Genomic DNA, 488,239 nt, shown 5'->3' on the forward strand with positions numbered 1-488,239 from the left:
TTAAAATCACGTAATCCTTCTCTAAGCATTTTCTTCCATTCATTCTAATTCGGCTATAGCTTTTAAATACATTCATATTTCATTGCTAGCTCTGCTATCGACTTAAGCACATAAATGTTGGTGGAGAATATAATGTCTTCGTAGCGAAATGGTGCATCTAAATACCTGTATATATCGTCAAACATTCGTTTCCTTTCTACCACATAACGTGGACATATCATTATTACATGTTTGAAATCCTCCTCCTCATTGCAATCTACGCAAAGAGGAAACTATGTTTATTGAAGGCATCAATCAGAAAAAGTAACTGAAAATAAAAATTAACCTATATTTATAACGTTCAATGAACAAAAATTTAATTCCAAGTACAAAATTAAATAAAATAATTTACAACTGTACATATATTTACATAGACATATCATTTATTTATTCTTATTGTTATTAATATTTCATTTTTTAAATAAAGTTCACTTTCAAGACTGAATTTTACGATTATGAGATAAATTCAGAAAAGAAAGCAAATATATATTTATTTCATTTAATGATATTTTATTCGCAGTCTTCGTTTCTTAATACAATTTATGTACAATGGTATCAATCGAAATTGCCTTTAAGACAATTCAAGAAATGTTTATATTATATCTTATAAAAATTAATTATGTACATAATAGTTTCTCTACAGTGATGTTAATTGCTTTAAGACAACAGTTTTTTTTAATTTTTAAATACAATAATTACAATACTAATCTATAAATTTCTTCTGAATATTTACAAACGTCTTTCTTTAATTATAATCACAAATAAAAACATATTAAACTAAGTTTATATTATAAATATCACACACTCCCAATGATTTATTAATTTTATTGGAAGTAAAATACAAAAATAATGGCCGTATCAATAACCTTTACCGACAAAATACAGCTTTAACGATAACTTTTCAGATGTGGTATATTCTGTCATACAGCTTATTCTACGTTTTCCCTGATTAGTTGCTCTTTAAATATTAAGACAAGGGAGAAATATGGAAAATCAACTTTCCATAACTGAATATTTCTTGAGCACATTTTTATGATACTGAAAAGCGAATGCAATTATTTCGTTGTGGACGGATAGTTTCCTGATTTTTTTTTATAGATGGTTAATGCTTTAATCTTAATTTCGTTCAGAAATGATGGGTAAAGCATGTAAAGGAACATGAAACACATTTTGGTCTAATTTTTATCTATTCATTTATATGGAATTACTGTTTGATTTGTTGATATTTATCAAGATATAGCATGCTGCTATATTAGCTGCTTAGGCTTGCTTCAGGCCCCCTTTTTTTGGTAAAGTGGCTGTGCTACAAATCACAAACTCGTAAGATTACAGGTTACGCTATTACAGTGTCCCGGTTGTCGCTCTTCAATTTTAAACAAACCATCAAGGAAGTATTTTTTGTGTTTCAGCCGATCTTCTTCATAGTAGTATTTCTTTCTACATAACGAATAATATTCATTACATACTAACATTTAACTTCCCATTTTGTAACAAGTAATTATGTTAATACATACTGTAGTGAAATACACTACAGTAGCAGCGAGTGGTGGGGGCCTCTGTGGAGGGGGAAGGCCCCAACAAGCAGTGGAGCTAGCTAGAGAGTAGGAGTGAGTGAGTCAGCGCTGTGTGAGAGACAGGTGCGAGTGTAGACCGTCTCGCTTAGCTAAATTGATTTCTAAAGGGCCCTTTACTGGACTATCGCCATCCCTATTCAGGTGAAAGGAAGTACCGCAGGTGAGCTAGCTTTGTGTGGCGGTATTGGTGTTCCCTTCCCCTCCCCTACACGGGGCATCGACGGCCTACTTGGTGGAAGACGGGGCGGCTCAGCTACAACTAACAATACAAGAGTGTGACCGGCTAAAACTCATATTTATGTTAATAGTAATTAGTATAAAGAAGATTGTATATAATTGTATTGAGTGTAAGTGTGTGTATATGTACCGTGTGTATGTGGGAGTACGCATGTGAGTGAGTGTGCTCGTGCGTATGTGTGTATATAGTATACTTAGCGTAGAGGAAGTTGTTTGATGTTTATTTTAAACAGTTACTTATTTTGGTGATATTTTCCTTTGAGAATCATAAGACAAAGATAGTTACTTTCTGTTATTATTTGTATTATTTCTATTACTTGTATTATTTCTGTTATTTGTAACGATAGGAAATATATCTTTTATTTTGTGAACCTAACTCTGTGATTAACCACCCCCTTTCCCATAACCTAACATAACATTGGTGTCAGGTGTGGGGTCTGGCCGTGTAGTAGTAGTAGTGGCCAGCGTAACTAGGCGGAGAGGGGAGAGCTCCCAGTAGCGCGCGCCTCGCGCGTACTTAGTTTTGTAACGAAGCGTCCTAGGGCGATTTTAGCATCAAATTTGAATTTAGGGGGCCCCTAGATAAATAAATAAATTAAAAAAAAAAAAAAAAAAAAAAAAAAAAAAAAAAATTAACTTTGCAACGGTTTAGTGTAGACCTATCATGTGAGGTATCATTGGAATTGTCTGATCGAGCTCTAGGTGAATATGAGCAAATTACTAGCGTCTATCTAGAAATAAAAATATAAAAAAAAAAAAAAAAAAAAAAAAATATATATAAAAAATAATAAATAAATAAAAAAAAAAAAAAAGATTTTTTTTTACTAATATGCCAACCGATGGGAAACCAGTAGTTCCAACTGGTGCGATGGGCACTAGCACGGTGACTGAGGACGTAAGAAAAAAGGATTTATCTTTACAGGCTATGCTCAGACCATGGGACGGAAGTGTGTTAGGGGATCCTGTGGAGCGTTTCCTTAATAATGTTGAAATGGTGACCGCCATCTAGGACTGTTTACCGAGCCCGGCAGAGAAGGGTGTCGTCTACCCGTGTTCCACAAAATTGAGACTGATGGCGGCCCGATAGTGAAACGCCCTTACCGCGTGCCATTCCATCAGAGGGAAGTGGTGAAGGGTCACCTAGAAAGTATGCTGGGAAAGGGTATCATTACCCCATCCAACAGCCCCTGGTCGGCACCCGTAGTCTTGGTGCCCAAGAAGAGTGCCGATGGGACGAAGCAGTACAGATTCTGTACGGATTTCAGGGGCCTAAACAAAATCACGAAGCCCGACGCCTACCCTCTGCCATTAATAGTAGAAACTTTAGAGTCGCTGGGGAAGTGCAAATACTTCACTACCCTTGATCTCGCGTGTGGCTACCACCAGATCCCGATAAGGCCCGAGGATTGTGAAAAAACGGCTTTCTCTACAGTAGGGGGCCACTTTGAGTACAAGAAGATGGCCTTTGGATTGATGAACGCACCAGCCACATTCCAACGGCTAATGGATCAGCTGCTAGCGCAAATGAAGGGTGAGGAATGTCTAATTTATCTAGACGATATTATTATATTCTCGGCCACGTTGGAGGAGCACTGCCAGCGACTAAGTCGGGTACTGGAGCGTTTAAGGGACGCTAATTTAAAACTGCGTCTGGAGAAGTGCCACTTCGTGCAATCGAGAGTAAAATATTTGGGCCACCTAGTTACCTCCGAGGGAATCAAACCCGACCCAGAGAAAATCGTAGCAATCCGCAAGTATGCATTACCAAAGAACGCGAAGGAGGTCAAAGGGTTCTTAGGATTGGCTGGATATTATCGTAGGTTCATTCCTAACTTTTCAGATCTAGCCAAACCTTTAACTGCGCTTCTTCGTAAGAATGTTCCCTTTCATTGGGGGGAGGAGCAGAAGGATAGCTTTGAAACCCTCCGGGAAGCTCTTTGTTCCACAGCAGTCTTAGCGTATCCGGACTTCAAGGAGCCCTTTGTTCTGGCAACGGATGCGTCCGGAGTTGCCCTAGGGGCCGTTTTGTCCCAGGTTCAGGAGGAAATGGAAAGGCCGATAGCGTACGCAAGTCGCCAGTTAAATGAGGCCGAAAGAAAATACTCCGCTACTGAGAGGGAGGTGTTGGCCGTGATATGGGCGGTGGGTCAATTCAGATGCTATTTACTGGGGCGACAGTTCAAGTTAATTACTGATCATTCTGCGATTCAGTGGATGCTAAATCTGAGGGATCCGTCGGCACGTCTCACGAAGTGGGCACTGAAATTAATGGAGTATAATTATCAGGTAATCCACCGGCCTGGGGCACAACATAAAAACGCCGATGCTCTCAGTCGCTCCGTAGGAGGGGTGGACTCAAGTCCGGGAGAGTTTCCCACGGAAAGTGTATTGGCCCAGGAACAAGAGAAAGACGAATGGTGTCGCAATTTTGCCCTCTCCAGACCTAACCAAGTGCAGAAGGGGCCGAATGGGTTGTTGTATTTCACAGATGGGGAAAGCGACAGCGAGAAATGGCGAGTGGCAGTTCCCAAAGCATTAAGAGCCCACATCCTGTTTATGCTCCACGATACACCATGGTCCGGGCACCCGGGGATGGAAAGAACCTTTTCTAGAGTCCGTAGATGGTTCTATTGGCCAAACTTGCGTAGGGATGTAGAGAATTACTGCAGAAATTGTGTGCTATGTACGGAGCGAAAGACCCCCAGCGGATTAACGGCACCTTTAGGAGAGCCCTTCGAAGCAACATGTCCATTTGAGCAAGTGTCCTTAGACATTGTGGGCCCTCTCCCTCTAACCAAACAGGGCAATCGCTTTCTCTTAACATTCATCGATAACTTTAGCAGATACGCGGAGGCAGTGCCCTTAAGAGAGCAGAGCGCTGAGGCGACGGCACGAGCCTTTGTGCGGGAAATTGTACTCAGACATGGAACACCCAGAAGGCTTCTAACCGATCAAGGAACGAATTTTACGTCGGGGGTATTCAAAGCCATGTGCCGCATGCTCCAAATAAAGAAGCTGCAAACTACCGCTTATCACCCCCAATGTAACGGATTAGTAGAACGGTTTCATAGAACACTAATCGACGAAATCTCCTTCTTTGTGCGAAGGGATGGAAAGGATTGGGATCAGTGGTTGCCTTTTGCTCTGATGGCCTATAGGTCGACGCCGCATACATCTACCGGGTATAGCCCACATTTTCTGTTATATGGGAAGGAACTAGAAATTCCGTTTGAATGCCCCTTGGATTTGACCGTATACTCAGGCGGGGTAGAAGAATACGTTCGGGACTGGCAAAAGAGAATGGACATGGCATTGCAGAGTGCCTGGGCAACTATGAAAGACGCAAGGGAAAAGCGTGCCGAGTATTTTAATGCGGGAAAATCGTTAAGGGAATTCAACGTGGGACAACGTGTTTATTTGTTCGAGCCGGCCACCCCAGTCGGACATGCTAGGAAGTTTAGGAGACCATGGACGGGCCCACACACGGTAGTACATAGAAAATCTCCGTGGGACTACCAAATTTCCTTAAGGAAGGGGGGATTCGTCGTTGTCCACGCTAATCGCCTCAAAGCGGCAGCACCCGACGAGGATAACCCGGAAGGGAATGGGTGTAATTTGGAGGAACCTCATAATATTGGTGATCCGGTGGGCGAAAATGATATCGAAATAAACAGGGAGAATATGGCGGTCGGCGGGGGATCAGGGGACGAGGATGAGTTCCGCCAAATAACCATCGCGAGGGAACAACCCAGCGGGGCGGACACTGATGACATTGAAGCTAGGGCTGCACTGGACGAGGATACCGTGTGTCCGGACGTCTCAGATTGGGAGGTCCGCGATTTTCGGGATCAAACGTGGGCACCAGACCTGAATGAATCTGATACTCTTTTAATTCCGCGGTCACCATATGGGTTACGAAATGCCGCAACGATACCGCCGGAGGTACGGATCAATGCAAGGCCGCGACGTCGCGGAGAGCGATCATCGGGGGCGGAAAGCTTGCACGGAGGGGAACTGGCCAGCCTTGCCGATGAGGGTGATACCAACTATTCCTCTTAGTAGAGAGCAACCCTTCCTTTTTATTCCGTCTGGCTGAAATGTAAATTTGAAATAGGTAGGCAAGAAAGAAATTTAGAGGAAGACTTGTACCAACAGTGGGAGGAATCAACACGCCCCGTAGGAGACCTGAAACAGAAGAGTATCCCCGGCGTCATCCGGAGAAGCACCGCTAAGAAGATTCGAGGGGAACATGTTTCACTTTTCTAAAAGGGGAAGTGATGTAGTGAAATACACTACAGTAGCAGCGAGTGGTGGGGGCCTCTGTGGAGGGGGAAGGCCCCAACAAGCAGTGGAGCTAGCTAGAGAGTAGGAGTGAGTGAGTCAGCGCTGTGTGAGAGACAGGTGCGAGTGTAGACCGTCTCGCTTAGCTAAATTGATTTCTAAAGGGCCCTTTACTGGACTATCGCCATCCCTATTCAGGTGAAAGGAAGTACCGCAGGTGAGCTAGCTTTGTGTGGCGGTATTGGTGTTCCCTTCCCCTCCCCTACACGGGGCATCGACGGCCTACTTGGTGGAAGACGGGGCGGCTCAGCTACAACTAACAATACAAGAGTGTGACCGGCTAAAACTCATATTTATGTTAATAGTAATTAGTATAAAGAAGATTGTATATAATTGTATTGAGTGTAAGTGTGTGTATATGTACCGTGTGTATGTGGGAGTACGCATGTGAGTGAGTGTGCTCGTGCGTATGTGTGTATATAGTATACTTAGCGTAGAGGAAGTTGTTTGATGTTTATTTTAAACAGTTACTTATTTTGGTGATATTTTCCTTTGAGAATCATAAGACAAAGATAGTTACTTTCTGTTATTATTTGTATTATTTCTATTACTTGTATTATTTCTGTTATTTGTAACGATAGGAAATATATCTTTTATTTTGTGAACCTAACTCTGTGATTAACCACCCCCTTTCCCATAACCTAACATAACATTGGTGTCAGGTGTGGGGTCTGGCCGTGTAGTAGTAGTAGTGGCCAGCGTAACTAGGCGGAGAGGGGAGAGCTCCCAGTAGCGCGCGCCTCGCGCGTACTTAGTTTTGTAACGAAGCGTCCTAGGGCGATTTTAGCATCAAATTTGAATTTAGGGGGCCCCTAGATAAATAAATAAATTAAAAAAAAAAAAAAAAAAAAAAAAAAAAAAAAAAATTAACTTTGCAACGGTTTAGTGTAGACCTATCATGTGAGGTATCATTGGAATTGTCTGATCGAGCTCTAGGTGAATATGAGCAAATTACTAGCGTCTATCTAGAAATAAAAATATAAAAAAAAAAAAAAAAAAAAAAAAATATATATAAAAAATAATAAATAAATAAAAAAAAAAAAAAAGATTTTTTTTTACTAATATGCCAACCGATGGGAAACCAGTAGTTCCAACTGGTGCGATGGGCACTAGCACGGTGACTGAGGACGTAAGAAAAAAGGATTTATCTTTACAGGCTATGCTCAGACCATGGGACGGAAGTGTGTTAGGGGATCCTGTGGAGCGTTTCCTTAATAATGTTGAAATGGTGACCGCCATCTAGGACTGTTTACCGAGCCCGGCAGAGAAGGGTGTCGTCTACCCGTGTTCCACAAAATTGAGACTGATGGCGGCCCGATAGTGAAACGCCCTTACCGCGTGCCATTCCATCAGAGGGAAGTGGTGAAGGGTCACCTAGAAAGTATGCTGGGAAAGGGTATCATTACCCCATCCAACAGCCCCTGGTCGGCACCCGTAGTCTTGGTGCCCAAGAAGAGTGCCGATGGGACGAAGCAGTACAGATTCTGTACGGATTTCAGGGGCCTAAACAAAATCACGAAGCCCGACGCCTACCCTCTGCCATTAATAGTAGAAACTTTAGAGTCGCTGGGGAAGTGCAAATACTTCACTACCCTTGATCTCGCGTGTGGCTACCACCAGATCCCGATAAGGCCCGAGGATTGTGAAAAAACGGCTTTCTCTACAGTAGGGGGCCACTTTGAGTACAAGAAGATGGCCTTTGGATTGATGAACGCACCAGCCACATTCCAACGGCTAATGGATCAGCTGCTAGCGCAAATGAAGGGTGAGGAATGTCTAATTTATCTAGACGATATTATTATATTCTCGGCCACGTTGGAGGAGCACTGCCAGCGACTAAGTCGGGTACTGGAGCGTTTAAGGGACGCTAATTTAAAACTGCGTCTGGAGAAGTGCCACTTCGTGCAATCGAGAGTAAAATATTTGGGCCACCTAGTTACCTCCGAGGGAATCAAACCCGACCCAGAGAAAATCGTAGCAATCCGCAAGTATGCATTACCAAAGAACGCGAAGGAGGTCAAAGGGTTCTTAGGATTGGCTGGATATTATCGTAGGTTCATTCCTAACTTTTCAGATCTAGCCAAACCTTTAACTGCGCTTCTTCGTAAGAATGTTCCCTTTCATTGGGGGGAGGAGCAGAAGGATAGCTTTGAAACCCTCCGGGAAGCTCTTTGTTCCACAGCAGTCTTAGCGTATCCGGACTTCAAGGAGCCCTTTGTTCTGGCAACGGATGCGTCCGGAGTTGCCCTAGGGGCCGTTTTGTCCCAGGTTCAGGAGGAAATGGAAAGGCCGATAGCGTACGCAAGTCGCCAGTTAAATGAGGCCGAAAGAAAATACTCCGCTACTGAGAGGGAGGTGTTGGCCGTGATATGGGCGGTGGGTCAATTCAGATGCTATTTACTGGGGCGACAGTTCAAGTTAATTACTGATCATTCTGCGATTCAGTGGATGCTAAATCTGAGGGATCCGTCGGCACGTCTCACGAAGTGGGCACTGAAATTAATGGAGTATAATTATCAGGTAATCCACCGGCCTGGGGCACAACATAAAAACGCCGATGCTCTCAGTCGCTCCGTAGGAGGGGTGGACTCAAGTCCGGGAGAGTTTCCCACGGAAAGTGTATTGGCCCAGGAACAAGAGAAAGACGAATGGTGTCGCAATTTTGCCCTCTCCAGACCTAACCAAGTGCAGAAGGGGCCGAATGGGTTGTTGTATTTCACAGATGGGGAAAGCGACAGCGAGAAATGGCGAGTGGCAGTTCCCAAAGCATTAAGAGCCCACATCCTGTTTATGCTCCACGATACACCATGGTCCGGGCACCCGGGGATGGAAAGAACCTTTTCTAGAGTCCGTAGATGGTTCTATTGGCCAAACTTGCGTAGGGATGTAGAGAATTACTGCAGAAATTGTGTGCTATGTACGGAGCGAAAGACCCCCAGCGGATTAACGGCACCTTTAGGAGAGCCCTTCGAAGCAACATGTCCATTTGAGCAAGTGTCCTTAGACATTGTGGGCCCTCTCCCTCTAACCAAACAGGGCAATCGCTTTCTCTTAACATTCATCGATAACTTTAGCAGATACGCGGAGGCAGTGCCCTTAAGAGAGCAGAGCGCTGAGGCGACGGCACGAGCCTTTGTGCGGGAAATTGTACTCAGACATGGAACACCCAGAAGGCTTCTAACCGATCAAGGAACGAATTTTACGTCGGGGGTATTCAAAGCCATGTGCCGCATGCTCCAAATAAAGAAGCTGCAAACTACCGCTTATCACCCCCAATGTAACGGATTAGTAGAACGGTTTCATAGAACACTAATCGACGAAATCTCCTTCTTTGTGCGAAGGGATGGAAAGGATTGGGATCAGTGGTTGCCTTTTGCTCTGATGGCCTATAGGTCGACGCCGCATACATCTACCGGGTATAGCCCACATTTTCTGTTATATGGGAAGGAACTAGAAATTCCGTTTGAATGCCCCTTGGATTTGACCGTATACTCAGGCGGGGTAGAAGAATACGTTCGGGACTGGCAAAAGAGAATGGACATGGCATTGCAGAGTGCCTGGGCAACTATGAAAGACGCAAGGGAAAAGCGTGCCGAGTATTTTAATGCGGGAAAATCGTTAAGGGAATTCAACGTGGGACAACGTGTTTATTTGTTCGAGCCGGCCACCCCAGTCGGACATGCTAGGAAGTTTAGGAGACCATGGACGGGCCCACACACGGTAGTACATAGAAAATCTCCGTGGGACTACCAAATTTCCTTAAGGAAGGGGGGATTCGTCGTTGTCCACGCTAATCGCCTCAAAGCGGCAGCACCCGACGAGGATAACCCGGAAGGGAATGGGTGTAATTTGGAGGAACCTCATAATATTGGTGATCCGGTGGGCGAAAATGATATCGAAATAAACAGGGAGAATATGGCGGTCGGCGGGGGATCAGGGGACGAGGATGAGTTCCGCCAAATAACCATCGCGAGGGAACAACCCAGCGGGGCGGACACTGATGACATTGAAGCTAGGGCTGCACTGGACGAGGATACCGTGTGTCCGGACGTCTCAGATTGGGAGGTCCGCGATTTTCGGGATCAAACGTGGGCACCAGACCTGAATGAATCTGATACTCTTTTAATTCCGCGGTCACCATATGGGTTACGAAATGCCGCAACGATACCGCCGGAGGTACGGATCAATGCAAGGCCGCGACGTCGCGGAGAGCGATCATCGGGGGCGGAAAGCTTGCACGGAGGGGAACTGGCCAGCCTTGCCGATGAGGGTGATACCAACTATTCCTCTTAGTAGAGAGCAACCCTTCCTTTTTATTCCGTCTGGCTGAAATGTAAATTTGAAATAGGTAGGCAAGAAAGAAATTTAGAGGAAGACTTGTACCAACAGTGGGAGGAATCAACACGCCCCGTAGGAGACCTGAAACAGAAGAGTATCCCCGGCGTCATCCGGAGAAGCACCGCTAAGAAGATTCGAGGGGAACATGTTTCACTTTTCTAAAAGGGGAAGTGATGTAGTGAAATACACTACAGTAGCAGCGAGTGGTGGGGGCCTCTGTGGAGGGGGAAGGCCCCAACAAGCAGTGGAGCTAGCTAGAGAGTAGGAGTGAGTGAGTCAGCGCTGTGTGAGAGACAGGTGCGAGTGTAGACCGTCTCGCTTAGCTAAATTGATTTCTAAAGGGCCCTTTACTGGACTATCGCCATCCCTATTCAGGTGAAAGGAAGTACCGCAGGTGAGCTAGCTTTGTGTGGCGGTATTGGTGTTCCCTTCCCCTCCCCTACACGGGGCATCGACGGCCTACTTGGTGGAAGACGGGGCGGCTCAGCTACAACTAACAATACAAGAGTGTGACCGGCTAAAACTCATATTTATGTTAATAGTAATTAGTATAAAGAAGATTGTATATAATTGTATTGAGTGTAAGTGTGTGTATATGTACCGTGTGTATGTGGGAGTACGCATGTGAGTGAGTGTGCTCGTGCGTATGTGTGTATATAGTATACTTAGCGTAGAGGAAGTTGTTTGATGTTTATTTTAAACAGTTACTTATTTTGGTGATATTTTCCTTTGAGAATCATAAGACAAAGATAGTTACTTTCTGTTATTATTTGTATTATTTCTATTACTTGTATTATTTCTGTTATTTGTAACGATAGGAAATATATCTTTTATTTTGTGAACCTAACTCTGTGATTAACCACCCCCTTTCCCATAACCTAACATAACAATACCAAAATCAAATTTACTCATATTAACCATATATTATTTTTTTAAATTTGAATTCACTTTACAAATTTTTCCAGTGCAGAGTGTTTTATTTATTTAATCAAAACATTTAGACGAGAAGCGTATTGTTGCTGTTCTTGCAACATTAGACCCCAGGTTTGCGGAGGTTCTTTCTGGGACTTTCTGGCCAACTCTCGTAGAGTCTACATTCTATGATGTCCTCGAGTGATTTTGTATCCAACATTTTCCTTAAATTAAATTTTTCAAAGAGATGGTGACAGAAAATTACAAGTTCACTTCAGAGAAGTGCGCTTTGGTCCGTTGTATGCACTCCGGATCTGCCACTGAATTAGTTCAAAGTTCTGCGTTTTAGAAATGAAATTCAACGCCCAAAAGAAGTAACTACCCTGAAACTTCTAATTTGTTAAAACCTTTCAGAGTTACACTATGAATTTATCTACAAATAAAGTCAGATGAAAGCCCATTTGAGGAACTTCCATTTTTATATATTATTTGTACATTTTAAACGATTAACATCGTATAATCTTTGAAAATACAAACCATAAAATGCAATAACGTTTCAAACACTACTTTGCTCTAAGATATCACTTTTCTTGGTAAAATGTTTTATTTAGTTATTTTTTTTAATTCTTCAAGGACACTTCCGCAGCTTTCACTCGTAACTGCTCTTAAACTACCTAATTTAACATTCCTTATCGATGGTTAAAACTGGTGATAATCGTTTCTAGACATGGACAGTGTTGCCAGCTTTTATTTCAACTCAACCTTAGCCCATAGGAGTTTTGGAAACAACTTAAGTTCTGTTACTAACAGAATCAACTTTCTTTGTAAAATCAACCTATATTCAATGCCAAAGATCTAGAAACTATTAATATACTACCGAGAAAACCTTTGAAATTTAACAAAGCATTCATAGGTAATTATTTCTAAACTAAATGTTTACATTGCAGTCTCTAATGGTTGACTTTTACTTAAAGGTTGACTTTTACTTAATGGTTGAAAAGATGACATATCTTCTGTAAAGTTTCCATTGTCAAAGCACGAATCCAAAAGTGTTTCAGATTGAGCTCTGGCAGATGCTGGTGGAAAAGAATCATCAAGATTTGTCTCTAAGATCGTTGAACTCTTTGGACGTTCATAATACTCCTGCAACAATTTTTTCATTAATAATTTGATTGCATTTAAATAATTCATCATTATTTTATCTATTTATTTTAATATAAAAAATACTATCTATCTAAACAAAGTCAATGGTTGAAAATTATTGCACTATAACTACTTACTTGCGGGTAATCAGATTTACTCATCATATCTGCAGTAGAATCAGTCATACCCAGACTTGTATTAAGGGGCAGAGTGGAAGAATTATTCAAATAATCGTCTGTTGATTGCCAGGTGCTATTATCTTGAGAAGCAAAAGTTGAGTTATCCCGAAAACCTAAAAAGAGAAAGGAATAAAATAAAATAATAATAACAGTAAGTTTATATAAGAAAACATACCATTGTTCGTATTTATCAACGTGTGTTACCGAGTAGTTGTAATAAAACTCACGAATTTACTTTTTTTATTGCTAAGTTTCTTTTTGTAATTTTTGTTTTTCACGAATATAATTTAGTGCGGGTTTTCTCTTGTGAATTATTTTTATTTTGTTTAATTAGCAGAAGAAAAAGAAGAAAATTCTAGGTTTTTTAACCAGTTTCAAAACTATCAACGCTTAAATTAGTGATATAAAAAGATCAACAGTGGTAGATCTACAACTGATGCATTGGTCCATTTAACAAAACTAATTTTAACATCTGAATTAAAAGATGGAATTATAACAGCTCAAGTATTCAAACAAAAAATAATAGTACCAAGTTCTTATAAGCCTCAATTAATTAATTTTTATTTAAAATTTCACTTTATATGATTAAGATTTTGAAATTCGCTTGTTACTCACAAATACCTTGATTTTTATAAGAGAGTTCGTAGTTAGGATTAATAGCTTCAGTGGTGGCAGGATTATGAGCTTCATAAATATCATAGCTCTGTGCATCTTCCTCATTTGAAGAATTAAACTGAGATTTCTCTATGCTATCCATACTTCCGGACATCTTTTTGTAATCACTATTCTTATTAAAATTTGGTGACGATTGATTGCTCTGAAATATTTTTTTTTTCCATAAATGACTTTACTACAGATATAAAAGAAATTTAATCATATTAACAATAACGGTAACAAAGGCATTTGCTAACCGCAGCTGGTACACCTCTTCTATATCCAGCGCCTTCACTAAATGCGTGAGTAGATCCAACAGATCTCAAAGAATGCAAGGATTGCCGTATACTATTTCTTCTTTCCAGTCTTTCAGCACGACGTTTCCTCGATTTTCCCATCCAAAATATAAGCAACAAACCAATCAAAACCACAGCCAACAAAACACTTCCAATCATAGCTATTGCAACAATATCCGTTTGCCAGCTCAGGGCGTCTATAATTACTTTAGGATCTATAAGAGATATCAAAACATTATAATTTTAGTTTTATTTACAAATAGAGTATGGGCTAACTCACTAAAAGCAATCATTATAATTAATATTTTAATAACAAAAATGAATCATTATAAACTCACTTACCCATCTCACATATAAAAGGATTTAATCGTTTACAATTGTCAATCTCTATTCTTTGAAATGTGAAAACTGTGCACTGATTAATTTTGTCTATATGCTGTACCCACACCCGGTGGTAAAATTGATAAGTTTCTTGCTGTCTGCGCAAAAACTTATAAAGTTCCAAATAATTTCCCATAACGTAAGGCATTGAAGAGTTTGTACTCTGAAACAAGAAAACAAAACTCAAAAAACAAAAATACTTCTTAAAGAATTTTGTTAACAACAATTTTTCCACAAAATTTCTGCAAGCTAAGTATTTATTTTAATTAAATTAGATATTGAGCTTGCAGATATCTCATGTCATTTACAAAGGACTCAGAGTGTCGGAGTCAGATAGAATGAAAAAAGTTATCAACTAGCAATAATAGTTTTCAACAGGCGTCAAGGTTATAGGCTAGACCCGCAATGTTAAGAAGTATTGTTGGTTCGATTCCCCAGTCTAGGCCATGGATTTTATTTAATGTTTAATATGAGACAAGTTTGCTAATCGCCTCCGCCCCACGACTCTTAATTAGGTAGTTGGACGTAAAGTCCGCCTGAAAAAATTAGGCAATACTTTGTTTTTACTTAGAATAACAATTTTTTTTTACGACCGAAACGAACTATCTGTTTTATTTATTTATTTTTTTATTGTAGACACATTTATTAAAAAATTAGCATATTATCAGAGAAAATAAAAACAAAGAAAACTTTCTTTTAACATATTTTGACTAAAACTTTTAAATATCAACGAATTGAGGATCTAGGACAAAGGTTCTCAACGTTTTTTGTATCACGGGGGCATTTGAGATTGAAGAAAATAGTGGCGGGCTTAATGGGATTTGAAAGAAAAATAAATTGAAAATATAATCATGATAGTGATCAGAATTTAGCGAGTTTCCTAAGCAATAATTTGAAAATTAAAGTAACTTTCAATTTTCTTTAATTTTTTTTTTTTTTTTTTTTTTTTTTTTTTTTTTTTTTCATAATTTTAAGACTGGTGTGGCAGAGGACAGAAGGCTGGGAACCCCCGATCTAGGGTATATAATTATTTTGCATAATAATAAAAATATTTGTTTTTTCTATGCAAAAGTCCAAGTGCCTAAAACTTCAAATATAAATACGATGTATATATTTTCTTAAGGAAAAAATAAACAAAAATTAAATATTTTTATCCAGTAGGCTTGAAAAATTGGAAAAAAGAAAATATTAAACTTACTCTGCAAAAACTTCTAGCTTGCAAAAATGACATTGGTGCTCCAATAAATATGTAACAAGTATCTCCAACTAAATTCCACCCAGGTGGACATTTTACATCTAATATTGATTTATTAGTAGTGAGAAAATGTGAAAAATCAACTCCCAGGAGATTGGCTTGATCACTTCGATCTCTTATTCGGCCCATTACGGCTAAAGTCTCATTGTAACCCCAGAAGTTGTGTTTAGCATCTATAGGCGTTTGCAAAACATCTAATCTGTAAAAATTTAGGTAAGAAAATATTAGCTTTTAGTTATTATAAGTGAAATCTTCCAATTCATGAGTGTCGATGCTTTAAAGTAATAAAGTAATACTGCAATAAACTTCACTTACATTGATCTATTAACAGTCATTATTTCATAGTCATTTTCAGGATTGAAGAAAACATTATCAACATAATGTTGACCTGCGGTTCCCGCAACTATTGTGCTGCGATGTTCTCTATCCACAGCTCGATTCCTTAAAATATTGTCATTTTTTAAAGCTGCACTTAATAATTAATTTACTTATGAAAGAATTAAATAAAAAGTTACCAATAAAATCCATTGTGTGCTGTACTCTGATAAATAGGTAATCTTACTCTTTCAAATCCTGAAATTTCTAAATTATTTGAACCTTCATTCTCATAGACGTAGTTGTATGTAAAATTTGAAACGACCTAAAAAAATAATTAATTAGTCCAATTCTTTAATTAATTAACTTTTGCAAATCTATGAAGAATGGCACTTGCCTGTCTCAAGTTAATAGTGTTATGATATCTAGCTGAGTTGTGCGTCCAAAAGTTAGAATATATCGTTACTTGTTGGTAAGGACTGCTCTGTCTTCCCTCAACAAATAAAGCTGGCCTATTTTCATTTTCGGCAAACAAATTATTGTGTATCCAACCTTTCAAAGCTGTAGCGGATCCTCTTGAATCCGCTCGAACATATAGACCTCCTTGGTTTTTTCTTACCAGATTATTCTGAAAAAAATAAATATTCTCTTTATTTAAAACTACTGCTACTCTGGAGCATGAACAAAATATTGCAAATAAACTAACTCTGAAATGTAGATTTTGAGTATTTTGTACGTCCATAAATATTGCGGCTTGGCATGAAGTAAAATTGCCATACATTGCTCGACAATTACTTGTAAACTGATTATATTCCATGGTAAAACGTGGATTAACTTCTCCAGCACTTACATATTGTACTCCACCTCCCATATTTTCCGATATAACAGAATATGATATATTATGTTCTACATCACGATCTGGAATTAATTTAACCAAATCTGTTAGATAGCACAAAAAATGAGAAAGAAGTGATTGTTTTGAATTAGTATCTACGAAAACAATTTTGATCACATAACTTATTCGTATAGAGAAAAATTTTAATAAAATAAAAACTTTATTACTCATAAAATAAAAGTATATTTAATGAATTTAAAGGTATAAAAATAAAGTATATAAGTACGATCAGCACAAACAAAAATGTAGTCGATTAGAGATAAAGCCCTTTGAAACAGCTCGTATTTAGTGAATTCATCCTGTTTTCTTCATTAGAAAACGTGCTTAGTAACCGTCTCAGTCTTAAATGTTACATTTTCTTCAGAAATGAAATTTCGATTAATGTTTAATACCTCTAATCTTTGCTAAATACTCAAAACGTGTATTTTTAGAGATATTCAACTTCAATAATTTTTTTTTTTTGCGATGATGAAATTGCAGTTTCAAACTTAAATTAACAACATAAAAGATAAACAGTCTTACTAAAGCCAATAGCCGAAATTGGTAGGGTGATAATTTCTGCAATAAAACCATAACTTCTTGAAGCTGCGCTAGCTATCAATCTCACACTAAGTCGAGGACTCAGAGTTTTTATAAATTTTTTCTCCACACCAGCAGGCGAATCTCGACCCAATGTAGTTATGAGACGTACAGAATGATTATACAATCCTCCATCGTATAAATCCAGTCGATCAGTCGAATTGAACAAGTTGTACTGAAGAAGCCTGCAAATATTAAGAGCTTCGCAATTAATTGCTCTGTTTTAGATTAACAACAAACTAATTAATCTACCTCTGCTAATGGATGAAAAACCAAAACCGGTCAGAGATACAATAAATATGCGTACTGCGAGAGATACGAGATATACTTTTAATATTTGAAATAGCTAACTTTACTATTACTCACCTAAACCCAAATGGTTTTATCATATAGGCGCTGTAAAATAGTTTAACACAATTAACTGGCGCATTGTCATACACATAATACAAAATTAATCTTTCCTGCACAGCTATCTCTTTGGCAGGATCGCACATGTCTACCAGACTGAACGATCTGTAAGGCAATAGCACTTCTTTAAGAGGACTGAATGAACTTTCTTCACTTTCTCTACCTTCGCCAGTAAGAGAAGCAATATTCACACCAACACCGTAATTATTTTGTATCCTGAAAAAAAAAAATGAAATCAAGATAATGTGAATGAAATCATCTAAATGGAACAGTTATAAATATGTAGGTAAGAGGAAAACGAGAAAATTGAGGTATATTAACTTAAAAACAGTATTTAAAGAGCTATCTAAATCAAAATTAAAATATCAATTCTAAAAGGAATTATATTCTTTTTAAGTTTACGCAGCTGTAAATGATAAAACTGACGGATTTTGTAATTTCTATTTTTATAGAATTAGTTGCGTACACTTCAATTGGAGAAAAAAGAAATGAAGATAATGTGAAGCACTTCTTGATGAACTGATTTACTCCTGTAATACAGAACTGGTTCTTCAGCGAAAACATTAATACTACTATGTTTTCTATTACTTCTTTAACTTTATTGCTGTTTAAAAAAGAAATCAAATTTGTTCATCTTTAAGGAAAACTTGGACAAGAATTCGTACCCTCTGAACCTATTTGTAACGTTCCTCACTAAAAATACTTTTTTTATACATATGAAATAGAATAAACTTACCAACTGAAAAGAAGTTTAACGTTATCAGTTGGTGCAATTAAAGACACTCCATGATCAACAGATCCGGTAAGATTTACATTATTTATTTCTGGTGATCTTGAAATAGCCAGTATAGCTGGAGATTTTTGACTATGTAACAAACCAGCTCCAGTTATATTCACATATTCTAATACACTTTCTCTCCTTATGATCGTACTATGAGTGACAACATCATGGATACGATTTTCATATTCACTTTGTTCGAAATCAGAGTTTGCAAATCTGAAATCAAAATAAACGTCAGGGTGTACTTCTATATTTAGTAAAGAACAACTACAGTTAAGTAATCTAATAAGTTCAGATATAATTGCACACCTAATGCCGCCCCAGTTATTGTACTCTCTCATTGGTTGCCCGCATCTTATGAATACAAATTCGCTATCCCAACTGCAATGATGAATGTGACCATAAACTTGACCATTCAGTCTTACTTCACAGTCTTCCAATCTTGACTCCTCTCCTGCAGATATTGAAAGAGTTGGAGTTAATTATTTACTAAAACAATCTTTACACCATTCGCGTTTGTACCAAATATTTACTGACAAGAAACGAAACTCAGAACAATGAAATACATTTTTAAGAGTTTAGGCATGAAAATAATTTCTTAAATTTTAAATTAATTATACTTTGATGATTCATTATTTCGAAATAGTACGTAAAATGAAGTAAGCTGACATTGCTTCAGCTCAACTTCTATAAAGATTCAGGAATTCAGAAAATGATGGAAAACGCAATGCTAATTAATAGGCTCTAAAATTCTAATGCTGTAAGAATATCAAATATTTCAGAGTAGAATGATATGGAAGCTGAAATAAAAACAAGGTTAGCAGCAGATATTAGGTGTCTATTTGTGATGAAGTCCTGAGATTCAAGTCAATTTCTTGGGGAGCAAAACTTGTGGTTTATAGGATTATTATTAGACCATTGCAACGAATAGAAGTGGATTCTGATTAAGAAGAATGTGATGATCCTGGAAGTTAGGAAAATCCTTAAAAATTTTCGGAATGGGTAAAATGAAAAGAGGTAGTCCTGCAATAACATAAGAGATATCCTAATTATTTTGTAAACTCAACACGTGGCCCATGTAAAAAAAATAAAAACTCGGCCCCATATACAGATCACCAGAAGATTTAGAAAGATACCACGACGAGGATATTTGGATTATTTGTAGGACAAACTCAAGTAATCATTAATGAGAGGACGAAAAAGATAAGAATGGTAAATAATTCTGGAGAAGGGCCGGGCAAAACAGGACTACAATATCGTACAGTATTAGAATTAGGCTAACATCTCTTTAAAATATCTACCTGTACATTGTAATGGTTCATGCCATGACCAAATTCTTGAGATATCGCTGTGATGTAATTCAAATCGCCTAGCATGAGACACATATATATCTAAACTATCTCTCAATAATTGCTTGCAGACAACTTGAGCATTTCTTTCAGAAAACCTTTCATCACACACTGGTACCCATTGGTGCGTGGTTGAATTCCACCTTTCTAGAAAACCCTCTTCTCCAGTGCAGTTCTGTGGTGTGCATAACCGAACAGTTCTGGACAAAAAAAAAATGAACAAATTTAACTTTAATCAGTAAAAAACTTTTAAAAAACTCAGCATTTAGACTTTTTAAAGATCTTATAAACTGATTTTTCCTAATGGTCCCATTAAACAGCTAATCAATAAAAGTATTTAAAATTAAAATCAGATAGAAAGTTTAAGATTTTTTTTTTTTCTGTCACTACTACAATTAATGTGAGGTAGTTTATCCGAAATAATGTAGTTTAAATAAATGCAGAAGGCTGTGGGCATTTCCATTAACGAAAGTTAACTTTATCAACTTCGCACAGGGTCAAAAATATATTATAATGTTCAGGGTGACTGTGATTGGTATCAAATCATGTGTGGGTTCTGCTGATTTGGGTTTTTACATTAGCCAGACAGTTTGAAAAAGCAGAATTTTGTCGCTTCTTTTGCTATTGTTCTCTACATTCAGGAAACGCGACTTTCATGTTCCCCTTAGTCCATAGTGGTTTTGGTTAAATAAAGTTTGCCTTTAAATCTTCAAACTGTGAGTTTATGGAAGTAAAAGTAATAATATTTTAAGATCGCTTGATTTTTTTTTTTTTTTTTTGAGGTAATATCTTAATGGAATTGTTTTTCATTAAAACTGTTATGAGTTCATTTAATACATACATTTAGTACAGTAAAAAAGAAAAGCTATCTTTGGATTTTTAGAAAACTGAGAGTTTTACAATTTTTATAGATAAACTAAAATTTAAAAAATATTTTCTTTATAAACATTTTCTTTTAGAAACAAATTTATTAAAAAATTTTAATAATGGATCAACATACCTTTCTATTAGAGGCAAATTGCTTACTACATTTTGAGAATGAGCTGCTGGCCTCATAATAATTTCTGCTCCTCTAACTCCTCTAGCTATCAACGTTCCCAAAATAAGAAGACCAACTCTTGGAGCAAATTCTAATACAACTCCTGGAGTTAGAGTCAGAGTGACACCAGGCATTACTGTAAGATCTGATGATATGAAGTAAGGATCTCCTAATGGATAAAGTGTAACTGATTCCAAGCATCTTCCAGAAATTTCATTTTCAGAATGAGATGAAAATGGTTGTTCTTTTGGAATCTATGACATAAATATTTTAGACTTTAGCAATTATTTTGTACATATATTTTCCAAAAAGTAAATCTACATTATTTTTATTTTATTTTATTTCATTTTTTGACAGAAAATAAGTTATATTATTTGAAGAAAAAATTTGCTATACTAACAGAAAATGTACTTATTGAAAGTGAGCCTTCAAAGCTATCCTCTACCAAATAAGGGAGATATTCGGCGATAGCATGATCATTCCAATCATCAAAATCAAAGATATCTCTTTTAATTACAGATATATTAGTTACTCCCCACCAGTTTTCTGATACATCTAAAGTTGAGTCCAGTCTAGCGGTTCTAACACCAGCAACCAAACTGTAACGCTGACTATTATCTGATAACAGATTACGTCGTACTCGAACGCGCTGTACTCCATTGAACAAAATTACGCTGGAGATGGTCTAGTCAGAAAATAAACAAACATTTAAAGATCAATAGATGCTAGCACATTTTACCTAAAAGCTATACTAGAAAATTAATTCATACTCTATTATCTAGAGGTCTATTCCTTCTGAGAGAGTTGTATTTAAAATCTGCCTTAGTCTCCCCAACGATTTCAGACTGGCTGTCTGCTCTGAATTCTATTATAAATTGGCCAACATTTTTTTCCATAGTATTCCTGACAATTCGTAACTGCTTTTCCATCCCTTGGATCGAGATCAATCCTCTTAAACATTCATTTTCTTCAAGAAGGCTATCAGTAAAATTTAAGTTGGCAAAATGTCCACCAATAGTCACAGCAAATTTCCGATTATTTCGCCAAGTATTATTACGCATCCAAACTGAATGAGTGAAATTTTCATTATACTCCCACACATACGGTAGAGAGATTTCAAAGCCTCCGTATGAGTTGCGTTCTATAGAATTGTCATTTAGCTGCCAATGGAACAGATTACTAGAGTTGCGAAGATCTCTAAAAAAACAAACATGGCTTCAATATACAAATACAATTTTTAAACTGTAAAATTTCCAAATTCAAAATCTAAGATGTGGCCAAACATGTTAGTAAAACTTTTTTTCTCAAAATCAAGAATGCAATTTTGAAATTGAAATTCAAACTGTTTTTTCAAATTCACCACATAAATATGCAAATTTCATTCATAAAGGAATACCTGCTGAATTGAAAAAAACCTCTTCCATTGTCCGTAATCAATGTTGTATTGAAAACGAATGTTATTTCCGATAAATTGGAACGTGTTACACTCCAAAAAGGAGCGTCAACAAAAACTGCTTCTTCTCTGTTGTGAGAAATATCAGAACTAATCACTTTTATAGATTCATTGTTTCGACGAAGGTAGTGATCACCACTTTCCGTTAAATACCTGTTCCAAATGAGAATGAACTTAGTCTGAAGTTATAAAATGTATAATATTAAAGGCTTTATAAGTTTATGATGCTGAAAAAAAATAAAAAATAAAATAAAATAAAGTACCTATTGTAATAAGACGCCCAAATGCCCTTTCGATTCCCTTTTATTCTAGAATTGTGCACAACCAAAGATGGTACTGGACCTTTAACGATTTTGTTTATTATATTCTGTTGTGGAGCTGAAATTCAAAAGTTTTTAAGATGACTTTATGGACTGGTATTTAATCTATAACATAGATTTTAACTGTAATAATTCCCAAAAGACTAACCTACAGGACTGTAAAGCAACCATATTAAATGATAACCATCTGTAAATCTATGCTACCCTTACTTAGTTGAGGGAAAATGTTTTTCTTAGTAAAAACGAATAAATCAAATTAATCTAAAAGGTTAACATGACCCCATAATTGATATTCCGATTTAAAAGATCATGGATTGTGAACAACAATCTAAAAAGATCTTCCACTTACTTTATACAAGTTTTGCAATCACTCTTATTTTCTTATAGAAATCCCAATATTAATCAATATAAAAAGTTTTATGTACTAAATGATTTCTTGTGATTTAACTTTTCTTCTTCTTTAAGTTTGTCAAAAAAAAACAAACAAAATTTCTGAGCTTGATCCTAAAAAAAAGACCAACTACTTCTTTTCATGACTTGGTACTTGCATTTTTTATTACTATAAATAATATCTTTTATTTATTTTACTCATTATACTTGTTTGTAGGAATTTTTGAAGTTTTTTTTTGTATATGTTAAAAATTTCTTAATTTCATAATTAATCTTCTTTTATTTAATGTAACATCAAATTGCTAAACTCTTAACGTTAATCTCTGACGAGTTCTAATAAAATAGACGAGATCTAATAAAATCCGTTGCTGAGTTACACAACTTATAACAGAAACTGACCTCTTATGGCTGAAACTGAAAGCACTGTCATGCCGTAGGCATCCTGACCACTGTTATACAAAAGAACTACTCCATATGAAGTTGAAGTGGCAGGAAAGAGAGCAAGATCTCTTCTTAAATTCCACCTGTCCGCTTTAACAGTTAAGTCTGGAGCGTCATGGATAAAAATTTGTTCAGTACTTCTGTTGTGGATAGGATTCAACAACTGTATTCCAAGAACAAAGCCTGGAGTACACTGTAACGTAAATCAATAAAATTTAGAACATTTTTAAAGATTCAATCTATATTTGCTCATCATTTACACGATGAGAACGTATTTATATAATACAAATTATTAATAACCTTTATGTAGTAAGTTCCCTCAATTGGGTCGACAGTAACCCTCTGTGTTATTAAATATTTAGTGTTACCTTCTGTTATTTCAATATTAGTGTACCCTTGTGGAATAAATATGGGAACATAAGGAGCATATTGCGAAGTGGTATCGGTGACTGGTTTAAACCATCCTGCTAATTCTATTTGTTCCAAACCAGACATAACTGGATTGTGACGAATACCACTTATCTTATTGTTTTCCATTTTACTACCTGTTGAAAAACGGTAAGCATTATAGAACATTTTAACTGAGCCGAAAGTGGATTAATGGAGAAATGTAAATAGCACAGGAGACTTGAAACAATTAATTTTTTAAAAATAAATTACTACTTTTTCCAAGTATCTGGCCAATAAACATACTTTACGAATCTAGTTTTTAATACAATAGAAAGTTTATACCCACCGATGATTTTAATCCCAACTTGTTTGAAACCAACACCACTTCCTTGATTGTTACTGAATTCACAATTTCTTACAGTATTCGCCGTACCAGTAGCAAATATGTCTGAGTAGACAATTCCAAGACCATCATGAGCATTTTCTACTAAACGAACGTTCTCTAAAGCATGTCTTGAAAGATCTATTTGAAGTGCTGTAAAATGAAACACATATATGTAGGCTTCCCTTTATGTCCAGTTTTGACCGGGCCTGTTCCGATTTGACGTTACGGAACCGACGATCCGGCTAAAAAATCAAACTTACTTAAAAATAAAACATGAATTTCATGAAATTTCATCTACTTCACAAACTTACATTTTAAGCTTCAGCAAGACTGAGAAAAAAACCAAAGCAATGAAATTACGTACCTGGTTTGAATGCATTAGTAGCGTAGTCAAGGATCCCTGCTTTTCTAATGGTTAAATACTGAAGATGGCTTTGTTCAGCTAATACTCCAAGTCTCATTCCTGCCCAATGTGGTGGGTAACATCTCATTAAAACATCTTGAGAATGCATACAAGAATTTTCAAAGTCTGTTACTCCTTGAGCTTTACATTCAGTTATGTCTAAATCTTCCTCAGTACATTCAACATTTCTATTTAGAAATAAATATATAATAAAAAAAGAGAATGTTTTATTATTTGTGTTTCAGCTAGAAATAAATTATCATACGTTAGCATTATAGGATCATTGGTTCCAGGATGAGGTATATCAGATCTGAAAAGCTGCCAATCTCCAGGATTCAGAACAAGCCCTAGTTGGTTACAAACTAAGGAAGCTGCACGTTGGGTCCAACCATTGCTGCAAACGGTGCCCCATTGGGAATTTATTTGCACCTACAAGCGTTACCAAATTATTTAAAGTTTTAAGGAACTTCTAACAGCACTTAATTAATTGTCGAACATGATTTTTATGATGATTATTTATTTTTTCCTATACTTTTAAAAATCGCTTGTATAGACCTGTAATGTTCCTTCAAAAGAAGTTGTCCCTCCAATTAGTCGAACTTTTGGTTTGGGACCAACAGCAGGTTCTTCGGGTGCCATATCATCCAATAATGTTGTACTTTCCTCAACTTGTACTTCTTCCCTTAACGTCAACACAATATCGTTCGGACCTCGACCTTGAGCTTCCAGCTTTCCTGCAACCATCATGCCCACACCGGGTGGAAACCTAAAGAATTGAGGTTTGAATTAGAATAATTACCGTTTAACTGTTTTATTGTGTTAACATGGCGATTTTTATTCATAAAATGAACTGAAATAACTAGATCAGGATATCTATTAACTCTTTGTCCTTGATTTACTTACTTTAATGTAACTCCAGAATGTAAAGTAAGTCTGCCGCCTGCCATAATGTTAATATCTCTTTCAACTATATATTCCCCAGTAGAAAGGCTTTCCAGACCATCAACTTCTCCGCCAATAACCACACCTGTAGTTCCTGATCCTCTAGACTGAAACTGTGGTACAAATGTCGGAAATGACATGACCGTTGAAGCACCTGGATTCGAACTATGCAGTAAATATGGGAGGTATATCACCTTAGCCAGATTGTAACGATCTTTCCTTTAAGAAAAAATATAAATATTAAAAATAGAAATTAATACATAAAGTGGTTTGATATTCAAATAATTAGTGAAGTCCTTTGATAACAACTGCCCAAAGAATATTTTATTAAAATGTACTAATCAAAGAAAACTACATAATTATTTTCACGTTTAACTACTTTACAAAGTGAAGTACCATTCAAATAAATTAAAAATACAAAAAAAAAAATCAATATCTATCTATCGTGCTTGACAAAACTTAGGGTCGAAACGTGCTGATTCACCAAATTCTTTTTTTTTCTATCTTAGTGACTTTGAAGCTTACAATGAAGCTAATTGGTTTTCGTGCTTTGATTTATTTAATTTTAAACTAAGCAGTTGAACATCTGAGGTCGTTTGCAAAGAGTATTGCTTTCTTCGGCTGTCTATTCAGTGATTGTCAGTGTCGTCTCACACTAAGTTTTTCTAAGAGGACAAATTCCTAGAACAGACAGTTGCTTCCAGAAAACAATGCAAATCCCTTGGCTGTTAGCAAACACAAGATTTTTTTTGTCTACAAAAGCAATCTATTTCACTATTTTAATATCAGAGAATAAGTGAAAATATTTAATGGACAGACCATACGGTTCAGTGTGTACTCATGGTGAAAGAAAGGCAGTGCAAAAGTTTGTTACAATTTTGTAGTGCATTTAGAAATCTCTGACCTATGAATGATAAAGTAAGCAAAAACACAATTCAAACTAACTGTCTAATCTAACCCACTCTGTAAGGTTTATATACAGCAATGCTGCACTAAAAATTTCTGTCTGAACCTAAGTATTAAATACAAATCAGAAATATTATTGCACTAACCTGTCAAAAATTCTATTGTAAATTTTATCTTCAGTGGAATAACCAAGCCAATTGAAAGTACAATTCAATGTTCTGCTCTGATCTTGAAAATGAGCACCAATCTCATAATTAGAATCATAATTTTGTATTATATTTCTAAATATCACAGTATTATCTGAGGAAACGACGACAGCTGCTGCTACTCTACTTCTTGGAATCAATCTTTTTGTTTCCCCATCATCTATGAGAATACAAAAATACATTCACAAAAATTAAAAGAGAAAGTAATAAAATTGTACGATATCAAATATTAATAAATAAAACGAAACTCACTATCGAATGGTTCGATAATTTTGTTATTTTTCACGAAGTTCCAAGTAAATAGAAGGGCTTGATTGTCACTATAGGGTGAAAGACCAAGATTAACTACATATACACCTTTGTTGTGGTAGAATTCATTGTTTCTGACTAGAACTTCGGCTGGTAATTCATATAAATTTTCCACTGGATCATTCTTCAACAATAGGCATCCATAATGATTTTCTCTAAATTTATTGAATTCTATAAGGGCGTTCATATTAACAACTGGACGAATTTTAATTCCTAATTTTTTACTCTGCACAAAAGTGTTATGTCCTATGTACAACTTTTGTAATTTTGATTCTGGTTTCCAACATGAAAGCACTTCAACAGCACTATCCATGCTTAAGTTAAACCAATTTCCAGTGATATTTACATAAGCCTCGCGGCAAAAATTACCAACTAATATGCCTCTTTCAATATTTTTAAACACTTCACTATATTCCAAAACAACTGTTTGATTAAAATTAACATATTCCATTTTAGTATCATTAAACCAAACTGCGATTCCATCTCCAAAATTTGAAGACACAGACGTCCTACTAATATTAACTGAACCTCCAGCATATGTAACATTAACACCATATCCACTGTTAAACGCAATTCTGGAATCAGTTATGTTCACATGACCCGCACCATTGTTTACATGTACACCTGCTACGTGTCCACTATATGATACAGAAGTCCTTAAAATATTCAATCTACTGCGCAAATTATCAACCGCAATACCTCGACCTGAATTGCCGGCAATTGTTGAATCAGTTACATTAAGGTCCACCCATTTATCTGCAAAAGTAGAATTCAATTCAATTAAAACCTAAAAGTAATATTATTAATAATAAATGAATTAGTAAAAATTCAAACTTCGAAAGCTAGAACCTTGATAACAAAAATGAAGAAAGTCTAAGTGTTTAGACTAGATTCAATCTGAATTAAAATTCTTCCTCTCTTACAACTGCGTCTGCGTTAAAAGTGGTATGTATATAAAATTTTATGATTAACATAATACTAACCTAATCCGGACGTAATTCTGATTAAAGCGTATGTTTCTGTTAATGGAGCAGCATAAAAGGCAACATAAACATTATTTTTGGTAGTAGTAACACTTTGCGGTTTGGTAGAATTATACAGTGAAAACTCTGCTAAAAGTGGATCATTTTGTGATATTCCATCGTAGATCCTAATTCGACTGGTTCCATTGTTTGCAGTAAAAATTGGTAAAAAATTGATGGTCAGCACAAATCCAATTTTGGTGAAAAAGTACTACGGAATAATACAAACAAAACAATACATTAAACAAAAATTGTAATCTGACCTGAAAACTAAAAATCTGTCATTGCTTGATATGGGGGAAGAAACGTACGCTGAGCTGCTGGATTTTACGATTAAATTCATACTTTAAAACAGGCAGGTATACGTCAATATACCTGCCTTTTGTATTGATTAATGACCATCAGAAATACGTTAACATTTACCTTGTGACATTCCTTACTATTAGCGCTGAACTCACTTTGTTGAAGAGCAATCATAAGTGGGAAAGTTTGCGCTGAAGTAGTAGGTAAAGTACATAATTCTAATATGTTATGACGATTACTAGTTCTGTGTTCATGAGATACATATCTTACACCGTCACCTCCATTTTCAAGTATTTGACTAGATTCTAAACTTACACCACCATCCGAACTGTTCACGAAAAGACCATAACCTGCAAGAGAATTTACATCATATTTATCTACCATTATTTTTCAAGTATTAAAAGTAAATTGCTATGGGATTCACTATAAAATACAGAAACTATTATTAGGAGATATATATATTTTTTAAGCACAGATTAGCCATAATTAAAAATGGAATAAATAAAAAGAAAAGTAAATTTTCAACTAGCAAAGATCGCTGTTCAGGCTACTCCCGTCACTTAAGATATTGCCTCCAAATTGAAATTGGCGCAGTCTGAATGAGGGTCAACTTTGTGGGTGTAGAGACATCTTCATTAAGTTTTAAATTCAGTTTATCAAGAATTGAATGAGAAGTTTAATGTTTATGACGGTGTGATGAAAAAATTTGAATCCTGGGAGAATTATGTTCTCTAAACAGGGAAGCAAACGAGGCTTATTATAATGATCCTTTGTTGACTGGAGCGGAAATCTTCTCCTTATTCACATGGCCAACGGTTTACTCACCGTTCTTGATTGCACATTCTTCTGTAGAAGTCGTGTGGTACCGGTTTGAACCCGTGGTATTTTCTACCTGTTGTAAGTTTCATAATGGGACTCTCCTTTTTACTTCCGTGGGTTGAGGCACCACCCTCAGTGACATTCAGTCTTTTTCCTGTCATTTCCACTTTTTCTTTTCTAGTGAAGAAGTTTTTTTAAGAACAGAAGTGGTAGACAACCTTAAAACTTAGCTAATTGAATTTTTAGATGAGCTCTGTCAAAGTGGTCACAGTCTTTCTGAAGAAAACGTAAAATTGGCGAAAATTTAGGGTAGTAGAAGTGTAACATTACTGAATGATAAGTAACACATTAGAAAATGAACATAGCACAAGGAGAAACAAAGCGACTTCCCTAATGGTATATAAATATATTCTTTGTTGATCCTTGATCTGTCAAAGAAGTACGGTAGCGTTTCTAGAAATCAACGTTTGGAAGGATTAAAAGAAATGGGTTCCAGATTATACCAGATAAAAATGATTAAAATCTTTATGAAGATAGAAAAAAATAAAATAAAATTAAAAAATGGAAAACGCATTTTTGAACCTTTTAGTAGAACAAAAGGCGTGAAGAAAAGGTGTTCTAGGTTCCTATTTTTGTAGATATCGAAACTAAGGCAGAATCATGATAGAAAAACAAAGAAACGAATCATGATGTAGACAAAGGGATCTCGATACCGTTGCACGTGAATAAAACTTTCTAATAAAAGAAGACAAGCCTTCTGATGATGACACGTCAAATAACAGAAAGATTTACAGCGTTAACACTTATAAATTAATCACATGTAAATTGAGTTTTTGTGTGGCAGTGTATTAAAAGAATAATAATTTAAAAAAGCAATTTAAGAGGAACAACTACGAATATGTAAAATTCAGGTTAACAAGATTTAGAGAGCAATATACAGTTAAAACAAAACAGTTCTTTTTGGGTAATATAATCATGGTAAATTAAGGACAAGTATTCTACGTAACTTAATTTACCGAACCGATTAACATATATTTAATGATTTCAGCTAACATGAAAATACAAGTTGTAACTAAATACAGAGGCGCTATCTCTTGAAGAAGAACAGTTAACTTAAGTTCTACATTTGACCACTAGAGTCGAGGAGGAAATTTATGGGAGGAATCCCTATTCCATAATTCGCAAACAATTTACCTACTACCAATACTAGACCAAGTGCGGCAGCTAAATTTGCTGAAAAAACTAGTATGTACTGAAAATTAAGCTTACGGAATTCCTTCAGTAATTAATTTGTTATTTTCATTTAATAAATGTTACTATTATTGTTGTTTTTTAAATTTATAAAATATATACAGAAATTCATTTGTCTTAAGCCTTCATAAAGAGGATAACATATCCTGAAACGTTGACCATCTTACTGTAATAAACATAAATATTTCTTAATTATTGCATTAATTTTAGATATCGCAGTTTTTGTTTGATCGCCCCTCAATCTTGCATAAAAAAAATACTGTCAATTCATACATTAATCGCAAGACCTTACAAATTAACATGTGGCAGCTTAAGGCATCTACAGATTCTAGATTAATTGGTACCATCCGCAGTTTTAAAACTAATTGGAAAAGTTGGATACAGTTGTTAATGGGCAGAGAGATCGGTATATTTGGAAGTTGCTAAGTTGAACTTCAAAAACTGCCTGGAATCTTATGTTTGACCGGTTTGAACGGAAATTTGAAACTAAGCTTCAATAATTAAAAACGTTTATAGATAGGGCTTCATAACGAACCTTCATTATTAGAAAGCGTTGAATTATAAATTGTAAAAGGTCCAATTGGCTGCGTTATATTCATCCCATTATAAGCAGAATGTTGTACAGTCACTGAAGACATTTGAGGAGGTACGCCTACAGCTTCAATTGCAGAACTGACATTATACCCTCTTCCTGAACCAGCATATCTTTAAAATGCAATTCACAAAAATAAGCAATATAGATTTAATTTTAAAAAGTAGGAAAAAATATATAAAAAAAATTGCATACCTAATGTCTACATATTGAAGAACTGATTCGGAAAACGGAACATAAAATGTATTTTGCATAGTCAAGTAACGATTAAATTTGGCATTTTCAAAACGAATACCTCTCCAATGATGTCTTACTTTAGAAATAGTGTGTTGAGGAAAACATTCTATCGCAATATCAGGATGGTAATCTGAAACATGGAATAGAATTTTAATTTTTTTAAGACGCATCAACATCTGAGGATATTGACGCCCGGAGCTTTTTTTAGTGCACTACTGGCCTAAGGACTAAGTTCTCTCGTTAAAACATCGGAAGAAGCTCCTAAGAAAAGTAAATCTAAGGACCAGCAACTGGATACGAACCCGGGATCTCCTGGTGGGTATACAGTACACGCTAACCACTGAATTAATCCCTTCCCTTCTAGCGTTATTTTTTTTTATGATGTTATTACTTAGTCAGCTCTAAGTTTCAACACTATAATCTAAACAAATATAAACATTTAAAGTGGAGTAAATGTTTTTAAACAAACTTGAGTATGCTTACTTACCACAGGTTGGTCCCCCCATTTGCCTTGGAAGGTGTTCACATTGTCTGAGTTCTGTTTCGACTCCTGTACAGTTGACTGATAAAAATACTCGAGATTGTGGCGGTAACTGTTTATCTAGCCAGCCAAGCCAAGCCCCACCTTGCCAGCCCATCTCTCTGCAGGCTACTTCAACATCGGCTTTTGACCATCTACAAAAGAACTTGAGGATATCAAGCAACAATATTTCATTTTTTTTTATTTTTTGAGATTTCAGATAAATGGTTAAGCAAAAATTGTTGGAGTTCTTAGACCGACCAAGTTAGAATATCTTAACCATGGTTTTTACGGACGAAACATTGAACACCAGAAATTTAAGTTTTTGCTTCGATAAAGGTTCATAAAATATCCTTTTATATACACAAATACATATATATATATTATTTTAATAAGCAAAGAGCTTATTAAAACTGTCCGGCAGGTCAGTTCTACGAGGTGTGTTCAAAAAGTAACGGGAATTTTTAAATTTCGCGGGTTTGGAGAGTCTGATTGTAAAATTTTTTTTTTATTATGTTGGTACACATGCCCCTGAAGTACGATAAAATTTTCAGTAATATTCATTGTTTACTTCTTAAGTGGCAGCCGTTAAGGTTAGACGTGTTTTTCGAGCTTGGCGATTTTTGTTTGTTAAAAAAAATGGATCAAAGAATTTGTATTAAATTTTGCGTAAAAAATGAAATAAAGTGTAATAAAGTGTGTGAAATGTTAATAAAGGCATATGGTGAGTCTGCTATGAGTAAAACAAGGATTTACGAGTGGTATAAGCGTTTCCAAGATGGCCGCGAAAACGTTGAAGATGACGAACGACCTGGACGTCCAAGCACATCAACAACCGATGAAAACGTGAAAAAAGTGAAAGAAATGGTTATGAACGATCGCCGAATCACAATCAGAGAAGTCGCTGATGATGTTGCCATATCAATTGGCTCATGCCATGAAATTTTTTCGGATGTTTTGGGTATGAAACGTGTGGCAGCAAAATTTGTTCCAAAATTGTTGAATTTCGAACAAAAACAGCGGAGAATGGAAGTTGCTCAAGAGTCACTCAATGAAGTCGACAACGATGCGGATCTACTGAAACGTGTTATAACAGGTGACGAAACATGGGTTTACGGATATGATGTCGAAACTAAGGCTCAATCGTCCCAGTGGAGGCATTCTGGATCGCCAAGACCGAAAAAGGCTCGACAAGTGCGGTCGAATGTGAAGGTTATGCTCACTGTGTTCTTCGATTTTAATGGCATAGTGCATCATGAATTCTTGCCACAAGGTCAAACAATCAATAAGGAGTACTACCTACAAGTTCAACGCCGTTTGCGTGAAGCAATCCGAAAAAAACGCCCGGATTTGTGGCAAAACAATTCATGGATTTTGCACCACGATAATGCACCTGCTCACACTTCATTGCTTGTTCGTGAATTTTTGGCCAAAAACAAAACTTTAACGATGCCCCAGCCTCCATATTCGCCAGACATGGCTCCATGTGACTTTTTCTATTTCCAAACATAAAGAGAACATTAAAAGGCCGTCGTTTTACAAGCATAGATGACATTAAAAGCGAATCGCTGAAAGAGCTGAAAGCTATCACAAAGATCGAGTTTCAGAAGTGTTTCGAGGATTGGAAAAAGCGCTGGCACAAGTGTATTGTATGCGAAGGGGACTACTTTGAAGGCGACAATATTAATGTAGATGAATAAATAAATATTTTTTTCAAAAAACGAAAATTCCCGTTACTTTTTGAACACACCTCGTATGAGGGTTGACAATCAAAAACTGAACGAAAAAGCGTAATGAACAAAAATTCGAACGTTGACCATTTTTGTTTGTTTGTTTTTTTCTTTTTTATAATAGTCAAAATTCTCAAATTTCCTTTAAAAATAAAGAAAAAATCCTACCTTATCGCAAAGACTCACATCAAAAAGATTAATTAAAAAACGTTGCTAACATCATAATGGTACATATTTCTAGACAATTACTTCAATGATTGTCTTTGACATCGTACAAACCATTCACATTCTTGAATGATTCGGGAAACTTCTCCAAATTGCCATTTCATTTTATTGCACGATTGATAACAAAACAAGTATAAATATAACTCACTAATCAATTTTTATTCTCTACAAAAAGGCGTAATTTTGGAAACAAGATTTTTTGTATGAAATTAATTGTGTTTTTGATCTAAATGCTTGCAATACTGTATTGGCGTTATGGAGATGGAAGAGTATTATTAAAAGCAGAATTATAAACAGGAATTCGAAGTTAATATCATTGGATTTAATCGTTAAAATTCTCTAGAATGAGCATTTCCACTTCTTTTATTCTTTGAATTGTTGAATTGTTGACAACTTTGAGTCAATGAAGCTATATTATATTGAAAGTAACGTCAATAGTAAACAATAAAATATTAATAAACTACTTAATTACCTTCTAGAATTAGAGCAAACAGATCTCCATTTTCCTTTGAACAAAACTTGCAGTCGCCCTGATAACAAACTTGATCCGTCCACCAATCTTAAATTCCTTTGCCTTTTTTCAGCAACAGGCACGGAGATACTCTGCAGCGTGACACGTTCTTCTGATGTGCCCTAAATATATAAATAAATTATTATTATGTATTTAATTTTCTAATATATGTTCGGGATAGAGGGGTATTTTCCATTAATCATGTGAATAGAATGTCAACAGATCTTGTAACACAATGTTTGGTTAATAAAATGAATATTAATTGCCAATTAACAGGTTTTAAATAGCATCTACAACGGAAAAAGAAGGTACTGACAAGAGAATCCAACAGAAAAACTAAGAGATACAGTAACTCGCTTCACCACTTCTCAATGTTTGAGAGAGGCTAATATTCCTACCAATTAAAAGAATGCAGAACACAGTCCAAGATAAGTCTATGCTAAAGCATGTGTCGCTTGCATAATTTTCGAGTACTAAAATTTTAAAAGCATAGAAATCTAAACTTGTTAAGTGTCTGTTTCTTTTAACATTTCGACGAGATTTGGAATTGTAGTAATTTTTTAATACACTTCTTAAAGAATAAAATTGTAACTGAAACGGTATTCTGTAAAAAACACTTCTTCTGTTGAACTGTTTAAAGAAAACTTATAGGTTCTTAGTGTTATTTTATCTATTATTATATTAGTGGGGAGATACAGATAAAATGAAATTAGTAACGTAAACTTAGAAAGGAACTAGAGGTCAACAGGAGTACCATACAAGACATCGAAAGGAAGCTACTCAAATGGTTTGGAAATTCAATTACGATGGCTAAAGAGAGGAAACCAAAAACCTCATATAAATAGGAAAATAAAAGAAAATTAAGAAACACTTATGAAGGAACAGGCAGAAGCAATTTCATGAGATACGGCTTGGCAGATGACGGAATGTAAAGCCCAAATGTAAGAAAGCTGAAGGAACTTGTCAAGAGGAACTCTACTTTTGAGAAAGTGGATTCTAAAACCAATGCCAAATTTTGTCAATATCTAAGGTACTTACTACAATCCAAGTTTTAAAAGCGTTAGATAGCACAGTTAGGATGGAAATATTTTTTGAAAAAACATTGAAAATACTTCTCAGGAAATTAATTTTTGATTGAACCTCTGATTTGGCATAACTTAAATAGTCTTAGCAGTATTCCTTCGGCTAACAGTGGTTGCTCCACACAAAATAGGGTCCCATTATTTACAATAATGTAACTGTTATAAGTCCTTATAAAATTTTATAAAGTTAATCTAGAGTCAAGTAAAAAATTAAAAGCCAAGTATTTGTCTCTTGATTAGTTATCGTAAGTCAAGTACAATTTAAGACTCTATTTTTTTATTAATTGCATTTTTGTTTTAATAAAACTTGTAATAAATAAGATCCAGGGTAGATCATTTAATTTATTACAAAATTAAGGATTTGAAAATAACAAAAAGAAATTATAAAAATGTCAGTAACTTTTAGACAGTCATGCTTAGTAAGTAGTGATATCTATCGACAAAAAGATGTACCTCAGTTTGTTTCTACAGATAAGCGTTTTTAAATCAGTTGGTATTTTGTTTGATTATTTATTTTAATTGCTTCTAAGTAACATATTGGCGATTATTTCTATATTATTAGCGATTGTTTCTTCAGTTGAAGCTTTTTTATTTTTTTTAAACAATTGTTTTTTGTTTGGTTATTTATTTTAATTGCTTCTAAGTAACATATTGGCGATTATTTCTATATTATTAGCGATTGTTTCTTCAGTTGAAGCTTTTTTATTTTTTTTAAACAATTGTTTTTTGTTTGATTATTTATTTTAATTGCTTCTAAGTAACATATTGGCGATTATTTCTATATTATTAGCGATTGTTTCTTCAGTTGAAGCTTTTTTATTTTTTTTAAACAATTGTTTTTTGTTTGATTATTTATTTTTACTGCTTTTTCTAAAAAACAACACATCGGTTTGTGAGTGTGAACTTGACACAATGAGTGCAGATTATTGCAATAAAGGAATTACATCAATTTTTTTAAGAAAAAGTCTCCAAGATTGGAAAAGTTAGAATGCTGTTGCAGTCATCCCACTTTGTCAATAAAGAAGCACCAACTTCTATTCTGTCTTTTGATTCTTTTGAAGGGAACTGAAGGTCTCAAAAGAATAAGGTTCTGTGTGAAGCTCTTAATAAGAGAAAATCCAAAAGCAGAAAGGTGGACTCAAATCTGGATATACTCTTCCTGAACTATCTTTAAAAGAAAAAAAATTATCAATTCTACTATTAGCCAGAAAGATTACTTCTTGATAGCTTAAATTATTTACAAATAAAGGAGTTTCTATGTCGGAAAAATAAAATGAACGTTACGCCGCTATCTATATTTTACTTAATATTAGGATCAATTAAACATTTGTAAGTATAATAAGAAAGGTAATAATTTCAAACGCAGGAATTTATTTTATATATGATTTTAAAAATATTTTTGAGATCTGAATCATTCATGCGTTCATTCATCCAGACGATAACAGAATGCAATATTATACATTTTAATGCTGCGGAATTCCTTAAGGTTAATAGTTAGTTAAGTTTAGGTCACTGATTGTAGTAAGGCAAGAGTGCAACTGGATGACTCATAGAAAGAAGAGGAGCATCACCTTGGCCAATTAAGCATTTGTACTATAATTGGCCGCAATTACAGAATTGGCTTGCCTTTCTTTCTATCTTGCAATTAGACAATGAAATATGAAATATAGGAAATTTAAAATGACCACCAATCATAAAGGATAATACAACCACACTTTTTTGTTATTGTAATTTCGAGCTATACCCTTTTTCCTTAAACTTAAAGATTCTAATTTGAGTCTTTTGAATCCCTCCCTATCGAATTTCGAATTATAATATTTTAATTATCTAAGCCAAATAGCTAAAACTTGTAGGACTAAGTTTCCACATCTAAAACGCCCAACCAGCCATAGATAGCGGAGTAACAGATTTTATAGATCCATGTTACTCCCAATAAGGATTAGATAGATGTGGATTAGAGACGCTAAATTATGTCCCTTGTCAGGAATTTATACTTTCATAATGATGTAAGGCCATTTAGACCATTCGCTTTTAGGAAACTAGTGGCTAGGAAAAACCAAATGGTAGTAGCGCGTACATCTTTAGCACTATACCTAAGTTAAACCATGGTTGGTACGATTGAGTAAAGCATAAGGAAGATAGCATAATCCTGCCCAGATTCTGGGATGATAGTATATCTGTACAGATATACTAATTTTGTCTAGTTTTATATTCTGCTTCACCTCTTCTATTTTTAAGATTACTCCAAATAGGAATCTTTCGAATGATGCTATCTGTTGAATGTATTGTTCTAAGACTACTGCAGAAGTCGGTAGAGGATCTACCGATACTCCACAGTTCCGGGAGAAAGGTAGGCTATAATATCTTTGTACATGAGATTCAAAAAAAGAACTCCGTAATGGAAGAATAGATATTTAATTCATTATTTTATTGCAATTAAAACAATTATTGTCGTAATTGTAACTGGTAGTAATTATTTAATCCATCATTAAAGTACGAACTCTTGTCGAAAAATATTTTTTTTCATTGATTAAATTGATTTGTAGAAGCCATATTATTAAAATTATCTTATCATAAATATAAATAGACTAGTGTAGTGCGCTTATCTAATCAAAAAATTACACCTGTCAATATAATCCACACCTAAACAGGTGTAATATACACATAAAATTCATTCAAATATTACTTTTTGTTTATATAATTTGTTTGCAACACTTTTTATAATTAGTAAAAATAATTTTAATTATTCAGAAATATCAAATAAGCAAGTTCAATAAGCTAAAATTGTAAGATTAAAAATTCAGAGGTTTTGAGTTCAGTTTTAATATTTCTCTCACTACTTTCGAAGAATAGGGCGTGAGAACAAATGTTATAGACCACAACCAGAAATAGAAAATAGCAAAAATTTTAAGTATGACATTTTGATTCTTCGATTCGATTAGGTTCTGACATACGTTTTTAGTTTACACTATCGCCATCTCGAAAAAACAACATTATACAAAATTTAGACCTAGTTAAGGAATCCATCAGAGTAAATATATATATATATTGAACTAAATACTGTAATTATGCCTATTTCCTTTTACGAAAACGGAAACGGAAATGCCAGGTATTCAACTAACTACGCCCAAAAAGTTAGCATCACTACCGACAGTTACAGTAGTTTGTATCTTTTTTTATGAGTAAATAAACGCTTTTATAACTTTATTTGCTAAAATTTAAAGTTACGTTTATACGAAACAAGCGTACTTTGTTAAACCCCCCTACATGCCCCAATTTTTTTTCCCCAAAATTCGAACATTAGAGAAAATTTATTGGAACTTAGGCTAATAAGGACTTTTTCGCCTTTGGCTGAGGTTTTTACCTGCTTTGTTGGAGAGCAGGTGCTAGGCTGAACAGAAAAATGCTCTTTTAGTATAATCAGCATGTTCAAAAGAGCTTACGCTGCAAGTATATTCTAAGGACATCTTAAGGAATACTAATAATACTAAACGAACACGAATTACAATACTTGCTCTAGTCCAAGACTCTAGTTCCTTTGATGAAACCGTAGCCACAGCTTTTAGTTTCAAAATATAATATCATTGATGTGAACAAACCTATCTATTAAATCATAGAATGGTCTAATAATGAAATGCCTTTCTAATTAGTCACTTAACTCAACATTGACGAAGGAAAAAGAACTCATTTATTAATAAAATGAAGTGGGAAATAACATACATCCTCTACACAGGTAGTTGAAGGAGGGAGTAACTTTTTTATGAAGAAAAGTACCAGTTAACAAGTATTCCCCATTAAATACTAGTATTAGTCACCAGAAGCTGTAGCTACAAAACGCATTCCTGGGCAATTTTGCTTCAAGTACCACTTTAATTTGTTGTATGCTTTTTTTCCCTCTCGGGTTTTATATAATGAGGTTTATTTTATGTATTTAGTAACCTGCTCTCAGACAAATCTCCTCCCAGGGGTAGCTTAAGGAATTTCAGCTTCTATTGCAGTAGTATCAACCAATAAGACATTACCCCTTTAGAAACCTTTTCAATTTTTAGACATCAACATATAGGACGAATTATCAGTATTTATTTATTGAACACAAAGCTACCATTATCCCCTTAGTAATTTCAATAAAACAAAGCTTAGATTGAATTTATCATTGCAGCTAAAAAAGGTAGCAAAAACTTGCACTATAACTTCCAGCTCTTAAGAGGGATTCCAACTCGAAAGATCATAACTGTTTTTGAACATTGTATATCTCATTTTTTTTTTATTCGTTCTCAGAGTTAACAAATATTTCTGCTTGTACTCAAATCGCATTAGCAAAGTATTGAGATATTCTTTTCACTTGCCAGCAGTGCAGTTTCTGCTTTTAAAAAATTGTAAATAAAACTTTAAGCATCATATCCGGTGATCCCAGTGAGATATAGAGAATGACTGAGTAGTTATTTCTTATCCATAGAGAACAATAAACTAAAAGTTCAAGGTCCAAATTGTGTTTACACTTCTAATATAAACAGTTCTACACAGGAGAGCAATTTTTTATTCTCATTTCTCTCTATAATTTTCATAACAGTGAAATAATAAATTAAAAATTTGGCCCAAATTTTTGTACTATACCATCTTTTTAGTATTTTTGTAAGAAAAAGATTGTTGACATCATTATTATTGTTGTTCACCTTAATGGAATCTTTTCGAAAAAAGGGATAATCTCTACAGAATAAAAAATATTATGCGAATAAAATATTGTAAATATAAAAAAATTGTAAAATTGCACTTCAGGTCAGCCAATTTTCTTAATTTGGAATTTCGATTACATATTTAATCTTTATTCATTTTAATCTGGGAAAATCCATTCACTACGCTGCAATGGAGCTTTAGAGTGAAGTCTAATCACCTCTCTCGAACAAAAGAGAAGATTATAATATATAATATAATATAATATATTATATGTCAACATCCTAAATATAGATTTATGAATTATTTGAGGGAATTAAATTTGAATAAAAGTATCAAAAATGAAGAGAAACTATTGCTAAAGTTCAGTCTGACTTTTTTATTTTCTTTTCTGAGTTTTTAGCCTAGGGACTGGGTTCAGGACTTATAAAGTTAAAAAAATGTGCTATTGTTCATCAGAAGCCCTGAAGATGACGTAGTCCCTAGGTCGAATGCTCGACAAAGAAAATATACATATATGACTGAATTTAGGCAGCAATTTCTCTTCATTTTTGGATGGATTAATTAGTCACCAGAGAAAGATTAACAGTACTCAATAAAAGTACGAAGTTTGGTTAAAATTTCTTAATTGATTCAAATATTTTAATTCCAATTAAAAGGATTTGATTCGAATGCATTAATTTGTTTAGTTAATTTACGAGGTGTGTTCAAAAAGTAACGGGAATTTTCGTTTTTTGAAAAAAATATTTATTTATTCATCTACATTAATATTGTCGCCTTCAAAGTAGTCCCCTTCGCATACAATACACTTGTGCCAGCGCTTTTTCCAATCCTCGAAACACTTCTGAAACTCGATCTTTGTGATAGCTTTCAGCTCTTTCAGCGATTCGCTTTTAATGTCATCTATGCTTGTAAAACGACGGCCTTTTAATGTTCTCTTTATGTTTGGAAATAGAAAAAAGTCACATGGAGCCATGTCTGGCGAATATGGAGGCTGTGGCATCGTTAAAGTTTTGTTTTTGGCCAAAAATTCACGAACAAGCAATGAAGTGTGAGCAGGTGCATTATCGTGGTGCAAAATCCATGAATTGTTTTGCCACAAATCCGGGCGTTTTTTTCGGATTGCTTCACGCAAACGGCGTTGAACTTGTAGGTAGTACTCCTTATTGATTGTTTGACCTTGTGGCAAGAATTCATGATGCACTATGCCATTAAAATCGAAGAACACAGTGAGCATAACCTTCACATTCGACCGCACTTGTCGAGCCTTTTTCGGTCTTGGCGATCCAGAATGCCTCCACTGGGACGATTGAGCCTTAGTTTCGACATCATATCCGTAAACCCATGTTTCGTCACCTGTTATAACACGTTTCAGTAGATCCGCATCGTTGTCGACTTCATTGAGTGACTCTTGAGCAACTTCCATTCTCCGCTGTTTTTGTTCGAAATTCAACAATTTTGGAACAAATTTTGCTGCCACACGTTTCATACCCAAAACATCCGAAAAAATTTCATGGCATGAGCCAATTGATATGGCAACATCATCAGCGACTTCTCTGATTGTGATTCGGCGATCGTTCATAACCATTTCTTTCACTTTTTTCACGTTTTCATCGGTTGTTGATGTGCTTGGACGTCCAGGTCGTTCGTCATCTTCAACGTTTTCGCGGCCATCTTGGAAACGCTTATACCACTCGTAAATCCTTGTTTTACTCATAGCAGACTCACCATATGCCTTTATTAACATTTCACACACTTTATTACACTTTATTTCATTTTTTACGCAAAATTTAATACAAATTCTTTGATCCATTTTTTTTAACAAACAAAAATCGCCAAGCTCGAAAAACACGTCTAACCTTAACGGCTGCCACTTAAGAAGTAAACAATGAATATTACTGAAAATTTTATCGTACTTCAGGGGCATGTGTACCAATATAATAAAAAAAAAAAAATTTTACAATCAGACTCTCCAAACCCGCGAAATTTAAAAATTCCCGTTACTTTTTGAACACACCTCGTATATAATTAAACACTAATTTAGTGAAATTATTGGCAGATAGTGAATTAAATTATTGTAAAACAAGGTTTTTTTTTACAAAAATTTGTTGTACTTAATTTGTGCCAACTTGTGAAAAAAATCCTTCAATTACTCATTTACAGCAAATAAAATACTTTACAGCAATTATGAGATAATCATTTTGATAAAGATGACTGTTACTCATACCTGTGACGTAGAAGAGGATAGCTTTCTGTTATTTCCTTTATCAATTTTAAGGTGTAAAAATTATTCATCCGGAAGCTATGTTAATTGTTATCGTTAATTTCTTCCTGGGGATTTCCTTTCTTTTTCTACAAAATGTATCATCGTCCTTAGTAATACTTGATAAATATTTCTTATATTTAACTGCACGCGACCGTGTCAACTTATTCGGTGCATTAAATTTCAATCACATTTTTATATCTTGCTCAACTAATTCTAAAGTTTTTAAAAAGAGTAAAAATGGACAATATTTGCTATTATAATAATTTCAAATTCTCTTAGCCGAATTACGTGGTTTCTAAAAGTTCTAAAAGTTGTAAAAGAAGTAGGAAAGGTCGCAAAAATTTAATTTTTATTTCTAACACAAACCTAAATGGCTTCTGACAACCATTTCTAGCACATTTTAACCATAAAACTGATAAAAGTTCAACCATTCGGCCGACTTAAATACCTATAAAAAATAAATTTTATTATCTAAAAAGAAAATTAATGAATTATTTACAATCTAAACTGTTCAGTTTGCAGTAAATCGATAAAGAGTTCAGTTTATTCAAGGAAGTGAAGTTATATCCGTATAAGAAGTACCATGTAAACAGTCACTTTTTTTTTTAGACGCTAAAACGTTTTCCTTTTACTGCAAATCTCAGAGATTCTTTAAAAAACCGGAATGCTTACAAAAAGTTTAATTCTTTAAATGTTCTTAGTTAACATTCAATAGTTACTGGAATTATTGTTCTTGTAGCCGCATATTAAACGATAAATGAAAAGTAAAATGCAAAAAAAATGTTGCTAATATACACAATGATATGTCCACGTTATGTAGTAGAAAGAAAACAAATGTTTGGCGACTTATTCAGGTATTTAGATGCACTATTTCGCTACGAAAACATAATATTCTTCTGCAACATCTGCTATGTGCTTAAATCTGTAGCAGAGCTAGCAAAGAAATATGAATGTATTTAATAGTTATAGACGATTAGAATGAATGGAAGAAAATGATTAGAGAAGGATTACGTGATTTTAATTTCGGTTAAGCTATAAGGAAGGCAGGAATATAGAGTACTGATCCATCCATTAGTTGTAAGGTTTATGTAAATAGTTATATAATAGTAGAGGGTTGAATGTGTGAAGCGAATGTATTTATAAGTAAGAATGGAGAGTGAGTGATATTCTAGTGATAAGCACCTAGACGATGCTGGCTGTATGGCGGAAGCCAATGCCAAAAAAAAGAACAATGTCTTAACAGGAAATGTGACGATTCTAAGCACTTAATTGTATTATATACATCATTTGTAAGCCTTACATGTTTCAATAAGCGGGACAATGGGCGGAAAAGATCGCTACCTTGAGTAAGAAAGATGTTGTTCGTGAGCGAGGGATTGATACTTAATTTTTATGTTTTAATTAACATTAATAACGACCCAGTCTTGGACTGAAAAGCGGTCTGATGTTCTTACTTATTCTATTGTACATAACGCGAAAGAAAATTCGAGAAAAATAAATTTCAATCAAAATCCATCAATAAAAGCTTGGAAATAACTCCGTAAGGACCTAAGATAACACTTCGTGTGTGACCGTTTTCTCCTAAATGTTTTAATTTTAAAGGTACACCTACATTTACCTGTTCCCTAATATTTTTAAATGAATTATCAAGCTGCCAACAAATAAAATATACAATTTATAAATAATAACTGAATAATGATGAAAGTTCAATAAAAAAAGCCGGCGATAAGTTAATAAATAAAAACGGATAACATGATATTAATGGAAGACAACATATTGAAGTCTGGTTTCAATTTAATTTTATTAAAGAGGAGATTCAGATTTCTTCCTAGATAAGGAGTGATAGTAGAAACTATGACTAATCTTAAATCGCCGTAGTTTGTCACCAATTAGTTGGGAGAACTCGTAACTTAATTTTTTTTTAAAAAAAGACTAAATTTAATTAATGATTTGAAAAAAGAGTTAGCTAGTTACCAAGGGAGAATTTGTTACTTAAAAAGAAACGAAATCAACAATAGTCTATTAATTTTTAAATTCTCGTTGAGATCTCTAATCTGGTACCAATGAGAGGCATACTGCACCTCACAGGAGACCTGTACGGTGCTATTCCAAAGGAGTATCAACAAAGGCACGATTATTAAGTGGCCAAGATTATCCACTTGGTGATTAGAGGGCCGCAGGAGATGGTACTCCTTATAAAAAGCATAAGACACAGATTTTTAACTGTACCTTTTGTACAGATATAAATATTTACAAAATTAAAATATATAAATATGTAAATCGTTCGGATCATCGACGATGTAATTTCCTTGGATGAGAATTAGTAGGCTTAGTGAGAGCAAAAAGACTAGAAATACTAACAATCGAGCTTCGAATAAAAACAAATGTAAAGGCTAGTTGTTAAATAAAGTTAATCCAGTATCATCTGAGCATGATGTACAGAAACCACCATCTTTGGCAGCTCTAAGACATCTGGGAAAGCTCTTAAATTGTTCAATAAAAATGCGTGAAGTGTTGCAGCGAAGCGTTCCATCCAACTCTGAAGCTAACAAGAATTTGAATTCCGTCAAATGAATAATTAAGAACCAAAACTATAGTAATGTTAAAATTTAACAGCACTTAAAGAAAGCTATGCGAGTTTTTATGGTAACAAAAAAAAAACAGTATTTAGGTTCTATCTAAAGATATTTTGGTACATTCCAATAAGTATCTTGCCCCTCAGAGAACGTCAAAATATAAAAGAAACTTTGACATACACAATATTAAAGCGTAACTTGTTGATGGTAGTTTGAGGAAAGCTGTGTAATAAATAAGGCTATTGTTATATGATGAACAACAACAACAACAACAACAACAACAGAAGCGATATACAGTTCCAAGCTTTTGTAACCATCAATGATGGCGCAGCATCGTGATGGTTTAGGGTGTGCTGCGTTGTTGTACGCTTGTTTCACGCCTGTAGAATCTTGTTATTTATCACATTGTGTTGTGGAAGCGAGGATGGCTCTCAATGACATGAAACTATTTTTTATATCATTTGCCATTCTGTTTCGGTATGTCTGTCTGAATGTAATTGCTTAATTATTCAGCGGTTATTACCAATCATGTGTTGGCAAATGACAAGGAAGGGTTTTTTACAAAATAAAATATGAGTTTTTACGGCCAAAGTAACTTAAAAAAATGGGTGGGATGGTAGGAGCCAATAAGGGACCAGAAACTATCAGCTTTTAAACAAATCAATAAGGCCGAAGGGTATTTTAATGAATTGATTTTTCAGTATTAGGGGTTTTATTCGAAAATAGCTTCTACGATATTCTACATATTATGCTTTATGCTAGATATTGGTTTACTAATTGCTCACGCGCGACAGTCCTATAGAAAGGGCCTGGACCTCATTCAAGAGAGAATGCCCTTCTTCCTTATCTACGGCTTTTTGCCGCCATCTTCTGTCCACTGCCTTCTACAGATCGATTTCTATGTCATCCAACTATCTTATTCTAGGACAACCTCTCCTAGGATCCATATAAAACGTGGAACTCGGAGATGGGACATCCGCTCTACATGGCCGAGCCATCTCTATCAGCCTTTCTTGATACAAGAAACTATATCGGGTTCTCTGTACTGTCTCTTCAGTTCTTCGTAAATCTATAACTTTTTTTTCCCCCTAAATATTTTCATACAAACAAATTGTATTTAAAAGCTCCTTTATTTTTTGGTTTATAGATTTAAAACAGTACAGATTTCAACAAGTGGAAGAGATCGCAAAGATATAAATAACACACTCTTGTAATACTTGACGAAGTACATTCCTATTGGAGTGCATTCTACGCCTTTAAGAAGAAATTATGGTGGTAGACTCTACTTCAATGTGACGAAATGTATGGCCTCACCACTTACTTCCGACCACGGAATAATTCGTTCATAAATCCTGCTTGATACTCGTTTCAAGAACTGCATTTCCTACGAACTTAACCTCTGTCCTGTACATTACAGTAAAATGATGGGCTGCACTGTTCACGAAGGAAATTTCGCTTTAATTTTTTTTACTACTTCAATATTCAATATGCAATTCAATATTCTCCTTTTTAGAAAGCGGAAAGATAAACAATTTTGATAAGCTTGATCAACCTCCCTGAGTCCAAATTCCATTAAAAAATAATATTATATCAAGAAAATTGGAGGTTGTATACTGAGAAATTTGAATGATATCAGATCTTGGCCTGAGGCGTTATTATTCTTGGCAATTTGTTGCATTGATTGATTTGATTTTCATTTTCAGATCATTATTATTTATAAATTGAACTGCTTGTAACATTTTAGGACATGAAACTGAAGCAAATTCTTAAGGTCAATATGATATCAATTTGTATTAATACTTTACATCGTAATCATTAATCGATAACCAATTTTAACAAATTAATCGATGTACAAACGGATAAATTTGTGTAAGATTTCTTAAATTAAACACAAAGGAAACAATTTCTACAATTATCAATAATATTACTTGTAAAAATAAATTTTTCTGCAACCATGTAGGGAAGTTCTCATTACTCAATTAAAATCAGCTGTGTAATGCCCAACTTCCCACACTAGTGGGAGGAAATTCTCATTAGTGTCACTTTCCGCACAAGTGAGTGGAAAAACTTTATTGTGTTCCTTGATATAAGAAGTTTTGTTATTAACATAAATATTTTCTGTAAAACTCTAATAAGCTTATTTAAATTTATTTTATTTAAATAATTAAAAAACGAATATTAAAAAATAAAATAAAAATTGAAAGGAATATAGAAATAAAAATAATACTTTAATAAATAATTAGATATTTTTAATTATAACAGTTAAAAAGGTTATAGTGTTACCTTATAGAAATTTAAAATGGATTCTAGTGATGCCTGTTTAGAAAACACTCCTCCATCAATAAAAGAAACAGCAGAAAATGTAATAAGTAATGTAAACACGTAAGTAATGTAAATAATTGTAATATAACAATAAATGTTTATAATAAATAAATTACTTTTTGTAGACTGTAGTTGCAGAAAAAATATAATATTTAACTCTAGTGTAAAGTATTTTCCTCACACTCGGCAATTTGCACTTGCACTCGCATCGCTTCGCTCGCTCGTGCGTGCAAACCCTGCCTCGCGTGAGGAAAAGTACTACTTTCCACACTTGTTAAATAAATAACTATTTGTATGCGTGCTTGTATGAAACAAAATGTTTTTTTTTAATTTTAATTTTAATTTAATTTTATTAATTTATTTGCTATTCACAATCTACAAAAAGCATAAAATGTAATAAGTGAATATGATAAAAGAAACACTTCATGACAGGATCAGCTTGAGGAGAGAAGCTGCCCACCGGCAACACTCTCGCTGGAGTTTCTTACACTTCTGAAGCTGGTCGCGAGGCCAACAGCGTTTCAATCGTCGTGGAGGACGATCTGGAATAGTTTTGGAGGCAATATTTCGAACAAGAGGATCTGAGCAGAATGGAAGAGAGTCAAAGAATTTTCTATACTTAGATTTAGATTCGTCAGTTACGTATGAGATTTTGAGATCGTTATGGAGGGTGGAGTTAGAGACATAAAATGGAGAATTTGTAATCTGTCGGAGAATTTTTGATTGGAAGGACTGTATTCTTTGTGAATTGGAATGTTTGGCTGAACCCCACAGTTCGAGTCCGAAAGTCCAGATCGGTTTGAGTACGCAGTTGTATTTTATTTGTCTTTTACGAGTATGTTCCAGTGGCAGCTTAGATTGTCTGCCAATTAGTCGTAATAGTAGTTAATTTGTTTCGTCGGTTGAGTTCAAGTCTCAAAATGTTTTTAAATTCTAAAAATAGGGGAAACTGAAAAATAACATATTCCTATTGGGAAGCAATTGCGGTTCCTACAAGAATCATTCAGTCAATTTCCGTCAAATTTGATCTGAATCTTTTTATAGATTTTCATGATATTCAAGAGGATGCCAATTTTGTTTGATATTTATTTCTACTAAACTTACTTAAATTGTTGCGTACTTAAAGTCTGTTAAATTTCAAGTCAAATAACCTTTTAGATTAACTCGTAACACCCCCCATAGACTATAGTTTAAACTACCTGTAAGTTGGTTTTTAAGTTATGCTGTTTTCATACCCATATAAATGTATGAGTTAGCGACCATTTTATAAAAATAACTTTTTCATGCCTTACGGGCCTAGAACTGTACATCTATTGAAAACTAAATCTTTAAAATCTATAAAGAGTGTAATACGAGTAGTTATCTCTGTTACTGCAGCGAATAATCATGGTGGGTATTTTGGTTTAAGAAATTACTTTATCTAGCCTAGAGAAATCTGAGTTCGGGTTTGAAGCTTTCCACAGCTAATCCAGCATCAGGAGTAAAAACGCAGAGTTGAAAAACTCATGCAATTATACAAATTATCTCGCTCAGATTTTTTACCATACTACTTGATTCGATTAATTTTGTTTTTATCATACAGCTGATAAACTATGATAAAATGAGATAACATTTTATTTATTTATTTGGCAGAAAGTTTGCCAATAATCATGTTGTACTGCCAGAAGTGTAGGTGAAACTGTCATGAAGAACATGTATCTGAGTTCGCTAGGAGGTTTTCTATGTCAAAGATGTCTCTAATTGTGATCTTTTCACTGATTTTCTAAAATTCCTTTAGAAATACAATGGCTCACCCTGTCTGCACAAAATCAATATTACGAGAAAACTGCTATAACCGACTATTTCTCGAAATCTGAAATTAATTTTGAATAGATATTTATTATTGATATCTTCTTTTTTTATACTTTAAAAGAAACCTAGAACTTTATGGAAACAGTTTCAGTTTTTTCGCCAGTTTTAGCAGGTAAAATGTATTGCACTGCGCTCATGAAGAGAAAGAGAGACGGTCCAGTGCACGCTCTAAAGAGCATTACACTCACTGACTTCAGGTAACGGAAACCCAATTACGAGAGATCATTGCCACCATCATTATCGTTTTATCAATCTCTGTTGTAATTATCTTGGCTAGAAATAAAACCTGAGGATAACTTTTGGTTTTATAGTTTTTGTTAGCAATAGATTTCATTGTAATTCTTGATTATTTATTTTTATTTATTACAGTTTTTTTTGTCACTTCTATCAAGATTGTTTTCTACTTCAAATTTCAACAATCCACTGAGTAAAGTGGTACTTCTGATTGAAGGATATTCTCTTGAAACGATTACTTCTGGTGCTAACTAAAAATAGAAAAATTGCACGATTACAATACTGTCTTTCTTATGAGGAAATAATAATAATAATATTATTATTTTCAGTATTGGAGAATAATTTAAGACACAACTTCTAAACCATCTGGAGCCTAAGAGACAAACAGAAAAGGATTGAAGTCAATGAAGGCCTCAGGCCTCTATTTCATGAGTGTTGGAGCAATATCTTTCTTAAACTTTAAGAACTTTAAGTAGCCTTCGAAAGCATGGGATGTACTTTCTTTTTTATTTATTTTAAATAGAAAGTACTGATTATTTCTGTTTGTTCTTCTAACTTCTAATCATAACAATCCATATCCATCAAAAATTTCTGACGTTGAACCTTTAACTGCAAGCCTAATACGAGGTCTGTAAATTAAGTAATGAGACTGATTTTTTAATTTTTTTTTATTCAAAAAGAATTACAATTCTATATTGTCACCTTCGAAATAACTTCCTTCTGAAGCCACTCAGCGCTGGAGACGTTTCTTCCACTCCTCGTAGCAGTGCTCGAACTCCGATACTGGAATAGCCTTCAGCTGGTCGGTTACAGCCGTTTGAATGTTTTCGACTGTCTCAAAATGAGTTCCCTTAAGGTGATTTTTCAACTTCGGAAAGAGAAAAAAAGTCACAAGGACTCAAGTCAGGCGAATAAGGAGGCTGAGGAGGCTGAGGAGCCACAGGAATGTTTTTACTGACCAAAAACTCGTTTATTGAAATTGCTGTGTGACAAGGAGCATTATCGTGATGCAACACCCACTTGTTCTTGATGATTGGTCTCACACGAATGACCCTTTTTCGAAGTTTTTCAAGAACCTCTCGGTAAAAGTGTTGATTGACCGTTTGACCTTGAGGTAGAAACACTTTGTGGACGATTCCGTGGATATCGAAAAAACAAATCAGCATGCATTTGATCTTCGACTTCGCCATCCATGCTTTTTTGGGCTTTGGAGAGGTTGAAGTGTGTCACTCCGTGCTCTGGCGCTTGGTTTCTGGGTCGTACTCAAACACCCAAGACTCGTCACCAGTAATGACACGTTCCAGAAAATGGGGTCATTTTCAATTGAATCCAAAAAATCATTTTGGGACAGTCGAAAACATTCAAACGGCTGTAACCGACCAGCTGAAGGCTATTCCAGTATCGGAGTTCGAGCACTGCTATGAGGAGTGGAAGAAACGTCTCCAGCGATGTGTGGCTTCAGAAGGAAGTTATTTTGAAGGTGACAATATAGAATTGTAATTCTTTTTGAATTTTTTTTTTTTTTAAATTACTCATTACTCATTACTCATTACTCATTACTTAATTTACAGACCTCGCAAATGCAGAAACTAATAAAATACAAAGAAATTCTTTTCAAGAAATTAATTTGAGTTTTACTGATAACAAGGTGAGTACTTGCAATCGTGCTTTCATAATGAGTCTGCTACGAATTACGCTTATAGATATCTTACATATATGCCATATTTTCTTGTGCAAATATATTTTCGCAGATTATTGGTATTAACAATTTATCTTATAAAATGATACGAGAAACGAAAGCTTTCTAAAATTAACTCTCATGTTTCTACTGTCAAGTAATTAACGGAGTGGAACTGATAACAGTCAAACAGGATCTCCGGCTTTGAACAGCATTTCCTCATCTTTCACCAGCTAGCAATCAGCTGGTCAGTAGAAAGAAAGCAAACCACTATCTATTGTAAGCAGGCTTAATTTCAGAAAATCATTATAAGTAGATCTTTTTCCTAGAAAAGTAAAGAAATCTGTGTTACATCGTTTGGTTCAGTAATTTAATCTTAAAATAGATTTGAAAAAATTTCAAGTAGGTAAAAGAAAAATTTCTTAAATGGCGAATGTAGACTTCTAAATTATTGCAGCTTACCATCAATTGAGAAAGAAGTATTTACTTTAATTAAAAAATTGGAACCATCATTAGAATACTTGGGTAAAAACGTACATGCCTATTATCCCAGGTAGTACGAGGGACACTATTTATATTTTGAGCCTAATAATAAAAAAAACAGTAATTTGTCATTGAAAATGACTTCATTGTTTTTCAAAATATTCTCCTTTAAGATCTTTACACTTCTGCATGCGTTCGAACCACTTGTCAAAGCATTTTTTCCATTCCGCTTGAAACACCTCCAAAACATGGTTTTTGAATGCATCAACGGCTTCTTCTGCCGACGAAAATCGTTGTCCACCGTAATTTATTCTTGACCTTCGGAAACCAAAAGAAATCATTTGGTGCCAAATCAGGACTGTACGGCGTATGTATGCATATGTATGTATGTATTAATTCGATTTTTTGAGTGCTCAAATAGTCAGTTGTTAGACGAGATGTGTGACAGCTGGCATTGTCTTGATGAAGAATGATCCGACGGCGCTTGTTTGTTTTCCTTATTTCATCGAAGACTTCCGGCAGACAAATGGTTGTGTACCATTCAGAATTGACCGTTCTACGTTCTTCTAAAGGCACTGTTGCCATATGACCAGTTTTTCCGAAAAAACAGGCGACCATTTTTTTCTAAGTGCTTCGAGCGCAAACAACTTTTCTTGGATTTGGTTCATCTTGAAACACCCATACAGTCGACTGCTGTTTAGTTTCCATTTGTGTTTTTTTATAACTGTTTCATTAATCTAAAAGAAATTAATTGACGAAATTATGTAAGGTAGAAATGCTATCGGACTAATAAGATAACTGTTTTTCTTAAAACTGTACGTGTGCACTAATTATTATTAGGCTGTGACTAATTATTATTAGTCATGAGCTGGTAGTTCTAGAGACAATACTGGAAAGGAGAAATACTGTAGGTGATCAGAAATAATAGTACTAGCATTTACCTAACACGGAAAAGATTAAGTTCAGCGATTAGCGAAGAGATTCCCACGAGGAGACCCGGTTTCAAATACAGGGTTGCAGACCCTCAGGTTTTCTCTTCTTAAGGTAATCTACAGAGTTTGTTGAGTATGTTGTTGTACTTGGAGGACAACAATGCTCTGGTTGCTAAACAATTAAGGGCAAGACAAACTAGCCAGTTTTTTTTTTTCCAGAGATATCCAAGACAACAACAGAAACAACACTTACTGAACCTTAAGTACGTTAGGGACTGCGGAAGTAGATGATGCGTACACTGCCATAGGCTAACTCTAGCTTATCGTAACATCACTCATTTAACATTTAACTGACTCCTACATTCTGTGACAATCCCTAACTTTTAAGAGAATAGCGTTAGATTTTTCAGGTAATGGTGGACATGTTAAACCACTCACATTTCAATCTATTTATGGGCAGCAGGAAAAAAATAATCAAAGAAAGAGAATAAACAGTAACAATCTTCAAACAAATGTAAAACACAATTTTGTCTAACCAGTGGCTCTGACACACATCCCAAGCATTTAATGTACCAGAGAAAATTAGTCAACTTCGTTAAGAAATCTCGTTAGTTTTTGTTTTTTTAAGAAAGAGAATAATCAGAATAGTTCAGCAAGATTAATTCAAGCTAAGAATGTAAAATAATCTTTTCTAGCCACTTGAATTAGTTCCACTACAATTTCTCAACAACAAAGACCATTATGTAGTTTTCTAGTGCATTAAGTATACTATGAAAGAAGTTTTAGGTTTCAGGCACCTTCCTAAAAAAAAACCTGAAGTAAACGTTACTTTTTTTAAAAATATAACTCAACAGATCAAACAACTCTTGCTGAACAACATGAGCAAACACTATTTCTTATATATATGACGCAATTTTGAAATTTCATTGATATCAATGTAAAAAGCAAATTGTTTATGTCCTAGATTAAAGTTAAACGAGTCAGTAATATCAGCTGCAAAAAATTTTTACGAGTACATACTTATATAAAGAAAGATGTAGCATTTATGACATCATTAAAACAATAATCTTTTTTTATTTCAGAACCATTAAAAGCGTATTCATTAATATTCATGATTCAAGTGCAGATAAGGTAAAGAAATATTTCTATTTCTGGTTTTAAAGTTATGTAACGATTTTTATTTTTTTATCCCACTGCATTGATTTTTACTACTTTAAGTTTGAACACTTCAAAATTTGAGTTTAACTCCGACAATGTTCTTTTATTACAGAACTATTTGGTTATCAGTTATTAGAAGTTGTTAGTAGCAAATAAATAGTGAAAACAAACAAACAATGAGTATAATCAATAAGAATTGAGGTTTTATTAATGTAATAAAACCTAATTACATTCTTGCTCAGTAGCTCTTAAATTTTTCTTCACAATCCCTTAAATTTATCTAGTTTTGTTTTAGAATGAACATTCCACAATTAGGAATGTTGTTGCTTTGAAGACCTAATTGTATTCTCTTTAGAAAGTAAGAGTACTTTTCCTCGACGGAAAGCAAGCACATGATCTGGTATGCATCTTAGAAACTTAAGAACGCTTATCTCTACTTAACGACTGAAGATTGACGAATGTTTTCTAGGATTGGCTAAGAATTATGCAGAACCATTAATTTTTGGCGATATATTGTTTACGAAATCATTGACTAATTTGAATGTTAACCACTACCAACGAACAATGGTAACCTGCTCCAGAACAGTTTCCTTGTACATTCTCCTTTGAATAGAGATGCTGAAGTCCATTATGTTTTGAAGTATTTTCCTTATTTTCAGAAAAATTGTTTCCAATATGAATTATTAAATAATTTAGATTAATTTTTAACTGAACAATAAAAAAAGTTATATTTTTTTGTTTCTTTATTGTTCCAAAAGCAAACAATAAGAAAGTGGCCTATTGTTAACAATCCTTAGTATAGAACTGACCTAATTATGACTTATTTATTTTTCATTATTTATTCACAATGGCTTCTACTCTTGGAGGAAATAGGCACTTTTTAAAAATTATTTTCTTATTCTCATTAAAGAGTATTTACGAACGATTCTAATTATTGCTTTCACTGAAAATTCATATTTTGAAAAAAGTAAAATTTTTCGAGGCGTTTTACACGAATAATAATAACTCGCGTAACTACACAAAACATAGGACAATGTCAATAGCACCAAAGACACACTTTACAAAAAAAAAAAAAAGTTTCTAGGGCTCAAGCGACGCAGGTTTAGCTAGTAGTTTGGTGGAAGGCCAAACTCTAGAAGATTAGAAATAGAAAGTTAGGATAACAACAAGAATGTAACTTCCACATATTCATTTAAATCTAGAAAAAGAGAAGAAGTCGAAGAATGCTGAAAGTCTCTTAAGGAAAGAGAAACCATACCGAGGATATCAACACAAATGAAGCAAGATATTTAACGTGATGTCCAAATTGATGAGGGATTTCAAAGAAGAGGTACTGCAATACTGCTTACGTAGACGATTCTGCTTATTTTTAGCAGGAAATGGATTCCACCAGTGCCTAAGAAATGAGTGGCACGTTACCATTGCGTACCATGTATCATCCTTACCTACTTACCAACCAACTACGCTACGTACATTGTGGTTATCCTAATGAAACTACGCGCAAATTTAAAGAGGATAGTTGCGGTAATTAGTTACATTTTCTGTCTTCTAGAAGATGATAGTCTCCCTTCTCAAGATTGTTGTCTTCGGTAAGTCAAACCAATCCTCTGAGTTCATAAAAAATACTTGAAAGACTGGACCACCATGTACCCTATCCTGAAGTCACTCGTATTACTAGTAGTATCAGGTAATCTACGACAATTCAGCAACATTCAGCTGGACAATTTTTTTTTTGAAGCTCCGCTACCTTCTTTGGAGATGTGAATGGAACGGTGAACAATGCTTTTTGCCTGCATTCCTTTCTTAGTCGGAGACTTCATTTGGAAAAACTATCTACCTTCGAAAACCACAAATAAAACGACAAAGAATCCTTGATGCAGTACATGTTGCAGAGAAAACGGAAGATGGGATCCAGAATGTTACGACCATGTTTGGGAAGCGTTTTACATTATTATTTAAGAGAACCGTGATCAAAAATCAGCGATGAAGATAAAGAATAAGCATTTATCAGTAATCACTTTTTTTTATAAGTAAATAATTCTTTTAATACAAATCTCCATAGCATTATTACTAATTCTGCAAAGAATTGTTGCATATTTTGAACTATATTTAAAGGAAAATGTGAGAAACGATTTTGGGTTATTGACTGGGAAAAAATATTTGTTACGTTCAATTTTATTTTTGAAATAATTTATTAAGAGGCTAGAAATATTATTTAAATTATAGTAGCGACAGAGATCTCTGTTTCTTACTTTTTTTTTTTAGTTCAATGAAACGTTGCTTTAAGTCAAGGTCTCTTTGGAACTCTCAAACAGGATTCCTGAGTTCATTTTTTTTTCCGTTTATAAGCTGCGCAATTACGTTTATTGCTTTTGAATATGCTTTTTTAAAATAATAAAAAGTAAAGTAATTTCTATTACCTTTTTCCTGTATTCATATACTAGATTCATGTTTTTCATATTGAAAAGATAGTTTGAATCAAAATAAGTTTCACTTCAAGCTTTCTCCGTTAAAAATTAATTTAAAAACCTGCTCACTTTATGGAGTTTTTTTTTTAACTCACTATTCCCCATTGTGGTCAATAATTTAGATAAATGTAAAAAAAATAAAATAAATTATAATCATTCAAAGCAGACAGTGTTCCTCCACACTTTCTCCAAGTTGGTCTTCTTTCTGATAGTAGATGCAAAAGAAAAGTTCTCTTTCTTATAAGAAAACTCATTACATTCCAGGTGATAAATTTCCTTAAATTCGGTCTTTTTTTGACATATAAATGGTAGAACCGTTATTTGTATTGCCTAACGATACGCTCCGCTAAAAATACTATGAAATTGTTTTTCTTTAAAAAGAAAATCAGTTGAGAAAACTACGCCATCCCATTCGGCAACTATTACTAAATATATATTTACATATAAGAGATTTTCTTCTTTGTATATTTGGATATTCTTTGTGTTGGAAAATCTAGAAACGTCGAAGTGGTAAGATTTTGGAAAAGAGGATTTGTACATAATGGAAAAGAATCAAAGAATTTGGTAATATTTAAATTTTTGATTCTTCAGTTTCTTAACACATTGCCGACCACTCGGGGAAATCTCTCCGTTTTGTAAAATGTAAGTGCACGACCGATCGGGGAAATCTCCCCGTTTGACAATGCAATGCAATGGAGTACTGAATACATGGTTTTAAGTATATTAAGTAATTACATATTTTGATGCCCGCTTCTCTTCGTTGATCGCTATATATTATCACTATATTTTTTAAATAATAGAGAGTAAAAGAATTAGGAGATGAGAAAGAAAGAGATATTGCTAAAAATAATGCTGATAAACGGTTCATGAAATTTTCAAAAAAATATACGCCATATTGGATTACAGTTGATAGCATAGTCATCTACAATTCCAGTCTTACAATTTTTGTATTGAGCATAACAACTCCATATCTAATTTATCTTTGTAATATAATAAAAGACCTTAATAAAATGTCCCAGTAAATTGAAGATGCTTTTAATGAATTTCATCTTGATACTGCATCAGAATGTTCAGAAGACAATTTTGATATCCATGATGGGGACATTATCAAACCAGGAAATAGATCTACTCGTTGAATAATTTCAAGGGATTCAGAGAGTAATTTGAAAGATTCAGACAGTGATTCAACTACGAGTATATTCAGTTGCAACTCGTGCGGTCGACAATTAAGAGAGATCTTGAGATCATTATGGATGGTAGACATAAATTAGTGAGTCTGTAATCTGTTCAAGAATTTTTGACTGAAAGGAATGGATTTTTTGTTAATTTGAAAGTTTAGTTGGACCCTACAGTTCAAGACCAGCGTAAGTTTCTGTAGGCTAATGTTTGTTGTAGCACAGCGATTGAGACAGAAGAATGATGCTAAAGGACTCCGTATCCAAAATAGGTAAAAGAAAAAATACATAAACGAACTGGATTTTTTTGTTTCTACTTTTTGCAGTTAAGAATCGGCACGCTAGAGTGTACCTCAATTTTGTTTTTAAACAAAACCAAAAATTCTTGCAAAAATTCACTGCTATACTATAATTAGATGGCGTTTCAGTAAATAATACTGGCCACTTCGTCTTTTCTTTCCAAATCAAAACAATCGTTTGCAGGAACTTCCAAAATTTGTATCCTTATGACATTCTCATTCTAAGATAGTAAAAATAAATCAATTAACTGAGGCATACAAATTATATAACAAGTACAAGAGAAACTAGAAGGAACAGAATAAGTAAATATAAATATACACTTTGTTTACTACAAAAAAAAAGAAAAAAAAAAGAAGTAGATTCGGAAATGAATGCCAATAATGTATGCCATGGCCTCATTCGAAAGTGATGACGCATGCACTTTTAACGTTCGGTTATTTAATCACAAAGTGCATTCATCGTTTTCTCTAAGAATAGACCAAATAATGTAATGAAAGCATAGATTTCTAGCCCGAGTTTCAATCTTTACCTTAAAGGTACCAAATTTAGTAAATTAATCTTCAACGCTAACGCAAAGTTAAGAGTGGTAAGGCATTTTAACAATTTTGAGGTTCTACGAACACGAAAAGATGGAAAGGTTTTTATCTTGTCTGTTTTCATTTCATTTTTACATTAAAATATATTATATATTTTATATTTGTCTTCTTTAATGATAAGAACTAAATTTAACATAATTAATGTATATTACTAATTACTTTGGCGTAATATTTTATACAAACACAAGTGTTTGTAAAAAATCACCCTACAACAAAAGGTGCTTAGATGGCTAATCCTCGCCAAGAGAGATAACCGTATAACGCACAACCACTTCTTGTACAGGTACCAAAGAAGATGGTCAACAGTCTAAAATTAATGGAAATCAGAGGTACAACACGAATTTTATAAAATGTTGAAAGCGAAGTAAGTACGTTCTTTTATCTTTCCAGGTCCTGCAAGACTCTGATGAGGGCAACCATTTTTTTTGCCTGTGCTGGACCCTGGGCGAGAACTGTTTTGTCCAGGTTCCTGGCAGCGATCCGCTCCATTTCTCCTATCATTCTTCAAAAAGCCATGTGACCATGTTTTTATTGTAGTTAAAGGATAGTGATCATGCTTGCAGCTTTTTTGAGTATTTACTGAGTATTTGAGTATTTGCTGCCTTTGCAACAGTTCTGCTAGATCATTACCTAACAAAACTACGTCTTCGCCCACGACAATTAAACCACAGGGTGTGTGTGTGTACACAAAATATTGTATTCCAAAATCTCAGAAAATTAAAACTTATGCTTCGATACTAAAGTTTCGGCTGAAATTTCGAAAATCACAAGTGCGTTTTTTTAAAAATAATTTTTGAGTTCCTTTAATGAACTTTTGAGGTATAAAGGATGGAATCATCTTTCAATGTAAACCCTCTCGGCCTAAAATTTGTATTGTCTGTAATTTATGGGCAAAAATTAAGTATGGTTGGTTAAATTTTAGGAAAGCCAGATTGGTACTAATGTTTCCATCAGATTTGTTTATTGCAATAAAAAGAGATTTAGATCACCTAATTAAGTTCATAGAAAATAAAACTTTTAAATTAATTGTAATTATAGTCAATGAGGAACCAAAAACAAGACTTTTTTTTTTATATATAAGAACAATAGCTAGAAAGGTCACATCAAGTACTTTCAATGAATCATTGATGTGAAGGTAAACGGGAAGAAACCACCCTACTATGTCCTTATTAGCCGGATGCGGTAGAACTGACAAGTCTCCTGGCACTAACCTAGTCTTCAGGCTGATCATTATTTCCCACCTGACGTTGCAGGTAGAACTAGTTAAGAAGGTGACTTCCATCTTTATCGTCATAATTTTGATCTTGTATAGAGAAAGTTACGCGTCATGCGGGTACATAATGTTTAGAAGGAAGTTAGTTCTGCGGTAATATTAGAAATTAACTACCAGCGTAACATCTATAACAGCCCACAAGTGGCTCTGAGAATTTCACCTGAATGCGCGTTTAAATCTTTAGCATTTGCACTAATTATTTATGCTCGCCTCGAAAGTGACCAGTTTTCGAAAATGTTTTCTTCAAAAAACTGTATTTTATTTTATATTCTTAGTTTCTATAAAATATGTGTTAATTAAATTAAAATTTCCCGTGCGGACAGTAATGCCATCCAATCGCAAAAGATACGAGAAAGTTTAATCGTATTAAGCAGAGAAAGCAGTAATAATTTTTAATAAAAGTGATAAAGCTAGCAGTGAGCAAGCTAAGAGTGAAATAAAAACACCTATATTCGTAATTCGTAACAGTTACGTTAAAAAGTTAGGTGCAAGCTGTTACAAAATTCAATTCACTTGTCATTTGTCATACCGGTTGGTAATGGTGCTAGCCTAGAACATAATTGGCCACACGTAAGTTTACACATTACAATAGGATGAAAAAAATAAATGCCAGTTTTCAGTCGTGATACATTTATTCTGCCGAGCTTTCGACCTAGGGACTAGGTCATCTTCAGGGCTAGTTTACGAAGTAATATTACATTACAGGGTTGGTGTGTCTTCTGTTGGTGAGTTTATGAACAGACAAGACAGAAGACACACCAACCCTGTAATGTAAAATATTACTTCGTAAACTAGCCCTGAAGTAAACCTAGTCCCTAGGTCGAAAGCTCGGCAGAATAAACAGACAGAAGACACACCAACCCTGTAATGTAAAAATATTACTTTGTAAACTAGCCCTGAAGATGACCTAGTCCCTAGGTCGAAAGCTCGTCAGAATAAATGTATCACGACTGAAAACTGGCATTTATTTTTTTTTCATCCTATTGAAACTATGAATCAGTCACCAAAAATAATGAACAGCTTTTTACCCATTATATTTTTCAATAGGTGCCTGCTTGACAATCTTGGCCACCCTTTGGTTTCATTAGCTACAACAGCTTTTGCCAGGTGTTTCACTAGTTTCATTTCGTTCACCCTGTCTTTTATAATTCAAGAGTTCTAACTGAAGCTGTAGCGCTGCGTGCAAATTTATATTGCCTAGACTACGTTCAGATGTTTGCCTTCTAAGTCCCTGAGTTCCTTTTGGTTTCTCTTCCTTTCGCTTAACTCTTTGTGTCCAAATGAAGATTCATGGAATTTCTTTCATTCTTGGGTCATCCAATTCTTACAGCACTTTGGCAAGCCTTCAGTTCTATTATTGTTTGTCACCTGAACGAAATCTGATTAAATTAAATGTTATTATTTATATTTTTTGTGTATTAAAATATTCTGCCGTTAAGTTAAATTAATGACATCCCATTCACTTTTCTGTACACATTGAGGGAGATGTTTTGAGTAAGTTGTAAAATGTCCCACGAACTAAAACCATTAACCAAAACTAGTGAACCATTTTATTAGTTGTTTTTTTTTTAAAATGACTAATCATAAAAAGATTATTCATATTTATTATTCGTTAAAATTTACAATACCAAAATTTATGTTTACAAAAAATAAAAAAAATGCATTTTGGGGGCCTGGGAATTGACCGAAACCCGAACTAAAGCATCTTGTATCTTCTCTGAAGAAGGGGCTGTAGGCTGTACCAACCCCTGAATATTTAAATTAAGAAACTTTAAAAGCCTGTAACAACTCTAAGCCTAAAGAAAAAGATTAACTGATACACATTTTTTCCAGCTTTTATTACTGAGTTTTCAATAATTTTCTTAAAAAATCTTTCTCACGAATTTCACTAGATCTGTAATGGCGATTATATAATGTACAACCTATTTTTTTTAATAATTGTAACGGATTGTGGGAGACACAGGTATCACTCTACAATTATAATTCGCATGCTTGTGGTAGACGCTCAATGTAATTTTACACGAGAATGTGTATTTATGTGACGAATGTAATTTTTCTTATTTGCATTTTTATTACGTAAGTTGGCAAATATGATGAAACAATTTACTGTACCAATTAGATTATGTCTGTACTAGGCATTAGAACTGTAATTAAAGAGATTTGTTTGTATAAATATTAGCTAAAACTGGAAATTTTTTTGGATGAATTTGATGCTCTTGGAGGATTATCACAGTCCTAAGTGTGTTCTTAGAGATGGACTAAAAGGTTAGGATGATTCTATTGGTTTGGTACAGGGATCGGCTACCTGCGGCTCGCGAGCCGCGTGCGGCCCTTTTATCCAAATTGTGTGGCTCTTCAGCCTGCCCAAAATATATTGCATATTTTAATTTTATTGAAACGAATGAAAATTCCATTTATTAAAGGTATTTTTTCAAAAATAATTTTAAATGTGTTAGGTTCGAAATTGAATGGAATTATACAATATCAAAATAAAGTACTTGATTTATATTGTAAGACTGCCGCCTTTTCAATCATTTAGTTATTATTTATTTGTTAATTTACTTTGCAATATGTAAAAATAAATATATAAAACAATTAAATGTTATTGAATATCATAAAATAATAATTTGTGAATACAAATGATCTACAGAGTTTTTTACATTATCATCCTTGCGGCTCTTGGTAAGAATTATTTAAATTATTTAAGGAACAATGGCTCTCTACTTAAAATAGGTTGCCGACCCCTGGTTTAGTAGATTCTTTTTTCGTCACCAAGTGATTGTGGCAGATTGTGGTTACGGTTTGAGGTTGGGCAGAGATATCTTGTAGATGGAAATCGTACTGTATATAACCCAGTTGTACAACCGATTGCAAGAAAATCTGATAACTCGACTCTGAAACAGTGGTCGGTCAGATAAAAATGCAGAAGGAAGTAAAAAGAAGTGGAGGAATTTTTTTTATTTGCTCAGTAGCGCGGATCCAGTAGCCAGAACTCTTTGGAAAACCAGAACCACGTCCAGGAAGTTATTCAAGTAAAACGTTTTGTTTTCATGACCGGTAGAAGTGGTGTCGACCAATCTAAGGAATACTTGGGTGGTAGAGTGGTGAATTTGGTAACTAACTTCCGGATAAATAATGAAAAGAAAAAGATTTTAGAGTTTCTATGATAGTAAGTACACATTTTAGGTGTAGTTTATCAAAGATTCGTTTATCATGACTTAAAAGAGGCTATTCACTAAAAAAATGTAAGATGGCTGATAGGTCTAAAAAAAATGCCACAGCCAGATTTATGGTGTTTAGGAGTAAGAATAATTAAGGAATATTTTCTTGGAATGGTAAAGTGGGAGTATAGAGCATACCATTAAAAATGGTTAAGAGAAAATAATAATAGTCTTCCTGAGAAAATGGTGGAGAACGCCAGTTGTAATAAGGTCATGTCCAGAAGGTTTTTTTCCGAAGTAGGTGGTCGATAATTTTTTACGTTTTGACGGAATTAGAGGTTTAGTCAATTGGTTAACTACGAATTCAAATTAGTGTAGTTTAGATTCAATTTTTAAATATTCTTTGTCGAGTGGAATCGAATGTTAGTAGTTGAGAATTATAGTTTTAATCATTCACTCCACTAGATTTACCCAGCAATAGATTCACTAGAAGTTCATTATTTTCTAAATTAATTGAATCTGAATTGTACATTAAATGATAATTTAAGCAGTTAGAATGTTAGGTTAGACAAATAAACAATTTAACGTGTCAGATAGACTCTGGCATGAAAGAATTCAAGCAAGCCATACAAATAAAAACGATGAAAATTCCATTTTTCAACGTAAAGATTCCTTATTTTATTCACTCTAATTGGTTTTAGAATATAAAAATTCTTCTTGCTATAATTTTAATCTCCATAATTCGTTGTGTTTTGAAATCGGACTCAGCGACCTGATTCATTCAATAATAATAAAAAACGGATACATTAATATTTCATAATTCAAGCATCTATTAAAAATAAATAAGAATAGCAATGTTATTTCATAATTTTTATGACCATTTTACAGTGAAAACCTTTTCTAAATTGAATGTTCATCTTATATAAAGCTTATTTCAGCTTCTCGAGTTTTTATGGACACTTTATCCTCTTTGCGTGTGCTTATAGCCAAAGATCAGAGTAAAGAGAACACAAAGTCCGGCTGAACTTCATACTTAAATTACTGAGGGGCAAGCAGGACGTCCTTGTGCTGTAGAGGGCCCAAAATTTATCGACTATTTGTCTATTTGCTGACATTATTTAAAAATATCAAACACGAACTCCACAACATATTATTTCTTGCACCTGCCACAAGATTCGACAAGATTTAGAAGTGCACTTAACTCTCTGGCCCTCCACTATACTCTGCATCGCTATGTCAAAGACAAAGTTATCTAGATGACGAGATTATACTGGGCTAAAGATGGGGAATGGTTTCAACATCAACCTAATTTACAAAATAGTATAAATATTTCATACATATTTACATCTGTAGATATAATGATTAGTTATTTCAGTGCTAAATAACTTTTTTTTCTGTTGCATTTTAACTCTTGATCATTTGAGACGACTTTTATTTTTTTTAAAAAATTGGCAACAAATATTTTCCAATTCTATTTCGATCTTATCTATTCCGAACTACAGCTCACTCTCAATATTCTTCCACTTGCCACCAGAAAAGTTTATTATGACCTTAATTATTTCTTTTAATATCTCATCCCCATACTACACGACATTCTTCTCCGTTCAATGTACCGTACTGCAAACATAATTACGTTTTTTACTCCTTTATCTTTCGTATGATGCGGACAGCCAATCATTTAACAGATTTCTTTGGCACAGATATACAAAATTTTCTATATAAAGCCAGATGTCAACCATTTCTATGAACTATTTGTATTGTATAAATCTTTATAATAACCTCTAAAAGGTAAAATAAAATGCTAAAGCCTAAATATAAACCTAAATTATAGACTGAGAACTATTTGTATTATTTATGTTATTATTATTATTGTTTCTGTAAATTGGATTATTGATCCGTTTTTTATTTAAAAAATAGTAAAAAAATTCTGGACCATACAAACCAAAATTTAGGGCGCTAAAAACAATTTAAATTATAACAGTAAAAACAATGAATCAATTATAGTATGAGAATTTCTAGATGTTAAAATAGCGGCAGTAAAACAGTCTAGATTCGCTTCAATTCTACAAATTATTCTTTAATTTTAAATTAATTATTATTTAATGTAAAAAAAAGTAAAATAAAAACTAGTAAAACGAGGTTAAAACTCATTGCTAAGAATTTTAACTGATATAAACTGTAGAGAGAATAGCAGATTAGTTTAAAATAAGAACTGAAAAATACAGTTACAAGAACTTGAAACTTAAAAGTAGGGGTATGAGATTACTAGTGAAAGTCAGTTCAGTTAAGGAGAGTGAAGGATCTGTAAAAGGCGTGCTTTATAGTAACTTGAATTTTAACTGCGAACGAACTATACAAAGAATATAATGATATTTCTACTAAAATAGAAGTGATAAATTCCTTTACTATGACTAATATATTTAAAGATATAACAATTAAATGCAATCACTCACTGTCAATACTTCCTTCTTGAACGTATTAATTGAAAAAAATAAAAATAATAGCTGAAAGTTTGTTTAATTCAAATATAATTATAAAATTATAACTGATCCACAGGTAATTTGGGGCATCCCCTTAATGGTTGTGACTCAACTTGAATTTAAGGTAATTCTACGACATAGAAAATGAGAAATTCTACAATAAACTTCGAAGATTGAAAGTAATAATAAAGAAAGAATTATTAAATAACAATTTAAGGTGCATTCGGAGTTCAAAGTTTCTTTTTTTTCAAGCGATTAGTTAAAAAGATTTGCATTCTTGTCATAATTAAACTTACATATCACTTGGCGTGTATGTTGAGACGAATATTGAGCTAACATAATTGAGTTTAAGCTTTAGTACTCCTTTTTGAAACTTTTTTCTCCCGTTTAGGGGGATTTTACTTCGAGAGTTGATATCCTCTGTCTCATTTCAGGATACTGAACTGTTCATAATAAAACGTTAATAAGAATCAAAATTCTTAGTTAAAACACCGAATTACGACGAAAATTGTTTGATTGATGATGTTTAACTTTTTTGCTCTTCTAATTTATTGTTTCAATTTTTGGAGATTCTCTGGTAAACTAAATCAATGACGCTCAAAGAAACTACTGTATTGGAAAGCCGTGTCGAAGTATCCACACCAGTATTTAATTTTAATTGCATTCGCATTTTTCAAGTTGGAAATTGCTTATAGAAGTGTATAAAATTCGGTGATCCTATTTCTTTATTTTTGTTATTTATTATTGTTATTTGTTTTATTTATATCTAAATTCAAACAAATCTCCTACTTGCGATTAAGTTAGTACTATTTACATCTACTCATCCTTAACCCCCTTTATAACATGGAGCCTAGATTTAAGAAAACACTCAATTATTAGTGAAGTCTAGCTTCGGCTGAATTACATAACTGTTGAAAAGATATTTTCTTCGTTACGAAGAGGTGCCTTCTAAATACTTAAATAAAGTATCGAGCATTTCCTTTCTTTCTTTTGTACAGCATGTTAATTTTTATTACAAGGTTGCACTTAACTGAATTCATTAGTAAATCGTTACAAGTAAATAAACTGTCAACCCTTTAGAAGATGTAATTTTTAAGAAGTCCAACACTGTTAAACTCAACCAGTACTAAAAATGTATGCTGATATAGTTCACAGTACGCTACGCTGTATTGCTTTACATCATGACTTTACCCTTGGAAACCTCTCACCCATTACATCTCACAGACCCCGTTATCTGCGCCTTTCTTTATTTTACAGCAGCATTATGGTATCATTATCAAAAAATAACTAAAAAAAAAATCATGCAGAACTTATTGTGTAAACAAGTGTTTTGTTTGCTTATTGAAAATAGAAAACTGGATAAACACAATATATATTATTAGCTGGAAACAGGATGTAAACATGGAAACGGAAAGAGATAAATAAAAGAGAGAGAGTAAAAAAGTGGATATTAAGGTTAATTAGAATAGTGACAAAACAGAGGGAAACTAAGTATCTACAGTTATATCTGTAATTCAAGTGTAACGACCGTATTTCATAAACAAATCTCATGGAGAATTTGTAATAACTAAAAGTTCAACACTTTTTTTTTCTGGTAAACATTTTGAGTAGATAAATTTTTGTCGTATAACTAATAAATGATTTTAAAAAATGCGTCTTATTTTTTTTTTTTTTTAAAAAAAAAGGCGCTTTAACAGCTGCCGTCAATAGCGCCTGGAGCTTTTTTTAGTCTATTTCCGCCCTCCAGTGTTTTCGCGACAGAGTTACGAATAACCATCACCAGTCTGTGATTTGTAAGAAGCTTCTAGGGAGAGAAAAATCTAAGAGCCAGTAAGCTGGATTCGAACCCGTGATCTCCGCGTTGGAATCCAGTGTTTTGCTAACCATTCAGTTAATCCCTTCTCTCGTGCGTCTTATAAAATATGTTTTTAAACTATTCTAGATAGAGGAAGCATTGCCATCTTGTCAAATTTTTGATGCTCAGTGCGGATTGTAAATAAACGTTTTGGGCATACGTTTTGAATAAAATCAGCCAGTCGGATGTGCCACTTTACTGACTTTACTTTTCAGGGTTTACTTCTGGTCAGAAATTTGTTTTTAAAAGTTTTATCCACAATTTGTTAGGTTGTTAGGTGGCATCTAAACCAGAAATCAGTTTGTAGAGTCACGTTTAATTCTAGGTACTTAGGAGACGTTAAAACGGAAATTACCTCAGAAAATTTTAAAATGACGTATAGAGTGGTAAGAGAAAGTAGAAAATGAAAAAGCAACTAATCCTTCATACAACGCTTCCACGTACAAATAGTTCAGTTTGCGTTGTAAATTAGGAATATTTTATTTTGGAAATATAACAGATGGAAGTCAGTGCCTTCATTAATGAAAACACATTGCATGATTAAGAAACATTACACTAGATCATTAATATTTATTCTGTTATATTCAACAGGTAATTCAATTAAAAAATCTGAAGTAGTAAAAACTCATCGCTTACCATAGCTCTAAAAATTCCTCGTACAGTAATTCCAACCATTGGCGCAAAACTAATTTCCACTCCAGGATCTAAGATAACTTCTGCAGAAGTGTCGATAATTAAATCTTCTCTCAGTACGTACATTCCTTTATCTAGTCGTAATGTTTTGGCCATAATGAAGCCACCTTGCAGTTCAATGGGTGTTTGTACGGTTGTCTGAGAATACGATTGTGCAGTAGAACGAGTAAGTGCTTGCGAATCAAATGTCAATAATTGTCCGCAACTATATCGATAATAAGTGAATAAAATAATAAACGTCCTCCAGCAACGGACAAAGCCGTGCTTCCATTGATATTTCCAATAATTACACATTACAATTCTACACGGTGCATTAAAATTAAAAAAATATATTTTTAAAAATTAAGGAATTGGCGTTAATTTTTGAAAAATGATGCCACTGATAGGCTAGAGCGCGACGTTAGTGGCACGCCCATATACGTTGAAATATGTATGCTTAAAGAGCGAGCGTCACACAACAGGTAAAAGTGAATTACAGGTAAACTTTCAAAATGATAAGCCCGTTACACACACTTATTACAAAATTGGAAAAATTAAAACTTATTTTCATAAATGAAGGCACTTTTTATTCTAACACTAATTTGCGCAAAAGAAAAAACAAAATTATAAACAATAATAACTCATAAAAAATAAAGTTACATGGAACATCCCGATGCCACTAGGCGATCGAGAGAGTTCCGTTCTTAGGGAACAACTGGTCAGCCCCTCCATATCGTGATCAGTACTCCCACTTCACTCTTAACCTGTAACGTAACGTCATCAGGCCAAAAAACACCTTCCCTCTACCTATAGTTCTACAATATCTTTTGTGCTTTTGTTATGTTACAAAGCATCTTTAGTATCTTTTAAACACATGATTGAAAGCCATGCATTTAGGGAAAATTCACCTTACATTCCATTCAAACAATTGCTTTCTTATTACATTCCAGTAAAACTAAATTTGTTTACGATTCGTTACCTAGCAACTAACCACTGGTTATTCTACAATTCTTGTTTTTTTTTTACTGACAAGAGCTTGAAATCTTAATGTAATAGATGATACAAATTAATAATAGGGCAAATTCCCACTAAAAAGAAAGCGATTATTTAATTTAAATTTATTAAATTTAATTTTTTAATCAATGCTTAATATACTTAATTTTTAATACAAAAATTTATATGTACAAAACATAAACAAGTAAAAAAAAATATAAATTCAAACAGCCCTTGGCACAAAATATAAATTCAAGACCGTGTCCGTAGCTACCGTTTTATTGGGCTCAATAACTATTAGAAAATTGAATACTCAACGAAATGTTAAAATTTAGAATTGCATATTATATGTAGTCACATTTTCAGTTTTTCCCGAAATATCTCCAACAATATTTAAATTTCAGATATTGCAAATAGACATAAAAGCAATAACAGTTCAGCTAAAATGAACACAGTAGTTTTCTGACAGTAGTCAGGTATATTTAATACTAAAATAGTTATAAGTACCCGAGGATTTTAAAATTTGTGGAAACTTGTGAAGTAGAAAAGGCAAATTTTACATAATAATTTACATTTGCTCGAAAATGGCTCAAAGATACATTATTTAATTTGGAATCCTAACTGCTTGTAAAAGAATATTAGTAAACTTTTATTTAAAATATGTCTGCTGTTGATTTTCAGAGTTTCTGGGAAAGCTTTGGAGATTTCTATTTAATTTTCATTTCAAAGTCCTTCACTGCAGGCAATGCTTTCGAGGTAAACCTATGCGCTACACGACTTGGACGTAGGTGGATCGCTAGCGTACATTCCTAAATTTTCACACTTAAATTAAAATCTAAGACCAGAATAAATACAACAAAATATCTTTAGTTTTCGGAAAAACGAAATAAATAATTTTTAGTTAAAATGCTAATAATTTATCTGTGAGAGGTTCTGTTCACACCTACACATCTATGACAAAGACAATATAAATACACATACACACAAAGACAGCGCCCTAAAATATATTTTTCCGGGTAAAGAGGATCTAAAAACATGCACTTTCTGTGAAATGAAATTTGATTCGATTTTACAATCATATTGCTACTTCTTTTTATTAAGATTGAGTGAAAAAATGTAATAATTATTTTAACATTTCGGTTTAAAAAAAAAAAATTAACAATATGTAAACAATAAATAATACCAAATTAATACACAGTAAAGTCAGGGAAAATCTAAACAACTAGTACTACAGCAAAATGTTTGAAAATCAATAGTGATAGTTAAATTATTTGCTTTAAGCGATCTAGACAATTAAGCATGTAACAACTTACACACTAAGTTGGACTTAATTATCAACTTTCAAAAATATTAAATAAAATAGGTTAAAAATCGAATACATTTAAATAATTCAAAAATACTAGATTGTGCAATGGAGAAAACGCTTTTTTCTTCAAGAAAGAAATCTTAAAAAATTAGAAAATAGCATATCTTATAAAAAATAAATATTGCAAGAACTACCAAATACGTCCAACCAAGATACTAGCTTCCTACAAACAATTTTTATTGGCTAATATAAACTATTCTAATACTTGCGCGGCGAATAATACGCTAAAAAAAGTTTATTTTTGTCGGTAGTTTGATTTTTGAATAATTCAAGCAGAATAGAATAGCTTTTCGCTCTGCACATGTGTATTATTATATAAATATTACAAATATAATTATTGTGTGGAGAGGAAGATAAATTTCTTTAAATAAATCTGGAAATATTATTTCTGAAGATGGGACGAATTCTGAAATCACGTCGAAAGGATCAATCATGCTATGACGAAAGAAATCATTGATATTACCCATCACTGTTGCAAATGCACCTTTTGAGCAAGATTCGAGAAAAGATATTTCATTTTTTTTTTTTACATTAAAAATTTGTAAAAGACATTTTTCCACAAACGAAAACATAAAATTGTCACGACAATAAGGAAGAGTGGTATTTTTAAAACCCATTTTTTTTATGAGTACTATATTTTGTACCTAACTTTTGAATAAAAATGTCAAATACATCAATCAAATCAGCATCACCGTTAAATTTTAAAATTTTTAGCCACTTCTCAATGAACAAAACCTTGAAAAACAGCTCACTCATTAACGACTATTACTTCAAATCAAACCTTCAAATTTGTTGCAAGCATGAATTCTTCTTCTTTTAAACAGTTTTTGGAGACTTCTTAACCTAAAAAAATTGATTATAACCAAAAACTTTGTATACGAGCAATGTATTTGTTTTTGTTGTCAGAAATGTTCGCATATATTTGCATGTGAACAATGTATGCTGGTGTGGACAATCAATGGCCATCATCAATTACTGTCTATTTTTAGATATTGAATTTATCAAACCCTAGTTAAAAGAAGACGAAGATTTTAAACAAAAAGAACTTCTCCTACTTCCGAAAAAGGCAGAACATTAAAACCCAAAAAAAGTAGTAGAAAATGTAATAAAGGCACTCTCAGTGTAATCAGAGAATGCATCTGAAGTACAGCGGCCTCTACAGTAATGCCCTGTACTATTGGAGGACACACTGCGCTAAGATTTCAATCGAACTTGAGGGGCCTTCGTTTATATCAAGTTTTTTTACATTTTTCTTATAAATAACGAAATAACTATTTAAAAAAGTTGATTTCCAGATTGTCTGCTTATTTAACTTGTTTTACGACTTTTGTCGACACAGTAACAGTGATTAAGCTGAAGCTAAGAGCATAAACAAGTTCATAGTACAGAAGATAAATTCAACATCATCACTGGCAATTCAAACTGAATCAAACAAGTAAATAAAAAGGCTCTAAATTGCGAATAATTTCTATTTCTTTAAATTAGCGTAATTAAAAATAATACAATATTATTAACAATTTGTACAATACTTATAAATCATGTCTTAATTAACTTCGTAAATCTATTACCACAATATCAGTTAATGATTTCATTTAAATTAATACCTAGATAAACCAATTTAGCTACTACTTTTTTTTTGTAAAGTACAATGCAAAATTTGAAAATTTAAAAAGATTAATTCGAATGAATTGTTATTTTGATTTTAATTGGTTGAAATTTTTTTTTTCACAGTTACTTTTTATTTCTATTATCCTTTTGAAATTTTATGCTTTGACAAGGTGCAGTATAAACTATATTTTTCAGTTGCAGAAATTTTTGCTATCCACCTCAGTAAGTAACTCGGTATTATAATTTTTGATTATTAATATGACATTTTTTTTTTTAAACAAAAAATCACAATGCCCAAAGAAATCCCACTCAGAATTTAATATCACATTTTTTATAAAATAAAGATTTTTTTCAATGTAACTCCGACTATAAAAGTAAGATAAGAAAATAGGACTCTTAGACAGAAATATTAATTAAATAAACTAAAGCTTATATACACCATAAAAAGCAAATAAAACTACTTAATAATTGATAAAATAATATTACGCTAATTTGTTAAATAAAATATACATTTCTTTAGTCTATTTCTTTTTCTTCTTTTTTTTTTTTTTAATAATATAAAAGTTAAAAATGAATGAAAAGAATGGAGGAATCATGACGTATAACTTCTGATCCTTTCATCAAATCATGTTCAATGATCTTTAAAACTAATTCCATAAATGGCTTGAAAGAAATTATTTTATGAACTCCAAATTTTATAAACCTTTTGAAATGAAAATCTTGGCACAATTTTACGTGAAATTTTTCCTAGATTTCTTCAGACATTTGTGATGATTTATTTTATTTCTACTGGTGAAAAGATTATATTATATTATTTTTGTCTGAAGTATTATTTTTGAATACCTGTTTTTCCAAATGCTATTAAATCCGACGAATAGAAATTATTAATTAAAAAAATATTTATAGTAGTAATTATTGGTAACTTTCATTAGCCAACTGATAGAAGTAAGAAGATGAATTTGTGAGCAAATTTTGGGGCGTATCAAATTCAAGTACTCTTCCTTCTCCCATCACTAACACCCTAAAAAAATTGAAAAAAAGTATTGGAATTATTTACAGCATTATTTATTTTATTACTTACAATATTTCTAAATGTTAATTTTTTTTAAAATCCAAATCACCCATTGCACATTTCTAGGACAACATCTACATCATTAACAGAATAAAGTCCTAACACTCGCAAAAAGTGTTAGCGAAGTAAGATAAACCTATAGAGTTTTGAGATTACAAATCTTAATTAGTAGGATTTTAAGTAAGCTACTCATTGAATTAAATATTTTGTTTAGAATTATACGAAACTAATGACAATAAATTATGAATGGAAAAGGATTAGGTTAGTGGTTAGTGAATTGGACTTCTACGCAGAAATTCCGGGTTCGAGTAATGTTCTTTTTTTTTCGTACGAGAAAACTCACAAAATTGGTAACGGAAGATACTAATAATTTAGAAACACCTATCTCTATCAACAACGATGACAAAGTCATAGTTCAACCAAAAGTTTTAGGTAAAAAAAAAAAACCTTTAAATCAAATCTAGGAAGGAAACTGATCTACTTAGCAAAATTTTTTCTGAAAAGTTATCTTAAGTAACAAGTACACTGTTTCATGAAAATTGCATGTCAATATGAAGGCAATGTGATGTGTGCATGTGAACGGTATTATTATTTGGATAGTATATAATGTACTTATATTCATAAGCGACTTCTAACGGATTGCCTCAAGATTATGCAGCATTTTATAGCTATATTTATTTAATTTAACAAACTAACTTAAAAATATTCAACTATTCCTTAGTAATTACTGTACCTGTCATAATCGATGATGGTTTTTACTCTATGAGCAATAGTAATTACAGTGGTTTGTCTAAAGCTAGCTCTAATAGTCTGCTGTATCAGTCTATCAGTTTCATCATCAACATTTGCAGTGGCTTCATCGATACAAACCACCTGAAATAAAATGTCAATCAAAGTAATCTATCCACTACTGAATATATACTGAATAAAACTACTATCCACTACTGAATAGTTTTTTACTGAATAAAAATCTTACTTTATTATTTTGTAATATAGCTCTAGTGAGTGCTAATAGTTGACTTTGCCCAACGGAAAGTAAACCTTTTTTTAGTAGTGTTTCCAAACCACCTAAAGTCCTGACTACATGAGCCAATTGGGTTTTACCTAAAGCTGACCACAAGTCACCATCGTTGAATTTACCATGTGGATCTAAATTACTTCTAACTGTACCCTCAAAAACAAAAGGATCTTGCGGAATAATGGAAAGACGAGATCTAAAACAAAAAGTACACATAAAGAAAATTGTTTATTCCATGTCTTAAAAACTTAGTTGTGTTTATGTTTTGGAAAAGAGTTTTATAAATAAAGTGACCACGTCTAACAACAAGTGACCTCACTCGTTGACTGAGTGGGGAACGTTACGACGGATAAAATAATCGATATTATCTAGAAATGCTGACATAACCATTTTTTTTTTTTCAATTAAAACTTACCTTAGATCAGGCAGAGCGATGAGCTTGGTGTTTACTGAATCGATAGTGACAGTGCCTTCACCAATCTCTGCTAACCTAAACAGAGCTGAAATAATAGATGATTTACCAGCTCCAGTTCTTCCAACAATGGCAACTCGTTCAGAAGGACGCGTTGAAAAGGAGACGTCACGTAAGGAATATGGTAGATGATCTCTATTGAAATGAAAAGTATTAAATTACATAACTATAAAAGTATAAGAGAGTAGAGTATTGTTTTGTATTTTACTTTTGGTAACTGAATCATTAATCCTTAAGGTAGAAGAATTATTGCTAATTTCGGAGAAATAATAATAATAATAATAATAATTATTATTATTATTATTTTTACCAAGTTTCGACTTAGGGACAAAGTCATTTACAGGGCTTATGACTATTAACAATTATAATATTTTTTAGATAGTTATCATCCAAGGTTAGTCTGTCTTCTATCCTGACAGTTCAAATTCTTGATCTTAATACGTAATGCAAAAAAATATAATAACTGATAATAAGCATAAGCGCTAAAGATAACCTAGGCTATAGATCGAAAGCTTGGCAAAATAATAATAATAATAATGGTAATATTATTGTTATTATTATCATTATTATTTTTTAAATCTCATTGACAATTTTTTTTTTTTGTATTCAGAATGTTTAGGTGACTATTCACTAAAACATAACACACGGACACTTTCGGACCCACGCGGAGGTCCCGGGTTCGAATCCAGCAGCTAACCCTTAGATTTTATCTTTCTAGGAGCTTCTTACAGCTCACTGTCCGGTGATGGACAGTGTTGTCTGTAACGAGAGAACACTGTCCGGAGGCCGGCAGTGCACTGGAAAAAGCTCCGGGCGCTAATAACCTCAGCTGTTGATGCGCCAAAAAAAAAAAAAAAATAATAATATTAATGGTAATAGTAATAATAATAATATTTTATTGATATAGAGTGTACACTTATAGCAAGGAGTTGACCCATGCAATTTACAATATAAAACAGATACAATACAATTAATAATGATAATAATAATGATAATGATAATAATAATGATAATGATAATAATAATGATAATGATAATAATAATGATAATGATAATAATAATGATAATAATAATGATAATAATAATGATAATGATAATAATAATGATAATGATAATAATAATGATAATAATAATGATAATGATAATAATAATGATAATGAGGGGAAGGGATTAGCTATGAGGTTAGCATACTGGACTCCCACGCGGAGGTCCCGGGTTCGAATCCAGCAGCTGACCCTTAGATTTTCTCTTCCTAGGAGCTTCTTACAGCTCACTGTCCGGTGATGGACAGTGTTGTCTGTAACGAGAGAACACTGTCCGGAGGCCGGCAGTGCACTGGAAAAAGCTCCGGGCGCTAATAACCTCAGCTGTTGATGCGCAAAAAAAAAAAAAAAAAAAAAAAAAAAAAAAAAAAAAATAATGATAATGATAATAATAATGATAATGATAATAATAATGATAATGATAATAATAATGATAATAATAATGATTAATAATAATAATAACAAGACAAAAAATAAATAAACAAATAAGAAATTATGACTGAAATTGGCAATAATATTTCTTCTTTTGTAAAGTATTCAGTACAGCCAAACTTGATTACTTAATCTATGAATAAAATGCAAAAGAATAAATAGCCAGTAATAATTTTTGAATGTGTGAAATAATTAATTTTTCCTTATTTTGACATTTGAAAATAATTATTAGAGACATAACTTCCCATGTGTATAAGCTTTCATTAAACTAGTGTGATTAGTAATAGGCTTATCGGAAAAGAATATTATTATAGTTCATTTTATGCACAGAAAACAGACCTGTATCTAAAGAACACATTGCTGAATGAGACCACACCACGAGAAGGCCAGGAAAATGGAGGGCTGACAAAAGAGACGCACTGTTCTCCTTCTAGACCATCATGTTCTTCTTTTAAGTACTGTCTTACACGTTCTACGCTAACCATTTCTCTTTCTGTTTCCACAAAAGCGTTTACCACTCCACCCAATGATCCGGTCAAAGTCAGTGCATAAGAAATTGCCAATCCAATAAAACCTAAAGACATGTAATTTATTAGTTTAAGAAATATCAACTTTGTATTATGCATATTATGAACACCATAGATAGTAAATTGTATTTTGAGAGCTGAATTAGTTATTTTATTTTGTAACACTTGAAGTTTCAATGGTTAAGTTAGATCTCAAGACTAGGAGGTTTCCACTGATCTTCAAGAAAGCGGGAGTGCAATAATCATAAAAAATAAAATAAAGATTTTCTGTTTTATGGAAATAAGATACAAACAGGATGATAGAGGATTTTTGCAGGTAGCTTTGAAAAGTAAGTGTTTTTAGCGTTCTGAACTAAACGCGGGATTACTCCATCAATTCAAAAATTTAAAAATTATACATTTTACTTTAATTAATAGCCAAACTCAATCTTAGATTACCTCAGGATTGCATCTATTAACCATTTGTTTTGACTACAGGCTGTTAAATTTTCGCTCGGGCTTGAGATTCAGTCTCATTCTCCAAAATCTGATTTATTTTGATAGGCTAGTTTTTTCTTTAGCCATTTTCAGAGAGAAAGAGAAACTTTACAATTGAAGAAAGTTAAAATTTGGCATGATAACAGTAAACTGAATGCCTTGTTCCAACACTTGGAACTATACAGGCCAAGCTCCAATATCAAATAAATTAAATCAATTAACAATATTTATTGAATATACTCACCAGGCTGAGCAAAATCTAAATTGTGTTGTATCATAGCAAGCATTCCTACTCCAGTTATCATAGCTACACCAATTAGCTGCAGCCGCAAAGATAACCACTGTGCAGCTGCACTACTGCTCAGCTGAGCTTTTTGATTAGCTTCCAGCCAACAAGCATTGTCACGTCGAAATCTAAACAAAGTAAATGTAACAACACACACACACACAAAAAGACCATTTTTACGTGATTCAAATCTAAAATTTTTAAATACTTTAGAGGAGGCCAGGTTTGGTCGGTACAATAATAAGCTAGCTGTTGGCACTGCCTATAAATGACTAAAAGATAACCACTGTGCAAAATTACTAAAATTTTACAGACCACTGTTCATACATTCAGGCAAGGAAGATTTGAAGATGGCAAGAAGACATCTGACAACTAGCCGGAGATGATTTGGCATTTTACAGCTATTCCGTCCTCAATTCTAGTTTGGCTGTCGCAGTGTGCGATCACGCCAGTTAATCAGTTGTTTGCGACCGGGCTTTTTGCTTTAAATACTACAAAAACTAGAAAATCTGAAGCCAGAATAAAAGATTATTTCAAATATGGAAGTTTTGAAAAACACTTTGATTCTTTTTCAAACCTACAACATATTGAAATGACACTTCAGTGGAATGTGGAATACTCGTATTTAACTACATCTTAATTCTCGAACTAGAATGAATTCTCTAAGACAAATGTTTAAAATAATCTTTACCTAATGAACCTTTACGCTTATAATGAATTTAATGAACAAATACATATTTATTTATAAATATTTAAACATTAGAGTAAACTAACTTTCGTCTTTTACAAAAATATTCTATTGAGGAATAGATGTGCAGGATATTATATTTAAATAATAGGATTGCAGAAAATTTACCTTGAAGTCGCTCCAAATGCACGAATGGTAGCTAACCCTTGGAGGGTTTCAGTAAAATGTCCATACAAAGGTGACAGTGTAATGCTCATTAAACGTTTTAATTCTCTAGATGTTAATCTATAATGCTGCTGTAAATTATGATAGAGTGGCACTAAAGGTGTAAGAACCAGACATATCCAAGGTAGCCCGTATATCGTCATAGCAATAGTACCTTGAAATATACATATTATTAAGACACTGATAAAAATCGTGCAAACATAGTTGGCAAGAATATAGTGTTACTTTTATCTCATTCGTAAGTCTTATCTATCCGACCATTTTTTCTAAGTCAAACAAGGTTCTTCTCTTATCGTTCCAATACTCGCTGGAGTTCCTCTTGTGCATTTGCACAATTTCCTTATCTCTCATTTCTTTTGCTTGTTTTACTCTTTTATATAGTTGCAAAATAAATAAATCTAAGTATTTTATGTAAATTCAAAACTTACCAACTAAACCAAAGAATTGAGCCAATAATATATTCAGAATAAAAGGCAATGAATCATCAACAGTATACATATCAGAAGAAAATCTATTTAATATTCTACCAACAGTACATGTATCAAAAAATATCATCTTTGCCTAAAAAAAATCAAACAAAACCCATAGTGAACACATAAATCAAATCATATACTTAAAATTTATTTTATAGAATAAATAAATATAAATACCGTCATAATTTTATTTAACAATTTTCTATGCAACTTTTTAGCAGCAGACAAACCTCCATAAGCAAAAATGAATGCTCTAAGTAGAGTAAAAATTGTGTTAAATCCTGCTATTGTTGCATAAATTATAATAAAATACTTCGTTTCATTGTTACTATCAACTGAAAAGAAAAATTAAAAAAAATATATCTGATTTTAGTAAGAACAAAGAATAGTAACATAGCAAAAATGAAATTAAAACTGCCCGGTTAGAACTTGAAAGGAGTTAGCCCAGTGTATTAAGGCCCACCAAAATAACTATTGCTAGTATCTATGCAAATCTAGTCCGAAATTGATAAAATTTGGCAGCATGAAGGAATTTGGATTCCCCAACGAAACATTAAAGCGACGTTCTGATCTTTAAAGTACTAAAGGGAAGTATGGCAATCGTTTCAACTTATCGAAGAGTTACCGATTTTCATCAATGAAGTGTCATACAAATCGAAATTTTGTATAGAATTTGCGTTTTAGAAGTTTCTTTTCGTATTGTTTAGAATTTATTGAATTCTTTACCTGATTGTAGAGAAATGTTAGCTGTATAACTGGTATAATTGCAAATATTTTGGCGATAATAGTTAATGATATATACATAGGTTAAATTTTGAAGGTTTTGCAAATCGTAAAAATTTCAAACCTCTATATCTCTCTTCAAAATGATCCGATTTTAATGAATTCTTTACCGAATTGTAGAGAAAAGTTTGCTCTATAACTGATATAAATAGCATTGTTTTAGTGATACTAGTTATAGAGATAGTGGGAGGTTAAATTTTGGAAGTTTAGCAAGTCGTTCAAATTTAAAACCTCTATATCTTTCTTTGTATTATTCCGAATCCAATGATTTCTTTACCGAATTGTAGAGAAATGTTTGCTCTATAACTGGAATGTATAGCAATGTTTTAGTCATAATAGTTATTGAGATAGAGAAGGTTAAATTTTGGGAATTTTGCAAACCACTATATCTCTTTTCGTATTGTTGAGAATTGAATGAATTCTTTACTGAATTGTAGAGAGAAGATGTCAGCTTTATAACTGGTATAAATAGCTATGTTTAAGTGATTATAGTTAATATTCTATAGAAAGATAAATTTTGGTAGTTTTGCAAATCGTTAAAATTTCAAACCTTTGTATCTCTCTTCATAATGTTCGGATTTTATTGGATTCCTTACCGAATCGAATCGATGAAGTACTAATTTGGTTGGTCTAAAAATGTAATGTTAATACTAACCTTCAATAAAAAATATCTCGTGTGAATGATTACTGCTAGAATTACTAAAATTAGTGACCCAATATGATAACCACCAATCTACTGCGTTTTTACTGCCTTGCATGAGAACCATAGATGCAAGAATGAGTGGCCATAGACAAATGCCAATAGCCAAGAAATAACTTCCATAAACTTGGAACTCTAAGGAACCTAAAAAAAAAAAAATCAATGAAAATATTTTAAAATAAAATAAAATACAGATTGACATAAATTGTGTACATCAAGGTCCATCCATCCAAGGTTAAATGTTTCTCTTATTAGGATTCTAGAACTTTTATAAACTCTTCTCACCTACAGACCTGTATCAAGCCTTAAATTCATCTAAAAAAAAAGAAGACAAAACCTCTGGTCCGAACTCCCTATGGAATTCTTTACATACATGAGACTAAAATGAATCGAACTCCTTCAACTCTTGAATGTTATTTGGCGGACAAAAACACTTGTTTCTTTGAAGATAACAGAAATAACAGAACCAAAAATGAGGTTAACCCTATTAGCAACTTCAAGCCTATCTCTTGACCAAAGCTGTCAAGCAAGATTATGTAGAGAATGATTGTTGTTGTATTAAATTCCATAAAAGGTCTATTGCCTTAAATAACCGACAGGATTCAGAAAAAGGCGGAAAATACCAGACGGCACTCGTCTGAATGTTCTTTGTTTTTTTTTTCTTGTTTTCACTATATCCAAAATGTAGCTGTTAAATATCAGAACTTTATCATCAGTAGCAGATTTGACTTCTACCTAAACCTACAATCGAAAATCGATACGGTTAAAATATCTTCTCTCCATAGAGCAAGAGCAAGTAAAAGAGGTTAAAATAGCGAAAACAAAACGCTCTAATTTTTAAGAACGAGAGAAATCATAAAATAATAATAATAACAATTATTATTATTATCTTACCAGTGGCCCTTTCCTCCTCATTTAGTAGACTATCTTTAGAAACAGATCTTGCCAATTTGGATCCCTTAATTGTATCGAAAGGTCCATCTGATTCTAGTTCCATATTGCTTACGTGTTCAACATAATCTGGGAGTACTTCAGAAGGTGGTCCTGAATAAACAAAGTAAAGAAAGAATTTAGGATACTTAATTAGGGCAAAAGTCATTTATTTGATTAAAAAAAATGAGTTTTTTTCCCCCTCAATCTACATCGTTGTTCATCATCAAAAGTTATAAAGCATAAATGTTATATTAACATCATATCTATATACAGGGTGAACCAATAAGTATTGTCCATAGGCCTACTGTGTGTAGTACATCTAAAGTGGAGTTCAATGACGTATTGGCCAACTTCATATTTTCCTCTGTTCTTGAGTGACGTCACTTTATTTTTTCTAAAATCATTACCTTTTTTCCAATAAAAATGTTATTACTCTGAAAGTTTTAGTCAGAATTCGATTCTGATGACTCAGATAGAAAGACAGATAAATTTTCTAAAAATTGATACCATTTCGAAGCATAAGTTATTCTCCAAACAGCCTCAATCTTCCTCCGGATGCTGGAAAAATAAAAGTAATCGAAATTTTTAAGAAAACTCATTAGGCTCTTACGTGATCATTATCAGACCTAGGTGCTGACACTTTTTATAAAAGTTTCATTTTTTAATGGGCTTTTTAACGGACATCATTTTCCAGGATTCCTTTTATCTTCGTTTGAGAAATTACGTTTGTTTTTACAAGAAAACGTATTCACGAGCACACAACAGTGTTAGTTTATCAAGTTGTTTAATTCATTGAAAATTCTTTTAGATGGACCAATAGTCAATTTTAAAGTAGGCTGTCTTAAAATAAGGAAGTCAAAGGTTACAAATTGCACTAAAAAAACAAAACAAACAAAAAAAAAATTCTAAACTCTGAAATATTTGAGAAAATATTTTAAACAAGTAAATTTTTAGAAAATTTATCTGTCTTTCTAACCGTGTCATCAGAATTGAATTCGGACTAAAACTTTCTGAGTTTCTGTAATAGTGTTTTGTTTTTGTGATAGTGTTTTGTTTTTCAGATAGTGTTTTGTTTCTGTGATAGTGTTTTGTTTCTGTGTTTTGTTTTTGTGATAGTGTTTTGTTTTTCAGATAGTGTTTTGTTTTTGTGATAGTGTTTTGTTTTTCAGATAGTGTTTTGTTTTTGTGATAGTGTTTTGTTTTTCAGATAGTGTTTTGTTTCTGAGATAGTGTTTTGTTTTTATGATAGTGTTTTGTTTTTCAGATAGTGTTTTGTTTTTCAGATAGTGTTTTGTTTCTGTGATAGTGTTTTGTTTTTGTGACAGTATTTTGTTTTACAGATAGTGTTTTGTTTCTGTGATAGTGTTTTGTTTTTGTGACAGTATTTTATTTTACAGATAGTGTTTTGTTTCTGTGATAGTTTTTTGTTTTTGTGATAGTGTTTTGTTTTTCAGATAGTGTTTTGTTTCTGTGATAGTTTTTTGTTTTTGTGATAGTGTTTTGTTTTTATGATAGTGTTTTGTTTTTCAGATAGTGTTTTGTTTCTGTGATAGTGTTTTGTTTTTGTGACAGTATTTTGTTTTACAGATAGTGTTTTGTTTTTGTGATAGTGTTTTGTTTCTGTGATAGTGTTTTGTTTTTCAGATAGTGTTTTGTTTTTTAGATAGTGTTTTGTTTTTCAGATAGTGTTTTGTTTCTGTGATAGTGTTTTGTTTTTGTGACAGTATTTTGTTTTACAGATAGTGTTTTGTTTCTGTGATAGTTTTTTGTTATTCAGATAATGTTTTGTTTTTCAGATAGTGTTTTGTTTCTGTGATAGTGTTTTGTTTTTGTGACAGTATTTTGTTTTACAGATAGTGTTTTGTTTCTGTGATAGTGTTTTGTTTTTGTGACAGTATTTTATTTTACAGATAGTGTTTTGTTTCTGTGATAGTTTTTTGTTTTTGTGATAGTGTTTTGTTTTTCAGATAGTGTTTTGTTTCTGTGATAGTTTTTTGTTTTTGTGATAGTGTTTTGTTTTTATGATAGTGTTTTGTTTTTCAGATAGTGTTTTGTTTCTGTGATAGTGTTTTGTTTTTGTGACAGTATTTTGTTTTACAGATAGTGTTTTGTTTTTGAGATAGTGTTTTGTTTCTGTGATAGTGTTTTGTTTTTCAGATAGTGTTTTGTTTTTCAGATAGTGTTTTGTTTCTGTGATAGTGTTTTGTTTTTGTGACAGTATTTTGTTTTACAGATAGTGTTTTGTTTCTGTGATAGTTTTTTGTTATTCAGATAATGTTTTGTTTTTCAGATAGTGTTTTTCAGGTAGTGTTTTGTTTTTCAGATAGTGTTTTGTTTTTCAGATAGTGTTTTGGTTTTCAGATAGTGTTTTGTTTTTCAGATAGTGTTTTGTTTCTGTGATAGTGTTTTGTTTTTGTGACAGTATTTTGTTTTACAGATAGTGTTTTGTTTTTGTGATAGTGTTTTGTTTTTATGATAGTGTTTTGTTTCTGTGATAGTGTTTTGTTTTTCAGATAGTGTTTTGTTTTTCAGATAGTGTTTTGTTTTTCAGATAGTGTTTTGTTTTTGTGATAGTGTTTTGTTTTTCAGATAGTGTTTTGTTTTTCAGATAGTGTTTTGTTTTTCAGATAGTGTTTTGTTTTTCAGATAGTGTTTTGTTTCTGTGATAGTGTTTTGTTTTTGTGACAGTATTTTGTTTTACAGATAGTGTTTTGTTTCTGTGATAGTGTTTTGTTTTTCAGATAGTGTTTTGTTTTTCAGATAGTGTTTTGTTATTCAGATAATGTTTTGTTTTTCAGATAGTGTTTTGTTTTTCAGGTAGTGTTTTGTTTTTCAGATAGTGTTTTGTTTTTCAGATAGTGTTTTGTTTTTCAGATAGTGTTTTGTTTTTGTGATAGTGTTTTGTTTTTCAGATAGTGTTTTGTTTTTCAGATAGTGTTTTGTTATTCAGATAATGTTTTGTTTTTCAGATAGTGTTTTGTTTTTCAGGTAGTGTTTTGTTTTTCAGATAGTGTTTTGTTTCTGTGATAGTGTTTTGTTTTTTGATAGTGTTTTGTTTTTGTGATAGTGTTTTATTTTTCAGATAGTGTTTTGTTTCTGGCCTGGTGTTTACGGCATGGTTGCAATACTTGTCTTTAGTGGGTGTAAGAGCAGAACGTCGCTTTAATGTTACGTAGGGGAGCCCTAATCCTTTCACCCTGCCAAATTTTATCAGAATCGGGCTAAGATTTACAGAGTTATAAAAAATAATAATTTTGGATGGGGCCTCACCTACATGGGACTAACTCTTCTCCCATTCGATGTACAGCATCGATATCCCCAAAAGCCACATCTACATATAATTTCGAATCAAATGACACCCCATTCATGAAAATGGGTTCGCGCCTTTAGGTGCTCCGTTGTTTACAAAAAAGGTAAAAAGAAGAAGAACAAAAACAAGAACATTTTCTGAAAATGCCGTTTTTGCTCATTTTCAGCAACTTTTTTTTCGAAATCTATTAGATCTGGGTTGTTGCAAAAAAATTAGTTGTAAAGGAGGATTTGCTCTATATTATAAAGAAAATTTGGGAATTTTATCTTTTATAGAAAAATAGAAAAAAATTGTCAAAGTTGAGTGTTCTTCAATGTTCCGCTTTTTCGTGCAGTTTTTGATGATCAACCCTTATACAACTGTCCTACCGGACAGTTTTAATTCCGCTTTTTCTGCAGTTTTTGATGATCAACCCTTAAACAACTGTCCTACCGGACAGTTTTAATATGCTGTGGTAAATGTAATAGTTTTGTTATTGGAAGAGTAATAAAAAAAAGACTACATTTTACTAAAAAAAGTATTGTGGTATATTAAGTAATATGAATGACTGCATACGCGGGATTCAAACTGGGGATCAAAGTAAAAAAAGAAATGCCATTTAAAATACCAACCTTGCCTGACAATACCTCCAGAATCCAAAACAATCACGTGATCAGCATTCACTAAGTATTTTGTTTGATGTGTGCACAATACTCTAGTCTTAGATTTAAGAAGGCCACAGATGCAATGAGAAAGAATGTGTCTAGCCACTTGAGGGTCTACTGCTGACAGTACGTCATCCAGAAGATAAACTGTCTTGTCCTGAAAGTGCGATTAAAAGTATAATAGTTAACTAGGTAAAGGATTAGTTGAGTGGTTAGTATAATGGATTCCACATAGAAATTTCGGGTTCGAGTTTGGTTTGCTTTTAGATTTTCTCTTTTCTTTAGATTTAGGATTTTGTTTTAGCTCACAGCCAGGTGAAAAATTATTCGGGTGCCAGATATTGAGGTTGAATAAAAAAAAAAAATAATGAATCATAAGATTAGGAATTAAATTAATTTTGAAATCGGAAATTAATGTAAGTGATGTTGGGTTTCATATTTTATTTATATTAGTAAAGTAAAGTAATCGCCTATTTTTTCAGGCAGGGCTTAACGTCCAGCTACCAATTAGGTGTCGTGGACGGAGGCGACTAGCAAACATACTTTACTGTAAATTTCTTTTATTAACTATTAAATAAAATCCAAGGCCTAAGACCAGGAATCGAACCTAGTACCACAATACATATTTTTATTTTCATTATTAATGATTAATTTTCTTGCTTCACAAGATTCAAATTTAAAAAGCCGGACAATTGGACAATAATCCAATGTATATTTTTAAGTGGACATTTATGAATATGTACAGAGCTGGATTTCTAGCGCTGAAGCAAGTTAGGCCCTGTGCTGGCATCAAATCTGGCATTAATTAATAAGAGGGGATATTTGCAAGATGAAACTAGGATAACAGTGGAACTGCTTTTGACAAACGATTCGCTCCATATAGAAAACTTTCAATTAGAACTACTTTTCACTTAAACTATTCGCTTCATATAAACAACATTCAATTATAATTCTGATCAGTAAGAGTTAGAAACAAACGAAGTCTAAATAAATCATGTAGTGTTCAAACGAAAGAGTATGATATACCTAATTGTTTTTTATGTAATTATAATTAGCGAATTAGAAATGAACAATTTTATAGGTGCTAAGCTTGAAGCCTCAATTTCTGTACTCTTTCAATTTTGTGTACATATGAAAAGTTTTGTAAATAAATATTATTATTATTAAAGAACAATCTTATTTATACATTTTCAATTGCAGGACAGCTCGTAATTTTGTTTAGAATTTAACATAAAAATAAACAACAACCTTACCTGATAAACTGCCCTGGCAAGGGCAATTCTAGCTTTCTGACCTCCACTCAATGTCGAACCAGAATCACCTATTCCAGTATTGTCTCTTCCAGGTAATATATCCAAATCAGGAAGCAACGCGCAAGCATCCATAACTGCCCTATTTTTAAAAAAATTCATAAAAAAAAAATTCAACTGAAAAGAAAATATGAGGCACCACGAAGAAGCTTGTATTGAACATAAACTTCTAATTTCTAGAGTGTCTATTTTACATCACTGTTCCGCACTTACTTACTCGTTCTCTTTCATTTAACCTCTCGCACCAACAAAACTTTGCCCAGAGAACTTAATAAATATATGAGTTCAAGAGATGCCTTATATTCGCAAAACTTCTTTGGTCCTCAATCTATCATCGTTCACACGCCGATCTCTCTCATATTTTCATGTGTCATGAAGAATATTGTATATTTTGGCAGATTTAGTAATCAGATGAAAAAATGTAAATAACTTTTTGAAAATGTGGTTAATAAAATAAAAATAAATAAATTAAAATTTCTTTTTCTTTAGGCTGAAACAGTGTAGAGAATAAGATGCCAGATAAAAGTTCAAAAGAATATGTTTTATTTACTTAACACCTTTTTCATGTAGTAGTGCACGTTGATTGTGAAATATGTTAAGAGATTTGTTATAACTTGGGCTACTTTTCAAAACATACAATACCTTTCTTTGTTCTACTTAATATACATTAAGAAAAAACAGGTCACTTTTCTTTCAAATAGAACCTTCATTTAACCAAATTAGTTAACTAAAAAGAAGTATCCGGGGTTCCAAGATTTTTCAATGTGAAAGAAATGGTCTTAGTTAGTCTCAAGAAAGTACCATGAAGTATCTCCAAAAAGAGCAACCAGTTCGTAAAATGAATATACCTTATCAAAAAAAAAAATTTAATTTTTAATTTGATTGGAAAAAGTTTAATTCAATTGAAAAATGCTGTACAAAATCTTTGAAACTTCTTCATATTTCGTAAAAAAAAATGTAACATTCAACTCAAAATACAGCACTTCATCTAAACCAGCCTGTCTAGTGTTGCAATAGAATTCAGAAGGTGAACATTTAGAAAATGACAATAAAGATAAAAGAAAGCTGGAGAAAAATTAGAAATATTATTTACCAATATTTCTGAGAGACAAATGGCTCGCCAAAAAGGATGTTCTCTTGTAAAGTACCACGCTGAAGCCAAGGAAGCTGCGCAACATATGCAAATCCTAAATAAGCGAAAAAACAAATATTTCAAAAGTCCCATAAAATATAGATTATGCATACAACAAAAATTGATTAAAAAAACCTTGTTCATAATCTGCAAAAGATACTGATCCGGACATTTTATCCAGTTCAGCTAAAAATGCAGCTAACAGAGAGGATTTTCCACTGCCAACAGGACCTACAACACCAATAAATTGTCCCTAAAAACAAAAAATAAAAAGTAAATAAAAAAAAGATAAATAACTTTTTATTTCATACAATAAAATATGTATTACCTTGTTTATATTAATATTTATAGAATTCAAAGCAAAATTAGTTCCTCCCCAATGGAAATATCCATCTCTGATGCTTAATATCCCTTCATTTCTATTTGGGTCTAAATGATCGTAATATTCATGAAGAACCAAGTCAGGTAACTAATAATAGTTAATAAACAAACCAATAAAATAACGGCAAAAATATAAAAGTAAGAGAGGGGGTAAAATAACAGTCACAGCACACATATTTACCTCTAATAATTTCTCAATTCGTTTTACTGAGACCCAAGCTTCGGTAAGTCCATTTAGTACCCATGGAAATGCGTTCAAAGGTGCAATCAACATGTTTAATAGTGCTATACTGGTGAACACCTGTGAAGAATATTTAATAATAAACTTATTTAATTTATAGAAGTTTAATTTAAAGGACGGTACAAGGTTGGTTCTAATCTCAAAGCACATTTCCCTTAATTCAGACTAATTGCGATCTTTCATAGATCTTGATTGAAAGATTTATTAGTAGTTCTATAGTTCCACTTTCATTATTTTCTGAATTTTTAACTTTTAAAATTTTCTCAAAAACTGCTCACACGATTTGTTCCAGGCTAATTGGATCACTTTATTAAATTTGATTTTAGATCTCTATGAGGCAAAAAAAGAAGTAAATCAAATTCAGACAAAGTTTAAGAAAGGGAAATAAAAAAGTTATTTCATGCAAGTGGCCAAGTTCTGTAACTTCGTTAAATAACTTAAGTGGAACCTTATCAATTAGCCGAGTGAGTAGATTAAAAATAACCGTGACAGTGAATCTCTCTTATCTACGATTTCTACTATCGGTTCTTGCATATAATAAATTATATGTATATATTATTTTGTAAAACAAGCTACTTTTATCGTTGCCTTCAATGGAAACAATATAAGAAATAATCTTAAATAGAAAATAAAAATGAATGAACTTTAGAAAATATTCTAAAACGTTTTTACTTAGAAACCATTCTATTTCTAAAAATGTACCCATTTCCCCCCAAAAAAACGCTAGAGCAAGTTTGAGGTATCCCAGAAAGTCTGAATAAGTATTCCATACTTACCTATCAGACAAATACAATAACATTTCAATAGTATGAATAAACTTACAACAGGAGCAGTCAATTTATTCCCTGTGTAAACATAAGTTATAAAAGTAAAAATAGAGATCAATACAGGAGTTGTAGCCCAAAAATAAACGCATACTGCATCCAAATATTTCCTTCCACCTAAATATTTAAGTTCTTTCTTTCGAATGCCTAAACAGAGTTCATACTTACAGTTATTATGATGAATACAGTTTTATTCTAAAAATTTATGGAACAGATAAAAGCAGGAATAATTCACCTATTATTTTACTGATAAATAAATCTTCCCAAACGTAAAATTTGATAGCTCGGATACCTCTTAAAATTTCAGACATCAACATGATTCTTTCATCTTTATGAAGCATCATATTTGTACTCAATTTTCCTAAAAAAAATAAAATAAAATAAATTGTAAAGTGAAGAGTGAAGACACTTTACCAAAAAAAAACTCTGCTGAGCAAAGAGAAAAAATACAAAAGCTGCTTGAAATTTGTCATTATTATTATAAATAAGATAATTTTTGTATAAAAGTTATTCTTCCACAAAATGTATAATTACCCATCTGGGAAAATAGAAACTGAATTTAAACATTAAGAAAATAAAACTGAACCAAAAATTTACTATTACTTTTGAGTCGATTTATTTTTAAATGCAGAATAAAAAGTAAACATTTTAATAGATGTTTAAATGGTTAGCAAGAAGATAAAATACCCTACCTATTTTTTTGGCAACATATCTGTTTATTGGTATTAGCAGAACTGTGAAAGCAACTCCTGCTAGAAACGAAAGTTGTACTTGCTGGTAGAGTAAATACAGAGTAACTATTAGCTGCAAACGAATGTCATGTAAGATAAAGTAAAAGCAAATAATACAATTATGTGTCATCATAAAAAGTAAAAAAGTACCTGAAATGGAATGCTCCAAAATGCATGAAAACTAGCACAAGAGTTGACAATTCGATCCATATCTGTGCTCATATAGTTAACTACTTCGCCGGTGCTAAAAAGTCAAATTTAAATGTCATATACTTCACTACAATTGCAAAAAAACTTATTGTAAGATCCTATTTACATATTAAATTAGTGAACGAAGAATATAATGAAGGTCTAGTGGTTATGAGTGTGTGCTTTGTAAGCGGGTCGTAACCTGCGTCTAACTTTTTATTTGTTATAGTATATAAAATCTAATAATGTGCTTCCAACCCCGTCCACGATACCTTCTAGGTATTACGCGAAGCACCGCCTAAAAAAAAAATGGCGACTAATTACTTTACTTCATTTTGGGTGATTAACCTCTGGTTTTTTGAGGTGGAATTTAAGACTGTTTCAATAGTTCATAAATGAAGAACATTCTGCCTCCTATTTTTTAAACAGATCAAATACTTTGTCAGAACTTTTGTTGAGAGTTTGAGCTTGACCTTTCTTGAGGTGTTCAAGGTTATTAGCCAATTCTCTAAAGATGGGTTTTGATAACATTCATTGCTATTCTCTGCAATTTTAAATACTCGTAGAGATGGTTTATATTTTTTTCCCTAAACAATTCTGTTATATTTACGGCGATTATCAGAGTCCAAGTTTAGAAAATTTGGAAGATGTCCCATAAAATTAGGTTTTCCTACTTTACCATCTGCTTCTCCAAAGCCAGATTTTTTGTTAAACTTTAGATTTTAATCTGATCGATTATTTTTAAAAAAGAATATTGGGCATTTTATATAAATAAAAATAATCAAACGAGAATATACTTACCTAAGCTGAGAGAGTGTTAATGTACTTAGCGACAAAGTTTTCCGGTAAACCACTGATACTAAAGCACCTCTAATTTTTAATCCAACTACGGACATTTTGTAATTGAAGTGAGATAAGCAGAAAGCTCCTGAAAAATGTTTTATTTTGATTTTTTGTTTTTTTTTAAACTTTACCTCTAAGTGAAAACATGGAAAGGCTTTAACAAGGTTAATAAACTCATCTTGTGAAAACCTTTTCATTTCTGCATTTAGAGGTAAAGTTTGAAGGAATTTATAAGAATTATAATATATAAATATTATAACTTATGTATGTTATACCTGCAAGTGAAAAAGTCATGAAAATATTTCAAAAAAGAGTTGTTTTTTTATTCAATTAAACACATATCACCGCTCTAAGACTTAAGTAACTGCTCAAACTTCTAATTACAAAAGTACACATATTTATGAAATAATTACCAACAAGCGAAGCAACGCACAGCCCAAGTGCGTATAAATATCCATGATGGACTGGTTCATCTTTATTTTCAATAAAAGAGACTAGACTGTGTAATAGTAAGGGACCACAGAATCCAGATATGTCACCAAGCAACTTCAAAAAACCAATTCCATAAAATTCCTTCCAAAAACAAGTATGCAATGCCCTTATAAGTGAAACCTATTGCACAATTACAATAGATAAATAGAAAATTAATAAAACAATATTTTTTAAAATAGGAAATACATAGATAATTAGTTACAGAATAAAAGGAAATATACCTGCGGAGTTGAAGTCCCAGTAGATGGGTAAGGATTCAAAGCAGCAACCATTTTCATTGAAAGATAGGAAGTAGTAAGAGAGAGTGGTAAATCAAAAAGTTCATCGGCCGACTGAAGTTTAGAGGCTGACCCTTTCTTCATCAATGGATTCACCCAGCAAAAAAATAATTTTCCCAAACGTCCCCAGCCATCTTGTGCCACTCCGAGATAATTAGGATCAAGATCTTCACGGAAACGTGAAAATATTCCGAATAGGGGTGAATGTTCACCAGCAACCTGAGATCCAAAATTATAAAATTCTTTTTATTAACATAATTTAACCATAAAATCTGTGGTCACTGGCATCTGGAGCTTTTTTCAGTGCACAGCAGGCCCCTAGGCAGTGCTCTCTCTCGATACAGTCAACACTGTTTGTAACCGAACATGAGCTGTCAGAAGCTCCTAGGAAGAGAAAATCTAAGGCAGTAGCTGGATTCGAACCCGGGATTTCCGCGTAGGGATCCATCACTCTAACCAACTCAAGTAATCTCTTCCCAGTCGATTTAAATAAATCATCTAAACTGACTGTTACAGCAGCCTTGTCACAAAAAGGCTACATAATTTGACAAAGTGAAAATAACCATTAAAAATTAAAGAATACGTAAGATTATGTAAAAGCAATATAAGTAAACCTAATACTCACCTGTGCTGAAGCACCTATTGGGCGAAACCTTACGGCAGGGCTATGCTGTCCGGCAGGAATAAGTGTGATAAGGTAGAGTGTCTGCACTGCAACTTGAATTGAGGAAAAGATGTATGGAATTTTTGATGAATACAGAAGAGTATTAGGTTCTTGATGAATAATCAGATAATTGGAATGCAGATTCATCCAACACAGAATATAATTGAGTGACCACAACACACCCATTACAACTGGCCCCCTTAAACTAGGGCTCAAATGGGTACTAAGGGACATCAAATACGAAAAATGAATTAACCAAGCGAAACATTGTACCGCTGACAATAAATAGTCTACGGAATGGAGTGATTTTGGATACAGCGTCACTTCGATGTAAGTTCTTATAACTGGAATAGCAGCCAATATTAAAGTTATAATATACCGTATTCTGAGAATCCATTTATCCCTCTTACAGCGCCTTACATGATAATTAAGAAGGCCACTATAGTAAGCTGATATGATAGCTATAACAGCAAGTGCAGGAATTTGAAGGCAAAGGTACTGAAAACAAATATCTATATCTTTATACTGATAATTCCAAATCTGAAAACTCTTCTTTCCACAAAAATCGTTCCAATTCCAATTTGTAAAATCCGATATATCCATTTTTAGGATTACTGATGATTTTCATTATAATAAACACTTAAAACATAAAAGAAGTGGATCAGAGTCTAAGAGGGTGATTCATTTCAACCATTACACCAATTAAAATATAAATGAAGTAGGTTTCATTCGTTACCTGTCATAGTCAAATTAAATAAACAATCAGTGTTGCAACTTAAAATTCCATATTATAGAAGAAACAATAAACAACTCTGATTACTACTCTAAAAGTATTGTAATCCACATAAATTATGTACGCAATAACAATATTATTTTTATCATCCTTTTGAAGAAATCAGAAAATAGCATTATACAATTCTTAGTTAATAGTTTAAAATTAGTGATGTTTCTTCCCTTTATAAAATAATGTTATATTCAAAAATAAATAATATTTTTTGATTTTTTAAATTAAATTAAATTAGTTTTTTAATAGTAGAACATTTGGTCGTTCTGATTTATTATTTAAAGCCATATGTGCAGTGTATAACCTTCTTATGTCTGGTCTCTATGTCTTTTATTGTAGGTTCTAACAGTGCCCATCGGTGAACCGTGATTGAATAAAATTTTTGAAATTTCAATAATTTATTTTAAAATTAATTGAAAATGACCAGCAATAGTAAGTCTTTACTTATGTGTTCTGCTTTGAATTTTATTCTTATATGATGCATAATTATACATTTTATTTTGTAAGGAATTATTTGGTCTGTATTCTTAAAAATATGTATACATATTTTTTGTAAGTTGCAGAATGATAGATTTCCTTAAATAATTCTCTTAATTTTGTATCATATTATTCTTCTATTTTTTTAGTCTAATCTTAAAATATTTAATTTATGAAAGCGTGAGATATTTTTTAAAAAGGGTAAGTTAGTTTGCTGCCTTAAGATTTTGAATAATTTTAATTTTTAATAGAAATTACTGCAATTAGAAAATTTAAAAAAATTTTTTTTTGCGGAGCCTATGTATATTTAGGGTTTTTATACAATTTTTTGACATACTTGCAGGTGAGGCAGTCACTCCGTCTGACATTCAAGCAACCGTGGGAATCGTTGGATCAAATGGTGTGACCGATGCAGCAATGGTAGGCAGACTTACTTTAATATTTTTGTTAGAATGAGCCGATTGTTAGAAAAATAAATAATATTGATCATAGAAAACTTTCAGTAAGCACATTGCAGTTAAATGCATTCACTTTTTACAATTGTAGGCGCAATAAATTCTAATCAATTTTAATGTTTTACATTAATAATGAAGTGATAGTGACTTTAAGGGGACAAATTTCTATTTTTTTTTTTTAGCGAACTTTTAAAAAAATTAAAATATAAAATGTGACTTTTTTGACATATTGTGAGCAATTTTTGAAGCTACCCCGATTAAATTAAGAGAAATAATAATAACCACATTATTAAGACGTTCTTTTGTTTTATTCTGCCCCAAATTAAAGCAATCTACAAGTTGAATTGCATTACATTTTAAAACACTTTTTCAGTTTAGCTCGCATTTGTTTTCTGAATTAGAAATTATTTCTGTTATTCTTGCACAAAAAAAAAGCAGGGAAAAATTGATGTTATGATGAGTGATAGACCTATTTATTTAATTATCAAAATTGCTCCCGTAGATGATGTAAGAAATACTGTGTGCACCCTTGTTATGAAGCGAAAAGAGATAGAGGCTATCAATTCTCGCGTACTTATTAAATTTCTTATCAGGAATTCTTCATTAATTTTAATTAAGCAAAAAAATAGAAGAATATATCAAGCATAAGTATTTACCCTCATTTTGTTTCGAAGCAAATAATAACAAATACAATAATGAATGCTATCAAGATTTTTGTTTTACTTCAAGCATTTAAAGGAATTGTATTTTTCTGTTTTTCCTTTTTTTTTCTCTTTGATCTATTCATATTCAAAGATATATGACTGTTAATTCTCTTCAAGGACTGTAACGTTTAAAAAAAAGATACATAACATCCACGTATTGGTTTAGACTGCCTCTTCGTATCTGTTATTAGGAATGACTAAAAACTACCACATCATTTCGTGGGTTTACTTTTTTGCCTTCACTATGCTGAGTCACATATTTAATTCATCAATAAAGTCAGTTTTCTTTCAGAATTGACTTTTGAAACGTCCTGTAACCTACAGTCACGAAAGTATAATTCTTGTATTGAGAAGAAATAATTTTAACACCATGGCTAGGGAAAGTTTTATATACGATATATGTATATACGTATATCATACGGTTACAACGTACTCATCTCCTTAAGCCTAAAGTAGCTCTGATGAAAGGGTAAAATTACATTTATTTTCATGTTAGGTGAAACTGTTCATCAATCCCCAGAGCGCTAATAAATGAAACATGAATACTGTTTTCCTTTTCGTTAAAACTCATTTAAATTTACCATTCATATCTATGTCACTTTTTCAGGACATTAACCTTTTTTTTGTGGCATCACAAAATGTGTTGTCAGTGTGGAAATAAAGATTGGGTACATAATAAGTCGCCGGCTGGTGGGGTAAACTCCTGGGCTGGAGGCAGACGAAAGAGTTTATAAGAAACTACTTGCCCAAACATACTGCGCACTTTTACTTTGTCCAAGTGTTTTTCACCAGATTCTTATGAATCTGATTCAACGATCTAATTAAACCTTGAGAATTGGAAGGGTTGTATCAATAAAATCTGGTTCATAGATTTTTTAGCCAGCAGTCTATATGATCTAATATCTAACTTGCACAAATCATATTTAAGATCGGATGAAAAAATAACTGCCAGTTTTAGTCGAGCTTTCGACCTAGGGACTAGGTCATCTTTAGGGCTATGGAACAAATTTACAGTGTGTTAACAATATACAGTGTGATCCATTTAAAACGCTCCAATCGCTAATAACTTTTTAAGAAAGCGGAATTTCGAAAAAACCCACGAAGTAAACTATGTTTTTTTTTTGGTCTAGTTTGCAAATTTTTCACCACTGATGCTGTATCTTTATTTTTGGCAAAGTTACGGCCAAAAACCCAATTGGGGTTTCATAAGGACCACTGGTTTTGTCAATGATTGTGAAAAGTACATAAAAAAAATTGTGAAAATGACGTTGACCCCGTTTCGATACCCCTAATATTTGTCGAGATATTTAGAATCAAAGTTACTATTTTATCAACTCGTGAACGGTTTTCAATATTAATTTTCCACCAGAAATGGTATTTGCGACGCAAAGAACAAAAAATTATAATAATTGAAGATTTTTAAAAAAAATGAAGTGTAATGTAATGAACTGATGATCTCCCACTTACAAAACCAAGCTCTTGACCACCAAACCAACACCCTGGCAAGATATTCTTACCGCAATCATAGGCCATGAAGTCTTGCATACAGGGTACATTAAAGTGATGTGTTGGTTGCTTTTATTTGATGATAAAACAAAATTCTGATTCACCCGTAACCATAGTGATTGCAATACATTTTTAAAATCATTAATTATTATTATTTTTGTTCTTTGGGTCGCAAATACCATTTTTTGCAGTCAGAGGACCTCCCAAAACGTGTATTTCTGGTGGAAAATTAATATTGAAAACCGTTCACGAGTTGATAAAATAGTAACTTTGATTCTAAATATATCGACAAATATTAGGGGTATCGAAACGGGGACAACGTCATTTTTCACAATTTTTTATGTACTTTTCACAATCATTGTCAAAACCAGTAGTCCTTATGAAACCCTAATTGGGTTTTTGGCCGTAACTCCGCCAAAAATAAAGATACAGCATCGGTGGTAAAAAATTTGAAAACTAGACAAAAAAAACGTATAGTTTACTTCGTGAGTTTTTTTCGAAATTTCGCTTTCCTAAAAAGTTATTAGCGATTGGTGCGTTTTAAATGGATCACCCTGTATATATTACAATGAATATGTATAATGTAACGAAATTTACAAAAATATTTACCTAATTTACAATGTACTATTTTATATCATTAGAGGGTTGGTGTGTCTTCTGTCTTGTCTGTTCATGGCTTCAATATATCATGACTGAAACTGGCAATTATTTTTTCATCCTATTGAATCTATGAATCAGTCACCAAAAATAAAGAACATATTTAAGATATTATTTTTCAATTCTCCTTTTTTAATTCATCAAAATGACAAAAATAATCTAATTTTTACGTGACACACAATTTCAAATTAATTTTTACTCTCGCATTCTTCTGAACAAAATTAATGTTTATACGTCTCTCCCACCATCCTATTTATTCTCATGACTTAAATTTCCATTTCGCTTCTGGAAAGCGTTTTCAGAAAAATAAATGTCAATCTTTTCAAACCTCTCATTTACAGCTTACAAGGACAGTTCCCTCAAATCCTTATCGCAGACTGACGTAGCAGTTGCCACACGACCTTCTTATACGTAACACTGATATCTAGTTAGCTGCAACGTTATCTTTCCATTATGTAAAGTATCGAGTTCCGACTCTAGATTTCATCACTCACCCCTTCCTCTGCATGTAAACAGTATATATTTTTTATTTTTTTTAATTTATTATTTTTATGTTTTTTACATTAATCTCTTTAGCTTATTATTGTTATTGCATACATTGTGAAGTAAATAAAGGATTACAAAAATATAAATACCCTTATTCATTCTCAATGGATCTCTGATGCTCACTCATATCTTTCCACAAAATAAAACAAAATTTTCAATTTGGAATTTTTTGCAGAAAGTCATTGCTAATGAGAAAGAAGCAGCGGAGAATCCTCCAAAAAAGACAAAAGTCGATTTGCAATCACTCCCTACCAGGCAATATCTTGATCAAACCGTTGTGCCAATATTGCTGCAAGGATTATCACTTTTGGCTAAGGAAAGGTGAAAGATTTTACGTTACACTCATGTATTTATTTATTTATTTTATTTTAGATCAACCATTACTACATAATCAAAATTATCATACATGAAAATTTTAGCTCTTCTTTTTTTTTAAACATTTGATTGGTTTTAAGTAAAAAATAATGAATCGTACTTCGTGTTGATTCTTTGAAAGAATCAGAGCTTTCTCGTTTTGTACTAAGTGTAATCAAGATCTCGAACATATTAATATAGACATGCTCACGTTTTACAAATGTAAGAAAAGAAATTCCCGATAATAGAAATACGGTATCTTTTTCAGCACTTCAATTCAGATAGACTTTACGAATAAACATTAGAGTACTTCTTAAAACGATTTTTAAGCAGAGACGAACGCGATATCGAGATATCGAAGGCAATAAGTTTGAATACTGCCGCCGCTGTCGATATACTATAATTTTGGGAGGTACTTTGACCGGTATGTTGTAAATATTTAAGTTTAAAATGAGTAGGTACTTAGCTGCTAGTAGGCGGTGTATTAGATTGTATTATGCTTAGTAGTTAGAGTTCATAGATATAAGTAAGTGACGTTGACTGGAATGATGAAAGCAGATGTCACAAATTTCAAAAAACAAAACAAAAAGTTAGGGACATTCATTTTACACAATCTTAAATCTACAAATTTAGTTTAGAACATTGTAAAACAGAAATTTAATGGACACTTCTGTGAGAAAAGGGTTTTGAGGCTTAATTGTGTCACTTCAATAGGATGATCATTGATATTACATAAGTGATATTAAAGTAATTAAAATTTCGATTTTAAAGAATATGGATTGACAGAAATTGTAAATTTTATAAATGTTTGTTTTTCTTCTTCTTCTGTCAGTTTTCGGCAATTATCTCAAAATTTAAGCGAGCTTGAAGTGTTAATTTGGTACAGTAAATGCACGTGTGTTGGTCGAAACGTTTTTGTGAAAATTGATGTTAGAGTTGGCCGGGTAAGGATATTAAGGCACCGCTCTCAAGAGCCATTTTTGAATATTCTATGGGTTTACTGTATGTAAGTTATAACGACTTAAGTAGATGCTCAAATTACAAGTTAGCTAAAATTTCTAAGCTGTCACTAACTCCTATAACACTGACAATTGTAAATTTAAATCAGAGAAAGTATTGTCAATGTTTTGACCAAGATTTTTTATTTTATGTTTAGAATTCGCAGGCTATTTTGTGAAACTTTCATACCATCATGAAGTACTGTTTGGGATAGATTGGGGTTTAAGGCTAATTTTTGGTTTTAATAATTAAGAATTTAATTTAAGAATTATATAATTGAATTTGCCTTTAGATTTTTTATTCCTGGGAGCCTCTACAGCCACTGAATACTGCTATCTAGGAAGTGAACACTATCCAGAGGCTGACAGTGCACTGAGAATGCTCCGGGCGCGATTAAATTCAGATGTTGACGCGCCTTTAATTAAAAAAAAAAAAAAAGACAGTTTAATAAAAAATAATTGTACTGGATCTTTTTTCACTTGAAAAAGCCGCATTCATAGAAAAACCCATCATAGAAAGAAATAATAATTATTTTATGAGTGAATAATTATTTTCAGGCCGCCAGATCCAATTAGTTATTTGGCAGCATATTTATTGAAGAATAAAGGACAATATGAGACAATGACTGGTTCATCTCCTACCGCTGCGGCTACAACCACTGGTAATGCGCCAGCTTCTTCAGCCAATTAATTTAATAATGAATTTAAAAGTTTTGGGGGCATTTTTTTTTTTTTTTTTTCTGTTTATAACGACGGTATAATCAATATTTGTATAATTAAATTTGAAAATTATGTATTAAACCAAATTTGTGCCTACTGTATAAATATGAACATAATTTTATAAATATTTATGCGTTGTTTATTATTAATAAAATATAAAAAAATGAAAATAAAAATAAAAAAATTACAAAAAATATAAATGAGTTAAAAAGTAAAAGTGAACCAAGAAGAAATATTAGTGTTTATTAAACTCATTAGATTTTGCAGTGAAGGTTTGTCGTATTCAAATATTAACGTCTATGATCCAATTATTTTATTTGTAGCAAAATTTTTGCTGGATTTTTTTTGTTCTGTTTTAATGGGCATACTTTTTGCTATGTTAGCTTAAATTTCAGGATGTAGGACTGTTTGATGTAGTTAGAACAAAAAATATATCACTACTGATTTTTAAAAATGTTTTATTATCTAAAATGTTTTTTAATAATAAAAATTTATTTTATTGAAAATATTTTAAAAAACTTAATTAATAATAACGGTAAAGTTTGCTTGTTTCCCTTATATGCAAAAAAGTACCAGTTTTTTTTCTAGTTTTTAGAGAAAACTTCAACCTAACAGTTATTTCGCAAATTATATGACAAACCAATTATTAAAATTATAAATTGATAGGTTGTATACATTGTAAAAATAAAAAAATATTTTTTTGTGTTCCCTAATTTTTGACCATGCTTCGCTTTAAGAATTTATATTGCATGGTAACGATTGTAAATGAAAGAAAAATAAAAGAATATTGAAAAATGATTAATAATAAATACATTATATATAATCAAGCAAGAGAACTTATTTCTAAAGTGCAGAATGGAATAAGAAATATTTTTCTACTAAATTATTATATTATTTTTATTTATTTAAATTATAAAAAAACCTAATCAGTGAATTTGAACTGGTCATTAGGATTCTTAGATGAATTATTTTTATTATATAAGAAGAATTTGGAATAACTTCTCTTATTCATAGTATACCTTGAGTCTAAAGATTAATTTCTTTGTTGAAGTAGGTTAGATCATTGCCAAAATTTTATCTGAAACTTCAATGTTTATGTCAGGCAATAAGGGTAGTGTATATATTAACGTATCGATAATGCATCATAAATCGTTGCCAACTTTTATTAAATTATGTTCTCAATAATATCACCTTCACATTTTCAGCTCTTTTTTTAAAAAAAATTGTAATGAAATCATGCACTTTGATAATATGAAAATCATGACTACATACAGAAATTTTTTAAAAAAAATAAGAAAAATAAAATATTTTATTAATTTTATCCAGAACAAAGATCAAAGCTCATTGAAGTGATATTTTTATTATTTTATGTTGTATATGTCAATCATCACTCTTTTTTCAAGTCTATAACTCAAACATACTATGTAGGTATAAATTTTTATAGAAGTCCATATTTTTTTAAAATAATTGTAAATACCAATAGTAATGATTCAATAATGCACAGATTTTTTTTTTTTTAATTTCTGATTTTATAAAACTAATTCTATAAGTCTAAGAAAAACATCAAAAATTAGACGTAAAAATTGTTGTAAAACCACTAGATTTATTTAAAAAATGAAATATTAATTGGATTTTGAATGTACTGTTATTGAACTCCAAATTGAAATCAGTTTCTTAAAGGATTGTTGGTAATAGAATGTGCAATTGATTAATCAGCTGATGTGGTTTATTTTACAGTGAGTTCTGTAAACATTTGAAAATGGTTCACTTGTAGAGTCAACATAATAGTTTCCGCTTTTTCGTCACGATGAGTCAGAATCTCCTGTCTGATATAATGGGTTTTAATTATCCCACTTAATGTTACGAACAAATAGCTTTTCTACCAAGAATTGGCTGGAAAATATTTTATCAGGCGTATAAGTTTTCAATTAGGCAGATTTGATCCTCATTGTAATAGTAAGTTATATTGTTATATGTGTAGTCATTTGGGTTATGTATTCATGGCAATTTTTGTCTTTAAGTAAATTATGGTTCATATTTTCTTTCAAATTCCGATTGCATTGTATTTTAAAATTATCTTTGGAGGTTTGTTACCTTTTGCTAATTAGCGAAATTCAATTAATTCTTATTTTTCTATATGCTCAATTTTTTTTTTTATATATATTCTTTAAAAATGTCGGTTAGAATCGGAATCTGGATAATTGCAATTTATTCCTTCCTATTTTAGATTTATAAGGTTCGTAGATTAAGTTCCTCCTTTGTTTTAGCGAAATTTTTCGTCTTGAAATCGGTTAACTGTTAACCAAAGTATTAGGTAAACTGAAATCAAAGCTATCCCACCTCACGCTAATTTTTTGAATTTTATTTCTAAACATGTATTGGTGTAAATTTCTATTGAAGATTTTTTAAGATTAAATTAAAGGTATCACATGCGCTTACCTGCTTTCTTCTGTAATTCTTGCCACCATCAAAATGAAAATAAAGGAGGGAATTATAAGTTCTATTCTATTTCGCCCAAATTATTCATCGTAGCGAATAATAGTATGTAATGATAAGCATGGTATGTACATTGTACATCCCAAGAATTAATTTCGAGATAACAGGTATAAGTTTAATTTCGAATTTTTGGTTAATTAAAATCTCTTTTTTCTCAATAAAGGCGATTCATAGAAATACATATTTTAATTATATAACATATAACTACTCTAATCTAAATTACTTGAGGTTCAGGGATTCTGATTCTATCTGCTGCTGGTTATAAAACATTTTAAAAAGTTATTTTCTGTCAACTGATTTGGACTAGAATGTTTTGCTATTTCTGAATTTTAAATGAAAGAATGGTATTTAGAAAATAGGAACGATTTGTTATAATCTGTTCCAACTTCTCCAAGACTTGAAAAGAAAATGAAACCATTAATATTTCTTAGTAACAGTTATAGGATTCTTTGATAATAACTCAGACCATTTTTGTTATATGTAGATGGTCAATAAAATCTCCTTTTTGTAAATATCAACTGTAATTTGAAAAAATAAATTTGTGAATATTAGTTTGTCAAATTGCGTTTCTTTTATTATCAGAAGGGATATTCCTGATTTAATTTGAAATTAAACCACATTGAGAGTAAGTGCGCTTTTTATCCTATTTGTGCGCTATTTTTTTTAAAAAAAAGAGAGAGAACAAATTCATTACTTGCATCTTCCTTGTTCAAAGGTCCTAGATTCAGTAAATAATGTTCTAACAACCACTCTGGATTTTATTTTTATTTATTCATTTATTTATAGTAGTTAATTGGTTTTTCTAGACATTAAAGTAATCTTTTAATTTTTGTGTCTCCTTATTCTTTTCAAATTGTACCATTCGGCCGTCACAAAATGCTTTGATAAAAGAATCAAGAAATTCATTTTTTCTGTGAAGGCAGATATGCATTTCAAGTCGCTTTAGACGCGTAGAGTTGGTTCCCTCACAAACGAAGAGTGATAATAATCCTTTATCTTATACTCTATCCGAACACAGTTTTTCTATATTTGGTAGCGCCACGATAGCAGAGCGTTCAACATCATTGTCTAAGGTGGACAGGAATATTCTGTTTTCGATTCCTCGTTTAGACCTTAGATTTTATTTATTGTGTGAATTTTCCAGAAATTTATAATAATAAATGCAAATATACAAAAAGAAAGTACTCTCGAATTAATAATGAAACTCTCATGTTACATTATTTATTCACTGTTTAACAGTATCAACAAACAACTGCCACCCTTCATCTTTTTGCGTAAGTCATCTTTTCTAAACTAGGAGTAGTGGACCAATACGTTGACCGAAACTATTTGCTTTCTTACTTTTCGAAACATAGTCTCACGGCTGCCACCGCATTTTAATTAGTTTTCTTTATTCAGTTACACATATAAGGAGGCTATGCGATTTGAGCTTACTGTTTAATCGTCCACTTCAACAAAAGCCCTGGAGTAATATCCAGCAAGTCATTTCAGTGTATACTCTTGTTTTTTTCAGCGTCCTTAAAAATGTGATTTCCGTTTTGAAAAATATAATTTTTTAAAATTTGAACTAAATCCAACTTATTTCAATTTCTCAAATACCAAGCGCAAATTTTTAAAGTATCAATCCTTGATGAAACCACCACAAATCGCCTATTAGAATCACTTGATACATTTTTCAATTTTTTTTGAAAATCACAGTGGATTTATACTATTTTTATACTGGAAGTTTTATAATTTCAATCCCCTTTTGTTTGTGATTATTTGTTTTTTTATTTTTTCTCACACTTTTTGATACTTTTATCTGTAATTCGCAAATAAAGAAACTTCTGCCTTGCCTTAGGGATGGAGCAAAGAGAGATGGAATCAAACAATGCGCTTATTTCTAATTTCTCATGAACAGTTGTTTTCCAATTTTTTAAAACCCAAAAAATTCAACATCCTTTTTTTTATGAATACTTCTTTTTAGCTATGAAAATAAATACAAATTAAAAATTAATACTCAATCTTCTTCAAGCAAGAATTAAAATTTAAAACAGGGTTTGTAATGGCCAAAAATAAATTAATAGAAAAAAAAGTAATATGCAGGTAGAATAATACACATAATTTGCACGTTTTGTTTTAAATATAATTAACCCCGTAACGTGCACGCTAAACTGGCCAAACTGTGCACACTCGAGATCATTCGAGTGGCGTTGTACTTTATGCTGCTATAATTTTTCACACTTAAATATAATCGAGAATTGAAAATATTGTGAATGCAAAGAAAAACAATCGTTTTATTGATATTTATCATTTACATGGGATTGTAAGCTATAACACTTACTTATTCAAGTATAAAATATAGCGGTCTTTTTTAAAAAAAACTGCATTAAGGGGTTAATGTTCTTTATTAAGGAAGATTATGTTTTTAAGCTTTTCCAAATTAAAGTATGAACATAGTAAATGTGCTAAAGATTTTTGTTAGATCATTGTAAATTATTAGAACTTTGTAAACAAGACTAAAGCCTGTTAAATAAATATTTATTCTACTATGTAATAAAGTAAGGTCCGATAAATGTTTCAAAATTTTTAATGCATTTTTTTTATACTATTGGTAAAAACACAGGATTACAATTCTATATTTTTTTTTTTTATTAAAACTGAAATACGTAGAAAATAGCAGAATATTGATAAATGTAGTTCATAAAATGCACTTTTGAAATATTCGAATATAAACTTTTATTAGTATAAACTATAGTTTTCTTTTTATATATTAAGAAAGGACCTAATAACCTTGTCATTAATGAATTAGTCAATTTATTTGGAACTTTTGTTGAGTTTTTAATGGTTGTGTTAGTTAAACATGTAAATCTTTTTAATGAAATGTAAACTTTGGAAAAAAAAAGAGTAAAAGAAGATTGTTCCCAACTGTTATTTGTTTTTTTGTGTTCACGTTTTGTTTTTTTTATTCCTACAGACTGTAAGAAAGGCTTGAATAATAAATAACGAGCAATTTATGTACTGGAGTTGTCGCAAGAAATGACCTAGGGTTCTGCTGATTTCGATAGGATTTGCTACTGTTATGGCTTACAACCAGCCCAAAATATACTTATAAATTAAAAAAAAAACCAAACAAGTTCAACAGTAAATTCTAGAGGTAATTTCCTCGAAAAGTATGCCGAAATTCCAAATTGTTAAGAACTTTGTTGTGTTGTGTAGAAGTTGTACCAGGTAAGTGAAGTTAGGATTTTATCAGATATTTAGACTGATTTAAAAAAACCCTAATGCCAGTAAAGGAGTGCAGAAGAAGACATAATTAATTTGGTCTTAAGTAAACTGTGAGTCTTTTCTTAATTTCAGGGCAGCAAGAAATCCAGGATAATGTAGATTAGCTAATGAGAAGGTGAAGGAGGATTCTCAACCCTTCGAAGGGCTAGAGCCCGTGTTGCCAATCTCTGGTAGGCTGCAGAATCACAAGGAATCGACATAGACGGCGCCAACTAAATTCCGCAAACTGAAGAGATTTTTTAAGAATATTAGGTCTAAAAATTCTCTTTAAATTAGTAAATGGCGTAAAAAAGATCTTGGGCAATGTATGCCCGGTCGTGCTCTGTGCTATGCAGATTAAAGGTCTCCCGATGTGGAGGTAAATCAAAGATCGTTTATAAACTTAATTCTGACGGATCTGAGAAGGTTCCTTAATGGGTGGAGGGCTAGTAGGTATAGTATAAGAGTAACCAGAATTAAGATTGAATGAATGGTAGAGTTTTGATAAGGTTCCACTCGTGGTCGTAAGTTATACCTCAGAATGAAGTTAAATTTAGTTAGAAAGAAGAAAAATTTACTTTAATTTATGTGGAACAATGTTTATTTCGATATAAGTATGAAATAGTACTTTTCAAATAAAGAATAACTAATTTTTTTTTAACTATCTTCTGCTTTATTTTCACATGATTTTCTTACACTTCTAAATTAAGAATTAAAATTTTTAGCGAGTGTTTATTTAATGAATGACTTCTCCGAGTAAAAGAGAGAGATTGCAATATGTAAGTTTTTTTAAAAAAATTAAATGTGAAGAGTTGTTTCCAAATGCATTGCGATCAGTAAGGAAATATATCTCGACGAGTGATAGTTATTAAAGACAGATGCCGTCCAGTGCAAACATTATTCTGATTAATTCTTACGATTAATTTTTTATGAATCTATTTATCTGAAACACTGAATGACATAGACTACATGTCACTGAATAGAACTAGTTTCTGAAGTGAGAAAACTAAGCGTATACACTATCAAGATAATCGTATTGATGATAGTGAAGGGCCAATCGCTGCTTTTGGCATAGACTGTGTTAAAAATGTTATCGGAAATTTGAGTTATACGTGGGATTCGTCTTAGCCAAGTTATGCATATGTGCATTTTCGGTGAGAATTTCTAATTTACAAGACCATGATTTCATATGAGGACGAAGTACTGGAACTGAAGGGATAACAATATAAAAGGGTTAAATTCCAAACTGACGATATCACCAACATTCAGAACTACAAAGAGTCCAGTTTGAGCATATTAAATTTGGTCAACTTATGTCAGTTATTAAACAATAGATAATTCTTTTTTTCAGAATTTTATTGAGCTTACTAGAAAATTAATAACAGAACTTTACAAAAGGTTGAATAAATTTCAAGAAAACAAAATAATTGTAATACATTTTTATTCCTTAAAAAAAATTCTAATAATATAAAACGTGGTATTATAAAGTAATCATAAAATTTTGTTACATATTATTAAATACCCTGAAATATTTGGATTTTGAATTACACGTAAAGTTAACAAAAATTGAACGAATGAATTCTTAAAAATACTGAAGTTTCATCTCATTAAATTATTTTTAGCGGATGTGAAACACCTGACAATGTTTTATGAAGCTCTTTACCTTCAGTATCTACTGGAAATAGCAAGAGTACTTTTGTTTTTACTTTCAGATGTAGCTGATTAAATTAAGAAATATATTCAGTGCCATCTGGCGCGATATTAAGCTTCCTTAAAACATGTTGTATTTTGGGAAGCAATTATATGGTTCCTGCCAAGAAAGCACATAAAGCTTCTTAAGATTTACTTCATACTAAAGGCTGCTACGTAGATATTGCCACTTTCTCTAAAAAGGTTACTGGTAAAGGACAACTGGTTTTAGTTCTACGAGGCTGCGCAACAATTGCAAGATTCCTTAAGAATAAACTAGTAACGACTCTTATCCCAACGGTCCCCAATTCAACTTACGTTTGTTTTGAATTAGGATGCTAGAGAAACAGAAGTTGGTGCAGTATTAGCCAGTGCCAAGGCAGAGTAGAACGTATAATAGCTAATTACAGAAGAAATAGCGAATAACACATAGTTTTTTCGAAGCCCATAAAGAATTCAGGGTAATCAGAAAAGGGCTCATAGCGGTTGTGTTTAGAATGAAACATTTTCGGCAGCATTTATATGTGAAGCAGTTCCAATTAACGAGCGAACCATTGTGCCTCTCAAGTTGTTAGAAACTTTCTAAGAACCTAAGAGCAGAGTTTCAAGGTGGCTAGAAAAACCGGCGGAATTCAACATGAAACAAGTCATATACTAGGGAAACATCAGACGACCGTAGGCTAACAAATTTGTTGTAGCAAATTTATGGGAGCAGATTAACAGATCTTGCGGAAGTGTATTAACCCGATAATTGAATAATTGATAATTGGATTTGGCAGGAAAGCAAACAGACGAAACACCGACCTTGTACTAAGGGACTGAAAAAGGAAAGAAATCCCTAAGCTTATGAAATAAGTAGTGGAAGATACTTTGCTTAAAAAATAATATCCTATTTTGGGTCTTGATAGAGAAATCAGTACAAGGGCTCGCAACCTACTAATTACCTAAGCGTTTATACCACCACCTAAACGGAACATTCAATTCGATTTGATTCAAGCTACATTTGCCATAAAAAGAAGATCCTTAATTTTTATTTTATCCGCCGTAACATTCATGTTAATTGTATCCCTGATCCGTTGCTGACTATTATTCCATCATAAGCGGTAGATTAATTAGTTTGGTAAAAAGGTTTTGATTTTGATTTGACTTCAACTACATTTTCAGACGACCTTGTAAAGTTATGTAAAGTTATTCTCACTGTCAAAGTCAGTGACTTTAGAAAAAATGTCAAATTTATATAGGTATTAGGATTTTATTCCGTACACTGTGGACTCAAATCACGAAGATTGTTTACAACAAATTAATCTTCCTATATCTCACGCACTTGTGCGAAAGCATTTATAAATACAGTGAATTCAATAATTCTTTTTACTAATATATATTTAATAATTTGACAAGTTTAGGATTGTCTACAGCAATTATCTTGTCAATCCACCGGAACCATAGTTTTTTTCTATGTGAAGTACTCGTATTTTGAAATGATCAGATTCGCTCTTTGCAGATTTTTTTTTTTTTTTAAGATGTTCCCAGTTTCTATTAATTTTGAATACAATATATTTATTTTTTTAATAAAATTAATAGTCAATGATGAATTAATTAATTTTACACTTTTAATAAAGAAAATTTAAAAAAAAAATGCTTACTTCAAAATGTAAATTTATTGTGAAAATAAATGATCATTCAAGGCGCCCTTAATTTATGTTAGATACATTATAATATTAAGTTAATTATGAATAATAAAACTTCGCTAAAAATATCTTAAAAATACGTACTTTGACATTCAAACATACAATCTACAATAATTATTATAAATCCATTAAATATATCACAATTTTCCTATGTTACATTTTTATTTATACATATATTTTATAAGGTTAGGCCAACAATAATATTTTTCTTTTCATACATTTCTTATGATTTAGCGAACTAATTATTCAACTAATACTACTTTCTGTTTAAAGCATTACCAACCGATGTCATTATGAGCTGTGTTTTCTTTGGAGCTTTATATATGGTTGCAAAAGAAGAATTAATTTTTTTGCAACATTATTACACAAATTTAGATGAAAACAACTATTTTTATTTGTTTAATTTTCTGTAATTTACTTCAAAATCGTTTTTGGGCGTGCTGTTGAATCTTCAACAAACTTCTTAGTACTTCTGTGAGTGACAAAAATTCAGTATTCAGTAATAAGGAGTATATTACTCCTATTCAGAAACAGGGACATCAAATTGGAAGTTCAACAGTAATACTATTTTGAAGTTATCTAGCCCTTAAACAAGTTTTTTTTTATCTTATTCTTTGGTTCTAAAAAATTATTTAAGCGAAATATCGCAGGAAACTTAGTATATGTTTAGTTAATAGCTGATTGATAACTATTACATAAAAAATATTTGTACCAGATTCCTCTTGATTTCTACTTTTAATTTTTCTTACTTCTCGCAGAAGGAAATTCAGCTACCGTTCCTCTTTCGAATTTTATTTGTCATACGAAATTTATGTTTCTGATTCCTGAATACGAGAAGTGCTATTTACAATTTGGTCTGTCGAGTATTCTTGCTGTATCTAATATCTACTTCGGTCAGCATTATTTAATAGCGAAAAAAAACTAATTTGAAATTGTTTTAGGCATAAAATAGGATACCCGGCCATAAGCTATTTAATGAGTTATTGGCAAAGTAGTTTTGGTAAACCAGGATTTGATAGTTTCTGTGCAACATATTGGTGCAGTTTATGTCTTATAATCTTGAAGTTAGATCAACATCATTATTGTCTTCTTGTTATAGAAACTACGACCAAAAGGCCTAATTTAGCCTGAGCATCACATTATTGGGTCATGATTACAAAATGTAACAAGTTATCAGAGATAAATAAATGCTTTATTCTTTCATCAGAATTAAAAAAAAAAGTTTTAAGACGAAAGAACAATGAAAAAAAAAAACGGTTCCAAATAAACAGATTATAATCCTTCAAAATTCTCCTCTGAAGTATTTCTTAAATATATTATATTAAATTTACTAAACCATACTTTTTCGTCCAATCGAAATCACAGCTCGTCATTAAATTACTAATGTTCTAAATACTTAACAATATACTGACACCGAAAAACATTTTGATAAATACATTCATATTTTATACGTATGTAAGTAAATTCATTATATCTCTTTATAAAACAAATTTATTATATGAATATCTAACTAAAAATTAAAAATAATTTTTACAGATATATTAACACGTTTATTTACAATTGACATCTTATTAACGTCGGTCGACTCTCTTCGTTTTTAAGAAATGAATTTCTTATTTTTTTTATTGTTCATTACTGCGTTATAAAATATTTTCGTCAATTCTATTTCAGTTGTAGAAAAAGTTATTAATGGTAAATATACATATTTATATTCTTCATTATTCTTTAGCAGCTGTATTGTATTGATTATTTTTTTTAGTTCATGAGTTTTCTACGTTTTATTACCTCAGTCTTAAAAATCTGTTAATATGATTAATTGGAATAATTAATTCAATATTAGTTGATTAATCTCTTTAATTAATGGGGCATATGTTTTCGAAAGTTTTTCTTTCTAGTTCAATTCTTAGTACAGGCAGTAGAATATGCCGGATTACTTTTTTTAAACGATCCACGAAGAGGCTAAGGTCTTTAAAAAATGTAAATGTATTTAGTTACACACAAAATCAGCGCTTTGGTGACATTTTTGAGAAATTTTACGAAGTGAATGGAAGGCAAGAATACAAATCAACTACTGGATTTTGTTGTTCTTTAATCTCAATTACCTAAAACATTTGAGAGTTATTTTAGAAAGTCATAAAACTCGCAAATAGAGTACATGTTATGTGCAGATATAAATGGGAGGTTTTTGCTTAGATTTTTGATGTCCTGAGAGACAAATTTAGTTCTTTCTCTTACTTTATCACCCGCGCCACACACGAACACCAGTAATTCATTTACTTCTGCTGGTACTCATACTTCAAACTATTTTATGATGGTATTTATATAAGTCACTATTTTAGGCAAATTCCTAAGATATGATTTTCTAGATGCTGCATAAAGAAAATCTTGTTTGAAACGTAGATCGTTCCAGATGAAATTATTAAACCGCCTTTGTTTTAACCATTTTTGAATGTCGAGCAAATGAATTTATTTAAAAACTAATTTCGTTCAAAAATTTTGCAGCTTTATTTTAAATTTCATTTTGCCACACAACAGTTTTTGATTGTTTTGGAATTTAATAGACAAAATATTGTTTTAAAACGAAATACATTTTTATTTTATCTCTAAACACATTTCAGAATAAGTTCAGTTCAGCTTAAAAGATAATTTCCATTTTCATCGTAACTGTTTGCAAGTTTCATTTTAATATGATTTGTGTAAAATGTAAGAAGAGCTAATATTTTCAAATGTAAAAAATAAAATTCAACAGTCAGTTAGAATAATATGGCGAAAAAGCAGGTATCAGAGAGCTCATTAGCTCATACTATATCTTGTCTATAAAAATCTTTTCTTCATTCACTCCTTCGATGAAAAGAAGTTCATGCCTTAACAACAATATATAAACATATATTTTTTTTTTCAAGCCAACGCTATTTTTAGAACGAAAAAAAAATGTTTCTCGCACTTTCTTTATTATTTAGATCAATAATACTTTAAAGGTAATTTATTATTAAAGCATTAAACATGAAAGTAAATCTGGATTTCCACAAATATTGTGAATAATTCCATCTTAGGCTGAAATTTTTAAATTAATTATTTCTTTTTAATATTGCTAATAAATAATTTATAAAGCAACGTCAAAATTACATAATTAAATTTGTTTTTTTTTTTTTTTTTTTTTAATTATGTATGTTTCAAAGTTGGACAGAACACGAACAGCTTACAATTGAACAAAAATACAATATATTGTTATTTTTTAATATAAAAAATTATAAAAAACTTTTTCAGTTTCGCTAACACCTAGAAATAAAATTTAAGAATGTTTACTTTTCACAATCGAATGCGGTATTAATGAGTAAATACCGATTGTATTGTCTTACAAATTTGTTGAAAAAAAAGAAAAACAGAAATTTTAGTTTTATAATTTTACTTCCCTAAGTTGATCTCAATCCAGGCTGAGAAAGGAAGAAAGATTGTTCTATAAACTGAATGAGCAAATCAAGTTTGGTCTGTTAGTTAGGAACCTCTTTATGTCTTGTAGAAGCGCAACTCAAATAATGGTTGTATAGACTTACTTTTCTCAGCCCGAGAAGAATCAGATTAAAAGAAAAAAAGTTCAATAAGATTCTCTGTAACGTTAGTGAGGAAGATTGTTGGCCAATGAACGACAGTCTACGCTAAATATATGGAAAATTAAAATATCTGTATAAGGAATTCCAAAACTGCAAATTAGATGCAGATTAGATTTCGTCCTGATATTGACCAAGTTAAAATATCAAGTTGCGGTTTTGGTGGATATTAATGAAGTTAGCTCGTCATCTTATGTAAAGTGAAAATGGGATTATAAAATGCGCAGATGGAGATAACGTAATATTTAAGGACTTTGTAAATGTATATTCATTCCTGATAAGAATAATAACACTGAATTAAAAAAGAAAAAAAAATGGAAAAGATGATAAACTGGAAGAAAGCCGGGCACTTTTCCTTTAGAAAATCTAAATTACGATCAAGAAAAACCTTGGTAAGCGGAGGAACGGAACAGACATTTTGAGAAGAGAAAGAAGGAGAAGAAAAACTTATTTAGAAAAGTAACGAATTCTAAGGTGAAATAATATTAAGAAAAATATGAATAGAAAGAAATGGAGTCAGTTCTTACTGCTAAAAAGCAACTTCTGAAAGAATTTGATGATGAGATAAGAAAGACGTCAAACACCCTAAACTTTATTTATCCTTTTGAGGTGGATGATGGTTTTCTCCGAGAGGAGTTAAAAGAGGAGTAGGAGGAATGCTACACTGGACTAGCCTTCCTAGTCCAGCCAGGCAAGGATCTGGGTAATTAAAATAAGAACAGATAAGAGGCGTACTTAGGCTGCAGTTAGAATAAATTTTAAATGTGACTGATTTCCTTGCAAGGTATTACCAACTCGGTGACACTAGTAGAAGCTGGATGCTAAACGTAATGACATTTAACGCAGTAGGAAAACTCCAATATACTTTCTTACTCACTGCCACAATCCATGGATGATTCATAACCTTAAAAGTTACCAGGTGCAAGATTAGAAGTACCCTCTCTGAAAATCCACTCGGATATCATGGACTAGAGAGGGTGATAAAGGGAATCGCCTGGCACCAGTAGGTGACACAATAAATCTTATAACGCGCAGTGCCTGTTATATCATTCTTCAAATAAATCACATGTCTAGAGGTGATGGAAAATTTGAAGGAGCATGAAATAAAGAAACAGAGGCGAACTATGGAGAATTTCCAAGATCTAAGGTGTATGTTTAAAAGAGAGAAAGGATAGGAAGATGGTAAAATATAGAAAACAGAAGCAAAAGCTGTTAGAGGCCCCCAACACTGACAACGATAAAATAAGTATCGACCAATTAAGTAAATAACTTAATTTATTAATGATATTGTGGTAAAAAAATAAATAGGTCTGTCCTAAGAAAACTTTTTAGTATTTCAATGCATATCAATTTAATTTTCAAATAAACTTCACTATTTTCTCTCTTCTCTTTGGACTTTTAGCGATTAGCCAGCTCTTTAGAATTAGATCTGTATTCACGCATGCAAATGCACATTCCCCGATATGATAAAAATTCATTAGATTATGAACCATTAAAATTAATCATTCAATGTTTGCGAGAAAAATGCAATACATTCTAATTCCATGAAAGACATTGATTCCTTTAGTTATTTTCGAATAATTTTTGGCCAATTTTTAACGTGCCAGTTCAATAATGAATTATAAATATTTAAGAATGAGATTTCAAGTCGTATTTGACAATTAATTTTAAAAAAAATGTAATTCTTCTATTTTCAAATTTACTTTAATAAACATTTTATAGTTGAACATATGCAAATAAGAGAAATTTAAAATTTAAATCTAAACCTTTGTAGTACAATATTTGAGAATAAACAGAATAAAGTATGAAAGTCTGTTTTCCGTTAATAATCATTGTAATAAAACTTTCTAAAAATGAAGCTCTAAAAAAAAAAATCTCTAAAATACTCATCTAATGTGAACTAATATTATTCTATGCTTTGTTTCCTTTTATTTTATAACAAATTTCAGCGTAGATAATTAACAACTATTAGGAATTTCAATTTAAATGAATTGTTCCGTATTCCTCATAAAAGCGGTCTATTTTTTTAAAATAATTATTCATATATTTCTGCTTCAAAAAATCTTATGTTTTCAATATCACCAATTTTTTTTGTTTTTCCTATTTTATTTAGAGGCCCTGGCGAGACTCCATCTTCTTTTAGAAGTGGAAGCTCGCCTACCTGACTGCTATTGTTTATTTTTTGCAGCATCTTCAGCTGCTGCTTCAGCCATTGAACCTTTCATGATGTAAGAAATATGACAGAATAATAATTTCCAAGCATCTGCTACTTCTGGAGACCATTCATTTTGTAGTGAAGGCTGAATTGCTTGGATAAATTGTGGTCCAACTAGCTGTAACAAAGAAAATAAAGAACATTATATGAAATTCGTTATTTATTAATTTGCGCAAAAAAAAAAATCTTCTTTAGGACTAAAAGATGGTTTACATCGGTCATATCCATCCAACCATTCGTTACTATGTTACTCATTCATTATCAAACTGGCATTCCATCAAGAATGAGTACATTCCGATTCATAATAGTTAATTCGCACGCATCGAACCATCTGAATAGGAATAGAACTTATCTAAGAAGTTAACGTAGAGTATAACTAAGAAGTAACGTAGAGTATAGAGGTATAACTAAGAAGTTATTAATAAGTAAAGTTTGAATTTCATAACTCTCCTGTTGATATTTCCCACAATCCCTTCATTTACCCTCCCATTTACCAACATCAGAAACGATATGGTTAATAATTCGAGATTAGGCAGAAAATGAACGCATGAGAATGAAACATCATAATTCAAACAGCCCAAAAATAAGAATGATGCAGAATAAGAAAAGCAAGAATGATGTCAGATGAAAATTAAAACACGTTTCTGCCAACAGAAAAGTGAAATAACAGCTCAGTGAATTGAAGGAGTTAATTTAACCAGGAACACAGAGATTTTAGAATTGTGTAGACGTTAGAGGATTAGATTTAAAAAAATGGAGGAACCTCTAACAAACTCAGTGAGAGGAAAATTTCTGATTAACAGTTTTTAATCATATTTTGTTTATTTTTTTTATTTTTTAATAAAAGGTTTTCTAAAAAGCATAATAAAGCAGTAGATATGGTTCTCCATCCATCTGTCTTCAATCTCATCGGTTTTTTTCCCCATTTAATAAGGATGGAAAAAAAAATTCTCGGGTATGCAAACAGGATATAGGACTTTTGACAGAATGACATATTCTATTATTTGCTCTTTACATATCACGGTTTTCCAGTAGTTTACAAGTAAATATGAAAAATATAAAGAATGTGTTTATATTTTCTGTAATTCTATTCAAGGAACATGTGGCACTTCTTTTATTAACTGGCATGTACAGTAATACCACGTTCGCCATAAAATTGAAAGTTAGTATTTGTACGAAAAAATAGCTGCAAAAAATGAATTCTTCATTCCGAATTGCTGATGAATACTGAATTGCTTGATGATTTAAGTTATACTTATCAAATTCTTAATTATTTTATGAACACACACTATACTGAAATGATGCTATGGGAAGAAGCTAATTACATAGCTCCCCCAATGCAATATGCATTTGAAAATAATAATAAATAAAAAAAAACAAAATCTTTGGAACGAAAATAAAAACAACTGCAAATTCTTTTCAGTAAAGTTACGCTTTCGGTTAAGCAATTTTGAGCAAACGCTTAACTTTTAAACATTACTTTTTTGGTCTCAGGAATCTCAAAATGGATTCAACCGGTGAAAATCTGGATAATCGTAATCATTTCTCTAAAGTCTTGATACTTTTATGAACTTCTTATTAAATAAGTGATACTTTACAACTGCCTTATTCTCAAATGATTAATTGCTTCCTTAAGAAACAAATTTATTGTAATTTAGTCTACTTATGTAACATACACTGCTACTAGCAACCATGATTTTTTTTTAAACTGTTTTGTTATTTTTATTTGTATTTTTTCTTTTTGAAGTTTTTTTTCTTAGGTTAGGTTAATAAAATAAAAAGTTTCTTTTAGAGCAAAATTTCTTGGCGTTCCTTTACTGTTTCAAGGCTACAAAATGTAAATTTTCACAACTATTTAGCAGAATTAAAAATATTGACTCCTCATTTATCTTTCTTTAAAAGAGAAACTGCAATTTTAGCTGAGTTATGTAAAAAACATGACATTATGCTGAGTCAGTCAGTGCAGAAACAAAATTACGGTAATCACCACCGACCGAAAAGGGGCGAATATAAATTAATTGTAAAGAAGTGTTTATAATTTGAATTGCCCCAAAAGTTCAAACATAAAAATATGTTAATTTTAAGCACAATTCTCCATTCCAATTAATATTGATGTTCAATAATTATTCACACAAATAAAAAATTCCATTAGAGAGCTAGGTTTCTAGGAGAATTTTTTTAATCAGTTTTACAAAGACACACTCTATAAATTAATGTATGTCGAGCAGAGATACGCGTTTTAAAATGTACATGTATAATTAAAAAAAAAAAAATTATTTATACTTTGAGCAAATTATAGAATTTATATTTATTACGGGATTAAACAATATTAGCAAATGAATAAAATTAGGAAAAGATGAAATATTGTAAATTGCTTGTTGAACGTTCCTGGTTTTTTTCCCTTCGCTATCTTAAATAAAAAATCATAACAAATATATCAAATAATTTAAATATTTTTTTTTTGGACGTTTATTTTTGCTACAATCGGCGCGTTGGCGCTATAAATAACAGTGATAACAGAACTATGAATTACAGAAGTATACGAGTGGAGAAGTTACCCAGTGGTAATACACCAAATCATTAGGCTATTAGTCGCTCTCTTTACTTGAGAGGCCACTGTCTCTTAAGGCGTCTTGTTGCGTTGTCAGGAAGAGTTCTTAAAGAAAGATTTTTAGCTAGAGGATTTATATGAGTTTGCAGGTTAAAGTAGAGTTTTCTGTATCTTGTTTTAGTAACTTGTGTGACAAAAGGAATGTTAAGGTCAGTGTGTATAGTCAGGTGGAGCGTGTATAATAGTTTGAAGTATTTTAGATTGAAGGGACTGAATCCTTTGGAGATTGGAGCGATTGGTTGAACCCCACAGCTCTATTCCATACGCCCAAATGGGTTTCAAAATAGAAGTATAAATTAGTCTTTTGTTGTCCAGAGAGATTTTTGATCTTTCGTCTTAAAGTCTTTTAAGTAGTCAATAGCGTCTGTTTAGTTCTGTTCTTTTTAGTCTAATGTGAAGGAATTTAAATATAAAATTTATTTTCTTACATCCACATATTTTGCTTTCGCCTTGTAGCCATAGTGTTTCTTGCCTAGTTCCTTCAATAGTTGATCCAATTTTTCTGGTTCATGCAATCTGGCCACTGCTTTCTGTACAAACGCCATGACCCTACAAATAAAACATACTTTTTTAAGATTACTTTATTAGTTCTCAATTTTTGTTTACCATTTCGAAGTAAATTTTGATTCGTCACTGTATTTTTCCTCCCCAAAAAAGCTAAGTAAATTAAATGAACACGAGGACGCATGGGCTTTACCATTTATACTTCTAATTTAAGCCTGAATAAAAGTTAGGAATGAATGTTTATACTTCAATAAATAACTGTTGGTATTTGAAGATTACAAATTGTGATATCTGTAGCCTTTAACATTACTGACAATATTATTTATTAATTATTAGTTTATTATTTCCATTTATTTTTAAATAATTTCGTAGAAAGGAATATTATTTATGATCAACGGCAGTACATCCCTTTCCGTCCATTCTATCATTTCTGACCAAATTAAAATCTGTAATTTTTGTAATTGAATTGGTTTTCCTCAATAAGGTAAGCACAAAAAACTAAATAACTAATCATTACTAGCATTAGCAGAGAATCTGCTTCGCTTCATGAAGAATGAATCTTTCACACGCCACTTAACACTCACTCGCACCAGCACATTCTACTGTTTTGATTGTTTTATGCCTGCTTTAGTTGCTGGCGAAATTATTTTTAATAGTATTCGAGAGGGAAGGGATTAGCTATGAGGTTAGCATACTGGACTCCCACGCGGAGGTCCCGGGTTCGAATCCAGCAGCTGACCCTTAGATTTTCTCTTCTTAGGAGCTTCTTACAGCTCACTGTCCGGTGATGGACAGTGTTGTCTGTAACGAGAGAACACTGTCCGGAGGCCGGCAGTGCACTGGAAAAAGCTCCGGGCGCTAATAACCTCAGCTGTTGATGCGCCAAAAAAAAAAAAAAAAAAAAAAAAAAAAAAAAAAAAAAAATATTCGAATCTTGGTTAATATGTAAGTGAATAATTATTAAATAATTTATGGTAATCTAATTGTATTGTATGTTCACTGTATCATTAAATAAATAGTTTGTTACTGTAGTAATAATAATGCATTTAATTCTCAAATATGCACTGGTGCGCCATTGAATATATGTAATAACAAAAATATACAGTAGATCTACAAATACAATAGAAAATTAATTTTGTATCTCATCGTATAAAATTAATTTCGTATCTTAACTTATGGTCGATATGGGGGCCAGAAGTGAAATGTATAGTCGTCTTTTGTTATGCAATTGGCTTCAGGTTTTTCAAGTTGAGCAGGGTGAAGAAATGTTATTACTTTACTCTAAATCTACCTTCTATCAGTTATTTCTCTCACTACCGCATTACTTTCTCTTTTAAACCACTGAAATCTAGTTCAAAAATCATAAATTTGAAATATGGAGAAGTTTGCTTAATCTAGCTGAACTAAAGAGTAATAGTGTTTCTTCTCAAGTATTTGCAAAGTGTGATCATATTATCTGAACTAAAGACAAATTGCTGCATTAATTATTTGCCAAATATATATGTATAATTATCTTTAAATTTTATTTCCAACTATCACAAGTTATTGAATTATCTTAATATTCAACTACTTACAAGTTATTAATTCTTATGCATTTCATTTTATGTGCATACTATGGCGTAGTGTTTTTATTTTATCTGAAGCCAGTAGAATCTTTAATTTTATATCAATAAAACGTTTCCAAATGAACTCCTATGAATATCTGTACCGTTCATCATAGTCATGAGAATATCACGTTGAGAGATATCCTCTCAGCAAGTGAACTCCCTGAAAATTTTAATTCAGTAAAGATATTTCAATTTCCTGACAGAAATACATTCTGTTTTTGGAAATGACGTGTAATTTCCTATCAAACTTTACTTCGAGAGAGATAGAGATTACGTGTGTTTTTATTTTTAATCAGTTAAGATAGATGAAGGTTCTACTGAGGTACACGTTAATTATAGTTTTCATTTAAAGCCAATATCTGTGTCATCCACAAAATATACTCGTATAATATGTAATTCAGTTAGTAATATTTTATTTTTTTTTGTTCACTTGCACGTAATTCACGCATAAATGTTAATCTCAAATGTAAGAAATAAAAATTACACAGAAAGCAGTAATTTCAAAATGACAGTGTGATTAAAAACTCCTCATCTCTAACTGCTGATGGAGCTAAAATAGTAGCGTTTGGATTCTTAAGCAGTAAAAACATCCAAGGTGGACAACAGCATAAAAGCAGGTGGCTACGAAAAGCCCAGCCTTTAGTGTAAGTATATTTATTGAACAATCATGCTTTATTTGTACAGCTTGTGACTCAAATGTAAAAAAAAAGTGTTTTTTTTGTCAAAGTTGCATTTGTAAGCTTAAATTTAAGTAGTTATAAAAGACTACCAAAAGTTCAGCCTCAGAATAAGGGTGGAATAAACAATGAAAGGAATTAGACTTTAGTTATCGACTACGCTGTAAAACATTTTATTTTAAATTTATACATATTTAGTTACTATCACCTTCAATATACACCCCTCACCTATCGCTACAACGCTCCATGCGAATTTACCATTGTTCGAAACAGTGCTGGAAGTCTTTTTCTGTCAGCTCCTGCATGACGCGTGCCGCTTTTTCTTTCACAGCTTCAACGGACTGAAATCATGTTCTTTTTAATGCAGATTTGACTGGGGAACAGATAAAAATCACATGGGGCCAGGTAAGGCGAATTAGGCGGTTGGCCTAAAACTGGGATGTTGTACTTGGCTAGAAACGTCTTTGACAGACAATGCAGTGTAAGCCGGCGCGTTGTCTTGATGGAGAACCCATGACTGGTTTTTCTTCAAGTCGGGTCGTTTTTTCCTTACTCTTTCACGGAGTTGAGCAAGCACCTCACGGTAGTAATGTTGATTAATTATAATCGATATTTTCATCCGTTTTGGACTTGGAAGGGCGACCCGGGCGGTCATCATCTCCGAACGTTTTCTCGGCCATCTTGAAAACGCTTGAACCACTCAAAAACTTGCGCAAGTGAAACGCTTGAACACTCATCGCCATAAACTTCTTTTAATAACAGATAAGTTTCATTAGCGGTATTATCAAGTTTTGATATGAAATTTCACGACAATTCGTTGCTCTACTACATGTGTAGTACAATGTTTTCGGCAAAACGAAACTAACACCTCTTACACAAACGAGGGTTCCGGTCAGACAGATTTCTCTACCAACACGTGAGACGCTGCACAACTGTCGGTCGTTAAGATTTGGCGCATGCATAGTTCTTCTGTAGCAGCATCAGTCTCGTTATTTAATAGCCACACCTCGTATGTACTATACAAAGGTTAGAAGCATTAAATTTTTTACTACAATGTCTTGTTTCTAAATTTAAACTAGTATTTTTTCTAAATATAAGTATTGACAATATTTATTTTAAATACCAAAAAAAATTAAAAGTTTATTTTCTTTTTTAGAATGAGTTTAAAATTTATCTTTTTAATTTTGAGAAGAAAGTTTTTTATTCCTTTAATTTAATTCAAGCTAAAAATTGGATAATAAGATGAATAGTAAACGATTCCTCCTTAATGCGCAAGTTAAGCGAAATATAGCAACTCTAATTAATTGATTTAACTAAAGAGAACTTGATTATGTACTTGAGATCTGTACATTTAAAGTGAGGAAAGTTGTGCATAGAAATGGAATTCGAAGTGACTTTGCGGCTTCGCCTGTTCTTTAATTTAAAGAGGTACCTCTCAGACGTTAAAAGCTTGGTAATTTGATCAAATGGAATTCCAGCTCCATCCCCTCCTACATCTTTCCAATTAATGTTCACGAAAGAAGTTGGAGGTCTTTCAGTCAAATTTAGTAACAAGTATCTGCGCTAATTCTAAAAGATTTAAAGATAATGAAAGTTGGATGAAGATTAAAAATTTTATCGGACACCAAAAGCTATTTTGGAGAATAAGTTTCCAGATATTCGGCTAGGAATTTAAACTTAAATAATTATTTAGGGTAAAATAATCTACTTTATTTTAAACTTGGAATTTCAACTGAACGCTATTTACTAAGTTAGTACACAACAATAGACATTTAGGGAGTACCATGACTTAAGATCTTTCTCTTGTCATTAAAATTAGTTTTTTAGAAAATTATTCATTCAAAGATTGCCTCTCAAAATAGTTTTATTTATTTGGACGCAAAAGAAGAATTAAAATGCATTTATATTAAAGGTTATATAATTGAAAGATTTCTTATTAGAGGAAATGAAGTATGAAGTAAGTAGCAATAGATAAAATTGTCAATTAGACAATGTACGAGTAATAGAAGGTTTTGAACACAGATTTATGACTACAAAAAATAAAACAAGTCTTCAAATGTTCAAACATACATATTCAGAATAAGAAGATTGGGAGAAAGGAAAAACAGAAAGTAAGAAAGATTTGTTTAAGTCGCTCTGAAATAATGTAGGAGAACATTAGTGGAAAGAACAAAATACCCAAGGGACTGTTGTTCACCAAACTCTTCTATAGAATCTCCCTTTCCGTTCTGGAACGTTCATCATGAAAATGAGACCATCATCGTTGTTAGAATACTCCAGGAGTCATACATATGAATTACCTTCATCTCCATTTTATCTCTACTTGTGTTAATTTTAAAGTACCTAAATATGTAAAGACAGAGGAAACACTTTTCCTATTGACTTCAGTGTTGTAAAATTACTTCAACCCGTGATAGCTTTTTTTAATTTAACTAATGTGTAAAAAAAAAAAACTTCTCTTGCTCACTTTACCAGGGAACTTGCATTTTTCCTTTTTTCGAAAATCAATTTTCTACAAATGGAACACTATCTTCTGTAATCCATGTTGATTTACGACAAAATTGATTTGAAATCCACAGAATACATTATCATATTGCAATTCATATTTAAATGCTCGACGACGATCCTAGTGCTGAAAACTCCCATTAACTGGAATAACAGACCTATTGTTCATCGTTTTCGCAACTTAAAGGGTACCTAAGCATTCAAGACACAAGATATACCAACCTTAGCTTTAAAAAACTTGATAATTGTTAATAAGCATTAGCACTGAAGATAACCTTAGACCTTAGGTCATCGATAGCTTGGCATATACTAAAAAGATTATAAATGAATTGGCAATATTCTCTTTTTCTTTTGTAAATATAAGTCGTTCACTGCACAAACTACATTTCTTGAAATATCTTAAATTTAAGGGTCAAAGCAATTGATTCAGTTCTAGCTTTATATATTTATAATAAATTTCCCAAATAATAAAGATTAACACCAATAAACGACAAAATGTTTTGTGGCCATTGAATAATAAATAATTCATATCAGAAGTCATTTTGATTAACTCTGCGTTCTAAGGTAAATCGTTGCCCAACATTTCAACTCAAATTCAGTAGCAGGCGCTGTATGATAACGGTAAATTTATTTGAATTTTAAAGAAAACAATGTACATTATTTCATCGCATTTCTCCATTTCTTGTTTTACGGAGTTAATCGAGTTGTGCAGCTCATATGTATGTATAAATATAATATATAAAATCTCCTTTTCTTTTCTGGAACGTTGATGCCAACAGGGCACTTATTTTTTTAGTTGTATTCTATCTTAGTTTCTGTAAAAGAAAAAAATGTATCTATACACCTTAGAATACCATGTATAAGGCATGAATATACTAAATGTAAAATTCTATATATGTAGCTGAGTGTGTAAACTTCTCACCAAGGTGTAGAGTTTATTCTTACAGGAAAGGAAATTGCTTTCCACTCTTGATAATAACTTGTTTGAAAGTTATTCTCCGTTGTGGGTGTTAATCGATTACAATTTATGAAAACGAAGTTTGGATACAAAAGCACTTTTTGATTATTCCATTACAAAGTAACATCAAAATTGAAAGTCTTGTTCTTTTACTTTAATAACATCCACTCACTCACAAAAAAAAAAAAAATCTCATAGTTCATATTTAAATTTTATTAAAAGCCTTTTGGGCAAGAAAATATATATTCTTTTATCCTATTTCACAAAAATAACAAAGCAAATGGAAACAATTTTATTAACAATGATTTCATCCTTCACAGTTTCATGTTTGTCACCTCTCATTTTGACAGTTTCATTCATCTATCTGCAGATTGGTTCGTCAGGTTATGCAGATAAATTTGACACCCACTTATAAAGGCTTTTGTCACTTTGACATCATCACCATACTAAAGGAAATATTTTGCTCTGAGCTTTAACTAAATTTAAGCGAACAGTTATAATATTTAAAGTGAGCAGAAGTATGTAGTGATATGAGAAACAGTGATTTGATAATAAATATGAAAGATTAATAATTAACCTTTCTAATACGAGCTACTAATGACTAATAGTAATGAATGTAAAATTAATATGAATTAGCATAAAGCATGGGTAGGGTTAAATCGCACGAATGATGATGGTTTTTCGCGAATAGATGGTTTGCGATCGCTTGCAGGACTGCAGCTTGTAATTGCTGTGACACGCTAAACTCATGATTCGTAAGGCTTCTATGAAGTCGTAGTCTCTGAAATCTCTTCCTTAAAGTTAAGGAACTGTGGTAAATGGAACTACTTCTCCTACTAAGACTATAATTAGATCCTGATAAAATGCTAGAAGCTTTAGCGCTTGCAAAACAAATTTCTTTACATAGAAGGTAGTAGAAAATACGAAACAACTCAGGACAAAAGTAAACTAACGAGTTGCATTCAGAATCAAATAATTTGATTATATTTATTAGAAATATCTACGCCGCGGATTGAATATAAAAATGTTGCCATAGAAGTCAATTTCGTCGTACCAGAAGGATGCCCCCAAATTCTTGTTTTGTATAAAGTAATTTGGGGGCACATTTGAACAGAATTTACATTTTCTGTTACAGAGTGCCTAGAATCGTATTATTGAACCTTTTTATTTTGTTTTCTACAACTTTCAAGTCTTCTTAACAGATCTATATTGATAAACAGTTGGTACTTTACATTCTTATCTATATTTTTTTAATTTAAAAATGTGTCAAATGTTAATATCTGCCCCACTGGTGGGGCACCTTTCAACACAATACAAAATAGAAAGAAATGATATTACTTGACTCTAAATCTACCTTCTATCAGTTATTTCTCTCACTACTACATTACTTTCTCTTTTAAACCACTGAAATCTAGTTCAAAAATCAAGAATGACTCAGTTCGGGATGTTGTACCGGAAGTGATGATTTAGGAAGTTTGAACAAAATATTTCGGTTTGTTGCGCTCCTTAATGTAGGTTCGGACCACTTTCCCCTTCTCTGCGATTAAACCAAAAAAAAAGTCACAAACTTGCAGGCCGGTAGGGCACATTTTAACTGAGATGTTGAAATGTGCCCCCTCTCCTTCCAAAAAAGAAAATATAATATCCAACACTTTTTGCAAGCACTTTTGTAAATACTAGATTAAGAATACGAATTTCAAATGTTAATATGGACTAACAATACTTACACCTTGTCCACTACAACCTTCACAATACACTTCCAAAGAGGCAACAAAAATTTTACTTCCACCTTACAAAATATAACATTCCTCAATTCTGACTTTACAAACAATGAAAACGAAGGGAAACTCTCAATTATACAACAGTTCTACCACAAAATATGGAGAAATTACCAATCATAATGTTTTAAATACTTGGCGAGAAATTAAAACTGTTTAAAGATGCCCCCTGTTAAAATGTGCCCCCCTCTCCGCTATGTAGTATCACTCTGCACATAGCGGTAAAAAACTCTTATTGATTTTGTTCAGAGAAGAGACACAAACTATGAGATAGATCTCAACTTACATCGCCATAAGAATTCATCAATTCAAATCCCATCCCATCCACTGAACCATAATATTTAGGCAACATCCGGGCATCACGGTCTTATGAAATATACTCTTATTACTGTTAAGAAAAATATTGTTGTTATGTTGGCTGTTGTTGGCGGTCTTATTGTTCTTGTATGCGTTTGCTATGTGTGTTCTTCTGCTCATCTCTAATACACGTGTTCTGTGTTAAAAACTGTTCTTATTAAACCCCATTAAATTCATAACAGGTTATGGGCCCAGTTATTCTAAATTAAAATATATATTAGTGTTACGGTTTACGTGATTAATTTAATAATTTCAAATAGTGCAGGTTATAAAAATGTCAGTGCTTACTTTGCCTGTGCCTTTACTCTCAGCGAATAATTTCACGAACTGGAAATTTAGAATGAATGCAATTCTTGAAAAAGAACAGTTAGTTGACGTTTTAGAAAGTGACCCTCCAACTGATGCAGTAGCAAAGAAAATTTTTCTCATTAACGATGCAAAAGCAAAAGCCATCATAATTCAAGGTATTTCCGATAAACATCTTGACATTATTCAAGATTCTAAAACATCAAAAGAAATGCTTCAAGCTTTAAAAGATGTATTTGCGAGGTCTAGTTCTTTTTCTAAACTAACCTTATGGAGGAAGCTAGTAAACTTAAAAAGTGAGAGGTTTGAAAATTTGGAAGACCATTTTCTTAATTTTGATAAAATTATCAGAGAACTGAGTGATTTAGGTTCCACGCTGAATGAAAGTGATAAAATATGTCATTTGCTTCTTTCACTTCCAGAAGATTATGATACTGTGGTCACTGCTTTGGAAACTGTTGAAAAAATAAAAATGGATTTTGTGAAGGCACGTCTGTTGGATCATGAACTAAAAATTAAGTCTCAAGATATTTCTGAGACAGGCCTTAAAGCTCAAAATAATGGCTGTTTTAGATGTGGGGATAGTTCACACTTCCAGGCGAACTGTCCAAAAATTGTCCAGGGAAGCAACCAAACAAGAGGACGTGGATCAAACAGTAGAGGGTACCAATCATACCACAGAGCCAGAAGGACCCGAGGTAACAATTTCCCTTCACGGCAGAGTCAAGGAAGAAAATTTACAGAAAGGGATAGCCATGCAAATCATGCTCAAAGTGAGAGTGAAATTGATTTATTTACAACTGAAAGTTGTAATTCAGGCATGATCTTCGAAGAAAAATCTTTTATCTATGACAGCGGCGCTTCAAATCATTTTGTCAGAGGAGAGTTAAAACGTTTCATGAAAAACATTACAGAATTAGAAAATACAGTAAAAATAGTTCAAGCGGATGGCCAGCTATTGACAGCAAATGAAAAAGGGAAGTTGAGCCTTTATTGCCAGGGACAAAAATTCGTTATCGAAGCATTAATCGTTCCTGGTATGAAGCACAATCTTTTGTCTTCTTCAAAAATTGCTAGCCGTGGGGCGAAAATAGTCACTGATAAATCAGGTACAACTGTTTTCATTAAAAATAAACCTGTACTTTTCTTCAAGCCCAAAAATGGTCTTTTCCTTTTTGAAGCGGATAAATTTAATGAAGAGTGCTTTGTTGCTGCCAATGAAGGAGATCTTTGGCATAAAAGAATGGGGCACATCTCAATTGATGGGCTAACACAATTGAATTTACCTACTCCGCACAAATTATGCGAATCTTGTATAGAAGGCAAGGCAAAGAGGCAACCATTTTATGAGAACAAAAAGCGTGCAACAGAAATAGGAAGTCTTATTTCAAGCGATTTAGTTGGTCCCATCACACCGAGTACACTCAATGGCGAAAAATATTTCCAGGTAATATTAGATGATTATTCCCACTTTGTAGTTGTTAAATTGCTGAAAAATAAGAGCGAAGCAGCTAGAAACTTGATATCATACATTAAAGAAATAAAAACTCAGTTCGGTTTAAGCGTCCGGCGCATAAGATTAGACAATGGTGGGGAAGCGAAATCGAAGTATTTTTTAAACTTTGTGGAAAGAAATGGCATTCGAATGGAATATACTATAAGTCATTCTCCTCAAATGAATGGCAGATGTGAGAGAATGAATGGGGTTCTACTCTCAAAATTAAGAACTAAATTAATTGATTCTGGGGTTCCCAAATATTTGTGGGGAGAGGCACTAAAATGTACTGTTTATGAAACAAATAGGTCACCAACTTCAGTTTTGCCTAGAGGTAAAACTCCCTCGGATCTGTGGAATGGGCGAAATGATCTGTCCAAATTGAAAATATTCGGATGTAGAGCATGGCATACTGTGACACCTAAGCCTGGGAAATTGGAACCCCGAGCAGTTCGTGCGGTAATGGTCGGTTACTGTGGAGGTGGCTACAGATTGTGGTTACCAAAGGAAAGGAAAATAATAAAGTCAAGAGATGTCAAATTTGATGAGTCAATCATGGTATACAAAGATAATAATATGGTCAAGGAAAATGGACAAGACACTATCGTTCCAATTCAAGGGGTAGAAAATAATCCAGTAATAAAGATTAATGAAGAGGGTGAACAAGTAGTGCAGAATGACTTACAAATGGGTTCTATGGATAAAAATGCAGAAGATGAAATAGTTACTACAAACAGAAAAAAGAAAAAACCTGGATATCTGGATGACTATGAGCTGTACACAGCTTACTGTTTTCTATTGTCAACTAATGAAGAACCAAAAACGTTTGAAGAGGCCATGGAATCAGAAGAATGGAAAAGTGCAATACATTCAGAATTAGAGTCTCACGAGAAACTTGGAACTTGGACCCCCGGAAAATTACCTGAAGGAATGAAAGCTATTGAAACACGTTGGGTGTTTAAAATCAAAGAAGATGGAACCAAGAAGGCGAGACTTGTGGCTCGTGGATTTCAAGTTCCTCAAGAAGAATGGGAATTCTCCTACGCACCAGTATGTAGGATCCCAACTGTTCGACTCTTGTTATCAGTAGCAGTCCAGTATAGCTGGATTTTAACTCAAATTGATGTCCCCACCGCCTTCCTGAATGGAGATTTAGATACAGAGGTCTATATTAAAACACCTAAAGGTTTAAAATGTCAAGAAAATACTCTCATTCTTAATAGATCTCTATATGGTCTCCGCTCCGCTCCAAAATGTTGGAACAATAAATTTTCATCCGTAATGAAAAATCTTGGATTTACACGATCTGATTATGATTATTGTCTTTACTATAAAGATAATATATACTTAGTTCTTTTCGTTGATGATGCGATACTGGCTGGGACGGAGGAGAATGTGAATTCATTATTGAAAGATCTACAGAAGAATTTTAATACAAAAAACTTAGGTTGTCCTAAATCGTTTTTAGGAATGGAAATTAATCATGTTAGAAATGGTTTACACTTGTCTCAAACTAAAATGATAGATCGTTTGACAAAAGAGTTTGGCATGGAGGTGTGTAGGACAATCTCAACACCTATGGAGGCTAAGTTCAAGGCAGATGAAAGCTTGGATATTATATATGATGTGCCATATAGGAGACTGATATGTAGTCTAATGTACATCTCTATAACAACAAGACCAGATATTACTTTCTCTGTATCATATTTGAGCAGATATCTCGACAAGCCAACCAGTCAAACATGGAAAGCTGGCCTAAGAATTCTACGTTACTTAAGTTGTACAAAAGATCTAAGGCTCCCTATTTCTAAAAATACAGGAGGCTTAGAAGGTATGAGTGATGCTGATTGGGGAGCTGATCAAAATGACTCTAGAAGAAGTGTCAGTGGATTCATATGCTTTCATGCTGGAAACCCTATCGCATGGTACTCAAAGAAGCAGAGATGTGTTGCTCAATCAACAATGGAGGCTGAATACATCGCGGCAGGGTTCGCTGCTCAAGAGTTAGTGAATCTTCGTGGTGTGTTAAGTGATTTGAGTCAAGTGAAAAGAGCAAGCAGTGAGGTGATATGTGAAAAAGTGTTAAAATCTGTTAAAGATGTGTTTAATGAGAAAGGACAAGAGCCTGATGAAATGAAAGCAGTTCTTAAAATAGATAACGCTAGTGCGATATCTTTAGCAAATACATTTTCAAATACCAAACGTGGCAAACACATAGAAATAAAATTTCATTTCATCAAACATCTGTGCCTAAATAATGTTATTAAAATTGACTATGTTTGTTCAAAAGAAAATATAGCTGATCTATTTACCAAAGCTCTAGGAGCCGAAAAATTTGAAACTCTTAGAAACTCTCTGCTCACTAATTGTTTTTTTAACATTTAATATCTTGTTAATTATTTTAGTTTATGTGGATGTTGTGTTATTAGTATTCAATTCGATGTTTCTTATTGTAGACATTAAGTAACTACATCTCATTGAGAGAGGGTGTTAAGAAAAATATTGTTGTTATGTTGGCTGTTGTTGGCGGTCTTATTGTTCTTGTATGCGTTTGCTATGTGTGTTCTTCTGCTCATCTCTAATACACGTGTTCTGTGTTAAAAACTGTTCTTATTAAACCCCATTAAATTCATAACAATTACTAGTATTGTAAACTATCTACCATTTCAAGCAAAGTTCGCTTTGTAAACATAGATCTTATGTCAGTAACAGGTAATTTATTTCGCCATTGTTTGGTAGCTTCCTTTGTAAGCACGCCTTCCATTTCGTTGGCACTATGGCCACAAGACCGCTCCTTACCCAAACAAAACTAATTTAGATCCTCTCCACTTTGAGAGTGTGGCTATAACTTCTAAGATCTCTTCGAGGATGTTATTAATATTTGAAAGGTATTGCTCTCTTATTTATTTATTGACCTAAATGTACGAATATGTTTCAGAGCTAGCCTCGCCAGATGCAATTTATTTTGTTAATGCCCGACCGTACTAATCACAGTCCACAAAAAGACCTTTTCTTTAATTAAGTTTGTCGAATAATGCAACAGTAGGTTTTAAATATAACTCTCGACTAAAATGGCTGAACAAAATATAAAATATTTATTATGAATACTAAAAGACTGTAAATATCAGAGGTATTCAACCTTTTTACACCTATATCCTCACTTTTGTAATCTTTATTGATACTAAAAATTTTCTTACCATTCACTAGTTACGCTCTAACTTAGCTCAACAGCAAAGTGATCGTAATTTTAGCGTAAAGATTTTTAACAAAAATATATAGTTAAATTTATCTGTTTGTTTATACTTTACGTAACTTTTGTATAAATTTTGATTATGCATTTCTGCATTACCATTGCCTATTAAAGCGGAAGATGATTGTATTAAGGAAAAAGAAAAATTAATTTAAATGTTATAAAGTGTCATTAATTATTAATGTAATTTTTGGGTCTTAAGAAGCGAAACTAATATACTCATATCTGGTTCAATTTTCGTAACCAATGAAGGTCCTTAACTTACGAAAATATTCAGACGGTTTCACTGTTTTGGTGAAAATATGATTAACACTACTAAATCTGAATCTACAAGATATGAAATATGGAATGTTTTCAATAACTTGAATAGCGTTTTCCACATATTTGTGTATAATACAGGCGTTTTTTATGCAGCTATTCGTTTTCAAGTCCATAGTCAAAATCAGACAAACATTTTACCGCCCATTATAAAAGCGTGAATCTCACAGTAGCGGGGCCCATACCAGTTATAATACAGAACAATTTATTCAATGAAATTAATTGTAACTAATACAGTAACTAAAAGTAAATTCACCAATAATCGAATTAAAAAACTAATAAAATCATTCACACGAAGCAAATGATCTTAATTTTAAGCACTTAATGATATATAGTAAGAGAGCTGTGTTTTGTGAGTCTCATCGTTCATCGATAAAAAGTATGGCGGTTAGTGCTGGTTAAGGGAATGGATGGAAGGTATGTAGTAGAAGCGGAAAGAAGAGAGGCTGCTCCAATAATAAGAAAAAAGTGGCTGCGAACCTACACACGATTACCCTACTAAAAGGTTCTAACTTGTACTACCTCGGAATTTTAGAAATGCTTTTTACGAGAACCTAAATAACATTTAGGAGGTATCGTGCATTAAATTTAAATAGAACTTTGTAGAAAAGGATATCCTTCCCTCACTCAACCCAGAAGTGCCCTCAATTGAATTTTCCGGGGGGTAATGTTTCAAATAAAATATGTAGATCAAAAATATGAAAACTTAAGAGCTGTTTTCAAGAAAAACTCAAAATAATGGGAAATTTCCTGACGAAATCCAATCGAAATTTAAAATTTCAGCTTCCTTTTGGTGTTTGCGATATTTTGGTTGACGTACGCCAATTTTAAAAGCTACTCTTCTTTTTTTCTTGGACTTAATGACCTCCAAAAACAGCTATTTGCGGTAGAAAATTAATTTTGAAAATTTAAAGCGATTACCAGCATTAGTAAGTAGTAGGAAGTAATTAATAAAAATCTAAAACTGGAATAAGAAATAAATAGAGAAAAAGATTAGTTTCGTAGCAATTACATTATATCTGTCTGTATAAAGACAAATCGCTATACTGGAACGTCCTAAGATGGATAGCTGGAGTAAATTACTTCTCCTTTAACTAATGAATTGTTTTTTTTCCCCCTGTTGAATTACACTGAGATTTCCTTTGCTAACAATACTCCTAGACCTTTTAACCCGTTTCTTCTTTACACTTCTGGGTCTGCACATTAAATCCTAATAAGGGAGATTTGGGAAAAACACACATCTTAATGGCTGTTCTTACCATTTTTTTGTTTGTTTGTTTATAATTTAAATTGTATAAAAAACGTTAATGTCTTTGAAAGATTTTAGAAACGTTATAATAATAATAAGCCATATATTGCCATTAATGTGACAAATACTTGGTTAGATATACGAATTTACATACAGTGACTCCCATTAATATTGGGACAGTACATACAGAAGTTAAAAATTGACGAAAATTAAAAGTGGCACCCATTTATTCAAATTTTTATAAATTCATTTCATTTTATAATTACTATTAATTAAATAAAAACTATTTAAATAAGTACATAAAAATGTTTTGGTAGATTAAAAAAAATATATATAATAATAAGTGCAAATTCTACCTCTCATAAATATTGGGACACTATTATAATTTATAGTTTGTCCAAGGTTTTGCCCGAATATCTATACAATTTGTAAATATATTCCTTAAGCATATATTCAATATGAAATTAATAATTAAATTAGTTTATATAAATCAAGCCAGGTATAACATGTCGCGCAAAAATACAAATACAACGATTGAACAAAGAAAAATTGTAATTTCTTTGCACAAAGACAAAAAAAAGTGTTAGAGAGACGGAAAAACTGATCGGACCTAAAACATCTACTGCGTGGAACATCATTCAGCGTTACCAAAAAGAAAAAAGAATTGTTTCAATCCCACAAAAAGGCCGTCCTCAACTGCTCTCTGAGAGAGAGCAGCGTTATATATTAAAAGAATTAGAAAAGATCACCGATTTAGTGCTCCAAAACTTCTATGTGAAATTTTTGACATGTTCAGAGAGCAAAAAAGGAGCAGAAACAGTTCGGAGAGTGCTAAGAAAACTCGACTATCATGGTAGAGTAGCCTGGAAGAATCCTTTTGTCAGTAAGATAAATCGTGTTAAGAGAGTGAAATTTGCCGAAAAATATTTCAATGTAAATAGTGACTTTTGGAATGATATACTCTAGCGATGAATCAAAATTTAATGTTTTCCAGTCAGATGGAAGGGTTATGGTCTGGAGGAAAGCGAATGCTGAACTCGAAAAGAAGAATTTACAGCCAACTTTAAAGGGTTTTAAAGCTGCACCTCCGGGTGGAGGTGGGTCAGTTCTGGTTTGGGGCTGGATGTCCGCATCAGGATTTGGAGAATTAGTGTTTATTGATGGAATGATGCACAAAATGGTTTATAGTAATATATTAAAATATAATTTGAAAAAAGTGCCCAAACATTTGGTATTTTAGGGTCTTCTAAATTCTACCAAGACAACGACCACAAACCTAAGGCTTGGGTGATACGTCAGTGACTGTTGTATAATTGCCCAAAGTTTTCCAAACCTCTCCGCAGTCACCGGATCTTAATTCCATTGAACATTTATGGCAATATTTAGCCAGTGCTTTAAGTAAACGAGTAATATCTAACAAAAATGAATTAAAACGATGTTTCCTGGAAGAATGGGAAAAAAACACCACCTGAATTAACCAAAAACTTGTTTCACCTATGCCTGATCGTTTGAGGGCTATTGTAAGTCAAAAAGCAATTATTAAATTATTACCAACCAAATATTAAATAGTAGGAGATTTTAAATATTGAACATTTAAACTCTAGCACTTCTGGTGTCCCAATATTTTTGAGAGCCTTATTTTACACTTTTTCAAAAAGTGCTACCTAACAGTTTGGAATTTCATCGATTTATACTTATATATAATTTCCACAGATGTTGCTAATGTAATTTTTTTTTAAAAAAATTCCAAACTTTTGTATGTTGTTTTCATTTTCCTTTTAAATCATTTTGTAATAGGTGTCCCAATATTAATGGGAGTCACTGTAAATAGCAATTCTGCAAAATTGCTTTGGCAACTTTTAAAGGTATATATTTTCAGTTCATATCAAATACAACTTTAATATTACTTTTTTATAGATTAATACAAATATAGATACATAATTGAAAACATTCAATAAAATCAAATGGCAACAAAAACTGCTGGTTGAAAACTAAGAAATCCTTTTCCTTTAATTAAATTAAAAAGATAATGAAAAATGAAAACACTGATTCTCTCATTTTTATTATTTTTTTTATTAATTTATTTATTTTAATTTTATTTTCTTTAAACATGTATATAAACGTTATTAATAATTATAAAATTGTTATCCTTGTTTTTACTTTAAGTTTAATGATTTTCAGTTAATCAGTTCAGTGCTAATTTCTGTCCACTCTTTCATCTTCCCTTATTCGAAGACAGAACAGAAAACGTTTACTGCACCGAATGTGCTGAAGACACAAAAAGCTAAAGTGTATTCGTTTCTGAAAAAAACGATGCTAAATATCTAGCAGCTGAAAGGCAAAGTTCCATGTCTGCTATCTGTAGATAATGGCATAAATATGGCGTACTAACTTATTTCTGCATGTTTAATGTTGGTAAGAATTTAGAAGAAAATTTGTAAGCTGAACCTTGCAGTAACCAGTTTTTTGGGGGGCTTCAAGGGTCTATGTTTTACGACTGTTTTATATATTATGATTTGTTTATGGAACTAAATATTAGCTTTTTGATAGTTGATGGTCCACAGATTGGTCTTATTTTTACCTTACTTCTATTATGATTGTTTTGCTTCTTTTCTTGGCCACCCACATCTTCCAAGGAGAAAACTTAGGTATTCGAAAGGCTTTGAAGTTTTAAATACAGTCGAACCTCTCAATAACGGCCACTGGCGGAGGAAAGCAAAGTGGCCGGCTGTCTGGAGGTGGTCGTTAGGAGGAGGTAGGCAAGTTTCTTAATGAAAAAATATGGTTTTTTTTTTCCAAACATCTATTTAAAAATTGTTTATTATTAATAGATTTAAAAACGTACATAATTGCATAATTATTTAGCTATATGATGTGCATCAAGTTTTTCTTAATTATCCAAAAAATTTATCAAAAATCTACATATTATTGACTTATTTAATAATAATCATCACATTTATTCGTAACAATAATAAATTTATGGTATTTATGTTCGTCCAAAGTAATATTGAAAAATGATTAAAATTGTACAAGATGTATGAGCTTATATAGAAAAACTTTAGGATAAACTTGAGAGGGGATAATTCTTTTTATCATCGCGTCAAAGGAACTTTTAATAAGGTGAACGTTGGTGGGAGGTGAAACATATAATCCGTTCCCCAAAATCAATGTCCGCGGTCGCTATGTAGAGTGTCAGTCAGAAGGAGATTCTTTTATGTAGAAAGTGTATAGGGGTAAAATGGGGAAATCCAAAAACTGTCCGTAAATGGAGGTGGTCGCTAGTGAGAGTGTCTTTTATGGGAGACTCGACTGTATATCGTTTTTCGATAGCTCTCTCCTTTCAACCATGAACTCAGCATTTTTAACATGAATAGTACTATTTTTTATACACTAGGGATAGTCTTATTTCATTAAATTAGGATGAGTTCTTCAGTTTACACAACCTGATCACAGGCAAAGAACTGTATTTGAATCCATCATATATTTTTAGAACTGGTTACTGATTTGATAAAATCATAATAATTGAAATATTTTGCAAGTGAACTACCAGTAATGTGACCGCTAAACATTAAAAAAAAGGCTCTCCAGCACATGTAAAGACTAAAATCTATAAATATGTTTGATCAAATTAAATTAGAAAACCAGCCATAAGCCCACTAATTTCCACGTAGCAGCGATAACGAGATAAAATTAATTTTAACTCTGTAAACAACTAGCAAATTACCGGAATAGTTATTTTTTTAATATGATCACTATGTTTATTTTTTGTTCGCCCTCTGTAAATATCAATATTTGTTACCCTAGAGTTTATTTGGTTGATTTAGAACAACTGTTTATCTAGTGGAGTCCAGAAGTGTTTTAAAAAAAACTTTTGGGTTGTTTATACAAAAACAGGTTTGTTTAACGAGCGGAATATTAATGTTTTGTTTATAATAAAATCGTAAGCAACTAGTGCGATTGGCCGCCTAGGATGTTACAGAAAACAAAAACAATTATGTTTCTCTAGATAGGCTGCGAGGATGAACCCTTTGTTAATAAAGAGAACTAATGTCAAAATGAAACGTACAAAGCAAAAAAGTTTAATCAATCAGATTAGAATGAGAGAAATCAATTCTGATTTTTTACTTCTTCAAAATATTTTCTTAATTAATTGAAATTTTCAACTCCAAATGTAAATAGACCATATGAAATAATATGTAATCATTCTGTGGTATAATAATAAATCTATCAATTTTGAATAATGCAAAACTATTAATTTTGAAGAATATAAAATTATTAATTCATAATTTAAATAAATGTAAGAATAAAAATTTCATAGGTAGTAGTACAATTAGTCCTTTGGAGTGGAAAAATTATTTTAGGGATTTATATAACCCTATTGTAAGTTCTGATCCAGTCCTCTGGGCTGAACCCTATATTGCCGATGTTGTGTTGGATCGTTCTTTTACACTGCAGGAATTGCTGCTTGTAGTAGGTAGTGTAAAGGATAACAAGGCTCCGGGACTTGATAGGGTACCCTACGAATTTTACAAAAATGCATCACTAAATTTTCAAGAATGTCTGGTGGATTTTTATAATTATTTATTTAGCGAGGGAGTTGTACCGGAAAGTTTTTTTTTTTTAAATTCAATAGTGTTCCCTTTGCATAAAAAGGGCAATCCCAGCACTCCAAATAATTATAGAGGGATCACTTTTATGGATTGTATATCCAAACTGTACGCTTCTTTACTATTGAACAGGTTGACTGAATGGGCTGATAAACGAAACGTCTGGAGTGGGTATCATCAGGCAGGCTTTAGGAAATTTCATTCGACCATTGACCATCTATTCTCTCTGACCAGCATTATTCATCTAAAATGGATGAAGCCCAAGACTAAAGTTTATGCTTTTTTTGTTGATTTTCAATCAGCATTTGATTGCATTGACCGTAATGCATTGTTTTATAAACTAAGTAATTTGGGTCTTAGTACAAAGTGTCTAAAAGCTGTCAAAAGCTTGTACAGTGGTACTAAAGCAAGAGTTTGGTGTAATGAAGGTTTAACAGATGAATTTAGGACAGAGTCGGGTGTAAAACAAGGTTGTGCGTTAAGCCCTCTTCTTTTTTCATTATTTCTGCATGATTTACCAGCAAGAGTAGAGGGGGGACTGATGATAGGTGGTACAAGAGTAAATATGCTCCTATATGCAGATGACATTGTTTTGTTGAGTGATCAGCCAAGCCTTCTACAAGAAATGATTGATAAATTGTATAATTATTCTGAAATTTGGAATTTAAAAGTCAATTTATCCAAATCCAAAATTATGATTTTTAAAAAAGGGGGTGGTAGAAACAAGGCTAATGAGAGATGGATGTATGGTTGCGAACAAATTGAAGTAATTAAGCAGTATAAGTACCTGGGTGTGAGCCTGACCCCTAACTTGAATTTCAAACCGCATGCGCATATTAAGGAGAAATTGGTTATAGGAAAACGTAGTTTAGGAAGTATATGGAATAACTTCATTTCAAATAATTTTATTGATCTTACAGGTGAAATATAAAATCTTTGATGCAGTTTTGCGATCTATTGCTTGTTACGGTAGTCAAATGTGGGGTTCTGTCGCCTTCGAGGATTTGGAAAAACTTCAGAAATACTTCATCAAAAAAATGTTTTGTCTTCCGATTAATACCCCGAATTATGCCATTTATTTGGAAACCGGTAAATGTTCACTGTTCACCTACACATTGAGTACACACTTCTCATATATTCTTAAGATTTTTGCTGAGCATCCAGATAGTAGATTAACTCACATGTTGGCGAAGGAGGTTGTTAGAAAGCAATGTTTCTGGTTTCAAGATTGGGTTCATTTGTCTGAGTTACATGGTGTTGAACTAGAACGAGCGTATAGTCCTAAGTGGAAGCAGCAAATGATAACCATTATTGATAAGATAAAATCAGCTGAGAGGTCTGAATTTGAATTTCTTGCTGGAAATGCCAGTTTTCATGAACTATATAAATGCCTAAATTATGACCTAAATTACATGGAACTGAATATTGATCACTTTTCTAAACAAATAATATTTAAAGTGCGAACCGAAGGCCTAAATTTAAATTATAAACCCTGGATCACTCGCAATTATTTGTGCTCAATGTGCAACCTCAGGTCTATTGAATCTACTTTTCATTTCTTGGCTGAATGCCCCATTATGAGAGAGTTCAGGATCCGATATTTTAATAAGCGTGTGCTTAATAAAGAAGAAGTTCTATGCTTACTAAATGGTAGTAATTGGAGAGCTCTGATTAATTTTGTAAAATGTGCGATGCGTTATAGGAGGTATTTAGTTAATGAATTTAACTATTAATTTATATATTGTATATAGTTCTCCTACTCTAATTATTATTACCAAATACTACAGTAACACTTAAAACTAGTATTCTTATGTAAATATAGTTTTCTTTTTCCTCACTTTTCTTTTCATTAAATATGTATTTATCATTAAGTTAATAATTTTTGTTTCAAATGGGACTCTGACAGACGGTAATGTACCATGTCATTGATGTTTATAGAAAGAATATGTATATTTTGTTTTCCCTATTCAAATAAAACATTATTATTATTATTATTATTTTTTTTTTTGTGATTTAAGGCGCGTCAACATCTAAGGTTATTGGCGCCCGGAGCTTTTTTTCAGTGCACTGCTGGCCTCCGGACAGTGTTCTTTCGTTACAAACAACACTGTCCATCACCGGACAGTGAGCTGTAAGAAGCTCCTAGGAAGAAAAAATCTAAGGGGTCAGCAGCTGGATTCGAACCCGGGACCTCCGCGTGGGAGTCCAGTATGCTAACCTCATAGCTAATCCCTTCCCTTAATTCATTATTATATGATAATAATAATTTAGAATAATAGAAAACAATTATTTATAAAATCAATTTTACAAAAAGAAGTTAGAAGGAAAGTTACGAATTTGAGTGGAGTTTAAGAAAAGTAAATTTTAATTGTTCAAAATATTCTCACTGAAGGTCTAGCAATTTTCTTCAATTTTCAAATTATACAACATTTCAATCCACAGTCGGATTATAAATATAGGTAGTAAAAGCAGTAACATTCATTAAAATTACACTATAAAGACTGTAAATGAAAAATTTCCAAACAAATTATAGCTTTCAATAAAGAATGATTTATTCTTACCACATTAAAAGAGTTCAGCTGGAATGGTTTTTGCAACTTCGTCGCAAACTATAAATACCATTCTGGTAATTATTAAAACAGTTTTAGCTATACCTTTTTTAGTATTGTGCAGTTTGGGAGAACTGTCACTATAAAGGAGAAGCTGTCACGCCCGGGTCTGCCCAAAAATGATTTTTTTCTCTATAAATGTTTTCATAGAAGTTTTAGATTTATATGCGAACATTAAAATTAAGTTTTAGTAAATCCGTTGAAGCAATTTATAAAAAATCGCAAAGAACTGTATAATTTATTTAGTTTTGTTCAAGACATTATTGTTGCATCTCGTGTTGGCAAAAATGTGTTCTTCTGATATCAAAATTTAAGTATAAATTGAAATCTCAATTGCAATACTTAATCTTAAGATTATTTAAAGAAATAAGAATACGAAAATTTTGTATTTTTTGGTTTACCTGTATCTGACGAAATTTGACTGTTAGCCAAATATTCTCAAACAATACCATCGTACTGTCGAAACTAATAGAAACAAAGATCCTACAAACTGATACCAGAAGGCAGGCAAACAGATTCCCAGAAATACAAAGCAAAGATCTTGGAGTCCAATACACGCAAACATCTCACGCTATCAAAACAAGCAGAGAACCATTCAGATCTACAGTGCATTAACCCATTTATCAATAAACAAGCTGGTCAAAGAAATAAAGATAACTTGAAGTGGTAAATTTTGACTATTATTTGAAATCAATAATTACTCTGATGAATAACTAAAATGAAATATGATTGGATTGAGTGGATCTGTTCATGTCAAGAAACAACAGTGGCTTAATCACAGTTCCGGCCAACGAAGGGAGTAGATGATGTACAACATAATAAGTGTCCAAATTAGAGCAACGGCCAGGTAATCTCAACCAAACTTAAGAAGAAGCATTTAACAGAACTATTTGGTATATAATCGCCCTCTGCTTGCCAAATAATAGTATGCCAAAGCATCTGGGTCCCAGGACATTCAGGGAGAAACATTGCTAGGCCAATTTTAGAAGAAAGCGATATTTGTTATCCGCTTTTTAAAAGTCAAGCCGAAGTCTGCTATCTTCCCAATCCAGCAAGTACCACATCACATTGTCACATCATCATTAAAACTTACTCTGATTTCATGTACAAACAATTAGATAGAATCAACAACATCATTCAAAATTGTCTACGGGTCAAACCCCATACAATTTTTTTTTACAATGTGTGTAGTTCTGTTGTAATTAGAAGAATAAAAATAAATTAATGATCAACATAAAATAAAATAAAAAGTAAAAGGTAAATCTTATTTTTAATGAAAAATAATAATAAAAATAATAGTTTACCCTTTGGTATTATAAATAATATTAATTTTTAGTATAATTAAATTACATAATAAATTTGTTGAAACACTTCTAGATGAACATAAATAAATTTAAAGCTTAGAAGAGAAAAATTTAAAGATACATTACTATTTTTGAGCTAATTATTTAAGTTAATTACTATTTTCCAAGTTTGATTTTATTATTTTATACATAAATATTTATTATTATTATTTTCATTCTCATATTTCATTTAAGTTGCAAAGTTTACATTGAATCTGAGGATTTCCAGAGAGTTACTGTCTGCTTTGTGATTCACAACAGTTCGATACATTGTCTCATTTCTTTTTAGATTGCTCAGAACTTAATCACCTTAGAACTAAATACATTTCCTGTTTCATAAATGATTCTATGACTGCAACTGAAAAAATTGAAAATTTATTAACACTTTGACCTTAAGTAAAATGAATAACCTATTCTTGTTTACAGTGAATGGTCTCAAACTTAAGTGTTAATATGTTTTTTGTGCGTGTATATAATGTCATTTAACATATACCTGTGTATATGTATAAATTTACTTTTTCCTTTTCTAGGCGGCTTATGTATTTTTTTTGTGGCTTTGAGTTTTCATCTTTTCCTCCCCGTTTCATATCTATTTTCTAAGTTCATGAATATTATTATGTGCAATTTCTTTTATTATTATTATTTTGTTTATTTTTTTCCAAATTAATCAAATCTACTTAATTTCGATTTTATTAGATATCAAGTGTTCTACTTTTGTTTGTATTTTCTGTATTTTTTAAGCAGTTACTTTAATTTTGTATGTTTTATTATTATATTGTACATGCGCTGTTTGCATTCCATTATCTATTTTCAATACTTTGAGTTCAGCATTATTGTAATCACAAATACATACAACTCCTTGCTTGTAAAGTGTAAACTTAAAAAGCAATAAATATTATTATTATTATTGAATCTGAGGATTAATATTATGAATAGTATCCTGGTCAGTAATTTTAATAAAATACTTGCTAGAAGTGCGTAGTTGTGCTATTAATCTGGTGTAGGAGGCAGGTCGGTTGAGAGCTAGGTAAGGTTGAATTGTCAAACAATAATGTAACAAAACAAATCAGAGATTCTAGTGCATATTTATTATTTAAATATGTTATAAAGAATTAAATAATTAATGGTAGTACGGGCTAAAAGTGGAATTGAATAAATAATTTTGGTCTATTGCAGTTAAGTAGTTCTGGTATCTGTCTAAAATTTGGGTTATGATAGTATTTAAATGAACCCAATCCTCAACAAAAATTATCTCGGCAAAATCTATTTTATTTAACAATTCTTTTAATTGAAGAACCCAATTGTATTTTGAGTTTGAACAACTAACTATTGAAGACCTTAATTTTTGTAAACAGATTTTGGGGTACCTATAATTTTCCATTTGTAAGATATTTAAGAGCCATCTCAAACTTAATTTTAAAATATGAAGTTGACCAGTTTCTAACCTAATCGCGAAATTTGGAGTATCCCTAGCAAGGTGGAGGTGTCGTTTATAAAAATTTAAATTGGCTTTTTCTAGAGTTTCAGCATACCTAAGACCCCAGACTTGAATACAATACATGAATGTGCTCGACACTATGGCCTCATTCAATCTAAGTACCTTTTGGTCAGCCTCTTACTTCCATACAGAGCCTCCACTTTCTGATTAATCTCGTCATTAGAGATTGCACAAGGCAGTTGAAAAATGTTTTGAAGAAATATGACAGAAATTGGCAGCAAATATAAATGTCATTTTTAAACAATTATTGAGATTGGATGTAATAAAGAAGCTTAACAAGGTTAATAATTAATTCAAAAGTAGTAAAAGAATGAAATGAATATTATCAAAGGTTTTATTTATAAATACCATTAATAAAAGTCACAAATATTAAATCAAGAGCCGAAATTTAAAAATTATTCAATAAGGTCACCTAGACATGCAACTTTGTTTAAAAGATATTTATTCATCCCAAATCTTTTGGCCTAATAAAAACATATAGACATAAACACTGTAAATAAATGTTTAATGTTAATAATGTTTGGCAGAAATGTCTACTTAATTATCCCAATGTTTCATAAAATATTTATTATTTAATAAAATAATAAACTTAATAAAAAAAAAGAGGTAGGACAAGTTTGCAAATGGGAGGACGTGCAGAAGGAAACGTCTGAGAGGAGGCTGCGAAACAAAGACAAAAAAAGGAAACCCCGTTTGTTCGGTTTACCTCTTGGGGGAGAAAGATGTTAATAAGCAAGAAAGTAAGATATTCTCAATTTCTTCTACAGAATTATCTTGAGTTCTGTGCTCTTCTTTCGCCAAAAAAAAAAAAAATAAATATCTTTAGATAGGTTGCCTGAGAAACCTCGTAAATGTCACAACTAATGATGCTCTGATGAACTTGTGAAGTTTTTGCTTCAACTTTATGCTTCATTCATTGGAAGAAACTTAGTCCTGGAAATATAATTCTCACATCTTTTTTTTTTTGCCAAGTCTGGCCCTTCCTTTCCTTTTTTTTTAAACAGTAAAATGTTTATTTACTTACAACATTGTATAAAAATAGGACATGGCAGTAGGTTAGTTGACAAATCAATAGTTAATTGCTAGATGTGCTTGATAAATTATTCTTAAATAATATTAATTAGAGTAGAACAAATAACATTTTTAACTAACAGTAGATCATATTCAAGAAGAAAATAACAGTAGTATTAACAGAAGCAAAATAGTAAATGCCAAAGTTAAACATTACTAAATTATTAACAATTACAAAAAGAAGGTATATGATTCATAATAGAAAACTGAAATATAGCTTTCAGTAAGTACTAAGTCCCGGGGCGTTCAAGGTTCTTAACGTTGTAGCAATTTAATAATGTAATTAATTAACAATGAAATTGTTAATTAAAATCAGGTGGATAGCTTGTTGGAAATATTTTTTGTTTTAACGAAAATTACCATAAAATGGGCATTCCATGAAATTAACTTTCAGATCTTTGGCTAAACAAAGTCTAAGTTCTATTGATAAAGTTATTGTCAAAAAAATACTAATTTGTTAAGAAGGCGAAACTCTAAGCTGGTTCACTATTTTTATTTTGTCAAAGTATTTTAAACATAAGATACATCTGAATGTATTTTTTTTTTTACATTTGTTTACAAGAAAATGTATACACAAACTGTTTTACGTTTACATTCCAACACTCTTAACATCAGATGATACAACAAATTGCTTTAAATCAATTTTCCTTTGTTATGATGATAAAATACATATATCTTACCCTCGTTTTTCATCTTTCCTTTAAAAGACCAAAGTCCTTTGAAATAATTCAGGTATTCCAAGTTGCCATTGCTATCGAATTTTCTTTTTTATATAAAAAATGATTGGGTATCTTTAAAAAACAAAATATTGTCAAAAACCTTTCTTTTCAAACTGTGTTCTAATAATAAACATTTTCTTCAATCTTCGGACTTTTTTTTCTAGTGTGTACCAAAGTTATCAGAATAATGTATAGAGTAAATGGAATTACTTTTGAATGCAAGAATTAGTTCGAGATTTCGAAAAAAAGGATGAATTTTTTCAATTTTTCCAAGAGCTTATTCGACGTTTCAGATCATGGACTGAAACATCACGGGATTAAGGGTACTGTACACATCATTTTTTAGATATCTCCACAAAAAATAGTCCATTGGGTTTAAGTCCAGAGATCGAGGTGGCCATTAAAAGGGTCAGTAAGCACTTTTCATGGAAATTTCTGTCCAGGTAACCTCGAACAACACTCTCATTATGTGCCTGGCAACCATCTTGATGAAAATACATATCTAGCCGACGTTGTAGAGGAACTTCTTCAAGCAGAACTGGCAAAATGTCTCTTAAAAAAAAGTACCTTGCACCAGTTAAGTTCTCTCTGTAGAAATATGGGCCGATTAGTTGATTTCCTATAACTCCATACCAAACGTTTGTTTTATAAACAACCTGAACGTCGAATAACTCTAGCCTGCCTAGATCTTGTCTTCGCCACCATAAGTGCTGCTACAAGCAAAGCGTTGGAGTCCAGAGTTTTGGCTTGCCTATCCGTTGATTGTGCCCAGTTTGAACAGATTCTTTAAAAAAAATAACGTAATTTTGACAATACACTGAAATTTGTTTTTCATATTTTAAATTACCATAACTTTTGAAAAACCTAACCGATTTTAAAATTTTTTTTTCTGTTTTTTTTAAGGAGCTCAAATACTATAAAAATATACAAAAAAAAATATAACGTTCTATTTGAAAAAACAAAGTTGGATGCTGTATCTCGAGATACAGGGGTTTAAAAAAATGGGTCAATCACTGAAAATAAACTAGACTAAAAATGATTAAATACGTGTTTTTTATTTTTTCGAAATTTTCCGCCGTTAAAAAAAAAGTGGGTGGAGCATATAACTCTGGTCACCCTGTATATATATTTATTAATAGTTATTTATAATCTCCTTAACAAAAACTTACAGTTTAAAAAGTTAAGTATAAGGGTTGATTAAACGCCAAAAGGTACACAAATCAGCAAGTACCCAACATTTCATTCAAGCTTAGTTGATATAATTTAAGTAATTTTGCTGCATTAACTTTTCCTTCACATTTTTTAGAATTTATTAGATGTCACAGACCCTTATGCTGGCCAGTTCGTTCATAATATTATTTGGTTATACTTATGATAAAATGTATATTATATCTTCGTTTTTAAATAGGTACTTTATTTTAACTCTATTCCAAATAATTATTATTCTTCTGATTTATCTTTAATATGCCCTTTATTCTGAAGTTGTCACATCTTATACATGCATGTTAAAGTAGAAAAAGACAAAGTTAGAGTCGGCTACTGTTTAAATTTGAATCACGGAGGATTTAAAACAATATTTCAGACTTGAATTCGTCTAACCGAAATATTCGTGAGCACAAATAACACACAGTTAATAACAAGTAGATTATTCAACAATTATTCATTTCTCAATTGTAATTTAATTTTACTTACAGTAAAATACTGGAATAATTATCTGTCCTAAAAGTATGCAATACTTATTTATTTTATATTACATAACATATATATAACATTGTGAGAAGAACAGCTACATTGAGAGTGTGATTGAAGAAAACTATATTATTTTCTATAAAGCCAGATAATTATTACCTATTATTATAAACGTTTGACTACTACATAGAGTAACAATTACTTTAATCGAAGAATGAACTTAAACAGACGATTTTTATTAAAAATAAAATAATCGAAATCATTGATGTATGTTGGTGTAAGCATTTTTTTAAAAAAGTTTTTAAATTTTGTAGCCTCGTAATTTTTTTTATTTTTTATAACGTTTTCTTTTTAACCTGTAATTAATAGTTTGATTATTATAGATTAATAGATATTACAGTCAATCTACAGTGCTACTTGAACAAATTTTTTGTAGATGAAAATGGCCAGCATAAGGTTCTGTGACATCTAATAAATTCTAAAAAATGTGAAGGAAAAGTTAATGCAGCAAAATTACTTAAATTATATCAACTAAGCTTGAATGAAATGTTGGGTACTTGCTGATTTGTGTACCTTTTGGCGTTTAATCAACCCTTATACTTAACTTTTTAAACTGTAAGTTTTTGTTAAGGAGATTTTTGTACCTTTTGGATAGATTTTCATTTTTGTCTATTTTGCTAAGTTACATATCTGCTTTACTGTTTTTTTTAAATTTGGAATAAGCAATTCTAACATTATAACCTGATAAGGTGTTAAGCAGGAACCGTAACTACCACTGGAGAGATCTTTTTACAGAATGATATAGTTGCGGTCCCCAAACCATCCTCAATAACAATTTTTTTGAGAAAGCCTTTTTATATAAAATAGGAAGGTATTTGTACGTAAAAAGCTAATTTAAACTGCGATTTCAGACCTTCCTTTTAAGAGGAGTAAGAAAAATAAACGGGCGATTACAGTACTTCTCCCTAAAAGGCAAAGAGGCAAAGATTTTGAATCGAACGACAATTCATTAATGTAAATAGGTTCACCCATTGATAATTTTAACGATTTCAGTACTTCCTCTTAGTAGGTGTAAGAGCATGATGGCACTTCACAGCCATGTAGAGGAGCTTTAATCACTTCTTCGTGCTAAATTTTATCAAAATCGGACTAAGCTTTGTAGAAATATTGGTAATAATAGTTTTAGAAACGGCCTTACTTGGGTGGGGCAAACTCCCCTCCATATGAGGCGTAGCGACGAGACTTTTAAAGTGCAAATCTGTACAAAATTTCGATTCGAATGACACTTCATTCATGAAAATCAGTTCACTTGTCGATAATTTGAAACGATTGCTATACTTCCCCTTAACTAGTGTAAGAGCAGATCGCCGCTTTAATGTTACGTAGGGGAGCCCTAACTCTATCATCCTACCAAATTTTATCAAAATCGGGCTAAGATTTACAGAGTAATTAGTAATAATAATTTTGAAGGGGGCCTTACATAAAGGGGACTAACTCCTCTCTAATTCGGTGTACAGCGTCGAGACCCCCAAAAGGCACATCTACATAAAATTCCGAATCGAATGTCACCTCATTCATGAAAATCGGTTCTCGCGTTTAGGCGCTACGTAGTTTACAAAAAAGGTAACAACAACAACAACAACAACAACAACAACAACAACAACAACAACAAGAACAACAACAACAATTTCTGAAATTGCCGTTTTTGCTCAATTTCGGCAACTTTTTTCTCAAAATCTATTAGGTCTGGGGGGTTGCAAAAAAATTACAGTTATAAAGGAGGGTTTGCCCTATATTTTAAAGAAAATTTGGGAATTTTATCTTTTATAGAAAAAGAGAAAAAAATTGTCAAAGTTGGGTGTTTTTTAACGTTACACTTTTTCGTGCAGTTTTTGACGATCAATCCTTATACAACTGTCCTACCGGACAGTTTTAATATAATAGTTATTTAAAAGAGCTAAAAAATTAAAAAAACAAGTAAAATTTGTTTCAACTATTTTGGACAAGTTTGACCTAAAATATGAATTAGCAATGGTATCTAAATATACATATTTTGGAATTAATTTTTACAAAATTATGAATCAAGTAACAATTTGAATGATTGTATTTTGCCAGCATTTAAATTTACATTTACGGTAGAAAAAATGTCTAGACTAGGGGATTTATATATTTATGGTATTTATTTGTTCAAAGATATTCATCTCTGCTCACTCAGTTGTAGTAGAATGTAGTTCAGTACTGTTTTATTTCGCTCGTGATCTATACATACTGTCCAGAGACACGATAGGCCCTTAGGAACACTGCGATTTCCTTGCTAGCCCAGTTATCTTAAAAATATCTCACATCTTGCTCTCTAAACTGCTGGCCTGGAAAAATTTCCACTTGAATCTTTAAAAGGAATCTTTTCCAGTAAATATCAGAGTATTTCTCTATATTATAAATAATAAATTATCAGTTAAATGCGTACATTTTATTTAAGAATTTTATATTTTTGCTTCTATATACAAAATAAAAAGAAAGCTCAATGGCTTATTAAGAGGAAGTAGCGAGTTATTTCATCATTTTATTTTCAGTAATCTGCAGTACTACCGGAAGTCTCTAAACGAACAGCTATTATGATTTATACAAATCATTTGTAATAATTAAAATTTGTAATAGGTATAACACTATTGGTAGAAATTTTAAAGTGGCATCATATTATGGGATATGATAATAAACCCATAAACTTCAGATAATCAATCATGCAGATTTTTGTGTTGTTGTTCGACTTTGCTGCAACAAATTTGTGGCTGGGTTGTTCGGCGTAGGCCTGACAATATTTATGTTGTATCAGACTGCAATAAATGCCAGTCAATGTGGAAGACAGCAGGTTTATGCACACTTTTAATAAGCAAGTTGAAGCAGAGAAGTTGGTACTTTATTATTGAAGTTTAAGATTGTGTTCGTAAAGTAGTGAAGAAGTATACGAGTATTGTATGCTCTGAATTTGAAGAGATACTTTAGTGGTACAAACTGGGGTTGTGAAGTAACAAAGAGAGAGTTTAAATTAAATTCTAGTATTGTATTATGAAAGTAGTTACAGGTTGTTTTACAAGAATTTTTGGTTTGGCGGTTTGCTACCACAAAATGTGGATGCATTAGTGTGAGATAACCATATTTTTGTGACCAAGTATTCACCTGTACTTTGTAAACAATTTGAAAATGGTTTGAATAATAATTTTTTTCCTGGGGCACTTGTTTTATAATTGTACCATGTGCCACTGCTAATTTAACGGAAAGACACAGGGCGCGGCCCCGGCGGAGTAGAATTATTTTAAATCATTTTTACTACAAGCTGATTACAACAAACTAATTTGAACTAAAACCTTGTAATCACTAGATATCTAAAAATCGATTCAATATTTGCAGATTTTCAGAAAGTATTCGTTCTGAAGATTGAAAACTAAAACATAAAAAGTTGCTTGATTGAACAGATTACATTAAAGTTGATCACTTGCTTTCTCTATCCTCTTCTACTAAATCTGGTGTTCTCGCAAAGTGATAAGTTAGGTCCCTCACTTTTTCTGATTCTCTTGAATTTTCTTTCTTGAACATTGTATATGCCGTTAAAAAAAACCGTGTACGTTTCTCTTTTTTGCTAATGATGTCTGGATCTTTCTTTCTCTATCAATGATTTTTGTTTTGTTTTGTCTAACAATCATCACTTGATGTTGGCTCTTTTCTCGGAGTAAATTTTCATAATGAACTTAATTTCTAGAAAAAAAAAGTCTTAAAACAAATAAATAAATTGCTCCAACATTATTTTTGAAATTAAGGATGGTATCTCCCAGGTTACAGGACTCACACTCGTAAAGAGTTATTCGAGAGAATGTGCGGTACCCAAAGCTCTATACCTTGAGGCTACATCTTGCAGATAGCATGATGGATGCCATAATGGTATGAGACTAAATGCCATTTCAGTTTGAGTAAAAAATCGTAGGAAAAAAATACGAGGGTCGTTTGAAAAGTCCGTGCAAAAATAAAAACTACTTAATTTTTTGGGGTAAACCTTTTTTATTTTTCAACATAGTCTCCTTTTAGGCTTATACACTTCGTCCAACGCTGCTCTAGTTTGTTGATCCCTTCCGAATAATAGGATTTGTCCAAGTCTGAAAAATAGCCATTCGTTTCTGCAATCACCTCCTCGTTTGAATAAAATCTTTTTCCCGCCAGCCATTTCTTCATATTGGGGAACAAATAGTAGTCCGAGGGAGTCAAGTCTGGAGAATAGGGGGGATGTGAAACGAGTTGGTGGAACCCTATTTCCATTAATTTTGCGACCACAACTGTTGAGGTGTGAGCTAGTGCGTTGTCGTGATGGAAAAGGACTTTTTTGTGGGCCAATCGTGGGCGTTTTTCTTGCAGCTCGGTTTTCAAACGGTCCAATAACGATGAATAATATGCACCTGTAATAGTTTTACCCTTTTCCAGATAGTCGATGAGGATTATTCCTTGCGAATCCCAAAAGACAGTCGCCATAATCTTTCCGGCCGAAGGAACGGTCTTCGCCCATATGGCCACTCCGAAAATTTTGAAACCACTTATAAACTGTTCTAATCGAAGGTGCACAGTCACCATAATGTTTATCAAGTATCTCTTTAGTCTCCTGAGGCGTTTTGCCTTTCATAAAGTAGTGTTTAATCAACACACGAAATTCTTTTTCGTCCATTTTTTGAAAATCACTCGACTTCCTCGATTCAAACGAATGCCAAACACAAAGAAATAGACCGATCTGGCTGAAACTTGGTGTGTGTTCTTCCAAGAGATGCTACTAACTAAACCTAACCTCGATACGCGCCAGTGGTGCTATCTCTCTGACTTTGCACGGACTTTTCAAACGACCCTCGTATATTCTGAGGCGCTAATGACCTGAGCTGCAGAAATTCAAAATAAAAAATTAAAACAAAACTTACGAGTTGAACAAAAACCATTTACGATTAACAAAAAAGAAAAAAGGAAAAGAGTGATTTAATTAAAAGAAGAAGAAGAAAAAACGGTAAAAAGCTTTGCTGGCTTATTTTTAACAGTATCGAAGAGTATCAACTCTTGGGAGTAAGTCAATTAACTCCATGCAAAGCGAAAAAAAAAGTAATCCCCTTTATAATTTAAAAAGAGTTTTCTTATGTGACGTGTTATAGCGTTTTTTTAGGAAAAAGAAGTCTTTTTTTGTCATCAAGATTAGTCAATATATTATAAAAAAGTTCAGGTAAGTACACCCAAGATTTCTTATTCCTATAAAGATTACAATTCAAGTAAATTCGTTTTACCTTCGAATTTTTCAATAAAAGATTGAAAGTAAATTAAAAAAAACTTATTTAAAAGAAAGATTTCGGTGCATTTTGGTGAAGATACTGTTTTTCTAGTTTCGAGCTATTCTCCAATTGGCTCTAACGACATGACCTAGACTTCAGTTTTTAACTTAACACTCACAAAAGTCTAATATTATCTACAAATACAGTCGAAGGATACATGTTAGCCTCTCACGTTACGCACATTCGATACAAATCAAATAAAAAATAAAAATATCTATTCAGACCTCACCTAGCTCAATAATAAAAGCAGACCTCATAGAGCACATGTTCAAAGTCAGGAATGTCACAAATATCCCAAAATAACGAAGAACCGCGGATAGTTTACTAAATAAATATTTTTTCTATTATGATAAAAAAAGGAGAGAGAGATGTTGTATACATACCTGTATAATAATCGCAGCATATTATTTGCTGCTTCTGTTATGATAACTTGACAGATTTAAAAAGTGGATTTAAATAGGGCTATTCCTCAGTCGATAGTAATATTAATGTAATGAAGATAATGAAAATTAAGACAAAGCAAAAAAGGAAAACTTAATTTTTTTATTTTATTTTTTTTTTTATAGATTTTAAGGCTACATTTAATTTTTAATGCATTTAAATAAAGGGAATAAATTAGGTTGTAATAAAGATGGAGGTTTAAGGGGGGACAATTTAGACATTTTGAATCGTAATAAATATGTAACTTTGGGTGAGATTGTATTTTCAGTTTTTCGTCCTTAATCATTTTGAGAGAGAGAAATAGAAATAGAAATACTTACATTTATTAATGTCCTGGGACGTTAGTCCCTTAAGGACAACAAAAAGTACATACATAAATATTTAAAAAATCAAATATCTCAGTTGCCTCCTGAGTTGCTGCTAAAATATATACAAAGAAAAGGTAAGAAAACAAAAATTTCATTTCTTTAAAAATCTGTACACAAATAAATAAATAAATAAATAAAAATTTTAACTGACAAGAAAAGAATTGGACAACTATTTACAGTTTAAATAACAATATAATTATATAATGATAATAATAACATTAATAACAATAATATCAATAATAATAATAATCATAATAATAGAGATAATATGTAGAGGAAAAAATGAAAAAGAAAAATAATAATTAGAACAAAGAAGTAATAATAATTATTATTATAATTGCAAATTACAGATTTAGATAGCTTTTGTGTTAATGTTCATATAAATAATGTTTAAATGTAGTAACAGACTTGGCACGCAAACCAATCGGAAGAGAGTTCCATAACTTACATGCTTTTAAATAAAAAGAATTTTGATAGGTGCAGTCCTAGGTGTGGGAGTGTACAATTTTGTACCAACTTGTCGAGTGGTTCTCAAGTGCAACTGTCCTTTGCTACTAAATAGTGAATACAGATAATCTGGCGCTCTATTTCTAAACAGAAAATAAATAAAGGCACCTAAAAAATATTGCCTTCTTAGCACCTAAAAGGCACCTTATTAGCCAGTTCAGCCGGTGGTAATAAGGAGGTAACATGATCATCTCTCCTGACATCAAAAATGAAACGAACACCCGAGTTTAGAGCTCTTTGTATCCTTGTATTCAGTTCCGAAGACAGGTCCAACTAAACAAGACAGCAATAATCTACATGCGGGAGGATGAGTGTTTGAACCAACTGTTTTCTCAATGATACAGGTAAGATTTCTTTATGGTACTTTAGTTGATACAAAGCATTGTTCATTCTATTGACAACATGATTATGCCAAGTTAAGGTGCTGCTGAAGGTAACCCCCAAAAACTTAACAGAATCCACATAAGGTAGATCAATGTTACCAATTTTGATCCTAGAAATATTGTTAAAATCGATGCTATTAACAAACCTAGAGCTACCAACCACCATCGCCTTCATTTTAGAGAGTTAGTAAGAGATAGAGTGCGGCGAAAGCTAGTACTATACGGTTTTAATACCTTATTTGGAAAATATGATAACTTGTGAAATATGTAACTTGAGTGCCAAATTAGAAGTTTTTAATTTAGTTTTTAGAACAACATCTACACAGCACAGATTCGGAGATTCATGAGGAGTGATGCAGTAGAAAAGCTAAAGAAAGACTGCTCAGTTAGCCAATTAAATAATTTAACTCAGAAGCCCGGGAAATATAACAGCGAGTCTCAGAGTCTATGGTTTGAAGTTTATGCACAGCTGGTGTAGAGTCTAAAGGCTCACCCAGCTACTTACAAATGCTGCTTTGTTCATGAAGAGTTGCACCGTAATAGAAGAAGTAATGATTCCATTTTTTTTAAAAAAAAAAAATAACAAGCAGTTGAAATCTTCAAAAGTATGAAACTTTTTTAATTGGTCTCAATCCTAGGATGTTAAATCCCATCCTTTTTTAAAATTTCTCACTGGCCAAAAGCACAGTTTTCTTCAAATAGACTTATTGATAAAGAAGAGATTGTTGAAGAAGTGAATACTATTTATTTCATAAAATAAGTATATATTTTCTTACCTTGTTTGTTCTTTATACTTTTAAAAATCAAAACAAAAAACTTAGTCATTTTTTATTTTATAACTAACTTTGTACACAATATTTAATGAGTTTTAAAGAGCTTCAAGCAAGGTTTTTTTTGTTCTCTTTCAAACTAGTTCTTTCAAAGAATCTTTAAAAAAAAGTATGTAAACATATCCCTAATACCATTTTTATTAGAAAAGTTTTTAAACTATTCATAACACAAAAAACTTGTTAATAAAAGTTTTTTGTGTGTTCTGTTTCGCATCCATTCAAACAATTAGTGCCTGATAATACTCCTTAACAAAAACTTACAGTTTAAAATGTTAAGTATAAGGGTTGATTAAACGCCAAAAGGTACACAAATCAGCGAGTACCCAACATTTCATTAATATTTAAGTAATTCTACTGCATTAATTTTCATTAATAAGTAATTTTTTAGTATTTATTAGATGTCACAGACCCTTATGTTGGCCATTTTCGTCTACAAAATATTTGTACAAGTAGCACTGTAGATTGACTGTAATATCTAGTTATAGTTATTTATAATAATCAAACTACTAATTACAGGTTAAAAAGAAAAACGTTATAAAAAATAAAAAAAAAATTATGGGGCTAAAAAATTCAAAACCTTTTTTAAAAAAAACTTACACCAACACACATCAATGATTTTGTTTATTTTACTTATTTATTTTTATTTTTAAATAAAAATCGTCGGTTTAAGTTCATTCTTCGATTAAAGTAATTGTTATTTTATGAAGTAGTCAAACGTTTATAATAATAGGTAATAATTATCTGGCTTTATCGCAAATAATATAGTTTTCTTCAATTACATTCTCAATCTAGGTATTCATCCCACAATGTTGTATATATGTAATATAAAGTAAATAAGATATGCATATTTTTAGGACAGCTAATTATTCCAGTATTTTACTATAAGTAAAATTAGGGGGACTAAATTAAATTACAATTGAGGAATCAATAATTGTTGTTGAATAATCTACTTGTTATTAACTGTGTGTTATTTGTGCTCACGAATATTACGGTAAGACGAATTCAAGACAGTAGCCTACTCTAACTTTGTCTTTTTCTACTTTAACATGCATGTACGTATATGTGATTTATCATAATTATAACAAAAAAATATTATGAATGAAGTGGCCAGCATAAGGGTCTGTGACATCTAATAAATTCTAAAAAATAACTTGTTAATGAAAATTAATGCAGTAGAATTACTTAAATATTAATGAAATGTTGGGTACTCGCTGATTTGTGTACCTTTTGGCGTTTAATCAACCCTTATACTTAACATTTTAAACTGTAAGTTTTTGTTAAGGAGATTTTTGTACCTTTTGGATAGATTTTCCTTTTTGTCTATTTTGCAAAGTTACATATCTGCTTTACAGATTTTTTTAAAATTTGGAATAAGCAATTCTATCATTATAACCTGATAAGGTGTTAAGTCGAAACCGTAACTACCTCTGGAGAGATCTTTTTAAAGAATGATTATAGTTGCGGTCCCCCAAACCATCCTCAATAACAACAATTGTTTTGAAAAAGCGTTTTGAATAACATAGGAAGTTATTTGTACGTAAATAGCAAAATTAAACTGCGATTTCAGTACTTGCTTTTAAGAGGAGTAAGAAAAATAATCAGTACTTCTCCCTAAAAGGAAAAGAGGCAAAGATTTTTTAATCTAACGACAATTCATTGATTTAAATCGGTTCACTCATTGATAATTTAAACGATTGCAGTACTTCCTCTTAGTAGGTGCAAGAGCATGACAGCACTTCACAGCAACGTTGAGGAACTTTAACCACTTATTCGAGCTGAATTTTATCAAAATCGGACTAAGCGTTTTAGAAATATTGGTAATAATAGTTTTAGAAAGGGCCTTACTTGGGTGGGGCGAACTCCCCTCCTGATGAGACATAGCGTCGAGACTTCAAATCTGTACAAAATTTCGATTCGAATGACACTTCATTCATGTAAATCGGTGCACGTGTCGATAATTTGAAACGATTGCTATACTTCCCCTTATTAAGTGTAAGAGCTGATCGCCGCTTTAATGTTACATAGGGGAGCCCTAACTCTATCATCCTACCAAATTTTATCAAAATCGGGCCAAGATTTACAGAGTAATTAGTAATAATAATTTTGGAGGGGGCCTTACATTAAGGGGGCTAACTCCTCTCCCATTCGATGTACAGGGTCGAGACCCCCAAAAGGCACATCTACATAAAATTCCGAATCGAATGACACCTCATTCATGAAAATCGGTTCACGCGTTTAGGCGCTACGTTGTTTACAAAAAAAGTAACAAGAAGAACAACAAGAAGAACAAGAACAAGAACATTTTTTGAAAAAGCGGTTTTTGCTCATTTTCGGCAACTTTTTTCTCGAAATCTATTAGATCTGGGTTGTTGCAACAAAATTACAGCTATAAAGGAGGGTTTGGAGTAAGATTTAAAGAAAATTTGGGAATTTTATCTTTTGTAGAAAAAGAGAAAAAAATTGTCAAAGTTGGGTGTTTTTCAACGTTACGCTTTTTCGTGCACTTTTTGACGATCAACCCTTATACAACCGGACAGTTTTAATATACTTATCTGTATAATATATTTCTACATAAATTATGTTTAACATTGTCAATCTAAGGTATCTAAGGTCAAATCAAATTTGAAAAGTGCCAAATACTTACATTAGACGCTGCAAGCAAACTTTAATAAATTATTAATTATAGAATACATGTTCAGCCTTAGAAGAATATTCTTAATTCTGAATAACATATGGTGTGTAAAATGAGAGATTGGCTAAATCAAAAGTAAAAGTTTCATCGTACTGCCATCATCAACAGATTTTGTTTATTAACTTTATGAACAAGAGGTAATTCATTGTTTATAATAAAGCGATTGAACATAAATCGTTGAAGGTATAAGGGTATTACTGTTTTATAAACAAATATGATTTTAATTACTCCAAATACCATTCTTTCTACCTTTGCTGACGATACTACAATCTTATCTCCTCATTCCAATCCTCTTATCGCTACACGAACTCTACAAACACACATCAACCACTTACAGGACTGGCTTTTCAAATGGAGAATCAAAACCAACGTTACGAAGTCAAAGTTTATAGTATTTATTCTCAGACGGAAAATCCTACCTCCCATCATCTTGAACCAAACTCCTGTACCAAATGTGGACAAAGTACGCTACCTTGGACTGCACCTAGACAAACAGTTGACATGGAATCCCCATACTAGACTGAAAAGACAAGAAACTAACCAACAACTCGCTAGTGCTGCACGAGACCGAGAATACAATAGTATTCACTTCTTCAACAATCTCTTCTTTATCAATAAGTCTATTTGAAGAAAACTGTGCTTTTGGCTAGTGAGAAATTTTAAAATAAGGATGGGATTTAACATCCTAGGATTGAGACCAATTAAAAAAGTTTCATACTTTTGAAGATTATCAAATAATCTTTTCAAAAAATGTTATTATTTTCTAATAATTATTTTAATTTATATATTAGTAATGAAAATGTGTGTAAAAGAAGACAACTACTTACACTTCAATGCATCATATATTACTATTACTGTTATATATCTTTATATAATTTCAAAAAGATGTTGAAAACGCGCCATATGAAAGACCCAAATAACATATCTGCCTGCTATAACAAGTCGATTCGTGAAATAAAAAATACACCTCCTAACAAACTTCCCGCTCCATTAGTTATGGCTGTTGGTGAAGATAAAGAATCTGATGATTCACCTTTTGACGACGACGACGACTGCATCAATATTTTTGCACCATTTGCTCAAAAATCAGCAAATATCACCGAAGCATGGAAGACAGAAATCATTAATTACACCAAATTAGACCAAGCACCAGTAGACGTTGACATTTTAGAATGGTGGAAAACACTTGAGAATTCCTTCAAAAATTTGTCTAGAATGGCAAAAGATATTTTTAGTATCTGTGCAACTTCAGTGCCATCGGAAAGATTATTTTCGCAAGCTGCGATGATAATGACCAATAGAAGATCTTCTCTAACTTCTGACTCAGTAAAAGCTCTTTTATGTATCAATGCTTGGGCAAAGTGTATCTTAAAAACGAAAATTTGTGGCAATATTTTTTAGGTGCATAGATAGTCTTTTTTTTCAAATTCACTAATTCCAAAATTCTAAAATATAATTCAAATAATATCAAAGTTCAAAGTATTAGATTATTAATAGTGAAATTTATGTAATTGAATGAATGAATGATATGAATAGTGAAATTTAGTGAATTTAGTAAAAATTATATAATTCGAAGGGGGCCGCCACGGTAGCCGAGCGGTGCGAGACCTGCGAAGCTAATGTGTATTGTGGTACTGGGTTCGATTCCCGGTCTTAGGCCTTGGATTTTATTTAATGGTTAATATGAGAAATTTACAGTAAAGTGTGTTTGGTAGTCGCCTCCGTCCGCGACACCTAATTGGTAGTTGGACGTAAAGCCCCTCCTGAAAAAATAGGCGATTACTTTACCTTGCTTACTTATGTAATTCGAAGTCAAATAGATGTAGTGATATTGAACATATATAATAAAATCGTATCTTTTAATAATTAATTCAATACCCGTAATGATTGTTTATTAATAAAGAACACGATTTTATAATTTTGTAGCTAAAAATTAATATTTGAAAAACCGAGACGAGACCGAGATTTCTCGACGAGATATATATCATGTCTCGATCTCGGTCTCGGTCTCGGTTGCTCAAGTCTCGTCTCGGTCTCGGTCTCGGTTGCTCAAGTCTCGTCTCGGTCTCGGTCTCGGTACCGAGACCGAGACCGAGATTTGTCTCGTTTCTCGTGCAGCACTGCTTCTCGCCAGACTACTTGACAAACATTCGAAACTTAACCAACATAACAAAAGACTCTTATATCTACTGCTACTGCCACCTAATTGGTCATACGGCATCGAAGTATGGGGATCGACTAAGCGTTCCAACTCACTACGCCTCCAGGCATTACCGTCAAAAATACTTCGAAAACTTCTTAACGCCCCGTTCTATGTATCTAACCTCACTATCTATAATGACCTCAAAATCCCTTTCATTACAGATCTTGCTAACACTCGTTTTCTCAAATTTCATTCCTCTACAGTAGCTTTCTTTTTCTTTTTTTACCATATTTGCTTGTTGCAACAACCGTTGCAGTGGTAAATTCCAATAAAAGATTTGAAAAAATCTTACTCTAAAGGCTCAAAAAGGTTCTGGTGAAAATTGAAATTCAAAAATCTGCTCGGACGCCATGAGAGAGAAATAAAAGTAGATAAAAGAAAATTGAGTAAGTGAAAATATTTTGGACAAATTCCGTTCTTTATTAATATGTAGTATTCAAAGAAATTCTTATTTAGTATACTGAACGTCAGAATCTTATAATCTTCACTTTGCAAGGAAAATAGGACGAGTGGTTACAGTGATTAATAATTAAGAAAAGCTATATAATAAGGATAGACATATATTGGAAACTTCTTCCAGCCCATCTATCCTCTAGAGAATATCCTTTCTATAACCGTTTCCTGTATAAACCACTTGAGAAAGTATGGTCTCTTTTAATCAACTTGTCTTCGTCTTAATTTGACGGCAGTACTTCACTGTCAGACAAATTGGAAGTTCAGTCTAGAAGAAAATTATGGTTGTTTTCATTGTGAAGGAATTATTAAGAAAAATATTAGAAATTAAAAGAAAAAACTGTATAATTTACTCACCCCAGCAGATTCTAAAGAGAAACATAAATATGTGCATGTTTTTGCTTAGAAAGAGATAGCAGTATTTTTGTTCCAGAATTTTCTTTGAATAAAATATATCTAAGAGAAAATAATAATAATAAAAAAACGCATTCAGTTGCTGATTAAAACGGACGGAAAATTTTATTTATTTTATTTTTGAAGGATCAAAGACGAATAAAAATGGAAACTCTTTGTAAGTTCCTTACAGATTCTCACAGTATATAAATAAATAAAAAAAATTACCCATTTTCATTTCAAAAGATCATTTGGGAATTTATGTCAAAAGGGACTTGCTATTCCATCGGGCAACTCATCAATGTATATGTCATATCTTCTACTATCAAGAGTTTTGACATTTTTCCAATTCTGTATACAGAATTTCTGGGTTCTCCTTATTCTTCAATAAATTTAAGATTACTAATTAAGCTTATTTTTTATTTTTTTTCAATATTCATACTCATTTATTGATTTGCTAATTTTGTCTATTACTATACAAGAGGCTGTAAACTTGGTACTCCATATCTATACTCTTAACCACATATTGCAAAGATATGTAAATAGGTCTCACATTACTCTGGATAACTCAGTGCTGTCGTAAGTGATTTCATTTATCTGTATATATATATTGTGAATATAGATCTCCTCTAAGTAAAGCGCCATTGCTTCTTTCTGTCAAAATTGTGGAGGCTTTCATCCATTAATAGTCCGCATGTTGCAGATGTTTACTCAGTTTGTAGACTAGATGCTCAATTTAAATGTATCCAAGTGATTCTTTATTTCATTCAGTAATTCATTTAATTCAATAAAAATTTTGTACAAACTAGATGGGCGTCTCTAAATATAGCTGTTCATTACCTAGGAAAAATATTTGTCACCAAAATAACTATCAATGGCCATATAAGTTTCATTTTAGTACAAATCAGTAAGAAGAATACTAGGCTTCATTGAGCATCGTTCTAAACTATTCCTGGACAAAGCTCTCTGTATTGTGCTCTAGGCAGAAAAAGTTTTATTTATAAATGCCATTATTTATAGCCTAATAGACAGTTCGGAATTGTTATCGTCCATAAATTTGCATATTTCCATTTAAAAAAAACTTTAGAATCATCATTTTTTATAAAATTCTACAGAAATAAATATTCATGCAATTCCTCGACTACTAAAACGGCTGAATATATATGGTTGCGAATAGATTTGTATATTTCGCTACATAAATTAATTTAAAAATATGATCATTAATTATTTTCTGTTATCCGATAACTACATTCCATAATATATTCTAGCTAACCATTATTTTCTCAAATTCATCATATTACTAACATTAGCTATTAATTTACTATTATTAATTGTTTATGTATTTTGTACTCCTTATTATTTTAATTCTCTTTCCAGCACCACATATTTTTCTTTTTCATTTTTATTCTTCACACCTGTACAGTTATAGTAATTATATGTTAATTTTTACACTAGTAGGGTATTGTAACTATTGTTATTGCTATAGATTTCTTGCCTATTAATAGCAGTGTATGCCTAAATTTATGACGCAGCAAACATCTTTTTTTAGTTAAATTAAGTTTAACTAATTGTAAAAAGCGATTTATGATTCGTTAAAATAAAATATGTACACTAGGGTGTTTCAAAAAATGATGACTTTTAAATTTTAAAGAGCGCCGGGCGGAAAATCAAAGTTCATTTAAAGACAAAAATTTTAGTCCGTATTAGAGCAAAATCGATTAATATTTAGAGGTCGCTGCTACCATCGATCAAAAAATTTTTGTTTGCTTTTTTTTTTCTTTTTTTTTTTATAAAAAATCCTTATTAAATGTTTTGTATCTTTTCATTATTAGCAAAACATGTAATTGAACTAAGTTTATTTAAATATAATTTGCTATAAAGACAATGCAGTTGGAATCATTTTGATGGCCTTTTTATTTTCAAAGTTATGAATAATTAAAGAAGCTGTATTTTTGAAAAATTTCGATTAATTAACGTTAAAATCACTTCATTTTTTATGTGTTTCGAACAGAATTTAAAAAACAAATAATTTTTTCTGCAACCATGTAGGGAAGTTCTCATTACTCAATTAAAATCAGCTGTGTAATGCCCTACTTCCCACACAAGTGGGGAAAAATTCCCATTAGTGTCACTTTCCTCACTAGTGAGTGGAAAAACTTTATTGTGCTTCCTTGATATAAGAAGTTTTGTTATTAACATAAATATTTTCTGTAAAACTTTAATAAGCTTATTTAACGTAACTAAATAATTAAAAAACGAATATTAAAAAATAAAATAAAAATTGAAAGGAATATAGAAATAAAAATAATACTTTAATAAATAATTAGATATTTTTAATTATAACAGTTAAAAAGGTTATAGTGTTACCTTACAGAAATTTAAAATGGATTCTAGTGATTCCTGTTTAGAAAACACTCCTCCGTCAATAAAAGAAACAGCAGAAAATGTAATAAGTAATGTAAATACGTAAGTAATGTAAATAATTGTAATATAACAATAAATGTTTATAATAAATAAATTACTTTTTGTAGACTGTAAAAATGGAATTTTTAATTTTTTTAGTTAATAAATGGTTGCAGAAAAAATATAATATTTAACTCGAGTATGAAGTATTTTCCTCACACTCGGCAATTTGCACTTGTTAAATAAATAACTATTGGTTACTGAAACGTCTAAATTAGGGAACATTTTGCATTTATTGTTATAATTTGAAATTAATTTACTATCAATCAATATTAGACAGGCTAATATCATAGAAGAATAATCTCCTCTTCGAACTCTTAAATACATAAAATCAATTATTTTTTTAGGAAAACACAAACCGAAGAATAAATAAATGTCTATTTATTGTTATAGCTCTATTGATCAGAGAAATAGACCTATGACCTCATTCTAGAAATAATGTTACTGGTATTATTTTAAAGCTCTCCAGAGCACTTAAGTAGCGGACTTAAGAAATGTGTACGATTTAGTAAATTTGTTGGTAAATGAAAAAATTGATGATTACTAAAAAAAGTAAGCATTCATGCCAAAGATTAGCTAATATTAAATTTTATTTTGTAAAACTAAACGCTAGTTCAACACGCTATAAGAAGTGGTTCTTAAGAAAAGATAAGTATTTGTCCAATGATGTTTGTTGAGCCAAAACACGCAAGAAACAATGCTGCTTAATGGGGTTGCGCTACTTCTTGAGTGAAGTAGAGAGGTATTTATTAATATATTGTATATTTTTATTCAGTTCACAACTTTATCTCGTTCCCCAAAAAAATCAGGTACAGCTTTAACATAAATCTAAATTAAATGTGATAAATCACTTACAAGCATTGCGCTCTCTTTTCCAAATCAAATATTATTAAGTAAGAAACTTGTTAGATTTCAAACTCTTTAGTAATCCATAATTGCATTAAGGAAGAAATTAATACTTTTGAAATGTTACTTTAAGTCGTAATGAAAGTATTATTTCAGGAAAACCAATTTAATTTTCATCTCATTTATCCGTTTAGAAAGACATTTGAAATAGAGCATATTAGCTGACTTTCCTACCAAACCTTAAAGTTTTCAGAGTTGGTGCTAATTATGGTATAAAAGATTCGTGTAAGTGAAGATGTTTTGACAGAAATTAGATATTACTTTCAACAAGATTTGTGATTAATGTGAATGCCACGTGTGAATCAAAAGTAAATTTCTATGAATCCTCTCTGATTGTACAATTTACATCTTTATGAACAGATGATTGGCTTAAAGCAGGTTCATTACTAGTCTAATTAAAGCGGAACTCGGTCTATTTCTTCTTTAAACTGGCAACTACTTTTAGACATTTATATTTTCTTCCATTAGCAGGCCTCGCAGTTTTATGAGCTATGATTTTTTTTAAAAAATTTAGCTCTCTTTTTAAGAGAGCGAATACTTAGCCCAAGGTCGAGGGAGCGTTGAGAGATTTACAGTTAATATGATGCCCTTTAAGCCTACACTGTCAGGGGGAAGTATTTCAGCCGTATTAATTAATAAAGCATTAATTTCCTCAAAACGATGTTGCCTCACTATTAAAGCTCCTTCTTCTCCTTTGAAAACACACCCTTTAATTGCAAATACTGGTGTTGCTACAAGGCCTCGTCGTCCTCATAGACCAAATAATACGCGATTCAGTTGTTAATGCTGCCTGCTGGATCTATTATTTTCGCTTGTTCCAATTCTATTTCTAGGACTCAATTAAAAAGTACAGAGATCATTCTGCCTTCAAATCTCTTATGATTTGATGGATTTCAGAATTATCTTCATAGAAATTTTTTTAGTAAGACTCTCATTATAAATATATGATTATTTGTAGCCTTCCAGTTTCAGAAACTGCATTGGGTATCGCCGAGTAGTCTTTTCAGCGGTTTAAGTAATTTCTACTGCAATGAAGATTTTTAGAATTCTGTACACAGCAATTAATAATTAAATGTGGCGGTAATTTGAACATTTCAGAAGCTTCACTTCACTAACCGGGCATATTTAGGCTAAAGCTAAATCTTTTTTTGTATTTCATCTTATAACCATATTATTAAATGAAGGTAGGAAAAAAAATAAACCAAAATTCTGTATTTATATCAGTTACTGGTGAAATAGAGAGTACAGCGGTTGTAATACCAAGTACACTGATATGTCAGGGTTGTTTGTCTATTATATCTACTAAGAGTGATGTGTGTCCTCCTAACACAAGAGTGAATTCACATCTGAATGGAGTATTGCTGTTGACATGTACTGGTGCTGCACGTGGCAGGACCGAAAATGATAAATTTTTAAACGGATAATATTTTATGTTAATAATTTTGAGTAATCTATAAATTTGTTTTCCACACTGTCAAAATGGCATCCCTAACCTGTGACATAAATCTTCTCCCATAATTTTATTTTTTTGTGCTATTTTTATAAGAACGTCATTAAAATCTACTATAAGTTCATCGTAATCTGAATTACAGAATTAGGTCGTACGTCTCCTACAATTTTTATTAAAATTAAACATTTTTATTATTTCATTATTGAGCATGAGTTTCAGTTAATTTTCATGCAGCCTAGAACAGATTTCAAAGCGAATTCAAGAGTCATATTAGATCTGGTAATTTTATTCGATTGTAGTATTTGTTTTACTTGACATATTTGGTTGCCTCTAATAAGCCAATCTGATCATAGGGATCCACAAGTTGGTGAATTTGTTCGTCACTGATTATTAATTTATATGTTACAACTTGCTGATTTCAAAACAAAAAAATTAATTTTTCTTTGCATTCTACACTTCTTAAATTTCTTTATTTAATTTACTCAAAACTTACAGATATACCAATATACCTACAATCAATTTCAACTACTTCATCAGATTTCAGTTTGTCACCACATATCAACACGTCGAATGCAATCACAAGATTCTTTCCATTAATTATCAGCAATAAAGCCCTTTTCATTGAAAAAAATATATAAATGTTAATAAAAATTAAGATGGTTTAACCATGCGTGGCAGCTATTACAACTATAAAAGCGCATTGTTGTAAATACTGAACGAAAACAGCTAGGAAATAATAGCGCCATAAAGTATTTTATGAGAGACTGTGGTTAAAACGTAGAATTTATGTAACTTTACTGTATAAAGACATTTTGTATTTATTTTTATTTTCTCTTGAGACCTACGGAGAGAGAGAACACTGCTTGTTACTAGAATAAATACTAGTGCAACAATATTAATGGTTCTTCTAGTAATCAAAATTATCAATCTTTCAATTAAATAATTTTTTAAGATTTAGACAGACCGAGAGAAACCTCGTTACTGCATTCACACCCAATTGAATCCTGATCCAAAAGTTCATCAGCGGTGTAACCAGTTCATGTATTTACAGATAAAACTCAATAAAGTTTGTAAAAATCATAATAAATCTCACTTTGCTTGCGGGTTGTGGACTGTTAGAGCTAGCTTAACCATTCTATAGGGTTTGACATTTTAAAAGAGTATAACAAAGAGGCTTTTAATGGATTATATGAATGAACTATATTTGAACTAATTTATTAATTGCTTCTCTGTATCGCTGAAAGCATATTGATTTATGTTGCATGGATGTTATTATGCAAGGATAATCTCATCAACATAATGAAATGAAACTATAAGGCAGAAGAAATTAGGGCTTCCAACTTCAGTTTCTTCATTAGAAAATTCCATATCGATATTGATTGCCGAGCTTCACTTCTCCACTGAAATTAGCAGTTTTTGTGAAGCAGTTTGCAACGTTTGTACTCTATAAATTAAAAAAAAAAAAAAAATTAATAAAAACATTATTTTGGAATTCATAGGAGCTTCCAAATTTCTTCACACTCAGTATTAGAACTGATCTACATATTAAAGGGTAACGGAAAAATAGAATTGAGATTTAGGATTAAACTAACGAGAATTTAGTCAAATAAAATACAACAACTTGATCTACGCCTAAAGCGTAAAGCGTGCCGTTTAGGCGTACAGACTGATTTGCTGTTTTTATTTTGACCGCATCCTCGCTAGTTTAATCCTAGATATTAATAGTACACGCTCACTCAAAAATAACACAAATTCATAGAATTAAGCTTGACTTCATAGGCTCCTCAGTCTTACCAGATTTTTTTTTTTTTTTTTGGATTTGAGGCGCGTCAACATTGACGGTTATTGGCGCCTGAAACTTTTTTCAGAAATGATTTTATACCTAAAGAAGATTTCATTTCTTCAAGTTGAAGAACATTATATTTGCTGGATGGAAAAATTCAAATAAAATCGTGAAAGGAAAAAAAGGAATTTAAGAAAATTCAGTCCTCTGAATATCCAATTTACTCTATATTCGGCTAAGTCTCGCTAGAAGCCCTTTCATAATCATCGCCGCAATTAGTAAATACTTTTTAATATTATAGATATCTAACTGCGTTTATAGCAGGGGTCTCAAACTCGCGGCCCTCGGGACAATAATTTGCGGCCCCCACCTCAATATCAAAGTTTAATGTTAGTGGGGCCCGAGTTTGATACGAATTGCACTCTTCAGTGTTGTGTGCGGAGCTGAATGAATCCACCAATCACGATGGGGTATATTGCTCTCGGAAGCGGAGCATCAGCCGGGCTTATTGCGAACTTGCGCCATTACCCCGTGCCCGAAGACGGCCGCGGAAATTGCTGCTCAACGGGACAGAAATAAAAAGCCGAAAAGACGCATCGGCTAAACAGTGAAACAGTGAAACCAAGTGGAATTATATATTACACAGCCCCAAACATGTCTTTTTCAAAGCCCCTGCAGTGAAGAGAAATGTTGGTGATGAGCATAGACAATTTCAGGAAAAGTGGGACGTGCAATATTTCTTTATTGAGCAAAGGGGCATCCCGACGTGTCTTATTTGCGCAGAGAAAGTTGCGGTACACAAAGAATACAATTTGAAACGTCATTACACAACTAGACATGCTGAGGAGTATGCAAAATACCAGGGAGATGAGAAAGCAAACCGGGTTGCTAATCTTAAAACTTATCTACTGAGGCACCAAGATTTCTTTAAGAAAGCAACCAAAGAGAATGGATGCAGCAGTCGAAGCTCTAGCTACGTGGTTAGTGAGATGATTGCTAAAGCAGGAAAGCCATTCAAAGAAGGGGAATTTGTAAAAAAGTGCATATTACAGGCTGCAAGTATTGTCTGTCCAAAAAAGAAAGGTCAGTTCAGCAACATCAGCCTTTCTGCCGACACCCTAGCAGAGCGCATTTCTGACAAAGTGACATTTATGATCAACTGTGTGAGAAAGTAAAATGTTTCAGTGTATACTCAGTCGCTCTTGATGAGACCACAGACATCACCGACACTGTGCCCATCTCGCAATCTATGTTCGTGGTGTTGATGACAATTTTGAAGTCATAGAGGAGTTGCTCACAGTGATTGCAATGCATGGCAATTATTTATTGCTGATTGATTTATATTTTCTTTTGAATTTGTTATTTTTATTTTTTTAACACAAAATAAGATGAAAAAATAAAGACATTTGATAAGATTGGAATGTTTTTGTAAGAGCTTTTCTTTGTGGAAAACCTGATGCGGCCCAGCCTCACCCAGACTCTACCTCCAGCGGCCCCCGGGTAAATTGAGTTTGAGACCCCTGGTTTATAGCAAACTTTACACACCGAATTATTATCTCATATTTCTTATTAAAAGATTATGTTGAAGAAATACTTTTTTTGATAGCTATGTAGTTTTGGACTGATTTCTACAGAAATTTTAACAAATATTTATATCAAACTTATAAATATTTCGTATTTTATTGCTTAAAGTGGTGTATGTCGCGTATTGGAAGCGATATGTCGTGGCTGGTATGTGCAATATGGAACTTTATTGGCATTCCACCTCAAATTCTCGAAATTCTTCAAAACTTATATATTTTTTCACTAAAAATTGTCTCTGGAATGTTAATTGGTTAAAATTGAAAACCCAAAATATTCATTTTAATCAGTTCTTAAATTTCTGCCATCTTGTAGCGTTTATTTGCGAAAACTGGCTCCGGAATGATTTTTGACTTTTGGAAGGATAGGAACTGTTACGTTTATTGTCAGAGAGCATTATAACACTAAGACATTATTATTAGTTTGACTCGCCTTCAAGGCTGCGAAAAGCCAATCGAATGAATCTTTTTATTTCTACATTTTTAAAAAATACAGTAGCTTTTTTATAAGAATTTAGTTATTATTCTATTATTTGTAAAAAAAGAACATTAATATAATAAAAAATTGCCAATATTTACCTTAAAGCATGCGCACGCAGCTGTTTACTATGTTTTAAATCTTCTAACTCAATACCATTAAACGGCATGAATACTTGTTGAACATCCGGGTGAGTTTCAAATAAACTGAAACAGAAAATTTAAATTAGATAATTAATTATATCTTTTGTATAACTATTTATCATATTTCAGCAAGTAAATATTTCCTTTTGAACGTTATTTTTCTTTAGTTACAACGGGATTTTAACAATTTAAATTGCATCAATTACTGAGGTAATTGGCGCTCAGATCTTTTGCAATGCACTTATAGCTCCAGACTCATTATAGAAAACACTGTCGCTTCACAGAAAAGTTTGTTGTAAGTAGCTCTTAGAAATAGAAAATCTAAAGGCCACCAGCTAGATTCGAACCCGAGGTCTACGCGTGCGAATCTAGCGCGCCACCTGAGCTATTTACCTGTCCTATCGAGTTTCTATTATCGCCTATTTCAATTGTAGGCACTGGCACCCTACAAGCCAGTAATTTTACATTGTAAGTACTTTAAACAGAAATTACAAGGCGAAGAATTGGCATGTTTGAGTTATCAAAAGCGTTCTTTACGTACTTATTTTAATTTTAAGTGATCCATTTGATTCCCGATTCGTATTTTCATTCCTTTTCAGCAGAATTGGTTTTACAGAATCGATTACATCAGCACCAAATTACAAAAACTTAAGAAATGAAAGCCCGATTCCCTAAACAAATCTGATGCCTCAACCACAAGTGGATGCAAATCCGAAGACGGTCATAATGAATTTTGGTTTCAAATCTTTTTATTTAAACATTATAATTTTTAAAATACAAGACAGGAAAAGCGTGAATAATAATAGAGACATATCGTCTCACCTTACCAAGTTTATGAGAACACATAAATGATGAAGGTAGCTTCGATATAAATTGAAAAAACAATCAAGTTACATTAGAATTTTTAAGAGATGATTATCATTTTCGTACTTTGATCTTGCAATATTCTCCAAGAACGGTTTTGAACAATTTTACTTCTAAATGTCCAAATAATATAAAAGAAGTCCAGTTCTAATTCTTGTATGAGAAGAGAAAAAAACAATCTTTTTTTCCTTCAAATTAATGATAAGTTAGCCTTATTTAAATGAATAATTATTTTCGAGTCCCCAAACTTCTATGCTTATTTACAACTTCAAAGATAAACATCTGTTTGAAAGCAGTTAATATAGACTGTTGGTTTAGCTCTCAAAGCTTGTCTTTTAGAGGGCTTTTAATATAGCTCTACCAAATATTAATACACGAAATCTATTCACAAGATGATTCTAGTCCAAAGTAAGAAGTAAAATTATTATAAAGATGTCAATGTTCAAATCTATAACAATTAGTTAATCTGCGAATTCGGATGTATTCTATAGATAGTCTTATTCTTTTAAATGGCTCTAAATGATAATTTTTACCACGTTGTTTAGTAAATGACGAACATTTTTATTAATTTTTGTTTTTAAATTAGAATTATATAATGAAATCTATGAAACAGAATTATAAAAAGCTTATTTTAAAATTTTTGTTAAAGAAAAAATAAATTTATTGGAAATATGAGAGGTACATTTCCGAGTTCCAGTAATTAATAATAAAATAAATGGGTCTCTTTTAAATATTAAGGCAAATTTAACAAATAAAAGTCGTAAGCGGAAAAAAAGAATCGTAAGGCTTGTTTAGAAGAACTTTATTTAAAAAAAAGTCTTCTAGCATCCTTTGGACCGTGAGGACGTTTTAATTAGAGAAAGAAAAAGAGAACTAAACTCCTTCTATCTCCAGAGCAATCAGAACCATCTATGGGGCAAGTGGAGCCCCGGAGAGCAATCAATACAACCAATGGAGCAAGATGTTGAAAGAGGTAAGGGATTCTTGTGCTCTGAAGATGTACGGTTCAATATCGCTATTGATGAAGAGGGATAGATAATTCTTCTCATCATGAAAGGATATGCCGCCTCTCAAGAGCATGTCCGGATAAAGTGTTGATAGTATTTAAGGTCAGAGATTGTTTTCGAAAAGTCTTCTTGGATGGACGCACTCTAACTGCCCAAAGCAACGACAGGAGGTCAGGTAAGAACTGAAAAGTATTATGTGATTTTCAGTCTTTAATTTAAGCGCAATTTATAATTACTTATTGTTTATGTATTAATTTAAGCGAGTCATCACTGAGAGCCTTTTTTTTTATTGCACTACTGTACTTAGGACAGTGTTCTCACGTCAGTGGATTCTAAGAAGCACCTAAGGGAAGGCGGCACTAAATAGAAAGGAAGTCCAAAGATATCTAAAGCCTTAATGGACCCTTATAGCTTCCCAAATAAGACGGTGAATGTGAAAATGTATGCTGGTTTATACCACTTTGAGGGTTGGGTAGAATAATGCGGTGAAGCTAGAGTCCACCCTTGGGTTTGCTAAATGGTAGTAGACATCAACTGTGCCAGGTCCTACTTTATATTTTTGTAAATGCTGAAGCTGTCAGGAGGTGAAAATACAGTCGACTCTCGATAATTCGAATTTTTCGATAATTCGAACTCTACAGCTGCTAACTTCGGTAAATCGAAAAAATGCAGTGTATTTAGATACGCTCGATAATTCGAAATCCTTTTCTTAACAACAGGGGGAGAGAAGGCTCTATATTTCGAACGAGGCCGCTTCCCCTCTTTATAATTCGAATTTTCCCTAGTAATGTTTACTTCTCATTTTCCGCTTATTGTTCATTTTCTGCGTAATGTTTCCCTCCTTTCAGCCCACTTTAACTTTCCGATTCTCTTTCTTAGTTTGTCACGATGGGAAGCGCGTCTCCCTTACTGTGTCCGACAAAAAAGAAAAATTATCGCGGCTGTGAAAAGTGGTTCGAAAAAAAAGATATCGCCAAAACTTTCAATATTCTACCATTAACGCTTGCTACAATTCTAAGTCAAGCCACATTGAAACAAAAAACTGTTCTTCATTTTTTTAATTAGGTACATACATACATGTTATTTATTGAAATGTTAATACATATGTAATTTTTTTGTTCTTTTTTGTCGTTTTCATTATTTTTACCTTTACTTGAGGCTATATATGTCTAAAACTTAGGTAAGCTCATACTTATTTTCAATACGTACATACATATATACATAATAAAAACTCTCAATAATTCGAATTTTTTTCCCCTTCTTGATAATTCAAACTTCTTGATAATTCGAAGTCTCGATAATTCGAATTTTTCTTGTAGTCCCTTGGATTTCGATTTATCGAGAGTCGACTGTATTTGCTTTGCAGGGGACAGGATTCCTGAAAAAGTGGCTTGTTTTAATTCCTTATATTTGCCCAATGAATTTTAGAGGTTCTTATAGATGTTAAAGGACATCAGGTTACTTTGCTCGAAGATGTTAATGAGCTGATACTGGTGACTAACAACACTTCTAATCGGATGTCCAAGCTGAAAATATTCAAGTGGATGTAAAACACTTAGAATATTTTCTTACTAATCTAGACATACGTATTAATTAAAAGGAACGTGGCCGTCTGCTTGACTTGAATATGAAAGGAAGTCTTAGATCGTGAGATCGGCATTCCGTATTTCAGGCAATTAATCCGAAGGTGAAAGAGGCTCGAGGGATATTTAATTTTTCGTATAAAACTTAGGAGAAAATGTACTCTACAATACCCCTTTTTGGCAGTCAGGGGCTTCGATCCATCCAGTATCAAGTTTTAGGCATATTTTTAGGCTATATTAATTTTTAAAGTCGTACAAAACGAAATCGACCGTCATCCAGAATTAGGCTTTAGAATAATTTATGACCATGACAGAATAAGAGATTTCCAGAGAGGTAAATCGGCAAATAGCAAATCCCTGGACAAGGGATTTTCTATATATAAGTATAGCTTAGCCTGTACTAAAAAACAAGGCAACATAATTTTTTTAAACAAAGAAGTAACTAAATAAATAAAACATACAAAAACAAAACTTTTAAAGCAAAAGTTCTAAACATAAAACAAATATAAAAACTTTTTTACAAAATTTAAAAAGCTTAAAACTTAAAAGTGGTTTTCACAAATTGATTTGTCGGTGTATGTAAATGAATAATGCTAAATGTAACAATTTGTAAAAATGATTGTATTTAGTGAAATTTGTTATTCAGAGTGTGTTATTTTACTATTATTACTATGATCTTTCTTTGTATAGAGATATCTGTTACAAAGGAATTCAAGTTCATGTTCACTTTATTAAATTTTGTAAAGTGTAAGTAATTCAAAATACTAAAGTTTCGGTTAATATCAGTCAACCATTTTACTAAATTTGTTTTTACGTTCTTTTAGATTTTACTCGAACACTTTCACTAAGAAAGATTTTTCAAGGAATTTTAGGGCAATTCTAGAAGCGTGTGGTCGATATGTATTTAGCCCCTAAAGTGCTTCTTTTTTTTTGTGTGTATTGCACAGTTTTTAGTAATAATTTGAATGAAATGTGGAACTAAATTTTCAATTTTGAAACTCTAAAACTTGTTGCTTTTTATCAACAGAGAATGATAATTTGTTTGCATACACTTGCGTTCGATTTACTATTATTAGATAATTTAATATCAGGGTCGTCAGCCTAATTTAATCTACACAGTTCACAAGACTAATATGGATAAAATGACAGTATTTGAGACTGAAATAAGGTTCACAATGAATAGAAAAATTACAAAGAAAAAAGTCTGACTCGTTGTTCAAAAAGTCAGCATCTCTGCCAAAGAATTGTATTTTAAAAGAATCAAAAAAATATTATAATTAATCTTAAACAAATCTTTGACAAGCCAGAGGTGATTCACTCCAATAGTTATCAAATATTTTCTCAGATCATCCAATCAATTAGACGGGCATGATTGCTCTCTTCCAACAATCTTGAAAAACATAATTTAGATCATAAATTTTAAAACCTCTCCGGTAAAGCTTATCGCCAATTTAACATCCATTTAAAAAGTTTAAATTGCACAAACGGTAATATGTGTCTTGCCTGTATTCTAGTTTACAGTAAAATACTTAATAGCGCTTTCACCAACCTGGACTTGAGGCTAACCTAAATACAACTAAAAAATTGACATTCTAAATTAAATTTACAGTAATATAAATTTCTCTATTGAATTGTATCATTTTTGAATATTTCTCTTTACTCTAAGTTTTACAAAAACACACCGTGCTTGTATATGTATATTTAAATATAATATAAGCAAAGACAACTTAAAAACTCAAGTGGCTCTACCATCCTAGGTGGAGTTTGGCTTCTCTGGCCATTCCTTTCCAAGTACGAGTATCTCGGTCCAGAGCTCTTCGTCTCCATTCATTCACTCCTATTTTAGACCGCTCATCTTTATTCCAACAGTTTCCTCGAGCGTCCACTTCTTCTCTTTCCGGTGAATACAGTTCTTGTTACCTCTCTTGACCATCCTCTCATCTGAGATAGCCTTTTTACATATCTAAACCAGCTTATTCTTTTTGATTTAATGAACTATCTTTATAAACCTATCAGTTCATCCAATACTTGGTTGGATCTAATTCAACCATGTAACTTGCGTACATACTGGCCTCGAGTTTACGTCTCATTATTATCTACTCGAAGATTTGCAAAAACTGCTGGTCTAAAACTTTGAGAAACCATTTCTTTGCGACGTAGGAAACTACGGGACAAACGAGGGCTTGTACAGCTTTAGTTTGGTATAAATATGCGATATATTTAATACTCGTCAATAAGAAAATACATATATTATTCGCTTACTCCATAAACTGTGTATGGCTTCAGCGATAGCAATTTTCTTTATCGGCGTTTTCTTAGGAAGAGTTCTGTTTATCTCCCTTCCGTGGTCTACAGGCATGCAGTCCCAAAAAAAATGTAAAGTAGATTTATAGTTTGACAGATTGCTACAGCTTGGTGAAACAATAATTCCAAGCAACAAGGAAGATTGTTGCAATTAGATCCATGGCTTTCCCTTGAGAATTAGATCAATTGCAATATGGAGTAAAACAAAAAACTGCCGGAATATTACTTTCATAAAATGTACTATAAATTGTTGCCAATTAAAACAACACAAGAGTTACAATTTACTTTCTTTGTTAGCTATTTTTTGCTTGAATATTAGTATTAGTTACATTACTCTTTTTCAAAACTTTTCCTTCTATGAACTATGGGCTAGGGCTAGAATTAAGAGCAAGTTATATAATTAAGGTGTACATTTAAGAGCGAAAGGTATAGAATTCAATGCCATGCGCTTTAAATAGCGAACAAATGCATGAATATAGCGAGTTCTGTTGACTTGATATTGCAAAGTGAATTTGCTTTCACTCTATCCAACACATTGCTTAGTCTATTCAAACTTAGTAAAACCTCTCCATCAACATTTCTAAAGTGCGAAATGTCATTCAAAGAAAAGTTTTGTAGAAAATGTTTCTACTATTATTTTGCTGTTCAAAGTAACATGGCGTAAACATTAGTAATTCATTATGAACCCTTTTTTTTTGCATTTTTCCTTGTACTTTCCGATTTCTCCTTGATTTTTCCAGGACAGAAAGGCCCTGGTATCCGGATGTTAAGGAAGATTGTTAGGTAACAATCCAGTAATTCCGAAAACATTTTTTCGAATGGTGCAAGGTGAAATATTGAGCGACTTTGACACTATCAATAATTTTTATAAATTTTAAGGGCGAACGCTTTTACACGAAGCATCCTTTAAAATTAGGTTTTACCAAACTCTTTTATTGCCTAAGGGCTAGAATTTGTACATTTCAACTTGATCTAATCAACTTCTACCTTATGTACATGAAAAATTCAAATTATCTATTTTGACATATAAAATAATCCTTATTTCAGTATCAGAAGTATTGTAACAATGTAAGAATTAATTATTTTGTTTAAAAAAATGCAAGACTGGCATTGGTAACAAGAAAATGGACTGTTATGAAAAATATGAATCAAATTATAAGCAATTCTTTTTGGCAAAGTCAATTATTGCAGTTTGTATTGAAACGATGGTCTAATATCACTGTTGTTGACAAGGCAGTTTAACATCGAGTCAATTGACTGTAAAATAATTGATAGTTGACAGGCTATAATTAGTGCAACCTGCATCACTTCGTCCTTAACGCTGCTATTTTTTGTAAAGATTTTTATTACTATAATCAAATTATTGTTGTAAGATAATTTACATAGTACCTTATACAGGATGGTCCATTTAAAACGCACCAATCGCTAATAACTTTTTTCGAAAAAACCTACGAAGTAAACAATATTTTTTTGGGGGGCTTAGCTTTCAAATTTTCTACGCGCATGCAGTCATTCTTATTACTTAAAAAAAACATAATACTTTCATGGAATCGAATCACGTGATTCGAATTCTTGATCTCCCACTTACAAAGCCACGCTCTTGACCACTAGACCAACACTCGCCCATCCCTGGCAAGATATTCTTACCGTAATCATAGGTCAAGATGTCTTGCATACTGGGTGCATTAAAATGATATGATGGTTTCTTTTATTTGATGTTAAAACAAATTTATTCTGATTCACTCACAACCAAAATAACCCTAAATGTTTTAAAATCTTCAATTATTATTATTATTTTTTTTTTTGGCGCATCAACAGCTGAGGTCATTAGCGCCCGGAGCTTTTTCCAGTGCACTTCCGGCCTCCGGACAGTGTTCTCTCGTTACAGACAACACTGTCCATCACCGGACAGTGAGCTGTATGAAGCTCCTAGGAAGAGAAAATCTAAGGGTCAGCTGCTGGATTCGAACCCGGGACCTCCGCGTGGGAGTCCAGTATGCTAACCTCATAGCTAATCCCTTCCCTCATCTTCAATTATTATTACTTTTTTTACTTTGTGTCACCAATAACATTTTTTTTTGCAGTCAGATTACCTCCCAAAACGTGTATTTCTGGTGGAAAATTAATATTGAAAACCGTTCACGAATAGACAAAATTGTAACTTTGTTCTTAAATATCTCAACAAATATTAGGGCTACCAAAACGGAGTTAACGTCATTTTTCACAGTTTTTTTATGTAGTTTTCATAATCATTGTCAAAATCAGTGGTCCTTATGAAACCCCAATCAGGTTTTTAGCCGTAACTCCACCAAAAATAAAGATACAGCATCGGGGTTGGAAAATTTGAAAACTAGACTCAATAAAACATTTAATTTACTTCGTGTGTTTTTTCGAAATTTCGCTTTCCTAAAAAGTTATCAGCGATTGGGGTGTTTTAAATGGATCACCCTTTATAATAATGACAGATTTAGGTTTTTGGTAACAATTAGAAAATAGTAATAAAATTAAAATACTTCTTACATTGTAAACTTCTTAAATTGTAAAGTTGTGCTTCTGGTACGTACTTTCAGCACAACCTCCTCTCACTACAATTCTCACAGTAATTCCCATTTACGATCTTTTTTTTTTGTTCGAAACTAAAAGTTAAGTCATTTTCGAGCCACTTCCAAAAAGCGAACGTTTTTCTCACAAACTTGAAATTGTAGTATTGCTTTTAATTTTTCTTGATATATTTTTTATAATATGCAGAACTGTAAATTCTTTAGAAGGGTCGCTGTCGAGGATTGATTAATGTTTATAGTGACTAAGACATCAGTCTTTTGGACAATAGTTTCAAAACGCAGTGTTGAGCCCTACATGGTGTAGGTGAAACAAAGTTTCAAGAAAATGGATTAAAAAAAAAATGCAAACGAATAAATTAAGTTTGAACTTCTTTTAACTTATCGTTTTACAAACATTTGGATCGTAATGCACAAAAACAAGATAAAAATTTTTTATTCGTTTTCAGATGATATTTAATGGTAAAAAAAAGATGATAATTTAAAAAATCTCAGAATAAAAACTAATTACTCCCACTCTGTGGTAATAAGCAGCGATGAATGTAAGCATACTGGCGGACAGCACTCTTGGACTACTCTTTAAATCCTATTTACTTTATAAGTGTTTCAGAAAATATTAATAACAATAGATAAATATCTTTAGGTGAGGAAAATCGTATGTCTAAATGCGCTGCCGCCCTCAGGGCAAAGTTCTCTTCAAATAGGAGCCATAGAAGATTGTAGAGACATAAATCGGACGGCAACATGCGTGGATTTAACCCCTGGATTTCCGAGTGGCTGTTGTGCCCTACTAACCTAGCTAACCCCTGCTCAAAATGAATTATTTAGGGTGTTTTTGGCATATTGCGTGATGGTAAAAAATTGAACCGAACACTGAATTTTTAGTTGTATTTATTTAATCACATCTAATATTGCTCAAATTTTATTATAATATTTTTTTATTTATTTAGTTTGAGATGAAGATAATCAGAGAGAAAAATATTGAATAAGGCATTAAGATCACAGAAGCTGAAGCAACCAAATATTATAGTAAATGATTACCTTAAGCTGTAAAAAATTGTTTAATTTTTGTAAAGAAATTAATAATAAATCGATCAAATTAATCAATTATTCTCGAAACCACTAATGAGTTAAATATTGACATAATTTATTGTTGTAGTTAAATTTCACTAATGCCTTCTCTATATTCATTTAAATTCAGAATAGCCAATCGTCCCTCAACCACACCCTGGAAATAGTAACAGTCTGTATTTATAGAATATAAATGAATTTATACCAACAAAATTCCTGCCCACCACATTTGCGGGCAGTACTAACAAGCATTTATGTATCTATTTCGTTATGATAAGCCTTTTGGATATAGATATAACTCTAGAGAGTTTATTTTAGAAGGACTAGTTCCTCAATAGATTAATGTTTGATTATTATTAATTACAGACAACTATTTGGTGATAAATTAAATAATAATTGTTTTCAAGTTTGATAGAGATGGCTGTGTTATTAGTATTACATAGAAGTAGAAATGCAACTGTGCTCTACGTATTATGAGGAGGAGACTAAATAGAATAGAAAAATTGAATTTAAGCTTCCTGTATTTTCCGTTTTGAGATTTTGATTTGACCGCTCAAACATACTCTACACATTGATCCATTCGTAAAATCCATTTTCTTTCAGAAACTACTACAGCTCATTGTCACCGTTAGTGGACATTGTTACACGTAACATAAAAATAGTCAGTTCAGAGGATCACAATGCACTAAAAAAATACTCTCAGCATCAATCAATAATCTTTAAGTTTATGAGTCAATTGATATTGAAATTTAGTGGGATAGAAAAGACAGTTATTTGCACATTATTTGCTGTAGCTTACCTAAACCCTACAAACGTGAACTCCACAAAATGTTTTTTCCCTAAACGCTGTATTTATTGTAATCTTATTACGTCCAAAAAAATGTATGCATAAACTGCTTTACTTTTGCCAGTATGTTCAAGAGGATTGTGTAAAAATTCAGTGCGCGTTCAGTACATTGGAAATGTTTGACATAGAGCTTTGCTAAATATTCTCTTTTCCTTGTAAAAGTTACAAGATACATACTTATTTGAATCAAACTTTTTCATGTTTAAACATTTTATTACATAAGGAATTTATTATTTACTTCTGTGAGGACACCTGAAATTTACTTTCCTTAATTTTTTTGTTTACTCCTTGAAAGTAATGTCGGACATCATTAATTTCTAAATTTCTACTGTATTTTAGGTATTAAATTAATAGAAAATTAAGTATTACATTAATCGTATTATTCATATAGTTTTGAAATAATTATTCTACAACAGTTTTTCTGTTGAAGGTTCCTAAGTCCAAAAAAGTGGCGTAAATATTCATTAACAAATTTGCTGATATTCTTAAGAAGAGTTCACTTTCGTGAATCATCACAAAAAGAAAAAAGCTGAATTTGAATGAAAATGGATCTACACCAAGTAGTTATTAATATACAACACTTTTACGTCCTAGCTGGCTGATGAGTTCATGCTTTTTTCAAATATCGTCGGTGTATAAGCGAAATTCATAACTTTATAGAACAACGACTTTCCTTGAGATGTGATAAAGAGAACTATCATTCTTCAATTAGAAATATTTCTCTTTTATTGAAAGGGAATTGTTGGTAATGGCTAGGTCCACACCATGACCTCTTATTAAAACTTCATATATCTTCTATTCTCCGCTGCAGGCGCTGTTGTCAACACTGTGATGATGTAGTTGAAGGTTTTTATCGTTCATTTTCAGGGAGAATAAGATCCTAATCAACATTTCTTAAAAGTTTTTTTTTTCCGCAGGCTGTTGAGGTTTTTAATAATATTTCAATAATTATAGTTTATATAATTCATAGAGGTTGATGAGTTATAAGCTGTGAAGCACTAAAATAAACCTTTCAATATATTAAATCCCACAATTATCGGCTGGTGGTTTCCTAAGCAGATATAAACTGATTATTTAGCTGTGCACTTCTTCATACTCTTGCAAATTCACATGGGTGCCGATGTGACAATCGCGGCCCAGTCCAGCCCATTCCTAAATGAAGAACCTCCCAGTTTAAATAATATTTAAATAATAATAATGTAAAGTAATGGAAGCGCACTGCTCACTCATTCCTTGCAACATATCTTCTTTAAACATTATCCGTTTGTTGAATTATTTTGGATTTAATAATTAGATCGAAGCTTTGCATATTTTCTACAATATCACACATTTTTAACCCTAATAAATGACTTACTCCTGAAAAAATCAAACATTCCATTAAAGTAACGTACAGAAGTAAATCTAGGTGCCTGAATAAAATTAAAACAGCTCTCACAATTATTAATCGACCTAATGACAATACACATTCGAATAAATACATCTAATCACTTTACCCATAGATGAAAACAAACTTATATTTGTGAATAATATTCAATGTTCAAGTGCTCTCAAATATTCAAGTGCTCAATATTCTCCGGACTTCTTTTACAAAAAAAATTAGCGAAAGTCTAACCTTAAATTAATATAATATAATAACTTCAATATTAATAATAATGCTTTTAACTAGAATACTTATAATGTAATGTTTAATTTAAAATTTATTTAACTCTCAACATCTCGGCGTACATTCATCCGTTTATTATAAATTTTAATAATTTGTAGACAGACAATATTTGTACCGTTGCACGAGTAAAATATGAACTTGATCAATACGGTAGCTTAGAAAATGTATACATTCTTTGATAAAATATATAATTTTTTTAATAATTTCATAAAATATATTTGATTTTCTTTCAACGATTTCTTATTGAAGGGTAGGTTCGACAATACTTTTCTCCGTATTTTTGACAGGTCATTATTATACATATATTCCAAACAGTTATTCCGAGGTACAGATAATTGGGTGATATTCCATATGGGTTATATTTTCGAATTCTTCGAAAATCCCCTACAGATAATTCTACTGAGTTTGTGAAGAAGTTTAGATTAAGTGGGCAGATGTTTTTTGTCCTACTTTTTGATAAGGCTTTTTAAGAGTTTATATCCTTATTGCTAGTTACATACACTATTTGCAATTTCAAGGTAATTTCTCTATTGATCACGTTAAATCATTACTAGGGAATTTTATGCCTAATGGTTTCCCTGTTAGTTTTAAATCCTGCCATGATTAGTATTATCGTTTCTAATTTGAGTAATGAAAGCAAAAATCTTAGAGTTTTCAAGTCAAGTCAGAGCATTGCGATTGTCAGTTTTGATATTAATGTTGCAACCGTTAATTGAATAGACTTATTTTATCGCTTCTAATAAAGCTATTAATCTGCTAGTCCAAGGTGTTGCTACATAGGGCTATCTTACTAGCATTCTTGTAAACTTTCTCAGTCAATTTGAGTTGGTGAGGCGAAAATATAACTGTACCATGTATGGTATGACCAACCTTTAACACAGGTTTGAAACAAGATGTGGCAGTAAAGCAGAGGAAACCGGTGGCAAAAGTATCTTTAACCTAGTATTGCAACCTTGGTGAAACCTTTGTCTGAGGCTCGAAATACGTGTACTTCAACTTTTTGGGCTTTAAGTTATTATTCAATTCATAAACATTTCGGTTAATAACTGGCTTCCATAACAGATTAGGAGTTTAACAGTCTCATTTATTACACCGTCCACTGGAGAAGAATTATTAAGGAAACCATATCGTAGTCTTAGGTATTTATTCTGGAGGTCTAGACAGAAAGTAAAGAGGTTAACTAAAGGGCCAGTGATAAATTCAGCCGCCATTTACCATTGCACTGATTGTTATTCTATAAAAGAGTGGCCATGTTTGGGTCTGTATCGCTTTAGGGTAAGTAAGTAGCCATAAGAAACACATTTAAATATTTCCCAACTCTTGCTGAAATTTACGTGATCTAAGCCTTCTACATTAACTTCCCGTCCGTCTACCCTTCACCTGGCTAGCTACTTTATATTGTTTTCACTAAAAGTGATTGATTTTCTTTGCCGCTATTAATGCTTTTATTAAAGAGGAGGAAGATGGCACTCACGTGGTGGCCGTTTGTCCTGTATTTTCAGAGGCAAGAGGACACTTTTATAGGGAAGCCTTTTATGACCAGCTTAGCATGGAGAGAGTCGTTAAGAATCAGAACAAAGATAGCCTTTTCCTGCCGTACAAATGTATGAATTTTTCCCTAAAATTAATAAAATTTCTATTATAATTTTCTTTTTCTTAACCTTATATTTTTTAGCAGTATTTTTTTTTTTCTTAGTAGTGTATTCATTATTAGTAGTTGTGTGTTTTTGTTATTAAAAATATGGTTATTGTAAGATGCATTATTTTTTCTTGTTTTTTATATTAAGCATTCTATTTCTTAAAGAAAGATTTTCAGTTATTATTTATATTTTTAAGTTAAAAGTGTACTTTTATTTTGTGTTTTTGTGTCAGCACAATTCCATTGCAACGACTTATTAAATAAATAAATAAATATTAATGCGTTTGTTTCCCTTTTTTTTTTGAAAAAAGGCGCACCATAAACCCAAAGATATTATTTCTATTTTGGTGCACTATTATCTAAGCCAGAGGTTCCCAATCTTTTTCGGTTTGCGGTTCCCTTGTGGTTATGCGTAAAATAAGAACCACAAATATGTATCTTTAACGATGTATTTCTCGTAACTTCGTACATACAATCTATTTTTACTTCTTAACAGCTCCTGGTGTTTTATGAAAAACTTACATGTGTCTTATTGACAAAAAAACATGTGTATAATATTTAAATGAATAAAAATAGAAATAAATCAACTAAAACACATTTTCGCCTCGGAGGAGCCCGAGGCCGTCTCGTGCCAACAGTGGGTCGCCACAGCACCCCCCTTCCTAGCAGCGCTGCGTACCATAGCGTTGCGGGGTTTTGCTGATTCGCCCGGATCGTGTAGCGTGATTCTGTGTGGTGTCGATCGGGTGTGCTCCCAGTTGCTTCTCTTGGACCTGGGTAGGCTCTGGCGCCACTGGTGTTATGACAAGGCCTGGTGTGGCCAGGCCAAAGGCCGCCTTGACCCGGTCGATTGTGACCGTTTTGCTTTTGCCCCGTCGGTCGATACATAGGGTCTTGTCAGTTCGTGAGAGTACGGGATATGGACCTTCATAAGGCGGCGCCAGCGGGGACCTGTGCGCGTCGATCCTAAGGAAAACATGCGAACAGGTTCCCAATTGTTGATGAACAAATGGTTTTTGGCGGGCGTGCCAGACCGTCGGTGCCGGGCGCAGGGCTCTCATAGACCTTTTAAGTAGTTGAACCACTTCCGTCTGCGTCTGGTTAGTGAATTCCTCCCCAACGAATTCGCCTGGTAACCGTAGCGTGGTTCCATACACATACTCTGCAGGGGACAGTCCCGTATCCTCACGCACGGCTGCTCGTAAACCCAGCAAAACTGTGGGCAGTCTGTCCATCCAGCTATCTGTTCCATGGCAGCGTAGCGCTGTCTTCAGAGTCCTGTGCCATCGCTCTATAACACCATTAGCCTGCGGGTGATATGCGGTGGTTCGTTTGAGCTGAGTTCCTGTGAGTGCCGCCAGTTCATGACGTAAACTGCGTCCCCTGGTCGCTGGTGATTGAGGCTGGGCAGCCGAACCTTGCGATCCAGCCGGCGTACAAGGCAGAAGCGACGGCGGGCGCAGTAGCGCATTGTAGAGGTATCGCCTCTGCCCACCGAGTGTACCTGTCTATACAGGTCAGGCAGTACCTATAGCCTTGCGAGGGAGGGAGCGGTCCCACAAGATCAATATGCAAATGCGCAAATCTTTCCCCGGGTTGGGAGAACGCTGTTAACGGCGCTTTCGTGTGTCTCCCGGTTTTACCCCTCTGGCAATCTTCACAGTCGCGTGCCCACTCGCGGCAGTCCCGCTGCATGCGCGGCCAGACGAACCGTTGGGCTACCGCCCGTGCGGTCGCCTTAGGGCCTCCATGAGCCAGGCTGTGTACTAATAGAAAGACTTGTTTGCGTTGGCTGCGTGGGATAAAGGGGCGTGGTCGGCCTGTAGCTAAATCACAAATAATATTTGGCCCTCCTCCTTGCATCGGCAGTCGCTTCAATCGTAGGCCAGTGCTGAGGGGGTGGGTATCCGAGCTGGGCTGAAAGAGCTGTTGCAGCTCCACGTCCTGTAGCTATTCTCGCGCCAGCTGGCTGTAATCAAGGCCTTGATGAGTGCTTAGGGCTTCTACGCGTGACAGGGCGTCTGCGACGGTATTAGAGCTACCACTGATGTGGCGGATGTCGGTGGAGAATTGCGCGATATAGTCGAGGTGACGTAGTTGACGAGGAGATGCCTTGTCCGGACGTTGTTGAAAGGCAAAGGCCAGTGGTTTATGGTCCGTTAGTAATGTGAATTGTCGTCCCTCGACCCAGTGGCGGAAGTGCCGCACTGCGGCGTATGCGGCTAAGAGCTCCCTATCATACGCGCTATACCGCCTTTCTGCATCGCTCAGTCGCCTGGAGAAGAACGCGAGGGGTTCTCGTCCCTGTGCTCTGACTTGGTGTAACGCGGCCCCTAACGCCGATTCCGACGCGTCCACGACCAGCTCCAAAGTAGGGTTAGCTTCTGGGTGTGCCAAGAGTGTCGCATCGGCCAGTGCAGCTTTGCAATTGTGGAATGCGTCTTCCGATTCCTTATTCCATTCAATCTTACGCGTGTCGCGCTTACGTGCACCCTTTAGGAATTTAAGCAGCGGGGATTGCAGCTGTGCCGCATGCGGCACGAATCGCCTGTAAAAATTAAACATTCCCAGGAATCGCCTAAGCTGCTCCACAGTGCTGGGTTGGGGATATGACGTTATCGCTTCGCATTTTACTCCTGTTGGCCGTATTCCCTGTGCGGAGACTGTATGTCCGAGGAACTGAACCTCCTGTTGACCCAAATGGCACTTTTGGCGGTTAATTTTGAAACCGTATTGGTCCAAGCGGCTCAGCAGCGTCCTGAGGTGGTCGTGATGTTCGTCCACCGAACTGGAGGCGACCAAAATGTCATCGATGTAGAAGAAACATTCTGGCAACCCTTGTAGGACTCCGTGCATGAACCGCTGGAACGTCTGGGCCGCGTTACGGAGGCCGAAGGTCATTTGCGGAAACTCAAAGAGCCCGAAGGGTGTAGTGATGGCCGTTTTCGGTACGTCGTCCGGTGCCACTGGAACTTGGTGATAGGCCCGCTCCAGGTCGATTGTCGAGAACACTGTTTTCCCGTGCAGATGACTGGTGAAGTCCTGGATGTGGGGCAATGGGTAGCGATCTGGGACTGTTTGGGCATTTAACTGCCGGTAGTCCCCACACGGGCGCCATTCTCCCGTTTTCTTACGAACCATGTGCAGGGGGCTGGCCCAGTGGCTCTTGGAGGGTCGGCAAATACCCTTCCTGCACATGTGCTCAAATTCTAATTTAGCCGCCGCTAGTTTATCCGGTGGGAGGCGTCTTGGTTTGGCGTACGTGGGGCGCCCGGTCGTTTGTATAGTGTGTGTGGTATGTGAACACACTCTGTCTGTCATGGGCTCATCCCCCACGACCCTTGGGAACTCGTTCAATATTGCCTCGTATGGGTCGGCTGCGTTTTCCCCGCGCCTAGTTTGGTGCGTATGCACGGTAAGTGCCTCCTTCTTGGTGTTTCCGGTCGTCGCCATTATCAGCCTGCCGTTTTGGAGGTCAACTGTCCAGCCATAAGCCTTTAAGATATCCGCGCCCAGAATTGGCCGCGACACGCCTGCGATGAGTACGTCCCAATGTGCTGCTAGGTCCTCGCCGAAGTCCAGGTGCATCGGCCGTCGCCCGTAAAGTGGAATTGGGGTTCCGTTAGCGGCTGTGAGCTTAGGTTCTCCAATAGATAGTGATTGGCTGCCCGCCAGGGGTGGTATTACGGTCACTTCCGCCCCTGTATCGACGAGAAACATCGTGCCGGTGAGCCTGTCAGTTACATAAAGGCGGCTTGAGAGGGGGGGCAAGCTGCTCGCCGCGTCTAACGCTTGCCCAAACAGTTTTCCGGCCGCCATCCGCACGAGGGCTTACATTTATAGGCTTTACTGCCAAATTTCCGATGAAAAAAACAGAGCTCGTCAGTCTCCAAGCTGCGCAGCTCCTTTTCTAGTGGGGCAATCTGTTCTTTCAATTTCGCGGCTTGTGCGCTGCGAGTTTCGCGACGCCGTTCTTTAGGGGATTTTATTTGTGCTACTTCGCGCTGATGAGGCGAGTGTTGGTTATGTGTGCTATGCGGGAATGGTACGTCATCTACCCGCTGTATGGGTGTCGCGTAGCTCGTTGCCTGCGTATTTTGGATGCTACGGATGCATCGCGTTTCACCGATCCCGTGTTCTGGACACTCTACTCCCCATACTTTGTCAGCGGTCTGTGCTAGGCTGTCCAATGAACCTTCCTGCGCTGCCACAATAGTGCGCGTGTGGATTGGCAGTCGCTGGAGCCATAACTGACGGATGGTATGCTGCCCGATATCAGTGCTGGCAGCCAATCGTCGCAAGTCGTTTAATAATTGCGAGGGGCGTCGATCCCCTAGCTCCCCTTCTGCGAACAGTCGTTCGATCCGCTGGTCAATAGTGACTTGATATCTTTCTTTAAGGTATTTGCGCATATGTTCATATTTGTCCTGCACCGACGCCTCCACCACTTGCATTGCTTGTGCTAGTACGTCGGTAGGCAGGGCTGTAATCAAATGGTTATACTTACTACCTGAGTCCTGCACGCCGGCTATCTGCAGCGCGGTGTCGAACTGCAACAGCCACACGTCAACCTGTTCTGGGGCGAATGGGGGCGCTGTTACCTTGCTGGCTGGATGCGGTAGTATAAGGCATTTATCAGCACTGCTAGACCTAGAGGATGTATTCATTTTGCTGGCGGGATGTTGTGGTACACCGTCTTCTACATCATCGCTGGGTTCTGGTTGTGCTGTTCTCCTTTTCGGCATGTTTGTTATTGTTGGGGTCACCACTTGTGGTTATGCGTAAAATAAGAACCACAAATATGTATCTTTAACGATGTATTTCTCGTAACTTCGTACATACAATCTATTTTTACTTCTTAACAGCTCCTGGTGTTTTATGAAAAACTTACATGTGTCTTATTGACAAAAAACATGTGTATAATATTTAAATGAATAAAAATAGAAATAAATCAACTAAAACACATTTTCGCCTCGGAGGAGCCCGAGGCCGTCTCGTGCCAACAGTGGGTCGCCACACCCTAAATAATAGGATTTTTTCCGCGGCTTCCTTAATACATAAGATTTTTTTCTAAATTTTTGATTTTCTTGACAAATTGGAAAACTTTCTTTTTCAAAAGCGGTTGCCCATTTAATATAAAATATCTAATTCTAACTGTTTCGGTAATATCCATATCGAGACGGGACAACCACCATGTGGTTAGGTTAGTTGAAAAATAAATTAAACACGAATTTTAAATTTACAAACAATTTATGGAACGTCCATTGATGATTAACATTATTAAAATTATTAATGGGATGGATGGGCTTGAAGTTCACTACACAACTTCTCAAATCTCGGGATAATATTGGATATGGCAACCCTCATTTCTTGTTCGCCGTTAATTTTCGAGCGATATTTACTTTTTATTACCGCGACCGCCGAAAACCCAGCTTCGCACCAATAGGATGTTGCAAATGGAATTAATATTCTTAGAGCTTTAGAGTGGATATTCCTTTTTTACTGATATCCAAAAATCAGAAAGTTCCATGCAATCAAATTTTAACTTTAGGGAAGGGATTAGCTATGAGGTTAGCGTACTGGACTCCCACGCGGAGGTCCCGGGTTCGAATCCAGCAGCTGACCCTTAGATTTTCTCTTCCTAGGAGCTTCTTATAGCTCACTGTCCGGTGATGGACAGTGTTGTCTGTAACGGAGGCCGGCATTGCACTGAAAAAAGCTCCGGACGCCAATAACCTTAGATGTTGACGCGTCTTAAATCATTATAAATAAATAAATAAATATATTTAACTTTACCGTATTATCTCAAGACAAGTCAATAAGAGATTCTTCTTCTAAAAAAAGTAAATTATGAGTCACTAAAGCTTGGGTGGGGAAGCCGTGCTTGCGCACTAACCGTTTCAAAAGATGCAGATTGGAAAGAAAACAATGAAAGACTCGAAAGTTGCTAAATTCTAGGAATTTTGTCAGCATACACGATTGTTGGCGCAAAATTTCGAGGATTGGAAATTCCAAGAGAATTGCCGAATTGTTTAATTGAATATTTCGCGGCGCTCTGGGGAGCCACGGCGCACACTTTGGGAATCACTAATCTAAGCCATAGATTCCAAAAATGTTCGCCTACCGCTCCCTCGTCACCTCCTGCTATTGTATCTTTTATGAGCAAACTAGAAATGCGAAGATACTAAATTTTAATAGGAACTTAACGGGAATAGGATTTTGCAACAAATAAGACACCTTGGAAACTAACAGATGTCCATCATTTAATTTCAACCAGACCTCTGTTAGTACAACTTCTCTTTTAGAAAGGAATTCTCTTAATGAAGGAATAAAATCAAGTTAATAATAACATAAATAAATAATTAAAAATTATAAAATATATCAAAGGACATGTGGAGTATTCTTTCTGTACCGTTTCATGTCACACCAGTTAGTTACATCTCTAATCTGCACAGCCAATAGCTGTTCTCTTCTTTGAAAAGCAACAATTTAATCGAAAAATCATTATTTACTCCTCAAGAACCTTTAAACCGATTTAAGTTAAAATCGCCCACGCCTTTCAAAAATACCAGCAGCGCTGCTCTATAGAGATTTGTAAAGCAGACTATTTGTTTCCAGAGTGTCATTGTGGAAGACTGGACCCGATTGAACCTTCTTTATTTTATTACTAGTGAACATATTTAGGGATAGATCAATTAGACAATGTGGTCTGCCCTTAAATGACTATGGCAAACTGGTTAGTGGTTTCTCCGTTGTCATTTGGGTTTCTCTTGTTCTTTAGCAGCTTGTTGTCAAGGTTTCTATTGTAGTCATTGTTCTTAGTTATATAGTAGAATGTACTTAATTCTTGTTCACAGCTAGATGGCTATAAGATAATGTGGTTTTTACCCTGTTCGTCGAACGTATTGATTCAAACGTACTTATAGTTTAAGAAGCACTTGATTACGATTATTAATTCAAAACAAGGTCATTTGCGTTTATCAAATCGGGGAAAAAATAGGTTTAACACAATTTTCACCAATTCCAATAACAAGTGACAGTGCAAATACTGTCATAACGGATTTGAGTTTTAGCAAACTAAAAAAATCGAATATGTCATCTTTCAAAATTCACTTTGTTGATTGTGTAAACATTGGTCAGTCCTCTATTATTTACTGTGTACACGACGTTTTTATGTATATATTTATTTTTTTTTTCTTTCACTCCGCAAACATTCGAGTAAAAAAACGGAAAAGAGAGTAAAAAAAGTTTGAAAAAATGGAAGATGGACAATTTGTATTTCTTTTCTGTAGCAGTTAGTGGGTGGGCCAGCTTTCACTTCACCGCTGTAAAACCGCTGTCATCAGCAGTTCGTTGATGCTGTTGAAAACTGCTGTCAGACCAGTATGTTTATAGAAACTCGCTTAAAGTAAAGGAACATTCAGACGTTTACAGAAACGATGTTTTCCTTTTAATTATTTATTGCGGCGTGATATCAAAATGCTCACCTAATAATTATTTATTAATTTCGAAACTTACAAATACAAAGTACAAATACGACTCAAATGTAATGAGTAAGTGAGGCGATATTTTAATCTTCTGCTGTTAATACTTGACTCCATCTATTTTCCAACTAGTAAGTACCGCTCACTAGTGGATGGACATTTAATTTTAATTAATTAATTTTAGTTTGATTCCCATGCATTTTTTATTTAGCCTTAAAATAATGTTGTTATTTTCATAAAATATTTACATAAGAAAGTAAAACTAAATAAATAAATCTTTTGTCTTGACTTTCACTAATTGTAACCTCAAGTTATATCTTCAATAACTAAAACATTCGGTTTCTTCTATCTCCAGATCTGATCCTGACAAATTTCATTAGAAAACGATCTAAATTCTGATTGGTAGTGAAATGTTTATATAATACACTTTCGAAGTTATAGAAGAGAATCAGAAACGATGAGTGGAATAAGTTCAAGCGAAACTTAAATCAACACTGTTAACAAGACAGATGAGCCCTAAGTAGGTACATTAAAATAAAAAGTCTTTAATGAATGAAAAACTTATAAAATATATGTACTACAGTAAAATTTATAAGTCAAATCATAAATCAAAAATGTTAAGAGATTTCAATTCTAAACTTCACTTATTTAGATGCAATGTCCAATTTTTGGAATGTGTAATTTTGTTATTAAAGAAAAATTTGCTAACTAAGAAAATGTTAGATAGCGATTAGCTTCGTATAGTTATAGTCATTCTTTGCGGTTGTTTTAGTCATATGTACATCATATTAGTCACAAAACAAACTGGTAATAGAACTCTATATTAGCAGATAGGTGTTTGATTTTTATTTTTAAATACAAAACGGATCAATAATCCAATTTACAGAAACAACAATAATAATAACAATAACATTAATAACACAAATAGTTCAAAGAAATAGTTGAAATCTGGCTTTATTTAGAAAATGTTGTACAGCAGTGCCAAAGAAATCTAAGTTAAAATGTTTGGCCGTCCGCAACATACGAAAGATAGGGGAGTAAAAAACGTAATTATGTTTGCAGTACGGTACATTGAATGGAGAAGGATGTCGTGTAGTAAGGGATGAGATATTAAAAGAAATTAGAGAAAGAAGGTAAGGACAGTCTATTTGAGAATGGAGAAGTTTGCAGAGGAAAGAGAGATCATAATAAATTCTTGTGGTGGCAAGTGGAGGAATATTGAGAGTTAGCTGTAGTTCGGAATAGATAAGGGTTTTTTTTAGGGATTTTTAAACGGCAAGCCGAAAGAACTTGTTCTGAACATCCTCAATAGAAGCCATATGTACCTTGCAAAACTGACTCCAAATTACTGAACCATATTCTAGATGGGGTCTTACAAGGGATTTATATAAAGTGATATAAGAAAGGCTGTCAAAGAAATTCCTAGTGTTCCTGAATACAAACCGAAGCATTTGGTTCTGATCCTATTCATGTGCTCCATAAATTATCCAATTTGCAGTTGAACGTGATGCCCAAATCCTTTACTGACGATACCCTAACTAGCAAAGAGCCGTTCAGCGTATAGTCCTTAGGACACGTGGTCACGCTGCCTAGTGAAGGAAATTATACCACCTTGGACAAGTTCAGATCTAAACAGTTCTCAAGGCTCCAACGAGAAAAGAAATTCAATTTTTTTTGCAAAAGTCCATACGATTCACAATGAGTTGGAATAAACTTATGAAATGTTTAGTTTTTCTAAATATTAACTTCTTAATGTATATAATGATAATAATTATAATAATGTTACTGATATTAAGTTTACCAATTTTTAACACTGAATTGTGCTTTCGCTAAGAAGAAACATACATTTTCTAAAAATGAGTACGCAATTTTAATAAAACTAAACAAGATGTAAAAACACAAAGAAAAATTAAACCCATTTTCTCGTTTCAAAACTGGAATATGGAATGGGAACAGCGACTTAATTAAAAAAGTTCGTAATGAGATAAAGTTCTCGTCTTCATCCGATTGTTCAAAACGATCACGATTAAAGGATTGTACTTGGTCGCAATGAAAGGAGAGATATCGCTGGGTACATGAAGGTTGTTTTTTTCACATTGTAGTTTATCTAATATATAAGTTTCAGTTCGCCATTAGTTGCGCTTATTAGCTAATCATAATTTCGGTTCGGCATGTCTAGCATGCACCCTATCATGAGCATGTTCTCAAGTAAACCAAATAATAATAATAATATAATGCTAATAAACAAACCGAGATCACAATATACTAAAGAAAATTACTTTAGATCGGTTAAATATGCTACGTGACTGCCCTTAAATGACTATGGCAAACTGGTTAGTGGTTACTCCGTTGTCATTTGGGTTTCTCTTGTTCTTTAGCAGCTTGTTGTCAAGGTTTCTATTGTAGTCATTGTTCTTAGTTATATAGTAGAATGTACTTAATTCTTGTTCACAGCTAGATGGTTATATAAGATAATGTGGTTTTTACCCTGTTCGTCGAACGTATTGATTCAAACGTATTCAGTGTGTGTTGTGTAGCATAGTTGGAACTATGTTCGTATTATTGCATCTATGTAGATCCATTATCTTGTGTATTTTATTTAATTATTATTATTATATGATAGTTTAGCTTAATAAAACTCGTATTCGTTTTTCCCTGCCAATTATAATTTTGTTTAATAATTTTAGAGGAAGCCTCACATATTTTGGGGTTAATCCTTTCCTAAAGTTTGTAAAGCGTTTAGACCTCCATAAGGCTCATCTACTTAACATTTCAAATCAATTCTAGAAAAATGGTCTTCGAGTTTAAACGCCACTTCACAATATAAAAGATAATAATATTACAGCATCTTTTTTTTTGCGAAATCAATTTCATCAGTTCAAAAAAGAAAAGTAAAGAAATCGCCTATTTTTTGCAGGCGGGGCTTAACGTCCAGCTACCAATTAGGTGTCGCGGACGGGGCCGGAAGCTCATACTTCACTATAAACAATTCTTTCTAACAAATCTCCTTAACAAAAACTTACAGTTTAAAAAGTTAAGTATAAGGGTTGATTAAACGCCAAAAGGTACACAAATCAGCAAGTATCCATCTCATTTCATTTACACTTCATTGACATTATTTAAGTAATTTTACTGCATTAACTTTTCCTTCACATTTTTAGAATTTATTAGATGTCACAGACCCTTATGCTGGCCATTTTCATCTACAAAATATTTGTTCTAGACTGTAGATTGTAATATCTATTTATCTATAATAATCAAACTATTAATTACAGGTTAAAAAGAAAAAAAAAATTAGGCTAAAGATTTCAAAAACTTTTTTTAAAAAAAAGTTTACACCAACATACATTAATGATTTCATTTTATTTATTTTTATTTTTAAATAAAAATCGTCGGTTTAAGTTCATTCTTCGATTAAAGTAATTGTTATTTTATGAAGTAGTCAAACGTTTATAATAATAGGTAATAATTATCCTTAACAAAAACTTACAGTTTAAAATGTTAAGTATAAGGGTTGATTAAACGCCAAAAGGTACACAAATCAGCGAGTACCCAACATTTCATTAATACCTCATTAATATTTAAGTAATTCTACTGCATTAATTTTCATTAATAAGTTATTTTTTAGATTTTATTAGATATCACAGACCCTTATGCTGGCCATTTTCGTCCACAAAATATATGTTCAAGTAGCACTGTAGATTGACTGTAATATCTAGTTATTTATAATAATCAAACTATTAATTACAGGTTAAAAAGAAAAACGTTATAAAAAATAAAATAAAAATATGAGGCTAAAAAATTCAAAACCTTGTTTAAAAAAATGCTTACACCAACAAACATCAATGATTTTGTTTATTTTATTTATTTATTTTTATTTCTTAAATAAAAATCGTCGGTTTAAGTTCATTCTTTGATTAAAGTAATTGTTATTTTATGAAGTAGTCAAACGTTTATAATAATAGGTAATAATTATCTGGCTTTATCGCAAATAATATAGTTTTCTTCAATTACATTCTCCATCTAGGTGTTCTTCCCACAATGTTGTATATATGTAATATAAAGTAAATAAGATATGCATATATTTAGGACAGCTAATTATTCCAGTATTTTACTATAAGTAAAATTAGGGGGACTAAATTAAATTACAATAGAGAAATGAATAATTATTGTTTAATAATCTACTTGTTATTAACTGTGTGTTAATTGTGCTCACGAATATTTCGGTAAGACGAATTCAAGACAGTAGCCTACTCTAACTTTGTCTTTTTCTACTTTAACATGCATGTACGTATATGTGATTTATCATAATTATAACAAAAAAATAATATAAATGAAGTGGCCAGCATAAGGGTCTGTGATATCTAATAAAATCTAAAAAATAACTTATTAATGAAAATTAATGCAGTAGAATTACTTAAATATTAATGAGGTATTAATGAAATGTTGGGTACTCGCTGATTTGTGTACCTTTTGGCGTTTAATCAACCCTTATACTTAACATTTTAAACTGTAAGTTTTTGTTAAGGAGATTTTTGTACCTTTTGGATAGATTTTCCTTTTTGTCTATTTTACAAAGTTACATATCTGCTTTACAGATTTTTTTAAAATTTGGAATAAGCAATTCTATCATTATAACCTGATAAGGTGTTAACTACCACTGGAGAGATCTTTTTAAAAAATGATTGTAGTTGCGGCTCCCAAACCATCCTCAATAACAATTTTTTTGAGAAAGCGTTTTGAATACCATAGGAAGGTATTTGTACGTAAATAGCAAAATTAAACTGCGATTTCAGTACTTCCTTTTAAGAGGAGTAAGAAAAATAAACTAGGATTGCAGTACTTCTCCCTAAAAGGCAAAGAGGCAAAGATTTTTTAATCGAACAATTCATTGATTTAAATCGGTTCACTCATTGATAATTTAAACGATCGCAGTACTTTCTCTTAGTAGGAGCAAGAGAATCAGCAACGTAGAGGAGCTTTAACCACTTATTCGAGCTGAATTTTATCAAAATCGGACTAAGCGTTATAGAAATATTGGTAATAATAGTTTTAGAAAGGGCCTTATTTGGGTGGGGCAAACTCCCCTCCTTATGAGGCATAGCGTCGAGACTTTTAAAGTACAAATCTGTACAAAATTTCGATTCGATTGACACTCCATTCATGAAAATCGGTTCACGTGTCGATAATTTGAAACGATTGCTATACTTCCCCTTAACAAGTGTAAGAGCAGATCGTCGCTTTATTGTTAGGTAGGGGAGCCCTAACCCTATCATCCTACCAAATTTTATCAAAATAGGGCCAAGATTTACAGAGTAATTAGTAATAATAATTTTGGAGGGGGCCTTACATAAAGGGGGCTAACTCCTCTCCCATTCGATGTACAGGGCCGAGACCCCCAAAAGGCACATCTACATAAAGTTCCGAATCGAATGACACCTCATTCATGAAAATCGGTTCACGCGTTTAGGCGCTACGTTGTTTACAAAAAAGGTAACAACAAGAACAACAACAAGAACAAGAAGAACAAGAACAAGAACATTTTTTGAAAAAGCCGTTTTTGCTCATTTTCGGCAACTTTTTTCTCGAAACCTATTAGATCTGGGTGGTTGCAAAAAAATTATAGTTATAAAGGAGAATTTGGAGTAAGATTTAAAGAAAATTTGGGAATTTTATCTTTTATAGAAAAATAGAAAAAAATTGTCAAAGTTGGGTGTTTTTCAACGTTACGCTTTTTCGTGCAGTTTTTGATGGTCAACCCTTATACAACTGTCCTACCGGACAGTTTTAATCTGGCTTTATCGCAAATAATATAGTTTTCTTCAATTACATTCTCAATCTAGATGTTCTTCCCACAATGTTGTATATATGTAATATAAAGTAAATAAGATATGCATATTTTTAGGACAGCTAATTATTCCAGTATTTTACGATAAGTAAAATTAGGGGGACTAAATTAAATTACAATTGAGAAATGAATAAATAATGTTGAATAATCTACTTGTTATTAACTGTGTGTTATTTGTGCTCACGAATATTTCGGTAAGACGAATTCAGGACTGAAATATTGTTTTAAATCCTTCGTGATTCAAATTTAAACAGTGGCTGACTCTGACTTTGTCTTTTTCTACTTTAACATGCATGTATATGTGACTACTCAGAATAATTCAGAACTCATTTTATCATAATTATAACAAAAAAATATTATGAATGAACTGGCCAGCATAAGGGTCTGTGACATCTAATAAATTCTAAGAAATATTAATGAAAATTAATGCAGTAAAATTACTTAAATAATGTCAATGAAGTGTAAATGAAATGAGATGGATACTTGCTGATTTGTGTACCTTTTGGCGTTTAATCAACCCTTATACTTAACTTTTTAAACTGTAAGTTTTTGTTAAGGAGATTTTTGTACCTTTTGGATAGATTTTCCTTTTTGTCTATTTTACAAAGTTACATATCTGCTTTACAGATTTTTTTAAAATTTGGTATAAGCAATTCTATCATTATAACCTGATAAGGCGTTAAGTCGGAACCGTAACTACTGGAGAGATCTTTTTAAAGAATGATTATAATTGCGGTCCCCAAACCATTCTCAATAACAATTTTTTTGAGAAAGCGTTTTGAATAAAATAGGAAGGTATTTGTACGTAAATAGCAAAATTAAACTGCGATTTCAGTACTTCCTTTTAAGAGGAGCAAGAAAAATAAACTGCGATAACTGTACTTCTCCCTAAAAGGCAAAGATTTTTAATCGAACGACAATTCATTGATGTAAATCGGTTCACTCATTGATAATTTTAACGATTGCAGTACTTCCTGTTGGTAGGCGTAAGAGCATGATGGCACTTCACAGCCACGTAGAGGAGCTTTAATCACTTCTTCGTGCTAAATGTTATCAAAATCGGACTAAGCTTTATAGAAATATTGGTAATAATAGTTTTAGAAAGAGCCTTATTTGGGTAGGGCAAACTCCCCTCCTTATGAGGCATGGCGTCGAGACTTTTAAAGTACAAATCTGTACAAAATTTTGATTCGAATGACACTTTATTCAAGAAAATCGGTTCACGTCTCGATAATTTGAAAGATTGTTATACTTCCTCTTAACAAGTGTAAGAGCAGATCGTCGCTTTAATGGTACATAGGGAAGCCCTAACCCTATCATCCTACCAAATTTTATCAAAATCGGGCCAAGATTTACAGAGAAATTAGAAATAATAATTTTGGAGGGGGCCTTACATAAAGGGGGCTAACTCCTCTCCCATTCGATGTACAGCGTCGAGACCCCCAAAAGGCACATCTACAAAAAATTCCGAATCGAATGACACCTCATTCATGAAAATCGGTTCACGCGTTTAGGCGGTACGCGGTTTACAAAAAAGGTTACAACAACAACAACAACAACAACAACAACAACAACAAGAAGAACAACAACAACAATTTCTGAAAATGCCGTTTTTGCTCATTTTCGGCAACTTTTTTCTCGAAACCTATTACATCTATGTTGTTGCAAAAAAAATTCAGTTATAAAGGAGGGTTTGCCCTATAATTTAAAGAAAATTTGGGAATTTTATCTTTTATAGAAAAAGAGAAAAAAATTGTCAAAGTTGGGTGTTTTTCAACGTTACACTTTTTCGTGCAGTTTTTGACGATCAACCCTTATACAACTGTCCTACCGGACAGTTTTAATAAAAAATTCCATCGGTTTCGTTGCGATAAATTACAATTATAAACAAAGATAAGCGATTATTTTTGTTGTAAATTTCGTAATTTTATTAAAACTGTCCGGTAGGACAGTTGTATAAGGATTGATCGTCAAAAAGTGCACGAAAAAGCGTAACGTTAAAAAACACCCAACTTTGACAATTTTTTTCTCTTTTTCTATAAAAGATAAAATTCCCAAATTTTCTTTAAAATATAGGGCAAACCCTCCTTTATAACTGTAATTTTTTTGCAACCCCCCAGACCTAATAGATTTCGAGAAAAAAGTCGCCGAAAATGAGCAAAAACGGCATTTTCAGAAATTGTTGTTGTTCTTGTTCTTCTTCTTCTTCTTCTTCTTGTTGTTGTTACCTTTTTTGTAAACTACGTAGCGCCTAAACGCAAGAACCGATTTTCATGAATGAGGTGACATTCGATTCGGAATTTTATGTAGATGTGCCTTTTGGGGGTCTCGACGCTGTACACCGAATTAGAGAGGAGTTAGCCCCCTGTATGTAAGGCCCCCTTCAAAATTATTATTACTAATTACTCTGTAAATCTTAGCCCGATTTTGATAAAATTTGGTAGGATGATAGAGTTAGGGCTCCCCTACGTAACATTAAAGCGGCGATCTGCTCTTACACTAGTTAAGGGGAAGTATAGCAATCGTTTCAAATTATCGACAAGTGAACTGATTTTCATGAATGAAGTGTCATTCGAATCGAAATTTTGTACAGATTTGCACTTTAAAAGTCTCGTCGCTACGCCTTATATGGAGGGGAGTTTGCCCCACCCAAGTAAGGCCGTTTCTAAAACTATTATTACCAATATTTCTATAACGCTTTGTCCGATTTTGATAAAATTTAGCACGAAGAAGTGATTAAAGCTCCTCTACATGGCTGTGAAGTGCCATCATGCTCTTACACCTACTAAGAGGAAGTACTGAAATCGTTAAAATTATCAATGGGTGAAACTATTTACATTAATGAATTGTCGTTCGATTCAAAATCTTTGCCTCTTTGCCTTTTAGGGAGAAGTACTGTAATCGCCCGTTTATTTTTCTTACTCCTCTTAAAAGGAAGGTCTGAAATCGCAGTTTAAATTTGCTTTTTACGTACAAATACCTTCCTATTTTATATAAAAAGGCTTTCTCAAAAAAATTGTTATTGAGGATGGTTTGGGGACCGCAACTATAATCATTCTTTAAAAAGATCTCTCCAGTGGTAGTTACGGTTCCTACTTAACACCTTATCAGGTTATAATGATAGAATTGCTTATTCCAAATTTAAAAAAAACAGTAAAGCAGATATGTAACTTAGCAAAATAGACAAAAATGAAAATCTATCCAAAAGGTACAAAAATCTCCTTAACAAAAACTTACAGTTTAAAAAGTTAAGTATAAGGGTTGATTAAACGCCAAAAGGTACACAAATCAGCAAGTACCCAACATTTCATTCAAGCTTAGTTGATATAATTTAAGTAATTTTGCTGCATTAACTTTTCCTTCACATTTTTTAGAATTTATTAGATGTCACAGACCCTTATGCTGGCCATTTTCATCTACAAAAAATTTGTTCAAGTAGCACTGTAGATTGGCTGTAATATCTATTAATCTATAATAATCAAACTATTAATTACAGGTTAAAAAGAAAACGTTATAAAAAATAAAAAAAAATTACGAGGCTACAAAATTTAAAAACTTTTTTAAAAAAATGCTTACACCAACATACATCAATGATTTCGATTATTTTATTTTTAATAAAAATCGTCTGTTTAAGTTTATTCTTCGATTAAAGTAATTGTTATTTTATGTAGTAGTCAAACGTTTATAATAATAGGTAATAATTATCTGGCTTTATCGCAAATAATATAGATTTCTTCAATCACACTCTCAATGTAGCTGTTCTTCTCACAATGTTATATATATGTTATGTAATATAAAATAAATAAGTATTGCATACTTTTAGGACAGCTAATTATTCCAGTATTTTACTGTAAGTAAAATTAAATTACAATTGAGAAATGAATAATTGTTGTTGAATAATCTACTTGTTATTAACTGTGTGTTATTTGTGCTCACGAATATTTCGGTAAGACGAATTCAAGTCTGAAATATTGTTTTAAATCCTCCGTGATTCAAATTTAAACAGTAGCCGACTCTAACTTTGTCTTTTTCTACTTTAACATGCATGTATAAGATGTGACAACTTCAGAATAAAGGGCATATTAAAGATAAATCAGAAGAATAATTTGGAATAGAGTTAAAATAAAGTACCTATTTAAAAACGAAGATATAATATACATTTTATCATAATTATAACCAAATAATATTATGAACGAACTGGCCAGCATAAGGGTCTGTGACATCTAATAAATTCTAAAAAATGTGAAGGAAAAGTTAATGCAGCAAAATTACTTAAATTATATCAACTAAGCTTGAATGAAATGTTGGGTACTTGCTGATTTGTGTACCTTTTGGCGTTTAATCAACCCTTATACTTAACTTTTTAAACTGTAAGTTTTTGTTAAGGAGATATTATATAGAATAAGAGGATCTAAGTTTTCCAATTTGAGAATTTTTAAGTGATCTTTTTCGAGCCGTATTGGCTATTAAAAATTTAACAATTGGCCTACCGGTTTGTTATTATGTAGGTTATACAACTATGAAAAATTGTTTAAGAAGAAAAGGCACATGCTTTTTTTATACTTTTACATTTAAAATAAAGCCGCCATTTATATGGTGAGAAATAAAAATAAGTAAAAGTACAAATAAAGATTTGGATTAAAAAACAAAATCTAAACATGCAATGTTTAGAATCAGGGCTCTATTTATCTCCTTTTCTTACAAACGTTTTTGTATTTCTCTTCGATAAGGTAAAACAGTTCACCCATAAAGAATCGTGGACTATAAAACATGAACAAAGTGTTAAAGGAAACCGTTAGGCACACGGTAAAGTTGGGCGCCGACATTTAACACCTTTATAAAAAAGTAGTGTTCTCTTTACCGTAACAGAACGAAGAAAAATTATTGCCTAAACTCTTTCTTTATGAATCTTGCATAAGATTTATAGTTAATGAAGCTTTCTGGAATGAAGAATTATTATCATTTTTTTGTATTTTCTTTTTCTGTTTTTTCTTTCAGATTTGTTTTAATTTACTTGAATAAAAACATATAGTAGAGAGGGGGGCACATTTCAACAGAATTTACATTTTCTATTGCAGAGTGCACAAAAAGAAACCTTTTCATTTTGTTTTCTACAACTTTCAAGTCTTCTTGACAGATCAATATCAATAAACAGTTGGTACTTTACATACATATCTATATTTTTTTAGTTTAAAAATTTTGTGTCAAATGTTAATATCTGCCCCACTGGTGGGGTACCTTTGGACACAATATAAAATAGAAAGCAATGATAAGAAATGATATATGATAAGAAACGATACACAAAACACCATTTAAATCTAGACGATCACTACAACCCTTTGATCCACAACATGTCTACTACAACACTTCCTTCAAATCCACAGCGCAGACTGAAGCGGCGGTGGCCAAGCGACCATCTAAACGTATAACGCCGACCTCCTGGGATGGTTGCTGTGAAAGCTTGCCAACGTGGCGATCTAACTACTTCCATCACTGGATGGTCGTCGTTCACTCCACTCACGCCCTTGGCGCACATGCATGTGCGAGTGTATGTATGTACACACATTTATATACGTGCATGTGTAATCGCGCCATCCTATATCTCTCATCAATTTTGCTTGTTGTATTGGATACAGTTCCAAAATAAATAAACAAAGAGGTGAAAACTCTTTCTCTACCTCTCAGAGGAGACCCGGATCCGGATGAGAAGGTTTTGGGACGTCCTAGAGCTGAGATTAACGGTAACCCTCAATCCAGGACTTGGGTTACCAGATTCCTCTCTGGGAAGCATCACAATTGCAAAACTTTTGCCAGCAGGCTATCTGCTTCTCATGGAGTTCCTTTAGAGAAATCTAGGTAATTTCCAGGATTTAAGAAGTGTACACCTCACCCTTAGTAATCTACCAGATTTTTAATTTGGGGTTTATCTTTGAGTATCTGGGAGAGTTATGCAGTTGTATCATGGGCAAGTTGTGATCACTGTCTACCAATTCCTTTCTATCGAGAACTCTCCTAGTGAAAATAATATCTGTGGAAGCTGTTCTCATCCTACAGAAAAAAAAGGGGGCTTTTCTGACATCAAGGAGTGGCTATCGCTAACTACCTCTTCCAGGAGTTTCTTTAATGGACCAGGTTTTGATTAAAATATTTCCTGTACACTCATTACCAAAATATTATATCTTGAACATCAGAAATTAGTCGTTAGAGTAAAGAGGTGTTGGTTTAGGGAATGGCTTGTAATCCCTGTCCGTCGGTTCGCTTATCTTTACGCTAGGCAGATGTTGACGAGCACGCTGTCTTTAGTCTGTCTAATAAAACTAATCCGTTTTACTTGATTACTTGATTAGTTTTCGTTTGGGAAACTTTATATATTGAGCTTCAAGAACTGGCTACTTCCTTTCGCTTATAATCCTAAATACCAATTTTTGGTGTTGAGGAAATATAAAAATTTTTGAAGAAAAATGGAAATATTTTACGGCATGAGATTAAATTCCTCAGGTTAGCATAGTAATAATGAATCCGCAAATAGAAGTTAAAAACATTTACACATTAATACATGTAACGTACAGATGGTTAGAATTGCAGAACATTCCGTTTTAATATATAAGGTACAAGTGTTCTCAATTTATTAATGGTGGAATTCATTTCAAGCCTAACGAAAAAATATACAGAATTTAAACTGTTTATTACTTTTTTGTTTAAACATTTTTTAAGAAGGAAATAAAAATATTACCTTCACCACGAAATATTTTGTTTTTTTAAAGAACATCTTTACATGTTTGAAACGAAGTTACCCGCTTTTCAGAGAGGCATATAATGTAAAATACTGGGTTTATAAAATCTTTATGCAAATATAATCTTCGTAATATTCATTTTTTTCTTATAAAATTTAGCTTATAATGTTTATATATAAATGGAATATGTATCGCCAAATTGAAATTTAGCGATTTAATATTTGAAAATGTGGATAGGTCTGCTGGATAATATCGTTGATTTTATCTCTTCTAGTGCGCTTTATTATTGTAACCCTTGCCGGTTTTCGCACTTTAATCCATTTTCAGATGTATTGTAATCAGTTTGGTTTAGAGAATTTTACTTCACTTATAATTCTGCCTTACAATTCACTTATCAAGTAATCAGCATGAGTAGTATGAGGCCGAAACATAAGTGAAATGGAATCCTCTAAACCAAAGTGATAAAGATACATCTGGTAATGGATGGTAGTCCAAAAATTGGTCAAAGATACAATAAACATTCGTTCAATAACGGTTATAATCAATAATTTTACATTGAATCAAAAAAGTGATGTAAAAGGCCGAATAATTAATAATTTGCGGCTTAACACTGCATTGCCAATGCTCGAACTTAGTCAGTTATTGCTAATGTGGAGTCATATGGACTACATAATTATTTTTATCTTTTTTTTATATTGATTTCAATTTTAATAATAAAATTTGCATTAAAGGATGAGAAAGAATAGGAATTAAGAACGAAAAAACTAATTTTGTCCACAAATCGGCTTTAACATTTCACGCAGAAGGAATTAACTTCAACTTAGGATCGCAGTAATTTCAGTATTTTCTAGAACCCTGATTGACTGCCTTCTGATCAGGGACATTTTCATTTTTGTTAATTACATTCACTATTATCTCAATTACTGTGCGCTGTTGACACGGATCGGAAATTACCCAATTCGCTACAAGTTTTTGCTGCAATTCGGACAGAAAATCAATTCTAGAAAGAGGTTTTTATTTTTGTGCCTTGATACTTACTATGAAAATTATGTAAATTTATCAAATAAGCATTTAGGCAATAATCTGGAGTCAAGGTAATAACAGAAAATCTACTTATATTGCCAATCAGGAGTCGAAATGACTCCGATATATTTACGTGTAATGCCAATCAGGAGTCGAAATGACTTCTATGATTCAAGTAAACTAATCTGCAAAAAGAAACTAAGAATTCCATGGTCTTCAGCTCGTGACTATCGAATGGTGAGAGAGTGGGGATAGCATATCTAAGAGCATTTCGGGATAGCCATGAGATGTGGGGAAAGAGAGCCATTCCTTTTTTTTGGAGTCAAAGTGACTCCAGATTGGCAATGCAGTGTTAATTCTGGTGTTATAATAATCTGAAATCTTATAATAATCAAGAAGAAAAAGAGTACTGATCGTATAAACAAGGCCATTAACCTATTATATAAAATTTAATTACTTTAATTACTTTTCTCTTTCATTAATCATAACATCCTAAGGGATGTTACTTACGTAATCAAATTTATGTAACTGGCAATAAACAAGATATTTCTCTTTGTATTTCTAGAAACGCTCATTACAATGAAATTACTTCTGACGAATAAGCAATAACTGTTTAGTTACATAAAGCTCTCATCAACAATATACTGGAATAGCTGACCAAATTTTTGGTTTAGTTTAGTGGGCAAAAGCGTGAGGCGGAAAAAACACTGTAAAGTTCCCAGTTCGAGACCCTTGCGTTACTGATGAAATTTATTTTACAGAACAAAATGAAAATAATGGAAGTATGAACCACTGCTTCGCCCACGACAACTAATTTGACAGATGGGAAATGAGTCTGCCTAAATAAAAAATTATTTTTGTTGCTATTTATTTTTGCAAAAATAACATTTGCTAGAGAATAAAATGGTACTCCAAATAATTCTCTTCATATTTAAGCAATGTACGAGTAATGTAAAGCTGATGACTGAATATAATGTAACATTATGTATATAATGTAGGCTTTGGTTTTTCAATTATTTTTATGTCAAATTCAGTTAGTTAATTCAAATTTTAATAATTAAAAGTGATATTTTTCTAAATTAATGCGAAATTCAAGGAGTCGTAAATTGAGAACAAAATAATAATGTTGACCACGCCTAGCTGCGCATTTTACCAAACCTGCTCCTGCTTTATTAAAAAATTTTAACCTAAAAATAAACAGTGAAAAGAAATTCTTATTGTGCAATGTTAGTGGAGCGAACTAAGAATACTGTGAACTGCATTACCTCGCCTCCCGAACGATCAGAGGATACTTCGCTAAACTTCTGCTAACCTGAAAGGACTTTTCTAAAAGAGGTAGCGAGAGAATGTAGCTTTTCCAGTAAGTCCTTTATTTTTCTTAGTTTTTAACAATCCGAGATGTACGATTTTAAAGCTTTTCCATAAATACGCTTCTAAAAATGCCCTACTGCTAATCTAATCTCTGTTAACTAATGAAGTAATCTCTCCTGCAACATTTGAATTCTCGTTTAATGGCATTGTGAAAGTTCAATGCTCTATTTTCTTATAATAATTCTGAACTAAGTTTATGTTATTAAATAAAATGTTGGCAGAAATTTTGCTTATTTTAATGTGTCTATTTATTGTTGGTTTTTAATTGAAATTTTTCTCTAAATTGAAATCATTTACTTTGTATGTCAATTTAAATGAACTCTGAAAGTTTATAGTTTGTAAATTTACTTCTTTTGGGGGTGTACAATTCTTTTTACTTGTAGATAAAGTTCAGCGAATGAAACGCATAATTTCATATGAGTGTATTCGCAGGAATAAAAATTAAATCGTAAATACCAAAGCTTCAGTACTCTTCATGAATTTATAACAGTCTTTACTCTTTATGAATATATAGGTTTTGTGACTGTAAATTATGCATTTAAGGATTCAAAACTGGCGAGGAATCGGACAAAAAAAAAAAAAAACAACTCGTCTTTTTGCTAACGTTTCGACAAATATATTGTCCTCTTCCCCGTGGCTATGCGGGTTGGTTCAGTTACAGAAACTGTTACTGTTTAATACAGAAACTGTAGTACAGTTACTGTTTAATACAGAAACTGTAATACAGTAACTGTGTAATACAGAAACTGTAATACAGTAACTGTGTAATACAGTAACTGTAATACAGTAACTGTGTAATACAGAAACTGTAATACAGTAACTGTAATACAGTAACTGTAATACAGTAACTGTAATACAGTAACTGTAATACAGTAACTGTAATACAGTAACTGTAATACAGTAACTGTAATACAGTAACTGTAATATAGTAACTGTGTAATACGGAAACTGTTTTTTTATTTGACCGATTCCTCGCCAATTTTGAATCCTTAATTTACTCTTTATATCAAAATTTGACAACTATAGATTTTCATTTTCGTGCCAGTTATAAATTTTAATTTTGTTTCTTAACTGAGTATTAGAGGTGGAGAAGTTACCCTAACCTGCATGTACCCTTACAACGTCCATATAAAAAATGTATAAAATTTATATTTAATTCTGTTAAAATAATTCCGTTGTTCGATAAGCGAAACTAACAAAGTTTTCTTCCTCTTCAAGAAGGGTACTACGAATTATTTAGAACTTTTTGAATACATAATGGAAGAAATTTTCTCTGTTGGTTTTGTATTATCATTTGCTCAAGTATAATTTAAAAACATGTTGAAAAACCATTTGCTAGGAAATATAAAAAGTTTGTGGAATTGTTTAGTAAGAAAAGTTTAAGTTAAGCGCTGTTTAGTAGTTTGGCGCCACTAAATAGCATGTTTGTACTTACAATCAGAGTCATAAATATTCGTACACCTGCAATTTATTCAGAAAACATACACAAAATTGGAGTTAAAAAATAAAAAATAAAACGCTTTGCCCAACAATTGTTTTATTAACATCATATCAATTGAAATTTTACCATTTAACGTCTTTTAAAAATGAATAAATATTTAATATACAAAAAACATATGGGTTACGAAAAAACAATATGTATCAAAAGTATTCGTACACAACTTTATGGAAATTACACATTTATAACAAAAACAATATCTTTTAGGAATTAATATTTTGTTGACCCCCTTTAGCCTTTATTACACATTCCAAGCGCCGTGGCATGGAATCTACTAATTTTTGTGTGACTGAAGCGGGGGATTTGATTCCATTCTTCCAAGATTGTGTCCTTTAAGTCTTGCAAATTAGTTGATGGACGTTCGCGTACTTTTCTTTTTAAGTACGCCCAAACATGCTCAATTGGATTGATGTCAGGTGATTGCGGAGGTGTCACCAACCACTTTGGAACGTTGTGAATGATCCACATTTTAGATTTCCATGCAGTGTGCTTAGGATCATTGTCTTGTAGGAAAATAAAATTTTGCCCAATTCCTAATTTTCTTGCACTAGAGTGAAGATTCCTTCTCAGAATGTTTATATACTTCACATGATCCATAATACCATCAATAAACTCAAGAAAGCCTACACCACCGGCACTCACACACCCCCAAACCATGACTGATTTGCCACCACATTTTACCGTTGGAATGAGATTCTTAACATTCATGGCATCATTTTTCCTCCTCCATACTTTTTGGTTTCCTCGGTAACAAAATAATTCTAATTTAGACTCATCAGTAAAAATCACTCGATTCCAGAAATCAGAGGGGTTGTTTATATTCTCTTTAGCAAATTCTAATCTTTTCTTTTTATAAGCATTACTGATGTAACTTTTTTCCGAGCCCTTCTTCCATGTAAATCATTTCTTTTCAAACACCTTCTAATTGTGCATGAACTTACTTGCCTTCCAGTTTCAGAATAATATTCATCCGCCAATTTCGGAGCACTAATTTTTGGATTTTTTTTAACTTTTCTCACTATGACCCTTTCATCGTGCACACTTAATTTTCTTGGACACGTAAGTTAAAACCTAACATCTTATCGGCAAGATAATATTAAAGGATTACAGTCTTAAGTCCACTGTACGAATACTTTTGACCCCCATCCGTTTACTTGTTTACTGTAAATTGAAAACATAATCAATTGATGAATGAATTCAAATTATAATCAAGCTTCATTTTGTTCGGCTTGGATCACATTTAACATAAAAAGTCATTATTGGAATTATACACAGGAAAAAAAAGTATTAATTGAAAGATATGCTGGTGTACGAATATTTATGACTCTGACTGTAGCTAGCTTTAAGTACTCTATATTCCAGTTAAAGTAGTCAGTGACTTTGATAAGGGACACTCAATCAATCTCTTCTTACATTCCAAGTATATATTACAAGTATGTTTAGCATCGGAAATTCGATGATAGATAACTGAGATTTATTTGGTCGACAAGAAATAAAAGTGTAAAGTATGTCATTGCAAGAATCCATTCTACAAATAATCTGGCTCCTTAGAGAGAGACTGTTTGTAAAGATATAACATGAAGCAATAGATAAAAAATAAATAATAATAATTCAATACTACAGATCATTAAATAAGATCATTATATAAAAAAAATGGAAAATCTTTCATAAAAAAAATATATCAAGTGTAGAAATCACTGCTTTATCTTGCTACAATTTGTTTTTTCGTAGTAGGATATTTGGTAAGTGAAATTACATAAAAAGCAGTACATTCCTTAAAATTACATAAAAACCAGACGAACCTCGTTAGAAGAAAAATTTTCTAGAGATTTAGAAGAGGAAATTAGGGGAAAAAAGAGGCATAGCTCGAGGAAGGACAGCAAAACGTTGCTTCTAATTTCTTTCTTAGCGTTTAGCTAATGTCAAAGCGTTCAGTAAATAGCTTTTCTTTGGCTTAGAAGTACATAGCTGTTGCGAAATTTCCCTTTTGTAGTTTTTTATTTTATTTTCCCCATTTCTCATACATAAAGCTTTTTATTTTATTTTTTCGTTACGAACTGAAAAAATCAAACATACACAAAGATGTCCTAGAATAATATCTCTTGAGGACGACGAAAAAAATACATAAAATAAAATGCTAAAATAAAAAAAAAAAATTTACCAATATTTACTTAATTATGTTAACATACAAATAATTATTGGGTTTATCAACTATTAAATTAAATAATGATAAATATAACTAAAAATAAACTGTTGCAGTGGTAAGTTACAATAAAAGATTTAAATAATAATAATAATAATAATGTGCACCATCTTTGAATAGTTGCATTAAATAATTATGCAGTTTAGTTTTAATTTAGTGTTGCTATAGTAGTTTTATTGAATAAAGACGGGGGTAAAGAGTCCCAGAATGTAGAAATATAGAATTGAATGTTGACTTTTCTGGTGTTTCAAGGATTTAACAGGGCCTATACTACCGAACATATCAAGTAAATATTGCAGGTGTTGTTTCCAGAAGAACATGTATGTTACAAGAAGTTACCATGGAAATACTTCCTTCTGTACTCTGCATTCAGCCAACCAAGAAGTATGTAGTGAGGGGGTAATATGTATGCATTGAAAATAAAATGTAAACAGAAATTCAGAGACCTTTGCAATTTTAGATTCAGCTCTGCAATTAAATTATTATATTACCAACGAATAGTAATCAAGGTGAGGAAATACTAAAGTTACGATAATTGTATTTGTGATTGTAACACCCAAAACATTTTGCGGATACCACGTTTGGAAGAGGGATATGATCTACAGTAATTTTAAGACTTGAATTAATATATAAATGGATGGCAACAGACCGAGTCTGGGGAACCACTCATTAAAATATTTGGAACCTCCGTTTTGTACTTCCATTTAAAATCCTTTTATGTGGTCACAAACCTTTTCGGTGACCGTGGTTCATTTTCCTTTTATTTCATTAACCAAGAAATGTTTGTAGGCATCCCTGGAACCAATCTAAACTGATCGTTTCTATAAAGTTGTAATACGCTTAAATCTACCATGCCAAAACTCTTAAGAGTTTCAGTTCTAAATGATTCAAATTCTAATTATATTTATTTGTAATACTCCATTTAAAGGGAAGGGATTAGCTATGAGGTTAGCATACTGGACTCCCACGCGGAGGTCCCGGGTTCGAATCCAGCAGCTGACCCTTAGATTTTCTCTTCCTAGGAGCTTCTTACAGCTCACTGTCCGGTGATGGACAGTGTTGTCTGTAACGAGAGAACACTGTCCGGAGGCCAGCAGTGCATTGGAAAAAGCTCCGGGTGCTAATGACCTCAGCTGTTGATGCGCAAAAAAAAAAAAAATACTCCATTTAAGCTGGATTTTGTTAGCATGAAGATATACAGATATTAACTTTTCGATAAAACCACGTTTTTAAAAAGTAAACCCTATTATTTAAAATGTGCAGTGGTTGAAACATTGTACCTCCATAATTTACTCTCTGTTCTAGAAACATTGTTCTAAGCCAGGGAAGACCAAATCGTTTCTTGGTTAAAGGAAAAGAAAAGTTACGGTTTGAGGCTAAAAAGGCTTTTGATCAACTCACAGGATACTCATTTTGAGGAAGTCATTTTGTAAAAAACCATTTATTCAAATAATATTAAAAAAAAAATTAGAACCGTCACTATATTTCCTTTTGTAGAACTGATAAAAAAAGAAGTGACTTGGAGAATTCAGTATGTCAAATTTTCTTTACTCAATAATGATTATCCTCTAAGTAGATAAGCATTATTAGAAAATAAGTATGCATATAATTAGTAAGATTAATTAAGAAAGTAATGTGATTACTCCTCTAACCTGATAAATGTGATAACTCCAACCTTGGCAATATCATCTTCTAAAAGTTTCCAAGTTTTGGTGAGCAATTCCATTTGATGATCGCTTAAAGCCGGAGGTAGAGGCCCTTGTGCGGCGGCAGCCTCTTCAGCTGTTTCAACAAGTGTATTCTGTCGACTAGTTTTACCTCCTAAACCCGGTGGGAATGCTTCGCTTAGACTACTTTCCTTACTGAGCACAGAGTTACGACGACCAGCGACTGTGTTGCCCATTTCTTCCAGAAGTTTTTCCCTGGAGATCAATAAATTATTCTTTTTGTCATCATCTTGTTCCAAAAGTGTTCTGAAACAATTTATTTTTAAATTTTTTATGGAGCTTTTACAATAATTTGGATCTATATTTATAGGCTACTAATTTGGTTTAACACAAAACTAAGGAAATTGCTAATTTGAATATAAGTATGGTGGCAACAAACGAGTCATAAATTTTTATATAAATATACATTTTGTTTAATAGTAATACATAATACATATAATCAATAACAAAATTATGTAATATGAGTATAAAGAGAAGTTTTTTAAAGATGAGAGGAAGATATATTTCATATTTCTTTGATTGAAAAATGACCTTTTAACTGAAGAGTAACTAGTTTTAAAACTCTTGGAGTAATATTTAGGATTAAACTAGCGAGGATCCGGTCAAAAGAAAAAACACCAGCTCAATCTAATTGCCTGTTATGTATTAGTAATATCCAGACCTTGAGGAAGACAATAAATTTGTTGAAACCTTGGCGTACAGACTAAGTTACTGTTTTTATTTTGGCCTAATCCTCGCTAGTTTAATCCTAAATATTGATAGTTTACGGTTACTAAAAGATAATACAAATTAGTACGGTCTTAAACTAAGTTTGATATTACACGGTAGCCGAGCGGTTAGAGGCGTAACCTGCGAAGCTAATATGTATTGTGGTACTGGTTCGATTCCCGGTCTTAGGCCTTGGATTTTATTTAATGGTTAATAAAAGAAATTTACAGTAAAGTATGTTTGCTAGTCGCCTCCATCCACGACATCTAAATTGGTAGTTGGACGATAAGCACCGCCTGAAAAATAGGCGATTACTTTACTTATTATCTTTAGATTCAGTACAGTGAACATTATTCTATGTTCTACTATAAATTTATTCAGTATTCTTTGATAAATTGATATCACATCTATAAAAATGGTTTAACCTCTGCTAAAGATGAGCGTTACTATGTGAAACCTAACGGTGAGGTACCTTCAGCATACTTCTTAAGAGTTGGTTTCAAACTTTTACAGCGATTACACAACAACCTTAGACTAGAAGGTCTTCATGTGAATTGATGAGACTTTACGGGAAGATATTAAGGCAAATCCTAGATAATAATTGCGTTTGATCTTCTTGATCTAAAGAAACCTGAGCCACTCCACATGAGCCAGCACTTTGTATCAATGGAGGGCAAAACTATTGAATCTGGTGGCCTTATAAAAGGAGAGAACAAATTGGGTGATTTTTTTTATGGTAGTTTAAAGGTTGGTTTTATTAAAGTGGGGCTGCGATCGATGCAGCCCCAATGAAATAAAATGGTAAAATACATGAATATAATAGTTCGCGGCTGGTGCACTATTACTACTAATCTACTGGATTAGGCGCTATTCACAATCCTAAACAGTGTTGGTTATTGTACAGGAAATTGCAGTGTTAACAGTATCACAATGAAACCAATTGGCGGGTTTTTCTTGAGGCTTGAGTTGGGATCAAGGAGTCCAACTTTCCAATTTCTGAATGCCGTTAATTTTGTCAAATGTAAACAACAATTGGCTTTTAAAGCTTTGTTCTTTAAATACTAAGCAATAACTGGTCCATGATAAAAAAATTGCTTTAGTTTAATTCGTAAAGTACATTACTTACTACACGAAGTGTCAATTTGAGGGCTTAATAAATTTCAATTTAGTCGTCCAGGCGCTGTTAAATTTTTATAAAAGGCTGTTGCAGCTATCCAAATGTTTTCGGTATTCTATACTGTGATTCGTATCAGGTTTGGATCAGATTACTGTAATCCATTTGTAGTATACAACCCTGTAGCTAATGATGATTCACGGCAGCAATTTTCCGCGAATCTGTTACCAAAAAGTTAATTCTAAACCAGATAAATGCCCTCTAACGCTGCATGTTTCCACTTGGGTGATTCAGCATGAATTGTCAGCAAATGAAGAAGTAGGTCAACTTTTTTTCTTGCCTTTAAAATTTGGCCATCAATCCTCAGACTGTGGTGGAGTGCGCAGTTGTTTGTAGTATGAGATCATATTAATTAAAATGAAAAAATTAATACAAAACATCGGCTGGCCGCTTGATCTAATTAGCTAATTAAGTTTATATATATATATATAATTCATTAGAGAGGGTTAAAAATAACGAGTTATACCAACAAAAGCTCAAAGCTATAATTGCTGATAAAAACACATCTAGAGCTTTCAGTTGTTTTCTTAGTACCCTCATAATTAGTATTTCAAAAAAATTATAATACTGTTTACCTGGGAGAATTTAAAAAAAAAAAGCCTCCTTTCGGATGCAGACCCTAAGGGAGTAAATAATACATCAAAATAATAATAAAATTAAAAAAATAATAACACTGATTTAATTTTTCAGTAAGTGGTTTTTTCAACGGAGAACGATGGTGAATTTATTCTTTTCGTTTATTCCTTATTCCAGTAATTCCCTTTACATAATTACAAAAATTAGTAAATTAGTAGTGGAGAGGGGGGCACCTTTCAACAGTTTTAATTGCTCACCAAATATTTAAAACATTTATGATTCATAATTTTCTTCATATTTTGTGGTAGACCTGCTGTATTATTAATAGAGTATTCCTTCGTTTTCATTGATTGTAAAGTTGATTCATTGATTGATTGATGATAATTTTTGTTGCAGCTTTGGAAGTGTATTGTGAAGATTGTAGTAGACAAGCTGTAAGTATTGTTCGCCCATATTAACATTTGGAATTCGTATTTTTAAACCTAGTATTTACAAAAGTCTATTTGCTTGCAAAAAGTGTTGGATATTATATTTTCTTTTATGGAAGGAGCGGGGGCACATTTCAACATCACAGTTAAAATGTGCCCTACCGGCCTGCAAGTTTGTGAAAGTGGTCCGAACCTACATTAAGAAGCGCAACAAACCAAATATTTTGTTCAAACTTCCTAAACCCATCACTTCGGGGTACAACATCCCGAACTGAGTCATTCTTGATTTTTTGAACTAGATTTCAGTGGTTTAAAAGAGAAAGTAATGTAGTAGTGAGAGAAATAACTGATAGAAGGTAGATTCAGAGTAAAGTAATATCATTTCTTTCTATTTTATATTGTGTTCAAAGCTACCTCACCACTGGGGCAGATATTAACATTTGACACATTTTTAAATTGAAAAAATATAGATATGTATGTAAAGTACCAACTGTTTATTGATGTCGATCTGTTAAGAAGACTTGAAAGTAGTAGAAAACAAAATAAAAAGGTTCAATAATACGATTCTGTGCACTCTGTAACAGAAAATGTAAATTCTGTTCAAATGTGCCCCCCTCTCCACTACATTACATATGGGAGTTTTTTTTAAAGATACATAAGTAAAAAATAATTAATAAAATACTTTTTTTGAGGGGTAAATTATTATCAAAAAGTTGCCTGTTTTTGGCAAGACATTTTATTTTCACATTAAACTTTTACTGCGTAATCTAATTTTTAAATTACTACCAATTTGTTTAGACAGAGCAAAAGAGATGAGAGAAACAAGTTGATTAATGTGAATAAACAAACAGGTGTGCCTATATTAAGGCATCTGTTCGGAGGAAAATTGTTTACACTGGTCAAAGAATTGCAAAAATTGGAGTGTTATTACTCGCAAGTTTATTTAAGCGTTTCAGCAGCTTTATATATACTTTGATAAATTCTAAATCTCATCGGATTTTTTTTTTCCTTAAATTAGCAACAGTAGTTTAAGGCAAAGTATTACAACCGCTTAAAAGATTATCTTATATTAATTTTAGCTACTTTATATTTTTCAAAAGTTTCCAACCAACAGTTTACAGTTTTAATGCTAAGCCAAATTCAATAGACTCTACTTTTAAACTTACACCCAATTGAAAAATGATTTAAAACATTTTTTCCCCACGAACTAGACTCTGTAAATGACCATAAAATTTGCTATTCTTTAAGCATTTACAATTATTAAAAAACTTTTGTATTAGTTTTCCTCTGATTTGAATTAATTCCAAATTTACCTTTGCGTAAAGTATTTATCTTTTTCTAAAGCTGACCAGATAATGCCTAAAATACCTTCGTAGCCTTCAGACTTCATTATTGTAGACGGTTCATGCGTAGTCGTGGAATATCTTAATATTTTTACTGGTAAGTTTGAAGTAATCTTTTGTTATAGAAGATGATCGCTAGCAATAGTATCTCTGAAACAATCTTGATCTCACGAATAATGCGCTATTTCTCCAAATAATCGCATTTAGCCGCTGATCTATTTAATTCTAATAAAAAAACATTCCCAGTCAACTGTTTTTTTTTTTGGCGCCAGTTTAGTAAATTTACGTTTATCCGAATTATTTCCTAGAATTGTGGAAATAATTTTTGAATGACTCCTCATAAACATTCTGCTTTTTTAGACCGTTTTTTGTAATTATTTTTATTCTATCTTAATTGGTCTATTTAAATGTTTTATGCACACTTTTAGACTCTCCTCTTCTATTAAATTTACTACAAATATGTTTTTTTTATCTTTATCGATAGATTTAGCCATCACTTTACCCATTATGAACAACTAGAACTGCTGTGTTCACTAAAGAAACGATGGAACCCTGCAAAACTGCTTTACCCTTTTACTTGTATCATTTAATAAATGTATTCACGAAGGATGAATAAAACACCAGTGAATTAAATATAAAGCAGTTAATGAAATTAATATACGAGTAAACTGTTCACCGCGTCCCTTAGGATGGGTCTTTCATGCACTAACTTGTAACTACCAAGGGACATACATGTAATCAATCGTCTTGCAACTAACCATTCAACTCTAGCGGATACCTTAGTCAAATAGTTTTCAATATTACATTTGAGACGTTCGATGATCGTTAAAGAATTCATTCCTCGAAAATAGCTCTTTACATTTTCTTCATATTTCTAATTACTGTATATTCTGTCCTATTGGTGTAAACTTTGCAAAAATATGGGCAATTATAGTAGTACTCGTTTACCTTAATAACTGGTAATAATTGCAGTTTGTATTTTTAAAAGAGATATAAGGTGATAAATATTGGGAGCTTTCTTTAAAATTTTGAATTGCTGTATCTCTCATCATTCAGATGTAATCTCTGCGAAAATTTAATAATAATCGTTTACCTCTACAGTTGCAGCTTTCTAGCTGTTTTTTAAGGAGATATAAAGGTGATAAAGATTGAGAGTTTTATATTTGTTTCATATTTTATATTTCCTGTATAAATACTAAATTAAGCAGCATACCTGTAGATCTAGAATCTGTCTGAATATTTTGTTTAGAAAAATGAGTTTTTGGGAAGGTACTTCTGAAGAAGGTTTAGGGTAGACTTCGTGTTAGAAAAGGTTTTAGTTTATAATCATTGTTGTACTTGTTGGTTATCCTGTCTCTAACATTTCGCTATGTCTGTTCCAAGTGCTTCTATGCGTTAGAGTTAGTTGTTTTGCTCTTTGTTTTTTCCTGTGTTTTGTTTATGCAATATAAGTGTTTTGTTTGTGTACAATATTTATTATGTACCTTTAACTCTTCGATCTTAAGTGCATATTCGTTAATCTACAGTTTTACAAACAGAATTGTGTTTACACAAATTGTATCTTTTTTTTAAATTGGCAGCTTGAAGAAAATAGAAACCTTGAGAATTAAAAAGTGGTGTCTTGAGTTGTTCATATTAAATGGTTGATCTTTTCCTCATTAATGGAGCCTACATATGGAGCTTTTAGCTCTCTGCAATAAGACACTGGGAATTGTTAAACTTTAGACTTTCACAAAGTTCTAAAAGAATCCAAAACTAAAACATAAAATAACAAGAATACGGAATTGTTAGAAAAGAGATCTAAGAGTACATGTTTCAATGTCTTATAATTGGCAATTAAAATCTCTTCTGTTGAGATTGGCTATATAATTAGTAAAAAAAAAAAAAAATAAGAAAGAAGTAAAGAGACCAATTGTTGTACTTGTCTCACAGAGTTTGGACTTCCACCGATCAAGGAAATATCTCACTAGCAGCTATCTGTATAAACCCAAAATGTATAAATATTGTCAACTTTGATGAAAGGAATCGTAACTGTTTAAAAAAAATGGATTGCTTTGAAAATGTTGATTCATGATAACAAACTACGCTGTGTAGATTCATTAGCCAGCAAATTATTAATAATCGCTATATTATTCAAATAATTTTCTTTTTTAAAATTTTACATAATATTAGAGAGTTATGTACAATTCTAATTTCTCTTACTAGGGATCGTCAAATTTTTGATATCGTTTTCATAGGGAAATCCGTTTAGAGATCTCTTGAATGTTATAAATGAATGTTATAAAATTACCAAAAGCCCTCTAAGTAGGTGTAAGTGCCTTTTCAAATCTGCAGAAGTACTTGTGTTAATGCGTTTGGTCTTTTTATTGTGTGAGAATTATTTCTTTATTCAATGTTTTAAACAAATTTAAACAATGGGTTCGATATGATGTTTGTTGCTGTAAGTGTACTCTGAAGTTATTAGTGGAACCAATAAAGTAAGAATATTACAAATATTATTATAAATAATTAAGAAAAAATAAAACTAAAACTGATTTCTGTTCAAAACAAATTTTAATTTAACTGTTTAATTGCATTAATCATAATGAATTATGATCATTATTACATTCTGTATTTATTTACTTTAATATTATAACAGAAGTGTGACTTATTAATAATTTAAACGGAAGGTTATACAAGATGAATTTATAATCAATAACTGTATTATGATATTAATTAATTTAAATAGCATTGATCTTATTAAATACCCAGAGCTAAACCTCTTATCTTCAGGCTCTAAACTATACGGGAATGTTTTTGTTTTTAATATTTGTTTGCTTATAGTATCACTAGACTAATTTTTATTTAAAACAGAGCAGATTCATAGTTTTCAATGTTTAATTCGCCCTAATTAGCTTAATTCTTGAAAGATAGAAATCCTCTGTTCGCAGCTGAGCTAAGATTTCCTTGTTGAAATCCATCTTACAACTTATTGATAATTCTGTGTTAAACACGTTTTGTACTTAATATCTATTAATGACTTTCTTAGGAGAGTCTCAACTAGATGAGATCACCTTTGACGATATTATACTTGATGAGAAGTTTAGGTAAACGATGCTCTTCTATTTTCTATAATTGAACTCAACATCCTAGAGCTGTGGATATGTTCAGTTGATGACAACCTACGGATAATTTAATTTGGGGTTGTGATCAGTAAATGGAGAAGATATTTAAACAAGTTTAGCTGGAATTTTTCATCAGTAACCATGCCCTCATCATGAAATGATATTTATAACATTTAGATCTGGGTAATAATTACTCTTTTTTTTACTTTATTTTTTAAATTATAATTAAATTATTTTAAAAAAATCATAAGTTGGTACCAAGAGAATTTACTGAAGTAAAGTCGTATTAGATTGCTCACTAGATTCTTTTTTTCTATATTCATGAAATTATGAATAATGAATAATGCTGGTTACAAGATTGGTTATGACAAATTTCGAGCCTTGGCATTTCTTTTGAGGAAGATCTTCTAGTTTTAGATTATTCATTTACTATTTGGATATAATATTCAAGTAGAGAAACTACAAACGAACGAGTAGGGTCTGGAACTACTGAATAATTTAATAAAACCCAAATATTATTGTAAATTTAGGGCATTACTGAGAGTGTTATATTCCTGATCTCATCTGAATGTTTAATACATTTTCAATGCATATATTTTCAGAATTTACTGAATGAATCATTAATTTAAGTGAAGCTACTATGGATAGCTGCTGCTTTTAACAAAAAGGCAGATATCTGGTGAAAATCTGACAATTTTTGTATGATTGGATTTTGCAGGTAGTGGTCACTATTTTTTTCTTCATTTCCTCGAATATGGAAGCCAGACGAGATACCAAATATTCAGAATAATCTGTTCTCCCGAAAAATCTTTGTAATAAAAATGATTGATTCATAAGTGTAAATTTATATTTGAAATTTGCTAGAGCGGAACCATAATTTAGCGATCGAAGAATCGTTATAGGAGTCATCACTCACAATGGTGGTCCTTCAGAAGTAATATTTAATTACTGGCCTCAGATGACAAGTAAGAGCTAATGGATTAAAGAATTAAGGATGATCAGATCGATGAAATTGAAAACTTTTTGAATCGAGATGGTATTTTATTATTGGCGAAAATTACGTTAAGATCATCATGAATTGTTCTACTGGATAAATAATATGAAGCATTAGTTATTCGAAGAAGAATTTAGGACCATAATAGTTGAAGACGGTAGATATTGGAATACTTCATTTCATTAGTTGGTGTTAGTTTTGATCGTCTGTCAAGTAGTGATAATGTTCCTTAAGTTCTTGTCGCTTGAGCCTTGTTAGTACTTTTTCCAATGAAGAGTTCGAGATGTATGATAAATGCACAAGTTTTGAGAAAATTGCAGTTAATAATGTAGAATATAAAATGAGTTAAAGGAAAAACTAAATAAAACAAAACACAAATTAATACTTTAAATATCTAAAGGTTGAAATAAACACCAATCTATCATAAGTATAGTTTATTCACATAAGACATAAGATTCTAACGCCAACACAAGGCCCAACACACATCACACGCAGTAATGGAATGGAAAAAGGACTGTCCCTTGCTAGCTGCAACTTTATTGCCACCCCTAGCGGTCAGCCCTTCTCTTACACCCTCTACAGGGTTGCCAAATATCTAACATTCCAAATTTACTACAATAATAATGTTTTATTAATAAAGTAATATATAAATAAATTCCACACATTTTACGGCATGTGTAAACAGACGGTAGAACCGTCTGCCGGTTCTGAAAATTGCAGTTATCAGTTGCATTTCGAAGAAACTCCCCCAAAAAAACATAAAGGGTTTCTCTTTCAAAAAAGATATCCTGTGAATATAGAATCATCTGAAACGTGAATTTTTGCAATGTTTAAAAAATGACAATCACATTACTAAGCACGCCATCTAGACAGAGACACTGAAGAGAAACTTAATAGGGCGATCCGGGCAATTTCTAACGGAATCAACTTAATCGGAAGAGTTTGTTTTAAAAAGAAGTCTTTCCTAACCTATATATATTTTGGGAAAATACAATAGGCAAACAAAGTATTTGCACACCCATTTAAGGTTTCATATAAAAAAAAAATCGCTTTTTTACCCAAATTACGTTTATTTAATTTCTTAAATCAAACACTATAAGATAATAAATATAAATATGCAAAAGAGTCAAATAAATTAAGTATAAAGAACATAATGTTATTTTATACTGCAAAAAAAGTATTTGCACAGCTGTAATTTGGGATCTCTTGACATGTAAATAAAACAAATGCCCTAACAAAAGAGGATTACCGTCACCTTTGGTACTGTCTATACTCACTTTACTAGATTCATTAGTTTTAATTGTGCTTTCAACTAGTGCATTGAGATGGCTCCAAAATCTAGAAAAATTCCTGTGAGTGTGAGACAGGAAGTGCTTATATTACATCGTGCTGGAAACAGTAATAGAGAAATCGGAAATAAAGTAAATTTATCGTTTTCAACAGTGAGGTATATCATTGAAAGAGGAACAACAGAAAATAAACAGCGAACAGGTCGACCAAGAGCCTTAAATGAACGGGAGAGGAGGAAGGTCGTCAAAGACGCGCTGAGGAAACCAACTCACAGCGCTCAAAAACTTGCGCATGACCTGGCGTCTTGTTCAGGTAAGACGGTTACACCTCAAACAATAAGAAACGTCCTTCACAATAAAGGCATACGAGGCAGGCTACCCTTAATAAAAACCATTTATTAGTGAGATTAACTGGAAGAAACGTCTTGAGTTCTCCAAAGAATTTGTTAAAAAAACCTGTTGAATTTCAGGGAAAAAAATATTTTTTTCTGATGGAAGCAAGATTGAGGTTTTTAAACCACAAAATATAATAACAATCTGGAGAAGAAATAAAACTGGTTTGAATACAAAAAATATATTAAAAACTGTTAAGCATGGAGGAGGAAATATCTTGGTTTGGGGCTGTATGGCTTATTCTGGGGTGGGTAATTTAGAAGTTATTGAGGGCATAATAACAGCTCGGTCTTATTTGGAGGTGTTGCGAGGCAACTTGAAGGCAAGTGCTGTAAAATTAGGTTTGGAGAACGATTTTCATTTCCAGCAGGATAACCATCCAGAAAATACGGCCAACATTACAAAAGAATGGCTTCTTTATAATGTCCCAAGAAGATTACTGACCCCACCTCAATCACCAGACCTCAACCCAGTTGAAAATCTGTGGCATATTCTGGGCAGAAAAGTCCGCCAGACCTCTATTACAAGTAAGGAGCACTTACGACAGGTGTTAGTTGATTCCTGGAACAATTTATCAGATGAGGTGACAAGAAATTTAGTTGAATCAATGCGAAGGCGTTACAAGCCGTAATTGAAGCTAAAGGGATGCACACTAAATATTAAGGACAATGTTATGATTGGTTATGGGTCAACCAAATTATTTTTTGAAATGTTTAACTAGGTGTGCAAATACTTTTTTTGCAGTATAAAATAACATTATGTTCTTTATACTTAATTTATTTGACTCTTTTGCATATTTATATTTATCATCTTATAGTGTTTGATTTAAGAAGTTAAATAAACGTAATTTGGGTAAAAAAGCGAATTTTTTTTTATATGAAACCTTAAAATAACAGGGTGTGCAAATACTTTTTTTGCCTATTGTAATTTAACCCATTTCGTTAAAATGGAAAGATATGGTTTTGCGCCAAAAAGACAACAATGTTTTCAAAACGGTATACTAAACCAATTTTTATCTATTATTTTATCTAAACTATTTTTTATCATTGAGATATTCTATTTATCTCACTAAGTTGCTAAGTATTTCTACTTTAATTTGGAATTTCGAAATATCCTCTTAAAGATACTTTGAGCATGAAAAAGTATATTTTTTCTTTTTCTTTAATAGTATCCCAATTGTATCGTGTGAGTGGGGACTGTCAATGTATTGTTTGACTGGAATACTATCAGCGGTAGGCAAAGATAATGAAGATGTGCCTTTCCTCCAGCAGGTAGGTTTAAATGCCCATTATCGCTATTATCATTTGAGTTTACTAAACTTTGCCTTGTTTGACAGTAAAAAATGCGGCATTATATTATCACATTTATTAATAGACTGTAAGTGTAACGAGAAATGTATTACCAATTAAAAAACAAACAAACTAATGACGTGGCAAAATTACTATACTTTTCATGGCAGCAATTTTCCATAATTAAAGTGTTAATTTTGAAAGTGATTTGAGTAAATTGGAAAATAATTGAAAATTGATTATTACCATTTTGTTATTTGATTCAGCACGTTCGCTAGAAGGACAATAGACGCTTGATTCCAATTAGCGCTCGTACGTATTCAATTAATATTTAGCTTTACAGAATGATTACCTTGTTCTTTTTTTATTTAGGAGTTGGTTGTTATTGTTATTTATAGAACTAGTAAAATATTTACTTAGGTACCAGAGAGTATTATGGCAGAAATATAGATAAAAACAGAACTTGCAAACTCCCACAATTTATCTGAACTTCTGAAGGGAGAATATATACGATAGTTACCAAAAGTTGCAGCAAGATATTATCTTCCCTAGATGTTGGGAGGTAGTTGGTATTTTGCATAAGAAAGTGATTAACCCTACTCTACAAGCTACTCTGGGATATCGTACATGGAAAGCTGGTAGTTTACCAAGATTAGACGGATGTATACCTTAGCTAGAACTCTTCCTAGGTGTAAATTTGGGATGACATCTACAGAACATCTGGGTGAAATTTATGCGGTTACGCTCGCTTATTGTAAAATTTTAATTTAACAGAGGAATTTAATGACATTATTTCATTCTTGACGGAAATACAGGAACTTGTTTCTACATAAGAAACTATTTTTTAGAAAATATGTGTAAATTTCCCGTCAAGGATCGTTAAAGAGAGATTACAAGTTGATCTTTTAGGTTAATTTTTGTTTGTGATTAATGGAATATGGGATAAAGTATTAATTACATTTTCGTTTTTAATTAAAGCCAATAACTTCGAAATTTAAAAATAATGTGAAGAAATAATGAGCAGAATATTACATTATTATTCCAAAAATAATATGCAGTAAGAACGAATTTTCATTTTCCACCTGAACCTATTTCACATTTTAAAACCAAAATATACTTTATTGAAGGAAGAAAACAGTGATGATGAAAACAGCTTGTTCAGAAATGATGAACAAATTTTCTGACGACACTGCACAGTAACAGAGCATCATTTGAATCAAATTAAAGTACTTCAGTTCAAAATGACTGATATTTAAACGCAAGTCATCTCTCTCTCTGACAAAACACGCAGTTATAAACACTAGGCGTACTTAGGATCATCGTACATAGGATCAAACTTAAAACTTCAGCCTTTGGTATAATTGTTGAATATTCAGGATTCGTTTATTCATATGGCACATAATTCAAAATTATTTTTTTGTTTTCTTCTATCGTTTTTTGGCGCATCGACTTCGCGGTCATTAGCACCCACTATCTTGTTTCTTCCTCCTTCTTTCTATCACTTGAGCTGGGATGACACGTGCAGACCCATAGCTTCCAATCACTACACCTTGCTCAACAAGGTAGGGTGGAGCCTAGATCTACAAGATTGTCTCCACACATACCCTTTTATTTCATCGACCTTGTCGACGAAGGGGGAGTATGGAATATAATTGTGTCATCCCTTGATTACACTAACTTTTATTATAAATATCTATCTCTGAATAAAAAATTTAATTGTTTTCTATTATATTCATTTCAGGCAAAACCAAAAGTGATACTGGGTTCTTATAACTTCTTCATTTACTGTTTGCTTGGGCTTTATTGAATACTAAATCCGGTGAGGCTATTTACTCTACAAGTAGTTGGATGTGCAGTATTTTGAACTAATATTCCTGCACATCCTAAAATAAACTAGAACTAAATATAATTATTCTAATGGCGTTGAAATAGTCGTATAAAAATTCTTTCAACCCCGGGATAAAAAACCTAACCTAAACATACATACAACTTTCTCGCCAATAAATACATTCAGACTAATAAATACATTCTCACCTAAATATATAATACACTCGTCTTAAGCATTCACACTAGGGGAAAGTACTCGATATTCCTTTCCCCTTTTCAAAGCTGCTATTGTACGCTAAAATGTAAGTTGTTATACAAGTTTGATAATGGCGAAGATTTCTTCTTTCAACAAATATTTTGGGTCGACTCAAGGCCTTGGAGCCTACTTCTACTTCACTGTGTATATCAAATAATTCTTTTGATTTATCTGGTAGATTGTCCAAGTCCTTACTTGAAGCATTGTTCCAGAATAATTTTTCACGAGCAAGAGTTTATAAAATATCAAGTACTGATACTTGAAGGCTACTTGAGAAAAAAATGTGTAGTTTCAGGTTGGTGGAGATTAGGTGAGAGGACTAACAGGAAATTAATGACCTGCAAGCTATCGCTGAAAATTGCTTTGTGTTGTTCGGCTACGTCAGGTTTGTTGGAACAGTGAGTGTTGGAGTAAGAGAATTTCATTCACTGGCGAAAGATAAAAAGAGAAGTACCGCTAAAAAAAAAAAAAAAAAAGAAGAATTGATGCAAGAATGGGCAAAGAGGTCTTGTAAAGGAGCTGCCACTAGTAGAGTATAAAAAGTTGTAACGAAGGTGTTACGGAATATGCCCATTAAGTGGCCTCACCTCTCCATCTATCCACTAAATAGATATTTCTCGCTTGGACATCATTCTTTTTTTACGAGATCATATACAACACAGCAAGTAGGTTCATTGATTTTGATTCTATTTACTAAACTGTTATAAATTGTAGAAAAAAGTAATTCCTGTGAGGGAGTTTTTACCAAAAGCCATTAAAATGAATAATTAATTCTTTTTATGGTTTTATAACTCTTTTTTCCATGTGAGATGTCTTGGCCGATCAAACTTCATTTAACCTTAAATCACAGCGTTTCAAAAATCTGACTTTCCCGTTCCAATTATTGGCCATCGTTCCTCGCATATCTCCTACTTTTAATTATTGTTTCATCATACTGCCAATACATCTTCTGTTAAAAAGTACACATTCAGAAGTTTTGAAGAATAACTGTTTTTTATCAAAATATGGTGCCCAATCACACTTTTTTTTCCTACAATGAAAACATAATGGTTAAAAGAAACAAACACTTTGTTCCAAAATATAAAGGTTAAGCATAACATCTATGCTTACTAAATGAAGATGTTACAACAATTTGCAACTAAATAATTATTAAATTCATAATTATAAATGGCTAATTATAAATTACCACACACCGATATCAAGTGCATAATTGCAAAAGCAGCACTACAAAAATGGCAGACAGATTACAGTAATGGTAATAAAGGAAAATTCTATAAAACTATGGCAGATCAGTTACCTAGACAACCATGGTTTAAGGGAACTGTCACTAATAAGAGGGCTGTTACGACAATAAGCAGGCTGAGAGCGAACTACGCAGTGTGCGGATCGTATCTTCACAGGATCAACAAAAGGTCCTCTTCTCTTTGCGTAGATTGCAATGAGGAGGAGGATTTCAAACATATAATAATGATATGTCCACGTTATGTGGTAGAAAGGAAACGAATGTTTGACGACATATACAGGTATTTAGATGCACCATTTCGCTACGAAGACATAATATTCTCCACCGACGTCTATGTGCTTAAGTCTATAGCAGAGCTAGCAATGAAATATGAATGTATTTAAAGGTTATAGAATCAATGGAAGCAAATGATTAGAGAACGATTACGTGATTTTAATTTCGGTTAAGCTATAAGGACGGCAGGAGCACAGAATACTGATCCATCCATTAGTTGTAGTATATGTAAATAGTTGTATATAGTAGAGGGATGAATGTGTGAAGCGAATGTATTTATAAGTAAGAATGGAGAGTGAGTGATATTCTAGTGATAAGCACCTAGACGATGCTGGCTGTATGGCGAAAGCCAATGCAAAAAAAAAAAAAAAATTCATAAGCAAACCACTTTGTTAACATATTAGGACTAAATAATTTAGGTACGCTAAAACCGAGATCGAAAACCAATTGGTGAAAATTAAATGTGACACGAAAAAGCGATGTCAGTAACCTAATCTGAGACCTAATTAATAGAATATATATGGAGAAACAAGTTCCAGAAAAATTAGATTAATTCATTAACTCTATAGAAGCTACTAATAATTTGTATATACATTAATATTCATAATCATGATAATAATGCAATAATGTTATAACTAAAACAAAGAACAGGGAAATTAAACGCATGTTCCATAATGTGTCTATTTATTGTAAATATTAGCATCCCACATAATTGCAATTCATAAAATTGAACTTCAAATATCAGTTTAAGATCAAAAATTTTAATATTTTATATTGCCACCTAGTTCAGGTGTTTTGATACTATTTTAAACATATATGGTCCATCCGCTGCAACTGTAAATCGAAACAGAATTAAATGAACCATTGCTTGCATTTAAAATTACATTTCAATTCATTCTAGCAATGAATGCTTTGTTTCTATTTCTCTTGTCAAATTGAATTGCCAAAACATAGTCTCTTAATTTGTACAGTATTTAAAGAACTTACATTCAACTATGTTAGTTTATTTTCTAGATTTTTATGTAACTTTCAACTATTGAGACAAAAATTTGAAGCAGTTCAAGTTTCCTCTCTCCTAAACACATTTCAAAAAAGGATTTAAAACACAATTTTATGTATAAATTATGTTTTAATGTACATTTAATATGATAAATTTCATTATAATAAAATGACAAAAAAAAAGTTCTGCATTGTTTGCTGAATTAGGTTTATTATAGGCTGAAATAATGAGGCTAGTGAACATAGATTGCAGCACCTTGTCCACATGCATCATATAAATTTACTTTAATTAAACAAAATGTTATTCATTACATTCTAATGAGCTTTTTAATTATTACAACTTTTGTGTATGTATGCATATTATATTCTGATTAATATTTAGATCAGGTTTTAGGTAAATAAATATTTTTAAATTTAATGTACAGACATTAAGGGCCTGTAGGGGGTCCTATGTATTAAGGGATAAGCACAGGACTACAGAAGGCCATTAAAAGTATCTATAAAGAAACCAGGAATTATGTTAGAACCTTTAACCAAGAATCGGAAGAATTTGTCACAACGCAAGGTGTCAAGCAAGGATATATCCTAAGCCCATCACTTTTTATTTTGATAATGGATGGAATCATTAAGAACTGTGAGAAAAGATTGAAAAAGCTGCATATTGGATACAGGAACCTCCAGCGGATAGGGTTCAGCATCCTGGCATACGCCGACGATATTTTGTTGGCAGCAGACTCGGATAAGAATCTCCAGTTTAACATGAAAGTCCTGACAGAGGAGTTGGCAAAAAAGAAAATGAAAATAAATGTAGAGAAATCTAAAACTATGGTAATTGGTGGAAAAGGAAAGAGACTACAGATAAAAGTTAAAGGAACTGTGCTGGAGCAGGTGAAAAATTTCAAGTATCTGGGTGCCCACCTAAATGAAGAAGGAAGAATGGAAGATGAAATAAAAGAAAGAATAGGTGCGGCAGGAAGATTTTTTTCACGCAATCAGAAACAGCTTCATAGGGAAGAAGGAAGTCTCTATGCGGGCCAAGGTCACTGTTTACAAAACGGTATTTTTGCCAATCATATCCTACTCAAGTGAATCGTGGACCCTATCAAAAAAGTTAGAGAGCAAAATCCAAGCGATGGAAATGCGTTATTTAAGGAAGATTTTGGGGAAGACGAGAAGAGATAGGATAAGAAATATAACAGTGAGGAAAGATATAGGTGTAGAACCTTCCATAGAGATAATAAAAAGAAACCAACTCCGCTGGTACGGACATCTTATGAGAATGGAGGACAATAGAGTTGCCAAATTAGTATACGAGGCAAGAACAGAAGGGAAAAGACGTTGAGGTCGCCCTAGAAGAACTTGGGAAGAAGAAATACGGGAAAGCCTACAGGAAAAAGGAATAGAATGGCGAAAAGGAAAAGAACTCGCCAGGAACAGGGACGAATGGAAAAGTATATGCAAGACCTCTACACTGTCTAGGCGGTAGAAGAGGACGGATTATGTATGTATGTACAAAAAAAAAAGTTCTGCATTGTTTGCTGAATTAGGTTTATTATAGGCTGAAATAATGAGGCTAGTGAACATAGATTGCAGCACCTTGTCCACATGCATCATATAAATTTACTTTAATTAGACAAAATGTTATTCATTACATTCTAACGAGCTTTTTAATTATTACAACTTTTGTGTCTGTATGCACATTATATTCTGATTAATATTTAGATCAGGTTTTAGGTAAATAAATATTTTTAAATTTAATGAACAGACATTAAGGGCCTGTAGGGGGTCCTATGTTGGCACGGCTCGGCCATCATTGGTTCATTAAAATTTAAAATAATAATACTTTAATTTTACAGTTGGACCTAAACTTACAAGCCAAATATACTTTTTGAATTTTTTATAATGAAACTTTTGTATTCTTATACTAAAAGAGGATTATCTGGAAACATCCAGCTTCAACTTACTTCTATTTGTAATTTTCTTTCTGATTAAAAGTAGGCTATGGAGGAGAATGAGGTTTAGGCTATAATCTAGGGGAGAGTAAAGCTCCAAAATTAAATCTTCTAGTTATTTTTAAATACTCTTTTTATAATGTGAATATCAGGTTCAGGGCACTTATGTAAAATAAAATCAGGTATGAAAACATAATTACTTCATCATTCTACTTCTCTTAAGATCTTTAAAAATATATTAGGAGAAATCTCGATTTTGAAAATTTGACTCGATGGCGATGTTCCTCTTGCTAGTAGTGAAATTAAAAAATTATATTTCAGTGTAAAATGCTATTCAATTGAAAGATAATGTAAGGTAAGTGGGGGGAAGATGCCAGTTGGGGGAAGATGCAAGTATCGTCATATTTTGCATTTCTACAACTGGATGGCAGCAATTCCTACGTTAAAGTGTGTAGTAAACAACTGTGAATACCGTGCTTGTGAGTATTTCTATTTATATCTAGTTTAATCGTCGTTAAACTGAAAATTCAACTCTTTGAACCTGGAGAGTACCCATGTTATAATATTTCGTTATCGATACTTAAGGTTTGGTGATGGATTGACTAGATTAAACGTAATAATTCCGTGATATTTGTGTCGTGTATATCTTGGTGAGTACGTGTTAGCTTGAAACAACATGATTGAAGCCTTAGTACAAAAATAAACCTATGTGGCGTCTTCCTGCAGTGCTTGGGGTAAGATGCCACCTATTGAAGTGTTTCAATTTCATATTGATTCTCGTTCATTATTACATTATACTCGTAATGATATATTTTATAATATTAAATCAATATAAAACAATTAATGACACACGAAATATAGTTTTTGTATAATACATTAATATTATTAACCCTTGAGCCGTCACCTTTTGTGTAGTGCCATAATCCGTCACCTCGGGCCATATTGACCCAGTATTAAAAACTATCAAATAAAAAGAAAAAACTAACTAATATCATGTTATAGGGAATAGAAATCAAAGACAAAATTTTTTGGCAGCAGGCCCTTAACAACTGGATCCTTTCTAACCCGGGACGCAGAATCACTAGACTTCAATTTGGGTCTTTGCTGAGCGCCGCGTGGTAATAGGGCAGCCACTGTTGGAAATGGCAGCGTGGGATTTTCTGCATGCGGAATTTATCCATACGATCCGCAAAAAAATTCCAGAACATGCTTATACCATTCTGACAATATGAAAGAAAATTTGAATGCCACACAAGGAGTTAACGCACCTCTGGCAATAGCTTCAACAAGCAGCAGCTTCACTTCTTTTGAAGAAATTAGTCCTATCCCCAGATTTCAGAAACCCAAGCAAACTCAAAGAAAGAAACAAACTGCTGAAGTCCCTACGACGGTGGAGAAACGGGAGGCATTGAGAAGAGAGGCTACTCTGCCGTCAAAAAAAAGGGGAAAAGTACAGCAGAAAAAGAAAAGGAAGGACAGTTCATCTTCAGCATCCTCCGCTCCCGATAATTTGGTAATGACCAGTGGTGAGAGTGACATTGAAGAGGAGGACGATGATTTTTGTATTGAGTGTAAAGGATATTTTTGTGATAGGAAGGGCCCAAAATGCGATTGGCTTCAATGCATAACATGCAAGAAGTGGCTACATGAAATTTGCAGCAAAGACAATTTGCATTGCAAAAAATGTTAAAAATTAAACAAAAAATGTCTTTTGTTCGGTGTTCCTTCCCCTCAGTGTTTAATGAGAATATTTTGCTGTTTACCTAACATTAAATTTGTAATTTTTTCTTTCTCAATTTATATCTTAAGATATTGTTGCATCTTCACCCCGCATCAACTGGCATCTTCCCCATATGATGGGGGAAGATGCCAGTTTTGACAAATTTCATTCAAATGCATTTTTAATGGTTTTGCATTTAATTAAATATACTAATAAATATATGTAATTAAAGAATAAAAAACAACCTAGACGTTGATACATTTGGTGTTGTTTTTCGATAACCCAGTTTCCTACAAAACGGAAATAAGTGTTAAGTGTGGCATCTTCCCCCCACTTACCTTATAGTAACAAAGTAGTACGATCTTATCTACCACTTACATTCTAAATATCAAGAAAGGTTATCTTTGTTCCTAAAATTCATAATTTGAAGAAAATATGCAACTGAAAATAGCACTTTGAATTGATTTTTCACTTTTGAAAGTTGATTTCGAAAAGTAGTGACGACATTCTCTAGACCAGTGGTTCCCAACAGAGGTTGTACCGCCCACCGGTGGGGCGCTGAAGAGATCTAGGGCGCATATTTGGTCAAAGGCAAATTTAGGGGGCGTTGAAGACTAGCCGACGACCCCATAGGGAATTAAAGGAGCCAAAGCATAGCCCGTGCGTAGGTCATGACAAGATTGCCAGCATTGTGAAACACTCAAAGAAGGTTTTACTAATAGATTTTGGGATGTCCTCAACATGATCATTCCAGATTGGGTTCTAGAACCTTCCTCAAACCTACAAACAGCAGAATTATCACTGCAGGAGGAGTTGATAGAACTGTCAACAAACGAAGAGTTAAAATTGAAATTAAAAAAATGGATCTCAAGAATTTTGGCTTCAAAGGCAAAGTCCAGTATTATATCCGGCCGTATGGTCTACAATCAGAAAGATTTTTCATTGCATTCCCATCGCCAAATTTAGCCGCAACAGTATTTAGCGTAGTATTCAATCTATACTAGCAAACAAAAGAAACAAATTGTCAGTAGTGGAACGCGGTGTCTTAAGATTGCTGATGACAAAAATGGCACCAAATATCGAAAAATTAGTGTCATTACACCAGACTTAACCCTCTCACTAATAATATTACATCTATTTCTTTTAGTAATATATATTTCTTAGCCAAATTCTGAGCAATATTACCAATATTGTTAATATCTTCTAATAAAATCATTTTTAAAATCTTTCTTGTTTTTCACCCAAGACCCGAGCGCTATCGAATTATTCTTTGAAAAAGTTGTCTACGACGCAATATAGTTGGGAACCTATGTCTTTACAGTTAGATTATTGTTTTCAAGAAGGGGAGCTGGTATTTCTAAAAAAGGGGGCGGTGAGTATTTTTCTTTTCGAAAAGGAGGCGGTAAACCAAAAAAGGTTGGGAATCACTGCTCTAGACCTAGTCTATAAATAGCACACATGTGTCTAACTTTTATTTATACCATTTTTTAATGGAAAATTAGCTAGAGCAGTTCTAAAGAAAGAGAGAAGCAAGCTTCACAATAATCTAACGTGTCTATTATGTAAAATGTACGGGTTTTAAGCGGTTTAATATTAGTATGAACTAAATAACTTTTTTAAGTTTGGGAGTGTAGAGAAAATGTATAAATTATTATCTTGAATATTTTAATACTCTAAAAAAGTAAATGTTCATACCAGATTATTTACAATCTTTATTTTTCTCTCTCCCTTGGTGGTGTTGAATTTAAGAGTATAAATGCCATTTATTACGAAAAATGTATGTATGATTTTTTATTTTTTAGGGGTGAAATGCAACTTCCGCACAATGTGCCGGACTCCCTCGCGGCCTACCGGCTAAAACACCCCCCTACTGCCAGGCCTAGCCTGGATTCGCTTGTGCAGCACTACTTCAGGCTAGGCTCCAGTTCCTTACCCCTTAAGGGTTAGCTTCCTCTCCATTCAGATCTCGCCTTTTGAGGGTTAGTACTTCCCTTGTGAAAACTGCCACAGCTTTCCACTGCGCCCTACCAGAAAGCATTATGCTTCCGAAGCGCTCGGGAACCCACTGACCCACTCTTCTTTCCAGATCCCTTCTGGCACGACCCCATCTTTCGCACACAAAAAATGTGTGATGGGCGTCATCTCTCATTCCTACGCAGTGGGGGCAATTTCCCTCTGACCGCTTCCCTATCTTCCGTAGAAACTCCCGGAAGTAACCGTGCCCGCTAAGGAGCTGGGTTAGGTAGTAATCCACCTCCCCAAAACCTCTATCGACCCAGCTTCTGATATCTGGAAGCAGGACTGCCGTCCACCTGCCACGGGTTTCCTCCGTCCACGCAGCTTGCCATACAGCCATAGTGCGCTCTCGCTCTTCTCGGGCGGCTGCTGCCCTATCAGCTTCCCGTCTTCTTTCGAAGAGCCGCTTCCTTTCACTAGCCAGCAGCGCAACGGGGATAACTCCCACGATGACCAAAGTGGCTGGTTCAGAGACTGTTCGGTAGGCAGAGGCAATCCGCAACGCGCCAACTCTCTGGACCCGCGCCAGCCTCTCTCTGTATACTTCTTTTTGGAGCGCGTCTGCCCAGATCTCAGCCCCGTATAACAGTATGGAGTGCGCCACTCCCATTAGTAACCTACGGGTATGAGCCCTCGGGCCTCCTACGTTGGTCAGTAACCTGCTCAACTTTCGAACACATTCTGATGCCTTATCAGCGGCCTTCTGCAGTTGCTTGCCGAAAGTTAACTTCGCATTTAGGGTTACTCCTAAATACCGGACAGCGTCCAGAGAGACAATCGCCTCTGTTCCCACCATCAGTGGGAGGCCTGTCTCAATCCTCCTCTTGGTGAGTATTACGACTTCTGTTTTCGCCAGTGCCAGTGTCAATCCTCGTGCCGCCATCCACCGATTCACCCTGCGCATGACCTGGTTCAACTTCAGCTGGGCTACATTGAGGTCCCGCGCCGAGATTAGAGCCGCCACACCATCGGCGTATCCCACCAACAGCGCTTCCTCCGGCAACACCAGCCGAAGCAACCCGTCGTACGTCACATTCCAGAGATCAGGTCCCAGAATAGAGCCTTGCGCTACTCCGGCCGTTACATTCATAGACCTAATCCCCTCCTCCGTCTGGTATACTACCACTCGGTTATTGAAATACTCACCAATGATCCGCAGCAAATATTTAGGGACCCTAAAGTCCTCTTCCAGCGCGCGCAACGCATCTTCCCACCTCAGAGAATTAAACGCGTTTTTGACGTCAAGTGTGACCAACAACACTATCCTCTTCAGCCACTGGGAATTATCCTCTGCTCTTTCCACGGCTCTCACAACTTCCTTTATCGCGTCTAGGGTCGATCGGCCCGCCCTGAAGCCATACTGCCTCGGTGACAGACCCCCTGCCGCTTGCACACACTCAGCGAGCCTTCTTCTAAGAAGCTTTTCATACAGCTTCCCAGCAGTATCAAGCATGCAAAGTGGGCGAAAAGATGTGGGAAGTGATCCCCCCTTACCTTTACTGATTAATACCAGCCGTGCCACTTTCCATCGGTCGCAAAAAATCCCAGCTTTTAGGCAGGCATTATACATTCCCAATACTAGATCAGGATGCTGCTGGGCAATAATAATAATTATAATAGTACTAATAATAATAGTAATAAGAATAATAATAATAATAATAATATCTTTATTAGGCCAATATAGAAAAGTAAACAAAACATGAACATTAATAACATGAAGATAATACTCTTGGTTGTAAACCATCAGTGGGAAAATTTGCTATTCTTTGCCATTGTTTTGGAAAACTATTCAAGGTCTTATAATAATAAAACTTCTATTACAAGGGACCTTTCACAATGTTTGCGGCAGCATTGTGCTTTTTTGTTGTAGAATTCTTGTTTTCAATTAAAACTGTCCGGTAGGGCAGTTGTACGTGTAAGGGTTGATCGTCAAAAAACTGCACGAAAAAGCGTAATGTAAATAACTCCAAACTCTTACCATTTTTTTTTTCTCTCTTTTTATACAAGTGATAAAATTCCCAAATTTTCTTTATAATATAGAGAAAATCCACGTTTATAACTGTAATTTTTTACAGCAACGATGACCTTACAGATTTCAAAAAAAAAGGTGTCGAAAATTGGGGGAAAAACAGCATTTCAGAAAATGTTCTTGTTGTTTTTGTTAACTTTGTTTATTTTTTGCTACAACGTAGCGCCTGAACGCGTGGACCGCTTTTCTTGATTTATGTGTCATTCGATTCCGAATTTCATGTAGTTAAGCAAATAGAGTTGTTCTTTATCCAGAGTGCCTATCAACTTGTTGTGTAGATCACGATCACTTATGCATATCAAAGGAAAACAGATCTAAATAAATATAGCTTCAGCAATCCCTCTAAAAACCATTCCTCTCTTCTAAAATCTTTTTCTTCGGAGAAGTGTGTAGCTGATTGGCCTGATTTAATCCATTGTTTTTGTTCGTTTGGATTTTTTTTTGAAGTAAATAAACTATTTACATCTTTAATTTTTATTTGTTAATTTATTTTGCAACTGTATCTAGTACAATAGGCAAAAGTGATGAGAGATAATGGATGGCGCACATGCATGTGCACCAAGAGGCTTGAGAGCAGTGAACGACAGACCATCCAGTGATAGAAGCCGTTAGTTCGCCAGATTGGCAAGCTTACACAGCAACCATTCTAGGAGGTCGGCGTTATATGTTTGAGATGATCGCGTGGCCACCGGCGCTTTAGTCTGCGCTGTGGATTTGAAGGAAGTGTTGTAGTGTACATGACTGTGGATCAGAGGGTTGTAGTGATTGTGTAGATTTGAGTGAAGTTTTGTGTATCGAGATTGGGGCTAATTCAGAGACGAGAGGAATATTTAGATCAGAGTGTATTGTGTGATTGGAGACGTAGAAAGGAGCGTTAACTATTGTTCTTAGAATTTTTTATTGTAAGGTCTGAAGTCGGTTGATGTTCGATTTTTGGACACTTCTGTAGAATTGTAACATATTCCGTACGTCCGTAATGGGGCAAGTAGAGCGGTATATAGTGTTCGTTTGTTCGTCAGGGTCAGTTTTGATCGTTTGTCGAGTAGTCTTTTCAACATTTTATACCTCAGATTGAGGTCAATTCATTTGAGTCTCTATTTATTTCTGATAATATAATTCGATTGTTAAATCAATAATCATTTTGGTTTTTGAAGAAAATTGTTACAAATTTCAGTTGTCGTACAGTTTACGGTAAGAGGACGCCCAGACGAAGTTTTCCTGCTAGGAGATGCATGAATCCTCTCTAAATGTTTAGAACAGAACTGAGCGATCTGTAAACAGTGCACGACTTTCAATTTCATTAAATTTGTAAACTGGGATTTCTGTCCAAGTTATTCTTATATTCAAATCTGGCATCGCATACATATTTTCATTAGCTTACACCAGCATAAACTGAAACTGCTAGGAGAAGCTAACAAGAAACGCTTGGTAAACTTAGATAAACAGTACAAAATACAGGTGAGGATTAGCTATGTATGAGTGTGTTTTGAGAGATAACTTAGGTACGAGTAATACGCATTACCACAACTTTAATTCTGAGCACTGATTTAACTGATAATTTGCACTACCCAATGCAAAATACTTGATATTTATATTTAGAATGTTACAAACACTAAAATATAGCGACTGGCTGTATGAATGCTTTCTGCCAGTAAGAGATAGCGACAATGCAAGAGTACTGGGTTGGCAGATAGCGCAAGAGGTGCGAAGTGAATGGAGTCCAAGAGAGAATGGGGCTTACCGTGCTCACAAACAGCCACTTTTACCACTCTATCTCTCCCTTTTACCTTTCTCACACTCATTTTCCGGCAAAATATTTATGTCACTGCTTCATTTTCTGTCCACTAGGTAGCACGCTGTACAACTAGATTCCATGCCGGTCCCCTGGCTAGTTCCCCCTAGCACGAAACCGCTTCCTCTGCATTCCCTGTACATGTTACAGTTATGCTTTTGCCCAAATACCAGCGCTAGCTTGAATCATCAGCTATCACCTGATAAAAGTCTTTTGTTTAAAACTAACATTTGCAAACAGTATATTCCAGAAGCGAACTGTGTGTGTACGGTGTTCCCTTTTGTGATTTTGACCCCTGCCCCGTTGACCATTTTTTTTATTGTTAAAATACATTAAAGGTTGATATATCAAATAGCAAATTTAAATTTACTTTAAGCTTTAATACATGATTTTTTTCATTTCTTTTTAATATACAAATAGTATTGTTACACCGACATTTGTAATGCTATAAACAGGGATGTCCCGTTATTTATTTTTTTACCGGAACGCTTAGGTATACTCGTATATATTACTTTAATTTTTTAAAATATTTTTTGCACCAAAAAGGAAAGGAAGCGAAAATCATTGCGAACCCCATTTTATGTATACTCGTATATACGTTTATTACAATAATAAGAACATTTTATAAAAATAGTTAGTAACAAACAATTACCTGAATATTTATAATAATATATTAAAAATAATAATTTGTATAAAACATTCCAAATAGGATTATGTTCAGGATCTTTTGGTTGAACTTTCTTTATTTTGTTGTCATCTGCTAAACGATGAGACCTCAACCAAATATTTACATAATCATCTGGATTAAATAATTGTTGCGGTGGACCATTCATTTTTATAAACAGGAGATTTGCTAGATTTTCAATTAATATTCTATTTCTTGGTTCATTTAAAATAATATTCATATTGCTAAATCCTAACCAATTGCCGAACTGCAAGGAATAGTATTTATAATATAAATTTTGTAAATATTCAGGAATTTCTTTGCCTTCATTATCAACATAATCTCTAAACGCATTGATACATCGCGTCGTTGATGTTATTAGATTAAATCTGGTGCATAAGGACTCGATTTCATTTTCTCCATAGTCAGTTTCAATATCCGTTGGATCTAATAGTTACTCGAAATATATTTATTAAATTATTTTCTGTATAAGTCTTCGAGTCATATTGTTAATGAGACTAGTAAGAAATTGATTACTGTTATTAAAGGTAATTTCTTTATTATCTGTTAATGTACATGTTTTGAATTACCGCATAACTGAATAACCAAATTCAAGACTTACATTTACATAAATTAGAGAATTCAGAGCTGTATCTGACCTCCAAGCGGCCAGATGTAGAATATTGTATTCACGTATTTTTTTTTCAATATATCAACCAATTTTCGTTAAATCAGAAATCATCTTTAGTTCCGGAACGCGTTCCTGTCCAAAAAGGAAGTACCGGAACGACGTTCCGGAGCGCTCCGGTTCGAAGACACCACTGGCTATAAGTATACTGAATACACTTGGAACGCACATATTTACGTGTAGAAACTATTCAGTGGTAAAAAACGAAATCGTGATGACACAGGGTTTTAATCGCTAGAGAGATTTATCTGGAATGGTGCTCCAGATAAATGTAAAGAGGCGAACTAATAGATTAAATTTCATAGATTGGTGGATTTTTTTTGTTTGAAACGGTAAACCTAGCGCTAAAGGAAAATTAAGAGAAAAGTATGTTTATTAATCCCCTCCCACGACTCCTACCATGGGGATTGGTTGTAAAGCTCGTCTAAAAAAATATGCATTTCTTTTAATTTCATTTATGTGCAACTAGTACAGTAAGAATACAGAAAACTTTGGAGCCGTTTTATGAAAACGCTAGAAAATCAAACAACAGAAAAGCAAAACTAAACTAAAATAAAGTATGAGATAAAACAAGCAAATTATTTCCATTTATTTTGTAAAGTTAATGAATTGTTTTCTGGCAGTCTAAAATTTATTTGCTTTTTAGATGATTATTTTTTTAAGTAGAGAACTTTTAATTTATTAGATTGAATAAAACCTCACTCACTGCTAGCATGTAATTCATTAGGATTAACATTATAGTCCACCAACGAACCAGCGAAAATTTCGTAACAGAAAACAAAAATCTCTAGGCATAACCGTAAATAATGTTTTTCACAATGCTTTCACTGGCCCTAAAAAAATCATTGTGAGAAATAACTCTCAAATGGTTAAAATTAAGCTTTCAATTATACAATTTCTGATTAATAAGAGGATGTAGAGTGGTGTCTGTGCTGGTTTAACTTATTTTTGAAGTGCTGGTTGCTTGATAGCTGGAAAGATGCAGTAAAGATGCACTTTGATCGAAAATGCAGTTCAAAATCACATGATCTATAAATAGTAAACAAATTTTGCTGTTTTGTTGATAGTCAGTCCTAGAAGAGCAGATTAAGTAACTGGTGTTTAAGAACAGAACGGATATTTTGTACTGATAAGATGTATGAAAGTATACAATTAAGTTGTTTATAATGACTAGCATTAACTGAACTATATTGAGAGATTTCCACTAAAAGGAGTATATGGTCCTAGGGTTCCATAAAAACTAAAGAAGCAAAATTTCTTTATTATTTACAGATGCATCATGTGATTTTGAACTGCGTTTTCGATCAAAGTGCATCTTTACCGCGTCTTTCCAGCTATCAAGCAACCAGCTCTTCAAAAATAAGTTTAAAAAGTTTTTATTTTAAACTTATCACTTTATTTGATTACGTAGGCTAAATTTATTTTCTTTCAAATATTTTGTTTTGTAAATTCTTGAGATAGGAAAGTGGCATTAAGAGAACCACCTGGAAAATCATTTTTCTTAGGATATGTTTCAAATAAAACTGTCAGGCAAAAATGGTGAAGTAAAATTAAGTTATTACTTAGAGAGTATAATATGTCAAAATCGCACTTCCAATTGCCGAATTCAGGCTGAAACCAAAACCCTGAAAGAGGCATCAGGATCTGTCACAGTATTATCATGTTTTTTGACATATTCTGTTGACTCCATTTTTCCAATTTAATATTCTCAATATAGTAAAACTACATCAAAGCTGAAAATATTGAAGTAAAACACTTTCAATATTAGCTAAACTCTATTGATTCTTTGACACAGGTATATAAATATCCACTGCAACAGTTCAATTTCTGCCTTTGAACACTATCGTTAAACATTTTCTGAAGTGGTTTTTCAAATATAATCTACATATTCAATATATTTTAATGTATATTTGTTTGTAGAAAAATATATTATTAATTAAAATCATTTAATTTTTACTTTCTCTCTTTAGGAAAGGAAATTGTTGCAATCATTCAAATTTTCGATTTCCTGGGTAATCGATAGCAACTTAGGATCTGATTCCTCAATCGAAAGTACACTTTACAGAAAGGATTTTCTTCACTTTTGAAGATTTACTCGAAAATTGTTCTAGCGATTATCTTTAAACATCCTATTTCATCATGATGTTTTGTGTATTATCAAGGAAAGCTCTTGTGTTGCCCAAATTCAGCGTTTAATGCAAATTAAAACAGGCACTAGTACTACTTTTGAGAACTTTTGTATTATAATGTAGGTATAGCCGCACTTCAAGAAATCAGATGGAAAGAGCCAGATCTAATTAAAGTAACCCCACACTAGACTTAAAAGAACAGAACTGAACAGACGCTATCGACTACTTAAAAGACTCTTAGACAACAGATCAAAACTCTCTCTGGACAACAAAGGACTAATTTATACAGCTATTTTAAAACCCATCTGGGCGTATGGAATAGAGCTGTGGGGTTCAACCAAACGCTCCAATCTTCAAAGGATTCAATCTCTACAATCTAAAATTCTTCGAACTATTGTAAACGCTCCTTTTTATGTCTCCAACCTGACTATACACACTGACCTTAACATTCCTTTTATCACACAAGTCGCTAAAACAAGATACAGAAAACTCCACTTCAACCTGCAATCTCATATAAATCCTCTAGCTAAAAAAATCTTTCTTCTAGAACTCTTCCTGACAACCCGACAAGACGCCTTAAGAGACAGTGGCCTCGTGATCTCCTCTCAAGTGAAGAGAGCGACTAATAGCCTGTTTTGGAGTGTTACCACTGGGTAACTTCTCCACTCGTATTCTTCTGTTATTTGTTGTTACCCTGTTATCACTGTTACTTATAGCGCTAACGCGCTGATTGTAGCAAAAATAAACGCAAAAAAAAAAAAAAAAATTAAAGTAAAAGATTTTACATTGGTAATTAGTGGCTGTATTTGCTTTCATTTTATAATATGTATACAGATATTTATTTCAATTATTTTATTGTACTATTATTTCTTTTTCTTTTTCATTATTTAAATGTAAGAAATTATATTGTATTCATTTTTTAATGTCCGTTCAATAGACTCCTCCGACGATCGATTGATCATGGATAAAATATTTATTATTAAATTATAAAATGTATAATATATTCTTCTAATTAGGGCGCCACGGTAATCGAGCGGTTAGAGGCGAGACCTGCGAATGTATTGTGGTATTGGGTTCGATTCCCGGTCTTAGGCCTTGGATTTTATTTAATGGTTAATAAAAGAAATTTACAGTAAAGAGTATTTTTTGCTAGTCGCCTCCGTCCACGACACCTAATTGGTAGTTGAACGTTAAGCCCCGCCTTAAAGACTACTACATCAGGGATGTCTGGCAGAACCTTATGGGCGAGGCCCGGCTCCTTTAGGACTGTTACTCCATGGAAGATAGACAGACAGCAGTACTCTACTTCATTAAATGGATTTTCCGTTATTTTTAAGTCTAATTAATTTTTTTTTCAGAGAGAGTTTCTCTAAATGTTAATTTTGTAGTTTTTTCTACACTTAGATCCGTAAATTTTTTATTCAATATATAAATTATAAGTTAAAGCATTTCTGGGGAAAATTAGAGTTCTATAGGGAAATTTCAGAGTGCTTTTACAAACTGTTTATAAATGATACGTTTACGAGGTGTGTTCAAAAAGTAACGGGAATTTTCGTTTTTTGAAAAAAATATTTATTTATTCATCTACATTAATATTGTCGCCTTCAAAGTAGTCCCCTTCGCATACAATACACTTGTGCCAGCGCTTTTTCCAATCCTCGAAACACTTCTGAAACTCGATCTTTGTGATAGCTTTCAGCTCTTTCAGCGATTCGCTTTTAATGTCATCTATGCTTGTAAAACGACGGCCTTTTAATGTTCTCTTTATGTTTGGAAATAGAAAAAAGTCACATGGAGCCATGTCTGGCGAATATGGAGGCTGGGGCATCGTTAAAGTTTTGTTTTTGGCCAAAAATTCACGAACAAGCAATGAAGTGTGAGCAGGTGCATTATCGTGGTGCAAAATCCATGAATTGTTTTGCCACAAATCCGGGCGTTTTTTTCGGATTGCTTCACGCAAACGGCGTTGAACTTGTAGGTAGTACTCTTTATTGATTGTTTGACCTTGTGGCAAGAATTCATGATGCACTATGCCATTAAAATCGAAGAACACAGTGAGCATAACCTTCACATTCGACCGCACTTGTCGAGCCTTTTTCGGTCTTGGCGATCCAGAATGCCTCCACTGGGACGATTGAGCCTTAGTTTCGACATCATATCCGTAAACCCATGTTTCGTCACCTGTTATAACACGTTTCAGTAGATCCGCATCGTTGTCGACTTCATTGAGTGACTCTTGAGCAACTTCCATTCTCCGCTGTTTTTGTTCGAAATTCAACAATTTTGGAACAAATTTTGCTGCCACACGTTTCATACCCAAAACATCCGAAAAAATTTCATGGCATGAGCCAATTGATATGGCAACATCATCAGCGACTTCTCTGATTGTGATTCGGCGATCGTTCATAACCATTTCTTTCACTTTTTTCACGTTTTCATCGGTTGTTGATGTGCTTGGACGTCCAGGTCGTTCGTCATCTTGGAAACGCTTATACCACTCGTAAATCCTTGTTTTACTCATAGCAGACTCACCATATATATGCCTTTATTAACATTTCACACACTTTATTTCATTTTTTACGCAAAATTTAATACAAATTCTTTGATCCATTTTTTTTAACAAACAAAAATCGCCAAGCTCGAAAAACACGTCTAACCTTAACGGCTGCCACTTAAGAAGTAAACAATGAATATTACTGAAAATTTTATCGTACTTCAGGGGCATGTGTACCAACATAATAAAAAAAAAATTTTTACAATCAGACTCTCCAAACCCGCGAAATTTAAAAATTCCCGTTACTTTTTGAACACACCTTGTATATGTGATTAGTTCGCAAAATGTGCACAAGTATAATGTCAACATTAAATAAGACATGTGAGTGTTCCATCCAAAATTTTCTTATTTGTAATAATAACAATTATAAATAATAATAAATAAATATTATTGTAAATTATCAATCTTGAGACAAAATCATGGAACATTTAGCTGGTACCCCGGAACTACTTAGCCAACCGTTATGTAGAAAACAAAAGACTCATTGTCCTTTAGGATATTTAATGGCTAAGTTTCTGTGGGTGGGTGGAGAAGTAAGGGGGGAGATCTTATTCTGTGAATCTGAAGAGAAGAAGCTGTGCTGTCCGAATATAGAGATAAAAATTTCATTAAAGAAGCAGTATTTAGCTGAACTAGCAGTGACACTGTTAGTGAGCCGAAATCCCTATAGGGTTCGTGGACCAAATATGTGAAATATTAATCTTAATAAATTGCCCAACCTGGGCATAAACTATAGATTTTTAATAGTGAATTACATCCTCTTATAAATTTTATAGTTGTTATTGGATAATAATTTGCATTTTACATAAATTATCGTATTGAATTATAAGTCTGGGTTTGTTTAATTATCTCTTCTAACTAATGGTCCTGAAATTAATCCTCTTTCGAACCAAAATGTTTGTTTACTTCTGTAACATTTTTCTACTTGGAAATAATTCAGTCTTTACTAAGATGTCCAAGCGTGATTTTCGCATAATTTTGTTTGACGAGTTCAAACTCGGCCGGAACGGGGCCCAAACGGCCAGAAATATCAACGATGTCTGGGGGCAAAGGCAGTATAAGTGAGTGCACTGTTCAACTGTGGTTCCAAAGATTTCGAGTGGGAGACTTGAGCCTTGACAGACAAAGAAGGCCATGGAAGAAGTTCTGCCCTTGATAACGATGTTCTCCGAGCTTTGGTGGAAGAAAATCCCAAAACAACTGTTCGTGAACTGGCAGGAAAACTCGGGAAGTCAGCAAATCAACCGACGATGACCATCTCAAGGCGATTGGGAAGGTGAAAAAGCTTGAAAGTTGGGTTCCTCACACATTAAATGACCGCCAAAAAGATCAGCGGTATGAAATTTGTGCTACACTTCTTTGCCGAAACAACAGCGATCCTTTTCTGTCCAGAATTGTGACTTGCGATGAAAAGTAGATCCTCTACGACAACAGCAGACGCTCAGGACAGTGGCTTGACAAAGGAGAAGCAGCACGACATTTTCCAAAGCCCCTAAATTATCAAAAAAAAAGGTGATGGGTCACTGTTTGGTGGGCTTCATTTGGTCTGATTCATTACAGCTTCTTGAATCCTGGCGAAACCATCAATGCCGAATTGACGTAATGTATCAGAAATTGGCAATAATGAAGCGATCTTTAGTCAATCGAAAGAGGCCCATTCTGTTGCATGACAACGCTCGGCCACATATCTCACGTATCTTGTTGGAGCTTGGCTATGAGACTCTGCCACACCCACCCTAGTCACCGGACCTCTCGTCTACTGATTACCATTTTTTTTAGACACCTGGACCGCTATTTACAAAATAAAATAATTTATTGACCAAAGAACATTAGAAAATGCGTTCTCTGAATTTATAAATTCTAAGGATTCCAAATTCTATACAGAGAGTTTAGGGAAAGTTACCCACACGTTGGCAGTATTGTATAGAAAATAATGGAGACTATTTTGATTAATAAAAACAGTTATAAATAATTAATTTTTATTTTGTTTCTTTTAAAACCATAATCCTGCATTATTTTCCGGACAACCCAATATTTGAAGTCCTTTAATATAATTTAACTAAGACCTCATAAACAACTTTTACGGAAATATCCAATAATCTATAATAAATTGATTAGTGCACTGCAAAAATATTACACAATAATATGTAGGAAAAACCAATATCTTCAATTATAAGGAATGGAAGAACCCGATGCTTAAAACCCAGGACTTCCACCTTTTCTTCCTGGGTTCATGTCCTGCAGCGTACGTATTAAAAAATTTTTCTTCTTGATTGAAAGCTTATTATAGGGTCCAGTGGTGGCACCTATATTGAAAATTTGGACTTTCTAAGATTTGCTATTTTTATTTTCTTTTTCATTTTGTTTCAAACTTAATCTTTCTTTTTTCTCTTTAATCAAGCGAACTAGGGGAAAAAAATATTCCTCGGTTAAAAACTCTATACCAATAATTTGACTTGATCGTAATAAGTTTTCTCCTTACTTACAACAGTAAGAGAAAGTAAGAAGTACAGCTTTCAAAATGTAAAGTAACAAACAATTTTTGGTAAAAAGTGAATTAAAAATTGTTCACGATGACAATAGATGCTTCTGCAAAAATAAAAAATTAAAAAAATAGTTATTTATTTAACAAGTGTGGAAGTAGTACTTTTCCTCACGCGAGGCAGGGTTTGCACGCACGAGCGAGCGAAGCGATGCGAGTGCAAATTGCCGAGTGTGAGGAAAATACTTTACACTAGAGTTAAATATTATATTTTTTCTGCAACCATTTATTAACTAATAAAATTAAAAATTTCATTTTTACAGTCTACAAAAAGTAATTTATTTATTATAAACATTTATTGTTATATTACAATTATTTACATTACTTACGTATTTACATTACTTATTACATTTTCTGCTGTTTCTTGTATTGATGGAGGAGTGTTTTCTAAACAGGAATCACTAGAATCCATTTTAAATTTCTATAAGGTAACACTATAACCTTTTTAACTGTTATAATTAAAAATATCTAATTATTAATTAAAGTATTATTTTTATTTCTATATTCCTTTCAATTTTTATTTTATTTTTTAATATTCGTTTTTTAATTATTTAGTTACGTTAAATAAGCTTATTAAAGTTTTACAGAAAATATTTATGTTAATAACAAAACTTCTTATATCAAGGAAGCACAATAAAGTTTTTCCACACACTAGTGCGGAAAGTGACACTAATGGGAATTTCCCCCCACTAGTGTGGGAAGTTGGGCATTACACAGCTGATTTTAATTGAGTAATGAGAACTTCCCTACATGGTTGCAGAAAAATAATTCTTACAGAAATTAAGAACTCTGCCAGCATGGAAGTGAAAAATTTAAAAAGAAATGGTACACGCACAAAAAAAAAAAATTGTAGCCGACATACAGCAGAGAATGGATGAAGATTGAATGAAGTTTATTGGGAGTGTAATCAATACAAGGGATCGTAATTGGAAGGAAATCTTATTGGTACATTGTAAGGAAAAAAGAAGAACTAGAATGTGCTACCTTAAAGAAGCATAAATTACGTTAAAGAAAGGTACGAAAGAAACTAAATTGGCATTTATAGTATACAAATCATGTAAAACAGGTGTGACCGAAATAACAACGAACTTAAAAGAGTACATGGAGAAAATGGCTGGAGCGGATCAGTAAATCATTGAATAATGATGAAGCCTTGAGGACTAAAACCTTCAGACACTTGCATTTTAGAATGAAAATTCAGAGAGAGATCTCTGCTTGAAGAATTAAATAATTTCTTGTCCTTATTTTTCTCTTTTCTAATTTTTGGTTTTAATTTAAGTATGTTATTATTATTTCTTATTTATAACCTTCTTTCTGTTTAAACAATTAATTTCATGAAACAATTGTTAATAATCATTGATAACTCTGCTAGATACGCGTGTATAGCTACTTTTAAAAAGTGCATTTATACATCATGGGTTCTCCGTTTTAGTATCAAACTAACGGCGCAAAACAAGGAAAATAAATAGCGGAAATGGCAGCATTTATGTTAAAATAACATAAAGGGGGCTCCCATTCGATGTTCAGCGTCGAGACCCCCCAAAAGGCACATCTACATAAAATTCCGAATCGAATGACACCTTATTCATGAAAATCGGTTCGTGCGTTTAGGCACTACGTTGTTTACAAAAAAGGTAACAACAAGAACAAGAACAATTTTTGAAAAAGCCGTCTTTGCTCATTTTCAACAATCTTTTTTCTTAAAAGCTATCAGATCTGGGCTGTTGCAAAAAAAATTACAGCTATAAAGGAGGGTTTCCCCTATATTTTAAAGAGAATTTGGGAATTTTATCTTTTATAGAAAAAGAGGAAAAAATTGTCAAAGTTGGGTGTTTTTCAACGTTACGCTTTTTCATGCAGTTTTTGACGATCAACCCTTTACACAACTGTCCTACTAGACAGTTTTAATGAGCTATTCCTCTTTGATGATCGTTTGTGGTTCTTGCGTGTAGTTCGCTGCTCAAATGATTCCTAAGTAATTTGATTTTTTCTTTTTTTTGAAACGGTAGTTGTGATTTTGATCAGTACACTCCCAGCTGCTTCATTTCTTGGGCTCAGTAAAGTCAAATATAAGTAATCAGAGAATATTTTGTATGAAATAGAATTATTTTCTATTGAGTGAATAGAACTCAACGGGCCTTTCTTTCGTGAATCTAACTTATCGCACACTTACGATTAAAAACAAACACGCCAATAAACTCATATTCACAAATAAGTAAGAACCAAAACCTATTTATTGATACCACATTAGCATGCCAACATTCATACAGGTATGTATTAGATATTCCTCGAAGCATGTGTACTTAACCTAAATTGTAAATCTAAGAGTTATCTACAAACATGTACAGAGATTATATACAAACTATAAATAGAAGATGGGATGGTATACTAATTTCAACCATATTTGGAAAACGCTTAAAACTAACTCATTCGCTTACCTTTCTTACTTGCAAAACATACACTTTAAACACGAGAATACTGCTAGAACAGTTCTACCAACCCGGCCAGTATACAAGCATCCTTACAAAATATTATATTTACATAATGGTAAAAGAGCCTCCCCAAATATTTGTACAATTTACGTAAAGTAGTTTCTCTTTTATCATTGAATTTTGGGCATTCTATTGAAATATATCTTAAAGTCTTCTTCACTATTACACACAAACGGGTAAACATAGATTTATTTTATTTACTTTATATGTGGAGTTGAATTGTATTTTATGTAGATAGGCACCGCAGTCGGCATGATTCGGCTTCATTCAGATTTATATTATATTACATTTAGCTCCAGGCCTTTGAACATGGTTCTCAGGGTTTTGGTAATCCTACCATCGTTTTATAAAATTTCTTTTTCTTTTTTAGTTTAAACTCATATTTTAAGTGCCTTATTTGTAATAAAACTTTTAAATTCTGAGAGGCTAAGTTTATAACAGCGACCTTGCTTATTTTCAAATTAGATTTCAATCAAGAGATATAGTCAAAAATCGTCATCGAGAGATTTTCTACACAAAAAGATGTGAACAAAACAAGATTACTTATTGAGCCCTCTACTGTTCTTGTTGTTAATAAACAACATTGAAGATCATGTAGGAGGTGAAGAATCATGTAGGTTATAGAAGGTTGAAAATATTAGCTTTCTTTAATGAAGTTGTCATCTTAACCGTGGAACCTCAAATATTGCAGCAAATCATAGTCTCGCAAAATATGTGTATAAGTTAATTTAAATTAACCCTCCATCGGGCGCAATATGTTTGTAACACCATAGGACGCCACTAATCTGTGAGATTAATGACCCAAAAGCTGTTAATTTCATCAAAAATGTTTTGGAAACGGATGGAAAATTTCAGTTCAAGTTTTTCTTTAAAAAAAAAAACTCGTAAAGTGGAAGAGAACATTAATGTGAATAGAGAAATCAGTCATCCCTAATTTTGGAGGTGCATTTATGAATGAATGGGTGAGATGGTTTATTAGCATTATCCAAGAAAGTTTTTGAGAAAAGAATGACCATGAACCATCTCCGAACGTTTCTGTCGACGTTGTCACCAACTATACCAGGCAAACGCCATAAAATATTATGGCTCCCTCGTCTATCACCAGAAGTAGGTTTTTTATCAGACAATTTGGTTAATTTATCTGCACATGCGCACTCAGAATCATCCGCATCTTGATCTTCTAAAAATTAGAAAAAAAAGTTTGTTTAGTGTCCGAATCCCCTTCTCTTTCTTCTATTCAATATTATTCAACAAAAGACACTCGTTGCAAAAATAGTCAATAAGTGGAAAACTGCCTTTTAAATGATAATATGGTACTTTGTAACAGTTTTTGATAAGAAAACTTGAAAAATTTCAATACCCAAAGAATAAGACCATCGGGCGCAACTAATCTGACAGATTACGCGGACGCTAAGTAACACCACATAACTCAGAGTAAAACACCGACAGGCCGTTTGGTTAGAAGAAGGTAAAAGAGGAAGCTACTGAGGGCCATGGCTCATTCTAAGAAATACCTGAGTTGCTATCAACAAGAAAATGCCCTCTTCAACTCACAGATTAAATGCGCCCGATGGAGGGTTAAAATTAAATTTGGGAAAATCAAAAATTATGATTTTTTTTTGGTAATTGAGAGAGAAAATCCAAAAAATGAAAAGTGGTTCTAAGACAAGCAAGAAATAGAGATGGCAAATCAATTGAAGTACATATATTACTTAAACAAACATTATCATTGAGAGTCATAAAAAAAAGCTATTATTAAAATGGGAGTTACTTGGTAGTTGGTGGCAACTTTTGGAGCAGTGCATTGGATCTTACAACTAGATTCAATGCTGTTAAAACTAGAAGTTTGCAATGTCTTTCACGTGCATCAGATTCCTTTAAATCTCTGGTTAGATACTTCGCTGGGCATTACAGTTTTACAAGACTATTCTACTTAATGGGGCTTATATCAGATCTTTTCAGAGAAGAAGAAGGCCTCCCCCCTCCCTTCATCTCTAACTACTTAGGGTGCAAGTGTGTGTTCAAGCTCTTTGGACAAATAACTAAGTTAAAGAATTTAGGGTGGGGACCCAAAAGGTCAATCCGTTTTGCTCGAATTAGATTTTATCCAGCATTGAACTAACAATCACCTTTTTAACTATAAATTATAAATTATATTTGAGAAATTAGCGTTCATTGAAAGACAATCCTTCAAATTTATGTCACAATATGGCGAACTTACTTTTCCAAAACATATTTTAAGGTAGATTAGATTAGATTAGGGCGGCCTCAAGGCCTACGCCACTGCGACCCCTTTGGATCTATTGTGGCCCCCAACTTTAGAGTTCACCCTCCAGACCCCTCCGTTTAATCAGACCCTTAATTCTGGAGAGCTCACAGGCCTTGGTTCCTCCTTCCTCGAGAAGTAACATCCTTAGCCAGGACAAGCCCCTCACACTGACACAACACGTGCAGTGATGTTTCCTCCTCTTCCTGACAGAACCTACAAAGGCTATTATCTACTAGGCCCATGCGATGCATGTGTTTTTCTGAGCCTGCAGTGGCCGGTTAATAGTCTTACAATTATTCTTATAGCCCCACGGCCTTGACGGATTAATTTTGCAGTCAGCCTCGGCGAATAGCCTGTTATGAACTCCTTCGCCTGTCACTGCCCTTTGGTGGCAAGCCACCACTCCTGAGACTGTAGTTTAATGGCCGCAGTCTTAAGACACTTGAAGATCCCAAAATAGGGCTCCGGGCCGCAGAGCCTTCCGTGGCCAATAAATCTGCCGCTTCATTTCCCTTATATCCTGAATGACCAGGTACCCACACCAGAAACACCTTATTTTGGTCACTAATTTCCTTCAGGGCACCCAGGCGGTCCCAAACCAGCCTTGAGTTGACCTGTTAGGAACTAATAGCTCGTAGAGCAGTATTTTAAAGTAATAACGGTTTCCCCTATTTTTTTTATTTATTTTTTTTTAAGCTTAGATAAAATAAATAAATAAATATATTATATTTCAATTAATTTTCTGTGTAGAATTATTATTTCATAATTTGGCAATTTATCAAATACCTACAAAGAAAAATAATTAACAAAAATACTTTCCAACCAGATAATTAGAGTAGAATTCCTTGAATTATAGTTTATATACAGTGACTCCCATTAATATTGGGACACCATGTTCAATGGGATTAAGATCTGGTGACTGCGGAGAGGTTTGGAATACTTTTGGGCAATTGTATAACAGTCACTGACGTATCACCCAAGCCGTAGGTTTGTGGTCGTTATCTTGGTAGAATTTAGAAGACCCTAAAATACCAAATGTTTGGGCACTTTTTTCAAATTATATTTTAATATATTACTATAAACCATTTTGTGCATCATTCCATCAATAAACACTAATTCTCCAAATCCTGATGCTTGCCCCAAACCAGAACTGACCCACCTCCACCCGGAGGTGCAGCTTTAAAACCCTTTAAAGTTGGCTGTAAATTCTTCTTTTCGAGTTCAGCATTCGCTTTCCTCCAGACCATAACCCTTCCATCTGACTGGAAAACATTAAATTTTGATTCATCGCTAGAGTATATCATTCCAAAAGTCACTATTTACATTGGAATATTTTTCGGCAAATTTCACTCTCTTAACACTATTTATCTTACTGACAAAAGGATTCTTCCAGGCTACTCTACCATGATAGTCGAGTTTTCTTAGCACTCTCCGAACTGTTTCTGCTCCTTTTTTGCTCTCTGAACATGTCAAAAATTTCACATAGAAGTTTTGGAGCACTAAATCGGTGATCTTTTTTAATTCTTTTAATATATAACGCTGCTCTCTCTCAGAGAGCAGTTGAGGACGGCCTTTTTGTGGGGTTGAAACAATTCTTTTTTCTTTTTGGTAACGCTGAATGATGTTCCACGCAGTAGATGTTTTAGGTCCGATCAGTTTTTCTGTCTCTCTAACACTTTTTATTGTCTTTGTGCAAAGAAATTATAATATTTCTTTGTTCAATCGTTGTATTTGTATTTTTGCGCGACATGTTACACCTGGCTTGATTTATATAAACTAATTTAATTATTAATTCCATATTGAATATATGCTTAAGGTATATATTTACTAATTGTATAAATTTTCGGGCAAAACCTTGGACAAACTATAAATTATAATAGTGTCCCAATATTTATGAGAGGTAGAATTTGCAATTATTATTATATATATTTTTTTTAATCTACCAAAACATTTTTATGTACTTATTTAAATAGTTTTTATTTAATTAATAGTAATTATAAAATGAAATGAATTTATAAAAATTTGAATAAATGGGTGCCACTTTTAATTTTCGTCAATTTTTAACTTCTGTATGTACTGTCCCAATATTAATGGGAGTCACTGTATGTACTGTCCCAATATTAATGGGAGTCACTGTACATACTTATCAAAGAAATACTGAAATATTAAACCATTCCGTTGTAGGCCCATTTTGCGATATTAATATAGAATTGCTTTCTATTATTTCTCAGCACAATATCAACTTTTTAACTCTTTAAGATTACAGTTTGTTCCAGAATTATTTATTTTAAATTTAAATTTATCATTTCTATCTATTAAAAATGTGAAGTTTTTTCTAATTTAATACACCATAAAATCTTTATACTATTAATGCATTAAAGTTAAAAAGGATTTTAGTTTATTAGTTAGTTTGAAGTATTTGTTCATTACTTTTATTTTAACCACATATACTCGTATTTTTCGTTTTGTTTATCATTTTATTATTGTTCAAAAGTTTTAAGTTTAATTTGTTTCAATTAATCATTCATTTATTTAACTTGTTTTTGTTTTTTGTTTAGTTCTTTCTTTTCTATTTATCTTGTCAAAGATGCACATTAAGTTATACAAGGCAACTCGGCTTGAAAAAGCTGTAAAACTTAGATCAGTGAATAAATTGATTGATAGGTATAATCTATTCATAAATCTTTGTCAGAAACTTTCAATTGCAATCCCTACCAACCAATTATAAGAAATTAACGCTTTTAGATTTGAGAAAAATTCGTAAATTAGAATTACTATTAAGTATTGAAGCAAGAGAGAATTGTTCAAGGTTCAAACCGGCGTTTTACTTTATTATTTTTTATACTATTTTGTTGGTATTATATTTTAAAAAAAAACGTCATCAGCCATTAATTTGCAAAGTATAAATGATTTTATCATCCATAATTGTAAATGATCTTTGGAGAAATAGGTTTGTTTAGGATATAGTGAGACGAGATAGTAGAGTAGGCCCTTCATCAACACTTCTGGCTCTCAGATTTCAAAAGGTTCAACACTCCTGCTACAGAGCATAGTATATGACTAAAACTGACGGAGAAGATCATTATCAACTGTACAGCCATTAATCAGCTGTCAGATATATATCTAGGTCACCAATTTTCCTGAATTTATTGATAAAAATCTAGAATTTTATATAATGGTACATTTTTTTTATTAATAATATAAATGTTTCGTTTTGTTTTTAATTTAATATAAAATTGTCTAGGGATAGATGAGCAGGCATTGTTGAGTTAAAACAACTTGGGTGTAATTGAGGAGCCCAACTGACTTTTAATTAGTTTATTTTTTGAAACCAAGAGTTTCTCTTCTCTATAATGAGGAAGGGAAAGAGAAAAGTATTCTCTCCAATAACTTTCAGAACAGTCGGAATGAAAAGATGGTAAATATTATCTGTATTCCTGGAGTCGTTTTAGTTGTCTGTAGCCGATGTTCATTTCATGCCTTTAAAGTCGAGTAAGGAGAGAGAAATAGAAATACATTTATTAATGTCCTGGGTCGTTAGTACCTTAAGGACAACAAAAAGTACAGACATAAATATTTAAAAAAATCAAATATCTGAGTTACTGCTAAAATATATATAAAATATTTACAAAGAAAAAGAAAGAAAGCAAAAATTACATTTCTTTAAAAATCTACACACACAAAAAAATTAAAAAATAAAATAAATAAACAAATAAATAACAATTTTAACCTACAAGAAAAGAATTGGACAACTATTTACAGTTTAAATAACAATATAATAATTTACAGTTTAAATAACAATATAATAATTATGTAATGATAAAAATAAAACTAATGATAGCAATAATATCAATAATAATAATAAGGGAAGGGATTAGCTATGCGGTTAGCATACTGGATTCCCACGCGGAGGTCCCGGGTTCGAATCCAGCTGCTGACCCTTAAATTTTCTCTTCCTAGGAGCTTCTTACAGCTCACTGTCCGGTGATGGACAGTGTTGTCTGTAAGGAGAGAACACTGTCCGGAGGCCGGCAGTGCACTGGAAAAAGCTCCGGGCGCCAATAACCTTAGATGTTGATGCGCCTTAAACATTTAAAATAATAATAATAATAAGGAGTAAGGCGCCACGGTAGCCGAGCGGGTTAAGAGGCGAGACCTGCAAAGCTAATATGCATTGTGGTACTGGGTTCGATTCCCGGTCTTGGCCTTGGATTTTATTTAATGGTTAAATGAGAAATAGTAAAGTACGTTTGCTATTCGCCTTCGTCCACGACACCTAGTAAATGGTAGTTGGACGTTAAGCCCCGCCTGAAATAATAGGCGATTACTTTACTTTAATAAGGAGTATCATGTTTATCTGGAGAGAGAAGGTTTAAGATCTTATCGATTTTTTTCCGCATGTAGCGGATGAATTGGGTTAAAACAAGCAGGTAAAGATACTTAAAATAAAGTAATTCATCTAAGGGTAAAGATAACTTGCCGAAATTTATTTTTGTTCAGCCAAATTAACGATCAGGAATAAGGACTGGGGAACAAGGATGCAAAGAGAAAATAACATTATCCTCAGTTGTAACTTCGAGAGAATGATTTTAGAAGAAATTGGAATGTGTAGGCTGTATTTAGGAGAGGGACTAAGATGTTCCCTTGGGGGACACCAGTTTCGATTTATTGGAAAGGAAAGAGATAATACCCAACCATTACTTTAGAAGTAACGTTCAGAGAGATAGGCTGAAGGATAAGGCATTAAGTCTAAGGTGCCGTACCCTATAGAAAGCTTGCTTCGGAAGCGACGGAGTCTACAACGGGCCGATGGTATTGCTGGGTAATGGACTATCGTCTGCAAAAGCCAAATTGACGATCAGGAATCACTTGGGAGTTAATGAATAGAGGCAGTTTCTTCGAAAGTGTTTTACCAAGAATAGGTAGTAGGCTAATAGGCCGTAGGATATAGGATTTCTATGGACTGAGAATTTTTAAAATTAACTTCTGCCTTGATCTTTGTATTTTAATTTAGATGTTAAATCACTCTGTTTCTACTTTTTTATTTCGTCAATAGTTGAAAATAAAATCTAGAAATTTCTAATAAACAATAAAGTTCCAGCAAAGCTATTATCAATAAAGAACTATAGTTAAACATTGAGTACACAAACGGTCTGTGGAAGATAAAGTTCCCTTTTGTGTGCTAGTTGCTATACTTGCTGTAATTTATACTGATACCATGGCAACCGGTTAATATCTATCTAACCTCCGTTTATATATATTTTTTTTTTTTCATTTTTTCATTTTGTGCGGGTATTTCTTTTTAATTTTTGTTTTGTTCCTAAAGCTCTTGTTATTGTTATACAGTATATTGTTCTCAAAAAATTAATTCTGCTTATATCCCATTTGGTTATTATTAAACCCATGTACGTATCTCTTAAGACAATATAAAATATCAGGCATCCTCTGATACTGTTCTACAATGAATTAAATTAAATTTTTTATACGCCGAGCTAACTCTAGATTTACCTCCATTTGATTAAATCACTTCAACTCAAAAATAATTTGATGTGACAACTCACGGGATTTTCTCATTCTGCAGTTTACTAATGAAATTTTGTTTTGAAACTTATAATTAGCACTAAAAAGTTGTTGTCACTTAAAACGGAAAATTTTCAGAAAAATCTCTAAAAATCTACGAAAATTTATTCAGTAATCTAGTCAGCCCTATAATCTACAACCAATTTTCTTTAAATTTGTAATGTTGGTCAATTGATTATTCTTTATTAATATTTAATTACTGATGTGCGTACATTAAAATCCTATTTCAAATATAAACAAAATTGGAGTTTAAGGCACCTAGACTAATTAGAAAAAGTTAAAGTTGGCTTTCCTTAAACGTATATTACGTTTGCCTAAAGGTACTCCCAATCATTTTATACGCCTTGAAACAACCTCATTTGAAATATAAAGTATTGAAGTACGCATTAAGATGGTTGCATAAAATTCTTTACGTGAATGATGATAACTACGTAAAGATGTAGAATCCCACTCCGTTTAAACAAATATAATAATCCAAAAGAGGAACTTTGTAAATTAATTAATAATTTTGAAGAGAAAAATATGTACGTAATTTTATTTGTTTAAAAAAAGTTTTAAAACTAAGATCTTACACTCAACAAAGTTTATAAAGTGAACATGAACTTGGAACTCCTTTGTAACAGATACATTGTATCTCTATACAAATAAAGATTATTATTATATAAACAACATTTTAAAGTGAATAGTACATTCTGGTTGTTTTATAATAAGTAATACGAATGTTAGATCTGTGTTTGAAAGATAATTAGGGAGGCTTTTTCAACTAATTATTGCCGAAAACCCTCTGAAATGACTGACTACAACACAAATATTCTTTCAACAAATATTTGTGACAGTTGTCATCTGCATCAACAACGTTTGTGCTCAGACGACTGAAACTCCAATTACATATTCAGTGATATTAAAATGTAATGATGTATTAATGTTCTAATCAACTCAGCAGCGAGGTGGAAAAAGCTAGAACCGTTTGGGCGCGGCCGCTTCGGCGCAGAATCAATTGAAGAACTCATTGAAAAATTTTCCGCTTAAATATTAAATAATTATAGAACTGAATTTTTTGTATGCTCATTTTTGAATTTTTCCAGAAGCAAAATTTAATCTTATTTTTTCCAATCCGGCATTATTTAGCATGCTATTTTGCACGTATTTCTAATATTCTATTTTTAGTTTTTATATGGTTTAACCTACTTCTTCATAATTCTATGAATAGCAGACAGAAGTAGCAAACAAGTTATATGAACAGAATGAAGAAAGATAAACTAACTGTTGGGTCATGTACAATTCACTAAGATAATTCAATAGAAGTGGTCTTTCACTGTGCAAAACAAACATTCATCTGATCACCATTATCGAAGAGCATTGAGACACTGGCAAAAACATTGTTATCTATCTCCCTAGACTAAATATAATACAATCAATATCCTGCCCTCCTATTCAATCAAAAACTTACCACCATTAAAAGACAAATTTGAAGCACGAAAATAGCGTGTGTAGTATTACAAAACAAAAATTACACTTCTACTCAAAAGGAGATAGCGAAATTGGTCAGTCGTATATCCAAAGTATGTAAGACATATCCAAGATTAGAGGCACTTTTCGTCCCATGGAACTTTTTATTAAGATTTTGCTTCAGCATTCCGTTGAACAACGAAATTGTGACCGTTTCAATGGCACCTGGAGTGTTACTTACGAATCGTATTAGCAACTGATGAGGGCATATCCGAAAATCTAACTTTATCGAGTGTTCAAAATGAAAAAAGTTCTTTTTCCTATGGATAACACTTCTTGTTTTTCAAAATAGATCGAGCTAACGTACGCAATCTACAGTAGTATTGGTCCTAATAATAAATATCAAATACAGAAACATGAGTATCGCAGTGAAATTAGGATGAGATCATTTTTTTTCCAAAGATTTTAACTTCTTGTTTTCAAAATAAACCGACCCAACTTGTACACTATAGCATTGTTCTTATTATTACCTGTCAAATACAGAAACCACAGCATTCTAGTTTTCACTAGGAAATTAGGAGACACTTTCTGTTTTTGTCAATGGTTTTTACTTCCTCTTTTTTGAAGTAGATCGACCCAAGATGCACAATCTAGCATTGACTTATAATAATTTACTGTCAAATACAGAAACAGTAGCCTTCCTAAGAAGTTAGGAGTAAAGGTCAACTATTACCTATAGGTTTTATTCTGGTTTTTACCATATAGTTTGATGCAAAATGTAAAATCTAGCATAGGCTTATTATTAACTGTGAAATACAGAAAATGCAGCTTTGCAGAGAAATTAAGAAAAGAGATCCTATATTTCCAATGGTTTTCATTTATATTTTTTCGTAATAGATCGACCAAACATGTTCAAACTAGTATTGGCCTTATTATTAATTGTAAAATAAAGAAACCGCAGCATTGCAGTGAAATTTAGGGAAAGGTTCCTCTTTTTTCAATGGTTTTCATTTGATTTTTAAAACAGATCGAGCTAACGTACACAATCTAGCATTGGACTTGATATTAAATATCAAATATGGAAAAATTAGTATCCAGTGAAAAATTAGAAGAATAGGACCACTTTATCCAATAGATTTTCCTACTTGATTCTTAAAATAGATCTATCGAACAAGTACAAACTAGCGTTGGCCTTAATATTAACTATCAAATACATAAAACAGCAGCATTGTAGCGAAATTAGGATAAATGTTCTGCATTTTGCAATGGTTTTTAACTTCTCGTTTTTCAAAATAGATCGACCCAAAATTAACAATGTAGCATTGGTCTTATTTTAAATCAGTCAAATACAGAAACAGCAGCATTGTAGTGAAATTAGGAGACAATTATTAGTTTTTCCAATGTTGTTTTACTTCTTCTTTTTCAAAATAGATCGACCCAACTTGTACAATCTAGTGTTGGTCTTAATATTAACTATCAAATGCAGGAACAGCAGCATTCCAGTGAACTTAGGGGACAATTTCTGTTGAACTAGTACTCTGGTGATTTGGAGTGCGTTCCTACTTGTAATTTTCTGCCTTTGCAGTAGTTTTATTGTTCATTTTTGTCGATATTTTTCACTCTTGCAAAAGTATTCAATCATTTGGATGATCCATAAACCAAATTAACAGATTCAACAAATCTTCTTTCCTTTTACGAATCGATTAGATTGCTACCAACTGTTGATAAAGTTCAAGAGAAACGTTGCTTATCAACCCCAATTTTGGGAAGCTTGACGTGGTTGCACAAACGAAATTTTAGCTTTCAAAATAGCCCATTTCAGCAAGGCCAGAGTATTGTAGATGAAATAGGTTCAGCATTGGAAAGAAATCAATATTACGCGGTAGCATTTTTGGATTTTTACTCAGACATTTGTCCGTGTTTGGCAATCAATAATCAAGACCTAAAAGACAAAGCTCTACAAAACTTGCTAAACGACTTTACCAACTACTTGGATCTAAACTACCGACAATCTGAAACAGACTAATATACAATACTAGAAACAAAGCAATGTGGTTGATTCGAATTCTGGGGCACAACCAATCAAACAATCTTTCAGACAATGCAGACATCCAAGATACTTTGACAAACACCTGATGTCCTCCCTGTTAAACCACTCGCTCCAAACGTTATCAACATTATTTTCATGAAGCTAAGAAGAAATACAATAAACACACTCTCCTTGTTCTAATCATTTCTTGCAGTCTCTTGGTTTCACGATACCATTGCAGATAATCCTCCGTGTGAGGCTTAAAGCGCCAGTGACCCTGATGGAATCGCAAGTAGATTTAATAAATCTAAATACATTATACAGAATTTTTCTCATTTTCTTTTTCCCTTGACAGCACATCAGGATCAGGTATAGAAGATGTAGATAAGCTGCGTTTGACATAAAGCACCTTCAATAACAAATAAATCGATAAGAAGTAATCTACATATATGTAGAACTTGTAGCATACAAATTTCCTCCCGTCGAAGTAAGAACACTCTTAGACATGTGTATCATTATTCCTTATTATTCGACGAAGCCTTGTATCGTAAACTAATCTTCCCTTACCACCTCCTGGTACGTACTGGGCTTGTTTCACGAACTAACTCTTCTCTCTCGTCAGCCTTTGTTATTGGTGTTTCATCTCATCAACATTCAGCCTCACAAATTTAGGCATGTTTTGTATTACATAATTGTTTACATAATTTTGTACTCAGACATCTGTTAATTAATTAATTATTCATTATGGAAACATTTTTCTTTTGTTTAAATTTTTTCCCTAGCTGTAATGGATACCTTCTTCTGTGAAAATATTTCGGCAAACCTCTGGAGAATAATCTCATTAATTTACAGTCTATTAGTATAACGGACTCCCTTAGCAACAAACAACTCAAATAATTTCGTCGATGATGTTGAATCGACGCTTCTTTCATTTCAACCAGTGCTACATTCCTTTTACTTCTTGTTTATTTTATTATTTGATTTAGAAAATTGGAATTGAAATGTATATTTCAAAAAAAAAATATTGTTTTAAAAGTAATGAAGTTAAAACAATGTTAAATTAATAAAGTTGTTATTTTGGGCTATTAATGTATTTTTGTTTCATAACATTATGTTCTCCCATCAGAAACATTTTACTTTAGGTATTCTGGTTATTTTTCTTGCTGCAATCTTTCTGAAGAAAAAAGAAAAACAAGTTTTACTTTTGTTTCTGAGCAAACTGCAACTAATTTTCTAAAGCCTGATTCTAAGTTTTTTTTTATAATATAAATCTTACAAAAATTTTTTGACATTGTATGCATTAACAGCTGAGGAATTTTTTCTGACGTTACAGTAAAAGTTTACAGATTGTTACATAAAAATGTAAACCAAGCAGCACACAACCTAGCACGCTGCTACACTTTCTTGGCCCGATATACGAGGGGGTACCCAAAAAAAACCGGAATTATTTTTTAAAAGCTATTTATTTACAAATTTTTTACAGAACAACCTTATCCCCTTCAAAATACTCTCCATTACAACTAATACATTTGTCCCACCGGTGCTTCCACTGTTCGAAACATTTTTTGTAGTCATCTTTAGAAATGGCTGACAGCTCCTTCTTCGTTTTTTTCTTGACCTCTTCAATGTTGTCAAATCGGTGACCTTTCATGCCCTTTTTCATGCGTGGAAATAAGAAAAAGTCGCACGGAGCCAGGTCAGGCGAGTAAGGTGCGTGGGGCAGCGGAACCATGCCATTTTTAGCCAAAAACTGTGTAACAGAGATGGCTGTGTGTGCAGGTGCATTGTCGTGGTGGAAGAAGAACCAGTCTCCTGTTTGCCACAAATCGGGTCTTTTTTGGCGAACACTATTGCGCAATCTTTTCAAAACTTCCAAATACAAGGTTTGATTGACGGTCTGACCTGGGGGGACAAACTCTGAATGGACTACGCCTTTGGCATCAAAAAAGCAAATCAGCATTGTTTTGATGTTTGTCTTGACTTGACGACATTTTTAAACCGAGGAAACCACTCGTATACTTGAGTTTTTCCCATAGCGTCATCTTTGTAAGCTGTTTTCAACATTAAAACACTTTCAGCAGCATTTTTGCCGAGTAGAAAACAAAATTTCAGAGCTGCACGTTGTTCACTTAAACTTGCCATCATAAAAAACGAAAAAAGAACAAAACAGCGCTGGTAAAAACAATCACTGCAGATGAACAGAACAAGCCAGGCAGACAACACAGGCAGGACTGAACTGGCAAGGAATTGCGCTATACACGTCTAGCGGCAGAAATGCGTACTACATAAGCTCCATGCGCGGCAACGCAATTCCGGTTATTTTTGGGTACCCCCTCGTATTGTCAAACACTAAAGTAAATATATCTTTGACTTTATCGGTCGTAGCATGCGTGTAAACAAGAGTTCACCTTAGTTCAATCAAGAAATATTGTAAAACATTATTAGATGAGAAGGTGGTAATATGGGACAGTCTTTTTTTTACCTTGCATATTTTGAACACTACTGAATTTAAAATCTACTCTGAAGTAAAATCATAGACATACATTATTTGTCTTTGTAAATTTGGAGTCCTTGGAGTGGATCACAGCAAGGAGTCTGGAGTTACACTGAAAAAGTCTGTAGTGGTGCCATATTGGGTTTTCAGAAAGTGTGGTGGTAATATGGGACACACATAATAATTATAGTTAATGTTCTCGTTTCTCCATGAATTGTAAAAATGAGCCTTAAAAATGCCACAAAACTATTGTATATTTTACACAATTATCGTACATTAAGGATAAAAATTGGGGTGTAATCAGTTTTCTTAGAGAAATTTCAAAAAATCTTTGAAATGGTCTTTTTAGGCCCTTTATAGTACCCTGTAAAAAAAAAAAATTATAAGACCCTAGTTTCGTCCTATACCAAAGGCTACTAACTTATGCAGAAAATATACTGGGAATGTATCAAGCTGGTTTCAGAAAAAACAAATCAACAATTCATCAGATTTTCTCTCTCCGTACAATTCTAGGAAAAGCCAGAGAACATAAAATTCCAACGCATCATCTCTTTATAGATTTTGAAGCAGCGTATGACAGTGTTCTCAGACCAGCATTATATGACAGCTTGATTGAGATGGGTATGCCTCTTAAACTTATACGACTGATAAAAATGACTTTTCAGGATGTGCAGTGTGTGGTGCGTGCACAGGGGCACCTCTCTGAGCAGTTCCATACTGAGCGAGGAGTCCGACAAGGCGACGGTCTGGCATGTCTCTTATTCAATCTTGCATTGGACGGAGCAGTGCGCAGAGCAAAAATCCAGCTTGAAGGCACTGTTTTCAATAAAAGCAGATAATATAGATCTGATAGGAAGATCCCTCAGTGCAGTCAAAGAAGCATTCATAAGTTTGGAGAAAACTGCTCGTGATATAGGACTGAGAGTTAATGAAGAAAAAACAAAATATACGAGTATGTGTACCGAGACTGAGCTACTTAATCAAATTACAGTAGCAGGACACACTTTTGAAGGAGTGGATAGTTTTGTGTATCTTGAAAGCCAGGTAGATCGCAACAATAACATGCAGTCCGAAATAAAAAGAAGAATTGTTGTGGCTAATAGGTGTTTTTTTGGTTTACATAAATATATGAGTAGTAGGCTCATATCACGCATTTCCAAGATAAGGATATACAAGACACTTATCCGTCCTGTGTTGTCCTATGCTTCGGAATGCTGGACTCTTACCAAAAGTGATGTGCAAAGTTTGCTAAGGTTCGAGAGAAAGATTCTCAGAAGGATCTTCGGGCCTGTAAAAGAGGGAGAGTCGTGGAGACTGCGATCAAATCAGGAGCTAAGCCTACTGTATAATGAGATGGACGTAGTACGATTTATTAAGATTGGCAGGCTTAGATGGGCTGGTCATATCGTCCGAATGGGCGGAGACGAAACCCCTAAAAAAGTGCTTGAGGCACAGATGTTTGATAAGAGAAGAGTCGGCAGGCCTAAAATGAGATGGATAGATGGTGTGGCTAATGATGCAAGGTCCCTGCTGGGAGTAAGAAATTGGAAATTGGCAACGCGAAATAGAGAGGACTGGCGCACAATGTTGAAGGAGGCCGAGACCCACATTGGGTTGTAGCGCCATGGAAGAAGAAGAAGTTTCGTCCTCAGTGCCACTTTTCACACTTGTTCGGCAGACGATTAACATCGCTGTCCCATAATACCACCATACACCGCGTACAATATAACCTCATTTTTTTTCCCAAATATACAATCATATTTGAAATCCATAATACTGGCAATTAAAACTCTCCATTTTCTACATTTTTAATGTCTAAAATAAATTATTCTAACTTTCCTCGGTATTAACCAAAAAGCAGAGGAAAATCAACCTTAAGAAAACTTTTTAGCACTGACATAATCAACACGTTCCTCTCTTGGACAAAGCTGCCACTCGATTGACGGCGCTGCCTTCTGCAGCAGACAAGCCTACCCCAAAGAGTAGTAAGGTACCAAAAACTAGCAGATAGCACTACTGGTTTCACAAAAACAGGCTTGTCCCAGATTCCAACCCCGTCCCAAATTACCACCTTCTCCTCTATTAATTTTAGTTTTACGTCAAAACCTGAAGTAATTGGCGCGCGTTGCTTTTTCTAGTGCACTGCCATCCTCCGGACAGTGAAAGAGAGAGCTCTTTACAGAGAAACATTTAATCAGCGAACAGTCAGCTGTAAGAAACTTCTAGGAAGAGAAAATCTAAGGGTCTGCTGCTGCATTCGAACCTACGATCTCCGCGTTTGACTCCAACGTAGCTAATCTCTTACGTATAAAACTTTATTTCTTTATATATATATATATATATTTTAGAAGCAAGTATTGTGCTTTTTTCAAATTTTCATTCATACTTATCCATTCGTGGAACTGACGTTGCAATCAAAATTCTGTTTTGAAAATTTGGAAGCTTTAATTCATGTAGATCTCTCAAAGGTACTGGGCACTTTGGTTTAAAAAAAGGAATTTTAACACGATGGAATTCATTCTAGGCCTTCATTTTAGAGTTAGTGGGAAGGAAGAAGCTTCTTCCAATGATCTCTGACAGCTTGGGATTTGAGATAAGGTTCAAGGTTCAAATAACTGTGTGTTAAAGATGTTTCCTCAAAAAGTTACTATCCAAATCATCTATTGTTGCACGGATTAGATACTCAATGTCGAGCCTGCTCATCTCGGAGATTCCTTGAATAAGACTGAAAATAAATCTGAGAGTTTTCTGTACGTACAGATATCTATCTGTACTGATAACCGTCCAGAATATCATTACAATGATCTAAAACTGCTAGATCTCTATTGTTTAATAATCATAAATAAGTGGCGAGTTACTCTACCTAAATAATGAACATGGATAAAGTGAGGAATCATAGAATAAACGTTTTTCAATTAAATTTTATTTTCTGGCAGAATTACAATTTACGTTGAGCTCAAACGTTTGCCCTTGGGCAATAGCTTTCTTTCTAGGGATGAAATATTAATCTCTCTTACTTCCCAAGATGCTTATACTCCACTAATATCGTATGCCCGACACGCTTGCAGAAACAGGTTCGATTGGTTTTCCAACGTTTTGCAAAAGTATGGTTTAATTTTCCTTTATATTCCTTTTTTTTTCTTTTTCTTATTCTTTATTTATTTCATTTTAGTTCGCAATAAGTCAAATGTTTCATTTTAATTTTTATGCTGTTAGCAGTAAAGCCAGGCAATGGCTGTTGCAATGTCGTAAATACTCCTACTTGGTATTATATTTGTAATTCGTAATCATATCCTTTTTTTCTTTTTTTAATCTTTTATTTACAACTGAAACAATTGTTGCAACAAGCAAATGTGGTATATGATAACACAATGTCAGGAATATTAAGTAGAGAAGTTACCCAGTGGTGTCGCTCTATTATCGTGAACATATTCTATACAGCTCTCATGATAAGAATAGATCGCAAGGCCATCCTCTCTCCAATCTCCTTGGAGGATTATCTGGTAAACTGGAAAAAGATAAGGGGATCGATTAGAGGGTTAGGATGAGCTGCTGTAGAGGAATAAAATTTGAGAAAACGAGTTTTCATCAGATCTTTGACTAAAGGGAACCATTTTCTTAAAATGAAGTACTATTATTATTATTGTATTATTAAGCTATATAACACTGGAGTTATTTGAAAATTAAATGAATAATTTATGAGAATATCTAAGAAAAAAATTGGGAAGTTCAATTAGTTATGTTTTATTTCCGGTTTCAAATATTTATTCTTCAAACCCAGTATTGTTGCAAAAAATAGACAACTCCCAAAAAGTTGACAGAAAATTCTATACCATTCTCCTACCATGAGTGCCGCTTATCAAATTTTTTTTGGACAAACACTTTAAGTAAAACTAGTTCTATGAGTGGGCGAATCTAAAGAAAAATTTTATACACTATTTTGGAGATAGTCTTTGAAAAAAGACTAAAGAACATTTCTTTAGTAAAGAACAACTTTTGGTTAAAAAATGTAGACAACTCACTTTCAGACGGGTTGATGCCCAAACGAAATTCAAAGTTTGAAGTTCCTACGATTCACTTTTATGCTAATGTGACTCGCACTTAGATCATTTTCTTAAAATCAATATATAAGTTCTCGGAGGATTTCATTTTTCCTGGTAAAAGTCAACATTGATGGTGTGAAAAAAAAAAAGATTTCTAAAACGCTATTTCATTACGAAGATTTTAAATATAATATTTGGAACATTAAATATGTAGAAAAATTATATTTCTTACATGAAAATTGGGAAGAAATGGCAATTGAGGGAAATATTTAGATTTTATTTATTTAATTTGTTAGACCAGTATAGAATTCTCAAGGGATTTCTTAAATTCTCAAGCATTTTATTCAAGACAGCCAGTTCAGTTACTTCAGACCAGAGCTCAAGTAAATTATCGATGTCCTTGCTTCTGATGTAGTAAAGTCGTGGTCAAAGTAAAAATCTACAAAGCAATTCTAGAATAAATGTGATTTGTTTGTAAAGCATTTAGAGATCGTCACTGACTTGGGAATTGCTTAAAAGCCTCGCTAGAAGCTCAGATGAGTGAATAGTGAAGTCTACTGAACTGTCAGTGGGAGTGTTAGTCAACTGTCAAGGGCTGCACTAAGGGATTTTAGGTCGGCATCCTTCAATTGCATGTCATTCTGAAAGTTTTTAATGTACTTGCAGTCTGTGTCTGTAAAGATTTTTTGCGACTTTTAATGCATTTAGGTTCAACTTTCATGTATGAACTTCCACTTTCTATCTCTTTAAAGTTCAGCAGGATGTTACTTCTATGGGCCAAAAGTAATAATCTAAAATTTAACCACCTAAGTAGCCAAGTGGTTAGAGGCGAGGCTCGCAAAACTAAGATGTTGTGGCGATGGATTTGATTCCCGGTCTTGGCCTTGGCTTTTATTTAATGGTTAACATGTAAAATTTATGATAATAATACTTTATTTATAGAAAAAAAAAAAAAAATTAATTACAATGAGAAGTATTATAATAACATGACATTAAGCCATCTGCCAGAGTTTGGATGTGTCCAGAGTTCAGTGCATGGTGTACAAATTTTAAAAAAACAATCAGTAGCAGTGAGAATGGGATTTACAGTATTAGCAGGTAAATAACCAGTCCCAAAGAGATCCTGATGAATGCCTGTAAGTGCAGGACAATTACAACGAAAAAAAAGTTATTCAGATCTTCCGTTCATTTAAAGAACATAAGTGGCTTCATTCTTAATCAGTATCTACATACTTTACTGTAAATTTCTTTTATTAACCTTTAACTAAAATCCAAGGCCTAAGACCGGGAATCGAACCCAGTACCACCATATATATTAGCTTCGCAGGTCTCGCCTCTAACCGCTCGGCTACCGTGGTGCCCTTTTCATAACTATCGTCTATTTAGAAGACGTACTCATATAGAAACACATAAAGGTGTACGGGAACACATCAGACCCTCTTGGTTTATTTGGTTATTTGTAACTATTTGATAGTTAATTTAGGAAAAATCATTTCTACAGTTGTAGAAATTTTGGATGGTCACATGTAAATTAGAGAACTCTACAAATTATACGTCTACAATGAGTGTTCGAAGTGAAAAGAAAGTAGTAGAAACAGGTTTCGAGAATATTTTATAATTTTAAACATCTTCTAAGCCATGAAATAAAATAAAAATAAAAAACTTTCTGGTCTCTGAGCGTAGATAAATACAAACCGTGAATCTCTGTATTCAGATTGTTTACACAATATAAGGAGAATTATTAAGTTCCCTCTTGTGTGTCCAATGTGGACCATCTGATCTGATCTATTGGAAGAATTATTTATTCAACTACTCAAATATTTACCTCTATAAATTGAGAAAGCAGGTCACTCAAACAGAAAATGTAATATACTACCTTTTTCAGAACACTGTTCATAAATGTCATCATAATACAATTGATATTTCTTACGGTCGTTTTAAATATGGCAGCGTACAAACAAAAAAACAAAACAAACAAATAATTCAAAGAGCTTCACAACCAACGATCGAGTGCTGTGGACGGAAGCGGAAGACTATGTGTATTTTACTACAATTTTTTGTTCACACTATTAAATAAAATCCATGGCCTAGAGCCGGAGTCGAATAAATTTACCATATTTAATCTTAACTTTGGAGGGTTCTACTTCTAAAAGCTCGGCTAACGTGTCATTTAGTCAGTGAATAGTAAATGACTTTTCTGAATTGAGAATTAAATCTTAATTTGACTATGTTGTTGTTTAAATTTGAGGTAAATTTTCCGCACCTTGAAAAAAACTAATTAATCATTAAAAAAAAAAAGATTAAATTCAGAAGAATATTTATGTCTCAGATTCCATCCACTTAGGACATATAGTTCGAATCCAGCTGCTGGCCCTTAGATTGTCTCTTCCTAGAAGCATCTTACGGCTCACTGCTCACGGTCAGATGGACAGTTGTTTTTCAGCTAGATCCACGTTCTAAGTCTCCTATGTTATACGAGGTGTGGCTATTAAATAACAAGACTGATGCTGCTACAGAAGAACTATGCATGTACCAAATCCTAACGACCGACAGCTGTACAACGTAAAGCCTTCTCTTTCGATTGCAGCGTCTCACGTGTTTGTAGAGAAATCTGCCTGACCGGAACCGTCGTTTGTGTAAGAGGTGTTAGTTTCGTTTTGCCGAAAACATGATACTACACATGTAGTAGAGCAACGAATTGTGAAATTTCACATCAAAATTTGATAAAACCGCTAATGAAACTTATCTTTTATTAAAAGAAGTTTATGGCGATGAACGTTTATCACGTGCACGAGTTTTTAAGTGGTTCAAGCGTTTCCAAGATGGCCGAGAAGACGTCGGAGATGATGACAGCCCAGGTCGCCCTTCCACGTCCAAAACAGATGAAAATATCGATTATAACTAATCAACATTACTATCGTGAGCTGCTTGCTCAACTCCGTGAAAGAATAAAGAAAAAACGACTTGATTTGTGGAAGAACAAGTCATGGGTTCTCCATCAAGGCAACGCGCCGGCTCACACTGCATTGTCTGTCAAGACGTTCCTAGCCAAGTACAACATCCCAGTTTTAGGCCAACCGCCTAAATTCGCCTGATCTGGCCCCTTGTGATTTTTATCTGTTTCCCAAAGTCAAATCTGCATTAAAAGGAACACGATTACAGTCCGTTGAAGCAGTGAAAGAAAAAGCGGCGTCTCATGTCTGCGGAGCTGACAGAAAAAGACTTCCAGCACTGTTTCGAACAATAGTAAATTCGCATGGAGCGTTGTAGGGATAGGGGAGGGGTGTATATTGAAGGTGACAATAATTAAATATGTGTAAATTTAAAATAAAATGTTTTACAGCAATAGTCTCGTTATTTAATATAATTGATCTATCACTTATGCAATATTGGCCAAGTTCAAATTAGTTATTGTATTTCAGTATTAAAGTACATGCTACTGAAAACATGTAAGTTCAGATATCTTAAAAACTAATGCCTCTATAAGATATCAGCATCCTGTGATCTCCGATATAATTAAGAAGTCAGAGTATTTTTTTTCTTATTCTTCTTCTTCAAAAAGCTCCACCGAATTCTTTAAAATTTATTTTATAAATAACTCATAGTTCTTGAATATATTTTTGTGAGAAATTCTTTTTGACAAAAGAATCTGTTAGTGCGACTAGCTTGTGCCTTGTAAAATGATGTTTCCACAGCCATAAAAACAATATAGAGGACAAGAAACACTGTAAGGAAAACAAAATACATTTAGAAAATGTTCGTGTTAGAAATATAAGAGGAATTCGTGTGTATGTTGCACATTCCTTTTATATTTTCTCTTTTTCTGTCTAATAAAAGGAAAGCTACCTTCTCAAAAAAAAAAATAGGGTAGAGCTTTTTAAAGTTGATGTTTGTTATACTAATTAACTTTTTACTTAAAAAGTCGCATTTTTACATGTGTGTTCTTGGCAGTACTTGCCATTACATATTGTCGAGTTTTGTTCATAACAAGAATATTTTCCTATTTTGTTATAAGACTAACCACAAATCATACGAAATAGTTAACCATATTCTCTTCGTTGCCTAGTTCTAATAATTTAACAGTAGATTTTTATTCTTCAAAGCAATCGGCAAGTTGCTTTGAATATTCTTTCATTTTATTTTATATAATTTTTTTGGTGTGGGATCTGAGCAACATAATCACAGATTTCTCTAATCGAAATTATTTTTATTCTAATAGTTAATAGATAAATTTTATTCAAACTTTTACAGTGTAATAGTATATTAATTGTTTCACTTAGCACTACGATTTTAATTGTTGGCAACTTTAACACGTAGTCTGTTTTCTTATAGTTACATTTGTTAAGCCCCTGGCGGAATGATGAAATAAAAAAGCAGATCAAAGGGCTCGGAAAAATGTCATCAGTGATTACTTTTTAAAACCTTCAGATAAAATTGATAATTATTAATGTATTAAAGTGATGAAGGGTATCCAATCACTTGCGATCCATCTAAATCTGACCCAGTGTTAAGGACCTAGCGGCCTTTCCTGAGAGTAGTCCCGGAGTTCTAGAGCTAGGAGAGGTTATGTAAGGCCAGCATGCGTAGAAGTTGATCCCTCTAGCTTCTGCTGTTTATATACAATAGTATATTTACTATATGCATACTATTGTATGCATCCACGAGACTTCGTCCCAGACCACATTAAGTGTGTAAGTCTATTTATTCTGGCAATATGTTTCTTCTTATTTTATTTCAGCTCAATAACATTTCCGAAGAGTGTCTTACATTTGGTTGGAGGATTTTTTTCCCCCATTCTCTTTACAGATTGTAACCAGAAGAGAGAACATGATCTCTTGCATGCTGTCAGAATGCATTTCAATCGCTAGTTAGCAAGATGTGATCGGTGGCTCTAACTCGTGCAAAAGCAATTGGTGGAAAAATCCTGGAATTTGTAAAAAAGGGAAGATTTCTCTTATTAGACCACAAAAGATCAGCACAACAAGTAGCTACTTCTGGCTACAGGGCTTAGGGAATAAGGGTCTTCACTTAAGAGTTATAATCTAATCAAAAGCTGTAGTAGTAGTTATTTTGTAAAATTTACGTAGTAGTTATTATGAACAGACAGCACAAATTCATGAAATTTTATGTTATATTACATAATCTATATAAATTATTCGTCTCATGTTTACAGGAATATTTATTAAGTAGAACATTATGTGTTCTTTTAATGTATGTCTAATTCAAACCTTATAAGCAGCTAGTAGGGTACTTCAAGGCTCATATCTAGGACCACGCCTATTTAATATTTTGTTTGTCAAGCTTAAAGTGCGCATTTTCATCTTAAATTATAATATTTTACTGTAATCTTTCAAAAATAATTTATTTATTAAGGATAAAGAGTCAGTAGTGAACTGCAGCTTTACAGCAATCTTTGTTGCTTTAATTTTAGGGAATTTGTATCTTCATTACAAAACGAGTTGAAACTAATCACTCAGCTACTATTAAACTTTAAATTAAAATATATCACATATTTAAACGGGAACAAATATCTGTTTGATTCAGAAAACTTGTATAAATTATGTTCGCTCATGGCACCAGATGACTCAATAATACATGGGACTAAATAATAAATTTTTCCTGTCACGCTTAAAGGAAAAATCAAAATATTTGGTTATTTTTAAATAATCTATTCAGATATTACAGAAGTTTTAGTTAAAGAAGCAAACTGTTTATCTAATTGTGCCTATTCATTTTTCTAATATTTGTAATGATTTAATTTCTCATAAATTAATATTTTGTTATCTTTAAGCACTTCATTTAAAATCATCGTGCACCTGTGGTGTTCTATTCCTTTTACAGTATTCAATATTATTTATTATATTATTTCATTTTGCTGTCACTTTTTAAAGGGCTCTTGTGGCCGTCAGAAAAATAAAATGTTAGCATAATCCAGGCAACCTACTCCGGACAGGCTGTTCATCTCTTTATTCAGCCTCTGATTGGCAGTTTTCAGGAGATCTGAACTTACTCGCAGTTCCCATAAATGTAACAGACTTAAAAGTAACTACATTTCTGCAATACAGATAGAAAAAAATATATATATTTTTATTACTTTTAAGTTGACTAAAACAATTAGATCTTTATGTAAACTATGAATACATAAGCATTATTATTTATAAGAATCTTATATTTTATTATTAAATTCAGAATGCAAGCTTAGTTTAATAATTTAACTGGAGCCCAAAGATAATATCAATTGCCCTTCAAGAGCAGAAGGACTACTGCTTTATTTACTGCTAGTTATTTCTTCAGGACTATTAGCATCCCAACATAGCAACAAAAACAACTCCGAATCATAACACTTTCAATAAAAAACTGTGGATGTAAACATCTTTAGTTTGTGCATAAACAAACAGGCTCTGGTTTCTTACACAACCAATCACACAAGGTGTATTGCACCTTTACTTCATCGTAGACATCATAGATATTTTAAGATGATGGTGGATTTAACTTATCCTCTCTCTAACTACGAGAATAAATCGTATAAATCACCCATATACGTACAGTCTAAATCTATGTCTATTACGACCAGCCGTTCAATCTGCAAAAGTTCACAAAAATTGTTTCATATTCATAAGAATGAGGGGAATAATAAATAATCTTTCATTGTTTCTCTTTTCATTAGTGCTCATCTAGGCCCATCATTTATCAGAAACTCCTATCCGGAAAATTGGTTTCTTGGAGATTTTGTTTATGCGCTTAAGCATTTCTCTGAAGTGGCTTTTCTGTACAGTACAATATATTGTTCGGCGTCTATCAAATGATATACAAAGGACACTTAAAACAATGTTTTCTTGGTTTTTCGAAGTCCATGGAAAGCAGTTGGAAAATGCTTTTCTCTGCATTTTATACCAAGCTGTTCTGACGTAAACCTATAATATTTTATTTCAAACTTTTCTTAAAGGAAATTATTTTCCAGGATCGGATTTATTAAAGTTAGATAGTTCGAAAAAAAATGGTATAACGAAGCGCTTGCCATGACAATTAGATCTGTGCATAAACCTTAAACAGAAACGATTTATGTAATCCCCGCATTGCATTTTAGAGATAAACTCTTTAGTTTAAGAAAATTCCTAAATTAGAATAACTGCAAGAATGGCAGTAAGAGAAAACCGTGGAAATCCGAACATTTGATGAGTTTCTGGTCTGATTCCCAACTTTAAATGTTCATACCGGTATTTTAGGTGGGTTATTTTTAGTACAATGTACATGTGTTAGATGTTTTGTAGTTTGTTTCTTCATTAATAATCTGAAAATTCTCTTGTGAAGAATAAATAAGCTTGTAAGAGACATTGGAGGAAGTGGAACTGTGGCCCTTCAGTAACTCTTGCCTACAAATTCTGACCCTCACACTTTTTAAAAGACTTCTGCAATTACTAAAAAAAAATTTATTCCAATCACGAATTAAACTGTCCAACCGGGTTCAACACAATACACTACACAATCTTCCAAATTCAAGGAAATAACCACATTATAATGTAGTAATTAAACACATCATAAATGCAGGAAACTTTTATAGAGTATGAAAGGCAAGAAAAGCGGATTTTGATTTGGACAGGTGAAACGGGAAATTGGCTCTGACATTTTCCATTTTCTGACTTTTCTTCATTGATTTATTTGAAGTGCAGAGGAGGGAAGTTAATGCAAGTAATGAAAAATATTTTAATATGTTAGCAATTTTTTATGTTTTTTTTAAGGATTTCATAGTATGGATTATTTGGTTAATTTAATATATTGTGCCATTATGGCACTGCCATATCAACAAATTAAGGTTGATTTCTCGATTAAATCTGGCTTGCTTAAAAAATGCCCTAAACTATCATGTTACAGATATTCTCTTCTGATAACTACTGCCTATTCTATAATTGAAAACAGTTTCAAACATTGTTTTATTTCTCTCTGGAATGTCGTGTGCTTAGTTTACTTCAAAATAAATATGTTTTCGAAACAAGACTTACTGCAAATGATAAATTTGCAGAATTTGTTGGTTTATAATATGACTTTAAAAAAATTAAAAACCTCCACTTGCTTATGTAAATAGCATTAGACTTAAATTTTAAATTGTTAAGTATTTATAGGTATAATTATAAATATAAGAAGTGAAAGAGGCTGCGCTATTCCTCAAATTGAATATTGGAAAAGATAGGGCTGGTTTTTTGCCACCAACATATAGGTAAATTAAGGCATTCGAAGCCAACTGTAACTGTGCATACTGTAAAGTTTTTTCTTGTCCTTTTACTAAGAAAGAACTTTACTCAACTAGTGCCTGCCACTAGTTACGTTAAATATGTGGGTTTGATTAAATAATAAAACTCGCTAAATTTGTAAGTAATAACCTGATTTATTAACACATTAACATTTACCAGCAACTAACGCTATTCATTACAGTCACCATTTACAACAGTCACAACAGTTTACTGTTACTTACTCACTACGTAACGCCACAAAACTGTTCCCCGACTGACCACTGGTCCGCACTGCACCGAATTGCACTAGTCTCTGCTACACAAACAAAGCTCTACTCACTAACTGACTAACCGCCTGACTAGCTATCTCTGAAGCACTCCGCAACACTGACTCTGTCAAACTGTCACTTCCAAAGTGTCTCTCCAAACTAACGTCTCTCCAAGACTCACTCAAAACTAACTGATTAAAACTGATTAACAACTGTAAAACTCTAATAACTCGTTAAGAACTCACTTCTCCAGCTGTGTCTGCCTCCTTTTAACTGCGTGCCTCCCTCCAACTCTCTGTCCCTCCTCTCTGCCCTCCTACAACTCTCTGAGCATAAGTTTCCACGCCCTCCTGACGTTCATTGGCTGGAGAAAACATACTGCCACCACCTCAGCTGGGGCCGCCCTCCTCCTACTCTCTGTCTCGCTCCTACCTGTCAATCACTGGCTGGGAAAACACATATGCCGCCACCCCATTTGAGGCCTTTCTCTTAGCTGGCTTTTACACAGGTCACTAACTCCTTGAACAATCTAGCCCTTTCCTTTCTAGTTCAGGTAGAGACCGGCCCTTTTGTCTACACAGTGGTGGCCTGATACCGACTTTGGTCGCTTAACCCCTAGAACAATCTAGGCCTTTCTTCTCTGCCACAGGTAGATACCGCCCTTTTGTTTATGCAGTGGCGGCCTGTTACTGACTTTGATCGCTCAACCCCTAGAACAATCTAGGCCTTTCTTCTATGCCCAGGTCAACTTCGTTACAATACCAATATGTTGGTTTTTTCCAGCCCTCATATAAAGTAATTGGCTAATGTGCAAACAAGATCACTATAACAATAAATAAATAAATAAATAAATAGGTATAATTATTTCATTTCACACTGTTTATTAGACAATATTATTTATCAGGCTAATTTTATTTTCTTTCCTTTCCATTCTTAATACTATTATTTCAGATCAAATATGAAAAACTCTTTTGTTGTTGAACTATTTGATAAAATATCTTAACTTTTATCTTGACTTTCATTATTAATAAATTAATTACTATTGCTTCATCATTAAGTTTTTATTATGCATTATAGATTGTCTGAGTTTTTAAGTGTTCTTAATTTGTTTTAATTATTTTTCGCCCTCTTTTATGGGCAAGTGTATTTTAAAATTGAATAAGGACTACATAAACTATGTAATTTCTGCTGAAATATGTGGCAGCGGCATATACAAAATATATCAAGTGCTTGAGTTTCTTTTAAAATAAAAACTATTGTATTCCATCACTGAATTTTAGCAAAATATATTCTAAAATTTATTCAATAATAAGGGGGGAAAAAAAGGCGTCACAAACTTACTGCAGGAAGCTTAACAACATCATTTCCTAGAGCTTTGTAGGCACTTTTTAGGCACTTAAAAAAAAAAAAAAAAACATTATATTAACCAAGTCCTCTTCAAAAAATTGAAATAGCGGGCAAATTTTGCGTAGCATTGTGTAGAGGTAGATATCTTTACTCAAGATGTGGTTAATGAAGCACATCAACTCCAGATTACATTCAACTAAAATAGATTGAGGTGTGAGTAAAGTTCAACAATATAATGCAAAGAATAATGGTTGTGGTTGTTTTGGAAGCATTATGTGATCCAATCTGGCAAATGGAACGTCTCTCTCTATATTGATGAGCGCTAATAAAACCGCTCGCTTATCTATAAACTACTTCTCTTATAATAGCACAAACTAATTTTGCAATTTTTACTACTACTTGTTTTTACACTTAAGAGTTCACTGCATACAAACAATGTGAATAAAGAGAGGAATGAACAGTTTATACGAGGGTCGTTTGAAAAGTCCGTGCAAAGTCAGAGAGATAGCACTACTGGCGCGTATCGAGGTTATGTTTAGTTAGTAGCTAGTAGCATCTCTTGGAAGAACACACACCAAGTTTCAGCCAGATCGGTCTATTTCTTTGTGTTTGGCATTCGTTTGAATCGAGGAAGTCGAGTAATTTTCAAAAAATGGACGAAAAAGAATTTCGTGTGTTGATTAAACACTACTTTATGAAAGGCAAAACGCCTGAGGAGGCTAAAGAGAAGCTTGATAAACATTATGGTGACTCTGCACCTTCGATTAGAACAGTTTATAAGTGGTTTCAAAATTTTCGGAGTGGCCATATGGGCACAAGTGACGCTGAACGTTCTGGACGCCCTGTTGAGGTTACTACTCCAGAAATCATTGATAAAATCCATGATATGGTGTTGGATGACAGAAGAATGAAGGTGCGTGAGATTGCTAGTGCTGTGGGAATCTCGAATGAACGGGTACATAATATTTTGCATCAACATTTGGACATGACAAAGCTATCCGCAAGATGGGTGCCGCGATTGCTCACGTTTGACCAAAAACGAAATCGTGTGAAGTGTTGCAAGGACGGTTTGCAGCTGTTCCAGAAGAATCCGCAGGACTTTAGGCGTCGTTTCGTCACTGTAGATGAAACATGGATACATCAATACACTCCTGAGACCAAAGAACGATCTAAACAATGGGTTACCAAGGGGGAATCTGCGCCAAAAAAGGCGAAGACCGTTCCTTCGGCCGGAAAGATTATGGCAACTGTCTTTTGGGATTCGCAAGAAATAATCCTCATCGACTATCTGGAAAAGGGTAAAACTATTACAGGTGCATATTATTCATCGTTATTGGACCGTTTGAAAACCGAGCTGCAAGAAAAACGCCCACGATTGGCCCACAAAAAAGTCCTTTTCCATCACAACGCACCAGCTCACACCTCAGCAGTAGTGGTCGCAAAATTAATGGAAATAGGGTTCCAACTCGTTTCACATCCCCCCTATTCTCCAGACTTGGCTCCCTCGGACTACTATTTCTTCCCCAATATGAAGAAATGGCTGGCGGGAAAAAGATTTTATTCAAACGAGGAGGTGATTGCAGAAACGAATGGCTATTTTTCAGACTTGGACAAATCCTATTATTCGGAAGGGATCAACAAACTAGAGCAGCGTTGGACGAAGTGTATAAGCCTAAAAGGAGATTATGTTGAAAATTAAAAAAGGTTTACCCCAAAAAATTAAGTAGTTTTTATTTTTGCACGGACTTTTCAAACGACCCTCGTATGAATGTTGCCCTGCCAGAATTTGATTAACTGGAAATTGCACTTCAGCATGAAATCAAATGAAAGAAATATTTCTTGTGCCGTATAACTCTAACATGATTAACTCCTAAGAGATTTGTTTTGCTCGGAATCTGAATATTTATTTCAGTCTATCTAATGTATTAAAGATCCAATTAATACATCTATTAATTAAAAAGAAAAGCTTTTAAAGGCCTCAGGTAGAAAAATATTAATGGATTTCCTTATGGAAGAATGTAACATTCTAATTCCAAAACAGGTCTAACAAGGAGACTGTTAATTCGGTTTTTCGAAATTGTAGTCCATACAAACTGGAACAGTATGTTTGGTTTCTAAAACTTTTTCTTACTACTAATTCTGTTTTCAGATGATAAATTCGTTTCGAAAACAATAATTTTTAACTGGACTTTTTGATAAAATTTCTTACATAATTTCAAACATTCATAATTATTGTAATTTACTTTTTTAGAGGTAGCAGGAAATTCATTTTTCTGCTAAGATATTTTATTGGCTTGAGCATAAATCGTCCGCAGTCCATAAAATTTATATGTACTTTATATTTTTATTTTTTTAGAATATACCTTCTACATAATACAGTCATTCCTTCTAACACAATTCCTAAAGAATACATTGTAATAAGGTATAAGTAAACTCTATTTAAAGGCTTTTAAGCCGTATACGATAAAATCAGTTTAGAGGATGGTTATACTGTATAAGGAAGGCTCGAGAGAGCTTCTAGGTAGTTAGCAGAACAATCTGGTAAAATTGCCTTTTAAATTTTTCTTTTACTTCACTAACAGAGCCGATAATAAGAACCTTTTATTCAAGACCTAATCTCCGCCAGAATCAAGAAGTTTCATTCTCGCCTTTCCTCATATCCTAACCCTCTTATTGACCAGCTTTTATACTCTTCCTGGTAATCAGAACTGTCAATTGAAACTGGGCGATTTACTGAGCGATACTGCCTTATTGAAGAGCCAACGATAGGTGATAACTCCACTCACGTCAATCCAGTCATCTGATTCACTTGCTATTGCGCCTGCAGTTATAAATTTCAAAAGACAACTCTTTAAAAAGATCTTAATATTTAGAAAGCAATTTGAGTATAATAATCTGCTAAAAATAAATTATTTTAGTCAAAAAATTAATACATTGCTATTATTGTCCCAGTTTCATCTTCTTTTTCTTTTTTATTTTGTGACTAAATAGTTTATCCAAGGAGGTGACTTTTTCAGAGACTGTTTCAGTCTTATTAATTTAACATTTTAGGTAAGGAAAGTATTGTAATCGTGTCAAATTTTCGGTTTCAAGTATTCAAATCGGAAATACCCATTTTTAGGTTCCTAAAAACATGACACATATTATTGTATTTTTTAAATTAATTATATTATTTTAATATGTGGTTTTCACATAAAATGTGTATGCACAGCTTGGTTAAAAATATAATTGTTGAAATGAAGTCATCTCAAAAAAAGAAGGCCAAAAAATCTTTCAGAGGAATAAAAAATGTAGAGACTGATAAAGGTGAGAGTGAATAAAAAGCGTAGAAAAAAAAATATTGTGAGAGTGTGTACAATTTGTAAAGAAGCAATTAAAAAATAAAAATCGCCGTTGTTCAACGTGCTCTGTATTAATAAAACTTTGTAAGGAACAAAATGGAAAGCTTTCAATGGAAAGTCCATTTTAACTAGATCAGAATGGTCTGAGTGTAAAGGGTGCTCTTTCCATAAATCATTCTCAAGGATGGTGGTGACACGCTCTGGCCTAAAGATATGATTATCAACTTTACACTTCTAGACTAAAACTTTTTTACGATTAGAAAGATCATTTTTTTTTTTGTATTCTATTAACGATGAACTGAACTTTTTCTTCAACTTATTTTACTGATTGATTAGGAGGACGTATTCATTGTAAATTTTTTAAAGAGTATAAAAGAGAAAAGGCCATAAAACCGCCTTGAGGGTCATTAATAATCAGTATTTTGTTGAAAAGATTTATTAAACACATTTAATAGCCATATTAGAGCAGATTTTTATATTAAGATTCCTTACTTGGCTTTAATCCAACCAACAGGTTAAGGATTTAATGAGCACCAATGGCAGAAATCAGTAACTTAGCGTGGTTATTTTTTCTCAGTTGGTGTTACACTTTCTTTTTAATTTAAAACTATCGAGATTGGAGTAGGATTAATTGTAATTAAATTTTAGAAAAATGATTTAAAAAGTTGAAAATTAAAGTAAACTTTAAAAAGTGACTGAACATACTTTCACTCTTAGATGGGTTATCTGACTACCAATTTACTACGATACACCCAGTCTGTACTTCCTTGCATCTGTTCAAGGTGCAGCTTATTAGCTGGGAAACGTCGTGCAGATTGTGCCAGAAAAGAAGAGGAAACAGCCTCTCACTTGCTGTTCCATTGCGCTGCAATGGAGCGGTTTGCGCTATGAAATCTTTGACTCTTTGAGACCAAAGGAGATAGTAGTGCAAAAAAAGAACTAGTAGGGAAAGTTCTCAACCTCTTTAGTAGGGGAGGTTTCGTTTACTAGATCCAAAAAGGGGAGAACATAATAAGCCTCTTGTGGTTGCGGTGCTGTGGGGCTTAGGTCCCGTCCCGCTTTGTAATCTAAACTAATCCTTGCGATGAAACTGTATGATGCTTCGGACAGTACATTGACAAACGTTTGGCAAGGAATCTGTATGCGCGCCTTAAGAGATATGAATTTTTAAAAACGCTATTACCTACTAGCAAAATTGTCGATAAACAACTAAGTACTTACATGTAAAGCTTTTCTCATATAGACTTACGGACTCGAATTGTGTGGTTTAACAAGCATTCTTCAGTTACTAATTGTACGCCCTTTAAGAACTCCCCATTTCTAACAAAACCTTTCACTCACATCTAAAAATAAAGTACTTTTCATTTATGGACCTCATCTTCGCCCGTTACAAGAAGAGTCACTCTCGACTTTTCCACATCTTAACCCACTTACGGACTAGTTTTCACCTTTGATTCATCTTGACAATCCAAACCTTCGATTTGAAACGGTGCTGGCCCTGCGATTTATTTGGTGATGCAGTTTAATAAGTGACTCAATGGGGAGCCACCGTAAATAGATGGTGACTCCTCTCATGTCACATGTCCATTCATAGCATTTACTTTTTGTGGGGACAGTTGCGCCTGCAGTTGTAAATTTCAATTAAATTATTTAAAAAAGATAATAATAACAAAATTAAAAGCAATCTCAATTAGGAAATTACTATCAACCAATAAAAAATGTGACATCTATTACTCAGATGTTCCTCTCCAAATTTAAAACTATTAAAACATCGAATGTGAAGATTAAATCTTGTGTTAAGAATGGACTTTAAATCTTTACTAATTGATCGAACGTATTCACCAAATTGGGCAGCAAGATTGGATAAATCATGATTAAGCTATAGCTTAATAGATCGATCTCTGTCAATTAGCTTCAAAATGAATTTGAGCTGTGAATGCTAATTAAAAAATATCTTGCAGTCAGATGGTTCTACTCGTCTGAAATGTACGATTCTGGGCAAAAAATCTAATTAGTCAGTCAAATTTTACAATAAATATAAATAATTTCTGCTTCTTTCAGAAAAAATAAACTGGAGTTACATGGATAAGGCTAAAAGGTTTTTTAATTTTTTTTTTTCGAATAATTTTTCCCACAAATCACACTGCATGTTAATCACAGCAGAATTGGCTGTATTTAATTAGACGATTGAGGCTTTTCAACCTTTAAAGATAAAAAAAAAGTAAAGTAATGCAATATCTCTCATATTGCAATATACTGAAATTATCTCTCATGAACGGAGACTATGAATTTCGAATATTGACCATTAAATAAAATCCAAGACCTTGTCCATAAATCGAACCCAGCATCTCAATATACATATGGATTGAGGACATACAATCCATTAGGATTCTTAACACAACGAAGTTCGTTTATAGTTTTTGGTGATCAATTCACAAATCAAAAAAAAAAAAAAGAAGATTATTGCCAATTTCTGCGAAAATGTTTTATTTATATTTTGTCAAGCATTCGATCTGTGTTGATTTAAGTGCATGAAGAAGGAAAGTTACTACACGTATTGGGTACTTTCTGTCACTGCAAAGTGCTGAGCGGGTAGCACTAGAAGCTCGCATCTACCTGCTTTTCTCCAGACTCTTACGTCTAATCAAACGGACAGAAGGGTGCTTCACAAATGGAATAGTACTGGGTTGTAATGGAATAGTACTGCTCTGCCAATCCCAAACAAACTTTGGTTTAATTTTTAGATTAAATATTTATTTAAAAAAAAAACAGACAATAGATTTATGTTTCTATACAGATGTAGAAGAGTTAGGCCATTAAATGTTCGTCTTTAAAGGTGGAATTTCATAAATTACTTTATTTTTACTTTTTAAATAATTTCGGGAATTTTAAATTTGCTTTCATTCATTCCGTCATTGACATGTTCTGTTTTTACACAATTCATAATGCTAGAACGCCGAACTTTGTTGATCTTATGTTTTTAAATAAAATTCACTTAGTAACTCACAACATGGATTTTTGGAAGGCTGGCATTTTATTCCTCATTAGTTTTAAAAAACATCTGTGAAGCCTGTCTCAGTGGACTTTAAAAATGACGAAGAAAATTACTTTAAACAACACAGGTTGCGCTATCTCTTGTAAATAGATAGAACTATGTAAAAGAAGTTAACACTAACAAAACTGTTTACTTTGATTTTTTGTATTAATAATTTTTATTCCACGCACTCTTTTTCGGTGATTAAATAGCTATTGTATGTAGAAAAGAATGAATAAAATAATAGGTTCAGGATAATGAGTAATGGCGACATTGTAAATTGACCATAAGAAGAAAGATACATTCTTCTAGCTCAATTCAGATAGGATTGTTTCAGATGGCAATTTTTCAAAGAGTCTTTTCCAAAGAGTTATTTTTTTCATTTGAGTTTAGTTGGTACTTCTGAGCGAATGGTTTGTTTTGATTTTGGCATTACGCTCTTGAAAAGAGCCAAAAAATTATGGTTTAACGGTCTTGAGCTTTGTAACATGACAAGAGCTGAATGAAATTTAAGGCATAGTTGAATCAAGTTTTCGTGCCGCATGCTCAGGAGTAGGAAATAAATCGGGCACTCTCCTTACAGGTCTAAACAGAAAATACTACAAACATCTTGGTACACTGGTAGCTCTTCCGGAATTGACACGAAAATCATTCAAACTGTGACAGTATTCCTGCTACTAATATAATATATATATTGATATATTTCCTTTTCTGCTTCTATTTTCTGGGGGTTTTATGCTTGTTATTAAGTTACAACAACTTATTTTTGTTAATGTGAAGCCAATAATAGCAAAGAAGTGTATCATGTTAGTCTAGATATTAGAAGCTAGTGCCTCCTCCAGTGAACTTTTTTTGCAGCCTACTTATACGTTGCTCAATAACTAAACAATAAGATAAACCAAATCAGCAACAGTTTAATTTATTTCAACTAGATAAGGCAATTTAATTATAGCTTAATATAGGTGGCAATTCAACTAATGGATCACATGATTATGGCAGAATATAATCCGGCTTTGAGCAGTTCTAGTAATATACTAAAAGGCCTCAGTTATGTTTACACAATCATGAATTAATTAATTAATTTTCAAGTAATGTGCCAGCTTTTGTTCAGGTTTTTAACCAAATAAAGTCTCACTAGAGCATTATTAGTTAGGACACCCTGTAATTTAACAAATCAAATATTTTTAGTAATTATTATGTCGGATCCAGAAAATGGTCACCCCCCATGTTACTTTAATGATCTCCATGGACGCAGTAAGTTAAACTTTTATTGACACCGGGTAGGAGAAATTGTTGTTATTATACCGTATTCCATATACCGCTTTCCACAGAAAAACTGTTTAGGTATCAAATGAGGTCCAAGGATGAAGGAAATCCATTTTTAAAGAATGAAAAGTCAGTCAGGTAACTCTGGAAATGAGCTACCAAAGAGAATGGCACAAGCTCCCTATTTCCTATATTATGAGGCTTCTCAGAAAGCGATAAAGAAATTGATATTTCAGAAATAGTAGGTAATGGATAGCGACATAAACCACCACTAAGAAGTTGTTCTCAACTGCAGCCAGGTGGACAAAAATTGGGAAGCTAGTAAACTTTTGAATGTTGACACAATTCTGAGCAAATATTGTAAAATGAAGTCATACTTGCATCGCTTTAAAATCAATGGCGACTCATCTTATGACTGAGCTGCTGGGAGTACAGGCAGTGTTTAGCAAATTGTTGGCGTTTGCAGGAAATTCCAGAACTGCCGATCAAATATGATCAGAAGGATTGCGATATTGATTGGCTATAGAATCCTAACAACTGATCGCTCCAATCCATATTCAGACATATTATAGATCTTAATTCAACTTCAGACATTTTTATATTATGAAGTGAATATTTTAATTTTTCTCTGAATTATTATTCTGCATCGGCAATTAAAATAATTCTTTTGCTTTATTGTTTATATTCATTTATAAATATGTTTATTGTACGTAATATTTATTATTCTTGAAGTATGCAGATTGCTGCTAGCTGAAATACACTCTCCTTCCTCAGTGTTTTTGGAGGATCACAACACTTCTGAGGAAGTAAAACTATTTTAAAGCACAAAAATATGCTTCTAATATAAGAGATAGTGGTAAGGCGAATTTCCTGTAAGTCTTACCTTTCTGGAGGATATAACATATAAGCTACTTATTATACAAAATAAATTCTTACAACTGCCAGAAACTCTGTTTGCTTTCAACAAATTGAGAGCACACTTCAGATACCAGAATTATATTAGGATCCCACCTGGTAATGGAATTGTAATGGATAAAGTATACCAATAGAATCGTGTAAGAATTTTATTTGATAATTTGGCAACTCCCAAATCATCTGGGTCATAACATTGGAAACTTTATTATTTGTTTCTATCTGAGCGGAAAATGAAGCAGCTAAGCTGTGAATTATTCTTCATTGTAAATATTTTATATTAATATAGAAATAATTTGTTAAAAAAATCGTAGATGCTTGATGGAAGCTAACTATATAATTCATTGCCTTAAGCAAAATAAACATCAGTTTTTTGACTTCTGTACATAAGTCGGCCGTCCCTAGATACATTATTTAATAATTAATTAATTATTTAAATTTAAGTCAGCTTCATGACCATTTTGTTGTATCTTTTACAATGAGATGAAATTAATTTTGAGATTTGTATGAGTACTTACTTTCATTTCATACATATATATTTGATCATTGTTAATCAATCAATCAAGTTGCATTATTGCGTTAATTAATCATATAATTTGACTTTTATTAATATTATTTTGTTTGTTTGCTTGTAAAGACTATTTATATGATTTGTTTCGAATATTTTTATTTTGGATGGTATAATTTTGTAAAGTAGAAACTTAAGATGATTTATAATTCAATTTTTTGAACAGGAATCGATCTCAGAAACAAACTATTCTATTCTAATTTGTGCGATAAATACCACTTTCTGGAAAAGAAGACAAACAAAAAATATTGCGATGATATTTTTGAAATGGAGTTCCCACATCTGTAATAGATGTGTGAAACATTCTGTAAACCATACAGGAACCTTTGTCCCTTTGTCATCCCATTTCCAGGTTATCGACACAAACAATCCGTATAGTGACATCCCCTCCTTTCTCTCACACAATATACATAGAGCCCATAGAGTGGAGCGTGCTACTCCTTAGTTCGCAACCCTCAGGAAATCCTAACTCACTATCTCATTTCACTTACACATGTACTCGTTACTACAGAACATTGCATGCACCGCACGTAGAACATGCTACGGAAATACAAAATATCTTCAACGTCACGGAGAGATGTGGCCTTGTAGTTTTTACCTCAACTTATCTCAACACAAGTACAAATAATTGATCAGCGTAATCAATAAATAAAGTAAGCTCTGATCAGTAATGATTTCAGCGTCTAAATTTTGCACATCCAATTGAATAAAAAGAACTTAAAGATGGAGAAAATGGAGAAAGGTACAGATGTACCACTAATAATTTACAGGCATTGTTGATACAAAAAGAAATATACATCATGAAAGACATGAACAATCGAATAAAGAGTGACAAAATTTGAATTGAAAAAGCTCTTTTTCAGCCCAATAGCAAAAATAATTAAATAATATAGGGTGACTAAGCAGCTAGATCAAAAATTAGCGTAACTCCTTAGAAGCGTACCCAAAGGTCGTTATCTCTCACATAATTACACATGTCAAACCTTCCACATTCGCCTACCATTCTGCGAACAAATACTAACAAGTAATAGGTTTATAATAGGTTTATTTTTGAAGTTAGGCATTCAGTCTTCAATTCACTAACTATTAACTTAAAAATCTTTAATGGAAACTTTTTCCTAAATAATCGTTTTGGTTGTTCACGGAGCTGGAAAAACTAGAATTGTTGAAAAATCTGTATAACCTTCCTACACTTCCTAAACATGAAGTCTCCATCATAAATCTTTACTAGAAACTTAGAACTAAAATTCTAACCACTGACACTTACGAGGTTTGTTACTCATTTTTAAGAAATAGGTTAAGTAGAAAATTGCAGTAAGAAAATGCTACAAGTTTCATCCCTTATTTATATATTTTATACTGCCGAAATTGAAATTCTGATGTTATTTGAATGAATCTGTTATATTTTGTTTCATCAAAACTCTGTACTTAGATGATGACTTGGAAACCATCGGTTGTAAAGATAGGCACAATAAATTGACAGATACTCCCTAATATTATAGTAAATGGTAGAAGTAGGAGAACAGAAAGTGTTGATTGGGTAGTGAAAAAAAGGCTAATAGAAAATTGATTGATTTCTCAATGAATCTGAAGCCATTCAAGTCTCTCATCGCTTCCCAGACTCCAATGGAAATTACTTTTTCACTTTATTACTTTGTCCACGCTTCAAAGCTGTTTTTACAAGTAAAAATAAAATCAATTAGTTATTTACATTCTTACTTCGACACACTGTGTTTATTTAATTTTTGCTGCTGTCTTCTTCATCACCCTTCGCTATCATTCGCTTCGCCATCACACAAAATCATCAGTCTCTCTCTCTCTCTCGCCCTTCTTATTATGTAATAATATAGCATAATAGGGAGCTATGAGCGTAAGGGTGTTTCCTAATTTGTTTTTACATATAATTTCATCTGTTGACACAAAGTAGTTGATGCAATCGCTTCAGCCGAGGAGAGAAAGCATTACTTGAGCGATTTTGGATACAATCCTCGCTTCATTTAATTTGATAATAGTCCAGCATCTTAGGTTATTGTTTTTACATATAATTTCATCTGTTGACACAAAGTAGTTGATGCAATCGCTTCAGCCGAGGAGAGAAAGCAGTACTTGAGCGATTTTGGATACAATCCTCGCTTCATTTAATTTGATAATAGTCCAGCATCTTAGGTTATTGTTTTATATACAGGATGATCCATTTAAAACGCACCAATCGCTAATAACTTTTTAGGAAAGCGGAATTTTGAAAAACCCATTAAATAAACTATATGTTTTTTTTGTCTAGTTTTCAAATTTTTCACCCCCCCAAGCTGTATCTTCATCTTTGGCGGAGTTACGGCCAAAACCCCGATTGGGATTTCATAAGGACCAGTAGTTTTGATAATGATTATGAAAACTACATAAAAAACTGGGAAAAATGACGTTGACCCCGTTCGATATCCCTAATATTCGTCGAGATATTTAAGATCAAAGTTACATTTTTATCTATTCGTGAACGGTTTTCAGTATTAATTTTCCACCAGAAATACACGTTTTAGGAGGTCCTCTGAGTTATTTGTGACGCAAACCCGAGTATGATTACACTTTATTAAAAAAAAAGTTTGACTTTTTAAGTAATAAGAATATACTTATAAAACTGTCTTAGTGTTGTACTTATTGATCAAAGCTGTGAGGTTCATCCAAATCTACAAAGATATGGACTGTTCAGACATCCTAATAAAATCTACTCTGACAGAGATAGTTGAAACTCCTTTCTATGTGACTAAATTTACTCTTCATATCGTCTTCAACATCCCCAATGTAAGCAGACTGATCAAGAGAAATTATCTCTAATTTCTCATCTCTTTCTACTTGCTTTGATCCTTTTTTACAGTCATCCGCCTCTGAATTAGGAGTCACCGAGTCTAAGTCGCCGGTTGTTTCGAGACTTCCTTAGGAACTAAAATTAAATAGCGATATCCTATAGAGAATGCTACAGCTGGGTAGTTTCTCTCCTCCTGCTTAACACCAACCACCTCGCACTTTTACAAACATTTACTAAATACGAATACTTAATGACCAAAATTAAATTTTGGAATAAAATTTTTTATTACATTTTGTAGTAACATTCTCTACTTGATTGTGCTGCTTCATTTACGCGCACAAAGTAAAAAGAATCCACACTGGACCACATTTAATTTTCACTAGAATCCTAAAAACATGTATAAATTGAGATAATAATTATTACTAAAATTTCAGATGTTATTTACCTGAAATTTGATACGTTTCTCACATAAAATTGATCAAATAAATATATTTATGCGGATATAATGTTATTTAAAAGATTTCGATACGTTTTTACGAAATCTAAGTCTTTAATAATCTAGATAATTAAGAAGAGATAATTCATTGATGAGACGGCTTTGTGAAAAATATTCAAAGATCTTGAATAAATAATTTGACGCTTAAATACATATAAAACTTATGGCGGAAAATTAAAAATTTATAAAATTAGCTGCTTATTAAATTGAAATTAGCAAGACTGCTTTATTAATAAAAAAAAAAACCTTATTGTCCGTAAATTTCGGTGACCAATAATAAATGATAAGCTTAGCTGGTGACCCGTTCATTATTATTGCACACATTAGAGATGGGTCAAGAAGTCATAAAGTAAAATTGAAATCTTTCTGAAGATAACGAACATTTTTTTTAAGCATAGATGTTAACCCTAAAGGCTGGAATTGATTAAAATCCTTCACTTTAATTCCGCTCAGATTTCTTTTTGAGAATTATTCATAGTACATGAAATTCTTGCCAAACAAAGCAATGTTTCAGAGGTATTCCTTCTGCTTGAAGTGATGTGAGCACAAATCCTTTTTATCCTGCCGAGATTACTCTTCCTTTCGAAATATTCCTTCGTCCGTTACGCAATATTATATTGTCTACTAAACCTTTAAAAAAAAAATCTAAAAACAAAAACAAAATTAAAGTACGAATAAAAACTTGTAATTCTTCTTTGAGGAGAAGATTATCCTTCGAAATAAGCAAGGGAATCTCTTGTAAAAACTTTATTCTACGTACCTACCATCGGTGGCTTGGAAATGCAAAGCATTCGGAGAGTTGAATACGTAAAATAAAATTATTATTACCATCCAGATATGGTCCCGGAGGATAAGGGAAAAGAATCAGGTGTACCAGATTGAAATCGCTGTGTGTGGAACTCAGAACTTTGAAATTTTTTTAATCCGGAACATTGCGAAAGTTTGTTCAAACCATAAAGTTACTCCTCCTGCGCTTTATGCCTACAATGGCAAACACCATTTAGCTATGATTGCAGTAATAATTTTTAGTTACTCTTTATCTGGACATGAGACAAACCTCTGTTCTGCCCTTGAATTAACTGATGGACATCTCTGAAACTTCAATTCTAAAGACTCTATTAAAGATCTATACTCCATTAACGCCTTACGCTTACTACGTATGGGTGATAATAGGACTACAATGAATAAGCAGTAGATTTTCCAAAATAATGTTCGCCTCGGAAGCACCATGGTTCCTACGATACGGGAAGATGGAAGTACACACAATAAAAGACTTTATGTGTTCTTTCTCTGTATTTCTAGATTAACTTCGAATTACGAAGGCTGGACTTCATCGATTTGAAGCAAAAAACAAATCGTAAATGCACCACTTTGTACATATTTTCATTATTAACATTAGTTAATATTTCGTATATTGGGGCGCCACGGTAGCCGAGCGGTTAGAGGCAAGACCTGCGAAGCTAATTTGTATTGTGGTACTGGGTTCGATTCCCAGTCTTAGGCCTTGGATTTTATTTAATGGTTAATAAAAGAAATTAACAGTAAAGAATGTTTGCTAGTCGCCTCCGTCCACGACACCTAATTGGTTGTTGGACGTTAAGCCCCGCCTGAAAAAATAGCCGATTACTTTACTTTACATTGGTTAATATTTCGTATATTGTGTTACTATTAAATAAAAAGCTATTAACACCCTTTAAACTCGCATGAGAAGCCGAAATCTGTCAGAGAAGAACACAAGCAATGGTCAAAAACACACGTTCGGTTAAAAATAAACAATAAATAAAATCAGATTTTCCTCTCTAAATGGTTTGTAGAAAACGCAATATTTATTAATTAAAAGAATTGAATCAAATGTTTAACAATATTAAATGAATAAAATATTTACGAGTACGATACTTTATTTGAAATTCTTTCTGACCAGCAATTAAAAAAATAAAATAAAATAAAGGCAAATAAACTGAGGCCCTTTTAACCAAACCAGGATAAAAAAAGGAAAGGGAAAAAATAATTTTGTACTTTATTAATCAAAAAGTTAAAAAATGCAAACAACGCGAAACAATTCTAAAGTATAAGTTAAGAAGATAATCTACAGTTTGATAATCCTTGTAACTGGAAATAACTGAATGTTTTGTTGAAAGGAATTTTCAACAATTTCATTATTATTTCTTTCATTTTTTTTGTTTTTTAAATTATTTCCTTCTTTATTTTTCTCCACGATTTTTTGCTGAATGTTGCTTTAACAATCAATACTTTCATCGAAGGTTTGATTAAAATTTCTTATATTTATCTACAGGGTGTGTAATGGTTTTTGAGGAGATGTTGGTTATAGACGTTGATGGATAAATAACACTTTGGTATCGGTATAAGATTTTATGTATTTATATGACTGACTGCCAAGGACTGTATACTTTACACTACAAGAACAGAACAGACTGACTGACGTGGCTAAAACGATGTGTACAATTGAAGTGTAAGACTTTGAACAGAATTCCGCTTTTGACTTTTCCCTCGTTTTTATATACATTCCCGAGCCTCCCCTCTCTGTGTGCCAAGGGGGCTCTGTGTGCCAAGGGGGCTGTCTCTCTCTCTCTGGCTAGAGTGGATGAGTGGTGGGGGTTCACTACCCCTACAGGTATACGGAGGAGTGGTCGAAACTTCGGGAGGTGATTCAGCAGCTCAAATGCAACAAAAAATATTCTCTTCACTTTGGCCCGATTCTCAATAGTGTCCAAGATATTTGCATTTTTAACTTTTCCGTTGATATTCGTGTTTTTCCACCATAAAAACGGCCGTAACTTTTTTGTCTTTTATCCTGCAACAAATCTGCTGTTTCCATACGAAAGAGCATTAAATTTCCTATAAATTTGCTTGGTACAGAACAGAGCCTCAAAATGATTCTTATAACAATGAAATTTTTACTTGAATGACTAAAAAATTTCGTTCTCGATGATTTTTGTTAAAATTTTCAACTGCATTTTTTCAATGGTTAATGAATCAAGGAATCACATAATTTCAGAAAAAGTTGAACATTTATTGAGCTTCAAGATCATATGGATTTTTTTGGTTTTTAATAAAACCCTACCCCGAACAGAGGGGTGTAAATGCAGAAAAGTGGGATTTGCGTAACCGACTTTTCACTACTAATTTACTCAAATGTCAATTTTTGGAGAAGGAACAAAAAGAAAAGTAACTATTTTAGTTTTTAACAATTATTATTCAATAAAACGGAAGTAAAAAATAAAGTAGCAATAAAACGCAGTAGTGGACTACAATTGTTTGTGCAACTTATTTTAATGACATAATGGAGGTTTTTTGATCAAAGTTAATTAATAATAATTCAAAAATAAAATGGTTATTTTCTTTTTGTTCCCGCTGTAGTGCTAAAAAAGTCGAAATCAAGTTACCACTATAAACCAGCCTCGAAGTTGTTTGAATAAAAAGAAAAAAGATTCTAAAGTACAACTTGATATGTGGTCTGAAAAAGAAAATGCATGAATTTTGAAGTTCACATCAAAGGAGATACAACACCTACATAGTTTTACTTTTACAGCATTGAGCTGTTTTTTGCTAGTATTTTTTACTCGTCAACTTCACTATACATTCTTCTTTAAGGTAGTGCTAGAATTATATTAAACTTTTTCAGTTCTCTTTGTATTTTCTATGTAATTTCTGCTCGAGCTTTGACTACTTGTCAAAAGTATGTATTTACTTTAGACAAATAAATAAATAAAAATAATATACTAAAGTTTTTCCAATCTTACTCGTTCTGATGGTGCTTTCTTTTTATACAGTTAGCGAGAAGTACCATTAAATTAAGTGTCTAGCAATTTAATTTAGCTCTTATTAAAACATGGCACATCAAATTAAGTAGTTGTAGTTATCTTTCTGAATTTCTAGAGTTTGGAGCACATTACTCATCTATCAAAGTAAGAGCCAATCTTTATTTCGCTTCATAAACAATGAACTGTCCTTGTAAAATTATGGTAACGTCTGTTTATTCATTTTGAACTTTTCCACCAATCAACAGAGATTTTACATCAGTTCATATGTTTCCTTTTCTGCAACATGTACGGCCGATTCCTCGTCTAAAAGCGGGATACCTTAAGCGTCATACTGGGTTCAGCCGAAAGGCTAACGAAAGAGCCCATGATATGTGGTGTAGATGAGAGTGTTTCAGCGCAGGTTTCGATTGACTGAACTTGCCTTTGCAAAGATATAGAACTGTGCGTAGAATTTCCAAGGTAAAACAGTTCGCAGATCTGTCTCAAACGGCTTGCGGTTGAACATTTGCGCGTCGGTTAGCCACTGTTTAATTTAAGTTAACCATTTATCAGGCTGTTTGGCTTAAAACTAGTTCTCTCATTCATTGATTGGGAATTCAACGGAAGGGCATTAATAAAACGACCCCTTAAGCACCTACCTTGAAAATTTGATTAAATAATTATTATAAATTGATGTGTTTGTTTTATTGATTATTATTACTAGTGGAGGAGCAAAACCCTAAGCTAACCAAAGCCCTCTCTGAACTACAAACAGCGACTCCCAAGAAAAGGCAACACAGAACCAAACCAGAGCCGTGACTAGAAGGATGGAAGCTGAGCCATCTAACAAATCTAGTCTCCTCATACCCTAAACAGTTATGATGGATGGATGTATCTTCCTCTGTATTACAGACGCTGCCAAAATGGACGGACATGAGCCCCAGATTTATTTACTACATTTTTTTCATGTTTTCAGCTAGCATGGATCAGAAAGCTCAAAAAATCTGTTCTACCCTGCAGATTTTGAAAAAGAAGTACGAATAATATCAATTAAAAATGCATTTTTCGACTTTTTCCAGTAGAAAATTTAAAAGAAACAAAAAATTTGTAACAAAATCTTTATGATTATTGACAACACATTTGACAACATTTTTTACCTAATTATTTTGGCAACGTTTATCTCAAAATCTATTCAATTTGCATTATTGCAAAAAAAATACTCTTATAAGCGAGAATATGGTTTTTATTTTAAAGAAAATTTGGGAATTTTATCTTTTATATGAAAAAAGAAAAAAAAAAATTGTCAAATTTGGGTGTTTTTTTCAACATCACGCTTTATCGTACAGTTTTTGACAGTTCAGTTTTAATTATGTTAAAATATATTACTTTTTTGGAAATGATATATTTCAAAAATAGTAATTTGAATAATGTGCGATCCTACTACTATTTGTACTATCATATTGTTTAGATCTTTCATTTTATTTGATGGTTGTAAGTAGGGTTGCCAACTCTATAAAGCTCCAAAAAAGGACACCTTACATTCAGGGCCGCCGACAGGATTTTTTGGGGCCCGGGAATATATATCATTTGTATTCCTTTTTTTTTAGCTGTACATGCAGAGATTCCGGGCCCTGGAAAAATGTCCCCTCTCCACCGTCTGTAATCTGGCCTGGGTACATTTTATATCTTAGATACTTATTCATGAATAGTTCATCGTTACATCAATAACCTGTTGACTTATACAGTTCAGTTATAACAGAAAAACAACACGCCAAATGAAGAAGTCTCGGAAGTCAGAACTTAAATCAAAAAATACAACAAAATAAATTAGATTTGTGTGGAATAATATCTGGAAAAAGGACAAAAGGCGTCCTTTCCTAATTTAAGAAAGGACAAGGACAACCAGGTGTTAAAAAAGGACTGTCCTTTCCAAAAAAGGGCAGTTGGCAACCCTAATTGTAAGAGAGGTATATGATAACAGCGTCGATACTTGTTCAGTACTTGGAAGTAATACCGAATAAGGATGGAATAATATAAAATTAGCACTTTGCGTATTGAACGAATCATATATTAAATATCAAGTTCATCAAGTAAATATGAAGTTCGGTCAGAAATTATTTTAATTTATTTTTCATGAGAATCTTGAATTAAAACTCCAAATTTTTGCTCGATTATTACCATTCACATTAGAATTAAGATAACTTAAGGAAATGCAATAATTAAAGTCCATTTTTTTTTTCTTTTTTCGACATTTTATTTCACTTATTGTTTAAGATATTTCATATAAATTAAAGAGTAAAATAAAAAAATTTGGCATGCAGGATTAAAACGATCTGAATGGTACTGCAACCAAACTCCTAACCTAGTAATAAACATTTTATTAGGCCAAAACGTCGTGAAATTAAACATTGTAAAACGAGAAAAGAGTACGGACAAAAATTGTTATTTTGTTCATAAGTAAAACACTCCTCAAAAAGCTATTGAACTGAACAACTCAGTAAAATAAATTTTCTGTTGTTTTAATTAGATGTAAAAAAAAAGAGTTCTGTATAATTGAATGAATCTCGTTGGAGTTGCTTTCATAAACTAGGGGGAAAAAATGATTGATAAATAGCTATACAGTCATGCGATTTTTATAAAATTTGAAAATTTGACTTTTATTAATACCATTCTCGTGCTCAAATGTACCTAAAAATGTGCGAAGAAACTTGTTAAAGGGAAATCTATAAAGCAACTTTTCCATAACCCGGTAAAATTAATTTTTTACGTAACAAATGATTTAAATAGAATTGGCTGACCCACAAATGCGTAGTGCTCTTTTTACCCTGTTTACAGAAAAATGTTTCAATTTTCTATGAAAATCTGGAAAATAAACTCAGAAAATTGATACTTCTGGTGGCCGATTTGAACCCAAACCTGTAATGAGGAGTCTTCTTACACCTAAATTCAGTTTACAATTTCAATTTTATGAGTGAGTGTTGAATCATTTATTCACAGAAAACCTCTTTAAGAAATTACTGAAAATAAAAACGTGTATTTTAATTGGATACTCAAAATAAAAATTACAGATGGATGCATTAATTTCTTATCTACAAAGTAATAAACTTTTAGATAAAAAAAGTAATGACCTTAATTCAAATGAACATTTACGAGTGAATAGAATTACGACAATTTGTTACTAAAGAAATTCTGTAAGTGAAAAATCTAAAGAAAGATTATATTTTTTGTTATACCGGATTAGTAAATTTATCTGATAGGTTTACGGACTTTTTTATAACTATAATTTCGGATATCTTACTCGCGTTACAGATACAGGTATCTTAACACAATCAAGAAATTTAAATATATGAACGATTTCAACTTTTATATTTTAATAAAATGTATTATATTTATTGATTTAAGGATTTTTTTCAATGTATAAAAATTTTAAAGATAAGCAGAATTTGAACTAGATACAAAATCAAAATAATATAATAATTTATTTCTGTATAAATGAAGATTTAACTCTTATTTGGTGACACCTAAATTCGACAATTTAAAAATTATATACTTTTTTTTAGTGTAATAATTATTTAAAAAAGCATTTTTAATCAAAAATTTTACCTTATAATAGACAAAACATTTTATAGGAAAATAAAATTTAGAATAGACTAATTTTCGTTTAGAAAAATACTTTTTGTTTTTCTTTTACCTCACAAAATGTTAAGAGTTACGAGAACTGTGTGGAGCGCAATTGAGTTGTGTACTGCATGAAGCGCGTTAACCAACTGAAGGAGTTTCCCAGCGTAGTCTGGCAGGATTTGCCGACCTAACGGCTAGGGCAGGCGCTCGTGTTTCGTATTGGGTGGAGCATATATACATCTATACAAATATAAACCAGCTTAAAAAAAAAATATTCTGCTCTATAAAAATTGGTATTAAACCATTAGTTCGTTTTTTTTTTATTTTTCACATAAAATAATGATTATATTTATTTTATTTTATTTATTAATCTTTTTCGAAAAAGCCAATGAAATCTGTGGGAGAATTAAGGCCTAAACAATATCCAACACTCCTATCTGTGCTTCATTTTTGTCTCACGGATTACTGCAGCTTTGGCTCCCTGGTTTAATGACTAATGTTTAATGCACCTAACAGACATCTTTTTCATTAATCGTAAATCATACCAGAGTCATTTGGTTTTGCCTTCATTATAGGCCCCATTTCCCTGTTGATCTTTCTCTAATAGTATCAGATCTATCTATCTTCTCTGATCCTATCGAACCTACCATTAATTCTACGAGGGTCGTTTGAAAAGTCCGTGCAAAGTCAGAGAGATAGCACCACTGGCGCGTATCGAGGTTATGTTTAGTTAGTAGCATCTCTTGGAAGAACACACACCAAGTTTCAGCCAGATCGGTCTATTTCTTTGTGTTTGGCATTCGTTTGAATCGAGTAAGTCGAGTGATTTTCTCACGCTTGACCAAAAACGAAATCGTGTGAAGTGTTGCAAGGACGGTTTGCAGCTGTTCCAGAAGAATCCGCAGGACTTTAAGCGTCGTTTCGTCACTGTGGATGAAACATGGATACATCACTACACTCCTGTGACCAAAGAACAATCTAAACAATATGTTACCAAGGGGGAATCTGCGCCAAAAAAGGCGAAGACCGTTCCTTCGGCCGGAAAGATTATGGCGACTGTCTTTTTGGATTCGCAAGGAATAATCCTCATCGACTATCTGGAAAAGGGTAAAACTATTACAGGTGCATATTATTCATCTTTATTGGACCGTTTGAAAACCGAGCTGCAAGAAAAACGCCCACGATTGGCCCACTTTAAAAGTCCTTTTCCATCACGACAACGCACCAGCTCACACATCAGCAGTTGTGGTCGCAAAATTAATGGAAATAGGGTTCCAACTCGTTTCACACCCCCCCTATTCTCCAGACTTGGCTCCCTCGGACTACTATTTGTTCCCCAATATGAAGAAATGGCTGGCGGGAAAAAGATTTTATTTAAACGAGGAAGTGATTGCAGAAACGAATGGCTATTTTTCAGACTTGGACAAATCCTATTATTCGGAAGGGATCAACAAACTAGAGCAGTGTTGGACGAAGTGTATAAGCCTAAAAGGAGACTATGTTGAAAAATGAAAAAGGTTTACCCCAAAAAATTAAGTAGTTTTTATTTTTGCACGGACTTTTCAAACGACCCTCGTATTTACCAGCAAGATTTGGGCCATTAATTGATATAAGAGAAATAAAGTATAAGAGAATTATTAATGTATTTACAACACGTTTTCACATTTCCAGACTGTCTGTATCCACTAAAATAAATGCCGTAAACATAAAACAGAGTTAATTTCGTAGTTCCTTGAAAAAAAATAAAACTTTGTAAGTTTATTTTATAAAGAAAAACTTCTTAGAACATGCCATTTGTAATAGACTTCGTACCAAACATTCTGAACTTTACTTACTTTTTTCTTTCTATTTGAAGTACTGCGGCCCTGTAACCGAACCCATAGCAAAACCTCCCACTCTGGGCTGACTACTAAAACTGAAGGTTAAGAAACAGAACCACATAAAATTGTCTGTTGTAATAGGGTAACTATTAATACTTAGCAAATATCCAGCGACGGTAATTAATGTTGTCTTGAATACTTGATATATTGTAGTTTACTTTTTTTTCTTGTTGCATGTACTTGAGGTAAATAAAAAGACTAAAAAATAAAAATAAAAATCAAATAAAGAAATATTGTGCGGTACACTGTGTATCGAGGCTGCTGTTCGTCCATTTGTGAATGGTGGAATTTTCGCTAAATAGGCTAGGAGTCACAATGACCTAGTGGATTGTCACTTGTAAATCAGGATGGAATTCTGATGGATGGATTTCTGGCTAAAAATTTGAACTAACTCCTGAGGTATACGATTGTTTTGATTTTATTATTATTTATTTCAACTTCTATAGATAAAATAACGTTGTCGGTTAAAGTTCAAAAAACATTTTTCTGCTTTCTAGAATTTATAATTTACTTTTACAAAAAGACTGACTTGGAACCCGCACACACGACTTAAACGAACTGAAGTTAACAGGCGTTATCGACTACTTAAAAGACTACTAGACCAACGTTCAAAACTTTCACTTAATAACAAACGGCTGATTTACAATTCGATACTAAAACCAGCCTGGACGTACGGTATTGAACTGTGGGGTTCAACGAAACGCTCCAATCTTAACGAATTCAATCGCTTCAGTCTAAAATTCTCCGCACAATCATTAACGCTCCATTTTACGTTTCAAATCTAACTATCCACACAGACCTGGAAATTCCATTTGTAGGTCCAGGTTGCACGAACTCGCTATAAAAGTTTTCATCAGAACTTGCATTCTCATTCCAATCCTCATCTCATTTCCATCCAGATCATCCTCCCAGACGATTGAAACGTCAGTGGCCTCGCGATTTTCTCTCTTCTGAGGAGAGTAGCTAATCCTAGAGACGACTTAGGGAGAGTTATCACTGGGTAGCTTCTCCCCTCAATTAGTGGAGTTTGTAGTGGTATCAGTTATTGCCATTGTTACTTATGGCGTATCTAGCGCTGGTGTAACTTAACAAATAAATAAAAAAAAAACAAAAAAATTTACTTTTAACAATGAGATTTTTGGAAAATATTGGTTTCTTAATTAGAAAGAACAGCAATCTTTCGAACTTACCTAAAATTATCCAATAAAAACTAGAGAAATTACCATATTCGCTAAATTGTGTTGTAAATACTATTATTGGAAGCATCAAAGTGCTTTTTGGATAATTAGGATGAGTTATTTGGCAAAATTCGTATACACCCTTCCTGCAATCATAAAACCCCACATGATGTCGTATGCAAAAACATTTTTCTAGTACGTACGGATTTTGAATAGAACATTAACATCGTTTTGCAATTCTCACGAAAATTGGTGATTTTCATACCTTATACCGAACATTTGTATCGACAATAGAAAATCGCTTATTCTTCTCGCACAAGGAACATTCCTTGTTTCTCTTCTCAATTTAGTAAAACTACGAGTCTCATCTGTGGTATCACCTTTTTCTTTTAAAGTCTTTTCTTGTTGTACATACTCAAAAAGCAGAAAACTTTTTAAAAAAGCTGCAGATGTAGTGCCAAAGAAAACCATCATACAAAACCGAATTTAATTTATTTTCCCCCTAATGAATTACATTTTAACAACGGTTTGGTACATCAAAGGATTGTCCATTAAATGTACGATCCGGAAATAGGTTAAGTTCTCCTGGTTCGTTAGGGTTGTTTTAAGTAATAGCTAGGATTATTGATGGAGAAGGACTATAGTTTCCCATTATACAGTAATGGCACACAGGAAATCTTCGCCTTAAATGTAACATAAATTTCCATCTACTAATACTGGACACAATATCTCGTGTGAGGAAGTAGTTTACATTTCCGAACGGAAAGTTAAGAGTTAAATTTAGTTGGCCGTGCAGCGTAATATGAGCATAGAATGTAATGGTGCACTGAGTTTGCGTGTTTGTTCGATTTGGTTATCAGGGAGATAGTGTGGTCAGAACCATATATAATAAATGTGGATTATATTCAATAGTAACTCTTGCTTTGATCGCACCGTTTCACTATCCCCAACTAAAAATTAAATGTGAAATTTTATACATTTCATTTGTTCCTTGGTTTACTGACGTAATTGGCAATTGATTAATGTTCCATTGCTAAGAATAGTAATTAGGAATAGTTTTAGAAAACGAAATAAACTAAGTAGAGAAAATCTAATTTTTAATTAAGCAGTTTACTTACGAGTATGTAAAGTAGCGTAGCTCTGCGTCTAGTTGCGGTAACAAAAAGTGATCAACGAAAACCTAAAATAGAATGCAGCATATTTGTAGCACTTTTTTATGGCAGCCTGAACTCTATTCATAATTTTGGAATTGCCTGGTTTACTATGCACAGTGCAACCAACCTAAATCAGGGACACTAATAATATTTTTATTAAGAATTCTGCCAAATTTATTTCAGTGTTTAGTAAAAAGGACGGGATTCAAGTGGATTATTTCTGTTTTATTTTATTATCAAACCGACCTAATTGAAAATTATATCTTAATTTTTTCTAGTGATGGATATACGTATACAGGGTGTCCCAAGCTATATGGATAACGACTTTTTCTCGGAAACTAAGATAGCTACAAAAAACTAAAAAATACGTGTTCCCTTAGTTTTTTGTTAGGAATCCAAATTTACTTTGTAAATTTTTTTCGGTGCTTCCAGAAACGAGATACAGGCACCAACTTCATTTTTTCAAATGGGAAGGTGCGGTTTTTATTTCAGAAATAGATTCCTCTATTTTTTTAAAGACAAATTTACTTGAACGGTTTTTTTCTGTGAGCGATATTTTAGAAGTTAGAAATGAAAACAAGATTCTTATAAGAAATTTCAAAATGATAATATTATAACGGTTTTTTGATTGAATAAGAAGAAAAGTACTATTTTATTATAAATCTTACTTCTCATTAACATAACAGATCATGATCGAAATGGCCTCCACCATTAGAGATGCATAGACATGCACTTTCCTGCCAATCGCCCCTTACTGCCAAAGAAATAAATTCGGCTTTAACCGACTTACACGTATCTATTATTCTTTGCTTTAGTTCTTCTGCAGATGCCAACCCGGCTTGATTCTGATGCACCTAGATTTCGAAATGCTTTTAGGTAAGCAGAAATAAGAAAAGAAAGAAAAAAGTTATGAACAATCACCTTGTTTTTCAGGGATACCCAAAGGAAATAGTCCATAGGTGTCAAGTCCTGTGAGAGAGGTGGCTACTGAATAGCCCCCGTGTCGATATAACATGCCCATCAAATTGCCTATCGAGATATCTCTTTACATGCCTCATGGTATTATATCGACATGGGGGACGATTCAGTGGCCATCTCGTTCACCGGATTTGACACCTACGGACTATTTCCTTTGGGGATACCTGAAAAACAAGGTGATTATTCATAACTTTTTTCTTTCTTTCCTTATTTCTGCTTATCTAAAAGCATTTCTAAATCTAGGTCTATCAGAATCAAGCCGGGTTGGCATCTGTAGATGAACTAAAGCAAAGAATAATAGATACGTGAAAGTCGGTTAAAGCCGAATCTATTTCTTTGGCAGTAAGGGGCGATTGGCAGGAAAGTGCATGTCTATGCATCTCTAATGGTGGAGGCCAATTCGAGCATGATCTGTAATATTAATTAGGAGTAAAATTTATAATAAAATAGTACTTTTCTTCTTATTCAATCAAAAAACCGTTGTAATATTATCATTTTGACATTTCTTATAAGAATCATGTTTTCATTCATAACTTCTAAAATATCGCTCACAGAAAAAAACCGTTCAAGTAAATTTTTCTTTAAAAAAATAGAGGAATCTATTTCTGAAATAAAAACCGCACCTTCCCATTTGAAAAAATGAAGTTGGTGCCCGTATCTCGCTTCTGGAAGCACCGAAAAAAATTTACAAATTAAATTTGGATTTCTAACAAAAAACTAAGGGAACACGTATTTTTTAGTTTTTTTCTAGCTATCTTAGTTTCCGAGAAAAAGTCGTTATCCATATAGCTTGGGACACCCTGTATACAGGGTGATCCATTTAAAACGCACCAATCGCTAATAACTTTTTATAAAAGCAAAATTTCGAAAAAACCCACGAAGTAAACTATGTTTTTGGTTTAGTTTTCAAATTTTCTACCCCCGATACTGTATCTTCATTTTTGGAGGAGTTACGGCCAAAAACCTGTTTGGGGTTTTATAAGGATCACTGGTTTTGACAATGATTATGAAAACTGTGAAAAATGTCTTGACCCCGCTTCGATATCCCTAACATTAGTCGAGATATTTAAGATCAAATTTACAATTTTATCTATTCGTGGTTTTGTAAGTGGGAGATCCCCAGTTCAAATCCCGCGTATGGCTACATTTTATTAAGAAAAGTATTATGATTTTTAAGTAATAAGAATGACTGCATACGCGGGATTCGAACTGGGGATCTCCCACTTACAAAACTATGCTCTTGACCACTAGACCAACACTTTGCTAAGATATTCTTACCTTAATCATACGTTAAGAAGTCCTCATACGGGGTACATTAAAATGATGTGATGATTGCTTTTATTTGACGATAAAACAAATTTATCCTGATTCACCCACAACCATTACATTATACTACATGTTTTAAAATCTTCAATTATTATTATTTTTGTTCTTTACGTCACAAATAACATTTTTTGCAGTCAGAGGTCCTCCCAAAACGAGTATTTCTGGTGGAAAATTAATACTGAAAACCGATCACTAATAGATAAAATTGTAACCTTGATCTTAAATATCTCGACTAATATTAGGGATATCGAAACGGGGTCAACGTCATTTTTCACAGTTTTTATGTAGTTTTCATAATCATTGTCCAAACCAGTGGTCCTTGTAAAACCTTGATCAGGTTTCTGGGTGTAACTTCGCCAAAAATAAAGATACAGCATCGGGGGTGGAAAATTTGAAAACTAAACAAAAAAAAACATATAGTTTACTTCGTGGATTTTTTCGAAATTCCGCTTTCCTAAAAAGTTATTAGCGATTGGTGCGTTTTAAATGGATCACGTTATATATGTATATATATATTTTTTTTTTATTCTTAAAAAGAAGGTTATTTAACAAAACAAAAACCATAATAAATAACAATAAAGTAAATTAAACAATACGTAAAACTTTTATATTTAAACTAAATGCTGGTAAAGCTTCTAGTAAAGAGAAGAGGTTTTACTATTCGCGAACAATTGGTTTAAATGAATATGTTTGTTTAGGTGTTAAATTAAATTTCAGTTTAAACTAAAAAATAAAAAAAAAGTTATGCTGCTGTGGCCTTTTAATCAAAGGTTCGGCTTTTCCATTCAATTACACGTTCACTTAGAGTTGGCAGCTCAAGCGTGCAGTTGGAAAAAGTTCAAAGAAATTGAGTAATTACAGAGTTTATAGTTTACAAAGGTGTTTGGTTTGCTACAGTTCACTCACAGGCACTTCCTTCGTTTAGAGACTCGCTAGAACAGCAATCTTCAAGCAAATATATTGGCTACATGTTATATAGTATATGTCAGGGAAATTCTCAATGAAATGGCTGACAGTAGGATTGTTAATATTCCAGTTTTGGCTATGATGAACAGTAAGGTGAGATGAATAATTGAGAATGATTAGATCTTTTTAAGTATGTCAAAATTGATGGACAATCAATGGACGCTAATAAATAATAATAAATATTAAGATTCTCTCCAAGTTTATGGTCACTTCAGTGAACATTAATTTTCAAGTGAAAGAACATCTTTTATACATTCATTTCATCCATTCCTCATTTAATTAGACAAACATGCAACTCCTCTAAATAAATATTGAAAATAAGATCCGAAATTGGTAATATAATAATTGGTATAAATAGCAATGTGTTTAGGATTTAGACTGATGCCCCAACTACAATGACTTTCATGTTAGGTAATTTGGTAGTACGTAGTTTCGCACTTTAATATTCTTGACATCATTATTGTGGGAGGAGTTGGGCTGTTTTCACTGTCAATTTCAGAGACCATTATCCTTGTAGAGTTGATGGTATTAATGAGATTTACAGATCAGTTTGTAGTTTCAGTTACTCGTGTTTTTATTATCTTATCTGACGTTCCGAAGACCAAAACTATCCCAAGGCGATAAAGTTTTAAATTTTATATCCCTAAATAATGTTTATTATTATTTTATTAATTATTCTTAATATTTATGCCAGATAAGCGGTTACACAAATTATGTTTTTTGAGAATTACTTATAAACTATGGTATTCGCTTCGTCTCTCGTTTAACTTCGTGCATGAAGTGAGAAATATTCTGGTCTTTCTTGACTGTTCTACGAGATGTGGCTATTAAATAACGAGACTATTGCTGTAAAACATTTTATTTTAAATTTATACATATTTAGTTATTATCACCTTCAATATACACCCCTCCCCTATCCCTACAACGCTCCATGCGAATTTACCATTGTTCGAAACAGTGCTGGAAGTCTTTTTCTGTGAGCTCCTGCATGACGCGTGCCGCTTTTTCTTTCACAGCTTCAACGGATTGAAATCGTGTTCCTTTTAATGCAGATTTGATTTTGGGGAACAGATAAAAGTCACATGGAGTCAGGTCAGGCGAATAAGGCGGATGGCCTAAATCCTAGGATGTTGTACTTGGCTAGAAACGTCTTGACAGACAATGCAATGTGAGCCGGCGTGTTGTCTTGATGGAGAATCCATGACTTGTTCTTCCACAAATCGGGTCGTTTTTTCCTTACTCTTTCACGGAGTTGAGCGAGCAACTCACGGTAGTAATGTTGATTAATTATAATCGATATTTTCATCCGTTTTGGACGTGGACGGGCGATCCGGGTGGTCATCATCTCCGACGTCTTCTCGGCCGTCTTGGAAACGCTTGAACCACTCAAAAACTTGCGCACGTGATTAACATTCATCACCATAAACTTCTTTTAATAAAAGATAAGTTTCATTAGCGGTTTTATCAAATTTTGATGTGAAATTTCACAATTCGTTGCTCTACTACATGTGTAGTATCATGTTTTCGGCAAAACGAAACTAACACCTCTTACACAAACTACGGTCCCAGTCAGACAGATTTCTCTACAAACACGTGAGGCGCTGCAATCGAAAGAGAAGGCTTTACGCTGCACAGCTGTCGGTAGTTAGAATTTGGCACATGCATAGTTCTTCTGCAGCAGCATCAGTCTTGTTATTTAATAGCCACACCTCGTATAACATGTGGAACGTGGATCTTGCCGAAAAACAACTGTCCATCTGACCGTGAGCAGTGAGCCGTAAGATGCTCCTAGGAAGAGACAATCTAAGGGCCAGCAGCTGGATTCGAACTATATGTCCTAAGTGGATGGAATCTGAGACATAAATATTCTTCTGAATTTAATCTTTTTTTTTAATGATTAATTAGTTTTTTTCAAGGTGCGGAAAATTTACCTCAAATTTAAGCAACAACATAGTCAAATTAAGATTTAATTCTCAATTCAAAAAAGTCATTTACTATTTACTGACTAAATGACACGTTAGCCGAGCTTTTAGAAGTAGAACCCTCCAAAGTTAAGATTAAATATGGTAAATTTATTCGACTCCGGCTCTAGGCCATGGATTTTATTTAATAGTGTGAACAAAAAGTTGTAGTAAAATACACATAGTCTTCCGCTTCCGTCCACAGCACTCGATCGTTGGCTGTGAAGCTCTTTGAATTATTTGTTTGTTTTGTTTTTTTGTTTGTATTCAGCCATATTTCAAACGACCGTAAGAAATATCAATTGTATTATGATGATATTTATGAACAGTGTTCTGAAAAAGGTAGTATATTACATTTTCTGTTTGAGTGACCTGCTTTCTCAATTTATAGAGGTAAATATTTGAGTAGTTGAATAAATAATTCTTCCAATAGATCAGATCAGATGGTCCACATTGGACACACAAGAGGGAACTTAATAATTCTCCTTATATTGTGTAAACAATCTGAATACAGAGATTCACGGTTTGTATTTATCTACTCTCAGAGACCAGAACGTTTTTTATTTTTATTTTATTTCATGGCTTAGAAGATGTTTAAAATTATAAAATATTCTCGAAACCTGTTTCTACTACTTTCTTTTCACTTCGAACACTCATTGTAGACGTATAATTTGTAGAGTTCTCTAATTTACATGTGACACTCCAAAATTTCTACAACTGTAGAAATGATTTTTCCTAAATTAACTATCAAATAGTTACAAATAACCAAATAAACCAAGAGGGTCCGATGTGTTCCCGTACACCTTTATGTGTTTCTATACGAGTACGTCTTCTAAATAGACGATAGTTATGAAAAGGGCACCACGGTAGCCGAGCGGTTAGAGGCGAGACCTGCGAAGCTTATTAAAACTGTCCGGTAGGACAGTTGTATAAGGGTTGATCGTCAAAAACTGCACGAAAAAGCGTAACGTTGAAAAACACCCAACTTTGACAATTTTTTTCTCTTTTTCTATAAAAGATAAAATTCCCAAATTTTCTTTAAAATATAGGGCAAACCCTCCTTTATAGCTGTAATTTTTTTGCAACAACCCAGATCTAATAGGTTTTGAGAAAAAAGTTGCCGAAAATGAGCAAAAACTGCAATTTCAGAAATTGTTGTTCTTCTTCTTCTTCTTCTTGTTGTTGTTGTTGTTGTTGTTGTTGTTACCTTTTTTGTAAACTGCGTAGCGCCTAAACGCGTGAACCGATTTTCATGAATGAGGTGTCATTCGATTCAGAATTTTATGTAGATATGCCTTTTGGGGGTCTTGACGCTGTACATCGAATAGGAGAGGAGTTAGCCCCCTTTATGTAAGGCCCCCTCCAAAATTATTATTACTAATTACTCTGTAAATCTTAGCCCGATTTTGAAATAATTTGGTAGGATGATAGAGTTAGGGCTCCTCTACGTAACATTAAAGCGGCGATCAGCTCTTACACTTGTTAAGGGAAAGTATAGCAATCGTTTCAAATTATCGACACCTGAACCGATTGTCATGAATGAAGTGTCATTCGAATCGAAATTTTGTACAGATTTGCACTTTAAAAGTCTGAACGCTGTGCCTCATAAGGAGGGGAGTTTGCCCCACCCAAGTAAGGCCCTTTCTAAAACTATTATTACCAATATTTCTATAACGCTTAGTCCGATTTTGATAAAATTCAGCTCGAATAAGTTGTTGAAGCTCCTCTACTTGGCTGTGAAGGGCCATCAAGCTCTTGCACCTACTAAGAGGAAGTACTGCAATCGTTAAAATTATCAATGGGTGAACCTATTTACATTAATGAATTGTAAATCTTTGCCTTTTAGGGAGAAGTACTGTAATCGCAGTTTATTTTTCTTACTCCTCTTAAGAGGAAGTACTGAAATCGCAGTTTAATTTTGCTTAAGGGTCTGTGACATCTAATAATTTCTAAAAAAATGTGAAGAAAAAGTTAATGCAGCAAAATTACTTAAATTATATCAGCTAAGCATGAATGAAATGTTGGGTACTAGCTGATTTGTGTACCTTTTGGCGTTTAATCAACCCTTATACTTGACATTTTAAACTGTAAGTTTTTGTTAAAGAGATATATATTGTGGTACTGGGTTCGATTCCCGGTCTTAGGCCTTGGATTTTAGTTAAAGGTTAATAAAAGAAATTTACAGTAAAGTATGTTTGCTAGTCGCCTCCGTCCACGAGACCTAATTGGTAGATGGACGTTAGGCCCCGCCTGAAAAAATAGGCGATTACTTCACTTTACTTACTTTACCAAATAAACCAATTTATAACCAAGGTATGAAAGTGGATTGCAACATTCTTAGCTCTACGGTGCACTCTTACTGGTACTAGGTGAAACCCATCAGCACCACCATCAGTCGAAGAAATGACAGGATCTTAGAATGTTCCCAAGGCTTGGTCCACCTCCCGCAGCTGGTAATTTACACCCAATATCCGGAATAATCCTTGAATAACGGCATCGCAGTCAGTTAGCAGGTGTACAGGTATTTCTTCCATCGAAATCCGCAAACTCCTTTACTTGTAGTGGACTCTGCTTATTTAGGTGCCCTCTGAGTCGTCAATACCCTATATGTGTGGAAAGCTAACGGTGACTCTCTGAAATCCAAAAGAGAACCAAGTTCCCCAGGTTAGTTCTAGTAAGAAATGGAAACCAGCAGTCAACCGGCAGTTATACAACTCTTCATATAATCAATTAAAACTTCAATCAACATGGCAGCGGCCACAGACGCTATTACAGTCAGCTACAGTACTTTTTACATCCTATTTATGCTTACATAAAGCTCACGTCCACTCATATCAGCCATTGATGAAGGCTCACATCTGTGTTGAAACCTATAAGAGAAAGAAAGATAATAGTTTTATGCACCGTAGACGAACCCAGTTTAATTAATATTTCAATTACATTCCTCTACTCTTTCAGCAATGTGTATTTACTTAAATTTAAATGTTAGAAATTGTTAAACACCTACTTTGTTGCACAGAATGTAGTGTTAATTTGTGACTCTCGGCTAGAATACTTGGTTAAAGTTCACAAAGATTCTAGTGATGTGGTCATTGCTTTGTATGGACCAACAGTTAATGTGGGTTTGTGAAGTTTGTTTATAAAGTAAATAAGTCACTTCCAGTTGGTATTCACTTTCATTTTTTTTTTTTTTTTTACTTTTTGGATAATTACTATTTGTCTGAAAATATTTTTAGTGTGACCGGTTCAGTCTTTCTTCCATCAGCAGAGGTGTAGAGATTTCGACTTCACTTAAGTTTCCGTTCCGCACTAACCTTGTCAGCCTGATTCCAAAATAGTCAGGGATATAATAAACATACTTGCAGATAAAAATCAATGAAGTTGCTATTTATTTAATTTATTAATTTATACAAGGAATTATTCTGTGATCTTGTATAAATCCTATTTTTATTAATCCCTTCTAAACAAAAAAAAAAAAACTGTGGCTGTGTCATGGACACGGCCGTGTGTTGTACGTGAATACGTTTACGTAACGGGTTATATTTTTTATATAAAATATTTTTATTTATGTATTTAGGATGAAATCAAGGAAACAAATAGCAGCGGTTAGTGTTTTTCTTTTGTTAGTTTCAATGAGCGCAGAAACCATAGGCGATCAAACACATCACACTTATGTCCGAATGGATTGTTGACAAACGTCGTAGTGAAACGTGCACTAGCTGCTGCCCAATGTGTCTTCATAATCGACGATCGAACACAATCTATTCCTATACAGTCCGTTGTCGATGTAGAAGCGATTTCATCATCCACTTGCATAATTTCAACCGCCCCAGCTGCAGATGTACTGACACCGTCGTTGATCCTCTCGTCCGCATTCATTCTTTTACGTTCCCGACACAGCTTGACTCGGTCCTGTGGTGTTTTATTATTACCTTTCGATTGTTCTTGAGATGCCCTTTCCAACCGTATACGATCTCTGTATTTGGTTTTGGCTTTTCAACACGTATAGGCCGATATTATATTTGATAATATTTTTTTATTCCAACACCTTATTATATTCATTGTCACTATTTTACACTAATGTTTTATATACAATCGATAGATTGTGACGACATCTGACGATTAAAACTTAAATGAACATCGTAGCTTCTCTGAGTCAAAAGTTATACCATTTGCAAATCTCGATACGCAGCAAAATGGCGGCGCTTTCCCCTCCGCCGCGCGCGATGCAACACAGTCCTCGCTTATCGTAATGAATTCTTTGATCTTTTAGCTATCCAGTGGTCTAATTTAATTTTGGATGTAGACGATAGATTCGAAACTATAATGCCAAACTGCATCCCCCGATTTTGTTATCATTAGGTTTTTGGATTGCCTCCATATGATAACAAATTTGAAGACGTCACAATTCGATTTTACTGTCTAAATCTTTATAAGATGATCAACCTTAAAATTAATGACAAAACGTTTGAAGATCTTTGGTGGGGAAAAAATTGTTTGTACAAAGCGGTTTACAAGTATGAACATGACTGTACAAGATCGTATACATGTTTATGTAGCTAGAATAACTAAAAAAAAAGAAATATGCAAGTAGTTCAAATTACATTTTGTATTTATGTCAGGAAAAAATTGTCAAATTGGTGTATTTTTCAACGTTACGCTTTTTCGTGCAGTTTTTGACGATCAACCTTTATACAACTGTCCTACCTGACAGTTTTAATATATATGTATATTAGCAGCAAACCCGATAAAAAACATTTTGACTTAATCAGCCATCTGTACTAACTCTTAAATAATCGATTACTTCCTTTTTAAAAAATCGAATATAAAAACATATATTAAAGCTTTTTTCTTTTAAGGTAATTTGTAGATGATTGATTATCATGTAAAGTGCTATTTCTAATGATTAGGCTGTTCTCTGTTTTCTAAAATATTAAATAATAGCAATTTGTGTGAAATCCCAGTAGACAGAAAATAGATTGGCCAGATTTGAAATTTGACTAAAATATGTTTCCCTAGTTTTACTATATTTTTTCGAAAATAACTCCCTCTAAACTTTGTACTCCATTTTTGTTTCTAACAGTAGAATTAAATTTTAATTACTCGCCAAACTGTAAATGATTAATGAGGTCATAATGGACACACATAGTAACATTTTATGTAAATATTTTGATAAATTCAAGAACATTATGTATGATTACTATAAAATATTCCATTAATATTTTAAAATGTTTGTGGATTACTGTCTACTTCTAGTTAGTTGTTGGTAATATTGAAAAGAAAAAGGACAATACTGATATTTCATTAAAAATAAGTTTTGATATTAAAAAAGTTAAGAAAAACTTTAGCAAAAGAACCTTATTAAAACTCTGCAGAAGATTTTCGGGAGTTGATTAGATCTAACTTAAATTGGAAGATATGGACAATTTATTGGATTTGAAGAAGAGTCTAAACTTTTCGTCAGGTTTTTGATAACTTAATTCTGTCCACGTCTAGCAAAATCTAGTCTAGATTTATAAAAATCAAATCGAATCAATTTATTGTTTTGAAAAACAATGGTTATAAAATTATTATTTGATAAATATTATTTAGTTTTATTCCTTATTAATTTTCGTAATGTACCGCACCTAACTAACCAGTAAGTATTTTATTTTTAACACTTCCCCTAAGGGAAAGGATTAGCTATGAGGTTAGCATACTGCACTCCCACGCGGAGGTCCCGGGTTCGAATCCAGCAGCTGACCCTTAGATTTTCTCTTCCTAGGAGCTTCTTACAGCTCACTGTCCGGTGATGGACAGTGTTGTCTGTAACGAGAGAACACTGTCCGGAGGCCGGCAGTGCACTGGAAAAAGCTCCGGGCGCTAATGACCTCAGCTGTTGATGCGCAAAAAAAAAAAAAAAAAAAAAAAAAAAAAAAAAACTTCCCCTATAAGATTTTCATTTTACTTTAATTCTAAAATGTCCAAGGCTTGTCACTACAGCAACATCGCGTGTTTTCACTGAATTTAATTCTAAAATGTCCAAAGCAGAGTTGGGCACTAATTAAAAAATAAAAATAAAAATTCTAAATTTAATTGATTAAATTTTTTAATTGATAAACTTTATTTTTAATTTTAATCAGAATTTAATCGTAATTTTAATCATATGACAATTATTTAACCAATTAAATTTCAGATTTAATCGTTAATCAAACTAATTTAATCAAACTAAAAAAATTATGATTAAATCTGAGAATTAAATTGAACTTTAATTTTAATCACCGAATTAGTTCAATTTCAATCGTTAATCAAACTAATTTAATCATCCACTTTTATGGCTTTTCAACCAATGGTTCGAACCACGTTTTGGCGAGGCCATTTTTCTAAGCGACTTCAATAAATACTTTTCGGTTAATTTTTGTAGACTTGGACTTATTCACGAGTCTCTAGACCAGTGGTTCTTAACGGTGTTCCGCGAATATGGTCCAAGTGTTCCGCGAAATTTCATTTTTAAATGTATTGAAATTTAGAAACTTAGGAACGATACGAAAACAAAAAATTGTTCCTTTTTTTTCAATTTGAATTTAATTTTAAGTTCTTCCTAAATACCGAATTTCAAATTATTTAACGTTAGTGTTCCGCGAGAAAAACATATACAAATAATTGTGTTCCGCGTCTATGAAAAGGTTAAGAACCACTAATATAAAGGGATGAAAATTTTTTGGGTCATAAAATTCCGTAAAATTATGGCCGTTCTATATCTCCCACTGTGAACCACGTATTGATATCGAATTTTGTTCTCTTATATACTTTGTTTTTCTCAATTATAAACTATAGTTATTTTCAAGACATATCTATAAATGTAGAAGATATAAAGGGATGAAAATTTTTTGGGTCATAAAATTCTGTAAAATTATGGCCGTTCTATATCTCCCACTGTGAACCACGTATTGATATCGAATTTTGTTCTCTTATATACTTTGTTTTTCTCAATTATAAACTATAGTTATTTTGAAGACATATCTATAAATGTAGAAGATATAAAGGGTTGAAAATTTTTTGGGTCATGAAATTCTGTAAAATTATGGCCGTTCTATATCTCCCACTGTGAACAACGTATTCGTATGAAATTTTTTTCTCTTGTACACTTTGTTTTTCTCAATTATAAACTATAGTTATTTTGTGCACAGATCTAAAAAGGTAGAAGATATAAAAAGTTGAAAATTTTTTGGGTCATGAAATTCTGTAAAATTATGGCCGTTCTATATCTCCCACTGTGAACCACGTATTCGTATGAAATTTTGTTCTCTTGTACACTTTGTTTTTCTCAATTATAAACTATAGTTATTTTGTGCACAGATCTATAAATGTAGAAGATATAAAGGGATGAAAATTTTTTGGGTCATGAAATTCTGTAAAATTATGGCCGTTCTATATCTCCCACTGTGAACAACGTATTCGTATGAAATTTTGTTCTCTTGTACACTTTGTTTTTCTCAATTATAAACTATAGTTATTTTGTGCACAGATCTATAAATGTAGAAGATATAAAGGGTTGAAAATTTTTTGGGTCATGAAATTCTGTAAAATTATGGCCGTTCTATATCTCCCACTGTGAACCACGTATTCGTATGAAATTTTGTTCTCTTGTACACTTTGTTTTTCTCAATTATAAACTATAGTTATTTTGTGCACAGATCTAAAAAGGTAGAAGATATAAAGGGTTGAATATTTTTTGGGTCATGAAATTCTGTAAAATTATGGCCGTTTTATATCTCCCACTGAGAAGCACGTATTGGTATGGAATTTTCTTCTCTTGTACACTTTGTTTTTCTCAATTATAAACTATAGTTATTTTGAGGACATATCTAAAAATGTAGAAGATATAAAGGGTTGATAATTTTTTGGGTCATGAAATTCTGTAAATTTATGGCCGTTCTATATCTCCCACTGTGAACCACGTATTCGTATGAAATTTTGTTCTCTTGTACACTTTGTTTTTCTCAATTATAAACTATAGTTATTTTGAGGACGTATCTATAAATGTAGAAGATATAAAGGGTTGAATATTTTTTGGGTCATGAAATTCTGTAAAATTATGGCCGTTCTATATCTCCCACTGTGAACCACGTATTCGTATGAAATTTTATTCTCTTGTACACTTTGTTTTTCTCAATTATAAACTATAGTTATTTTGTGCACAGATCTATAAATGTAGAAGATATAAAGGGATGAAAATTTTTTGGGTCATGAAATTCTGTAAAATTATGGCCGTTCTATATCTTCCACTGTGAACCACGTATTCGTATGAAATTTTGTTCTCTTGTAGACTTTGTTTTTCTCAATTATAAACTATAGTTATTTTGTGCACAGATCTATAAATGTAGAAGATATAAAGGGATGAAAATTTTTTGGGTCATGAAATTCTGTAAAATTATGGCCGTTCTATATCTCCCACTGTGAACCACGTATTCGTATGAAATTTTGTTCTCTTGTACACTTTGTTTTTCTCAATTATAAACTATAGTTATTTTGTGCACAGATCTGTAAATGTAGAAGATATAAAGGGTTGAAAATTTTTTGGGTCATGAAATTCTGTAAAATTATGGCCGTTCTATATCTCCCACTGTGAACAACGTATTCGTATGAAATTTTGTTCTCTTGTACACTTTGTTTTTCTCAATTATAAACTATAGTTATTTTGTGCACAGATCTATAAATGTAGAAGATATAAAGGGTTGAAAATTTTTTGGGTCATGAAATTCTGTAAAATTATGGCCGTTCTATATCTCCCACTGTGAACCACGTATTCGTATGAAATTTTGTTCTCTTGTACACTTTGTTTTTCTCAATTATAAACTATAGTTATTTTGTGCACAGATCTAAAAAGGTAGAAGATATAAAGGGTTGAATATTTTTTGGGTCATGAAATTCTGTAAAATTATGGCCGTTTTATATCTCCCACTGAGAAGCACGTATTGGTATGGAATTTTCTTCTCTTGTACACTTTGTTTTTCTCAATTATAAACTATAGTTATTTTGAGGACATATCTAAAAATGTAGAAGATATAAAGGGTTGATAATTTTTTGGGTCATGAAATTCTGTAAATTTATGGCCGTTCTATATCTCCCACTGTGAACCACGTATTCGTATGAAATTTTGTTCTCTTGTACACTTTGTTTTTCTCAATTATAAACTATAGTTATTTTGAGGACGTATCTATAAATGTAGAAGATATAAAGGGTTGAATATTTTTTGGGTCATGAAATTCTGTAAAATTATGGCCGTTCTATATCTCCCACTGTGAACCACGTATTCGTATGAAATTTTATTCTCTTGTACACTTTGTTTTTCTCAATTATAAACTATAGTTATTTTGTGCACAGATCTATAAATGTAGAAGATATAAAGGGATGAAAATTTTTTGGGTCATGAAATTCTGTAAAATTATGGCCGTTCTATATCTTCCACTGTGAACCACGTATTCGTATGAAATTTTGTTCTCTTGTAGACTTTGTTTTTCTCAATTATAAACTATAGTTATTTTGTGCACAGATCTATAAATGTAGAAGATATAAAGGGATGAAAATTTTTTGGGTCATGAAATTCTGTAAAATTATGGCCGTTCTATATCTCCCACTGTGAACCACGTATTCGTATGAAATTTTGTTCTCTTGTACACTTTGTTTTTCTCAATTATAAACTATAGTTATTTTGTGCACAGATCTGTAAATGTAGAAGATATAAAGGGTTGAAAATTTTTTGGGTCATGAAATTCTGTAAAATTATGGCCGTTCTATATCTCCCACTGTGAACCACGTTTTCGTATGAAATTTTGTGCTCTTGTACACTTTGTTTTTCTCAATTATAAACTATAGTTATTTTGTGCACAGATCTATAAATGTAGAAGATATAAAGGGTTGAAAATTTTTTGGGTCATGAAATTCTGTAAAATTATGGTCGCTCTATATCTCCCACTGTGAACCACGTATTCGTATGAAATTTTACTCCCTTGTAAACTTTGTTTTTCTCAATTATAAACTATATTTATTTTGTGCACAGATCTATAATTTTAGAAGATATAAAGCAGTGGTTATTAACCGGTGTTCCGCGAATATGGTCCATGTGTTCCGCGAAATTTCAATTTTAAATGTATTGAAATTTAGAAACTTAGGAAAGATACGAAAACAAAAAATTGTTCCTTTTTTTTAATTTGAATTTAATTTTAAGTTCTTGGTAAATACCGAAATTCAAATTATTTAATGTTAGTGTTCTGCGTCTATGAAAAGGTTAAGAACCACTGCACATGAGTAAATGTGAGTGTATGGTGGTCCTATCTAAGTCTAGTGAGTCGCCAACTATGTTAAATGTGAGTGTAAGGTGGTCTTATCTAAGTCTATTGAGTGGTAAACATGGTGAAATGTGAGTATAAGGTGGTCCTATCTAAGTCTAGTGAGACGCCAACTATATTAAATGTGAGAGTAAGGTGGTACTATCTAAGTCTAGTGAGTGGTGAACATAGTTAAATGTGAGTGTAAGGTGGTCCTATCTAAGTCTAGTGAGTGGTAAACATGGTGAAATGTTAGAGTAAGTTGGTCCTATCTAAGTCTAGTGAGTGGTGAACATAGTTAAATGTGAGTGTAAGGTGGTCCTATCTAAGTCTAGTGAGTGGTAAACATAGTTAAATGTGAGTGTAAGGTGGTCCTATCTTAGTCTAGTGAGTCGCCAACTAGGTTAAATGTGAGTGTAAGGTGGTCCTATGTAAGTCTTGAGAGACACCAACATAGTACAGGTGAGACACCAGACTGGTAGAATGAAGGTGCCAAGTTTAGGAAAAGTGATAATATTGATAGAGAAGAGGCACCAGCTAGGCGGAATAAAGATGCATTGGTCCGATTCTGGTTTAACCATTGGCAATGTTTGGTTTTAAAAATTTAATCTCTCAAATTTTGATTAAATTAAAAAATTTAATCGTCCAAAGTGATTAAAACTAAATCTGGAATTTAATTCAATCAATTAAAATTCTGATTTTTTAATTTTAATCTTAATTTTTAGTTATGATTAAAAATTTTAATTGATTAAATTCCGATTAAATTAAAAGTGAATTTAATTTTAATCAACTAATTTTGGCCGATTAAATTTTTTAATTTTAATCATGATTAAAATTAAATTTCGGTTTAATTCAATTGTTTTTTTCACCCACAACCATTACATTACACTACTTTTTTTTAAAATGTTCAATTATTATTATTTTAGTTTGCGTCACCAATAACATTTTTTGCATTCAGAGGACCACCCAAAACTGGTGTATTTCTGGTGGAAAATTAATATTGAAAACCGTTCACGAATAGATAAAATTGTAACCTAGATCTTAAATATTTCGACCAATATTAGGAATATCGAAACAGAGTTAACGTCATTTTTCACAGATTTTTATGTAGTTTTTATAATCATTGTCAAAACCAGTGGTCCTTATGAAGCCTTAATCAGGTATCTGGGCGTAACTCTGCAAAAAATGAAGATGCAGCATCGGGATTGGAAAATTTGAAAATTAGACAAAAAAAAACATATAGTTTACTTCGGGTTTTTTCCGGAATTTCGCTTCCCTAAAGAGTTATTAGCGATTGGTGCGTAAACACCTGTACAATTTTTGTTTATGAACAGTCTAAAGTTTGTAGTTAGAAAGAATATTAGTGCATTGGAAGTGCAACTTTACAGAAATGCTTCTCGGCGTGTTCAGTAATTTTTTAAGCAGTTTCCAAAGCAGTTCATTTAAAGGTGGACAAAACTTATGTTACAACTATCTACAGATTTAGTAACTCAGTATTCTCTAGAGTGAAAAAGTTATCCTAGGGAAGCTACGTTAACTTTTCTTAAAATGCTATATTTTATTAGTGTACAAATTTAGAAATTTTTTTTTAACGAATTCTAGTTTCAACAAAATTTAATTAGGTAAATGGCGGAAAGTAAAAGTTGCGTGACAGTCCAAACCGGATTTTCTTCTTCTTGTCGATGAAATTCCTTTTTAAGTGAAATTAAGTAATTTCGTAATTACTTTGCCTTCATGCCCTAGCAAGAAGTTTTTGCCTTTTTACCAGAAGAAGGGAATATTTTCATTATGAGAATCGTAAATCTTCCCTCAACAACTTCCTCCAACCCCCTTCTTCAACCAACTTCTAAAAAATACATGTTTTTTATAAAGTTAAGTTTTATATATGCTCTTATAAATGTACTAAATATTTATATGTTGCATATTTAGACTAAATTCTTAGTTATATTGTAATTGAAGAACAAGTAAACCCTTTTTTGTTCATATCCCTTAATGTCACATTCTGTACTTAGTGTAGAGATATTTAAAAATAACTATTTTGAGAAAAATTTATCAAATAAAAGACTTTTTTCTGCAACCATGTAGGGAAGTTCTCATTACTCAATTAAAATCAGCTGTGTAATGCCCAACTTCCCACACTAGTGGGGAAAAATTCCCATTAGTGTCACTTTCCGCACTAGTGTGTGGAAAAACTTTATTGTGCTTCCTTGATATAAGAAGTTTTGTTATTAACATAAATATTTTCTGTAAAACTTTAATAAGCTTATTCAACGTAACTAAATAATTAAATAACGAATATTAAAAAATAAAATAAAAATTGAAAGGAATATAGAAATAAAAATAATATTTTAATAAATAATTAGATATTTTTAATTATAACAGTTAAAAAGGTTATAGTGTTACCTTATAGAAATTTAAAATGGATTCTAGTGATTCCTGTTTAGAAAACACTCCTCCATCAATAAAAGAAACAGCAGAAAATGTAATAAGTAATGTAAATACGTAAGTAATGTAAATAATTGTAATATAACAATAAATGTTTATAATAAATAAATTACTTTTTGTAGACTGTAAAAATGAAATTTTTAATTTTATTAGTTAATAAATGGTTGCAGAAAAAATATAATATTTAACTCTAGTGTAAAGTATTTTCCTCACACTCGGCAATTTGCACTTGCACTCGCATCGCTTCGCTCGCTCGTGCGTGCAAACCCTGCCTACTACTTTCCACACTTGTTAAATAAATAACTATTAAAAGACTTATTCGATTATATGGGCGTGTGTAGATAAAGCAATTCATATAAACGAAAAGGAACTTTTTTTAAAATATTCAAACAAACTAATAACATAATTACAAAACTAAATGTTTCTCATAAAAAAAAAAAATTAATTATATATAGATAAATTCCTAGGGCCGACTCAGGTTTTTTGTGGGCCCTTGGGCGACAGAGCTCCAGAGGTCCCCTTTGAGAAAATCATGTGGCGACAGCCAATTAGATCAAACAATATACAGTAAATAAAGTGAAATGGGCCACGTCCCCCAGTCACTGCTATTCTAGAGATTAGCCGTCGTCTTCTTTGGTAGTCGATATGTTTAAAACTGTATATCTTGTGCTTTGTTGTTTCGACTTCTTGCTTCGCTTTAATCGCTTCTTCTGGATCTTCCACTCAGGGGGAGGCTGCAAGTACCGGGAGCCCCTTAGAAGCAATGTGGGGCCTAGCAGTTGCCGGGTAAGCTGGGTGCTGACGCTGGCCCTACAAGTGTATACATTCCACCTCTGACTTAATTAATCCATTGAAGCAAAAATCCTAATAGTTCTGGTCAAACTAGACGAGAATTCTTTATTTTCTATTAATTTTGCAATCGTAAAACCAAATTTAGGCTTCAAAAGTAGTAATCGCCTATTTTTTCAGGCGGGGCTTGACGTCCACCTACCATTTACTAGGTGTCGTGGACGGAGGCGAATAGCAAACGTTTTGCAGGTCTCGCAGTTTAGGCTTCATTTTGTATACATTTCACCTCTGGCTTAAATATTAATACACTGAAGCAGAAATCCTAATATTTCCGATCAAAGCAGGGGAGAATTCCTTATTTTTCCATTAAGTTTGCAATCTTAACTCAAAATTCAGGCGACATTATGTTATACATTCCATCTCTGTCTTCATTATTAATACACTGAAGCAGAAATCTCTATCATTTCGGCTAACTAGACGAGAATAACTAATTTTTACTTTTATTTTGCAATCGTAACTTCAAATTCAGAGTACCCTGTTTGTATAATTCAATTCACCCCAGCATTTCGGACAACCATTACAAAATTGTTGGAAAAATAAGTAATACTTGACTAGTTTTGGACAAAAGCAATTGATTTCTTCTTCAACTAAGAGATTTCTGCTATATATATTTAATTACTAAGGCAGTAGTGGAATGTATACACTGTGTAGCCCAGAATTTTATGTTACGATAGTAAATTATTGGAAAAATAAGGAATTCTCGCCTAGTTTGATTCGAAAGATTGTAATTTCTCTTTCATACTTTTAAAAACTAAGACAAAGGTGAATTGTACTCACAGAGTAACCTAAATTTGAAGTTACGATTGTAAAATTAATGGAAAAATAGGGAATTCTCGTCTAGTTTGATTCGAAAGATTGTGATTTCTCTTTCATACTTTTAATAACTAAGACAAAAGTGGATTGTACACACTGAGTAGCCTAAATTTGGAATTACCATTGCAAAATTAATGGAAAAATGAGTAATTCTCTTCTAGTTCCGAACAAAAGAATGAGATTTCTGCTTAGTTTATTAATAACTAAGTCAATGAAGGACTGTACTGATAGGCTAGCCCGAATTTGAACTTACGATAGCAGAATTAATGGAAAAAGAATACTGGTCAAACTTGACTGGAAAGATTAAAATTTCTGCTTTATAGTATTAATAACTAAGTCAATAAATGACTGTACTGACAGAGTACGCTGAATTTGAACTTTCAATGACAGAGTTAATGGAAAAATAAAGAATTCTAGTCTAATTTGACTGGTTGAATGATTTAAATTCTTGATTCGCTTTAATCGCTCCTTCTGAGTTTTCTACTCAGTGGTAGAGGCTGCAAGTGCCATGGGCCTCTTGAAGCGATGTGGGCTCCGGCTCTTGCTCGGGTAAGCCGGGTGCTGACGCTGGTCCTCCCATAGACCTTCAGAGGGAGTTCTGCGTGTTTCATTATCAAACCTTTTCACTCAATTCAGAAATTTTGAACTAGTAGAAGTACAAAAAAATTAGGGAAGTGCGACTAATTTTTAGAAATGAGCTAAAAATAACTAAGGGAATTATTATAAAGGAACTTGCGTAATATTAAAAATTTATAAGTAATTTACATTGTACGGTTGACGTAAACAGATCTACAAAAGTTAGCTAAAGACCTCAGTTTTTGCAGTTCAGTAAATTCTAACAGATATTCTAACCAGTAGGACTATGTAAGCTTCTTACTGCTGCGGCGCTCTTCCAGAATAGGGCAGACCGCCTAGAAGAACATTTGGGAACAGATCCTCTTGTTGCATAGCAAACGCTTGTTCACAAAAAGACCTAAAATTTAAATCAAAAAGATGTTCTCTAAGCTTCAACTTCTTAAGACTTCTAGTGGTCACTTAAGATCTTTTTCTGTAGAACATAATGCCGATATGTAACATATTATAGATAAGTAAAATTTGTATCAGTTTTTTAAAAATGAAATTGGTTGTATGGTATTCCCTAAAGGTATTCAGTCTATTTTTCTAAACGCGAGTTATGATTTATATCTTAATTAAATTGTACATTACTATTTTGAGCCAAGTTTATAACATAACTTAATTTTTTTTCACGGGTAAAGTTTAAATGTTAGATTTTTACAAGTAATGGAATGTATTTATTCTTTTAAATTTCATTTTCTTTTGTTTAAAGACAAAGAAACGGATAAGTTGTGATATGATCTAAATTCAAAAGAAAAGTTTGCACGAATTTCCTTTCCCAGAGCCCTTTGGTGGAAACTTTTTATTTAGCATAATCAACCCTTAAATGCTTAAATAACCTTTGTCTTTAACTCTGTTAATTTATAAACGGAAATTTAAATAGAGGAGAAAAATCAATGAAGCCGTTTCTCATTAACATTGGTCGCTAAAAGAAAGACGAAGAGGTCATTTCATTTAAATTTGTCCACACTTATTTATTTAAACTTTAAATTGGATGATTCACTTAATATCAATACTTCTGAATTATTGATGCGGTTCAAATGCAATAAACACTGGATAATCTTAAACCAGGTCTACATCATATTAAAGACAGATAGATAGTGTTTTCATTTACAAAATTACAAAATACTAACAAAAATTCATATACACGTACACTATAGACAATGGACATTTGTCCGTCTGTCGAGTTAACCTTATAAAACAAACTAAAAATATTTACTTCTAATTTTAGTGTTTATTAATTAATTAAATAATAATTAGGTATACCTACTTTTTTTAATATAACAAAAAATAATAAAACAAAAATGACGTACTTAAGTAGTAAAAAATTAGAGATTAAATCATTAGTGCGAGATTTAAGATACAAACAGAATAAAATAAATAAAAATAAACAATTGAAGAATAAAATAAAATTATCCACTACATTTTGCGATCAAGAAAGCCCTGTAAATGGAAGCGGTCTGTTGCATGTACTCGTATATAATGGGCCCTTTCTGCCTTGTTAAACTACCTTACCCTGTACTCCCTGAGTATCGGACACTCGGCAAGGAAGTGGAAATCACACTCTTCGACACCCAAATTACACATAGTGCAAAGTCGGGAATTTTCATTTGCCCACGGCTTAAAGTTTAGATCCAATAGTTGGCCACTCGCCCGAAACACCACTCTCTTTAAATGTAACCTGCCCTCGTCAGACATATAATTTCTATAACTATCAGGTAGATCCTGACTCAATAACTGGTAATAATGAGAAATAATGCTGCGAGCGTGAGGCCAGAGGCAACATATCACTTTTACGCCGATCTTCAAGCAATTGCAGAATTGTACTCTTCTAATCAGGCAACTTTACTCGTTCTTCCAACGAACTTCTCGTACATCGTTTACATCGTATTAAAGAATCATCTGTACGAACCATTTTTCTGGGAACAGACGTTCCTACAGGTATCCCTGTGACATAACACATTCATCACTAATGAAGAATACAAGAAGTTGATGATATTTGCTATTATTTGGTTGGTAAACCCACAGTTTACCACAGTTCACCCACAGTCCGAGGTGACAAAGGATCCATGCCGAAGGATTGTTGGTCGAAGTGTGATTATGTCAAGAATGAAGACGCCTTGCTACCTTTGGAATAAGTAGTTTTTGTTTTGACAAAGTTCTCCTGTGGGCTAGGAAGGGCGTTAACTTTAATTAAAGGGAAGGACTGTGTAGATGGTACCTGGTAATAGTTATCTCAATCTGAAAGTTCTTTTTTCTTACTGGGCTTCACTGAAGGGTCTGGGAAGGGTAAGATTTCAAAGAGAAGAACATCTGAAGGGCGTTGGCGAAATAGTGCCGAGCAATAGGGGTGGACTCTCCCTGTATTTCCTGAGCAATCCTATGTTCCTTTAATTAGGTGTAGTCTTACTCGGAATTAGTATGGATAGCATTTTTGCAAGGAGTAATTTCGAACGTAGGAGAGATTATCCCTGACTTTAGGTTTCCACAGCTCTTCCTAGAGATTCCTCAGAGTACCAGGGTGAATTGTTTCACCTCTGTGGGGTGAATGAGATTACTTAGCGACAGTGGAAGTCACATAAGTTGCTTTTTCGTACCTGAACAATCAACAGCCTACTTGATAAAATCCTAACTTTCATCCAATTAGCTCGTTCAATCTTCACACTTAACCATAACAGTCTCGATTTCTTTTCGATCGATTCAATCAATTCCATACCATAGAATAGTTTTCTTCTAACAGCTTCACAGAGAGTACAGTTGTGCCAACTTACAAGGTTACTTGTAAGTAAATGCAAATGGATGTAATTTTTGAGTCAAGCTGCGCCACCATCCTTCTGCAGAAAGTTGATACTTCCAAAGATTTGAAACTAATCAACAAGAAAGTAACAAATTAAACTCTATGCAAAGTTTAATTATTAAATTTATAAGGGAAATAGATGCCAAAACTTAAATACTTGGTTATTAAGTAACTTAACTAATGGAAATTAATTAAACTTCATATTTAAGTTTAATGCAATCTTGCCAAGTAATGTTATTCCATTAGCTAGTTGCAATAGGAATATCTCCAAAAAGTGTTTATCCAAATTTATTAAATCAGTGAAAATGCTAGAACCAGTTTACATCGCCTAAATAATTGAAGAATATAATAGGAACATAGCCTACGAACTGTTTTCTGTTATCTTAAACTGGCAAAGAGACGTCTCTGTTTGTCGAAAAAAATATTCTCTAAGTTCCTGATGACTCTAAAAAAAATCTTCTGTGCGTTGGTGTTCAAGATTTTAAAAGAATTCCAGGAGGATGAATAATTTAGATCTAACTTTGCAAATCCACTTGGACTTATGGATTCGAATTTGAAGGTTCAGCTAAGCGATTCAACGTCTACGGACTCCAAACACTAGCGATTTTTACTAACGTGAAAAAGGAAATAAAGATAGCGCTGCAAAAAATCAACATTCATAAATCTAAGACAAACGTTTTACAAGCTCTACCACTAATGAATATAAAGTCTATACGAGATGTGGCTATTAAATAACGAGACTGATGCTGCTGCAGAAAAAACTATGCATGCGCCAAATCTTAACGACCAACAGCTGTGCAGCGTAAAGCCTTCTCTTTCGATTGCACCGTCTCACGTGTTTGAAGAGAAATCTGTCTGACCGGAACCGTCTTTTGTGTAAGAGGTGTTAGTTTCGTTTTGCCGAAAACATAATACTACAAATGTAGTAGAGCAAAGAATTGTCGTCAAATTTCACATCAAAACTTGGAGAAACCGCTGCTGAAACTTATCTTTTATTAAAAGAAGTTTATGATGATGAATGTTAATTACGAGCGCGAGTTTTTAAGTGGTTCAAGATAGCCGAATAGACGTCGGAGATGATGACCGCCCGGGTCGCCCTTCCACGTCCAAAACGGATGAAAATAACGATTATAATTAAATCAACATTACTACCGTGAGGTGCTTGCTCAACTCCGTGAAAGAGTAAGGAAAAAACGACCCGATTTGTGGAAGAACAAGTCATGGGTTCTCCATCAAGACACTGCATTGTCTGTCAAGACGTTTCTAGCCAAGTACAACATCCCAGGATTTAGGCCATCCGCCTTATTCGCCTGACCTGGCCCCATGTAACATTTATCTGTTCCCCAAAGTCAAATCTGCATTAAAAGGAACATGATTTCAGTCCGTTGAAGCTGTGAAAGAAAAAGCGGCACGCGTCATGCAGGAGCTGACAGAAAAAGACTTCCAGCACTGTTTCGAACAATGGTAAATTCGCATGGAGCGTTGTTGGGATAGGGGAGGGGTGTATATTGAAGGTGATAATAACTAAACATGTTTTATAGCTATAGTCTCGTTATTTAATAGCCACACCTCGTATTGGAGTTGAATGTCCATTTGTTTCCAGAGTCAAAATAAAAATAAGATTAAATTACTTAAAAATTAAATTTTCCTAAATTACATATATTTTATTAAATTTATATTTTTAATATAACCTAGAAGCGAATTACTTGAGAATACTTATTTTTATTTTAACGAAAAATAAGTAAAATGAGTAATTGGGAATGTTGTTCAATCACGCCATTTTCAATGCAAATTTAATTTGCATACGTTTACAATTCTTGATTGTTGTATTGTATTGCGTGTTAAACAATTGTAGGATATTAGTATCCATTCATTTCTCTTATAATGTAATTAATGAATCTTGGCCAAAATTTTACCTAATTCACAGCACGTAAAAACATATCTATTGTCTATTTAATTTTTGTAAAATTTCCGAAAGATTTGATTCTTTGCACGGAAGAATGATTTTTCTGAGCAGTCAATGTCTTGTCAGTGCTAGATATTCGCATGAATGAATGAAATTCAGCAGCTCTTCAGTATAACCAACAAATTTTCAGCTAAATTGCCTTTTTTTCTGTCTAAGCTCTTAATTTTCCTTTTATTATTGCCACAATTAATTTGTCTAGAGCTGTAGGGCATCTTTTTCTAAACATCCCCTCTCTGACGATGCCTTTGTATTAGTTATCAATTAATTTTACCAATTGGTGATAAATAAAAATTAGGGCAAGTGTTAATGAGGCTGTCCAACAGCTAAGGGAGTTAGTGGCTAACACTTCCACTTCATAAATCTCAAGATGTACGTCAATTTCCACTAATCAGTCCGTTTAAAATTGAGGACACTTTTTTTGGCTAACAGTAGGAGCTCCTGCAATAATTAATTTTATAGATAATTATAGATTGATACTCTTTGGATAAAATAGTGCTTATAAATTTAACTTATCGAATTCCCAGCAGCTAACTTCTTCATTCCACAAACAATTTTATTTTATTCTGTTTGTAAGGAGTCATCTAGCAACGTTTTCAAAATTTAATATAATATTTGTAATTTTAAAGTTGTTGTTGAGCGCAGTTTGACAACTCATGTACAAGAAGTATGCGCCTACGCAGAATTTAGAATACTCTAGTATTAGTTTTTGCACAGCATCAATGTTTTCTGACACAACAACTGATTTTGGACGACCTTCACGACTTTCGTCGGTGAGCGAACGACGACCACGATTGAATTCGTTATAGCAGCGTTTCACAGTGGCAAAAGATGGGGCTTTATCGCCAAAAGTGGTAGTAAGTTGATCGATGCACTCCTGTCTTGATAATCCACGTCGGAAGTCGTAATAAATCATTGCACGAAAATTTTCACGAGTTAATTCCATTTTTTCGGTGAGACACCATTTTCAAGTGACTGTAAGCAACACAAATCGCGCTCAAATAACAAAACGTTCTGAAGAAGGTTATGGTCAAAAATGCCAAACTTTCAAGTGGAAACCTGACAACACTCAGTGTTGCCAAGGTTCGAAGTATATCGTAAGTAGTGGCCCTCGTAATGCAAGATCGTCATGTGACATACTGTGAGATTGAGGCAACCTTAGGCATTAGTTCCACCAGCATATAAAAAATATTGCATGATCATTTAGCCGTGAAAAAGGTTTGTTCTCGTTAGATCCCACATAATCTGACAAAATCTCAAAAAGATGCTCGTGTCGATTGGTGCAAACAAATGCTTAAGAAATTCAATGGTGGTGCTTCAAAAGACGTGTATAAGATTGTAACAGGTGACGAATCATGGATATATGCGTATTAGCCGGAAACTAAACAGCAGTCGACTGTATGGGTGTTTCAAGATGAACCAAATCCAACAAAAGTTGTTCGCGCTCGAAGCACTTCGAAACAAATGGTCGCCTGTTTTTTCGGAAAAACTGGTCATGTGGCAACAGTGCCTTTAGAGGAACGTAGAACGGTCAATTCTGAATGGTACACAACCATTTGTTTGCCGGAAGTCTTCGATGAAATAATGAAAACAAACAAGCGCCTTCGGATCATTGTTCATCAAGACAATGCCAGCTGTCACACATCTCGTCTAACAACCGACTGTTTGAGCACTCAAAAAATCGAATTAATGGGTTATCCGCCAGTCCTGATTTGGCACCAAATGACTTCTTTTTGTTTCCGAACGTCAAGAATAAATTACGTGGACAACGATTTTCGTCGGCAGAAGAAGCCGTTGATGCATTCAAAAACCATCTTTTGGAGGTGTCTCAAGCGGAATGGAAAAAATGCTTTTGACAAGTGGTTCGAACGCATGCAGAAGTGTATAGAACATAAAAGAGAAGGTTATTAGGCTCAAAATATAAATAGTGCCCCTCGTATTATTATTACTTTTATTATTAATATTATTATTATTATTATTACTATTATTATATCGTATTCAAGCAGTTGCAAACATTTCTTTTTTATTGAAATGCTAGTTTAGGAATTTTGTAATTTGATTAATGTAAGTAAGAAGAGTAAAGTTTATGAAAGTTAATTAGAATTCAATTCCAACTAGCTAATTAGTGAACAGGTGCCATTAAACCAGAACTTCGCATAAAATGCCGGCAACATTGTAATGTTCATCCGTTGCCATCTATATTATTAATTAATTGTAGAACACGTTGGCAATCTAATTGAAGGCTGTGGCGAAGTTCAAGAAATTTGAATACTTCATTCTCAGACGACCGCAAACAGGCGGTAGTTGAAGAGGAGGCAAAACGTCTGTCACAACCTCTATCTCTTTCTAATACTTCCCCTCTACTTCATTCCTCTAACGTACCGTTTGTTCAGACCGGGTCCACCACTACTTGGCCGCGAGACTCCGCAACCATCTATTATAGTTTAACTGTTCATTCAGTTTGCAAGGTTGCTTACTCATTCAGTATATTTTGTTTTTGGTTTATTTTTTTTCAAGTTTTGTTTTCGCTATTATTTTGGTTTTTTGTTTCTTTTTTGGAAACTAAATCGTGTAGAACACAATGACATCTAAGTTGAGACGGCCACCGCTCTTCACCTACAGCACGGACGGCACAAGGAGATGTCTGACCTCTTATCCAGCTGTACAACAATGTGCTGCCACTGCTAAGGTTCGCTCCTATATTCATATTCTTTTTTAGCTTCTTTTACGTATGAATCCTCCCCAAAAAATTGTTATTCTCATATATTAAAAAGCAATAATAAAATAAGAAATATTCAATTATGGACTGCCCACCATAATAATATATTTACTATAAAATATAATAATAACATTTAAAACAAAAACAAAAAAACTCATTCCAATTAAAATAGAGCAAGTTTGTAGACAATGTGCGTTACATTCAAATAAAGTAATAAATTAAGAAAATCTTTAAAGGGAAAAACAGATTCATGCATCCATAAAAGAAATATAATATCGAATTTCAAGGAAAATATATTGTTTTAACTGAAAATAGAACAAACACTAAAATAATAAAAAAGATATAAACTCTCCAAACATTGGCTGGCAAAAGAAACCCATCTTAATTGAAAGTAAATAAAAAAGAAGATAAATATAATTTTGCTCGTTTTGCAGAGCTCTAAAGTAGAAATATAAAAGTAAAATGTATTATTTGATTCTTTATAGTCTTTGATGTTAGTTTAAAACAAAGTCAACGCTTAGATTTTTACTCAGATACTGACCTAGATATTTTACATGAAAAATGTCAAAGTAAAGGACAATTTGATTTGATTTACAGTTTGATTTGCATTTATCTTTTCGGTATAAAATTTGTATGTGGAGCTTTGGCATTAGATAGTAGTTATAGTTGGCAGATACATCTACATATTTGGATTTGGCATATAAGCTTCTGTACAGTTAAGATTGCTGATATTACGAAAATGACAGTTGAATTTTGATGTTGTATTTTTCATCTTGAGATAAGCAATGGTTTTTTAAAATTTTCAAAATTAAGGACATTATTTAATTAAATTATGATAAATTCGTAACAATTTTTAATAATGCTTCTCATTGTTAAAGAAAAGTGTGATCGTTGAGACTGAATTTTTCAGGCGTACGTTGATTGATCACATGTTACTTGTGGCTGATTCTTTGGAGTAGTTTAGTGCAAAGAAATATTTCTTGGTTTGTAATATGAAAAGAAATAAAAGCAATCCACTTTATTTGATAGTTGGACCCGCCTGGAAAAAGTAGCCATCACTTTACTTTTAAAAGCAAGTGTAGTACATTCTACCACTGAGATCAAAAATTGTTTCTTTGTCACTGTTGTGTGGAAACATATTGCATTATAGTTATTGAATTTCAAACGATTTCCTCAGTGATTTTCCATTCACTGGTCTTATCAGCTTGGTTTATTCAGTATAAACTGGTACAGATAATTACTTTTATCGTTCGCAATTAAGGCCATACGCGTGAAGCCTTTGTTTAGTCGACGACAAAAGATTATAGCCAATTAAAGATGTCCTTCAAAGGTTAAATTTAATAATACATATGTTTGAAAGTCTATATGTCTCTTCTTTAAAACAATATACTTTGTTCTGCCATTGTTTAATCTTTGACTCATTAAGTGACAGAAACAATCGAAATATCAGACTAGATTTCAATGTTACTTCTTTCGTGGACATGAAATATGAAATTGTGCGGATTGTGTCCGCGTCACTTCTTTCTACAATATAAAACTCATACGAACTAAATGCATTAGCACAACCTGATAGTACCATAACTTCATGCTTTCGGGTTAAATATAAGGGATAAATGCATTTCATAATTAGTTGCATGAATTTATTTGAACCACTCGTCCAAATTTCATTGCACAGTCGATGCTGCAAAATTACAAAACTAGATCTACCTACTAGAATTAGCTGATTTCGTTCAGAGGCTCTTATTAATTGACTGTTAGTTTAGTTTCCTGGTAGAATACTTTGTATTGAAGAGAATTATAAGTACCCATTTTAATTCGAAGAGATCCATTCATCCAATAGCTTTTATTTGTTGACCTGTTGATTTTCCTACCTGAAATAGTAATGTGACCCAATCGACTACATTTCTTCCTGAATTACGCATTATAAACATCGCCTCTATGTAGATGATCTACCGATGTATTTGCACTGTACCCTATATTACTGAAAGGATTTCTTTGTCGACTGCTATACCAATATTATCCGATTTCCCTCTCAGATTTGGTAGTAATGTACAGAACAAAATATTAGTTAATCTCTTAAAAATGCTTGGAAATAAATATATCTCACCATAATTTACGCCTCGAGAAGATCCCCTTGCTTACGAATCCGTCAATGTAACCATTCTGAACCAAAAGTTAGGAATAACTTTGCCATTTCAAACTCAGATCCTGAAATACTTCTAACTCTACTCCAGCAGTTCGAGGTAAATTAATGTTTATTTTTAATATTTTTGCGTCCGTCTTGATGCGCAGTACACCAAATAACAGTCAGAAACAATATTAGATGATCGTATATCCAACAGTTTAGATTTGTGCATTTTTGTTGAAGAACAAAAGATGTTCAACTTATTAATTCAGTATAGTATTGAATAACATCGGCCTAAGTATTGTTGCAATATGTATTTATCAAGGCATTCGACTGTAGGTTAAACTGAGAATTAGTGACTGCAAAAAACTTGCCGGTCCATCTACTTAATATGCTATACAAAGAACTGGTTATTAGAATGAATCTATCGATTAAAAAAATAATGCAAATTACTTAAAAATAACGTGGTCAAAATATTACCCACGTTCAAATTTAGCTAGATTTTACCGAAATTAGGTTCATTATTATTATTATTATTTTATGTAAATTAAGCACTTAATATAACAAATGATAATAGATTAAATATTTAAATTTAATAACTTATTTTGTTTAAATTTAACCAGACATTGTTCCCTTCTCCTTTTTTTTATGAATCTGCGGTTTGTAAGTGCATTCATATTTATGTATTATAATGTTTAAATACATCACTTGGTGCAGTCGTAGCGTATCGTATTAAGGCAGTTAATGATCTGGAAAGTGTTTCAATTCCCGATCAATTTTGTGCATAAATATCTGTAACTCGCACGGTTGATGCTTTTTTTTTATATAAATAATAGCCAAAAACGACCGGATAGCTTTATTAAATTATTTATAGTAATTTTACACCTTATTAATTAAATAATAAGACAATAATTAATTATAATTAAATTGACAAAATTACAATAGAATAAATTTTACATTATCAAACCATCTGCCTGAAGGTTACTGAAGTACAAAACAAAATATTGTACATTCTTTTACATAAAACTATTAAAGAAGAATGAATATCAATACTAACTACATGACTAATTTATTAAAAATATTCCAAATATACGAGGGTCGTTTGAAAAGTCCGTGCAAAAATAAAAACTACTTAATTTTTGGGGGTAAACCTTTTTTATTTTTCAACATAGTCTCCTTTTAGGCTTATACACTTCGTCCAACGCTGCTCTAGTTTGTTGATCCCTTCCGAATAATAGGATTTGTCCAAGTCTGAAAAATAGCCATTCGTTTCTGCAATCACCTCCTCGTTTGAATAAAATCTTTTTCCCGCCAGCCATTTCTTCATATTGGGGAACAAATAGTAGTCCGAGGGAGCCAAGTCTGGAGAATAGGGGGGATGTGAAACGAGTTGGAATTCTATTTCCATTAATTTTGCGACCACAACTGCTGAGGTGTGAGCTGGTGCGTTGTCGTGATGGAAAAGGACTTTTTTGTGGGCCAATCGTGGGCGTTTTTCTTGCAGCTCGGTTTTCAAACCGTCCAATAACGATGAATAATATGCACCTGTAATAGTTTTACCCTTTTCCAAATGGTCGTACCTTCACAATAAATAATATTAATAAAATAAGTGCTGCTTACAAGCGAAGAGGAAACATGAAGAGACCAAAAAGCAAAAGGTACTGAGAAAGATGAAGAAAAATTTTGGTGCCAACACTCAATCGACTTTTTCACAAATTCTCGTTAAGAATCACTTTAGAAAGAATTTACACAAGTAAATATTCTCTCAGAATATCCTTGAAAAAATTAAGGATATGGAAGAGTTCAAGAAACGTTGCTTTAAAGATACCATATAAGAAATGGTATCTCCAGATATTCACCAACCAATTTGCTGCCCTGTAATAAGGTAAACTGCTAGACAAAATGGTTTAATCAATCGCACAATATATCATTTAAACTACAATGACGTGCTTAGTGAATGACAATTTGTTTTCAAATCTCAAACCAGAACGTTCGATGCTCTAAGGCAGGTTCTGTATTTGATTTATCACGTAGACAAAATTTTGTTTGTTCTAATTCGTGAAGAGAATAATGTTGAGACGTTTGCTACAATAGTTAAAATTCTTGAGGAAAACTGAAAACTCTGTCTGAAACTTTTGTATAAATATCAATTTTCTGTATTACCAATTCGCTTAAAAGCAACATAATTTTTGGACCAAAAGTTTAAAGTTTCTCTTGAATAATTTGTATATTTTTTTACTAACTTCGTGAAATAGTGATAATACTTTTTTACAACATTTAGGTAAATTAAATAACATTTCACTGCGGTTTTATTTTTTTAAAAAATAATTCAATTTAAATATCTATCCCATTTCTTTTTATTTTTTTGTAATCAAAAAGTGGATTTAATTTAATTTGGAGTTATTCCATTTAATCCACTCAAAAAATAAAAATAAATTGAAATTGATATTTCCCTTTTGACGTCCTTGTAAAAACTTCACAAAAATGGTTTTATTAATATCAATAAATAGATTCGCAACATTTCAAGGAGTGTTCGTGACATTTTTGTCTAAATAATTTACGTGTTTTGTAAACATTTATTTGGATAAAATGTTTAGTTTTAAAAGTTTATGGGTCCGGTAAGTAATGAATTCATGCCAATTATTTCTATAATTAGGGAGAGTTTATTTTTCTAAGATAAGATATCTTGGTAAATCGGTTGACTACCACCATACGGATGAAAATAAGGGTACTTGTTGCCATCAAATGACACGTACTCCGTCCAAACTTGCTGATGGAGTATCATTTTCACCACGTACATCACTGAGTTGTGTCAGTTTTATTTTTTTCCTATTCACAAGTAAAGAAGGTGATTTCCAACCGAATTGCCCATCAGAAACTCATCTTATATCTGTTTTCTTTCGTATCTCACTACCAAGGCTTTCCTCTTTTTCCAGTCTAAATCCTCTGTAACTTTTTAGCCCTGTACACTATCTAAGGATGTCCTCGTCTTCTTTTGTTCGTCACCTTCCATCCCGTTACTAATCTTTCTCGCAAATTCTGGTGGCTTTCTTTTTTCATCATACTCTCATACTTCGTCCATAATTTTGCTAACATTTTCCCACATTCAAATACAATGTGCCTACATATAAAAACGTGAATGCTTTTTCTTTTACTTAAAAAAGGTTTTTGGTGAAGATGTTTATCCACATCAAAAATAATTCACGTTCTATTTAAACACACATAATGACTGAACTGACTATACTTTTTTCAGCTGTTGTTTAAAGTATCCATCACTTCATCCCACAAAATATACATCCGACAATCATGGAGTACATTGTAAAATTTTCAATTAAAGAAAGTGCAGTTTTTGGAGCATAGAATACATTAAATGTAGACTGATGCATCTACATTAATCATTCGCGTTCACACTTGGAAGTTTACGATCATTATTTAAAAGTCTTTTATTATTTTACATTATTTAAAAGTTTAAAACATCTTTCAACTGAAGGAAACAATAAAAGAACTGGGAGTGTCTGATACTTTTAAATGTTTTTAACTATGATGGCGAATTTTGTTGAACTGTTTTTATTAAGTTTTAATGCGTAATTTTATTCATTTATTTCCGAGCTTTTTCAGCTATGTTTGAAAGTTTGAACAACCTTTTTAGTTACTGTGATTTCGATAACTTGTCGTTAGGTTCTTTTGCTATCATTTTTCTTAATAGGTAGATTATTGCAATCATACCAAATTTTTAAGTTTACATAGTAATTTAAAATCTGTATATAAACTCATTCAATAAGTAAATGTGAGAAGTGAAGATATATTTGTTGCGTGAAGAGCAGGAGGAGAGAAACTACCCAGCGGTAGCACTCCCTGTGGGTTACTGACGATGATAATGATCTTCAGACCTCAAGGGTCCATTGACCATTCAGCCAGCATGTTGGCTTGTCATGAATGACAGCAGAGGCAAGAGACTGTGCAAATGGATTAGAGCAATTAGAGAGCAGTACAGATCTTCAGATATCTTGTTTTACGAATGGGATGGTGAGGTTCGTGAGGTTTGTCACTTAGGCTGGAGCGTAACTGTCTTTTGGATTAGAGAGTCCCTATGTTTGTAAAGGTTTGGCTGAAACCCACAGCTCTAGTCCGTAATTTCCCACTTAGGTTTCAGGATATTATTCTACATATATTAAACGTTTGAATTCTATAGACAATTTAGAGCGTCGTCCTAGTAGTTTTTATCATTTCTTCTCTTTTAAATCTTGTAAGTTGGCTCGAAATGTCAAAATTTAGTTATTGCTGGAAATATTCACTTTGACCTCAAAAAAGAGGTTTTCAGAAAACGATCTGCGTGGGTATGAATAATCTGAAGAAAGAAAAAAATCGCTGAAAGGCATAACTTATTGCAAGTATTAGCTTTTGTCGCGCCAGAAAACCTAAAACTATAACTTACGAGATTAAAATTCCTTAACCAAAAAAACTATTTAGCTGTATTTATTTTCCCAAAATTGAGTTTTTCCAAAAAATGTGATCAACCATTTTTTTTAAAAACATTTTACGCAGATTGTGCGTGTAAGGTTCTACATACTTTATTCAAAACATTTTCAGAAAAATTCGACTAAGAATATTTTTTTGGTGAAGAGGGATTTCCTTCTAAAGTAACACGGTCCAGTTCTTACGTATTACGAATAAGAGATTACATAAAAAATTAAGAACGTTATTCCCATGTAGTTTCCTAATATCATTTTATGCGAGTAACTAGAATTGTGTATTTGAACACAATTCTTCGACAAGAAATGTCACTGTAAAGATGTTTCACACATTTCTGAGATATTTTCTACTTTTTATCTCCTACAATTTTAAACTTCTTGCATACATACATGACATACATGTTGATAAACATTAATTTGAATAATATTTTCAGGCCAAATTAACTTTATGTACCAATAAATAACATTCTTGCAAAATTGTCATTTCAGTGCTAAGTCACTAGATCACAGAAATAATTGAATTCACTTGAAAATAGAATTAAAAAATTATGTAAGTTATAACCATAAGAATTTTAATATGAAAAAATGTTTTCACACCTCATTTGGTTCTTTACTTCGAAAATGCCTGCGGGCTTACTGCAGAAATCCAGTTCGGTAGATATAATTTTACAATCTTCTGCATAATATTTACGTTACATCGCCGTGCACATCAAGCTTTTTTGTACTTGTTTGGATTTCATCACTCTATTAAAACTGTCCGGTAGGACAGTTGTATAAGGGTTGATCGTCAAAAACTGCACGAAAAAGCGTAACGTTGAAAAACACCCAACTTTGACAATTTTTTTCTCTTTTTCTATAAAAGATAAAATTCCCAAATTTTCATTATAATATAGGGCAAACCCTCCTTTATAACTGAAATTTTTTTGCAACAACCTAGATTTGATAGATTTTGAGAAACAAAATGCTGAAAATGAGCAAAAACGGCATTTTCAGAAAATGTTCTTTTTCTTGTTCTTGTTGTTGTTCTTGTTGTTACCTTTTTTGTAAACAACGTAGCGCCTAAACGCGTGAACCGATTTTCATGAATGAGGTGTCATTCGATTCGGAATTTTATGTAGATGTGCCTTTTGGGGGTCTCGACGCTGTACATCGAATGGGGGAAAAGTTAGCCCCCTTTATGTAAGGCCCCCTCCAAAATTATTATTACTAATTACTCTGTAAATCTTGGCCCGATTTTGATAAAATTTGGTAGGATGATAAGGCTAGGGCTTCCCTACGTAACATTAAAGCGGCGATCAGCTCTTACACTTGTTAAGGGGAAGTGTAGCAATCGTTTCAAATTATCGACACGTGAACAGATTTTCATGAATAAAGTGTCATTCGAATCGAAATTTTGTACAGATTTGCACTTTAAAAGTCTCGACGCTATGCCTCATAAGGAGGGGAGTTCGCCCCGCCCAAATAAGGCCCTTTCTAAAACTATTACCAATAATTTTATAACGCTTAATCCGATTTTGATAAAATTTAGCATGAAGAAGTGGTTAAAGCTCCTCTACGTTGCTGTGAAGTGCTATCATGCTCTTGCACCTACTAAGAGGAAGTACTGCAATCGTTTAAATTATCAATGAGTGAACCGATTTAAATCAATGAATTGTCGTTCGATTAAAAAAATCTTTGCCCCTTTGCCTTTTAGGGAGAAGTACTGCAATCGCAGTTTATTTTTCTTACTCCTCTTAAAAGGAAGTTCTGAAATCGCAGTTTAATTTTGTTATTTACGTACAAATACCTTCCTATTTTATTCAAAACGCTTTTTCAAAAAAATTGTTATTGAGGATGGTTCGGGGGACCGCAACTATAATCATTCTTTAAAAAGATCTCTCCAGTGGTAGTTAACACCTTATCAGGTTATAATTATAGAATTGCTTATTCCAAATTTTAAAAAAATCTGTAAAGCAGATATGTAACTTTGCAAAATAGACAAAAAGGAAAATCTATCCAAAAGGTACAAAAATCTCCTTAACAAAAACTTACAGTTTAAAATGTTAAGTATAAGGGTTGATTAAACGCCAAAAGGTACACAAATCAGCAAGTACCCAACATTTCATTAATACTTCATTAATATTTAAGTAATTCTACTGCATTAATTTTCATTAATAAGTTATTTTTTAGAATTTATTAGATGTCACAAACCCTTATGCTGGCCACTTCATTTATAATATTTTTTTGTTATAATTATGATAAATCACATGTACGTACATGCATGTTAAAGTAGAAAAAGACAAAGTTAGAGTAGGCTACTGTCTTGAATTCGTCTTACCCCAAATATTCGTGAGCACAAATAACACACAGTTAGTAACAAGTAGATTATTCAACAACAATTATTGATTCAATTGTAATTTAATTTAGTCCCCCTAATTTTACTTATAGTGAAATACTGGAATAATTAGCTGTCCTAAAAATATGCATATCTTATTTACTTTATATTACATACATACAACATTGTGGGAAGATCATCTAGATTGAGAATGTAATTGAAGAAAACTATATTATTTGCGATAAAGCCAGATAATTATTACCTATTATTATAAACGTTTGACTACTACACAAAATAACAATTACTTTAATCGAAGAATGAACTTAAACCGACGATTTTTATTTAAAAATAAAAATAAATAAATAAAATAAACAAAATCATTGGTGTAAGTTTTTTATAAAAAGAAGTTTTGAATTTTTTAGCCTTATATTTTTTTTTCTTTTTAACCTGTAATTAATAGTTTCATTATTATAGATAACTAGATATTACAGTCAATCTACAGTGCTACTTGAAAATATATTTTGTAGACGAAAATGGCCAGCATAAGGGTCTGTGACATCTAATAAATTCTAAAAAATAACTTATTAATGAAAATTAATGCAGTAGAATTACTTAAATATTAATGAAGTATTAATGAAATGTTGGGTACTTGCTGATTTGTGTACCTTTTGGCGTTTAATCAACCCTTATACTTAACATTTTAAACTGTAAGTTTTTGTTAAGGAGATAGTACAGGGGGTAAGCATGACAAGAGTTTTTTTTTTTATTCTTTTTCCTACCTCCATCAAAGACCCATCTTCTTTAGTGTTAAGTCTGAATAACCAAAACTATGAATTGTTTTACCAATGTAATTCTTATCGTATGTTTACATTTTTATCGTTTTACAACAGTGTACTTTTAGGCTCAACTGTTCAAATTCATCTAAAAAGTAGTTTTACAGTTTTAAAATTTCGTTAATATTTTATGAAATGTTAATAAGAAGAAATGGCAAGTACAGAACCTGTAGTTCCTTGCATTCCGACAAGTGTGGCTATTCAGTAAATCTTTTAGTTAATTTACGTACAATTACAACCGTTATAGCGAACCTATAACACGCGAACTCGTTTTAAGTGGAACGCATTGACAGAGACAAAAAAATTATAAAATAATTTAAAATAATATAGCTATTTGTTGACTTCTATAAAGAAATTACGGTATTTATTGAGAATAAGGATCTGGCAAACTTTCCTCAGATCAATGATCATAAAGTGGGAGATTTATTGCAACTTTTTTTTCCCCCTACTATGGTTGCAAATATCAACACGTTATAAATATTTCTATATGTGTTACAGAACCAGAGCTAAGTTAAGGTTTTTCCAAATTTTGTCACGCGGAGATTAAAAGGCTTGATATCACAATAACATAATTTACTCAGTTATGGGCTATAGTTTCATGTTTCAATCAAGAAGATATTGAGAATTGCAATTTTTTAGGGTCATAACTCGATCTAAAATTGCTCTTATTTTTTGAATTTTGTTCTCTTGCACAGTATAGTCGTGATGGCGAACGTATGGCCCGCGTATCAGTGGTGACACGCAAATTTATTTTGTTTGACCTGCATTGACCGAGGCACAAATGTTTTATAAAATTTTAAACAATACTTCACCGATTTGTGAAGTACTTTGAAGAAATTATTGTATTTTTTGAGTTTAGGGATCTGGCAAACTTTCCTCAGATCAATGATTATAAAGTAGGTCATTTAAAAAATCTTGTTTTCCACCATGGTTACAAATATCAACACGTTATGAATGTGTCACGAAACCAGAGCTGAGTTAAGGTTTTTCCAAATTTTGACACGCGGAGATTAAAAGGAGTTTAAAAGTAAAGTTGTAAAAGTTTAAAGATGCAATGGAAGTTATAATTCATTTATACAAGGGTCGTTTGAAAAGTCCGTGCAAAGTCAGAGAGTTAGTGCCACTGGCGCGTATCGAGGTTATGTTTAGTTAGTAGCATCTCTTGGAAGATCACACACCAAGTTTCAGCCAGATCGGTCTATTTCTTTGTGTTTGGCATTCGTTTGAATCGAGGAAGTCGAGTGATTTTCAAAAAATGGACGAAAAAGAATTTCGTGTGTTGATTAAACACTACTTTATGAAAGGCAAAACGCCTCAGGAGACTAAAGAGAAGCTTGATAAACATTATGGTGACTCTGCACCTTCGATTAGAACAGTTTATAAGTGGTTTCAAAATTTTCGGAGTGGCCATATGGGCACAAGTGACGCTGAACGTTCTGGACGCCCTGTTGAGGTTACTACTCCAGAAATCATTGATAAAATCCATGATATGGTGATGGATGACAGAAGAGTGAAGGTGCGTGAGATTGCTAGTGCTGTGGGCATCTCGAATGAACGGGTACATAATATTTTGCATCAACATTTGGACATGACAAAGCTATCCGCAAGATGGGTGCCGCGATTGCTCACGCTTGACCAAAAACGAAATCGTGTGAAGTGTTGCAAGAACGGTTTGCAGCTGTTCCAGAAGAATCCGCAGGACTTTAAGCGTCGTTTCGTCACTGTGGATGAAACATGGATACATCACTACACTCCTGAGACCAAAGAACAATCTAAACAATGGGTTACCAAGGGGAAATCTGCGCCAAAAAAGGCGAAGACCGTTCCTTCGGCCGGAAAGATTATGGCGACTGTCTTTTGGGATTCGCAAGGAATAATCCTCATCGACTATCTGGAAAAGGGTAAAACTATTACAGGTGCATATTATTCATCGTTATTGGACCGTTTGAAAACCGAGCTGCAAGAAAAACGCCTACGATTGGCCCATAAAAAAGTCCTTTTACATCACGACAACGCACCAGCTCACACCTCAGAAGTTGTGGTCGCAAAAATTAATAGAAATAGGGTTCCAACTCGTTTCACATCCCCCCCTATTCTCCAGACTTGGCTCCCTCGGACTACTATTTCTTCCCCAATATGAAGAAATGGCTGGCGGGAAAAAGATTTTATTCAAACGAGGAGGTGATTGCAGAAACGAATGGCTATTTTTCAGACTTGGACAAATCCTATTATTCGGAAGGGATCAACAAACTAGAGCAGCATTGGACGAAGTGTATAAGCCTAAAAGGAGACTATGTTGAAAAATAAAAAAGGTTTACCCCAAAAAATTAAGTAGTTTTTATTTTTGCACGGACTTTTCAAACGACCCTCGTATGTAGGTGTATAACAAAGCGCTTGGCTATAATCAAGAGACTTCCATCAATATTCCTTGAAATATCGTATATCAACTCAAAGAATTATTAATAAATTTATAGATTCGCCAAATATATTTTTAATAAATCTGCTTAAAAGGCAGTTGTAATAATAAACTATTTTTTTAATATAAACACAGAAATAATTTTTTTTCTGAAGTACCTATGTACATATCTTACAAATTAAAAGTGTTCGACGTATAAACGTTACAACCTTCTTACCGTATGTAGAGATGTTTAGTGTAAAGGAAAAATTATATGCACGGGTAAAAGTGGGTAAAACCTGCAGTTAAATTTATTAAATTACCTCTTTAAAGAAATCTACGTCTCCATGTCAATGTTGCCGTCACCACTGGCAAACACTGGTCTCATTATTCTGTCAGGGTTGACATGAAAGGACATTCCTCTCCAACTATAGTTTTTTTTTTTTTGTTGCTGTTTGCACCAAGTAAAATAATACTCAATTCAAATGAAACATGATTAACGGGAAGATCGTTATAATTCAAGTTTATCAATAATATTCTACTCGGTGGTAACCTCCGCATTATTTATATTTTTAATGATGTTTTCTGATTAAGGGTAAAACATTTTTGTCTTGGAGGATGTTTTTCTTCATCTTAAAAACATTTCTTAATAAATTAGAAATAATTGTGCTATCATTACTTCAATATGGATGCGTTTATTACTTCAGTATGGATTTATTCAAAGTATACAGCTATGCAACAGTTTAAATAGGTACATATTGTAGAACAATGTGACAGTGTTGTCTGTAACGAGAGAACACTGTCCGGAGGCCGGCAGTGCACTGGAAAAAGCTCCGGGCGCTAATGACCTCAGCTGTTGATGCGCCAAAAAAGGTTTGATCATTTATTTATTTAGATATTTCAATTCCACACTACTATAATCAATTCCTTACTAGTTCTTAACGGCTCCTGATCCGAAAATATTGCCCTGACATCTTTGAACTTCTGATGTAGTGAAAGATAATGAACAGCTTAATTGAACCTCTGTTTTTTTTTTTGTTTTTTTTAAATTATCCAAAAGTGATATTTACAAATGTTAGGCATATAAAATAAACAATGGTCCTACCACATAACTGATCTTCAAATTATGCAATCTAAGGATTGAAGATTGGCGAGGAATCGGTCAAATAAAAACAACTCGTCTTTTTGCTAACGTTTCGACAAATTATATTGTCTTCTTCAGGGCCTGGATATTACAAATATAAAAATACAAACAATTTAGAGAATCAGTAACATAGAAAATCAGCAAAAAAACAGTAATATACATTACTGATTCTCTAAATTGTTTGTATTTTTATATTTGTAATATCCAGGCCCTGAAGAAGACAATATATTTGTCGAAACGTTAGCAAAAAGACGAGTTGTTTTTATTTGACCGATTCCTCGCCAATCTTCAATCCTTAGTTTAATAATGTACGGTCACGAAGCCTATATATTCAAATTATCCAATCTTCTAGTAAAACTTGTAATCCATTCACTTATTTTAGTTTAAAAAGTATAAAAATAAGTTAAAAATATATCAGAATTGTAATAATTAAGGGAGACGAAAGACATCTGGCTATTCATACTAAATTTGTTACGTAGTTATCAAGTTTAGGCTACCAAATTATTTGTTATTGGATCTGAATAGCATTCTCCCTGATTTGTCTTCACAAAGTATGTGTCAAGAAGTTAATGATGCTTGAAGTATAATGTTATAAATTACTTCTAAAATGTTGTCACTTTTATGAAACCAATACTAGCGTTTTGTTCCGGATTAAACTATAAAATGGTGATCCATTAAGGTTGTTGGTAAAACGTTGCCTCATGAATATACTTCGATCGTATTAACTAATGGCTTAATGGCTTGATTAGAAAAGTTATAAAACAACCAACTTTTCAGCGATAAATGTAAACCAATAACAGAATACTAAATGGTTACTAAGTGAAGAACATTATTACTACTGTTTCCAAGCAAAATTAATTGAATGTTCACTTTATTAAAGACGAGTAAAAGCGGTAAAATAAATAACATTTTATTGATCCATTTTCGATGATAAGAAAGATAAATATAATTAGAAAATAAACAAAAAGCCTATAAAAAACATTAATTACTATGGACAGTGAGTGGCTTAGGTATTACGTTATTTGTACGAAGAAAAATGTTTTGTCCAACAGTAATGAAAAGTTTAGCATTTATTTTTTGCCTCTATAACAAGAACTCATTTACAGGCTGGCTTTTTCCTCTAGCTAAAATCAGAATAGCTCGTCAAGAATTGTAACATAATATTTTATTGCATAATGAAAATTATATAATCTCAGGGAATCTTATACAGTTATTATTTGGATCGTTACAGTGTTCTAGCTTATATTTTTAGGAAATCAGGCAATTGTTTTTCCCTCCATTTTTAATTACAATCTGTACAGTCAGCGGTAGGTTTAAGTAAAATAATGATTACTTTTTCAGTTGAGCTTTACGTCCAACAACCAAATTAGCTGTCGTGGACGGAAGCGACTAGTTAACATACTATACTACAAATTCTCATAAAACCCATTACATAAAATCCAAGGTTTAGACCAGGAATCGAACCCAGTACCATCACAATAAATCTTAGCTTTCTTAGCTTTATATAACCACCCAACATTTCTTAAAGATTATTTGTTGCAAGTAGTAAATATTAGATCTCGTATTACGAATATCGAGGGATCGCAAATCTTGAACAGATTCCAGAAACTATACACTAAACCTGGATGACCTTCCATCTATTTCATCTAGGAAGCCCTTATAAAAAAGCTCAATCGGATTTCCGTCGTTCTCAAATTTAAGTTGGTCAAAATCTCAATTTTGAGTAAGAAAAAATAAAATTTTGAATGTTTTCATGACTCAGAATTTTCATCGCTTGAGGCAGAATAATCTGCCTTCTTTCAAATTCTTTTTCTGCCTTCCCTCATTGAGTAACCAATAATAACCCTTCTGGGTAACGAACTTGCTGATGAAACAGCAAAGGAAGGAGCTGCGAAGAATACAATGACTCCTCAGCCCATTATCCCTGTATCCTTTTGACGTTGTAGATCAGAGATGGGAGCAATGGATTTTGAAGGAACATCGAAAACGGAGGAGATCCCTAGCTGATTGCCGTCAGGCTAAGGAAATTCTTGGCCTGTTAAAAAACGGCTACAGTTGGCTTTATTAGCAGGTCCCGGATCCGCCAGCTGGTTCAGCTGTGGAGTGGACGTGCGAATTTAGCGTACCATCTTTTCAGATGCGGCCCTACTCAGGTCGCCAGTTCGTGCTGGCTGTGGTGAGTCCAATGAGACTGTGCGGCACTTTGTAGAGGTGTGCCCCGTTTATTCTACAAAACTAGATTCCTCATCTTCGGAAGGTCAAATGTTCCCCTAACGGAGATTGTGGTCTCCGGTAATCTTAACCAGAACTTTCTAGGTTTGTTCAGTGCACTGGGCGATTAAGTCGCCATGCTCCCTAGTGTCCTGTTGCTACTTTATCAGTTTATTGTATTGGCATCTGGCAACCTTTAGCCGGATTTGTTGGTCTTGAAGCCCCAGTATCTCTCATGAGATGAGTGGATTTTGAATTGCCTGCGTTCCTTCCCTCTTTTGGTGAAACCGCCCTTCTAATACAATCTACAATCCCTCCTTGGGTATCAAATTTAAGTAAAAAGGCCAAAATTGGGAGGAAAAACATATAATTCAACGCAATAACTTTGCTGTGGTAACTTAAATATTGGAAAAATCTCAAACTTTCATCCCAAACAAGGTAACAGTTTTACCAACGCAACCTACTTAACTATTATTACCATCAAAACGTCACTAATGACATCTGATACAACTAAACTAGTTGGCAGAGGAAGTAATTGGATAAGTACAGCGTTTTCCTTTAATCAAACTTGAAATAACAGAGACTCTTCCTTACAAATCTTCTTCCTTGAACCGGTTCCATTGTTATCAAGCCTACACACACCAATCTTGTTTCCTTTTTCGTACTGTCTTGTTTATCACATGAATACTCCCACATCAGTCACTAAAACAAAATGCTTTCACTTTATGTTTACAAAGTTAATGTTGTGAAAGGCAAATTATCTAGAAGATCAGTTAATAAACTGTATTATTTTTCTATTCTTCTTTCATAAAATAACTGTTTGGAGGATTAAATACATATGATCAATACTTGTACACTTTCCTCAAATCTATGATTTCGCAAACACATTTAATTCCTATTATAATACACCGATGGTCAAGTCATGCATCAAACTTAGGTGGATTTTAAAATAAACCGCTACTCTCGTATTTAGTATTGTTGAAAGAAAGACTTTTCTGATGAAAATGTATCTAGTAAAAATTATAGATCTACTTAATTTCAATATGAAATCAAAGTTTACAAAAAATTGAAGTTGTTAAAAGCCAAAACAAGATTCCCGTCAGTAATAAAGCACGTAAGTAAGCACGTGTACAAAAATTTGATCATGTTACCCTTGGTAGGATACTGTGGAAATTTCGAATTTTCTTTCCTCCATTTCTGATGAATGAAGGACGAATGTCTCCTGCGTGATCAAATGCTAACTCCTCTATATCCGCGGCCTTCATCCTTTCCTAGTTTTCTCAACCATCATCCTCAGATTAACCTGCACGTGGTCAATCCTCCTATTAGCTTGGCAAACTCTCTACCATTAATCTCAGTCTGCAACTTCTTTTCATTCTTTTCTAATTACGCTGATAGTAATTCAACGTAGATTCTGCGAAGAATCCATCCAGCAGTGGTTAGTCGAAACTGATAAGATATCATGTCTCTCAGGTGAACAACGTGACAGGCCTAATGTCCGTTTTATATATTATAGAAATTTTGGGCCCTGTCTGGAGATATCACAGGATTTAAAGACATTTAGGCAGCCCTTACCTTGGCACCGACATTGTCATTTAGTACTAACATCCATGGAGGTCGAAGACCTTGTTCTCAATCTACAGATTTCCTTGATCAAAGAAATAAATTCTCACAAATCATAGGTCCTCCTAGGTAAGAATGGTCAGATGAGGCGCTAATAATCCTTTCTTAGTAAAACTATAATGTCCTGAAACTATAAAAATATTAGTTAATTTTGGTTTGCTCTGGAGTATTATCTTTATCATTTAGCTTAACCAGTTAAGCGTGGAATTTAGTTTTAGAAAAAACCCCCCACAATGTGCGGAATTAAAATCAGACAATGACGTGTACAACACGTCGAACGCAGGGCAAAACAACCAAAAGTTAACAACGTCATAATAGTCACTGCAAGCGACTTTTTCTGCATTCTCTCTGGGGCTTGAGATTACCAGAGCATTCTGTGCTCATTCAAAAAAATCTTGCACCGCTTCACGTATGCATTTTTCTAGTTAACTAGAGACGCAAGAGCTTTTACAAGGAAGAAAAGAGCTTTGAATTCTTTGCAAAATGAGATCATGCTCGTACTGTGGTCTGAACCTCTTTCTAAGGTAAAAACGGCATTGCACAAGGGTTGAGAGCTTCTATTTGTGAGCGTAATTCCCAATCTCTAATGCGAAGACCAAACATGTACCAACCACTTATCATTTGGCTGACTCCCTCCACTCCCCTCCGTATAAAATACTTGGCAGTTCTATTGGTAAGATAAAGGAAACATCCCACCAAATAATATTCTTATTGTATTTTATTAAAATTTCGAGTTTTTATAGTTAGTGGCAATTTTATATTTTTCACAACGAGTATACACGTCAAACGCGCTTAACTGGTTAAGGGCGTAAATATCCCCGAAAACTTTCATTAAAAATTAATTAATCAAACTCTGAAACATTTTTTGTTTTTTTAAACATAATTTTTAACTGTGTAAAAACACAAAATTACTAATTATCGCATCTTACATTTAGGACTCTGATGTAACAATTACTACATAAATTATTTTGTAGAGTCCTTGTTTACATTCTACATATTAATGAACCTAGAACTCTTTAGTAGCAGGCACAAGTGCAAATGTTTACTGTTCATTCATACAAGCGAGTGCAAGCAAAGCCAGACGTACAATATATTTAACAAGCGTGCTGTAGTAGGTTTGTGGAAAGAAATTTTGAACATTTATTTTTGTAACATTATTTTATTAATCGTGTTTTAAAATTAGAAAAAATTGTTTTTTACGTTTAAGCCAGATTTTTAGCCAAATGTGCTCTTTAAAATCTTTTTATCGCGTCTTTTACGTAATTCAATCATAAACACTAACTGGCCTTTTCAATGAAAAGCAGATTTTGTTCTAGCCATTACTTTCTGCGTTAAGTAAAGTTTTAAAATTGTCCCGATTTCAGGAGGAAAAAAATATATAATGGTGAATGAGATGTGTAATAGAATATATTTTTGGAGTTCAGATCTTTTACAGTCAGGTTTCAATGATGATTCAGATTTAAATTAATTACAAAATATTAATAAAAGCGAAATCAACGCCATTTTTTTAAAATTTACGTTCCTGATTCTAATCAGTATTAGTATTCTAATACTACTGACTAATGAACCTTTTTGCTTTAATACAATGGGAAAAATAATTACCAATTAGTAATATAGAAAGCAAATTCATATTTACAACATGTAAAATGGTAAGTGCAATTAAATATACTTAATAATGATACCTTGTTTGGAATATTCAAACACTTTTTATTGTTTGCTTTACACATATGACTAGGAAATGATACGACTATTAGTATACATATAAAGCATGTTATGGGTAAGTGAATTCCCTTGTAGCATTGTATATGGTCGACCTTAACAGCTTATTTTGTATCCAAGTCATAAGTCTGATACTAAACAATAGACTTGACGTTTGTTTTCTTTGTAAAAGATTACTTTTAATGGAGTTGACTGATAATGATGTCAATATTGCGTGTCTGCTAGTAGTGTATACTGTTACACAGCTATGCGCAGCTATGTTCTCTTTCAACGAACGAATAACTTCACGTTAATTAAATACATTTTCAACAAAGCACACCTACAATTATATTTGAATGAAATATTTGTTTTTATTATAATACCAAACTTATAAAGTTTAAGAATACAGTGGAACCTCGCATAACGAGCACCTCGCTTAACGAGTAATTCGCATAACGATTAAAACAAATTGATTCTTATAGCGAGCGATGTTTCGCATAACGATAGTTTTCTAATGACATTTCGCTGACTGCGCAGTTTTACAAGAATGTCTACGCAGCGGTTACGTATCCTTGATGATTTGGAAAGATTACTTCTCATTTGGATAAATGAAAAACAATTGCAAGGCGACACTATAACCGAACAAATAATCTGTCAGAAGGCAAAACTAATTTTCACTGATCTCCGTACGAAAACTCCAGGATCGTCAACAGACGAAAAAGAATTTAAAGCAAGCCGTGGGTGGTTTGAAAAATTCAAAAAAAGAACCGGCATTCACAGCGTTATGAGGCACGGTGAAGCAGCAAGTTCCGATAAAAAGGCAGCTGAGAACTACGTCAGCGACTTCAAAAAACTTTACTTGCCACAACAAATTTTTAACTGTGACGAGACAGGTCTCTTTTGGAAGAAAATGCCCAAGCGAACCTACATAACAGAAGAAGAAAAAGCATTACCCGGCCACAAGCCCATGAAAGATCGCCTCACGTTGCTGTTTTGTGCTAATGCAAGCGGTGACTTGAAAATTAAACCATTGCTGGTGTATCATTCGGAAACTCCACGAGCCTTTAAGAAATGCAACATCCACAAGAACAAACTAAATGTAATGTGGAAAGCCAATAACAAGGCTTGGGTGACACGTGACATTTTTGTTGAATGGATAAATGAAGTGTTTGGTCCTTCTGTGAAAAAATATTTATTGGAGATGAATCTGCCGCTCCATGCGTTGCTTGTACTGGACAATGCTCCCGCTCATCCTCCAAGTCTACAAAATGATCTTCTTGACGAATTTCAATTTATCAAAATTCAATATCTGCCTCCTAATTCTACACCGTTACTTCAGCCTATGGATCAACAAGTAATTTCCAACTTTAAGAAACTGTACACTAAAGGTCTCTTCGAACATTGTTTTGAGGTGACCTTACTTTGCGAGAATTTTGGAAATACCACTTCCATATTGTTACATCCCTCAAGATAATCGACAAGGCGTGGGACGGGGTTACCAAAAAAACTCTAATTTCTGCATGGAAGAAGCTCTGGCCTGAAATCCTCGTCGAATCTGGTTTTGAGGCGATTGAATCCGAACCTGTGGAATCTCTAGATAATGAAATTGTGTTTTGGCCACGGATATGGGATTGACAGTTGATAAAGATGATATTGATGAGCTTGTAGCAGATCATAGTCAAGAGCTATCCACAGAGGAACTTGTTGAGTTGCAACACATTTCACAACAAGAATTGGTGGAAGAGAATTTATTAGACAAAGAGGAGAAAATATCAGAGGAACAACAATCTTCCAGCGCAATAAGAGAAATGTTGAAAGCATGGGAAACTGTTGCAACACACGTAGAAAACTATCACCCGAATAAGGCTGTGGCTAAGCGATCTATAAATTTATTTAATGATAATGCTGTGTCACATTTTGAAGACATTTTGAAGCGACGGCAGAAACAAGGAACATTGGACAAATTTATAATTAAAAAGGATTAATTGTGAATGTACATATTTATCTCAATTAATATATGTAATTTATATTATATTACATCATATGTACATATGTATATAATTTTTTCGAAATAAATGTTATAAAAAAAAATTTTATCAATATTTTTTTTGCATGGAACCAATTATCCCCTTTTATTTTAATTTAAATGAAAAAAAATTGTTTCGCTTAACGAGTATTTCGCTTAACGAGTAAGGTTCTGGAACGAATTATGCTCGTTAAGCGAAGTTCGACTGTATATTGAAACAGCTTAACAGTGGCCTGGTGCCTCAATCAAAAATTTCACAATAAAGATCCCTTAATGATGAACCACTTAATGATGAATAGATCCCTTAATGATGAACCATTTAATGATGAACCACTTAATAATGAACCATTTAATGATAAACCCTTAATGATGAACCACTTAATGATGAACCACTTAATGATGAGCCATTTAATGATGAACCACTCAATGATGAACCAATTAATGATGAACCACTTAATGATGAATAGATCCCTTAATGATGAACCAGTTTTCTGCTTCATCGATTATTCAAAACTGAGCTCTAAATCTCCAAAAAGATTTATTTTGGAATTCTTAATTTTAAAAAAAAAAAAAAATGTTTTCGAGCGCATGATGTGTGTCTGGAGCTGGTACACGTGGATACACGTGGAATTAAAACACGAAAAATAAACCGAGAGTGCAAACTTTGTTACCACTGTCAGTCACTTCGTCTAAACAAGATGGAAATGAGGATATAGTAGTTTCTCTAACAAGCCAAGGAGTGAGCGGCACGTAACCTTTCTCCACAAATTTAATCTTATTTTAGATCAAAAGTAAAATCTGACCAAATTCTATTTGCTATGTTACTAGCTACGTCTTCGTCATCATAACCTTTCATAATTATTTTGATCTAAATTAGATTATTTGTTTTCCTATACCTATTTACATTAGAGCCGCTCTCTGAAAATAATTATTACTTAGGATGGAAGATTTGCGAGGAATCGGTCAAATAAAACAACTCGTCTTTTTGCTAACGTTTCGACAAATATATTGTCCTCTTCAGGGCGTGGCTCTGCGGGTTGGTTGAGTTACAGAAACGTTACCTTTACAAAAAGACGAGTTGTTTTATTTGACCGATTCTTCGCAAATCTTCCATCCTAAGTTTAACAATTTGCGGTCACGAAAATATATATTCATAATTATTACTATTATTGTTTGCCCTATTATTTATTTTGAAGCTGAGTCTTGTAGTGAGGGCCTCATCTTACCCCCCATCACAAATCTCCTTAAATAACACTAATTTTTAAGTGATCAAGATCTTCCCTTAATATCTAGCCAGTACCAAATATCCTATAACCATTCTTTTAAAACTCGGGCGGGTGTTGATCTAGTGGTTAAGAGCGCGGCTTTGTAAGTGAGAGATTCCCAGTTCGAATCCCGTCAATAGCTGTTTTTTATTTGTTAAAAAAAAATGTTTAAGAGTATGTACTTTCGTCCCCGTCTGCGACACCTAATTGGTAGCTGGACGTTAAGCGCCGCCTGAAAAAAAATAGGCAATTACTTTACTTTCCTTTTGCGAACTTTAGGCCAAATAATGATCGTTCTCTCACAGCTCATGTCTTCACAGCGTATCCAGATATGGATGTAATGGAGTCTCTTCCAAGCCTAGTCATCACCGTCATCAGAACTCTTAATTGCTTCTTTCCCAGGATCTAACAAGTGCCATGCAGTATCCCGTTCTGACTATAAAGCCTCTTGGCCTTTCACATCCGTCCAGAGCCTCTCCTATCTCCACAGTTTCCACTTCCTGATCATCACATCTCTATGTCGTTTTGAGATTGCCAGGACAGGCTCTGGTCTAAAGAATAATGTGCCAAAAAAAATTGTTTTGTTCATTACGGGGAGGTCACAAAAATATAAAATTTCCGAAGAATATTTATTTTTGGAAATATAACACAAACGTTGTACTTGTTCCTAAGGACAAGAAAAATAGATCATTTTGTTCATTGGATACTTAACTTGGACTTATTCAATTTTTTGATTAGAATAATCTCTGTTCCCAGCAAAGATTATAGAGGCTTTTTTAAAAAAAATTGTATTTTAATTGTAAACATTTAAAAGAGGAACTGAGTCTTAACCTGCTATTAATAAAACAAAATATCCAATTTACAATGTGAAGAATTAGTGAATGAACCAATTAAGAGGTAACGTTAAGTGTAAAGTAACCGTTTAGATATTTAAAACAAAATGTTCCTTTTTTTACCATAAAATGGCGTGCGAATTTATAACATTAATTTAGATAATTAATCAGAAATATGTGTTCATATTTCTCACATTAGTTTTTTTTGTTCAGAAAATAAGAGCAACGATTTAATTAAAATAATAATGCGTGTTAAAGTTACTACAATTGGTTGGTAAAGAGTCAAATAATGGTACAATGGTTCCCAGACTAGCTACAAGAGATGGAGTATGACAAGCTGTAAATTCGCACCACGCAACAGTTAAATAACTATAACTTTACAGTTATTCTAATTGGACAGAACAAAAAAGAAGAGATTGTAAAAGAGGGGTGGTAACTGCAGGGGAAAACACCAGTTGTATTCACAACAGAATTCCTTTATTTTGTGATTTTTTTCCCAAACTTGATGTAACTTAATGATTACGAAAATGGTTCAGTTAAACAAATAAATTAGTGCTGCTTTGTAGGAAAAATAAATCATGGGATTATCACAAAATTCTTATATATTCACCAAATTGAGATTAATTATATGATAAAATACAGACTTAAATTTGAAGACATTAAAACGATAACTGAGTCACAAATCCCTGTATTGCTTATTGTATTTTATTTGTCTATACAGGGTGTTCAGCATAAGACTAACCGTTACTTCGGGAGGCGATTCTGGGCATCATTTGCAATAAAAAATTCTATATAAACTATGGCTCGATTCGGCTCCGTTTTATAGATATTTTTAATTTTATGTTTTTTCAAGGTACTACCTACTACTTTTTAGCAAACAGTTGTCGCTAAACTCATATATGTACCATTTTGTTCTTTTTACGGATTTTATTATTTATATTGTAAATTTTATATTTTTGAATATAGTTCTTAAATAAATGAATTATTAGATTATAGTTTGAAAAAATCGTACTGGATTTGATGATTCTAATCAATTATATTCTTATGGTAGGTGAATTCCTTTCATAATGCCGATGCTGTTTTGAGGCCTAACTTTTTGCAATTAATCAGAGATTTCTGCATCAATTTTTAACATAACCCCAATTATTGGTATACCTTTCGAAAGGTGATAGTATGTAGATGTTTTTCATGAGGAGTGTACGGTTTTTTCATATATAATATTTTTGAGAAAAATGAAGTCAAAGTTTTTGGAAAAAATTAGAAACTTGCTATTTCTTATGTTTGAGCCACAAAGTGAAATACTTAATATTATTATTTTGTAATATAAATCAGCTTATTTAAAAGGAAATTTAACCTTCTTTCTAATGAGCTTATTGAAATTGCTTTAGCTATAATAGTTTGAGAAATATAGACAACTGTTTGCTAAAAAGTAGTAGTACCTTGAAAAAAACATAAAATTAAAAATATCTATAAAAAGGAGCCGAATCGAGCCATAGTTTATTTAGAAATTTTTGTTGCAAATGATGCCCAGAATCGCCTCCCGAAGTAACGGTAGTCTTATGCTGTACACCCTGTATAAATGAAAATAAAGTTACGTGCTTGAAATTAAATAAAGTACCTAATTTGGTAATAAATGATACTTATGTGCGGCATAGACTTATGTTTTTTACTAATGAAAAAACTCTATCCTGTAGAGTAGTTGATCAGAAAACTAGAAATCTAACAAGCTATTGCAAAGGCTTTGATAGCAACTCGGGCAATTTTTTACCCTATTTTAATAATTTAAATTAAATCATGAATAATCATAAACTTGTGTTTTGTCAACTCTTTTCTTTATTTAAATAAGTTATGATTTCATTTTATTATAATTTTTATTGATACATTTACAACTATAAACAAGTATTACAAATTAATCTGTTAGGAAGTGAAATATAAATGACTTAAATCGTGAAGGAAGATGTCTCACTGTAAAGAAACTCCGTTAAAACTTCAGATCATTGGTTGGAGGCGTTCCTTAAAGAAAAAGATGATCGTGTGGCCAGCGGAGTTGTAGTCTTCTAGAAGGATTGTTCGGAATTGAAAGTGAACAAAGTCTGTAAATAATCCGGTTGGAACGATTGGACGTATCTTCATGAAATTTTAAAAATTTGTTTTTAATAAGATATTGTGCTAAAGGAGTTTTGATGTCAGAAGTAGGGTTTTACTTTGTTAGGTAGAAATGGAAGCTGGTAGTTTGTTTTAAGTAATATTAATTGGACTGATTGTATTGTAATATTGAATACTGATTGGTTGAACCCAAAACCTTGCATACGTAGTCCAAATGGGTTTTATAACGGTGTTAATTGTAATTGTATTTTATAAGCAATAGCCTATAAAGACTTCGTTTTACAGCAAGAGTTTGATTCATACATAGTCTAAACATAAAACCAGTACACAATTTTTTACAATTTTTGAACACAAAACTATCTAAATAAATAAAGTATACAAAATACAGAAGTTATAACAAAAATAAGAACACTTTTTTACAAAACTGAGAAAATTAGTGCAACTGCCAAAATAAACGAGTACATCTTAGTCTAAATCAATATAATAATAATGATCATCATCAAAAATCTAAGTTCATTAATATTCGATAAGAATTTCTTTAATTTTAGACAATACTGGCCAATTTAGTTTCATCATTGATCACACAATTAACCAATGATTCCACTGTATTTTGAGCGAGATATGTAGCGATATATTTGTGTCTGAACAGGGCATTGTAATCAAAAAGTGCTGTAAATTATCAACTTGGCCAGATTTACAGAGTTCACCAGGTCTGAGAGTTCATACTTTATCCCAGTTAAATATAGGCCAGTATTTTTCTTTCTTGCTAAGCGAATTCGCTTTTATTAGTCTTAACTTCTTTATTTGAGAAGGAAACACAAGATGAGTCTCAAGAAAACCTCAGAGCGCTAATATTTCTATAATAATTATTAAATGAAGAGTTCACAATTCGTTCTACATCTTTGAAGCTCAACATACTCGTATTTTTAAAAGATTCTAACAATCTCTTATAGTTCAGAGAAAAACAACTTCATGGTAGGTACTGTCTAATCCAGAACATCATCTGCTCCGATCTATAACGGTGTTATAAAAAGTCTTTTTCTATTCTCTGATTTGGGTAGCTGCATATAATTGCCTAGATTTAACACAACTTTTGCAACTGAAACAACCAAATTAAGATTCAAAAAGTAAACGATAGCTCTCTTTTGGGCAATTATAAGTAACCTATTCACCTAGAGTAAATTATGTACACAGCATCTTGAGACGCCTCAAAAGGTTTGCGCTTAACTTAACTTTCAAATTACTAGGGAACCTTCCCACAAAACAGTATGATGGGGAATTAGTACTAATACTTGATCTTTGTTTATGTAATTAGATACAGAAATTTTACGAGAATTGTTCTAGTTTGAACTGTTTTCGCATTGCAACGATTATAGTTAGCACGAAACAAAATGAAAAGTGTAAACAAAGATAGATAATGGAGAGTGTAGTTAAGAATTTCTAGCGGTGATTATGTATTATGCGTTGTCTGTTCTCTCTCCTTGAACTGGTTTAAAGTTTGGTGAATAGTGTTTAAGACGTTTTATTGAAAACAAAACCCTCGGTTATCTTTAGGTATTATAGTATGGGCTACATTAAGTTGGCTAAATTGATTTTTGGCTTAAATAAATTAAGAAAAGAGAAGGTTATACTAGTTAAACTCAAGAGTAACCTCCTACTGTTTATCTAATCATTTTACCTTCACTACACATTCTTTCAGAGATCTTTGTGGATCCACTTACCTTCCTTATTCTCCAGTCGGGCACTTACTCTGCCAAACACTATTTAAATTACAGAAATCTCTTACCATCGTCACATTAATCTTTTCAAACACGCCGATTATACTTTGGTCCATGGCAATCGTTTCCATCAATCAAGGAACTCTGGCGCGAAATATTGGATAATATGAAGCTGGCCTTGATTATTAGCCTGGTGCTTCATCGCATATTTAGTTTTCTTTCGTATTTCGTCAGACATCGCTTTTTCACAGCCACTTAAAAATTCTTCGTATGGTGTTCTCAAAGCTGCCTTGCAGATCGTAAAACAAATCGTCCATGTAACCTACTGGGTTTCTTTTCTGCGCCTATACATTTATGAGATATTCAGTGTTTCGCACCAGATATTTTGGTTCAGACAAATTATCGCGCTTTCAACTGATTTGCAATTTATATTCTTTTTAAAGTAATGATATTTTAAAGTGAAAGGTTGAGAAAGAGTGTTTTGCGGACCGTGAATAATGGCAATAATAATAATAATAGAATCATCAGACTGAGGAAGATGGTAAGCCGATGAGATCGAGAAAGAAAAAAATGCAAGTTTATGCACGTTCCAATTATTATAGTAGCATTTCCATTACTCTCAATTATCAGACAGCATCCAAAGTAATAAGAGTATTATTCTCATTCATAACGAAAACAATTTAAAGGTGTACAAGGAAATGGTAATTTAACTCAATAGTCTTTTATTACTTATTCTTTATTTTATTAACTATCCTAATATGGATCTCATATTCCTAGAATTATTGACCACTGGAATTTTAATGGCGATTTAAGAAGAAGTTGAGTGCCGCATGACTTTGTTCTTAATATTTGTGTGTATATATTGTATATTTGGCAAAAGAAATTGCTTAACTTAAATTTACAAGTGACCGCCATTTGTAAGTAGAAGTTTTCAATATTTACTCCTCAACAAAAATTTAGTTTAAAAACTTAAGTACAATGGTTGATTAAACGACAAAAGGAAAAATCAGCAAGTACCCAACATTTCATTTGAATTATTTGATTGATAATAACAGGCGGTTTAAAACTATTCAACATTAAATCTTTAAAAAATCATTAAATAACCTACGCAAATAAACATACATATAGCGGGGAACAATCTTTTACCTACTTCGCTAGAAAATAACCATTATTCTCAATTTTCTGTTTACTATTGCATTATTAATATTGAAAACCAGACATTAAGCAATAAAAATCTTTCATTTTTGATGTGTTTATTGAATAATTTTTTTATTACATAATTTGATTCTTCAGCAAATACCTACGGAGGAAAAATTAGTAAACTAAATTAAAATTTTATTTTTTCATAAAAATAATTATTAATAAAAAATTGGCTAATCACAGTGAAGAATGGAAGTGTGAAAAGTAGGTTGGTTGAAGAGCCAATCAGAAGCCAGAACAGTTTATTAAACCACGCCTATCCCCACCTCTAAAAAACACCACGCCCTCTTTAGCTCGTAATAAGATGGACGATCTAAAATTTTTTTTTTTCTACCCTCTATTACTTTTTACAAACGAAAGTATTAGCAAATTTTATTTAAATTAGGAATTTTATGCTATAGAAGAATGCGAGAGCACAAATTATACACAGTTTATTAAAATAACTGCTTGTAATAATTCATCCCTGGTATGCTAGAATAATATGTAATTTTTGGTATGTATATAAATTGTTAATTGTTAATTGCATATGAGCTAATATAAAGTAACCATTTATCAGTGATAATTAAAATTTAGGATATTCACTCTAAATGTCGATAAAAATGTTATTATACAGTTACTTGTATCCAAACATACATTTTTTTTTTTTTTTTTTTTTTTTTTTTTTTTTTTTTTTTTTGGCGCATCAACAGCTGAGGTCATTAGCGCCCGGAGCTTTTTCCAGTGCACTGCCGGCCTCCGGACAGTGTTCTCTCGTTACAGACAACACTGTCCATCACCGGACAGTGAGCTGTAAGAAGCTCCTAGGAAGAGAAAATCTAAGGGTCAGCTGCTGGATTCGAACCCGGGACCTCCGTGTGGGAGTCCAGTATGCTAACCTCATAGCTAATCCCTTCCCAAACATACATTTAAATTTCAAACAGAAATAAATTGAATAATCCTAATTTGTAATTAAGGGAAATCACTGTAATAGCCAATTAATTCCTAATTAGCTTCTTGCTTTGTTTTCATTATTACATTGCACCGAAGTCTCTTTGCTCCCGAAGCTGCAAGAGGCAGTTTTGATGTTTTCAAAGATGTTTTCAAATAACGGTTAAACAAATGTTCTGAAGATTACTAATCAAAGAATATTACACGCAACAGACTGCTTTAGGGTTACTGTAATGTCTATGGACGCTTCTTGCCGCCAGCTATTGGAAGTAAGGATACATTTTTTAGATTAGGAGTTTGGAATTCGTCATCTCCTTTTTAATATTTACATACGTACGTTCATAGTACATTATAAAACAGAGTACATTATTAGCGGTCAGGAATAGACTACGTTATGAAACGGTAATTCAAATTGTTTATAATTGGAAACTTGATAGATTCTGGAATAAATTTATTGTTATACTTGCTAGGATCGTTCTCATAGATATAGTATAATATACAGGGTGTTCATTTTAAGGCGGCCCAAATGCATTTCATGCTTAATCGGTTAATCTGAGCGAAAAAATGGTAGAGGAAAAGTTTGTTGCCCGTCACCTCCAGTTTCAGAATATGTGACTTGATTTTAGATTTCTACCAGCATTAGCGGCAGACGCGCGCCCAATAGTATTCAACATAACAATTTTTAAATAGATGTTTGGAAAAAAAACCATATTTTTTCATTATGAAATTTGCCTACCTCCATCTAACGACCACCTCCAAACTGCGACCACTTCGCTTTCCCCCGCCAATGTCCAGTGTTATTGAGAAGTTCGCCTGTATCATCAAATTTGTGCGGTTCTTATAATGATATTCTGAGATTGAAAATTAAATATAATATCCTTAAATTACTTGACAAATTCGTCTAAAAACTAAAATAAATAGTATTAAAATTTTAATATTAAGTTAGTCGTTAATCCTTCACTTTATCTCTTTTTTCCTGAAGAAGGAATTCATTTATAAGCTATTTCCCTAAATTTTCACAAATTTAAAGTAATTATTTTCTTCTTCTCTTTTTTTTAGTAAATAACCTGGTCGTTAGATGAGGTCCAAACACGATTAAATCTAATCTCCACTGCCTTCTATAACCTCGCCCAGCTAACTACATTATTATGTAAATGGCACTGCCATTTTTCACTCAAAATTTCTCTCTACTTAATTAATTCGGTTTTCCATTATTATTTTATTTTAAATCCAATTTCTAATAACCAGGTTTTAATTTTGAACCATTTGAACTGATTACATGTATGACTTTCTCACACATACAAATGCTTAATTAAATTCTTAATTAATTTTTATATTAACTTAAAAATTTAACTTATTGTAAGTGAGCTTCATTTTAAAGTTCATTCTAACAAAACTGTAATTGTGAGAAAAGCATGACGTGACAACTCACCCAGAACTCTTCTGAAATGGTGTACGAAAAACGTGATTTAAATGAAAGTGATTGTCCTACTTCTATCTACTGTGATATAAACTAAGAACCGTTATGGGTTATCTGAGAAAATGACAAAAACATGAAGGGATTGCTCTCTAAACTAGCACTTCCAGCATCCGGGAAACAGTTTTTTACATTTTTGTTTCCAAAACAGGTCGCTTCAATTTTTCTTTTATTTTGGCCACAAATTTATTATTATTATTATTATTTAAAAAGTTAGAACCGGGCAATATATTGAAATGACTCATAGATGGAAGCCTAAGATTTTCACCAGTGTATACCTAAAATAGATTTTCTCATAGTTAAATTTAATAATAAAAAGTAAAAAACTAAATTTCGGCGGCTTCACAAAAAAACAAAACCGTTGGAGCCGTTATAATTGATAAAACGACTCGGAAAAATTGCACTTTAACCAAATTCGAAATTTTCCGTTTTTTTTTTTAAATGCTGAAAAACTAAAGTAACCCAAAACTAGTTACTCACCAACTCAGAGAAAGATAGACATTTCCAATAACCACTTGCTTTTCAATAAAAGCACATCAATAATGTGACCTCAAAACCAAAAATAAAAAATTAAACGATTGCATACTACTCAGAAATTCTCAGATTTTTGCCAAAAAGTTAATTGCCTAGTTGTCAATGGAGGCAATGAGTAGAATTATCTAAATTTGAAATCTTCCAATTTGAAAAGGATTTTCAGTTTTTAAGATACAGCTGGCCAATCAGATAAATAGACTGAATCCTTAGGTGCTGCCATCTAATAAGCTAGGAGTACACTTAAAGTTTAATGGAGGTTTGAGAGAAGAAAGCAGATAGAAATAAAAGAAATATATGAATAGAAATAACGCTTCACGTTACCATGGTACAAAATTCATTCTCTAAATACTTCAAGAGATTCTCTAAATGAATTGAACGCTTATGAATGGAAATGGAATGCTTATGAATAGAAATAACGCTTCGCGTCATCATGGTACAAAATTCATTCTCTAAATACTTCAAGAGATTCTTTAAATGAATTGAACGCTTATGAATGGAAATGGAATGCTTATGAATAGAAATAACGCTTCGCGTCACCATGGTACAAAATTCATTCTCTAAATACTTCAAGAGATTCTCTAAATGAATTGAACGCTTATGAATGGAAATGGAATGCTTATGAATAGAAATAACGCTTCGCGTCACCATGGTACAAAATTCATTCTCTAAATACTTCAAGAGATTCTCTAAATGAATTGAACGCTTATGAATGGAAATGGAATGCTTATGAATAGAAATAACGCTTCGCTTCACCATGGTACAAAATCCATTCTCTAAATACTTCAAGAGATTCTCTAAATGAATTGAACGCTTATGAATGGAAATGGAATGCTTATGAATAGAAATAACGCTTCGCTTCACCATGGTACAAAATCCATTCTCTAAATACTTCAAGAGATTCTCTAAATGAATTGAACGCTTATGAATGGAAATGGAATGCTTATGAATAGAAATAACGCTTCGCGTCACCATGGTACAAAATTCATTCTCTAAATACTTCAAGAGATTCTCTAAATGAATTGAACGCTTATGAATGGAAATGGAATGCTTATGAATAGAAATAACGCTTCGCTTCACCATGGTACAAAATTCATTCTCTAAATACTTCAAGAGATTCTCTAAATGAATTGAACGCTTATGAATGGAAATGGAATGCTTATGAATAGAAATAACGCTTCGCGTCACCATGGTACAAAATTCATTCTCTAAATACTTCAAGAGATTCTCTAAATGAATTGAACGCTTATGAATGGAAATGGAATGCTTATGAATAGAAATAACGCTTCGCGTCACCATGGTACAAAATTCATTCTCTAAATATTTCAAGAGATTCTTTAAATGAATTGAACGCTTATGAATGGAAATGGAATGCTTATGAATAGACGTATCCTTAAATGCCGACGTATCTTGGACCTCAAACGTTCTAATTGGTTTAAATTGGAAGATTAGTCTGTTCAGGTGAAAAAAAAAATGTTCTTCTTGTAGGAAAAAAAAGTGTAACAAATTCTTAACTTTATGAGATAGAACATTACCTTGTTTGAAGATGGCGCCTGCATTACCGTTCAAACAAGGGTCTTGGTAAAAGAATTTATCTAAGGATATGTATTGGATAAAGATCAGAGAAGGCTATAAGCCAGAGAAGAGGCTAAAACATTTCTCGTTAGTTGATACAAGTTTCATGCATACCGACTATTCTTCACCTTTAAAGGTTGGCTAACTTTAGTAACTTTTGCCAATTTTGTGCAAAGCAGAAGTTCTCTGATCTCAAAATTGTTGACTAATTATTTTATTGAATGAATCTTCAAACAAAAATATAAAAAAATACAAATTTTGTTTCAGCAATACGACTTCATGTACCAAAAATGTTACTTAAGTTTCATTTTTTCCAGATTAAAATCATTTTCAACTTAGGTTTTTTAAAATCATTTGTAAACGTTTTAAAACCTGTTACTTCACATTGCCCAGATTGTGAAATTTCTTTATGTTTTTGTCAAGTAATCTAGGGGATGATGTGTCATATTAATTAATATTTACGAGTATAATATAAAATTTAATTTGGGGGCAGTTACTCCAATCTGCCCCTCTGATGACGTGTGCATGGTACCACACGTAAAAACCACTTCTTCAGGCTCAGGGCTATACAAAACGGGGACATTTCAAATGTAAACAAATATTTGTAACCATCCTAAACATTTCTCCTGCAAGTATTTATTATTGTACTAGCGTTATTTTGTGTTCACTGAAGAGGCAATTACTTACCCATCTGGAAATCTGAAATTGTATACAATTGTTTTACATAATTGGAATAGAATTCAATTATAATCTGTTCAGTTGTGAGAGAAATTAAAAAGTGTTGAAAGCGCTCTGTATTATTAATTAAATTACAAGAGTCGCCCATGTTTACATTCCATTAGAACTCTAATATGAAATCATTGAATAAACAAGAGATAATCGACGACCAACTAGAATATTATTTACCAGTCAATTATTATACATTTACAAACCTGGAATTGGTGATTATTTTATTTGTTCTATTTCTAGTTTCATAAACCTATTGTTGGGTTCAATAAAAAGTAGTTTTTATTTATACAGTTTTGGCATTCCCTCATTGTGAAGGTAAATACGTTTGCCCTTGCAGGATTAAGATCAATTTGACTCTTCAGTGAGGAATGTTTACTTATGACCAAAACTGGGTTAAAGTTTTACGGAGTGGATGAGTGTTACGGATGTGGGTATTGAGTGTTATTAGACTGGAATGACCATAGGGACGTCCAGATTCCTGTAGAAGTGGCTAATCCACTTTCCTCTCAGGGATAGGGCGTGGCTTGACACCACCGTCTCCTTCAACGGGGCCTTCTTAGATTTATTTTGAAAAAAGCTAGGAAGTTACTCCAATGCCCCACCTATACAGTGAAAGGCTATTTACTCTGAGTTGTTTACCAGTACCCTAGAGACACCTTTTTCGTTTCAGTTACCCCATTCTTTATTCGGCATTACTTTTTTGAGTGTCGGTTTTCGTTCCCGAAGTGTTAATTTCTGTTTTTAAAGGACAATATAAGGATGAGTAGCGATCCCTGAAGAAGCAGCTACTTTCGCCTTCAAGAAAACTTGAAATTATACAGGGTGATCCATTTAAAACGCACCAATCGCTAATAACTTTTTAGGAAAGCGGAATTTCGAAAAAACATACGAAGTAAACTATATGTTTTTTTGGTCTAGTTTTCAAATTTTTCAACCCCGATGCTGTATCTTTATTTTTGGCGGAGTTTTGGCGTATGACTACACTTTATTAAAAAAAAGTATTATGATTTTTTTAAGTAATAAGAATGACTGCATACGCGGGATTCGAACTGGGGATCTTCCACTTACAAAGCCACGCTCTTGACCACTAGACCAAAACCCGTCCATCCCTGGCAGGCAAGATATTCTTACCGTAATCATAGGTCAAGAAGTCTAGCATACGGGGTGCATTAAAATGATGTGATGATTGCTTTTATTTGATGATAAAACAAATTTATCCTGATTCACCCACAACCATTACATTACACTACATGTTTTAAAATCTTCAATTATTATAATTTTTTTTACTTTACGTCACAAATAACATTTTTGTAGTCAGAGGACCTCCCAAAACTTGTAATTCTGGTGGAAAATTAATACTGAAAACCGTTCACGAGTTGATAAAATAGCAACTTTGATCTTAAATATCTCGACAAATATTAGGGATATCGAAACGGAGATAACAGTATTTTTCACAATTTTTTATGTAGTTTTCATAATCATTGTCAAAACCAGTGGTCCTTATGAAACCCCAATTACGTTTTTGCCCGTAACTCCGCCAAAAATAAAGATACAGCATCGGTGGTAAAAAATTTGAAAACTAGATAAAAAAAAAAACATATAGTTTACTTCGTGGGTTTTTTCGAAATTCCGCTTTCCTAAAAAGTTATTAGCGATTGCTGCGTTTTAAATGGATCACTCTGTATACTATAATTAATTCTTATAATTGGAATGGAATCCAAATATATTCATCTCATCCAATGCTGGGGAATCAAATCCTTTGAATGATGATTATGGAGATTACGAGGGTCGTTTGAAAAGTCCGTGCAAAAATAAAAACTACTTAATTTTTTGGAGTAAACCTTTTTTATTTTTCAACATAGTCTCCTTTTAGGCTTATACACTTCGTCCAACGCTGCTCTAGTTTGTTGATCCCTTCCGAATAATAGGATTTGTCCAAGTCTGAAAAATAGCCATTCGTTTCTGCAATCACCTCCTCGTTTGAATAAAATCTTTTTCCCGCCAGCCATTTCTTCATATTGGGGAACAAACAGTAGTCCGAGGGAGCCAAGTCTGGAGAATAGGGGGGATGTGAAACGAGTTGGAACCCTATTTCCATTAATTTTGCGACCACAACTGCTGAGGTGTGAGCTGGTGCGTTGTCGTGATGGAAAAGGACTTTTTTGTAGGCCAATCGTAGGCGTTTTTCTTGCAGCTCGGTTTTCAAACGGTCCAATAACGATGAATAATATGCACCTGTAATAGTTTTACCCTTTTCCAGATAGTCGATGAGGATTATTCCTTGCGAATTCCAAAAGACAGTCGCCATAATCTTTCCGGCCGAAGGAACGGTCTTCGCCTTTTTTGGCGCAGATTCTCCCTTGGTAACCCATTGTTTAGATTGTTCTTTGGTCTCAAGAGTGAAGTGATGTATCCATGTTTCATCCACAGTGACGAAACGACGCTTAAAGTCCTGCGGATTCTTCTGGAACAGCTGCAAACCGTCCTTGTAACACTTCACACTTTTTGGTCAAGCGTGAGCAATCGCGGCACCCATCTTGCGGATAGCTTTGTCATGTCCAAATGTTGATGCAAAATATTATGTACCCGTTCATTCGAGATGCCCACAGCACTAGCAATCTCACGCACCTTCACTCTTCTGTCATCCATCACCATATCATGGATTTTATCAATGATTTCTGGAGTAGTAACCTCAACAGGGCGTCCAGAACGTTCAGCGCCACTTGTGCCCATATGGCCACTCCGAAAATTTTGAAACCACTTATAAACTGTTCTAATCGAAGGTGCAGAGTCACCATAATGTTTATCAAGCTTCTCTTTAGTCTCCTGAGGCGTTTTGCCTTTCATAAAGTAGTGTTTAATCAACACACGAAATTCTTTTTCGTCCATTTTTTGAAAATCACTCGACTTCCTCGATTCAAACGAATGCCAAACACAAAGAAATAGACCGATCTGGCTGAAACTTGGTGTGTGTTCTTCCAAGAGATGCTACTAACTAAACATAACCTCGATACGCGCCAGTGGTGCTATCTCTCTGACTTTGCACGGACTTTTCAAACGACCCTCGTAAATGTATAGAAATAAGAAAATTGTAAGAGGTGAAGTGCATTCTGTTACTTTTATGCAATTATTGAAAAATTATGTACATAAGATGAAAATAAATCGAAATTTTATTTATTATCGATAAAAAAATCCAATCATGAAAAGTAAGGTTTAAAAGATTAATCGTGAAAAAATTCAGCTGCAGTCTACTAATCTCTTGTTTTTAAATAAATCTTTTTTAAATTTAAAATTAAATTTTAAATTTCCAATTCAATTTTATATAAATTTAAACTGTCTATAAAAACAAATAATTCCAATTTTAATTAAGAACAGTATATGCCTAGATAAAATATTTATAAATATTTAATGTATATTTAGTTTTAACGAGCACATCTAAAAATAAATTCAAATAAAACCTGTGTTTTTAATTAAAAACACTAATGAATATAAACACAGACATTTCAGTAACATGAATTACTACTACTACTACTACAGTCAAGTAGAATTGAAGAACAACCAGCATGGGGTAGCAAATTAACCTCTTACTTGGTGTAAACATTTGTTTTAAAAGTTTTTTAATTTATAAAGTGCACAATAGAAGACATTGTTTTATATACGTATATATATACAAAAAATCTTTGTGATAACTCAGACAACTGTCTTTTATTCAAATTACTTGAGTTTTAAAGCAAGATTTTCTACAAACGTTTGTTTCTTTCGAACAATTATAGGAAGAGATGGGGAAGATGGAAGATTCATCCCAAGAATAATTAAAAAGGGTGAATGTTATTGTCCAACCTTAGACTCTAAAAATGATAGTAGCCTTGCAGATCAGAAGCCTGATACCGGTCACTAATAAGATTTGTTACATAATACAGGGTGTTCGTTTTAAGAAGGCTCAAATTCATTTCATGCTTAAACGGTTGATCTGAGCAAAAAATGGCAGAGGAAAAATTTGTAGCCCGTCACCACTAGTTTCAAAATATGTGACTTGATTTTAGATTCCTGCCCACATTCGCGGTAGATGCGCGTCCAAAAGTAAGGGTTCGCAGTTGACCCCCATTTTCATATACACAGTTGTAAAGAGTATAAAAAGTTATGAAAGAAACCGGAAACCGCAATTCGATATCTTTAAAATTAAAGGTGCTAGGCCATTTCTAAATCTGGTATTTATTAATCATATTTCAATTTTTTAACTTGTTATCAAAGAGAAAGAAGAGCACGGGATAGGACATTTTCATGTATTTTCTCATCCCCTTTCTACTAAAAATATTGCCAAGGCAGTAAACCTAGTATTTTTCTTGATATCGGGAAATAAGTCGTTTTTCGAGTGATTTTTCTAAGAAAAATCAAATGTTAAGAGCTTTAGATGTTCACAAGCATAGACCAAATGGATAGAAATTAATTTTACTTTTGTTATAAACAAGATTTAATAATTTTTTGGTACTTTTAGGATTGTTGGGTGTAATTACCAAAAAAATTGGAAACCTCCTGCCACATATTTAAGTGATCAGTATCTTTTATGTAAAGGTTCAAACTTAACATATTCCTTCAAAGGTGCCTCCTCTGGCTCACAAGCCAGGTTAGCCCAAGAGGTTATCAATTGCTCTCTATGTTTTATACTCTTTAAAACTGAGAATATGAAAATGTTATGCATCAAATTTTTCTTAATTATCCAAAAAATTTATCAAAAAACTACATATTATTGACTTATTTATTCATTTTTATAATAATCATCACATTTATTCATAACAATAATAATTTATGGTAAAATTAACATCATACTATCATCTATTATTAGAAAAATAGGACAAACCTTTCGGCAAGTTGACGATGGCTCGATTTGGTTTTTGCAAAATCTTCCAACATATTTATTTTCTCTTCTAGAGTTAACCACTTTCGTTTGAGAGACATCGGAAAAAATAATATTGTTCGTCCAAAGTTATATTGAAAAATGATTAAAATGGTACAAGATGTATGAGCTTATATAGGAAACTTGAGGAAAAACCAGAAAAACTTGAGAGGGGATAATTCTTTTTATCATCGCGTCAAACGAACTTTTAATAATAAGGTGGTCGTTGGTGGGAGGAGAAACATATAATCCGTTCCCCAAAATCAATGTCCGCGGTCGCTATGTAGAGTGTCCGTTAGACGGAGGTTCTTTTATATAGAAAGTGTATAGGGGTAAATCGGGGAAATCTGAAAACAGTCCGTAAAAGGAGGTGGTCGCTAGAGAGATTGTCCTTTATAGGAGGCTCGACTGTAAATGTACTCTAACTGTAAATAAAAAGCTGAAAGATCGATTGTTGGTTTATAACCTACCACTAGGGTTGGCAAGAAACCTAAGCTAATGCGAACCACGCGGTCTATGAGGCGTCCACTGGTTAGTGCACCACTTGCAGTCCTATTAGTTAAATTGGTTTTGGGTGTGTATGTAGGGATTCGTGGACAAAGTAAGAAAGAATGTTTTTTTTTTCTGGCTCCACAAGGCCGAAGGAGGTTCCATATCAGTTTTTTAGCAATGCTACAGAGTGTAAAAAGATATTGTTTTATTTATTGAATATAATTTTAATTTAATAAGGAGTTTTAATAAAAACTCGAAAGATGCATTATCAATTTGTTACGGAAATTTATCTCTAAAATTTGTCAAAAGGCTTTGCGTTCATTTCAGAGCTTCAGATCAAGGAACAAACTCATGTAAGATTATTGCAGATAATTTTGAACTGACGAAATAGGAATATTGCTTTCATATGATAAGAGTCCCTAATGATAAACGCTGACAGTGAATAATACAATATTTTCTTCAACTTAAACGAAACTAACTGGTCCAATGAAAACAGATGTATTATTAATGATTCTTTTTTAGTATAATGGTTTTTAAATTACTTCACGCATAATTCATTAAACTCTTGAATTAAATGGTGAAATTAGGGCTGTACTTGGTCTCTGATGTAATTTAACTGCTGACCTCAAACTATTGCCGTGAAGCTAATTATAATAACTATTGCTTGAGGAGTGGTCAGGTCTGATTGAATTTAAATATAATAACTTCTTTATTTAATTTATTAAATTTCAATTACAAGAAAGATGTCCGCTTTGCTTCTTGAAAACAAAACATTTAAAATCTTTATTTGCAGCACCATACGTTTCCATGCTTTAAGTAATTATGTACATACATTACTTATTTGAATATTTTAGCTACGAGGCCACAAAAACTCTTAAAACATTCCAATTAATCGATTACTTAGCGCTTTACATGCAGACTAGCACCAAACCAAGACATTCTAACTTAAATAAAATGACAATCAGTAACAGTTCAAAAAATAAAAATTAAATAAATAAAACGAAATTATTAAATAAAAAGTCAGATGGAATAGACACATTTATATGCATAGTTTGGAATAATAATAATACAATGAAAATTGTAAAAATTGAATTTTAAATTCAAATTAAATTGAATTTTAATCTCTGTTTAACAATTTTTTTTCCAATATTATTTATGTAAAAAGGTACAAATATTTTTATTATTTATTAATTCCGTAGAAAACTTTTGAGCTGGATTAATGCCTTAGTTTAAAAACAAAGTTATTTACCGTACAACTTATACAGGTAAATTCAGTTTTCGTGGTACCCATTAGCAGTCAACAGGAAAATGGTCTTCTAAATAGGCCTATTTCGACCCTGGGTCTGGAATCTCAGTTGTAATGTGCTAGTTTCATAATTGAAAAGGGAATAGTTGGCTAATGAAGAAGGAAATAAGTCTAAATAACTCACAAACTGTTTTGAGATTTAAAGCAGAGATAAAACCAAAAAACTAGTTTCAATTTAGATGCAGGAGATTTAGATTTTAGATTTAATTTTAGATTTAATTTTAATTTAATTTAATTTAATTTTAGATTTTATGGGATAAGGAAACCAAAACACTATTGCAGATTCATTTCAACTGTATTTGTTAATTGCGACTGAGTGCAATAAGTATTTGGCTAGCAATAATCTAATTAAGTTTGCCCTAAAGTTTTCTGTATAATGCAGGCGAAGCTGAATAGCGGTAGAGGTTTTTAGAAACGAGGCACGAGGCTGATAGCCACATAAATGTAAAGTAATCGCCTATTTTTTCAGGCGGGGCTTAACGTCCAACTACCAATTAGGTGTCGTGGACGGAGGCGATTAGCAAACATACTTTACTGTAAATTTCTTTTTATTAACCATTAAATAAAATCCAAGGCCTAAAGACCGGGAATCGAACCCAGTACCACAATACATATTAGCTTCGCAGGTTTCGCCTCTAACCGCTCGGCTACCGTGGCGCCTGCCACATAAATGTAATACATGGGTTATACTTTTAGTACGTATAAAGTGAATTCCTCTGTAACTGAAGGACTTTATAATGTATTGGAGCCATTCACCAAATGTTTTAAAACGATAATATCTTGTAGTATCACATTTAGATATGAAACCTTTAGGTCCACTCTGGAACCATCATCATGTTTTTAATTTGTTATGAACTCTTTTTTTTTTAATTCAATCTCCCATCACTTCCTAAGTTTAGTTTTTTCTTTTCATTTTCTAAATAATTTATCTATTTCGTCGTCAATTTACTTTTTATTTTAAAAAATAAAATAAAAAGTGAGTTCTGAGAACGATACATGTCCCCCAGCTAGAAACAATGTTAGGTTGGATCAAAAATTGTGGTACTTTTCTCTACAAAAAAATTAAGTTTCAAAAAAAGAAGAAGTGTATAAATGATATTTGAAAAAAAGGAAAAAAACCAAACGCTGTAAATGATAACTTTTTAAAAAATAAAAATAAAAAAAGTAGTTAAACTTTAGGAAAAATAACCACAAAACTGTTTAAGTACTTGACGTACAAAATAAAAGACTGAATGTAGTTCCAGGGTAGAACGAAACCTTTTATGTCTAAACGTGTGTAGAGAAGAAAATCCATTTTTTTCCATAAATATTACAAAACTTAGATATCATTTTTACAAAGAAAATGACAATTATATACTATAAACTAATCGAACTAATAATCAGACACAACGCTCCTATAAATAGAAAGTAAATCAAATTAAGAGATATTTTGTTGGGAATGTGATAATGAAACAATGGAAAGTTAGATTGAATGTAAACTAAGCAAATTAGAATAGTTGTACACAATGTAGGGTACGTTCTATTAAGTTGGTCTATTACGGAATAGTTGTATGCTACATATTATGTACTTATATCGATTGTATTAGAGCTAACACTGAATAAAATTGTATTCATATATTTATATAACCGCTTTAGTGGGACAATTTTCTTTATTTCATGTGTTAGTTTTCCATAAAGTTAGAAAACCAAAATGGAACTCCTCCAAGTTCCGACCAATTAGTCTGCTTATTTCCACACATCACAGTGTTACAGATGACATATCTTTAACAAACTTCTATTGACAGATTATCGGTCTGCTTTCACAAGCTGGACCAAACAAACAGAAGACACAAGCTAAAATAGGTACTTTTCGCAATAAGCAGACAGCTAAACCTTCAAGTATTAACATACAATGGAGAGACACTAACGAAAACCTAAAATAACTCGGAATTCAACCTGACATTTGACTAACATGGAATCTCCACCTAACATAAAAATATAAGACATGCTTAACTCACCCTCAGGCAGTTTAACCCTTCTAAGTAACAGAAGGATAACCACAAACCATAATTTCAAGCCTATTATTCATTACATTACTTGGAGCTATCCAAGTCACTCTGGATGGGGGTGCCAGTAAAACAGTAACAAACTACAAATCCTCCAAAAAAATAAATAAATACAGCTCTTCACTTTAGGAGCACCGTGGTTCTCACAAAACTAGTAAATCCCTAGGAAATAAGAAGTAGTACTACAAAATATTTTGTGTACAGGACAAACCAAAGATTTATAGAGTACTTACCAGCTTCAGAAGTTGGAACCGACTTGGTAAAACCACAGCGTTTATTTAACAACATCCATTAAATAAAACTTAAACAGGTTATGTTCCTACAGCCTTTAATTTTAAAAATGATTTTAACCACATGACCAATCATATTAAAGAATAAATCAAACTTCGATTTGGTTTAATTTATATTCATTTGAGCAGCTTTGCATAATAATCAGTATGCTGGTGAGTAACAGAAATATGTCCGGTCCAAACATTGCTATGTAGAAAAGAGGTTGAGAAGTGCGCACAAGATAATGTAGAGAATAATCTGAAAGAAATCGACGTATAAAACCGCTACAAGTGAGTATGTTGGTAAGACAAGCTGAACCTTCCTGAATATCGAAACGAGTGACCTAAATACACAGGACGTTAGATCACTTCCCATTGGCTCCACATGTAGCGACCGTATCTGTAATTTAAATCTCAGATTAAGAGGAAAAAAAATTATTCAGACCAAAGTGCTGAAATGACTTTTTCAACGGCAACAGTTGGATGAACCACTTCAATTTGGAGAAAACTTTTAAATGATTGAATTCGGCTCGAGTGAGTGTTACTTAAACTATTTGAATCCTTGAATGTGGTCCGAGTGCACATACAGTTTGCCGATGGGAAGTTCTTGCTTTAAAGTTCACATTATTCGTTTATAGAAAATGCAGGATACATTTTTGAAAAGTGATAAAAATTTTATTTGGCAATAAATATTAGCCGACACGTTCCTCTTAGAGAGCTCAGTCATAAGCTAAATCTGTCCAGAGAAGAATTTATAGTGTTCCTATAATATTATATTAAATGATTCATAATATGATAGATTGTTCACATCTATTTGTTTTTCTTAATTTCCATGTTCTATCCCATCCTGAAGATTGAAGAAATCTTTTTACATTGTACGAAGTGTTAGACCTAGTTATCACCAGAATGCGCCACTAAACAAATCTATGATAGTAACTGATTGTGTAAGTGTATAGATATATTCAACATGAAATCTAGGCAATTTACCACAATAAATGAAGTAGACTCTGATTTAGAAGTGTGAAATGTACGAACTGAAATATTTTCATCAATTTAAAATTTATGAATTAATTATTTTTTAATATTGAAATTTATTTTAATTGTAAATTCATTTGAACTCATCTTTGTTAAATCAGATTTATTGTAATCAGTAATTCAGTATTGTAATTGGATCTTTGAATTGTGAAAAATAAAAAAACTTTTCTTCATCTCAGTTGCTGAATCATTACCGTTTGCGACTTAGAAACATTGAACCATGATTGCAAATACCAAAGACCATCGAACTAGCAGAAACTAGCTCTTTTTATGCGAATCAGATGTCGTGGGAAGTAGTAACTCATATTCTATTAAAAATTTTAAGGCCAAGAATGATTCAAATCTTGAATAAGAATGAATAATAAAAAAGAAAACTTGTCATCTCGTTAATAAATAAAAAAGTAAAGGGCAATTGCCAATAGTTGCAGAGAAGTTCCATGTATCTTTGAACAGCTATGATGATACTACAAGATTCTTGAGAAGGAACCAGACTATTCTTAACCCTGAACGCCATCTGTAGGTAGGTCTCAGATACAAGTGAATGAACTTCTCGCTTCAAATCAAACGTCTATAGTGTAAACCCACATCTCATAGTAGAAGGAAAGGTATCTTTTTCTCAAAGCTAGTTTTGAGTTTGCCAAATACCTTGTTTTGTCAAGCTGAGTATTTAGCGAGCTTATAGGGCTGGGAGTATCCCACAATCTATATTATTAGGCTTTTATGTAGGTTATCTGAGTGGCCACAAAGACAGCAAAATGTAATCAGATTAGTCTAAAAAGAAAAAGTTAGTCAAGTAATGAAATTTGTCAATTCCCCTTTCAGGTTGTCTTATGTCAAACAAAATTTGCCTGTCAGCCTTTTTGTTTAAAAAAATCAGAAATTGAAATATAATTTATACTTATCATAATTGTTTTTAGTGTTTTCTAGTTTAGTTTTATTATGTGTAGTTAGAAGCAGTCCTTGTTTTTCTATTGTAGTTCAATATTCCAGTGAACTGGTGTTATGTTGTATAATTTACAGTGTAATTGATGCTCAGACTGAGTTACTTTTTCAAGGTTATATTTATAAAATGAAATGACAAGACGTGAATAGACGCTACAAGCTACTTACTAGACTACTTGATCGCAGATCCAAACTCGACTTGAATCACAAACTGATTATTTACAAGACACTGTTAAGACCCTATGGACGACATACGGAGCAGAAGTGTGGTGCTCACCAAACCCTCTAACTCCACCAAATGCCTTCAGACACTACAATCTAAAATCCTACGGAAAATCCTGAATGCTCCATTCTACATCTCTAACCTTACCATACACACTGACCTTCACATCCCCTTTGTCTCTGACCTAATAAAGTCTCGCTACCGCAAATTTCACAGCCTCCTAGCTCTCCATCCTAATCCTCTTGTCCAACAACTCTCCTCTCCTCACCTTCCCGACAATCCTTCTCGTCGTTTGAAGCGGAAGTGGCCTAGAGATCTATTGTGATTAAATCATTGTGAAAGAGTTTCACCAGTGGGTGATTGCTCTAACCATGACATTACAAGTGAACTGAACCACTAAGATCAAATTTACTTGATGCTACAAGACCATTTACTGCTACAATTGTTGCAGTTGTAAATATACAAATAAAGTAAAAAATTATAAAAAATCTGAAAAGTTAAGTTTAATAACAATCAAAGAGATTATCCTGAAAAATTGAGTTTAAAAATAAAATTGTATATCTTGTATCCTCCAACGTGTCTGACTTTTTGATGTTGTATTATACAATGGAAAAAAAAATACAAAGTTGCATAGCACAAGCATGAAGTAACACTAATTAAATATAGTCAGGATAAAAACCCTTTAAATTGCTGTGCTGGGCCACGTGGATTCAAGTGTGATCAATACACTGTGAACTTCCCCCTATCGCTTGTGGGTTAAAATAATCAATTAAATAAATCTACAACTTTCATGGGAAAGTTTTATCGACAAATTCAAATAAAATTACTGCTAACTGTATTTCTAAATTTATAGTACAGTGTAAAATATACGATTTTACAAGCTGTATAACACAGGTAAACATTAAATGAGGCACAAATATTTTGAATTTGAAGAAATTTTTTGAGTTAATGCTTTGAGAAAAGAATTAAAAGAAAGTCCTGTGCGTAGTCACAACAGATATTTTTAACTCTGTCTTACTGCTGACTAGAAAAATTATTTCTACCCTAAACTGACTTGAACACCGCGTGTAGTTGGTAGAAACAGAATGGCCTGATGTTTATTCAAGAACAAAAACATCAAAGTTTAGAAGTTAAATATTTATTTTGAACAGAGAGAGAGACAAAGATGAAGAAAATTGTGGAATGGAACAAATATTTAAATTTCAATTTATTATGTTTGCCCTTTACAAACATCAACTTGTCATTCAATTGATAATGAAAATAAAAAAAATGAAATCATTAAAGTCGAAAATTGGCAAAGGTAGCCAAGCAATCATTCTTTTAAAGCTTCATTTTAATTTGTATTTGTTTACAGCTTTCCCACGGCATTTGGTAAAGTGAAGTGTCCCCTTAAAAAAAAAAAAATCTACGAGTAACGTAAAGATGATATAAATGAAGGCTAATATTTAGTCAATTGATTTTTCGATAGGTACTTAGGTGCACCAGTTGGTACGTAGTTCTGCTCTCAGTTTTCTTTTTCTAAGAACGTGTATAGGAGATTTACCTTCACAGTTTGAGGAAGCAGGGCGAAGACTGGCCAGTTACTGAGGAAACGCCGTGTACCAATACCCGTAGCTCTTGGTGGATAAATTAAAAAATTGTATAAATCACCCCCTCGTTAGATATTGTGTTTCAAGCAGAAGTCTGAGCAACAGGCAGGCTACTACGAAAGCACTAACTGGTGTAAAGGACTTTGTTAGAGAATGTGTTGGATCCTCGCAAGGAGTTGCGCCCGACGGAGGGTTAAAGTCATTTTAAGCAACAAGCGTGCCAGTGCGTCTTCTTATCACACATCTTTGGACATAATGAAACTGAATAAAAGGCGTCCTTTTAATCGTTCGATACGTTCCACTCCCGGCGCACAAGTTTTGACGAATACACATTTTCAGTTTAGCCTTGTACTACCGTTCATGATTGATGATGCCCTGAGTGCTTTAAAATCTACAAAGAGATAGTAGATATGCAGCTTGAATTCCCTTCCCATCTCCAGTATCATACTTACGGAAAATATTTTATTAAAGATGGATTTATCTCGCTGAAATCTATACTGATGACCACCTTTCTAAGTATCCAACATAAGAAACGAGCATTGCACATACGTGGTGTGGCTATTAAATAACGAGGACTGATGCTGCTACAGAAAAACTATGCATGCGCCATATCTTAACGACCGACAGCTGGGCAGCGTAAAGCCTTCTCTTTTGATTGCAGCGTCTCACGTGTTTATAGAGAAATCTGTCTGACCGGAACCATCGTTTGTGTAAGAGGTGTTAGTTTCGTTTTGCCGAAAACATGATAGTACACATGAAGTAGAGCAACGAATTGTCGTGAAATTTCACATCAAAACTTGGTAAAACCGCTACTGAAACTTATCTTTTATTAAAAGAAGTTTATGGTGATGAATGTTAATCACGTGCGCAAGTTTTTGAGTGGTTCAAGCGTTTCCAAGATGGCCGAGAAGACGTCGGAGATGGTGGCCTCCCGGGTCGCCCTTCCACGTCCAAAATGGATGAAAATATCGATTATATTAATCAACATTACTACCGTGAGGTGCTTGCTCAACTCCGTGAAAGAGTAAGGAAAAACGAGCCGTATAACAGAGAGTTTCTTGTAAATGCAGTTCTTCAGTGAGTTTCCTCTACAGTTAGCGCATTCTAAAACACATAATAATAGACCATCTTCATCTCCTAGGCTTTTGTAGACAGCCCCTTCAGCAGCTAATCTTCGCTAGAAGATTAAATTTGAAGTTGAAATTTTGGTTAGGTCCGCAGTGCTAGATAATGTCTTTGATTTTATCCGTCACAGAACGCATGTTCATTGTATCTCTAAAAGATTACGGATTTTCATCTATCTTCGATAGTAGATTATAATCAGGAGGGTATATAGATTTCGACTTCACTTATATTGTATTTCCGTCACGCACTTGCTGTCAGCAAGCGCATAATTTGGCTGGTTTGGCGGAATGTTTATATTTTATTGAATACAGATGATAAGGCCGGAATTAGATGATAAGAGGCCCTAGGCCAGTGATGGCGAACCTATGACCCGCGGGTCAGACACTGACCCGCGCAAGCTTTTTCACTGACCCACAATTGCTAGGCAACCATTTGTTTTCTTTACGCGGGTTGATTTAGATTTTCTAATTGTGTGTATAATTTATATTCTATCTGTATTTTTTTCAATCACGCATTGACACAAAAGCAATTTAAATCCTATCTATAACTTTTAGTTTGATCATTACAGTTCTAAAACGCAAATGACGACAAATGCTTTTGTAGTATTTGAAATAAAGCAAAAGTGTTTACAAATAAAATGTATAATTTTACTCATATTTGTTTTTTTAAAAAATCGACAACCCAAAGCAAATAACCATATTTAGATTTTTCTTCAAATAAAACACACTTTTGTAAGGTTTTGTTCAGTTATGTTTGCAAAAAGAGACTACCATAGGACTTGTTTCGTCCCGTTTTACCCGTTAAGCCAACTGAATTTTAAAGATGTTTAGCTTTGAAAATATTCAGTTTAAAATTCTTTAAACTTAACTCTTGTGCAAATGGGCATTAGTGACCCAAGAGCTAGAACTAAAAAAAAAAATGAACAAAATTTGACCCACGTCTCAAAAAGGTTCGCCATCCCTGCCCTAGGCTATTTCACTTATGAGGCCCTAATACAAACGAACAGACCCAATGAGCCGAACGCGTTGATCTTAACCAATACATTTTTATGTTTGTTTATTAGTCATATGCGTAGAATTCCCACTTATTTTCAGTTCAGTGTTTTAGTGTTCACTGTTCGGCCCTGATTGAATATATTCCATTTTAACAAGACGTCTCACCTAATCTTACATTGTACAATAATATTATGAGAACATGTTCCACTCCATATTAAGTTTCTAGATTGGAAACTCACCAATTTTTAAACCTTGTCTGTCCTAAGTTAGCTTTCCAATCTGTATCTTTTAAGCTTATACATTCAATAAGTACAATTTATATACGTTTGTGTTTCTCCACTGTGCGGGTGTGTATGTATTAGTAGATTTCCTGTTACTTCATCGACTCGTAATTTTATCTCCATTTGATTTTTTTCCCCCTATTCCAGCACTTAGAGGAGAGGTTGTCACGGAATGAACACGGTCACAACGTCATTCATAACTTTCATTCACCTCAATAACTTACATAATCTGTGTCGCCCAGCTTTGCCGGACATTGTAATATGACGCAACCATAAATTAGTTCAAGGACAAAGTTGTAAAATTTATTTTATATATATAAACAATTTTTTGTTTTTTTAACCAAAATGTAAATATATTTTTAATATCAATTCGTTGTATCATTTTATCCTTTTGACTTTATTTCCTGCCGAAGAAAATCTTAGATACACACATTTTTGCTGTTATTAATTTTGTACAATTATCGTATATAATCAATCATTATGATGGATCACACTTAAGTTTTATGTATCTTCCCTAAAACTTTTCCATCAAACGTTAGTAACAGTGTACAAAATGGACTTTTGATTGCAATAAATTGATATTTACTGAATCCTCAGCTAATTAATTTTGTTTTTTACTAATTAAACCCAACCGGAAGGCAGTAAAATAATTGAATTTCCTTTAACAAGTTTTCAAATGTAATAATTCTTTATCTTTTTTAAAACTCACTTGATATTATTTATTAATTTCAACTCATCTGCTTTGAATTTAATTTATTATTTAATAAATAATAAATTATTTAATAATAAAACCTTTTTGCATTTTTTATTTATTTATTTTATTTATCTTCAGACACGCTCTACAGGGTGAACCAGTAACTAATGTCCATAGGCCTACTGTCTGTAGTACATCTAAAGTGGAGTTCAATGACGTATTGGCCAACTTCAAGTTTTTCACTGTTCTTGAGTGACGTCACTTTAATTTTTTTTTTTCTAAAACCATTACTTTTTTCCAATAAAAATGTTATTACTCAAAACGTTCTAGTCTGAATTCGATTCTGATGACACGGTTAGAAAGACAGTTAAATTTGCTAAAAATTGATGCCATTTAGTAGCATAAGTTATTCTCCAAACAGCCTCTATCTTCCTCCGAATGCTGGAAAAATAAAAGAAATCGAAATTTTTAAGAAAACTCATTAGGCCCTTATGGGGATCATTATCAGACCTATGTGCTGGCACTTTTTATAAAAGTTTCCCTGTTTAATGGGCTTTCAAACGGTATATCATTTTCCAGGATTCCTTTTATCTTCGTAAGAGAAATTACGTTTGTTTTACAAAAGAAAACGTGTTCACAAGCACACAACAGTGTTAGTTTATCAAGTTGTTTAATTCATTGAAAACTCTTTTAGATGGACCAGTAGTCAATTTTTAAAGTAGATTGTCTTAAAATAAGGAAATCAAAGGTTACAAATTGCACATAAAAAAATTCCGATCTCTCTGAAATATTTGAGAAAAGTTAGGAAATATTTTAAACAAGTACTATTTTTATAAACAAAAATTCATATGTACTTACTTCAAATTACAATTTCACACACAACTACACTGCAATTTGGGATATGTTCTGTTTTTATGCTGTTAGAAAACTTATGTAGCCTTATGTACATCATACTAGGGTTTATCTTATGTTTATCCTTTTGTTACATAGTTTAAAGAATAGTATTATCCACAGTCTTTACTGGCATCTACATAAAACTAAATCTGCAAATGGTTTATGTAAAATAGAAACTATTTTTCATTACATACGTATACAAAATGTTTTGTTTAAATTATGAGAAATAAAATTTCCATTTGGTGGAAAGACCTCACAAGAAAAACATCTTTATATCTGTATATAAAGATATATATACAGACATCTGCATCTTTACCCTTTGGTGACCAAAGTTATATGCTCCTCCCACTTTTTTTTTAACGGTGGGAAATTTCGAAAAAATAAAAAACACGTACTTAATCATTTTTAGTCTAGTTTATTTTCAGTGATTGACCCATTTTTTTAAACCCCTGTATCTCGAGATACAGCATCCAACTTTGTTTTTTCAAATGGAACGTTATATTTTTTGTTGCACATTTTTATAGTATTTGAGCTCCTAAAAAAAACAAAAAAAAAGTTTTTGAAATCGGTTAGGTTTTTCAAAAGTTATGGTAATTTAAAATATGAAAAACAAATTTCAGTTTACTGTCAAAATTACGTTATTTTTTTTAAAGAATCTATTCAAACTGGGCACAATCAACGGATAGGCAAGCCAAAACTCTGGACTCCCAACGCTTTGCTTGTAGCAGCACTTATGGTGGTGAAGTCAAGATCTAGGCAGGCTAGAGTATTTCGACGTTCAGGTTGTTTTTTCTACAAACGTTTGGTGTGGAGTTTTAGGAAATCAACTAATCGGCCCATACTTCTACAGAGAGAACTTAACTGGTGCAAGGTATCTAACTTTTATTTCAGAGACATTTTGCCAGTTCTGCTTGAAGATGTTCCTCTACAACGCTGGCTAGATAAGTACTTTTCAACAAGATGGTAGCCCGGCACATAATGCGAGAGTTGTTCGAGGTTACCTGGACAGAAATTTCCCTGAAAAGTGCTTAGGGACTCATCCAATGACCACCTAGATCTCTGGACTTAACCCGAATGGACTATTTTTTTGAGGGGATATCTAAAAAATAAAGTGTACAACCTTAATCCCATGGCTTCAGTCGATGGCCTGAAACGTCGAATAACTCTAGCCTGCCTAAATCTTGACATCGCCACATAAGTGCTGCTACAAGCAAAGCGTGGGAGTCCAGAGTTTTGGCTTGCCTATCCGTTGATTGTGCCCAGTTTGAACAGATTGTTTAAAAAAATTACGTAATTTTGACAATAAACTGAAATTTGTTTTTGATATTTTAAATTACCATAACTTTTGAAAAACCTAACCGATTTCAAAAATTTTTTTTTGTTTTTTTTAGGAGCTCACATACTATAAAAATATGCAACAAAAAATATAACGTTCCATTTGAAAAAACAAAGTTGGATGCTATATCTCGAGATACAGGGGTTTAAAAAAATGGGCCAATCAGTGAAAATAAAATAAACTAAAAATGATTAAATACGTGTTTTTTTATTTTTCCGAAATTTCCTGCCGTTAAAAAAAAAGTGGGTGGAGCATATAACTCTGGTCACCCTGTATAAACAAAACCAAAATTTTTTTGCTTTTAAAGCGTTAACAAAATTTTCCAAATAATCAAATAATAATAAATAATCTATGGAAAACAATTCTTTAAGCTAGGAAAGAAACTTCATATTTTTTTTTTTGAATACTGTATTGCCAAACCGCAAACAAAAAACAAAAAATCCTAAAAACTGCGGTACCTTTGTCCTAACTGTCCACTTCCTTTTAGTTTAATGTTATTTACCTTTTGGCTTCTAGAGAGTTATTTGTACTGTATTTTTTTTTCCAATTACATAATACCATCGGAGTGAAAATAACCGCAAAACAGTTAACCCTGCCACTATTTCTTTTATTTGTCATAGAAAATTCACATTGAGTTTTATGGTGCAAAAGAAACTTGGTATAGGAATTAAGATTTTCTGCAAACTTTAATCACTTATTATTATACGCATATATGCACTTTTTAAGATTTGCACAAGATCTAGAACTCTTATTTAATACGCTCTTCAGGAACATTGATTTAGGTGACTTCTTGGGCAAATTATAGGGACGCTTACCTTTAACCAGTTAAGCGTGGAATTTAGTTTTAAAAAAAACACTTCACAGTGTGCGGAATTAAAATCAGACAATGACGTGTATAAACGTCGAACGCAGGAGGGCAAAACAACCAAAAGTTTACAACGTCATAATCGTCACTGCAAGCGACTTTTTCTGCAATCTCTCTGGGGTTTGAGATTACCAGAGCATTCTGTGCTCATTCAAAAATCTTGCACCGCTTCACGTATGCATTGCTCTAGTTACTAGAGACGCAAGAGCATTTACAAGGAAGAAATGAGCTTTGAATTCTGTGCAAAATGAAATCATGCTCGTACTGAGGTCTGAACCTCTATCTAAGGTAAAAATGGCATTGCACAAAGGGTGAGAGCTTCTATTTGTGTGAGGTAATTCCCAATCTCTAATGCGGAGACCAAACATGTACCAACCACTTATCAAACAACCTGAACGTCGAAATACTCTAGCCTGCCTAGATCTTGACTTCACCACCATAAGTGCTGCTACAAGCAAAGCGTTGGGAGTCCAGAGTTTTGGCTTGCCTATCCGTTGATTGTGCCCAGTTTGAACAGATTGTTTAAAAAAATTACGTAATTTTGACAATAAACTGAAATTTGTTTTTGATATTTTAAATTACCATAACTTTTGAAAAACCTAACCGATTTCAAAAATTTTTTTTTGTTTTTTTTAGGAGCTCACATACTATAAAAATATGCAACAAAAAATATAACGTTCCATTTGAAAAAACAAAGTTGGATGCTATATCTCGAGATACAGGGGTTTAAAAAAATGGGCCAATCAGTGAAAATAAAATAAACTAAAAATGATTAAATACGTGTTTTTTTATTTTTCCGAAATTTCCTGCCGTTAAAAAAAAAGTGGGTGGAGCATATAACTCTGGTCACCCTGTATAAACAAAACCAAAATTTTTTTGCTTTTAAAGCGTTAACAAAATTTTCCAAATAATCAAATAATAATAAATAATCTATGGAAAACAATTCTTTAAGCTAGGAAAGAAACTTCATATTTTTTTTTTTGAATACTGTATTGCCAAACCGCAAACAAAAAACAAAAAATCCTAAAAACTGCGGTACCTTTGTCCTAACTGTCCACTTCCTTTTAGTTTAATGTTATTTACCTTTTGGCTTCTAGAGAGTTATTTGTACTGTATTTTTTTTTCCAATTACATAATACCATCGGAGTGAAAATAACCGCAAAACAGTTAACCCTGCCACTATTTCTTTTATTTGTCATAGAAAATTCACATTGAGTTTTATGGTGCAAAAGAAACTTGGTATAGGAATTAAGATTTTCTGCAAACTTTAATCACTTATTATTATACGCATATATGCACTTTTTAAGATTTGCACAAGATCTAGAACTCTTATTTAATACGCTCTTCAGGAACATTGATTTAGGTGACTTCTTGGGCAAATTATAGGGACGCTTACCTTTAACCAGTTAAGCGTGGAATTTAGTTTTAAAAAAAACACTTCACAGTGTGCGGAATTAAAATCAGACAATGACGTGTATAAACGTCGAACGCAGGAGGGCAAAACAACCAAAAGTTTACAACGTCATAATCGTCACTGCAAGCGACTTTTTCTGCAATCTCTCTGGGGTTTGAGATTACCAGAGCATTCTGTGCTCATTCAAAAATCTTGCACCGCTTCACGTATGCATTGCTCTAGTTACTAGAGACGCAAGAGCATTTACAAGGAAGAAATGAGCTTTGAATTCTGTGCAAAATGAAATCATGCTCGTACTGAGGTCTGAACCTCTATCTAAGGTAAAAATGGCATTGCACAAAGGGTGAGAGCTTCTATTTGTGTGAGGTAATTCCCAATCTCTAATGCGGAGACCAAACATGTACCAACCACTTATCAAACAACCTGAACGTCGAAATACTCTAGCCTGCCTAGATCTTGACTTCACCACCATAAGTGCTGCTACAAGCAAAGCGTTGGGAGTCCAGAGTTTTGGCTTGCCTATCCGTTGATTGTGCCCAGTTTGAACAGATTCTTTAAAAAAAATAACGTAATTTTGACAGTAAGCTGAAATTTGTTTTTCATATTTTAAATTACCATAACTTTTGAAAAACCTAACCGATTTCAAAAACTTTTTTGAACTTATCAAATACTTGGCAGTTCTATTGGTAAGATAAAGGAAACATCCCACCAAATAATATTCTTGTATTTTATTAAAATTTCGAGTATTTATAGTTAATGGCAATTTTATATTTTTCACAACGAGTATATATGTCGAACGCGCTTAACTGGTTAAAATGTAATTTTGGCGATAAGTTCCAGTTACTTATTAAAGACAATTAATGATTTGGTAAAATTTCGAGGTTAAAGTGAGTTCACCAACCTGTATTAACGCTTTGATTGAATCGTCTTGTCTATTCTTACGATTTTCTTGATTCTATCGACGATTTTATTTCTGATCTTCGAATTTTGATTACATATGTTAGATCTTTAAGTTTTATCACTATCATTTAAGTAAATTCTCGAGCCCTAGGGAAGGAGAGAATGCTCGCTTCTCGTACCATTTCAAAGTAATCTACGTTTTTCTGAAGGCATTAAGTAGTTTCATGTTTGTTATTATTATTAAGAAGAATAATGTGAGTTGCTAAAACTCCAAGTTAAACGGCAATTTACTCAAATCTTTAATGATAATAAGAAGCAAATAAGTTTAAAAAAAAAATCTGTCATTTGAAAACATTGTATAAGTTAGTCTCTGGAAACTGTATTTTAAAGACAGTCATGTGAGTTATTGTTCTGACAGCTTCCTTATTTTATGTTTAAATGTGAAAACTTCTCTCTTCGTCGCATTACTCTTCCTCCAGTCTTCTATAACCTAACACCTCTACCAGCAGGTGAACGTTGCCCGCTACCTTGGGCTTTACTTAGACCGAAGATTTTCTGTGGAACCCCCACACTAGACTTAAAAGAACAGAACTAAACAGACGCTATCGACTAATTAAAAGACTCTTAGACGACGATAGATCAAAACTCTCTCTGGACAACAAAAGACTGATTTATACTTCTATTTTGAAACTCATCTGGGCGTATGGAATAGAGCCTATGGGGTTCAACCAAACGCTCCAATCTCCAAAGGATTCAATCCCTTCAATCTAAAATACTTCGAACTAAATTGTACACGCACCATTTTATGCCTCCAACCTGACAATACATACTGACCTTAACATTACTTTTATTACCGAAGTTGCTAAAACAAGATACAGAAAACTCCACTTCAGCCTGCAATCACATGCAAATCCTCTAGCTCAAAATATCTTTCTTCTAGAACTCTTGCTGACAACCTGGACAAAACGTCTTAAAATACAGTGGCCTTGTGATCTCCTCTCAAGTGAAGAGAGCGACTAACAGCCTAATGTTTTGGAGTGTTACCACTGGGTAACTTCTCCACTCGTATACCTCTGTAATTCGTAGTTCTGTTATCACTGTTACTTATAGCGCCAACGCGCTGATTGTAGCAAACAATAAACGCAAAAAAAAACGTGAAAAAGGGACTTTAGTTTTTCCTTTTTATTTATTCATGTGGATATTTTCTTTGTATTAAATATTAAATTCTCTCTTTTTGTTTAATTTTTTCCACAGAGATAAAAACAAACTGAAAATAAAAAGGAAGTTAATTAAAAACCATTTGTCATGTTTGTAAACCTTTGTAAAGCAAAAAAACAAAAAACATAAAAAAGAAAATCGATTGCTGTTTAATAAAACAGAGATTTAATTAATTTAAATACGAGGTGCCTATTGGAAAGTTAATTTACTCTATTTCACTCTTAGCTAATTTCCACAGTGCAGAGATATAAAGGTCGGCTTGAACAGAAAGCGGAACCTACTCTTCCATTATTTAGAGAACTATTTGTTCTTGAAATGATTTTCAATAGAACTTCTCACGGCCATACTTCTGGTTTGGTATTAATTTTAATTAATTAATACTTAAGAGCTTTTGGGAGAGAAGGGAATATACTCTAGTTCCAAGTAACAGGAAATATTTCCATCATGTCACAGTTTCGAAATTAGAACTTCGAGAATTTGTAGAGAAAGCAGAGTTTTTAAATTAAAAGCCTAGAAAAGAGGTTATTGTTTTTATGTTTAGGTTTCCTGCGGAGAAATGGTATGTCCGAGCGCTTCATTTTAAAGTATCTTGCAAATATTTCAAGTGCTAGAACCGTTTTAGCAAAAATATTGTATATCCTTTTTTAATGCCCAACATATTATTTCAATTTAATTGAGGTGTTTCGACTAACTTGGGGCCCGCCCTCTAGACTGAAATTTAACAGATAGAACTGTTGCGACTAATTGGCAGACTATCAAAGTTATCGCTGCATTGCAGGCAACAGCGTACTCAAACCCATCTGGACTTACGAACTGAATAGTTCAACCAAACTTTCAAATTCACAAAAAAAAAAATCCACTCTTTTTGGCCAAAAATACTTCGTATAACGGCTTCTCAATTTTATGTCTCTAACACAACCTTTCATAATGACCTCAAGGTTCCACATGTAACTGACGAATCTAAATCTAAATACAGACCATCCATCCTTTGAAGCACTTCCTTTCTGCCCAAGTCCTCTCGTTCAAAATCTTGCTTCCACAAAGATTCCAGTTCGATCTCCACATAGATTTAACCGCTGTTAGCGTCGTGATCATGTTATTATGTAAGAAACTCCAGCGAAAGTACTGCCAGTGGGCAGTTGATCTATTCATGAAGATTTCTTATATCAGATTCACTGATAACATTTTATTTTTGTTGATTACTAATATCACTGAAAAATGTTCAAAAAATAAAAATAAAGGTTTGACATCAAATTTGAAGCTTTGTCTAAATATTAGGACATAAAGAGGTGTAAACAAATCTCTATCGTATTTTTGGGGGGGATGGAACTCTAACCTGTGAGAAGCGGGAGAAACTAAATTGTAAAAAAAAAGAAAAGAAATCCATAAAAAAAATACACAACTTCATTATTTTTTCACCGGAGCTCGAAATTATCATAAAACCTATTAAAAAGCTACATATTATTTCCCACATCAGAGAACATTGGTAGCAGAACCACTAGAGTGATCTAGCGGCGAATCTGGAAAACTATAAGGTATTTTTTAGTCCGTTACTTCCATGCATAAATAATAATGATTTTTTTTAAATATATATAGAAATTAGACCAACATAATATAAGTAAATGTAAAGAAATTAAAATTTATGAAGTTTTTTGCACTTATAAAAAAATTCCTTGCATTAATTCAGTCAGTTTTCTGAATTAAAGCACCATTTAATGTACTTGAATATAAAGGAGAATATAAAATACAGTTGAAGTTTTCGGTTGCATTGTTTGAGTTATGCTATATGAATAAGTTATTGTATTCAATTAATAAGAATTAGTAGGAATCTTATTCAGTTTCGGTGAAGAAAAACTAAGTGCAAATAAAACATTAAATTAAAGAAATGAATGAACTTTAAAAAAAAAAATCTCAATTCTGTTACAAATAATTGTTTATTACATTTTCTTCCTGAAATTCTACATTTCTAATCAACAAAGAATAGCTATTGGTGAATCATTTGCACATGTATATTGAGTTTCCAGGCGTGGGACAACCTTGCAGCATTCATCTTTGTGGATAAGCTCAGTCAGGTTAGGATTTTAATATTCTTAGTGCAGAAGTGACAGGTGAATAAGTGCCAAAACCCATATTTATTATTGTTTATTAGTTAATTATTATTTATTCTTCAATCATGGAAGCACTGCTTGGAAGAAATCACTTTATTGTTAACTCTTGCTTGGAATAAACAAATCTGTTTATAATAAAGTAAAGTTAATATATAAACATATATTTTGTAACGGATATTGCTTCATAATATCGTTCTCTGTTAATATTGGATTATACTGCCAAAATAATAATTGATCGCATAGGCAATATAACTAGTCTGACGACGTTGCTTTACGCACAGTAAAATCATTGTCATCAAAAAAAACGGCCTGTTCTATTTTATGTTTTTTTTTTGCGCAAAGAAATTTCAAGTGTGAGTAATAGATGACGTCACGGCCGATGAAATGTAACCGTGTTAACAAAGCCGTTGTCACAAGGGATGTGAGGCTAAAGCGTCATACTGTTGTCACTGGAGTGGACACCGCGGCACCGCTTTCACCATTCATATATCAAAGCTGTACAAAAAAAGGGGAATAAAAAAATCAGCGGCACTGAGGGAAACTTCAATTTAACTTATATCACGTTTTGAAGCGTTAAAATTGGTTACTCTTTGCTAAAAAAAAAATAAATAAATAAAACGCGAATGACCGATCTATTCAATTTGCGTCACATTAATTCTTTATTGGTATTTTAAATCCTTTAGAACCTAAATAAGACCAGTTTTTTCTGCAATAATCTATTGTTCATCACTTAGATGCATCTTTATAATGGCAATTTCATTCCTCTTAGGTACCAGAAGATTCTTTAGTAGTAAAGAATTCATTACAATCTGATTTTACCTTCTCTTCTGTAGTTCCAAAGTAACAAGATCAGGGCTTTAGGAATATGATACAGAACTTCTTTTTTTGTAAATTTAATTCTGCCCAATTTCGGATTTCCCTCTAAATTAGCTTTCACTTCATCAAATTTCTTTAGAGATTTCCATTATCAATGTTTCTCCTACAAATTATGGTTTAAGAACAAATATCTCTAAGTACCTGACCATAGATACACTCGACAAATACATCTTTTGGAGCCGACAGACTTAACATCCAACTGCCAGTTATTGTCTACTCGTAAACCAGTGATTCTCAACCACTGTGCCGCGGCACGCATAAGTGCGCGAAAGTTTTGAAGTGTGCTGCCAAATTTTAGAAATGCATACAATAAAAATTATATATATTAAATGTAGAAGACAATATGAGAGTAACATTATCATTTATACCAGGGGTGGTCAACAAGTCGATCGCGATGCCAGTTTTGGTCGATCATCGACCGATCGCAATGTCTAGGGTGGAATCCCGTGTACCATGGACTTTGAAGCGATTGTAGAAGACAAAACTTTCTAGCAATAGTTTAATGCATTCTGGGAATTCTTTCATGATAAATTTTTCTGGCCCCCCAAAAAAACGCGAAAGTGAAATATTGAAATCAAATTATCAGCCATACTGCGCATTTTTAAAACAACTTTTTCGTATTTACGAACAAATAGTACAACAACTTATACACTGCAGTTGATAAAAAAATTAAATTGCATTTTAAGTTAGTAAAAATCTACCTTGAAAAAGTGTCGGAAAATAGAATATTTTAGGTACCGCATGTACGGAATGCTGCTATCAAAAGTTGGGTCTGGAAATTTATTTTCTTCATGAGCCTATATCTCGAAAACTTAATAAGTGATTTAAAAAATAATATATTTTACTTATCTACCCATACCTAGCTGGAATGCACCTTATACTGAAACAGTGTATAAACAAAGTATGCATTTCACACCCCTTCTTCCCCCTTAGGGTACGTTTACAACGGAGCTGTGAGTATAGATGCTAGCAGAGATGATAACTGATAGAATAAAATATAATCGCTGATGAGTGTGCACAATGGAGCTGTGATACATGCAACATGCCCGAGTAGTGAAGAAGAGTTTTTATGTTCAGCAGCAACGAAATGGTATATTTTAAAGAAAAAACGCTTTAGAAAATATCATGTACATACCATAAATAAAAAACGAAGTACTTTGGGTGAATTTCACTATTTATATAAGGAACTTAGAAATTATCCGGATCGTTTTTTTTTAATATGTGAGGATGGGTCCACCCACATTCAACTATATTTTAGAAAAAATAACGTCAAAATTAAGAAAACTTTGGAAAAATTGTCATGGAAATCCTATGACCATAGAAGAAAAACTAGTGATTACTCTTAGGAAAGTAATGGTTATATTGAAAAAAAACAAATAAATACACATGAAAATAAATGTAAGCACGATTTAAAAAACAAAATATTGTTTAAAAGTAAATAATAAAATAATAACCAAAAATAATGAGTAAAGACAGCACTAAATAATTTTTCTACGTCCATTTTGAAGCTCCGATACTTGGAGTTCAGCTAGCAGAAAAATGAAAAATTCAATTCTATCATCTATGCTCGTTTATACCAGCGAGTATGAGTCACTAGTCGCAGCTTCGTTGTGCACGCTCACATAAGAAAGTACTAGGTTATTCTATAAGCGCTGATGCATCACTGCTATCATCTCCGCTATCATCTATGCTCACAACTCCGTTGTGAACGTACCTTTAGACTACCGCCGATGACAAGTCGATCGCGACACACTTTTAAGATAAAAAGTAGATCTTATATCCTACAGAAAAGTTGGCCACCTCTGATTTATACGATCAAATATAAACGAAATTATCAAAAAACATCAAACTCGAATTTCTCATTAAAAGTATTCTTATTATTAACTTGTAATAAATCCCTTAATAAACATATACTGTTGTTTTTGTAGTACATATTATTTTATTTTATATTAAAAATAAACAAACTATTTTACCCTGTGTATTATGGATGAGTAAAGTACGTTTCAATTTATTTTATTGTTAGTGCACTGCAAAAATTTTGAAATTGTTAAAAGTGTACCGCGGCAAAAAAAAAGGTTGAGGAGAATCACTGGTCCAAACGAAAGTGGACATTGTTACTTTTCACAGCCATCAAATGTGGCTACTCATCTTGGCGTTTTATAATCTATTTTGGAATAGATTTCACTAACATTTCCACAGCTGAAATATTCCTAAATTCAATCCAACCCATGATATTATATTGTAATAAAAGGGATATTTCCAATAAAAAATTAAAATACATGTAATCCGCACGATCTTTATAGCGGAAGAAAGAAAAATAAAAAAAACTATAGTTTTATGAGAATAAAGATTGCTGCGCTTAAACCAAATCAAATTTCCTCCGAAAGTGAAAATGTGTGACTAATTTAAAATGGATAACATAGTTTTCATCATCTTTGCTCCAATTTCATCAATTCTCATATCTACTCTTGTTCGATAATAATACAAAAAAATGCTGGCTTTATTTGCGATATATTTTACACATAGCTCTCATACTCGCGTAGCAGCAAGGGTACTGAGCATGTAATTACAATTCCAAGACGGATAAAATTGGATTATGTAAAGTTGTATGTTTCTTGCCGCCCAGATGATAATCTTTGTAATACCTGAACCTTTCAGATAATTTTATCAAATTAATCAAGTCAATTTTTAACCCATTGTTTATATCCTAAACATGCTGAATTTTTTTTTTTTTTTTTTTTTTTTGGCGTTTATTGTTTGCTACAATTGGCGCGTTGGCGCTATAAGCAACAGTGATAACAGAACTACGAATTTCAGAGGTATACGAGTGGAGAAGTTACCCAGTGGTAACACTCCAAAACATTAGGCTGTTAGTCGCTCTCTTCACTTGAGAGGAGATCACGAGGCCACAAAATCTCTCAAGGCGTCTTGTCCGGGTTATCAGGAAGAGTTCTTGAAGAAAGATTTTAAGCTATTTGCATGTGATTGCAGGCCTGAAGTGGAGTTTTCTGTATCTTGTTTTAGCAACTTCGGTGCAAAATGAATGTTAAGGTCAGTGTGTATAGTCCTGGTTGGAGACATAAAATGGAGCGTGTACAATTTAGTTCGAAGTATTTTAGATTGAAGAGATTGAATCCTTTGGAGATTGTAGCGTTGGTTGAACTCCACAGCTCTATTCCATAAGCCCAGATGGGTTTCAAAATAGAAGTATAAATTAGTCTTTTGTTGTCCAGAGAGAGTTTTGATCTTTCGTCTAAAAGTCTTTTGAGTAGTCGATAGCGTCTGCTTAGTTCTGTTCATTTTAGTCTAGTGTGGGGAAATTTAATTTAAAAAAAAAAAAATTCAAAAGTTTGTGCCTAGAACAAGGAACAAGGAAGGATTCGTTTCAACCTTCGAACTGCCTAAAAAGTGTTTTGAAATTAGTGTTCAACTTCTTAACTGATCGTTAAAGCTTTACATACTGATCTTGGTTTTTGTGGCTTCACAAAGGAGTTTTTGGACGAAGAATTAAACCTCTTGGAGGAGGAACTAATTTTTTTAAAAAAATACTCTATTCATATGATTTTTACAGTGAACCTGAACAATAAAAGACAGTTTGCCAAAAAAAATGAACGTAAAATCTATTTCTTACAGCTCTTATATTTGCTGTATTTGTATTTGGTGTTTGTTTTAACTGTTTCTGCGATCTCCTCTGAAACCACTTACTCTGTCACTGCGTCGTTTAGTTTAATATGCATTCAATAAGTAGCTGCGTTTTCTGTAACTGATAAAATAATAAAATAACAATAATAAAAAGAAACTGACACATGAACACGCTATCTCTTCTTCACAGCATACTCGTACATCCATCCTCTTCACTATCAACTAGCAAGGTCATTCTCCGTAGACATGCGACCTTTATTTTAACGCTTTCCACTTTAGCCTACATGACAATGAAATAAACGAAACACACGAAATAAATCTTTTAAAAACATCACATATTTATTCTATTAGAACAGATTAACCTATATGCTTAACAGTTCGCATAAGTTTCATAAACTTTATAGTTTTTGTCGTCAATGGACGTAAAATCTATTTCTTATAGCTGTTATATTGGCTGTTTGTATGTGATGACTTAACTGTTTCTGCGATCTCCTCTGAAACCACTTACTCTGTCACTGCGTCGTTTAGTTTAATATGCATTCAATAAGTAGCTGCAAGTTTCTGCAGCAGGTTTGACCAGACAATGCAACATAATGCGTGAATAAAAACGTGAATAATATTGTACAAAAGAACGCTATCATTTCATCTATTTAATAAACAATGTAAAATTTTGCTGTAATCGTGAATACGATTTAGTAAAATTTTTAATTTATATTCTAAATTTAAAGATATCAGAACCCAGATAGACTCAAAGATCTGAGGTTATTTTCTTGAATTTTACTTACTAAAGAACCGTCATCAGAGGCTATTCGCCGAGGCTGACCGCAGAATTAATCCATCAAGGCCGTGGGGCTATAAGGATAATTATAGGCCTATTAACTGGCCACTGCAGCCTCAGAAAACACATGCATCGCATGGGCCTGACAGATAATAGCCTTTGTAGGTTCTGTCAGGAAGAAGAATTAATCAAGTCAATTTTTAACCCATTGTTTATATCCTAAACATGCTGAATTTATTTTTATTTTTTGGCGTTTATTGTTTGCTACAATCGGCGCGTTGGCGCTATAAATAACAGTGATAACAGAACTAAAAATTACAGAGGTATACGAGTGGAGAAGTTACCCTGTGATAACACTCCAAACATTAGGCTATTTAGTCGCTCTCTTTACTTGAGAGGAGATCACGAAGCCACTGTCTCTTAAGGCGTCTTGTCCGGGTTATCAGGAAGAGTTCTTGAAGAAAGATTTTAAGCTATTTGCATGTGATTGCAGGCCTGAAGTGGAGTTTTCTGTATCTTGTTTTAGCAACTTCGGTGCAAAATGAATGTTAAGGTCAGTGTGTATAGTCCTGGTTGGAGACATAAAATGGAGCGTGTACAATTTAGTTCGAAGTATTTTAGATTGAAGAGATTGAATCCTTTGGAGATTGTAGCGTTGGTTGAACTCCACAGCTCTATTCCATAAGCCCAGATGGGTTTCAAAATAGAAGTATAAATTAGTCTTTTGTTGTCCAGAGAGAGTTTTGATCTTTCGTCTAAAAGTCTTTTGAGTAGTCGATAGCGTCTGCTTAGTTCTGTTCATTTTAGTCTAGTGTGGGGAAATTTAATTTAAAAAAAAAAAAATTCAAAAGTTTGTGCCTAGAACAAGGAACAAGGAAGGATTCGTTTCAACCTTCGAACTGCCTAAAAAGTGTTTTGAAATTAGTGTTCAACTTCTTAACTGATCGTTAAAGCTTTACATACTGATCTTGGTTTTTGTGGCTTCACAAAGGAGTTTTTGGACGAAGAATTAAACCTCTTGGAGGAGGAACTAATTTTTTTAAAAAAATACTCTATTCATATGATTTTTACAGTGAACCTGAACAATAAAAGACAGTTTGCCAAAAAAAATGAACGTAAAATCTATTTCTTACAGCTCTTATATTTGCTGTATTTGTATTTGGTGTTTGTTTTAACTGTTTCTGCGATCTCCTCTGAAACCACTTACTCTGTCACTGCGTCGTTTAGTTTAATATGCATTCAATAAGTAGCTGCGTTTTCTGTAACTGATAAAATAATAAAATAACAATAATAAAAAGAAACTGACACATGAACACGCTATCTCTTCTTCACAGCATACTCGTACATCCATCCTCTTCACTATCAACTAGCAAGGTCATTCTCCGTAGACATGCGACCTTTATTTTAACGCTTTCCACTTTAGCCTACATGACAATGAAATAAACGAAACACACGAAATAAATCTTTTAAAAACATCACATATTTATTCTATTAGAACAGATTAACCTATATGCTTAACAGTTCGCATAAGTTTCATAAACTTTATAGTTTTTGTCGTCAATGGACGTAAAATCTATTTCTTATAGCTGTTATATTGGCTGTTTGTATGTGATGACTTAACTGTTTCTGCGATCTCCTCTGAAACCACTTACTCTGTCACTGCGTCGTTTAGTTTAATATGCATTCAATAAGTAGCTGCAAGTTTCTGCAGCAGGTTTGACCAGACAATGCAACATAATGCGTGAATAAAAACGTGAATAATATTGTACAAAAGAACGCTATCATTTCATCTATTTAATAAACAATGTAAAATTTTGCTGTAATCGTGAATACGATTTAGTAAAATTTTTAATTTATATTCTAAATTTAAAGATATCAGAACCCAGATAGACTCAAAGATCTGAGGTTATTTTCTTGAATTTTACTTACTAAAGAACCGTCATCAGAGGCTATTCGCCGAGGCTGACCGCAGAATTAATCCATCAAGGCCGTGGGGCTATAAGGATAATTATAGGCCTATTAACTGGCCACTGCAGCCTCAGAAAACACATGCATCGCATGGGCCTGACAGATAATAGCCTTTGTAGGTTCTGTCAGGAAGAAGAATTAATCAAGTCAATTTTTAACCCATTGTTTATATCCTAAACATGCTGAATTTATTTTTATTTTTTGGCGTTTATTGTTTGCTACAATCGGCGCGTTGGCGCTATAAATAACAGTGATAACAGAACTAAAAATTACAGAGGTATACGAGTGGAGAAGTTACCCTGTGATAACACTCCAAACATTAGGCTATTTAGTCGCTCTCTTTACTTGAGAGGAGATCACGAAGCCACTGTCTCTTAAGGCGTCTTGTCCGGGTTATCAGGAAGAGTTCTTGAAGAAAGATTTTGAGCTAGAGGATTTGCATGTGATTGCAGGCTGAAGTGGAGTTTTCTGTATCTTGTTTTAGCAACTTCGGTGCAAAAGGTTCTGTCAGGAAAAGGCACCGCACGTTTTGTGTCAGTGTGAGGGGCTTGTATGGCTAAGGATGTTACTTCTCGGGGAGGAAAAAACCAAGGCCTGAGAGCTTTACCCAGGAGCCACTCTCCAGAATTAAGGGTCTGATTAAACGGACGGGTCTGGGAAGGTGAGCTCTAAAGTTGGGGGCCCACAATAGATCCATAGGGGTCGCGGTGGCGTAGGCCTTGAGGCCGCCCTAATTTAATGTAATTTAATCTACTAAAGAACCGGGCTTATTGTGGAAGGACGGAATACATCTCTTTTGACAGCGGTGGGGTACGCCAGTTGTAAAACTAGTCTTTTTTTGACAAGCCTTATTTGCATACCTTTCATAAAGACTGTCATAAAGTATTGCCCTTTCTGTACCTACGAGTATATAACATAATATTTCTCACATTTACTATCTCTACCAATCATTTATCTGGATTCTAATTCTTCACAATTCTTAGTTAACATTCCTAATTCAAAGCAAATTGTTGGAGCTTTTTCCAAAATTTCAAAAGTTCCAAATACGTATTTAATAAATTCCTACTTCCATTCAATTTGATTTTTCACAAAATTGAAATTCAATTCTAAAGACTATGTCTTACAGTAAGAATTGCTCATTTATTATATTCTGATGATCTCCGCAGAACATTACTAAAAATCTTTTTCCAGCACAAATGACAAGCAGGCTTTGTCAAACAGAATAGTAAGTTTTTGTGAGTGTATCATGCAAGTTTAAAAAATTTTGTTAAAATGAAACCTCCTTTTAAGCTATTTATGTGCCACGGCCTCCTAAAATGATTTTCCTACAAAAAAAAATGTTTGTTTTTTGCTTCTTTTTTTTGCAATTGCAATGAAATCTTGAGTTATTACCTAAGCGCATGCAATAACCCACATGTCTGTCCAGTATTATGACAAATTTCCTTCTGCCGTTCATGGTGACAGAATGAAGTAATGTTTAACGCAACTTCTTCAGTAAACGCTTGTGCCTGAATAGATTACTAAATTTAACTGAATGGTTTCTTCATTTTCTATTGTCGTTCAGCACTGGACTAATTATTAATTCTGTTGGGGGAATTTTAACATCTGCTATACTAATTCCCATGCATGTAACTGATTTCACAATAATAAATAGGTAATTAATGAAATAATAATTAATAAAGGGAATTTCATCATAAAGTATTCTTTGGGAATTGGGTAACTTTAAAGGGAGATAAATTAAAAGACGACAAAAAATGAATCATTATAATATTTTATTATTCAAAAACCTCTGTGCTCAATAATATCTAAGAAATATTTACGAATGAAACATAATATGTTGGTGAAAAATATAGATATTAATCAAAAAAACATTGTTCAGGGCCAGTGCAAACTAAACAATGTTTTATTGTATATTCTTGTAATTTATATATTAAAATCAAATATTTTACAGTAAATAACGAAACAAATTATTAATTATAAATTCAATTTCTGAAATAACCTAAACTTATAAAATACGAGTATCTTTACATTCAAAGCTTCTGTAACATGTACTAGTCTAGATTATTCCTTGCGAATCCCAAAAGACAGTCGCCATAATCTTTCCGGCCGAAGGAACGGTCTTCGCCTTTTTTGGCGCAGATTCCCCCTTGGTAACCCATTGTTTAGATTGTTCTTTGGTCTCAGGAGTGTAGTGATGTATCCATGTTTCATCCACAGTGACGAAACGACGCTTAAAGTCCTGCGGATTCTTCTGGAACAGCTGCAAACAGTCCTTGCAACACTTCACACGATTTCGTTTTTGGTCAAGCTTGAGCAATCGCAGCACCCATCTTGCGGATAGCTTTGTCATGTCCAAATGTTGATGCAAAATATTATGTACCCGTTCATTCGAGATGCCCACAGCACTAGCAATGTCACGCACCTTCACTCTTCTGTCATCCATCACCATATCATGGATTTTATCAATGATTTCTGGAGTAGTAACCTCAACAGGGCGTCCAGAACGTTCAGCGTCACTTGTGCCCATATGGCCACTCCGAAAATTTTGAAACCACTTATAAACTGTTCTAATCGAAGGTGCAGAGTCACCATAATGTTTATCAAGCTTTTCTTTAGTCTCCTGAGGCGTTTTGCCTTTCATAAAGTAGTGTTTAATCAACACACGAAATTCTTTTTCGTCCATTTTTTGAAAATCACTCGACTTCCTCGATTCAAACGAATGCCAAACACAAAGAAATAGACCGATCTGGCTGAAACTTGGTGAGTGTTCTTCCAAGAGATGCTACTAACTAAACATAACCTCGATACGCGCCAGTGGTGCTATCTCTCTGACTTTGCACGGACTTTTCAAACGACCCTCGTAACATTAAACATGCAGTTTGTTATCCACAGCCCTTATATAGTCAAAAATACTTATTTTATTATGTCATTAAGTAGGTGCTAGTGGTTTCCATAGCATTTATTAGTATTTTATGTCTTCATATATCTACATTCAAATGAATCATTAAAAAGCAATAATAATTCTGTATTATGTGCTCGGACAAACGAAGCCTTCAAGTTCAAAAATTGTACCAGAATCTGGTACTTTTCTTAGCCTTATACAGTCGCGTAGTTTTCCTGCCCAGTTGAGATTATTCTTGTTAGTCTGAAGCCTAGCCTTTTGGCCTCTCTATTGTGTGCATTATGAGGTTTAGTAATATAAAACTGGATATATACCGCTGCTAAAGACAATCCAAATTTAAATTGAATGCTTTAAACCGAGTGTACTTAACTTGGGTTCTTCTTTTTTTTCGAAATACATCTTATGGAACTGGTCCTTCTCCATTCTAGGGCCAAACGAGGCTGGAGGTTTCCTCCAGGATTAGATCAATTTATGAAGAAGATAATTCAAAGTAATGTCAGGTTATTGAACTGCATCAAACAGTATACAGCCTTTTAACAGTTCACCTTTTAACCTCCACTAATAACTGACTCATTCTACTTTGTTGAAGCAGTAATGAAGCTAGAAGAATGGAAGTCCATCTTATTAATTAAAAAGATATCAGCCGGATCGATAGACCAAACCAATAACTCGAAGTGTTTTGTTGGAGACAAATTATTCCAGTAAGAGCGATTTCTAATTCACTCAATATTTCGGTTCATAATTATTTCCAGAGTTTTGGTTTGCCTATCCGTTGATTGTGCCCAGTTTGAACAGATTCATTAAAAAAATAACGTAATTTTGACAGTAAATTGAAATTTGTTTTTCATATTTTAAATTACCATAACTTTTGAAAAACCTAACCGATTTCAAAAAATTTCTTTTTGTTTTTTTTAGGAACTCAAATACTATAAAAATATGCAACAAAAAATATAACGTTCCATTTGAAAAACAAAAGTTGGATGCTGTATCTCGAGATACAGGGGTTTCAAAAAATGGGTCAATCACTGAAAATAAACTAGACCAAAAATGATAAATACGTGTTTTTTATTTTTTCGAAATTTCCCGCCGTTAAAAAAAAAAAGTGGGTGGAGCATATAACCCTGGTCACCCTGTATACTGAATTTTGACATAATTAGTTCCATGGCTAAGAATTGAATATCCAAACAAATACAAGATCGAGGACGCATATTCTTTTTCGGTGGGCTTCCACAGTTTTTTTCGATCAAACAAAGAGGGGATTCGCTCCACAGGCTTAGGTTATTGGACGGTAATCACTTTAAAGTTACAATATTTTAATTTAATTTAATTATTCAATTGATAAATTTGTAATCATTAAACGATATTTCAATAGTTTTGGAGGTTTTCAAGCGTCAGCCGTCGTTAAAATTTGAAAAATCTATCTTCTCTACTATTACCGTCAAATATCCTTGATTGCCAGTTCCGATTCCGAAGCTGCCACTCTATTATCCACCTGGTTCACCGTGTGGTAGACTCTGTTGCCTCCTCTTATGAAGTAATATTGTTCAGGAATGTTTCTAGATGTCCCCAAGGCATTCGACAAAGTGGATGAAGGCCTTTTAGATAAGCTCAAATCTATCCTTCCAAGTACCTACTACCTTATCCTTAAGTCTTACCTATCAGACCCTTCTTTCAAGTAAAAGTAAAGTAGTTGCCTATTTTTTCAGGCGGGCTTTACGTCCAACTACCAATTAGGTGTCGTGGACGGAGGCGACTAGCAAACATACTTTACTGTAAATTTCTTTTATTTAACCATTAAATAAAATCCAAGGCCTAAGACCGGGGAATCGAACCCAGTACCACAATACATATTAGTTCGACAGGTCTCGCTTCTAACCGTGGCGCCACTTCTTTCAAGTTATGCAAGACTTTTCCTCCTCTCCATTTTTAACCCGTCCTCACAGGTGTTCCTCAAGAGAGTATTCTCGTTCCAGTTCCCTATAATCTGTATCTGCTTATCTTCCACTCCATCCCAACACTTCAATTTACTCGTGTGCCGATAATGTGGCATCCTATTCCAAATTAAGATCCCGCAATACGAGCCATCCAGCCTCATGATCAAAAGACTACTCTCCACACAGCCTTACTAGCTCCAGTCTGGTCAAACTGACTTGAATTCTACGGTACAGTTCTTAACCGCAACCAATCCCTCTAATCAATAATACTTCGCACTATTATAGTTAACCCATCTTTCTACGTTAGCAATGAAACTATCCTCTAAGGCCTAAAAATCTCTTTTCCTCTTTACCTGCCGAATCCCGTTATACCAAACTTTTTCAACCCGCTCATACACAATCTGTCCCAAACTATTCTTCCCTCGAATCTTCCTAGGAGGCTGAAGCGTCGATGTCCTCGCATTCACCTGATCGCATGATAAATGATGGAATTCTTCGAATTCACTTCATCCGTATCCTGAGGTAGCCGGCTCATGATAGTCATCGTTGGTTGGCCCTCATCCAATTCTTTGAATCTATTTTCTTTCTGTATTGTACGTAATAATATTATTTATTGACAATAGGCAGTTGTAAATGAAATAAAATTTAAATCACTATATATTGTTGTTCTGTTATAATTTATAACCAAACTGACACCCCTAGTGTACAATTACTAAATTAACGTTTTATGTTTTGTCTGAGACTAATTAACAATAATTTGCAGTCACGAAACTATTATGCATACTATGCGGTAATAATAATAATAATAATAACAATAAACGCTGTTAGTCAATGCCAGAAAATTTATTGACAGTGCAACAGACACTATTATAATAGCCCATAGTGTGGCGCGCCAATCGGCAGGCACGATAAGCTGTAGGCACGATTCCAGCCGGGCAAAGCATTCATGCTAGGACAGTCTGCGCAGCGAGGTTTGATAGTTTACAGCCAATCATAGCGGCACAACTGGATACCTATCCTGCTGACTAGATTGGTTCACTCTAGGTAGAGACCAGCTGACCCGGTACATGTGTGTTTAGTGTGGTTGTGTTAGTAAGTTTTGTCTGTCTGTAATCGTCCGTCCACTGGTTCTGCTCAGTGCTACTAGTGATCTCTGTGTGTTGTTGTCGAGTTGATGTTACAGTAAACAAACAATCGTATACAAAGAAGACTGCTTTTTTTCTTATTTTTTTTTAAATTAATTTTTTTGGCATTTAGTTAATTTTCATTGTGGCAGAGCTAACTTGTGTGCATACCAGATGAAAGTGTTCATGTGCAACTGCATAGAATATAATTAGCTTTGGGAATTGTTTGCGTTCAACGCTCCCTTTCTAAGTAATTAGAAACTGTGTCTGTGATAAAGTGCCCACATTGTGACTATAGACTAAACAGTTCCGTGCGGGCCCACATTAAACGGTCATCCTAGCATTTAAACGTTCACAGTGATTTCAACCAAAAAAATCAAATCTTTTCTAGCTAAAAGGGTAACTATCTTTTATTATTACATTTAATGTATGAAACATTATTGTATTTTTTATTGAATATTTTTCTCTTTTAATAATTTGTTTAGTCAAGTAAAATATGTATTTACTAAATTTTACATAGAATAAAACTTTTTGCTTACAGTAAGGGCCCTAATCTCTTCTAATTTCTTTGTTGGAGGAAATTTTGCTTTTTATGTTATTTTATGTGGGTTCACATAAAAGGTAAAAGTGAAATAAATGAATTGTTACTCTCCTTCGCAAAATTTTCTGAAAACAGCCTCGTTAAATAAACAAGAAAAGGGCCAGGTTTATTGACTAAATTCTTTTAATTCTTTCTAATACATAAATTCCTTTACTTTTATTTAATGGTTGATTATTTATCTAATGAAATAATAGAAAAGGAAGTTTTGAAACAAAGGTATTATCAAAACTGCTTTGAAGTATTTCCTGGCCAATTTTTGCACAGTATAGTTGTTTGAATGTAGGCTGTAAAACAATCCCGGTCTTGGTTTGAGTACCTACATTTTTGAAGAACGAGAGGATGTCTGCATTTCCGTCAGTTTAATATGCCGAGTGTGTTTATTTTGTTTTTCTTCATGAATTCGTTTTAAAGATAGTTTGCATACAAATGAACAAAAATCCAGAAATCAAATTTAACCTTCTTGTGAAGTTTTAATTGTATAGTTATTCTGCATTCGCACTCACAGAATACATAATTGCAACTCATTGGTTTTAATGTGGAGAACTTAAGAAATAATTTTGTTTTTCAATTAAAAATGTGCAATATATAGTTATTTATTTAACAAGTGTGGAAAGTAGTACTTTTCCTCACGCGAGGCAGGGTTTGCACGCACGAGCGAGCGAAGCGATGCGAGTGCAAGTGCAAATTGCCGAGTGTGAGGAAAATACTTTACACTAGAGTTAAATATTATATTTTTTCTGCAACCATTTATTAACTAATATAATTAAAAATTTCATTTTTACAGTCTACAAAAATACATTTTTTCTTTCGTAAAGCAAGTGAAACTAAAAATTTTCAAATATTTGTTAGATAAACTTAAATTTTATGTGTATCAAATATCCCAAATTAATTTCATCCTCCGACGCGTTATTCTTTCATTAATTTTCTTTAATATGAAGCCTATCGTCATCCACTCACAACTGAACAGAATTTAAGTCCTACTGACGCTACCAAAACTATTTATAAGACTTTTTTGGTAATAGATTTAAGTTTTAAATAAATAAAATGAACTGTTAATATAAACTATGGTCTTTCGGTAGTTAACTTTGTTTTGTAGGCAAATAAAGTACTAGCTTATTAGTGCCACTTCCTCCTCTAATCATTGTGGCGTTGTACATTTCCCAATACGTAACCATCTTCCAGACTTCAAAGCCTAGTCAAACAAACAGAATTAGAGTTGTTGTTCAATTAATGGGTGCTACACTAATACACTCTCTGGATCGTAGTGGCGTAGGCTTTGTAGGCCCAACAACCTCTGTGGAATCTATCTCATCCTTAGAGAGACTTCAAAGTCTTAACTTTTGCCCAAAGAATGACAAACAATAGTCATAAATGAAGTAGCAATGTTCTCTTAGGTCGTATTCAATGACTAAGTAAATAGCCTCAGTATTTTAATGAATTTCCATCATCTTTTAGATTTCAAAAATGTATAATCAATGTTTTCAAATCTCTTAAAACATTTCCTTATATTCTCTTAATGTTAAAAAAAAAATTAACTTACGTGTTTTCTTGTAAAACTAAATTTTTTTTGGAAGCCCATATCTATATATCCATATATTTTGTGTGTCCATATCTAAATTGTGGATTAAAAGAGAGTTTAGCAGTCACAAGTAAATAGAATACAGAGTAGGAGAGAGGAGGGCACATTTGAACAGAATTTACATTTTCTGTTACAGAGTGCCCAGAATCGTATTATTGAACCTTTTTATTTTGTTTTCTACAACTTTCAAGTCTTCTTAACAGATCTATAACAATAAACAGTTGGTACTTTACGTACATATCTATATTTTTTTAATTTAAAAATGTTGTGTCAAATGTTAATATCTGCCCCACTGGTGGGGTAACTTTGAACACTATATAAAATAGAAAGAAATGATATTACTTTACTCTGAATCTACCTTCTATCAGTTATTTCTCTCACTTCTACATTAATTTCTCTTTTAAACCACTGAAATCTAGTTCAAAAATCAAGAATGACATCCCGGTTGCGCATCTTAATGTAGGTTCGGACCACTTTCCCCTTCTCTGCGATTAAAGAAAAAAAAGTCACAAACTTGCAGGTCGGTAGGGCACATTTTTAACTGTGATGTTGAAATGTGCCCCCTCTCCTTCCATAAAAGAAAATATAATATCCAACACTTTTTGCAAGCAAATAGACTTTTTTTTGTAAAGACTAGATTTAAAAATACGAATTCCAAATGTTAATATGGACTAACAATACTTACACCTTGTCCACTACAATCTTCACAATACACTTCCAAAGATGCAACCAAAATTTTACTTCCACCTTACAAAATATAACATTCCTCCAATTCTGGACTTTACCGAACAATGAAAACGAAGGGAAACTCTGTCAATTATATAACAGGTCTACCACCAAAATATGGAGAAAATTACCAATCATAGATGTTTTAAATATTTGGCGAGAAATTAAAACTGTTCAAAGGTGCCTCCTCTCCCCTACACTTCGTCTACCTGAAACTACGTATACTTTCAATTTTGAAACGCCCACATCTTAGTGTTTGGGAAATGAGCTACCAATCTCCAAAGAATTCAGTCTCTACAATCTGAAATACTTAGATTAGTAAAGGCACCTCTAACCGGACATACTGATCCTTAGCATTCCTTTTATATTACGATTCAGCTTTCTGAAATTTTTGATTTTTTTTTTTTTTGTCACAAACACACAAAGACAACTTTTTTCTGATCAGGGGAACTTGAAAGGGATTTTTTTTCTGAGCAAACTAAACGTAATTTGTTTTGGAGTGATAACTATCTATTTAATTCAGAGTTATAAGAAAATTCTAAACGTTTTTAGATGTTTTATAGTAATGAGTGTAAGATTACTTATTTTATTGTTCAAAGTATAATCCATTGTTATTAATCACTTTATCTTAGTGCCAGTAATTCAATTCCACTTTAGTATCACGAAGGTTCTTTGTTGGCTTAATAATTCTTTACTAACTACTTTTACCACCTCTTCCGTTACAAAATTTTTACCTGACAAAAATGAGTTATAGTTCAGACTAAGTGCAGTCCAAAGGAACGAGATCTGTGCTACATTAGCACAGTAGTATAAGGTAAATCAGTAATATTTGAGGCTGTCTCTCGTACTGTTTGCGTAAAGTCACTTAGTCATACTCATTCTACAATACTCAAGTTTTCTTTTAACTTCTTTAAGTTTACAGTGAGAATATGTTTTAAAAACCTCTCAAAATTCAAATTTGAATTTTTTTTTATAACGATCGCAGTACTTAAATATTGTAGAAATAAATGAAAATAAAAATGGATCTGTCTTACCAGAGGTTTAACGATAATAGGATACAGAGATAAAACATTTCTTTTGTTTGATTATAGATTCACCACATTTGACAGATAATGAATGTTTCAGCCTACAAATAAAGCACGCTGCAAGGTTGATAACCTTATAAAACATTTAATGTCAGTAGTTATGGCTCAGCCTTAAAATGGCCCTCTTCACTAAACTAGGCTCCCTTAAATGGGTCATTTGATCAATAGATCTTTGATTTCTTTCTTCAGAATTATTGCCTTTTTTTTTGAAAATTGATCATTTTATCGATTTTGTAAGAGTTATTTTTCAATTATTAGATTTCTCTTTGTATAAATTTTGTTACGCACAAGTTATTTCACTTTTGAAAATGAAATGGTAATTTTTGTGGTTGCCGTGTATTTTGTAGCTAATAATTGAATTCATTTGTTATATTTTGAAGCATAAGAAACACTTTTAAAATATTATTTGGCCGAACAAGTTACTACTCAGCTCCTGTATTTTGTATTTTGTTTAATATACTTTAAAATGTTTTTTACTATAGTTTAAAAACAGCAATATGTTCTGGGACGTTCTGACTCCATTAATGTCGCTTATAGGTTTTTTTTTTTTTAAATTGAGATTCCAGAAAATCTGATGCTAGATACTTTTATACTATTTTCGAGGTTGTAAATGACAAATTTTTGAAGTCAGTGGACGAAATTAGTTAGGGCTAGCGTTCATTGTATACAATTAAACTTTTGATTTTGTTAATAATATTATTTATCTTGGTGAAAAATATTCTTTGCGTTAAGTTATGGATTCATGCTGAAAATGTTTCATAAAACATTGCTTGAATCAGCATGAACCAGTATAGAATTGGCTTGAAATTCTGCTACTAAAGCTGAAAATTGAAGAAACCAGATTCAAATTCAGCTACCTGACTATACAGGGTTAACCAGTAAGTATTGTCCATAGGCCTACTGTGTGTATAGTACGTCTCAAGTGGAGTTCAATGACGTATTGGCCAACTTCAATTTTTTTTAAACGTAATTTTAACCTTTGAATTTCTTATTTTAAGACAATCTACTTTAAAAATTTACTACTGGTCCATCTAAAAGAGTTTTCAATGAATTAAACAACTTGATAAACTAACACTGTTGAGTGCTCGTGAACACGTTTTCTGGTAAAACAAACGTAATTTCTCAGACGAAGATGAAAGGAATCCTGGAAAATGATATACCGTTAGAAAGCCCATTAGGCAAGGAAACTTTTATAAAAAGTGCCAGCACCTAGGTCGGATAATGATCACGTAAGGGCCTAATGAGTTTTCTTAAAAATTTCGATTACTTTTATTTTCCCAGCATCCGGAGGAAGATTGAGGATGTTTGGAGAATAGCTTATACTTCGAAATGGTATCAATTTTTAGAAAATTTATCTGTCTTTCTAACCGTCTCATCAGAATCGAATTCGGACTAAAACTTTTTGAGTAATAACATTTTTATTGGAAAAAAGTAATGATTTTAGAAAAACAAAATTAAAGTGACGTCACTCAAGAACAGTGGAAAATTTGAAGTTGGCCAATACGTCATTGAACTCCACTTTAGATGTACTACAGAAAGTGGGCCTATGGATAATACTTACTGGTTCACCCTGTATTTTCAAAGGATAAACACATCAGCATTTTTTTTCGATGTTGTTGTTAAGGGAGATTCGGTAACGAGAGAACATTGACCGGTAGCTACAGTGCATTGAGAAAGGCTCTGATCGCCATAGATCTCAGATGTGTAATACCCCCTTCATTTAAAAACAAAAATTCGCTAACAGAAAGCTATACAAATTTTTCACACTTCATGTTTTTGACGTTATATGTTGGTGCTCTCAGATATACATTTTTATAGGTTACCTGTAATCATATCATAAATGTCGATATAACTTCGATAACAAATATCTCTTTTCTTCTTATTTGTACAACAAAAATAAGACACGTATTAACGTGTTCTATTTTATTTATCACCAACTACTTAAGCCTGTATCTTCTCATTGAAAATAAATGATGTCATTTTATCAAAATGTAAATTTTATAATGACTAAAGATATTATTTGAAATGAAACGTAAAATCTGGTTGTCACATTCAAACGACTTGCCAGTTATTCGGGAAAAACTTTTTCTTTTCATTAGTTGTTATTAAGACCATGAGAGAAAAATTCGCCATTTCTCAAGCAGAATTTAGTCGGAAGTATACTTGACAGGAATTAACACTTATTCAGTAACTTTTTCAAACTATATTTAGTTAATCTTCTGCAAAGACAGTTATCTTTACACTGGTAAAGAGTTTGGTTATTTAGTTGTATTGTACATTATAATTTTATGGGTCCCGTACTCCTTTTGCACTGGCTTCTTTACTGAAACTCAGCCAATTGAGCTAGATTACAATATTTGAAACACTCATTATGGTGTTTTCATAAGGACTTGCTAAATATGTGTTCATTCAAGTTTGAATGGATCAAAATGAAAATAATTATGATATTTATAATAAGAAATCGTGGCAAATAAAACGTGTTCTCTAAATGAAAAACCCAGGATACTTCTATTTAAATTTGAAATTTGTTATTCTCTAAAAATCAAAACTTCTCGTGAATATCTATCATCTCTAGAACAGACAAATAAAATTGATTGTTCCTGATTACATTAAAATCAAATTTAATAAAATTTATTGAAAAAACTTATTCGATTTTCTCTTACTAAAGTTCACGTTTCTAAATTTTCTTGAAGTACAATGTTTACTAAGAAATAATTCATTTCAATATTTTCTACATGTTCACTTAAGAATACTTTTTATTTTCTCAAAAGTTGTAGTATTACACTTAGTGTAATGAAAATGGAAAATGTATAGAATATAATATACGCACAGGAGACTTGGTTGCGAGAAGATACAAAGTAATGGTAAACTTGTTAGGAAAGTAGCAACCAAGAGCGGAGGTTACTATGAAAAAACTATAATTCTTACGAGTTATACGCGACGCGAATATAAGTGGTAAGTACGAGGGTCGTTTGAAAAGTCCGTGCAAAGTCAGAGAGATAGCACCACTGGCGCGTATCGAGGTTATGTTTAGTTAGTAGCATCTCTTGGAAGAACACTCACCAAGTTTCAGCCAGATCGGTCTATTTCTTTGTGTTTGGCATTCGTTTGAATCGAGGAAGTCGAGTGATTTTCAAAAAATGGACGAAAAAGAATTTCGTGTGTTGATTAAACACTACTTTATGGAAGGCAAAACGCCTCAGGAGACTAAAGAGAAGCTTGATAAACATTATGGTGACTCTGCACCTTCGATTAGAACAGTTTATAAGTGGTTTCAAAATTTTCGGAGTGGCCATATGGGCACAAGTGACGCTGAATGTTCTGGACGCCCTGTTGAGGTTACTACTCCAGAAATCATTGATAAAATCCATGATACGGTGATGGATGACAGAAGAGTGAAGGTGCGTGAGATTGCTAGTGCTGTGGGCATCTCGAATGAACGGGTACATAATATTTTGCATCAACATTTGGACATGACAAAGCTATCCGCAAGATGGGTGCCGCGATTGCTCATGCTTGACCAAAAACGAAATCGTGTGAAGTGTTGCAAGGACGGTTTGCAGCTGTTCCAGAAGAATCCGCAGGACTTTAAGCGTCGTTTCGTCACTGTGGATGAAACATGGATACATCACTACACTCCTGAGACCAAAGAACAATCTAAACAATGGGTTACCAAGGGGGAATCTGCGCCAAAAAAGGCGAAGACCGTTCCTTCGGCCGGAAAGATTATGGCGACTGTCTTTTGGGATTCGCAAGGAATAATCCTCATCGACTATCTGGAAAAGGGTAAAACTATTACAGGTCATATTATTCATCGTTATTTGACTGTTTGAAAACCGAGCTGCAAGAAAAACGCCCACGATTGGTCCACAAAAAAGTCCTTTTCCATCATGACAACGCACCAAGCTCACACCTCAGCAGTTGTGGTCGCAAAATTAATGGAAATAGGGTTCCAACTCGTTTCACATCCCCCCTATTCTCCAGACTTGGCTCCCTCGGACTACTATTTGTTCCCCAATATGAAGAAATGGCTGGCGGGAAAAAGATTTTATTCAAACGAGGAGGTGATTGCAGAAACGAATGGCTATTTTTCAGACTTGGACAAATCCTTTTATTCGGAAGGGGTCAACAAACTAGAGCAGCGTTGGACGAAGTGTATAAGCCTAAAAGGAGACTATGTTGAAAAATAAAAAAGGTTTACCCCAAAAAATTAAGTAGTTTTTATTTTTGCACGGACTTTTCAAACGACCCTCGTATGAATGATAGAATTAATTCACAGTAAGTGATTGAACTGTTTTAATGAGACCGTTTGCAGAATAGAAATAGCGAATGTATTGCTAATAATAGCATTTAATCAAGCACAGAAATAGAGGATCTAATGTTGATTGGTGTTGGGTAAATTCTTATATAAGAAGTATATTGCAATCTAGTAATCATGTTTTATTATTTTATTGGATTTATGAGACGTCATTATTCTGGTTATTGAAACTCATGCAATATTCACTTTCTGCAGTAAATTAACTGTTAACTAATATTCCGAACAGTTATAATCACTAGATGGGTTTGGCTTAAAGCATTTCCAGAAGGTTTTGAATGATCTAGGTTATCATTGTACACGTCAAAAAGCGATTCCACCTACATTTGAAATAAAATAGATTTTAATACAAATTTATGCAGCATGAAGAAACAATTTATTAAATTCAGTATGTGCGAAGACAGATTATCAGTAAATTTATTGCTTGCGAGCTTTCATATAATGCAAGGCTATTTTCAAAATTAAGTACAGTCGAGCCTTCCATAAAGGACACTCTCACTAGCGGCCACCTCCATTTACGGACCAGTTTTTGGATTTACCCCTATACACTTTCTATATAAAAGAACCTCCGACTAACGGACACTCTACATAGCGACCGCGGACATTGATTTTGGGGGAACGGATTATATGTTTCACCTCCCACCACCGACCACCTTATTATTAAAAGTTCGTTTGACGCGGTGATCAAAATAATTATCCCCTCTCAAGTTTTTGGTTTTTTTTTCTGTTTTTTCCTAAAGTTTCCTCTATAAGCTCCGTACATCTTGCACCATTTTAATCATTTTTCGATATAACATTGGACGAACAATATTATTTTTTCCGATATGTCTCCCAAACGAAAGTGGTTAACTCTAGAAGAGAAAATAAATGTGTTGGAAGATTTTGCAAAAACCAAATAGAGCCATCGTTAACTTGCCGAAAGGTTTGTTCTATTTTTCTAATAATAGACGATAGTATGATGATAATTTTACCATAAATTATTATAGTTACAAAAAAATTTGATGATTATTATAAAAATTATTAAATAAGTCAATAATATGTAGTTTTTGGATAAATTGTTTGGATAATTAAGCAAAATTTGATGCATATCATATAGCTAAATAATTATGCAATTATGTACGTTTTTAAATCTGTTAATAATAAACAATTTTTAAATAGATGTTTGGAAAAAAAACCCCATATTTTTCATTATGAAACTTGCCTACCTCCTTCTAACGACCACCTCCAAACAGCGGCCACTTTGCTTCCCCCGCCAGTGTCCGTTATTGAGAGGTTCGTCTGTATATTACAATTTACAAAATAGAGTATAAAACAAAAATGTTTTCTGGTGAGAAATATTAACGTGACTTTCTCTTTGCCACCTATCCGCTAGAAAGGTAAATTATAAATTTTTAACGTTAGGTAGAAATCGATTCGCTCTAATTAATTTTTTAAAAAGTTTTAGAATAAAATTAGAAAATAAAGTATTTTAATTTCATTATTTGAGATAAAACATACAAGAATTATTCAATTGCAAAATCCAATGTAGCCTTGTAGAATTAGTTTAATAATTGGAATTAGTTTTATTTTTTGTTGTATTCGATGTCGAATGTCCCTGAGCTGCAGTATTGCCTGAAGCTGTTCGTTTTGTTCCACTGGTTGATGACACTCGGCTACCATGACATTAGTCAAGTTCACGTTCCCTTTCTCCAACATTCCCCACCCCTCTTCTTCTATAACTATTTACGACTAGATACAATTTCAGTGTCGTTTGGTTAGGCAGGTTAGATTTAATTTTTGTAATTTTTCTTCTTAAATATTTAGTATTTCATGTCCATATTGTAAAATACTTCAGTTCCATTCACAAAATTCTTATTTTTTTAATTATTTATTAACTGGGATCCCCATTTAATGCGTCCTTGTGCATTTCAAAGTATTGAAATCAATATGAATAGATAACTTGTATTTCTGGCTAATTTAAAGATGATAAGTTTGTTTTTTTATTTGAAAATGTTGATCGCAATTTCTGTATCTTGGAACAAGAACATTAGTTTTTCACGTTCAATGTCCGTTTGCAGCGTCATGGGAATTTCCCTAAAAATTAGTAGATAATCTAGTTTTACCGAAAGAGATTAAAAAATTATTTATAGCATTCACTACCACTATTCGAAGTGGAGAGGGCTAAATTGAGCCCTAAAGGAATCACTTTGGCCTACTGCCAAAATATATACGAGGGTCGTTTGAAAAGTCCGTGCAAAAATAAAAACTCCTTAATTTTTTGGGGTAAACCTTTTTTATTTTTCAACATAGTCTCCTTTTAGGCTTATACACTTCGTCCAACGCTGCTCTAGTTTGTTGATCCCTTCCGAATAATAGGATTTGTCCAAGTCTAAAAAATAGCCATTCGTTTCTGCAATCACCTCCTCGTTTGAATAAAATCTTTTTCCCGCCAGCCATTTCTTCATATTGGGGAACAAATAGTAGTCCGAGGGAGCCAAGTCTGGAGAATAGGGGGGATGTGAAACGAGTTGGAACCCTATTTCCATTAATTTTGCGACCACAACTGCTGAGGTGTGAGCTGGTGTGTTGTCGTGATGGAAAAGGACTTTTTTGTGGGCCAATCGTGGGCGTTTTTCTTGCAGCTCGGTTTTCAAACGGTCCAATAACGATGAATAATATGCACCTGTAATAGTTTTACCCTTTTCCAGATAGTCGATGAGGATTATTCCTTGCGAATCCCAAAAGACAGTCGCCATAATCTTTCCGGCCGAAGGAACGGTCTTCGCCTTTTTTGGCGCAGATTCCCCCTTGGTAACCCATTGTTTAGATTGTTCTTTGGTCTCAGGAGTGTAGTGATGTATCCATGTTTCATCCACAGTGACGAAACGACGCTTAAAGTCCTGCGGATTCTTCTGGAACAGCTGCAAACCGTCCTTGCAACACTTCACACGATTTCGTTTTTGGTCAAGCGTGAGCAATCGCGGCACCCATCATGCGGATAGCTTTGTCATGTCCAAATGTTGATGCAAAATATTATGTACCCGTTCATTCGAGATGCCCACAGCTAGTGCAATCTCACGCACCTTCACTCTTCTGTCATCCATCACCATATCATGGATTTTATCGATGATTTCTGGAGTAGTAACCTCAACAGGGCGTCCAGAACGTTCAGCGTCACTTGTGCCCATATGGCCTCTCCGAAAATTTTGAAACCACTTATAAACTGTTCTAATCGAAGGTGCAGAGTCACCATAATGTTTATCAAGCTTCTCTTTAGTCTCCTGAGGCGTTTTGCCTTTCATAAAGTAGTGTTTAATCAACACACGAAATTCTTTTTCGTCCATTTTTTGAAAATAACTCGACTTCCTCGATTCAAACGAATGCCAAACACAAAGAAATAGACCGATCTGGCTGAAACTTGGTGTGTGTTCTTCCAAGAGATGCTACTAACTAAACATAACCTCGATACGCGCCAGTGGTGCTATCTCTCTGACTTTGCACGGACTTTTCAAACGACCCTCGTATATATATTGCATTCAAATTCAACTTAATTTGGATTTGGGCAGGTACAGAGTGGTGTTTAATTAAGAACATTTGGTACTTGTCATTAAGAACATTTGGTTAAAGCTATTTTAAAGTTTTAAATTTTGTTTTAAGTAGCAATTTTGAGAATTTTTGTTTAAAAACATTGTGCAAGAATACCAGATATTAAGTGCTGCATATTCTTCAATTTTCAGAGTTACTTTGGCCCAAAAGTTTAAAAAGATTTATCAAATGTGTATGTTTTTAAAACTTTTTGTAAATCTATTATATTCTCCATTTGCGTTTCTCTTTAAGCCTGAAATTACATAAAAAGCTTAAAAAAGTGGGCTAAAATTGCTCCAGTTGATGTTGTGAATAAAATATTTTAAAATTTTAAGGCGCCACGGTAGCCGAGCGGTTAGAGGCGAGACCAGTAAAGCTAATATGCATTGTGGTACTGGGTTCGATTCCCGGTCACAGGCCTTGGATTTAATTTAATAGTTAATAAAAGAAATTTACAGTAAAGTATGTTTGCTAGTCGCCTCCGTCCATGACACCTAATTGGTAGTTGGACGTTAAGCCCTGCCTGAAAAAATAGGCGATTACTTTACTTTTACTTTTTATTTTAAAATTCTATATCCCGTTTATGTGCTCCAATGGGGATCCACCATTTGTACCTATTTGATTCTTTTATAGTAGGTTTCTCGTGAAATTATTGAAAGGTTTCTTTTATATTATTTTAAGGGAGAAAATGGTCCACCCAGTTGTCTTAGTTGTATAATCTTTAATTTAAAAACATTATATTTTGTTCCTCAGCATTGACATTGGGGGTTATGGGGAAGCATAGATTTAGGATTTGAATCAGAGACACACAACCTCATGAAGTCTGGAACCATCTGGATTAATGGCCGTAGTATCGATTTCAACTCCCGCTTCTCACACAGTTCTGCTCGTTATATAATTAATAATTCGATAGAATTGGTTGCTATAATGATTGATAAAAACAAAAGTTAATCTGCTATGGTACTGATATGTTCCATATATTATAATAATTGTAACTGTAAAACTAAGTGCACCACAATAGAACGAAAATAAAATGGATATTTGCTCTCCATAAGACCCTCTCATAAGAGGTGTCGTCCGTAACGAGAGAATATTGTCCAGAATGCGGTACAATGTACTGAATAGACTCCGGTCAAAGGTGACTTTAGTTGTTCACATGCTTTAAATAAATAATGAAATAATCAAGTTAGCACAAACAAACCAAGTTATATCAAAACGTAGCGCAGTGAATCTATGCAGTAGGCTGGTAACGATAGCTTGGTGGTACATAGTTAAATGGATGTGAATAAAAGGGTGTGGCAAGTGCACCGCTGCGACCTGTAAAGCTAATAAAGAACCTTTCTCTTGGGTTATAAAGCCTTTCTTGTATATGGACCTTTCCTGTGTAGTTGAAGGTTCCTTTTGTTGACAGAATTCCATCGATAGAATTTTTTAAATCTATGATTTTATCTTATCAGATTGTTCGATGAATGTTTGACTAATCAAGGTGGAATGCGAAGAGGTCGCCCTTTAAACTTCGCTTATCTTTTAAACTCGGAAAGATAGTGCTAGAGTCAATATTTAGTGCCTTTAATTTTGAAGCTTTCATCGTTCTAACGTAGCTCATCATGGTTCTGGGCTTTGAAAAGGAATGCCTATGATTACTCTTACTTTTTTTTGCCTTTTTTTTTTGGCATTGGCTTTCGCCGTACAGCCAGCATAGTCTAGGTGCTTATCACTATAATATCACTCACTCTCCATTCTTACTTATAAATGCATTCGCTTCGCACATTAGACTACAGCTAATGGATGGAGCAGTATCTGTGCTCCTGCCATTCTTATAGCTTAACCGAAATTAAAATCACGTAATCCTTCTCTAATCATTTTCTTCCATTCATTCTATAACTTTTAAATACGAGGGTCGTTTGAAAAGTCCGTGCAAAGTCAGAGAGATAGCACCACTGGCGTGTATCGAGGTTATGTTTAGTTAGTAGCATCTCTTGGAAGAACACACACCAAGTTTCAGCCAGATCGGTCTATTTCTTTGTGTTTGGCATTCGTTTGAATCGAGGAAGTCGAGTGATTTTCAAAAAATGGACGAAAAAGAATTTCGTGTGTTGATTAAACACTACTTTATGAAAGGCAAAACGCCTCAGGAGGCTAAAGAGAAGCTTGATAAACATTATGGTGACTCTGCACCTTCGATTAGAACAGTTTATAAGTGGTTTCCAAATTTTCGGAGTGGCCATATGGGCACAAGTGACGCTGAACGTTCTGGACACCCTGTTGAGGTTACTACTCCAGAAATCATTGACAAAATCCATGATATTGTGATGGATGACAGAAGAGTGAAGGTGCGTGAGATTGCTAGTGCTGTGGGCATCTCGAATGAACGGGTACATAATATTTTGCATCAACATTTGGACATGACAAAGCTATCCGCAAGATGGGTGCCGCGATTGCTCATGCTTGACCAAAAACGAAATCGTGTGAAGTGTTGCAAGGACGGTTTGCAGCTGTTCCAGAAGAATCCGCAGGACTTTAAGCGTCGTTTCGTCACTGTGGATGAAACATGGATACATCACTACACTCCTGAGACCAAAGAACAATCTAAACAATGGGTTACCAAGGGGGAATCTGCGCCAAAAAAGGCGAAGACCGTTCCTTCGACCGGAAAGATTATGGCGACTGTCTTTTGGGATTCGCAAGGAATAATCCTCATCGACTATCTGGAAAAGGGTAAAACTATTACAGGTGCATATTATTCATCGTTATTGGACCGTTTGAAAACCGAGCTGCAAGAAAAACGCTCACGATTGGCCCACAAAAAAGTCCTTTTCCATAACGACAACGCACCAGCTCACACCTCAGCAGTTGTGGTCGCAAAATTGATGGAAATAGGGTTCCAACTCGTTTCACATTCCCCCTATTCTCCAGACTTGGCTCCCTCGGACTACTATTTGTTCCCCAATATGAAGAAATGGCTGGCGGGAAAAAGATTTTATTCAAACGAGGAGGTTATTGCAGAAACGAATGGCTATTTTTCAGACTTGGACAAATCCTATTATTCGGAAGGGATCAACAAACTAGAGCAGCGTTGGGCGAAGTGGATAAGCCTAAAAGGAGACTATGTTGAAAAATAAAAAAGGTTTACCTCAAAAAATTAAGTAGTTTTTATTTTTGCACGGACTTTTCAAACGACCCTCGTACATTCACATTTCATAGCTAGCTCTGCTATAGATTTAAGCACATAGATATTGCTGGAGAATATTATGTCTTCGTAGCAAAATGTTGCATCTAAATACCTGTATATATCGTCAAACATTCGTTTCCTTTCTACCAAATAACGTGGACATATCATTATTATATGTTTGAAATCCTCCTCCTCATTGCAATCTACGCAAAGAGGAGAGGACCTTTTGTTGATCCTGTGTAGATACGATCCACACACCGCGTGGTTCGCTCTCAGCCTGCTTATTGTCGTAATAACCCATTTATTAGTGACAGTTCCCTTATAAACCATGGTTGTCTAGGTCACTGATCTGCCATAGTTTTATAGAATTTTCCTTTATTACCATTACTGTAATCTGTCTGCCATTTTTGTAGTGCTGCTTTTGCAATTATACGCTTGATATCGGTGTGTGGTAATTTATAGTTAGACATTTCCCCACTATTGGTGGCTTCCTTTGCAAGTTTGTCAACAATTTCATTTTTTTTTATACCACAATGACCTCTTACCCACTCTTACTTGAAAGAGCACTTGATCAGTTTTCATGGGAAGAAGTTCCAAATGAAATTAGAGAACCCTTAGAAGTTTCAAAGCTGTTTCACTGTAGTGGAATACAAAGTTTTTTAAAAAAAAGAAGTTAGTAGCCCTTCCCAATTGACGTATTTTGGTCGAAACATTAATCGGACAATTTATTTAATGGTAAAATAACATTTAAGCTTTTCCGGCAGGGTAGGAGCCTTTTCTGGCAGGATAGGAGCCTTTTCCGGCTGGATAGGAGCCTTTTTCGGCTGGATAGGACCTTTTCCCAATGCCTTTTGGACACCCCTTCTCGAAAATAAAAGTAAAGTAATCGCCTATTTTCTTCAGGTGAGGCTTAACGTCCAACTACCAATTAGGTGTCGTGGACGGGAGGCGACTAGCAAACTTACTTTACTGTAAATTTCTTTTATTAACCATTAAATAAATTCCAAGGCCTAAGACCGGGAATCGAACCCAGTACCACAATTCATAATTAGCTTTGCAGGTCTCGCCTCTAACCGCTCGGCTATCGTGGCGCCTTCTTTTCGAAAATAATTCTGTGGCTTTAATTTTTTTGTGATATTTTGTTCCCAGATGAAAAAGGCTACGCGCAAACATACCTTGTTTTCGTAAGCCTGTAAAAACAGGAAATTTTCACGATTACATTTCTCCCTCATCCTGCATTTGTGTAAACCAAAAAAATAAATAAATAAACTCTATAGGCTAGATGGGGTTAATATCGATTGATTTGTTCTGTTATTTGTTTTGTTTTTGCTTAGAAATGATATTTATAAGAATCTTTTTCACTGATTACAATTAAATGAAACTCATTAAGTGGCACCTAATTAGGTATCCGACTTTGCATCCATAAATAGACTGTTTATCGTCATAATTTATTTATAAGGTTTTTGGCTCTTATCGATAGTTTGACACAGTTAATTTAACTAACGTTGAGGAAAGATTATTGCCAAGTAATTCATATTAAATGGTATGTCCTGGTTTTTCAAGGAAATCGTTAAACTAACAAAAGATAATTAGAATTATTTTAAAGGATAAAATATATTTTATCCTTGATATGATATACATATCTAAGACAGAAAACAGTCTAAATTTCAAAACTGACACCAAAAATTTAAACAACATATACGCCAATTTACTGCAAAATACTAGACAATTGGCAACACTGACTTTTTTTATAACCAAACAGAATCACTCACAAAACCAATCACATTCAGTCATTGAACAGACAAGACTGAAGCCACATCAACCCTCTAATGATGTAAAACAGTTTATTATAAATTTTCGTTACATTATACATATTCATTGTAATATAATAATTGTTAAGTCACTGTAAATATGTTCCACAGCCCTGAAGATGACCTAGTCCTTAGGTCGAAAGTTGGGCATAATAAAGTTTATAATTGACTGAAACTGGCATTAATTTTTCATTTTATTGAAACTATTATTCAGTCACCAAAAATAATGGAACAGTAATTATATTTTATCCGTGAATTTATTGCTTTTTAATTTAATATTAATTGTATAAGGGGAAACATATTGAATTAAACTGGTTGTTTTTTTAAATCAAAAAATACTGTGAAGGAAATATTTTTAAATGTTCGATGAACTCTTTTTCACATAAGAGAAATGTTTATCATTAATGTTTTCTGAAAGTGAAAACTATACAAGTCGTATTTATTTATTGATATAATACAACTTTAATTTGACTAGGATGTAACTATAACGACCTCTTTATTCATTTATTTATTTCTAAATTTGTTCGTAATGATTCATTTCCTTAATGAGTCAACCATGTTATAGTTTCAGACTGGTTGTTGTTGCTTGGTCAGCAGAAAGATTCTTTGTACCATTTCCTGTTCATGTTTATTTTTTTTTTTTTTTTTTTTAAAGAAAGATTATGATGTAAACAAACCCTGTCATCCAGTTATATCTTACACTTAGGTTTTCTTTTTTTGTTGCAGACCACAGGCACCTCAGAGAAAACTTCAGTGTTCACAATGGAAGTCGGTGTAGCTTCATCGTATAACAGTGTGATGCGCAGCGGAGCGGCCAGAGGAGATGTTGCCAGTACGGAAAGAAGTCCTGGTAAAGGATTACATGTAAATTTTAGTGAAAAAGGTGAAGTTAAAGAAAGAAGAGAGAAGTTTTTAACAGCAAAATATGGTTCTCATCAGATGTCACTAATTAGGAAACGATTAGCTGTGGAAATGTGGTTATACGATGAGCTACAAAAATTATATGAATCAGCCGTAAGTAAAATTTCTTTTTGTTTTTCCATTAAAACTAATTTTTTGGGGTATTGGGAAAGGCTCAGTAAACAGAACGCTGGCGTAGCAAGACCAGTTTCGAGTCCAGTCTCTACTGGCCACCTTAAATCTTGCTCTTCTTAGGAAACAGCATCTCGATACCAATTGGGACCCTAGTACTCTTGTGCACTGTTAAGGTGTTTGTTAAAAATATTTTTCTGCAACCATGTAGGAATGTTCTCATTACTCAATTAAAATCAGCTGTGTAATGCCCAACTTTACCTCACTAGTGGGGAAAAATTCCCATTAGTGTCACTTTCCTCACTAGTGAGTGGAAAAACTTTATTGTGCTTCCTTGATATAAGAAGTTTTGTTATTAACATAAATATTTTCTGTAAAACTTTAATAAGCTTATTTAACGTAACTAAATAATTAAAAAACGAATATTAAAAATAAAATAAAAATTGAAAGGAATATAGAAATAAAAATAATACTTTAATAAATAATTAGATATTTTTAATTATAACAGTTAAAAAGGTTATAGTGTTACCTTATAGAAATTTAAAATGGATTCTAGTGATTCCTGTTTAGTTTTTCTTTTTTTAGTTAATAACCCTAATGGTTGCAGAAAAAATATAATATTTAACTCGAGTGTAAAGTATTTTCCTCACACTTGCACTCGCTTCGCTCGCTCGTGCGTGCAAACCCTGCTTCGTGTGAGGAAAAGTACTACTTTCCACACTTGTTAAATAAATAACTATTCCTAACATTTCCTCAAATATTTCAGTGTGATCAGAAGTAAATGTTTAAAGTGCAATTTGTAACCTTTGACTTCCTTATTTTAAGACAATCTACTTTAAAAATTGTCTACCATCTAAAAGAGTTTTCAATGAATTAAACAACTTGAAAAAACTTAACACTGTTGTGTGCTCGTGAACACGTTTTCTTGCAAAAACAAACGTAATTTCTCATACGAAGACAAAAAAAAGAATCCTGGAAAATGATATACCGTTTGAAAGCCCCATTAGGCAAGGAAATTTTTATAAAAAAAAGTGCCAGCACCTAGGTCTGATAATGATCACATAAGGGCCTATTGAGTTCTCTTAAAAATTTCGATTACTTTTATTTTTCCAGCATTCGGAGTAAGATTGAGGCTGTTTGGAGAATAGCTTTTACTTCGAAATGGTGTCAATTTTTAGAAAATTTATCTGTCTTTCTAACCGTCTCATCAGAATCGAATTCGGACTAAAACTTTTTGAGTAATAACATTTTTATTGCAAAAAAAAGTAATGTTTTTAGAAAAAAAAATTAAAGTGACGTCACTCAAGAACAGTGGAAAATTTGAAGTTGGCCAATACGTCATTGAACTCCACTTTAGATGTACTGCACACAGTAGGCCTATGGACATTAAAATATATCAGGAATTTCAGAGAAAAACATTTACCACTCAAAGATAATCTTCTCAGAGCTGAATGTTCATCAAAACGAGATGCAAACGCAGCTACTTTTGAAAAAATGAAAAAAATATTCTCTCTTACATCTTACTGCTATTTGATTTTTACAATGTTCGAATTTATCCAAGGATTTAGGAAGAATAGCCTCCCACTTAAATAATCCCTATCAAAAAATTGCATCCATTAATTTCGCTTATCTGAGCTTAAATAAGATAGCAGTTATTGACCAAATTCTTCCGAAGATCTCTCAAAAATAATATTCTAAGAGCTTACATAAATCAAAATTAAACAAATTATTGTATTTGAACACCTATTTTAAATGCTATTTTTGTTGTTTGGATCTTTTATTTGTCAAGAGATAAGATTAAGATTACACTGATTATTTATTTGTTTTTCAAAATAATCTCGCATAATGAAAAGTAATGTGACTAAAAAATGAAGTCAAATAATCCTTTTCATTTTGTAAGAAGGCTTTTAGTAACGCCATTAGTTTAAAAATATAAATTACGTAGGTATTCTACGTTTTTTCTTTTCCTTAATACTCGCATACTACCAAAATATTTTTTGAAATAGTTCAATTATATATATTAGAATGTGAGCAGTTTTCTTGGTTTTAGAATTTAATGAGATACAGTCAAGCCTCCCATAAAGGACACTCTCACTAGCGGCCACCTCCATTTACGGGCTGTTTTTGGATTTCCCTGCTTTACCCCTATACACTTACTGTATAAAAGAACCTCCGTCTAACTCTACATAGCGACCGTGGACATTGATTTTGGGGTACGGATTATATGTTTCACCTCCCACCAACGACCACCTTATTATTAAAAGTTCGTTTGACGCGGTAATAAAAAGAATTATCCCCTCTCAAGCTTTTGTTTTTTTTTTCTGGTTTTTCCTAAAGTTTCCTCTATAAGCTACATACATCTTGTACCACTTATTCATTTTTCAATATAACTTTGGACGAACAATATTATTTTTTCCGATATGTCTCTCAAACGAAAGTGGTTAACTCTAGAAGAGAAAATAAATGTGTTGGGAGATTTTGCAAAAACCAAATCGAGCCATCGTCAACTTGCCGAAAGGTTTGTTCTATTTTTCTAATAATAGATGATAGTATGATGATAATTTTACCATAAATTATTATTGTTATGAATAAATGTGATGATTATTATAAAAATTATTAATTAAGTCAATAATATGTAGTCTATAAATTTTTTGGATAATTAAGAAAAACTTAATGCATATCATTTTGCTAAATAATTATGCAATTATTTACGTTATTAAATCTATTAATAATAAACAATTTTTAAATAGATGTTTGGAAAAAACCCCATATTTTTTCATTCTGAAACTTGCCTACCTCCTTCTAACGGCCACCTCCAAACAGCGGCCACTTTGCTTTCCCCCGCCAGTGTCCGTTATTGAGAGGTTCGACTGTACACCATTTAATGAGTTTGAAATATTTATTACCGGAGATTCCTTAGCTGATTGACTAATCTTTTCAATGCTAACTCAATAGTCTAAGTAGCCGAATCTATTTAATTTCTTGAAGTATTCATTACATTTGGAAATTAATATGGCTTGTGCTTCTAAGGATTTATGGTGGATTGTGTACATCTCTATTACTGCATCTTTTTTTAGTGCATTATCTCGCTGTTGATATATATATATATATATTTTTTTTTTTTTTCTAGTTTTAATGTTTTTTTTTAGCTTTATTCTATAAATATCCCTTCTGAGTTGTAAAGGTTAACGTTTTAGATTAAGAAAATCTTAGTTTATAGAGTAGTATATTGTAGACAGCAGGCCCAATATGTGATCCACTTTTAGATCATCAATTCCATTCCAAGCCGCTGAACAAATAAAGAAAATAATTAGGTGAAAAATAGGTAAATTGTTGCATATTTTTCTGGACTAGCGTACGTCCATGTAAAAATATGTTGCGATAGCTAACGTACTTTACGCTTCTCTTATTGACAAATTAACTAAAATCCAGGGCCAAAACAGGGAACTTGAATATTCTAGTTGGAATTTTAAAACTGGCTACATACGAATATAAATGCTATTAAAAATTTAAGTCAAAATGCAAACAGAAAAGTTTTAAAAGTCTAAAAAGACGCATGGTTGTTAAATGATTTTGCAGAAATAGTTAAGTAATTGAAGTTGGGATTTCCAGAAAAGCTGGATTTTTGATGATGTCATTGATAACTTTCTTAAGTGCATCATTCTGATACCTTAATTATTGTGGTTAGATTAAATTATTTAAAATATATTGGTGACGTAATACGTGTGAAGAGTTTCTTATTATTCGATTTTTTTTTTGTAAAATTTCTTAAAATGTTTAAAATTTCTAAGTTACGATTAATTGGATAAATTATGTTTTCTAACTTTTTTTAAAAAAAGGAATCTAAAAGACTCTTCACGGGAAATAAATATTTTAAGCTCGAGTTCTTCCTACAAATCGTACTTTTCTTTCAAGATTCTTATCAGCAAATTTCTGTAATTGAAGCCAGGTCCACTTAAACTTCAATACTCTATAGGAGAGTTTCGCAATCGGGGCGCCACGGTACTCAGCATTTTTTTGCTGAGAGATGTGCCGTGAAGTTTTTGTATTAAATAGATAATTTACTAAACCGAAAAAATATTGTCATTTTTAAAGCTCGGTTAAAATAGACTTCGGCATAACTTTAAGCACTTTGTCTCTCAGGTCGACATTAAGGAATTCCTATTTTTTCAGGCCGGCTTTACGTCCAACTACCTATTAGGTGTCTTGGAGAAGACTAGCAAACATACTTTACTCTAATTTTTTTTTTTTATTAACCATTAAATAAAATCCAAGAGCTAGACCTGGAATTGAGCCCAGTATCACAATATATCTTAGCTTTGCAGGCCTTGCTTCTAACCTGACCTTGCTTACGTGACCAGGCCTTGCTTACCTGACCGACATTGTAACCGTTGATGGATGCAGAGCAGTTGATCATTTCCAACAGCTTAGCATTTCCCTTGGAGATCCCTAAGTAGTTACCATGAGTTCGTTGTCTTTTTCTCAATCTCTTGTAGGGGAATAGGATATCTCTATCTGCCGGCACCCACCGCTCTTCCTAGGACCAGAGATTGGCAAAAATTTAATCAATTATTTTTATAAGCTCACTTTATAAGTTGCAAGACAATCCAAGGTTGGTTAAAACCTAAAGTGAGAATTACTGTAATGTATGCATAAGACTAAAACAATTACTCACAAATTAACTGAGTAATGCAGCCGCCTTACGTGAGATCTTTCTGATCTAGGAACGTCCTATAATACGAGGTTCCGCCAGAGTGGAATAGCAAAGGTGAAAAGAAGTAGCTCAAATTACTTACTTTACCAACATGGCAATGTGTAGTAGATAAATTGACAAAATAATAGAGACTAATAAATACATAGCTTACATGTAATGCGGTAAAAAATAAGTTAAATATGAGTGTAGGATGGTTCTATATAAATCTAGTGAGTTGTCAACATTGTTAAATATTAATGTAGAAACTGCATTTATGTTTATAAAAAGTGCCACTAGAGTACACCACCGGATGGAGTATAAAGTAAGCTTACCGACTATGTAATGGCGGCTTACAAGTCTACAATATGCCCATTCCTCTTTTATCTATTTCACGATTAAACAATATAAATTCTTCAGTTTTTTGTTTCTGTTATCGATAATTATGTAAAACATAAAATGTTATTAAAAAAGAAATATTATTTATCGTATTTTTAAAGGATATTTTTTTTCGTGCTTAATTCGAAAGTTTATCAAATACCTATGGGAGAAATGTTGAAAAAAAAAATCAAATTAATTATTTCATTGAAATTATTAGGTTTAAAGTATTGGCCAATCAGAGTGCAGTACGGTTGCAGACTGTGGGCGGGTCATGGCCCACCTCTAGTGTAATCACGCCCCGTCCAATGAGGACGAGTCATGGCTTGTCAAAGCGTATTAACAATGGTGCTTCAATACCTTTCACCTATTTTTATAAACCTTTTATTTTCTCTTACCTTATTAACTGTTTTTGGGGTTTTTAGAATATATTACTAATGTTACTTGAATATTGAGCAAAAATGCTATCCAATTATTCAAAAAAAAAAAATATTCCTTATTTTCAAGCAAATTTTTATTAAGTTAAGATCGCTTTCGAATAGTTTTCGCCAATATGCGACAGTTTCTCTTTACTTTCTCGTGAAAAGAATCTGGCATGAACACCTCACATGACTTTTTCTTACAGAATAAAATTCCATGACAGTGAAAAATAACTGCATAAACTGAAAACTTTTTTGTCGTGTCAGGCAGAAAAAAGTTGCGGAAAAATGCCATTTTTAGATTCATCTTTATCTTTAAATCATTAAATCATTTATTTCTAAACATGATGCATCCGATTTGACAAAATGTTAATTTGCTCTTATAAAAAAACTTCAACTTCAACTTTGTCACATAATGATATTTGAAGTGAAGCTAAATGAATGGTGAGAAAAATATTGCTTAGAATTTTTAATTCTCTACAAAAAAAAAAAAACTGTTAGGACACTCTCTAAAGATGGGCGAAAAGTTAAAATCTTAAGTTTTCAAACAAAATTTTATAACAAAAAACATAATTAAGGATAATTTCTATTTCGATGATATTTTTTAGCGTGTAGTTACAAGGGTTAGCTGAAAAGTAATGCATACATGCTAGGAGAGGGCGAAAGAAAAGAGTTATCAAGTTCGGACAGAAAGTATATTAAAGTACAATTCTTAAGCTTCACAATTATGTATTACTTTTCAATGTAGTCACCATTAACGCTAATACATCTCTCCCAAAGTGAAACAAGTTTTTTCATTCCGTCACTGAAGAATTCTTTTGACTTTTCTTGAATCCAGGACTTGACAGCTGCCTTCACCTCATCGTCTGAGGAGTAGTGATTACCCTTGAGATCTCTCTTGAGTAGAGGAAACAAATAAAAATCGCTGGGGGCAAGATCCGAGGAATAAGGAGGGTATGGAATTGGTTCAAACTTCAGTTTTTCCAGAGCCTCTGCAGCTTCGCCGCGCGAGATGTGAGGACGAGCGTTGTCATGTTGTAAGATTATTGGGGTAAATCTTAAGAATAGCTCCCCGGAGGAGTGGCCTAATTCGAAGTGATTCTGATTCGCTGTTACTATAGAACCCGCCATATTCAAATATAAATATAAAACTATTTCTTTATTTTATATTTACACTTAAATCTAGCGGGTTATATGGTAACAGCGAATCAGAATCACTTCGAATTATTTATTTAGGATTGATATTTCTATTTAAACACCCCCTGATTTTTTCTTAATGAGGGACTTCGCTCCCCATACCCCCCTCCTAACCTAACTAATCACCCTCAATTTTTTAATTTGTGTCACAAGATTCATTACAATAATTACACAGAACAACACAAAAGAAACTTACCTTATTCTGTGGAGTCCTTTTCCTGAGGAGGGTATACTTGTCGAACTCCCTCCAGAAAATCGAACGAAATTTTATAACATTCATTACTCCATCCTCACTCACACTACAATCATGCTTTAATTTAAAAAAAAAACTGCAAATTTAAAACGCTCATACTCATAAAGTTACAAAAAAAAGGCACCTCAAGTCACAAACAGGGCACTCGCGGGAACTATTAATACATTAAACAGGAAGCAGTTACTATGCAGTAAGTGTACTGCGCTTGCCCGCGAAACATAAGAGTTACGAAATTCGCACAATCCGAAACAGTTCATTGGCGGGAAGTAGTTTAAAATCTCACCGGTAGGTGCGCTGTACTTCCCACCCCCTAAAAATAAACAGGCCACACCTCCGGGGAGCTATTCTTTAGATTACCCGATTATTGGTGCCAAGCTGCCTCTAACACGACAATCTCGACGTCGGAGGTTTCTTAGAGTCTGTACGTACCGAGAAGAATTTACCGTTGCCCCTGGTTCCAGGAAAATCGGTCACATAAACTTGGTGAGCATCCCAAAATACAGTCGAGAAGAATTTTTTTTTTTTTTTTTTGCGAACGGTTGTGTTTTGAACTTTTTCGGCCGAGGTGAAGACGCATGTCGATATTCAGTGCTCTGCAACTTTTCTCTTCTGGGTCGTAATGATGGACCCATGATTCGTCTCCTGTCAAAATATTCAAAAGAAAGTCGGATAACAGCACGCTGTATAACTCGCAGTGACATAGCACCAGTAACACGTGTCCATACTTCGGCGTCTAAAAATACACTGGCTGAACGCAGCGAGTTCAAACTGCACGTACGTAATAAGGGGAAATGTGACTTCCAAATGCCACCTCGCGCGCTTTTTGAAGCTCTTCGTTCGCGCTCGGCAAGCATGTGTGCATTACTTTTCAGCCAACCCTCGTACTACCGCAAGCCCAATATTTGCTTCAATTTCCAAGCATCTAGAAATAAAACTACTAACTCAGTTTGTGCCACCGTGATAAAAAAAAATACTTAAATTAACTCATCCTAAATGTTTTTTCACTAAAATTCCACTAATTACAAATTTAGACTAATCAACGACTTGATCTTAAGAGAATTCCAAACATAAACAGCCGAAAATAGTAAGTTAAAAATGCAATTGAACATGTGTTTTAACTTTTTTTAAAAAAGTTGAATGCAAGCCAGAATTTATTTTTAACAAAAAAGTGTATAAATTCACTTGTCACGGTTTTTAGGGAATAGTTTTGAAATAAGTTTACTTCATCGTTTACGTTTAACTTCTTTCTTTTTGCAAACTTAATTAGTCATAGTTTTTTTAAACGTTAAACTTCAGAAAAATAAAAATAATTCAATTTACTGGCATTTCTTTTGTTAAACTATTATTGCAAAAATTAAACATTGTTTGAAAGTTGCGATACTAATCGTTGCTGCATTACTACACAAAATTATTGATGACTTGGATTGAAGTCAGCAAAATAGAGAAAAGTATTTAATTTTTAAATCTATGGTGTTTCATCTTCTTTGATTGATTTAAGAGAAATATAAAAAATGAAAGATTATGTAAAACAATTTAATTAAAACTATCAGTATCTAAATTGATGTACAGCTACAAGTGTTTTTTTTTTTTTATTGTGCTGATTAATTATTAACATTTTTCAATTATTTTGTTATCTTAAGATAAAAAAGTACCTACTACTGGTAACCAGTACCAATTTGTTGCGAAATAATCACCACTGTTTCTTTCCCTTTACTTTATATTCATTTTTCTGATGATAAAAGTTTCTAACTGTCAAACTTATTAAAATTTAAGAATGCAGTCCATCAGTGTACTGAAAAATCACCAGACACCAATTATCTTAGTTGCTTAATTTACAGAAAAAGCTAATGCTGCACGAGAATCGAGACAAATCTCGGTCTCGGTACCAAGATAGAGTCTCGATCTCAGGTAGAGATGAGACTGGAGCAACCGAGATCGAGACATTATAATATATCTCGTCGAGATTTATTAGAGAAATCTCGGTCTCTCCTCGGTTTTTCAAATATTAATTTTTAGCTACAAAATTATAAAATTGTGTTCTTTATTAATAAATAATCATTACGGGTATTGAATTAATTATTAAAAAGATACGATTTTATTATATATGTTCAATAATTCTACATCTATTTGGCTTTGAATTACATAATTTAACTATTCATATCATTCATTCAATTTCATAAATTTCACTATTAATAATCTAATACTTTGAACTTTGATATTATTTGAATTATTTTTTAGAATTAGTGAATTTGAAAAAAAAGACTATCTATGCATCTAAAAAATATTGCCTCAAATTTTCGTTTTTAAGTTACTCTCTGCCCAAGCATTGATACATAAAAGAGCTTTTACTGAGTCAGAAGTTAGAGAAGATCTTCTATTGGTCGTTATCAATGCAGCTTGCGAAAATAATCTTTCAGATGGCACTGAAGTTGCACAGATACTAAAAAATATCTTTCGCCATTCTAGACAAATTTTTGAAGGAATTCTCAAGTGTTTTCCACCATTCTAAAATGTCAACGTCTACTGGTGCTTGGTCTAATTTGGTATAATTAATTATTTCTGTCATCCATGCTTCGGTGATATTTGGCTGATTTTTGAGCAAATGGTGCAAAGGGTTCATTTTTTTTTTTTTCATTTTTAATACTAAAACAAAAATTCAAAAACCGAGATATCTCGACGAGACCGAGACTGAGATTTGAGCGACCGAGACCGAGGCGAGATCTGCATAAAGTCTCGCCTTGTCTCGGTCTCGTGCAGCACTAAGAAAAACAGTATGAATTAATACAAAGTAATCAAGTTATACTTGATAGTAAATCTATATATATAAAAATGAATGTGTGTCTTTCTGTCTGTACTCGATAGATTCAAAAACCATACATCCAATCGCCGTGAAAATTTGGGAAATTATTAGGTATAACCCCGGGAAGGTTTCTGAAACTTGTTTTTAAAATCAGAGTTGGGGCTCTAGGTGCTCCCGAACAAATATCCCAAAAATATCAAAATAACATTTAATTAGTAATATTTGTTATAAGTGTAACCATGAAAAACAGTTTTTTGCAATTATTAATTATTAATACGTGAATAAATATTTCAAAAAGAGGTTCACCACATGCGCATATTTTAATATGGATGATGGAAAAGATAACACCAAACAGAATTGATGAAATCATCTCTGCAGAAATACCAGACATTGAAATTGATAAAGACTTGCACGATATTGTCTCAAAAAATATGATACATGGTCCATGTGGCTCACTAAATAATAATTCACCATGCATGTCAGATGGAAAGTGCACAAAGCGGTATCCTAGAGACTTACTTGCTGAAACTATCACAGGCAATGATGGTTATCCACTCTATCGACGACGATCTACCGAAGATGGTGGAAAATCCATTAAACTAAAAGTCCTCAACAATACTATTGATGTTGATAATCGTTGGGTAGTACCATATTCTCCATTACTACTAAAAACGTATAACGCACACATAAATGTTGAGTACTGCAATTCAGTGAAAGCTATAAAATATATTTGCAAATATGTGAACAAAGGAAGCGATATGGCAGTGTTTGGAGTGGAAAATACAACTGCATCTAACGATGAAGTCACCCAATATCAACTGGGACGCTACATAAGTAGCAATGAGGCTGTACGGCGTATTTTATCATTTTCCATTCATGAGCGATATCCAACGGTTGTTCATTTTGCAGTACATCTTGAAAATGGACAGCGTGTGTATTTTACATCAGAAAATGTACGTGCCAGAGCAATGTCACCACCTCCAACAACATTAACTGAATTTTTCACATTATGTAGAAATGATACCTTTGCAAGGACACTACTGTACTCTGAACTAGGGATAATTTTATTGTTAATTTTCATTTCGATGTATTAAAACTGCCCGGTAGGACAGTTGTATAAGGGTTGATCGTCAAAAACTGCACGAAAAAGCGTAACGTTGAAAAACACCCAACTTTGACAATTTTTTTCTCTTTTTCTACAAAAGATAAAATTCCCAAATTTTCTTTAAAATAAAGGGCAAACCCTCCTTTATAACTGTAATTTTTTTGCAACAACCCAGATCTAATAGGTTTCGAGAAAAAAGTTGCCAAAAATGAGCAAAAACGACTTTTTCAAAAAATGTTCTTGTTCTTGTTCTTGTTCTTCTTGTTACCTTTTTTGTAAACAACGTAGCGCCTAAACGCGTGAACCGATTTTCATGAATGAGGTATCGTTCGATTCGGAATTTTATGTAGATGTGCCTTTTGGGGGGTCTCGACCCTGTACATCGAATGGGAGAGGAGTTAGCCCCCTTTATGTAAGGCCCCCTCCAAAATTATTATTACTAATTACTCTGTAAATCTTGGCCCGATTTTGATAAAATTTGGTAGGATGATAGGGTTAGGGCTCCCCTACGTAACATTAAAGCGGCGATCAGCTCTTACACTTGTTAGGGGGAAGAATAGCGATCGTTGTAAATTATCGACACGTGAACCGATTTTCATGAATGAAGTGTCATTCGAATCGAAATTTTGTACAGATTTGCACTTTAAAAGTCTCGACGCCGTGCCTCATAAGGAGGGGAGTTTGCCCCACCCAAATAAGGCCCTTTCTAAAACTATTATTACCAATATTTCTATAACGCTTAGTCCGATTTTGACAAAATTCAGCTCGAATAAGTGGTTAAAGCTCCTCTACGTTGCTGATGCTCTTGCACCTAATAAGAGGAAGTAATGCAATCGTTTAAATTATCAATTAGTGAACCGATTTAAATCAATGAATTGTCGTTCGATTAAAAAATCTTTGCCTCTTTGCCTTTTAGGTAGAAGTACTGCAATCGTAGTTTATTTTTCTTACTCCTCTTAAAAGGAAGTACTGAAATCGCAGTTTAATTTTGCTTGGTATACATTTGATCATTAATAAATTATGTTTGAGGTATCAAAACAGCCATTTTGTTCAAACACAGCAACGTGTGAACGGGTACAGCTAGTGATAAATAATGCTCAACTCTATTTTTTGTACCAATTTTTTCACTTCTGCAACGTTTGGAACGTTAGTGGGTAATATATACTCAGCCGTTCAATTTTCTAGGAGTTTTCTTATTGATGCTTGCAATCTCAGTCCTTCACAACGTAATCCATCACCGCGCCTCACTGTCCTCGTCTTTAAATGGAATAACCCAGACATCCTTCTACTATCCTCCATTATGCAGAATAACTCGGTAGCTTCACAACCCACCATACCTTCCACGTGGACGTAATATATCTCTTCGCCTATTCCATAGTCCCAATTGTTTTCCTTTTCCATGGAGTCTGGTTCTGCAGTTATGGAAATTCAATGTAAACAAAAATTAAAAAGCTCAGATTCTACGCTTGCTTCAGTGAGCGAGATTTCCCACAGGAATGAATATTGCATTCATTTTTTTTGAAAGAATGAGATCTGGAATTTGTTACTGGCTTAAAAAATAATCATTCTTCACTTGTTCAAAATTTTTTCTTTTTTTTATAATCGAGTTCTTCCTGCGTACAAGTCAATGAGTGCAGGAAATGAATTTGCGAGGTTGAAGATTGTAAGGGGGTGCGCGTCGAACTTGACGAACAAAGTTAAAGAAAGGTTATAATGCTGCGGAAGGTAAAATAATAATATAAATAAATAAAATTAAAAAAAAAACAACTTTTACTTATTTAATTGGAAATATAATTTGGAAATTCAGGCCACGTTACAGAAAAGTGAACAGTATAGTGAAGAGAAAGTGACAGAGAAGTATACTCAAGGAGTCGTACTGTGGAACGTGTTGAAATTTTTGTTAAAAAAGTCAGCAATGACCAAAGAACAAGTTTTGTTTAAACAAAATGAAGCCATCTTTCACTAACTAGTGTAAAAATTCTTAATAAAGGTAACAGAAAACATTTGCCCATTATAAAACTAATAAAACATCAGATAGTAATTTTTCATAAAAATAGAAACTGAATTCTAGTGGCAGTGATATCTTAAAGAGGAAATAAACTATTTAGTTAATTAGGACATGAAAAGCATCACATTCCTTTGTGTAAAGGTTGCACGAGCGAACAAAACATAAAAAAAACTGGAACAAGAACGAAAGCTTTTCATTATATATCTTTTCAACATTGTGCGCAGGCGTAGCAAGTATGTAGCAATGCACTATGAACAAAGTAACTAAAGTAATTTGCTTTGTAGTAACTAAACTCATCTTTAGAAAACTTTCAACATATCAATTATACTGTATAACGATTCAGACTATTGTTGTAAGTAAGAATGAAGAGTAATGACGTTGGCTTGGGAGGTATGATTGCCAATCATTGTGTTATTAATAATAATAATTATTATTATTATTATAAAATGAATTCAACGTTAAAATTACATATTTAGAGATACGTTGCTTGTAAGAGCACCAGATTATTTATCCTATTTCTCTTTATTGCAGTTTCCAAGTTAGCATTAGGTATTGGAGCATCAATGGCAAACGTTAGGAACACCCTTTGCAGTTTCTTTAAGTTAGCCTCACAAGTTATATATCAAACTGGGGCTTCATAAGTCAATATAGGACTAACCAGGACTAAACAATATTTTAGCAGCAATAATCAGTGAGGAGAAACAGTTGAAATATTAGGCCTTTACAATTTTGTACTACATATTGTATTCATGTGGGAAATAAGTGCAAGAGATCATGTCCTAGAGTGTCTCCAGGCAATTGACCTTGGGGAGCCCATTTGCAATAGGCATCTGGAGGCGTATATTGTGTATTCTTTTTTCTAAACAGTAAAATGCTTGCTTTTTTTTCGATATCTTCTTTAATCTTCCACTTATGGAAGTATGTTAAAATTTTAATGTAATTTCGTGTTAATCGGTTTAAGATGTCTTTTCGCGTTGATGACGAGTGATCCTCAGCAAACTGATAACATTGTTAGACAAAGTTTTTTAAGGATTTCCGCTTAGAACAGTTTCCTTTATTTCACAAAGGAAATTTTCCGGTTTTTTAGTCAGCACTGCTAAATCGATTAGAAGGAATTGTAACCTTGTTTAACTGTTCACATAAAAATACGATAGTTTCTTAGAAAAATTTGAGGAAGCCCATGTGAAAATCAGGTACTCTGACAAAATTATTAAAGTCTAGCACACTTTATAAAATAACTACCTGAAACGAAAGGGTTAGCGTACTGGACTCCCCACGCGGAGGTCCCGGGTTTGAATCCAGCTGCTGACCCTTAGATTTTCTCTTCCTAAGAGCTTCTTACAGCTCACTGTCCGGTGATGGACAGTGTTGTCTGTCCGGAGGCCGGCAGTGCACTGAAAAAAGCTCCGGGCGCCAATAACCTTAGATGTTGACGCGCCTTAAAACATTAAAAAAAAAAAAAAACCTATCTGGAACTTCTTCTCCTTCTTCTTAAATGGCGCTACAACTCATGTAGAGTCTTGGCCTCCTCAAGACGTGCCCGCCAGGCATCTCTTTCTTTTGTCGCCCTCCAGTTTCGGAATCCTAACATACTAGATGCAACATCCTACCCTCCTGCATCCTTGCAAGTTTCCTTCCAGCACTTTCTTAGGAATCTCATCTTCTCTCATCCTAGCTATGTGTCCTGCCCATTGCCAGTCTACCAAGCTTTATTATTTTCACTATATCAGGATTTCGTGAACAGAGTGTACAATTCCTGATTTTTTCCTACTTCTCCATCGCGTGTAGGACCATAAATTTCTACGGAGTACCTTCCGTTAAAAAAACAAAAGAACCCGTTGATCTGCCTTGGTCATCGCCCACGCTTTGGAACCATAACTCTGCACTGGTCGGATGAGGGTTTTGTAGAGAAGGGCTTTTGTGTCCTGAGAAATGAGTCTACTTTTTACCTTTGTCTTACTTAGCTAAAGTAGCATTTGTTCGCGGCCATTATTCTCATTTTTTATTTCTGAACCAACTTGGTTCCCACTGTTTACCAGTGACCCAAGATAAGTAAACTCATCAACCTTCTCAAATTTTTAATGCGCGACGTTCAAGTGCTGCACTTGGGCGGTGGAGCCACATCCCGTGTGCATATACTTAGTCTTTGCTTCATTAATTACCAGTCGGCTGTCTGCTGTTTCTAACTACCTGAAACTAGCGTTAAGAATTTAAACAGAAAATGTTTATATTAGCTACAAACTGACAACACATGGCTTGTAATGTTGACGTCACTATAATAAGACGTCACTTGTATGTAAAAATTAAAAAAAAAAACAACTTGTAGAAACACTCTCATGATATCTTACCCCAAATTAAGTTTTTTTTTAATTTTCTTGAAATTTAAGAATTAAATTCAGAAAAAATCGCTAGAAATTAAAGTATTTATCCAGTAAACTAGCAGCAATACCCGGCAACCTGTATATTCTTTAAATGTGGAATTGTATCAATAATATACTGTAAAGTGATGTACGAGGTCTGTAAATTAAGTAATGAGACTGATTTTTTTTAAATCTTTTTATTCAAAAAGAATTACAATTCTATATTGTCACCTTCAAAATAACTTCCTTCTGAAGCCACACAGCGCTGGGGACGTTTCTTCCACTCCTCATAGCAGTGCTGGAACTCCGATACTGGAATAGCCTTCAGCTGGTCGGTTACAGCCGTTTGAATGCTGGAAAGGTGCCTTGATTTTTTGGATTAAAATTGAAAATGACCCCCATTTTCTGGAACTTGTCTTACTGGTGACGAGTTTTGGGTGTTACAGCCAGCATCGTCTAGGTGCTTATCACTCACTCTCCATTTTTACTTATAAATAATTCGCTTCTCACATTCATCCTTCTACTATATCCAACTATTTACATATAGTACAACTAATGGATGGATCAGTACTCTACGATTAAACACTACTTTTTGAAAGGCAAAACGCCTCAGGAGACTAAAGAGAAGCTTGACAAACATTATGGTGACTCTGCACCTTCGATTAGAACAGTTTATAAGTGGTTTCAAAATTTTCGGAGTGGCCATATGGGCACAAGTGACGCTGAACGTTCTGGACGCCCTGTTGAGGTTACTACTCCAGAAATCATTGATAAAATCCATGATATGGTGATGGATGACAGAAGAGTGAAGGTGCGTGAGATTGCTAGTGCTGTGGGCATCTCGAATAAACGGGTACATAATATTTTGCATCAACATTTGGACATGACAAAGCTATCCGCAAGATGGGTGCCGCGATTGCTCACGCTTGACCAAAAACGAAATCGTGTGAAGTGTTGCAAGGACGGTTTGCAGCTGTTCCAGAAGAATCCGCAGGACTTTAAGCGTCGTTTCGTCAGTGTGGATGAAACATGGATACATCACTACACTCCTGAGACCAAAGAACAATCTAAACAATGGGTTACCAAGGGGGAATCTGCGCCAAAAAAGGCGAAGACCGTTCCTTCGGCCGGAAAGATTATGGCGACTGTCTTTTGGGATTCGCAAGGAATAATCCTCATCGACTATCCGGAAAAGGGTAAAACTATTACAGGTGCATATTATTCATCGTTAATGGACCGTTTGAAAACCGAGCTTCAAGAAAAACGCCCACGATTGGCCCACAAAAAAGTCCTTTTCCATCACGACAACGCACCAGCTCACACCTCAGCAGTTGTGGTCGCAAAATTAATAGAAATAGGGTTCCAACTCGTTTCACATCCCCCCTATTCTCCAGACTTGGCTCCCTCGGACTACTATTTGTTCCCCAATATGAAGGAATGGCTGGCGGGAAAAAGATTTTATTCAAACGAGGAGGTGATTGCAGAAACGAATGGCTATTTTTCAGACTTGGACAAATCCTATTATTCAGAAGGGATCAACAAACTAGAGCAGCGTTGGACGACGTGTATAAGCCTAAAAGGAGACTATGTTGAAAAATAAAAAAGGTTTACCCCAAAAAATTAAGTAGTTTTTATTTTTGCACGGACTTTTCAAACGACCCTCGTATATTCCTGCCATCCTTATAGCTTAACCGAAATTAAAATCACGAAATCCTTCTCCAACCATTTTCTTCCAATCATTCTAATAGGCTATAACTTTTAAATACATTCAAATTTCTTTGCTAGTTCTGCTACAGTTTTAAGCACGTAGTAGATGTTGCTGGAGAATATTTGAGGTATAATTTAATTTAGAAGTTTATCTCTCATTTAGTATGATTATTTTTACATTATGTGATTTATTATTTTATAATTATTTTTTGTTAAAGTTCTGTTAAATTTGTATCTTTTAATATTTGTTTATGCAACTCCTTCAGTACACCTGGTTAAAACAGAATATATAAAATAATGCTTACATAAATTTTCTTCAAATACATCCTAAATAAACGAAAAAGAAATGTTTCTAACTTTTTGGGGAGTTGCAGATTATGTTTTATTTCTTTCATCCAAAAAATAATTATTTTTTAAAAAAACATTGAAGTACTTTTGAATATTACACGATCTAAAACTTTTAATCTAGGTACACTTAATTCATTCAACTGTGATAATGAATATAAAAAAATAAAAATAAAATTAAGTTCATTCATTTGTGTGAAACCAAAGTAAAGTAACATTTTATTTTTTTTTTAAACTCCCCAAAACCAGTCTCATGTGTAATTTATTCAAGGGGATGAAATGTTGCACAGTCCAGCGGTCAGCCAACAACACAAGCCGAGCCCCTTCCGCTCCAATAATTGGAAAGGAAAAAAAAATAAAATGAAAATTATAAAACCTCATTACGAATCAGACTAAAAGCTTAATGAAACTACGTATGAATATTTTTTATAATATAACTGTACTTAATCATTTCGTATATATAATCGTTACTCTAAAGTGCTTTTATTCATTACTTTACTCAGTGATGAAGAACTTACTAAATGAATGTTTTATAAATTGATGCAAGACCATTGCCATTAATTTTCCAAGCTTTTCACATTTAGGGCGATTTAAAAAAAACACTGTAAAAATTAAAACCAACAAATTCGTGAAGTAGCTTTAAACAAAAAAACTGTTCAATGTAGCAGTCATGTTTGTATAAATTTCACCACTGTTGTTATTAGCTTTATTTAGAATAGAAACAATTTAGAAATGAAATTGAAACAAAACTGTTAAAATTGATATTATTAAAAAAGAAATCATACATTCACTTATAAACAATAATTTAGTATGAGTGAGGAATTGAAAGAAGAATGGAATTCTTCCAGCAATGTAGTAGATAGATCCTGCAATGGTAATGTTCTTTTTTGCATTGATAGAATATCTAAGAAGGGTTTCGAACATAGGCAAACCTTTCCAGTAAATGAAGAAATTATTAACACAATACAAGGATTTTGGGTTGTCAAATCGCTCTGTCTACCAACCCAGCGCTGCTTTAAAAAGAGCTAAAAAATCAGAGATTAGATTTACTCGTTTTCGGCCAATCTAGGGCGGAATTTCAATTTTTTCTAGGATTTCTACACTATTATTTGGAAATAAGATCGACGGTTTATCTTAGAGACAGCTCTATTCTAATAAGTGGTGACCAGAGATTAGATTTACTCGTTTTCGGCCAATCTAGGGCGGAATTTCAATTTTTTCTAGGATTTCTACACTATTATTTGGAAATAAGATCGACGGTTTATCTTAGAGACAGCTCTATTCTAATAAGTGGTGACCAGAGTTTAAATTTATTATTTGTTTTAAATTTAGTCAGTGAGAGCTCTAAGAATTTAAAAAAAAAAAGATCATATTAACTATGAAGTGAAAAATACTTCTTTTAAGGGTTACTATAATTAAACTTTAATGCAATTGAACTTTTTAATTGTCTTTGAAAACTAGTTGGTCTTATAACAAACAATTTAAAAACTTCCAGAGATCCTTATCGTTTTAAAAACCAAAAAAATAATCATTCTCTGTGCAACAGTAATCTACATTATGAGATTAGCGAACAGTATTTCAACGTCTCTTTCTGACGTCAGTTTTTTCTCTCGCTAAATTTTTTATTCACATCTGGAATACACATGTTCCTGTCGTCCTTATTAAGACAGGATATCTCAAAAACCACTTTTATTTTCTCCATTAGCAAAATGAGACAATAATTTGTTTTTTCGTTCTTTCGAAAGATTTCCTGTTCTCATTTTTCACCAGAAATATCCGTTTTAGGGGCCCATTGTTCCGAAAAAGTGGTTTTTACCAAATGTTTTTTAAATAGTTTATCTCAGAAACGGAAAAAAAAGTAGAAACTTCTAATTTGTAATTTGAATTTGAGCCACAACAAGTCCCGCTTTTGGGCAATATCAGCTAAACGGAAGTTCTATTCTATTCTAAACGGAAGTGCCACTTATCTAAATAAATTTTTTGGTTTTTAAGTGATATTTTTGCTGAAAATAATTTCAAAAATATTTTATAGCGTTAATTGTGGTAAACGAAAATCACGTAACTTATTCTCAAAGGATATTTAATTTTTTTAGCTATTTAATTTAAAACGAAAAATATTTATTCTGTATAAACGAACAATTATTCTAAAAAAATTTTAATCTTCCTACCAGTGGTTGACAATGTGAAATCTGTGTGTTATATGGGAGAACATGAAACCTTGTTCGTCCAGTTTAAGGTGGGATAATCAATACTGCGGACTAAAAGACACGTGGGCACCTTCTCAAAACTTGGGGTAGCTTATCCTCATTGATTTCTTTGTTATCTTTTTTTTTATATATGTTGCTTTTTGTATAAAAAATTTCATAGAAATCTATTTGATTCTAAAAAAAAAAGTTTCAAATTTTAGTAAAACAAGATAATTTGTTGAATTACTGGCTAAAACAAGTTAATGTTGAACTATGAAGATTTTGCGGAAGTGTTTTTATTCTCATTCAAGTTAACATATTTGAATCAGAAAATGTTAAATGTGTGGAAAAAGTTTTAATAATGCAGTTAAAAAAAAAAAAAAAATTGTTAGGACAGATAATTTAAAGAGGTCTAAGTATATCAAATTTCTCGTGTACCTTTTTATAAACTTGAATATATATTATCTAGAGCAGAGATCCGCAACCAGTGTGCGACACTACTCCGTTGATGGAGGTCTCTAGAGAGACCTTCTGTCTCTTATAGCTAATGAGTGTTGGAATATGTTGGCAAAAGAGCCTTGGTTAACGCCAACAAACTTCTCTTCCTTCTTGAGAATTCCTTGGAGAAGCGACTGTAATTGAATTTGCGGCCATACGTAGTCTTTTTCTGAATATCTTGGAAGGCATTAGAACGGTTTGATGATACGAGGTGTGGCTATTAAATAACGAGACTATTGCTGTAAAACATTTTATTTTAAATTTATACATATTTAGTTATTATCTCCTTCAATATACACCCCTCCCCTATCCCTACAACGCTCCATGCGAATTTACCATTGTTCGAAACAGTGCTGGAAGTCTTTTTCTGTGAGTTCCTGCATGACGCGTGCCGCTTTTTCTTTCACAGCTTCAACGGACTGAAATCGTGTCCCTTTTAATGCAGATTTGACTTTGGGGGAACAGATAAAAGTCGGAGGCGAATAAGGCGGATGGCCTAAAACTGGGATGTTGTGCTTGGCTAGAAACTTGACAGACAATGCAGTGTGAGCTGGCGCGTTGTCAGAACCCATGACTTGTTCTTCCACAAATTGGGTCGATTGTTCCTTACTCTTTCACTGAGTTGAGCAAGCACCTCACGGTAGCAATGTTGATTAATTATAATCGATATTTTCATCCGTTTTGGACGTGGAAGGGCGACCCTGGCGGTCATCATCTCCGACGTCTTCTCGGCCATCTTGGAAACGCTTGACCCACTCAACGTGATAAACATTCATCGCCATAAACTTCTTTTAATAAAAGCTAAGTTTCAGTAGCGGTTTTACCCAGTTTCATGTGAAATTTCACGACAATTCGTTGCTCTTCTACATGTGAAATAATCATGTTTTCGGCAAAACGAAACTAACACCTCTAACACAAACGACGGTTCCGGTCAGACGGATCGATAGACTAGTTTCGTTCACCTGGCGGTGCAGTGCTTATAACATCTGGAAGAATTGTGGAGAGTATGTTGGCTTGAAGGAATGGTTATCCACAACTATTGACACCTACCTAGGGTTTCCTTGAAGATCCTGAGCAGTAATCAGGTATTAAGAACTAGCTATTCTTCTAGTTTCACTTAGGGGAACCAATCTTAAAAATATCTTAGAGCTAATTTTGGGATACGTATGTTTGCACAGCGAGAGATATGGATTTCAAGATCTTACCTCCAACAGCTCTTCCTAGAACTTTACTAGATAATCTGGGCGGTTTCATCATCTATGGATGCTGTAGGATGAATGTGAGAATAGATCTATTTTATATCTCATTAACCTCGCGCAGTGGCAATATCGTAACCAATGAAGGCCTCCTGAGGTGCGATTATTGCTAATTTTTTCTTTATTTTTTTTTAATTTTTAGGCGCCACGGTAGTCGAGCGGTTAGAGGCGAAACCTGCGAAGCTAATATGCATTGTGGTACTGGGTTCGATTCCCGGTCTGAGGCCTTGGATCTTATTTAATGGTTAATAAAAGAAATTCATAGTAAGTATGGTTGCTAGTCGCCTCCGTCCACGACACCTAATTGGTAGTTGGCCGTTAAGCCCCTCCTAAAAAATAGGCGATTACTTTACTTTACTTTTATACCTCATATTAAAATACATAAAATCAAAAACCATTGATGAAAGGAGACCACAGCACCTCTATTTTAGTAAAAACAGAATAGAATTCCAAAACAATGGAAATTAACTGCATTGGTGCGTAAAAAGATGACCCTAAATTTTTGAAAATGCATGTTATGTAGTAAATTTGAAAACATTTGTGCCTGAAGGATTGAAAGATGGAATTTGAGGCCTCGCTGGTGGAAAAAGGTTGGCGGATCACTGATCTAACCAACAGTTAGAAAAAAAAATCCAAAATTATGAAAATTTATAAAGTTACTTTTTAAGAATATTAGAAGTTTAAGAACTCAAAAAAAAAGCGAGGGTTGCACAAGGGTTCCGTAAAGATCTGAAACATTTTTCGATTATACTTATAATTTTCTACCATATTAAATAAATTGATAATCTATTCAAAATAAGTTAATAACTGATTTTTCGGTAATAAAAACCTTAATACTTTTGCGTGTTAAGTGAGATGGAATTAAAAAGAGATTAACGATGGGGCCAGATGGGAGTTTAGAATTTAGAGGAATTAATGCGGAGAGCTGGTGACGAAGAGAAAAGGTTGGGTAATGAGACACCTGGCCTGCAGTGGTACCAACACACGGCTACGTGAGTTTGTAAAGATTTTGTTCATGCTTGGCCAACAGTGTGTATTACCTTTTTCCACTCTGCCAACTAAATCGTAGCAGAGGATCCTTGACTCTCATTTGGAATAAAAGGAACTTCTAATATACTCTATCTTTCTCCGTTTATTAGAAGATGAACTGCACTCTTTTCCACTTTCCACTCTTTCCAGCTTTTCTTTTTAATTAATTTACTAAAAACTGAAGTTTTCCCCTAAAAATTTTTCATCTTTTTCTGAAACAAAAACTGTTCTCGCTCGTTTATAAATGGAATATCTTCTTCACAGATCTGTTAATTTTGTTAACACTGTCAATGTAAATACGAGGTGTGGCTATTAAATAACGAGACTGATGCTGCTACGAAAAACTATGCATGCGCCAAATCTTAACGACCGACAGCTGTGCAGCGTAAAGCCTTCTCTTTCGATTGCACCGTCTCACGTGTTTGTAGGGAAATCTGTCTGACCGGAACCATCGTTTGTGTAAGAGGTGTTAGTTTCGTTTTGCCGAAAACATGTAGTAGAACAACGAATTGTCGTGAAATTTCACATCAAAACTTGATAAAACCGCTACTGAAACTTATCTTCTTATTAAAAGAAGTTTATGGTGATCACGTGCGCGAGTTTTTGAGTGGTTCAAGCGTTTCCAAGATGGCCGAGAAGACGTCGGAGATGTAGGACCACCCAGGTCGTCCTTCCACGTCCAAAACGGATGAAAATATCGATTATAATTAATCAACATTACTACCGTGAGGTGCTTGCTCAACTCTTGGAAAGAGTAAAGAAAAAACTAACCCGATTTGTGGAAGAACAAGTCATGGGTTCTCCATCAAGACAACGCGCCGGTTCACACTGCATTGTCTGTCAAGAGGACAACATCCCAGTTTTAGGCCATCCTCCTTATTCGCCTGATCTGGCCCCGTGTGACTTTTATCTGTTCCCCAAAGTCAAATCTGCATTAAAAGGAACACGATTTCAGTCCATTGAAGCTGTGAAAGAAAAAACGGCACGCGTCATGCAGGAGCTCATAGAAAAAGACTTCCAGCACGGTTTCGAACAATGGTAAATTCGCATGGAGCGTTGTAGGGATAGGGGAGGGGTATATATTGAAGGTGATAATAACTAAATATGTATAAATTTAAAATAAATATGTTTTACAGCATCAGTCTCGTTATTTAATAGCCACACCTCGTAACTGAATAGCCAAGTAAGTAGCAGCTGTTGAGATACCCAATGTATACTAAATATGAATAGTAGCAAATTAAAAGGCTAGTCATGCTGTAAAATTTTCTACCTTTGGCTAGCAAAACAAGATCAATCTAGAAACTAATAAATATAAACTAAAAATTTTAAACGCACGTATTGGCTTAATCAACCACTAGGTATTTATTTAATTTTGTCAAATTCTAAGAGAAATATTCCAACGGTATTATGTTTACTCTCATTTTTCCAACGTGACAGTCTCTTTGGCTAATTGTTTTGGGGATTTTGATGGCCCACAGATGGGGATCAACATTTTAATAAAATAACGTTTCGAGGGTGTGCGTATCCACTCTTTCAAATACTTAGCCAAGATCTGTAACATCGAAAAGACGAAATATAAAGAAATCTGGTGATTATCGCATTACTCGCTACAATTCTCAAGGTTTCCTTTATTTTTCAAACTTCCCATTAAGTGAAACCTTTATGGCAGGTTCATGGCGATAGACAAAAGAACTCCTTCTTATAATCAACTTGCCTGTAATGCATTTCAATCAAGAACGACAGTCGAAATCGTAAAATACAGATTTACTCTTTTGGCTGGACGATAAACTTATGAATTTTAACAACTATTTAATCATTGTTAATAGTATATGAATTGGCACATTGCAACAAATTGGCAAATTAGAGCCCATGTCCTACCACCATGGCCTCCTACCTAATCTTTAACCCAGTTTACCTAGAAAAATAACGTTAAATAACCTGTAGATTGTAGATGTTCTCGTAAAATAACCTTACTAAATTTCGAGAAAAAAGAGGTTAAAGTATTTTATTTCTAAAAACTCAATTAAGTAAAGATACATTCAGCAAATTAGCATTAAAAGCTGGATCTCATGATGATATCTAACCCGAATTAAATTTGAATATTTTACTATTTTCTGTTTTTCAGTCATGCTCACTAGACCGACAAAAGCAAGTGTTCATTATGAAAAACTAAAATAGCAAGATTAGAATTCCTCTTAACTTTGTTGTAGAATACAATTCTTTTAGTTTCTCCAATTTCGGATGAGTTGAAGATTTAGATTTGTTTTTACTTTGTAAGTGTTAATGAAGGGGTGATTGCTCTCCCCTTCAGCGGTCATGACCGCGAAAGCTAAAAACATTATAGATCCTCACCGCTCTAGATACTTCTGTAGAAAATGGAAGTAGCCATTTTCGGGAAAATTAATCCAAAACATTTTCAAAAACTATTTAGTAAAATGGTGTTCAACTTATTAACCAACTTTCCTCAAATCTGGGCGTTTCAATATGGATTATCATTACAATGGATTAAACAAACAAAAAAAATGGATTTTTAAACTGATCTTTACGTTATTGCCAAGGTCGTATTTCTAAATTTCTGCTGCCAAGAAGTTGACAGTTAAATCATCCTGTGTCGGGGTTTAGATGTTTGCTATTCTTCCCAAATCCTCGAATATCGTGCCTAGCAGGAATCTTTTCTTGAGCACTATTGACTGAGGTTGACAGTGTACTGAGAAGATAGTCACAGTGATGGACCATTATGGATTAGGCTATCGCCTTAATTATTATTTTATAAGTAATAAATAAGAATGCAGTCAGTTTTTATTTAACCCGATTCGGTAAAATCACGTTCTTTTCCTAACGAAGTCAATGCTCTCATTTACGATACGCATCAATTCAGATTGGCCATTTTCCTTATTGTTCAGTCATAATTAACATATTTTCCTGGTCAACAAGTTTTTTTAATTTCTTGTTGTTGAACATTTTTTAACACTAGATTGCCCAAAGAAGTCATTTTGACTGCTTTTTAATTTCAGTTTTAAAAAAAATTATATTTGAAGTGATAAAATTTCTTATAATTTTCTGACTTTTTATAGATGATAGAAATGCATTTATTAAAAGTTGCATTTACCTCCCCCCTCTCTTTATTTCTGATATATTTTGTGTTATACCTAGATTGCCCAAAAGCAGTCATTTTGACTGCTTAGGAAATTTGACATAATTAAATTACTTTTATTATTGAATTCAGCAAATTTCTCATATGACCAGCCTGGCCCTGTATTGAAATAATATTTTTCATTTCAATACCCGTTATTTTTCAATACCCGTTACATGATAACACAGAGGTACATGATAAATTGTACATTTCAACGTGCACTACATAAGTTGCAGTTGCTCTGTAAGCCAAAATTAGTTGTTGTTCTCAACTCTATGCAGTGATTTTTGTTCTACCAAGGTATCTACAATTGTTTATGTTATATCATTTGCGCCCTAAATTCATAAAAGAAAAGTCGAATAAAAGTGATTTATTTATGAAAAAACTAACGAACATAAGTGAATTCTGGCCTCTCTAGAAGAGTGCTCCGATACAGAATCAAATGCAATAAGTTCTGAACTATCATCTGAAGATGAAACGGTTTACATTCAAAGTGAAGCATCTGAAACTGAAGGTGGCGATGAAGAATCGACCACTAATGATGAAAATGAAAATGTCATCAATATGCCCAGTAAAAGGTGTAGCATGCGAATTATTTCAGACACTGATGAAGAAACTGAAAACACCTTCCAGGAGATCGAAAGAGCTGCTGATTACCATCTGATACTGTTGTCTGCTGATACTGTGTGGTCCCAATTTGAAGAAGGAGGTATTCCTGGAAGATTACCATCTACTTGTATTTTCAAGGATGTGTAAGGGCCAACAAACTACTCAAAAAGAAATATTATGGCAGATAATATATTACCAGTGCATTTTCGTAGATAGTAGATAACCATATTATGAAGCATATAAGAATGTGCACAGAAAAAGAAGGTCACCGAATTTCGATGCATGATTGGACCACATCCTTACCGGAAATGCGTGTATTTATTGGGATTTCTTATGCTCGTGGAGCTTACGGGGCAAAACATTGGATCCTTTACAAAGTAAATACAAATACCACGAAAAGTGTTCTTGTTCCAATTGGTAGGACAGCTTTCCACTGTATATAGAAATGCATGGCAAAAAAATTTTACCAGAAGCTGAGGACCCACAAAGGCCAGCTGCAACATCATCAACTGCAATCCACCCTAACAATCGCAGAATTTGTCAAATATGACTTTGCCACAGTAAAGAAACCAATAATATTTGTGAAAAATGTAAAAAGTATGTTTGCGTAAAATGTACGCAAGAAAAAATGTCCACTTTTATTTGCAAAAAATGCACAACTAAAAATGCATAAAATACTTTTCGTTTTTTCCAATTGAAGTAAATTTTTGTTATTGTTTAATATTTACTAAAAACATGTTATATAACTGTAAATAATATAAAAGAATATTTAAAATAACTTTCTTTGCGCCATAGTTATTCTTTCACAAAGAAGTCATTTTGACTGCTTTTGGGCAATATAGGTATATACTAAGTTCCAGTCTTTCTAGTGTTAATGAATAATTCCGTTCTGATAACAGGCTGCCATCAAATATTTTATTAATCCCCTTCGCTCGTTCACACATCAATGTGTTTGTTCCTCCTCAACTTAAACCACCATCTCCAGACGTTAAGATGAAGATTCTGCTTTTTCAATTGTTCAAAGTTGAGTTCTCATACGTCTTCAAGATTCACAAAAATGGAAAAAAAAAAAATTTATATTCAAGTAATAAATACAAATGTTTGTGGTATGAAAATTAGTATTAATAACCTTCAATTTAATATAAAACATCGCATTAGTGGACTAACTGTTGTTAATCGAGACTTACCGTAAATCTTCTTAACAGTCTTAATGATCTATTCAAATTTGCATATACCTAAGCCTATTTTTTGGAGACGACAATATGACAGAACTTCGCAGGCTCTAATATTTTCTGTTCTAAAGTTTTCTGAACTCTAGCTTAGATGTGAAACTTTTGTTACTAAAAATCTTCGTTTACTGACTCTAATAATCTAACCTCTGAATTACTTATTTAACGTCATCGACAAGTTAGTAAAAAAACAAAAAACTTAACGTTTTTAACTTTTTAAAGAACTTATTAGAAAAAGATTTTCTCCTTACTAAAAGGTTTAACACTTTTATGTTGAAAGCTTTTTGCTTCCTTTTTTTTTAATTTAAGGCGCCAGGAGCTTTATCCTGTACACTTCCGGCCTCTGGGTAGCGTTTTTTTTTTTTCGTTACAACTTTACTTTCATTACATTTACTTTTTCTTAGTGTGCTGTAAGAAGTTTCTCGGAAGAAAGAACACTATGAACCAGCGGCTTTTTTCGAACCTGGGGCTCGCCGTGTGGGAATCTTAACTTTTCTTAAAAAAATCTTTTTAGTTTACCCAGAGCTTATTAATAGGGTGAAGACGGGTGAGATGGCCACCATTTTATTTGGAAGGTGCCTGCAAAATTTTTGGTTAGGGTTAGGCTTACTTTATTATTATTTTTGGAAACCTCATACGCTCACAAACATAAGATAAGGAAAAAAATTCGGAAAAAATGCTGAGGGAAACATTTTTTTATTCTTACAAAGAAAAAAAAATAGCAATTGGCCATCTATCCCCACTGAGTTGGGTGAGTTGGCCAATGCAACTTGGGAGAGATGGCCACATATTGTAAATGAAATTGCACTAGTAAAACGTAATAATAACAGAAAACAATGAATGGTTACTTAATATTTACTTATTATTCTTCTTTTTAGATGCGCTTTTACTGCAATTTTGGCAAGTGTATGCAAAAGAAGAGCAATTTTCGTGGAACCACTTCCGGCATATTATGCATTCCAACCAATCTTTTTTTTCTGGTCTTGTTGTAGCTTTCCCCATATCCTGTACATTCAGTTTCATCGATTTCTGAAATGGTATCACTTTCCTCTTCAAATTCGATACCTGTTTCGTCCTCTTCATCGGAACTTGGGCAAGGATTTCTTTTTCGGACAATCCTTTTATTCAGAATTCTCTCTTCGGGGATGGTATTTCTTGTTGGTTTGGATTTCTTTGCAATTTCTGTTTTTCACAACAGCAATGTGCTCGGTTGAAGTTTATAAAGTGACTACAGACTTGGCTCGTTTTCTTGCAGAGACAACAGTTTGGGTGTAGGGTTAATACGATCTCAAATTTTCTTCAGTATAATTTCCTCGGTTAGTGTTCTGTCTTTTATGCTGAGTTGGCATTTTTCTGCAGTGAAATTGGAAACTGAGCCAAACTATAATAGAAAAAAAGTCAAAATAATTGGTCATCTATCCCTTCTGTTTGATGGCCATCTGTCCCGAATGCTAGGAAGAGATGGCCATCATGATAAACAAAACTCAGCGCACAATTTTTAATAGTTTTAGAGGTTAGGATTCATTAATGTATATTGTACTAACCTAATATGTAGAAAACCACACTAAATTTCGACACATACATTCGCTGCAGCACGCAATATGCAACTATCATAAAAATTTTTGTTGAGACGATAATGTTTTTATTCTCTGAGTTAATTAATAACGCTTTGACGCAGACCAAAATAAACTCACTGCAATCAGACATGAAGGTTCATCACTGGAGAGGTCACGCAGCGCCGTCGGACGACATTTCGGTTAAATTTCGGCTGTTGGCCATCTCACCCGACTTTACTCTAGTAATAATAATAAAAAATAGAATAAGTTCAAACAGTAAGTACAGTGGAACCTCGCATAACGAGCACCTCTCTTAACGAGTAATTCGCATAACGAGTAAAACAAATTGATTCTTATAGCGAGCGATGTTTCGCATAACGATAGTTTTCCAATGACATTTCGCTGACTGCGCAGTTTTCGCTGACTCATCGAAAACTGCGCATTCTTCGATTAGTCATTCCTGTTTACGCATATGCGTTTCATATTCTCCACGTATCTAATGCATTGAAACAGTCGAAACCGAACTTCACCGAATGAGTGGTGTATAGGGGAAGTCCATATAGTGATATTTGTGTTTAAATATTATTGTGTTTATTTTGTTATCCCTCTAACAAAATGGCTTCGAAAAGAATTAAAATAACGTTAGAATTGAAACGTAAAATCATTGAGGAACGAGAAAATGGTGTAAGTGTGGCTGATCTAGCAATTATCCCCTTTTATTTTAATTTATATAAAAAAATTGTTTCGCTTAACGAGTATTTCGCATAACGAGTAAGGTTCTGGAACGAATTATGCTCGTTAAGCGAGGTTCGACTGTACTTGTTATCTTGATTGTGTTTATAAAAGTTCATCATCGGACAGTGAGTTGCGAGAGACTTCTACGAAGAAGTGGAAATTTAAGGCCAGGCCACTAATTTCGAACCCGGGAAAAGTTTTTATATTATGTAATAGGAAAAGATTTACAAGGTAGATAGACTTTAACCTTTTTTCCTATTTTTTTGCCTTATACCTTAAATTTTGGTATCTTAACTTTTTTTAAAAATGAACGTTTGTATTGAACTTTTAGTGAAAAAAAGTAAAGTAATTGCCTATTTTTTTCCAGACGGGCTTTACGTCCAACTACCAATTATTGAAAAATTTTACGAATAAAGTGCGTTTGATAAATTTCTTGAAATAACTTTTTAACAAGACTACGCTATGTTAAAACAAATTTTTCAATAAAAACTTTAATAAGGTATAAATAAAAAGTATAAGTTCAACACTAATTTTTGACAAAAAAAAGAAGTTTAATTTTCTAATTTTGTCTCCTGACAGTCGTGAGTCTAACTCGAAACAAGTTATGTACAATTTCTCCATTAACAAAATTGTTTTTTTGTCAGTATTGACCTTGTTTGTCAGTATTCTAATTAGTGCACAAGCAAAAATCTTGCTTGGTTTGCTACAATCGATCCCATTGGTGACAGATTATAGTCAATACCAACAACCAAAGGTATATTTTAGTGTTTCTCAGCCATTTAGGTGCATCAATTATTAACTTGTATGCATTAAATAATTAAATAAATAGGATGATTGAGCTTCTAATGAATTTTCGGTACATTTTATGGAAATTAGTTGTGTAATTTTATTTATTGAATTGCAAATTGGCTAATTTAAATGAGTAAAATCACTTTTAAAACAATAAAGAAGTTGCTTAATTAGTTTTAATAAAATATTTGGATATTTAGGGAGTTTAAAAGCTTTTTTTAATGACGCTCTATTGAAGATGGTGGAATAAACTATAAGTGGCCGTCAATAAGCAGTAGAGTTCGCTGTTAGAGCCGACCACAACACCGAAATGTGCGAGGACTGTAAATTAAGTAATGAGACTGATTTTTTTAAAAAAAATTTATTCAAAAAGAATTACAATTCTATATTGTCACCTTCCAAATAAACTCCTTCTGAAGCCACACAGCGCTGGAGACGTTACTTCCACTCCTCATAGCAGTGCTCGAACTCCGATACTGGAATAGCCTTCAGCTGGTCGGTTACAGCCGTTTGAATGTTTTCGTCTGTCCCGAAATGAGTTCCCTTGAGGTGATTCTTCAACTTCGGGTAGAGAAAAAAGTCACAAGGATTCAAGTCAGGCGAATAAGGAGGCTGAGGAGCCACAGGAATGTTTTTTACTGGCCAAAAACTCGTTTATTGAAATTGCAAGGATGGCGAAGTCGAAGATCAAATGCATGCTGATTTGTTTTTTACGATATCCACGGAATCGTCCACAAAGAGTTTCTACCTCAAAGTCAAACGTTCAATCAACACTTTTACCGAGTGGTTCTTGAAAAACTTCGAAAAAGTGGGTGTTGCATCACGATAATGCTCCCTTGTCACACAGCAATTTCAATAAACAAGAGTTTTTGGCCAGTAAAAAACATTCCTGTGGCTCCTCAGCCTCCTTATTCGCATGAATTGAGTCCTTGTGACTTTTTTCTCTTCCCGAAATTGAAAAATCACCTCAAGGGGACTCATTTTGGGGACAGTCGAAAACATTCAAACGGCTGTAACCGACCAGCTGAAGGCTATTCCAGTATCGAAGCTCGAGCACTGCTATGAGGAGTGGAAGAAACGTCTCCAGCGCTGTGTGGCTTTAGAAGGAAGTTGACAACGTAGAATGAAGGTGACAATATAGAATTGTAATTCTTTTTGAATAAAAAAATTTAAAAAAATCAGTCTCATTACTTAATTTACAGACCACGTATTGTAAGTTGTGTGACATTGTTACGCTTCTCCTGTGATTGTCGATTTATTTTGAATGAGGTGTGGTAAAGCATTAATTTTTCTAACTTCACGACATCTCATCGTTAGTTTGGGGTGTAGCCTTTTTGAGATAATAAGGCTTACACATTTACACTAAGCGTTTTGATTTTGAGCAATACACTACAATGTCCAACATTTCAGGTCTTTGGGAATGTTGAAGCAAAGCTAAAACTTAAACATGGCTTGTGATTTTTAATGGTTGAGCACAAAGTACCTTTTCAAGATGGTAAGGTTTTCAGTTTCTGGACTTGTATCATCCAAACATTTGGATAAAATACATTCTTCCTTTTGTACCTTTATTTAGTTAATTATCTCAGTGAATTATTTGTTCTATAATAATTAATTCGTAAATATTAATGATCTTTCACACGTTCCCTAAATACGAGCATTTCACTTTGAAATTGTTTTATTTTTAATTAATTAGATTGTATAAATTCTTCCATTTTTTGCAATTAATACTCTTGGAAACAACTAAAAGTAGATTAGACTAGGGCGGCCTCAGGGCCTACGCCACTGCGACCCCTTTGGGTCTATTGTGGCTTACTAAAAGTAAGAAATTTAATTTAATTTTTCCATTAAACCATTCCGCTGCCCATTTACTCGTTTATGAACAATAATTACATTTATTTACAAACTAATTATACTACTAACTAATTATATTAGTTCAAACTAATTATTACCTAATTTATTTACGATTTTATGAAAAGTAATTTCGTAATTTTATTAATATCAACTAATTTTCTAAATTGTTTAGAAATAGGACTTGAAAATTTAATGTTAATCAAATCCAAGTAAATTACTAACTCGAAAATAAGAATCTCTTACAAAATAAAATTATAAGGAAAAAAAAATATTTTTCGCAACCTTTAGCCATTTTATTGTAACCTGTAAAAGCTGTAACCGTAGAAAAAACTCCTCCTGTATTGGTTTTATTTGAATGAAGATAAGTTTACTTGTTGATAATTGCCCACTGAATCACCGAATAATTGATTTTCGTATGAAAGTCATTCCTAGATGTTCACTAGCTCATTCACAGTGATATGATTTTTTTATGAATTTTCAATTCCCTGTTGGGTTTGTAAGATGTAAAATAATATATTGCTTCTTTTTCCGCTGATAACTATAAAGATGGTGTTGTTATTTAATATTTTTAACTTATAGAAACATTCCTGGTTAACTCATGAGTAGCCACTAGAAACCATTGACTTTAGTTATTTTACTTTCTGGCACGTCATTTTTATTATTTTGTAACCAGATTTTAAATTACACAAATTTTAGTAAAAAGTGATAAACTTAAAATAAAAAAAAAGGTATTGGATGGAAAACATCATAGATATTTTTGTATAAACGGGAAAAAGTATCAGATTTGGCAACTACCTGACATTATTGTGTCGTTGGATGATTGACAGGTTCACCTTATATTCAGTCAGAGTACAGTTAAAAGTGAACTGAAATGACTAAATTCAGTTGATTGGTTAAAAAATACAAACTACAAATCTAAGGATGAAAAAATAATTGCCATTTCAGTCGTGATACATTTATTCTGCCAAGCTTTCGACCTAGGGACTAGGTCATCTTCAGGGCTGTGGAACATATCTAAGACAGAAAACAGTTTAAATTTCAAAACAGACACAAATTTAAACAACATATACGCAAACTTACTTCAAAATACTTGACAATTGGCAACACTGACTTCCACACAACCTAACACATATCATACACCAGACCGATCACACTCAGTCCATGAACAGACAAGACAGAAAACACACCAACCCTTTAATATAAAAATATTACTTTGTAAACTAGGTAAATAATTTTTGTAAATTTCATTATATTATACATATTATATTATTATTTTAATAGAATCATTGTTAACAATCTGTAAACATGTTCCACAGCCCTGAAGATGACCTAGTCCCTAGGTCGAAAGCTCGGCCGAATAAATGTATCACGACTGAAATGGCATTTATTTTTTCATAATATTGAAACTATGAATCAGTCACCAAAATAAATGAACAACAATTGCAAATCTAAGTTTAAACAAGTTTGAAAAAAAATCAATTGAGCAGATTCACTTTTGGTAAACTTCGAATCTGAAATATATTATCTCTCTTTAAAGTAAATTTCTGATCAGTACCAGTAAGAAAGAATAAAATTAACTTTGTAGGAAAATGGTGGAATAGTAATCAATAAAATTACAATTAGAAGATAAAAAAATAGATTATTCTTAATATTCTATGGTAGATATTGTCCTAATCATTTATTTATACATGTACAGGGTGACCAGAGTTATATGCTCCACCCTCTTTTCTTTTTAACGGCGGGAAATTTCGAAAAAATAAAAAACACGTATTTAATCATTTTTAGTCTAGTTTATTTTTAGTGATTGGCCCATTTTTTTAAACCCTTGTATCTCGAGATACAGCATCCAACTTTTGTTTTTCAAATGGAACGTTGTATTTTTTGTAGCATATTTTTGTAGTATTTGAGCTCCTAAAAACAACAACAAAATTTTTTTTGAAATCGGTTAGGTTTTTCAAAAGTTATGGGTATTTAAAGTATGAAAAACAAATTTCAGTTTACTGTCAAAATTGCGTTATTTTTTTTAAAGAATCTGTTCAAACTGGGCACAACCAACGGATAGGCAAGCCAAAACTCTGGACTCCCACGCTTTGCTTGTAGCAGCACTTATGGTGGCGAAGTCAAGATCTAAGCAGGCTAGAGTTATTCGACGTTTCAGATCATCGACTGAAGCCACGGGATTAAGGATACTTTACACTTTATTTTTTAGGTATACCCACAAAAAATAGTCTATTGGGGTTAAGTCCGGAGATCGAGGTGGCCATTGGGTGGGACAATGAGTCCCTAAGCACTTTTCATGGAAATTGCTATCCAGGTAACATCGAACCACTCTCGCATTATGTGCCGGGCAACCATCTTGTTGAAAATACATATCTAGCCGACGTTGTAGAGGAACATCTTCAAGCAGAACTGGCAAAATGTCTCTTAAAAAAAAGTTGGATACCATTCACCAGTTAAGTTCTCTCTGTAGAAGTATGGGCCGATTAGTTGATTTCCTATAACTCCACACCAAACGTTTTTAGAAAAAACAATCTGAACGTCGAATAACTCTAGCCTGCCTAGATCTTGACTTCGCCACCATAAGATTCAATTCGAAATTTCCCGCCGTTAAAAAAAAAAGTGGGTGGAGCATATAACTCTGGTCACCCTGTATATCCACAATTAGGTCATTCCTAATTTTAAAACATTTTCTTAAAAATCTTTTATTTATTTATTCGTTGAATTTCGTAAATGATTTTAAGCTATACGAGTATTAAAAATAAGATTGTGCAGTTGAGAGCTGATAAAAGATTTATTCAACTTAAAATAATACCAAACTTCTCAACTAAGTTCCTTAAACTGGTACTTGATTTTTTTAATTTCCATATTTAAAAACTTTGCTTTCTCTGTAATAGATTTCTCTAATCAATCACACATTTCATTAAAACTGTTTTTTTAATGAAATGAATTTATTAATTTTCTGATGAGTTAGAACGGCTCAATTTCCTCTATTTTACCATTTTATTCAGCACAGATCAATCTCGTAAAAGTGTTCAAAATTACCTTTTAAGTATTAATGTCGCCAATTGCCTTTGCCACAGATACTGAACTTTGTCAGGGTTATGGAACTTGAGGATCCTATTTTATATTTGAAAAACAACGAAGGTTTATTATCTGCGAGAATTGTAAGTTATCCCCCTTTAAAATTATCTTCAATCTTAAGTCTAAGGGTACGTTTACAACGGAGCTGTGAGTATAGATGATAGCAGAGATGATAACTGATAGATAATCGCTGATTAGTGTGCACAACGGAGCTGTGATACATGCAACATGCTCGAGTAGTGAAGAAGAGTTTTTATGTTCACTAGCAACAAAATGGAATATTTTAAAGAAAAAACGCTTTAGAAAATATCATGAACTTCCCATAAATAAAAAACGAAGTTATCCGGATCGTTTTTTGAATATGTGAGGATGGGTCCACCCACATTCGACTATATTTTAGAAAAAATAAGGTCAAAATTAAGAAAACTTTGGAAAAATTGTCATGGAAATCCTATAACCATAGAAGAAAAACTAGTGATTACTCTTAGGTAAGTAATGGTTTTATTGAAAAAAAAACCAAATAAATACACATGAAAATAAATGTAAGCACGATTTAAAAAACAAAATATTGTTTAAAAGTAAATAATAAAATAATAACCAAAAATAATGAGTAAAGACAGCACTAAATAATTTTTCGACGTCCATTTTGAAGCTCCGATACTGGAGTTCAGCTAGCAGAAAAATGAAAAATTCAATTCTATCATCTATGCTCGTTTATAGCAGCGAGTATGAGTCACTAGTCGAAGCTTCGTTGTGCACGCTCACATAAGAATGTACTATAGAATGTATTCTATAAGCGCTGATGCATCACTGCTATCATCTCCGCTATCATCTATGCTCACAGCTCCGTTGTAAACGTACCCTAAAATTTTAAAACGAACAGAAAGGGTATCAGATATGTTTGAAGCAGTTAATAACTCTCTAAATAAATTACTTTATTCAGTAAGCGTATACAGATGACATTCACATTACGAAGACAGACCTGCCCTCCACTAACTATTAACAATACTTCCACACAGGATCGTTATCTAGGGCACTACCTAGACAGCCATCTAACCTGGGAACCCTCACACAAGACTTAAAAGACAAGAACTGAACAGACGTTACGGACTACTAAGGACACTCCTTGGACCGAAATCCTCCATGAACGTACAAAACAAACTTACACTTTACAAAACACTATTACGACCAATATGGGACATATGCAGCAGAATTGTGGGGCTCCGCCAAACCATCCAACATCCAACCTATCCAATCTTTCCAGTCTAAAGTCCTCCGCCGAATCGTTAACGTACCGTTTTATGTTTCCAACCGCACCCTCTATCATGATCTCAATATTCCCTACGTAAATGAGTTAATCCACATCCGATTTCTAAATTTCCACAGCAAACTCTCGCGATCACCCAAATCTTCTTTCTCAATCACTATCTACATCGTCCCATCCTGATAATCTTCCACGTCGCTTAAAACGGCGTTGGGCACGTGACCTCATTGCCTCCTAAACCCCAATAAGTTCCTAGAGAGTTCCAGCGCTGGCTGGTTTCTCTCATCCCGTCATCCTGGTTGTGTGGCACAATCGAATGTTTATCTGTAGCACATTTGCTAGATGTACATTTTGTACAGTTGCAAATAAATAAATAAATTCAGTAAGCAGAGACATTAAAGACAAACTGAACTGAAAATATCCAGAAAAATGAAACATAAATGTCAGAACTAGATGTACATTTACTAGATGTACATTTTGTACAGTTGCAAATAAATAAATAAATTCAGTAAGCAGAGACATTAAAGACAAACTGAACTGAAAATATCCAGAAAAATGAAACATAAATGTCAGAACTAGATGTACATTTGCTAGATGTACATTTTGTACAGTTGCAAATAAATAAATAAATTCAGTAAGCAGAGACATTAAAGACAAACTGAACTGAAAATATCCAGAAAAATGAAACATAAATGTCAGAACAAATTTGTGTAAAACTGAGGTGTTGGTATTTTTAAGTAAAAACCTTGGATACCTTTGTTAAAAATTATTTTCAATATTAAAGAATCGATCGATTTATATCAAAAGGTCGATATATTGTACTTGAATAAAATATTAACGCTTTGTTCCCTTTTATTTGTAACTTTAGTCCAAAAGTAAATATAAAAGAAAATGAAGGCATTGCACGCTATAGAATGCTGTTTAAACATTATTTTGTACCATATATCATCATGGTATGGTTTAAAATTCTTAATTCTATGAAAGGGTTTTCTTTTTATTCTTATGATCAATTACAAAAAGCATTATTGCTTTTAGTTTAAACATGACAACGACTACTAAATAACCTGTAACTACTTTGTGTTGAGAAAACAATGATAATAGTAAAGTATGTGCTTCCGCTCCCGGCCATGACACCTAATTGGTCGTTAGACGTTAAAAAATAGGTGATTACTTCACATTTACTTTATTTCATTTATATCTTTTTTAATTTCAACATATCAGGGGTCGATTATCTCCCTAAGACGCCTAAGCCACTCATCACAGTCATTCTATTCTTCCACGTTGAAGTTTAGCAAAGAAAAAAAACAAACCTTTGCCCATTAATTGAAAACCAAACCAAATAAGAGTACTTACAATACTTTAAGGTTTCAAGGTTAATATGAATATTACATACTGGATAGTGACCACAAATATTGACTGAATAGATAGGTTAGCCAACACTACAGTTTGATAGTTTGTCAATTATTGTACAAAGGCTGGCTGACCTGTTAAATTAATACGTGACGTAAGGTTGTCGCCTATGTCCGGAAGATATTGAACCAACTTGGTAAAGTATGATGGACAGACAGTATTCAATATACACCCACACAAATTTCATGTGAATTTGTTAATTTACTTATATAATATGGTTATTTATGGAACTCATGTTCTCAGGCTGTGTTCATCTAATCAACGTATCATTAAAAACCAAGAGTAAACAGTCTCACGAATTCTCTCACTGCAGTTCTTATAATTACATTTTTTTGACAGTTTAATTTTGTACTAAAGTTTTTTTTAAAAAATCATTTATTTAGTTACAATCAACGCATTGCGTTATAAGCAACATTCATACATATCTGAGTGGAGAAGTTACCCAGCGGTAACACTCCAATAACATTCTAAAATCTACTGACTCTCTTCATCAGAGAGGAGATCGCGAGGCCACTGTCTTTTTAAGACGTCTGGAAGTGTTGTCTGGAAATATTCTGGAAGATAGATGTTGTACAAGTGGATTGTGATGTGTTTGAATGTTAAGATGGAATTTTCTGTAACGTACTTTTGCAACTTGTGTTGCAAGAAAGGAATGTTCAAGTCTGTGTGAATGGTTTGATTGGTGGCGTAGAAAGGAGCTTTTACTATAGAGCGAAGAAATTTTAGATTGCAAGGACCTGGATCCTTTGCAGATTTGAGCGTTTGGTTGAACCCCAAACAGTTCGATGCCATAAGCCTAGACTGGTTTTAATATACTTACAATACATAAGTCTTTTGTTGTGCAGAGTGAGTTTTGATCTGTTGTCGAGTAGTCTTTTCAGTTGTCGGAAGCGTCTGTTGAGTTCTGTTCTCTCTTAAGTCGAGTATGAGGGTTCCATGTAAGTCTACTGTCAAGGTAAAGCCCAAGGTAGCGGACTACTGGTAAAGGAATAAGATTGTAAAAGACAGGAGGAAGAGTGGTGTGTCGAAGAGTGAAAGTAGTGTTTTGAGATTTTGTTTCGTTCAGTTTGATAGACCATTTTATGAACCATTTTTCTAAGGAGGTGAGGTGAGACTGCAGGTTCCGATGAGCTTATTAATGGATCTTTGTTAGTAGATAAGATGACAGTATCGTCAGCATAGGTGAGAAGAGTAGTTTGAGGATGAGTAGGTATGTCTGAGGAGCATATTGTGTACAGAATGGGGCCTAGTATGCTGCCTTGCGGAACTCCAGCGTCAGCATGGCTGAATGGAGAAAGAATAGTTCCTACCTTCACTCTAAAATCAAGTATGATTTTAGATAGTCAAGTATGATTTCAAAATGAGGAAATAGGTGGCTGAAAGGATGTACTAAAAAGTACGAGGGTCGTTTGAAAAGTCCGTGCAAAAATAAAAACTACTTAATTTTTTGGGGTAAACCTTTTTTATTTTTCAACATAGTCTCCTTTTAGGCTTATACACTTCGTCCAACGCTGCTCTAGTTTGTTGATCCCTTCCGATTTGAATTTGTCCAAGTCTGAAAAATAGCCATTCGTTTCTGCAATCACCTCCTCGTTTGAATAAAATCTTTTTCCCGCCAGCCATTTCTTCATATTGGGGAACAAATAGTAGTCCGAGGGAGCCAAGTCTGGAGAATAGGGGGGATGTGAAACGAGTTGGAACCCTATTTCCATTAATTTTGCGACCACAACTGCTGAGGTGTGAGCTGGTGCGTTGTCGTGATGGAAAAGGACTTTTTTGTGGGCCAATCGTGGGCGTTTTTCTTGCAGCTCTGTTTTCAAACGGTCCAATAACGATGAATAATATGCACCTGTAATAGTTTTACCCTTTTCCAGATAGTCGATGAGGATTATTCCTTGCGAATCCCAAAAGACAGTCGCCATAATCTTTCCGGCCGAAGGAACGGTCTTCGCCTATTTTGGCGCAGATTCCCCCTTGGTAACACATTGTTTAGATTGTTCTTTGGTCTCAGGAGTGTAGTGATGTATCCATGTTTCATCCAAGTGACGAAACGATGCTTAAAGTCCTGCGGATTCTTCTGGAACAGCTGCAAACCGTCCTTGCAATACTTCACACGATTTCGTTTTTGGTCAAGCGTGAGCAATCGCGGCACCCATCTTGCGGATAGCTTTGTCATGTCCAAATGTTGATGCAAAATATTATGTACCCGTTCATTCGAGATGCCCACAGCACTAGCAATCTCACGCACCTTCACTCTTCTGTCATCCATCACCATATCATGGATTTTATCAATGATTTCTGGAGTAGTAACCTCAACAGGGCGTCCAGAACGTTCAGCGTCACTTGTGCCCATATGGCCACTCCGAAAATTTTGAAACCACTTATAAACTCTTCTAATGGAAGGTGCAGAGTCACCATAATGTTTATCAAGCTTCTCTTTAGTCTCCTGAGGCGTTTTGCCTTTCATAAAGTAGTGTTTAATCAACACACGAAATTCTTTTTCGTCCATTTTTTGAAAATCACTCGACTTCCTCGATTCAAACGAATGCCAAACACAAAGAAATAGACCGATCTGGCTGAAACTTGGTGTGTGTTCTTCCAAGAGATGCTACTAACTAAACATAACCTCGATAAGCGCCAGTAGTGCTATCTCTCTGACTTTGCACGGACTTTTCAAACGACCCTCGTAGGTAAATTCAAAATTATGTTCCCTTTAGAGCAGAAGTTCTCCATACTTAATTCTACTATCGCCCATTTTGAGAACCAATTATTTTCTAGTACCTCCTAAAATTTTTAACTTTACCACATCTTAAAAAATCACAATCGCAATCTCTCACTTGCTTCTGGTTGCCTCACTGCTAATTGTTAAATGATGTTCAATTGTTAATCGATTGTTTAATTATGTTCTCAAATTGCCAGGCACTTCAAGGCTAAACAAAATTTTTAAAAAATCCAATTTTATATAGCGAATTGAATTTAAAAGTCAATAAACCTTCAGAGAAAATTTAGAGTTTATACAAAATCATATAGATTTTTGTATTTCAAGTAAAAAAATCTTTTATTAAATTATTTAAAAAAAACAAAAACAAATTTTAGGTTAAACATATTTTAATTCTTCTTTAATAACAAAATGTTAACGCTGAGTTATGGTTACGTGTTAAAAATTTGAAAACAAAATTACTAGTCTCTGATTGTTGAACGTTACACGATAAGAATCGCATAATGAATAACTAATTAAGTTATCACACTTTCATAATGTCACTACAAACATATTAAAGCCTCGCTTATCAGTTAAGATTATCTCTTGTGTAGATAGTTTTCAGATTTATTGTTGAACTTGGTGACGTCATGGTGACAACCAGTTCACTGCCTTAACTATCTTAACGATTTGGTTTTTGCAAAATCTTCCAACATACTTATTTTCTCTTCTAGAGTTAACCACTTTCGTTTGAGAGACATATCGGAAAAGAATAATATTGTTCGTCCAAAGTAATATTGAAAAATGATTAAAATGGTACAAGATGTATGAGCTTATAGAGGAAACTTTAGGAAAACCAGAAAAAAACAAAAACTTGAGAGGGGATAATTATTTTGATCACCGCGTCAAACAAACTTTTATACTAGGGTGGTCGTTGGTGGGAGGTGAAACATATAATCCGTTCCCCAAAATCAATCTCCGCGGTCGCTATGTTGAGTGTACGTTAGACGGAGGTTCTTTTATATAGAAAGTGTATAGGGGTAAAACGGGGAAATCCAAAAGAGAGGTGGTCGCTAGTGAGAGTGTCCTTTATGGGAGGCTTGACTGTAGATACTTCAGTCACACTTAACCACTGACAAAAAAAAATATTTTTTGTTTTTGTAAGAACTCAATTTATATATTTCTAAGTAAATTCAAGACTAAATTTTTTAAATACTCTTTTTTATTTTACTTATTTATTTTTAATTGGAAAGCCCCAAACTAAGTGGCAACATTAGTTCGCATTGGTAGATCGAAGTATTAACCTTCGATATAAAGCTTAACTACATAAGATAAATCTTCAAATTGTTTATTGTAGTTAACACGCAGTTCGAATAAACTTTGAAGTTACTTTGCTGAACTGTGCAAATAAGGCTTCTGTTTCAAACTGTTTCCAACTTTCCATTCAATACTCGAAGCATATTTGAAGATCAACTAAGTTAGAAGTGGAACTATACTTATGAAGAAAGTTTCATTGTCAACAAAACTAGAACAATATCTATCGGTTTTACTGATTATCCTTCTACAAAACTGAGAAGATATTTTGTTTCAGTAGAACGTTTAACAGGATTTTCATATTTCGAAACAAATATTTCCTAGTTTCAAAATTATATTGTACACAAATTTTCATTCTAATATTTGCGTACTCTGCCGATTAAAAAGCAGCCAATCTACATAGATTATTCAAGAGGTTTTAATTTAAATTACTTTTTAATGTTTTTCTAATTATAATTAGGCAAATTAATGTTCTTATAAACCTTGAACTCTTCTTTTTTACTTCATTAGAATTAATAAGTTTGAATGGACTTGGCGCTGTTTTAATGAAGGAGATGCACTGTGTGGGCCAGCTATGGGAGGCAGATCAAAGATCTCCTTCTCTGGACTGCATTACTCCTCGCGACTTGGCTGGGGACAGAGTACAAGACCTCCGTTTGGGGTCATCAAACGCCTCCCTATTCCACACTATTGCCACAGTGCGGGGGCTTCGCACACGTGCGTGTCAGTGACGTCAGGCAAAGCTGGACTCATCTCTCTTTTGCTCTCTGCTCTTTCTCAGACATCTTCCCACCGCTCAACTCACGTTTTCACTCGTGAGTTTAAGTGAGTAATGCTGCGCGCGCATAAAAATGCTTATACACACGCTCGTGCTACAAATTTTGTCGTTTATATTGTATATATATACAGCATCTCCCTTCCAGTTATAGTAACACTTCTAGAACGCCTGTCTCATCTTGCTCGCCCATCATGTGATACGACAGTACACTCTTTGCCTTAGACTTCTGACTCCGTTTTAGACCAAACCTGACACCTGCAAACTATGTTGTAGCTTCACTTAAATAGGCGACATGTTCCGACAACAAATTTAATATAACAACACAACGACTAAACTCCCCTAAGTCTAAAAAGCTACACCATCGAGCACCAGCAGTGTAATTTTATCTCCGCTCTTCCTTTGTGTGGTATTCCTTTGTTTTTAGTTTTACTACTAACCCCCACGCTTTACGTTTATAACTGTTGCCTCATAAAACATATTACACCTTTTTATAGCCTTATTGCTTTTATTTTGTCAGTGTTCAATTTATATAGATTGTTTTATTACGGCACTAACATCAGCCTTTTATGAATCATTATTTTCTCGTTTTTTTATTAATTTATTTTGATGCATTAGAATGCACAGATTACAGAGTAGAAAGTGATTAAAAATAGAAGCAGAACAACCATTTCTACATCCACTACATTTTAAAGCCACCCGCCCAATCTTTCCACTGAACAAAGCTTTTACGAATTCTGTAAATTCTTATTCAGTAACAACCTTGCAGCATATATTATGGAGGTAGGTTACGAATCTAGCCTTAAATTATTGATAATACTCCTTTCCGTCGTTCTGTAGCACGCATTGCGCGGTCAATTTGTAAAATGGAGTTTTCTCCGCAAATGTTTTGCTTTCCCTAAAGTATGGAAGAAAATATCACAGAATGAGACTGCTTTGGACTGTTGTTAGCAGTCTGAACCAGACTTTCCGCAGATTTTTCTGATCCTAGGAGCACTTTTAAGTTCATAGTCTGATGCTTAAAAAAAGAACACAGTTTGGATGCAGTTTTTCTAATTGTTCCTCTTGCTCTGACTGTAGTTTTTGTAAGTGTTTTGGTTAAGTAATACTGACATCTGACACTTCAGTACACGATCACTAACTGAAGGAGAAGTTAAATTAGAAGAATTTTTTGAGAAGTTCCCTAAATCTAATTGTCCTGTTCAAAGTAGGAGAGAAAAATCGCTAGGTCGTTGACATTTTAAACGCGTTCAGAGGATGATCTTGAATGTAACAAGAAGAGCAACGGCCGATGAAAGGATTAGAATGAAGAATATACTAGTAAGTTTTGATGAAACTTTTTATAAGCAATCAGAAGACCTAACTGGCAAAAGTATTTGCTAAATGTGGATTCATAAAATAAAACTTTAAAGTTAATAAAGTTGAATTACACGCTGAAGAGTCTGTATCCGTTGAAGTTTAGATCGTTTAGTTGAAACCCTTCAGTTCAAAAACTATGTCCAGGTTAGTTTTTAGGACATAGATGTGCTAATCAAATGAAAAATTAGATCTATGATAGCGCCTAAGTTGTTCAACAATCTGTTATAACTTCTGCTCTTTTACATCGAGTGTATAGAAAAAGATTAATTGAAAATTGAGAGGATAAGAATATATGCTATTATACTGTAAGTTTTTTACTTTCGGTCTAGAACAGTGGTTCCCCAAGTGGTCCCTACGGACCCCAAGGGTCCCCGGCATCATTCAGGGGGTCCGTGGAAATTAAAATTGATTTGGGGGTCCCTGAACAACGTCAGGGGGTCCGCGCAAGGTTCAATATAATATAATAAAACTATGATCCAGTTTTATTATTATGGAAATTAGAAACTAACAAGGTGAACTATTAAATTTAATCAAAACTAAAAGCGTAATATCTCCGTTTGTTACAAAACGTTTTCTGTAAGAACAAAACTTGGGAAGAGGAGAATGTTCTCAGTTTCCAAATCTTTCGAAATTGCAAAGTGAAGATTTGCTTGCTCACTGTCGAACACTTAACGGCTCTTCATGCAGACCTGAATCAAAGATTACTCGTGGGGATTTGCGGTAGCTACTCACAAACATTGAGCCGGATATAAATACACTCATAACATCTCATCACGTTCATCCAAATTATTAATTTGTTTTAATTTTATTTTAAACAAAAGTTATAATTTCAATAAATACTTCTTCAACAAAATGCTTTTTTAAATTTGTAATTTTTATACTATGCATTTATGTAGCTTTTTCACTTGGGGGTCCGTGGGCAAGTTTTGACTATAAAAAGGGATCCATGGGTCAAAAAAGTTTGGGAACCACTGGTCTAGAAGCTTCTTAAGAAACGGAAACTCTTAGAAGTTGTAAAAATTTACAAATCTTGCTTATGAACAAACTTTCAAAAGTCTCAAGCTCGGCAGAAGCAGAAACAGATTAAAATTGACTTTTTCTTTCTGAAGAATCATTTACCAACAAATTATGAACAATATTCAGAAATGAAAACTACTTATTTTTAAGACCTTTCGATCGCTTTTAGCAACATAATTTGAAAAATTTAATTTCAATCTTAATTCGGGTCTAAGTGGCTATTTTGATAACACAAGAAAGTATTTTTTGGGGAATTCTTTCTCAAGGATAAGGAGTCGTAATATTTTTTTGAATTATATAAAGAAATTTTCAGCAGTTAAGCGATCTACTACGATAAAGTGCAAGATGAAGCAATGGAGAAGAAAATTCTATTAATCAAAACATCAACATTTTAATACTTTTGATGGGGCTGTCTATAATTTAACCTGTGCCAACCAAGCTTCACAGTTCAGTTAGTATTAATTGAACGGAATTTAATGCCCGGACAAGACGTTTTATTAGAAGTATTTTGTAACATGTTAAGGTTATTGGAAGTGCAATATTGTTTTTACCAAAATAAATAACTTCATTCTATAAATTCTTGATTAATCGTTTAAGTGAAGACACTTTAATTGAATCTCATTCATTCAAAATGCAGTAAATCACTCTTGAAAGCTAAATTTTGCTTTACCTTCTCTTTCTTCTGCTAGTAATTATGCTCAACTTACAATTAGTTTTAAAGCACTGTTTACAAAAATTGTGTGGAATCATCTGATCAAATTGTTTCGCTGAAGCGTTGAGAAGATTTTCTGTTTTTGTCTATTTCTATTATGAATGAATCCAGCTTGCGGAAATAATGTTTTTGTAGACGTCCTTGGTTAGCCTTTGACCGTAACCAAGCGTACAAAATTCTCCTACTGTTCACTTTACTAGTCTGAAAATTATTATGCCAAACAAATTGCCACAGAAATCTTGCAATTTTATTCTTAAAATATTAATCTAAAAGCAAAACTATTGCAAACTATTGTTTTGTAAACAAGGTGAAATACATAGATTGCAATCAACTTAACTAATCATATTTCTGAAAATTAAAAATATGTTTAATGTTGCTGTGAAAGTTAAGGCAAGACGAACCAAATTGAAAAATGTAGGTTTTACAGTGTAGCGTAACATCAAAACCGTTTGTCGTTTATTTTGGATGGTATTTAAACTTGCATTGATGTCTTTTAAGTAAACTACCTGTCAACTTCAGCACATTGTGCGGTTCCACCACCTGAAAGGTGAGAAATATATGGTAAAAGTTCCTTCTTCAAGAATTTCGCTAGTGAGGGCTGAAAGTGTATTAGGTTATGCTTGGTACCAGATTTTTTTTTATTGTTTACCAAAATGCAGCTGCAGGAAATAGATCTTTGCATCTAGAGTTTCGTACAGGTTTAAAGTTCCATTGTTAACATCCTTTATACAGTCAGCCTGTTAGGATTTAAATGGGGACAAAGGAAACATCTGCACTATCACACCAGCTGTAGCTTGGGTAATATTACAGTTCTGTAACCAAACTATGAAATAAAAAATATGCTCTTTGTTGTTCGTTTCCTTCATTTTTTAGAGTCTTAATTCATTAAAGAATACTTGAAATTAAATATTAAAAGATCGGACGATTTAATTGGAACTATTAGAATAATTAGTTGTTACTTAAAACATGTATACTTAAAATATTCTTGGGAAGGAACGGAGTAAATGATATAATAGAATAAATGAATATACGTCTTAGATGGCTGAGAATAGATATTAGGTGACACTAATTCATTATAATCCAAGATTATTCATCCTCTTTGATAATTAATCTCAGATTCAGTCTAATTTTCTATTATTTTTTGGCTAGTACCTAAAGTTTGTGTCAGATTTTTGAAACTAATCCTTAGGACAGTCTTTAGAACTGTTGCAAAACTTGATTATTCAAGTTAAATAACATTTATTTATATCACATTTAAACAGAAGTTGGAATGTACAATCTACATTAATATTGTGAAGTTTTTAGAACGCAAAATATACTTAAACGGCAAAGTTTGAATAAAGTATTCTGAAAAAGTATTTCAAATAAAACTAATGAAAGAACATGTATTCAATGTAAGTGAGAGGGGGTCACCTTTGAACAGTTTTAATTTCTCGCCAAATATTTGAAACATTTATGATTGATAATTTTCTTCATATTTTGGTGGTAGACCTGTTGTATAATTGACAGTTTCCCTTCGTTTTCCATTGTTAGTAAAGTCAGAATTGAGGAATGTTATATTTTGTAAGGTGGAAGTAAAATTTTTGTTGCATCTTTGGAAGTGTATTGTGAAGATTGTAGTGGACAAGGTGTGAGTATTGTTAGTCCATATTAACATTTGGAATTCGTATTTTTAAATCTAGTATTCACAAAAGTCTATCTGCTTGCAAAAAGTGTTGGGTATTATATTTTCTTTTATGGAAGGAGAGTGGGCACATTTCAACATCACAGTTAAAATGTGCCCTACCGACCTGCAAGTTTGTGACTTTTTTTTTTGTTTAATCGCAGAGAAGGGGAAAGTGGTTCGAACCTACATTAAGAAGTGCAACAAACCGAATATTTTGTTCAAACTTCCTAAACCCATCACACTTCGAGTACAACATCCCGGAACTGAGTCATTCTTGATTTTTGAAATAGATTTCGGTGGTTTAAAAGAGCAATTTTATATTGGGTACAAAGGTTCAAAGGGCAGATATATTAACTTTTAAGGAAATGGTTGGCGCTATTTTCCGAGAAAAACGCTAAAAAGAAAAACATAAAAATTTAATACGTTTAAGTGGTTGGCTTTTTATGTCCCAATAGCTTTTAGTCTAATAATGGAACCTAATCTGAATAAAAAGTTGAAGATTTTGGGCGGTTTTTGTTCTTTTTTTATTTACTTTTTGTTAAACCCAATAAAGATAAGGCATTTTTAAAATAGATTAGTTTATTTTTTTAAAGAGTACTGGTTTATCACGCGGAGATCCCAGGTTTCGAATCCAGCAACCTACCATTAGATTGTTCCCCAAGAGTCTTTTACAGCTTACTGTCCGTTGATAGTGTTGTCTGTAAAGACAAAACACTATTAAAATGGTGTTTCGTAGTAGGATATATAATAACAGCTAATAACTACAAAAGGGTTGTTTACTAACTTTACATTGAGAGTGTGATATCAGCACCTTCACGCTCAGGAGGAAGTGGACTATCTAGTTCTTTAAGAAACGTTGAACTACCCGCAGGATTCCAGCCTGACAAAATAATCTCCCAGCTAACATGACCTGCCGAGAAGCAATTGCTTGAGATTAACGGAACCCATAGGGAAACCAATCATATTTTCCCACTCTATAGGCGTCTGCATTCTATGGCCCGAACACTCGATACGGAACAGAGCAACCACGGAGTAAATTTGATTTTTATACCCTCTTATTTAGCATGAGAAGAATTTTACCTCGACAATCCCAGTGTTGCTTGTTAGTCTTACGAAGAATAAAAAGACATTAATTATTTCGCTAAAAAAACATCATCATTTTAATGATCTAATACTGACTTTAAGATTACTGTAATAAAAATAAATAAATAATTACATTGAGAATGGAAAGTTCTTCCCAAATGACGTCATTTCCCGTGATTGGTCACACGCTGGCCAGTGCTCTGCTGGAATGTGTAGAGTTTATGCATACGGGCGTTCCACGTCGACTGAGTCACTTGCAAGGCCTATGACCCTCCGCTAACTTAAGATAGGTAATCGCACATAGTATCTTTAATGACACAATATTATTCCTTCTTTTACATTAAAGTCAATACATTTCGTCCGCCCAGCAAATTCTGCGAGTAATAGTATAATACACTTCAATATTCGGCGAAAGAACAATTAATAATTTCACTGAACAGACCAGGGGCCGCCAGAGAGATCGATATTAAACCCGTGGGGTACGTAATATTTGACTGGGAAAGAAGTTCCTAAAAAATTACACATTTAATGCTGTTGGCTGCACCCGCGTTAAAAACATATTTGTACAATTTTGCTGCAAAGGGCGGAGCTAAATGCTAGCATAACTTATGCTATATTATGGTTTCGTATATGGCTAAACAAAATTTGTTTCAAAACCCAAAACTGGTAAGTTTTCCATCCATCTTGATGAAACTATTTCTGGTACTTTGTCACTTTCTGTGACTTCAGTCTTAAGTCTACAAGTTTTGAAAATAATAATTGCATTAAAATCGTTGCCTGTAAAAATAATAATAATTGCAAGGGAAGGGATTAGCTATGTGGTTAGCATACTGGACTCCCACGCGGAGGTCCCGGGTTTGAATCCAGCTGCTGACCCTTAGATTTTCTCTTCCTAGGAGCTTCTTACAGCTCACTGTCCGGTGATAGACAGTGTTGTCTGTAACGAGAGAACACTGTCCGGAGGCTGGCAGTGCACTGAAAAAAGCTCCGGGCGCCAATAACCTTAGATGTTGACGCGCCTTAAATCATTTAAAAAAAATAATAATTGCAATCGCAAAGCATATCGGCAGACAGTTGATGTTCTAATTTAAACTTGAAATAACTTACTTTCTTCGAACTATTGAGAATAATTTGTCTTAAATCAATTAATTATTTTGCGGTGTTAATTATAGAAGAATATAGTTTAAACATTTTTAATCCAGATTTATATTATAATCATCTCACAAAACGCTACTACTACCTACTGGCAAAAGTCTTTGGCAGACGTTCATCACTGGCTTTAAACAACCAATTAGTTGTATATAACAAGCTATTGAAACTAATATGGACTTATGGACACAAAACGTGCAGTTCAAAGCCAAGCAATCCATCATCTACCGATACCAAAACCTATAATTAAAAATTCGACGTCCTTATAACTAATATACTCTGTATGAAACTAGTCATTCTGATCTAAAAATGTCTTTTATTCAAGATTTTATCTACTTAACTATTTAAGAAATTTAAATCCTGGCCTCGTTCATCCTAATCCTAACTCTTGTCAATGACCACCTCTCATCTTTATTCTTAACAATTGCAACAACTGTCAGCTGATACGGCGATGGCCACGCGATTTACTTGGCAGAGGAGGTTATAATTGACTATTTATTGCAGGTCCCACAAACTGGCGGGAACTCCTCTCATGTCAAACACTCAGCCGATGTACTTCTTGTCTAAGCTATTGAACGCTATTAATTTTGTTAATGTAGTGAATTTTTTGGTCTATTTGGTTCGTCTATTAATTTATTTTAGTGTTTTTTTTATATTTTCTTCATATATAATTTCATCTACATATATTATAGTTGAGCAATTTATAAACCAAGAAAAATAAAATTATTTAATTGAAAAATAATTGATCGTGGAACCGTGCGTTCAAGTTTTGCTCTGGGACCCACAAAATGCTCGGAGCAACATTTCGTTAAGCTGCAGCGGTATCTGTACTCAATACGACATTACTGAGTCTTTGTTAGCGTGCTGCTATTTGTGTGAGAATACGTAAGTGCCACTCATGGAGCGTGTTTAAGGACTTTATAATCTGCATGTGTTATTGCAATTAGTATGAATGTCAATAGCATAGTTCAAAAACCTTAATCTAACAGAAACTTGAAAGGATTGTAAATTCAGAGTGTGTTGAAAAAAAAAAGTGTTCTATTTTTTCTAAACTATTATCAAGAACTTTATTTATTTAGTTAGCGTGGGGTATTTTCTACTTACAAGAGTATTTATTTTCGCTTTGTTGAAACATGTTAACGTTGAAAGATTAGAGTTTTAGTTCTGAACGTTAATAATATAAGGTAACTCTAGCCAAGAGGTGCAAATTTGTGTACAGATTAAGTTATTTGGTTCTTCAGTTTAAGGCTTGAGGTTGGATAGATGCTAATTTGCTAAAATAGATAAAAGCTTGTGTACTGATCGTATGTCAGAATTGTTTCCCATGAATCATTTACATTAAAATACCGGTGTTGTTCTTCATTTTGTAGGCTACATTTCAAAACTGTGCAAAATATAATAATTTGCTAATTAATCAGTAAGAAATAAAAGTATAGTGCTAATGACATGGTGTAAAAAGTATTAAGGAATATTATTTCTTAACATTGTGAAGAATTAAAATTGTCGCAAAAATATGGGCGTTCCACGATATCGCTAACAATGTACATTATTACATGAAAGTGAATTACTGCCCTATCTAGTGGCATTATTTGGTACTAGCTGCAACCATTTTACTTCTGTTTTATAACAGATATCATTTTAACATCTACATCTATCTACATTGTCTAGAAATATCATCCTTAGGAAAACAAATTTTGTTATGTTTTTTTCGGTAGACTAAAGAAATATAGCATATATTTGAGGAAAACTTAGTGTATAAGAGAACGAAATTTCATACCAATCATATGTTGATTACCGAGGGAGCTATAGGGGGTCCAACTCTTCAGCAAACCATGACCCAAAAAAATTTCAACACTCAATATCTTCTCAACTTATGGATCGGTACACTAAAGAAATTTAGCATATAACTGAGGAAAACGTAGTGTATAAGAGAACGAATAATATTAGAATAATGTTAATTTAACTTTGCTATCAATAATTTTGTTTTCTTTGTTTGTTTTCAGGATAAAACTACACCGGAAGTGGAAGTGGATATAGATGAATTGCTAGATATGGATGATGATGCGCAGAGGAGGAATCATTTGCAGGTATAATTCTCTTTCTGTTTTTACTAATTATCTCTACCAATATCTTTCTGAGTTCTGATATGCTTAGTGGCCTTATGCTAAAGTGGTAAAAATTTTTTAGCCTTATAAATCTGAATCTGGAAGTCGCTTATACCTGAAATATTGTCTGAATCATTCAGTACACTCAATTTAGTGTAAAAATGCAATAAATTAGACCTCTGTTAACGAGTTCTAAATCTTATGCTTAACCATTGTAATTGTCCTCGAAATTTGCAGTTTTGTGATGCTCTACATACCGATACAAACGATAGACCTGTATTTAAAAATTATTATAAAAGATAATATCAATATTTTTCTTATTATCTTGTACGAAATGGATTTATGAAGCTTACAATATTTAAAATTAAAAGTAAATAAAAAAGAGGGAATACCTGTTTTTTCAAGCGAGCTTTACATCCAACTACCAATTAGGTATCGTAAACTCAGGCAATCAGCAATATTCTTTATGACAAAGTTTTCATATTAACGTTTAAATAAAAACCAAGGCCTACACCGGGAATCGAACCCACAATACACATTAGCTTTGCAGGTCTTGCTTTTAACATCTCGGCTACCGTGGCTCTTACATTTAAAATTAAAAATGTCTTAATTTAATATGATTAATGACTAGATGTTTATTTTCAAATTACAGGGCGTGCTCTGCGATGCCAAAAAGTCTCCACACGATGTTAAAGTAAGTATGAATACAATGTTTAAGTTGTTTTCAATGAACTCATTAGAGTATAACCTTTCAAGCTGTTATAGATTGAAGATATATTCATATAAATATTTCAGTAGAAAGTGAGAAGTTAGAATTTTTGTTATAAATAAGAGATGCACTAAAATTGTTGGGAGTCAATCTTCTACATGACAAGACTGGATATTAGCCAACATTCTTGCAGCCAAACTGGCGCGATAGTAATTTCTCATTCTTGTAAACATGTCACTACATTACTGCTCCATCAGATGTATTTCCTAGAAAACTTGCAGTATGTTTAAACTTAACTAAATGATTATTTTTATTCTGTAATTTTTTTGTTATTACTTTATTAATTTTTGAAGAAATAATTCGTGTTCATAGGCTTAATTTTTAAACTTCAAAAGAATTTCTTTTTTGATACTTATTTATTTAAAGTTTATTTAGCTTACTAAAATGAGATCACAAGCTTGTGTCTAAAACATTGTCAGCTATAAATCAAGTAGCACAATCAGCTGAACTTCTCTTTAAAATCAACTGGTTTAATGATGCTGTATGAGACTTCATAACTATTTAAGAGCACATTATTTTGATGTTAATTTTATCTGAAGTTTGTTGAATGAAATTGTTAGTACGATTACCAGATTTTTGTCAATTTTTTTTTTGTTTCTTTTTTAAATAAAATTTAAGGGGCCTCAACATCTGAGTTATTGTTGCCCGGAGCTTTTTTACAGTGCACTTACAGCCTCTAGTGTTCTCTCGTTACAGAGAACATTTTCCATCACCGGACAGAGCTCCTAGGAGCAGAAAATCTAAGGGCCAGCAGATGGCTACAAACTCGCGATTTCCTGTATTTCTTGTATAAGCTAACCACTGAGATAATCCTTTCTCTTTGTCGATCTTTATTCATGAACTGACTTACTTACTGATTTCTTAAATTTCTTCTAGTTTTTAAATGTTATTTTGTATAATTAAGACCTCCATTCAACAAAATTCTGTAATGACCCTGATTGTTAACAAACTTCTTCGTACCATTTGAAGGCTTTTCCACAGTCACTTATTAAGTTGAATTATTGAAGTAGAACTTTGAAATGGTTGTCCCTGTCATAGACAGCCAGTACTGAAGGCCAATGAATTAAACTGAACTCATTGATCTCCTGTCGATATCAAGCTTAGGATTTTTTATCTTTTTTTTTTTTTTTAATCAAAGTAAAATCCACAAAATAGAATCGTGTTTTTAAATTTAATAATTGCTGCATAAATTATTCAAAATAAAGAATACTTATCAGAAGAATATTTTATTTTTAAATAAAAAACGGATCAATATCCAATTTACAAAAATAACAATAAAATAACATAAATAATACAAATAGTTCTCAGTCTAAAATTTAGGTTTAATTTATAATTAGGCTTTAGCATTTTATTTTACCTTTTAGAGGTTACTATACAAATGTATAGAATACAAATAGTTCAAAGAAATGGTTGACATCTGGCTTTATTTAGAAAATATTGTATATCAGTGCCAGAGAAATCTAAGTTAAAATGATTGGCCATCCGCATCATACGAAAGATAGGAGAGTAAAAAACGTAATTATGTTTGCAGTACGGTACATTGAACGGAGAAGAATGTCGTGTAGTAAGGGATGAGATATTAAAAGAAATTAGAGAAAGAAGGTAAGGACAGTCTATTTTGGGAATGGAGAAGTTTGCAGAGGAAAGTGAGGTGATAATACATTCTTCTGGTGGCAAATGGAGGAATATTGAGAATGAGCTGTAGATCAGAATGGATAATGGGTTTCTTTAGGGATTTTCAAACGGCAAGCCAAATCACCGAAAGAACTTATTCTGCACCAGCCTCAATAGAAGCCATATGTACCTTGCAAAACGGACTCCAAATTACTGAACCATATTCTAGGTGGGGGTCTTATATAAGGGATTTGTATAATGTGTTACAAGAACGGATCTCAGAGAAATTCCTCGTGTTCCTAAAAATACAAACCCAAGCATTTGCAGAGATTTGCTACTTATCCTTTATTCATGTGCTCCATAAATTATCCGATTTGCAGTTGAACGTGATGCTCAAATCCTTTACTGACGATACCCTAACTAGCAAAGAGCCGTTCAGCGTATAGTCCATAAGACACGGAGGTCACGCTACCTAGTGAAAGTTTTTGCTACCCAAGAAGTATAATTGAATACCGCTAGTTTCAAGTTTCCGTCCATTAAGGACATCAATATAAAGGTGTACGTGAACATATCGGACCCTAAAATTTTGCAAAATAAAGTATAGTTTTTAGTTAGCAAATTTAAAAGAAAAATCGGAGCCATTTTCGAGAAAAAAATAATAATAATACGAATATTCGGTTCTTTGAAGTCTTAATATCGGTTGACGGATTTAGGCCTATGTTCAGTGTCGGACGCGATAAAAACAAAAATTCCGAAACAAAATGCAAATTCAAGATTCTTCTACATTGCTCTTTTTTCTTTTTTCTTTTTGAGAAATCTTTCAATTAGCACCACAAGCGGATGCAATGGTGTCATTCCAGACTTACTTAAAACAAGAATAATATAATTAACAATACATTGTGAGGCATTATACTTATATACGAGTATGTGTACGTTAGTTTACCTCAATGTTAGTAGCGAATGTACCAAAAAAAAAAATAGTACCTTAATTCAATATTTTTGTTTCAGAAATTTGTGGATGATTTATTGGAAAGAACCAAAACGCTGTAATTTCGCAAAAAAAAGGTAAGTAAAACAAACGGACAAGAACACTGTTCGTCCAAAGAACAAAGCAAACTAATTGATTTTCAATACTAAAAATGCGCGCGCAATCCTAGGGCTGACAAGATTTGTGACAAGAAAGTAACCGACAAGTTTTAGTCCAACATTTTTTGACATTCTTGTTTAAGTAATATATATATAATTGTGATTTTGCATAATATTTGTTATAAGAGTATGTGTACAAATCAATCTGGTTTTATATATATTTTTAATTTAATTTAATCGAAAATAGCTTGTCAACTTTTTTTTTTTTTTGCCATGACAAGAATAATTGCCAAGAATTGATACTGTAATAAAAATTAAATTTTACTGATGCCCACTTATAAAATATGTCAGATCATTTTTATGACAGCCATTTTTGTAAGGCCTAATAATTTATATACTGCGTTGAATTCTCCTGCGAAATAAATAGAGAGTAGGTATTAGACTAATTCAAATATGTCAACATTTAAATATAATGAAAAATAAAAAACGAAACAAATAAACGACAATGTACAAATTGCGTCCTATATAAAAAAACAAAAAGAAAAATTGAAAAAGCGTGCAAATGAGAACGATGGCAATCACAATATTTAATATATATATGGCACAGGCTAAGAATTTAGAACATAAAAATATTTCGCTTAACTAGTCTGTGCTTTGGTTAATTTATATTCTGTTTTTTTATCAAAAAAATAAAAAATAAATAAATAAAAAGGTTAACCAATGTACTGGCCAACAACTTCCTAAAACACCAATGAACAACTTTTAATAATTCAGACCAACTGTTACCAAAATCCATCCCTTATAATTCCGGATTCAATATTTTTTGTGTAATAAGTTTGCCTCACTTCTTTCAAGGCTCCCTAACTCTGGTGAAATTAACTGTTTTTACAACAAACGTCTGGAATGGTTTTCTGTTTTCAAAATTGAAATAGCTCTCAAATAACTGCGATTAGCTTTTAGTTCCAAGGAATATCGAGGATAAACGAATAAACTTTATTTTTAAAAAATCATTATATATAATATATTATATTTACCTGGGCCAAAAAAGTCTGTGAACACTAACCTAAATTTTATTACTTTTATTATTATCTTATTAGAAACTTCTTTTATTTTCAAATGAAATATACTATTCGATAGAGAGAAACCAGAGTTTTTCATTTTATATTCAATCTTTTATTTTTGTTCAGCAGGAATATCACAATTAAATGTTTAACAAAACAACACCCCAAACGAATGCAAAAAAAGTCTGTGAACACTTTGCAGAAATAAATCATTGTTACACATTGTACGTGAATTATAAATTTTAAAAACTTGTAGGACCTCCTATGTTCCTAATCACTTCCAACAAGCGAGCTTTCATCGATCCTAATAATTTTGTGGTCGTCAATGTTGGAATTTTATCCCACTCTTCTAAAATAGCGTTTTTTAGTTGTTCACGGTTTCTTATTCCTCGTTTATTTATTTCGCGGCAGATTTCATCCCACAAATGTTCTATTGGGTTAAGGTCTGGCATTTGTGGAGGGGTGTTTAGGCGCCAGAGTGTATTATTTAAAAGCCATTCCCGAGTTTTTGGTGCGGTATGTTTCGGGTCATTGTCTTGTTGGAAGACAAACGTTCCCTCCAACCCTAATTTTTTTGAATTTTCTTTTAAATTGCGTCTTAATATATCCACATACACATATTGGTCCATCATACCATTAATTAGATCTAACTTGCCCACTCCTTTAGCACTCATGCACCCCACACCAGAATGTTGCCTCCCCCATGCTTAAAAGTAGGCTTCATATTTTTCATTTTCATAGCTTCATTTCTTTTTTGCCACACTTTTTGTCGTCAATCAGACCCACATACATTGAATTTCGACTCATCTGAAAAGATTACGGTTTCCCAGAAACTAGAAGGCTTAGAAACATATTCTTTCGCGAAATCCAATCGGCGGTTACTATTTATTTTATTGATTAAAGGTTTTTTCCTCGGGACTCGACCGCAATAATCGTATTCATGTAATTTATTTCTAATTGTATGTGGTGTTACGCTTACACATAACCACTTGATAATTCTTGACTGATTTTTTGAGCGCTTGTCCTGGGTTCTTCTCGAACAGACTTCAGAATTTGCCGTTTATGAAAGGAATTAAGTTTTGGTGGCCGTCCACTGCGTGGCCTACTAATCACATTTCCGTACTTTTTAATTATATTATGCACCGTTGAAGGGTTTTTTTGAACTATCTTCCCTATTTCTCGAATACTTTTTCTTTCATTTCGCAACGTCACAATAAGTTCTCGAATTGGTCTGGGAAATTCCATATTAGTGGTTAAATATGTACTAATTAGATTATTTATTCACAAAACTGACTGTAGTGGTTTCTACAATACAATAGAGAACTTTGAAACTTTATTCAATCGTTTTTCAGTTTGTTATCTTAATGTTTTTACATATTTATACAGCTGTTCACAGACTTTTTTTGCATTCGTTTGGGGTGTTGTTTTGTTAAACATTTAATTGTGATATTCCTGCTGAACAAAAATAAAAGATTGAATATAAAATGAAAACTCTGGTTTCTCTCTATCGAATAGTATATCTCATTTGAAAATAAAAGAAGTTTCTAATAAGATAATAATAAAAGTAATAAAATTTAGGTTAGTGTTCACAGACTTTTTTGGCCCAGTTTATATAAATTCGAATGGCCTACCATCAGAAATAGCAAGTCATTGAAGTATTATGGTGGACTAGTATCAGTTCTTATTTACATTATAATCAGCTGGCACTTTTGCAAATATAATTCAAACCCAAATGTTTATGTGGTCCTCTTCTTGGCCTCAAGAATTATTTAAAAAAAACGTCTTGTTCAATCTGATCGATTAGAGGCGAGGCGCGTAAAACTAACATGTAATGTAAACATTGCTACTGGATTCGATTCCCGGTCTAGGCCTTGCATTTTATTTAAAGGTTAATAAAAGAAATTTACTGCAAATTAGTTTTGTTATTTGCCTCCGTTTACAACTAATTAGGTAGTTGGACTTAAAGCCCGCCTTTAAAAAAAAAATAGGCATTACTTATTTAATTTGCTTGAAAAAATAAAACAACCAAGTAGCTGGCCTTTTTGATTAGAATAATTTGTGTTAAATAATTTCACCACGTGTAATTGAGCCTTTAGTAAATGTATCAGTTAATCTCTTAATAGAGTAATGTACATTTTCTAGATTAATAATATTTAAAGATTTTTAATAATAAAAACATTTTTTTATTAAAATAAGCATGGTTGTGATTTGTGCTTAATTGATATTTTCACTTTGTATTTTTTATTATAACATTATGTTGATAATTTGAGTAATTTTATATAACTGTTATTTTTTATTCTTGCCTTATCTATCGTTTCTCAATGAAATTGGGAAAATTATTTAACATTGTTTTCACTTTAGCAAGTGATTTCATATTCAGGTTGTTAATGTATTTTATACTTTAATAATAAATCCAGTTTAACGAGTAAAATTAAATAAAACAATTGAAAATTTTTATTGTGATTTAATCCTTAAATATTTTTTACCGCAAGTTACCAATGAAACCTTTTTCATTGATTTAAAATTGCGAAATGCATAATTTTTATATTATGATGGTTTCGTTTTTTTTAAGGATTTTTTTTATTTAAATGGATCTTCAGTTTCTAAAAAATTTTTGTTGAACTGAGCAATTGAATCTTAATTAGAAAAAAAAACTGCATTGGTAATCAAATGTTCTTATTAATTATTGAATTATATTAATAATGATCGCTCTAAATGTAATAAATCTTTATGAATGAAGTACTAGATAATGGATAAATGGACTTGCCCAACATTTTTACGAATGATATAATTTGTAAATGATTTCTTTGTACTTGTGTGTGTGTGTCCTAGTTTATAAGAACAAAAAAAAAACAAAAAAAAAAACAGTTATACGCTAGATTTTTAACTTTTTTGTATCATTTGGAACAATGTTATTATTAGAAAAGTACGATTTATTATTATTTGAAACAATTAAAAGGGTTCTAAATAAGCTTAAATATGTTAAGCATTCATTCATCTAATGTTAGGTAACCTGTCTTTAATTTCATTTTTTCTTTGTTACCTTGTGCAAAAAGTAAAAACTTGAATTTGAGATTGGTTTTATGTAAATGTGCATATTATTAAGTTATATAATGGAGCTTTGTAAACAACCGTTTACCCTACAAATGGATCTCTGCTTTTAAAACATAATTAAAACTAACAGTTTTGTAGAAATTTATTAAAAAAGATTTCCAGCTCTATTCTGAATGATCTTTAGATAGTGTGACAAAAAAACGTTTGATACTTTTGTCTGATTCATTTGCTACAAATCTTAAATAAATCCATCCTAGTGGTGACCGCTCACAGTTGTTAATTCTGTGTTCAGCTATTTTCCAATGGAGGTACATATTTAAACAGCCCTTGATTTAAAGATGGGAAAATTAATTTAATTTGTGTACTATTATTCGCTTGCAGGCATGCAACTTCCATCCGGTCTTCATGGTAAAAAGCAGCTTTAAAAACAACTTAATTATCCAGTTCCCTGTAAACCCGTTTTTAAATGTTCTTAAATTGAAAGAGCTTAGACAAGTGAGAAAAAAATCATTGTCCCAAGTCACTGTTCCAAGGTTGAGAGAGAAATAAGATCATCTTACACTTTTTCATAGTGGAATTGAATATTCTCATAACTTTTTAGATGTAAAGCTCACTTATAAATCTACAGGAGCCTGAAAAATCCAGAAAACTGGAAATCTGTTTGAATTACATCCATTATTGCTCAATGCTAACCATTAAGCATTGCTGGAGAAATAACATTACAAAAAATAAGCTGCGATGATTCAATTCAATCGAAAAAGAAAATTTTAGCACGTGTTTATTCTGCAAAATTTTTGCTGTGAAAAACGTATTATATCAAGAAAGGCAACAACTTTTATTACCGATAAAAGTCTCAATTAAGGTTAATACTTTCAAGCTTCATTCAGTAGTTATTCTTAGATTTAAAATTTTATTGGTCTTTTTCGTCACACTATCTGCCAATTAATCAGGAATATTTTTACTAAAATAATTGACACGATTTAATATAAAATAAAATTAAAAAAAACACCTTCCCTCGACTGTTTTCATCATCCCCGAACTTCATATCTTCCGAGCATTTCCTCGAGAGCACCTTTAGTTTTAGTTATTAAATTCATTGATAAGAAATAATTACTTACCATGACTACTTTACACCCGATCACCAAAAAGAAGTGAGATTTTATTGTCACTCTTTTTATTCACTATTTTATTGCTTTCAGGATTTATTTTTTCTTTATTCTAATGTAACCCCTACAAAAAAACTGCCCTATAGTAAATACACAGTTTTATATTAATTATAAGTGACCTAATTATGATTAAAATGTAAACTCTGCGAATGTGGGGGTCATCTCTGATCTATATTTGATTATTATTCGATTATGAATATATCATCGAAAATTTTAATTTTTTTTATTTTTAACAAACTGTAAATACAACTTTTTTTATATTTTTTCATTAATGTCAGGTAATATTATATTAAATTAGATAGGGATTATATTATTATAATTGCACTACAATGATAACATTGTGCGTATATTCGTATTTTAATGGAAAACATTGATTATTAATTTATTTTGTATTATTTTTTTTTTAATTATCAAGTTTTCCGTGTTTTCGTTTTTCTTCAAAGAAACAGAAGGAGATGCACAACGTTATGTATTTTTTTTAAAGCATTAATTGTGTGAAAATTTAACTTAAAGTAAGTAAGAGATTAAACTAGAAGAAAAAAAAAAAAAAATTAAAAAAGCACTTAATATAATACTATTTCATAATTTAAAAACTTATTTGCCTGTAAATATGATTAGGTTAATCAGGTAATAAGCTTCCAATCTGAAATTCTCTCTCCCGTTTTAATGTAGTGCTTAATAGAAAAAATATGAATAAATAGTAGCATTGATAATGAGATTAATTGTAAGATGAATTTGAAGCCCAACTTACTTTTAAATAAAAACCGTAAAATAAGCTTATGTATTTTTATTATATTAAATCATTTTCTTTCATTTTGATATCCCATAAGTATATTAAATTTAAGGATGGAAATTCAACACAGAAACGAGCTTTTGAGGCAGTGTGGGGGCTCAAGCAGACTTTGAGGCGAAGAACCCTCGTAAGATTTTCTTCTTCGTGATCTTCAAGATGCAAAAAATCATCATGATTATCTTCATGCAAAAAAAGTAGTTGCAATTATTTTGAGAAAATTGCTATAAATTAAGAAAGCCGTGTGTAAATAGCTAACTTCCGAAATCTATGTTTATCTTTGATAATTTTTCTAACATCTTCAAAATTCATAGAATTTTATTTCTTCTTTATCTTAGATTCTAAGATAAAGAAGATTTCTTAGATTCTAAGACTTAGAACGATACAAGTACTTATAACTTATGATAAGTACTTATATACTTATAAAGTGCTTAGAAGAGGCGTACAAAGTGTGACAAAAAAATGAATCACCTCGCCAGTTACTATTTCTAATTTAGCTTAAACATCATAATATGCACAGTTATGAATCAGAATTTTATAAAATATTTTAAATCAGGGGTAGGCAACCCGCGGCTCTTTTATCCAAATTGTGTGGCTCGTCAGCCTGCCCCAAAATAAATTGTATATTTCAATTTTATTGAAACAAATGAAAATTTCATTTATTAAAGTAAAGATATTTTTTCAAAAAGAATTTTAAATGTGATAGGTTTGAAATTGAATAGAATTATATTAAAATACAGTACGTAATATATAGGACTGCCGCCATTTTCATTCAAATACAGGTTTAGTTATTATTTATTTGTTTATTTACTTTGCAATATATGAAAATAAATATATAAAACATTTAAATGTTAGTGAATATCATAAAATCATAATTTGCGAATTCAAATGATCTTCAGAGTTTGTTTACACTAACAACCTTGCGGCTCTTGGTAAGATTTATTAAAATTATTTAAGGAGAAATGGCTCTCTACTTGAAAGATGTTGCCGACCCCTGTTTTAAATCGTTCACAATGCGAAAACTTGAACAAATGAGAAAGGATTTCGATTAAAATCTTCTGTGACACCTAATAAAAATCATTTAATTCCAAATCTTGGGTATTTTTGGTTTTCATTTGTCCCTAAAAAAAAGTGCCCCCACTTAAAAGAACAGAATGAAAAATATAATAGATAGAAGAGGAAATATTTTAACCTGCGCCAGGGAACCTCGAGATAATTCTGGTGAACTTGATTTGAAATTTGGAACGACTGCAAAACATCCGACAGCCATTAGAGAATAAAAGAAGGAATTAGAAATGATTACTCCACAATATTTAGATTATATGATTTGGCTCAGGAAAATCAAAATAATCACCACTCAAATTACAAACAATTGTTATAATTTAAGTAAAAAATTAAAATAATATTAACTTAAATTTGTTGATTAAAAGTACAAATATCTTTAAAAATATAAAAATAATAAATACTATTTTTTTTTGTCACTCTGTTTTTGGTCTTTTCCTAAATCCAGAAATTGTATATTTTTTGATTCTTCTGTATTTTTTGGTTCTAGATCTTCATCGCTCTTCACCTTCTTTGGCTTTTTGCTGAGATAAGCTTTCTTATAAAAATCCCAGAATAATGCCAACATGAAAACATCTTGAGGTATAAATAGTGCGAGTAAAAATTTGGGGAAGTTGCAGTGATTATTAAGTAGGGCAATAGATCCGTGCGCTATCGTTATGACAAATTGAATCTGAAAATGACAAATTGCTCATTTGATATTTGAACAAAACATATTAAAATTATATAACCTAATCAATTTCCATTAGCTAAGCAAGTAATTATTTGATTATAAATAAAAATTTTATTTCAAATTATGTTTTATGCTCCACAAAAATTAGGTAAAAGGTGTAAAAATTATCATTAAGGCGATTAAATGATTAATTTATTAACTTATTATTAAGGTGTTAAAAAATAAATTTTCTCTAATTGCCAAATGTTTCGACACGGATGTATGACCATATAAATGGCTCCAATATAGTATAGAGTTGTAACTACAACACAATGTAAGGTTGTAAGAACAATACAACTGTGGAAAGCAGCGCAATATCGTACCAGATTCGCACAGTCAGGAAAGTAGCAAAACGTAAAATAGTTAATTTTACCATGTCCATCATTGTAATAGTATCTCACTATCTATATTTTCAAAGAAGAGGCGAGTATCAAAAGCTAATATTTTCAAGCTGAAGAGGCTAACTTAAAAAAGATATTAGATGTTCCTGGCAAAATTAGGAGTGTAAAAAAATTCTTTTCATCTTCAGTCTGGGAGCTAACTTTTAATTGATTAAACACTTATGGTGCCAATTTCTTTAGTGCTAAGTCAAGAACTTGAAAAAGATAAATTTATTTAATTGGTGAATTAAGGTTTTGGATTTAAAAGAGTTTTCGCAAAATTTATAATTCATTCATTGAAAGCATAAAAATTTGAATTTATCTACTAAATTTGAATAAAATAAACCTAAGATAAATACTTTACCAATTGTATTTCAGTGATATGTCTTTTCCAGGTCAAATTCTTCTTAAATTCAGGATTGATTGTCGTTATAAAATAATAAAAATACATAATTACATGTACAAAAGAATTTACAGTGCCGAAAAATACGCAATGACCACCTAAAAACAAAATTTTTAGGAAACAAAAATTTCAATAATTAAAACTACACTACAAGGAAAAAAAAACGGGTTTTTACCAGCTACATATCTAACAGCCATCCAAGTGGCAAATACCATACATGTATGATGATACACGTGAAGGAAAGAGATCTGTTCTTGTTTTTTCCGCAGAACCATGAATACCTACAACATTTTTTTTTTTTTCATTCATTCACCAATTTTATTCAAAACTAGGAGAAGCTTATAAAAACTCACCGTGTCTAACAAATCCAATATTTTAGTAAACATAAACAACCAGCTCATTTTTGCCACCTGGAAAACAAAATAGATCCTTTATAATTGAACAAAGTTTAAATTTTAAACAAAACAAAAAAATCTATAAAACAACTAGTATAACTAGTATTTTGTGCCAAAAAATTTAAATTAATGTGATCACTAATTATGTTAATTTTTTTTAGATTTGACATAAACAATGTTAAAAAAATTATTTATTTTATTTCACTTAGAGAGGTAATGTAACCACTAATTTCCTTACATAATTAATAATTGTAATAATTGGACAAATAAATAGTTATGTGAGTGTTCATACGATTTTTTTAATTAAGCTTTTTCCAAAACCAGTACAAGACTTGCTTTTGGCTAGAGAACCGGACAAAAGGCATACGTTGAGTAGCCTGCTTTCCTAAAATTTAGTTGTATATTAGTTTTGAAAAGTACATAAAAACGAATTTACCATAAATAATAATAATAATATTCAAAGTAATATGATTAGTTTCATTGGTTGTAAAACTCAGTGCAGTAAAATTGTCAACATCCTAAAGTTATTGAATATTTTTTGATAACAGCTTGATGGTCGTTTTTCCTGTAACTGTTGTTATTATCAATAAATATTTAATGATGTGAATTTTTTTTACAAGACAATACATCAATGTATGTAGAGTGAGGTTGCAATATGGCCCGCTAAATTACTTCTCAATTATTTTCCCTGTCTGTTACTTGAGTTATTTTTATCCAATTGTTTTATATGGTAATATAAAGATATTTATATTAACATTTACTAATTTTCTTCCCGTAATTAATACTTTGCACAACATTTTGTACTAGTTTCTATCCAAATTTACTTAAAGCTTACCTAAACGAGGAATTTTTCATTCGTAGACGGCAGTACATGATTCCAGAAAGTTCAAACGATATTCCGCATATCATACTATACACCATAGTTTATAGGTAAATCGTGAACCGCGCTATTGAGATTGTCAGAAAGAAAGAATTCATAATGTTAAATCTTTTTTAAAGAGGGAGTTGTTGGTTTAAAGAAAGCTGCTTGAAAATAAGGCGCATCATTTCGACGAAACCAACGCTGTCAAGTTGTTCTCAGCAGAACACTAAGAAAAAAAACTATAATTTCGGTTTTTTAAATATTGCAGATAAAAGTAATCTTCATTTATACGATAAGTAAGTTCAGAGCTTCATAGAAAATTTTAAGACATTAACAAGAAAATTAGTTCTCAACCACTCAGCCATTAAAGTCCATTCCCCTTTCATAAAGTTTTTTTATCTGTTTGTTAATTTAGTTAGATATGTAATAGTAGTAAATTGTACAACAAGTACATAAGATAAACTGCTTTAATAAAGATTGATCGAAAATTTCTTGTCTTACAAGTAGCCACATTGATGGAAACTCTCAACAATTGGAGAGAATGGACACATTACAGTCAAAATTGTCCATCACCGAAGAGTGAGCTGTTAGTACTATGACTCCTACGAAAAGAAAATCTGAGGTAGTAAGCTGGAATCGAACACTGCTAGTTCAAATCTTTTGTATTTATTTTGCCAAAGTTAATTAAAGACAGAGAATAAATATAAGATTGAATACGTTTAAATATCTTTAATTGAAGAATATAACCTCAGAAGTTTATTGCTTTAAAATAAATTTATATTTAGAGATGAAGCTATTTTAAATTTTGAAAATTTTAGACACTAGATCTTCCCAAGTAAACCGATGGTTAAAAACAAAACAAAAAAAATTGCAAAAATTGTATCCTTTTACCCGAGTTGTTAGCAAAAATATAAATTACAAAAAAATCAAGTGGAATTTTTTTTCGATAAAAACGAGCAAAATGAAAAACCTTTCAGAAAATCAAGTTTTATGTGAAAGTTTTGTTTCTATTTAAATATTGAATCCAGAAATCACCCTTTAACACGTTAAATGCAGTTTGCATTCACAACGAGACGATTTTTTTTTTTCATATTTTATTACTTCTGTGAGAAAGAGAGTTAGACATGTAATTTTTCTCTGCAAATATTCCAGTAACACCTCAAACACCCAAACTCGTATTGTATAGTCAGTTTTATGTTTCATGAATAATTATAATCTTATGTTATTTATTTCTTTTATTTGTGGTAAAATGATTGTATTGATATTTTATTTTTAATCATTATCATTATTATCTTTTAATAAAGTTTGCTTTCTTTCATTCTTTTTTTAGTTTTATAATTTTAAAACGTTCATCGAAGTGAAAGTTTATCCTTGTGCATTGTGGACATCCGAATGCAGATCCTATAATAACGATTCATTTGCATCATAACAACTCCTTCAAGAGAGTCAGTAAACTGTGTTAAAATCTATAGATTTAGTTAAGATATATTTTTTCTTAGTTCACTAATTTCAACAAATTTACATTTTCCGTGGTATATACATATATCGTTCACAAGGACATTCAACTTACCTGACCTTGGTGAACGACGTAAGACAGAGAACGACAAAGGTATTCAATATTTATGGCACAATTAACATGTTAAAGGAAAGTATGACACCCATTTCTCCTCTTGAACTGCCTAAATTTCCTGAGAAAATATCACTAAAATTTATAGATCCGCCCGTAGAAATTATAACAAGAAAATCCAAGAAACTATTTTTGATAAATTCTTGAAAAATGTGTGCTATTTATGGGCTATAATTGCAGAATTTTTAGGATGAATATCCTAACAAGCCATGAACGTAAGTTGTAATAATCGAAGTTCTATTAAAAGATTCCTGCAGCTACTGCCGATACCTACTTTCTACACTTTCTATATTAAAAATTAGTTCTTTTCTTCTTAAATTATGTATTAGTATGTAGATAAATCAAGATAAATAAATAATATTTTTTAGATAAAATAATATTTACCCAAATTGCTAACGGGTCGTATGAATAATCCACTTCTTCACAAACCCAACTATATCTTCCATTGAACCAAACAAGTCTTAAGGCCTGCACACACAAAAATGATCAGAATTTATTTTAGCCGGATCCTCAGTATTTCAAACATCGTCCCAGTTGGCATTCTGTCTTCATTTTCTGCATCCTTACCCTAGAGCCAAACCAGATAACGCTTAGTACCTGGTTAACTGCAAAAATGACAACTGTAACCGTGGTTCCTTATAAGTATCGGGTCTTACTGATAGCTGAATATAATAGATAAATGTTTACTGCAAATTAGGAGGGTTATAATTTGGGGGATATTTGAACTGCTGTTTGTAGAGTCTCGCATATAACTACTTTTCTTCCCTCGTTTATAAACTTATTTAATTATGTAATTGGGCTGAAAAAAATTAGCAAATAATTTACTTGTCTTTGTCTTCCTGGTGAACTTCTTATAAAAACCATAAATGCAACTTAATCTTCTTAACCTTAGATAGCAACGGTGCATGGTATAAGCATTAATGAAAATAAAAAGACTGGCTTATGTGAATTTCTCTAAAACGAGGGATCCAATCAAAAAAAGAATGGCATATAAATAGGAGGTAAGAAGAGTTAACTCGAGTCTTTTTGAATTACGATTTCAAGTGGAAAGGCAGAAATAAATTGTAGTACGCTAACAGGTGAATCGGGGAAAACTGGGAAAGAATTTAAAAGAATTTTTATTTTAATGGAAACTGGTAGGTGGTAATTATAAGTTTATTTATACTATTAAATCTGGAATTAATAATCAGTAATTAACTAATTTAAAACAGTATTTATATTTATAGCTTACCTCTTCAAAGAAATAACCATTAAAGAGAACTTGTAAAACATTATACATAGCCATTGGCAGTCGTACGTCGAAAGGTTTACGATTTTTCATCCAATATGGACCAATTTTTAAAACAAATAGATTGTATGAAGCAAGAAGTAATACTAATAGCAAAGGACTGTCAATTAGTGGCCAAGGCTTCGTTCTGGGATCTGCAAAAAACATCAATATTTTAAATAAATATTAAAGATTAAACAATGAATGCATAATTTATACTTAAAAAAATCATAATATCTAATATAAGTAATGTTTTGTTATATATGTGTATATATTCACCAACTAGTATACTTCAAATTCATTATTGTAAACTCTAAATTATTATCGCCTCTCTAAAACTTCAGCCAATACTCTGACAGAGAGCAGAATTCAGATTACCAACGATATCTGTCTAATGATATCTTCACCTTTTTATGTTGGCTTAGTTGTTTCATTAAAACTCACAATATACATCATGCAGTCGCCTCTCTTATCTATTTTACGGGGCGGAAGATTGGCGATGAATCATAAATGACAGTATCATTTAAATTATTACAAAAATTAGATGGCCAATATTTTCGCGTACTTCTTCCATGAGCATGAATTATAACTCAAGAGGTGAAATTTTAAAAGAAAATGTATTCCACTTGTTTATTGGATGTCCTTTTTATTTTAGTTTCAGAAAAAGGTGTCAGGCAATCATTCTTTTATATCGCCAAATGTTCTATGATAACAAAAACTGTATTCTACTTTTTGCCTGAATGTTTATTTTTTATGAGAAATCCAACGTTAAAACTGTATTTTCTATTATTTTAATTATTAATTCTAAATCTATTTTGTTAATAACTTACTAGTAAGTATTGTACTACTTGCTAAGCCCAGGACGAAGAGTCCTCAATGTCAAATAAATAAATTATTATTATCTAACAATTCAGTAGGAAGGCGCCATGGTAGCCGAGTGGTTAGAGGCGAGACCTGCAAAGCTTAATATGTATTGTGGTACTGGGTTCGATTCCCGGTTTTAGGCCTTGGATTGTTTTAATGGTTATAAAAGAAATTTACTGTATGTTTGCTAGTCGCCTCCGTCCACGACACCTAATTGATAGTTGGACGTAAAGCCCATCTGAAAAAATAGGCAATTACTTTACTTTAAATTCAGTAGGAGAAAGACAAGTTAGGGATTTATAGGACATGTATCTTTTGGAAGCACTTTGGTAAAATTAAACGGTACCTACCAGCAGCCATGCTTAAAATTTAATCTGAAATTTTGCAATACATGGTTGATCACAATTGGTAAATAAAATTTTATGTCCTAAAAAAAAAGACATTTACCATGTGGATTTAAAAACCGAGAAAAATCATAAAATTTATCAGTCCATTGAACGTAAAGAAATGTCATAGAACCGTTCAATTGTGTGCCCACAATAAACATAAAGCAGGGTCAGCAGCAGGGCCTTCACTTCCTCTTCAACATCCTGTTCCTCAAAATTCATTGTCATTCTACAATAATTCGGTAATAGGTAGTTGATAAAAGTTTGTAGAGATTTAAAGGTTTCACGAGCGTAAAACAATTAGTTGATTAAAAAAAGAACATTTTTAACTAAAAAATGAAAAATGCAATAGGGCTTTAAATTTATAAAAAGTTATAGATTATATCTATTTGCATTATTTTTAAAATGGCTAGCATGTTTACTTGTTTTCAATATAACTAAAAAACAAAATTGGACCTAACATTCAGTTCTTTAAATTAAGCAATATAAAAAATAAAAAATGGACAAATATGCTTGCCTAGTGCAAAGTTATTATTACTATTATTATTTAATTTTAGGATAAGTTGTTTACCTTAAAAATCAAATAATTTTGCAGATTAAATTAAATATCATCCTCAACCGTATTGAATAATTAGTTTTAATTTTAAATATTTAGTTTGTACTATTTTAGTATTCGAAAATTCAATATTATTTCCAACTTCTTTTTGCTTTTTGAAGAACGATTTTGCTTTTAAAGAAACTAGTTAATTTTTATCTTCTCTATAGAAGTTCTTTTTTTCTGATTTGTAAGGTTAGAGAAGCAAATATGACTTCTCCTTCTTTGGAAAAGAAACGAATTTTAATCAAGCTCTTATCCAAAATAATATTTCGTTGCTAACTCACGTTTTACAGCTTTTGTGGTATTTAACAATAACTGCATTGACTTGAGAGTCCAAGTAAATTAATTAGGTGGAAGATCAAAAAGTAGATGACGCCATGGATACTAGAGCCAACGATTTTTTGAAGTGCTTCTTTGATAGCCCGAAAATAACTTTGCGGATTGAGGACTTGATGATCCCTTCAATGTTAATTTGTGCTTCTGTCACCACCTTTCTAGTAGTATAAAAAAGAGGCACGCCTATGTAACCCCTCGCTTAACTTCTCCCCACTCAAAAACTCAGTTCACTCTCTACAGCTTTTAAAAGGATTTTAAAAGGATAAAGAAAAAAAAAGTCAAAGTAAGCTCAAACTCGATACTTCATTTGGATCTTTTTCTGTAAATATATATATTATACTCTGTTTAAGATTCTCAAAAATAACTCCATTTTCTTTAAAGTTCGTTTTATTAGTTCAATTAGGGTCATCACTGCCGTTTGTAACATTTTCCTGTAAAATTGATTTCTCGTTACCAACTGCAGTCATCAACTATCCTCTAACATAACCATTCTGAAAAATTCACTATTCTGCATCTATAAAAGATCTAAGGACATTAATAGCAAGGCAAGAAATCAAGTTTGTAAAAAACGTGTTTCATGTTTTCCGTGTTTTTGTTTTTTTTGGAGATGTCTGGAAAAGTCTAAGAACGCTTTTCTCAGCATTTTATTACTAATTTCCCTGTCATAAACCTATAGGTTTTTATTTCAAACATTTTTCTGAAGAAAATTGTTTCTACTATTCTGAGATGTGTCAGTTTTGATTAAGGAATGGAATTTGAAAAGAGAAGAAGACTTTATTGCATGACAGATCCATTCATTAATCTTAGAAACTACTCAGTGTTATCCCCACTAACTACTTTTAAGTGAAATACTACCAGATCCAAGAAAATTCGTACATTTACATCACTGCTTGAATTGCATGAGGAAGTTATCTAAAAGATTCTTCAGTTTTATCCTGAAGATATTTCAATATTAAATTGAAGACGCTAATGATCATACGAATGTCGATGCGCAGAAAAAAAAAATATCAAATTGAATGTTGGTAAAATATTCATTAATATACATAATTCGCAAAACTTTAACATTTTTCGGTAAATTGAGATTTTTTATTATTATTACTTTACATATTCTTGAATAACTATTTTTTGAGAACAGTATTAAAAAATTGTTTTTAACAAAAAAAAAGCTGTGACAATGAAAATAAAATTTTGCCAATTTTGAAAAAAATGTTTTGTTTCTGCAACAGATTCGATCATATGGGCAAATTTTAGCCTTTGAAAGTAATCTTTAGTTCATGATGGAAATCAGATCTAAAAGCAATAAACTTGCTTTCTAGCTGTTTTGGCTAATTTTACTTATTTCTTATTGCGTAGGAAGCCCATGGTCAAGTGGATCCAGAGGGGTTCATATACCCAACCTTAAATTAACAATATAGATGTGGAATAACTAGTTTAATAATAGATAACATTGACAACTAGAAAATACATTTAAGAGTGTATGGTTAAATTATTGGCCTATATAGTCTTTTATATATATATATTTACTATTCTAAGTTTATTTTGAATTTTCATTTGCACTTCTTAATTTTGATAATTGAGGTTCAATCGATCCAGTTGATGGTCGTTGTCCGAGCACATGCCTTTATTTTGATTTGATGTAAAAAACCATTCCTATTTATTTTTCTTTCTTTTCTTTTTATGCATTTTATTTATAAATTTGCGTGTTTTTTACTTTTGTAAATATTGGCCAAAATAAACACTTCTAAAATCTAAAAACAAAGAGAAAATCTCTCCAAAAAAAGAGATATTTCTAGTTGATCGATTTAGGCCAAAACCGTATCCTAATTTTCGTATCCCTTGTCGAAGACCTTAACTAAAAATTCCAATAGAACTTTCCAAGTTTAAGTGATGCTGACCACACAAAGCTATTTTTTTTTTTTAATTTATTTTTAACATCCTCGTTACTTAGTGTTACAACTACGTGCAAATCAAATCTGAAAAATTTACAAGGGCGCAACATTCGTATATAGTTACATATTTAAAAAAAAAACTTCAATTTATACTAAAAATCACTAGAAGGGTTGAATGAAGGTCTTCATAAGTCGGTTGATTTAAAATACTAAAGAACTGAATACCAAGATGCCCACTTTATTATTCAACAGGTGGTCGAGAAGACATATATTTCTGGTGAAAACTGAATATTAAAAATTTGAATATTTTCGTACTTCGCTTACCTAGTATTGTTAAATATCAAGAAAATTTTCATTTAACAACTATTTTATTGATTTTTGGTATTAAATAGATATCTCACCTGCTCTTTCATAGTAGTGCCCAATTCCAGCAATAAATTGTACCAGAAGCGAAGCCATCGTCTTGATGAAGGCAATCCAACAACAAAATATCCTCGCCGAAGGCTCACAATAAAATCCCTCGGATTGATAATGCCAAGAACAGTTTTACCAGTCTTCTCCCCTCCATAAAAAATTTATTGTCTTGTATTTATTATCGATGAGGATAACTTACAAAAATGATTCTCACGATTCCTATTGTTTAACACTGATCAACTTTTGTCTAGTCACTTTGTAGAGCAAAGTAAACTTTTCTCGTCTACTTACACTTGTTTACATTCACTCCTTACTTTTTTGATAAATTTTAGAAAATGAGAAGTCAAAAAAATAAATAAATAACAATTTAATGAGGTCTCTTCTCTTAAATATGAATAACATATCGCTGAAGCTGAATTGTACTACATTCTTAATGAAAAAACAAAAATGCACTTTAGCTCAAACTTAACATTTTAATAGAAAAATTTGAAGCAAGCAGATTTAGAAAACCGAAAGGTCAGCTTTAATATGAAGTTTTGGTCAATTTTCCTGCAACACAAATTTCTCTTAACTTAGTACTTCGCAACCTAACTACAAATGTACACTTTTATTTCAACATTTTTTCATGAAAAAGGTAATTTAATCTTTCCCCTAGGTAAAGCCGAACATCTACCAGCTCGCCGGATTCGCCGTTATATATAGTTTTTATTTAGTTTTATTTGATGGTTAATCTTTTCCGTAATGACACTTTAAATATATTTTGTTATTGACTTTTTCCATAAGAAAGTAACAGAGTTTATAATTTTATTATTTAATTAAATAATGTAAACCATGATTGATGAAGTTAATGTACGCTACTACTCATCCCAATTTCAAAGCCTTGTTGATTTTTAATTAAGTCACCTTCAGAATTATCTGAAATTTTGATAAAAATTTACCATTTCTTATCCAAAAATACTTAACTTCATTTTTTATTTTAAGACTTCTTGCTTCTTTATATACTGCTACTACTTCCGGAATTAAATAATCAGAAATAGGCATGTCTGGGCATATTTCTACAAGCATTTTCGTTGATAATCGGATTTTATTATCTTTCAAAAATTTTAAAAAATAGAAAATAATAAAATGTAATTGATTTTTTAAAAATTTATTCAAAAAATTTCCAAGCAATTTTCATTTTGAAGAGCATTTTCATTATTAAGATAGTTCGTAATTTTAATTGCGTTATTTCGTATCGGTTTTTCCAGATTAATAATTTCATTTTTAGTTTGAACATTTTCTTGCTTTAGTAAATTGTAGCTTCAAATCTAAAATTTCTCGCTTAACATCAGTGAAGTTTTATTTTTTTTAAATTCTTATCTAGAGATGCTACTGAATTGGATATACGTTTATTTTCCTCAATAAGTGCATTTGTAATGACTTTAATTCTTCTGTCATTGAAGTGAAAGAATCCGTGAGGGTAATAAATAGAGATTTAATTAACAAGTATTGCGGCCCCACTACTCATACCTGAAACATCCCCCACACAAACTTCCATATTTATACTTTTATCTAACATCGCCTCGGTTAAATAAAGATCTGAAATTCACTTACAATATTAGTCAAATTTCATACAAAAAGTTTTACTTAAACAATTAATATCTCGATAATCGCTCAACGAAGAACGTTCAAAATTGATGGAGTCACTTTTATCTCATCACTTTCGTCATTAGCCAAAGTTCACTACTGTGTGACCACTATAACCATTTAAAAATAAAAATTGGAACAGACGATCTTTACACTAGCACGACCAGAACCAAAATTTACAAACCAAATTATCTTGTAATGGTGGCTTAATTAATTCAATTTGCAAGAATTTTGTCCTCATTGCAACTTTCAGAAGTTAAGACAATCTGCATTTTCTATTAAGTTGCAAACATTGCATCCATTATTTACAAACCACTATATTACAAATTACATAATTAATTCTGTTAACGATTTTCATTAGCTACTTTCAATTATTAAAAAATATATAAATTTTTGTAATAAGTTCAATAAGATCTTTCCTTGGTTAAAATATAATTTTTTGTTAATAATTGTAGAAAGAAACCTAGTTTCAAATTACGAGTAAGAATGATTATTCCAAAGTTATAGATTCAACGCAAGAACTTTATATTATTTAATGTTTTTATTTCATTGAATTCTGAAGTAGTAGAAAACAATGCAAAAAAGATTGTAGCACTAATTTCTTATAAAATACTTTTGAAGCGTTCATTCGTACATTCAGAGAGCACATGGGGACGAGGTT

The 488,239-nt window shown here is 33.0% G+C and overlaps 6 protein-coding genes and 1 pseudogene across 10 annotated transcripts; 3 read left to right on the plus strand and 4 right to left on the minus strand.

Moving 5' to 3' along the window:
* Positions 1-308: 308 nt before the first annotated feature.
* Positions 309-68,342, minus strand: bark (C-type lectin domain-containing protein bark beetle). 3 transcript variants are annotated; one of them, XM_074132951.1, is made up of 36 exons: positions 67,268-68,342; positions 34,032-34,192; positions 31,572-31,759; positions 31,043-31,214; positions 30,791-30,960; positions 28,306-28,535; positions 27,844-28,093; positions 26,804-27,616; positions 26,492-26,711; positions 25,401-25,658; positions 25,053-25,263; positions 24,763-24,926; positions 24,459-24,685; positions 24,056-24,244; positions 23,620-23,864; positions 23,278-23,512; positions 22,432-22,546; positions 22,112-22,321; positions 21,486-21,912; positions 21,116-21,400; positions 20,677-20,969; positions 19,629-19,876; positions 18,637-18,781; positions 18,283-18,543; positions 17,505-17,762; positions 17,082-17,323; positions 16,371-16,582; positions 16,062-16,292; positions 15,865-15,989; positions 15,665-15,790; positions 15,293-15,548; positions 14,056-14,257; positions 13,675-13,928; positions 13,379-13,580; positions 12,722-12,876; positions 309-12,584 (listed from the first exon to the last, which is right to left on the minus strand). In XM_074132951.1, the coding sequence occupies exons 1-36, from the start codon at positions 67,616-67,618 to the stop codon at positions 12,378-12,380; spliced, it is 8,538 nt and encodes a 2,845-aa protein (XP_073989052.1). In that variant the 5' UTR covers positions 67,619-68,342; the 3' UTR covers positions 309-12,377. The 3 variants fall into 3 exon arrangements, with proteins under 3 accessions (XP_073989052.1, XP_073989053.1, XP_073989054.1); XM_074132952.1 differs by having other exon boundaries at positions 13,385-13,580; positions 67,268-68,338; XM_074132953.1 differs by lacking the exon at positions 67,268-68,342 and having other exon boundaries at positions 31,572-31,770.
* Positions 68,343-71,102: 2,760 nt separating this feature from the next.
* Positions 71,103-92,182, minus strand: LOC141456721 (ATP-binding cassette sub-family C member 10). The gene is made up of 25 exons (XM_074132954.1): positions 91,400-92,182; positions 90,718-90,993; positions 90,418-90,616; positions 89,963-90,089; positions 89,123-89,216; positions 88,934-89,045; positions 88,477-88,602; positions 88,240-88,388; positions 87,358-87,477; positions 87,124-87,264; positions 86,931-87,048; positions 86,757-86,850; positions 85,607-85,745; positions 84,321-84,510; positions 80,361-80,510; positions 79,422-79,610; positions 78,161-78,318; positions 77,939-78,071; positions 77,454-77,664; positions 76,556-76,725; positions 75,647-75,881; positions 73,776-73,967; positions 73,319-73,556; positions 73,076-73,215; positions 71,103-72,291 (listed from the first exon to the last, which is right to left on the minus strand). Exons 1-25 carry the CDS (start codon positions 92,039-92,041, stop codon positions 72,183-72,185), a joined length of 4,452 nt encoding a protein of 1,483 aa, XP_073989055.1. The 5' UTR covers positions 92,042-92,182; the 3' UTR covers positions 71,103-72,182.
* Positions 92,183-92,496: 314 nt separating this feature from the next.
* On the plus strand, positions 92,497-101,696 carry LOC141456732 (protein dpy-30 homolog). Its single transcript, XM_074132984.1, has 4 exons — positions 92,497-92,654; positions 93,043-93,119; positions 96,743-96,888; positions 98,478-101,696. Exons 1-4 carry the CDS (start codon positions 92,642-92,644, stop codon positions 98,608-98,610), a joined length of 369 nt encoding a protein of 122 aa, XP_073989085.1. The 5' UTR covers positions 92,497-92,641; the 3' UTR covers positions 98,611-101,696.
* Positions 101,697-106,803: 5,107 nt separating this feature from the next.
* LOC141456728 (cytoglobin-2-like) lies at positions 106,804-292,732 on the minus strand. Its single transcript, XM_074132977.1, has 5 exons — positions 292,632-292,732; positions 208,506-208,826; positions 167,115-167,219; positions 116,621-116,741; positions 106,804-113,699 (listed from the first exon to the last, which is right to left on the minus strand). The coding sequence occupies exons 2-5, from the start codon at positions 208,754-208,756 to the stop codon at positions 113,535-113,537; spliced, it is 642 nt and encodes a 213-aa protein (XP_073989078.1). The 5' UTR covers positions 208,757-208,826; positions 292,632-292,732; the 3' UTR covers positions 106,804-113,534.
* Positions 202,820-474,743, plus strand: LOC141456729 (protein phosphatase 1 regulatory subunit 14C). 3 transcript variants are annotated; one of them, XM_074132981.1, is made up of 6 exons: positions 202,820-203,141; positions 211,435-211,472; positions 413,146-413,433; positions 465,116-465,199; positions 465,870-465,911; positions 468,609-474,743. In XM_074132981.1, exons 3-6 carry the CDS (start codon positions 413,182-413,184, stop codon positions 468,648-468,650), a joined length of 420 nt encoding a protein of 139 aa, XP_073989082.1. In that variant the 5' UTR covers positions 202,820-203,141; positions 211,435-211,472; positions 413,146-413,181; the 3' UTR covers positions 468,651-474,743. The 3 variants fall into 3 exon arrangements, with proteins under 3 accessions (XP_073989082.1, XP_073989079.1, XP_073989081.1); XM_074132978.1 differs by lacking the exons at positions 202,820-203,141; positions 211,435-211,472 and adding exons at positions 324,150-324,264; positions 324,372-324,485; XM_074132980.1 differs by lacking the exons at positions 202,820-203,141; positions 211,435-211,472 and adding an exon at positions 395,384-395,965.
* On the plus strand, positions 434,706-434,810 carry LOC141457381 (U4 spliceosomal RNA; annotated as a pseudogene).
* A 1,408-nt stretch (positions 474,744-476,151) lies between the features above and the next one.
* Positions 476,152-486,187, minus strand: LOC141456727 (very long chain fatty acid elongase AAEL008004-like). The gene is made up of 7 exons (XM_074132976.1): positions 485,940-486,187; positions 481,430-481,620; positions 480,583-480,666; positions 477,668-477,724; positions 477,490-477,595; positions 477,276-477,412; positions 476,152-476,492 (listed from the first exon to the last, which is right to left on the minus strand). Exons 1-7 carry the CDS (start codon positions 485,995-485,997, stop codon positions 476,223-476,225), a joined length of 903 nt encoding a protein of 300 aa, XP_073989077.1. The 5' UTR covers positions 485,998-486,187; the 3' UTR covers positions 476,152-476,222.
* Positions 486,188-488,239: the final 2,052 nt, after the last annotated feature.

This window comes from Rhodnius prolixus, unplaced genomic scaffold (genome assembly GCF_049639745.1).
Source record: "Rhodnius prolixus isolate KJV_2025 unplaced genomic scaffold, Rpr scaffold_10, whole genome shotgun sequence".
NCBI classification, from domain to species: domain Eukaryota; kingdom Metazoa; phylum Arthropoda; class Insecta; order Hemiptera; family Reduviidae; genus Rhodnius; species Rhodnius prolixus.

Bases quoted from the DNA above. Each gene is read 5' to 3' on its own strand.
- bark (XM_074132951.1), bottom strand. From the start codon at position 67,618: ATGTGTAATTATTGGAAATATCAATGGAAGCACGGCTTTGTCCGTTGC. The intron at 24,245-24,458 runs GTACGTAATTTC...TTCATTTTACAG, and splicing joins TACTAATGCATTCAAACCAG to CACTTCAAATAGATCTTTCA. The intron at 16,293-16,370 runs GTTAGTTTATTT...TATTTTTTTCAG, and splicing joins CTCAAAATCTACATTTCAGA to AATAATCTGGTAAGAAAAAA.
- LOC141456721 (XM_074132954.1), bottom strand. From the start codon at position 92,041: ATGGATATATCGGATTTTACAAATTGGAATTGGAACGATTTTTGTGGA. The intron at 90,994-91,399 runs GTGAGTATTAGG...TTTGGATCTCAG, and splicing joins CAATAGGTGCTTCAGCACAG to GTTGCTGGTGAACATTCACC. The intron at 85,746-86,756 runs GTAAATAATATT...TTTTAAAAATAG, and splicing joins TTTGTCTCTCAGAAATATTG to GGCAGTTATGGATGCTTGCG.
- LOC141456732 (XM_074132984.1), top strand. The intron at 93,120-96,742 runs GTAGGCAGACTT...AATTTTTTGCAG, and splicing joins GTGTGACCGATGCAGCAATG to AAAGTCATTGCTAATGAGAA. The intron at 96,889-98,477 runs GTGAAAGATTTT...AATTATTTTCAG, and splicing joins TCACTTTTGGCTAAGGAAAG to GCCGCCAGATCCAATTAGTT.
- LOC141456728 (XM_074132977.1), bottom strand. From the start codon at position 208,756: ATGGGCAACACAGTCGCTGGTCGTCGTAACTCTGTGCTCAGTAAGGAA. The intron at 167,220-208,505 runs GTTAGAGGAGTA...TTTCTGTTTCAG, and splicing joins GGAGTTATCACATTTATCAG to TTTATTTGAAACTCACCCGG. The intron at 116,742-167,114 runs GTAAATATTGGC...TTTTATTTGTAG, and splicing joins CTGCGTGCGCATGCTTTAAG to GGTCATGGCGTTTGTACAGA.
- LOC141456729 (XM_074132978.1), top strand. From the start codon at position 324,378: ATGACATCTAAGTTGAGACGGCCACCGCTCTTCACCTACAGCACGGAC. The intron at 465,200-465,869 runs GTATAATTCTCT...TTCAAATTACAG, and splicing joins AGAGGAGGAATCATTTGCAG to GGCGTGCTCTGCGATGCCAA. The intron at 465,912-468,608 runs GTAAGTATGAAT...TTTTTGTTTCAG, and splicing joins AGTCTCCACACGATGTTAAA to AAATTTGTGGATGATTTATT.
- LOC141456727 (XM_074132976.1), bottom strand. From the start codon at position 485,997: ATGGCTTCGCTTCTGGTACAATTTATTGCTGGAATTGGGCACTACTAT. The intron at 481,621-485,939 runs GTGAGATATCTA...TGTTTTTTGCAG, and splicing joins GCACTACTATGAAAGAGCAG to ATCCCAGAACGAAGCCTTGG. The intron at 477,413-477,489 runs GTAAAAACCCGT...TTTTGTTTTTAG, and splicing joins GGCTGTTAGATATGTAGCTG to GTGGTCATTGCGTATTTTTC.